Here is a 576,716-nt window from a genome sequence, read left to right as displayed (position 1 = left end):
TACATCTCAAAATATAATGAACACACATCTACAACCCTAAGATACCTTTACAACTACAAGAATTGTAAAATCATGAGTTATACACCCTTGAGTAAAGAAATTTTAATAAGTAAATGATATTTTGTGTGTGCCTCTTTGTTCCTGAGCCTGTAGGGTGCAGTAAGGCCAGTTCCAACGCCTTGAGCCTAAACACCTGAATGAATCTTAGTCTACCCTCATGCTCCCAAACATTTAATATACCTAAGGCCATACATACAGTTTAAGTGTGGGTTAACTCAAGTTATGTCACAATAGAGTCACTACAGTTACTATGTCACTTGTGTGCATGCCTCCTGGACTCCTTGCCTCAGCACTCAGGGTACTCACCCAAAGCACTTGTATAGATTCAGAATGAGGTGAACCATGAATAGAATCCCACTGTCCACCCACTGTATTTTGGGAAGCTTTGGTTTGGCAGTGTATGCTGGGTACCAGACAGGTCAGACGGGTGGTTAGGGCCATGGGATGAAACTTCTTATAATGCATTGTTAACCATCCACTGAACTAAGTTAATGAGGTTACAGCAGGGTTTTGCAAAATGGAGTAAGCATTTTAAAATGGGGTTTTAGTTACAATATGGGATCTTATTAAAACAAGTGTAAAGAACAATTTAAAATGTTGTAAGGCAAAGAGGAGATACAATGTTAGAACAGTGAAGTTTGGAGTGTTCATCTGATACAAAATGAAGTCAATAGTAAGAAAAGAAAATTTCATTCTTCTGCTCTATATTGACCCACAAATGACCCTTCAATCCAGAGGTATTGAATGAGTCACACTTTATGTATTTGTCTCAAGGCTATATAATTTTTTTGAAACAATTTGAGCTGGTGGTTTCAGCATCCAACAGAACATACCACACATTACAATTAACATTAAACTTATCAGAATAAAGAAAAGAGTAATTGAGGCCCATCCTTTAAGAATCATACCAATGATGCAAAATAATTTGTTCTGTTTATGCAGATACTCTTTATATTTCAGATCCCCCATGTAAAATAGCCAAATTGCACATCTGAACCCGGGCCTCTGTGTTTTCAGTCAGTTGGATAATTTGGTTATTTTTCTCCATTAGTTTGTACAGACTTGTTCAATTGACCCACAAAGAAAAGTTAAAGTTTAAAATATTACTGGTATCCAGTGGGTTAGTTCTTTTAACCTATTACTTCCTAACTCATGAGGATAAAGTGGGAGTTTTTAACAGTTATATTACACATACATTGCTCTACTGGTGGTTCTTACCACAAAAGCTCCTCTAATCCAATGGCAGTGTAGTGAGGTGGAGAGTCACCAGCGCAGCACCTCCTGCTGGTTGGCTCGGGAATTAGCTCTCAAGTATACAGAGTGCTTCCCACTGGCCAGTGTCTCACCTGCCCCTGGCACCTGTGTCCCTGCCAGACTCCCATGCCCTTTACCTTGAGGGGGCTGCCCCTGCAGTAACCCCTTACTCTGGGTTTCCCCTCCCAGGGGAACCCCCAACCCTCTAAACCCACCTTGCCTCAGTGACTACCGCCAGTCATCAAGCACCCACTCACTGGGGCAGACTGCAATGTAATGGCCACTCATCTTTGGCAAGGGGTTAAGACCTGCTGCCATTGTACTTGATTCCTACAGATAGTCTCACATACCGAAGGTGTGAGAAAGTGCTCCCTGTAGGAATTACTGCAATGTGATGAAGCTGAGTACATCCCTATCATTTGCAGTTTCATACATGAGAGAAAATGCTCCCTGTAGGCCTGTGCTACCCACAGCAGTGAGAGGCCCAACTTTGCTAAAACAGGTATTTCAAGCAGTCTCACCTGTAAAACCAACCTGATAGCTTTCTTTAACAGTGTAACAAGCCTACAAGCAGCAGATGTGGTACATCTTGCCATTAGTAAGGCTTTGGATACCCTCTCCCATGACCTTACCATAAACAAACTATGGAAATGAAATCTAGATGGGCATAACAAGTGGGGTTTCTCCAGGGATCAGTTCTGGATATGTTTCTATTCAAAAATCTTGATGAGATATGGCATAGGATTGAGATAATGGCACAGAAATATAAGTTTTCAAGCATGTACAAATAAAGTAGCATCTTTTTACAGAAGCTGTTTCTTACAATCTATACGTATCACTAACTGCTACAGATAGCACATTTCTACTTGTAGCAATTTCACATACACTATACAGCAAGAAACTGCTATCAGGTAGCAGTTTAATACAATAGCAGCTTCTTACAATCTATAAGTATTATAAAGTCCTACGAGGCACAGTATCCTACACTACACTGGGTGCTGGGTCCCCATGGCTGCCCCTTCCCCCTCGTTGGTAGCTGCGGAGCTGGCCCACTCAGGCCAGCTGGAGGAGGATTTGGGTACCCAGATGGCCTGGCTCTCCCACTGCATGGAGGAGCTGAAGATTGAGCTGGGGGGTGATCCTTTATACTGCACCCAAACAGGATGTGTTGCCACAATGGTAGGGGACAAATCACAGTGTTTCTACTCTGAAGACCAGGCACTTAATTCTAGCTACACCAGAAACATCAGAGCTGGGAGAGGGAGAACAGCTAGTGGTTATCCTAGGAGATCACTTTGGTAGAGGGCTCTGCAGCTGTTTAGATAGTTGCAGTAGAGCTGATTTCTACTTCCACACAGAGGTAGTTCAACCCTGAGGCTTCCAACTCCTGCAGCCTCATACTTAATGAGGTGTAGTCCAGTCTGACTCCTGGGAAGGTCCATTTACTGGAGCTCCCTATCTTCCTGATGGCCTTGCAGGGTAGCAAGCCTATGCTCTTTGCTCAACCATCTACTACTACTAGACAAGTCTCCTCCACCTTCTCTGGTGTCCTATCAGCCCATGGCTCAGTTCTCTGCTCTCTCTATGAGAGGCTGAGGTCAACCAGCATGTAAAGGTTACCTGTGGAGAATCTGGCATTCTTCACTTTCAGGGTATACCAATAGCCTTAAAAGTCTAGCTCTAGAGCAGCAATACTCAGACCTCAGTGGTTCAGAAGCCAAATTAGCAACCATTACCCTACACATGCCCCAGTGGTGGCATTCATTGTTTCATTTACTATATTTATTCATATTTAAACAGTATGACATGGGAAATCTTTAGTTTTTATATGTTCACTGCAACATCAATGGCTTTGTGCAAAATATAGGAAAAGCATCTCAAGTGATTAATTAAATCAGTGTTTTAAATAGGTGCTGCAAAGAGCTACTTGCAGCTTCCAAGCTGCAGTCTGAGTATCACTACTCTAGAGTTTGATGTCTCAGAACATGGCTTCCCTGACCCTTGCTGGAGAACCAGGGGGATAGTGTGCTCAGGGAGACTGGACAAGCAGCTGGGAGGGATTTTAAACCAAGCTCCAAGACCTCCATTGCTTATGAGGTTTTGGGTTGGGAGAACCACCACACTGTCACAGGTTGGAAGTTTTGCTACAAGCTTCTCTCCCACCCCTCTCCCCAAAAGAAAAATCCAACACTTGTGATTAAGTGGAAGCTTTTATTGGAAAGCCAAAGACCCTTGAAAACCATTTATTCCCCTTGTTTTTGCTTTTTCAACCAAAGTGAGAAATTGACAGGAAAGTAGAGTTAGTCTGGAAGGTCACACAGTAAGTCAGATCCATTTCCCCACCAGCTCCCCCAGGAGAGCCAATCCCCCCCCAGGCCAGAGGAAAGGAAGCCAACATCCAGGTCACTGCCCAGAACACAGGGGAGTGTGGGTGTCCCGGATGCAAAGCCCGAGCAGGCCTGGCTGGGCCCAGCCTCTGGAGCAGGTGAGGGCAGGTGCGAAGTGCTTCCCCCCTTCACAGGCAGCTTTTCAGAAGCCTCCAAAGGGGCCTTTCCCCTTTGCAGCTGCCACCTCCCCTGCACAAGAGACCCCCCCCCCCACCAGCCCCACGCCCCTGCCCGAGAGAGAGACCCCCGGCATCAGCCCCTCACCCCTGCCCCAAAGAGAGACCTCTCCCCCGCCGCACCAGCCCCTCGCCCCGGCCCTGCCCAAAAGAGAGAGAGAAACCTCCCGCCCCAGGCCGCTCCGCCGCTCCAGCCACAGCCGCCCCACTTACCGCCTTCGCGGCGTGGCCAGGCCCAGCGCCAACCCCCGGCTCCCCCCGGCCGAGAGGCAGCGTTTCCGGGGTCCCGGTTTATATTCCCCGCCCCGCTGCAGCGGACCAATCAGACGGGGAGGCTCGTTCCCTCGCTCGGCGGCTGCGGACCAATAGAATGGCGGGGAAAGAGCAAAACGTTCTAAATAGGTTTGTCCCACGTCGCGGCTCGTAGGCCCGCCCTGCGTGGTGCACACTGGGAATTGTAGTTCCGGCCGGGCCTCCTCAGTCACGTTCGTGGGACTTGGAGTCCCGGAGCAAGGGGCGGGCGGACTCGCTTTCCCGTGGTGCCGCGCGGTGTCGGGTTGCTGATGCGGAGGTGGCCGGGGGTCTGTGACCGCGGGCTGGGTCCCCCCCGCTGCCCCGTCCCTCTCGCTGGCGCACTCGGGCCGAAGAGAAGGAGGATCTGGGCACCCGGATCCATAACTGCCTTGTTCTACGCACTCCCCCCTGAATGGGCCACTGTCCGAGACAGGATGCTGGGCAAGGTGGACCATGGTCTGACCCAGTCTGGAAGCTCTTATGTTCTTTGAGGCAGGGGCCATCATTTTGTTCTGTGTTTAGCGGAATGGGATCCTGGACCACGACTGGGGCTCCGAGGTGCTACCATAACACAAATAATAAATAATAGTTCTTCCCAGTCCCTCCCCGAGGGGTACAGACGGTGTTAGTTCTGCTATTGTTGCTTCCCACTTAGGGCATGTTGCAAACATGAAATGAACAATTGACAAGGGTGGATGTTGGATGTCTTTTTTTAACCCATGCTTGAGTACATCCAAGGGTCCTCTTCTCCAGTGGCCACCATACTCTGTGTCTTTCAGGTCCTATCTCCTTCCATGATCAAATTTGAGTTGCAACATCACCTTGCACCTTGGGGACGGGGAGGGAGATAAGATAGAGCAGCAGGGGGCAGAGTTGGGGAGGGGATGTTCCTGGAGGGTCTGGGATGAGTGACAACAGCAGAGGGCACATTTGGGGGGGAAACCTTTGTATTTTTCTACACAATGCCCATTGGAGCTGCCAAAGTGAGACTTTTCACAATGGAGCAGCTGAGGGTGGGGCCTGGGGGGTGATCGGGAGGCTGGGTGTGGGGCGGGTCTATGGGGGCAGATAGGGGATCCGGGGGGCAGGTTGTGGGGGGGACCCGAGGAGGGATCCAGGGGGTCTGGCTGCATTACTGTTGATTACAGGCGGCTGGGTTTCATTCCTGGGCTGTGGTACTGCACCCCGGGGCATCAGTGAAGCAGTGCAGAGGAGGAACCCTCCACGGGGCCCAGGACCCTTCTGCAAGCTGTTTGCAAATCCCAGCTTCTGCTCCTTGAGCACCTTCTAGCAGCATCTCCCCCGGGGGAAGAAGGGGCCCCACCCAGCATGGTTCAGTTCTCTTCCTGCTGCAACACGGCTGCCTAAACAGGAGGGAGGAAGAGCCCCGGGGAAGGTCCTGCACAGCATTTGGCCCAGATTCACAAAGGTATTTTGCTGCTTAACTCCCATTTATTCAAATGCCTTTGAAGAGCTGGTGCTGTGTCGCTGGGGTGCGTGGATTGAAAATGGCCAGTAAAGTGCTTTGAGATCCTCTGACTGAGGGAGAGGAAAATCATGAGCACTAAAGCGATGTAACAGAGCTGGGGTTTAGCAATCTGCATGCCAAGGGGACGTACCGGCAGCAGGCAGCTCAGCTCTGCCCCTTCCCACATTTCAGCCTCTCGCAAGGCTGACAGGGCCCACAGGGCAGGAGCAGCCCTACGGTGCATAATACGAATTCTTGGACTGGATTTATCAGATCATCGAGATAATGGGAGCAAATGGACAAAGGCCTGGGTGGGCCTCCAAGTAGAGGCTAGAGCAGAGCAGGGTGTTGGCTCATCAGCTCTGTCCTGGCTACCACCAATTTACCCCTTTGGTCACCGCTGCCCAATGGGTACATTCCTTCCTGATCCCCGGGACAATCTTTATAGGGGGATGGGAATGGAGGTGGGTTTAAAATACCCCTGCCATTCTAGATCTAGTGCAGCTCCTGGGAGAAAGTCACCAGCTCTGTCCTCTGCAGCAAGAGGGAAAGGTAGGTGAGACAGCTGGGATCTTGCAGCACAAACACCCCCCAGTGCATCCATACACCACAGCCTGAGCACACCGATGCTCCTCCAACCAGCTTGGGGTCTTTAGATCTCAGCCTGCCTCCGTCCCCCAGAAAGAGCAAAGGCACGGGAAGGAGAGGAACAAGGAACAGAAGCTACAGGGGACATTAGATTTAAGAGGAGACTCTGAGCTTAACAAAAAGTCTGTAACCCCCACTAAGTTTCCTTACATCAGTTGTAACTGACAGCAGGACCTTGTGAAAGTTATTCTCTCACTCACCAGCTCATTGTTGGAAGTGTCTTTACTGTATGGGAGCAGAGGGAACACAAGTCAGTTTCTTTTTTCCATGGTCTGTTTCTAGTCAATATCACGCCTGTGCAGGGACACCCTGAAGTGTTTGAATGTAAGACAGGGCAGGGGGCGGTTTTTTGTTTTTAAAAGAAAATTGCCAGGGAAACAGCTCATTTCTCCGATTTGAATGAAAATATTTCTATTGATCTCATACGCTTAGAGGCCCAAAGGAGCAGGGGGCGGGACCAGAGGCGGGGGGGGTCCCCGAGGCGCAGGGAGTGGGGGGGGGACCCTCGAGGAGCAGGGGGCGGGGCCGAGAGGCGGGGGTCCCCGAGGCGCAGGGGAGGAGCCGCAGGCGGGGTCCCCGAAGAGCAGGGGCGGGGTGGAGAGGCGGGGTCCCCGAGGAGCAGGGGGCGGGGCCGGAAGCGGGGGGGGTCCCCGAGGCGCAGGGGCGGAGCCGGAGGCGGGGTCTCCGAGAGCAGGGGCGGGGCGGAGAGGCGGGGTGTCCCCGAGGCGCAGGGGGTGGGGGGGGCCCTCGAGGAGCAGGGGGCGGGGCCGGAAGCGGGGGGGGTCCCCGAGGCGCAGGGGGAGGAGCCGGAGGCGGGGGGGGTCCCCGAAGAGGAGGGGGCGGGGCCGAGAGGCGGGGGGGGTCCCCGAGGCCCAGGGGGGGGGGCCGGAAGCGGGGTCCCCGAGGCGCAGGGACCCTAACGGCCCCGCGGCGGAGGGAGGAGGGTGCCGCGGGATGCCCGGATGTAAGGCCAGTCCGCCCTCCCCGCGCAGGCGCCGAGCCGCCCGGTCCCCTCCGGCCCCGGTGCTGCGATGCCGCCTCCCCCCGCCGGGACCCCGGCCCGCACTGCGCGGGTCTCCCGCTGCCTCAGCTTCAGCGCCTGCCACCGGCTGCACAAGTGAGGGTCCTGCGATCGGGGGCCCGGCCCCCACCCCCACCGCGCTGGGTCGGGGGGGACCCCAGGGTGCCCCCATCGCGCTGGGTCGGGGGGGACCCCAGGGTGCCCCCATCGCGCTGGGTCGGGGGGGACCCCAGGGTGCCCCCCCATCGCGCTGGGTCGGGGGGGACCCCAGGGTGCCCCCATCACACTTGCTCAGGGGGGATCCCAGGGTATCCCCATCGCGCTGGTTCGAGGGGGATCCCAGGGTGCCCCCATCGCGCTGAGTCTGGGGGGATCCCAGGGTGCCCCCATCGCGCTGGGTCAGAGGGGATCCCAGGGTGCCCCCCCATCGCGCTGGTTCGAGGGGGATCCCAGGGTGCCCCCCCATCACACTGGGTCAGAGGGGATCCCAGGGTGCCCCCCCATCGCGCTGGGTCAGAGGGGATCCCAGGGTGCCCCCCCATCGCGCTGGGTCAGAGGGGATCCCAGGGTGCCCCCCCATCGCACTTGGTTGGGGTGGTTCAGTCATTGCCAAGCTCCCAGCAATGACAGCTCATAGCGATCTGCGGAGAGGAGACCCTGCACCTCCCCATGGACTCAGGTCAATTCCCAGGTTAGAAATCCCCAGTGCGTTGGGAAGGGAGGGGTTATTCATCCTGGGGGAGCTGTCCCTGGTTCTTACCTGGGGCTCCTTAGTTCCTATCCCATTTGCTCTGGGGCCTGGCAACGTGTCCAGCGATGTACTGGATCCAGAATCCAGAGGGTCCCCGTGTCTGAGCTCACACCGTACAAGAGGGAGACAGAAAATGAACCTCAGGCTGCAGCTCAGTATGCCTCGCTCTCCCAGCTGCTGGGAAGGTGGGGTCGCTCCCTTTTCAACAGCCCATGTGTTGGGGGCTGTTTCTTATTATTTTTATTACAGTAGCACCTAGAGGCCTCAAAGATTGTGGCCCTGTTGTGCTAGGCACGGTACATACACCTAGTAAAACGGTCCAGTCCCTGCCCCAAAGCACTTGGTCATTGTTATTGTCAGAGGTGACAAAGGAGAGGCGAAGGGAAGGAAAATACTGTAATCCACCTGTTTCCCTCACTCCCTCTCATCATCCTGCGCATTTCTTCTGTCCCCTTTTGGGGGCTTTCTCCTGCCTCTCCTTCCCTCTTGCTGTCTTGAGTGCAGCTCTCTCACCTCATTTTTTGGTTCTCTTCTGCCCCTGTACCACTTGGATAATGTGAAGTTGGTCAGAGCACAGAAAATTCTCCTGCTGATGCAGGCTCTGGGAGTGGAGAGTGGGGGGAGAGAAAAAGGAGTGACTCCCCTTTCTTTCCCCAGCCTGCCCTACTAAACAGGAGCATTTTTAAACAACAGCAGATTGAAACTGGGACAAGACTCTGGTTAGTTTCAAGACTATGCTGCAGGCAAACCTGATTCTGACCAGAATCTTGTCTATTTCACCCTGAGTAGCATGAGGTTTTTCATAGCTGGTGGATGAGAACACCACCACCAAAGGCAGTTTTCAAGCTCTGTACATGAGACCAAAAATCTAACTTCTTTGTTCAGTGGACAGCTATGGACTTTGATCGATTTTACTTTACACACTTAAGGTCAAATCACTTATTTCCCCAGCAATTATCTAAGATGCTTCATCTACTTTTCCTGAAGCAAAGGGGGCTTGATGGTAAGTGGTGTCTTCTGTTTTCACATAAAATGTGAATCACATATTTCAGATGTGTCCTTCTGCCTGGCCTACACTGATCACCACCTATTCATCCCTAGACTTCACCTTCTTTGGGAGAGTTGTTGGTACAATGTGAAAGTCAGAAGGGATGACAATAAACTTAGCAATGGTCCCACTGATCTCTTAAATATCTTCGTGATCCTGGATACTACAGCCTGCAATGTTTGTGTTCAGAAACTAGGTGGTTCTGCCAGACATCCGGTCCCTTTTGTGAACAGCTGGAACACACCACAGTTTGTGGTGTTTCAAACTCTGATTGATACGCTTTTCACAGTAGGAGTGAATACTTGGCAACAGTACACAGTCCTGTACTGAGAAGTCAGGATGCTGCAATGAAACGATCAGCAGCATCCAAACAAATAGACCCCAAATCTCGTAACTGGGCTCCTTCAACTCTCCAATGTCATTTCTTTAGCCAGTAATGCTTTACAGTCAGTAGAGAAACACAATACCTGGATGAATGTTCATTATAATAGAGTAAAAAAAATGTAATCGTACTTCCCCAGTCTAATCCATCTGTTTAAAAAGGAGAAAGTGACTAGAGTACATTATGTTGGATCTCTAGTACACACTTTTAAAAAACAAATTACATAAAATGTTTAAGGATTCGCCACCCGCTTTTCAGGGCGTGTTATAGACAAGGCTAGATTATGGGTAATGTCGTGGTCCAATGAACAATGAGAGCACAAACTGAAAGGTGAGTGGAGAGCAAATCTTTCATACACAGTGCCTGGACTAACTCAGGCAGTGGGTGCAGAATCTGAGTAGACAGTCAGTGAATGAGATGTTTCTTTGCTGTGCCTACTAAGGAGATCGGGGGGAGCTAAAAACCAGTCCCAGTTGAAATGAAAACCTAAATGTTTGTAATTGGCCCTCAACTGCAATTTTTAATTTTTTTTACAGTAAGTCACTGAGTGATGAAGAAAACCTGAAACTCTTTGGGAAATGCAACAATCCAAACGGACATGGACACAACTATAAAGGTGAGGGGCTGACTGGCCTGAGTGCTATACTTATTTATCCAGACCGAGAGAGAATTAGTTCACATGGTTGTATGAGAGAGACCTTTTGATGGGATCGACTCTTAGCCATGTTACTATGAACACTTATGTAACTGAGAGCAGAATCTGGAGCATTTGTTTTTTTTGATGACCGAGGCTGCAACGAGAAATAAGAGTGATCATCAACAGGAGACAGAGCAAACCGCAAAGCTGCCTTTTAGGCCATTAAAGAAGGAGTAAATCTTATTTTAAAATGCTGCTAAATAAACCAAATCTGCTTATACTCAAGATGAGTAAATCTTAATGGTGGCTCCCACTTGGCAAACAAATGTTATCCAAAAAGGACAAACCTTCTTCAAGAGATTGTCCACATGGATTCCATTCTTAGTGTGCATGGGCCCCATGCATGCAAGACTGGATCCTTTTGGTCAGTTGTATCTGTCAGGGCCATGCCTGCCCCTAGGTGCCTGGACACCTCCAATCTGAGGGCATAAAGGACAGAGCGGCCCAGGTGTTCCTCAGTTTCTTCTGAGTGCCCTTGAGAGTGAGGCAGTACCCCGCCGTGTCTGCTTATGCTGTGTACTGTGTGATTTTCCTTAGCTTTGCATATAATAATTAGATAGTCAAGTTACTGTGATTAGTGTAATTTTTTCTTTTATATGCCCAATGGGCAAATATAAAATGTTTCAGTTAGCTTAGACCCCCATCACCCAACTACCCCACAGAGAACTGGCATTACAGCAGACCAGCATTAATGCCATTAATGATGGGCAATCCTGGTGTCTGCTCTCTCTGGAGCTATGTTCTGTCTGTCGTTCTTTCTCTGGGTGCACTCAGAGAGCAAGTTAGGTGCATCTGAAGCTGTTCCTTGTAAGAGAAGGTCACCAAATGAATAGGCAGCAGGTTTAAAAAAAATAAAAGGAAGTATTTCTTCACACAACGCACAGTCAACCTGTGGAACTCCTTGCCAGAGGATCAGGCGGGGCAAAAAAGGCACCAGCAAAGCTGGGCCTAGGGGGGGGGGAGGCGGGGGGCGGCGGGGCGGGGCGCAGCGACCTGCGTGCAGTCATGTGTGTGGGCCCGGGGACCGGGCCCCGGACCTGCCGCGCCGCGGCATGCGAGGGGCGGCGGCGCCGGCGCTCGCTCGGCTGGGCACTCTCGGGCATGCTGGAGCGGCAGCTCAGGAGGCGATCCGCTCCTAACCATCCGGCAGGGGGGGGGTCAGCCCGAGCCAGGCGAGCGGCGGGACTCTGCAGTCATGCCCGCGGGAGGTCCGCTGCTCCCGCGGCTCCGGGGCGCCTCCCGCGCATGACTGCTTGGGGCGGCCAAAACGGTAGAGCCGCCCCTGCAGAGGATGTTGTGAAGGCCAAGACCATAACAGGGTTCAAAAAGAACTAGATACATTCATGGAGGATAGGTCCATCAATGGCTATTAGCCAGGATGGGCAGGGATGGTGTCCCTACTCTCTGTTTGCCAGAAGCTGGGAATGAGGGCCAGGGGATGGATCACTTGATGATTACCTATTATGTTCATTGCCTCTGGGGCACCTGGCACTGGCCACTGTCGGAAGACAGGATACTGGACTAGATGGACCTTTGGTCTGACCTGGTAGGGCCATTCTTATGTTCTTAAGAGATCGATGCACGCTTCCATGAACACCGAGAGGAGAGCTGCAATTAGGGCTCAGCCATCATGTCTCTCTCTGTTAGACCTATGATCCCACTCCGAGCCCCCAGCCCACATCCACTCAGAGGCCCCACTTGTCCATCACTTCATCTGCATTGACATCTGATGGGCAGAAAAGAGCAGTGCTCCAAAGACGAGCCTAGGCACAGTTTGCTGTCCCTGACACCTAGCAAATTGAGATCAAAGGGTCATCGGCCACATGACTCGTCATTCGTCCAAGGGCCAAAAGCCTAAGAAGGCCTCTTCATGTGCCCTGGCACTGACTTCCGAGTCAGTTCATGCAGTGCCCTCTAAATCAACAACTACGCTGCCCTCAGTACTGATCCTTCAGCACCAACACCATACCTGGTACCTGGAGCCTCAGCATCGAGTGCCTCTGTGATCATATGCCCTGATACAAATTACCTTCTTGGTACAGATTAACTTTAGGGTACCCACTCCTTGGCACTAACTGTCCTGGCACCTAAATAATACATGGTGCTGAGTGACGTATCGGTGGGCCCAGTACCAGAGTGAGCTCTCCTGGAAAGATTATGGGTGGTGACATCCAAGCCACCAGCTTCAGGTCACTGGTATCCTGGGTTAGAGAGGTGTCCCTGGTACTGAACTGTTCTCTATAGAGATGGGGCACACCGGACAGAGCGGCCCCGCCCTTGGAAAAGGTATGCTCCTTTTCAAACCCCCAGGTTTTAGTAATACCAACCAGATCAAATGAATGCCCATAAATGAGCACTTCCATTTCCTCATTTGTTACCCAGGTTTCTAGCTTTGGGGTATAGGCAGGTAAAGAATATATTCTTTTCGGGTCCTTTGGTTTCTTCTCAACATCTCAGGTTTGTGCTAAATGAGTACTCATTTCTTCCCTCTTTTCACCCTCCTCCTTTGTTATTAGTTTAATGCCCTGATTCTAAATGGAGGAACTTTTCTATTTGTCTCCCTCAGTGTCTGCAGTCTCTACAATACTGGATTATTTGCTAGCCCTGAAACAATCTGCACTTTCCATCAGCTCCATAAGGGTCCATCTTGAAACAATATCTGCTCCTCACCCTCCTGTCCAGGGCTGTACTGAATTTCCTACGCTGTAGTGGCAAAATTCCTGAAGGGCCCTGTCTCAGCTCAGAGCAACTGTACCTGTGTTCCCCTTCTGGGGTCCACCAAGGGCACCCACTGCAGACTCCCAGCTCCTCAGCCATCAGCTCTCGCAGATGGGGACTCGTATCTCTCTGGGTTTTTTCCCCATGGCTGCACAGTTCCCTGCCAGAAAGCCAGACTGCCTTAACAGGCCAGTTTGTGCTTTCCTTCCACTCCAGGGGTTATGAAGAACTGTAATTGCCAGCAGTGACAAGTCACCACACAGCTCCTTGTAAGCAAGCACATTTAATCTTAAAGCAAAAGCATTACAGCGAAAACAGATTAAAAACAACAAAAGAACCTGCATGCATGCTAAAAAGCTAACCAGAGATCACCCTGGCTCCCACAAGGGCTCTGGTAGGAATCAGTCCTTCAAACCCCACAGTGAGGTTTTTCTGTGGTTACAAGTTCTTACGAGCCTTAGTTCAGAACAAGCTCAGATCCCTCAGTAGCTCTGTCTTTCCTTTATACAGCCTGGGCCTTTGACCTTGAGACTCTGGGAAGAGATAATCAGCAGACAATGGTCCTCACTTCAGGGTGTAGCTTCAAAAGACTGGAGATTTGCATAACCAGAGGTGGGAAATTTGCATTCAGATTCCCAGGAAAACCATTTAACCCTGTCCCAAAAGTCTGTTCTTGTCAGGCACAGTGTTCAATATAGTCCTTTGAAGTTCATACATTTCCATGGGTTCACATCAGATCCCCCCAGGAAAGTTATGTACAAGCCCAGCCCACAATCATACAGAACATTTGCATTTAATACAATGGACTCCAAAGATACTTAACCTTAATTCAACACAGTTTTTCAAAGATACTGCAGGAAATTGCCATATCTATCACAGGCCGTATGCGTGTTTTCTCCCCAAGAGCTCTCCCCGTCTTGGGACATCACTGTAGAGCATTAGCAGAGTTGATGGGTCCTCTGGTAGTGTTCCCTGTTCCCTATATCACCTCTGCCTTTCAGATTGCCATGGCAGCAGCTTGAAGGGTTGGGGAGATTCAGGCCCTCCTTATATAGTTATTCATAAGGACAATGTCACTCTTAAGTTTCTGCCCAAGATTGCCTCAGCGTAACACCCAGTCCATTCATCTGCCTGTTTTCTTCCCCAAGCCTCACTCAACCCTGGAGGAAGTTAGACTTCACACACCTGATACAGTAGGGGCACTGTCTTTGTACTTAGAACAGAATCACTCAAGAACATGCCTGACTATCTGTGGCCAGATTTAAGGGGCAAGCTAGATTCTCACAGACATTATCTAAGTGGATCTCCAACTGTATAAGGACATGCTATGGGATAGTCAGGTTAGATGCACCTAGCCACATTAGAACTCATTCCACTAGAACTCAGGCAGCCTCTGCTGCTTGTTTGACGAGCATCCCTGTGTCTGACATTTGTTGAGCAGCTACAATCCTCACATTTACAAGATTCCATTGCTTAGTAGAGGCTTCCAGATCAGATGCCCATTTTGGTAGGACTCCACTGTGGGACGGTTGAGCCTGTCCCACCCTTTATACCTGGGATGATTTAGTTGGGATTGGTCCTGCTTTGAGCAGGGGGTTGGACTAGATGGCCACCTGAGGTCCCTTCCAACCCTGATATTCTATGATTCTATACCCTCCGGTGTGGGGTGCAGGCATAGTCCCAGTGGACACAGCTGACCTAAAGAATCCAATCTCGTGTCCATCTTGGAGAACCGCCATTACTGTAGGGTCAGTTACCGTTCTTTATACAATGGATATTGTTTTAAACAGTAACACCTCTGATGCCATTGACCCACCTCCTGGGGCTGATTCATGCTGTGTGGGCTCTCTGATCTGCCGCTAATGTGAGTTGTTCTCATGTACCTTGGATCACACTTATGACTTGGTGTTTTTCTCCCTCTAGTTGTAGTGACTGTGCGTGGAGAGGTAAGTGCAATCATTATTTCCTTCCTTTTTCCTTCTTGGACGTATCAGAGTGTGGTTTCCATCTGCAAATTCTGCAGATCTTTTAAAAAACCCAACCCTCTAGGTGTTTGCCTTTGTAGAATTACTAAAAATCCTGCATTGCTTGAAACCCTCTGTTCCATCAATTATAAAGAGGAAGATTTTCTGTAATCAGTTGTGTGTGAGAGATGGGTCCAGCGAAGGCAGCTCTCCTTCTCACCCTGCCTCTCCCAAGGACATGCTGGAGGCCACATTTCAGCCCCAGTCTTGCAATGAGCTTCATGTGACTTCAGGGGTCCACCCACACAGAGCTCATTGCAGGATCTCAGCCTTAGCTTCCGCTCTCAGATCCGTCCTGAGTGAAAGCAGGGCTGAACTCTGTCCCCTGCAAAATGATGGGAGGCCACAGTCCTGCTCTTAGCTCTCAACCAACTTGTTCCAGAGAGATCTGGGCCACAGAACAATTGCTCTTAATTCTGTGGTTGCTGATTGTGGGAGTTAACATGAGAACGGCCATACTGGGTCAGACGAATGATCCATCTCACCCCGTGTCTTGTCCTCTGACAGTGGCCAGTGCCACATGCTTCAGAGGGAATGAAAGGAACAGGGAAATTTTGAGTGGTCCTTCCCCAGTCATCCAGTCTCCGCTTCTGGTAGCCAGAGGTTCCTGCTGGACAGTCCCAGACTAGGGAACCATGGCCATCAGCCTACAGAACAGCAGTTAATTCAGGAGAAACCCAGGTTACCTGTGCATTGTGGTTAGGCCCCACTGGTGCTCATGGTTTGTGCCTGACCCTTACTAGCTCAGGTTGGTAAAACAACCAATTAAATCCTTGTTCCTGCCTAGTGGGCTGCTTCTCTGTGTGGCTGATGGGCTCTGCCCAAGCACTGCTTAGTAACTGTGTGCTGGGGAGCTTTCTTCCTGGTGTCGACATTATGAACTTCACTGATCTCTTGAGACTTGTTGATACTCCATATATAGCCAGTAGGGCGTGTTCTTCATGGTGTTACTAAAGTAGGGCCGAGGCTCAGACAGTGTCTGGTGGCGGAGAGAGAGATTTTCTTATGGGTCAGGATTCCCAGGTGGTCTGGGTTTGTGCCATCTAAAGCTTTTGGTGCGATTGGTAACACAACTGGGTAGTGAGGGTTAGTAGATGTGCTTCTAATCTCCTTTCGCTCTTTGCCCTGTAGATTGAGCCTACATCAGGAATGGTTATAAACCTGACGGACCTGAAAGAATATATGCAGGTAATAACACTGTGCTCCTGGAGCTCTCACATGGAAATTAGCGATAGCGTAATGGGCTAGTGAGGGCGTGGGGAAATGGGGAGTAGATATTGTTAGGAGTGGAGAATTAGGGAGTGGTTTATGAGCTAAAAATGCATCAGCGCAGTGCCCTGTTGCAGTGTAAAGTCCCCTGCTGGCCCTCACACTGGCCTGTGATGTGCAAGGTCTTTGACTTCCTCTCACCAGCTGCACAATGTGTTGCTGTCTCCCTCCAATAGTGCTGCCCTGGTACCTTCCTACCAACTCTGGGTACCTAGGACCTCTCCGGAAAAGGCCAGAATCGGCCCTAGTGACGTGTCAGTCCCCAGTGTGTATGTCTGGAATTGCTCGACAGACACACAAGGGCCCTTCCTAAGTCCAAGCAGGATGGTTAGAACCTGCCATTCATTGTGCCCCCTTGACATGCCCTATTGATGTAGCTACCAGTGTCAGAGAATCATAGGACTGGAAGGGAGCTCAAGAGGTCATCGAGTCCAGTCCCCTGCACTCATGGCAGGACACAGTATTATCTAGATCATCCCTGACAGGTGTTTGTCCAACCTGCTCTTAAAAATCCCCAATGATGGAGATTCCACAACCTCCCTAGGCAATTTATTCCAGTGCTTAACCACCCTGACAGTTAGGAAGTTTTCCTAATGTCCAACCTAAACCTCCCTGGTTGGAATTTAAGTTCATTGCTTCTTGTCCTATCCTCAGCGGTTAAGAAGAACAATTCTCCTCCCTCCTCCTTGTAACAACCTTTTATGTACTTGAAAACTGTTATCATGTCCCCTCTCAGTCTTCTCTTTTCCAGACTAAATACACCTGATTTTTTCCAATCTTCCCTCATAGCTCATGTTTTCTAGACTTTTCATCATTTTTGTGTTCTCCTCTGGGCTTTCTCCAATTTGTCCTCATCTTTCCTGAAATGTGGTGCCCAGAATTGGACAGAATACTCTAGATGAGGCCTAATCAGCACGGAGTACAGCGGGAGAATTACTTCTCATATCTTGCTTACAACACTCCTGCTAATAAATCCCTGTAAGAGGTTCGCGCCGGGGCTTAACCCTCCTGGGTAGGAGGGGAGCCACACCGGCTCACTACACATCCTCAGTTCAACAGTTCAAGGAGGCTCAGGCCCTCTGGTGCAGGGGCGGAGCAGCAAACAGTATATAGGGAGCTCAGGCCCTTTGGTGCAGGGGTGGAGCAGCAAACAGTATATAGGGAGCTCAGGCCCTTTGGTGCAGGGGCGGAGCAGCAAACAGTATATAGGGAGCTCAGGCCCTTTGGTGCAGGGGCGGAGCAGCAAACAGTATATAGGGAGCTCAGGCCCTTTGGTGCAGGGGCGGAGCAGCAAACAGTATATAGGCCCAGGTCCTTACACCTGAGCGTTGGGTGAGGGGGAAAACTGCCACCCGTGAGTGGGGTGGCAGGGGGGACGCAGGCCCACCCACTCCACTGCATCCCAGCCTGGGGCCCTAGCAGCGGCTATCACCGCTGCAGGTCAGTGGGGTCCTGACCGCAACACACTGACATAGGCTCGTATGTGTCTGTAGCCTGAATGGGGTCGGCTACCCTTGGGCTACTTCCATTTTCCCCCTCAGGGCCTACCTTGTCCGTGGCACCGGTTCCAGGCCTATCAACGAGCATGGGCTCCTCTCGACCCGGGCTTGGTGGCAGGTCCGGCAGCTCCTCGGGGAAGTCCGGCCAGGCGTGCTCGGGCGGCTCCTCCGGGTAACAGCAGGGACGGGGAGGCTCTGACGGCTCCTCCTCGTAGCGGGCACGGGGGAGTTCCAACGGCTCCTCCCAGTAACAGGTGCTGGGGGGCTCTGGCGGCTCCTCGTAGCGGGCGCAGGGAAGCTCCAGCCGGTCTGGGTAACTGCCTCGAGTCCCGGAGGGTTCCCAGTCACGAGCTCCCGCCGGCAAGTCTGCTCCCTGCAGCGGCTGGGCCCTGACTGAGCTCTGGCGGCCAGCTTTTATACTTCCTGTCCCGCCCCTTGACTTCCGGGGGGTGGGAACAGGCGGCAGTGGCTCCGCCCACCTGGGTGTCTGCAGGGGCTCTCCCTCTGCTGGGCACGAGGGGAGCCACACCGACTCACTACAATCCCAGAATGCTTTTTTGGCAACAGTGTTACACTCTTGACTCATATTTAGCTTGTGGTACACTATGACCCCCAGATCCCTTTCCACAGTACTCCTTCCTAGGCAATCATTTCTATTTTGTATATGTGCAACTGATTGTTCCTTCCTAAGTGTAATATTTTGCATTTGTGCTTCTTGAATTTCATCCTATTTACTTCAGACCATTTCTCCAGTTTGTCCAGATCATTTGGAATTTTAATCCTATCATCCAAAGCACTTGCAACCCGTCCCAGCTTGGTATTGTCCACAAACTTTATCAGTGTACTCTCTATGCCATTATCTAAATCATTGATGAAGATATTGAATAGAACTGGACCCCAGAACTGATCCCTGCGGGACCCCACTTGTTATGCCCTTTCAGTATGACTGTGAACCACTGATAACTACTCTCTGGGAACAGTTTTTCAGCCAGTTATGCATCCATCTTATAGTAACTCCATCTAGATTGCATTTCCCTAATTTGTTTATGAGGAGGTCATGCGAGACAGTATCAAAAGCTTTACTGAAGTCAAAATATACCATGTCTGCTGCTTCCCCCCATCCGCGAGGCTTGTTACCCTGTCAAAGAAAGCTGTCAGGTTGGTCTGACATGATTTGTTCTTGACAAATCCATTATGACTGTTCCCTATCAGCTCATTAGCTTCTAGACATTTGCAAATTGATTGCTTAATTATTTGCTCCATTATCTTTCCTAGTACAGAAGTTAAGCTGACTGGTCTGTAATTCCTCGGCTTGTTCTTATCACCCTTTTTATAGATTGGCACTGTATTTGCCCTTTTCCAGTCTTCTGGAATCTCTCCCGTCTTCCATGACTTTTCAGAGATAATTGCTAGTGGCTCAGATATCTCCTCAGTCAACTCCTTGAGTATTCTAGGATGCATTTCTTGGTGAAAACCAAAACAAGTCATTAAGCACCTCTGCCATTTCCACATATTTTGTTATTGTTTTGATCCTACATGTTTTGTTGTTCATGTCCTTCTTCTCTGCCCTCAGGAAGCCATCCTGGAGCCACTTGACCACAAGAACCTGGATAAAGACGTGGCTTACTTTGCTGATGTTGTCAGGTGGGTAGAACTAGAATTGGTACCAGGGTCCAGCCTGTGTTGTTTTATGGATCATAATGGGTACCAAGTATCTTGTCTGGCACCAGTTCGAATGTCATTCATTCTCCAGGTGTCATTTAATTTAAGTTGATCGATTACCTCCCCATCCTCTCTCTATCATCCATCATTATATGTGTGTGTTGTCGCATGTACGAGAGGTCAGTGTGCCTTGACTGCTTCATGTCTAACGTCAGCCCTGTTTCCCCTGCAGTACGACTGAGAATGTGGCAGTATACATCTGGGAAAACCTCCAGAAGTGCCTGCCTGCAGGGACTCTTTATAAAGTCAAAGTGTATGAAACGGACCAGAACATCGTTGTGTACAAGGGGGAAAAGACAGCTCTTGAGAAATGAAATTCAACTCAGCTGATCACAGTCTTCTGAGGAATTAATCGAAGCAGTATATCAATGGAGTATACCATGGTGTATCAATGACATGTAGACGGTGATTTTGTAGAGTGGGTTTTTTTTTTTTAATAGAAGGTCATTTTTAGGTAATTAAAGACAATTATTGTGGCAAGCTAATGAGGTTTTCTATTTAATTTGGAGTTCTCAGAATTTACTGATCTCTTGTTTGCTTTTAATCAAACAGTCCAGTTCTGCAAACCAAAACCACCAAGGTGATGTGAAATCCGTGGAGTCTTCTGCATGTGTTGAGTAAGGACTGCAGCTCTCTCTCAAGAGGAAATGTACAAGTTAAATATGTACCCATCCCGCTGGGATTTGATTGTGGGTTTTTAATGGCCATGGGTATTTTTTGATGAAGAAGTGGAGACTGAGAAATGACTTTTCCTCCTTTTTGTGCTGCAGGCCTGCTCCTCCCTGTGGCTGGGGTCTCTGTTTTCTCTGTAAGATAAGGGACTGGCGGTGGCGAGCGTAACTGTTTTTTGCTTTGTTTTTCCTATGCCGTAGGCTGGTTCTCAGTAACACTTTGATCTAAGACGACTAGAGGTTTCATGAAAACTGGCTGCTATAAACCACAAGGTCAGAGAGTGCTTTTGTTTGTATAACTGTGCTGCTGATAAAGCTTTGCTAGCGAATGCCAGCCTGCAGTCCTGCTGCACGCGACGCTATGGTGAAGCGAGGAGGCAGAGCTGGAGGGGAAAGGAAAACGCTGTTACCCATTTTGACCTGAGTAGTTAGCCGAAATTCAGGGTATAGCGAGTTGTTTCTGCTAGATGGAGAAATTGATGGTAGAGTCGGGTATTTCTTTGGTGCAATGCTGTTTATTTACAGTGAAGGTACATACAATGCAGTTTCCCTGAACACGGCAGGAATCAAACAGCAGGCAGTTTCTTTGCTCACAATTCCAAGTCTCTTTCCAGCCAGCACTTAGCCTAAAAGTTCCCTCTCTCTTTGTCTCAGGGTCATGCTACCAGTACTTCTGTGGCTGTCTCTTTGGCTTTTGGTGCCTCTTTCCCAGTTTCTCTGCTTTTTTTTTGCTGCTTTTCTCACACGTACAGACACACTAATCAGTGCCCTAGTCCCCTGCATTTACTAGATCAGTCTCCATGGAAAGCCTGTGGGCCAAATGGCTCAGCTTCGACTCAAGCTTTGCCATGTGCCCGTGTTTTAGGCGGTGGCTCTGGTCCATATAGGAGTTCTGGTCCAAGCTGTGTCACAGACCATGGGCCCAATTCATTGTTGCCCTCATCTAGGGACAAAGGGGTGACAGGGGAGGCGCAAGCTCCCACCTCACCCCAGGGTTATCCCTGACACAATGGACTTCTATGCTCCGCAATGGGCGCCAAAGCAAGGCATGTGCTAAGATGCAGCAGACGGACGGCAGGCACGTGTCGGGGTGGACCTGCACCCCAGCAGTTTTGCACCCTTACAAAGCCTCATGGGGCCTGTTTCAGCAGAGGCACAAGGTAGGGCTACCCTGGGCTGCACTAGCCTGCAGCAATCCCTGAAATGTGGAGGTGCAAACTACCTCCCTTCTGTCCCTGCATCAGCACAGAGCTGTATCAGGCCCCATGTGTATAGAGAGGGCTCCTCCCTTTCCCTGTTGCCGGAACTCAACGCAAATGCTCCAGTTACACAACACCAAGTGATGAACAACTCAGTCAGTGGTGATATAGAGAGCAGTGGGAGTAAGACCAGTGCTAAGATGCTTGACTAATGAGTTTGGAAATCAAGGCCTGCTGCCTTTTCTCTGGCATTTATACCGTACCAAGCATACCGGTACCTGAGGGCCAGCTAGCTGTAACAGTCTGCTGGTGAATTCTGCAGCAGAGTCGGGTAAATTACTTTTTAAATGAGATTTTTATCAAATTAGATAACATTTATTTATTTTTAATATTGAATTCAATTGTAGGCTGTCTGCTCCTTTTCAGTGTGCCACAGTTTTTTGCTAGTGCAGAGCTGCCTAGGAGGAGGTGGAAGGTTGTGATGGGCTCAGATACATGGCGATGGAGGCCATTCGTGTGCTATAGGTAGGGGAAAGTTGGAGGATTTGGCAGCTGGGTGTTGGGGTTTTGAGGACCCGGGAGTCACAGCCTCCGTATAGGCCACTTCACTGATCTTTTAATTCCGTAAAGCGGCTGAATGCCACAGGGATGGGCAGAGCTATGTAAACATAAGGCTGGCTGCTCCGTTTCAGCTGAACATGGGGACATCTGCCTGGTCTCCATTGTAAAGAAGGATCTGCTGGCTTTAGAACCAGGATGCGCGGTCAGGTCACGTGTCAGGATTAAATTGGATAGAGAGGAGGCAGCTGATTCTTGTGGATTGTGTTGGAGCTGACTTGAAATAGGATGGGGCCTAAACACCCAGTTCCCCATCACCTCTCCCTACCCACCCCTGTTCACCCACCGTGATGAAGAAGGCCCTCTAGCCTGACGTTCCTGCTGGGATGATCTGCAATGAGTTGGCATCTTGATCCTCAGGCTTCAGAGTCAACATGGCCTTGTAGAGGAAAGGAGCGTGTGATATGTCTTAGGGCTGTTGCTTCAGGCTGTCTCTGTTGCAGACTCAGAGCCAGTGCTGCAGTTGGGCACTGTGGTTTGTTGTGGTTTTTAATGCAGCAAGAGTGGTTTTTGCAGCATCACGGAACATGCAGGATAAGTCAAGAAATCAAGCGCATACTGTGAAAACTAAGCAGTAAGACACGATGCATCAGCTGGGGGCCAGTTAGCATGCAGCAGTCGTTTTCAACCTGTGGGCTGCGGCTATGTCTAAGGGGTCCCCAAAAGATTTAGCCTGAAAACTGACTGAACAGAATTCAACTATATATACAGACACTAGATTTCCAAAGAGGCCCATACCTCCATTCGACATGTTTTAGTGGTTCGCAAATGCAAAAAGATTGAAAACCACGGCCATACCGCTATTGTTTGTTGTTCTGTGGCCTTCGACTCTCTCTGTTACCATCCCACAAAGGACGCAGGTTATGCCACTGCATAGCTCTACAGAGAGAACAAGATGGGTGAGGTAATATTTTTTATTGAACCAGCTTCTGTCTGTGAGAAAGACAAGCTTTGGAGTTTACACAGAGCTCTTCTTCAGGTCTGGGAAATGTACCCAGAGTGTGACAGCTAAATACAAGGTGGAACAGGTTGTTTAGCATAAAGAGTTAACACATATTTCAAGGGACCATTCAACTGGGTAAAACCTCTTCAGTCACAGGAAGAAAACCAAAAAGGGGGGTGGGGGCTAGTGGTTTATAGATCGTTGTACTAAATCACAAAGCCGGTGTCTCTGCTAAATCCAGGATTTGTAGGCCTGGTCTGCACTAGGCGATTAGGTGGGTTTAACTACATCAGTCAGGAGTGCGAAAAATCCACACCATCAATTCTCCCCTCAATCTAGCCCTCACCTCTCGGGGAGGTGGAGTACCTGTGCTGACGGGAGAAGCCCTCCTGTTGGCGTAGGTCTTCACTGAAGCACTATAGCAGTGATGCTGCTGCATCATTTTAAGTATAGACAAGCCCTTAGTGTCTAGCAAAGTTATGAATTTAAGCTCCCAGGCACGTGCAGGTTTCCTTGGAGGATGACTGAGAGGTCAGATATGGAGCGATTGTTTTGTGAAAATTGTTTGCCCGCGGGTGACAGGGTGTTTTTATCGTTTATCATTTTTCTTTGTGAGTTCATTTGAGAGCGTGGTGATTGTCTGGTTTCACCCACATAGTTGTTACTGGGGCATCTAGTGCACCGGATGAGATACACCACATGTTGTGACAGACATGTGTAGGACCTGCGGATGTTGAAAGGCGAATTGTGGGGAATATCAATCAGCATAGCAGTTGAGATATGTATACAAGTTTTGCATCTATTGTTATGGCAGGGTCTGGTGCCGCTCGGATTTGGCGGGTCCTGGTCTGTTGACGGCTTGAATCTGATGATGCGCTCGGAGACGCTGGGGGTTGTTTGAAGGCCAGAGAGGGGGTTCAGGAAAGATTTCTTTCAGGATGTGGTCCCCATTGAGTATGGGTTGTAATTGTTTAACGATACCCTGTAGGAGTTCCAGTGTGGAGTGGTAGGGGACAACGAGGGGTGTGTGGTCTGAGGGGGTTTTATTTCTGTATTGAAGCAGGTTTCCTTGGAGTATTTGGGTGGCTTGTTCCGTGACGATCTACTTCTCTGGTGGAATGTCTTTGTTTGAGGAAGGCAGTTTTAAAGGGTATTAAGGTGCATCGCTATGTGACATTTCCTTGATCAAGTGAAAATTAGCCTAAATGTCAGCAAGAGTGAGCAGAAGATAAGACCAGGATGAGATTACGGGTAATTCACAAGTACAGTTTCAAAATAAGGTGAGATGGGGCAATTGTTTTATAGTCAAACACAGAAATATGTGTACCATAAAGGAATAATAAATCTAAATGAGTTAGAAAGGTTTAATGAGGCTTATCTAATATTTAACCTTGACCTCAGTTTAACACTGGTGGAGGGAGAGGGGTGGCCCTTTTATGCCCATCAGCTATGCTAAACCTTGTATTCATAGTCATGAAAAATACCTAGACTGCTTCCTTTTAAGCTGTAACATCTTAAACAGAAAGAACAGGTGTACTTGTGGCATCTTAAAGACTAACACATTTATTTTAGCATGAGCTTTCGTGAGCTACAGCTCACTTCTTCAGATGCATAGAATGGAACACACAGACAGGAGATATTTATACATACAGAGAACATGAAAAGGTGGAAGTATGCATAAACAGAGTGAGAACAGAGCTGTGTGCTATGCCCCTGCCTGAGCTGTCTTTGCTCACCTTTCCTGCTGGGCTTCCATCAGCTGCAAAGGAGCAGGGAATTTTCTCCTCCATTGTTCAATTTTGGCAGAGAGAAAACTCCCATTATCAGAGCTCCCTTGTGTATTTTGCTCCTAGTAAAGCTGCCACATTAGGGTGTAACTGGCTGCAAATTCATGCCAGCACTATGCAAAGGGAGAGCATTCTGCACCCATTTGTTTCCTTTGAAGTTGCACCTCAGCCAGCGCCTTTCACGGTGGACCCTGGCTAGAAAAGGGGTTTGCAATGCAGCTGCAGTTCTCCCCAGTCTGATGGGGTGTGGTAATGGATTGTTCTCATTGGCTGCCACGGAGGTCACTGTGACATAGCTGGGCAGGATCAGAACAGCCATTAAGCCTTTGATTGACAAAGCCTTTCTGTTTCTCAGAACCCTGCAGAGCCGAATGCAAAACATGGGATACCCTTGTCAGAGCGCTAATGAAGTTGTTGATTTCAAGAGAGAGAGGGGGTTTTACTGCTCAGCAGCAAAAGCCCCTTTAATTAAAAGAGCAAGAGGCCTCTTGCTCAGCTAGGAGGGGTCTCCTCTCACCCACCAGATGCCCTCTTGTCCCACAGGGCAGGGAGTTGAACCAGGGTCACTCACAATCCAAGCGAGCACCCTAACCCCCATACCATACAGGGACTTGAGAACTTATCTTGCTCCGGTTAATATATAGTTAAAGTGGGATGCTTGAGCAGTAAGAATTTGAGACACCCCTCCCATCTCATCTCATCTCATCGGAAGGATTTGAACCGGCACCTTGTCACTTTTTGGGTAAGTACCCAAACCACAGCACTGCAGCGCAACTCACACATAGCATTTGGCAAAATTCTCATGTCATGTTTACTGAATGTGGCCTACCTTCAACAGAAAGGACTGAGGGAGACCCCGCAGCCCACTACCTCCTAGCCAGGCACTTAGGCCGTTGGGTTAAGAGGTAGGCAATCACCCTTCAAATCCCGGCTCAGCCAGCATAAAGGGGATTGGAACCCCCTTCGAAAGGCAGGGAGCCAAGCCACTGGACCACAGAAGGACTCATGGTGTAGTAGGGGCCCAGTGACCATTTAATTACCTAATGACATTGGCCTCCCCCCTGTTCAATAGGAAACACTGAGTGAGCCAGCCCATTGGAATACCTCCTAGCCCAGCACTTAGAGCATTTACTTGCCAGGTAAGAGATCAAGGTTCAAATCCCATCTCAGGCAGCATAAAGAAGACTTGAACCCCAGTTTCCCACAGGGTGGCCACAACCCCAAACCACTAGACCATACAAGCTTGCTTGGGAGAGTTGCGACCCAATGAATATGTAATGAAAATGGAACAACTGCAGCAGAAAAATTTGATGCAGCCACCACGAGGCCCCACTCAGAATCCCTCCCAGTCCAGCAGCTGCATGTTCACCTTGGAGACAGGACATGGTTATTCAGGTCCCTTCTCAACAAGCTGAGAAAGGAGTTGAACCTGCATTATCCACATACAGGGTAAGGACCCAAGCCACTGGACTACAGAGGGATTCATAGCAAGGGGGGCTTTTTCCCAACTGCTCTTTAATGGAAGTGGCCCAGCCTCAAGCTGCTACAAAGAGCAACCCAGCTCCTACTATCCCTTCCTGGGGCTCACACTTGCGACAATGCAGAGCCCTACTGAAATCCCGCCTCATCGGGCAGGGAGAAGGAAATTGAACCAGCGTCTTCCCCTCCCCGGTACCAAAGGATTCTTGCCAGCCACGGCCAGGAACCCCGCAGGTGACTAAACCGTTTCTTTTGAGCTTGTTCGGTACCTGCAAATACCCCACAAAACAGCTGAGGAGAGAGGGGGAAGGAGGCTGAGGCCTGTCATGTAACTTTCAGCCTAGTGGTGTTAGGGTCCTCCCCTGTGATTGTGGGAGGGGGCCCTGGTCTCATTTCAGCGTGGACGAGCCATGCCGAAGCGAGGAGGTGCCAGAGCTCTATAAAAGGTGTGAAGTGACTAAGGACGTGTTTAGTTACCCCCTGCACATAGCACACAAGGCGGGTGACCCGAGGACACGAATACCAAACATGAAACCAAACCAAAGGCCGCACGGCTTCCCACAACGCACGGTCGGCCTGTGGTGCTCGTCGCCAGTTGATGGGGTGAAGGCCAAACTGTAAGCGGAGGGTGGAAACGACTGAGTGAGTTTGTGGAAAATAGCTCGACCAAAGCTATTAGGCAAGAGCGTCAGGGACACAGCCCAGTGCTCCGGGCGTCCTGAGACCACAGGGCTGCCAGAGGGTGGGCGTAGCTCACTGCCCTCTTCTGGTCATTGCCGTTGAAGCATCCGCCCCCGTGGGAAGAGCGGCGACCGGGCCAGAAGGTTCATTGGCTCGGCCCCAGTCTGGCCGTTCTTACGGGCGTCATTTCCCCCTGGCCTGCTGGGAAGGGATTTGAAGAGGCCTCACCTACCGCCCCGGTGAGTGCCCCAATCCTGGGTCCCGGGCTGCTCAACGGTGCCTGTTGAAGCTCTTCTACTTTATTTAAATAGCACCGGGGTGGGGTGAGGTGAAACGTGAGGCTCCCTCTCTAATCCAGCGGTTGGGCTTCTCCTGGGGGCTGTGAGAGCTGCTGGTTCAAATCACCCTTTCTGCTACCCCTCGAAAGGGGTGTGCGGGAAGAGAAACCTGCTGCGGCAGCCCAGCTCTGTGTCCCGGTTGTACAGCTAGAGCGATGGAGGCGGTGCCCTTTGCATTAAAGAGCAACTGGGAAAGGTGTTTGCTATCAACCCGTCTGTAGTCCAGTAGTTTGGGTCCTTTCTCAGCATGTGGGTTCAACGCCTTCCTCAGCTTGCTGAGAAGGGACTTGAAGAGCTAGCTCCTGTCTCCAAAGTGAACATGCAGCTACTAAGCCAAGAGGGGTTCTCATTGGGGCCTCAGGGTTACACCCAATTTTTCTGGTGCAGTTCCCCTTTCATTACATATTCACCAGGTCACAAGCTGAACCAGCAGCCCCAGGTGGTGGTCTAGTGGTTGGGGTATGTCCCTAGCCTGTGAGAGTCCAAGGTTCAAATCCCCTTTATGCTGCCTGAGATGGGATTTGAACCTTGATCTTTTCCCTGGCAAGTGAACGGCCTAAGTGCTGGGCTAGGCAGTCTTCTGCCCCTGGGGTTCCCTTGCTCTTGCCTGGTGAAGGTGCTGCACTTCCATTACCCAAGGGGAGTTCAAAACTCCCCTTGGCCTGTGTTCAAACAGACATTGGATGGATGTCAGCTGTAATCTTGGTGCACATCCCCCGTGGGGCTTCATCATTCTTGCCGGTGGAAGTTGTTCCACTTTAATTAAATGCAGTTTAGGTCAGCACTTTCTTTAGGTCACCTTGGTAGCCTGGTGGGTAGCCTCTGGCCTTATGCTGTGGGAGACAGAGGTTTAAGTCTGCCCTGGCGCCTGTACCTTCCACTTTCAGGAAGAGCAATGGGCTTGCTCTTGCTCTCCTGTTGAAGCTCTTCACTTTAGTTAAATGTGCTCTGGGCAAAGCTCACAGCAACTCTCATTTTCTAATCCAGTGGTTAGGATACACGCCTGGGTGGTGGGAAATCCGGTTCAAATCCCCCAGCTGCTTCTTCAGCAGGGATTTGCACAGGGATTTCCTGCCTCCTAGGCGACTGTCCTTTGCGGTGGGCCATCCTTGTCCGAACCCCCTCTCTTTCTCAAGAGGCCATTGTCTTCTTGGGACCGAGAGGGGATTTGGACAGGGATTGCTCACCAGTGACTCTCCCCAGGAGGTGGCAGCCCCCAGTTCACACCCCTCAAAAGAGCAGGGGAGTGCCCTGGGGTCTGCCACAACCTGGGTGTGTATCCTGATCATGGTGGACAAGAGAGAGAGGGGGTTTTACTGCTCAGCAGCAAAAGCCCCTTTAATTAAAAGAGCAAGAGGCCCTGTGACAGGCCTCTTGCTCAGCTAGGAGGGGTCTCCTGTCATCCACCAGAGGCCCTCCTGCCCCACACAGCAGGGCGTTGAACCAGGCTCACCCACAATCCAAACGAGCACCCTAACCCCCGTACCATAGAGGGACTTGAGAGCTTCCCTTGCTCCGGTTAATATATAGTTAAAGTGGACGCTTGAGCAGTAAGAGATTGAAACACCCATCCCCGCTTAACCAACACAGAAGGGATTCAAACCAGGGTTGCCCACAATTTAAGTGAGCACCCTAACCGCTCTACCATGGAGGAATTTGGGACTGCTGTTTGCCCTAGTTAATATATAGTTAAAGTGGAAGTGTAATAGGTTTATTCCCCACTTTGAACTTTAGCGTTCACAAGATGGGGACCTGCATGGACTCCTCTAAACTAAATCCTAGTTTAGATCTGGTAAAAGCTGCCACCAACTAGAAATTCCAGTGTCTAGTACACTCCCTGTTCCCCCAAACTTTCCCTGGGGAACACAGATCCCAACTTCCTTGGATCTTAACACAAAGGGAAATAATCCATTCCCCCCCCGACCTCCTTCCCCCTCCCCTTGTCCTTGGGAGAGATACCTTGATTCAAACTCCTTGAATCAAACAAAGAGGGATTCACTTTTCCCCCTCCCCTTCCCCTGAAAATCCAAACAAGGGAAGAAATCACTCAGGTTCTAAAAGAAAAGATTTTATTAAAGAAAGACAAAAAGTACACTATGTCTGTAATACCAGGATGGAAAAATTTACAGGGTCTAACTTATAAAAACTGGAGAGACTGCCCCTCCCTCCTCCTCAGAATAATCAAAGTAACAGCAAACAGAAATAAAGATATTTCTTCAGCAAACACACAATTGCAAATGCAGAAATTAATTATAAGACTAATTCGCCTTTCTAATACTCACTATACTGAATAGAAGAAAATACTTCAGGAAACTTTGGAGAACTTGAAGAATATGTCTGGCCTCTCTTAGATCCAAAGAGAGAACGGCAATCCAAACAAAGGACACAGACAAAGACCTCCCTCCTCAGAGATTTGAAATTATCTTGTCCCTTGATTGGTCCTCTGGTCAGGTGTTCATCAGGTTACTGAGCTTGTTAACCCTTTACAGGTAAAAGAGACTTTAACCCTTAACTATCTGTTTATGACAGGAAGACTTGTGAGGTAAGAAATCAAGGCGCCAATCTCTAACCAACAAGCAAGTCGAACCAGCATTACACCACCTCCAAGGCAAGTACCGAAACCACACAGTTACAGAGGGAGTCACAGGCACCCACTTCCAGTTAAACAGTATGTGAGATAGAAATACTGCATCACTGCCAGCATCTACCTCCACCGTGGGGGATGACTAACAGCTATGTGCCTAATGTAGTGGCAATGACCTTTTTCTAGCTGATGGGTTATCCTTTAATGCCCAAAATGGGTCTAGGCTGGTAGACTACTCTTTCCTCAGGGCTATTTCAATGGTCATGAGACAGAGTCCTGGTGTTCTTGCCCCTGGAAAAGGAAAAGTATCAGCAACTGCAGATCCAGGACAAATGCTACATCTAATTCTGCAGTGGTATGTCAGAGTCACATAAATAAGGGCAATAAATACAAGTTGCCTTTGGAACGGATTCATTAGCACTCATAGTAAACTTTCACCTTGCAAAAGGTTTTTTTTTTTTCCCCAAATGACTTTTACAAATCCCTTCCATTTCCTCCTGTGTTGCTTATTAAGAAATATCAGCTGGAAAGTCAAGTTTGGAGTCAGGAACATCAGGGTTGTTATGATAATTGGTGTAACACAAATGTTTCATTTGCAAAATGATCACAAGACATTTCAATAGCTAGTAAAGTTTATGAATCACAAGCAACTAATCCGATGCGAAACCCTTTAATGCAGTTTTATGACTTACAATTAAGGACTTGTCAACAATCATTTCTATTAATTGTTAAATGTTCTTTTGACTGAAAGTTTGCAATATCAGAGTCATGCTTACCAATTACACAACCCACGGGGATTTAGGCTTTAGGATGCATCTTAATATCCTTCTATTCGCCCTTAAAGACAATCAAGTTTTTGTCAGATTCACAGATTTTTGACTTTGTACAGACATCCCTCCGGAAGGTGTTTCTGGAGGCTGTCCCAGATATACGCAGCTAAGTTCTCTGTTGTGCTGTGGAGGAAAGAGAGGCTTGATGGTGAGAAGAGGAGCACGTCAAGTGAAGAAGTGTGCTGTCTAAGGCTGGAGAACTGCACTGTTTCCGGTAAAACTAGGTGTTGCCAGAAATATCTGAACTTGCAGCAGATTCCACATGTCCAGTGTTTTGCAGCCTGGTGTACAGTGTCTGCAAATGGCATTCTCTCCAACCAGTGCTCTGCCTGTGCTTCATAGCCCCTACCCCAGCTCCTCTGGAGGGAGTGCACTGTGCTGTCCTTGCATTACTGAATAGTCACCTACTATAACCAACCCTTCCTAGACAACAAACTAAACCAGTATGTTCAGTACCCGATAATAGGCACTAGGTATTTGGATGTGTTTATAGTTTGCCTTACACTTTGATGGGGGATTGTAATGAACGTCTTTCTGTCCCAGCCCCACTGTACACCTGGCTCATCACCATCTCCTTGTGCATTTCCATAGCACTTTGCAAACGTCTATGAAAATGAGGGGCTTGGTTCCTCCTCTTGCTGGCCGGGCCGCCCAGGAGATTCAGGGGGCCTGGGGAAAGCAATTTTGGGGGCCCCTTCCATAAAATAAAAGTTGCAATACTATAGAATACTATATTCTCATGGGGGCCCCTGCGGGGCTTGAGGCAAATTGCCCCACTTGTCCCCCCCTCTGGGCGGCCCTGCTTGCTGGCAACGTGTGACTCCAGCAATTTCAATGGACTTTATTTGCTCAGTTCCCTGGGTGTAAATCAGGAGTGTCAGCTCAAGGTCTCTTCCCCAAGGACTTGTCTCCAAATGTGGTGATGACAAATCGAGGCACAAGGGGCTGATCCCACAACTCAGAAAATCCCAACAATTTGCTGATCATTGAAATTCCTGTTGAACCATTCATTTCACAAAGATACCCTATCTCTGTGATATATAGGCCTACCCTCCCACTAACCCACACACCAATAGACTATATACAATCCACTCCCTGATCTAATCTGATCAGTGGATTAGATGTTAAGGGCTGCTATAAAGAAAACAATTCTTTAGTTCTTTTGATCAATTGTTCTCCAGGTCCACTGAAAGTAGGACAAGAAATAATGGGGTTAAATTTACAGCAAGGGAGATTTCTAACTCTAGTTAAGCTCTGGAACTGGCTTCCCAGGGAGATTGTGGAATCCCCATCATTGGAAGTTTTTAAGAAGAGGTTAGACAAGCACCCGTCAGGGATGGTCTAGATTTACTTGGTCCTGCCTCAGTGCAGGGGGCTGGACTTGATGACCTCTTGAGGTCCCTACCATCCCTACATTTCTATGAATCGGTGTTTTTTCTAACACTCAGGGCTATGCACTTAAACCTGAGACCTGAAAATTCAGCTGTGTTTTTCCTGCCTGTTACATGGAGTCACAGAATAACAATTCTGCAGTCACAAATGAGCCAAGTACTTCATTGAATACAAAACCGCACCCTATGGGCTTCGCCCCTTGGAGTGTAGAAATGTTCCAATAAAGAGGCCTATTCTGCTGTTTTGGCCTGTCTGTAAAGATTCAGTAAATCCTCGTAGATTTACTGACCCAGAGACTGTGACATGTTTTTGCAGTGCCAACCCCAGTGCGGCCCTGATCCTTGATCTGGCCCCTTGCCACTGCCAACAATAAATTGTGCATTCAGGTTTGTGAATTCTGAACAGCTGACTGAGCACAGAAGCTCCCTAGGAAGCAGATTAGAAATTCCAGAGAGAGAGATTGGCCAGTTTCCATGGACATTGGATAGAATTGGATGTCCATGGAAGTGTGGTAAGAATTTGCACCAAAAGAGCATCCTCCCAAGTGGGGCCTTTTACATTAGGCTGACAGGACAGCACAGAGAGATGCAGTTGCAGATGATGGCTTCTGAGAGAAAGATCTGTCTTAATAGAATGGAGCCACTTGTCCCTAAAATTCCCAGGCACTGAACCTAGTTTTGCCACAAAACCCCGCGACTCACCTTACAACATCAGCAAAATAGAGCACATCCTGATCCAGGTTCTTGTGGTCAAGTGGCTCCAGCATGGTCTCCTGGAGCAGAGAGGAGGGACATTAGGGGTACATCTGTGTGGCTCATTCCTGGTGCCCTGGACTCAGAGCTGAGTGCCCAGGGAAGGCCCTATGACACCTTTAGAGGAATCCCAGACACTTTAATGTGGGGCTCTTTAATGATGCTGAGCCGTTGGCTCAGTCTTTTCCTGCGAGGCCCTAGAGATTTGGTGTTGGCGGGAAGATACCAGGGTGAAACTGCTAACGGGAGACTGCAGCATGTTATGCAGATGGTGAGGGGAAGTCAAATATCTCCTCTCCACATTGCGACTAGCAGGGGGCTGGTAGTGGGAAGATTTCCCACCAGCAGGACATGGGGCTTTGCATAATTCAGCCCTAACTGTCCTCCGGTCTTTATCCAAAGCACAAACGTCACAAGCTTTGCAGTCAGTCCATAGCTTTCATGCTCTGCTCTGGAGAGTTCAGTGCACACAGTGATTAAGCCTGCTCCCCAGATTGCAGTGATGTTATCTCTGATCCTAGAGGAGGCTTCCTGAATTTCAGAGCACTAGGAAATGTCACAAAGGGAACTTAAATCACAGGCACTGCACAGCACACTCCTCTTCCTTCTGGCCCTCCAAACTTACTGCTGCTACCTGTGAAATCCCTCCAATGATCAGAGAGGAATGTAAGCAACATGAAAGGAACTATCCATAACATTAGTACCTTCATGTATTCCTGAAGTGTGAGAATGTTCATAAACACGCCGTGGTGGGGTTTATCTACAGGACAAATAGAGAGCAGAACCTCAGTCCAATGCTGTAAAATGCTCTGTGGTGACAATTAAAACACAGAAACATGGCAACTGGTGTTTACGCTGGAACACGGAGCAAAAGGCAAGTTCATATGTGCAATATAGACCTAGTGCCTTGCCTGTCTGGTAGCACTCAGACCTGATATGCAAATCAATAAGGAGTTTAATGTTATGCTCTATAATTCTATTCTAATTAGCTCCTTATCCTGTGCCCATCACGGTGGTATTTCTTATGCTACATAGCAATTAGCCTACACACAACAGGAGCTGTTTTCAGTTACATGGTAATGAAATCTTTTCTCACTGAGGTGTAGGGTGACCAGACAGCAAATTTGAAAAATCGGGATGGGGGTGGGGGGGGGGAAACAGGTACTTATATAAGAAAAAGTCCCAAATATTGGGACTATCCCTATAAAATCAGGACATCTGATCACCCCACTGAGCTGCTCAAGGGAAACAACATTTGTGAGTTTCTCCACAGTCACTGGGTAGTTCAGCTTAGTCAATGAAATTGTGTATTGCATCGGGAAGTTCTTGTCTGGTGCAAAGTGATATATTTCCATAACACAGGGACAGGAAAAGAAGTTGAAAGCCAATATAAACCAAACTGTGCTTCACATTGTTACTTGGAAGGCTAACAGGAGTTGTCCAACAGGGAGAAAGGCGATGAGTTTTACTGTGGCTTGATGCAGGCCATGTTGTAGTGAGCTGGGTAAACACTTCATTACTGTTAGCAAGGGAATAGGGCTTCAAGGAGCAGGAGAGAGGCAATCCTTGCTGGGCCGTGCCCCAGGACTAAGGCCTTGTCTGCACTTGGGGTTCAGCAGTCAGCGGCCCACCAACACTGGGTTCAATCTCCAAGTGCAGACGAAAGCACTCGCTCTGCTGTTCCCTCCTTGAAACCAAGGAAAACTCCATTGGTGTAAATTGCTGTTTTCCTTGTCTACCCCCAGAGCCTGGGCCTGCTGGCTCAGGGACAATCCCGCGCTCAGACAAGGCCTGAGCTAGCTAGAATTCCAAAGGAAGCTAAACACAGCCGGGATAAATGGGAAATGAGCAGAGACACCTACCTCCTCACGCACAGCCACGGTCACTGCAAAGCAAACAGAAGGCAGTAGTTGTGAATAGACCCCCCTCTGCTTTTGCCTCTGCCACGCACAGGTTTTGGGGAGAGTAGGAGTAGGGGGTGGGAGGGGAAAAGAAGTGGAATGTTGCTGCAGTAGGGATCTTTAAATTACAATCTGCATTTTGGAGCCTGCTGGGCGTGGCAGCCTTGCTGATGTGACACATCTTTGACTGCATGTCCAATATTTCCCTTACCAGCAGTACCTGGGGGCTTCCCGGGGACAGGAAGGCAATGGAGGAAAGCATGTTTTGTCTCTCCTGGTGCCCCATAAAAGAGGCACAGATACTGCCACGGAGAGACGCAGCAGCAATGCTAACCCCAAATCATTGCTGGTTTATGGAAAGAGGTGGCCCCCTCCACTAAAAGGCCTGATTTACAGAAACCCTCAGTAGTTACAACTCCAGATGACGTCAGGGTGGGAATTGCAGATGTCTCGCCTCCCTGAAAATCAGGCCCTGAACCTGGAGGGTTAGACCCACAATAATACCTTGAAATTATTACCCATCTATTTTATGTTAGCAACTGGAAGGGCAGAGGAGTGGCTGCTGTCTCCAGGATCAGATGCAGAGCAGTTATTCCCTGGATAGGATTTTTAAATAATAGTACTTAGCCCTTCCGTAGCCTTTCATTCATAGATCTCCAAGCACGTAACAAAGGAAGATAAGAAGAACTGTTATATCCTGACTCCCAATCTGGTGCCCTGTTTGCTCAGCCACACCGCCCCTTGGCCTTAGTCTTTGTTCACAATTTTCCATGGAGAGAAAACTCTCCAGTTTTAGATTCTTTGCTTTGAATGCGAGACAGAAGCTGTTAGCTTGGAGGGGGAACAGGAAAGCATGTTTTTAGCCACTGCCCCCGATTTCCCTTTCACTGATCCTTCCCTAGACCAGGGGAACAGGTAGGGCTGCCCCTCACCTTTATAGTTGTGTCAGTGACTGTGGTTGCATTTCCCAAAGAGTTCCTTGTTTTCATCATCACTTCATGATTTGTTGGGCGGAGGAAGCCAATGGCAAGACAGCTTCCATCAAACACTCTATGCCCTGCCCCATGTCACCTCCAGCCCCTGGGCTGTCACCCTTCTGAAGGATCAGAGCAGCACCTTATAGAACCATTTTTCAGGTCCTAGATGGCAGCGGTGTCTGTATTTGCCACTGGATAGCAAAGAAAACTGATGAGAGAGGAAAGAGAAACTCCATCTCATGCTCATGCTCCAAAACGTCTGTTAGTCTATAAGGTGCCACAAGACTCTTTGCTGCTTTTCCATCTCACTTATATACCTAAAAATGGAAGGAGAAGCCAGGAAAACCTGCATGGAAGATGGTGTCCCACTTTCCCATCTTCTGCCCAGAGCTTCTCTACTTTCCTAATGTTCCTGTTCTCTGCTACTCAGCTTAATCCTGCCCTGCAGCTTTACGTGTGGTCCCCTGCTTTCCAGATCCTCCCTGTGCTCTGCTCCCTGGCTCAAACCTGCCCTGCTTTTATCTTCCTGCTGATCACAGGAACATAGAAATTGCCAGATTAGATAGCGCACCTGTCTAAGCCAGTCAATATCTGGTCACGCCACAGCGGCCCGCCCCAGCTGTTTCAGAGGAAGATGCAAAAAACCCTGCCCTCCCGAGTTCCACCCCCTCCCACAATCCCATCACTTAGGGAAGCTTGAGGGCTTAGTTCCCATCCAAAATTCTAGCCCCATCATGTCTTGTGACAGCTAGTTCCACAGGCTAATTGTGTACCATTGTACAATGCACTTGAGATCTCGGGCTCAGAATATACATTCTGCCATGACCCATATTTAAATATCACACAAACTATGTAATGGTTTGTTAAATAGAAATTGCTACATACATTCATGGGTAACAAACAGGCTTGACCCATCTTTGCCAGACAACAACCATCAAAGTGGCTGGGAGGATATAAAAATTTCCCCCCAAAAAGGCTGATTGTGCACTATTACCTGCTCAGCCTGTGAGAGGCAGCAAAGGTTTCGGTTCTGGCGAGGAAGGCCACCTTAGCAGCAGGGCTGAGCTTGCCATTTCTAGTTCTGCTCTGCATCGCTGGAGCCAAGGAGCACAGTCACTGCCGAAGTGGAAACTGTTCCACGCCGGACCTCAGAGCCTCAATAAACACAGCCCCATGACATCATGTGTGTTGCAGGAAAGCAACCAGGCAGATGGAAGGGTTAAAGTAATTTCCCAGATGACTCTGCTTGAAGTGCATGATTACATCATCTGGGAGGTATTTTCCAGTTAATTTGGCTTATTTCCCTTACCCTCTGGGACAATGAATGAAGACCACAAGAAGTCACCTCCCATTAGACAAGACTCATTCACAGCTGGGATGGGACCCTCAGGGAAGGCAGACAAGAGTTCAGAAGGGTGATCAGTGCCAGAAAAAAGTTCACACAGTTCAGCTTGGGAGACACACGTTGTGCTACTGCGTAACGGGACAAGGAGAGGACAGCTGGGAAAAGTCCTGGAAGACCAAGTGGCCTTGCGGTTCAGGCATCATGGAGAGCTAACTTCATCCCTCTGCTCTGCCACAGACTGACCTGGCCAGGGCAAACCAGTTAATCTCTCTCAGCTGCAGTCCCCCATCTCTAAACCGGGGATAATAATTCTTCCGCTCTTTGCCTACCTCGTCTCTTTAGCTTGCACGCTCTTCCGGGCCTTTCTCTTAGTCTGTCCTGGCACAATGGGGGCCCAATGGGTGAGAGTCTCTGGCTTGTGTTACGCAGGAGGTCAGACTAAATAATCAAAATAGTCCCTTCTGGCCTTAAAACCGATGAATAGGAATTTCGGTGAAGGCCGCTAGGCACTATTGTAATACAGAGAATAATAAATAAGTGACGGGAAGAGCCTATTGGCACTAGAGGTGGGTGAAGTGCTATTATGCAGCACCACAGAGCATGCTAGGTACTTATTGTTACTTATTTCTATTGCCAGTTATTATCTATCTCCTGTGTAGGTTGCTTCTTCCCCTTGGGGAAACATGCTTGACCCATTTTAAACTAGACTGAACAAAACCATAGTCAATATGCAGTATGGTGCAATCTCCCCTGCACTTGGCAAGGGGAAATGGAGTCAACAGGGATTTTCTGTTTCTAGGTGCTATGATTCCTTGAACTGTCCTGGTCTCAGCTTTGTGCAGAAGGGTCTAATACAGAACCTGCCTGGGTCCCCCGTGGGATTCAGCCCAAGGCAGCTCATAACATTTCTCCCTGCACTGTGAGTCTGCAGCTCCAGGGCTGTTTACATAGAAGAGCCCTGTAATGGTGGGGCACTCACCTCTTGAGCGCCTCCTGCTGCTGCTGTGCGGTACTGCAGTCCTTTTCCCACTCCTGGCGCCCCCTGTAGGTTGTTGACCTCACTTGGCAGATCTTCACTGGCTCGGTCCTCGAACTGGGTCACACCGTCAAAATGAGCCCTTTCTGGGGTAGCAAAGAGTCCAACAAAACTGTCTGTTTGCCCTCACCCAGGTCTTCACTCAGCCCCTGCTCTGGTCCCTTTACATTCAGCCCTTTGCTTGGGCTTCCAAGGTAGCCTTGTCCCATTATCAGGGCTTACACCACTTCGCTGGTGGGGAACCTCAGGCCCACTCCCTGCTCCAGGTTCTGACCCAGGGACCCTGTGAAAAGCGGCCATGTTCTGCTCACTTTGATTCATTGCTGCTACTTCCCTGGACCTTTTCCCACCTGGCCCCCTGTATCTTCACTTCTTGCTTCAGTTCACAGATCCCGCCCCCCAGCTTAAGCCAGTGCAGCCAGAACCAAACTCTGTTCACCCCTCGAGTGCCTGTGGCCAGAGAGTAGCTCCTAGATCCACCCCTCTGGTTCCCCCAGCCAGGGACTGAGTGGCCTGGGCCCTGCAGCTCCTTTTATCTGGGCCAGTGCAGCTCTGATTGGCTGCCTGCAGGAGGCTTCTCTAGGCAGGCCCAAAGGACCTACCTTCTCTGCTGCTTTCCCGGGACAGGGTGTAGTAGGACCCTGGGGCCTCCGGCAGGGAGGCAGGAAAGGCAGGTGCACCACCTGTCACAGTCCCCTTTGTTCAGAATCCCCTGGGATGCTGGAGAGATCCTGGGGTTTAGTGGGAGTGAACCCTGAACTCGGGCGCCGATAAGAACATGCTGGAAAGCTCAGCGGAGTCCAGGTACCAGGAGAAGTGGCTGCTGCAGTGAAAGGAACAAGTTAAACAAGTTAAACATGATTCACCGATAGACAATTGGCCTCAGGGAAATACTGATTTGCCACGAGTGCTTCAGAGCGGCTGAGGTAGCTGTTTAACTTGGGTGAGGCACACTAGCCACAGGGCTGATATCCTGTCCCACAGGATCCCATGCCTGAAGGCCCCACAGGACCCCATGATATCCTGTCCCCATTGAGCAAGATCCATAGCATCCCATTCCCCACCATCCCTTCCCACACAGCAGGTCCCACAGAGCAGGTCCCCATGGAGCAGAGCTGCAGCGTGGAGCCTGTGCTTTTGCGTCAGCTGCTTCCCATTTCGAGGTGAAGGGGGGGGGGAAGCGAGATCTACCCCCAGCGTGAAGGAAGACACGGCACTGGCACAGGCTGCTTTCCCTTTGCCTTTTCCAAGGCAGTTTACCCCTCTGTGTGGGCTCTGCACACAGCAGGAGGAGAACAGAGCATCGGTGTGTCTGACGCACCACGAGAAGCCATCAGCCCGGCCCGAAGACTTGTCACAAGATTCAGTCAGTGTCAAAGGGCCTGTTCTCTGAACTGGGCTGAGATGTGAGGTTTCTGGTCTTGTCTTCACACCCAGCTGCCTGCAGAAAGCCCTGCAGCCAAGCAGCCTCCTTTCACGGTCAACCTCTGCCAGTCGATTTAGTGGAGCTGCTTTCCTTGGCAGCTGCTTGTCACAGGTTCTGGGTGGTGTGTGAATTGATTTCCTGAACCCCCCCTCGGCTGGAGGGCGGGGAGTGAGGGTGTGGCAGCTGACTGCCTGGTGTTTGCCCTGAACTCACTGTTCTGCACACGACAACAGCCTGCTATTCCTCACACCAAAGGCTCCCCTTAACAACACAGTGCAACGTTAGTGTGGGACATCTTCTCTTGGGCCCCACAGCATCTCGCGGAGAGGATCTGAGAGGCCATTCCTTGTCCCCCTGTCGTAGCACACGCCACATGCAGGAGCCGCAGCTGCTCTCCGGCTGAGATGGAGCTCACAGAGCAGCCCTACAGCCACCCCGCACCTAGGCCACAGCTGCCCGGCTCTCGCCACCTGCGCTGGCCACTGCTCTTTGCAGGCACCATTTCAGTTTCTGTAATAAACACAATGCAGAAGGCCCTGCTATGTGCTTTCTCACAGCTCTTCTGTGCATTCAGAAGGGGGCAGGCCAGGTGGTTCCTCTGTGTCACCGTTCCCCAGTTATTGCTGAAGGAAGATGAATGTTTAGCAAGGGAGGGAATAACCTGTTTAGCCGCCCCAGGAAGAAGAATGGGCCAGTGGGTGCTCTGCAGACAGATTTGTTTGTATTTCAGGGGAGCTAGTCCATCCGATCGCACTGTTGGAAAATCACTTTGAGAAGGAACAAAGCCAGAGGGAAGACAATTGCTGTCTCTGCTCAGGCCTGTTTTTCTGGTTGTGATGAGAGATTAGTGCACAAGCTGTAGTTTCTGGGGGCGGGGTGGGAGTAGGGGAAGGGGGGACACAGACAATGCTTCTGCTTTATTTTCCCAGGCTGCAATGAGGTCACCAGACAGGAATATTATTATTATTATTATTACTTATCATTTGTATTATCATAGCACCTAGGAGCTCTGAGTCCCAGACCAGGACGCCGGTGTACCAGGGTGCCGCACAAACACAGAACGAAAAGACGGCACCTGCTCTGGAGAGCCGACAATCTCAGTATAAGACAAGAGACGACATATGGACTCAGAGACCCTTAGGAGAGCACAAGGAAACAATGAGTGCATCCTGGCCAGCGTGATAGGCAGTGGTCTTCGCTCACCAGCGGTCTAAGTGTTGTCACGTTGTTGGTAGGCACCACAGCCAAGGGGGAGGGGAGGTTAAGGAGGGATTGGAAGGAGGACACTGAAGCAGTTTTTCAGATGTCTAGGGGGAGCTCCTCCCTCCCAGCTGTCAGGGGCAGCCCAGGAGACGGCACAAAGGTGTTTGTTGGAAATTGTAGCAAGTGGGTGATGATGCTGGCATCACGGGCCAGTCGGAGGTGGGTGTTGACCTTTCAATAGCATGGAATAGGTTGGCCGAGATTCCTGGATGCTAACCCAGGGCAGACAGCTCCTCTTAAGGGATTCATAGATTCCAAGGCCAGAAGAGATCAAGGGGATCATCTAGTCTGACCTCCTGTATAGCACAGACCATAGAACTTCCCCAAACTAATTCCTAGTGCAGATCTATTAGAACAAACATCCATTAAAAATCACCAGTGATGGAGAATTTGCCCCCTGGCAAACTGATTTACACATTAATTAGCCTCACTATTAAAAACGTGCTCCTTATTTCCAGTCTGAATTGGTCTTGCTTCAACTTCTAGCCACTGCATTGTGTTCTACCTTTGTCTGATAGACTGAAGAGTCTGCTATTAAATATTTGTTTCCCATGAACATACTTACAGACTGTAATCAAATCACCCCTTGTCCTTCTCTTTGTTAAGCTAAATACACTGAGCTCCTGGAGTATTTCACTATAAGGCATGTTTTCTATTCGTGCCTCTTCTCTGAACACTCTCCAGTTTATCAACATCCTTCTTGAACTGTGGACACCAGAACAGGACACAGGATTCCAGCAGTGGACAGAGGTAAAATAACCTCTCTCCTCCTATTTGAGATTCCCTTGTTTATGCATCCCAAGGAGTGGACGGTGAGTAATTCCCTTTATGCACAGGACGCCGCTTTCCAAAGGAAAACCAAACAGAGACTGGGATAGCGCAAGGGGGCCTCTGTAACAGCTCCGGGCTCTTCTGTCAACCCTCCTTGTCAGCCGGTGTCAGAAACCTGTGGCTGTTGCAGGTGTGCCCTTGATACAGGAAGTGTGGGTGGCCCCCTGGGTGTGGAGAGAACCAGGTGTGATGGATTTGGAGCTGCCTGCAATACTTAGTGAATGCTGTACATTGAGCTGGTTATTGGGACTCTCCCGCTCTGACTATATTGGATATAGCAGAGCTGTGGGGAAACAAACAAGAAGGAAAGACAATCACCTGAGCTAAGACACCCCTTGGGAGGCTCTCCTGTGCTCTCAATATAGAATTGGGCTCACCCAGGCTCTCTATCCAGTTCAATCCTTTCCACCTTGGGTTTATTCATACCAGGCTTTGCTCCTAGCTGGGCACAAATACACGTCACAGTGCCTGGTGTGGAATGTCTACTGGGAGCCTGCAGCCTTCTTCATGCCGCAGCAATGTCAGTGATCAGGGCATTACTGCTTGCACTCTGCCACAGGGCCCATAAGAATCTATACAGACTACAGTAGAATCACCTCCATGCTCTGCTAGGTGCTGTAATGGTGAGCTGACACCAGCATCTAAACCCTGCAGCAAATTTTGATTTCCCACTTGCTAAGCAGTAGGATTTTCCCTTGGGAATGGAGGGGATTTTTCTTAGCCGTAACCCAGGATAAAACAGGCTCCTGAGAACGAACACTTTTGCTGAGGGAACAGCCCATCCCTCCTAAGCATTGAGAGGCTCTTGCAGCTGGACTCACAGTCAGCTTGCAGAGATCAACTCTAGCGTCATCATCTGAAAGTTGCAGGAGGGCAGAGTGTGCTTCACCCTAACTATGTGAAGGCCATAAATGAAGATTATGAGCCCATTTTGTGACTCTGACAAAGCCATTTATTGCCATTTACAGAATCTATTTGTGTTTGCCAACATCCTTACTGCTGAGTCATTGCTTAATGGAAAAATAAAGACACTGCTTTTGGCAGAGCAAATTGGTTCATCAACAAGGCGAAGGCAGAATTGATGGCTCTCAGGATTCCAAAAGCAGCCATCAGAGTAGATGGAGAAACAGAGTAATGTCACTTTACCTACCAAGGGAGTGAGATGTGCAAGGATACTGGCACCAGGCTAGATGTCAAGCAACAAACATCAAAAGCAAAAACCAACTTTCATAAACTTGAAAAGATTTGGGAAAGTAGCGTGACTGGCACCGACACAAAAATACAAATTTTTTACACTAGCATCATGTTTCTCCTCCTTCACGGAGCAGTCATGGAAATCTACAAGAAGATCAGTTCATTCCTAAGTAAATGCCTGTGAAAGATCTTCAGTCTCTTTGAAAGACTTTCATGCAACATCAGAAATTCTAAGGAAAGCAGACCAACTTAAGCCACAAAGGTGGTAAGAAGAGGATGAAGGATGTATTTAAGGTACACGTTAAGGATGACACTACCATGATTTCTACATCACATGATATGCGACCACCACCTGGGAAGAGGGTGACTTAGAGAAACACTACATGGAACAATAGAGAGAGAAGCCAAATCCATGAACATGACACTCAGAAGTCTGAACAGACCAGCACAAAACCAAAATAAATGGCAAGAAATTGTAGGCCACCCTATATGCCTAAGGGCAGTGATGAGCTGCCAAAATCTTAACAACCGGTTCCCTATAAAAAGTTCTGATTTAAGGCGGGGGGGGAAGCAGGGGAGGGGCCGGGCCGGGGGGAGACATACCCGTGGGGCCGGGGGCCCCTGCAGGGCCTGGGGCAAATTGCCTCACTTTCCCCCTCCCCTCCCCTCTGGCCAGCCCTGGAGCTTGTAGCAGGACCCCCCTCACACTTTGCCGGGCCTCTCAAAAAGTGGCAGCAGGACGACTCCGGAGCTCAGCTGAGCTGCCCAGCTGGTGCCGGCGGCTGGCCATGCTGCAGCTGGGGGGAAGCGGGGGAAGGGCTGGGGGAGCCTCAGCCTCCCCAGCTGGGAATCCTGGGAGCAAAAGGATGGTCCGGCCCACGGACCGGAGTTCTTTGCCCACCTCCTGGCCCTTTAACAACCCTTTCTCCACGGAGGTCTAATTTTAGCAACCGGTTCTTGGGAACCTGTGGGAACTGGCTCCAGCTCACCACTGCCTAAGGGCACAGGAGGATAAAGGAAGAAGGAAGAAAAAAATATAACAACAGTCAACACATTAATCCTCAACCCTTTCCCAGCAACTTCCTCTACTGATCTCAAAAGGCTTTCCTGGTATTAATACACAACATCCCCCTGCAGGACTGCTGAGGAGACTCCCCCTTATACAGAGGGGCAGGTACTGAGGTGGGAGGAAAAATTAGCATGCAACTACTTGGAGCAGACAACCTGGCTGGGCCTCCAGGAACCCAATGGGCAGCATCCCAGTGCAGTCCATCCTCTCCATGACGAGCCAGGCCGAGCTTGGTCAAATAACTAACCATTGCCAGAATATGATGGTGCTCATCGCTGGGGAAAATATCCTGTTCCTCCTGGAATGGGCCATGTGGTTTCATCTATGGGTGGTGAGAAAGTTTCCCCAAACTCAGAACATGCAAAAAGGCTTGTTAAAAGTTCCTGGCATGATTAAACATTAACTCTGATGTTCCTTTGTATTATTTTTTTGTCTTCACTATGTAGCACTAGAATAATGGTCATTTTGTAACAATGAAGGGGGAAAAAGGAGGAGTGCACTGGGGATGGCTAATGCTCATGGGAATCTTCATCTCAAGGGAAATTATTCCTACCTGAATGCCAGAAGGATACATCTAAAGTTCTGCCCCCAACCTTTGATGATAAACCAACAATGCTTTAGCTGCTCAAATGAAAGAGCTATTGAAATGCAAAACACATTGCAAACAATACCTTAAGCCTCACAAGAGCTCTGCAATCTAGATACTATTATCCCAATTTTCAGATGCAGCACAGATCAAGGAAGCACCTGGCCCAGGGTCACAGAGCAAATCAGTGTCATAGCTGAGACTAGAACCCAAGAATCCTGATTTTGAATCCCTTGCTTCTATCAGCAGCCAATACAGAGGTGGCGTGAATTTAGGTCCAAAGCACTGGATAAACATCTAGAAAGCTCCAGGTGGTCCACGGGGCACAGCATGAGTCTGGTAGTGGGCATTTTAGGAGAAATCACATCATCTGATTGGGAAGGATCTTTGGGGTAACCACAAAGTCACCAGCACCCCTCTGGAACTGCACGTTCTGCAAGAAAGCGGGGTTGTAAGGAGCCCGGAAATGTATACATGCCCATTGTCAAGATCAGTAGGTGACATCTGAAAGCTGGCCTGAGAGCCCTGCAGTCTAGATAGTTATTTATACTGTGGTACCAGATGGGGACCCTATGGTGCTAGGTGCTGCACACAGAAAGGCAGAGAGGGTCCCTGTCCTGAAATGCAATAGGAAAGAAGCAGCACCAAGTGAATGTGACCAACCCAAGGAAGGATGGTGGGAACTATAATTAGATCATGTGGTCGTTCCAAATCATTCAAGCCGTTGCAATAAGCCCTCTCTTGTCTGCTGTACAACACGGTCACCGTTGGAGACAGATTTCTGATGGGTGCCACATCAGCGATGGGGCTTGAGGCAGTACTGGAAGGAAGCGAGGGGCAGCGGTGCTAGGAATCAGTTCTGTAAAGAGAGCATTTCATCCCTAGGTGGGAACCTGCAAAAAATTTCCTAGAATGAGCATCACTGAAAGAGCAGAGGGGAGTGGGCCATATGGTAAGAGATAAGAGCAGCAGATAATTAAGGGAGTGAAGCTGGCAAGCCTGAAACCATATCACATGACAGATACTATCTATCAAATTACTCCTGAGCCTTTGCTTTGAAAGCTCCCAGTGAATCAGGTATTTACACTTCACTGGAGGCGACAGTAGCTACAGGGAAAGACTCTGGCCTGTTTTTGCAGCTGCAACTCTTGAGGTCAGAATAACCCTTCAAGGTAGAAATGCAAGACAATAGCCCCACCTGTTTACCTTTGTGTTTTCATGTCACTGGAGAGGAGGGGTGCAGGGAAAGACTAGCGGGCAGAGTTGATTGATCCTGGAGGTTCCCCCTGAAGGCCTTCCTTAGGGGACACCCTTTCCCCTAATGAGGCCATCATTTGACAGCTCCCCCCCATGCTGACAGACTCTCTGGCCTTTAAGCCCAGCGTCTCTGAGACCCATGGATCCCACAAGCCAGGCTGGGGTTTGTCACTATGGTTCAGAGGCCTGGAGGTGGCTGGGTAGCCCTCCATGCTGCAGGTTCCTGAGGTGCTGCTCTCTCACAGACCACATGCCTGCTAGCACCAGCTAACTGTGCATTTAATGCTGCACTTTAGCCTAAGCGAGTCTCTGAAAGGCAAGTTCTGTAAGGTTCAGATTCACCATGGAACTGACTCTCCACAACTCCCATGAATATTAAGTCAGAGGCTAATCCGGCCTCCTGTGTCCCTTTAAAACAGCTCTGACCCTTTCACTCAGAGCGTCAGCAGTACGCCGGGGAGGGAGGCAGTGAGAGGCAACATCCTTTTATCCGCCCCTACCATTATTTTGGAGGAAGAAGTGCTGAAGCAGAGAGAAAAGCATAAGGAATGTGTGGCTGGGATCACAAAACCACCCTTCCTAAGTTGTGAGCTGGCCAAGAGGCAATAGAATATATTTAAGTAACAAACAAATGCATTTCAGAAGCAGCACCCGCCTCTCCAGCTGGGTGGTGACAGTCACAGTGGAGTTTGAATCATGGCTGTTCTGTTTTAGGCTATAAATGTTGCACACATTTCTTTAGCAAAAAAAGTCCCACTTTTCATAAGAACACCCATGTCCTGACGGCTGAGGAGTCAATATGCAGAAGACAGGAACAACAGGGATCAACTGTTCCTGGGTATTCAATCTCCTTGGAAACATGGTGTTTCCTTTCCCAGCTCCATCCCCGCCCTGCCTGCAACCCTCCCCCAGGTTCACAGTGCTCTGGGGCACTCTGGCTTGAACCTTTAACCATTTAGTCCACTTCAAATTGAAATTGACTAACACTAAATTCCACTGAAACTGAATGTGGGCTCATGAGAGGGGGGCTAGCTATATGGATAATAAGGGCAGTTTACATCCTGTTCACTTTGGGATACCAAGAAGTGAGAGGTTTAGTTAAATCTTTGACCCAGGGAATATGTAAATACTGTAATGTTTTGGATCCCAGTATCCTGGGGTGGAAGGGAAAGGCAGATGGATTATGGAGCTGTGTTACTGCCTCTCTGAGCATCCTACATGAATCGGTGCAATATTGTAGCATGCACCCCAGATGCCTCACAATGCCTTATTATTTCTGAAAACGGTCCATTCCCCACACTGCACGTTCACGCATCAAAATGATTGGATGTAGCCAGCCAGCAACTAAACATTTTGCAGTTGAGATGCGCCACATGTTTTGGAGGAAACAATTCACCCCTAGTTACACCCGATTGACTTGAACAAGATTACCAGGGAGCAACTAAAGGGGGATTTTTGACCTTGGTCTTTCACCGTAACATTTAAGTGCTCATCTACAGGCAGAAACCAAACATTTTGCAGTATTTAGGGTTGTTTCCGTCACCCAGTTCTTCCAAGAAAGGTCACAGAAAAGCCAAGAAAGAGCTCCAGGCACAATCTGAAGAATTTTATTCATTTATTTAGATTTGTGTAAGAAAATCTACTTCTCTCTGGCCATTTAACGATTTCTAAATGAACACACTTCATACAAAAAAACCCCCAAAATCTAAAAAAGAAAATGGATCAACATATTCAATGGCACATCCCAGCCAATATGGCAGTGAAAATAATCTGCTGTCTATGAAAAAAAATTCCTATTCATTTCAGAGACCTAACCCTTCCTTCATCTCAGGGTCCTGCCCCAAAACACCAGAGAAAAATCAAGAGGGGTATTGCAGGGTGCCCTGAAGTACAACAGAATTGAAACTGGCAGTGAATTCCAGTCAGGGGGCCTTCATGGAGAAGGCCCTGCCAGCAGGGGTTCTTGCTTGATTTATGGAAGGGACTTGCCTCCACACGGCAGGCTAGCCTGAAAAACAGGGTGTATTTACTTCTTTCATGATCATTTAAATTTGGATCCCATTCAGGCTGTAATCAGTCTGAACTGTGTGTAAATCTGCCCTGCCCTTCACAATTCTCTGCCAGTCCGACTGATTGTAATGCCCCATCCCAGTCAGGGCCCTGTAAGCGACTGTCGATGAGTCACATACAGGAGCTACTGGCTCAGAAAGACACTGGCTCCGTTCCCAGTGTGCACAGCAAATGGGATGCAACAGCAGCTGTGGAAGATCCTCACTCAGGCCCATTATCAACCTGCAGTGCCCTAATGTGGAAAGCAGCTTAGCCCTCCTGGTGGGAGACACATGCTGTCTCTGCTTCATAGAACTGTAGGAGATCAGGATGGAAGGAACCCCCGGTGTTACCTTGTTCAGTCACCTTGTCAGACTACTCTACCCAACATTATTCTACACACTATGAATGTATCGAATCCTGACTTGCTACAGAACATTTCAGCTCATGAAAACTCTCGAGACAAGTATGTGCCAGAATTTCTGCGTGTGTTTCCTGCTGCTGGCAGTGGGGTTGGGTGTCAGCTCTCTGGTCAAGTAGGGTGTAAAAGAAAGTGCAGTCATCATTTTTAAATACATAACAGTAGAAGAGAGACTTCCTGAGTAGATCAGCCGTCCACCCTTGCATCCAGGAGGAAAGCAAAGATGGAAGATCATGGCTTGACTGGGGTGCTGTTTCCCACTAGGAGAACAGTTTGCAGGTAACAAAGACTGACAGCAGGTGGACAGCTGCCAGGAAGGAGCTGGCCTGCACTGTGGAGACGGAATTGGTGGTGCTGGAGGGTGTGGTTTTGGAGTTGGTGGTGGATGTCTGTGCTGTCGATCCAGGTGATGCTGAAATGCAGAAGCAAAACCAGGATTAGAAATTGGTGCATCAATTCCTGTTGCTGCATGCATGTCTCAGAAACTGGGGTCAGATCTGCCCCTGGCATAAACTGGCATTGCTCCATTGAATTCAGTGGAGCTTTGCAGATTAAAAGGATTTGAAGATCCTGTCTTAGTTGCCTTGGGGCAAGGAAGGGGGAGGGGAAGAGGTCTCTCCCTTCCATGGAATAAATATAAAAGGGGTCAGGGACAGCAGAGGTACCTTTGATTTGCTGTGTGGAGCCACAATCTCAACAGTGTCCGCGTGTGTGGCAAAGAGGTTAAGCATGAGGACACATCCCATGCCTGTGTCAACATCACAGGGCAGCACCTGCTCCCTCCCTCATCATTTCACTGATGGTACCACAACAGCATGTGATTTCCTGGTGTCCAGTTGGACAACTGGGGCTGAGTGCCAAGCAGGGCCTACTGGATCTGTATTCAAAGGCCCCATCGGATCAGGGTGGGAGGTGCTGTTCAGATCAGAACTCTCCTTTTTGTGTCTGCAGCAGGCAGCAGCTGTCGGTGACCCTCCATCAAGGCTCTGAATATGCCTCTTCATGAGACAGCCACATTGAACAAGAACAGGATTTAGCTTTGCTCTGAACACAGAGTGATCCTCCTGCTACAGGAAGGAAATGGCCTGAAAATCCTCCGGATAGACTTACTGGGAATTAGTCTGTAGTGAGCCATTTAGTTCCTGCAATCAGTTCTTACTGTGCTCAGGTGCACAAGAGGAGGAAGCTGCAGGCAAATTATGATCCTCCAGCGGTGTAAGACACCATCGCTTTACTGAAGTTGAGGGAGTTATGCCCTTTACATCACTTGAGGATCAGGCTTGTTACTGAAGCCAGTGGAGTGATGCTGATTTACACCAGTTGAGGATCTCCTATTTATAGCTACTCTGTATCTTTTAAAGCCAGCTGAAATTTTTTCAAGATGTCAATGACATTTTTGTGACCCCCTTTGTGTGGGTGCCAGTTTTCAACTGGCTCTAGTGTCTTTGCCTTATATTTCATTACAGGAGAGAATGGGTGTTTGTCTTGAAAAAGATGGACGCGATTCTTATCTCATAAAAGCCACAATAAAAAAAATGAATCCGTTCAACCGCTGTGTCATTTGACACATGCATATTAGGCGGATTTACCTGTATTCAGGGTTGTCTTCTGGAGCAGGGTAGAGTTATTGGAAAGAGTCACAAACACCCTGTGGAAAATAAAGGAACAACAGACATCAAGGGTTTGGTCTAATACGTCTGTTCCCTAGAATAATGTAGGCCAAAACCATAAAGTCATAAAGAGATGACGTTTATTGAGCGAATATGATAAATTTCCCTATTATCTTTTGTTTCTATGAGACATTTTGTTAGTCACTATTTGCCATCAATACTCCTGTCATTTATTGCTTTACAGCACTTTCCAGTGTTTGTCGCAAGCTGTAATTCTGTTGATGCCAGCCATTACAATTAAATATAGAACTAGTCGTTGTAAATAACCACTGCACTCCCTCCTCTCTCAGTCATTAGCCTGATAGGCCTGATCTCTGGCTTTCTTTGGTCAATATTTCCCACTGATGCAACTCCATTAACGTATTACTGTACACCAGGCTGGTACAAGTCCATTTGTTTTGGTCAAGTCACTCTGGATTTTCACCCACTGGGGGTAAATGCAGTCGAATGAGAATTGGGAGCACACAGACCTGTTTGTTCCAGCTCTCACAGAGGAGTCATGGGACAGGTGCATGGTTAGAATGGCCTGCAGAGGCATAAGCTGTGTGATCAGCCACAACTGAATACTTAAGGACTTTGGGGCAGGGTTTTCTCGGGGTGTGTGTGTGTGTGTGTGTGTGTGTGCGCGCGCGCATACAGTGCCTAGCACAACAAAGTCCTAGTCCATGCTGACAGCTCATTGGTGATATGTTAATACCAATAAATAATAAGAAGATGGAATGATGATGGGACCTGCTGGATTTGCGTTTCAGCTCCACTTCGAATTTTCTCTGATTAGTTTTGTGGTTGAGCTGCACTCCACCCCCCTCCCCCAAAAAACAAATAAAATAAAAAAAATCTTCCCATTAAACCTTCTAATGAAAGCAGACTCAGCTCTGCTGCCATTTCATGCACCCCTCCTGCAGAATGTAGCTCTGCTCCCCATACCCTGTCTCCTCTCCCAGGTAAGGAAGAGCATTACCTTATTTCCACCGGGGCTGACCCACTGGCTGGAGATGTCCATTGTACTGTGGCTGTGGTTTTGTTGGTGATATTTTGCTGCCCTGCTGACAGGCCGTTGCTGCAGTTCACAACTGGGGCTTCCCACTGGCCCACAGAGGAGTTCTGGGAATTGAGGGCCTGCAGGAGAAGTGAGATGCCGTCGAGTCCACTGATGGTTACTAGAGAGAACGCAGAGGAGGGAAAAGTAAGTTCTCTGTGCTGAGAAACGGGCACCCACAAAACCCCACCAGGCCCCAGGAGGTTTGAGAGAAGCAGAGAATGCTGCGCTCTATGGGGTGAGGGCTTTGGTGCCTCATGATGCCCCCCTGCCACAGAGAAATGTAAAGTTCCAAAGAGGAATAGCCACTCATCCAACTTCAGGAGTTCCCTTCCCATGGGGCCAAAAGAAGAGTCACACACAAGGGGAGCAGGACAACTGCTTTTTGCCTAAAAATCTAAGCAGTAGAAGACTCTGGAGCCTAGAGCCCTCACATTCTCCCCTAAGCCGATAGGGCCAGGCCCGGTCCTCTCTCCTTGCTACCTTGTACAGTTCTGCTGCACATCAGGGCAAAGACTGGGGCTGTCAGTCTTACCAGTACTCCTAGCTACAGCATCTTTGTTACAAAGACTATCTAGTCAGCGGGCTACTCACTGTAGAAGGAAAGCTACTCCCTAAGCAGCGAAGCAGGCTCCAAGGTGTCTCATTGCAACTGGCAATGGAAATTCTCAGCCTGAGGGAGAGTTTCTCCTGAGCCACTGCTTCAAAGAAACCAGCCAGACTGCCAGGTGCCCAACAAAATAAATGTTAACTAGCAGCAGGTGAGTGTGTGAGTGCGCGCACACTCATGTTAATTAGAGCCAAGTTTGGTTGCAAGTGGCATTTGGAATGAAATTAATCTGCAGTTGTGTTCAATCCTTTTTTGGTACAGAAATGGAAAAAAAAAAAAAAGAAACCTGGAACCATCCCTAACTTTACCAAGTGGCTGCTCATTGTGTCAGATCCTGACCTAGTGTCAAGAAGCATAGCTCCACCGACTTCAGACCGAGAGACACAGCTGATGGCAAACCCCTTATGTGTCCGAACCAGAGCGTCTGTCAATCCAGACATTTATTCAGCACCGGGGCCTTGATCCTACTCATTCTGAAGTCGATGGAAGATTTGCTATTGGATGACACGAACAGGATCAGGCTACAGAGGGTGCATAAAAAGCAGTGAAAGGGCTTCAGGGCTGGTTTTCAGTGCCTAACACGAAAGGTACATGCACCCAAACAGAACAGCCCCAAACAGCCTCCAGCAATGCATACATGATCTGAACGCGGGGTGGGGGGAGCAGCGCGGAGCAGCTTTGGTAAAACAGCGCAACCCAGCTCAGTTTAAAATATATTTATTTTTGCTGGATCTGTGACCCCTTGTGATCCCTGCCCTCGCCCCCTTTAAGCCCTGGCCTCCACACCTTTGTCCTTTCTTCTATTTCCCAGGGAAAGGGTGAATTCTTATAGCGGCGGGGGGGGGGGGGAATCACCCCAAATATCATGCCTTTTAAGACAACCAGTTTCCAAGTTTTGCTGCGCAGTTTTGGCAGATATAAAAAAATCAGAATCCAGGCTGCAGGCAAGGAGAGAGCATCTGCCAGTGACCCTGGAGGGCATTGACATTAAAACGCAAACGATTATTGCTACCCTTTCTTTATGTTTCCAACCTGCAATAAAACCTCTCCAGATACATGCTCAGTCTTGCACATTGCAGACACCATAAAACTCAAGAGAACATCCAGGCAAAGCGAGATCTGTGCAGGAGGCACGTTCCTAGATCCAGAGAGAGTCAACTTACCACTGTAGCTTGTGTTTGCCATGTAGTTAGCAGGGGTCACAGATAGATTGTAAGAGCCAGGAGCAGGGGCATTCTGGATAGGTTGACAAGCATCCTGCAAATAGACGGGAGAAATCAGAGCCCCGAGGAAGAGCAATTGCAGTGTGGAGATAAGGGCTGCCATGATGAGCTTTGCTAGTCTCTCTGCTTCTGTTAAGGACACACCTGTACTTTGGAGACGCACCAGATGCATGGCTATTTATACTAGCTTCTTGATGAGGCAGATGCAGATTTCTCCTCCCTCTCCAGCTCACTTCCCCTGAATGGGAGGTTCCACATGGTCACATTTTTGGAGTTTACTTCCTTCTACCTGCTCAGCATCTTAATCAACGATCTCGCTTGAAAAGGGGAACTAGCTAGTCTCTAAGGTGCCACAAGTACTCCTGTTCTTTCGGCTGCTAAGAGTTACTTTAGCACTGGGCTTTTTACATCTCATTGAAGCATCTGTGGACTTGAAGAGCAAGTCTTCCCCCCCCTCACCCCGAAGCCCTTTAAGCCAGCCCTTTGCACAGGAGAGTGTTGATGCTTCACCCGGGCAGCTGCAGAAGTGCAAGACTGAGGGAGGGAACAGTATGGAACATACATGTGTCCCAGTGTCCAGGCCGACATGCAGGGCCAGACCACGCCGCGCGCGTGTGGTGTGCAGCCAGGGCACAGCGGGCCCAGCGGCCCAGCAGCTCTTCTGCTCATGGCTGCGCGAGGTCAGGGGCGCAGCGCGGGACCCGGACCTCTGCGCAGGCATGCTGAGAGAGGTGCGTGGTGGTCCGTCCCGGGTAGACCTCCCGCAGGCATGACTGCAGAGGTGCGCTGGTGCCGACATGGCTTCAGCTCCCAATGGGGCAAAGCACAAAGTGGAGAGTTCTTCCCGGTGCAGAGATACCGGCCAGTACAATCACCAAGTCTGTCTGGAGTAAGAGGGAGCCGTGTGAAAAGGCTGTGTGTGCCAGACTGCGGGGGTCACATGCACCCTGCAGATCTCAGTCCCACAGCAGTGCAAAGAGCCAATGTGGAGGTCTCACACTTCCCCATACTGTGGCTCTCTACTGCAGCTAGCGATCCTGTTGTAAAGAACTCTAGAAAGAAAGAAGGATAAAACCAAGAGGGGTCAACAGAAAGTCAAGAAGATTCTAGGGAAATTGCTCTAAAAGCCTACAGAGATAGAGCCTCAGCGGGTGTAAATCAACCTCGCTCAGTTGGAGGAGCTGGGCCCATAGAACAGAATACAGCAGATAGACTTTCCCCCCTTAGATTCTAGTGGTTCTTTTGACATTCCCTGCCCCCTAGAATTCTATAGCAGGGATAAAATGATCTCTTCAGTTATAGAAGGTTGTTCAATAAATCTATAGCACAGGGATCATTTTCTGTTACAAGCTATAGGACTTCCCATCCTCTTCCCCTCTCACTTCCAGCTCCAGTGCCACAAAATTTGGTGGGTGGTAGCCAGAGACTTTGGTGACATGTAAGAGGTTCCTATTCGGTCATGAGTCCTATTAGTAGTATTAAGGAGGGTGAAAGTAAATGGCCTTTAATGGGACACTTGGTTCAACGCCATGATCTCAGTGCAAAAACCTGACTCACTGTGGTGGCAATTTTATTTTCTCCTTTTTTTTTTTTTTTAAAGTTTTGCAAAGGTTATATGCTTTCGTTTTCAGGCTGTGATGGGATAGGGAAGCAACAGACCAGGGATTTACAGAACCGGTTCAGAACATTCCTTTACAGCCATCCAAGTCCTTCTATATATGGAGAGGATTTTTGATGTCTCCCCAGCCCTTGTTGCAACATCAGGAGGAGGAACTTTAACAGTCTGTGAAATTTAATGTACACAAGAGTTGGCTAATGGGTGACTTTGCGGTGGGAGATAGAAGAGAGAGCTTCTTTTTTTGAACGGAAGTAAGATGAGTTTCTCACTGCTGAGATCAGGCTGATAGCTTGTGGTATCTGCTTCAGCAACTGGTCTCCTGGGTTAGTCGACTTGACGTTGATTGGCAACATGATAAATTGCATTTTTTTTTAATGAGTCTATCTCAATGAGGAACTATTCTATTTGCAGTTTAATGCAGGTCCTTAAACCACACCTATATCAACAGTGACTAATGTGCCAGATATCTCTCAAACCTCCACTTCTCAAGACTTCCCCTGCACATACGCATGTGCCCTGAAAGTACTGAAATAGGATCCTGATTCAGACCAGAGGTCTGAGACTCTACAAAGGTACTAGGATAATTATGGGATCTTTGTATACCAAATGTCCTGCAAGAGTTGTTTCTTATGGGGCCTTTATGATGACACAGAGATAATCCAAACAGAGAGTATATGTAATGTAATGTATATTTACCCTTTAATTGACATTAACGGGGTAACGACTCTTATATAGAGACTGAAGCCCAGATATCAGAGCAGAAATCTCAGAAGCTCACATACAGCCTAGTGTCTGATACACTCCCAACGGATATTCTGAAAACAGTTTGAGGAATAACCCAAATGCGCCAACAATTGGTTTGCTGATATTACTATTAGTTTAACAGGGTTTTTGAGGGTGGGGGGGAAGAGGAGGGAGGATAAGAGGGTTTGGAGACTAAGGACTAAGTTCCAACTCAGTGGACTCAGGCAATTTTGATTAGGTGTCTAACTTGAGGCTGTCCAGTTTGACGCGTTGGACCTTCTTTCTTTGCCACAGTTTGTGGCTTGGAAGCCAGCTGTGCAAGGATGGATTCCAGAGACCCGGGGATGAGCCCAGTCTTCCAGGTACAGGGGTGTTCGTGTCAGTGCTGTGTTTCATGGACTCCGGCGGGGAGGTCTGTACAACTTGTCATGAACAGACAGGGCAGCATGACAGGGTAGGAGGGACTTGTTCTACTTAGACGTGATTTCTGTCACAAACCCCGAAAGAAAACCCCAGAATGAGTGGGGGCGGGGACACAAATTAATCTTGCAGGAAAATGCCAAATGCTGTGGGATTGGTTCCTTTAGCATCAAAGACTTTTTGGAACTCTGTCTCATGAGCCTACTTTTCTGATATAAATAATTCTCAGCAATAAAAGGCAGGGGCACACCAAACCTATGCGAAACATAAGGACTAAACTGAGTGACATCCCTCAAAATGAAGGGGATATTGGACAGGTTTCTTCCCTTTCCTTCTTCCTCTCACGCAGGGGATATCCCTTAGCCCCTCCCAGGATAGGTAGGCTTTTTCCATGACCTCATTCGAGGCCTTGTTGTTCCTGATGTCCCCTGTTATCCCCAGCTTTGTTAATCATTAACTTGTCATTTCTATTTATTGACTGGGCTAATTAACTTGGGTGCAAGGAAGGCTGTGGCTCCCTGGTGGATGTGCAGACTCCTTCCTGCACCCAAACCTCTGCACAGCACTTCAGTAAGGCAACACTGGAGCCCAAACGAGGAAGTTCAAACTCCCAATTTTATAGTTTTAGTCCAGAAGGCTCCATGGGTTCCCCTCGTTTGACCTCCTGTGTCACACAGGCCGTTGTTTTTCATCCAGATCCACCTATATTGAGCCCAAAGATTTTAGACAAAAGCATTTCAGCCCTCAGGAGACTAAACTGTGTGCCACATTGGGAGAGATCCTGGCCCCAGCGGTGGCAGGGAATTGATTAGGTGAGATATACCCAGTTGATCCCAGCAAGCTCCATCTTGCATATATGATCCCCATGCTGCAGAGGAAAGTGAAGTCCTCCGTCCCCCCTGCCCAGGTCCCAGCCAATCTGACCTCAGGGAAAATTCCTTCCTGACCTCAGATCTAACAATGAGTGTGACCCTGAGCAGCTGAGCAAGATCCACCAGCCAGGCAGCTAGAAATGGGATTCTCTGTGCCACCTCAGGGTGTCCTCTCTGTCTCTACCTGTGGTCAATCTCTGATGTTTCAGGCTTCCCAACTGGCCCCCCTCACCACATCCAGCCAATTGAGTACTTACTGGGGAAAAATGCTCCTTCCTGACCCCTGCAGGTGACCAGCTGAAGCCCTGAAGCATGATTTGATTATTGCCATTATCTCAATGCACAGCTGCTAGTGTACAATGAGGGCATTGCACGTGATCTGGCCTAAGCCATCCACCTCCCAACACAGATGAGTCCCACCCAGCGATATTAGAGCTCCACATCCTGCCCCAGCCAGCTGATTTATGCAGCAGTTTGTTTGCAAAATAAGTAACCAATTCAGAGAAAAGAAGGTGAACCCCCCTCCCCCCCACACATAAAAGGACAAATGCCAAGGACAATGTGCAGGCAAAGCCGTTCATTGGTAGGGCACCTGGAAAGTCCTGATTAAGAGAACAGAAAAGGGGCAGGAAAGCCACCCTGAAACAATGAGGCAGAAGACATGGTGGAGAGTTATGCACAAGTGAGCAATGCTGACCGATCCCAGCTTGGAGTGGACATGAATTCCTCACCGAAGAGAGCTGGAGGCAGTGAGAGCCTGAGCAGCGAAAAGGATTCTCAGTCGGACCTACAATTCCAGAGGGCTGTCACCGAAAAGGAAGCTGGCAGCTTTTGAAATGGAGAGAGGCAGTTTGTAGGGACCAGACTGGGAACACGGGGATCCAGGTTCAATCTCCAACTCTGCCACAGCCTCTCTGAGTGACCCTGGGGCAAGTCACTTAGCCTCTTTGGGTCTCAGTTCCCCACCTGTAACATGGGGATGTTAATGCTCCTGTTTTCCCTTGCAAGCGCCTCAGGGCCAGGAAGGTCTCTTCCTGTGTCTACGTACTGTGCCCGGTGCAATGGGGCTGTGATCTCAGTCCTTGCCTTTAGGTGCGAGTGTAATACAAACAAACCATAGCTATGGTCATAGAGATTGGCATGAAGGAATCCCTGGGCTTGAAAATCTACTTGGAAATAGTAACTCAGGTAGCAATCCCGTTGCAGGATGGGCTGTGTAAATTGTGGGCTCATCCCTGCTTACCCTCTGCGACCCCTTCCTCTCCCAGTACCTTGAGGCACAAGAGCGGGTGTGAGTCCTAACAAGGACACAGTTTGAGGTGAACAGGAAATAACATTAAATGCAAATGACTTGGCAACAAAACAGAATGGAAAAGAACAGCCGAGGAAGGTGCTTGTCTGGATTTTGCAAGAACAGCTTCACCTTGGACCAGATCCCCCCAGGTTGGTTTCGTCTGACACAGCCACGTCAGAGCCCCACCCTGTCTCTGGCCAATAGTAATAACTAACATATAAGTCAGAGGAGCAGGTGAAGTTGGAAATAGATACAAAATCTGAGTCCTCTGCCCTAGGGTAGGAGGTTAATTCCTAAAAGGGAAACACCCCTACAGCTCACGTCAGAGAACCACGGCAATGAGCACATGACATAAGATGAGACTTAACAGCCATAAATCCAAGAACGGGCTGTGTCTGTGGATTTCTCGGGCCCTGTAGTGTTGCTGGGAGTACAAGGTTCCCAAGAGTATTCTTCACCCAGATTGTGCAACAGAATCGGAGAGTCCTGTTAGTGAATCTGAACGGGGCGCCCCACCTTTTTGGAGCAGTCTCGGGGCCTGAGTCAATGTAAGTTACTCAATCTTCCCAGCTATAGGCGCCAACTCCGTGGGTGCTCCGGGATTCAAACAGCCACATTAAAAAAATAGTGCTTAGCACCCACCAGCCACAGTGGTTCTGGCCCAGGGCTGGCTGCCAATCAAAAGAAAAGTCAGCACCTGTGCTCCTAACTCCTGCCTCTTCCACTGCTCCCTGGGGCTCTTGTAGCAGTCTGCAACTCCTGCTGTGTAACAGGGGTGCAGGAATTTCCACCTGGGCCTTCCCCACGATTCCTTAGGTGAGGTAGGGGAAATGCAGGGAGAAAGGACAAGTGACATGCTCACAGTCAGGAGGGGAATGCAGGCAGCTTTTGCCTCCTAGTCCCATGCTCAGAGCATCCCCCGCACCCGACACCCTGTTCCCCTCGGATGGTCCCAGATGCATCCAAAGGGAAAATGTAGCCTGTAGGAAATTGACCTGGTCACCTCGCTGGCTAAGTCTATTGCTGGTATAGTGTTAGCACTTCCAGGCCTCTCTCAATCGCTGTGGCCTGTGGTTCCCAGAGGGAGCACTGCTGGTCAGGTGCATCCTGTGAAGAGTTGGGGCTACCTGTGAATTAATGGAGCCACCTGAAAAGAGCCTTTGCAGAGAGTGATGGGGGGTATATCTGGGGACACGAATGCTAAGGGGGAGTAAAGGGAGATGCTGGCAGGACCAGCCTCAAAGCCACAGGGAAGGGTCTCATTTTCGGTGAATTTCAGCAACCCTCAGCAGCAGACATTCCTCCAAACCATCAGCCAAAGAATACCAGCTCCATTTCCTCGGTAGAGACACCAGGCCAGGGCCCCGCTCTGCACTGAGCCCAGGAGGGGAACTTTTAAGAACACTTTAATGGCTTGCCTGAGCTTTTTGGAATTAAATGAAAACAACAGCCATGGGATGTAAGCTGCAGGATCCTCTCTCCCCAGGGCAGACAGCAGGAGAGCGAGTCTTCCAAACTCCACTACAAACCGCCTCTGTGTCCAGCAGCCTCGCGGCTCCGTGCCCCACATCTAAGAAGCGTTTTCAAAATGAAGCTCAACAGCAGTTTGTCTCTGAAGAAGGGATTTGGGGAGGTTCCCCCGCCCCATGGGGCATTGCCCCAGGCCACATTCCAGGTGTCTTTTCAGTTTGGCTTTAGCCATTTTAGATAAAGACTCTCATTAGTTTCTTACACCTCTTCTCTCTCTCTAAAACTTTTGGTTTCTCTACCCATTGCCTACTAATATTTTTTTGGGTAAAACTAAAGGATGGAGCTAAATTTTTGCAAACTTTGGGAATGTTGGAGCAGTGGCAAAGTTTTCCCATGTTTAAGCAAACTCATGCACTCTGCAACCCCCGTCTCTGGAAGAGGCAGAAGCTGCCTCTTGCATGTTCACGGAGCCCGTGGTGACTGCCCGAGTGGGGCAATGGGAATCGCACCTATTCATAAACGAACTCAGCGATGACTTCCCCATACACCGGTTACACCCAACATGCACATAAAATCAGAAAGGAGGGAGCAGCAGCTGGGAGCCCTCAGACTATCAGCACGCCCCCAGCTAAATGTGTCCCTGTGTTGAGGAAACAGAGATGAGCCAGGATGACTCAGACTCCAGTGCAATTTTTGTATTACTGCAGTTACACAAGAAAGATCCGAGCTCATGCCGGTGGTGTGCTTTGCTGGAGGCACAGAGAGAGGGAGGGTCAATGAGAGAAGCCTCCGCAGTGCCAGCCCCCACAGGGAAAGGGCTATAATGAAGGAGCCCTGGACTGCGTTACACAGAGCAACGTGGCCTTTGGGTCTGGCACGGTCTGGGTAGATGCCCCCCAGGCAGCATTGCTAAGGAAATCTGGCCCACATATCACCCAGATCTTCTCTTTGCACCCTCTCTGGCGTGGCTGGTTGATCCCTTAGTTGTCCTGTTTCTCTGGGAGGAGCTGCAACTGGATAGCGAAACAAGGATTAGAAGCGTGTTCCCACCTGCCACTGAGCTGTGTGTGTGTGTGTTCAGAACTCCTCTGTGTGGCCCAATGCCCCTTTCCCAACCCAAGACTTATATACCACCCAGGGAACGAGCTGCTCCCAAGAAGACACTGCCCCACTAACAAGCCGCCTGCAGAGTTATCTCCACCTCTGGATTTCCCAGGAGACCCAGATCTCTTTGGGGCAGATGCCATCTGGATTTAAACAGGGTCACCATCTGGGTGTTTAAATAAGGCCCGTCAGGAACATCCTGCTGGGCACGACAGGGCTGAGTTTGTGTCCTCTCCGGTGCTAAATAGATCATCCACCCCCGCCCCCCAGTTCTTGGGTTTCCCCCTACCCTGAGCAGAATCGGATACTACTGGGGCTCTGCCTCAGGGCTTTCCATCTCAGAGATGCTCCCTGTGATCGCTGGGGCACATAAAAGCAGGAGAAGAATGGAAACTGAAAGCTCAACCTTCCCTCTACCTGGGTCCAAGCGGCAGGAGCTGGTCTCAGCTGGGCAGGGCCCTTTGAAATACTGCAGTTATTTCACAGAGAGGAAGTCCTTGTTAAGAGCTGCTTGACATGACCTCAGTCTCAGGGCATATCTACACTGGCCATTTAAAGCGGAAAAGGTCCCTTTTTTGTGCAAAAACCGTGAGAGCATCGACAGTTGCCAATGACTTTTTGCGGTGAAACTCAGACGGTTCACCGCAAAAAGAAAACCACCTCCACGAGAGGCGTACAGCTCTTACCGGTGATGCTTTTGTGGTGATGTGCAAGTGAAGACACGTTCTTCCTGTTTACAGAGCTTTAAGCCTCCGCAGGATATCTAGAGTGACCAGATGTCCCAATTTTATAGAGATGGTCCTGATTTTTGGGTCTTTTTCTTATAGAGGCTCCTTTTACCTCCCACCCTGTCCTGATTTTTCACACTTGCTTCCTGGTCACCCTAAGGATATCCCACAGTGTCTAGGTGACCACTCTGGCCAGCAGCTCTGCTGCTCTGACACCAGGTAAACAGGCATCTGCCCCTCCCCTGTAAAGCCCCAGGATCTTTGAAACTCCCCTTCCTGTTTTCTTGGCAAGTGCTCACTTACCATCTAGCCAGGTGACAATGGCTGCTCCAGGGAGCAAAGGATCCCCTGCTCGGAGCAGTGCCGAGCTACTGGAGCTGATCAGTGTTTGGGGAGAGGGGGCTGTGCAGGGGCTCAGGATGCCCCGTGATCATCCCCCCACTTCCCACAAGACCTATTGTCAAAATGGAAAGAGCGGCACTGTGGGATAGCTGCCCTCCATGCACTCATCCGCGATGGAAGTGCTGCAAATGTGAACACGATCTGATGCCTGTGGAAGTAAGTGAGAACACAAACCAGCACTTTTCTTTCACCAGTTCACGATCACCAGTGAAACTGACAGTGCAAAAACTCTGCAAGTGTAGACATAGCCTCAGTATCACATACCCCCAGCCCTCTGAGGGGCTGGGCCAGGCTGAATTTGGCTTTTTTTTCTGTTGGCACCTCTGATGCTATGGAGGCACAGGGCAAATTCCACATGTAACAGGACTAGGTCAAGCAGGGCACTGTACGGCCCCTGCAGAGTATCATGATACTCTTTGGCAGCACTGCAGGGGCTGCAAATCACAAGCCAGACCCTCGGTCCAATCATGAGACTAACTTAAAAATCATGACGTTTAATACAGTGAGTTCTTCTTACTGGCCACCTGGTTTCTGAGCATTAAGGGTGTACTTGGGTCACGTTTTCAGGCTTCTCTCAGTAACCAGGAGAGACAGAAACTTCTATTTTTTTTTTAAATGAAAGCTGAGATTCTCCCCTAATCCCAGGACACCAGGAGCTGGGGCTTTAAGAAAAAAATACCACCCCAAATCCTGAGGGCTGATGACACCACAATTGCCCTGATGTCAGGCTGCATCCATGCACCTGCCTACCTGCTCTGCAGGGCGTCGAAAACAAGGGACAAAAATAGCTCTAGCGTGTTAAGAGCTGAAGCACAGGAGTCACATACCTAATACATGCCACAGAGATGACTGATTAGTAACATCAGCCCATGCACAGACTGGGGCAGAGGGAACAAGGTGGGATTCGTCTTTCCCGGGGCAAAGGAACCACCGCAGGCATCAGAGCAGGAGAGCAGCGACGGCATTCCAGAGAGAAGAGATGAGTCCCCTGCCCCGTGTTCCCCTGGTGCAACAGAGCCCAGGTTCACAGCAGGCTGCACAGAGCATCTCTGGGCCTTTGCCTGAAGGGGTTTTCAGGCTTTTTAATACTGTCAGAAGCTTCCCACTGGAACCTCCCAGGAACAGCAGTAAATGCATGTGGGCAAGCCCAGGCTTTGGGGATTCTGGAGAGAGGGGGTGAGTGGAAAGAGACTTCAGGCTTAAGCGGTTCGGGGCAGAGGCTTTGGTGAAAGGTGGGGATACGGGCAGTGGAGGGTAGAGATCCTGCCCCATCTCTAGCCGTAAAAAAGGTCCTGGATCCCACAGCCCCTAGCCCTGGTTGGGAGGAATCTGGCTTTCAGCCTTGGCTGTGAAATGCTCTCAGGCCCCAGGGCGTTTCACATGCTAACAACTAGGTGTTGACTGGGATCCGGTCCCAGCTTGGCACTTGCTGCCAAGTGCCATTGGAACGGTGCTTCCTCCAGCCTGGCTGCCAAGTGCAGGCCACCCCCACTCCACGGCATCGCCCCCCAGAAGGGGCTGGGCTCTCTGCCTTGCCCTCAGGGTGTGAGGAGTGGCAGCCCTGCTTGTGCATGAGATAGGAAATGTGTGGGACGACCCCCAGGAAGGAGGGACTCAGGGCCCACGGCTGCCTTGTTTGCTCTGAAGGAAGTCACTGCTGTCTCCCTGCAGTGTTTGCTAAACACTGGGCACTGCGTTAGCAGATATTTACCCACCAGAAACATTGTGTGCCCAGAGCTGCGATCCTGCCAGTTACATGCTTCTTGAGGGAAGGTTACTTATTTATGGGGCTTATCTAGGGGATCTCCCACGCCAGAGGGCTTCTGATGGAGTTCGCAGCGATAAATAGGGAATAGATTAGCCCTGCCACCCATGCTTGGCCTAACCACTACGATCACCTGCCGAGGGGTGCATTTCCCCCACAGAGCCCATCTCCTGCCACTCATGGCCCCCGTGTATCTGCTGCCTGCCACATTCTGTGCTGGGTCTCCCTCCTCTGAGCAGCCACATCCCAGCAGCCTGGCAAGGGCCCTCTAGGCCTCTGCACTGTCTCTTCTCCTCCTGGTTTCTCTGGTGGATCAAACTGCCCTGGCCCAGTTGGCAGTTTCCTGGGTTAACCCTGCATGTATTTAGGGTTCCTGAGGGTGGATCGGCCAGCTTCTTCTCCCCAACTGGCAGCCACCTTACTCCCTCCTTTGCTGACCTGTAGCTGCATTAGAGTGGTGGTTTTTGCAGCAGCTCCTTCTGCTTCCTTATCTCTGGGTTCCTCTGTACACATTTTGCAATAGTCACTATTGTTCCCAGGCTGGGGACAGGCTTTCTTCGGGCGTGTCCAGGCAGCATCTGCACTGGGGAGCTGGGGCCTGTGATCCAGGGCTTGCGTGGGCTCATGGAGCTGCACACCAGCTCTGGGCCCACCTGAACTAGCCAGATCATTAGTCCTGGAGCTTGGGCTTCTTGGGTAGGAGTTGTGTTACTGGAGCTCACACTCCCCTACCAGCCCAGCTCTCCCTACTCTCCTCCAGCCACTGGCTGAGCTGGTTAGCCATTCTCCCTCGCCGTTCTCTGATGAGATACCTGACATACACCAATGATAGTTTTTCATCCTCTGGATGGACGACCTAAACTCCCTCACACATTTCATCACAACTTAGCAGCCACCACCCATCCATCTAGAACACTCCCACACCAGCATCAACTTCCTGGACACCAGGATCAGCTTTAATAATGGAAGCTGCAGACAACTATATACCAGAAACCCATGGATCCCCACACCCATCTCCACAGATCCAGTAACCACCCCAAACACACCAGAAAAATCTGTTCTCTACCAGCCAGACCCTCAGACACCGCAGAATATGCTGCAAGGAGAAAGTCTGGGATACACACTTAAAACTGCCTTCATCAAACAGGGACACTCCCCCGGAGAAATAAATCATGTCATGGAATGGGTCACCCAAATACCTTAAAAGAACTGCTTCAATACAGAAATTACCTCCCTCCGACTGCACATCCCTTGTTACCTACCATCCCACACTGGAAACCATATGGGGTATATTAAACAGTTACAGCCCAGACTCGATGGGGACCACATCCTGAAAGAAATCTTTCCCAAACCCCCTCTTCTGGGCTTCAAACCACCCTCCAATCTCACCATCAGAAGCAAAGTCCTCACAGACCAGGACCCACCAACTCAAAGCGGCACCAGACACTGCCAGAACAAACGGTTGCAAAACCTGCAGACACATCCCCACTGCTATAGCAATCAATACCTTCCACAACACACCTTTCAAGATCCATGAATCCAATACATGCCTTTCACAACATGTGGGGGTACCTCATCCAGTGCACGAAACCAGACAATCACTACACTCTCGAATGAACTCACATAGAAAAATAATAAACACTCAAAAACACCCTATCTCTTGTGGGTGAATAGGTCTCACAAAATGATCACTCCAGACCTGACCTCTCAGTCCTCATCCTCAACGGAAACCTGCACAACACCTTCAAAAGGTGAGCCCTGGGTACTTAAATTCATAATTTTGCTAGACAGTAAAAATCATGGTCTCAACAGAGACACTGGATTTATGTCTCATTATCACAAATCTGTAGCCCACTCATCCCCGTTTTTGTCCCATGGCTGGAGAGGCGTGAATGGGCCATTTCACCTTGAATGGATCCTTAGAATGTGAGCTAACTACATGCTAAACAATCTGTTCCAATTCCACCTTGTGTTAGCTGTGACACTCTGCCTACCTTCTCCAGATCTGAAGATGACTATGTAGTAGCTTTTTACGGACAGAATTTGGTCCAATAGAAGATATTACCTCTCCCACCTTGTCTCGCTAATATCTTGGGACTACATGGTTACAAGAACACTGCAAACAGCCATTCTCCCTGGCTGTTTAGCCGGCAAGCACCCTGTTCTCCTTCAGAAAGGCTCTTCTGGTTTAGCATTGAGGAAGCTAATCCAGGCCACCAGGACAATCATCTCTCTCCATTACAATCTCCTCTCCCTTGCTGCCATGACGACTTGGATATTCCAGGAACTGCAATCACTGTCCAGGCTAGGAAAGCAGTTGCCCGGAGGCTGACAGAAGCTTGCTGCACCCAGGGGAACTCTCCTGCCAGGGCAGCTTTGCCAGTATGCTCAGTTGCCTGCCACACACATGGTGGGGGTGAAGCCAGCCAGGCTGCAGAAGTGCCACCCCCAATCCCAGGGTGCATGGACACGTAGCATGTTCAGAGGCTGCCTAGCCGTCAGTGACGTGAGAGGTCCCTGTTTAGGGCCCACCACCCGGTAGGGCTGATGGTATCAGGCAGGGCCTGAGCAGCAGGGGCAGATGGACGCAGGGAGGGCGGACATGGTTTTGTAAGCACCCCAGGGCAAGGGAAGAGGAGATGAGGGAGTCGGGGAGTGCTGAAGCCAGGGGCAGGATCTGGGCATATCGGATAGTTTGCCACAAGGAGTCAGTCTTGTTAAACTCAGTGACCCCAATTCTCAACCTTCCCATACTGGGGCAGTCTGGCTTCCCCCTCCTTCCCCGATTTAGCAAAAGGGGGGTGCTGCAAGCACCCAACACCTGTTTGTGACCCCAAGGTCTAAAAGCCCTGCTCTGTGCTCTTGCTTTCCCATCCCCACATATACCCCAGGGGCTAGGATTTCCTAAAGTCACTGAGCAGAGTGGATCTGGCATTAATCATTTCCAGCAAAGCCAGCAGCAGCTTCTGCCACCACTTCCCTTTGTTTTCACAATAAAGGTGCTTTGTTATTTATCATACAGACACACCCGGGGTAAATTCCTCTTTGCTCATCCGCATTAGAAAGGCCATTGACCAACCCAAAGGTGTCCTGCAGTGCCTGCGGATGTGCTGTGCGTGGCTGGAGGGAATCCCCTTCTAATGAGGTAGCTCCGCTCCCTAGTGTCTCCCAAAGGAAAGCCATGAGACGGGCTCATCACCCCCTCTCTGAATCCCTCCTGCTCCATGTCCACTTCACGCTTCCCATCCTTGTCTCAGCTATCACGTCACTCCTGCTTCCTCAGCTCCCCCAGTGTGCCCGCCTCACCCACCACTTCATCAGCTTCTCATACCGACGTCTGCCTCTTCCACGGGAACCGCTCTCCCTGAACCCATCTGTAAGTCCACGACTCTCCCCACGGCCCACCTCTGCCGGGATCCCTAGAGGCAACCAGCCAGTCAGTGATGGCTCAGGAGGCAGATGAGGAGAGCTGACTCCTGCTTGAGCTATGAAAGCAAACATCTCTGGAGATTCTGTGCGTCGCTTGAGGGCCGGGACTGCGGCACTCGCTGGGCGTGTACAGCACCTGGCGCAGCGCGGCCCCGGGCACCGCAGTAACAGCAATATTAGCGACTTTCACAAGTGCATTATTTACTTCCCCAAAACAGTCTGAGAGAACAAGGCTATCAGAGAGCAATGGTCTGTCCTTATACAACGCCTGGGAGCCTGGTGGCTTTCACTGCTCTTCTTTTAGCCACTGAGTTTTTCTAGGGTTGATCACAGAGTGCTCCTGGGCATGAGAGCGAGAGGGAAGGGCAGCACCCAGTTTACCTTCTCTATCCCACTTGCTGCCACAATGCCTCCTCTCAGCTAAGGCCCAGCATTTTCAGCTGCACACAGAAACCCCTCCAGGCCTCTCGCAGTTCTGGCCCCCCTCTATTTCTGCTGGACCCCTCTGGAGATCGTGTGAGCACCCTATTGAGGTGGGAGCATCCAGGAGAATATGGATTTCATTTGCCTTCTACAATGGGTCGCTGGAGCTAGTCTGTGTGATGTGCAGCCCACCGCTGGAACACCCTGCCTAGGGGGAAGATGGTTGGCCTGGGTGAGACTCTGCCCAAAGGGTGGAGGGGACGCAAGCCGGATCTCCTCAATCTGGGAGCAGAGCAGTGGGTGCTTTGCAGCTGTTCCTGTTACAGCAGTGAACCAGTGTTTCCTTTTTCCTTTATTAGCCTTTATCGAAGGGTATTTTTATACCTGGGCGCTACCCTAGGCGCACATAGAGCATGCATCACTGTATTTGCACAGGGCTGGGGGTTTGGCATCCAAGGCCAGCAGCTGAAATGGGTTCAGAGTCACGAGTTGAATGCTCCCTGTGCCAGCAGTTGAATAGCCTGGTGAACATGCAGTGTGCAGTGCAGAGCAGCAGGCAGCACAGTAGGGCACTTTAGAGTGCAGCTCAGTGGACACTGCTGGGGGCACGGGGGCAAGCACCCACCTCTTGTACAACACCAATTATTCGATTGGTGTGAGTCACGGGAGCAGAGGGGAGTGATCTGGGGAAAGGCTGCAGGAGACGGGCAGGCCCTGCCCAGGAGATGGCAGCAGCAACCCACCAGCCAGCACTTGGGCTCCTTGCCACAATCATTCCAGCTGATTTCTGCTGCTACAGACACTGGGGTGGGGAGGAACTGGGGGCAGACAGTAGGGAGACCAGACAGCAAATGTGAAAAATCAGGACAGGGGTCGGGGGTAATAGGAGCCTATATAAGAACAAGACCCCAAAAATCAGGACTGTCCCTATAAAATTGGGTCATCTGGTCACTCTAGCAGGCAGGAGCCTTCCACCCTCCTGCCTTCCCCACCCAGGAGCCACTCAGAGCTCCAGCGGGACCCAAGCCAAAGGCAAGCGACCCAAGGGCAGATGCTGAGGGATCTGTGTGCCGTGAAGCTGCCCAGGCAGTGCAGGGAGGGAGAGGGCAGGGCTGCAGCCCTGCATGGGCAGTGACTGCTCCCCAGGCTGGAAAACGCTGGATTGTAACAACCCCCACCACTCCCAGTCCTGCTGGGGAGGCAGAACCCAGCCATGCTGCAAACAGCAATTCCAACCATATGACCCCCCTCCTGCCAAGTGCTGCAGCTCCTTTGGGGAGGGGTTCGTGGCTCTGCTTCATGAGCTCATCCCTCTCTTCTCCATGCCAGGGGGTGCACGGCTACCTTGATATGGTGATGGCAAATGAAAGCCTGGGGTCCTGCCCCCCCCATCAGTAGCTGCAATGCATTCCTGCTGCCAGGACCCCCTGCCATTGCTGACTGGCCTTGCAGGCATGTGAGAACGGCCCTGTCCCAGCAGGCTGCACAAGTGTTGTCCCAGCCCTCAGTCCCACGCAGCGCTCAGTAACCTTCTGGCATTAGCCCTGGGGCTCCCCAGTGACCGCGGGGGATGATCTGGGGGCTCGGTACAAGGTTTGGATTCTGGAGGATAGCATGAAGCTGTTATGAAATTGGTGTATCATGGAAAGTCTCTGTGTGTGTGTGTGTCCAGACTCAGCTGGAGGAACAAAGCCCTACAGTCAGTGTGCAGCCTGGGAGCCCACTGGGGAGAGGAGGGGGTACTGGGGGGGGCAGGTCTCTGGGAGTGAGCTGGATCCCACTAACAAACTCTCCAGGGGAGACGGACACTGCTAGGAGGCTCCCAGGGATTTTCATGGAAAGCAAGGCTGGGGCGGGCGAGCCGAGGGGGAGAATTGCGTGGGCAGAGGGCAGAGAGGAAACGAGGAGGGTGCCAGGGGACAGGAGCCCTGAGAATGACTCCAGCACATGGCCCCCCCGCTGCTGCACACCCTGGCCCAGGCTCTGCTGCGGGGACGAGCAGCTGTGCACGCGCCAGCCGGCAGTGCTCTCACCAGAGCTGGACTGGGAAAGGCCCTGGCATTGCTCGGCTGGGCTGTCGTACTACACTGAAGATCGCTGCCAAACCCTGCCTGGGGACTGCACGCTGACTGGCCTTGCAGGGATTCGGCTCTTCAAGCCCCAGCGCTCGCAGCAGGAATGCCCTTAGAACATTGCTCTACCTTTTCTGGGGCTTGGCCTGTCCCCTCTTTGAGACAGAGACATGAGATGCTTTCCCAGGGTCAGCCTGGTCCCTCCCCAGCCCCACTGCAGGACCCATCCCTTGGCTCTAGGGCCCTTATTTGTTCCCCCACCTCCTCTGTGGGGCCAGTCCCTCAGCCTCACAGATCTCAGTATCAGAACATTTTCTCACTCCATTTTCCTCCTGCTTAGTCTCCCCAAACAATGAGAACTGTACTCACAGCCAGGGGGCCTGCTTAGATCCTAACAGCCAGCACTGCACCCTCCCACTGCTTCCTATTTATGCTTACCTGCTGCCCGAATTAATGAGCACACCTGCCTCTAGCCTCTGCCTTCAGCAGCCATTAACCCTTGCAGCCCATCAGCCAGGCTTTACTTCTTTATCCGTTCTGGGCCCGGCTAAAATTTACAGGCTATAAAATCTGCCCAGTGCCTCCCACTTGGCCCGCCAGGGCACCCCCATGTGCCTGGCCTTGAATTCAGCCCCTTGATGCCTTCTGCAGGGAGTGAAGGGGATCCTTCCAGGAGTCAGCCAGGGCCGGTCCCAGGGGTTGGAAGCTGCTGATCCTTGTCTGCTGAGCTTGTGCCAGAGCCCTCCTGAGAATCCCCCCTCCTTGTTAACTCTGTTGTGAGAGAAAGACAAGGGTTTCTCCCACCTGGCGCCTCTCTCAGCTGTTGGTAAGGATGCTCTAGCCCAGTGGTCCCCAATCTTTTCTGGGTGGCGGGCGCCAGATGACGAGCCACCGAGGACGGTGGCCAGCGGAGAAGCATCTGCCGAAATGCCGCTGAGAAGCGGCAACGTCAAAAGATGTCGCCGCCGAAATGCTGCCGAAAATCAGTGGCATTTCGGCGGCGATGCCTCTTGGTGACACCACTTTTCGGCAGCATTTTGGCCGCGACACCTCTTGATGACGCTGCTTTTCGGCAGCATTTCGGCGGATGCTTGTCTGCCGGCCAGTACGTGGGCGCACATAGACGCTCTGGCGGGCGCCTTGGCACCCACAGGCGCCGCGTTGGGGACCACTGCTCTAGCCAGTACAGCCCTCCACGGGCGACTCTGGGGGCAGTGGTGGTGGAGTGTTTGGATGAGCCAGCCCCTCGTTGCTCGGCCCTGGAATTTGCAAACACTGACATATCTTTGTAGCAGGATCCGGTCCCAGTAATCTCTGAAGGCTGGGAGTATCCGTCTTCCTCTTTTGCAGAATCTGGAGATGCCTGATGCAAAGGACAGCAGCTGGGCTGGAGACCAGGCCCTCCCCTGCCAAGAGGCAAAGCTGTGCCAGGGAGTGGAGAATACAGTGCAAGGGATGCTCCCCCTCTCCCAGGCTGTACGTAAATAATTCTGGCCTGATGCTCCCAGATCAGTCCAATCCCAGGCTCCCCAAGTCACATGCTCCCACTGCATAAAGCTGTTGCTGTGAAATGTAAATCAGGCTGCGGTTAATAAAGGCTCCTAGCTGGTGGGAACCAGGTGGGGAGAGAGAGAGGCAGATCTAAGCTGCTGCACAGAGCTTTTATCTGGGCTCCCATCGGATAAACCTGAACTTTGCTCTCTGTTCAGGTCTCAGCCCCCCTCCCAGGGCTGGGAAAGGTGGAGCTGGTGCATGGAAGGGAACCCAGAGCTGCCTGTGTGCCCAAGGAATCCCCACCCTGCCCTGGGGTGGGTTTAAGTCCCGCTCCTGGCTGTAGCTTTTGACTTAACTCAGATCTCCAAACAAGCGTCAATCAGAGGAAGGGCGTTTTTAGGGACAGTCAGGAGGGAGGGGCAGGTAGCCCCCATTCCAGCCTCCCCATGGTCATGTCCTGAGCAATGGGGAAACTGCTTGCCTGCCAGCTCCACAGCACTAAATGAGATATTAACTCTGCAGATGCCCAGGGATGGATTTGCAGGGGGGAAGCCAGGAGGGTTTCCAGGCTTTGTGTCCGAGGGTCAGCACCCTGCACAGGGGTTAGATGACACTAGTGAGGAAGCTGCGTTCATTTAATCTCTCTCCAAACAACTCATTGCACTGGTGCTGGTGGAGTGTCTGGGTGTGCTGGACCCTGCTCAGACTCCACAGAGCTGCAAGGACCAACTCCCCTAGGGGTCCCAACAGGGCCGGATTTAGGGGCAGGCAACCCAGGTGACCTTCTGTGGGGCTGGGATTGGGGTGCTGTTTTTGTTGTTAGTGGCAAAAGGGAAAATAGAATGTGCGAAGTAACATGTTTCAGGTATTCCCTATGTGGATTCATTTTTCACTAGCCTCCTAGAATGTTCTGGGCCTTTGTAGAATCTTGTGGAACCTTCCAGACTTTCTGAGAATTACATTTTCCTCGAACCTCCTAGAATGTTGTCAGCCCGGCCCTCACGGGTATATCAGGGCGGGTGCCAGTCAGTGAGATGGAAGAACAAAGTCAGAGCCCCATTGCCATATTGTGAACCTTGTTTGCGTAATTATGAACATGTACTTGTGTTTGAAGACTTTGAACAGTGTAAATGGCGACCAATAAAGGACATATTTAATGAGATACCAGATATCTATCAAACCCCACCTATGCAACAACATAAAAGAAATACTGTTACTTCTTTTGCCATGCTTAACACGGAATGTTTCATGATTTTCTAAAACTGCAGAACATAGACTTTTGCTCTCCCTAATACTGTCTGTTTCCCCCTGTCGAAAATAAAAGATGCCCCCCCATGAAGCCTTCAGGAGCTCAGTATAGGGAGCGAAAAGCTCAATTGCAATCTAGTTTGCAGCAAGGGACAAATTTCATGGGAAATAATGTTTTTGCTTATATAAGGCACGAATGAATACATATTTACAGATCCTAGTGTGCAAATGTATCATCTTGTATGACAGGGATAAATCGTGCATGCAAATTGTGCATCGAAGTCATGAAAAGGGCTACAAAGACAATAAAAAATGAGGGGTGTGTGTGTGTGTGTGCGCACGCGCGTGCATGTGGAAGACGCTCCTCCCTGGGGCACCATTTGGTCTGCGGCCGGTCCCGGGTCCCAACCCTGGGTCAGTTCAGGGGGTACATGGGCATGGTTTGGGCCGAGGTATTTTCAACCCTGGTCAATGTTTAGTGAAGCAGTACTGACCTCCAGCGGTGGCTTTGGAGAAGTGCAAGGTACAACCCTCCCTTTTAATTCCCACTCTCAGCCTGGTCACCAGGGCACCCAGTATCCTGGATGTGAGAGGGTCTGTCTACCCCAAAGCAGGATTCCCAGCACAGGCAGGCAGACTTGTGCTACCTCTGCACAAGCGAGTGCACTAAAAATAGCCGTGTGAACATTGTGGCACTGGTGACAGCTCAGGCTAGCTGCCGAAGCCTGCCTGCCCGCCCTGGGCCTGAGCCCATGCTGCTATTTGCAGTGCGCTAGCTGAGCTATTGGGAGTCTGGCTACCCGGGCTGGGAATCCAGCTTCTCAGCTGCAGTGCAGTGTAGACATACCCCGAGAGGCCCGGGGTGCGTGGGCTGCGGCACCATCCACACGGCTCCGCCTGCTCGGCACATGAAGTTCAGAAGCAGATAATGCGTCAGAGTCATTATCCAACCAGGGGCTTTGGCTGTGAGTGCAGAATGGGACCAGAAATCCTCTCACCCCAGCAAAGGGGCAGCTGCTTCTCCTGGACACACACATAACAGGCAGCAGTGTGGTCTAGTGGAGACAGCACGGGGCTGGGATTCACTGTGTGCTACTCCCAGCTCTGTCTCTTACCTTCGGCAAATCTCTTCCCCTCCCAGCCTGCATCTGTCTTGTCTAGTTAGACTGTAACCTTTTGGGGGCAGGAGCTGTGTCTCACTGTGTGTATGTACAGCATCAAGGGCTGCGGGGGCAGCATTAACCCTAAAAACTGACCTTCCTCTCCCTGCGCTGGCATGTCCTGGGCCAGAGCCAAGAAACTTCTGCAAGGGCCTCATGGCTCTTTGTACCATCCCGGTATGAACCCGTGAGTTCCCTTGAGGCTGCATAGGCTTATACCCTCAAAGCATCTTCTCTGCTGGGCTGGGGCAAACAGAGGAATTGCCAGACTGGATCAGACCCACGGTCCATCCAGCCCAGTCTCCTCTCTCTGACAGTGGCCAGCCCCAGCTGCTTCAGAGGAAGGTGCAAGAAACCCTGCAGCAGGCAGCTTTAGGGTAACCTGCCCCCAGGATGGTCTCATGCCAACCCCTAGCAGATAGAGCTGGGCTTAAGCCCTGGAGCTTGAGGTTTTATATCCCTCCCCAAACTTATTTTTTAGCATTAACATTTCTAACTCTAGACATTCCTGTTCTCAATACAAATGTCCAAGTCCTCTGAGTTTTGCTGCGTTCTTTGCTTTAATGAATGACATCATGTGGCAATGAGTTCCGCAGTGTAATTATGTGCTTTGTGAAGAACATTTCCATTTATCAGTTTTCACTTTGCTAACTTTCATTCTCACTGAGCGTCCCCTTGTTCTTATGTTACAAGGCAGGAAGAACAGACGCTCCCAGTCTCTCTTTTTCTAGAACAGTCATTAGTTTCTATACTTCTATCACAACCTTATTTGTCTCCTTTCTAAGGGAACAATTCCATCTCCACTGGAGAGTTCTTCCTTGCCCCTAACCATTCTCATTGCCCTCTAGTTCTTGAGATGGGGTGATCAGTGTCACTGCATCGTCATATTCTCCACCCCACTCCTTAGACATCCTAACATCCTGTTTGCATTTCTGGCTGCAGCTGCAGGCCCAGAGATTGCTCCATGCAGGAATGCAGCCCTACCTGTCTGTGAGGCGCCTGCTCTGGACAGTTGATAAAAACTCCCATCAGGGAGTAGCCACTTGAATGCTGAACTCCAGAAAGGGGAAGAACCAAACCTCCCATATGCAGCAGCTATGGAGAAAGATTCCCACTTGGTCAACGTGCCACCCAGGCTCCTACAAGGCCACATGCATTCCTACAAGGCCTTTTCCATTTCCGTTAGCGGGACTAGCCTCAGACAGGCAGTTTCCAGGCTGCCTCGTGGGCCACGCTTATTTATGTTGCTGTCTCCTCGTTATAGACGTGTCCTGCAATTTACCAAACAGGAAGGTGACCTATAGCACACGTGGAAAAGGAGAGACGGTGCATCCAGTCAGAGCGGGGCCCATTTAATCATCATGTTCTAATGGTATTTGAAGATTTTCTATTTAATCAGTAATGAAAGTACCTAGCAATTAATTCTGCAGGCATCTGAGCACCCTGAGCCCTGCAGTGCTGATTCTGAACTTAGCATTGTACGTTGCAGGCAGTTTCTCTTTCTAGGGCGAATAAAGTTGCTCTAATGAATTGCACAAAAGGTACCGATTGTTTCCTTGTTTCATATTAAAAACACCTCAGGACTGTTGTTGTTTTAAAATCAAGACATGTTCTGTTTAACTTTGTGGTAGACAGGTTGCAGAGAGCCAGATATTGCAGAGAGCGACTCCTGCAGAGAGCAGCTTGCGCAGAGAGCGCCCTGCGGCTAGAGCCTCTCACATCCCTCTCACATGATCTCCCCTCCTGTTGCCATGACACTGACTCATGCTTGCTCCCATGGGATCTGGTGGCCAGGGAATTGTGGGGCGACTGTGACATGAACCCTTCTGTCCCCCACTATGGAAACCGGCCCTCCCCAGCTAGAAAAGGCCCCTGTAAGCGAGTGTCACCATTTTCTTAGCTTGCAGACAACTAGGGCCGGTGCTGCCCACCTGTATATGGATCTGATCCAGAGCCCGTTGAAGCCAATAGCAAAGGTCCCATTGGCTTTGGATCTGGCTGTAAATCCCCCAAAGCACAGGCTGGTCTGGGGGACAGATGGTGACCCAAGCTCCACCAGCGGCTGTACTAACCATGCCACAGATTTGATCCTTTAATGGGCCCTATGAATTCACTCAGACCCCCAAGAAATGGCCTCGGGAGGGATGGTGTCTGGTATCAGCCACGCACAGGACGAGAGGATTTCTGCTTCGCAGCAGCAGGGCTTTTCATAACAGCTCCTCATCCTACACCTGAACTGACAGGCAGGCTCAGCTCCTGCCAGTCAGTTAGATACACCCTGATGAAAAGCTAGAGGGGACTAGAGGGACTGATGGGAATTTGTGCGTGTGTGTGTGGGGAATTGCCCATCTTTGACCCTAACAGGATTCCTTTGCCTATTGGCAAAATTGAGAGCATGTGAACGCAGCAGAGTTCTTACTCCTAGAGCGTCAGGCAGATAGGGACTTCCTAGGGGTTGCAGGTGGGATCCCTTTGGTTCTCACACTGCAGCACAATCTGGGTCTGATGTAAAGCCCAGTGGGATTTTTGCCCATCAATTTCAAAGGGTTTTGGATCAGGCTCTCTGTACATTTGTGGTTGTTATTATTATTTAATTGTATGACAGTAGCACCCAGCTGAGCACAGGGCCTCATGGCGTTAGGTGCTGAACATACGCACTGGTTAGGAAGAGCTGCTTCTCTGGAGAACTTGCAGTTTCAATAGTCAAAAGGTGGGAAGGCAAATTGAGGCACAGGAAGGGGAAAGGGCCTTGGCTCTTGATCCCAGGTCTCTTGACGCCCTGTCAACTAATCCCGTTAATGCAGCGAAAGGAGTCCTTGGCTCCTGCGATGATTGTTGAGGTGATCTTCCAGGTCATTCCCGTCCACGGGAATAAACACACATCCCCGAGGAGTTGGGTTATTTTATTTCTGTTTTAATTAAATGCCGACCATCTTGCTGCCTCTGAACCTGAGCCACGTGTGATTGGGGCTGGCAGGTATCTGGGGCTGGCAGGTACCTGCGCTTGAGCAAACCGATTGGGGTGGGGAGACTAAAAATGTGTCACTCGGGTTGGAAAATCAGCGCTGCCCTGGCTCCATGCCAGCGTCAAATGCAACAGCAGAACCTCTCATGTGTAGCCCTCAAAGACTCCCTAATTAGCGGAAAAACTGCAAAGCCTCTGAACGTGTTTGGGAATCGCTTTAGTGCTGCGGCCCCCTGAGGTTCATTAAACAAACGAACTGGAAGCGTTCAAACAGCCAGGATCTTCAAAGTTCCAAGGAGTGCGCTTCCCGCAAAGGCAGAACCGCCATGAAAGGCACGACGACTTAGTAGTAGCAAACAAATGGTTCTTAAAATGGGTGAAATAGCAGGCTCCCAGATCTCAGCAGAGCACCAGAGACTCCCAGATTTGCCTTGTTAGTCAAACATCAAAATACTCATCAAAAACCCACTTAAAAGCTTCCCCTTCTATTTTATTCTCTTCCAGCCACTGAGCTATTTGTGCTTAGACACAAACGTCCTGCCTGCAACCCAGCTGACCCAGGGGGTGGGGTGTGCATTTTGCACACAGGGCAGGCATCCAGTGGCTTGGCTACAGCAGTGAGGTGGAGACAGGTGTTGTGTGGAGAAAAAGGAAGTAGCCTGACTGCACGCTGGGGCATGCAAGCCAGATTTATGTGGGACAGTTTCCCTTCATGGAAACCGTTTCTCAATGCGCTCTGCAGTGCTAGGCAGCCAGGATGGAGAGGAATGGGGAGCTTGTGGCAACGAAAGAATGTTTTCAGCGGAATCGGGAAATAAGCGGCAGAGCTGATGAAGGGAAGAGAGGCAGGAAAGCTGTTCCAGCCGTAGAGGAGGAGGCGCTCGCATCAACGTTGGTTGGTGGGGTCACAAGGAAAACGAAGGGCTTGCAATGTTAGAAATGTGGCAGTGATGTAGTTAAGTCAATTCACAACTGATCTAGTTACGCCGGTGCAAACCCCTAGTGTAGATACACTTAAACAGGGTTAACCTGCATTTAAATCAGATGATCTTGCTTAAACCAGTTTAATGATAAGAACATAAGAATGGCCAGACTGGGTCAGACCAATGGTCCATCTAGCTCAGTATCCTGTCTTCCGACAGTGGTCAGTGCCAGATGCTTCAAATGGAATGAACAGAACAGGGAAATTATCAAGTGATCCATCCTCCATCATCAGTCCCAACATCTGCCCATCAGAGGCTTTAGGGACACCCTAAGCATGGAGTTGCATCCCTGACCATCTTGGCTAATAGCCATTGATGGACCCATCCTCCCTAACACCTAGCTCTTATATAATAATAATAGCTAGGTCTTCTGAAGCAGTTTTCATCTGTAGATGTCAAAGCACTTTACCAAGCATAGAACATCATTATCCCCATTTTACATATGGGGAAACTGAGGCACAAGGAAGGGCAGTGACTTGCCTAAGGTCATCCAGCAGGCCAGTGGCAGAACTGGGAGTAGAATCCAGACCACCTGGGTTCCAGGCCAGTACTCTATCCACTAGGCTCTCCTGTCCCATAGTTTAAGTGCATCTAGATTGGGGGTTACAGCAGTGCAGTGTTTAAATCAATTCAGTTACCCAGGTGCCAGTTTTCTAATACAGGCCAGGCCAAAGGTTCTTGCCAATGTTAATATTTCAAGTAATCACAGAAGACAAGTCTATGTGAGGAAGAATAAACATTCTGCCCTGGGAGCAATCAGGGTGCAAGTGCCCTCCAGGAGCGAGTGCAGAGAGACGCTGGGTTAGGGTCAGGTTCACAGAGACACAGGCTGGGAAGAGTCAGGAACAAGGAGAAAACTCAGATCTGTACGGGCCTGGGACTTGTGAAACCTGTGACGGGTATTAATGAAGATGTCAACCAACCTCAGGTCAAAAGGGCTGACGAACTGCACAGGCCAGTGAACGGGAAATAGCTGCAAGGGAGGCAGAGGGAGACAAAGATGAACCAGCTGATCACCAAGGGCACAGACTTGTTAACAGCGAAGGGGACACGGTATTTATACCCGTCTGACTCCTCCTCGGTATGGTCTGGAGCAGCAGACTGCTCCTCCAGACTGTCTGATGGCAGGCTGGAGTGAATCAGCGCAGTGGGGAGCGGAATCGCTGAGCAGAGGACATGGCTGGCTACAGACAGGAGCATGAGCGGGGAATTCGCTTGCCTCCCATTCCCCAGGCTATGTGCAAACAGGACAGAAAGAGGCGCCTGGCAGAACAGGTGTGGGCTGAATAAGAACAGCGGGATAGATGCATGTGATGCTGGAGCCTTGAAAGGGGAGGGCAGTGTGGCGAGACCCGCATAGTGTCTTGATCATGGTGTGACTATTACATGGCAGACCTTGCACCCAGTGGTTTAATTGACAAAGAGCAGGGGGCACTCTCACTGCTCTGCCTAAGGAGGAGGGGCAGCTCTCTGGGGGCCCAGCCAGGGAGAGGTTGGGGGATCGCCCACTGGCACTCAGCCTTACACCCCTGCTCCCTGTTTGCATGGTAAGCGGCATCTCATTTAGTTGTAGAGTTAGATCCGAACCTGGATTTTGACACCCCAAATGTATGAAATGCCTGCGTCACACCCCACCTGAGAGAGGCTCGTCACCTGTTTTACACCCTCCCCTCCAATTCTGTGATATCTCTGGGTGTCCTCCTAGACCTTTAAAAAAATAGCCAAAGCCCCACTTTTTAACTTTGGCAGGTCCTGAATGAATCACCACACATGTAACACAATTGTTTAGAAGCCAGAACTGTTCTCTGTTGGCCCCATATCACTGCAAGCTCCATTCACTAAATGGCACGAGGTAGACGCAACTTCAACAGCCTGCGGCAGCGACATTCATCGGGTGAGGTAGCGACACTGTGTTCGTGCCGTGTAACATGAAGCATTACCCAAATATCTGCAGTGCCTGGAAGGCACCATTACACTTTCAATCCCTAGTCCCTACACGCACTAGAATGTATGTCAGTTGTGATTAAATGTCATTAGATTGGAGTTTAAGCTGAGTTGGGGAAAAATAAAGAGAACAAGGAAACTGATCTTACAATTAGTTGTTCATACTTAATGAGTCAAGAGAGCACCAGTCATTGTAATTGCCTTGTGCCAGCACAGAGCGCAGACCTCTCATCGTCTGCGCTAGCCTGAATATTTAAGGGTATCAACAGTAGCAACAGCCAGGCTGCTGTGGACAAGTAATAACAGTGGGTCTGGAGCCTAGGCTAAATCCAGCTGCAATCAATAAGTGGTTTGTTGCAAGCAGTGCTGAGCTATTCTTCTGTCTAATCTCTGCCTTGTATGGGCCTGGTGCTGAGATCAAAGGAGTCACATTAATGAACACCACAGAACGGCGTGTTTCACAAGGACCTTGTGTTTGCAGTTTAAGATATCATTCCATCCTCTGCATTAATGCACCTTGCTAATGCCTAGGCCAGTGGTCCCCAACCTTTTTGTGGCCAGTAGCACATTCATGTTTTCAGAAGAGTGTGGCGGGCGCCAACAATTACTCACATGCAGGGCCGGGTCCAGGCACCAGTGGAGCAAGCACGTGCCTGGGGCAGCACATGCTATGGGGCGGCATTCCGTCTATTCTGCAGAGTCGGAGTGGTTTTTTTGTTTTTGGTGCCAGTTCTGGGCAGTGCAGAGAGAAGCTGGGAGGACAGAGAACACAGGCACCCACAGCCCCGGAGTTCTCTGTCCCTGACAGGCACGGGGCCGCGACTTCTCTCCGGCTTAAGCTGCGGCCCCTTGCCTGCTGGGGACCGAGAACACCGGCGCCCGCAGTCAGCAACCCTGGAGAAGCCGGAGAGAAGCCACGGCCCCGCACCTGCCAGGGACCAAGAACACCGTCGGCTGCAATCTGCAGCCCAGGAGAAGCCGGAGAGAAGCCATGGCCCCGCACCTGCCAGGGAGCAAGAACACCGGCGCCCGCAGCCTGCAGCCCCGGAGTTCTCTGTCCCTGGCAGGCGCGGGGCCGTGGCTTCTCTCCCCTGCTGGGCACTAGGCAGGCACACATAAATGCCCTGGCGGGCGCCATGGCACCCACGGGCACCGCGTTGGGGACCACTGGCCTAGGCGATCAGATGTCTGCTATTGCACATGGTGTAGGACGTTCCTCACAGGATTTGTCCTGGCTGGGATTTAGAGAGTGAGTAGTTAAACACGCATTGAAGTCTACACTGCCTAAGTCTACATTGTCTGTGCTACACCTCTAGTATGTATAAGGTCTTGTCTAGACTAGGTGCACCTTCTAGCTACACACCTTTAAATCTTGGTCAAAGGCAAACCTGTGGTGACAAGCACTTTCCACCAGGGAGAGAGGGTGAAATGGGTCTGAGAATGAGGTTGGCAATGCATGACCATGTTGTTTGTGAGCTGATGGACTCACCCCCTACGGTCACAGGCTGGACACAGTCACCATGTGACACCCACCAAGGGTCATTTGGAAAGGGTAGCTCAGGAGCTGCTCCCTCCATGGATTCCTAGGAGTGCACATCACCCCAATGGGGCAGGGAGGAGTTGGGGCCTTGGTCGCTCCCGTGGAGGAGGAGTAGGCTGCACTATCCTAAATGGATTCCCAATGTGCAGCTGGCATAATCGCTCCCTGGAGCGCCGTGACTCTGTGCTGCCCCCAGTGCAGGGCTGTGGCAAAATGACACACTCTCGCCCAAGGGGGTTGGGGACTTTGAGGTGCAAACAAAACGAAAAGCAAAAGTAGGAGTGGCTCCTGGGGAGACTCAGGAGGATAAATAAAATGGTGGTGACAATAGAAATGAGACTGTTTCCTTGCCCAATAGCAGTGCAATGAAACAAGAGCAATACCTGCGCTCTGCACAGCGCTGGCACAGAACCAGCCTCAATCTATGGACGGCCGAGCACTGGGGCCAGTGTCACAGCTATATCACCAGAGGCTCCAAGCTTCTCCATGAGTCTTCTCTGCTTCTCACTTGGGCATCACAGAGGCTTTTGACAATATCGATTTAGTAAATTGCCGGAGCTGAACAATACGTGCTCTCTCTTTTCAGATCGGCAAACTCCTATATTCATTGTTGATAAATCACATGTATAAATCAGCTGCCATCTCTTTTGTGATAGCATTTAAATAGTGCATCAAAAATACCCACCACCACAAGGCAAATATCGAGACACTTGTCTGCTTTAAACAACGACACTTGATGAAGGCTCATCTGAGACTATGTACTTTTTTTTTTTTTTTTTACAGTCACACATCCAGGAGTTAGGCGGCAATTTGGCAGAGAGCCCTTCAGTCGTGGACGGTCTTCGGCAATATTTCAAAGGGGGTAATAAACCTTGCTGCCAAAGACAGACGCACCTGCCACCGAAATACCGCCGAAGACCATCCGCGACTGAAGAACTCCGCCAAATTGCTGCTGAAGACCAGGAAACAAATTATTGGAACAAATGGCGTCCTGACTGTACTCTGGTCGGGACGCGGGACAGACTCCTCAAAATCGGGACAGTCCTGATTTTATTGGGACGTCTGGTCACCCTACCATGGACCACCAGACAGGGAGAAGATAGAGCAGAAAAAGGAGGAGCTGCAGGGATGTTCCTGTTGCCATAACAACCTTTCAGTCTTTTTCAGCACCTTCAGAAAGCAGCTCTCTCTGAGCCTGACTTTCAAACAGCTTGATGCCTGCCGGGCTGCAGCTGCTTTAAGGGAGAGGAAGCCTTCCTGACACATTCAGACTAAGACGATTGCAAAGTTCTATCTATTTTCCCGATCGATCGGATTATTACGTTTAGGAATGGATCATAGATTTTTATTGAGAGCAGAGCTCCTGGAAATTTTTGCCTTTCTCTGTAGCCATCTGTTGTAGAGCATGAAACTACACCTTGGTAATGGGGGCGCTTGTGAGATAATATATATTACCATAAAGTATCTTAAAAGGGCTTAAAGAGTGATTCAGGTTCAACTCCTAAATTTAACGCTCCTGAAAATGGTTTTAGTCTGATAAGAAGGCTCTGAGGAGTCTATGAACATCTGTTTTTTAAATATTCATGATTCTGTCAGAGACTTATTTGAAGTTGTTGTTTATGTGGGACCCACAAAAAAATCCATGTATTTTGCTCCTGCTGTGGGCTCAGCAAATTCCCGGAGTTGTGCTGAAGCTGACGTACAGTTTGGGAAATAAACCAAACACTGCCACATTGTACTGTGCTGGGAAAACTAAGCCTCTTCGATTTCTATTTTAGTATTGTTATCTATTTGCACGATGGTAGCAATTAGGGGCCTCAGCTGAATGCCCCATTGTGCTAGCTGGTGTACAGACACATAGCGAGAGACAGTCCCTGCCCCAAAGAGCTTACCATCTGAATAGACAAAGGGTGGGAGAAAGGAAATATCCTCCTGTAGCAGGTGTCATTCGGAGGTCAGCAGGTCCAGTGGGCAGAGTGCCCCGGAATTCTCCTGGATGGATGGCGGGGTGGGGGGGGGAAGGGAAAGTAGCCCTCCCTCTCAAGAACACTCCTTCCAGGACCCAAGCAGGACAGGCATTAAATGTCTCGTTCGCCTCTTCCTGGTGCACCAGAGCAGCCTCCGCTGGGCTGCTCCAGACCTCCCTGCTCTCTTTTGGGTTTGGGGTGTGGCCACAGCCTGCTTCCCCCCCAGCGGGAGCTCCCAGTCAGGCCCAGCAGCTCAGCCAGGCTGCTGAGCATTACCCAGCTCTCTTCCTAGTGTCCAGTTATTCTCCCTCAGCAGGGAGTTGGGGAGAGAAAAGGCGCAGGCAGGTCCCTACTTTCCTGGTTGGGCTGCAAACCGGCCCCCTCCTTTCGGAGAACCTCTCCTTCACTCTCCCTCCCTGCTAGACTGTCAGAGTCCCTCTTTGAGCAGATTCTTCATTTGAAACATGCTCCGCAGCTGCTGAGTGGCGGGGGGCCTCTTGGCCCGCCCTGCTCCTTCACTCCCTTAGCCTCTGCAAACCCCCTCCCACATCCCCATTGGACAGCAGGGAAATGCAGTGCAAGAAGATGAAGCGACTTGCTTGAGGTTCACACAGGCAGTCTGTGCTAAAGGCAGGAATTAAACCCAGATCTCCTGAGTCCAGTGCCCCAGTCACAAGGTCAATGTCCAGCTATGCGCCCTATGGCGTGACACACGCCGTAGGCGCTCGGCAGGGAATAACTACAGCAACGTACAAAGAACCGACCTGGTGGAGGGAGAGTTGTGGAGGAGAGGAACACAAGTAAACAAATGCCTTGACATTTCCATGAGAGAGGAGGGTTCTGAGCTGCCCTGGCAGGCATAACACACCTGACAAGAGCATTCCTTCTGCATTTTAAATCTGGTGTGTAATTACATGGCAGCACCTGGTTTTTGGTGAACTGCGTGTGTCCTGGAATTCCCTGGCTTACTGGATCGACCTAGCCTCAAGTCTCCAGCTGTCCCCCTGGCACAATGTGGATCGGTTTATTACCGTTCCTTCTTGGCACCGGCAGCGGGTAAAAGCTGGTTACGGGCTGATTCCTACCTGCCTGTGCTTAGAGCTCAGTGTCTGCACACAGAGAAGCCAGGCCCAGCAAGAGCTAATGAATGCATGGTGCTATTCAACGAGCACACACGGGCACCTGTGCCCAATTAATCAAAGCTGAAAAAGGGCTAGAATCAAGCCATATTAAAACAACACAAAAGGCTCTATTTAAACCTATCAAAGCAAGGGAATTCAGAGGTAAGGTGCCATCTGCTGTTCATGCCAAGGTATGGCAGGGCCTTATGCGATGAAATCTGTGTCAGAAGGAAGCACAGACCAGTCACGGGCTTGGTTTGCACTTTTTCAGTCTTTCCTTTCCTAGTTCCTCTGCTTCAGGGGACTTGTGGGTAAATCCATCCTTTCCTCGCAGTCCATATTTCTTTAGACTGTAGCTTCTGCCGCTTCTTTCTGTTTCGGGGACTATTACCAAGATGGAGCAAACATGCAGCGGGCTGCAGAGCTTGAGAGCGCCGGCTCCTCCTAGGAGACGTTTCCAAGGGTGGTATGCAGAAGGCCAAGAACGCTCATTGTGTCATTTCAGTGGCAGGATGGGGGGGTGGGAGTGCGTTGGGCCAGCCATGCCTCCTGGGGCTGGTTTTTGTAGGTGAAATTCACCCGTGTAGAGGCCAGTGCAAGAGCTATGTGGCACCCAGCCATGAACCCTGGTGGCACTCTCCTATGTGTTACAGGTCTGTGGCTGAGCTGCAGAGGATAGGCGTCTGATAAAGCCCCAGCCATGACTCTTTACCTCAGGCTTTTAGCCCAGGTTGAATCCCCAGAGTGTTGGCCAAAATGGCGGCAGCCACATACACACCCCGCAAGCCCTCAGAGTACTGTTGAAGTGGTGCCTAGCCCTAGGATTCGAGTTGTCTTATCTCCTGCCTTGGGAACACAGACTCATCTAGGGTGACCAGACAGCAAATGTGAAAAATCAGGACAGGAGGTTGGGGGGTAATAGGAGCCTATATAAGAAAAAGACCCCAAAATCGGGACATCTGGTCACCCTAGACCCATCCCTCCCACTGCTTCCTCTGTCCTCCGTGACACCTTTTTCCCCCTCAGCACAGCTCGGCATAAACTCCACGGCCGTGCTATGGTGGGATCACAATGATGCTCTCCCGAGCAGAGCGCAGGCTTTCCTGGGCTGTCAGGTTTGGAAATCCCGTCTCAGGGAGTGATTGGCTCATGGGCCCTGGAGCTCACACAGACTCATGCTCCTGGACAGAAAGCCAGCAGCTCTTTGCTGGAACTGTCACTCACTGCATCTTGCTCTTCCTCTACAGCTCTCACTGCAAACTAAACTCCCTGCTAGGGATCTAATTCTTTTAAGAAGCCAGAAAACGGCTTGCTCCCGGCTCTGATGGGCATGGAGCTCATTTTTGTCTGAAACGACAAAACCATTTGCATCATTTGCGCAATTCATTTCCTTGCATTCCTGATGGGACCCGGACAGAAAGCATTGGCTGCTCTGAGAGGGCCTGGAGGAGATGCCCGGCATTCAGAAGAGCATGGGAGAGAGTTTCTGACCTTGCTAACTGAAGGCAGCCTTTGTCAAAGGCTGACTGGAAAATGCTGAGAACTCTCAACCCCTTGCCCCCTGTCAGTTCTAACTGAGGACTGCAGGGGGGCGAAGCTGCAACATTGGGGAAACCTTTTACACATTACTTCAGTAATCTGGGAGCTGGTACTAATGTGAACCAGTCCAGGAACTAAAGACTCAGAGAGAGCCAGAGGGTCTGTCAGCACTCCGCAGCCTGAATAAAGAATCGCCTTTCTGCGCACAGCAACCAGCCCAGCATTCAATGAGCTTTTGTACACCATCAGGATCTGGACGGTAAACTCGGGTGAAACTATGCATGATCCCAGCTTTTCCCAGCAAGAAACCAAGCACCAGAACCTTTCTGCAGAGCCCAGACAACAGAGCTGCTGTGAAATGACTGAGTGCTGGCAGGGTCAGACAAATAGCAAGCTTAGCTGGATAGATGCTCCAAATTCTTTCCCATGAGCTCTGCACACTGGGTTTATGTCTTGTCTTCCTTCTCCTATACAGCAGGGAAGAATAATTCTCTCAAGTGCAGATGATATTCTATGTGTTAAGCACAAGGTCAGATTAGCTTGGTTTTTTTGTTTTGTTTTGTTTTTAAAGAGAGTCCTCTCTTGTTTGCTTGGCTGACTTCCCACAGTAGGAGAAGTCCCCTCTAATGTTACTCCTTGTTTCTTCATATCATGTCACTCTCTAAGCTCTCCAAAGGAAGAACGCCATTGCAACATAACTACACAATTACACCCTTTGTTTTCGGCTTTCGAGGCTGTTTTTGCAGACCCTGAACAGCACATTTCTTCTTCTTATGTGGCATCTCCATTGCTGGAGGTTTACAAACATGGTAGCCCATCCTGTACGGTCCTCTGCTAATCTCTCTATGGATGAACTGTCCTTTTGATCCACCCAGGATACCACATCGGCCAGCCAAAGATCTTTTTTTGCATTATGTTCTTCTGCCATTATCTTTCCCATCCAGTGCCCATGAACATGCATTGCCTACTGAACTTCTTAAAAATGTGCCTGGCAGATTGAATCTTTCTTTTCATAAGATCTCTGACTGATGTTTGCTGAGTTCCAGTCATCTTCAATACCTCTTCATTGGTTGTACGGGCGATCCACAGATCATAAAAGCCTAAAAAAATGTTAAGCCCAATCCAAAGCAAATCACGCTCCATTTACATAGAAGAAAAAGCCATGAACCCCGGTGGCACTCTCCTATGTCATAAAGCCACTTCTGCGCCCTCATCTTTAAATTTCCACACAATGGGAAATACAAACAATCGGATGACTTGGGGTGGAAGATCTTTAATTGGTTTCCTCCCTGCCAGCTCTGCCAAGAAGCCCTATAACCACCTCTGATCTTTGCTGGCTTTGGGTGAAAATGCTCCCATGTGCCTTGGAACTTTAATGGCACCTAGGCCTCATGCCGGCCCTCAACACCAGATGAATTTCACTCCTGGCTGTGCAAAGCCTCATACGAGACGTTTGCCTTTCTAAATGGCAGGCCCAGAACATTGAAATTCCAGTGATGTGGGATGTAAAGGGAGGAGGGATCTTGCTTAGCCCAGATGCACACAGACTTTATCTGCGCCTGGCAGGTGCAATGTGAGGTGTTCTTCATCCTCACTACACCTAACCTTATCCACTTATTAATTTAATATCCCCTTCCAGCAACAGATTGAGCCCGGCAATATATGTGGTAATCCCGAGTACACAGGGTTTAATCAGTGTCAGAGAGGGCTGAAGCAGTGAGGGAGCTGAGAAGCACTGACATCAAGAGGTTTGCTGGTGGCAAGGTGACACGTCCTGCCTGTTGGGGAAGGAGACGTGACTGCACAGCTGGCATCGAGCAGCAGGGATTGTTGCTGATCTTGAATGAATCCCCCTGGGCTTTCTTGAGAACCCACCAAGCCAAATATTTCTCTTTGTGATTTAAAGGTTTTGTTGCAGTGGCTGGAGGCGGTAACAGGAAAGGGGGAAAGAAAACCAAAAACCCAACAACCCCTTAATTGTCAACAATGGAAATATCTCAGGGACATATTCACACAACTCCTGGCTGCAGCCAAAGTAGGGGGTTACAGCAGGGAGGAACCTCCCCTCTCCTCTCCAGGTTATACAGGGACATTTTAGAGAACGGGGAAGAGGGAGGCATAGAATATTCATCCTGTAAAGCAGGGTGATTGTGGCTGCCTAAGTGGGCTGCTGACTGCACGATATGCCCTGCCTTGGGTGCATGGGTATTTGCTGTTTCTAATTCCCAGAGTCAGTGTGAACTGGGAGGGTTGCAGGCTGAGACCCTGGGGGTGTCTCTCCTGGCCTGGGTTGTCTGGGACTGGGAGTGCTATGGGGGAAGCATGATCAATGCTGGAGGGGCGTTTCTCTGCCTGGGCAGATGGGGGAAGCATGCTCAGTCCCAGCTGGGGTGGGGGGTGGCGGGGTCTGGTCAGCAGGGCTGGGAGGGGGGAGCTGTAGATGGACATTGTCCTTGGTTGCCAAAGCAAAACTCATTGACATGGAGTAGGTGGTGAGGTGAATAAGTGACTCTCAAAGGGGATCCTCTTCTGACCCAGGCACTGCCACTGCAATGTGGCAGAAATTAGGCCTCCAGGGAGAAGGGACTGTGGGGAGGGAGGAGACTCACATACCATTCAGGTCAGGGGTGCTGCATTAACAGGGACCTTGAAGTGATCCTGTCCCACCAGGTGTGAATGATTGACGCTGCCAGGCCCCAGGTGAGGCCGGGGGATGGGAGGCGGAGGAGGTGTTTTCCTGAGGCAGAAGGTGCTGAGCTGCGTGAGGTGGAAGCTGAGGTGTCACCCAGTAGAAACTGCCCTCGTGTTTTGCCCTAAATACACCCAGTCCTAAAATACTGCAGATCCCCAGCAATCCTGCACTTTTATAAGCTCTGCGGTTTGATTTTTCAATGAAGTCCTCCCAGCACATCATGCAGGTTCATTTATATAAATTATACAGTGGTGTATTTAGTGACCTACTTTGAGTGCTATCAATTCCGCCACGACGTCCATGCAATTTATTATTTAAATGCCATATAAATTATGCGTGGAGTGGATGGGGAAAGTGTGCAGAAGGGACTGCTGGTATGTTGCCTGACCAAGAGGAATACAAGACAGAGTCTAGAGGCCTGTGCATGGAAATGTGCTCCAAACTGCTGACCCCATATAAACATGTCTGGCTTTCCACGTTCCAATCAGCGGCTCAGGGAGAAACATGGGTGGAGCTCATCACATGGAAGCATCCTGCAATCAACGTGAGGTGGCCCTTTCCTTCTAGCTGTATGCTTTAATATCATCTCAATGTGCATGTGCTGGGGCGGTTGCTCCAGGAGATGGAAACTCTATTTTTTAGGTCACTCAAAATTTGCTGATTCTGAACTGGAACCACTTGCTATAGATGTTGGCACCAGGTTCCACTGCTAAAGCTCAACAGAAAAGGCTCAGGAGGCAGCATTTTACGTCATTGGTGACACTCCTATTGAAATAAACGCCGGTCGTTGCTGCTCATGACTTATAGTTCTGAACTCTGGAGGGCGTCTCACAGGGGAAGAGGATTCCAGCCATTCCCATAAACACTAACCCCCTTCCTATTTTATCTAATCTAATCTATCTATCATAATACTGTGCCCACCATTAGGGTACTTGAGTACTGGACGTGTCCTATCCATTTGCAATGGGCTCCAAGATTCTTATTATCACTTCAGAATGTTGCTTTAAAAGAATGGATGGATGTTTAGTTGCTCTGATTGTGTCTAGGATCCTTTAAAACAGGTTCAGCTCTCACTTACCCCAGTGTAAATCCAGAGTGACTCTAGTGGATTTACAGCTGTGCAAATTGAGAACCAGGGTTTGGTCCCCCCGCTCCGTGGGTGCAGACTCACTGTGGCAGCAACTCCTGTCGCAGACTCACTATGATGCTGGGAACTTGGAATAGCCGATGCCAAAGAAGTGAGGGGCTTTTCCAAGGGCAGCTGGTCCACTCAGCGGGGCCCATTTGACCAGAACTTATCAATGAATTGCTCACGCAGCAGCTCTTGCAACCAATATGAAACCCAAAAAAACAGAGTGGCCCCATTTTGTTCTGGTTTGGAGAAAGTTTAATTCACAGAATCATAGGAGCCAAAGCTATATGAGACCATCCAGTCCACACACCTCCCCTCCCTGCAGGCAGGATTATTTCTTGCTATCCATCTAAATGTGCTTTCACTGATCTCCAAGGTTCATTCGTACCTGTCAGGGCAGCAGCTGGGGGAACGTGCAGAGCCATTCTTGGGTTACTTCTCAAAGACAGCTGCACCAGAGGGGAGGCAGCAAGAAGTGACTCTCTGATATTCTTCAGCTTTGCAGGGGCCCAGATGCCCCAACTCAGGCCCTAGCACAAACACATTGTCCCAGGGAACTATAAAGGCTGGAATTAGTGTTACGGACACTTGTGCTGTGTCATCTTTTACACTAAAGAAGCTGCTCAAGAGCTCGTTTTCAGGCCATTAGTGTAATTAGAGAGTTGGAACTTTTGGAATAATTATTTTAGGATCAAGAATGAGCCGTATAAACCATGTCCTTTTAAGTCCCTTTAATACAAATAAATAATAATTTCTTGGTAAATGAACTCCAGTCCAGTTGAGTTCAGGGTCTTTTTCGCTGGGTCTTGTATACACAGAATATGAGAAATTCCCTGTCCCAAACAACTAACAATCTAAATAGACAAGAAAGGCTACAAATGGGGAAGGGAAACTGAGGCACAAAGCGAGGCAATGACTTGCCTAAGGTCAGCCAGTTGCACAATCAGCAGTAGAACCCACATCTCCTGAGTCCCACCGAGCACAGCATTTCCCAAATCCAAACACTTCACTTAGGTTTGTTGAACTGAATAACAATGCTTCATTTTGAGCCAGTTAAACATTGAACCGCATCTACCTATCGTGCTAGGGTGCTTCATTCCTCCCTATCGGCCAGGTTCCATGGCCAGAGTACATCTCCCATGATGCATAGCAGTCATCATGCATCTCCCATGATGCACCACACAGCTTTGGTACCCCTTTCCACTTCTTAAACAGGTTGAAAATCCTCCTGTTCCATGCTGTGTAGTAGCAGTACATGTGCACCCTAGTTCTGGTCTGTTGTGCATGCAACATCTCATCCCATTAGATTGTTAACTCATCAGGGCAGGGACTTACTTTCATGCTGTATTTTGTTTGTTTGTTTTGGTTATGTATGTTTTACCAGCTGGGAAGCACTCTGCACAGCCCTGCTGCTGTGCTGATAATCAATAATAAATGACATAGTCAAATAATGAATACGTTGCTGGTAACAACTGTGCAGACCTGCTCAATCAGCTGTGATTTGAAGTTGCTTTGTGTGAGTGCGAGAGACTTAGGGGGAAAGAATATTGGCAATAGACCATTTCATTCAGATTTTCTATTTGGTCCCATGTGCACAAGCTTTTGCATTTCCCATTGGCACAGATTTCTTTCCTATCAGTGTATGAAGGACGTAACAGCAAGAGGAACAATTTTCAGCTGTTCTGACTAATTATGTGTACTGTAATTCTGTCAGACTCCAGGTAAACTCTTTCTATTCATTGACATGTTATTTTAACATGAAAGCACCTTTACCCTCTTCTCAACCAAGCAGGCTGATAAACATGCGGATCACAGGTGTTTAGAGTTACCTTTGGAATTTATTTTTGTTCTATCTTCAGCAATAATATATATTTTAAAGATTAACTGTTCATCAGGAGCGTAGAGAGGGAGGATGATTTTGTGGTTAAGATGCTGAATGAATACTCAGGCAATCTGAGTTCCATTCCTGTATGACCTTGGGCAAGTCACTTAGGGCCAGACTTTGAAGAATTCAGCACCCACAGCGGGGGCCAGATTTTCAGAAGAGCTAAGTGCATTGGATGCCATTAGTCTCTCTGGGTATGTCTACACTGGAGAGTTAGCCCGGAGGTTCTTACTTGGGTGTTGGCCTAACCCTTGCCCATCCACACACAAAACCCTCAGACCTGAGCTTAGTGGTACTTTGAACCTGGGCTAGCTGGCTCAGCTGGGGATGTAGGTTAGGGCCACTTTCTCTCAGACTGGTAACCCACCCACTTTGCAGTGAGGACACAGGCTAAATCACTCAACAGCTGATAGTCCTCTAACGCCTTCCCACAATGCCTTCAGTGTCCCCAGAAGGACAAACAAACAAGTTCTCCCCTAAGTCACTGGAAAAGAATCGCAGAGCGGCTCAATTCACTGCAGCACAAAGAACCATAGGAGGTGCCCCCAGAAGTGCTAGCGACACACACGGGGGAACGGCGCTCCAGTGAGGACATGGTAACTTGGGCAGGGCTTTGCGGCATGACTGCTCACACCCAGGGCTAGGCTAATCTGTGTGCCAGTCACCCAGGCTAACTGTGCAGTGAAGACGTGCTCTCAGTGTCTCAAGTTCCCATCTGTCTCACGGAGATAACCACACTTCCTTTGCTTGCCCTGTCTAGACTGCCACCTCTTTGGGGAAGGGGCCATCTCTCTCCATAGGTTTTCACAATGCCTAGCAAAATGGGGCTTCATTCTCAGGCCCCTAGGCGTTTCTGGACTCGAAATAAATGGCATCAAATAGGAGAAGAGAAGATTTCTCACCAGAGGTTGTGTACGTCCTCACAGCTTGCTTCACATTTACCAGGTGTTGTAAAGGGAAAAGAAGTGAGAACATCTAGGATGCTATTCTAGGATGTCCAGGTTAGTACGCTCTGTTCATATCTGGAGCCAATGCCGTGGTTTGCGCTCTGTTCCATGTACTGCATTAGTAACATCTCACCCCCTAGCTCCGACTGAATTATCGAATGACTGATCAGACACTTCGGGAATGTGTGCTGTTCAATGATATGGGAATCACAACTGCCACCCACTCTGGGACTCCGACATGCTGGAATATAGATACGTCAAGGTAAGGAACCGCTCCTAATCTGGGGAATGCCATGGGGGCCTGCACAACCAAAACCTGGAAGTGAATTGTGAGCGAGGAGCCAGTGGACATGAGACAAAGACCACAGCAGAGCAGTTTTACCTCCCAGCGGCCTGATGAATGGCCAACAGCCCTGTCTCCTTCAAGCTCTACTTAGGAGAAGTGGATGATTGATTTTGCTTGGTTGTTAAAAGTGAAACTGAAGACAAATCCCAAAGCATTGAACAGTGACCCAGAAGGAGGCCCTGTTTCTCTCTAGCAGAGGTGTGGCCGAAAGGCAGGGCCACTGATGTCCCAACATCAGTGCGATGAGGTTGGGTCCCATCTGTTGTTCTCCTTGGGCTACGTTACGAAAAGCATTGGACTCTGACCTCCCCCAAGAGCAGAGCCAACTCCCAGGAACTGCTGTGCGAAATGGGCAGAGCCGAGTAATTTCACAGTTGGACAGCCCTGGCTCTGGGGCTCCCACGCCCCTTCCATGAGAACTCAGTCTCATCACAGCCTCCCCTCCACCGGGGGAATGGGGGCACCTCAATGCTCTCCTTGAAACCATTTCAATTACCTGCCCTTTTCCCTTTCCTTTTCTAATAAGAGCTGCCATGTTAAACTGGGATCCAATTATTTCCCACCAGTCTCTTCTCTGATGCAGTCGGAGAATTTCAGTCTCTCTCTCTCTCTGTCACACACAGCCCTTCCCAGACTGAGGATACACATGCACGCACATGGGCCAATGATCCTGATGTGAGGGAGAATCAAGGTTCCCTCTGGGCGCTGTTAAATGGAATGGCAGAGTCACGGGTTTGTTCAGTCCTGACAGTGCAGCATGGCTGAGATGGGGAATTTCCCCCCCAGTCCATGAGCAGAAGGACATAATGGAGCAGGATGAACTGTGCTGGTTCCTTCTCGGGTTTATCCGAACTTCACAAGAGACGGGATGCTCAGCTTGGTGTCGCAGCCCCATTGCAACTTGGCTAATTCCATTCCGCCTCCCGACATTCTCCCGTCAATACAGAACTCTTCTTCCTTTCCTGCCTTACACTCTTGAATGGCGTTGCTGAGTGCTGTTGAACGGCTGTTAACACACTCCAGAGCTGGCTGCAAATTCGTGGTGGGCAAAGTGGACTTTGTATAAACAGTCTGTGAAACCCTTTGAGATCCCGTAGACACACATGCAAGTCATTAGCATTGTCATGCTGGAAAATACAGCCCACATTTGAGGGGAAAGTCCACAGGGAATTTTTTTTTGTAGACGTGGGTATGCGTTGCTGAATAGCAGCTTGGGGCTGATATTTTGTATGGGCACAGCGGCCTCAGAACCAGTGAGTGACATTCTAGTGATGCCACTTCACCCGGAGTCAATGGAGTCGCACACAGCTGCTTGTATTGGAAATTCCACACAGAGCAAATGAAAATCTCGCCTCTCTTGTTAATGTGTCTGGCACTCTCACAACTGCATACCCAAGGGCCAGCGTCATTACCGTGAGTACACACACGAGAGGCCAGCCTGGCGCCTGTTTAATACCCACATGCCTGTGTCACTGTGTCTGTTCAGCGACTAAACATCGCAGAGACAAAGATGGTTGCTCATGGCAGCAATTGCTGACAGTCTCCTGAACTCTGCCAGCAAAACCCCACAGACCATCTGGGACTGCTGATATTTGATGAACTCAAGCAGCATCCTGGTGTCTGTCACTGAAACTCTCTGGAAAGGCAACGTTCAGAGCACAGCCCTTCTCACCTACTGCCTCTTCACTGCGTGCGCCTAGAAAACTCAACCTGGGATTATCGACTGTCCCTAGTAACCTGCCAGCTCCCCGCTTTCCATTCATTGCTGATCAGCAAAAGGAGTTACAGCATTACAGCTATGAGCACCACATGGCTTTTGTCCTGGCCTCCCAGCTCTCTGCATTTTTTTATTCTTGGTCAGCCAGGAAGTAGCAATCAGCATGAGCCACCGCTACCGTACATATCACTTAATGATGGTGCTTCCTGATGAAACGTAAGACCCAGACTCCTGGTGGTCACGGAAGATCAGCTAGCACTCCTTGCAAGATCTGGGGTGTTACCCCAGTCTCGTGGCCAAAGTCAGACTACACGTCTCACTGAACTGCCCTCTGTCATGTCAGCTGGATAAATTATACCTCATGTCTTCCTATGAAGCTATTGCAGTGTTGCTGGTCCATAATAATTTGTCTTGATAGGCATGCACTCCATAACCCCCACTCCCACAGCATCTGAGCACCTCATAAACATTCATGAGCTTATCTGTACAGCTCTCCTCGGAGGCAGGGAAGCATCAAGTCTTAATTTTTATGTGGGGTACCTGAGGCACAGGGAGATTAAGTGACTTGCCTGAGGTCACACAGGGAGTCTGTGGCAGAACTAAGAACTGAATGCAGACCTCCTGAATCCCTGCCCAGGGACTTAATCCCAAAACAATTCTACTAACAATTTGTGCCACCCCAGAGGTGGCTGCGCTTCAGTGGTCTGAGATGTGATCCCATCCCATAATGTACTGGGGGCAAGTGTTTTAAAAGTGTCAGAGCATGTCACAATCCTGTAACAGCTACTGCTGCATGAATCTACGCACTAACTTCAGTGCCAGGCTGTTTGCAAACAGAGGGACGTATGGTCCCCTGACACCGGACTGGGGATTATACATGCCTGCCAGGAAGGATAGAAAATAATTCCACTGATTGTGCCGGAGCCCAGTTTTTCAGGCTCCAGAAGGGCCAACATTGTTCTTCTGCAGTTATGCTGGCTGATTGTAAAGGGCGTAAGTCACCATGACATTCTGAAGCACTTGTAACTGGAGCAGCACAGTCTGTGCTTTTCCCAGGCTGGAGAGCCAGCATTTGAGCCTTTTGTTTGCTTTTCAGCCAACCTTGTTGCTGGCCCAGGGCAGGCTGCACTCCCTCTGGATATATTTGCAAAGCTTGATGGGGGGGGGGGGGGAGGATCTCATTAAAAGCCAGTTAGGTGCTTTTTTCTTTTTTGAAGTGACAGATTTAAACCCTGCGCTATTACCAGGCATTGTGTGAGACTCATCAGAGCCTATTCGGAGGGAGAGAGAGGCTCTCATTTTCCTTCTGTGAGTAGAGATTAGCTCCCCGGATGCTGTGTCCTGATTTAGAAGAGCAGTTTTAAAATTTCTGAATTGCTCTTTGCAGGATGAAGAGCTTTCAGGAGATTAGTTCTGGAGGGAAGGGACCCAGGAATCCAGAAACACATCAGGCAGATGCCACAGTATAGAAACTTAGAATGACAGGGAGAGTGCCACAAGTGGGGGAAGTTCACCACGCTCAGTGTCACCAACTCATAAGAACATAAGAACGGCCGTACCGGGTCAGACCAAAGGTCCATCTAGCCCAGTATCTGTCTACTGACAGTGGCCAATGCCAGGAGCCCCAGAGGGAGTGAACCTAACAGGCAATGATCAAGTGATCTCTCTCCTGCCATCCATCTCCATCCTCTGACGAACAGAGGCTAGGGACACCATTCTTTACCCATCCTGGCTAATCGCCATTTATAGACTTAGCCACCATGAATTTATCCAGTCCCCTTTTAAACATTGTTATAGTCCTAGCCTTCACAACCTCCTCAGGTAAGGAGTTCCACAAGTTGACTGTGCGCTGCGTGAAGAAGAACTTCCTTTTATTTGTTTTAAACCTGCTGCCTACTAATTTCATTTGGTGACCCCTAGTTCTTGTATTATGGGAATAAGTAAATAACTTTTCCTTATCTACTTTCTCAACGTCACTCATGATTTTATATACCTCTATCACATCCCCCCTTAGTCTCCTCTTTTCTCTAGCAATTTCATCACAAGCGTAGTGATATTTGGTGTTTTTCATAAAGCCCCAGCTCCTGAAGTCAAGTGATTACCTGAGAATCTCAGGTTTTATTTAAAAAGGGAAAGGAAGCTTCTAGTCCTCGTGGCTGTAGAGAAAAGCCGGAAAATGTGCCAAGACTCAGAAAGCAGAAGGCAAATTAACAGAGCCCCACATGGATTCCTTTTAAAAATCTAAGCAACAAGGAAACCACTGACGCTGAGATGCAGGAGCGGTTTGGAAGCTGGCAGGGATGGGGGAACCTGCATCCCACTGGGGGGGAAAAGAGAGGGGGTGAAGGCCTTTCCCTCAGGAGCTTAGATGTATGATGAGTCAGCGCCCCTCACTATGCCAACTCCTCCCTGAGACCCCAATGCTGTCTGCTTTCACCACCAGCTTTCAGCAAGGCCTCATCTCCCCCTTTCATCCTGGGCTTTATCTTTGAGTTCCTCCCCTAACAATCTTCATTCTCTCTTTGCCCTTTGCCTCTGACACACCATCACCCAGCTCCCTTTGCAGCTGCTGCACCATCCCTGCTGGATCTAACCCACCCGTGGGGAATTTTGCAAGTATTATGCTAATGCGCCACCTCCCATGAGACATCCATCTGCACAGCGCTAATGCTGGGGACCAGGCATGGCTCCATGCATGCATTATCATCTCCTTCTGGCTGGAGTCCTCCTGTTCTGTTCAGATTTTATTGGGGTAATTACGTGGGGGTTATAATTAAACTCGGAGAAATTCAAACAAGTGCGTCTTAGCTGAGGACAGCACCCTTGCAGAGAATGCACTGGGAATGAAAATATCTGGGAAACATTTTTGGCCTGATTTTTATTTCCTTCATTATATTAGATAAATTAGGACTCATAAATTAAATAGCAAAAAGCAATTATGTAAATGGAAGTGTCCAGACATCTCGTGACTGAATTGCGCCCAAATACGTTCAACTGAAGCTAAGGGTCTAATTAAATGCATTAGAAGCCAGGAAACCACACACCAACTCCCACCTCTGCTCATCCCCTTGCCCTGGGGTCTGCAGCCCTTAAAGTACTTGGGGCCACTCTCCTGCTGCAGATCCTTGCAATAAAGGTCTCTTTTTGGATCTGATAGACCATCCCAGTCCCACATTGCACCGGGATAGGTGGGTTGCTAGTGTGGTGTTCAGTAATCATCCTCTTCATTTATATAACTTAAAAACAGCAATATTTAGACTTGCAAGTCTAGGCTAGTGATCCAATTGATTGCCTCTGGTGCGGCGGAGTGGATGGCATTGGTTCAGTGATCGCTCAGTGCTTAAGATGCTTGCATGAGATCTGCTTTATTTTCTCCAGTTCCAACTGGCTGTACCTAATGAGAGCTTCATGCACCCAGTCCAGAAAGTTCTGCCCTTCAAGGAACAGTCCTCAATACCACAGCTAGGGGATGCATTGCACTGGGAGCTATAGCCTCTTGTCTAAGCCAACAGGAGCTCTGTGAAGACCTGTTCTATATTCAGGAATAGCTCTGATTCAGCAATCAGTGTAGCTGTTCTGAAACTCAGACAAGGGCAAACTGAGGTTTGCACTGACTGAGTGAATCAGGATTAAATTGGTTCGTGTAAACCTTTGGTTCACCCTAGTCTATGCTCTCTCGGATCCTGCACTGCACTCCCTGCTTGCCCACTCCTGCACGCACATACAGAGCCACTGAAATCAGTGAGGTCTAGCTCAGTGCAGGATTGGGGCCTGAAGGGTCATCATCAATGCAGCTTCAGGACGGTGGCTACTCCGCAAGTGTAGATCAGGCTTCTGCAGGTACGTCTACACAGCAACTAGACACCAGTGGCTGGCCTGTGCCAGCTGACCGGGGTGTGCGGGGTTCAGGCCGTGGGGCTGTTTCATTGCAGTGTAGATGTCTGGGCTTGGGCTGGGGCCTGGGCTCTAGGACCCAGTGAGGTGAGAGGGTCCCAGAGCTCAGGTTGCAGCCCAAGCCCTGAAGCAGCCCTGCAGTCCAAGCCCAGTGTGCCCAAGTCAGCTGGCATGGGCCAGCCACGGGTTTTTCTTTGCTGCTTAGACATACCTTGCTTGTCTCAGACAGGAGCTGCCACTCTCTAGTCATGTTTGCTGGAGCTTGCCTCCTTGTGTCTGATGCCAATGGCACAGATACAAATGTTTAAATAAATAGTGAAATCCAGAGAGTCCTTTTTATTATTAAAAAAAAAAAAGCAATAATGGAATTTGTGTCTGGGTTCTGCTGCTTTCCCCGTCAATCTCTACACACAAGGCAGATCAATTTAAACAAACAGAATTGCTGGTGCTTTGCGCCTGCGGCAGGCAGGAGCCCTCTGGGATCCTGCCAAACAAGAAAGTTTGGAAAGAGATAAATGGCAGTCTGCAGTCAGCTCCTGAAGCCGTCAGCCTGTAAAAGCCTTGCCCGTTGCAATGGGAAGTGGCCACAGCATTGCTACAAAGGAGTGCTGCAGTCTGGACTCCATTAAGTTAAAATGGAGTGAGAGAAATCAGTTCTTTTTCTTTGGGAGAGAAACTCTCCAGGGAATCAAGCTTGCGGAGTGGATCTCAGACAGGCCTAGATGGGGACTGAGTTGGAAGAATGGCTGTTCTGAACCCCAAGCAATGACTAGGCTTGTGGATCCTGCCAATTCCTAGGTAGAAAATGTATGCGTCTTTGTGTGCGTGCGCATGTGTGTATAGAATGTGGTTGTGTGTGTGCATGGGCACATGGGTGTGAATTTGGATAGGAAACCTGTGTTTCCCCTCATGAAACCAATACGATTAGAAAAACATGAGTACCCTCGATCACCTGTTCTTCTATCCCCAAAACCATAGAATCCCCTACTGAGGGATGGCCTCATTGAGATGGCTCTGTTCAATCACAGCTTACTTCTTCATGGAGGAAAGAGGAGAGTGATGTCCTAAAAAGAGTGCAAGATTGCATTGTCAGCTTCTCACTGGGTTAATTGTACAGGGTCAGATCCTCAGTGGATGTCAATCAGCATAGCTACACATGGAGCTGGTCCACGGCATCACCGTTACTGTGAGTTTCACAAACCCCTCTGACTTCTGAACAGGAGGTTGGGAAAATATTTGAAAACCCACCGTTGAAGGTAACAACTTTTGGACTGTCCTGAAGGGATGAAGTTTTATTGCTTCCAAGATGATAGGTCCTTCAAGCCACCCCCCCCTATCATCATATTACTTTTCAAACAGCACAAACATTGGTTCATAGATTCAAAGGACCATCTGGTCTGATCTCCTGCCGAGCACAGGCCAGAGAATTTCTCCCAGTGATTCCTCCGTCTACTCGCCTGTCTCCTCACTGGCTCTCACTGAGTGGAATTTTCCATCCTTTAGTGTCACCCTTAGTTGACAATTATAGTTTTGCTTGTTCTTAATTACGGTACATGCCATGTTACAGCCGGCTTAGCACTGTTTAGTCACAGTACACCTAACAGCTTTGCTCATTGTGCAAGGAGAAAGACAATACAAAGCGAGTACAAGAAAGGAAGTGTCCAGTTACAGCACCCAGGGCATGGAAGCCAAGGGACAAGGCTTTTCTGACTCCATGTCACTTCCGCTGTGTAATATTCACCTGCCATCGCTGTGCCTATTTCAACCGAGAGGGCCAGTGTTGCCAAAGGAGCTGAGGGTGTCAGATTTCTGGTTTCGTAAAGGAGCTCAATTGTTTCTGACAGCCATCTTAAATGAAGGGCAGCAGTTACACCCACCAGCTTCAGTGATGTTTCCCTCAGCTCACAACAGTCTATACAAAGCCGAGTGCCATGCGTCCCTGATCTCGGCTGGGGCCTATAAGCACCACTATTGTATAAATAACAATCGAGTCCTGCCCCTCGAACACTGCAGCCTTTCTCCTTGCAGTCCTGTTTCCAGCCCTTTGCTTAGTTCATGGTACTTCTTAACAGTCTCAGGAGATAGGGACTTCCATCACCTACTTCCATCCTAGGGCACTTGCTGAAAAGAATACGGGTGAACCCTGGTATCCCGGCCAATATTCTTTTTGTCATTAAACCAGGGTCCAGTGTCCTGAGCTCTTTGTGAGCTAAAGCTGAGCAGGAGGAGGCTGCAAGGTTTTCATACCAATTGCTGCACAATGAGTGGCTCACTCCGTGCTCTGCAAAGTGCGTTGGGTGTGAAATGCTAGAGCAATGTATGTTCTGTCCCTGTGTGTGTTTGTATGGGTAATCTGCAGGGACCGGAGTTATCTGTCTGCCTTCGGAATGTCTGACCCACCAGTTCCCATCAAGGGAACCTATGGGTAACACACACTGGCTATTTTCAAAGCACTCTTCCAGATAAACATTTGAAAAGCCTTATGGGCTGTATGGCGCAGAGAGGTTGTTTACTAGGGAAAACATCATCAGCTGTTGCCACTCTGGTTTCAGCAGCAAAGCTATAGCCTGACTTCATCACCAGTTGATTATAATATAGCTTCCTCTTCTGCCTTAACATAGTTATTGATCACTGGAAGTCCCCCCTCCCCCGAGAACGGGGCCCCATTGTGCTAAGTGGTGTACACACACTTTAAGAGACAGCCTCTGACACAGAGATCTTATGAGCTAAACAGAAAAGACGGACAAAGGGCGGGAGTGAGGAAGTATCATGTGCCCCTTTTAGAGAGGGCTCACAGAGAGGTTAAGGCTGGGAATTTCAAGAGTTCAGTCCCTGCAATTGGAACACCATTTCCCAGAGATCTCCACTCCCAGTTAGGTGCCAAAATCAATGGCCAGTTTTTAGAAAAAACATGTTTGTCCCAAGTGTTGCAGCTGAGCACTTTTGAAACCTGGCTCCAGTCGTGGTGCTGAGGGCTTCATACTTCAGCCCTGAGGCTTTTGGAAAATGACTTGTGTCAGGACACGCAGGTCGTCTGTGTCAGAGGCAAGAATTGAACCTTCCTCTCCTGAGACCCAGGCTAGGGCTTGTCCTCATGAGCAACTTCCCCCTCCACAGGCTGCCTAGACAGGGCTTCGGAACAGCTGACACCGTAGACGCATTTATCTCCTTAAGGACGCTGGTTTCATCAGTGCCTTCTGTGCTTTGTTCGTTCCACCATCAACTAGCCTCTATTTCCTCCCTTGCATCCTTGGCCCCTGAAGAAAACATTGCCTCAGTCTTAATGGTTAATGGTTCTGGGCACTAGAGACAGGAGCCTCGGTAAATTAATGGGCTGGTCACTGCTTTTACACTCCAAGGGGAAGATTGAACAAGGTAAGATTTGCTTAGTGCTCAGAGACACTTCAGACCAGTCTAATAGCTTCTTCTTATCCCACACAGCCTCCCAGTGCTGACAATAACAGTCTCGTCCATGGAGTTAAAAACGATTCAGGGACCAGAGGAAGCACTTTTGAGGTGTCTGATGAAAATCAATGAAGTTGACCCACAGCGCTGATTAAATTCATTGCGATTTTCCCGCAAGCTGTCTGGCTGGTGAATTATGATCAAGGATGAATCTTAAATCTCCAGCTCTGTTTGCTTTTTACTTAGGCCTATTTGTTGCTTCACTGTTTTCCTTCCTTCCCAGCCAGGGAAGGGATGGAAAAGAGAATTTCCTCCAAAGCATGTCACAGCTTCAGACATTCTTTTCCTCCCCTTCCGTAGAGCCACAGTCTCCTGCCATTTTTCTGGTGCCAGTATCCCCTGGGGAGAGACTATGTCTCACATCGCTCTCAAGCAACACCCCATCTGGCCAGCTCAGAAGACATGAATTTGAAGATGGAGATGGGGTAAATTTGTCTATTAATATTTGTAAGAGGACTCAACTGAGATCAGGGCCCCATTGTGCTAGGTGCTGTGTGGACACATAGTAAGAAATAGTCCTTGCTCCCTACGAACTTACACTCTGAATAGACAAGATAGCCAAGAAGGATTATTAACCCCATTTTACAAATGCAGGACTGAGTCATAGAAAGATTAAATAACTTGCCCAAGGTCACACAGGAAGTCTGTGGCAGAAGTAGGTACTGAACCTTAAAATGCCCGTACCACCAAACCAGCCATTTCTGACTTCAGCTCTCTTTGCTTTGGGGTTTTTAATTGAATGTTGGCGCTTGTGAAAGGTTGTTAATTAGCTCCTTTCGGAGCCCCTCTCCAACTCATGGACTTCCCTCTTTCAACGCTTTGTGCTTATTATTTCAGATTGAGCAGGGAAAACCTGATGTAATTGTCATGCAGGCTAAGTATTGTGTTGTCAACAGATTTTGCAATTACAGAATGTTAACGGGACAAGTGGGTCTAAATAGCCAACATGGGAGATGACTTAGATGTAACGAATTGCTTCAGTGGCAGCCTCGCTTCTGGAGCGAGTTTTTTGCCATCAAGGTGTGTTCATAGAGGGCTCTTGTCGTAGTGATTGCAATGCACATAGGTTCTGCCCTCCTAGGTTTCTGTGCTCTCATTGCAATGGGTGAAGAAAGCTCCAGCAGTAATAAGACAATGATCTGGAGTGAAGGATGTTGGAGGGAAACAGATGAGCTTGCGAACCACACTGAAGATAAAGCAGTTAGATGAAATCAAAGACAACTGGAGGAGGAATACAATGAAAATACGGATCCCTGGTTCCAGAGACTTTGCCAGGAAACTTGGGAGCAGCTGACTCAGATTTGGTCATTGAGAAACTCTTGGGGCAATGGAAGAAAAACATGCAAGGTAAAAACCAAAACCTCAGCAAAACTTTTTCAGTAGCAAAGGGGGTTTTTGCTAGTGATTAAGGTTTTGCTGGAGATAATTGTATTTTCAGGAAAATGGTTAATGAACTAGATAAGCAACAACGGGAGGAATTGCAAAGCCATTAAGCATCCAGCTGTAATATGCAACTCTGCCTCATGGTCATGAAATTAAATGCTTTTATGAGGTCATTTTATCTCTCCCCGCCCCAGGGTGCTGTGTGACTAATACTGTGGGCTAGATCCATGGTATAGATCCATTGATGCCGATTGACCCCAGATGAGGATCTTAGCCTGTGAACTTAATTTCACTGGGAGCGAATTAGAAAAACTCGCGAATGGTCCCATATTGTCTAAGGCATCCTTCATGCACAGCATCATGAAATGCTACGGTGAAGGGAAGAGGAAAGGAACGATCTGAGGGGAATTTTAACGAGGGAGAAGGGAGTGAGGTACACAGAGATGGAGCAGCTCAAGGGCAGGCATTGTGGTGAGAGGACAGAGAGAAGTAGTGTGTGTTGTTGAATGGTGAACCTGGACCTCACTAGCAAATAGTAGCAAAATGTCTGTGTCCAGCTGGCACGGAGTTATGAGGTTTAGTCTCTCACTAGTGAAGATTTGCATGGATAACTTAGCACAATGGGACCTGATGATCATCTTTTATCAGTGCCAGGAGGTGCTACTCCAACAACAACAACTTGGGATTCATTTACCTTGATGGAAGAAGACTTCCCTAAAGTTACTCTTGGGCCTTAGAAACATGGGAGTTGCCAGTGTGGGTCAGACTCAGGGTTCATCTAGACCAGTAGCCTGCCTCTAACTATGGCTGCTACCAGTTACTTCAGAGGAAGATGCAAGAAATCCTGTGGTGAAGGGATAACATGCTTGCAGGGGAAGTTTCCTCCTGACTCCTATTAGTTAGGAGATTGACTTATGCCCTGAAGCAGGAAGGTCAATAGCCCTGAAGCATCAGAGTCTTGCAAAAGATACTTATGATACACACTACGGGACACATGCAAGCTCTGGCAAATATGTTTTAGGCAGCGCAAAAGGAACATATCACCATAAGAAGCCACCCTCCCTTCCCCATAATTTTCTCAGCACAGCTAAATATATACATGAAATAGAGAAAGATTTTGCTCCAGGCCGGAGCCGCTCCAATCCTTCACTTAATGGAGGAACTGGAACTTCCTGTCACCATCAGTGAAACAGAGCAAGGGGCATAAATTCCAAGACCCCCGAAACAAAACGCAGCAGATACAATCAATAAAGGCCAAGACTTTTTCATGAAAGCCACTGGCTTGTTTCCATAAAGCCTTCCTCCCGAGGGAATATAGTCCTTCAGAAATGCAGGATGGATGACTGCCTCATGTGAACCTGCTTCTCATTCTCAATCCACATCCCGCTGTAGAGGATGCAGCAAGGTAACCCTGGGGTTCCATGGTATCATGTGCCTGGTACAGCGTGTAATTATTGTCACTAATGGAGGACAAATGACCTGCTTTGTTACCTGATGAAGCCCCCTTTTATGATTCACACCATGCACCCTGAGATTGTAGAACATGCCTTGTAACTAAGCAGCTAGAACTAGTGGAACCTTGGGGTCATTTCCTGGGGAGCCCTCCAGGAAGCTCTGATTCACTGTTGATATGCTCAGATGCTCTGGTTCTGGCAAGCCATAGAGAGACAGCCAGAAAGATAACTGATAGACAGACAAACAAATAAGGTTAGATACAAAGGAATTTTCCTGTGGGATTCTTCTGGCAAAGGGTGACGGGTGAGCTGCCTATCCTGAGCATCAGGGAAATTGCAGTAGAAGGATTTGTCCCTATGCAGAGATTGGCAAAGCCTGTCTCAGGGGGGGAGCTGTGCCAGTGGAAGTGAGCATAGCTGGATAACATGTGACAGGAAACGCCACTAAGATGACTCTCCTCTCTTGACTCAGTGCTAATCCATTGTTAATGGCGGAGCCTTTTGTTTCTATTACGCTCTCCTGTTGCTCCTACCCAGAGGGAGTTAGAAAGAGAAGGGGACTGGAGGAGAAGAGAGCTCCTTATCCTCTCCCCGACCTGGATAATTAGCGAGTGTTGTTGAAAAAACGGACAATTTTGGGGAAAAAATATTGGTGTGTGTGTGTGTATTTCTGATTAAAAAAGCCTGCTAGTTTTCATGAAAAAAAAAAGACCTTAAAAAAATGTGACCACCTCTGCTGGGTGAATTTTACAGCACATGCCCGGAATGTAAGGCAAGGGGTGGTGGTGAGTGTGTTACAGATCTCTCCCCGTGCCTGATCTGCAGAGGATGTGACGTGTAGGAGCCCCAGCTGGGGAGAGCTTGGCTCTTTAGCTATAGCGGCTCATGTTTTCACCTCTAGACATGCCTGGTGTGTCGGCCAGGACGGCAGCCACCTCATTCGCAGACATGTATTTGGTGGACACTGGGGACTAATTGCGAGCGTCCTTTTCCAGGTGAAATCCTGCCCATCTATGGCCTGTTCGTCACAAGGCCAGAGGCACCGGGCTGAACTGCTTTGTGCTTGGGTGACATGACAAGCTTCTCGCGTGGCCACAGTTTCCCGTAGCTGCATGGCAAGAACGTGCTCCCAGGCCCTGGGGTTAGGCCCTGGCTCGCCAATGTGAATTTTCAGGTAATTCCTACATTTCAGGAGTCGACGCTTCATCTTGGAAACACAAAAACGTCCTCTAACTCTGGGGCACCTACTGACTGAAATTCTAATTAGACTTGACTAAGACAAATAGCCTGACATAGTCCTGAGTTGCACATGTCACAGCATGGCCTGGGTCTCAGCATCGTTCTGTTTGCAGCCGGAGGATATCCCCAGGAATAGACACAATGCTGTTTCTCTCTCCTTGTTCTCAAGGTGCATCTCACGCACAAAACACATTAAGATTCCGAGTCCAGGTCTAATAACTGATCCAGCAGTTTTGGAAGCTAAACTGTCAGACTGTATCTATATCTAAAGCAGGGCCTAGTGGTCTGAAGTCTGGATTCACTATACCCAATAGACAGGCTTAACTTTAAGCAATCATTTCAACGCTGAGATTAGACGCTGCCCAGAAAATCAGCATTCTGTGTGTAGCTAGGTATTACCTTTCTCAGAGACACTGTAACAAAGAGAAACGCACTGTGTCTCCTGGCACGGCCCATGGTCTGATTTATAGGATTATAAATTGTCTTGTCAACTACAACAGGAACAAAGCACCTTATAAACTGCACGTAAGAGCTGCCTGCAAACTGATTCTCAGCTGAAGCAGTTTTAATAAGCGGAGGTTATTTCTGGTTCGCTTTTGAAATAGAATCAGACTTTTCTGGAGCTTAATTCTCGGCTGTGCCAACAGTCTTATATGTCACCTCAGCCCCGCACGTGCTTCACTCTCACACCTGCAATTCATGTTCCGTGGGTGTTGGGCACCTGAACTCCTTTGCGACCTTTTATGAAGCTGAGTTGCATTATCAGTGTGACAGTAGGGCCTAGAGGCCTCAACCAAGATCAGGGGCCCATTGTGCTAGATGCTGTACATACACACAGTAAGAGACATTGTTTGGACTGTAAACTCTTCAGGACAGGGGCTAAGACTAAGGGTGGGAGAGGAAATGACTTGTCCAAGGTCTCACAGGCAATCAGTGGCATAGCTGGGAACAGAATCAGATCTCCTGAGGACACTCGGGAGCCCTTTCCACTGAACCACGCTGCCTGAAGACTGCTTGTTTCACACAGCCTCTGAACAACTCTCAGATGGTAAGGACTTTTTGTCATCCCCGCAAGTCAGCCAGCTACAGAAGGGGGGCCCTGGAAGTGAAAGGCTCTGTCTTCTATCCCTCATTCCCAGAGCCAGCCAGTTCCCTGGACCAGGTCTTTTAACTGAGCTCCGGGCTCATTCCCATTAGCAGAGAATGAGGCAGGGTTGTTTCGTGCATCCACAGGCAGTTTATTTCTCTGTGACTCATGTTTTTTTAAACATGCTTTGTTGTAGCTGTAGCAAAAGGTGGCAGGAGTACCGGGGACCCAACCATTAAGTAACAAACAGAAAGGAAAAGTGTACGCTGCACATGTTTGTCCTTGCCTGCTCTACGGTTTGGAAATGGTGGGTCTTACGGAGATGGGAGAAAAGATGATACAGGTAGCAGCAAATAATATACTGAGGAGAATGGCAGGCAAGTGGAGGGTAGACAGAGGGAGATGCAGTTTTGCAGAGTGGGTAGAAGAAATTAGGGGGAAGTTGAACTTGGGGCTCTTAGTGATAGATAAGCTGGAGAGCATATGTTTGAGATGGGCCGGATACGTTGTAAGAATGGGAGAATGATCAGCAAAGATATACCTGATACACGCAAAGGGCCGGAGGCAGGGGCGGCTCTACAAATTCCGCCGCCCCAAGCAGGGCGGCACGCCGCGCCGCTCGCACCGTCCTTCCCCGGTCCCGTGGCCGGGGCAGAAGTGCCTGCGGACGGTCCCGTGGTCCCACGGCTCTGGTGGAGCATGCCTGCGGGAGCTCCATCCGAGCCGCGGGACAAGCGCACCCGCCGCAGTCATGCCTGCGGGAGCTCAAGCGGAGCTGCGGGAAGAGGGCACCGTCCGCTCGTCCCGGGGCTCTGGTGGACCTCCCGCAGGCATGACTGCGGAAGGTCCGCCAGAGCCAAATGCTGCCCTGCCAGGACAATGCCGCCCCATGCGCCTGCTTGGCGCGCTGGGGTCTGGAGCCGGCCCTGGCCGGAGGGGAAAGAAAGAGGGCAAGTGACTAGCCTGGGGGTAGGCAACCTATGGCATGCGTGCCAAAGGCGGCACATGAGCTGATTTTCAGTGGCACTCACACTGCCCAGGTCCTGGCCACCGGTCCGGGGGGCTCTGCATTTTAATTTAATTTTAAATGAAGCTTCTTAAACATTTTAAAAACCTTATTTACTTTACATACAACAATAGTTTAGTTCTATATTATAGACTTATAGAAAGAGACCTCCTAAAAACGTTACATTGTATTACTGGCACACGAAACCTTACATTAGAGTGAATCAATGAAGACTCGGCTCAGCACTTCTGAAAGGTTGCCGACCCCTGGACTAGCCCAAGATCCACAGAGCCAAGATCTCAGGCAGATCGCTGGACTGTGACACCAACTAGACCGTACTGCCTCTGCAACAGAGCAGCTGGACAAACCTGTGTCATTTCTGCATCCTGGCTATTTATATTCAAAGGCAGCAAACCAGCAGGACTGGACGTGCCCCTGGGGACACAGCCAATGTCTGTCCTTACTCAGGCAGTACATGCTGAGCACTGACTGTCAGAGAGAAATCCTTTAGGACCGGCCACCTGTGTGAATGCAGCTATTTACAGTATTCTCAAGCTGGTTTAGGATCAGCAGAATTTCACCAATGGATTCGCAGGACTCTCAGCATCCTTAGCCTCCCCAAGGGCAGTGTTTATGGATCAATAGCTGGGGGAAAAGCCAATAACTCAGAGAAAGAGTTGTGTTTTCAATAAGAATTCCCATTTTTCTTACAGTTTGCAGTCAGGACTCTCTGCCTCAGTGGGCTCTGATCATCCTCGCACTGTGAGCACCTAGCCAGCTAATCACAAGTAGGCAAAAGAGCCAGGCTAACAATGCATCACGTGGCACAAGCGACAGCCTACAGACTTGGATAGTAGGATTCTGCAGCAGAGTGTAGGGATGGGCAAACCCATGTGGTTAACATAAGTATATAATAGTAATATGCTGTGCATTAGCCTACACTCCCAGATGAATTCAGCCTCACAACCCACCTGGTGATATTATTCCCCACATTTTACAGATTGGGAAACTGAGGCGCAGAGATGGGAAGTGACTTGGTGAAGGTCAGGAGTGAGTCAGTGGCGGATCCTGAAATAGAACCCCATGTCTACTGCTTATTCTACTAGACCATGGACATCACTTGCCGCAGTTGGGAAACAGCAAAATTAAATGACCGACTATTTAGAAGCCAGTTGGAAGCAGGAATCACTGAGTATCTGATCTCAGTAGAGTCCAAGCACATATCCAACCAAAAAAGTGCTGATAAGTGGCTATGCTGTTCACCCAGTCCCACTTGCTGGATAAACTGGGAGGAAAAGGTGGCCCTTGTGGGTATTTTGGAACCCACCCAGCCATTGTTAGCTACAACCTCTGCTACTTCTATTTACACCTAGTCCAAAGAGACAAAGAACCAAATTTTAGCAATAGTGTCCAGCCACTCTGTGCAAGCCAGTGGAGGGCAATTCCCCTTTCACAGAGCTCATCCAGACGCTGGTGGATTTTCCATTTCTACTGGGTTGCTCACAGCAGCTGCATTAAGAACTGCGGATTATGAGCCTCTGAGTGTGCGCGAAGTTCAATGGAGAAGCAGCTGACCCCAGTTAGCAGGGAGAGCTGCCCTCAAGGACAGACACAGAAAGACTTTGCTATAGTGTAGAAAAGGTTACATTAATTACCTCGAATGCTGGAGATAATTTAATACTGGCTCACAAGACTGTTGTAACAGGCAGCGCAGCCTTTAATACGCTGTCTGGGCAGAGAGCTGTAGGATGCAGGAAGCAAGTGATTACTAATGCAATGCTGCAATCTTCCTTCTCCCAGGTTACATAATCACCGCCGAAAGCAGACTTAACATTCTTCCCACAGATGCTTCCCTCTCTCATGGCTTTCAGCTCTGCTTGAACTCTGCATTTCACTTGGTTTAGGAGCACACAGTAGCAGCTGGAGAAACTAATCCAGTTCAGAGCAGGACTTTTCAAGACACCGTGGAAACACATAGGAAGTGTTTGTCCCAAAGACCTAGGAAGGCTGTCAGCATAACACTGCCTTTGCCATCTAAAGAGATAAGCCTGCTCCTGGGTATCCTGAGTTCTTTTGACCCCAGAGAAAGCAAATATTTCCGGGCCAGATTCTGATTTAGGAACTTTAGGTGAAATTCTCTGGCCTCTGGGTTACACAGGAGGTCAGGTGAGAAGATCACAGTGGTTCCTGCTGGCCTTGGACGCTATGAATCCCTTACATCGAATAGAACCTTCCTCCAGAAGATGGTTCACTTGTGGAACCACTTGCGGCGTGAGCAACAGTAGACACCATGTTGTAAGGATATCCGAATCCGGGTTGGAATTCTGACCTATTGGACTCAATGCAAGTTTTGCCACTGACTTCAATGGAGCCAGGATTTCACCTCTGGCCCTAAAGCAATGCCAGGGATGATCAGGGAAAGAAACAGGAAACATAGCCGTATACTCCTCGCAATAACTGGCCATGATTCACTGCTCCCTGGCTCCAGCTTCACGCTGGTGTAACTCTGATGAAAGCAATGGCGTTACAGTAGCATGAAGCTGGAGAAGTGGGCCAGCTATTTCTACCCTGCGAGGAGATAGGTCAGTTGCTCTGTTCATTAAGCTCTTCTTGGCCTTGGGTTTTTGTTTGATTCTCGGCTACATCCTAGCTCTGGCAAAGCCTTTTTCTGTGCCTGGCGGAGAGGCCCTGGAGCAGTTGCGTATGTGTTATGCACTTCTGACATCCTTCGCTGGGAAATCAGAACATATTAACTACAAATCTGTGCTGCACAATGTTTGTTCGCTTTAATAAATGATGCCAGTGAATAAATAGATGCTAAATTACATCCTGGTCTGGCCAGAACTTTTATCTTGCCTGTCAGGACTACGTAATATTAATGATAGCCTGCCTCAGATCCCCTAAGGGAGAGCTGGCAAATGGCTGCTGCAGCCAACTGTGACTCTCCTGGCTCTCGTTTGATTTTTCATTTGATCAATGCCCAATAAATCTGTAATCTCCTGAACCTACACATCTGTGTTTAATGTATCCAGGGAGTGCTCTAATTGGGTGCGGAGCTAGTCGATCCCATGGCGAGAGACGTGGTAACCTGCCTTTCCAATGCCACACTGGTGGCAAATAGCATTTCTGTTCTTACAGCTTCTCGGTGCCACTATAAACAAAGGCCCCGATTTGGGAAAGTGCTTAAATCCCAGTGACTGCAGTGAGACATAGGCATGTGCTGTCTTTAACAGGGATGCTTTCCTGCATCACGGCCAACACTCCAAAGGTGCAGCAGGTGGGGCTGCTATGAAGTTAGGCTGCTGATTTCATTGTACACTGTAATTCTCAGGGGAGTATTTATTGCTTTACAGTTCTGGACATATACCTGGTGCTGCCCAACATGTGAACTGTGAGCTAATCTCTTCCTGGCCAAGCCCCAGTGGAGCTATGAGTCTAATGGCAGCGCGAATACAAAATGGGAGAAGACACAGAAGGCTAAGTTTCAGTTTCCTGTTCCTTATTGTTCCACAGGAAAGAAACACCCTCAAGGTGCAGCCTGGTGAGGTTGCACAATAGCCCAGTGTCCTGGAAAGGAAGACGTGAAATAAAATGGAGGAAAAGTTGAAAGTGGTACATAGGCCTCGGGCTGTCCCCTCTGCACTAAAGGGGATTTCACTCCTGCAGCACACTCCAAAAAAGTCGCCCTTTGAAAGAAAAGTGCTGCAAAGAATTTAAATAATCCTCTAAACAGAGCATGTCCTGAGCTTCAGTGTAAGGAAGACCAAGGTCTTCCTATCTCACTGCTGGTTATGGATGATACCTATGAGGTTTAATGCATCCTGATGACAATTGGCCACCCCATCTCCGTTTCAAGCCTCTTTCCCTGCATCAGGTTTGGAGCTTATGAAATGGTCACCCTCCATAGATCATCAGCAGGGTTTGAAGCCTGGCCCTTCAAGGTCACTGCTCAGATCTATACCACGTGTGTAGGAGCAGTCACCGTAGTTGGTGGTAGTAGTAGGCTTTTAACTTCTTTGTGGACCAACCACTAGGAAGGGGCACGGGTAACACAAACAAGCCGGGCTGGTTAGCACAGTGTGAAGGAAGGAAGGAAGGAAGAAGATAGATCGATCGATCGGCTTTCCCTGGTTAATGCTCCATCAATCTTGACCAAAATTATCTCAACTGTACATGATGGATGAATCAAACCATTTTATCGGCAACTAACTTACTCCCTTCCACCTCTTAATCTGAAACAATACTCTTTCTAGATAAAATAGATTAACTGGCCATAGTTTCAGATGAACAGGAGATAAACAGTTGCTCACATGAGTGAGATTTACTATTTGTGTACAGTTAATAATACAATTTACTCTCCTGGTGGATTATTTTCTGCAATGGGGCATTGCCTGCATTGAGAAGAATAGATTTTATTATTTTATAGATTTCAAAGGTGATGTGTGCTTGCTTCGTTACAATAAACTTGGGTTAATAAAATGATAATTGTTCTTAATGCCTTAAATTAATTACAGTCATTTTTGTTGCCCCTCTGTATTTCTGCTGCATCTCCATGGGTCTCCATAGCAACCCATCTTACCAAAGTGAACATGTACAATCAGCATTTCCTTGGGTCTTTTGAAACATCTACATTCTTCAAGTCATCTGTTGCCCTCTTCTCCCAACGAAGGAGCTCAGAATGGCAACAGTGGCCCAGAGCTCACTAGGATGAAGGTGAACCTTCATCTGAATCTGGAGACAGAGTGAATGGGAGGAAGAATGGTCTTGAGGTTAAGGCAGAAGCTAGTGAAGGCCTGAGTGCTAATCCTGACTTGCCACTTGAGCAAGTCACTTCCCTTCTCTGTGCCTCAGTTTCCCCATCTGTAGAACAGGGGTAACAATATTGTGCTGCCTTACAGAGGTGGGGTTGGGAGGCTCAGTTCATTCATGTTTTCAAAGTGCTTTGAGATCCTCCAATGAAAGGGGGAAAAGAACAGTTCAGCTCCACTCTTTTGATAAGGGTTTGATTCTGTCTGATCCTGACTGCCCTCAATTTCCCCCGCCGAAGGCAATGGAATGCGGGGTTCTCAGCACCTGGGCAGCTCAAGTCCTAAAAGGAGAAGAGGTCACCAGTGACTCCTTCTCCAAAGTCCCTCACTCACAGGGGCCTTGTGCTTCCAGTTGGGCTGGGGATGCGGTGAGAATGGCCCTGGCCTGACAGTAGCATTTCCACACCTGCTCCTGACTGGAGCCGAGAAGTGCAGACACAGCTGCCAAAATGGGCAGGGGGAGCCTCTGGTGTCTGAACTTCTCCAAGCCTAGGTGGAAAGGCTGGGTTTAGGGGTCAGATGTGGGTCAGCTCTTATTTGAGTGAGGCTGGGCTGCCTAGCCTTAAATCAAACACAGAAGGATCCCACCAGCCCCATGAGGATGGGATGAACAGCGGCAATAGTTACATTTCTTCAGCATTCTGCACTGAGGAAACCAATGGCAACTCAGAGGTGGGCTTGTACCGAGAGACTCTGCTGTGTTTGTTCATGAATTACAATCTGCTCCATTTCTGTTTGAATTACAACCTTGCTTGACCAGATCTTTGATTTTTCCTCTCAGGAGCGTGCAATATTAATTGCTGCCTGCATCAATTCCTCCCAGGGAGAACAGATCGCACAATGCAAACAATAACAGGCCAGACCACACCTGGTGTGAAACATGGTAGCTCCACTGCCTTCACTGGAGCTCTGCCGATTGATACCAGCTAATATATCATTAATATTATACTGCTGCAGTTGACTGAGACTCATGTCTCTCATTTGACCAATACCCAAGAAACCTGCTCTCTCCTGAACCTACAGATCTGTGTTTAGTGCATTGAAGGAGAGAGATAATTAGACTGGGAGCTAGGTAGACCCCCTGCAGGTGACTTTGAATCCTGCATTTTCTTCATCATGCGGTGATGAGTTGCGTTGCAGGAAGAGAATCCCAACTCATTCAGGGGCGCACTGAGGATTTATTTGTGTGTCCCTCATGCCTCACTCGAGAGGCAGTTTGCCTGAGACTAAGGCAATGGGTGAGGGCAATGGGACAGACACGGAGTTCATGGCGCAAAATGGGTGCTGTGCCATAAGGGGATGAGATACAAGGAGCAGTCACCCAGTACAGCTTCTGGTATAGGTCCTGGCAGCTGTGTGGGCCATGGGAAATCCTCTGGCTCGTGAGATACCCGGCGAGGAATCACACTGTAACTCAGCTCTCGGCAGTTCCGTATTCCATTCTCCAGGCAGCCTGGAGTTTTATTCTAGTGGCTCCCAGACCTGCTGTTCGAGTTGTGGCTTCCAGCAGAGTCACACTTACCCTGAGAGAAGCAGCATGCAAAGGAGAAAGAATTTCCTGCTGTAAGCAGAGGCATGCACAATAGTGGGAGACGGGGACAGACATAGCAGGCGCTGAGATGTAGATCACTGTGCTGTTGGGAAAGGCACGTGCCAAGCAGGGCTCTCTGCGGCTGGGAGGCCGACCATGCACTGCATTACCTATCACTGGTGTGAGTATGTGGGCCAAGCAGTGCCATGCATCCTGGGTTACCCTATGGCTGAGACACACATCAGGGCCAGCCAGGCAGCAGCTGGCTTGTCATGTACTGGAATGAAGAAAACCTGCAGCTGAGAGGGGTAGGAAGCCAGGAATACCTTGCAACATACACCGCCTCGCTAATAACAGCTTGAAAATGAAGGTTACAAACTGTCTTAGTCTCAAGGAAGCCCTGTGGCCTGTGCTGTACAGGAGGTCAGACTAGATGATCACAATGGGCCCTTCTCGCCTTGGAATCTATGAATGTATGTCTGGATAACAGGCTCATCCCTCCCCTACCCTGCAGGGAGACTAGTTCCCTCGCCTCCCTTCCCGCTCATCTTGTAGGACGGAGTGCAAAGCAGGCTTGCAATGCTAACTTCAGGGCCTTCCTTCAAATGCCAGCAGATGTCACTCTCTGACCAAACTGCGCTCACAGCTTCAGCAGCTAATTCCTCAGTGGGAGGCAGCTTGCCCCTGTCTCAGTGGGCACCCAGACCTCAATCCCCTGGAACAGACAAGTGATGGGTGATCTGGTTGAGAATAGGACGTGGGATGCTGAGTAATGAGAGAGACGGTAACAAGCAGAGGATGGTCTGGGGAGCCCCAGCGATCAAAGTCCTGTGGTGACAATGGAACCAGCAAAGGATCTCTGATGAAGCCAGGAACACAGGGCATGTTTTCAGGTGTTGGGCCAGAAAATGCAGTGTCCAGACACACAGATGACAAACCTGGCCCTGCCCTCCCTCCCAGCTCCCCAGGAGAATTGTGTTCCAGTCCCAGCTCTTCGGCACACTCCCTATGTGAGCCTGGGAAAATCGCTCAGGGCCAGGTTTTTCAAAAGTGCTGGGAGCTGCTGGAAAAGCTGGCCCCAGTTTTGGGTGTTGAGCACTTGAAAATCTAGCTCTTCCTCTCTCTGCGCTTCAGTTCCCTATCTGTAAAAAGCTACAATTGACCCCCCTTTATCCCATGCCGCCTGCCTTGTCTGTGTCAATTATAAGATCTTCAAGGCAGGGAATTGTTTCTTACCATGTGTTTCCCCAGCACCTGACACAATGGAGCCCACACCTTGGCTGGAGCATCTAAATATGTTGGTAAAACAAACAAGAAGAATTTGGTGGATACCTTGGGGAGAGAGGGCACTAGAGGTCTTCAAGAGACAGAACATGATGGTTGTTGCTTATGGCTGAGACTCATGGACATGACAGAATTTGCATTCACAAGCATGACAGCGAGCAGTGATGGCAAAGACCTCCTTGCCCCCATCTGCTCTGAGAGTCGAGTGGGCTGCGAGGTTTGTCTGTCATGCATAATTTACAGACTGGCTGCAACAATGCCACCAACTCAGTTAGCTTTGAAAAGTTAATAAAGGAGGAAAGAAATGTTATTTTGGATGCTTCTCTAATGTTTTGGGCAGGAGCCTCAAAGAGATGGACCTTAAATTAATAAGCTGGAAAGAAATGAACAGAATAAAATGTTGTTTCCTGCATCTACCTTATTGAACTTCTCTGCTCTAATTCAGCACTGGTCAGCAGGTCAGTAGAGGAAGCTGTAGCATAAGTTGCAGCGAAGGGGAGGAAGGCTGCTCTATTGATTTGGGTGCTAGCCTGAAACCTCAGAGACATGAAGTCATTTCCCTGCTCCGCCACATACATCCTTGGTGACCTTGGGCAAATCACTTGGTGTCTCTGTGCCTCAGTTCCCCATCTGTACAATGGGGATAACAGCATTGCTCTGGCTCCAGGAGTGTTGTGAGGCTAAATATGTTAAAGGGGGTGAGAGGCTCAGCTATTATGTTAATAGGGCCAGGTAAGGAACTAAGATAGACAGGGCTCAAGACATCAATGTGTCACCTGTCTCAACTCAACTAAGTCTCCACCTCAGTGTGATTTTGACTCCTCTTAAGCTCATGGCATATGTGGTTTGCAAGGTGGGTGGGTAGGAACTTAGGACCAAATGGCATTCTGGAGTGTCGACTTGCTAGCATAAACTCAGTGATCAGACCTCATTTGTTTCTATACTGGCACTTATTTACTCTGAATACACTGGGTTTCTCAGATCAGTAACTCCATTAGCTAGGGGGATATTTTTTGCTTTCCTTTTCCTGATTATTTGGTTCCTCTTCACGATACCCAGCACCTTGGCTACTGGGGAAACTAAATGAAAACACAGGACAGCAAATCAAGGAGAAATTGCTTTGGTGGCTTGCAATGAACTCTTCGCAGCAGAGCATATATTTTTCTGTAATGTTGCTAATTCCATTAGCCCTGGCACTGGTAATTATCTTTGCCTTCTCGAGAAAGTCCCCCACGTCTGGTATGGTGACACCTTCTCTCACTAGCTGGGCCTCCCAAGCTCCCATTCTATATGGAGTGGTTTATATGCCAGCAAATGGGCTTTCCCTTGGATGGCTGACCCCTGCGGGCTTTTCAGATACTCTGGTCCCAGGCCATGGAGCACTTTGAACATAAGAACCGAGACCTTGAACTTGACTCGAAGTTCTAGGGGAAGTCAGTGTAGAGAATGGAGGACAAGTTTAACGTGTTTGTGGTAGCCTGTGCATGGGGATTAAGCCTTTCATTGGCCAGCTCATATCTTGAGCTCCTTGTGCTTAGAAAAGGCACAGGCTGGCAATGCCCATTCCCTGGCGACCCCTCCCTGCAACTGATTATTGCACTTCCATCCATTTGGGCTTCTTGAGCACAACAGAGTCTCTTAGAGCTTTGAGGATGGCCAATGTCTCAGCTCCTCTGACATCCAATTGGGCATGGTATAGAGAAACTGGGCCCTGTGGCCCAATCCAGTGAGAAACTAGACTGCTTGGATGGGCTCTTCTGACTGTTTATAGACTGCGATCTTTGGAGACAGGTATGATATAAGCTAGAAGAAATCAAATAAGTGAACGAAATAAATAAACCAACAGCCCAGCCTGGTGACACTCCCATCTGACCTGCCAATGGACTAGAGCTCAGCTACTTTCTGTAAAGGTTTTGAAAGGCTCTTGCTACAAGTACAGCTGCTGCAAATGAATAGCTTTGGGAGCAAGATCACACAGTGGCAGAAGGTGGGGCTTTTTTGGGTCATTTGAAAACAGGGTTGCAAAATCCGTTGATTTGTGCATGTGTCGCTGGGGCAGCAGGGCCCAGAAATCAGTGCCATTTTCAGGCCTCCCTGGGTGGGGAAGATAAAATCAGTCTAAAAGACATTTGCTTTTTTTAACCCTTTGGCAGACCTGGCAGAGGGCTGAGGATTCCTTCTCGGTGGGAGGTATCTTGGCTCTGTTCTGACCCTAACAATGCACACTAACAAATTGGCATGCGCTCGGTTTGGCTTTTGACTCTGCTCATCTCTAAAGATATTCATAGTTGCCTTGGAAACTGACTCATCAAAGGACCCTGTTGCTCTTTCAGGGGCATACAAGAAAGAATATTGTTTCTTAAAGGGAGTTTCATAGTAGTGGAAGATGCTGGAGGGACAGCGTTGGAGCCAGGATTCTTGTCCATATCTACAAGCTTCCCCCGATATGCATATCACCCCGCTGCAGTGTGCGCCACTCCCAACCTGCAGTGACCATCTCTGAGTCTTCATGACCCATTTAAGATCTCATTGTAGGCCAATGGCAAGACTCCCATTGGCTTCAGTGGGAAAAGATCAGGCCCTTAGTTCTTGGCTTCTTAGAGTGTCAATAGCATGAGCCAACCTCTAACTGAAAAAAGGTCAGGAGGAAACTTCCCATGGGGGCAGGTTATCCCACCACTGCAGGGTTTCTTGCACCTTCCTTTGAAGCAGTTGGCCACTGTCAGAGACAGAAGACTTGATTAGCTGGGCCACGGGTCTGATATAGTCTGGCAATTCGTGTATTCTTAGCTGCATAAGAGAGAATGTACTGCACTCTTTGTAATATGAATGTCTCTAGTTCTGACTTATCAAGGCTTCTTTATTAATTTTTTTTCCCCAAAAAAGAGCCACCCATTGGAAACTGAGCCCTCTTTGCAAAACCCAGGCTGGAAGGGGTTTTGTTGCTGCAAAAGCAGGTTATTTTTAAAGCGACCGAAATACCGTAGGATTTCAGCCTCAAATGCTCTGCAGCTTGTGCCTTGGTAATATTCACAAGGCATAAATCATTTACACGAACATCCTGATAGGCTGCATGCCTTGCTACATTTAGAAGAAGAAAAAACTTCCAGAGAATGTGAAGACAGCAGATTCCCTGCAAAGAAGTCAACTGTTTCTGGCACCATTATAATTTAAAAATAAATGGATACAGCATAATTGCAAATGTCTGGATTGTTTCCCCTTGACAAGAATCATCTAAAAGGCCTGCCTGGCTGGGCTTGGCTTGGCATAATAGGATGGGATGTTTCTTTTGCCAAGTTGCTCCTGCAAATATTCTGAGTGTTATTTTGCATCGTAAGTCTTCTGTTTTTTATTGCTGGGTATAAATCTCACAGGGTGCTTTTATGATTCTGTCCCCAGACCTTTAAAGTCTAGATTTTATCATCATTGGAGAGGCATTGGAGGCATCCCAAGAGTTTGGCACTGACAGAGATACAGGCAGCATGAACTGCAGTCACCCTGTGTCCAGATTCCCTGTTTCATGGGCCTTTGGAATAGATGCTTCATTGGAGAAAAATTGGTTCTTTGCCCGTGGAATTTGAATGGACAAAGAGCAATTGCCAATGTTCATTTCCTGTTGGAAATGCTGATGCCTCCTCTTCTTTCCTTCATGACACTCGGATTCCGTTTGCAAGCTGTGCTGGTACCATTTACAGGGTCAGTATTTTTAAAATAAGTCTGTCTACAGGGGGAAATTTAACCAGTTTGAAAACTGGTGCAGTTAAGCCAATTGTAAAATCAATTTTAGAAGGTTGGGAGGTTACTAAATCATGGTCTGTAAGGAAAAACCTGATACTGGGGGGAGGGAGGGATGTCTTTACTCTGTGTCAAAAATGTGTACCTTATTTCCAGACAGAATGTTTCTAGCTTCACCTTGGATCTTGTTCTGCCTTTCATAGATCAATGAATAAACTTCGGGAATGGCTTACCTAGGGATGTGGCAAATTCTCTAGCACCTGGCATCTTTCAATCACAATGGGATGTTTTTCTAGAAGATACCTTGCTGGCTCAGCCACAACGTACTGGGCTCAGTGCCTGGCCTGCATGACACAGGGGGATCCTAAATGATCATTATGGATCTTAAACTCTATGAAGACCTAAAGTGTAGGCAGCTTATGGTGACCTGACCTCTTGTTACTGAACTGGTTTCAAGACCAAGCACATCTCGCCGGTGCAGAGGGGCCCTGTAAAAGGTGAAGAAGGTGACGCCCACTGTCAGTTGGGTCCTCTTCCGAGGATGGCAGAAAGGTGACAGTGACAGGGTGCTAAGCAGAAAACGGCTCAGCCAACCCTCTGTCATTCCAGCTCCAGTTAAGGGAGGTGAATTGCGGGGGTGAGTCACCTGGCCCTGACTGGGGAAGCTGGAACAGCTGCTGCCTCATCAGGCTGGAGAAGAGCGGGGGGTAAGCTGGAAGGAGGAAAGCTGCATTGGAGGAAAGGCAGTGAGGGGAAGCAGAGAGCGGTAGCTTGCCCCCTCTCTCCTGCTGATGGACTGCAGGAATGGGACTAGTGGTATGCTGGAACGGTGGTGGGAGCACAGCCTGTAAATTAAAGCACCAGGTGGGCACTGCACCTAAAGGTCTCTGTGTGACTGTCTCAGCCCAGTGTGGGCAGGGGCCAGGAGGGCCCGGCAGGGACGCTGTTACAGTGACAAAGGCAGCAAAGGCTTCATCCAAACTATGTGGAAGAGGAAATGTCAGATAATCAGATGTCTGGATATCGCAGACCTGAGTGGGTAGGGAGTTCTCTGCTCAATGTCCCCATCCAGGTCCCTCCTTTGGATCCTTTGACCTGCACTCCTATTCCTATTTTTCTCTCTTTATATTTTGGTCCCAAGTAATCAGTTGCTCCCTGGTCCAGTGGCCCGCCCCTCATCTCAGGGAGAGGGCCTTTAGTTCCTTGTGTGCTCTGCTCACCATTCCAGGATATCAAATAGGCCAGTGACTTTCATTCCCTGTCTCCTTCCCGGAGACGTGGGTGTTGCCAGAGATTCTCTGCTTGGTGTCCCCCTCCGGATGCCTTGTTTTGACCCTTTTGCCTGCAACCCCATCCCTGTTTTTTCATTTTTTCCAACTGTACTTAGCTGCTGTCTGGGCTCCTGCAGTCCTCCTTTCAGCTGAGGAGGGTGGGCCTTTCATTCAACCCACAACTCAGATAAGCTGGTGCCTTTCATCAGCACAACATTCTATTTCAGAGGAAGGGGAAAAATAAATAAATCAGAAAACCAAGATGGAAACGCCTTGAAGTAAGTGCATTTAAGATGTAAACTGAAAAGAAGCCACTTAATGATGCATGTATCTTGCTGCTTGAGACACATCTCTTTATAGGAATCTTCAGAGCAACTCACCTCCTTTAAAGCAGCTTAGAGTGACACTGATGACATGCCTGGCCCAATCACTATCCTTTGTGGAGATTCCATTTTCAGTCCCACAGTCCAGCTCTCTAATTCTCGCTCCCTTTCCCTCACTGTCAGCATTGCAGCTGTCGGGCCCTCTCCGCTAATGCACACTTAGACGCTTTCTGGTGATGTCATTCATCATTCATAACAATTTGCCCACAGTAACAGGCTTGTTAATTTGATTATGCAAATTTCCTGAGAGTTACCAGAGCTATTGAAACAGCAAAATGCATCAGAGTTTAATTCAAAAATATTCTCATCATGAGATTCATTTGCTTGCAACTTTCTCCTTGATCTGAAAAACTTTGGAAGCTGTTTGTCTGGTAAAGTTGAGGAAACAATGTTCACTTCCGCACCAGCTGGAGTGTGACCAGGAGAAGGAAACCTTTATGGTTAAGAGCCTTATTGTTTATTAATGTAATTAAAAGGATCTCACTAAAAAGAAAGCGGCATAAAGTCTGAGAGTATTTTCATGTGGCCCATTTACTTGTCTAAATACTGCACTCAAATTAATAAAGGAATTGATATAGACATTAGCTAATGTCTGGAAATTGCACTTGGGGTGATAAGGAAGATATAATGGTTGTTGCTAATAACTGTAAATCTTAATCCTGCTTTTGTTATAATATAGATGAAAATAACTAGCCCAGATATATCTGATAGGCAGCCTATGTGCAGGTGTGCTAGGAAGGCATACCGGGTGAATAGACACTTTGGAAATACCCAAGATAGACAGACAGGACAGGATTGGATTGTGTGTCCCCAGGAAAAGTTGAGACAGCCATAGACAGACACAGGAACCAGCTGGATTCCTGCCCTCTCATATTAAAACAAAAGCACAGTACACGGGAGCAAACCATTGTGTGTAATGAGTACACGTAACATTACGTGGCTTTATAAGATTTAGAAATTAGAAGCAGAAAGCACTTGCTTAGGTCCCATCCAGTCCATCCTTTGAATAGGACTCTGTCCTGCCTGGCTTTAAAAGTCCGAAGGGATAGGATTTCAGCTTCCTGTTGGGAAGTTATTTCACATTGTGATAGATCTCGCTTTCAGGAAGTTTTTCATTATATCCACTCTAAGATTTGTCTCTCTCACTTCCTATATCCCTGTGTATAACTAGGAATAGTGGGATGGAATTGCCAGGTTAGATTAGACCATTCTTGTCTTGGATGGGTGCCAGCACCAGCTGCTTCAGAAGAAGCAACTAAGAAACCCTGCAGGAGAAATCTGCCAATAGAGGACATTTTATTCTAGCCCTGTCTGTTAGAGGCTGTTTAATGCTCTGTGGCCTAATGGTTTGAGCCCTGGACTGGGGCTCAGGAGATTTGGATTCTATTCCTGTCTCTGCCATTGGTCTGCTGGGTGTCCTTGGGCAAATCACTTCCCCTTTCTGTACCTCAGTTTCCCTATCTGTAAAAATGGGATAATGGTACCACTCCCTCCTTTTTAAAGTGCTTTGCGATATGCTGATGAAAATGCTACAGAAGAGCAAGGTGGTATTATTAATATTGTGTCCTGAAGCATGTGAGTTTATGCCCATTATAACATTTTCTAGTCCTGTCTAATGGAACTGTGGATGTTCTCATTATCCATAAAATTTTCTCATTCTTTTTTGACTGCTACCACATGCTCAGCCTCAGTGGCATCCAGTGGAAGTGTGTCCCACAGGCTAGCTTGGTACTATATCAACAATATTTCTTTTTAGCAGTTTTAAAATTGCCTTCCAGTTTTATCGTACGACCCCCTAGTTCCTGCGTTAGGCGAAAGGGTAGAGGGAAGGTCCTGGTCCTTCATAATAGCGCTGTCATGTCTCCTTTACCTCTCTTCAACACACTCCTTTCCAAAAGTCTCTTTTCGCCAGCTCACCTTCCGCTTTCAGCATCCTGTTGTATGATCCAGCCGGTCTGGCTGTCTCCTTGCAGAGTAGCCCAGACTGTGTTAGGTTTGCACTATTCTATTGCATTATGCTCTGTGATATAGGAGATCAGATGATTACAATGGTCCCTTCTAGCCTTACAACCTATGCATCTATTGAATGGCAACCCCAAAGTTAAGCAAATGATGAAACCAAGGCTCAGGGATGAACACAACGAAGGTGGGAGCAAAGGGTTAACGCTGAATGGGGAGTTAAGGCTGCAAATCACCTTACAAGTAAGAGCTGCGGAGGGCTCTGCTCTGGGGTGTTAAGAGCACTGGGCGTGGTTCCAGGGATTTGCTTAGCTCAGAAACGCTATGCAATTCACATAGCCTGTCTTTTCTGCACCATCTCCTCAGAAGGCAATTTCCTACATCAAGCCTGAAAGACAATCACAGCATCTCTCTCTCTCTCTCTGATTCTGAGCATCGGAGAGGGAATTAAGCTTTAGAAATGAATGAGCCTTCGGAGCTGAGGCACCCAAGGGCTCGGGAAAAGAGGAAGAAATATATTCTGCGGCAAAAGATAAGAGAAGGTGGTAATCGCACAGCAGACTGAGGTGCAGGGGGGCAGGCCTCAGCATCCACAGCCTTCCTGACATGCCTTAGGGGGCAATGAAAGCACTCCTAGGCATTCAGAGCTTTGCTGCTGCTCGACTCTGCTGTGGCCTCATGGGGGTTTCCACGTTGCTTTAAGATCCTGGGATAAAACGGTGCTATGGAAGGACAACGCATGGTTGCAACGGGCCCAGCCGACCTGCTGGGGCACCAAAGGGAGGAAGCCCAAGCTGGCAAGGGAAGGAGAGTTGCATGCAAGAGAGAGACGGTTGCTTCGGTGAGGCAGGTTCTGAGCAGCATGATGCTCCCGGGTTGAGAGCCATTTGTAGGGACAGACTGGGAGACAGCTCCAAGGACTGGAGGAAGCTGGATCTGTCCACCCCTCCCCAGGGACGGAAATTCTCCTTCTGGGAGCGAGGCCTAGACATTTATCTGGCTTTCACTGAGCCAGGGCAGACCTGAGACATGCCACATTGTCCCCATGGCAGCTGCACCTCAGCAGCCAGTAGGGGACTCTTTCTCCAAGTAACTCAAAGAAGCTGTCAGTTGTGCACCCAGCTTATAGTAATTTCATCAAGACCACATTCCCCTAGTTTGCTTATGAGAATGTCAGGTGGGAGTGGGACTGTGTCAAAAGCCTTATTAAAATCAAGATCTATCATGTCCACTGCTTCCCTGCTATCCACTAGGCCAGTAATCCTGTCAAAGAAGGAAATGAGGTTGGTTTGGCATGATTTGTTCTTGGCAAATTCATGTTGGCTATTACTTATCACTTTAGTACCCTCTGGCTGGGTGCTTAAAAATGTATTGTTTAATAATTTGTTCCACTATATTTCGAAGTATCAAAGTTAACCTGACTGGTCTATAATTCCCCGGATCCTCTTTGTTCCTCTTTTTAAAGATAGGTACTACATTTTCTCTTCTCCAGTCCTCTAGACTTTACAAGTTCTTGAAGATAATCACCAGTGGTTCTGAGATTCCTTCAGCCAGTTCCTTAAGTTACTGTAGGGTGAATTTCATCAGGGTCTGCTGACTTGAACACATAACTTATCTAAATATTCTTAAGCCTGTTCTTCCGCTATTCTGGTTTGTATTCCTTCCTCCTTTGTGAATAATATTAATTGTGTTAATCATCTGCTCACAATTAACCTTCTCAGTGAAGAGGGAAGCAAGATAGGCATTAAACACCTCAGCCTTCTTGGTGTCATTTGTTATTAGTTTTCCTTCCCTGCTGAGTGGTCAACATGTGAATGGAGCTACCTTGGAGATGTAATGAAGGCCCTAGACTGTACCATTAACTTTTAATGGCAGCTGGACAAGTGGAGTTTTGGGTGTGATTGGACAATTACTTGTCTGGCCAGAACCCCTCCCCTACATTTTTCTGTTTTGGATAGAATGTTAGAGCAGGGGTTGGCAACCTTTCAGAAGTGGGGTGCCGAGTCTTCATTTATTCACTCTAATTTAAGGTTTTGCGTGCCAGTAATACATTTTAACGTTTTTAGAAGGTCTCTTTCTATAAGTCTATAATATATAACTAAACTATTGTTGTATGTAAAGTAAATAAGGTTTTTAAAATGTTTAAGAAGCTTCATTTAAAATTAAATTAAAATGCAGACACCCCTGGCCCGGTGGCCAGGACCCGGGCAGTGTGAGTGCCACTGAAAATCAGCTTGTGTGCTGCCTTTGGCACATGTGCCATAGGTTGCCTACCCCCATGTTAGAGGAATAGAAGAGAAGGTCTTTGCCCTGAGGCACTTATAGGCTACACTTGACGTCTGTCTGTCTGTCCATCAATTCTTATCACAGAAGACATAACCAGTGATGACAAGAAGCAAGGGGTGGGAAGGACAATAGTTGCATCTAATAAAGCTCATGTGATTTGTTTTGCTCTGCTGTTTATTTAAGAGCATTTCAACAAGGGCAACCCCCAAAAGAGGCCTGGAAAGAGATGGAAGTTCTGGTTGATAAAAGGAAGGGTCCAGCCAAGCACTCCAGGTTACAGAGGTAGTTTCTAGCAAGGGCTTATGTAGCATTAACTTGTTTTACTCTGACAACCTGATTAATCAGTTTTATTGTGACAGGGTGCTGTGCGCTGCAATGCTGCCTCATGGGGGAAGCTGTCACCAAAAATACTTGATCGTTTTCCTATTTTCCCATCTACAAATCAACAGCAGGAAAAAAAAAATCTCAAGGACAGCTCAGCAACATGAGAAGTGGTGATAATTAAAACACATTCCAGCAGAATTAGACAGCATTCAGTGCTGTCACGCCATTAGGAGGTATTGCACTCAGAGAAAGCAACAATCAGGCTGTGCTCTGTGTCAGTAATTATGCATCTTCCTTCAAGAAGCCCAGCTCTGCACCTGTGTAAAGTTCATTACAGGATCTAATGGTTATTGGATCAGGCACTCCTTGGGCCGCCTGCACTTCTTCCCCGCTGGCTTGCAATGAATGGCACCTCTGCTATTAGCGGATCATTGCTGGCAGCCCTATTAGGATTTGCTTCAGCAGTCTGCAGATAGAGGAAAGTAAAAAAGTTCCTGTTTTAAAATGTTGGACCCCGCAGAATCTGTGTTAAAGGAGCCCATCCTATTTGTGAGGTAGTTTCCACTGGGGTTCAGAGCCACATTCCGCTCCACTGAAATCAATGGGAGGGTTGCAACAGGGCCCATCTGATGGTTCAGGGGTGTGGGGGGGGGGGGGGAGGGGGATTAAGGGGTTGTTTCATAGAATCATAAAAATCTAGGGCTGGAAGGGACCTCAAGAGGTCATCCAGTCCAGCTCCCCACAACCCCCTGACATGCAGTGTGGCAGGCCATGGGGAAGTTTGTTTTCCTTTTAATTGGAATAATACATTTAAAACTTTAAAAATAATATTTTGGTCTCCAAAACATGGTACAATAGCCATTAAAATCCACTCACTAAAATCATAGAAACCTGCCAACATGAATCTATACAACAAAACCTTGAACCTGGCATGGACTCACTCATTGTGGGACCGTGGGGAAAGGGGTGGGGAGGAAATGGCCAAAATGATAATGCTCCTGGGACTGGTTATAACAAGCTATAAAGTGATCTTGACAACATGAGCACTAAGGTTGCTGAGGGAAGGGGAGTCAGTCATATGGGAGAATGTGAAAAATGATTGTAACCAGCCTTTTCCTGTATCACGTTTGTATTGAATTGCATCTATGTTGCTTTCTCTTGCCCAGATTTGGAGCTGCTCTGTAATAAATGATGAATGATACATCCTGTCTGTCTGATTGCTTTGAGGGTGCATCCACCCCAGCAGGGAAAAGGAACTTCATCTGGGGATACATTTCAGAAGAATACATTTTAAAGATTTACTGGTCTAGAAAGAGAGAGGGAGCAAACCCCTACATTATCCTTCACCAGAGAAGACAAGGAAAACCAGCGCCTTGGACTCCGGGGATCCTGACTAAAAGCTGGTCAGCATTGCTGGAAACAGAAGATTGGTGAGGAAATTACCTCATACGAAGGTTGTAGCTTGTTAAGTTAGGTCTTAGCTGTTAGCCTATTTTTACTTTTGTTTATAACTCTTTCTACCTTTATTCCTTCTCTTTATTAACAAAAAGACATAAGTGAAGTGATACCAAACTTGTTCTGTTTTTACTAAAACCAACTCGGTGCTGTGTTTGAAGGGACAGGTATGTTTACCCCAGTAGAGTTAATAAACTAATGTACTGATTCTCCTTAAAAGAACAGCAAACTTGCTATCTCCTGTGAATGCACAGAGGTAGGGGCCATACATTTCCGAGGAGCGTGGAGGCTGGAGTTCACAGATTGTTACCTGCCAGGCAAGGTCTGGGCTGAGAGAGCCTGGAGGAGTTTGCCAGTGAGTGGGACAGGCTGATGTGGCAAGGACAGGGGCGGCTCCAGGCACTAGCGCTCCAAGCGTGTGCCTGGGGCGGCAAGCCGCGGGGGGCGCTCTGCCGGTCTCCGCTAGGGCGGCAGGCAGGGTGCCTTCGGCAGCTTGCCTGCGGAGGGTCCACTGGTCCCACGGTTTCAGTGGACCTCCCACAGGTAAGCCAGCGGGAGGTCCACTGAAGCCACGGGACCAGCAGACCTTCTGTGCTTGGGGCGGCAAAATGTCTAGAGCTGCCCCCGGGCAAGGAGCTGACACGCAGTCTAATCTCCAGCAAAGCTCACTCTTGCTGAGGCAGAGAGGCAACACAGTGCCTCACAGCTCTGGGTATCCCCAGCAGAGTGTTACGAAGTCTTGATGAGAAAATTCTATTTCACAATGACTTGCCAGTCGGAGTAGCTGAATTGGCTGTGAACTCCCTGGAGAGCCTCTTCTCTCCGTCTGTGGGAGGCAAATGCATTCCTGTTCACTGACGGAGATCAGAGCAGAAGAATCTAGAGCACAGGTCCTTGGGGGATGTAATGAGGGCCTTGTGTGAGGACATTTGACTGGCATCGTAGGCCTCCAAACTGTGAGTGAATGTCAAATAGAAGTGAAAGAAATTCACATTTTCTTTGCATTTTGTTGCATTCTGTCAAAACATTTCCAGCATCCTGTCTTCTGACAGGTGCTCTGCATCTTCAGACAGCATGTGCATCGATTTATGAGCCAAGACCATTGGACGGGACAGGAACTGGAATGGGAGCCAGTCATGAGGCTACAGGGAGGCAGTTATGAGTCTACCTCAGCACCACTGTGATGGGTGTGAATGGGAGAACAGAAAGGACTGAGTTGCTCTGGATCTGATTGGGGTGCCAGGAGGGACTCAGTCAGTCTGGATTCAATTCCTGACTCTGTTGCAAATGTCCGATATAACCTTGGGTAAATCATGTGGTCTCTCTATGCCTCGGTTTCCCATTTATGAAACAGGGATAATAATCCTTGTTTTGTCTAGTTAGATTTTAAACTCTTGAGGGCCAGGACTGTCCCTTGCCATGTGTACGTACAGCATCTAGCACAGTGGGGGCCTTGAGGCATTACTGTAATGCCAATAATTCTGAGTGATTTCTTAAGAATTTCTTCTTTCTGGCCCATACAGTTCAAGCTATGGGGCTTGATGATGGTAAACCTAAGGGTCTGTTTACAGGAGCTGTGAAGTTTTTGTGATCTTGAGAATGAAAGCGCAAAGACTTCTAAGGCAGAAGGAGCCAGTTGGATGGGAGAAAATGAAAAATGATTACAATAGTCATTTCCCTGTGTCACATTTATATCTAATCGCATCTGTGTTGTTTCTTCCTGCACAGCGTGAATATTTGTGCCAGAGCTGACTGTGATCTCTGACAGGCTGAAAAGCGCCATCCTTAATTTACAGATGGGGGGGGGGGGAATGAAAGAAAAACAAACAGAACAATTGTGGGGGATTCCAGAGTGTGAACCGCATGTGTCAGCGTCTGGTTTATTTGCTCATTTCCCCACAGAATTGGAGCATGTTTCATTATCTATCATCAAGTGGTGACAAGTCTCCTTCACTCCCCTGGGGAGTGGATCACATGTCGAACCCAGGAGAGCTTTCCCTGGGTTCATTCTGCCTGAGCTTTGTTATTAGACGAGACAATTGCACAGAAGAAGAAAACCAGGAAGGGAAGCTGCTGTTGCTTGGACACACAATTATGTTGATCAAATATACTCAGTGCTGAATAGCCTTTAGTATATTAAACATATTGATCGCTCTTGTCTCAAGGGAGAGGGAAATGCCAGCAGCAGTAGTTCTATTCTGTAATACTGAGGACAGGGGATTGCTTAAAGGTCTGGTTTTTCATTTCTCCTTTCCTCAACTGAAAAGGAGTGTTGCTTGGATTAAGATGATCAGATTGGGTCCCAGCTCTGCAAGCATGTGGCATGCATGGCAGGGGAATGATCAATATCTGGGTTTCCATAGGCTGTTTCTGTTGGGTTTACTGTTTGCTCTAGGGAAAAAAAGCTACATACTATGGGTGTGGGGTGAGATTCCCAGCTCTTGTAGACATACCTGTGCTAAACTGGATGAGAGTTAATGTCCTAAAAATATTAGTGTAGCCTGGATCCTGTGGGTACATACTCAGCATGGCTGGCCTATGGCACTGCTTGCCTTGCCCAGCCCAGATGTTGATCACTCGCCCCTGCTCAGAACAAAGCAGTGGGTGGAAGGAGGGGAGTTAAAAGGAGAAGAGAATGCAGAAGGAAGGAAAGAATAGGCTGCTGCATGTATGTTAGATGCACGCTGGGGCAAACACCGTGAGAATGGAGAATAAGGGTTTGTCTACCCTGCAATTAACCCCCCCTCGGGTGGACCCTGTCCACTGAGTTGGGCTGCAGGGCTGTAAAATTGCGATGTTCAGGCTCAGGCTGGAGCGTAGGCTAGGGGGTGAGGGCATGTCCCAGAGCCCAGGCTCCAGCTCGAGCATCTACACCACAGTTTTGCAGCCCTGCAGCCTGCCCCACAAGCCTGAGTCAGCTGACCCAGGCCAGCTGTGGGTGGTTAACTGCAGACATACCCAAAAAGACGTGTAGAGAGGGACAACGGGAAAGAGAGAAACTTGGCTAAACAGAGACACTGGAGATGGGCTTGAGGCAGGAAATTCAGATCCAGATCCCACAAGTCCTTCAAAGCCTGGGCCCATCTCTGAGGTCCTGATCCAGCAAAGCACTAGCTTATGTTCATCCCATTCTCCCCCATTCCCTACCTGCCTTGCTTTCCCAGTGCCAGCTGCCCACATCAGACAGACACAAATTTACAGACCAGACCCACAGCTGTTGTAAATTGGTGTTGCTCCACCCAAGTCAGTGCTGTGCTGATGTATCCCAGCTGAGGTTCTGCCCCTGGGTGGCATATTTATTTCAGAGATGAAAGAGTGTGAATATTACACAAATAAAAACAAATTAGGCAAAACATGTCAGCTTCAGAGACAGAGCTAAACTGATTCTGCAGCCACAGAGAATGTATTTACTCTTGCATAGGGGAAGCTGATTCTTCTGACAGCCTAAAGAGAATGCGTTTCTCCTTTCACATTAGCTGCCTGTCTTTTGTTGATTATTTCCAGGTATCTTGGCTGCATGATCATAACAGCCTCCATCCCTGAAGTCACACTCGGTTTCAGTTTCACATTAGGTGTCAGTTTGGGATGATGAGATATTTCCATACACTCCCTTCTTGGCACAAAAGTGTCATGGCTTAAAGTTTCACACGGCATCAGGGATGTGCTAGTGTGAGGCCACAATGCAGTGAGATGATTGACATGTGGGTTTGGGAATATCCTTAAGGGATCTTGGGCATCCACATGTGGGGAATGAAGAGTAAAAGGAAATCCGTCCCATCACCTCCCATAGGTGCTGGAACTATGGGTGCTGCCGCACCCCCTGGCTTAAAGTGGATTCCATTATATACAGGGTTTACCATTTGGTTCAGTGGTTCTCAGCACTCCCACTATAAAAATTGTTCCAACACCCATCACCCCCCACTTCCCCCTTGTTGCTTTCCTGAGTGACACAGAGATGCCACGCTCAAAAAAAAATTCTAGGGGCATGGGTGAGGTGAAACAAGGCATGTTGTGCCATCAGGCTGGCTAAGGCACCTGGACAGAGGGGGTGTAGAGGTGGTAGGAGAGGATCAGGGAAAAATTAAAGAGAAGCTGAATGGTTCAATAGATAAGACACTGGAGTGGGAATCAGTGGTTCTGGTTCCATCCCCCTGTTTCTGCCACTAAATTACTATATGACCATGGACAAGTCCCTTGACCTCTATAGACCTTTGCTTCCCCTCCCACCATGCGTCTGTCTTGGCTATTTAGAGTGTAAGTTGTTTGGTGAAGGGACTGACCTTGAGAGAGAGTGTACAGCTCCTAGCACACTGTGGCTCTGATCTTGGTTGCAGCCTTTAGGTGCTATTCATAAAACTAAAATAAAAAAAATGAATGTCTCTAACTAATAAAACATGTGTATTTGACAGTTCACCTATATGTTGCATGTCTCATCTATTTAGACTTTGAGCAATTTGGAGCAGGGACTTCATATGGTGCTTGGAACAAGAGGGCCCTAGCTATGACTGGGACTTTTGGAAGCCATTGTAATATAAATAATAAATAACGCACCATTGGTTTACAATTATTTCCAGGTGGAACCCCTCAGCCATCCGACCAGCACCATTCAGCTGTTTCCATTGGGTCAGTCAGTGATGGATACTGGAATTTAACATAAAATTTGTGCATTAAACCTTGCTGGGATGGGTTGGCCATAATGGCAGCCTTTCATTTAGGATGGATGTAAAGACGGGAGTGAAATAATAGCCCAAAACATAGGCATATGTCTCCATTCAAAACAAAGGCAAATGCAAGGCTGCCACAAAATGTGAATGGTTTGAGTGGAGGGGTTCACTGGACATTGTTGGATCAGAGTTGTGCGCAGGGGTAGTAAGAGGCAGGAGACAGCACAGAGACACACGCAGCCTGGACAAACACCATGAGAGAAGCCGAGAGGGGCTGGATCTGGTGCTGGCTAAAGAGGCTTGGGGCGGTGAGCAAGAAACTGTCTCCTCTTGTCTGGCTCACCCTGTGTTCAGAGAAACGGGACTTAGTACATTCTTTGTCAATAAGCAAGATCGCATGAAAGAAAATACCAGACTTGGTCATCAATTTCTTCTCTTAACTGGAGCAACCTGCAACACCTCAAATTTGGCTGGCTGCTCAGGGACAACAGCACGTATAAACTGCCATAAAGAAAGAGGGATTGCCTAGACCCTACTCCCTAGATTTTTCTGACCTTGGAGAATGTCACCAAGTGCCTGACTCATTTTTTCTTCTGAGCTCTCAGGAAATTCAAGATGAAATTCAAGGAGAGGTTGATCAAAAAGGATTTTCATTAAAAGAAAAAAAAATGGCCTCTTTGCAAAAAAAGTCTGTCCTGATTGAGGTAAATATCCAGGCAGGATGTGAAGAATGAAAGATGACTCCCTCTTACTCTAGCTGTGTCTGATTTAACTGGAAATGAAACTTCAGCCTCCAACCCCCTCTAAAACCACTAATGCTTCTAAAGCTGTGAGGTGGGGGGATAGAGTACGTGTTAAATCAATTCCTCCGGAGCTGTACGCATGCCAAAAATCAGGAAGAAGATAAAAACAACTCACATTCTGGAGTCATTTGCTAAGCAGGTTACTTAGCACTTTTGCTTTGAGGGAGAGCCAGGAACATAACAGATTTTCCCCAAGTCTGGTGGAGGGGAGAGCATTGGCAATGGAAACAGACTCCCACAAGGACAGGCAGGATCCTCTGGTCCATCCCCCATTTTCCACTGCCCAGCCCCAAAGAATGGAACAGTCAGAAAAGCATCAGGACAGATTCCAGCTGTCGCATCTGCCTCTTGCTTCAAAAGCTGAACAAAAGTTCATGTCAAGTGGATCTCCCAGTTCTCCAGATTTCTGTGTAATGCAAGCGCCCACCAGAAAGAAAACTGAAGAGCTGGAGAGATTGGTGCAAAGTGATGATTGCAATCATAACGTTGGATTAGCAGGCTTAGGCCAAAGGAGCCACATTTATTTTTGTATTAATGTAGAAGCTCCATCTGAGAGCAGGACCCCATTGTGCAAGGTGCTGTACATACACATAGTTAAGATACAGCTTTTGGCCTAAAGAGCTTGCAGGCTAAATAGACTAAGGCTGGGAAGAGAAACAGAGGCAGAGAGAGGCTAAGGTCACATAACAGGTCAGTGGCAGAGCTAGGGATAGGACCTAGGTCTCCTGAATCCCAGTCCAGTGCCCTGGTTGTGGGACCCCACAGCCTATCATCTGAATCCTGGTAATAGCATGCTTCACTGCATAACATGACACAGCCCCTATCTCAAAGAGCAGGGAAGGCCTGGAAGGAAGGATAAGGAGTTCAGTTTCAGGGTGTAGGAGGCAACGACATGCCAAGATGCAGGAGTGGATTGAAGGAGTGGGATGGGAGGGATTTGGGTGTTAGCGTAGAGATGGTGAGTAGGTGAGAATACCCAGGAAAGGCACGTGTAGAGGGACAAGCATGAGCCCCAGCCGGAGCCCTGGGGAAGAAGAGAGAATGGAAACAGGAGGCCACAGATGCAACAGAGCAACTGAAGTCTCCAGTGCCGGTATGAGACATTTAGGAAGTATTTGCTAATGGTTCATTCTCATGTATCAGTTATTGTTCGTTTGCGTTAATGTGTTAATTAGACACATACCCTGCACTGCACACACAGTACATCATTAAGGAGCTGGAGTTGTCACAGTGCATAAGTTTGCAAGACAACATTGCCAGATTATTCTGCAGCCCCTTCTCCTGTTTGGTGCCTCCCTGGCTCCAGGGCCAAAAGTCAGTACTGTCATTGGACCAGCCCCAGTGCCAACTGGCAGGTACATATTCAGACCCACTTAATTGATTCAGGCATATGGGGAGAGTTATCAAAGAGGAAGCTTCCATCAGAAACCTTTGCAAAACTTTTGAAGAGAGCAGCTTTCATTCCCTTCTCTTCTAAAGGAAATTGTTCCAAAACTCAAGTACGAAAAAGTAATTACGTTCTTTCTTTTCATGTCTTCCTGCTTAATCACATCTGGACAAGCTGGAGATTAGCCAGAGCTGAGACACTGGAATGATTTAAAAATGAAAGAGGCAATAACCACAACTTGAGCTAGCTGTTTTGATTACCCCTTGTGAGCAGCCCCCATGAAGCCCCTCTTGATCTGCACGCAGGAGACCAATGTTTTTAAAGAAATGCCTTTCACTATCTCACAGCAGAACCACCATTAATTCAAAGGGTGGGTGTAGCAATCCACGGGTCTAGGGAGAAAAATACAACCACCCAAGAAACAGGGGGAGAAGGGCTTTGGGTTTCTTTTGTATAACAGTTTTGCTCTGTATTTTATATTCTAGCTCTGTCTGCTTTCCTCTGAACCCCAGCCTCCCTGCTGCTCCCAGCCTGCTAGAACTGCCTCAGACCACCTCCTTCCCAACTGCTTTCAGGCCTTAGAGAAAGAGAGATCACCTACGTAACAAGCAAGGCTTCTACACTCACTCAGCTCTCATTTTGCAAGCTACTTCCTTGCCAGGAGCCTTCATTTATATAGGTGGAATAGGTGATGAGTTAATAAGCTCCAGGTGCTGAGTTAGGTGGAGTTGGAGTTATTATTTCCCTCTAGGCAAAGGAGGCAAATGACACTCTCTGGGGGTTAGAGAGAGATGCATTCATTTGGTTTATAGCAGTGATGTGGAGATGATACTTTACCAGCCCCTCAGCGGATGTAAATTGGGGTAGCTCCACTGAAATCAGTGGAACTACACTAATTTGCACCAGCTGAGAATCTGTCCTTTGTGTTCTATTTTTCTTTTCTGAAAGATAGGTTGCCTAAACCGAGGGTTTTTTCCCCAGCATTCATGCCTGGTGTGTTGCTACCTTGATGATGCCTTGTCTCTGGAAAGTCTTTCAGTTTAAATATTTAATTAGAAAATAATGTGAAGGAACGAGGAAGAGAAAACAGATGGAATACATAGCACAGAAGTAGGACGTGAAATCAAGTAACCTCTTGATGCAAGAGCACGCAAGGATTTGCAGTAGTGTTAGGACCCTCAAAGGAAACTTATCTGCCATTGCAAGATTACAGAAGTGATTTGAGCTTCTCTGATTGATAATTGAGGAGCAGCCACACATGGTAATTAGGTGTCTTCATTCCATAAAGTTTACACACTGTCAGGAGCGCCGCCAGCTTTTTTGCCGCCCTAGGCGGCGGAAGGTCCCGCTCCCGAAATGCTGCCCCCGACAGAGGCGGCGGAAGGTCCCGGCCCCCAAAATGCCACCCCCGACAGAGGCGGTGGAAGGTCCCGGCGCCGCGGTCACCCCCCCCAAATGTTAGCGCCCTAGGCGACCCCCTAGGTCGTCTAATGGGTTGTGCCGGCCCTGCACACTGTGGGTACTTCCGCAGAGAGCAAATGAAAGTCCATGCACCCAGTGACTTACGTCTATGTCGCGTTTCAAAACAAGACTTAACGGGGGCATAGGCCCACTCTACCCTGTGAGCTAACAAAAGCCAACAGTACCCAGGCTGTGATGCCAAAAGACTGTGCAGAGTACCACATAGGTTATACATCATTCTACTTAGCCAGATGGACTGTACAAACGTACCCTTCGAAACAAATCCCTGGACTAGTGGCAGTGACTCCTTCCCTTCCCCTGGGTAATGCCATAATTGGAGTGAGAGGTTAGTTAATCAGCAGTTACTATCTTCACCTTGAGGTCTGTCTGTAACACAGGAGAAGGTGGAAACTCATCAGCAAGACTCCCTTGTGTTTTATCTTTGGTTCTCTCTTTGGGGGACAGGTGCAGATTTTTCTCCATCTAAGCCAGATGCCTGTTTTTTGACTGGAATAGCTGGTCGAAAAGGGACCCTGGTGGCTCCGGTCAGCACCGCTGACTGATCCATTAAAAGTCCAGTTGGAGCAGGGCTGGCAGGCTCCCTACCCGGCTCCATGCGGCTCCTGGCAGTGGCAACATGTCTCTCGGGCATAGGTGTGACCAGAGGGCTCCTTGCACTGCCCCCATCCACAGGCACCGCCCCCACAGCTCCCATTGGCCGGCTGGCTGCCCCTATGCCTAGGAGCTGAGGGACATGTCACTGCTTCTGGGGAGCCCTCCCAAGATAAGCGCTGCCCAGAGCCTGCATTCCAAACCACTCCTGCACCCCAAACCCCTGTCCTAGCCCTGAGCCCCCCTCCTGCACCCAAACTCCCTCCCAGAGCCTACACCCAACCCCCTGCCCCAGCCCAGAGCCCTCTCCTGCACCCTGAACCCCTCATTTATGGCTCCACTATGGAACCTACACCCCCAGCCCAGAGCCTGTACTCCCTTCCACACCTCGCCTCACATTGGAGCTCCCTCCCACACTCTGAACTCCTCGGCTCCAGCACCTAGCCCAGAGCTCCCTCCTGTTCCCCAAACCCCTCATCCCCAGCCCCAGAGCCTGTTCCCCTCCCACACTCCAACCTCCTGCCCCAGCCTGGAGCCCCTTCCACACTCTGGACCCCTCATTCCTGGCCCCACCCTGGAGCCTGCACCCTCAGCCAGAGCCCTCACCCCTCCTGTACCCCAAACACCTGCCTCAGCCTGGTGAAAATGAGAAAGTGAATGAGGGTGGGGGAGAGGAAATGGAGTGAGTGAGGGCGGGGCAAGGGTGTTCAGTTTTGTGCCATTAGAAAGTTGGCAACTCTACAGACCATCAAAGGACAAAAGAGTGGAGATGATCCTGCCCCATTTCATGTCTGTAGCAAGAAAACTTGGGAACGGGTCCACTTCTCTGCAGGAGTGGCTAAGAGCTGTGCATTTGGTGGTGTGTGGGGGGTATAGTTCTGTCATCACAGCAGCCCCCCCCGCTTAGCCACAGAGTGTTAGGGCACCGACTGAGGGGGCCAGTTGTGGTTATTTTGGTAAGCGGGCCGAGTGGATCTGTGCTAGTGCACTGAAATGGGAGTCAAAAGGCCTGCGTTCTAGTCTTAGTCCCTTCCCCTCCCTGTGACTCAGTTCCCCCCATGAAGATAATGACACTTACCATCCTTTGTAAAGTGCCTTCAGGTGGATGAGTGAAAAGGGCTAAGTAGCATTATTTACTACCGGCAACTGGACAGAGAACACCAACTCATATTACACAGGCCAGTGGGCAGCATTCCCATTGTTTCCTTGTGCTTCCCCATCTATGCATATCTACCTGCTGTCTCTTGTCTTACACTGTGTCAACTCTGAGGCAGGGACCACCTTTGTGCTTGTGTATGTACAGCCCTTGCACAATGGGGTTCTGGGGAATCTAGGCATTACCACAGTACAAATAATAGCAGGCAGATGGCAGCAAGTTTTTGTTAATTACTGAGTTTAGCTGGATTTGAACCAGTGAACTGGACGGGAAAGACTGTATTGCCTATTCTTGATCCCTGGAGCCAATTCAAACTCAACTAAATGTTTGTTACAAGCATCTATAACCCAATACACAGGCCATGAAAGCCTTCCCAATTGCCTTGTAGAAAAGCACTGCCCATTAGTGTGCAGAATGGAGAAGGGAAAACTGCTTCTATTGAGATTGAAAGTTGTGGCACTGTCTCCTCATAACTTTGCGCCGTAATCTAGGGATGTTTTTCAAGCCTCTCCAAGTGTCAGAGTCCCTGGTGCAGTGACTGATGAGACATCTGCTCTATGATGTGCCATAACAAACAATTCATTACTGCAAAATGGACTTACAATCATTAGCCCAGGAGCTCTGAGTTTAATGTTGCATTCTGCAGGCTCACAAATCCTGCTTGGCGCCGGGGATTATACATCACATTTTATATCAATGGTGAAACCTGAACTTAAAAGACAATGGATATTTAACTTGTTTAGCAATTTAGCTGACATATTTACTCTTCATGAATAAGCCCGTTTAGGAGACAAACACTAAAGCACCCAGGCTCATTTTTAGACATTAGTGCACAAAGCTGCATTGCCCAAGGAAATCATTCTCCTCTGCAATGGATCTGCCCTTGCGCTCACATCTGAAATTTGAACATCACTAAGTAGGTGCTGGTGGTTGCTTTCCGCAGGTCTAGAGCGGAGAGGGTCCCTCTGGTAGGGCCACTAGTCTTCAGCCTTTATCAGCCTCTGGGAACTGAGGCACCCAAGTCAACTTTGTGTATCGCAGCATTGTGAGGATCAGCATTGCAATGCTTAAGTCCCTTCATGGATCCCACCCTCCATCACTCTCCCACAGAAGCAAGCCCGGGGAAGAGGAAACTAAGAACAGGAGAGATTTTTGTTTTCACCTTAGTTTTACTGCTTCCTCCCCTGGTATTCTAGAGGAAGTGGAGCAGCCCTATCTTGGTTGCTCTGTGATGCTGAGGGCATCACATGGTGGGGCAGGAGGGGGTGGGATGTTTTCTGAGTTTCAAGCAAAAGATGGGGATTCTCTGCCCTCTTGCCTCTGCTATCTGTTTGCGGGGGTGGTGTGCCTGGGGTCAAAGGCTTTGGTCCACTTCCCTGTGTGAGCAACTGGGTGAGGAAAACTCTCTAGGACAGGGGATCTCAACCTTTTCAGTCTACTGTACCCCTTTCAGGAGTCTGATTTGTCTTGCACACCCCCAATTACACCTCACTTTGAAACTACTTGCTTATAAAGTCAGACATGAAATACAGATGTGTCCCAGCACACTCATTTTTACCATATAATTATAAAATAATTCAATTGGACTATAAATATTGTACTTACATGTCAGTGTATAGTATATAAAGCAGTATCAACAAGGCATTGTCTGTGTGAAATTTTAGGTTGTACTGACTTTGCTAGGGCTTTTTCTGTAGCCTGTTGTAAAACTAGGCAAGTATCTAGAGGAGTTGATGTGCCCCTTGGAAGACCTCTGGGTACCCCCAGGGGTACATGTACCCCTAGTTGAGAACCACTGCTCTAGACACAGGGTAGGAGGGAGTCACTAATCAGCTGAGCAGGGTTTGCTGCTCTCTCCACTGCCTTGCATCATTCCCCTCAAGGTGATGGTCAGACTGCACTGGGCACTGTTGCCCCTGCTCCTTCCTTTCTCCCCTCTTCCTGAGACTTGGGAAAGACAAGCTGAGAAGCAGAAATCCTTGAATCCTCTGAAGCCTGTCAGTCTGATGCCCTCCGTGGGCTTCACCCTTGTAAAAAAACCAACAACGTTCCTCCCTGCATTATGGTAACATCCCCTGGCAATAATTCAGCATGGAACGCATGTCTCTTGAATTCACAGGGAAGTGCCTCAAAGGGCTAATAAGGGAGATATAAACCATCATGCTTCAGGGCAAAAGTGAGAGGGTCAGGAGGAAATTTCCCCTGGGGCCAGGTTATCCCATAACTATAGAGATTCTAACACTTTTCTCTGAAGCAGCTGCTCCTGGACAGTGTCACAGAGAGGATACTCTCTGAGTTACTTCTGTGTCCCCCATTATTTGAGTTTCTGAGCACCTCACACTCTAGAAGGAAAGGGAAGGGAAGGACCATTATTCACACATTCAGGGGGGTCACTGAGTCACAGAGAGACCAAGTGACTTGTCCAAGGTCACACGGGAGTCTGAAGCAGACCCAGCAACTCAACTCTGGTCTGCTAATGCCCAGACTGGCATCCTCACCAATACCAGACTAGATGGGCCCTGCTCTGGCCATGTGCCTAAGGAAACATCCCCAGTGATATGGGGGTGAGATCACTATCCCCAAAGAGGCAGAGCTTCTGCTGTGGGAGCTTTGCCCTGGCTCGAAACCTTGAGCTGAAGGAGCCACTGCAGCTTTCCCTGCTCTCCCCTCCCCTCCCCACAGCCGGTTCTGAGGAGCCTCCTTTGTCCTGAGCAGCCCACGGCCATGGGGACTATCAGAGGAACCGAACTGGAGCCTCTGCCTGAATTCGCTGTTCAGGCTCCTTCAGCCTCGTCTGCTGCACCTACCCGCTTGGCGTCTTCCAGTGGCGGGAGGTCAGAGGGCTGCCTGGGGGAGAGGGTTTTGCAGTGCTGCCAGACGCCAGCTCCCTCCTTGATTGGAGCCTGCAGCCTGTAGGTGGGGCGGGAGCAAGGGGGTAAGAACCTGCTCTGGGGCTGTGGAGAGACCCTCTCACGTCTGGCAGGAAAACGCCTCAGAATCCGAGAGCGCCTCCAAGGTTCCGAGGGGGCAGGCTGAGGTGAGCGAGGAGACCGAAACCAGAGCCCCGGAGACCAGCCCTCAGAGGGGGAAACTGCCCTATGCCCTACTGGCGGGGAGATGGTCAGATTCAGCAATGCTCATGGAGGGGGCAACAGCAGACTGGCCACCCTGCCTCGTCTCTTGCTCCTGAGCCGAGAGTGAACAGGAATGAAGTAAAGCTGGAGCTGCTCTCGTCTGTGCTCCCAAAGCAGGGCTGGCCTTGGGCCTTTGATGAACAACTGCAGCTTCCTAGCTCTGTGTTCTGCAAGTGGCTCCTTTCACCTTCCTGTTCGGCTCTTCACCCAGGCAGGAGGTGAGGGGCCGATGACACACAATGGAATCACTCGCACCCACCCGCTGTCTCCCCGTCCCTGTGCCACCTGTTGCTTCCACTCAAGTTAACGGAATCTCTCATCCCCTTTGTTGATTAACTCGTCACTGCCTCTCCTACTGCAAGAGTCGGTATGTAGGGCACGTGCTCACAGCCTCCCCTTGTCCTTATCTTGAGAATCACACGTGCAGAAACAACCACATGTGAGACTGAGCCACTGTACACAAGTATTATGTACCAGGAAAAAAAAAAGTAGGAGTGATCTGGCTCCAGGCCATGCCCACACACACGCGTGCTCTCTCTCAGGAAATCAGTCATTACGGTTGAGAACTGTAAAACTCTGAGGTGCAGAAGCATCTTTGGGCTACATTAGCTATATAGAGCTGTATCACCAGGGCCTGTGAGTGTATATCCGCACACTTTAAACAACAAAACAAATCACACTGCTTACAAAAGGCAGCTGTAGCCATTCAGCTGCTCAGATCTTTAACTCCCCCCCCCCTCAGTCTCCTGAAAATGTTTTGGGTCTTGGGGGGGCTGTGTTATTCTCAAAAAGTCCACAATAGAGCTGGTAGGGAAATGTCTTCCCCATCCCCAAAGAACTATTACAGTGAAAACAACAAAAGGGTTTTGTTTTTGTCTAAAATTTTCTGACTTACTTTTTTTGTTTTTTTTGAGGGTCAAAAAAACCTAAAATCTGACTCTTTTTCCCAGTTTTTGGCTGAAATGTTTCAGTTTTGGTCACTGAAAATGGAAGAATATTAGGGTTTTATTTTTTCGGAACAAACCTGAACTTAGCTTTTCTGTGAAAATTTCTGTTTTGTCAAAAACAGAACAAACAAACAAAAGAAAACAATTTTCCATTTGAAAAAACAAAACATGTTGATGGAAATTTTTCAATCAGCTCTACTTATGAAACCTTTTGCCAATGAACAAGAATCGCTGAGAAGAGCTGATTTTTGAGGTGGTTTGTGTTAATTAGAAGGAAATTGCTTTTTTCCCCCAGGGTACCACCGAAGAAGTCTGCTGTTTGCAAAACTACAGCAGAATTTCAAAGTGGCAGGTGGCTGTATTTACTGATCACATGTCTTGTTTTATAAATAAGGTTTTAACAGGTTGCAGACTCACCACCGCTGGCGACTCCTGCGGGTTGCTCTGGAATTAGCTCCGTTGTAGCCATGAAGTACCCTCTGCAGGTGATGTCCCGCCTGTTGCCTGCTCTGCTGTGCTGTCTGGGACCGGCGTTGCTCCCTGGCTTGCGGCATCCTCTGGCTGTGCCCCCCTCGGTTCTCTCCCCTCCCGGGGGGGATCTGCAGTCCTTGGTCTGCACTTGCCCTTGTGGCCAATTGCAGCCCCAAAGTCTAGCCCCTTGCCTCAGGGGCAAGCCACAGTCTGTATCCGGCCACGGTCCTCCACGGCTAGGTGCAGTTTAAGGGGCTGGGGGGGACCCAGGCCCACCCACTACTCTGGTCCCGGCCCAGGGACCCAACCATGTTCTTCTTCTCTCCTCTCTACTGCTCACACTCCCTGGGCCCTTGCACCTTCTCAGCCCTTTCTTTCAGGTGCCTCATTTGGCAGGGATCAGACTGGAGCTTTCCTTCTGCTCCCCTGAGCCTGCCCAGCACTGCTCTAGCCTAGGTGCTCTGTCTACAGGGAGCCAGTCCATCTCCCTTCTTTGCCAGGAAGAGACTACTGTCTCTTCTGCTTTGTAGCCTTTATATAGGGCCCAGTGTGGCCCTGATTGGCTGCCTTTCTGCCCTTCTCTGATTGGCCAGGCTCTGCACAGCCGCTCCAAGGGCTGCTATTAACCCTTTGCCAGCCAGTGAGGAGCAGCTGCCCCATCACAAAGGCTCTACTTGAATTGTGGGATGATTGTCAAAAAATTGCTCCTGACTTGCAGAAAATTGTGGAAAAGTAATAATGGACCTTATTATTTGCAGTAATAAAGACGATTATTACTTTTCCGCAATTTTCCTCTGTCAACTGCCCAGGGCTGAGAGTCGGGATCTGGGGCTCCCACTGTCAAAATTGTGGTGGAAGCCTAATATTGTGGAATCCATAATTTCCACAATTTAAGTAGGGTCTTATTTATAAATTAATTGTTGGTTTCCATGGCTGCGACCATTGTCCTGGCTAGACATGCAGGCAAGTAGCCTGACATTCTGGTTTTAGCCTTATCAGAATTAGATGAGTTCTGTTTAGAGCTGGGTGGAAAATGGTTTTCTCATCCCCTGAAAATTTTCAAGATTTTGAAAAAATTTTCCTCTCTCAAAGTGGGATGAAAAAAATAAAAATTTTTTGCAAACCAAAAATCTGGAAAAAAAAATCAGTTTAGGCCAATCAAAATGTTTTGTTTGGATAATTTCAAAATGTTTTGTTTTGATTTTGAACTTTTTTGATTTTGACAATTTTTTACCATAACGAGTTTAAATTTGAGAATGAAAAGTCATGTGGAATCCAAAAAATGGAATTTTTCATTCTGAAAATGTTCAAATAAAATATTTTGACAACTTCAGAACTTTTCCCCCCCAAGTCTAGAAATTTGTCGATGGGGACTCTTTCCTATGAAATGTTTCAGTTTTGAGGAATCTTTATTTTCCAACTATGTGTTTTGTTGAAAAATTCACAACCACCTCTAGTTCTGTTTCCCAGAAGTCACTTTTGCTGGCAAGTGGCACCTGCCACCTGTTCCCTAAGGTAGCATGCAGAATGTCCCACTTAGACCCTTAATTGCAACCTATATAATGCCTAGATCTCATGCTGGGCCACTGCTCATGGTTGAGCTTCACTCTACATGAGCAAAACTGCCACTATCCACATTAACAGGCAGCTCAGTGCTGCAGAGCAGCTGTTTCTTGCTGTCTCCTGCTTGGTGCATGCACACCCTGCTCTGAGTCAGTTGAAAAGCATCCATTTGCTTGTGTCACTAGAATGGCTCTGCTTGGACGGAGCGGCATGATATTTCCTGAACCGAAGCGCATCAGAATGCTCTAAGATAATCACAGTCTTTGTGCGTTACTCAAGATCTGAACTAATCTGTGTCATCATGAGATATAGTCACTCTTGAGCTTTAGAGGCTGTGATTTAATGTTAAGATGGGAATTGGAGGCACTAAACAATAGACTGTAACTCGGTATTAATACGGCACATTCCTTGCAAGTGTAGAAAATTACAGTAAAACTCCCCAAGGTAGGCAAAATAAATATATTCTCAAGAGATTTAGCTCCAAACTATGTAATGGAGGGTTGTTCCATGCCATCTCTTAACATAGAATTAGCATGATCATAGTCTAGGGTTTCTCCGATGCGAGATATCAAACTGATGTTCTCCAAAGCCACATTGATGGACGTCCAGATAACGAGCAAGAGGGTAATTAACCATTGGAACAATGTATCAAGATTAGTGGTGCATTCTCCATCACTGGCGATTTTAAAATCAGGTTTGGATGTCCCTTCTGACCTTAGAATCTATGAATAGAAGGATGAGACATTGCAATACTGCAGTGAAGCAACAGTGCCAGAGAAGTTCTAAGCTTTTGCATTGAATAGTTGGCTATGCTGTTAGGGAAAGAGGCTGGTTATCTGGTTAGGGCACTGGAGTGGAATTCAGGAGATCAAGGGTCAATTCCCCCGCCACAAACTTGCTGTGTGACCATGGGTGAGTCACTTAACTCCTCTGTGCCTTAGTTTCTCCATCTATAAAGTGATGATTTGATTTCCCTACCTTACAGAACGCGGCGATGTTCTGATGCTAAATTCATAAATGTTTGTGAGTGACTTGGTGATGGGGGCTGTATAAATAGACCAGCTCCGTTTTAGGCACTCTGACGGCCATTGAAAGTCAAAGATCTGCACACTTCAAAAGTGAAATACGTACTTACAATTACTCTGTAGCTTCACTAGTGGGAAGGTCTGTACATATTCTGGAGAGAACTGCTCTGAATGACCTAGTCTCTGAGGCAAAAGATCTTGCTGTTGAATTCATTAAGGTTTTAATATATAGCGCCAGTCACTGTTAATAAGAATGTCAAGTACAAGGAATTAACTTGGCATTAAACTAGTTATAGTGTGAATTAGCGATTCCACAGGAATGTTGGTAAATGTTTGACATTAATCGTTGTGCATATTTGTAATGAGTCATGCTGCAAGTCCTTTGCTTGTTGCAGCAAAGTGTGTGGCGCTTCCAGGACTCTGGAGCCCAGGCCGGTCCTCAGCATGGGAGAAACTCCAGAAAAGTGAAAGGAAGTGCTGCTCTGAGATGGGAGAATCATGTCCCTGAGATACAGTGTGTTTATGCGGCTGTCGCAGAGCAGCATGGTGCTAGCAAGGAAGAATGATCTCATGGTTATGAGAGTGGATGGAACTTGGTGCATGTGGGTTTAATTCCCAGCCTGCGATGTATGTGTTCTGTATAACCCTAGGCATGGTAGGCCCACATTTTCCAAAGTGCACAGTTCTCATTTAGGCACCAAAATGGATGGGTAGCTTTTCAAAAAGGCTCGGCCTGGCGGATGCCAAGAACTTGTGGAAAATCTAGCCAGAAGTGTCACAATGGGAGATGAGCTCTTTTGAAAACCTGACCTCAAGTATGGGTGAAAATTAGTATATGACAATCCATCCCTTAATCTCTCTGTCTCAGTTCCTTCTCTGGTAAAGCAATGAGAATACTTCCCTTCTCCCACCCATGTCTATTTATATTGCAAGCCCTACAGAGTAGGGACCAGCTCTTACTACATATATGTACAGAGCCTAGCACTCTGGGGCTCCAATGTTCTTTGGGCCACTAGATGCTACTTCAGTAAAAACAAATAGAATCTGCTGATTGACGTTCTTTATCTGGTCCTCATCACTATAGTGTCTAAGTATCTCACCATCCTTTGGTGCATTTATCCTAACAACACTGTTGGGAGGTAGGGACGTGCTATTTTTCCTGTTGTACAGATGGGGCACTGAGGCACAGACAGACTTGCTGAAGATCATACAGGGAATCTATAGTGGAGCATGGGCCGGAATGCAGGCCTTCTAAATCTAGATTAGAGCCCTAACCACTGGACCATCCCTCATGCCCAACACCATGGTGTTTGGAGCGTAATGTGTTTGGTGTTCTGGAGATATTAGCACTGGGCCCTGGGTTTGGTAAATTCTCTTGCTAAGAGAGGAAATAAGGAAATAAGGCTTGCCTTCCAGCAGGAGGTCTAGCTCTGCCTCTCTTTTTCTTTTAAACAATGTCAGAATTGTTAACACTGGAAACTCCTTGCTATTGTTTAAATGAACCTGGCCAATGCCACTGGGAATTGAAAAGCAGCAGTATTGCTTCCAGCTCTGTGTATTTCCTTCTGTACTCAGAGTCCCTGGCATCCTATCACTGCCCAAACACACAGCCCGTTGCTCAGGACTCTGATAAACTTTAATACCACGGAGGAGGCAATAGCACTGCAGATGGCTTGTCTGCGGATCAAGGTTTTGTTTATGAACGTCGTCCAGCACCTCAGCTTGTGTTGATTAGTTTGGATTGTCCCTGCAATTTATCAGGAGTGTGCAGGTAGAGAGGAGATTATACAAATGAGTCTGTTACTTGCAGATATGCATCCCAGTCATCCGCCAAGATTTCTGATCCAGCCTACTCCAGGCAAGTGTGGGCCACGCTGACGTATTTCATCAGTAGCAGAAGGGAGCTGTGTTTTGAGCACCCCAGGATTGTGACGCTGGGATAGGAGTGGGTCTCCGTATCAGAGCCAGGAACCCTACTCTGACTTGGATCTCTTGTTGGGTAAGTCTGTTACAGTGATTGCTAAGGAGAACAAAGGGGCTGGGGCAAACCCATCCTGTGATCTCCCTCTAGTGCGCTGTCTTTCCCCAGCCTCTTTCGTCTGAAGTGCGAGGTTGGTTGGGCTCCCTCTCTAGAAAGGAGATTGCTACACATTTTCAGTTCTCTCTCATCACCACACAGCACGGGCAGGGTGTGAAATCTGCTCTGAAGGGGCTTAACTAGGAGGCTGAGATAATTAAAGGCTAGAGGGTTCCTGCCTCTTGGATGTTACATTGCTGGCAAATGACAGAGTCATTACAGGCACCAGTGTCAGTGCCACAGGCAACAGACACTTGCCAGGAGAGGCTATTGGGCCGGATCCTCAGCTGGCAGGAACAGGCGGAGCTGTATTGACTTTGGGGGAGTGTTGCTGATTTACAGCAGTTGAGGGTCTGGCCTAGTGTTCTGCACTATGGGGAAGCCTGGTGGAACAGGGAAGAGTGGAGCAGGTCTCAACCTTTTCAGGCACCTAGACCTGTTAGGAGGGCACTGGCTGTGCCATCCAGCAGGCACTGCCTTCCAGGCAGCTATGTGCTGAGGTTGCACCCACCATCCCCCTTCCAGGCTCTGGAATGGACTAGACCAGGCACAAGTGAATGGCAGGTGAGCAGCTGTGCGGCACATTGCAGCCCGAGCCAGTCCCAACCCCTGCTGTGAGGTTCTCCTTGGCAAAGGAATCAGGGAGGTTCCATTGCAGAGGGATGGCGGCTGTGTGGGGTGTGTGGGCCTCAGGCGTGGGGCGGAGCTCAGCTTTGGGGCAGGTGGCCGGTGAGAGGAGCATGGCTGATGAGGCGTGAGGGTGGAAGTAGCAGAGCATCTGCTGCTGTTCTAATCAGGCCTCCTGCCCTGAGGCTGCTACTTTGGAATAGCGTACACAGGGGGATTCCTCAGGCTTTCTGCAGCCTCCCTGAGGACTCCTCCGCACAGCCCCACAGACGGCATCTGCCCAATGCATGGGGATGGATACTGGGCTCTGCGTTTGGGTCTGAGGGAGGGGCAGCGTGGTGCAGAGAAGCCGTCACAACATTCAGTGCACACCCCTGTTGGAACCCACTGCCAAGGCTGCAGGACCAGAATGGCACTGGGGCTGCTGAAGAATCCTCCACAATCTTCCCCTTGAAGGGCTCCTCTCCCCTCTTTCCAAACCCAAACACCAGACCCAGTCAGTGGTTCACTCTCCCACTTGGGCATCAAGTCCTTTCCCATCCCAACGGACTAAAGCTGGGCCAGTGCTTCCATGCAGCGTTCATCCAGTGCGGGTGGTGACACAGTGACGTGAAGCAACACGCAGGGTGATGGGTACTAACACACAGTGCACAGGGACACAGTCCTCCTGCAGCTGATTCAGATCTGCTATATCTCACCCAGCCTATTCCTGTGACAGCCTGTTAGCCTTCTGAATCACATGGGAAAGCCATCAGACAGTTCAAATCCCAGGACCCAGTGAGCTACTGCACCCCCCCGACAGACCCAGAGGCAAGTCCACTGCCGACTCTGTTATAACAGAATCCAGCTGCTGCCTAAATGATCTCTCAGTATCTAACATCGGAGCATCATGAGTGGCAGCTGCAGAGATGGAAAATATATTGCACGTGTATAACTGACATCAATAGAGTCCTCTTGTATTAAACTCCCTTGTCATCAGGTCTTGGACCAAATTGAGAATTCAGAAATCCTGGCGATTCTGCACTAAAAGAGAGGGGCTTTAGTTCACCAGCTAACCAAATATTAGCTGGGCATTTGTATTCATCAAATTCTTTCTCCAGCAGACTTTTACTGCGAGGTTATTCCTCTCTCATCTGGTAGGGCATCTGTCAGGAGCTGTCATACAACAAATGGAAGTATGGTGGATACGTATTAAAAATAGCAACATGGAGCTATCTACTGTGGGTCAAACATAATCATTTCCTGCTACCGCTCGCATTGCAATAATCGTATTTTACAGTTACTGTGTTACACCACCAAGGAGCCTAAAGTGTTTGGCAAATAACATTTCCAAGGCATGTGCACACACCTATTGTGGATACAGATGCGCCGGTGCGAATGCAAAGGCAGCTGATGTGCTGTAATCCTTGCTCATTCCATTGTTCCTAACTGTCTCGCTATGACCTTGCGCTCCCTCTATTTGTTGTAGCCACCTGCTGTCCTTTGACTTAAACTTAGATTGGATGCTCTTTGTAGCAGGGACCATCTTTTTGTTGTGTGTTTGTACAGCACCTAGCACAGTGGGGTCCTGGCCTCGAAGCACTACTGCAATACAAGCAAATAGAACAGTAACAAACTGGTTTAGGTGCATGAAAGCCCACGTGCATGTGTGATGATCACTCTCCTGGCCAGCACACTGGGGATTGAATTGGGGACCTCTGGAGCTGCTATACAGTTTGAGCTAAAGCTCTTTGCTTAGGAGCTATGACAACCCCCGTCCTCTGGGGATCAGCACAGAAGGGGAGCTCTACAACCCTCACTGGAGGGTTACACATGCAGGAGTTGGAGACTGTGGACATGCACTAGTGTGCAAGCTGAAGCCAGTAGCTGAGTAACAGTATATGCAGAATTTTGTGGGATTATTTATAAACATTTGGCACAGTATACATACAAGAGTTCTGAAATGCAGCTAGCTCTGGGGTGGAGAGCAGCAGCCAGGTGAGCAATCCGCATCCTGAGCTACAGTTAGATGCAAAGGTTGGCCAAGATGGGGCCTGTTTGAGGGTGAGGCCTCATGAGGTTTGTATTATTCTCATAAGCACCTAAACTTGTGGGTGTTTATCAAGACCAAACCTGGATTCCAAAGTTCTGATCTTCCCTCTTTTCTACTTGGGATCCCTCTGTCCTCACACTTTGTCCTATTTCACTTTGCTCCTGTTAAGCCAGATCGTCTCAAACCCCATGCTTTTTCATCGTCATCTTCTGTCAAGTGAACCAGTGCCCTTAGGCCGCGACTTCTCTGGTGCAAATGCCAGGAATCTCAGCCCAGTTGGAGTGTTATGTGTGCCCTGGGACCTCAAGCCTCTGTGTACTAGATTCCTTTGGAGCTCCAGCAAGGAATCTGAGCCATCAAAAGAACATATTCTCCTTTGGGGACCTCTGTCCAGGCTCTTTGGTGCAGCAGTTCTAGATATTAATTAAAAAGTAAAGAGAAGAAAAAAAATATTCCTCTCTGAAGTCAAAAGAAAGTCTGCAACAAGGCATTTTTTTAAAGGGACTTATTTTTCATGCTTGAATATTCAGAGACCTTCCAAGGTCAGGTGGTTTTGGCTCACAGATGCACAGCACCACAAGCAGCCCCGACCTTCGTACACAAACTCCTTCCAGCTGGGGATAATGTAAAGAATGGGAAGCACAGAACTTCAGCCCCAGAGTGGCCTTTCACATTGGCAGCATGCAAAAGAGGGAAAGAACAGAGGAAATTCTTCAAGCAAAGTAAGGCCAGGCCTTTGGAAGAAGAAAGGTTCTTCCCCTTTTTGTAGAACAGAGGGATGGATGAAAGAAGCTGGCACAATGAAAACAATAGGGAATGATAAGCTTTAAAATGTGAGGAAGGCAGAGGAAGAAGGGGTGGAGGCCAGCAGGGGTGAGATTTCATTGGGAGGGAAGTGATTTCTAAGCTGTTTATTGTAGGACACACCTCTCATTCCTTAGCATACTCTGTGATGCACGTCAGAGCTTGAACTGTTGCAGAGAAGCCATAGCATAAGAGGCTTGGAACCCCCTGAGAGCCATGGGCCTGAAGCTTTGTGTACTTGGGAACTTTGCACAGGTTTAAAAAAAGATCTGATTTTAAACCAAGATTGGAGTGATGGTTACAAGAAAGCTGCAGGAAAATCCTTCTCCATTGGAGCCTCCAGGACATGACAACAACGTACTATGGCCGAACGCATCTCTGTTATGAGGCCTCATGTGCTTCAGATGCATCCATGTCTCCACGGCAGCGACAGGGAGTTGCAGAGAGTAGCAGCAGCTGTGGTGCGTCTGGCCCCTTGCCGCCTCTGTGCTTGGGTGGCCTTATGCTCAGCCTCAGTGTTAATGAAATGCAGGTTCGGGTCTGAATTATTTAAGATGGGAGAACAGCAAAGTCTGTTGATACAAGTGTCAGCAAGAAAGACGGTAACTGCTGGGCAGGGGAAGTGTGGCGTGGCAGCACAAGGAAGCCAGCTGTGGGGGAATGGGGAAAGTCCATTGAAGGTAGATCCTGCTCCGTCTCCCCGTGCAGTGGAGATGTCTATCTGGTCTCTGGGAGTTGGGGGTCTACATTCTGGCCTTCTCCCACCAGCTGCTGAACACAACTTAAATCTCCCTTTTGCCTCTCGTGCATTTTTCAATAACCGTCCCTTGCAATGTGTTATTGGTCAGACTGTCACCACGGTGCACTTTGTAGACATTGACCTGTAGGAGAGGGGCAGGATCTGTGCTGTGTGTGTAGGGGTTGCAGGGTCAGATGCATAGCAGATGGAAAAGACCATCAAGTCAGTACCCATGCAATGGGAGGGTATAATGCCCCGAGAGATGGCACGCTGCCTGCACAAGTCTGATGGCGAGGAGTGCCTTAGCAACAGCCACGCCAGTTTTAAGATGAAGCTTAATAACTTTATGGATGGGATGATATGCCAGGGTGCCTGCAATAGCAGGAGCCTGGACTCTATGACCCAGGAGCTCCCTTCTAGTCCTATGTCCCTATGAAACGGCCACACATATAAACTAAATTGGTCCTAAACTTGACCTTAGCCAGAGTGGAAACTCACGAAGCATCTGCCTCTATTCAAGGCTCTGGTATTACTGGTACTTACTGTTTCTATTCAGCTAATCCCTAGGAGTCCCAGTCCCAGACCAGGACCCTATAGTGCTAGGTGCTGTACACACATAATGAAAAGGCCATCTCTTCCCCAAAGAGCATATCTAGGTAAGCGTTACCTGTGTTTACACACACACTCTCTCTCTCTCTCCCCCCTAGTCTGGGTCCACAGACTTGGGCTCATGCTACAGCACTTAAATGAGCAGTGGAGGTGTTCCTGCTTGGGCTGGAGCTTGGACTCTGAGATTATCCCTCCTCACAGGGTCCCAGAGCCCATCTACCCTGCAATCTGATAGCCGCGCAGCTCGACCCGGGCCAGCGGCTGGTGTTTTATTGCAGTGTAGACATACCCTGAGTCTCACTGTGACTCAGGTCCCAAGCCCTGGCGTTCTGCAGAGTGTGGATACAGCTCAAGCCACAGTCCAGAGTCAGAAGGTCTGCACAGTGCAGTATGGACGCGTTAGCATGGCTGTGAGACTGGGGTCCAGGAGTCCAGGTTTACAGTGCAGTGTGGATGTGCAAGTGTGGACATGAAACAGTCCACAGGCCCGGGTCCCACAGACCCGGTTTACCCTGTAGGGCAGACATACCCATAGGGCCTGAGCCAAAGGCCATGGAAGTCTAATCTGATCCCTAGTCCCCACCTCTTCCTTCCATGAGGAATTGCATTCTCTGTGTACTATTGGGTTATCCGGGAGAGGGGGCGGGCGGAAGCCCGCCCCATGCTAACGGATCCCCCCCCCAGCCTAAGGGGAGGATCCACAGGGCCACGGAAACCCACTAAGTGCGGGGGACAACTAATAAAAGAACAGGGACAGGAGTGAGGTCAAAGGGTCATAAGGAGGGAGCCTGATGGGGACACCGAGCAGAGAACCCCGGACAGCGCCCACTGCTCCTCGAAGGCGTCAAGGGAGCCAGCGGACGCCGCCCAGAGGAACTCCGCCCGGAGACGTGAGCGGACAAGGGACCGGAAACAAGCCCCACAGTCGCAGGAGTCTCCGTCGGCCAACCTCCTCTCCCTGGTCGTGTGGATGGCCTTTTTAGCCAGGGCGAGGAGGAAGTTGACCAGGAGGTCCCGCGACTTTGTGGGGCCACGGATAGGGAGTGCATGGATAAGGAGGTGAGGGGAAAAGTGCAGCCAGAAACGTAACAGAATGTCGGTGAGGAGCCGGTATAGGGGCTGCAACCTGGCGCACTCTAGGTAAACATGCGCCAGAGTCTCCCTCACGCCGCAGAAGGGGCAGGTGTCCGGGACAGGGGTGAACCGCGCCAAGTACATGCCCGTGCTCACGGCCCCGTGAAGGAGCCGCCAGCTGATATCCCTGGCGGGCCTCGGGACCAGGGTGGAGTACAGGCTGGCCCACCGGGGCTCCTCACCCTCCACAGGTGGCAAGAGGTCCCGCCACTTGGTGTCGGGGCGGGACACGAGGGTGAGGAAGTGAACGGTATGGAGCACGAGCGTAGAGTTGTTTCCTTGGCGCGTTTGAAACGGACCGCTGCAGATCGTGCAGCCGGCTGGCGGAGAAGGGGCGGGGGCCGGTCGGGTCCACGGGCAGGGGCCCGAAGAGGTCCGGAGGGCTCGGGTGGGGTGGGCGGGCGTGCCTCACGCAGGACCCGGTCGAGGTAAGCCCGAGCAGCGGGCGGCAAAGTGGCCTTCACCTCCTGTAGTACACGCCGGGGAGTACAAGGTCTGGAGAGCCCCATCCGCCGAGCGAGCGTCAGGGGATCCAGCCAGTCTCCCCGGTCGTAGTCCAGGAGGTCTCCGACCCTGGTGTGTGGCAGGGAGTTTGAAGTGAAGCAGGGGTGTCTGACAGATAACAACAATCTGCATTTCCTTATCTGTCCCCAAAGCGAAGGGCGGCAGCAGTATGTTGGATCACTTAGGCACATAGTATCAGTGGGTTTGTTTGCATTAAAAGCAATCTGATAACATCAGCTGTGTGCAGAATAATTGTACATTGATCTTCCCTGCTAAGGATACACAGCCGGTTGAGGGGCATTCATCTGCAGAGCTGTAGATACGCCCGTGCAGTAGTGTAGGTAGGTGCCTGTCTGCACAAGCATGGACAGGTTTGTGTGTTGATGTGTGCGCGCACTGGTAGGTGAATGAATGTACACAGGTGTTCAGGCAGCAGAGTGTGTGTCAGAGGGAGGAAGGATGGTTCAGTGGTTAGAGCGCTGGCTTTAGGAAGAAAACGGATTGATTTACTCATCTCTCTAGCTCCTTCTCCCCCGACAACAAAGACAAACTGCTTCCCAGAGCAGCAGCCACTAGTGGCAGTTGCCTCCTGGGCCATAAGGAGAAGGGATGGCTTATTTGCCAGAAATGATGCACAGAAAAATCCCACAATATGAAGCAATTTAAATGTGAAGCAATTTATTCCTATATCTAATGGGAAGGAGCGATTTGATAGCATCTAATGCCTCTTTCTGCACGAGTCATTAGAGTTGCAGAGGCTGCAGCTCTGGCTGACTGGAGATGGGGAGGTGCCCCGGGGGGACTCTTCACTGCAGGACTGCAGGGCTTTCCCTGGTGTTCCCCATACACCATCAGTTGGCAATGGCTGCACAGGAAAAGCAGAGCCATGAGCTCAGCCGGAAGTGGTTTCTAATATTTGTTTGTAGATGTACACGTGGTTGTAGTTCGTTAGCTGGCTCCCGGATTCAGTTACTAACCTGGGATCTCAAACAGGGTTTCAAATACAAACTTGAAAAAGCATGGTGGTCCCCATGAAATTAACCCATCGCTGGGTCTATCTCCTCCATCTGTTGTCCCTCTTTGCTGGGGGCACGGTACCTGTGTGAGTGCAACAGACAGTCCCGCTGTCCTCTCCTGCCCTTCCACACCCCAATTGGCCATGCTACTCTCCTACTTCCCCGAAGCACCTCGTTCTGCTGTGCTGCTTGCAGAGATCTTGCCCCAAAATCAATAGGTAGATTCCTCCCCCCCGGTGTGTTTATACTGGGGACAGAGATAAATCAAATCCATTTGGGTGAATAAATGGCAAAAAAAACATGCCTTGGAAACTTTCTGCTGCTGGAGCCCGTTGCTAAGCAATGTCATGCTGCAACCATGGCAACTCCATTAGAAGCATCTCACACCAGACCTTTTCTTCTGATACAGTCTGGAATGTACATTGGATGGAAATGCCAGTCGCTTCTCCACACAGGGGTAAGTGTGGGGCTCGGTGCATTGGCAGCCCGAGGTCCTGAGCAGCAGGGGAAAGAGTGACAACTGCAGGCTGGTGCCCAGCCCTTGTCTTCCCCTCAGGGGGAGGCTCAGATTGCTGAAGTTGGTTATTTTTGGCTACCTTATTGTTTCTCATGGATGGCTCCTTGAATTCCATTGCTTTTGCTCACAATAAAGTGTCCTAGGAAACATCGGAGCCCTCCAACCTGCCTGCAGAGCGCCAAGCATGGAAACTGCTAGGAAACTGATCCTAGCAAATGGTGGCTGCTGTGATGGCCCAGAGCGCTGCCAGGAATGGGGCAAGAAGGGCTCCATCTTAATGCACATGTGTTACAAGATGGGAGGGTTCTTATTCCTAACCTCTCACTTCTCCGCCTCCCTTAAGAGTCCAGGGCAGGAAGTGTCCAAATCCTTTCTGCTGTCTATCATGCTTAGGGTGGAACGTGAAAATAGGCTGCTGTGCATGTCCTTGACTGAGACATCCCAGAGATATTAATGACTCTGCCTACAGCATTAGAACAATTTAAAGGGCTTAAGAAATAAACACAGGTGCATGCTCTGATTGCTGCCATGGATTGCTCGGTGGGTGACACTAACGCGGGCCTCCCGGTGACATGTGGAAGTGCGTAGGTAATGCAGATACATAAAACCACCTTCAGAGCTTCTTTCCAATAGTAGGTGAAAATCCCCCTGGGCTCAAGCCAGCTGGAACCACACCCAGTCTGCGTTCCTCGAGGCACCCCCATTGCATAGCTGTGAACATTGAGGCAAGCCAGATGAGGATGGAAGAGATGCGTGCTTGTATCCCTAGCACAGAGGGGACAGAGTGCAGCATGACCCCTGCAGAGCAGCTTTTCCACCATTGAGGCAAATGGAGAGAGGCAGTGTTAGCAAGCTCAGGCTATGTGTGCAGAGGCTGCTGTAGTGCATGGCACTGAAATTAAAGCCACTGAAGATGGCAGATGTACATAATTAGGGAGCACAGGGCATGAGGTTAAGTGTTAGTGTGAAGGACTTCCAGCTGAGACCAGCTCTTGCTTGGCTGGGAAAGGACCCTATTGGGGTCACCTGGTAGAACTCTTGCCTAGACTTCCAGGAGTGTTAGCCCCGCTATTATTCAGACACTCAGCCAGCCTGAGTCTCCACTGCTCTGCCCCATGTCGGTGTAAAACTCCCATTGAATTGGAATGGTAGCTTGTCAGACCCACTTTCTTTCTGTGTAGGTACTTCTGCAGCTCCCATCACTATGTTGTGTGAATTTTGCACTCACGCTGCCCAGGTTCACATGCTACACAAGGTTCAAAGCAGTGGAGAAGTAGGCCTGTAAATTAGCTGTCCCAGGCATGCGATGTGGGTATGATGGGATGAAACAGAAAAGCCCTTCGCTTCCACTAATGACTTTCTGCCAGTCTATGGCCAGAGCTAAGACTTCCAAATGACAGTCCACCATGTCCTTTTGAAATGCAATGCCAATTAGAATGGGAATTCCATGTTGGGAATATTCTAATTTATATGGCATTGCCATTGTTCCTTTGCACAGTGCTTAAAAAGAGTGCTGCTCCAAAGAGCCCACATTCTTGCTCTGAGATGTATTATCCATACGACAACTGATCTGGAGAAGGTACGAGATGGAGACAACACTGGGGAAGAGATCAATGCAGGAAGGGTTCAGGGAAGAAGCAGATTTTAAAGCAGGATGAGCAGCAGGAGGAATAGGGGGCTTGCTGGGGAATATAATAATTGGCTGGAATTAAAAAAAATAAACCCAGAAGGAGATAGTAATCTGGGTCACCACTGAAAAGCATGCATGGCTGTCTGTCTGTCTATCCATCCTGACCCGTTCTTGTAGGCATAGGTGAAATGAACACGTTTTTGTCCGAACAATGGATGTGCTTATAAGATGCTGGCATAAAAGGCACATCATGAAATCACGACTTATAAAGGGATCTCAGAATCCTATTGAAGTTTATTGCTTAAAAGTAGAATACTGGCAGATGAAGTTAGTTTAACTTCTCTGGCTACGTTTACAGTGGCTCTTAGATTTTATTCTCCCTGCTGTAAAAACCCACATGGGATGTCGGAGGCTGCCTTTAGCTTGGTTATTGAGTGCAGTGATTACCCTCTAGGGGAAAAATAAAGACATGAGTGGTGCTCCAGCTCTCCAGCCGAATGGGATGCAGAGATTTATGGCCTTGCTTGGAGCCCTGTGCTCAGGCTGTGCTGCAGAGGCACAGCACCCTGATTCGGCAAGGACTTTGAGGTCTGGCATCACTGCCTCAGACGACTCACTGCCTAGCTTCACTTCCAGACTCTCTGCTATTCTCAGAGCCTGGAGCTGCAAGGGAAGAGCTAATACATGAGCACCCTGAATCCGAGCCAGCCTCTTCTTCTCCCCAGCAGGTTCCAGCTCTTGTGTGCTCAGGCTGATCAGACACTCAGAGACATCCTAATTAAACTGGTTTGCAGGTGTTCTGGTTGCTAAGCAACCTGCATTATTATGCAGCTGCAAGCCAACGGCTCTAACTTTTTTTCTTCTTTTTGCAGGTTAGCATATCCATCTTATCCATCCCCGCCAGTCTGCCCTGGGAAACGTGCGGGCACTGAGCTTAAAGCCAAGATGCTTGTTGCTATGGCATGAGCAGAGCTGTCTCATTAACCCCTGCCTCCTTATGAAGCCCTGCACTGGGGCTAATTGCTTCCCGGGGCTGGGAAGCTGGCTGCAGCCAATCCCCCTCAAGGGGTGAACTCGTCATCTCTTAAGAGCTAAGCAGGGTGGGGCTGGATAGCCTTCGAATAGGAGACAGCTGGAGGAAGCACAAGTCGAACTGGCGGGGCTGTTGGTGCTACATTAAGCGGTGCCCTGGTCTCGGAGTCAGCCCCAATAGAGCACTAGGGTGGTGCTGTGCTGCTGCTCTGTGGCCATTTTGATGAGGTGAGACAAGGTCGTGAGGTAATAACGTGTATTGGACCAACTTCTGTTGGGGAGAGAGGCCAGCTTTCAAGCTCCACAGAGCTCTTCTCCTTTTTCATCTCAGTTCTGATGACAAGTGAGGCTCTGACCACTTCTGAACAGTACCCTGGGATCATCAGTGACCACAAGAAGAGAGGGAAGCCTCCTTGCCCTGGCCCCACTGCAACTTCTTTCCTTTACATGCTGCTTCCCAATTTCATTCTACGACTTTCCATTGAGCGCAAAATTCCACTTGGCCTCCTGTCCTGAACTTGCTTGCAATGGTGCTGTTCTCATGGATTACAAGGCCAGAAGGGATTGCTGTGATCATCCCATCTGACTTCCTGTATTACACAGGCCACAGAACTTCCCTGAATTACTTCCTGCGTGAGCTAGACTAGATCTTTCCAAAACACCTTCAATCAGGATTTAAATCTCACCCTGCTAAATAGCTCTTGCACTTCACTCATGGTGACAGACATGTGCCTGTCTACCTACCACCCGTAATAAAGTTCGCTCAGCAGCAAACATTATAGCGAAGATGCAAACGTGTTTAGTTTCTAGTCTCCCCTGCTCCATAGCTTTCTGAAAAATTCTCCTTTTCTGACCGTTTTTCCTTGCTCAGTCTCAGTCAAAAGTTGAGTGAATTTAAAAGGGTTTGAGCAAAAGTCATTCAGCCGTTTCTGAGTTAAATTAAAAACCAAATGTTTTTCCCACTGGAAAAATGTCCCTTCAACTTCCCTCAACGGTTATCTGAACAACAAACAACAACAACCTATTGATCTTGGCCGCAGGAACCTTAATTTTTGCATTTTCTGATTTCTAAGATGTTAATAGTGCGAACTTAACATTGTGTTAAGATAGCCTTTCATCGTTATCGTTATATGTTGCATTGCAGAATCAAGGAAAACGGCCATGTTGTGCTAGGCAAGGCAAAAAACGAAGAGTAAGATGACAATCCCTGCCCCAGACAGCTCACAGTCTAGGTTTCTGACAAGATGTGACAGGTGTATGAAACAGACAAATGGGGAGGAAGTGACAGTAACATGAGCACCTTTTCCATAATAGACAGTAGTGCCAGCTTGCTGCCTGCCTAGCTGTTGTTATTAATGCACATCCATCCATCCATCCATCCAGATTGGTAGTATCAGCTGTAAGGCACTTTGTGACTCACTGAGATGAAAGGTGCTAGGCATATATCAGACTAGCATGTCTGGGTTTAGCTGGGGGTGTCTCCCCCTTTTTCCTCGAGGCCTGCAGAAGGCTAAAGAAAGTTCTGGAAGCATCTGGAAAGCAATTCCCTTTGTTTTTCTCAATGAGCTCCACTCCAGTTCATTAAATGCCACTTGATCCATAAAATCCTTTAGTAGGACATTTGTAATTAATCAGCAGAAATTACAATGTAGCCCTTGCAGAGAAGCTGGCTCTCTTTGGTGTCTTTGTTACCCCTCCGGTGAATGGGGAGGTGCTTGTGCGTAAGATATACGGCCTTGCAACAGCACCAGCCATCCATTGTAGTTCCACCCTATCCTTCACTTTAATTGTCATCTGGAAGGCTTGAGTCAGCAGCAATTTACTTCTCCTCACTAGATTTCTCCTCATTGAGACACACTGGAATGAAAGGCCTGAAAACTAAAGCTGTCTGTACACAGGGCAGGTACAGTCTGAGCAGCGGTCGTGCAAGCTTATACTCACTACACAGACTGCTCCCCACCCGTTGTGCCCTGGATGGACTGCGTGGGAGGCAAGGGGAACTCTGCTTCCAAGGACCATCCAGACCAAGGTTTGTAGGGTTGGATTCAAAATCACAGCTGTCAGTTGTTGTGCTATAGAAATGGAGTTAAAGAAACAGCAGTTTAGAGAAGCAGTGTGCTTTATGGGGCAGTGCACTGGACTGGAGTCCAGAGATCTGGGTTTAGTCAAGATCTGATCTCTTCTCCCTCCCTCTGACTGTCTTGCCCGCTTAGTTCTTCTGCGCTGATGTCATCCCCCATCTCTATCCACTTCATCACACTCCCCTCCCGGAGCCAGAAAGAGAATGTAAGAATACAGACTCTCTGTTCCCCACTGATTTCCTAATGCCATTAAGGATGTTTGATTGATGTTATATTGTGGAAGCACAGTTCTGGGCACCTTTGCCATAGGTAAGAAAATACAGCTACATTAAACTATCACCAAAGTAACAAGTCTCTCCTCACCCCAGACCAGAAAATGGGTGGGAGGAACCTAGAAAACAGACCCCCAAGCAGCCTTACCTCATCCATGACCACTAGCCCTTATGGCGTCCAGGGGTAAACACAGGAACACCATTGTGCCCTAAAGGTTAAAAGTTCTGGTTGTTTCAGACCAAGCTTCCCGAGTGCAGGGCCACTTGCAAACAAAATCTCCCAGCAGCTCTGTCTCTTTTAAACGGAGGGCACTTGAATTTAAGCCTGTAAACTGTAAACTTGAATTTAAGCTGTGGCAAGGTGACTTGGCGAGAGGTGGTCCTTTAGATATGCAGGTCACAGGCCATAGGGATGTATAGGTCAAACCAACGCCTTTAGTTCCAGCCCAAAACCAGTAGGCACCTGCTAGGTGATCTTGGGCAAGTCACTTTGACCATCTGTGAAATGGGGATAATAAGACTGTAAAGTGCTTTGAGATCTCCTATCAAAATACTGATTTAGTTGGGTTTGGTCCTGCTTTGAGCAGGGGGTTGGACTAGATACCTCCTGAGGTCCCTTCCAACCCTGAGATTCTATGATTCTATGACTATATACGAGCTGGGAATCAGAGCCATTGCTGATACAGGACAATCCCTGGTATTGTTTGACAATTGGAGTCACTACTCCTTGGTGTGATGGTGACAGCCAGGTTAGTTCAGTCTTCTTCCCTAAAACAGAGTTCTTTGCTTTCCCTACCGTTTTTTACAGCCACCGAGATTTAGTAATTAACTTTTATTACAATCATAATTTTTTATTAACTTTGAGGAAAAATTGTTTCCCACGTTATCATTCTTCCACAGAGTTCCAGATCAGCAACCCACAGCCACCCTTGCTAAATTGAACTTCCTCCTTTCAATATTTCACTGGCAGTAAATCCAGCCATGCTCCCTCGTCTTGCTTAAAAAGCCATGAAATTCCCTTGCATTATCAGCGAAATAACCACAGCCGAGAAATGCATTAAATGGAGATTGAAACTCCAGCGCTGACACATTTGTGTTGCCTGAATCAAGACAATCAGCTATTGACACCAAAGGAATTAGGAAATTGCAACACTCAGTGAAACAGCCATTAACTTTCCTCTTATGGAAAGTGAGTTAGACACAAATAGGCTATTTTTCCTTGTTGTTTGTCCACTATATTTAATATCCGCTGTCTCTTGGAAGCACTGGGGGTTTATTAGCCACAGTAAAAAAATTCTGCTTTCTTCACTAGCTCTATAGACTTAAATGGGAAAGAGAGGCCACCAGCAGAGTTCGTTCCACTTAGTGCTGCAATCCTGTCAAATGTTGCAAACTGCTGTTGCATCGCAGCCAGTTTTGTTATGCTCGGGTTCTTATCCCAGGCCCCTCACCGTGGTATCAGGGCACCTTCCAGCAACGTATTACATGACATGACTAACGTTTGTTCGTTCTTCCATCCTAACCCACAGACTTGGGGAGAGAACAGCATGTTGCTTTGTTTTCTGCACTGAAGTCTGCTGTGTTCTGTGCTATATTATTAAAGGCAAGGTGAAGGGAAGTGCACTGCGCAGTGGATGAGGAGGTGCTGAGGGTTGTAGCAGCTCTTTGATCTAGCTGGTTAGAGCTGGCAGGAAAATGGGGTTTCTTTCAGAGAAAATTTCAAGTTTTTGACTGGAAGTTTCCAGTTTTAGTTTTTGGTTTGTCTATGAAAAGTCAAAGTTCTCCATGGAAAGCAGATACTTTTTTAAAGTCAAAAGCCCAATTTTCCATCCAAAAATAGTTTTGATGGAAGTTTTTGACTAGCCCTCTTATTTGTATTACAGAAGTGCCTAAAATTCCCAACTGAGCTCAGGGCCCCATTGCAGTGGGTGCTGTCCAGGAAGACAATAAGACGCAGCCAGAGACCTTACAGTCTAGATACACATGGGGTGGGAGGGAAAACAGAGGTTCAGAGATGGGCACTCGTTTGCATAGAGACACTCAGGAAATCAGGGCCCAAGCTGAAAATGGAACCCACATTTCTCGCTTCCCAAGTCAGCACCTGAACCACAAGCCCATCCTTTGTTTCCTTTCAGTCTCGTCACTGCACATCTGCCCTCTCTTACTGTCTTCTCCCCTGCCCTACCCCTCTCGTCCCTTTCCCTTACTCTCTCAAATCTTTCTATTGAGTGGCTCTCTTCCTAACTAAACTCACCCAAAACAACAACAAAAATGGTGGCAATAACGAGCCATTTGTGACAATCATATTGTTCACTCTGCTTGTGCATGCTACCCCTTCCCCCACTCTGTGTCTGGCTGGTCTATTTAGGCTGTAAGTGCTTTGGGGCAGGGACCGTCAGTGTCTGTTTAGTGCTTAATACAATTCTTGGCTGATCCTTACGCCCTACCCCGAGAAACACAATTAATAATAAATACTCCTCCTCCTCCGCCGTTTCTAGTGGAAAATGGGGTGGGTGGATTCTTGTTCATCACCAATTTTCAAATGAGCCATTCAATGTGCCTCTGTGCATTACCGGAACGTCTTTACTTTCTGCTGTTGTTTGTGCTGCATAAATAATCTCCGGATATTTGCATCGCGCTCTCTCTTTTTTTAAACACATTTATGATGACATTAAATTAAATTGCATTGTAATGTCTGATAAATGTGTTTTGGGTTTTTTTTTTTTTTACCCACAGAGATTGGAAGGAAAAAAACAGCCATCAACTACAGAACATAAGAAAGTACTTGACAAAGTGCATTTTATCAACAGAATGAAATTAGATACCTGTCAAAATACATTGGTCCTCAAAATAACTATTCATACATTTCATATTTCTGCATAAATAGGTATTCATCTGCTCTCTTCTGCCTGTCATTTGGCACTCACATTCCAGCACCAACAGTGGGAGGGGAATATCGAAACACACTTTCAAAGCAATAAGCAGGCAATGCTTATATCATTTCCTCTGGTTTCCTTAGCAGCACTCACTTTATTACCAAAGAGAAGGGAAACATCTATTTAAAATCAATCCAATAATATTGTGTTCCAAAACATTAATTCCTGGCTGCAGAACCCTGTTTGGTTTCAAGCAAGCTCTCCGTCAAATCAACGGCTGCTGTGAGTTCGCATTTCCAGGCGCAGCAGAACTGCTGCTTGGAATCGGGGTGTGTGGGAGTGGGGACGGGGGGAGTCTAAGATGCAGTCCCAGGAAGGAAGGACTGTTCAGGGGAGTGAGGCAGCATTAGACGGCCATTTGATAAGGGTTGGATGGAAGGTCAGCTGCATTCAATTTATTCCAAGGGCTGACCACATCCTAGCAAAGGAAAAGGAAGAAGTGGAGGCCTCTGCTGGAACACAGAGCTACAACGTGGGCCTGGCGTTGTACAAGTGCTGTATAAAGTAAGGGATGGGCCTGACTCTCACTGACACTAAGGCCCTTTGTGCAGCAACAAGAGGGTGGAAATGAGCTCCTGAAAATAGCCCACTGTAAGTGGTCTCCCTGGCAGGCACTGAGCTAGCTTAAGGGGCCTGTTCCCAGCCCTAGAGGTAGGTAGGGTGTTGGGGGAAGAAGGAGGTGGGTCAAAGGCAAGGAGGGGGTTTGGCCAGAGCACGCTACCCGTACAGCAGAGCGTAAGTTAGAGCAGCACCAGGCTGCTCTAATTGATATTGGGGGCTGGGCAGTTCCCAGTTTGCTCCAGGACACCCAGTTGGCTTAAAGCCACCTTTGTCTCTCTGCTCCTGCACCAAGTGCTGAACAGAGTACCTGGGAACGGGGCCCAGTGTTCACAGCTGGGATAGAACCCAGGAGTCCTGGCTTTCAGTGCCCGAGCCTGCATCCTGACATGCCCGGTACAGCCTTATTGTTCTTAAACCACTTGTGCAGTTTATAGGTCAAACCAAACGCCAAAAACTCCACCCAGAAACCAGCCAGCGGATATTGTGCCCCAGTGCAGCTGTGCACTACCTCCCTCAGACGAGATGAGAGGGGAGATATTGCATGCAAAGCTGCTGTTTTCTGGACGTATTTTTAGCTTGACCAAACCCAGGAAAACATGGGGATCTCGTAAGAAAAACACTTCCCAGCAAGGTTTTAGAGCCACTGGGAGTTAGACATCAGTGGACTTAGGATCCAGCCCTAACTGGTCACTGGTCTGGATACAAACTAGTTGAACTTCCATTCCCAGCCTCTGTGCATCCTGAAGCTTTTCCCTTCACTACTTAGTATGAGCCAAACAGCTAGTATCAGGCACTCCTCAGAAGGAAAGGAACAGATCACTTGCACATGTTCCTGAGCAGTATTGACTGCATTTTAATTTGTTGATTACTACACAGCACGAGTTATTGCAAATACAATGTCATCTCTTCTCAAATCTGTCTGTGTGTGATGAACATTAATCTGAAAATTTTGCAGACAAAAGCACATTTTGACCAACAGGGAAGCCCGTGCATTTCAATCATCGTGGAACCAATGGCTCTAATTAGCATGTGAATTTTTCAAAGCCCTTGTTCCAGAAATGATGCAGACCGGTCCAGCGAAGTAAATACCAAAGCCATTTCTCACTGGATGAAGGAAAGTGTCACTCTTGTCTCAGAATCATGCTGTCAAAAATATCCTCTCTGTTCATATGAGAGAGATTGTGTGTATCTGAAAGAGTCTCTCGGACCTGTACTGTCAATCTTCAGGCATTGCTTTGCTGCTGGACCTGACAAAGACTGAGGTTGAAAAGCCACTCAGTGGAGCCCAAGTCCTGTCCCTGGATGCCTGTGGCTAGTCTTCTCCTAGTAGGCTGTAGTGAAGGCCTGTTCTCTCCGGGGCATAGACTGAGTATCTGCTTCTCCAATGCCTTGTGTAATCAGCCGTACCTGTGCAAAGGAGGTGTAAAATTAACAAAGGAGAAGGAAGGTTGAGGAAGGAGAGCTCCATCCCAATGCAACACAGGATACGGAACACAGCTCCCTAATGCAGTTCTGAGATCCCCTTGTTTGGTAATGGCTCCAAGCTCCATCAGGTGGGCTTTATGAAGAGCAAACATCCATCCATCACCCACCATGACGTCTCTCCTTAATGGTGTTTCATCCAGGACCTCTTAAGGGTAAACTAATTTGTTAACCTCTTCCTAGGAGTCTCAGGGAGCTAATGAGATTCTGAACTGCTGGATTAATGAACTAATTTAGGTAATGACTATTGTCCATTAAAATACCTTTACAATCCACTTCACATCCAAATTTAGGAACATACCAGGCTGCTGTAGTTTTAGCCTGGCTCCTTTGCATCCACAGCATTGGGTTGATTGGCCTGCTTTAGATCAAGTTAAGTTAAAGGGCCGGACAGTTAGTGGTAAGGAGAGTGTGGCATTTGGGAGGGTTTCTGTCTCCTGGGCTGAGTCATGACAACACTGTTCATATGAAAACATGAGCATGTCCAAAGATAATGAGGAGGTGCCACTGCCATGTTTTCACCCAGTGGCTGCTCTCCATTCCTAGGCAGCACTGTCTGATTAAAAAGCTATCTCAAATAGCTGCAACATGGATCATGATTGAAACCCCGTGGAACTGATCCTGAATGTAAAGGAGTCAGTATCACGACGCTTGGGAGCTCTGAAGATGAAAAGCACTAGACTGATTTATTCATAGACATCCCTATGGCGCTCATTGCTCTGGTATGAGTATATAGCTAATGACCATTACTGTTATTTTATTGTTATCTATTTATTATGATCACGGGGAACAGACAGCACCAGCAGAAGCGAGCAGCAGCTTTGATTCAGATGTGCTGCTGCTGCAGGGGAATGCAGAGCAACCAAGCAATGGCAATGGGGAAAGCATAAACCAGCCCTGACTATTACTGGAAACATGTTTCTGCCTAGGCAGTCAGGGCCAGCTTCTCAAAGGGGCTCAGCCCTGGGGGATAAGGGGATCCTGCTGGGTACAGAATGGGTGGGAAATCTAGCCACTTCATTTCGATGCTGAACTGGGAGCTGAGCTTCCTGGAAAATCTGAAGCCAATTGTGGGTGCTGAGTGTTTCTGAAAATCTGCCTGTTGCTCATTACAGCAGGACTATTAACTAATTTAAGGCTTTTCTGAACACAAAAAACTAAACCACGACAGCTACAGCAGTACAACCCCCCTAGCATGGATGCATTATACTAGTATCAAGGTGTTTATACTAGTATCGCTCCCCCTTACGGGAAACAGAATACGTTTTTCTGGTGCAAGGCACCTTTATACCAGTATATCTGCCCGAGGGTCATCTGGTATAGCTATATCAATAAAAAATCACCTCCCCATCCAACATAGTTATATGGTTCCAAATCTGTGTGTAGATCAGAGCTTACATTCCCTTTCCTTCTCCCCAGAAAGGCATGATGGGAAAGAAAAGAATGTAAATGATCTCTGGTTTAGACCCTTCTCAGCATAATTTTAATCATGCAAAGCGTTCCATGCACAGAACTGCATTTGCTTCTCTGCCTGGCTGCGAAAGCGGCAGTGGCCTTCAGAGGTGCCATTGGGGAGGCGCTGGATCTAGCGCATGGCAAAGCAACACCTGGCTGAAACAGCAGCCAGCTCCAGCCAGTGGCTTTGCGTCACAGGCAGCTGATTGAGAATCACCCAGCAGCGAGTCGGAGAGACTGTGGTTGGAGGAGACGGAGCATCTCGATGCACCGAGCGCGTCAGCTTCACACACAGGGCCCCCAGGTGCTGCTGCTCCTGTAATTATTTTCTCAATAATTCAAAGAGCAATGAAGGAGGCCATCAATCACTTTTACATTAACACATTTCAGAGGGCTGCAAGGGGAGAATAAAATGGATCGCAGGGCCCTCCTCGGCCTCGCTCACATCCATGCAAATGGGTTAGGAGGAACCGCAGCAAGGCATCCAAAGGATGCAATGTGAGCTGAGCCAGCTGGGGTGGAGGGGCGGGCAGCAAGCTCAGGGCCCAGAGAGACCTGGCTTAAGGCAAGCAAAGAGCTTGGCGCAACTGAGACACCCAGCTGCTGGAAAATATGAGAGAGAGAGAAAACTAGGGCTGGGGGAATTATCTGAGTTTGGGTTGGGTTTGGGGAAGCAGCCATTGTTATAATTATTTATTATCTATATTTAAGCCTCATCTAAGCTCAGGGACCCATTATGCAAAGCACTTAGCAGAAACATAGTGGAAGGCAAAGCCTGCTCCAAAGAGCTTACAATCTAACCAGACAAAGGCTGGAAGAACAATGGGGAGTTGAGATCACAGAAATTAAGTGACATGTCCAACATCACAAAAGAGTCTGTGGCAGAGCCGAGAGCTGAACCTGGGTCTCCTACGTTGGTGCCCTAACCACAGGACCAAAAATTCAGCTCTTTGTCAGAGTCGCCCTAAGCCCCACATGTGTGCGCAGAATTTCTCAGGGGAATTCTAGTGTTTCTCTCTTGAGCAGAAACAATGCACCTTTTTGTTATTTGTTATTTCCAGTTACTTGGGGAATCTGGATGTATAAAGTGCGGCTCAAATGAATAAAAAAAAACCTACCAAAAACATCCAAACAACCCAGAATCTGTGTGTGAGAGAGCGAGTGAGTGAGTGTTATTTTCCCCTTAACTGGGGCATCATCTCTTTAAGATGGAAAAAGTGACTTTCAAAAACCAAGATCAGCTGTGATCAAAGAGCCACTGCCTATCTCATCCTGCACCAGGGCTGGCAGTGTTGCAAGAATAATTAAATATCGCTGCTTATTCATCAGTCGGTTGCGGAGAAGTGACTGACTGACAGGCATCTCAGAGCAGAGGGATAAACTGGACTTAAGGGCTTGAGTCTCCCTCTCATTTACACTAGTGCAAATTCATTGATTTCAGTGGAGCGCCTCCTGATTCCCTTCAGCGTACGCACCTGCTCCAAAGCCTACTGAAATCAATGGAAAGGCTCTTCTTGTCTTACACATAGGATTGTTATTTGTGTTACGGTAGCACCTAGAGGTCCCAGCTGAGCTCAGGATGCCTCTGGGCTGAGTTCACTGGAAGACCTGCCCCAAGACCTCACCATCTAAATAGACATGACAGACACAGGGTGAGAGGAGAAACAAATGGAAGGGACTTGCCCAGAGTCACACTGTAGGTCAGTGGCAGAGCCGGGAAGGGAATCCAGGTCTCCCGAGTCCCAGCCCACTAGACTATGCTGCCTAACATGTCGGATCTTGCTGACTCCAAAGAGCATTGGCTCAAGCCCCAAATGACAGACTCAGGCCGCAAATGCTGGAGTCTTTACTAACCAGTGGCACATGTTGTAAGTTAGTGTCAGAAGGACGGTGTTATTTCCAAACCTTGTCTTTAGGCCTATCAATGTTTAAAACAAAATAATAATAGTACATTATTTATTAGAGGGTAGGGACCAGGTCTTCTTATCTGTCTGCAAAGTGCCACCTACACCCATGGTGCTGTATAAATAATAAAATACAGCAAACTGGAAAGGAAACCAGCCTCTTCCATGTTCTCTTTATAGCAAAAGCTGATGTTTTGGCCCTTGCTAGCGAACGCCTCCCACTCCTACAGCTGCAAGCGATGTTGGGTTTGAGTTAAACCTGACAGTGAGGCTGGATTTAATGGGCTGTCACAGCTCTTCTCTTGTTATCTTCTTCTCCAGCTTTGATAACTTGGCCATAAGCACACGCCCTAGATTGAAGTTGTGCCCAGCAGGAAATTGACAAGATTCTAGGTTTTCCAACAGGATCGGATCAGCAGTTTAGTTTTTAAGCTCAAAGAATGCCGAGAGGTGCAACGGTTGGAAGTTACCGGTCAGAAAAATAGCTTGAAGCAACAGATCAGGAGCCCTGTGTTCTCTGCATGCTGTTGCATTCAGCCTGGAAGATGCACGATCAGCAGCTGAAGGGACAAATCAATTATGGCTTGATCCAAAGCCCATTGAAGTCCATGGGGATCTTTTCGAATAGGCTTTGGATCAGGCCCTCCCCCGCTCATGGAGTCCCAGAGCCTGGATCCAGCCCGAGCCTGAACATCTACATTGCGGTTTTATAACCCCATCTCCTCCTACAAGCCCCCCTTGCAATGGTGCTCCTGTGGGACGATGCAGATGACTGAGCCAAGCTGAGCCAAAGGACTAACTCCACTGGCTGTGAAAGAAGCAGGCGGTGATCCAATATGTGGGCCAGTGCCTAGACGGAGACATGACACGGTGCGTTACACATCCATCTCGCTAGGGTCTTCTCTTGGCCCCCTGCGCTCAGCAGTGGAAGGTGGAACTGGATCGACCTGTGGCTGGTCCAACACCTCACGTATATGACCTTCTGGCCCCCTCTTTTTAAGGAGCTCTGTCTCGGCTCCGAGCGTCAGTGGTTGAGCTGCACTCTCCTAGGTGAAGGAGAAATCTCCCTTCTGTTCATTAGCTTTGGGGGTGGGAGAGAGACAAAGGGGTGCTGTTTTTTCCTAGAGTACCACGAGTTTTTTAATTCCATGTGCAGACGTTTCAGAAATTGAACATGCAGTCAGGACACTTGGCCAGAAAGATAGAGTTATACTTTTAAAACAAAAGTAAACATGGGTCTGATGGTGGATTTTTTATAGTTTGGACACAAAAAGCAAAAGAAATCCACCCAGCGAGAGCACTGTGAAGGCTCCCAGATGTAAAACTGCTGAGGCCTGGTCTACAAGAAGAAATTCAGAAGAATCCTTTTAAAAATCTCCAGACAGAAGGAAAGAAAAACAATCCTCTGACTCTTTTACATGTCACCCCTATCTGTACTGAATGCTGCAGATAGACACGATAGTGCAGCACTCAACACCAACATCCTGACAATCCCATCATCATCATCAGCATAAGCTGAAAAAAAAAAAGCTGAAAATCCATCTCATCATCAGCCCTGGCCCTAATTTTTTGGTGGATGGGGATGGTGCAATATGCTGGTAACCATCCTCATCATAGCAACAGGGGCTGAGCTCCATCAGCCCCACCACACACTTTAAAATGTCCTCTGGACTATCATAGCAGCTGAGGGCTGCCTTCCACTCATTTTTCTCACAGTCAAGTGTGTGTGTCTTCTGCATTTCTTTATTAATTCATCACACAAGTGGGATATTAGGCAGCACTGATTTTTTAGGGACTGCCATGATCATCATTCCAGTTCCAATTTATTGGAAGGGTTTGGATGGTGCAATGGGCTAGTAACCCATCTCTCTGTCAAAGCAAAAAGCATGCTTCTGTTGAGAGAGAGCTGGTCAGAGCTGCAAAGCTCCCCATTCCAGCCGTGTTATTGCTTGTGTCAGTGCAGATCAGTGCAACCGGCGTCACATCCGCATTGATACATGACAGAGTGTGGGCTGCTCTGAATTCACAGGAGTGACTGTAGGGAGAGGGCTCAAGCTCAGAAGCTCCCAGCTGCTGGAAACAGGCAGCACGGTTGAGATCACAGGAGCCCCAAAGAAAGGGTGCTGACTCCCAGTAATTAATTTCACATAACTGAGTTCCATGCGCAAATGCCTTATTCCTAAAATGACCCCAAGGATGTAGGCAGACAGGCACTGTCCATAGGAATCAGGGTGAAAAAACAGACTCTACATCAAATCTAAATACCCAAATCCTCCAAGCCCCAGCTGCAGGGTTGACTGCCACCTTAACCAGAAGCAGCCCGCTATGGGCACTGGCTCTTGAATTCCTAGACAAAGCTGGGGAGAGGCATTGTGGCAGCATGGCTGTTTGAACTTTATCTTTACTTACCAGGTCTGTGAAATGAAATTCCCTCCTCTCAGCCTGTGGCCCAGCTGTCAGCCCCAAAGCAAGCTCCAGGTTCCTCCCTGCTGCCCATGTTTGTCACAACTGCTTCCATCTGGGATGGAGCATAGAGACAGCACCTGAGAGGGGGAGATAAGCCAATATTCAGCTGCTGAAGCCCATGGAAGCCTAGGGACAGATTTCACCAGAGACTGGAGACTTGAGAGAGAAGAGGTTTCATCAGGAGAAAGCTGCTTTGTTCCTGAACCTCTTGGCCCTGCAGAGAACCCTCCCTCTTCTCCAGCAGCTCTGATCTTGCTCTGCAGCTCTCCATCGCAGACAAAAAAGCTGGATATTTCCAATACGGTTCAGGGAATTTGGAAGAATTCAAGCATCTATTCCTGGCTGCATTGCCTCGGAAATCCCCCCTTGCAAATCGACCCTTAAGAAATCCACATTCAGGGCCGAGCTGGTGTCATTCAGCACAGCTCCATTGTCTCCAATGGGGCGAAGCCAGTTTACACCAGCTGCAGACTGGTGTCTGTGTAAACAAGGATGTTAACCAAATGCAACTTGTTGGAGGAGCTGGGGGCAGATGGCTCCGACAGCAGCCCAGCTCCGTACTGTGATGGTTCTGATGATCACATGAATCTTTATTTAACATCTCCAGGAGCAAAGCCTTCTGGGGAAACATCTGAAATTCAGCCCCGTTTCCAAAAAGCGTCATCTGTCTACACCACCTACTTTGCAGGGCACGGTCTGGATTCTGCAGCCCTACATTCCTTTGATGAGTACTTGGAGATTATCAGCTGCTCCTCTGCCTGACTCTCCCTACAGCTCCCTCTCCTGCCTCCCTGCCTCTGTCTTTGTTTTCTTTCTGAAGTGCCTGTCATGGCCCCAGATAAATTCCTGGCACCTAAGGGGACAACTTGCCCAGAAATGAGTATTCAAGAAAAGACACCAATGTGTCCAATAGGTCTGGCTTCTGCACAGCAGCTCTATTCCCACTCCCCTCTGCGTCCCCACTCCTGGAGGGCCAGAACCACTTAGCAACCAAACTCTGTGCAGGGTCAATGAATAGGGTGCATCTAGGCCTCCTGCTCACACAGACTAAATGATGGAGCAGCAGGGAAAGCCACTGAAGCACGGCCCGTGTAAAACCGATCAGCTCTGAATGGTGGTGGGGGAAGAGGGCTGGGTATTTTAGAAGGTTAGTTCATTATCTTTATTATTTGTATTATGGTAGCACCTGGGAGCCCCAGTCATGGGCCAGGACCCCATTGTGCTAGGTGCTGTACACCCCCCTCCAAAAAGACGGTCCCTAAAATAGCTTTTAGAATGTTAGAATCTGGGACCAAAGGCACAAGCCCCTCCAGCTTGTGGGGGTGCAGGCATTCTATAAACGTAATGCAGTGTTGCTCCTGGCCGTTGGCAGGGCCGCTGTGGTGTGAAAAGCCCTGCTTGTTTAGATCACACACTGAGCAGGAGTACCAAAGGACACTGCCAAGACACTGACTGCCCTTGGTGGGTTAAGGAAGGCGTTAATTCTGGGGAGAGTCCAGGACCCTGCTGGGTGGCAATGGGGGTTGGACTAGATGATCTCAGAGGTCTTTCTGGCCCCTCCATCTAGGGTTGGGTGAAGCCAGTGGGCTGCCTCAGAGAAGAGCTGGTGGAATGTTAATAACAGTTTGTGAGGGAACAAGAGAGAGAACTGGCTGCTCAGGCCGCAGGCAAGTCCCTTTGAAGAGCAAAACAATCTCACTCGCCGGCTGCAGCGGAAGATTTGTGCCTCAGACAGCTGTGGTTGGAGGTAGTCAGTGCGGACACTGACTGGGGGAAACGAGGATTGATTTGTTCAGGAAAACCGGTTTTCTGAGCTGAGGCTTCTCCTCAACTCGACCCCTACCCCATCGAGCTGTACTCCCCGCTTTCTCCTCTCCCCCATAAGGCCGTACTGACTGAAACACACAAAGGGAGGATTTTGTCCCAGCTCACCCTGTGCACACTGCTCCAGTGATGCACAGGGGCAGGCGCTGGGGCTGTGGGGCCGAGGGGAGAGTTGTCTCAGTGCAGGCATTGCATAGGGCTGCCCAACCCGCCTCTCCAGAAGCCTCTGCCCCAGCCTTGCCTGGGGATGAGAGGTGGCATGGGGAGCAAGGCTCTGTCGTGCCTGCTGCTACAGAGATTCTGCCTGGGTCTGGACTGGCCAGCACTGCACAGGCAGCCCTGGGGAGACTGCTGTAAATTGCAGCACTCCTGGGATTGCTCTGATTTACAGCAGAGACTATTTCAGCCCCTGGAAGCAGCCCAGAATCCTGAAGGAGTCCCCCCAGCTGTTGGCCTCAGGCCCCCTAGACTGCACCTTCTGGAAGAACAGCGTGGCATTCCATCCAAAGCTTTGCCAGCACTCAACCTGTTCATTTACACCAGCAATCTTCAACCTGCACTGGTGGAGCCTTGGAGGCTGGCACAGTAGACGCAGGCAGGATGGTTAGCCTTGCACTAAGCCGTGGCTGAAACACCTGTGCATCACTGGGAGTACTTGTATGTGTAGAGGGGGTTGGACTAGATGACCTCCTGAGGTCCCTTCCAACCCTGAGATTCTATGATAGTGAGTTACAGGCATACTAATGGGATTATGTGGTGGTTAGCATGCCAAGTGTCCGTAGTATAGATAAGGCCATGGAGATAAAATAAGGAGCTAGATGCTGAGCTGGTGTAAATTGGTGTAGCTCCACAGAAGGCAAAGGAGCCACGCCAGTTTACACCAGCTGAAGATCCGACCGTCGGCATTTGCTCGGGTGAAAGTGGAGAATCAGGCAGCTAAGCCGCCATCAAATACGCAGTGTGGAACTGAAATCTCCCTGATCAGAAATTGATAACCCATTTTTACATGAATTCACTCGGAGCTGAGTGAGGGTCCCCTGCCTGCTTAGGGGGAGATCGCTCCCAAGGTTGATTTACAGGGCTGGACAGTTTTTATGCTGGGATTGTAAAGAAGAGTCTGTGCCAATAAAATAATTTCTCTGCTTGTAAAACCTGAGCATGTTTTACCAGTGACACTGGAGTTGTGCCAGCCCATTAGCTTTGAAGGGGAGCTGGCATTGCTGGGTGAGGAGGGAAAATGGCAGCTATGGCAGAGCCTTCATAAATACCGACCGGTGAGCAGGCTCTGCGTGGCTGGAGCCGAACATAACCGTGCTGCTCAGCCACTTCCCCAAAGCCCTGCACCCCCCCACAGCCATTTCCACACTCTGCTGTAGAGAGCTAAGGCCCTTACTCGGCCTCAGCAGCAAAGTTGCTGAGCATCTCATGTTCATGAATGGGTTTAGCTCAACAATGCCACTGGGAGACAGGAAAGTGCCTTTATCCTCATTTTACAGATGGGGAATTGAGGTACAGAGAGATTAAAGGAGGTGAGCAACGGAGAAACTGTCCCAAGATGCTTTCACGTGATTTCCAGTAACAGGCTGGGTGTTGTACTACTGAACCCAATAGTGGATCACCTGGATTGGTTATAGCCAAGCAGAAAATCAGCTGCAATGGAAATTAAACCCAGCACTGTCCAGGTGGTTTCCGAGCAAGACACCTACTGCCAATGGTCAAGGAAGGCCTGGTTTAACTGGGGCTGATCATTTAACCTCCCAGTGCCTTGGGATGAGCCCAGAGATTGAGCTCAGCAAAGGTGGCACCCATCAGTGGGACAGAATGAAGGAAAACAAGAGGAGAGAGAACATGGAATTTCAATCCCCAATGGGGAGATTTGGTTTTGGCATCTTGTGATAAAAGCTGCCCGGACTGAGATGGCTGCTTGTGTAATAAGCGCAGCTCTGTTGTGCGTGTGATTCTGGGATAACAACAGCCCATCACTAATGATAGTGGTTCAATTGTAATACAATTTCTTCTGCAAAAGTGTTATTGTTACAGGAATTGCTGAGGTTGGATTATTGCCGGGGAAATGCTGAATAACATCATGAAACAGCAGGACAGGAGCGAGAGCTGCCTGCCGCCCCAGAGGCTACTGCATAAATGCACAGAATCCTAGGCTCAGAAATGTCAGGTGGGAAGGGATCTTGAGCAGTCAAGACCAAGTAAACCTACAACAACACTGCAGACAAGGCATCCAGCCTAGATTATCCTTGCCAGGTGTCTGTCCAACCTGTTCTTAAAAACCTCTAGTGACAGGGATTCCACAGCCTCCCTTGGAAATAATAAGGGAAATAATAATGCAATGGAGATGCACCCGAGATGCATTTGGCCTAATATCTGCTCAGCCCTCTCTCTCTTCCCCCAAGGAAAGCTGTTTCCATGGGAATAGAAATGACACCAAGCTTAAAATGTCTTGGTCTAAAGCAGCTGCCATTCAAATTGCGCCTGGGATTCCAGGTACATTTACAGCCCAAGGCAGGAGTTATAAGCATGATCCTTGGTGAAAGCCTTTGACATCACCAGCATCAACCTTCTGAGCATTGCCTTCTGTCAGGGAGAGCATCATGTGTGAACTGGACCCGAGACAGGCTGTATTGGATGGGAAATCCTGGGGCCTCAATCCCACTGCTGCAGCCACGATGGATGGGGCAGAGTCTGAGATGAAGCGGTCATTGGTGGTGGAGCACGAGGTAGCAGCAACACAACAAACAGCACGTGTTCTGCTAGGAGAAAATGAAGCTGGAGTCAGAAGGTGCCAGAGCAGGGATCTTCCGCAGGGCTCTGCACCATGCTGCTGATCACCGAGACTGGCTCGGAGAGCCATGTAATCACCCCCCGGGCGAGCGTGAAGGACAGAGTGATCAGGTTTAGTCCATGTGAAGGAGCAGTTGCTATCACAGGAACATAGTTGACAAAGCAGATCAGACCAACGCTGGCCAGCCTCCTGCAGTGGCCAGCACTGGCTGCTTCAGAGGGAGATGCAAGGAAACCTGCATTGATGGAGAAGTTTCCTCCTGACCCCATTCATCAGAGGCTGGCTTACGCCCTGAAGCAGGAAGGTTTAGCTTCCACCCAGAACTCATGGCTATTTGTTCAGTATTTACTACCCTAACTCTGGGCGTTGTCATTATCCCCTCAGTGGCTAATCCTTCTCGGAGCCTTGCTGTTGTTGCTAATTACTACTCTTGGGAAGAAAGTGCGACTAGTATGGATGCGCAAAGGGCCATACAATAGGCTTGTGAACCTTAGTGAAAAGTTCAATGAACATGGCCTGAGTTTGCCATGCAGCCAAATCCAGGGGAGCGCCATCCGCATGTGCACAGACTTCCTCCCATGTTGCATGGCTCTCAATATTTACCCATTTTCATGCAAAGCCTTCCACTTTTGGTGAACAATAGCCCAGGCAGCCTTATGCGCCACAATATTACATATGACAGGTTCATGATCTCATGTGGGGCTCAAGTCCAGGGGGAGGCAACCTGATTGGGGTTCTCTGGTAACCTGGGTAGCAGCTGGAGAAGATTGTGAGCCACCAATCTATAGTGCTCACTGCCCATGGTAAAGGCCTCCTGTTCCGTTTGCTCATACCAGGAGTGAAATCCTGGCCACTGTGAAGTCAAAGGGAGTTTGCCATTGACCTCCATGGAGACAGGATTTCACCCAAAAGGAGTAAATGTCTTAAATGCTTAGCAGCTTCTCCTAAGTTTTCATCTCCTTGTTTCCAGCCAATTTGCACCCACTACGTAAGAGGCCTCAGAGGCTTAGCATCAAAATCATTTTCAGTATATAAAGGAAATAGGTATGTTAACATTGTAAGAATCCAGGAGAATAGATTATGGGGAATTTGTAATTCGACATGCTGTTATGTAAAGGGATTTTTATTCACACCATAGCCAGATACATCACTGCAAAAAGACGGATAAATGGAGGAATTTATCATTTATATGGAGAAAAAGAAGGTGATCAAATCAGAATGAATCCTCCCCTACCTTCCAGATAGGAGAGCAATTACAGGACAATACGGTCCGTGGAGAAGTGAGATGGGGCTATTGTATCTGCACAATAAAGAGCAGAAAAGAAATTGCAGCTAAAAATGAAACAGAAGGAGCTATATTATCTACGACAAGGACACAATATAAACTTGCAACATCAAAGCGACAACAGAAGCTTCGCAGAGAGGGAATTTAAGCTGCAGCACCTGCTGATAAGAAAGAACAGAGTGGGGTGTGCTACAGAGAACACAGACGCTAGCACAGCACGCCGCCCCATCCCCAGGGACCATTAACAAGAGGGGTCCAGAAAGCAATTAACGCAGGAAAAGAATCCAAACTGCTCAGCTAAGAGACTTGAAATGGGGGGCGGTGGGGTGAGGACTCCAGGCCTTGGCACAGAGGAAGGAGCTGGCGGTAGGTGGGTTCTGGATCCCAGCAACACCAACCTTCTTGTGCATCCCGAAGGACATTTCAGTAAAAGACTTTCTAGGATTTTCTGGGCTCTGGAGATTGCATAGGATGGAATTCATTCACTGGGGGTGAAATTCCTTGTTTTGAAAGCCAGCATGAGGCCTATGCACCAGTGACACCTTGTTCTGCTTATGCTTAACTGGGACTTACACAGAAGGGATAAATATGTGGAGTGTCCAGGGCACAGACTTATGGTCTGGACACAGCATGAATCCCCAGGGAGCCTAACCGGAGAAGGCCCATCTGCTACTTCACCCCACAACTGGATGTGGTTTGGCTATGCAAGTGGCATGACCTCACCCCAGAACTGGGTTCCCCTGTTAGAGGTTCAAGCCACCACCCAGCCTTTCACCTGGGACTTGCTTTGGATTGGAATAAGAGGGAAGGAGCTCTTAACCTGCCCCGTGGAGGGGAGGAGAGTGTCTTCATGGTAACTGCTGACTTGGCTAGCCTTTCCCTATTATCCATGCCATTCATGGATAAAAATTAATATTCAGATTGCAACAAAGTGCACGAAGCAGAAAAATCCCCCAACTTGTTCGAATCTTGAAAATGAAAAAAAATTGAGTCAGATCATCAGCTGGTGTAAATCAGTGTTATTCCATTGACTTCAATGGGGCTATGCTCATTTACCCCAGTGGAGTTTCTGACCTGTCATTCTCTCCTATGTAGCTTTATGTCATAAGCAAAAGCCTGTTTCCACCATCCAACATCTGACATTTGTTTGGCAGAACGGAGAAAACTCATGGCACGGAATCATTCAGGAAATGCACATATAATTCTGCTTATTTGCAAAGTTTTGCCTTTCAAAATGTGAAAAATTCAGAAATAATCCCATGTCTTGTCCCCTACCCACTTTTCTTGCAAACCCCTGTTTGTCCTAATCTGTTGTACACAGGGGAACTGCAAGGGAAATTGATCTATTATCCGAGTAGGATTAGGAGCTGAAATGTAATGTGCTGTAACATTGCATGTTGCTCTGGAATCCATCCACCTCCCACCATCCACAGACACCACGGGACAAGCTAAGGAAGTAGGACTGGTGCAGCGAACCTCAGTTTGGAACTGCACGAACCTTCAAGCACAAAGTAAAACAAAATCACACTCTTTATCCTCGCTACCCCAGTCGGTGCATGAAATCTGAGTTATGAGCTCAAAGCTCCACACCTGTGGCCAATGGGGAAATGCTAGCACCATAATCATTTGTGCTAACAATACTCCCTGATTGCATTCAGACCTGTTGATACACCCTACTGACATTTAGAGAGAGCAATGCAGGGTTTGGTGTATCACTAAGAGAGATACTGCTGGGCTGAATTAATCATCTCTGGTAATGTGCCCTGGGAGAGTAACAAAGGAATGAGCCCAGGATGATGTGCTGTGTTCCCCGCTGAACGCCGCTTGCTTTTCATCCCCCCATGTAACAGCACTGAATAAGGACACTGGAGAAAGCTCCACTATTTTGCTAACGCAGGGGGAAGAGGCCAAGAAGAGAAGAGAGTGGGGAAGAAAGGGGCGATATTGGCAACTAGAGAAGTGCTCTAAAAATGCCTCTTACAAGATGCCAGTACAAAATCCCGCCAGATAGATAATGACTCTGGATCGGGGTTGAGGTCAGCTGGTTACCAGCGCCTAGGGTTAGGGTTGGAGTAGTTAGTGGCCTGGGCTATTGTTAGGGCTGGGGCTGGTTGGTCAGGTCAGGCTAGGGTTAGGGTTAGGGTTGAGGCCAGGTGGTCCCTCCAGGCTAGGGTTGAGGCTGGTTTCTGGCCCAGACCCAGGGGGAGGGTTGGTACTAATTGGCGGTCTCAGACTAGGGTTAGGTTTGGTGCCAGTTGGGGAATCCTGGCTGGGGTAAGGGTTGAATCCAGGTGGTGGTCCCATGCTCGGGTTAGGGTTGGGACTGATGTGTGGCCCCTGGCACTAGTTAGGGCTGGCTTTCACTGTCATCCACATTCCTTCCCCCACAATTCTTTTCTTCCTTTTTCTTCCTTTCCTACCTCCCACCCCATTCTTCCCTTTCCCTTCTTTAAACTTCAACTCTCTGCCTTTAGGCTGCCCCACTGTTTCCACCTGTCCGTCCGCACTTCGGGAGAATTAGACCTGTAAGCAGCATTGGCAATGTCTGCCTTATGGTCTCATACATACTGCCTGCCTTTCCAATTTGGGACCCTGGATTCCATGCCAGCTAAGGCAGTGCCATTGGCTGGCATGGGACAGCCAGTTTGCTTCTAAAATGGGGGCCGTGCAAGGAATCGCGAGATGTTCCCTTGGAAATGGAAGAATCGTTTGCATAGAGTTGGGAGCGAGCGGAGGCTGGAAAACACTGCAGTCTTCTAGCGACGTTTGGGGGCTGGTAACTCTGCAACAAGAGTGATGAGGGGAAAGGAAGATGCAGCATCTTCTCTCTGGTACTTAAACACTGCCTTTTGCAATCAGGCCTTCACTTAATTCTGCCTCTTGGCCTCTTCTCGCTGGATTGTGATGAATTAACAGTTACTGGAGCATGAAGGGACTAGACGGCTCCCTCTGCTTTTCAGCGAAATTAAAAACTATCACTGATGAGCCAATCCTGGGTCTCTTTGCTGGGTAGCTCGCTTAGCTCCAATTCCCTCTGGGCACTCAGACAGGCAGGAACTCTCCCCCGCTGCACTCGGGGTGGCTCAGGAGCACCTGCCAGGCTGCCTAATGGTCCAGGTACCTGGGCACAGAGAGCCTGGCTTGCCCCAGGTAGTGCCTGCCTGCTGCACTGTGAGGTATCCCAGCCGTGGGTATGGGGACTGTGTTGCTCAGGACTCAGCTTCCCAGACAGACAATCTGGACGGGGAGCTGTGAAGCTCTCGTTGTTAGCTTCAGTCGGAACCAAACTCATACTAAAGCAGAGCTCTTGCAAGAGGCTTAAGCCTGGAGCGATCTCTGAACACCACACCAGGTACCCCCTTGTCTCTCAGTGATTACTGGGCTCCCCGAGGGCCAGCGCAGCCCACTCACATTTAGCTGGGGTGAGATTTGTCAGCCTCTTGTAGCTGGACCATGTAAAGAGATTTATGAATCTGCTTCTGTGTCCAAGCAAATAGGCTTGGTCCCTTATCTCAGGCAGTAGAGGCTTGTGCGTCCGTGTAGTAGGGTCAGTCCTTGAGGACGACCCAGCCAGGGGGCCATCACACCAGCAGCAAAGCACATGGTAGCAGTGAGCGGAGTGCCTCACCCCTGAGATGCAGACGCAGAGCTGTAGGGGTGTGGCTAGCTGCATCTCTTTCCATACTGCACCTGCTGTCTTGTTCTTTCCTCCTTAGAGTTTGTTTCCTCATCTCCTGCCCGACTATGAGGGTCTCTCTGTGCAGATGTTTTGAAGCAATTAATAACCAATTACATGTGCCAGTGATCAGTAACCAATGGTACCATCTCCCTGTTCACTAAGGCTGTAGATGCACTTTGCATTCACAATACTCACACGGGGTTGGGTCCCCCTCACAGTGGTGCAGCCCTAATGAATTCAGAAGAGTTACACCTGATTGACACCCATGGGAGAGGGGAATCAGGGCACAGGTGTCCCTCCCCTGCACTACTTTATCAGCCCAGGCTGCTCCATCTTTGGAGCTCTCTCTTGCTCCATAAGGTATTTGCCCTTCAAAGGTCTGAGGTTTGATATATTTTCTGCTGCTGGCATCAGGCCAAGACTGGGCTGGGAGGAGAGAAGGTTACCTGCTCTGTTTGGCTTTTCCAATGCAGAGTATCTTTATTTTTGTTCCAGAAGGATCTGGGAGTGAGCACCCACACGGCCCATTTCTGTCGGTGCACCAGAGCTCCAGCTGGTGTCACTTGTCACAGCTCCATTGACTGGCTGGAGAAATATTGACGGGAGCTCAGTTTACCCTGAGTGGAATGTTCCCCCAGATGCAGGACAGTCACCCACCATCATTGGCAGATGATTCCTTAGGAAAGGGCTTGAAGAGAACTATCCATTCCAGCAGCCGAGGATCTGGCCTGGCAGCTTTGAAAATCAGCCCCAATATTTTTAAAAAAGGAAACTGTGAGGAGATGAAAATGCATCTGTTCAGGAGCATCCTCTCCCTTCCTGCCCCTGGTGCTGAGAAAGTCCCTCGAGAGAGCCTGCACGCAGGAAATATTTATCGTTCAAATGGGTTGGCGGAAGCTCATCCTCAGAAAGTAACTTGGAGGAACAGAGAGATCTACAGGAGCCAACAGGGCCAGCATGGGGCAACTGGGTCCTGCCAGTGTCTCTTCTTCATCCTTGAAGCTCATCCAATGCTGGAAAGTTGTTGGTGATCTCCACTAGTTACTGTCTCCTTCTGCACAGGGGATTGAGTTCAGAGCAGAGTTTAGCCCAGAGCTGAGCTAGGCTAGGGATTTGCTCTCATCTCAGATGCCTCTGAAATAAAATCAACCCCCCAACACCCATTTTGCACTCAGTGGGAGAAGCTGAGTGGCACTTCTGTTATTGGTTAGAGAGAGCCAGAAATGGAGCTGTACCCACAGGACAGGGTGTGAAAATGTTAACTTTGCAAACTGCAACAGAGCAAGTACAATCCAGGTAAACAAATATTTAGCCAGCGTATCTAAGGGATCATGGATTCTGACCCCACTGCGGGTTTCTGAGAGATGCTGGAAGGTCCCAGCTCTGCCTGTCATAGTAACTGGGTAGGCTCCAATAACTTAGCTTCTGCCTGTGCTGGGTGAGGTCCCACCTGGGTACTGACTTGCTACACACCAACAATCCTTCCCAAGTCTGAAATATGCAGAACTAGGGGTGGGGTGGGGTGTCTTTTTCCTTAAGGGCAAAATAGTGGAACACTCTATAAAATAGTGTCATTCCATGCTGAGCACATGGGTCTGCAAGGTCTGGATTTAACTTCTTCTGCATAATTTCTGTATGCACAGGGCCGGATTCTCCTCGGTCTTTCCCTGGTGTAAATCAGAGTGACTCCACTGAGCTCAGTGCAGTTACACAGCAGTAGGACCAGCATGAGAGGGGAATGAGTGAAGCAGAAGTTGTTTAGAGTGTCCCACCTCCAGCTGCTCTTTGCATCACAGCTGGAAACATGGCAATGAATTCTGTTCCTTGCTTTGCTTCTCAGTCCTTATTCCCTCCTCAGCTGCCAGGCAAGACGTGCTGAGGCCTGGAAGGCAGCATGTCTGGTTAAAGGCACAGCACTCAAATATACTAGGGAAATGTTGCCGGGAGATGAGATTTCCCTTCCTCCAGCCCAATGCTTTGCAACAATGGGAAAGGAAAACTTTCAGCATTCTATCCATGCCCGTCACTGTAGTATCTGAGCAGCTTCCGCATAAGGTCACTAGCAATAGCAAAGTACCTAGTGGCAAGAGGAGCCCACATCTCACACACACGGAGGGTAATGCAGCCCGGGGAGCACTGCTTGCTAATTATTGATTTGCATTGAGCAGGGTCCCCTACCCTTGACATGAGCTTGAAGCTTCAACAACGCCATGTCTCTGCTATCCCCCCGTGCCCTTCCCCCACTATTGCAAAACAACCTTCTCATTTTTGGCTAGTGATATGAATCATGCTACTCTGATTCCTTACCGGAAAAATTCTATTACCAGCCCGCGATGGCTCTTGATAATGAGCATTTTTAATACATCGCCAAGCTGTGTGTATGTTATAATGAACCTCCTCGAAAATATGTTTTTCTAATTATCCCTTTATTAGAATGTTATATTGATTCATGTAACATAATCATATTATAATACACTCCTCTCACGAGAGGGAGCGGGATAGCGCTGTTACTGGGGCTGGGTCCTCAGAAGAGGCTTTGCTCAATGGTGTTGAGGCCAGCACGAATAGCTCCGATTCAGCATCTTTGCTGGGATACTCATGACCTCGGCTTTTGTACTGAACACATGGCTGCGGAACATTGCACTTCACTGTGAATGGTATTAAAGCCACAGAAATAACTGCAGCAGATTTATTAGTGTTCAGTGAACAGTAATTCTTAGCTGAGATCGGGGTCTCACTGTGCTCGGTGCTGTACAAACACATAGCCGGGGAGCTTACACAACCTATACAGACACAGAAAGAAAGAATTATTATCCCCAGTGTGCAGGTGGGGGAAACAAGGCCCAGGGAGGCTGAGTGGCGCACGGGGTGTCTATGACTGACCTGAGTTTTATACCCAGATCTCCTGTGTCCCAGTCCAATCTCTTAACCACGGGACCATCCTTTCCTCCGTAACTAGCATTACAGCAGCATTTAGAGATTCCCTAACAGGGATCCAGGCTCAGTTATGCTAGGGGCTGTACAGACATGAAACAAGACTGTCCCTTCTCCACAAGGGTTTAACATATCCTAGTTTTGCCTACTCCTTGCAGGCAAATAAATAACGTTATAATACCCTACAGTAGAAGGCTACCCGCCCCCCCTCCGCAGGCTATCTTCACTCAAACAGCCGTGGCATGGGTAGCTGTGGAGCTGCAGTGCTTGGGAGGAGGGGGGAGCGTCCAGTTTGCTTTGACTCGGGATGGAGAGCAAGGAAGCCATGTGCTTTATGCCGGTGTCCTGGGTAAGCAGGACATTCACAGCTCACATTAGCTCTGTAGAAAATGGACAGTGTTGTTTTTGGTGTATGCGGGAAGCCAATCAATGTAGGACTGGCACACAGAGAAGCTTTCTCTGGGAGACCTCCACTTACAGTGTCATTATTAATAGATGTTATTATTCAGCCTCTTCCCATTATCCTGCTCAATTACAGAGACTCCCTCTCAGCTTTTATGTCCTTTGCATTTGTTTACTGCCATTTGTGGAGTATTTTCAGGTGTGAAAAATACATGAAGCCCCAGAAGGGTAGATATTTTGTCTCCTAATTGAAGCCACGTGTAACTTCATTATTTTTCAGAACAAAATTGCAGGCAGGTCTGGAGAACATTGATTATAAGAGAGGCGTTACAAGAACCAATTAAAAGGCTTGGGAAACTATTTTTATTAATGGCCCATGATCCTAGAAACTCTACCCTGTGCACAGGGGGTTCAGGCAGGGATTCCTATTACAGTTTTTGAAACAGTAAGAATATAAGGAGGATCTCCTCTTAAATAAGGCAGAAAGAATTGGCACCTCACCCTTTCCCACCCAAAGCCACCAGGGACTGATCCAGCTCCCCCGATGTCAATACCAGAACTGCTATTGATTATTATTTGTATTACAGTAGCCAAAATCAGGGCCACCATTGTGCAAGGTGCTGTACAGACACGGAGTAAGGAGGAGTCCCTCCCCTGAGGAGCTTGCAATTTAAATAGACAAGACAGCCACAGGGAGGATTATTTCCCCCTTTACAAATGGGGAACTGAGGCACAGAGAGATTAAAGGATGTGCCTAAGGTCACACAGGGAGTCTGTGGCAGAGCTGAGAATTGGCATCAGGTCTTCTGAACTGCCAGATCACCCCTTCCTCTCTCACTTCAGTGAGTGCAGAGTCGGGCCCTCTGATCTGCAGCTCTTCAGAGGAAGCATGAAACCCAAGGGAGAAGATATAGCACAGACCAACTGACTCCCACCCCCTTCCTTCCGATATGGCAGCATATCTGGAAACATCCCACTGGGGGAAGCTGGGTATAAACTAACCATCTGGAAAATGTGGCACCTTCCTTAACAACTTTCTCTGTGACTGAATGGTTTCCCCACTTAATGTACAGCCCATTGTGTACTAACGGTGAGCAGGGACACATGGCCAGTCAATGTGCAGCTCCAAAACACGCTATTGGTTACCAAATTCATTTTTATAACCAGAATCAATCTCCCCATTGCTGAAGCACCAGGATCCCTGTAAAGCCAATTCGCAGCAACTGTATGTGAAATAACTTATGTCAATAGGATAAATATGGCATTAAATTACATTGAACGACAGAGACTAATGACACGTTACATACACATTAAGAGAGTGTTTATATTTACATCTATCATGCGAGCCAAAGGCGCCAAGGTTTAGGGCCATCCCCAAACCAGACAAATGGGGCTTCAGCTTCTACTGTCAGATTTGCATGGTTAATGGCCCCTGGTGACATGGATCGTTTGGCTGTCATGGGATGCTTGCAGCATGAGCAAAACAACTCATCGCCGTCAGCTCCAAAGCCACAAATTTCTACTCGGGGACTGAAGGGAGGCTGGCTAACAATTCTCAGGAGAAGCGGAGCTTGTATGTGTGTCACTTATTCAGGCCACGCTTTGAAGACAAGACATTTGCAAAGAGAGACCCTTGAGCACAACTTGCATGTTACCCTTGAAAGCAGAAGTACATGTGCCCTCATATGTCCCCCCGGCCCCATCAATAGGTAGGCTACATCTCCTTCAGCAGAGGGTCGTGGCGTATATGTGAACTAACACACAGACAAACCCCATACACATGACGCACATAATAGTAGGTGTGATGTATCACCTCTGACAGCAGTGGCATAGGTGCTCAGTGCGCCAGAGTCATCACGATGTGGGTTGTTACCCAGCTCCAGCTGGGAAGAGCAGAGGTGTATCTGCAGCACAGAGAGCTTAGCCCTATAGTCTTTAGAACCGTGAATGGGAAATTGAAGGCTTTACCCCTTACGGTTTCACAAGAACCACAAAGCCTGACCAATTCTGGGCCATGCTCAAGGATTCCCAGTTCACCCCCTCCGCTGTGCTGAACCTTCTCGGTGCGCTCAGAATGTCAGAGATGGGTCTTGTGTGTTCAAGGGCCTAACCTGGCCTTCTGCTGCCCCCTCTCCCTGGGGGGAATGGAGCAGAGGAATATTTTGACAAAGACAAAGGAATCTTCATCAAAGGAATGTTAACAGACAGTTCAGGCAGAGATTTGCAAAGGAGCCTATGCAATGTAGGTGTCCAGATCCTACCGAATTCAACGGGAGACCTAGCTTTTAGACTCAAACAAAAATAGCTCGATTTCCAGAAAGATTGGCTCAGTTTAATGAATAAAAAGAGGCTTTTCTTATACAAGATGAGTTTTTAAGGAAGAACATATCCATTTTCCATTTGACTTGTCTTTCTTTATAAGGCAAAAAGCTTTTCCTCTGAGGTCATTCTTTGTGCAGAGGCTGCTGAGTGGACCTTTCAATTGGTCCTGGCAATAGACGTTTTCCATTTCATATTTGGCTAGTCCCTGCTATTATCTCATTAGCCATCAGCACGGCCCTCTCACATGGGCAAATATTTAGTTGTCCTCAGTTCCTTCAGCTGGTAGCAGGCCTGGAATTGCGCAAGCTTGCCAAAGACATATTGTTGGTATAACTGAACACTTACTCTTAAGCCTGCTTAGGTATCCAGCCTTGTTATAATAATTGAGAGAGCTTCTTATTTACCCAGGAAGGTCAAGTTAAAATATTGAATGGCTTTGTTAATTATAGCATTTTTGTAGCAATGCCAGATTTAATCCTTGAAAGCATAAATTAATAGGATTGAGAGGAGTTTCTTGGGAAGGCAGCATGGTGTAGTGGTTAGCACATGGGGGCTGAGTGTTTGGAGACATGAGTTTTATTTCTGGCTCTGCCACTGATCGGGTGTATGACCTTTTTCATATTTTTCATCCCTCTGGGCCTCTGTTTTCCCTCCAATCCATCGCCTGACTTGTCTATTTAGATTGCAAACTCTTTCGGGCAGGGAATGTCTTATGTTATGTGTTTGCACAGTGCCAAGCACAATGGGACCTTATTTCAGCTTCTAGATTCTACTGTAATACAAACATTGATGGTAGGCCCAGCTCTGTGTGACCATGGGCAAGTCTTTCAACCTCTCTGCTTCGCTTTTTCCCATCATGGGGATAACAATAACTATCTTGCTTACCTCACAGGGGATTAATTAGCTAATGTTTGTAAAGTGCATTGAACAAAGAAGGACTAACTCTACTTGCTTGGGTTTTTATGCTAGTTCATCATATTGGCTTTTCATTATCATAATTAGCTCTGCTTGTATGGCTAATGTTATCTTCTCTAGATGTACTTGCAGGGCATTACAGTCCAAGATCTTATACACGGGATGGGCCCTGATCTTTCACTTAATTAATTCCATTCACCTATTTTGCAAATGATTTGATCTTATCTGATCTCAAGAGATCAGATTAGACGGAGTTACACCTTCCAAAATGGGTTAAGGAGAAGATGAGAGAAAAAAATCTGACAATTCTCTATCTCTTGCGTGAAATTAAATGAACAACGTTCTAACCTCTCCCTGGCTCCAGTGTCTGATAGCGCTTGCTCTGCTGGATTTCCAGTGTCTAATCAGTTCATACTTTGCTCTTAGCCACATGATGTAATACATGGAACATCGAGAGCAAAACAAAACAGGAGAACCGCTCCCCCACCCCAAGAGAGCAATGCATTTTCTTCAGCTAGATTTACACCCATTCTAATTTCCACTTGGCAAAAACAAAACCTACTTGGCTTCTAAATAGAACTTTCCACTTAGGGCTGCCTCACATAGATCTCTAGTCAATGCCACAAAGCAGGCAGTTCCTTGGCATTCCTCTGCACTCGCTCCTTTACAACACATTAATTTGGCACCAGAACGCTTCATGCAAACAGGGTTCAGCCCAGGTGCGTAGTGAGGCTCAGACCAAGAACACAAGAGCTATTTCTGTCTTGTCAGAGCTGGTTCCTCAGGGTTTCATATTTATCTGCCCTCCCTGAGCCTGGAAATGTTCACACAAGCGCACAGGTGGAAGAGGGCTCCAAGACCTGCCGGAGAACAGGTGTTCGGACATTTTGTCATTTCCTGTGGTCTGTGTGCTTAGACACTGAATTGAGCTTTGAGAATGGAGTGTACTCCTCCTTCTTCCAGGAGAGCCCTTAGAAAGCAAGCTTGCCCTACCTAAAAGAGAGGCAAAATTAGTGTGATTATACAAAACAGAGAGATCAAAGGAAAAGAGCCATGGGGACAGATATTCAGATAGTCCTTGCCAATGTCAATGTTCCAGCCACAATCTGATGAACCTCTTTGAAGCTCCATTTGCACTTCATTACCCATCGATGAAACATTGTCATATCTGCACATGTGCTAAGGTGTTCAGACAAAGGTGATTTGATTCTAATGGGACTTTTGCCCAGCCCCATCTTTGCTATTCAAAGAGGGTTTATTTGAACCTTCAATCTTCTGCCTTTGAGCTTGCTTTAAGATGGCTTCACATTATGTTTTCCTTAGTATCTGCTGATAGGGAGAAGTTAAATCCTGAAACTACTCGACTGAATTTATATACCTCGGTTGGAGACAGCAGTAGCTTATGTATTACTCGCCATAGTGGCCACGCCAGGCATGATCCTCGTCTGGCATACGTCAGCACAGCTCCACTGAAGTCAGCAGAGCTATGCTGATTTAAAACAGCTGAGGAGATGGGGGACATTGAACTCAATGGACTGATGACAAGGTACCCCAGCTGAGGATCTGGCCCTCATCCTCGGTACTGACTCTCAGAACTAGAGTTGAGTAAATATTCATTCAGATTCTTAAATGAACTCTCTTCAGCTGCACTTAGAATCACTTGTGACCGTTTTCTTTTGCTTTCAGGGAATATTCGATTGATTGAGTTTTACCGGCATGGATGTAGCATGAATGAGTGGATGAAAAGAGCCTCTGGTCATGTTGGGAATCCGAGTGTAGTGTGCTCATCAGCCAGAGAACAAGAATCCCACGTGGCTTACATGACCAATTGCAATTAGCCAACACAGGCAGTGAGAGAAAGAAAAAAAGAAAGAAAAAGTTAGTTTATTTATTCTTGGTAGTAAGTTGATGCTTCAGCCAGTTAGAACTCCTCTTAGGGCTGTGATTTCCTGGAGAGATTCATGCCCTACCTGAACTAATGGAATGTGCAGAGACAGGAGCAATGCTTTAGAAAGAGCCCTTCCACTTTGCTCATGGGCTGTTCAAGGATAGGTGAGATTTATTCCCCTTTCCCAATTTTGACTTGGTGACAGCAGCATCGCCCCGTGGTATTTTAACACTCATCAGGAGAGGACTGACTCCTGTGAGTGCCGTGAGAGCGAGAAGGGTTAGGATTCCCACCCGTTTCTCACAGGAGAGGGTTTCCATTTTGTGCAGGCCAGCAGTTGGCAGGTTCACGTGGTGAGAGGCACCACGTATCTCACCGGGAACAAGCTCTAGACTGTATTTCAAAATAAATGTTATAATTATATTTGGCATTTCTGAGCCTCCTGCTGGCGGCAGCTGGCCATCTCGCTGACAAAGTGCTGTTATTTGCGACACTGGCTGTGTGGGAGATCAGAGGAAGAGATTCACAACCAGATGCAGCCGTTTATACAACATTAAACCAACTGTTAGCAACTCCCCCTGTTCTCATTTCCTTGCCCTTCCAACACAATGAGGATTGTTTCATGATGCTAATTCTGACTGAGAATGAGTAAACTGCCAGTTGCCATGTGATTTGGTGAGATGAAACAACGGGAGGATGCATCTTAGGACCTTTTGTTTTTCAAAGATCTGTAAGTCTCTAGCCTTTTCTTTAAGAGGAACAGTGCCTGGGGTTAAAAAATTCCTTTGCTAGCCCGTCTCTGAAGGGGCTAGTTGAGAAGCTCAGGGTGCCCATAGTGAGGTGGAACTCTGAGGGAAGGGGGTGGCCTCAGGAGGGCTGAGGTCCTGGTTTTCTACAGAGCACCACATCTCAAGGAAGGGGGACAGGCACGAGGTCTGCAGGTGGAGACCCAGATCCAGGAACAGTGACCCGGCTCTATCCAGACCTGATTGGTTTAGGAGCATGTGAGATCCAGCTGTCGGGTCCACTCACAACAGAGTGGTCTCCTTCCAGAGGGCCTGGACCAGGATGTGACACCTTCTGTGTCTTGTCTTATTGCTGCAATGACATAGATCCAAGTCTCGGCCAAGGGCAAATGGAATGGACTGACCACAGACACGAGAAACCAAACTGCTTTAATAGGCAGGGTGCTGGGGACAGGGGTATCCTCCCACTGCAACGATGGGATGGAGAATTCAGGGAGTGACATCACCCCAAAGATGAGAACAAGAGGTGAACCTCACGGAATGAGCATGGCTGCCCTGAGGGTTTCACCTGTATGAAGTCCCTGGATGAATATTATTTGTAGAATTTGGTATTTGATAAATGTTACTATATTTTTCCAATAAATAATTCAACAAAACCTTTTTGACTATTCACCCGGATTACAGAGCTGGTGGAATGATTCATGAAGATATTTGCTGAATAATTTATAAGAGCGATCGCAAAGCATTGGATGAATAATTTTTTCCATCACTCATTCCACTGCAGTGGTGAGCACATGTGTGAAATTAAATGCCTAGAATCTATGGTGAGTGGGCACAGACAACAGGAAGGACTAACTATTTGTGGACCAGCCTCTCCAAGTGAAGGGGTGGAAGTCCCTGTTGTCTGAGAGATGCAAGAAATACATCGGACAAATCCCTAAAGAGCAGACTGTAGGGAACAACCCTGCATTGGGAACAACCCTGCATTGGCCCCATCCAGGAGAGGACCTGTGGGGCCTCCCGCTTTCTTCTGGCTTTGTTTCAGTGTTAAAAGTGCCCGTCTGTATCCTCTTCCTGGAATTCTCCTGCATGGCAGCTGGGGGAGAGTTTCTAGAAGAGGAGGACAGCATAGGCAAAGGAAAGCTTAACAGGGGCAGCTTCTTCTCACTCTCCAATCTCTCTGGGTCAGTTAATTGACCATTAGAATTTTTTGGATGATGCACTGTGCAATTTCCAGACGTTCCTGGTGCGGTCAGTCTGGGGTAGGAGGATGAAAAGGGAAAGGGACAGGAGGGGTGGGATGCCCAAGTGTTGCACATGTCATACTTCCTCCTGGGGCTCCACTGGCCACCGCCCCAACTCCCTGGCATGGAATCAAACACGCCCACAGCAATAGGGGTAGGACAACGCAACTTCCATTTGCATTGGCAGGAGGAATGCAGCGAGTGCAGGCCTGATCCCAGAAAGCTGAACCACAGCTGACCTCTAACCTGCCTGTGCTGCAAAGACAATAGCCGAAGCTGTGCAGCTGAGACACAACCCCAGCTCAGGCAGCGGCTGTGCCAGTGCGACTGCTCTCAGGTGGAGGCAACATGATGGATCTCACTCGCCGGCTTGTTTACATCTAAAATTAGAAGTGAAGTGATGAGCTGTTATGCTCACAGTTTACGGACAATTACATTTAAATACAGTTCTCTGCTGCATTCCTCTGGCTGCTCGGAAAAGCTCCGTTACAAGCGAGAGCTCCTCCTCACTCCCGTCTAAGGGAAGGCAGCATGTGGAACCAAACAGCAGCCTTGGGGATTAATGACCCTACTCAGCTCGGAAAGCAAAATTGGATGGAGAGAGGAAAAAACAGTGGTTTTTTTTAAGTAGGTTCTAAATAATTAACGGGTGAATCCTGCTCCATGGCTTAACGTTGTTCTGCAGTTGAAATGTTCAGGCCCTGAAGCAAATGAGATCCATGACATGTCACCCTCAGTTCCCTAGCAACAAGCTAAAGCATGGAAATGCGCTTGCCCTTATCACAACAGGATGTTAAGGCAATTAATATTCATAACCAATATCTTAATGTGCAGGAAATAAAACAGCTTTAGTTTAACCCAAGTTAGAACAGGGAGAACTGGGTGAAATTTAATGGCCTGTGATATACAAGAGCTCAGATAGATGATCTAGTGGTCTCTTCTAGAAGATGGGTCAGAGTTTTCTGGGGTGCGGGCTGGTTTGAAGGGGTTGAGCTGGTGCATGTGACAGCGAGGCATGCATATCTGTGTATGTGTGCGCACGCTTCTGAGAAAGCGTGTGATTGTGTGCGTGCACGTGAGACAGCATATGCTTTGTTTGCACATGTCAGAGTGTGAGTCTGCACATGTGTTAGGGGATGTGTGTGCATGACAATGCATTTGTGAGCGTGAGCAGATGAAGGCATGCATGTGAATGAGAAAGAATGCGTCTGAGGTGCGCCAGTGTACATGAGCATGTCGGAGAGGGTGGGAGGGAGCAGCTGTGAGAGAGTAGAGATGTAGTATTTTAATGAGTGCATCTGCAGAACCCAGATGACCCTTACTGGTCTCTCTTTCACACAGGAAAAGCAGTAGCAGTGGCACTGTTAACTGTTCCCGCCCCACGCTGTTTGTGGAGAGTGCTCCATCAATCAAGACTTCACTCTTGCTGGCAACAACATCAGGCTTTGTCCATTCTAGGTAAGGTCTAGTTGATTTTTAAGGCAGCCTGATAAGTTTTATTTCAAAGAACTGATGGGCACCAGGGGTGCTTGCTGACAAAGTCTTCCCTACAACGACTTGCTGGCAAGCAAGAGGAGTCAGAGCATGTCATTTTAATAATGATACACAGCCCCACAAGTTCCTGGGCCTGCCTCTGTGAGCTAGCAGAGAGTACAAAAGCCTCTCCTCAATAGGAAAGAGAATGGCTCTTGATAATATAGATCCAAAAGCACCAGACATCTTGGAGATGCAACAGGCTAGCCCCAGGGGAATACTCCGACTGACCTAACCCCCAGATTCCAGGCTGTTCCTTGCTAAAGCTGGCAGAATCAATAGCATATGTCCCAGTAACTCAGCACATCTGCTCCCCTTGCCTCTCAGCCTTTCACCTCTTTTCTGGACCAGTAACCTGAGGGAAAAAAAATCTGGACCTTTCCTGCCTGGATAAAAGCAGGGCCTGGATCCTCAGTTGAGGCACACTGGGGTAGCTCCGCTGATATCAGTAGAATTCTACTGCTTCAGGATTTCCTCAGCTGTTAGAGACACGGGCAGCGTGTTTACCTGGAAAACACCATATCCTGAATGGAACACAAGGCTGGGGAAAGCACTGGGAATGGGAAATATCCTGTATGAGCAATGAGCAATCCGCCTGCTTGGCAGGCTGAACAGTGGATCGGATATCTTATCTTAAACATCTACAGGCCAGATCCCCTGCTGTTGCGACCGGCATCAAAAGGTGCTATGCTGGTTTACAGAACAGAATGATACATTCCAACAGGCTCTTATAAAGCAGACCCGGGAATGAGATTTCATGAGCATGTTTAAAATTACCATCCTCCTAAAAGCCCAGAGGTTAGTGGTGACCTGGCCCGATAATTGAGTTGCTCTAGGTCAGCACGGCAGGAGATAGAGGTGGTGGAGAAGCAGAGCAGCTTGGATGCTGTGGGGAATGAATCCAGCTCCAGCAGCTAATCCCCACTCTGGGAAATAAAACCACCCTTGGAAAAAAAACCAACATGAAAATAAATAGAATAAAACTGCCTCTTGGAGCTGGAGTTCCCCCTTGAGCGATGCACTAATGTGACAGCTCCCAAGCGACAGGAGTCACCACTGAGAAATCAGGCGGCCAGCAGAGTCCAGCGTGCGGCACTGGCACGTGGGCTGACAGAGGAGAGAAGGTCAGAGGAGATCAGCTCACAGCAGCAGGCGGCATCTCCCAGAGCTGAGCAGGCATGGTAGCCTCAGCCTCTCCCGTCCATGGGATCAACAAGCTGTTATGGAGTCCTGCAGGGTATGGGGGCAGGGCTGGAATTCAGCTGCCTGAGTGAGGGGTGATTCCCTGCCCTGCACACATACACTTGCAATGCAAGACAGACAGATGGATGGATGGATAAGCTGGTAAAAATGTATTTTATTTTCCACTAAAAAAATTCAAAGAAAACAATGACTCTTTGTTTCCACTGAAAAATTGAACAAGAATTTCGGGTGGGTTTTTGTCAAAAAACGAACACCCATGACCCCCAAACCTGCAGGTTTTAACAACCAAATACTACTAGTACTAATTAAAAAAATCAGTTTTCAGCAGCTAAACATTTTTGGTTGTCAGCTGGGGGGGGGGGGGAGAAATCAGGGTTTTAATTTTTCACTATGTCCCTCTTATTTTATAAAAATGGAAAATTTCCATTTAATCATAAAACCCTTTTCCTTGGAAAAAAGTTATGATACAAATTTCCAACCAGCTCTAACAGACAGAGATTGCCAATGAGAAGGTAAGTAGTAGATTTGGATGAATCGTAAGTACTGGACTCCTTGAACCACAGCTTCATGGAGCTCAACCATGGCTAATTCTAGATGGGATAAGGTCAAAATTAAGCAAGAGGAAGTAAAATTTCCCCTTAGGACTATCTATAGTCTGTCCATACACAGATTGTCCTCAAAAGTTTGTTCAGCTAATTTTAGCTGCAATGTGGCCAGTCCAAGAAACACTGAAAAAGAGCAAGTTCCCTGCCAAATGGCTTTAACTTCACAGCCCAGGAAATGTTTGTCTGTTTGCAGACCGATAACATGTCTCCCAGGCCCTGTCTAGTCTGCTGTAAATCCCTGGAACGTGGCAACAATGCTGCAGCCTGCCAGACATCAGAGGGGATGCTGTAACATGCAGCGAGAGCTGGGCTGAAGGACGGCATGCTGGAAGAGGGGGCTCCCGTAACTGTGTGGTAGGTGAGTTATAGGGGTTTGACGGTACCTCCCATAAGGCTTTATGGAAATATGCTTAGAATGTGTTTTATGCTACGTATGCCATGTAACATCTCAAAGGTTATGATCTACGGAATGTATTTGTATGCATGTATCATTTTTGTATTCAAAGTTATGAATGTTGGCTTGTACTGGCTTGATTTCTAAATAACCTTAGAAGAGCATTTGGTCAGTTCCTGGAGAAAGGAATGTTGAAATTAAGTACTTAATCAAGAAACACTTAAAGGACAACGGATCTTGGAATGCTCCAATCCACACAAGAAGTCTACTTGAGGACGTTCAAGGTAACATGTAAACAATGGGTGCTACCTGTAAAAAAACTGTGAATCATGCATGGACACGTGACTCGCCCAGGTGACTCCAGAACTCCATCTTGGAGCTGGACTTTGCATAGGAGTGAGGAGGGGGTCTTCACCCACAAAAGAAAGTCTATTTAAACCCCTGGGAGACCCCTCCATTTTGTCTTCAGCTGGCTAACGAGAGCGCCTCTCCACCCCCCAGGATACTTGGAAGAAACTGGAACAAAAGGCAGTGACTGCAAGGGGTGTGAGTGACTGCTGGACCCAGGCTAAAAGGAGATTAGTCTGTAAAAGGGAGCATTCTGGAACTGGTGAGGATCTTATCTGTATTCAGTTTGATTAGACATAGATTTACACATTTTATTTTATTTGGCTTGGTGAATTATTTTGTTCTGTCTGTTACTACTTGGAACCACTTAAAATCCTACTTTCTGTATTTAATAAAATCATTTTTTACTTATTAATTAACTCAGAGTATGTATTAATACCTAGGGGAGCAAACAGCTGTGCATCTCTCTCTATCAGTGTTATAGACGGTGAACTATTTATGAGTTTACCCTGTATACAGGGTAAAACGGATTTATTTGGGTTTAGTCTCCATTGGGAGTTGGGCATCTGAGTGTTAAAGACAGGAACACTTCTGTTAGCTGCTTTCAGATAAACCTACAACTTTGGGGCAAGTAATTCAGACCCTGGGTCTGTGTTGGAGCAGACAGGAGTGTCTGGCTCAGCAAGACGGGGTGCTGGAGTCCTGAGCTGGCAGGGAAAGCAGGGGTAGTAGTAGTCTTGGCACATCAGGTGGTAGATCCCAAGAGGGTTTCTGTGATCCAACCCAGCTTCCCTTCTAGCATCAGAACTGCCTCTCTGCATCTTGCCCTGATGTCTCCACTTGCTCCAGTTCAGAAAAATATCTTCCCTTGTCAATGCATTTTACATCCCCACTGCCGCTAATGTGGTTCTGGGGGAATTAATAAATTGGTGGTTGGTTAAGAATAAGCAAGTGTCCTGATTTGAGAAATATTGTTCAAGTTAAAAGTTGACCTGAAAAGAACCCAGCATTAAAACTAGTCAGCTAATGCTCCCTGGACTCAATCAAAAGGGGTTAGATTCCATTATCTATTGGCAATAACTCTTATCCAATTCGCAAACCTAGCTCGTTAGATTTCAGCTTTAAAAATCTAACTGACTCCCTTCCATGCTTACAGCCGGAACCCGCCCACTTTGCAGTGAGGAGGCAGGCGACATTGCTTGATGGCTGATAGCCTTCTCACGATTCCCCCTGTGTGCCGAGAAGGACAGACAAGTTCTACCACAATTCACTGGGAAAGATTCACAGAGCAACTCAGCTTACTGCATGTGACCCTGGGTGACCCTCAGTGCCAACTGGCGAATGGCACACCATACCATAACTCTCATCAAGTCTGAAACTGCCCCAACACACTGTTGTCATAAAGTGTATCTAAAAAGTGCCATGTAAGCGATTGTGCAGTAACACACTGGTCATTAATATTATTGTGTGATATAAGTATGGGCGATGTATAAAGTATGATAGATGCATGCTGGAAATATGGTCTTAAAAAGGTGTTTTGCAAGCAGACAAAGGAGTATTGTTTTACTTGTTTTCCCGTGTCCCCAATGTAAATTGAACTAGGCAATGCCTCAGAGGAGAATGAAAAGTACATCTACATAGAAGGTAAACGAAGTGTCACATTGGTATAGTCAAACAGGATTTACATGCAGCTATAGGACTGAGGTTCACACTGCAAGCACTGGTATACTACATTTTTAAGTGTTTGTAAATGAGAAGGCTGAGGACAGTCAAAGAAAGGTGACAGTTTGACTATTTTGTGGGGGGGTTTTGGTAAGGGAAACAGAACAAAAGAAAGTGTAAAAACACGTAGACTGACTAAAATAACAAAAAGTAATGGAGGGCAAAGACACAGCCGCCTCTAGTGAGTCAGCTGTCTAATTCCAGCTGGCTCAGATACAGTTGCAGAAGCTGGAGACAGCAGAGTGGACCAAAATATCGGCAATGACTAACAGAAAGAGGGACCAAGAGCACCAAAGATGGGAGCAGCCAGAGGGTGAGAGAAGCTGACCGGAGAGCCAGGGAGAGGGAGGCAGAAAAGTAACAGCCGGAAGAAGCACACAATGAACCAGAGGGGAAAAGTCCAATGGTCTAGTAGTTCAGAACTCGAAGTAGATGGATCTGGGGAGACTTGGGACCGGAAGGGTTGTTGATGTCACCTGGCAAGAAGTAACTAGGTTGGTGGCACCTTTATGCTTTTAGGCTGGCTACCCGAGACAGGGCTCAGAGCCATAGCAACACTGGATTAAGACATCTAAGGTTACACAGCAGCTGTGACAGAACCCCAAAAGGTCACACTGCAGCACGAAGAACCATGGGCTCTGCCTCCAGAAGTCTTAGTGCCACACAGAGGGGAGTGCAGCTCCAGTGAGGATATGGTAACTTGGGTCGAGCTTTGCAGCGTGGCAACTACACCTGGGCTAGGCAAAGCCAGGTGCTGATCACCCAAGTTAGCTCAGCAGTGAAGGCAGACCCTTAGTTTGTATGCTTTTTGGGGCAGGGACTGTCCTGCTCTAAGTGTATGTACAGCACCAAGCACATTGGGACCAGTAGGTGTTGCTATAACAATAATAATGTGAACAAGACAGTTGTTTTAACCACCTTGTCTTGTAGACCTGCTCTGAGCCAGATTTGATGGTGGTTTAAAATGCCAGTGGCCAGTCAGTGATAGCAACAGAGAGATATTTTAGGGAAAAATACAGTGACACATGGCCTTAGAAACCACTCAGGTAGATAGATGGATGGACGGACAGATTGACTCACTAATGAATTGGAAGCTATTCCTGTCCCTCTGCTTCTGCCTGTTACCTTCCAGTTTTCAGGTCTTTTCTGAAATGGTTAAAGCGCTTGACACAATTAGGTCTTAATTGTTAGCAGCTGTAACCATTATCAGTTTAATGCCTAATTAATTGGTACAATTAATGCTGCCTTGCCTACCCTGTCTTAAGGAGTGTTTGCTAGGGAGGGTGATGATGTTTAAGTTACATGTTAATTAATTTGCCACCAAATTTTAGTATTTAATTAAATATCCTAAATATGCTGCTTTTTCCCCTCTGTAAGCAATTAACAAGCCAGGGGTCAATTAAACCTGTGTTAACCTCCATCCCGTTCTGCTGGCATGCCAGGCCGAGGCACAAGCCTGTTGTTAGCTGTACAGAAATACTGACTGCACTTTGAAGGCTCCATTACCTCATCATGACACAGAAAGAGCACGGCTGTTATCAGCATGGGCATGACTAATAACTGCTGAGCATCCCTTCCCCACTTGATACGGAACGAACTTGGAATCCATCTCGAGTGAGTCTGAGGCCTCGCCTGCCCTTGGGAATAGAAGGAATCATCAGCAGAGCTGACCACACAGTGCAGGTAAGGGCCAGCCATGTTTGCACTGATGGAGCTAATTGGAGTTGACTCCTGCGTGTGCTCATCTATGCCTCGGTGCAGGCTACGGGGGGCCATTGCTGAGTGTACGCAAGGCCTGAGAAGTTAACTAAACCTAATGATTGGAGCTGCGTGAAGTATTTGCAATGAAACTCTGTGCTACATGGAGCCCATCTGGTGGCAGGTTCATGACCAGCTCCACTCTCAGGCCAGGTACCTGGAAGGGTTTGTGGCTCCAGGTTGGTTTGTGGCTTTGCATCTGAATCCCTCTAAACAGTCACTGTTTGGATGTGGAGCTGGGTTTTTCACAGAGCGCCTCTTCGTAAAATAGAATTTGAGGGCACATCCCCTCCCACCCCTGAATCTCCACTGTGTATCAGGATGGAACGTCCCTACAAACCCTGCCTGGAAATCCTGCAGGAAACAGGCTCATGACAGAACATTCTTCCAGGTAAATACAAATCTCCACATAAACAAGCTGTTCTGAACAGCCCGCAGGACAAAAGTTCCTGGCCAAGCGTCTACGTTGCTGCCCAAAGACTGTCTGAACTCTAGGCCATAACAACATCCTCCTGCTGCGTTCAAACCATGGCTCCCCTCGTGTGCATGGATCAGGGACTAACATAATGTCTTCCCACACTCAGAGCAAGTGAGACATCCAGTAGCCAGGCCCAACCCCTGTTGCCATTCTATTGAAATCAATGGATTTGGCCCATCACTTCGTACCCAGAGACATCAGGATTTGGAGTGATAAGAGCAAGCAGAGCTCTGAAATTAAAGAGAAAGTATGGGCCATGGAACTCACCAAGTACCTGTGAGATCTGTGTTCAATTTCTGCTCCATCACAGACTTCCTGGGCAAACTTGGGCACGTCACTTAGCCTGTCTGCGGCTCAGCTCCCTATCTGTAAAATGGGGATGATAGCACTTCCCCGCCTCCCAGGAGTTTTGTGGGAATAAATTCATGAAAGATCATGTGGTGCTCAGATGCTGCAGTAGTGGGGGGCCAGATAACATACCTAAGATAGATAAAAAATGATTAAGAGGTAAATTGCAATTGTCTTTGCATGGTGAGTAGCAAATTACCATTGAGAATAATCCCTCTGGTGTCAACAGGTGTGTATGGGAAGTGAGTTATTACTGCACATGAGTAGCAGTGCCAGAATGTGGGGCTCGCTTTATTTCTGCCTTCGCTGGCCATGTGGCACATTGGAACCACTTTTGGTTCTAGAGATTCACCGACAGCTGCCTCGTTCCTTACAATACATTTAACAAATTAAAACTAACCCCAGCATCCTTCCCAATCCGCAAAGCTCTCTCTCAATGCAGGATCCACCCACTGCATAGCTCTGTTCCCAGCAGGTGGACGAAGCCTAGAGTTGCGGGGGGAAGCTTTCAAAGAATTCAAAAAATAGAACTAGAAGCAAAGCTTTACTCCACAGTTTCAGTCCAAGCTTCGGTGATTTGGCAGCAGCTCTGGCTTCTTCAGTGGAGGGGTTGAGAATTGGGAAATATGTTACTTTTTCTTGATCAGAGTTTGGAAGGTTTTCAGGCTCTTGGGTTTTAGAGGAACATCTGCATTTGTATTTTAATGACAACAGATCCTACCTATAGGCGCCATTCTCCCCAAAGGCCCCCATCTTCCAGCATTTCACTCTCAGTAATAAACACTCTTGATCTGGGAAAAACAACCAAACCACAGCAGGATTTAGCTCCTGCAGGGTCCTAGGGTCTCTCCATGTTGCTGAAGAGCCAGAGAATATGAACTCCGAGCAATTGCAAAGAATTGTGTCATTGCCAAGGCAGCTGTCACAGCCCCAGACACAAGGGAACACATTGTCTAAAGAGCTGTGGCTCAGCCTTGCTTTTATAGGTGCAATTGTTGACCTTCAAAATTTGTACCTGCAATGGAGTTGTGAATGCAAATCTGGGCACATACCCCTCTAGCTACCTGGCTTCAGGAATAGCGAGAGGCATCATCTGCTCTGATTCACACCTGCCATTCGTTTTGAGGGTACAAAAGTGTGGCTGTGAATTGCACCTGCAAAAGGGCAGCCCAGTTTCTTTCTCTGCCAAGAGGCAATTGTCTGCGACATCCTCCAGCTTCCCTGTCTTTGACACTGGCATTTCATCTGCCACTGATTCTCCAGCCCGTGCCTTCCCAGGAAGCTAAGGAAATCTTCCCCTACAAAGTGTTGCATGCTTTTGCGTCTCAGAAGGACGGATGCTTCAAGCTGGTGCCCGAGAGGTGCACCGGAACGTTGCGCTAGGTCTGCAAGGAATGAAAAGAGCTGTGGCAAAGGAAAGACCACTGCAGGGATTAATGCATTGTTAAGGGATGGTGTAAAGTAAATTACAGCGTATCACTGAGACACAACACTAAGTAACACATATAATACAGTGACAGCTTTACGAAGACAAACCATCCCCGGAGCTATAAATAAAGCCGGTGCACGGCGTGCTGGCACCATACCAAGGAACGGCTGTGCGGCTCGTACGCAGAGCAGTGACATTATGCCCATTAGTCTGGGAACCGGGAGCACTCAGCTGAGGAATATGCTTGGTCCAGAACAGGTTGAGGGCATTGTGTGTGGTGGGGGGTGGAGGATGATGAATACCAGCTGCTCCCAGGCTTTGGCATCATGTAGCACATCAGAGACTGACCCCATCGCCCTGTAGGAAGGTACAGGATGGGGCTGAGGGTAAGGACGACTGGACGAGGGGGAGGGAAAGCTACTTGAAGAGGCCATCTGCTCCCTGGCTGTAAAAACACTCTTGTTGTTTCCTGAGGGTGTGAAATATGGCCTTGCTGGGACACAGCCTTTCCCACAGCTCCTGATGAGGATGTTACAAGCTAGTAAACATGGAGCAACATGCCATTAATTTCCCTGGCTAAGCCCACGGCCACAGCCCCTGACCTGCTGAATGCTTCACAGCTGGAGAGAACAAAGCGAGGCTTTGCAGGGGACATTAGAAGCGAGTCTCCAGCAGAGCTCCTCCCCAGAGCAGAAACACAGACCCAACCACAAGTGTCTGGGTCCCACCTGTGGCACCCACAGGGCAGCTCACTGTGAAGGCCGGTTTGAAATGCCGGCAACGCTGTCCGGTGGGGAAGCCACAGGACTGGGGGTTCAGGAGACCTGGCTTCTATTCCCAGCTTTGCCACGGACCCGCTGCGTGACCTGGGGATGCCACTTCCATTCTTTGTGCCCCTGGTTCCTCTCCCGCCCTTTGTCTGCCTTGCCCATTCGGCCAGTGAGCTCTTTGGGACAGGGGCTGTCCCTCAGCAGGTGTATGTACAGCACCTAGCATACAGAGAGTGAGCTCCCCATAAAGCTAATATGAGTTCCCAAATCCCACCTGCTGCAGCTCTTCCCATCCCCAGTGTCTCTTCACCTTCTCGTCGTCTCTGGCAGTCTGGTTGCTGCTCAGGGCAGGGCCTGGCCTCACTGTTGGGTCGGAGCAGCTCGGAACACATGGTCAGAGTCTCATTAACTATAATAATCCTTATTTATTGCTAAATGTTATTGCCTCTTAAAGTTCTCAGGGTTAAATCCATTGGCACAGGTCTCCCTCTCACAGATAATGAGAATCTTCTCCATATTATTGTTGTTATTTATATTATCACAGTGCCTAGGCGACCCTCCTGGGCTTGGGGCTGTACAAAGAAAGACCACAAAGCGGGTGCCTCCCCTAAAGATGTATAATTCTGTCCACCAATTCTGTGCCCCATCAGGGCATCTGGGTGCAGGGAGAAGTTTGTTTTCACTAGTCGTCATAAACCTTCCCTGAACCCGACCGTGATCTCCTTTTGACCCAAGCCCTGGGAACACAGCTCCTACATGCCAAGCTGTTCTATGTTGCGCAGCTTTCTATGATTCCTGGTGCTCATCCTTCACTCTAGATCCAAATCCCCCCTGTGTCCAGACATGCTGCCACTGCCAGCATTTTCACCACTGCCAGCCACTTACATCTCCAATGCTGAGTCAGCATATGGTGTTTCTAAAGAAGGATACATTACTTATGCCACTGAAATGAGCCCCAAATTCATGTCAGGGTGTGGCCTTCTCTCTTATGCTCTCTGGTCACTGCCAAACAGTCGGTGTTGTGTCAAAAACCCAACTTACTAAAGCAAGAGTTTGTCGCTGACTTGCAACGGGTGGTGGTTTACTTAGGAATCTTTTTCAGTTCCAGTTATAACAGGTTCTTCCTTCTGGGCTTGGCCAGAATGGGGGCAGAGTGTCATGTGATCACTGACTTAGGAGAAATCCATCGTGGCTCCTAATTTATCCACTCTCCTCCCAGCTGAGGACGTTACCATTTCTATATTGAAAACGCCTGTCAGAGGCAAGTTTGACAACAACTGCAAATCCTGCATGGCCACGAGAAAGGGTCTCTCACACGTTGGGTTCTACCATGCACATATCACAGGGACCTTGCTCTTCCTTCGCTGGCACACTGCAGTTGATTCAGGTGCCTTTCTCCCCTAGAAATTCTCACTTCTCTCTCCTGGCTACACATAGAGTCTTAGTGATCCCATGATGAGAACCACATTGGACAGAGCAGTCGGGTAATTTGGCCTCACATTCACAGCTTTGCAAACACTTCTGCTTTCCTGGATGGATTTGACAAAGTGATTTTTTTTTTATGCTAGTTGTTAAACAATCACAGCAAAGCGAGTGACCTGTGGTATTTAAATTCATTTAGAAGGGGGTGGGTGATCAGCCCACTTCTAGGACACAGGAACCAATTAACGTAGCCCCCTAGTCATGGAGCCTTCTCTCAGATGCTTCCTTATTCGTTGTGTCATGCCATGGCTCAGGCATACACCTCCAGTGGTGTGTAGCGCATTAAGTGAGAGTACAGCAGCCTAATATAGATGCATTAGCCCGGAGAGCTGAGTATAGCGTGTCATGTTCTGATCTCATTGGGAAGGAAGTGCACAGCGCAGAGGGCATTTAATAAAGATGACATTAGTAGAGAGTAGCCAAGCTGTTGACCTAAGGAGGCGTGCGCGTGTGTGTGCGCACACACCAGGATCTTTTCAGATCCCACTGGGACAGACCATGGTACAAAGACCCTTTCAAGCCTATGCCTTGGTTATTAGTGGTATTACGGTACAGCCTGAAGGCACAAAGTAATTGCACTAGGTGCTGTACAGACCTATAGAGAAAGAAGGTCTCTGCCCCGAAGAGCTCACATTCTGAATAAACAAGACAAAAAGTGGGAGAAAGGAAGGGTGATTGTCCCCATGTTAGAGTCAGGGAACACAGAGGGGTTAAGTGACTTGCCCAAGGTCACAAAAGGAAGGTGGTGGCAGATTTAGGAATCTTCTACAACCGGGTCAAGTGCCATACAGGCCGTGCAGCTTAAGGCAACCAGGGCTCTATTTCCACCTCTGCCACTGGCCTGCTAGATGATTTTGGGTTAGTCCTGTCTCCTCTAAGAATCCCCCATAAGAAAGCCAGACTGGAGCAGACCAATGGTCCATCTAGCCCAGCTTTCTGTCTTCTGACAGGGGCCCAGGTCAGAGGGCAATTATTGAATGATCCATCCCCTGTAGTCCAGTCCCAACTTCTGGCAGTCAGAGGCTTAGGGACACCCAGAGCATGGGGTTGAATCCCTGACCATCTTGGCCAATAGCTATTAATGGACCTGTCCTCCACAAACTTATCCAATTCTTTTTTCAGCCAAGTTACACATCCTCTGGCAATGAGTCCCACGGGCCCAAGAGTTATAGCAATCCATTTAATAATTAAAGTGAGGATATCTGCAGTCCTGGAACAATTGTACAGCACCTCGCACAACAGGGCTTCATGACTAAGGCTGCTAGGCCCTATGTTAATACAAAATAATAAACAAACAACGACAACTTTCTCCTGGAAGCAGCAGAGGTGATACATGCAGAGGGCACAGTGTATGAAGCTCTGCCAACTCTAAGTTCTATTATAACCAGTAGCATGCTGACTATGTGTGCAACGCATGCATTGCAAGCCTCAGGGATGGCTGGGCCCACGGAATGGTTCTGTCTGGCTGTCAAACACACACAGAAGATGTCATTTTATTGAGCAAAATGGAGTGTGATCTTACACGTACCAGATGTGTAAGGTCACATCATGTCACATGGAAGATGCCACTTTGTAGAACAAAATGGCATCCTGCACACAGCATGACCTCGCATGCACTTTATATGCAAGATCACGCCTTACATGCAAGTGTAGAATTGCATGCCTCACCAGTGGCAGATTAATGATTTTGCCACCCCTAGGCCCTGAAATAATTGCCACCCCCGGCCCCATATGAACTTATTAAACATCAATATTTTCAATATCAACACCAATATCTTCACTTTTTACTTCACTACTACTTTCAACTATTTTTTCTGTCTCACTGTTGGCAGTAATTCATACAACAAAAGGAATCTATTTTGTGCATTTCTTCTATCATTTCATTTTCCCTTTCTTTCTTTTGTATAGCATTTGTTTGAACTGAGAACTGCTTAATTTCTTCCTTCCGGTCATATTAACAACGTTTAGGATTCTCACGAGTATGTTTACTAAATGGCGTCACGCCATCATTGGTGGTTTCAATACACACTATGATTGGTAGAATAGCGGCGTCACTGATACTGCGATTACAAAAATGCTGCTATTATAAATTTGCGGCCCCTGCAAATTTGCCGTCCTAGGCGATAATATGCCACCTGTGCCTCATTAAAAACATCTCCGCAAAGGAGGGAGATAACTTGGTAGCCTAACATTCCACTCCAATCTAGTGGTATCTTGTTCTCTCTACTACATCACTGGCATCCAAATGTCTAATCTGAGAGATGAAGGGATAGACCACGTCACTCGTAAATGTCTTTGGGAAAGGCCTCTTTCTGTATTATTACAGCACTGTTGTCAATTTCGGAAGTAGCTGAAATTTCTTCTTTTAAACTTTTTTTTTTATTTTTTTGGATAAAAAGTCGCTTTTTGACCGTTGTAAAAATTTGGCCAAAATTTCATTTTTTTCAATGAGAAAACAGAAACAATGGGGAGGGGTGCATGGAGGGTTAGATTTTTTTGAAACCTAAACATGGTTTTTGAAAACCAAACATTTTGGGTTGGTTGGGTTTTCAAAGTGGGGAAATTTAAAAAAGAAATAATCGCGAGAAAACAATTAGCATATTTCCTGACATGTTTGTCCTTTGCAACTTTTTATAATTCAGCTGTCTGCTACAGTAATCTGATGGGTGCATTTTATATGTCTAAATAACAGTAATAATAATGTCTTAATTTCTTGGATCAAATCCCCTAGTTATCCAGCAATATCTGACCTCTGGTCCCTGCTATAGTTCAAGTATGTAGCTCTTTGATCATTCCTCTCCTGGACTCTAGCTGATGCAGGAAATTCCTTTCTCCTCAAGTTAAAAAGACAACCCCTACCAAGACACTTCTAAATCCTCCAGTTGTTTGTGCCAGGATTCCACAACACAGACATACGTCTGGACACATTTTGGGAGTTACTACTGCTGTTTTCAGTTTGAACTGATTTGCAGTGGGGGGATTAAATACGCACACGTCCCCAAATACGCATATGGATCCTGCAAGATCTCTAGCGGGACCTGTGCTATTCAACTTATTCATAAAAGATCTGGAAAAAGGGGTGAACAGTGAGGTGGCAAAATTTGCAGATGATACAAAATTACTCAAGATAGTTAAGTCCAAAGTTGACTGTGAAGAGCTACAAAGGGATTTCACAAAATTAGGTGACTGGGCAACACAATGGCATAATCCCAACTATACGTAGAAAATGATGGGGTCTAAAGTACCTGTTACCTACTCAAGAAAGAGATCCTGGAGTCATTGTGGATAGTTCTCTGATAACAGCTGGTTTAAAACAAACAGAAGGAAGAAGTAACTTCTTCCCACAACGCACAGTCAGCCGGTGGAACTCGTTGCCAGGGGATGTTGTGCAGTCCAGCAGTATAACTGGGTTCAAAAAAAGAATTAGATACGTTCATGGAGAATAGGCCCATCAATGATATGAGCCAAGATGGACAGGGGCACCACCCCATGCTCTGAGAGTCCCTAAACCTCTGACGGCCAGAAGCTGGCAATGGACAATGGGATGGATCACTTGATAATGGCCTATTCTGTTCATTCCCTCTGAAGCATCTAACACCAGCCACTATCAGAAGACAGGATACTGGGCTAAATGGACCATTGGTCTGACCCAGTTTGGCCATTCTTACGGTTTTAAAAGCACAACAGAGTAGAGTTTCTAATTAACTTTCCTGCTGTCAGAACATTGTGTTCGAGAGAGACTCCATTTTTTCCAGGAGCTAATTCTACTCTTCATTATACTGAGAATCTTCATTAAGAAGCAATTTCCATAATAGCATTTATATTCACTGGGATCCACAGTGAATGCTATAGGATAGAATACATTTCAAAGCAAAGCAGATAGAATGTGTTCCATTATATCTCTTCAGATAGCAGGTAACATGGTGTGTGCGTGCGCAGCTTCCTTTCTGGCTACCTGTACTTATTTTGCCAACGAAGACAATGTCTGTCTTTATGGCTGTCAGTCTTGGCCCTGTATATATAGTTATATAGGGATTTTCTTTATAATAATGTTGAACAAAGTTGTGAAATGAGACAGATTTCCTGGCTCAGTTGCAGCAAATATTTATCTGACATTAATCATGTGTAATGTGTTTCAATAGCAACATTATAACACTGAAATGGATCTAAAGTAAAACAAGGAAGTTTATGTGCCTTTGTAATAAACATTTGTGATTCCTATGACTCTGGACTTGTTCAGGAGTTTCAAGAGCCTTGTCTCCTTCAAGTCATCAGGCCAAATTCTTTCCTCTGTTTCACGGGTGTCGTTTAGAACAGAAGTGGGACCAGTGACTTTCATTTGTGCATCTAGTCACTTGGGGAGGTAATAAGATGAGACAGAGGTTCTCATTTCATGGGATAACAATATACCTGTTTACTTAAAGGGGCAGATCAATGCAGCTTTGCTCACTGATACCAGCTGAGGATCTGGACCAAAATATTTAGCAAGGAGAAAAGCATCTGAGAAAGCATGAACTAGTGCAGGGGTCGGCAACCTTTCAGAAGTGGGGTGCCGAGTCTTCATTTATTCACTCTAATTTAAGGTTTCGCATGCTAGTAATACATTTTAACATTTTTAGAAGGTCTCTTTCTATAAATCTAGAATCTATAACTAAACTATTGTTGTATGTAAAGTAAATAAGGTTTTTAAAATGTTTAAGAGCTTCATTTAAAATTAAATTAAAATGCAGAGCCCCCTGGACTGGTGGCCAGGACCCGGGCAATGTGAGTGCCACTGAAAATCAGCTCGCGTGCCGCCTTCGGCACACGTGCCATAGGTTACCTACCCATGTACTAGTGGTTGATCAGGTTAGTGACAAGACACTGAGCCTATAGGTTACTGTTTTTAATCCAGCCAAGATCCATAGAATTAGCACAAGGCTGAAATTTAGACACAGACAAGAGCTTATAGTAAAAAAATGCATGCAGTTGGTTAGAAGATTTCCTCAGACAGACCTTTCTTCCAATCCAAGTGACCAAAGAGGTTCACTGTTAGTGGTTCATGACACTTTTGCAGAAAGGTGTGTGGAATTGAATTCAACAATTAGAAATCCTGGACCTCCAGTTACCAGAGAGGACCAGGGTATGGTGTAGGAGGAACATAATAAAGACACAGACGTCTGGGTAAGAGGTTATTCTTTCGTTCTGTCTGCTAAAACACTTGGGATGTTGTCCTGACCTCATTAAAGTCAATGGGAATTTTACCATTGACTTCAACGGAGCCCCACCATAAAGTGCTTTTAGATCTATGTTATACAGAGTGATTCTCATTTGGTGCTTGTCACCGGAACTGTAATATTTTACATAGCTCTTGTGTTCCCTGTAGGACTACAAAATAAGAAGCTCTTTTGAGCAGGGACTATCTTTGCTATATGTTTCTACAATGGAGCCCCAAGAGTGTTGGCTTCTATATAAAAGTTAAATAATAAATATTAATAAAGATGATTCAATGATCCCATTTAGCCTAGTCCTACTTAGTTTAGCGAGTTAGACCTGAGAGGAAGCGTCTTATATTCCCTGGTATGGGCCGTATGTCCCATTAGAAACAGTTGAGGTTTGCTGCTTTAGCATTTACTCTTCTGTAGGAGCTGCAGTACAAAATGATTCACAGCACCCGCCATGCCCAGAAATCGCACAACTGGCTTTTGAGACTGATCAGGTGCCTCACAAGAGCGGACAGCAGAAGTTGATGCAGATTTGGATATTTATTCATAAATCGGGTATGAGAGGTGTCACGGAAGAGACGCAATCAGCAAAGAATGAGAGAGGCCTGATTGCTGCTTAATTTAGTGTTCAAGATGTAAAGCAGCATTTGCAGAAGATAGTGGAGGGGAATATAGAACCCCAAACTGGTGCCAAGTGTAGCAGGCAAAGAGATGCAAAAGGCAGCATGGTTATTTCAGACAGGCTGGGACTGCTCTGATTAGAAACTGCAGAATTGTCTGAGACCAAGTAGGAAACATTTTCAGGGATGAACCATCCAGCCAAATTACAGAGCTCAGCTCCCAACAGCTCTAATTTTCATCCTCCAAGAGGAGAGTGGAAAAAAAACCAACAACACACACACACATTGGCAAGATTGCAAACTCTCAAAGTCATGATGAAGGTTGGATACAAATCCTGGCAGATTCAACCAACTTAAGAGATACTCTGTGCAAATATTGACATATTTCAAAGAGGCCTTCCATCTCACGAAGGGTGGTTTTCTTGTAGCTCATCCTGGTACTGAATTATCCCTGGCTGGGAAGTATATGGTCAAATATATTGGTGAGATATTCTGTTCCATGTTCCCCCTTCCAAATGCTGATCCCAATGGGTTATAACCTACTACTACTACTAAATAATGTCAAAATTACTCCTTTAGGTCAAATGCTGAAGGTTCTGGATTCAAACCATGCTAAAGACTCATGGAGGAATTTAGCTAAAATGAATAAACAACCTTTTCTGTGCTAACCCCCTCATTCACTCAGGAGAGAACAGTCAGACTTCACTGGACAGTCAAAAACTACAACCACGAGGGTCAGTCTGAGCCTTGAGGATGGGTTTAAAAACAAGTGCCTTGTTAAAACTTCCACGTTCTGGTGACAGATCAGAGGTAACACCTCTGGACTGATGGCTAAATTGTGCCAGCATGATACCAGTTCACATTGTAGCTGATCACTATAATAGTTTATTTACTTCTGTAAAGCAAGACTCAAAATATAAAGCCTACTACAGGAGGGCAAAGAAATAAAAAGGGGTTAAACTTTAAGATCTGCAGTATAGTTCTATTCCTGCTGCTCTATTACAGAGAGCAAAGGTAAGAGGCACCCGAAGGCCCCATAGACAAACAACTAGCAACACATTAGGGTCTTGGATCACCTTCCTAACGAAAGAGCTTCACCCTCTTATTCCCCCCTCCCCATCATTTCAACAGAGACTGAACAGGGATAATGCTGTCCCCAATGATTCCTTGAGATATGGATTAGGTGAAATCATCCAATTCTGATTTAGATCTCATTGGGCCAAGAAGGGCCAAATTCCAATGTTTGGTTAAGCAGTCTTCATGTTCCCATGAAGCGCTTATTTGCTATTAATTAATGAACCAGCCACTAAACTTCTGTCTCTGCTGTGGTAGACACTTTTAAACATCTGGCTCACTGACCGCCACCCCTGATGTTTATTGACTATTATCTGACAATCACTCTTAATTTAGTTTGACAACTCCAGACCTCACAAGCCTCTGTCTCTTTTCTACAGTGAAATGTTGTGTCTGAACAGAGAACAAGCCTCCCAGCTAGTAACTCCCCCCAAGTTACGCTAACAGCTGGCCAGATAAGATGTAAATGGGTTGATGATCTTCTAAACTAATCCTGAGCACAACAAAATGTGTTCCAGACATGGGTGATCTTCCAGGATATGTGTGTGTTCTCTGTGTTAAATATCGTCTAGTTTAAACACAAGATTAAAGATGGCCCTTAATTTCCCTTGGTTTCTACTTCTCACAGACAGCATCTTCTGACAAAGAGGCAAATGGATATTTCAACATAGATATGGTGTGGTCTGAAGAATGGCCAAGCAGTGCATTATATTGTATATTGCACCACCCAAAAAGGGATGTAGGCGCTTTTCAAAGCGTTACCCCTTTTCCTTTGCTACGTTAGAAAAGTCCCTCCTTATAAAAGGAACTAGCCAACTCCACTGACTCTCTCCTGGTCTGGACAGCCCAGTTTACAGGATAGAGATGCTTGGGTCACACTGCAGAGCCTACAAAAAATACAATGGAAAGGCAGGCAGCAAGGAAGGAGAATGTGAATGTAAATGCTGCTAGCTCTAGCGATGGGTGCTCCATCTTGAACCTATAACAGCTCCTTGCTCTTAAAACACTGAGAGTCTAATAATTCTGACCCAAACCTGCAGTTCCTGGAGTCAATGGGGTTTTCACGGCTAGCTTAATGGGTGCATGACTGCACATTTAGAGCAAAATGTTCCTTCTATACTACTCAAGACCCACTAAAGTCCACAGAGTTTAAGTAACAATAGATCTTGTGTCTTCTCTGCACAGGGATGAATTTGCCATCAGATTGCTTCTTCCCTCCACTCTGAGCTCAGCATCAGCTCCCCTCTTTCTGCTTCAGCCAGCAGCTGTCTTTCCCCTCCTCCTTGTGGGGTCGCTCAAACACAGCCCAGCTCCTGCTCGCCTGGACTCAGGCTCGCGCGGCTGCACACGGGTTTATTTTTAAAGCCATGGATGTTTGTAATTACCTTGAGTGTGAACACATGCTTTCTCCTTTTGAAAGGAAAGCACTAGCCTTTAATGAGATATTTATCCTTCCAAGTCTGAAATAAATTAAACATGGCAGCGCGAGCTTTCTCGGCAGCTATGCGGCAAGGCTGTTAATATTTCTAAAATGATCTAATTTTCTCTCTATTTCTTTTTTACCCTTTTCTCCAGGCTCCTAATGCTTCCCATGTGCGTCTCTCCTAACGCGCCTTCCCTCTCCACCCCTCCCAAATCCCTTCTTTGTGCGGTCACTGGTTTAATCCAGGTCCTCGCTCTGCTGGCAAACCCAAGGTGTTTTCCCTTCCCCTGCCTCTTGAGCAAGGAAGGAAGCTGTAGCAAACTCCGTGGGTGTGAACATGCTAGTTAACTTGGAATTGCGTCCCCCGCCCCTTCTTAGTCCAGTGGAGCCTGAGTTTGCTAATCTACAGGACATTAGTGCAAGGCCCCTCTTCTTTCTGGCTTGTAAGGAGCTGGGAGGGGAAGAATCTGGTGTGGACTCTCTAACAGCAGCTTAGGTTTTTGTTGTGGCTGGTGCATTGCCAACGAATGGAAGGACAAGCTTGTGGTCAAGAGAGAGCTGAATTCATTTCCCTCCTCTACCTTACTCCCTCAGGGTACGTCCATACTTAACGCCGGGTCGACGGGTAGCGTTCGACTTCTCGGAGTTCGAACTATCGCGTCTAATCTAGACGCGATAGTGTTCAACTCGAACGCTCCCCGCCGACTCTGAACTCCACCACCGCGAACGGCGGTGGCGCAGTCGACGGGGGAGCCGCAGACTTCGATCCCGCAGCGTCTGGACAGGTAAGAAGTTCGAACTAAGGTAGTTCGACTTCAGCTACGCTATTGGCGTAGCTGAAGTCGTGTACCTTAGTTCGACCCCCCACCCTAGTGTAGACCAGGCCTTAGTGTCTTTACACTTCAGCTCTGTGTGAACTGTTGATACCAGCCCTTCCTTCTTCCCACCTTGGGGCTCGAGATTGCAAACTCTTCAGGGAAGAAACTGGGCCTTGCCCCATAACCCACAGTTACATTCATTTCTCTTGTCACCTTCCCACCACGTGGGTCTGCTAGAGAACTAATACATCTGGCCTATATCTTTCCCTCTTACTCAGGCATGACTCCAGCTGTTTTAAAATCTGTGGCCACATATAATGCGCTTTCTCGTGCAAAAAGAGAACTGGAAAAAGATTTAAATGTCTCTCCTCACCCTAGCAGAGTCAAGGACCCCAATGATTGCTTCGGCCACAGCTCCTGTTTATAAAGGGTTAGGTCAGCCAATCAGGGAACAGAAACCATTCCCTATGACTCAAATAACCACTCACCTTGACTGAATGCTTGCAGGTGCACACCCAATGCACTGTTCAGGAAAAGTCAGAGGCCCAGATAAGTTTGCAAAAACTATTAATTTTGAGGAAGGATTATGAATAGACGAGCACATTTGTGAAGAATCACAGACAGTTTTTGGTCAATTAGAGAATGGAAAAAAAACCAAACAACCAAATCTGATGACTACACTGCTTGCAATGAATAATTTTACCAGCTGTGGTCTAGGCTTACCCTATTAACCCTTTCTCCACCTGGAGAAGGGAGCTAGGACACTGAAAGCTCCCTTCCAAGCAGATTTAATGAACAACAAAGAGGGAATCACAAACCCAACACTTTTTTTTGAATAACTAGTTTGCACTTGGGAAAATGGTTTATCAACTTATTAGCTACTAATTATGTATCTGTAGGGGTGTTTTTTAAACATTCATTTTAAACATTAGTTATGATCAGCATTAAAAAGGAACTGGCAAAGTAGGTTTCATGCCATTTCTTTACAGAGAGAGGCATAAACTAGTATTCTAGGCAATATCTGGGAACCGGGAACTCCTGGGTTCTAATCCCATCTCCTACTCCCTATTGGTCCCTGGCAACTGTCTAAATTCTGTGCTGCAGTTTGCCCAGCAGTGAAACAAGGATAAAGATCCTTTACTTATCTACCTTGGGAGGGTTCAAGGTGGAGAATTTCCAAGTCACAAATGGTGTTAACTGCTTAATTCCCATTGACTTGCACTGGGCTCCTAACTAGGCTCCCAGTGTCCTTTGTGCTTTTGAAAAATCTTCCCCATAATGTTTAAAAATAGGACTACTCCAAAATTTTCTGTAGACACAGTTTTTGATGAAAACTTGGGTTTTTAACTCAGCAGGGTTTTGTTTTGTTTTTTGCGCTTCCCATGAATAATTCTGACTTTTCATTGAAAAATCAAAACCTGAAAACTTCCAAAAGTTTTCATTTGTTTGATGCACAGTTGAAATTTCCCATGGAACCCCCTCCCCACCCCCATTTTCTAACTAGCTCTGTTTTAGCAGTATTTTGAACCGACACGTCAGATCATAATTATCCATGTTCTCTGTGTTCCCTGCAATAGGAGGCCTGATTGAAAGCCCACAGTGTGAAAACTGCCATTGACTTCAGTGGGCTTTGGACTGGGCCCTATATACCTCATGGCCATCACTGGATAGCCAGCGAAGGCTACAGATATTGAATACTTGGCCAGAATCCCCACCTCCTGCAGCCACAGAAGAACTGCTCCCTTTTGAGAGCCCGTTCAATAGTTAATCAATCTGAGTGAATAATCAGCTTTGTGCCTGGCTCTTTTAACATCAAGGATCCCCCTCCTCCTTCACAGTGTCTCTGCTTCAGGTCTCACAGCCTGTTTCTGCCTTTTCGTTCCTAGGCACCATCGACTTGTCGTGTGCTCTTTCAGCATCCCCTGCCCAGGCTTAAATACAACACATTTCACTGAGCTGACCTCTAGCCCATCCCGCAGAGATGCTGATTTGGCCGGCTAAGCCTTCCCGATCCTTTTGGCTCTTTATCCTCTCTCTTACACGTACTCCTCTGAGTCTGCCTGTCCCTGTCCTCCAACTCCGCCGAGGTCCCATGGAGAGATGCTACCCTCAGCAATTGTTTTGTGTGTGCCTGGGTGGAGTGTCTTCTGCAACAAGCCCCTCCTCTGGGGCTGGGGAGGCACCTTGAGCAGTGCCCTGAGCCCAGCTCCTGAGTACAGTCTGCCGGCAGCAGCCGGGGAGCGTGCTGTGTACTGTACTGACAGCCATTCTTTATAATTTGGTTCTTGCAAACAGTTGCTAATAATTTGGCTCTCAATTTCCATTTAAATGGAGGCATTAACCTCTGGAGCCCCACGCGACCGGCTGGAGTGTGAAGTTAAATATAGTCCTTAGCTCCACACTATTTTAACCTGCTGTGCAGCTCCAGGTAAATAAATCCAAACACCCTTCAATGAGTCCTCCTTATTCTGTGATTCCCCACAGGCATTTCAGGGTGGGCTCAGTGGTACCCAGACTAAGGGCCTGTTATTTTTCTGTCCCTCATGATACCACCCTGGAAGCTAATACCCCAAGATGCAAGAAGTCGTAGGGTTTTCACCTGGAACAATTTTTCTTACCAGCTGTCTTTTTGTCTCCACCCCTGTTAGCCGCACATTATTCCCCATGACAGCAAAAATGCTCTTCCTCTAACAGCTGCTGTCATGCCACTCGGCAGCCAAACAGCAGGCGGCGGGGGGGGGGGGGGGGGATCCAGAGCAATTTGGGATAATTTGCTCCCTGCCCACCAGAACAGAAGGCTCAAACCACCATGGGAGACAGTGTTGCCCAGTAAGTAGAACACTGGACTGAGGCTCAGGGGACCTGAATTCTATTCCCAGCGGCCCACTGGGGGACCTTGAGTAAGTCACGTCCCTGCTCTGTGCCTCAGTTTCCCCATCTGTATAATAGAGACAATGATGCTGACTGCAAGCATTCAAGGTCTACTGATAAAACACCCTTTATAAGGGCTAAGCATTATTACTATGGGTTGCCATGGAGAGGCCTGGAACATCCCAGAAGGTTTCAGGTGGGGAAGAAGCAACAAGAAAACACGAGAATCTATGGAACATATTCTACCTGGGCGTTAACACGGCCCTCCTCCCCATAGTATCTGAGCGCCTCGCAGTCACTGATGGCCCTTATCTTGACAATAGGGATGCACTGGCCCCATTTTACAGATGAGGCACAAGGCAGATTAAGGAACTTGCCCAAGATCACACAGGAAGTTTGGGGCTGAGCCAGGAAGTCAATCCAGAGCACTGTGTGGGTGCCCCAACCACCACCAGTTTCCACATGAGAACTGCGTGACGCTGCCCGCAAAGACACTCTGCTAAGGATGCCCAGATGCCATGGTGACAAGCACCAAAAATTATTTTTTAATGAATAAATACTAGGCTGGCCTACCCCCAGCTAGAAGTATGTGGCACTGCAGGTCCTCACCTGGCTCAGCTGTATCACTACTTCCATGCTGACGTATCACTTCCTGGGGGGGCTGTATAACCAGCAATGACATAGGAGGGATGGCCAAAGAGAAATCGTCTGCTGTTACAATGTTTTCCCCCCTCCCCAATACCTCTCTTGGCCCCTGGCAGCAAGCTCTGCTGGGCTGTGGAATCTTCTCCCATAGGGAAGATGGGAGTCCCTCCCATCACTTGGGAGTCCGTACTGCAAAAGCCATGGAGAAAAGGCTGCAGGGAACAGTCCTGCATTGGCTCTGGGAGGATGTACTGAATGATCTGCGTGGCCTTTGCCATCTTGAATAGCTGTGCTTCTCCCTGCTGGCTGGTGGAAAATTGCAAACCACCCAGGTCATGCTTAACTTAGATACTCAATGAATTTAGCGGTCCTACAAGTCTGCCCTCTTCCCACTGCTTTCTCCCGCGCTGCCCCACATGGGAGGAGTTTCCCATAAACATTTGCAAAGCTACCGCATTGTAATTCTTCCAGCAAGCTCCCCTTTGCCAGGATGCTGACAAAAAACTTGTCGACAGTTAGGCAGCTGGTGTGCTGAGACCACTGCCTGGCATGGTGACCAATATTGTCTCTTTGTTGCCTTGCGCTCCTCCATCCGTCTCCATCTGTCATCTCTTGCCTTATATCAGATTATCAGTTTTCTCGGGCAGGGACCATCTTACTGTGGTGTGTCTGTACAGCACCTAGCACAATGTGGGCCAGGTTCATGACTGGGCCCCCTGGTGCTATCAAAACAACAACTAGGACCGGCCAAAAAACAAAAGTTCATTTCATGAAACATTTCAGCACTTAGTTTTGTTCCACCCTGGGCCAAAGCTGAGCTCTTTCAAAACATTCCATGGACAACCAGACAGAGAAAGAACCAGACCCATGGCAGATTAGCCACTAGTTGAGCAATTAAAGCACTTACCTTAACAGGGATGTGAGAGATCCAGATTCAAGTTCCTGCTCTGATTCTGCCTCCTGAGAAGTGCCCTGATTACTGGGCTGAACTGGGGTCTCTTTTTCTCATGTATGTTCTGACCAGGAACTTCATCCTGGCCCCAAGAAACCTTCTGGCCTAAAGTCAAAACAGAGAATGTTTCCTGGAAAGGTTTTGGTTTAGAGGAATCAACATTTTCCATCAAAGAGATGTTTCATTGAAAAATCCCAGCCAGCTCTAGTAATAACAACAACTGCTAGCTCCCAGTGGCTCTGCTCTGCTCTGCCCTGCCTCCAGACAGATTCATTCAATACAAGTGCATGCTGGGAGATCAGAGACAACCTTTTGTCACCTTTTCCTGTTCCCAGGCACCTCTAGCCAATGAGAGCACAGCATTTCACCTGGTGGCCACTTTAGCCCAGGTGTCTCAGCTAAGATCATTAATGCTTGAGTTACCAGATTAATGCACAGTGCAAAGCTCCTGTATACACTATCCAGTGTGCATTGTTTGCCCTGAACAATGGAACATGCAAGGGTGGGGATTGTGAGGCAGAGAAGTGAGCTGCAAGCGTAAAGCACTGTCCGCTCAGTCTCAAACAGCCCTGGGAGTGCAGGGGCTGACGGACAGTAACTCACCTGAGTGTTCCTGCTTTCCCACTCAGCCTGCTGCTGCTGCAGCCCAGAGCTTGTGGGCTTCTAAAGCCAAACCTTGATGGAAGCGAAAGGAACGGCAGGGTTTGGTCGGGCTGCAGAAGCAGCAGAATCTGCAGCCGCCTAAGTGGCGCTTGTCATCGTTTTCAGTCACTCCTTTGCAGATACAAACTGGAGGGGACTGCTGCATTAGCGCCTGCTCCTCCAAACCACCATCCCCTGCTGTCATTAGGCTCATAAACAGAGCCAGCAATTAAGCATCTCACGCTGCTCAAATAAATGGCTGGGCGTGCATGCGCTGCAGCAGACACCATTATGTGGCGAATAACATACTGCCTGGTGGGGGTCCTTTATCGAGTTGTTAGCCCCCCAGGATATTCAGCGTTCTGGTCTGATGGTGCCAAGGGAGGCTCAGCTCTAAAGCAATGAGCAGGAGGGGGGACCTTGCTATCCCATAAAGGGCTCTATCTAACAGACTCAATCCTCTCTTAGGGCTCCCTTCCTCCTGCAGCAGATTTTGGCTGGTCTCTCTCACTCTTCCAGCCCAGCACTGTTCTAGCATCATGCACCGGCCCCATGTAAGTGTCTGATGTGGCCTGCACAGGCTCTGCAGCCCCGGCCGTGCTCTGGGTGCGTCTGTGCCACCCTGGTGGCAACCCCCACATCTCTAAATCTTGCAAACCAATGGCTCCATTTGGACTGTGCCGTGCTCAAGGGAGCTTGCCAGTCCCCTCTGTATCCTGGGCTGGTTGCCTTCTAAATATAGGAGCTAATTGAAGCCGGCTGCTTGCCCTTCCCTGCGGTTTCTTCATTTCAATCAAAATTGTTTTACTCTGGCAAAAGTCCCCATCCCATAATCACTGGCTTCGCTGCCATGGCCGCTGTGGAAGGAATTAACAGGCCTCAGATAAGAAATTGACTCCAAACTCTGTGATTACATCAGACATTAAAGTGAGCTTGAGGGGCTTTCAAGTCTGACTGGGAAGACGTGTGTCTGTGTTACTCTTTCTGCTGGTTACTTGACCAAGGTGGGAAAAGTCCCTGGTAGCCCCTTTCGCTCCCCTCTGGAGCCAGGTGTTCAAGTGCTCAGCACCTACAGTGGGGGGCCTGGTTTTCCAAAGAGCTAAGCACCCAATGTGCACCCGATGTGCTGAGTGCTTTGGAAAAACCAGGCCTCTATCCACACCCTTAATGCTGGAGCCAGCACACTGCACTCAGGACACTTTGGCCAGCTCCTCAGCTGGCACAAATCCTGGTAATCTCCACCGGAGCGGTGCCAGTTTATGCCACAGGTGACCTGGCCTATTTGTGTCTTTTGAAACTGCATCAGAACTCTTTCTCCGGGGTGGAGGTGCTGATGGGTCTGCATGGGACTTGCCTCCAGAGCGGTGGAGGTGACCGGCGCCACCCCTGGGGATAACCTGCCCTTAGGTCACAGACTTTAGTTAGAGCCATTGGCAGAGCAGAGCATGGGGAGGAGGGAGCAGGGCCCCTGTGAGAAATCCCTGCCTTGGTCCAATTGGAAGAAACATCCTAAGAAAGAAAGGAGGCTGAGCATTAGGACTAAACTGCAGAGCTGGAGTTTGAACTTTCTTTATATCCCAACATCCTTTGTGAGCCTCTCCCTTGCTCTCTCTAGGGCTTTGTGGTTCCTGAGCTGCAGCCTTGCTCGTCTCCTGAGTGCGGAGTTGTCAGACTTCCCACGCTGGTTTTAGGCCCTAGCCTGTTGCACAAGCTACATAGCTGAAACCAGTAAGACGGCTGGAGCCAAGCCCATGGGGCTGTGTGCCAGACCCCAGGGTGCCCAGCCAGATGGCCACCTGGCCCTTGTAAACAGGGCTGCAGATAACCATTTCAATCTGAGACTGAGCGTGTTATAGAAACACCGTCAGAAATCACCCTCGCCCGGCAGTTACATGGAACGAGTCTATGGGGTCTCAGTTCAGTTCCCTATTGTCCAGTGTCCATGTCACAAAAACCCATCCTTCCCCTTGGCACGAGCTAGGAATCCCATTGGCAGTGATGGACTGAAGATATTCTGATGCAACATCGGCGCATCCCTGACACTGAGAACTGGACCTGTTTGCGGCACCATGTAAATGAATAAATCAATAAATCTCAGGACTGTCTCTGATTAAAGACCAACCCTTTCACATCGCTGGGAGAAGCCCTGAGATCAGTTTCCACTTGCATCCCCGTCAAGATCCATTTGTACAGCTCAGCCCAGCATGGCTTAATCGAGGCCATTTGTGTGGACTGAAGCTCTGTTGTGAGTTGATTTTCCCCCACAGCAACTTGGTTTTGGTTGTCCTCTTTCTTTCTTGTTAATCTTAGCAACAGAGGGGTTAACACAAAAGGGGCTGGGCTGACAGCCTGGCAGGCCAAATTCCTCCCTGGGGCCCCGGATCAGAAAAATGCATCTCTCTAGGGTGACCAAATGTTCCGATTTTATAGGGACAGGCTCAATATTCAAGGTTTTGTCTTATATAGGCCCCTAATACTCCCCACCCCCCGGCCTGATTTTTCACACTCGCTGTCTGGTCACCCTACATCTCACTGACCTCAAATGCCTTCCTGGACTGGGGCCTTCCTCTCCTATTCATGTGCTTAAATGCTTAGCTGCATCGAGGTCTCCAGTGCCAGAACAGCTGAAGAGGGGTGCTTCAGCCCTTCTCTGGAAGCTGAGAGAGGTTACGCGAACCTCCATGCGACTCCCTCCCTGGCCTCTCTGCTGAGGTTGCTGAAAAGAGCTCAGCCCGCTCGTACAGACATGTGGGAACACACGGGGCCAGATTCTCAGCAGCTGTAAATCAGTGTGCACTTCCATGGAGCTTTGCCGCAGCTGAGAATCTGCCCCTGCCCCACCCGTCTCCCACCAGAACTTTGCTGTTTGTTCCCTTTGCAACTGTGTTTCTCTTCCAATCCTTGCAAAGGAGCACAACTGGCGGCCCATTGGTTTTGCTGTGTGTAAAACCAAAGCATTCAGCAACTACCAGGGCCTGCTAGGGTGCACACAAAGCCTCTTACACCAAGGCTTCTGTGACCGGTGTCCAGCCTACAGAATCAAGTTAGCTGCCTGGGGGCCAGCTATCAGAGCTCCCCCCATCTGGCGGCCAGACCTGCTGACTAATACGCATTCCAGCCCAGAGTCAAACAGGAGACCCCTGGCAGATGCTGTGCCTGGTGATCCCATGGGGATCCTGCCTTCCCACTCCCGCTCCCAGCTGAGCCTGTAGCAGCGGCACCGAGCTGCCTCCCCATGGATGTTGCTCTTTGCAGCTGTCCGACCCTGTCACTGCAGGGAGGCACAGTTGCTTTTGTCCCTCCCATCTATATTTAGGGATCCTTTTGGGTTATTGTGTTTGCAGGCTCCAGAGGGGTCGCTGCTATGTGATGCACATTCCCATATTCTATGCAGAAGTGGGGTCTTTTGGGGGTATCGTGGGCCCCTGGGCTTAATGCTGTTGAACCTGTCTGGCTAGAGAGCAATACCACTTTGGGGCCTTCCCAATGCTCTTGTTGGGGGCACTCTGTTTATGAGCTCCAAAGCACATTTTCTTCGGTGCTTTCAATCCCCTGGGATCAAAGAAGCCAGACAGAGCCAAGCTCCCCTCTAGCTGCTTCTAGGATATCAGCTTCTGTTCTACGTCCCGCACCAGGGGTCCATTGGCCTGGGTTCAACAGCATTATCGGGCCACTGGTAATCAGGAAGAAAGCAGGAGCCTGGAGGAGCAGCCCTCTTTGAATCCTCAGCTCCACCGGCTGCGGGGGACGGGGTGGGGGGAAGGGCAGATGGACGCAGTTGGGTCCCAGAAGGATACTGTGCATGGCTTATCGTCCATCTCTGCAGAACCACAGTCAGAGAACAACATTCTCCCTTCAGCTAATGGAGCCAGAAACCTCCTGACCAGGGTGGAGTTGAGTCAGGAAGGAGGGTGCCTCCCCAAAGCAATGCAGGGATGGCACCGGCCCAGCACAGGCAGCTGTGCATCTAATCCCTGTTCATGCTTGGAGCCCAACTGGGCCTCATTTATTTTCCCTTCAAGGGACAGTGCAATAGTTATGCTGATCAAAGGGCTCATTCCTCAGGCAGGGGACTCTGTGGCCCAGTGTTCATTATCCTTCACCTTTCCTTGCTGGCTGGAGTGTTTACTGCAGTCCTTAGCTCAGACCCTATGGACCAGTGAGCCATCTTGGTTGCTTTTGGTGCCATCTCCCGTCCTGGGTGCAGCACCTCTAGCCTGCCCATGTATATCGGCTGCCTGTGGCCCCGCTGCAATGGAGCGCACAGGGGCCTTTGCATGATCGCTGCTGGTGTCTCTGCATAACAACAGTCTAAGTCACTGACTTGCAAGTCAGCTGAGCAGATGGGCACGTTCAGAACTGTCTGAGTTTGTAGCCAGAGATCAACTGAAGGTCCAGTCTGTGCTCCACATTTCTGGCCTCCCCTCTCCCCCACGTCCTTTTGGTGTCTGGCAGCCAGTTACCATGGCGTTCCTTGTGGGCACTGGTCTCAGATCGAATGCAGTTTAGTTTTGAGGCCAGGGTAAGTGGACTCCCAAACCTTTTATGCAAGTCCTGCTACTGCTGGGTTTGCCTTGCAATGCTGGGCTCCTGGGTCAGCCCCTGGGGTCTGCCTCTGTTAGGGAACCCTCATTCCTAGTTAAGGTGAAAGTGCCGCCAAGCAACTGCCCTGGCAGCAGGTGGGCGAGGTGGAATGGGGCATAGTCCCTGGCAGGAATTTGTTCAATAAGCCCACCAGGTGGAGTGCTTTGTCTGAGACTAGAAGAACCAGGATTCTGGCTGACAGGCTTCCAGGTCTGTGAATCAGACTTGATTTACTCTAATCCAGAATGCCAACGCTGAGGCAGAATATTACATTATGGGACAGCCAGGTGGCTGGTCCTTATAGCAAAGAACAGAGTCCCATGCTATCTAATTAGCTAAGGGCATCTGTGTTTAACCAGCCACTCCGGTTACTCCACTGGGCTTAGCGTATCAGCTGGGCTACTTAGTGCTGCACTAAAGAAGGGCTTATCTGAGTGCAGCAGAGCCAGCAAAAACTGAATTTCCCAGGGAGATACAGACCCATGCACCACTCCCATGCACAAACATCACCCACACGTTCTATCTGCACATGTGCCATTCACAGTCAGACCTATAATAAATAATAATTGGAGATATACCAATCTCCTAGAACTGGAAGGGACCTTGAAAGGTCATTGAGTCCAGCCCCCTGCCTTCACTAAGAGGAATAAGTACTGATTTTTGCCCCCAGATTCCTAAATGGCCCCCTTGAGGATTGAACTCACAATCCTGGGTTTAGCAGGCCAATGCTCAAACCACTGAGCGATCCCTCCCTCTTTAGATGGGGTATACCCCCTCCTGCTTGAAGGCATGAGCCCTCTGACTAACAAAAATCAGGAAGAAAAATCCCATGGGGGGCCAGGTTATCCCAAAACTCCAGGGTTTCTTGCACCTTCCTCTCAAGCAATTAGCTCTGGCCACAGGCTGATTGAAAACTTCCTGTTCAAACTTTTTTTGATACAGAATTGGGTTTTTGACTAAACGAAATTCTGTGCAAAAAGGGCTATCCTTGAAAACTTCCAATTTTTCATTGGGAAATAAAAAAAACTGAAAATGTTTTGGATGAAATTGTTCCAGTTTTCAGCTGAAAACATTTGGATCTCAGCTACAAAGTCAAAATTTGCTAAAGACCTATTTTCCAGCCACTGCTAATCTCTCTCTCACTATCTACAGATCTCTGTAGATACACACACACCTCTCTATTCCGGCTGGTTTCCATTCTGCTTTTTCAAAGGGCTAAACCTCTTCATCTCAAATTTCAGGAAAAATAATGGTCAAGATAAGAAAAGGTTCATTCTATATCTATGGGCCACCACCTCCTCCTGGATTGGATCTCCACGTACTTTCCTACTTCCCCATTATTAGAGCCACTATTGCAGTAATTAGCGCCTCGCTTTTTCCTTTTCTGGGCTCTGCATTAAAGGGTGAATATGCAGAGGTAACAGCGAGGGCAGGCACTATTGTGGCTTGGTATAAAAAAATAGAGAGAGCATTTTGTTCAAACATTTGTCTCGAAGGAACCACATTTGTGGTTGCAACAGTTAACAAAAAAGATTCCCTCATCTTCCCAGTAGCTAGCTGCGTCTTGGCTGCGTGCTGCCTCACTGAAAGACAGGATTAGAGACTGAAGTTGCAGACACATAAGAGAAGATTTGTTCTTGTGTTAGCTGGACTGGAAGATATTGTTTGTGGGGATTGTGTTGCTTGTACATGGAATAGTCCTGCTTCCAAATTCTGTTGGCGATGTAGAAGAAAAACAATGTCGTGTCCCTCGTGAGATCTGACAGCAATGCCAGAACAATGCTTTGCAATAGCAGGGGGATATTGTTTTATATGGAGCTGCAGTGTCTGGCATTTCCTTTGCTGCAAATAGGCTAGAGCTCGAGTTATAATAGATTCAGTGGGCTCTATAGTTAGTTTAAATGATTCGTTTAACTGGGAAATGAAAATGATTATGATTTATATTACAGGAGGTACTTTGAGGTCCCATTGTGCTAAGAGCTGTACAAAGGCATAAGAGACAGACCGTATCTCAAAGAGGCTCCAAAATAGACACCACACACACACACACACACTGAGAAAGCTGGAAAACAAAATACTACGGGCCGGATCCTCATCTGAGCTCCTTTGACTATGCTGATTTACGCCAGCCACCAACCTGAGCATATACATCTATCCCAGTACATACTCCTTTCCATCCTGGGGAGGCTGCTACAGCTTGTGAGGCAATGCAGAGGGCTGCCTGAGGGAAAAATATGCATGGCAAATCTCCGGCAGCATGAAACAGGTGCGTTCCATGCAAGGTCCTGGGGGACAGATGAACTCTGCCGGTGGGTGTTTAGTTAAGGGCGAGTTGTAGTCGCTGGTCTGTACGTCTATCCCTACTTGTTAACTTTTGTCTTATACTTACCTCATGAGCATTTTTGCAGCAGGGACCGTCTTTTTGTTCTGTCTTTGTACAGCACCTAGCACAATGGGGTCCTGGCCCCCATTCCCATGGATTCCCATGTGCTCCCACTAATAGAAAATGGTGAAAACCAGCATAACACAGAATCCCCCCAATTCCATTTCAGTATTGGAGTCTGTTTGTTACAGGTCCTGGCACTTCATTCTGTAGTAGGGTGACCAGAGGTCCCAATTTTATAGGGACAGTCCTGATATTTGGGGCTTTTTCTTATATAGGCACCTATTACCCCCCACCTCCGTCCCAAATTTTCACACTTTCTGTCTGGTCACCCTATTCTGTAGCATGATTCTTCTCACTTCCTGGACTAGGGATGCCCAGCTGGCAGGTGACCCTGTGCTCTCCCATAAGTTCACAGCTCTCCACCAATAGGCAGACTCAGCTGCCGTCATCCCTGAAATGTGCCCGCTGGTTCAAATCCATTTTGTAGCCCGAGGCTCTATGGCAAATGCTGTTGCTGTGAAGTGAAAGGGAAAGGGTGGCATCAGTTACCTGCCTGCAGGCCTGACACACAGAACCCTTCACGCTCAGGAATGTGGAGGTGTAGGGGCTGCTACCCACGGCCACAGCTCCTCCTCTCCCGTCTTCCAGCAGAAAGAAACGAATCCTGGATGGAATCCTCCTGCTGAGTACGATGCCTGCCACCACTCAGCTTGTTTATACGTGCCTCTGGTAAGAACATACTCTAGCAAGTCGGTCCTCCCTCCCACCAGGCAGGTGTGTTCAGCACAGGCTTCTCCTGGACCCTGGCACAACGACCCTGGGAAAGCTGTACACATGCATCCATCCTCCCTCCCCAGTGGGTTTCCCGCACCACTGTCGTCTTCTCCATTCTGCTCCAGCCTCGGGGGGCTTTGGGGTTTCTAAGATGCTAAGAAACGAAGGGGCACGTACAGCTCCATCTGATTACATGGACCCAGTGTAAGATCTGCAAGGAAAGTCAGCCAGCAGAGGCCAGCTGAATACGATCTCTCTCTCTCTCTCTCTCTCTCTCTCTCTCTCTCTCTCTCTCTCTGTGTGTGTGTGTGTGTGTGTGTGAGAGAGAGAGACTCCCCCGCAGAGACCAGCTCAGCACAAATCCCGCAGGGACATAGGGAGCCTCCCCTTTTAGCTCATCTGGGAGCTCTGCTGCTTACAGGCTATAAGAACATAGGGATGGCCAGACTGGATCAGACCCAAGGTCTATCTAATCTAGTATCATGTCTCTGGCAGTGGCCAGCAACAGAGGCTTTAGAGGAAGATGGAAGAAATCCTGCAGCAGGCAGTTTTGGGATAACCTGTTCCCAGGAAAAGTTTCTTTCATCAAGTTAGAGTGGGCTCGTGCCCTGAAGCATGGGGGTCTATATCCCAATCAGAACTCTTGTTTTTTTATTTCTTACTATTGTAAATAATAAATGACCACTTCTTTAAAAACAACTTTTTATACAGGCAAAGTTACAATAAAACGTTAACATACTACACTGTACATTCCTTGTTCTGGATCAGGTTAATATTCAAAGAACCTGGCTAAAGGTTCTGGCTTGCTGGGTGGGAAGCCATCCTCCTCTGAGTTCACTAAAAGAGGTGACCAAATTTCTAAATAGCTATCTTCTTTTTGGTGCTTCTCTTGTGTACCTATCTGGTATGAAAACTTTTCCATTACAAGGACAGTTCATATTTTAACATACACGATTCCTTAGGAGCAGGAGTCACATTTTCCCAGTAATGTGCAATACAAAGTCTAGCTGCTAACAAATACAAAATAAATTGATTTGTCATTCTGTTTAAAATGTAGACTCTTCACTGGAGCGGTACTGAAGCCTACTAAACTCTTAGCGTCAGTGGTATCTTGTGGCAATGAGTTCCACATGCTAATTGTGTATGTGTGTGGGGGGGAAAAGCAAGATTCTAAACCAAGTTTCAGTGACAGCAAGTTCAGTGAGTGGACAGGTTGCTTACATTAATGAACTAAGACCGCTCTAGTATCTTGGTACCAGCCAGCAAACACAGCATCCAATTTAGGAAACAGATGCATTTTGATAATGTTAGAATTGCAAGGTTTGTTAATAAGAAAATGACATTCCCCTCACCTTCCCCCAAAGTGACGTATCCGATGATGGTTTGGTCTGTCCGGATGAGAGCTGGTCAAAAATGCAGATTTGGAGACGATAAATGTTTTGCGAATTTGTGTCAATGTCCCAAATTTGTTTCAGTTAAAAAAAAGAAAAAAAGAAAAAATGGCCCCCAAACTAAAATGTTTTGATATTTCAATTCAGAATAACTTTTCGTTTTAAAAAATCCTTCAATTTTTAAAATAAAATTAGAAACATTTAAAAATGGTCAAAACTGAAATAAAACACTTTTTTCAACCCAAAACAATGTTTTTTTCCCCAACTTTTCAGTTCTCCGGAAATTTAAAAAAAAATTGTTGGGTTCGATCAGAAATGAATTTTTTCAACTATTTTTTGGAATTTCCCATGAGCCAAAGAAATGGTTATTCCCCCAGCTCTACACACAGAACAACAGTGTTTTACTGTCCCTATAAAAACCACTCTGCAGAGTCATCTCAAGAGCGCCAGGCCCTCTGACACGTAGCTTGCAATGTCACATACACACAACAGCACTGCCTACAGGTGAGGGAAGTTTGCGAGAAGTTTTTGATCAAGGCTGCAATTTTTCCGTGCAGTTCAATTACAATGTAAAATCAAGCACATTAAGGCTGAGGCTCTCAGGAGCTATTAATTCTCGAGAAAAGGATAATGAATCTAATAAAATTAGATTTTCCTGCTCCCAGAGGGCCCATGTGAATTATACACAAGGTATAGACAGCCGTGGCCCCATTTAAATGCATCATGTAGGCCTGAGGCTGACGGTAGTGCATAGTATGTCATAGGGATTGGTAGTGGAAAATCTCTGATGCTTTCATATAGAACCTTGTTTGAGCAGTTAAACAGACATTCTTAATGCCCGGGAGACTAGCGATCAGAAGGGAATATAAGATGAGGGTCTCTGCTACTGTTCTAAGCAGCAGAACCCATTATGAACCCTATGGGTGACCTCAGCTAGTTACTAAATCTATCTATCTACTGGTATGGCCAGCCAGAGCACTACAGGATCTGGGCATTTGGAAATAAAATGTTTAACTACAGTCACTAATTCGGAGCGGCAAACACACTCTGTGTTGAATAAGGTATTTGTGACAAAGGCAGTATGGGAGGAGCTCCAGCAACAGAGATTGTAAAGCAGCCAGTGCCCACTTGCACACAGGGCTGACACTTAGAAGCAATGCTGGAAGGGAGTATCGTTTAGGGGGCTGGTAGACAGGGCTCTTGCATCCTATTCTCTGTGGGACCCTGTAGTATGTCACGTCACTTTGCTGTGCCTCAGTTTCCCTAGCTGTAAAATAGGGGAAGTGCCTGAAAGCTGCAAAGACTGTGTGTAACATGCACTGGGATCCTCAGATGGAAGGAGCAGGATCCATACATGATATTCACAATTAATATTTCAACAAGATGTTGAACTCGTCACACATTCCTGTTTGTTTTGTCCTAAACTCTGGCATCAAAGCTTCCCAACCCCAACCCCTGAGAATTTCATTCCAGGAGCTGCTGTTTTAAAGGTTTCCTGCCAAAATCTTTCCAAGCAGATGCATTTTATAGTGGCAGAGGCAATACCACATACTGAGCTCACAGGACTTTGTCTGGGGCGGTAAGGGTCCCACAGAGGATTTTGCCAATAGCTGATGGTCTGTGCTAACAAAGAGGAAAATCCTAGCCAGTCACATGTTTGCAAACCAACTCAGATTAACCAGATTCAGTTTGAATTTTCACCCAAAACTCAGACCAGAGCTCCAACTTGAGACTGTTACTTCCCAGTTGGACAGCTGTAACTCCCACTGGGTCTAATGAGAGTGAGAGGACAACCATCCCCAGGGCTTTCAATTCTCCATTAAAGATCAGGGTGAAATCCGGGCTCCACTGAAGTCAACAGCAAAATTCCCATTGGTTTCAGTGGGGCCAGGATTTCACCCCAGCTTTCTTTAACTCCCACCCACCTCCAAACATCAAACCAAACCAAGCCTAGAGATGGATGCACAAAACTTTCTTGAAATACTCCTGCCATTATGAAATGAGGCAGCAGGCTCAAAGCCATGTCTGGAAATGAGGCAGCTGTCTGTTTTTCACTTTGCCCCAGTGGCCTGGGCTGTTTTCAAAGCGGTGAGAACTGGTGGAAGTGGGGATGTCCTTCTCCCATGTTTGCTGGTTTATCCTGTACAGCTAATTTTTGATGCACAATAACCTTCTTGTTACGCTGTAGGGACCTAATCCAGCGCACATGACAGCCAAGACAAGGATCCTATCAGTTTCTCTGTGGGTTGGATGAGACCCCTAGAGGCCCAGCCACAATTGGGCAGACAAGCCCCCATTTTTGGTTCCTTGGACTGGGGGAAGAGATAGTAAGTTCACCTGAGCTACTCAAAGGGGTTGGTTGCAAGCTGATGCTCTGGAGAAGCCAGAAACACCTGCTATCAGGCAGAGCCAGCTCCTGCTCACAGGAGTATCTTTGGTGCCAGCCATCATCGCCATATGTAGGAATGTGAATCGCATTGCCGTTATAAAACCGCTCGCTCTTTCCTCTTTTTCTCTCACGTGGAATCTTTGGACTTGGCCACATGCTCAGTAGCTGCTGGGAAGCCAGCTCTGCTCCCTGGCCCCGGCTCCTTACATACTCCTGGGTCCGGACTAGTTTGCGGGAATGAAGATTAATGACTGCTGCTCCGTGCCTTCTGATCCACTTCATAGCACCATCTGTTGCGTGTGCTTGGGAAGGGATTAAAAACCAAGGGGAGTGGAGAGAAGACACCAGCTTAGAAAGGGAGAGTGGAATAAAACAAGCCTGCCCCTAACCATCAGACCTTACCCATACTATGAAAATAGAAAGCATTCCCCAGGCAGAAAGTGTTGTCAAGACAGAGATAAGGCTGCGACTTTGCTCCTAAAATCTCCACTGGGCGAAATGGTGCAGCCTCTGCTCAGACCCCATCCCCTCACCTCTGGTGGCTGTCAGAGAAATGGAGGTTGCCTCCTTGGTAATAGAATCAGAGAGCTGACGCTTATACAAGACAAGGAGGACATCCGGACAGCCTCTGGGAGGTTCTAACTAGAGCTGGGCCAAACAATTTTTTGAGTTGAAAATTGGGTTTTTGATTAAAATTACATTTTTGGCCAGGAAACATTCGTTTTGGTCAACATTTTTCAGGCTTTTCTTGAAAAACAAAACATTGGAGGAAAAAAATACAGTTTTAAACAACTGGAAATCAGAACTTTTGGCGGAAACCTGAAAAATTGCCTGACAGATTTTCATTTGCTTTGAAATTTTATATGACAAATAAAACACATGTCCCAACCAGTTCTAGCTCTACCACTCAGCTCCTCTTCCTGGCACATCCTAAACTGACCCATGTAAACTTTAACCACGTTGGGTAGCCTATGGAAATTTAAGCATTATCTTAGACAAGATGCTTGTCACAATGATAGCTACCTGCCGCTGTGGCCTCTAAATGCCCCCATCCAATTCATACCCACCCAGCTATTCTATGTTCTGGGGGTAGAGCAGATATGAGTGGTTAGTTATGATCTATTCTGGGAGGGTGCTTGGGGCATGGTAGAATCTGGAGCTCCTATGTGTAGGGTGGGACACAGATGAGGTTCTGTTCCAGATCAGAATCTATAAAGATGGTGATCATCAATTATGTGCAGGAGCTAAGCCTTGTGTCCAGGTCTCAACATAAATACACGGTAGGGGGTATGCGTGAACAATCCAGACTTACTATTGGGCCGGCACGTTGCTCTCATACAAACATCTACCGTGGATGGCTTTGAGCAGGTGTCTGAAAATTCGCCCTGAGAAATATGGTGTGTTGAAGAGCAGTAGCCAGTCAGAGAGAGGCGCAATGAGAATCTGTCAGTATCAGAAGGGTGTCAACACTAAAGAGAGAGAGAGGTGCTGTACAGGGTGTGTGAGAGAGAGAGAGAAGGAGTGTGTGTGTGTGTGGTCTGACTTGGAGTAACAGTCAGAAGTGAAGAAGGAAACAATTTAGGCTGAATATAAAGGAAGATTCATAGATTGGCCAGAAGGGACCATTAAATCATCTAGTTTGACTTCCTGTATAGCACAGGCAATAGATTTCACCTAGTTAATGCTGTATTGCGCCCAAAGCGTAACTTCCAGAAAATCATCTCCGGTTCTGATTTGAAGACTTCAAGAAATGGAGAATCTGCCGCTTCCCTTGATCGTTTGTTCCAAGGATTGATCACCCTCACTGGTAAAGCCAGCCATTCCGTTTAGAAATAAGGCACACATTTTAAAAAATGTCCACCCATTACTTCTTGTTATGACTGTCTCTGCTAGATTGAAGAGCCCTTTAATAGCCTGTATTTTCACTCTGTGAAATCACTGGTACCCAACAAACAGGCCACCTGTAGATCTTTTTGATAAGGTAAACAGATTTAGCTCCTTTAGTGTCTCACTGGTGGGCATTTTCTCTAGCTTTTGAATCATTTTTTCTGGCTCTACTTTGCACCTTCTCCAAATTTTTAACATCCTTTTAAAAATGTGGACACCTCAACCGGACATAGAATTATCTCTGAACAATGTCTGTGGAATTGTTTCTCAAAAGAAATGGCTTGGCGTTCCACCTCCTGGATCATTTAAGACTAGACAGGAGATAATACTAGGATATGCATCGTACGGTACAGCTCAGCACAGGCCTTCCTCCCCTCCAGCGTGGGGTGGACAAGATGGGACCCCCAGAGGTCTTTTTGTATTTTTAAACTATTATGATCCTGTGTTAAAACGCGGACGGTTTCCCCTTGGGTCTAATAGAAAATGTGGACAGCACAGAGAGTGCTTGATTAAATTGTAGACAGTGTCTGGTTGGTCCAATGTAAAATGTAGCCTGTACTTTAGTGGGTCTGGTATAAAAGTAGACAAATTCTGCTCAGTCCAATATCAGGTGCAGCAATTGTTCTAGCTGGTCGAAAGAGAAGTGCAGACAATGTTCCAATGGGCCCAGTATAAACGTAGGCAGAGTTGCAGACAGTCCAGTATACAGGGACGCAGCACTCCAGTCAGCCCAATATACACATAGGTTGAGCTCCATTCAGTCCAATATCTATATAGGCAGCACTGCAGTGTCTGGGAATCTTAGTTAACAAGTAACCTACTGGAAATGTAGAACGAGAAGGAAAGTGGGTTATTTCCATCCTGCAGTACTCAGTTCTGGGGGGGTTTGGACATAAGCTAACAGAATGCTGCATGCGTACTAGCAAGAGCTATATAAATAGAGAATTCTTTGATCCTGAAGCACTGAATCTCTGTGATATAGGATATATCAGCACAGAGGCTAATAAAACAGTGAGAGATCAGAGGGCCAATTTCAGGAATTCCTGCCCTAGGAGCACAAGAATTCTGATCTAAATCAGACATGAGGGAGGTGTGTGTGTGTGTGTGGGGGGGGGGGGCGTTGTTCCAGCAAACAATTAAAATCTGGAGATTAGTGCCTGCCAGGTCCCAGCAGGAGTTTGGAGGGCTAGGTAACCTCCATATCAATATATCTTTATGAGAGCATTTACCTCCTGGTGCTTCAGATGCTCTCCAGACACTCTGAGAAATATATATTAAGAAGTAAATAATTTGTGCTATTCCAAACAAATGAGTCCCCGCCTCCCATCCTGAGATCAGGGCTGTGGGCATTTTAACTGGAGAAGCATTGGGTTTTGTGATGTTCATGGCAGAATTACCTGTAAATATCATCACAAGCCTTGGGGAGACTGGCTGAGGGGATGGTGGCCCTGCCAGCGTTTGGTGGAGCTGGCTAGGGCTGTGGCAAACATATCCATGTGGATTTTTTTGGGTGGGAAACCTGATTTTTCCTGGTGTGATCCAATTGGTTATTGAGAGACACAGCCTCCTGTTTGTTCTTGTGGGTGACCAGTGCAGCAGACGAGCTGCAGGAAGCCTAGACGAAGGCCAGAGGTGCTCAGTGAGCTCTGCAAAGATCAGGGGGTGGGGAAGAGGGAAAGGGAGTAGGACAGAGCAGAATTAGGGGACTAATTGCCTGTGACACTGAGCAAACTCTGTTTGGATGATTGAAACATGCAGTGAAAATTTAGCCCTGCCACACTGATATCTATGGAGAGAGAGCATGTTGCATTGTCCCTTTATGTTCATGTTTCCTCAATAAAATTCACGCTGTAACTTTAGTGATACTAAGCAGGCAACAATAGACGCTTCGGGGTGGGTGTAGGGGGGGGGGTGGATCTTGGCATTCTCTCTTCTACAACTGTGAACATCTGTATTAATGCCCAATTACTGGTACACTGAGCCTTGCAGGAAACTGACAATCACTTGGATTCTCACTCCTTAGAAGAAGACAAGTGGAAGGGATCTACCCCAGGGGAATGCCAGAGGGACAATGCCTTGGGCTCAGCCCCTTTAGCCACTGGGTGGCACTGTTGCTTCAGAAGAATACTGCGGGAGCAGCATTGATCTGGGAGTTAAAAAGGTGATCAGCTTCCAGTGACAGAGGTTCTGAAATGACACTTTTGCCAGCTTAATAAGTCACTTCTGCTGACTCCTTCTGTCACTGATAAAAGGCACATTTCATGCAATCATGTGGAGTGAAGAATGGTATATGAAGCTTCAGTTTAGTTTTGCCGCCTAAGAATCATATGGTACTGTATCATCGCTAAATTAGAGACTACGCCCACACAAACCAAACTCATTTGGGAGGGATTATGCTCCTGATGGTTACTCCAGCCTCTGAGCAGAAACTAAGTGCTGAAGCAAATCTCCTTCCTTTCTCTTGGATATTTCATACCATACCACGACTATTCAGTTCTTCTGCGATGCTCTCCAGATAAAGATGTGTGTCAGGGCATGTGTCGCATGGTTTGGACAAGATAACATAAGAATGGCCAGACGGGGTCGCATGGTTTGGACAAGATAACATAAGAATGGCCAAATGAGCATGGGGTAAGGGAGAGGAACAAGCGGGAAGCCTCAGCTGCTCTCAGCTACTCTTCCGTTTGGTTTCAATCCTAGCAAGTTGGGTTGCTAGCAGTAACAGCGCTGATGTAAGACATGGCTATCAGGCATTTGACTTGGCATCCCGGGCCATTTCAGTCCATCTAGCCCAGTATCCTGTCTTCCAACAGTGGTCAGTGCCAGATGCTTCAAAGGAAATGAAAAGGGCAATTATCAGGTGATCCATCCAGTCCCAGATTCCAGCAGTCAGAGGTTTAGGAACACCCAGAGCATGGGGTTGTGTCCCTGACCATCTTGGATAATAGCTATTGATGCACCAAGCCTTCAGGAACTTATCTACTTTTTTTTTAACCCAGTTATACTTTTGGAGTTCACAATGTCCCCTGCCACCGAGGTCCACAGTCTGACTGTGAGTTGTGGGAAGAAGCACTTCCTTATGTTTGTTTTAAACTTGCTGCCTATTAATTTCACTGTATTTAAGGTGGGAGTGTACTATGGATATATAAAATGGCATTATGATATTTTCTCCCTCATATCCTCTGCAGTGAAGACTGATGCAAAGAATTCATTTAACTTCTCCAGAACAGCCTTGTCTTCCTTGAGTGACAACCATTTTAGTGACAATCACTTTAAAGCCCTAGGCAAACTGCCATTCCACCTCAGTCATTCAAAGGAGTCCTTCTGCAGCCCATAATAGGGACAATCTGGGGCTCTGTCAGGCTGCTGGCAGGAGAAAAGCAGATCACACCCGGGAAAAGCTCATACATCAGCCCTTCATTTCTACAATCACTATAGGATCCCGTGCACACCAGCTGGGAGCTCTTTTCAGGGCCAGCTCCAGCTTCTTTGCCACCCCAAGAAGCGAAGAGAAAAAAAGAAATGAAACAGAAAGGAAAACCCGATTGAGCTGCCGCCGAAGTGCTGCCGAAGAGGAAGAGACGGAGTGAAAGACCCGCCGCCGAATCACTGAAGACTAAAGCGGAGTGCTTCAGCTGCCACCAAAGTGCCGCCGAAGACCCGAACGCCGCCCCTTTCTATTGGCCACCCCAGGCACCTGCTTCCTGCTTCCTTCGCTGGTGCCTGGAGCCGGCCCTGGTTCTTTTGCAAGGTTCCTCTGCTGGCTTTACTAGCACTAGGTGCTCAAAGTGCTTTGCAATCATTAGTGAATGGAACCTGTTGTGTGACCCTCCCCTCCCCACCATTGAGGTCCTTGTCACAAGCACCATACTTGATCTAAGGACTTGAGCATATTCTTGCTTCTGAGCCCATCAATGCTGCTAACTAAATGGCCAGTGGGACCCAGTGGGGCAAAATGTGCTGCCCACTGCCAACCCTTACTGACCTAGGACGAGTATACTGAGGCAGGGCTCCCACAGGTGACAGTCCCTGGGCTTGTTCTTGGCTCCACTGGAGCCAATAGGAGATTTTGTTTCATTGGCTTCCATGGGAGCAAGATTGAGCCCACCAAGAAGCTAATTTCTATCATCAATTATCGCCATGATCTCAATGGAAGCACCTTGTTTTTTTCATAGTTTTCTTTCTGAGTCGATTCCTTGCTGGGCTCAAAACCCTGGAGGCCTCTACTCATCCCAAGAATGAGTAGCGGGAAAGGCAGCAGGAAAGCAAGCCTCGTCCATTCTTTCCTCTCAATGTGCCTCACCCCTGGCCTGCAGAGACCTCCTTGTCAAGGTCGGAAGGGAGTTCAGTCACCTTGGCTTACTCAGGAAGACCTTGGCCTCTCTGTTGAGACTGCCAACAAGAGGGGGTCAGTTAGTGCCAGTGGAGATCTGGACACCCATTCCAGTTGGAAATGGAGTGAGACCGATATAGCCAGCAGCTGGAACTCAGAGCATGGCAGGGGATATACAGAGCACAGGAGGCAAAGATGGTTGAGGCTGAGCTGGAAAGCCTATGTTGACAGCTAGAGGGGCAGTTTTATCAGCTACAGGGTGAAGATCTCCTTATTTGTGGTCACTTAAACATTTCAGGAGAGAATCAAAGTAGAGTTATAAGAAAGACCCGGTTAGCTCTAATTAGGTGCCTTAATCAGAACTTCAACAGCGAGGACGTTGCTAGTTTGGAAGATCAGGGCATGCCTCCGTTGCTGGACCCCAGGGACGGGATGGAGCAGATAACCACCCCATCTGTAGGGAACAAAATACTAGAGAATCCAATCCCAGTGGGAGAAATGAAAGCAGCACGAGCTCTGCACTATGCTCCTGCTAAAGAAAGATTGCACAGCGACAGGACAGATTGGAGGTTTGAACTGGAAGGATGGGTTGGGATTGCCAAGTCTGGCCCATCAAATAGAAACAGGACTATGAAGGGGCTAATGAAGGCAGTGGTCACAGCAATTTGAGCTGGAACGTCTTTGGAGCGACGTGGAAGGAAATAGTACCATGATATTACTGAATTTTGAGATCCTACTGTCAAGAGAAGGGTCAACGGAACTCTATCGTAATCTTGCCAGTGCCGCCCAGAGTCCCCCAGATGCAGTCCCCAGTTTTCTAGGAGCAGGACTGGTCTGACAGTTCAGCAGATGATATACAGATTCAGTTCCTTAGTCCTCAAGGCCAGAATAAAACTGTGCCAGTTGACACTGGTGAACATCATCTGGAGGGCAGCCTATAATCACCTCAATAAATCCAGGTGCTGATGCCTATTGTCCAGCTACTGCAAATGACTCCCAGACTGCAAGATTAATTGCTTAAGAGATCTTGTCAGATTTAAATGGTTAATTTGAAGTATAGGCGTATCTCAGTCATTACACGTTTTGTGGCAGAGCTCTGACCTTGCTCCCATGGGTTCTGCGCTTCCAGGCGGTTTATGCTGCCTCAGTGGCTCACTGTGACCCTCCACGTAGCCCTTCCCTCTCTAGGGCCAGGGTTACAGTCTACTGAGCCCTTTTCATCATAGGCCTGCAAGGAGGTTGGTGAGAGAACTCCCACCGTCTCTGTTGTCCCTGGGGGCTTATTTCAGAACAGTTTAGTCTCCTGTCCTGACAGGGGCCTGACTTCCCCTCCCAGGAGATGTTCCTGTAGTGGTGGGTTGGGGGGAACCCAGTCTCATCCTTTACTCCAGGTTCCGGCCCAGGGACCCCAATGGTAGCAGCTGTTGGCAGCCGACCTTTCACTGCCAGAGTTGCTACATTTCCCTGGGCCACTTCCCCACAGCTCTCCTGCTTCTCCCTTCTTCACCCTTACCTTAGGGCTCCCTTAACGATGGTTTGAGGGTGTCTTCAGTAACCAGCCCTTCAGCCGCACTTCCTCTCCTCTGGCTCCCTGGCTCCCCTGCCTGACTGGAGTGAGCCCTTTTTATAGTATCAGCAGGGCCTTAATTAGAGTCAGGTGGTCACATTAACTTAATGGCCTCACCTGACTCTTTGCAGGTTAATTAAAGTCAGGTGTTCTCATTAGCCTGGAGCAGCCCCTGCTCTGGTCAGTCAGGGAACAGAAAACTGTTAATCCAGTGGCCAGTATATCTGCCTTCTGCTATTCTGCTGTACCCAACTGGCCTGGGTCTATCACAGTTTATGATGCAAAATCGAACTCATGGCCCTAGAAGTCTTGGTTCTTGGACAGTGAAGGATTTGTTCATGTTGGAACCAAGTAAAAGCTTTATAACCAAGAAAGACTCACCTTTAATGCTGGGAGTGTGGGGACGACATTTAAAGTTGCAGGTGGCAGGGGTATGAAAGGCCTACACAAAAGGGAGTGCCCAGGGTTGAACCTTTTGGTCAACCTTCCCAGTACGTTCCCCAGAGGGGGTCATTTTTAAGACACTCAGCCCCCTCATTGGCTGGGGTTGCTGTGGTTTGTGGGGGACATTTTGTTTGGAGCTCTGTTTTCGCACAGAACTCCAAGTCTGCTCCATGTTACAGGCATCTCCAGTTTATATGGCCTGAGATAATATAGAACCCTGTGTTTCCACGTTTTGAAGTGTGTTACAATTTCACACAGCCCAGTGAATAGCAATCAGATGGGTAGCAACTTTCAGACACGACTGACCTAGTTCAGACTCACACCGGTGAACCAGCGTGCTCTAAAAGCTTGTGCTCCAGCAAGCATAAAGCTGCCCCACATCCCATAGGGCACAGCTCTTGCTGTCTCCCCGACAGAGACAGGGACCAGCTGTAGTGTCTGAGACAGAGACTGTAGCCGGGCTGGGCTACCGCAGCCTTAGGGCTGTGCTTACGTCATACATTATTTCTTCTTGTTAAATAAATACGTTATCTGGAAACCTGCCTCAGTCATCCCTGAAATACTACATTGGAGGAGGCAGGCTCCCCGCCCCAGGCTTCTCATACTCCCCTGCTCTCCCCCAGTGCTTAAAACACCAGATAATGGCTATGTCTACTCTGCAATTAGACACCAGTGGCTGGCCCGAATCAGCTGCCTTGCGCTAAAGGGCTCAGGCGAAAAGGCAGTAGATGTTGGGGCCCAAGAGCTCTGGGACTGTCCCACCTCGCAAGGTCCTAGAGCCTGAGCATCTGTACGGGAATTCAACAGCCCCTTAGCCTGAGTGCGCTGGCAAAGGCCAGCCGCGGTTGTCTAACTGCACTGTAGACATACCCATTAGGTCAGAGCCAGCAGGGATCCTCATGGTCAGCTAGGGGTCTGATCTCCGGCACAGCACAGGCCGCTGATTGCTGCATCTAGCCCCATAGCTTGTGACTGATTTTAAGCCTCCAGTTGATGGTGGATGCAGCACATCCCTTGATAAGTTGTGCCAGTGGGTAACTACTCTCACTTAAAAATTGGCACCTTATTTTCACTTTGAACGTTTATGACTCCAGTTCCCAGCCCCTGGATCTTGGAATGACTCCCTTGATTTATTTCTCGGTTACATCTTTCCCGGGTTCTCCCCAAAGATCCTGTGCAGCTAAATATGTGAACACCAGCAGCGAAAACAATCCCCCAAATTCACAAGAGGGCCAAAGTCATTCCTGTCCTGCAGCTCTGCTCTGAGAGTGTGTCTAGGATCTCCCTGGGGTGAGCGAAGGTGCTGACAGACCCTTTGGGAGTAGCAGTGCTGCAGACTAGAAAGCATCACTGTAATTACTGTAATTTGAATGCCATCATGGCGAGGTAGGGACATGCCAGCAATTTAGGAAAGGTCAGCGCTGAGTGGGACTGATTACACCTGCGGAGAAGAGAGCATGGGGTAAGGGAGAGGAACAAGTGGGAAGCCTCAGCTGCTCTCAGCTACGCTTCCGTTTGGTTTCAATCCTAGCAAGTTGGGTTGCTAGCAGTAACAGCGCTGATGTAAGCCATGGCTATCAGGCATTTGACTTGGCATCCCGGGCCATTTTGGTTAAGATGCTAGGACAACACAAGTTCAGCCTGGCATGCACAGCTGGATGGGGCGTCTGAAAGAAGGCATGGATTTGGGCATGGACGAAGGGGTGAGACTTGCACGGAGCCCAGGAAGGTGGAAAGCGTGGTGGAGAGGAGAGGGAACTCAGATGGCAGACACCTGTCTGCACCAAGTGCCCCTTCCCGGCATCTGGCATGCCTCTCTGGCTGGGGGAAAGTCCCATTGCAAGAGGATTTGCTGCAGAGGGGAAAGGGAGCATTTTGGATCCCATGGGTGCAGGTAGGAGTTTGGCTTCATGGATTTTCAAGTTAGGGCCCTTTATGAAGCAGGGTTACTCCTTGGACGTCATTCAGTCATTATTCCCTTTGAACAGCTCTGGGTTTTTAGTCATCTTTATTCTATTTTTCTTCCCAGGCCACTTGTCCTTGGAACAGTTGGAGCATGGCTGTGCGTCCACCAGCATTCTGGGTGCGTAAATGCCATATGCAAGTTATCATTGCTCACTGCTACTGCTACAATGACTGCAACACGCTATCATACAACTGCCTGTATCCTCCCAGACAATGAGCCAGGCAATTACCTCTGGCTGCTACGACTGCACTGCCAGCCCTGACATTCTCTGGTGCATTGCAGGGGCTTCGGACCCCCAGGCTCTGAGCTCCCTCTCCGACTCATTGCATGGCAGGAGTGGAGTGCAGCTGGGAGACAGTGAGCTATGGAAAATATCAACAAGGGTTGGGCTTTGCTTTTCACTCCTCTTTTGAGTCTGAGCTGATTAATGCAAAAGGGAAATGCCTGAGAAACACCAAGCAGAAGATGAACTGCAAAGAGAATGGGAAATGACATCTCCTTGAATTGTGCTCTGTAGGCTTGCTGCTTGCCATCCCTTAGAGTCGATCTGAGGTTCCCTTTGCAGGTGGATGGGAGGAGGGGGAATTTTGCATGGGACCCGACTAACAGAATGATGTTGACAAAGTCCGAGCAAGAGATGTCTCCCTGGAACAGAAGGAGGGAGAGGGAGATGGATGGAAAGACTTTGTGTGAGATCAGCAAATGAAAAGTCAACCACTTGACCTGCTCTGAACTTATTTCAGATCCATCAGGCATAGTGAAAATTGAGACCATAACTCAGACTGCTTCTATTGGTCACATTACCATTTCCATTACACTGGGCTGTTTATCTTAATTGGGCCTCAGCCTGTCCTGGGACTAATTACCAGGTCACGCTGGCCCAACGTTAAGGAACCAGAGTTTTTTCTTTTTTTCTTTTCAACCACCTGAAAGTCCAACTCCTGGCCACATTTCTCCAAGGGCTGCCATCTCCCTACCCTGCTGCCTATCCTCCAAGGCAAGTGAAGTACTGAATGCCACGTCCACATCAACCCACCTTGGTACTAGTGTGATTATTTGCATTACAGACTGTCTAGAGGTTCTCTGATGCTGAACAATGGGCTCCGCCCTGAGGAACTCACACTCTACAAAGACAAAGGAAGGGTTCTGATCCCCACTTCACAGAACCGAGGCACTCGGGGATTCAGTGTCTCACCCCAGGTACCACAGGACAGGGTAGCAGAGCTAGGAACTAGACCCAGATCTCTCCTGAATCCCAGTCCAGTGCCTCAACCATGAGACCATCCTGCCTATCAATAAAGGGTAAAATTTTCCACAATGCCTAGGTGGTTTAGAGGCCTACTCTGCCAGTCTGCTTAAATTTCACGCGGATGTGCCACATCACCTTCCATGTACATATATATATATTTTAAAATATAAGCATCCATCTTGAAGGTGACACAGAAAAAGGTGGGTTTGCAGGAGAGGGGAGCGGTTTGGGGAACAAAGGGCTGTGGGTCATACTAGTCAGAAGTAGCAGTGCAAGAGAAATTGTGGTTAGGCACAACTCTGACTAAACACAACAAAGTTATTTCTCTCCTCTCCTTGGACTCACTTTTAATTCCTTTCTCCCCAGCAGAGAACACAACAGCAGGTATAACTGACTAGCAAAGTGTGTGCTGCAGCCGCCTGTAGTGGCTGCTCCACTAGATGCTAATAGCCTACTATAGCTGCCTGCTAATGTACTTTCTTCCTTTAGCTCCAGTGGGATCACACAGGCCCTAGATTCAATTTATAACGATGACCCAAGCAGTGGAGTTGTTAAAAAACTGGTGCCAGACAGGGACTTGACTGCAGGTACATTTAAGGCTACTGCAGTGCTTACTCTTATGGGAGGATGCTGCTTAAGGATGTAGCCAGGACAGTGTGGAATGAGGAATGTGGAATGCAAAGCTGCCTGATACTTGGTTCATAGCATTTTTTTGTGAGCCCACATTTCTTCCTCAAGCTCCTTTTGCCAGAGGATTCTCTGAGGCTTTTCACCCATTTCTTACACCATGGATAGATAGGTATTGATTTAACAGTCTGCCTGGCAATTTAATACAGCTGATATTTACTAGCTGAAATCCAAATGCCGCAGGTAGGAGAGGAGGTATCCAAAGACAGAAGATCCATCTCTGCCTGTCATGCCATGGAGCCTGGCAAGGTAAAGGGAACTCTAGAACGCAAAAAAACACAATGGAATTTGTGGTCAGCTCATCAGGTCTTATTTATGTTGCTAAACAATAAATATAGATATGGCCTCATTTATTTGTTTGCATGTTTCTGGACCTTTGCTAAATTGTGGCGCATCAGTTGAATGCAGTGTCAGGGCTTTCTGCCTGCACTACACTTCAGTCTGAAGCCTCCTGCGGAATAAAACAAAACACAGGAAGAGGAGGAATTCTGAGCGGCCAAAGGGGATTTTTTTTTTTTAAACCGTGAGTTAATTTATTGCCAGTTAACTCCAGGTAATTAACACCCCTGTAACGGCTCATCTGGACACTCTCCACATTTTTGTTTTAGGCCACACACATTTGTAGCATCAGTCTAGGATTTGTCTACACATAAAAATTAATCTGGAATAAGGTGGTGTGTGAATTTAAAATGGATTAACTACTGATTAGCTCCATGTGTGGTCACTCTGAATTGGCTTAATCCACCGGAAACCAAACCAAATTAAGGCCCTTTAATTCTGAATGAGAGGGTCCGTGCAGGGGTTTACTATAGTTTAACCGCTCTGGACAACCCCTGTAGACAAGCCTCTAGACTCATGCCCTGCCTATTACATGAGCTGCAGTGCCTAGACCCTGCCTGAGATGAACTGAGTCACTTCCACACAATTTATAGCTCATATCATTAATCAAGTGCCTCCCCTCAGTCTCAGAACGTCAGCGGGGCCTGTCAGGCAGCCGCGCCACGCAGGATGCTGTAATGACTTGTGTCACTTCTAGACACCTAATAAAAAGCCATTCTGCTCACTGAGCCAGCAGCACCAGTCAGGCTCAGTCACACACAGAACCCTGGGTACTAAGAGGTTGCTTGGAAGGGAGTACCTATGTAAACAAGCCAATGAGATCAATGCAGTTAGCAATTGCAAGCATCCTGCTGCCGATGGGATGTCGTTATCTCCCCACAGTCCTGGCCAGGGCAAGATTCTTGGGCACAGATCACATGCAAATCCAGTTCCAAGAGGTATCTTTCTTCATCAGATAGTGTCCCACCCAGGGCTCATAGGGAGTCTCCCATCGGCTGGTTTTCAACTGCACGTGTTCAGACGGGAGCAGCAGGGAGGGGGATTCATCACACACTTTTCTCTCCCTCCCTCTGCCTCTCACTGCCCAATCAGGAGACATTAGGACTGTGTGTGTGCAGAATACACCAGCCTAGAGGGGTCAGCACCTGCTCCATTGTTAACGGCAGCCAAACTCCTCCAAGCAGATGTAGCTGGAGGGGGGCTACCCCTCCCAGGGCTTTCAGTATTGTGTTTGAGCCGGCAACAGCATGCTCATCGGGGCCCATGCAGTGGTTAAAGTGATGCATGGGACTGCATGTTTCTTGTAACATTGACCGGGCTCAGAAGTGGTTCTTACGTTGGTACTTTACGTAAATCTGCTGAGGAAAAATCTCCCCTTATGTTCAGCACTTGAATGGTGACTGGAAAGGCTGCCTTTGGGCTCACTTGTTACAGTTGCTGCCCATGGACCATGAGGGCCCCGGCTGGGGTCTTGCTGGAGGTTTTTCATACATTCAGCGATTCCAAGGCTAGAAGGGACCACTGTGATCATCTAGTCTGATCTCCTGGAAAACACAGCCCAGAGACCTGCCCCCAAACAATTCCTAGAGCGGAGCTTTCAGAAAAACATGGCCAGTGATGGAGAATCCACCATGACCCTGGGTAAATTGTTCCCATGGCTAATTACTCTCACCATTAAAAATTTTCACCTTATTTCCAGTCTGAATTTGTGTAGCTTCAACTTCCAGCCATTGGCTCGTGTTAAACCTTTCTCTGCTAAAACATAGCAAGGTTAGCCTCCAGCTGGGGATTCCACTGGGTTAAGTCTCTTTCTAGTATCCGACCATCATGCATCCAGTAAAACACCATCATCTTGTACCACGCTGGTCAGTGCGGAGCCCAAGCCTGTTTCAATACACCCACGTGTGCATGTGGAGACAGTTCAGGCCTCTAGCAAGGAGGCATGGGCTGAACTCCAGGTGTCACTCATCTGCATCACAGCATCATCGCCGCTAAATCCTCCTCCAACATGGAGTGAGGGAAGGATGCACAAAGCTGGTCCCCCGCATCTCAGCCATCCCGAGGGGATTCTGAAACATCTCCTCCTACTCTGGAGACGTGGTGGGAAAAGTCTGCTCCTGATGAGAGAGCAGAGTAAACCCCCATCCTTGTCGTCTGGGAGGAGAGTGCTTTGTCCAGCAGAAACACTGCCTGCAGAACCTGTGCTGACCAGTTCCCTAAGTGTGAACTCGTCCCTTGCAAAGGGCCAACACAAGATTTAGGCAAAATAGGGCTTGAGTGGCAGCTGAGTAGTGTATAGGCCATGTACTGGCCTTTCCAAATCACCACAAACCCTGAGTCCAACCTGGCAGCCTCACCTGCCGAGATGGTGTGATTATCAGGATGCACCCTGCAAACCCCAGGAGCGGTGACACAACCCTGCGACTGACTCCCTGTGTGACTTGGGCTACTCACTTCACCTACCTGTCTTAGCTTCCCCATCTGCAAAAGGGAGTAAGAAATGCTTACTCACCACCCTCATGGGTAAGGTTTACATTGTTAGCATCTGCAGACTGCTCTCAACACACAAAAGTGCTGTATAAATACAACAGAGGCGTATTAAAGTAGATAACAGTCAGAATGGACAAGGTGTCCTCATTGATTCCCTCCTGCTTTCCTCATGGTGACAGCTGATTTTACACTCTCAAAACTGCCTGGGCATTAACCCTAGCGAGGGCAGAACATTGCCATTTATAACCTTGCTCAGGCCGGTGTGTGTGAAAGGGTTTATTTTGGAGCTGCAGCTGGACTGCAGGGGAATAGCATTATAGAAATTCATATGGCAATCTCCTATCAGGCCCCTCCATCACCTCTGCTTGAACATCCTTTTCAATGAGAAGGAAACTGCATTTATTTGAGGTCTTCGTGTCTATTTGATTTCCTCCTAAAGTACATCTATCTATTTCTCTCTTTTGTGGATTTAGGGAGGAATAACAACATCAAATGCACTAAGGACCACTAACGTCTTTAGACCTCAAGGGGGTTGGAGACCATTTCATCAGGCTGTGGCAGGAAAGGCACCTGTAGAATTGAGGAAACCTGTAGCGGTGGAATAAGGGGCAAAAATGCATCCGCTCTAATGGCAGCCAGGAAAGCAAGATGGAAACGCAGCAAGAACCAGTGAAACCCCCAGCGACATTAAACGTTCCTGTAAATCTCTTATGTGGCCTCGCATGCTAAGAAGCATTTAAAGAGAAAACAAGCAAGCAAATGGCTCGTGGCTCTGTATGTAAACTAAATACCTGCTTTGCCCTGTGCCTTTATAAACAGCTCAGGGAATGAAATGAGAAAACCGCAGCACGGGCAGAGAGAGGAGGCAGGTTAAAAATGGAAAGGGACCTTGCAATACAAGTGACACTACAGATTACACAGTCCGATAAACAAACATAAGGGCTGTTCAGTTCCACCAGTGGCAGCTGCCTGTTCCCAGCGGTCAGAGTTCTCAAGACACATTCACCAGGTCACCCATGAGAAAATGCAGGCAGGGTTTAGAAATGGGAGTTCTGTGGACCAAAGTGTATGGGAAAATGAAAGCAACTTCCTTCAGCCTTCATTTTCTTTTATGGGCAGGTGCTTTTAGGTGGACAAATACAGCAACAGTGTAGCTACTCTTAATCTGCACCAAAAGGGTCTGCTGTAATTAATTAGCCCTTCATTACAGAGCATTCAGATAATCCATGGGTAGCAATGCTGCTCCTGCAGTCAGGATTCTGCAGGTTTGTAGACATTCAGATGCTGCACGCCAGTTTTTGTGCTTCTTGGACAATGGAGAAAGGTGTCAGGAACTTAAATGTGTTTACATGGAATTGCATGTAAAGAACTACATTTTAAATAGCTCGTTAGATCCAGGGATTTGGGATCACTTGTGTAGTGACCTCTCTAAAGGGCATAGGATGTGCACGGGACATTTCAGACCTATGTTCTAAATGGGTGTGTACTTTTTTTTGGGGGGGGTGTGTGCAAATTTGGACCTGCAACTAATAGCAAGCAAAGATTTAAGGCTGTGGAGGAAGCAAGGGAGCTGGAGGTTGAATGAACTATTTCTATTTAACAGTTGCATCAGCACTGTAATGGGATTCAGTATCAGCTCAGCTCTGCTATTGAGAATAGCAAAAAGGGATTCTGAGAACTGAAGCAAGGCAGAGCAGGGCTTCAAGCCTTTGCCTGACCCATGTCCGAAATCCTTCGCCATGGTCCAGTTCCTTTCACACCCCCGCCCCACACAGAACCTGGAATAGCAACACAACAATCTCTTTTCTTGCTGGTAAGCGTAGAGTGAAGTGCAGCATGAGAAGCGGGCCAGGTACTTGCATACTGTGTCACTTCCTTTGTTCCTCTGTGCTGCTGGCATGGTAAGTGACCTGGGTGAAGGAATCTCCCCTGCAGAAAGGCCATGGCTGGAGAGTGTGCAGTGCGCAGCTGGGAATGTTTTCCAGCACTCTCATTTCCCGGGTGCAGTACATCCCCTGTGCCTTGATGAAAAGTATTTCCTTAAGTGTGGCAGAATGGCAGGAGTTCAGTAGGTCTGACTTTATCAGAGTCAGCCTTAGAACAAGGCATTAGAGAGGTGCTAACACCCACATCTCACCGGTTAGAGCTCTAGGAACCAGGTCAGCCTTCCCTGATCGCTAGCTGCCACTCAGAACAATGTGAATTGAGCTCATTCTATTGCTCCGAGGCATCCTCCCACGCAGGACCACTCTAAACAATGACTTTCTGTTCTTGATGCTAAGAGACCCTTCTATGTGTTTAAAGGACAGAGGGATAAGATTTTCAAAAGTGTCTAGGTGATTTAGGAGCCCAGGTCTCTGATTTTCAATGGGACTTGGGTACTTTTGAAAATTTGACACAGAGGCTCCATTCCTGGACTCTTAAGGGTTAGGGCCCAAATTTCAGTTATCCGGTCATTGAAATCTACACTGATTACCACGCCTGCCTATGCTGGGTCAGATGGCAGCTGGTGTAAATTGGCATTGCTCCACTGAAGTCATGATATCCTGTGGTTTTGAAGCCAATGGAGCAATGCACCAGCTGAGGATCTGGCCCAAGAATTAGGTGCTCAGATACCTTGGTGATGGGCATAAGAACCTGAATAGAATAGAATTAATCAGGAACCTGCGTGTGCAACCAGACAGCAAAATACAGAGCTAGTTATTTTCCATGCAAATGTCTAATTTGCATGAGGAATCACAGCCACTTCAGGGAGCAAATCTGGTGAGTGATTGTACCCATTGGGAGTATCTGCAGGTCTAGAAGCTGGCTTGGCTGGGGCTGGGACAAGGGCTGTGTCCACACCGCCATTCGAGCACTCTGGGGAAGCAGGGACCAGCAGCCTCAGGTGCCCTGGGGCTCAAGCTTAACTGGCTGCCCCAGCCAGAGAGGCCCAGATTGGCAGAGCCTGCTGAGTGCCTCGACTGGCTCAGGTGCACTATTTAAGGACATTGTCTGTATAAATAGGAGGATCCAGGGCTCACTGCTACAGACACTGCTGAATTCCCGATACCTCACTCCTGGCTTCTTAGCCCCAGGTTCCAGATCCCCCTGCCCTGCTCCTGGCCCTTCATCCTGCTGCTGCTCTCCTACCCCGACCTCCTTTCGCCTTCTGACTCATCGACTCCAACCCTGACCTTACCCTTCGGCATGACTCCAGCGCAGATTGTGGCATCCAGAGTCGACCCACAGCCGGGATCCCGACGTCGGTACAGTTCTGGCCTTTCCTCCGTGACTTCCACTTTCCACTGCCAGTTTCACAGCCACATGCCAGCCAGCGTGGCAGATCTAGAGCCTGGTCCGGACAGGCCTCTGAGCGAAAGCAGTGCCTCCAGTTTGGATGGAGACCTCGCTGGTGAACTTCAGGCCTTGGCACTGAAATTAACAAATGATGCGGTCAGATCTGGGGTCTGAGCTTGATGAGGAAACAAATATTATGGTGCTATCTCCACTAATAAAATCACTCATGCTGAGCCTCGGAATGATAACAGCACCCTGATAAGTGGCTTGATGTGTTTAGCCTGATGCATCAGTATCAGCACTGGTTAGCATGATGAAAGCTAAGCTACTGCAGTTGCTCAACATCTTTGAGAGCTTAGGGGGCTTTCAAGAGTCTTGGAACAAACGACTCCAATATTTCGAGAGCTATTCTGCTCAGCGTAGGAGTTTTGTGTGCCGTACACGAAGGAGAAATCTATCACAGTAGTTAACTGCACCACAGGGCAGGATCTGTGCTACAACACAAGCAGCGGCGATGCAAACTCCAACCCACTGCCGTACCCTAGCACTGACCCGGGGAGACTAGTGGAAGCTGCACTAGCAGGACTCAGTTCTGGGACCAACGGGATCCCATTGTGCAGGAACTGGCGACAATGGTTTGCAGAGTTATTGCAACTCAACTAAGTGTCGCCCAACACTTTATTTTACCTGATGCCTTTTTGCTGAGCTGCTCCCTGCTGCTATGAGACGGAGCAAGCCCTTTCACCCATCTCCCTTCTCTTCTGCAAACACTGCTGTTTTCAAATGCCCAGGATCTTCCTTTCTATCTTATGTATCTGGCCCCATCACCACAGTATCTGAGCACTTCAAAATCTTCAGCGTACATACCCTCCCAACAGCCATGGGGGATGTTATTAGATTATCCCCATTTTACAGAGGAGAACTGAGGCACATTGGGGCAGATTTTTAAAGATACTGAAGCACTTAACTCTCACTGATTTCAATGACATCTATACACCTTTGAGGATCTAGGCCTAAAGTGATTTGTCCAAGCCCTGTGGTGGAGCAGGGAATTGCATCCAGGTCTCCCAAGACCGAGGGAGACATCCTGACCACTTGGCCATACTTCCGCCCTTTAAAATAGGGAACGCTCCTTTGATTGGCTGGTGAATTTTTCAGGCCTCGTTGCTGCACATCAGTGGAACTGTCTCAGGGCTTGTCTACACAAACGTTTAGTTCATGGCGAGCGGGGTGTGAATCTACCCTGCCGTGCACAAACTGCGCATGTGGACCCTGCGGGACTAATCAAAGAGCATGAATGAACTGTTAAGGTGCATCAGAAGGATCCACGGGACAGTGAGCCCGCAGCAGGCTAGTGCAGGGTAGATTCACACACTAGCTTGCCATGGACTAATTGTTCATGTAGGCAAGCCCTTTGTTCCCAGATGGAAGGGAGAATTGAGCAGAGCTTTCTCCAGCTCGTGTTCCACATGGCCAGCTTCGCTCACAGAGTGTGAACTGGAATGGGCAGCATCACCTGTTCAAAAATCACGAGTCAGGCACCCCACAATCATGAGATTACACATGATTTTTAAGCCCAAGGAAACATTTTGAGTGCTTTTTCTTTTAGCCTTCCGGATTCTGAGCCTTAAGGATGCACTCGTTTCCTGTTTCCAAACTTTTCTCCCCTATCACAAAGGCTAGAAACACTCTCTCTCCCCCCCACCCCTTTAAATGAAAGCGGAGAGTCTCACAATCTCTTGATTCCAGCCTCGGGGAATTTCAGACAATTTGCCACAGATCGTGAGTCTCAGCATAAAATCCTGAGAATTGGCAACGCTGGCTGAAATCTCAGCCTAATCCGAATCCCGTGTCTGAGTTTGGAGCTCAAAGCCCCTGCCTGTTAGAGACCTCGGCCGGTCCTTGAAGATTCTACTGGTGGCCAGTCATATGGTCTGGCACTCGGGCTGTAACATTTCCACGGATCAGAGAGTAGACCCGTGTGAGTGTAACACCAACAAACCCCGGTTATCAGCGGGCGGGATCGATTCTGGATCTCTGGAGCTTAGTGCATGAGCCTCTACCGCATGAGCTAAAAGCCACCTGGCCCTTAGCTAAGGCCGTAGAGCAGACTCATTAATTTCTAAATGGTCTCAGTGCCACTAGAGGGGACAGACCCCACAGTCAGGTGGTGTGTGGGTTACACGTATGCATGGGGGCGTCGAGGTATTGCTATTCTTAGCATTCGTTATGTCTGGGCAGGGAGTGATCTTCTACCTTCCCGCCTTGCGTTTATATTCTCTCACCGGAAGGTCTGATGTTGGGAGAAAACCGCAGCCTCCCTGGGCATGCCTGCAGGAGCTTTCATTATCTGGACACATTCATTACTGTTAAGGGCACTGTCTCAGAAGTAGGCTCTCTATAAATTATGCGTTCATTTAAAATTATTATTACAAGATGTCGGGCTAATGAGTCTTTCTTCCCCTTTGATTATTTATAAGGCATTTACTTTGCATTAGCTGCGGCTGCTGGGACGGGATCCAGGCCCCAGTAACTCAGCTGGCTGGGGAACAGGGACTGAGTGACCCTTTTCGATTGCCTTCGATCAAGGAAGGCGCTAAAGCTCCCTGTTCTCTGGGGGACACTCGCCAAGGTGGCAGGTGGTGTCCAGCACACAGGGACAGAAGCACCCTTGCACTCCTGTTTATTGCTAGATGGACGGAAGAAGCCAGCTAGGTCATTAACAAGGCTTTGTTGTCACCAGCGTCTGGCCCTAAGGTTAGCAGGGGACTCTGGTGGCTCAGTGCACCTGCCTGCAGGAGACTGGCTCTGGTTTCAGACCTTGTGTTCCTGTAACCAAGTTTAAGGAGGCAGCGCTGCATTCGGGGTTCTAAAGCAGAGCAGTCATAGACTGCAGCGGGGACGTCCTAGCGCCCCAGCCACCTAGACTCAATGGCAAGGCTTCCTTTGACTTCAACAGCGGCAGGATTTCACCCCATGTATTTAAGGGGAGGTGAGCAGACGTGAAAGAGCCAGGTGCAGAGGCAAATGCAAAGAAGAATCAGTCTGCAGCAATGTGTTGCTACAGGCTGTTCCTGGCTTCCCGAGGGTAAGCTCCACAGCCAGAGCTGGGATAAGACCTGGGGACCCAGCCAGTTCTAATCCAATTATTGCACCACATGACCAAATGCCAAAGCAAATGAGGTGCTAGGCGGAGATTAGCCAGTGATAGGAAGAGTAGTGTTGCAGAGGAGAGAGCAGCTACAGATATGGCCCTCCTGCCAGCTGGTACCCCACATACCAATATCTGCCAGTGCCACCCCATGCCAATGTCTAGCTGTGCTAAGCCATGCCAACAGGAGGATGTTCTTGTGGTGAAGGCACTGAACTGGGAGTTAAGAGATATGTGTTCGATTTCCAGCTCTGCCGCAAGCTCCCTGTGTGGCTCTGGGCACATGACAATCTCTCTGCACCTCAGTTTCCAATCTGCAAGATGGGGGAAGGGGAAGGATAATACCTAGCTCTACATAGGCCTTTTCATCAGTAGCTCTCTAAGTGCTTTCCAAAGGCAGGTAAGCATCATTACCCCATTTTACAGATGGTGAAACTGAGGCACAGAGCATGGCAATGTCTGGCCCAAGGTCACCCAGGAGGCCAGTGTAAGAGCAAGGAATAGAACCAGAGTGTCAATCTGGTTCTCTGTGTTGCCTCTTTCAGTGGCGAATGCTTAGCACAAGAGTTACGGATTCAGGAAGAGAAGATAACAGGCACTGGATGGATAGCACCAGCCTGAGAAGCTAGCACGCAATGTCTGACATGTGTCTTTGCAGTATGGTTGTTCCAGAGAAGAGTCTAGCAGGGAAGGGAGGGGATGTGTCGTTTCTTCTTTGCTTTCATTTAAATGGATCCCTCCCTTCTATCCCCTTCCCTCCGCCCCTTTGCTCTCTTTCATTTTGTGGGGCTGGCATGACCCTTGAACTCCAAGAAAGCTTTTGTTACTCCATGGATGTTCTTTGTGCAACCATTGTGAGCCATTTCCCTGAGTCCCCTTTAGTAGTCCCATGCTAAACTCCCTGGACTACCAAGGAGCTGCAGAGAGAGTTGTTCTCACACCATTTTTGGAACCACCCGTCCCATAAGGCTTTGATCCTACCCCAAAAGGACTGTGGAAAAGGACTTCCAGAAGGGGATGTCGAGATGTTGCACTGAGCAAAAGGAGCATTGCCTCAAATTTCTCCCCCTCTCTCATTGCTTCCTTCGCTTTGGAACACAGCCTGGCCACGCAGCATGCAAGATAAACTGGAGGCATTTGGTAGCTGTCAATGTTAGTAGCAACCTCAGCCCTGAGGATTGATGGGACAATACCCAAACATTCCTCAGCCCAGTCTGTCTTCCACTGATGTGTCATCTGTCTCACTAGCAAGTCCTTCTGCTCTGGAACGTGGCTCCATCTACACCTGTCAGGGCTGCCTTCTCATTGCTTCCTTGCTGCTTCTCCAGCAGGCTGACTTCCCCTGAACCGCAGTAACCTGTGAGAATTGGATCCATGGGAAGAACCTCCCCTCCCGTTTGCCTGTTTGAGAAAGCACAGATCAGCCTAGAGAGGCCCAGAGCCTCGGCAAGAACTTGTATCCTTTTCTGATTACAGCCGCTCGGGTGAGGAACTACAGCCGTACAGCGATGCGGATTAGCAGCGGCCGAGGAACTGGCCCGTTGTATTAGAGAACTGCTGAGCCAGCGGCAGTCAGCATCATCACAGCTCACGAGATTCCCAGTTCTCACCCCTCCTCTTTAGTATTTGACTTACAGTGATGCCCAAAGACCAACAATGGGTCTCCCATTGTGCTACTGAAGGGAGGCAGGCCCTAAAAAAGACTGCACAAGCCACCTACGTACAAGAAGCCCCTTCACCCACCCCCAGACCAAGCCTACCCATCCTCACTACAAAGCTTCTGTGTTTTTGCCATCCAGGAAATAAATGAAATGCTTAGAAACAAGAACCTTGTAAGAACATAAGAAAGGCCATACTAGCCCAGTATCCTGTCTTCGGACAGTGGCCCATGCCAGATGTTTCAAAGGAAATGAACATTGTCCAGTACAGATAGAAGGAAACAAAATCCTCTGAAAGAAAAGGTCAAGAAATTATCAATAGAAAGGCTGCAAGGTGGCAGCCTCCTTAGCTTTGATTTCTATGAATATGTCTTGTCCGATTAGCCTCACATTTCCCATCTATTACAGAAGTGTATTGTGTCAGAAACCATTCTCCACGCTGAGAAAACTCCTTATTAATTCTCAGGCCCTTTGTGAGCACAAGGGAGTGGGAGTGTATTGGGTGAGGGATGAATCAGATCTCTATTCTGTCCCTGTTGCCAAAAAGAGATTGTTAAAAAAAGGTCAGTCGAGAAGTGTGTCCAGATCAGGGGAACAATCTGTTTTTCTTCCTGTCCAAGGGGTCCTTTGTACCTATTCTTTCCTTGTCCTTTTCTAGCATTAAAGATAGCTCTGAAGATAACATGTTCATTTGTCATCTTCTTTATGAAATGTATATATGAGTTCTTGGTCACTGTTCCTAGCCAGTGTAGCTTGGACCTGAACTCAACTGGACACATGAATAGAGTCAGGGAGGCAGACTGAAGGATCACTGAGCAGAAAGAGGAGTTAGAAAGCAGATCAGATTCCCAGAGGACTTAAAGTTTCAGCCTTTCCATCCCTTTGTTGGGAGTACGAGCAAGACATTTTGAGTAGGTGCAAAAGCCTGTGCTGCAGTTGATTTGAAGCACTGCAGTAAGACAGGGACAGAGAATGTATTATCCATATAGGAAGATGCTTCAGATGTTTTTCAACTCTGTATTTTACCAACTTCTTTCACCTTCCTTTGTTTCTGGTTGGTGTTAAATGACGTCTGAAGCATTTTCAGTTCACATTTGTGGGTGGTAAATATTAGTTTGGTTAATATGCCCTGTACCAGTGGCTCTCAACCCTTCCAGACTAATGTATCCCTTTCAGGAGACTGATTCCTCTTGCACACCCCCAAGTTACACCTCACTTAAAAATTACTTGCTTACAAAATCAGAGCTAGAAATACAAAAAAGTGTCCCAGCCCACTATTACTGACAACTTGCTTGTGTTCTCATTTTTACCATATAACTATAAAATAAAATGATTGAAATATATATCTTGTACTTACAGTTCAGTGTATGGTATATAGAGCAGTATAAACAAGTCATTGCCTGTATGAAATTTTAGTTTGTACTAACTTCACTAGTGCTTTTTCTGTAGCTTGTGTAAACCAAGGCAAAGAGCTAGAGTTGATGTAGCCCATGGAAGACCTGTGTACCCCCAGGGGTTCATGCACCCCTGGCTGAGAACCACTGCCCTGTACTGTCTCTTTTCACTTCACATCTACCGTAAAGAAGCTCGTGGGCAGGTCATGAAGCAGAGATTTAAAACAAATTAAACCAATTATTTGCACAGGTTTAGATGGATCACATTCCTATCTATATATTGCGATTCCAGGCACAGCAAGATCCTTGGACTCATTCATTCCAGACCTCCCACATGTTTCTCATTGTCACACACTGGCTAGAATCTCTGCAGCTAGGTACCAATAAACCCACATTCTTGGTTACCTGGCTGTTGGATATCAGCACTCTCTGTTACAGCCACTCATCTTTCTTGAGTTGCCCCAACATGGTCAAATCTCTCACCCGTTGAAGTCCATGAAAATATTCCCATTAACTTTAAAGGCAGTTGGATTGGGCCCCCAGCTCTTCACCAAGTAACCCATAATCTCATTGACTTCAGAACTCGTTACGGTGATAATGAAGGCAGGGGTAACATTTTCAAAAGCACCTAAGTGGCTGATGGCAGGTCCACCCTACAAACTTTTGTCATGATAAGAATGTCAGTTAGGAGGAGTATTATATTTTGCAAGATTTCTAACACCAACAAAAGCCCCAGTTTATGCTGGCATAGAAGTGCTCTTACCATTATAGCTTTTCACACTCAGGAATTGGTATAAGCAAAAGCAATTTTTGGCTGGTTGTCTACATTGGGAGCTATATCAGTAAACCCTTTTCTAGTGTAGAACGTGACTTAGAAGCCTAAATCCCATTGACTTTCACTTTTGAAAATAGGACTTAGACTCCTCAGTCATTTAGGCACTTTTGAAAATTTTGCCCAGGGCCTTTTCTTCTTATGGACTAGTCCTGTAGAACTGCCTAGAAAATTATCTATGTACAGAATTTTGGAACCAACATATCAAATTTTATAGCCAGGATCTCATTCTCCATTGGATTCTTTGGGGTTTTTAAGAGTAATTTCTATAGACTCCTATTTAATTTCGACAGAAACCTACCAGTTTATTTCCTCTTGAGAACTTCTTAAAGTTAAAATGGAGGAAGACTGATAACTAGAGTTTGTCATAAGATTAAACGTTCTTATTAATATTGTTTTAGCATCTGCAGTTCTCAGTCAGATTGGGGTTCCACTGTGATAGGTAAGGTACAAATATACAGGAAATGACAGTCGCTCCCCCAAGACCAAATTGTTCTATTTACCTCTGTGGATACTTCGGTGATCTTGCTCCCCATCACTGGACTAGCTGAGGCCCAGATATTAAGGATGTGGGCATGAGCACCTCACAATCCCAGTGAGATAGGGAAGTATTGTTCGAGGAAATTTATGCCAGAGCCAGGAGTCAAACTTAGATCTCCCCAGTCGCTTCCTCGCAAGACCTTCCTTCCTCCCCAGACAGACCAGTCTGGAGCCGATACTGTAAACCAGGGGTTCTCAAACATCATTGCACCGTGAGCACCTTCTGACAGCACAAATGACTACATGACCCAAGAGTGGGGACTGACGCCTGAGCCCCACTGCCCTGGGCTGGAGGGCCAAAGCTGAAACTCAGGCAGAGGGCCTGTAACTTGAACCCCACCACCAGGGCTGAAGACCTCAGGCTTGGACTTCAGCCCCAGCTGGTAGGGCTCAGGCTGCAGCTTAAGCACTAGGCCCCAGCAAGTCTAACGCCAGCCCTGGCGACCCCGTTAAAACGGGGTTGTGATCCACTTTGGGGTCCAGACCCACAGTTTGAGAACCGCTGTTGTAAATATTTCCATCCAAACGTTTTCTCCCAGAAAACTGGGGTTTCGACAAAACAGAATTCTCCATGGAGAGTGTCTGCTTTCCTTGAAAATTTTCCATTTTGTTGTCAGAAATGTTTTCGGTTTTCTGTAGCTTCTGCCCAATTTTTCTCCCCAGATTTCAGGTATTTTCAGCTGAACATTTTTCAGGCTTTGGTTTTTGGTAACCAAACTTGTTTTGGTTTTCAGGTTTTTTTTAAATAAACACAAAGGGCTCTTCAAACTAGCAGAGAAAGAGAACATAATCCAACAGCTGGACCTTGAAGGCAGACCATTCAGCCTGGAAATAAGGCGTACATTTTTCTCAGTGAGAGTCATTAACCATTGGAACAGTTTACCAAGAGTCGTGGTGGATTCTCCATCACTGACAATTTTTGAATCAATAATGGATGTTTTTCTGAAAGATCTGCTCTGGGAATTAGTTTGGGACAGCTCTCTGGCCTGTGCTATACAGGAGGTCAGACTAGATGATCAAAGTGGTCCCTTCTGGCCTTGAAATCTCTGAATCTACAAAAAATGTCTGTGGGAAAAGACTCCTAGTTTCTGACCTGTTCTACATCAACCCCTCAGGGACTCAAACTCCATCTCTGCCTGAGCTACAGGGGACACTATCCCAGAGGTAGTTGTTATTCTTGCAGTTAATTTGTATTATAGGTAGTTTATTATTATTATTTCAGTTAATTTCTATTATAGCTGCACCTGCAGGCTCCATCCATGCTCAGGACCACACATTAGTAAGTACTGCATTAATGCATCACAACTGACACTCTTTGCCCCAAGGAATTTGTAATGAAAATAGACATGGCAGACAAAGAAGGCGACACCTCCCCCATTTTACAGATGGGGAACCGAGGCATGTGGATGACATGACTTGGTTAAGGTCCCATGGGATGTCTGTGACAAAACTGAGACTTGAACTCAGCTCTCCTAAGGGCATTAACCACAAGACCACCCATTTTCTCTAAAACATGGGCAGCTAGATGGCTCTGAGCTAAGACTTTTTGCTCCCAATGACACACAGAACTAGAACTATAACCTAACAGCAGATAAGCTTCTGCATTGTACCCGACTTCTGAGTGTGACATTTTAGCAATGCCAACAAAGACAGTGTGTGCACGCGTCTGTAATAAACTGTGACTGGCACATTAATCAGATGCAAATGATGTCTAAGTATTTAAAATAAAACAAAACTGAGCCCCCACCCCTTCCCCCGCAATTCAGAGCTCCCAGCCCTAACCGTGCCATAGCAAACACTGTTTTAAAGGGAGAAAACATTACTTTCAACATGACCTTTAAAGATTAAAAACATTTGTTCAGCACATTATTCGGATTTACAAAGCAGTTTTGACAGCTCCATTATTGAATTTTACAAACCGTTGCTCAAAATTGAAATCCCATCATCATTTTTTTTTTTTTTTGGCTGTTGTCATTTGGGTGGTGGGTGGAAGTAAGAAAGAAGGAATCAAAAAGGGAAGCTGTTGAATGAACTTGACAGGCCTATGTTTGTCTGCCCTGTTTGTGTGCATGTTCAGGAGAGATATGCTAACTACACATACTAGTCAGATCACAGGCTCAGACGTGTGTCGATAAGTCGCTTCCTTCAAGCCAGGGTTTTACATTATCCCCAGGGAAGGGAAGTTGCTCTTTCAAAAAAAAAAAAAAAAAGTTTTTAAAATAAAAAGCTAATAAGCACAAAGTTGTAATAAAATGTTGTTCTCTGACATTTCTACATTTAAATAAATAAAGAGATGGTGCAAAATAGGCCACTTCCTGCTTTGTGTCGGGCAGGAGTTTTTCAATCAACACGGCCCTCTCTGAAAGAATACAAGTGAAGGAAGTTTATTTGCTGGAGGTGACTTTGACCCAGATGTCGATTTGATTTTGAGGAACTCTTTAATTCCCCTGACCCCCTTGGCACCTGAGCTTTTGAGCAGCTGTAATGGGCAGGGGCTTTGCCTTGCTAGCTTCCTCTGTATTTAGCTATCTGCTGTTGTATTGTATTGTGATTTGAGAAACACAGTGCTTACAATCCCTGTCCCAGACTGGGAACCCCTTGTGTTAGGTGCTGCTCTTATAGGAAGAAACGGTCCCTGCCCTGAAGCCCTTGCAAACGAATAGACAGACAGAGACAAGTGGTGGGGAAAGGAAGTCTTATCTCCATTTTACAGAAGAGAAACTAAGCCACAGAGATTAACTTGTCCAGAGGGTGGTGACAGAGACAGATACTGACCCCACATCTCCTGAGTTCCAGCCCAGTGCTTTAACCACAAGATCATCTTTCCTTTTGAGGCCTCACGTCTTCTGTTATCAGGTTAAGCTTATCCAAGTTTAACTGCACAGATCCAAACATTCCTCTGCTAGCACCGATAAGTGGGAAACTCTTCAATTCTCCTTCTTTTGCAGGGTTACTTCTCCAGGCCAGAAGCTCCGATTGCTTAACAAAGCCCAGGGTTCCAGATCTCCCCAGTGCTGCGCTACCATTATCTCATAACTCAGATATTGAATTGTTCCAGCTGTAAATTAATCTTTCCTCATGATTGTCTCCTCTTAGCATCTTTTAAATTAGATCCACCTATTAGGAACATTCCCTAATCTCCTCTGCGACTCAGAGTTTGCAGCCTGGCACATCCAATTTAGATCTAAACTATGTTGTCTGGGTTTAAAATGCTGCTTCTAACATACTCCCTCACCAATTGATGCATTAGCGGGCAACATTAAAGGGGAGGAGGACAAGACTAAGAATTTGCACAACTTATGTTAACCTTTGGCACAACATGAAGGCTTCCCTCAGGCAAAGTCTGTAGAATTAAAAGTGCCCATAGCTCAGAGTCAATGGACTGAATTCTAGCAACTCAGCACCAGTACTGGGCAGCCATTAAGGAGCACATTTCCTGTGATCTTACATGCAAGACCCCACAAGCTCTTTTCTTCTCTCTTTAGGGGCCCTATCCTCCAAGGGATTCTGTTGCCTGCTTACATTTTGAACGGCTGCAACCTAGCCTCTGTTTGCCAGAAGCTGGGAATGGGCAACAGGGGATGGATCACTTGGTGATTCCCTGTTCTGTTCATTCCCTCTGGGGCACCTGGCACTGGCCACTGTCGGAAGACAGGATACTGGGCTGGATGGACCTTTGGTCTGACCCAGTATGGCCGTTCTTATGTTCTTATATTCTTATGATTAAGCAGCAGGAGTTTCTGATAAAGCTGACAGGCCTAATTGCTAACAGCTCGGAGGCTTCTGGCCACCTGAGAGAGTTTTAAATCCTGATTTGCTAAGCCCAGTGTCCAGCTCCTGACACAGCAAATCTCAGAGGTAAAAGGTTTAATTTTGCCCTCCATTTCTATGCCTATGGTTTTACACACACGGTATCAGTGCCGTGTGTACACTTCATACGCCGCACAAAACGATTCTAGCCCTTTTTCTCACACCCGTTTAGCACCTGAAGATGCTTTCATTCATTTATTTATAATGCAGCAACATCTGGAGGCCACAGTGCTAGGGGTGGTACGAACACATACTAAGCCTTCTTACAATCCTAATAGATGAGGCAGAGAAAGGAAACATTTTAATGAGCCCCATTTCAACAGGCAACAAATCACAAAGACATTGAATAATCTACTCACAGTCAGGCAGGAAGTCTGCAGCAACATTTGGAATTGAACCTGGCCCGTCCAGGTCTCAGGCCAGTTCTTTAAATATCCTTCTGTGGTTCTTGTCTGGCCCCCTCCCCCTGCCTTAGTGGAGTATCTGAGCACCTCACAATTTTTAACGTATTTATTTTCAGCCCCCTATAAGGCAGGCAAGGGCTACCTTCCTCATGTTACAGATGAGGAACTGAGGGAAAGAGAGACTTAGGGCTTGTCTTCACTGCAGCGTTGCTCCGGGTATCATTTGCCCCGCACCTGACTCCTGTCTGTACACAAAAGTCTCTCGCTTCGGTGAAGTGCTGCTTTAAACCCAGCGTGCGCTGGCCCTGCGGGGTAGGGATGGAAGCTTGAGTGCTGCTGCTGCTCCTGCTGGTAATGCAGTGGGGACTCAGCTACTCTGGGCTGCTAATACAATCACTCTGTGCAGCTGGCGTGTTGTTCTGCAGCCTGATCACTCTCACTTGCGTAAGGCTAACTCAAGAAACGTTAATTCCAGCTAACACTGCAGTGAAGACAAGCCCTATATGACTTGCCCAGGGTCATACAAGGAGTCCGTAGCAGGGCAGACCATCTATCCCAGGTCTCCATCCTTCCTCTCACCTCATCTTTCTCAAGCATAGCAAAGGACACTGTCACAGTCCAGGGCAACTGCACCTGTGTCCCCTCCTCGTGGCCCAACTCTAGGCTCCTAGCTCCTCAGCCATCGCCTCTCTTGGGTAGAGACCCATGTCTGTCTCCCTCCTGACCGGGGTTTTTCTGGGCTGCACAGTTCCTTGCCTGCACTGTGCTAGCCCCAGCAAGCCAGACTGCCTAAGCAGGTGAGTGTCTACACTTTGCTTTCTTTCCAGAGGTTATGAACTGCTGTAATTACCCGCAGTTGCAAGTCCCCACACAACTTTTTCTTACCAAGCACATTTATTCTTAAGGTGAAAATGTTAGCGAGAAAACACATTATAAACAATAGAAGACCTCCATGCATACTAAAAAGCTTACCAGAGGTCACTCCAACTCCAACCTTGGGCTCTGGTAGGTGTCAGGCTTTCAAACCCCACAAATCAGTTTTCCCCATGGCTACACATTTGCAACTAGCGCAGACTCATAGAATCATAGAATCTCAGGGTTGGGAGGGACCTCAGGAGGTCATCTAGTCCAACCCCCTGCTCAAAGCAGGACCAAACCCAACTAAATCATCCCAGCCAGGGCTTTGTCAAGCCTGACCTTAAAAACCTCTAAGGAAGGAGATTCCACCACCTCCCTAGGTAACCCATTCCAGTTCTTCACCACCCTACTAGTGAAAAAGTTTTTCCTAATATCCAACCTAAACCTCCCCCTCTGCAACTTGAGACCATTACTCCTTGTTCTGTCATCTTCTACCACTGAGAACAGTCTAGATCCATCCTCTTTGGAACCCCCTTTCAGGTAGTTGAAAGCAGCTATCAAATCCCCCCTCATTCTTCTCTTCTGCAGACTAAACAATCCCAGTTCCCTCAGCCTCTCCTCATAAGTCGTGTGCTCCAGCCCCCTAATCATTTTTGTTGCCCTCCGCTGGACTTTCTCCAATTTATCCACATCCTTCTTGTAGTGTGGGGCCCAAAACTGGACACAGTACTCCAAATGAGGCCTCACCAGTGCTGAATAGAGGGGAATGATCACATCCCTCGATCTGCTGGAAATGCCCCTACTTATACAACCCAAAATGCCATTAGCCTTCTTGGCAACAAGGGCACACTGTTGACTCATATTCAGCTTTTCGTCCACCATAACCCCTAGGTCCTTTTCTGCAGAACTTCTGCCCAGCCATTCGGTCCCTAGTCTTTAACAGTGCATGGGATTCTTCCGTCCTAAGTGCAGGACTCTGCACTTGTCCTTGTTGAACCTCATCATATTTCTTTTGGCCCAATCCTCTAATTTGTCTAGGTCCCTCTGTATCCTATCCCTACCCTCCAGCATATCAACCACTCCTCCCAGTTTAGTGTCATCTGCAAACTTGCTAAAGGTGCAGTCCACACCATCCTCCAGATCGTTAATGAAGATATTGAATAAAACCGGCCCCAGCACCGACCCTTGGGGCACTCCACTTGATACCGGCTGCCAACTAGACATGGAACCATTGATCACTACCCGTTGAGCCCGACCATCTAGCCAGTTTTCTATCCACCTTACCGTCCATTCATCCAGCCCAGACTTCTTTAACTTGCAGGCAAGAATACTGTGGGAGACTGTATCAAAAGCTTTGCTAAAGTCCAGAAATAGCACATCCACTGCTTTCCCCTCATCCACAGAGCCGGTTATCTCATCATAGAAGGCAATTAGGTTAGTCAGGCATGACTTGCCCTTGGTGAATCCATGCTGACTGTTCCTGATCACTTTCCCCTCCTTTAAGTGGTTCAGGATTGATTCCTTGAGGACCTGTTCCATGATTTTTCCAGGGACTGAGGTGAGACTGACTGGCCTGTAGTTCCCTGGATCTTCCTTCTTCCCTTTTTTAAAGATGGGCACTACATTAGCTTTTTTTCCAGTGTTCAGAACCAGAACACTCTGCAGTGCAGTACATCCATTGCTTTACACAGTTTTGGCCTTTGATGTCTAGCCTCTGGGAACAGGCCAGCAGCAGACAAAGACTCTCTCCTCAGGGCATAGCTTCAGAAGGCTGGGTTGTTGCATAACCCAAAGTGGGGAATTCACCTCAGATGTATTTACCCAATAGTCCTTTGTGATTGTCCAGTCCTCACATCCCATCTCCCACCTAGAGAGGTTTCATGAAATCCCAGCCCACAACAATCCAGAACACTGGAGTCCATTGTACTAAATGCAAAAGATACTTAAACATAATTCAATAAGGTTTTTCAAGAATAATGAAGGAAATTGGCATATCTGTCACCCCCAGACACAGGCAAAATTCTCATTTCTGTCACCCTGCTAGATCAGTTTCTGCAGATGATTTTCCTATCTGAAGTTACTTTCTGATTTGAACACAATAAGAGTCAAAATATTTCATCTCCTTTCCTTTATTTTAGAAAGGGAGGGGAGGACAGCTTTGATTAATGAACGAGGAAGACGGCGACGTTAAATTTTCCTGTAGAGCAAGAATGGTTGATGCAACATACCTCACCTATACAGAGATGAAGCAACAGCAGCTTTCATTTATTCAGCAGGATGACGCAAATTTAATTGATTTTTGAACTTCAGTTACTGTGTAGACTGTATCAATTTATCTGCAATTAACACATGACTTTCATAGAACTAATGGTTTTTCTTTAAAAAAGCCAAACCAAAAACCAACAAAAGACCATCCCTCCACCTCCAGAAAATAACCACTGGTCATGGAATCCTGGTAATTTCAAATCCCAACCAGCTCTGGTTAGTTTTCGCAGTATCTGGACAGAGTGGTGGATTTTTTTCCCCTTTGTTGTTTGGGTACTTTTTGTTGCTTGTGTTTTTATTAAAAATGCATTTAGATAAAATTATACATAACTAGAGAGAATAAGGGTGTGTATGTTTAACTAATAGAATTCCATTAGGACGTGAGCACCTCACTGTCTTTTGTCCTTTTGAAAATTTTCCAATCAGGTTCCAATCCTGCAATGACCTCTCGCCCAAGAGGAGGCTGGTACTTCCTGGAGCCCTAGCAAAGCCACAAGGATCCACCCACACATGCTCATTGCGGGATCAGAGGCTAATTTTTGTCCCTCTACAAAAAACAGTTTCCAGTCAAGGTCACACCGCTGCACACAATTCATGCAGATGGAAATAAGATGCGTTAATAAATTGGGTCACTGAGTTTTAATTAAGTGCCCCGTATAAGGAAGAAAAGAGAGCAAATCCCACCCCAGCCAAGTTTGCAGATTCTGGAACTAGCCAGAGCTCAGCTACACAATGCAGCCTATTCTCCTGGCTGCACAGGCTCCTGCTCACCATCAACAGCTTTGGTGATAATATTATTTGTGTGTTCTGTGGTACCACCAGGATTAAGGCCCTGTTGTATTAGGAGCCCTATGTGCATGTAATAAAAGAGATGGTGGAAAGTTTCTGTCTCACATGGCCCAGGAAGAATAAGGGGGAAGATTTCCAATGGCTCACTCAACATACATAGATCTTTGAAAAAACTGGCCCCAGTTATGGCTCCCGACCCTCCTGATAATTCCATGCTCAATGCTTCAAGCTTCCTCTCCCTTCCAAGCTGCTCCCTACAGTATTGTGACATGCAATTCGCAACTTCTCCCTGTACCTGGCTGCTCTGCAAAGCCCCCAGAAAGCACACGTTTGGGGCAGCAGCAGGATTCTATGAGAAAAGTGCTGCTTGTGCTACGGCTCTGTGGTTAAAGCGCCACTCCCACATGCAAAGAATCCCCCACATTGCGTGCTGTCACAGTGCAGAGTGGTAGCTGCCGTTCTGGAATTGCCACACAGCAGAATATGACTGCGTGTGTGTGACGCGGGATCCACAGGGCCCAGTCTGTTTGGTAATGACTCTGAGGAAGAATGGATTGGAACTACCATCTGCTGTATTTCTTCTTCTTTGTGGTGCAGTAGCACACCTAGACCTGGGCCCTATTGTTCCAAGAACTGTACAAACATAGAGAGAGACAATCCCCGACCTGCAAAGTTTATAATCTAAATAGGCAGAAGCAGCATTATTACCCTCATTTTACAAATGGGGCACAGAGAGATTAAGTAGCTTGACCAAGGTCACACAGGAAATAGATGGAAGAGATAGAAGCTGAACACAGCTCTCTTAAGTCACAGTCCAGTGCCCTACCCATGACACCATCCTTCTCAACCCTCCCTCCCCTTCTTTCTACTAAGATTCCTGCCTCTGGATGAGATAAAGAGCTGATATGGCAGATTTGGGATGGTTGAATCAGGCCACCTTTAACGTTATTTATCTTTTAAATAGGGTTTTGTATTTAATTTTCCTGTGTTGAGTCAAAAAGCTGGAGGCCATTTTATCAGGATGTGCAGATCTTGTTATGTGCGCCTCCTCTAATCCCCTTAAGCCTTAATTATATTTAAAACTATAATTAACGTTTAACTCCGTCATGATCTTTCTGTTGCTTCTTCTTTTGGCTGAGACATAATGGAGATTCACCACCAAGCTCTGATGCTCACGGGCAAAGTCAATCATCTTCTGCTGTGACCTTGACATAAACTAACCCCCTGTGTTCTCCCTCTCGTGGGCAGAAAGTGGAGGGAAACTTAGTTATAGGAATTTATGTTGAAAAGAGCCACTCCCAAGTGAGGTCAGCTAAATCCAGGTCTTGTCAGACTTCTGTGACAGACAAGGCTGAAGCAGAGACACTGATGGTGTCAGCATGAGCCTTGGTTGGGGAGCTGTGCAAGACACACGTACATTGTCGGGTCTGGTTCCTGGAAGGGCATGTTGTGCTGGTTGGTTAATTCCCTCCTCACCCCCGCCCCCCCAGCCCTCGTATGGGCTCTATCAGCTGAGAGCAATAGCAATGGTGTTACCAATGGTCTGCTTGGAATCAAATGAGCAGGGAGCCGAGGATCCCTCCAGTCTAAATAGAGCATCAAAACACACTGCAGCAGGAAGCTGCCTCGAAGGACTGACTGTCTCTCTCAGTGATGGGAGGGGTGGATACACTGACATATTTGAGTGCTGGTTATTTGAATGGGCCTGCTGGCCTCTCCACCCTGCCTTCCAACAATGAACCACCCTTTCGCTGGGTGTGGTGGAAAGCCTGGAGTGCCATCATGCCAGCAGCACCTCACCAGTGGCTTTTTGTATGGTTCTCTTCAGAAGCTGCTGCATCCTAGAAACAGAGTTGCCGTGACCTCTCTCAGAGTCAGACACAAATTGATTCTTGCAAAGGGTCTGTCATCCTAAAATCTGCCCCGCTCTTCAGACAGCAAATGAGGGCAGTGCCCCTCTTGGTTCCACATTTCCCAGAACAATTTAGTTCCAGCCTGCCTTGGTTTTAGCCAATTGCCATTAGTTATGGCTTTGGAATGAGTTGCCCATCAAGATAATCTTCAGAGCTGAATGACATGCCCCCTCAATGACTACTATTTGGTGAGAAATTGCTAAAAAACCAGCAATTTCTCCTTCAGGTTGAAGAGCAGGTACTGAGAGTGAGATCACAACCTGGGAGATAACACCCCTCCCAACCCTCCCTCAGGGGTTAAATAAATAATATGCTAGGATGAGAAAGTGCTGCTCATCAAGAGAGCTCTTTACAAAATTAACCTCCCATTCTCCCACCCTTGTGAATATCTTTTTGCTTTCACTTCCTCCCTCCCAATGCAGTGCTTCCACCAGAGCTGTGCATGCACTATACAGCAGTGCTGTCACACCATCCCACATGAGCTAGCAGGCCCGAGAGAGAGAGAGAGAGAGTGTGTGTGTGTGTTTGTTTCTGTGCCAGTGTAACAACCCAATGTCCTCCAAAATTGGGTCTTTGGCAAAGTCTGCGTGCAGGACATTCAGCTCCCAAAGCATGAGTGTCTACCATTCTAGGCCATTAGTTGGTAGCTACAGTAGGTTCTTATACTCTTATGTGGACCAGCCACTAGATGGCAGGACAGAGACCCATCTGCTCCTAGTATGGGCTGTACACATATTCTAAAAGTACTCCATTTAGGGCCCAATCCTGCCAGGTGACTTTGGTGAGGTCCTCTGTGCCCTCAACTTCTTTTGATCTCACTGGCTCTAAACGCATGTGAAGGCCATTTTCTTGAGTCAGAACATTATTCCATCAAAGTGTGACGGGGACAGGTATCCTTCTGGTTCATGCAATGTGAACCAGAAGGATACACATATAAGACTTGCTTTGAAAAGCTGATGACTGGCATCTATTCTTTGGGACGCAGGAGCATTTCCCAAGGATTCTACCCCATTTAGCAGCTTCAGGTCTTGCCGTTCTGACAATTTGGCAGAGTCATCCCAGCCTGGGATAAATTCTCATGCCTCCAAAGTCTAGATTTATCTGCATGGCCCCTTGGCCATTTGGCTTGTGCTGGTAGGTGCCCTTCTTGGAATGGGAAAGCTCTTCTGTCCTACCACTACTGGGCTCAGATTTTCCAAAGAGCTCATCGTGTTGTTCTGGAAAACCTGGCTGTAAGTGTCCCAAGGGGGGCTTCTGGGTGCCGAGCCCTGCGGAAAACATGCCCCATTCTCCTTTTTATAACAGCACAAAAGCTGACGGCAAAAAGAGGAGAGGGAGAGAGCGAGGGAAGTGCGTCAGCGACACTTACTACAGTGATGGGAGGGGTTCTCCACTTCCCTGAGAGGCCGTAGTTAGATTGATGGAAGAATTTTCTTCGACCAGGCACTCTCTATCTCGGAGGGTAAGGTTGGCTTAACTCTGTCTCACGGCGGTGTGGATTTTTCATATTCCTGACAGCATAGGTACTGGAACTAGGGGTGCGGGAGGTGCTACCGCACTCCCTGGCTTGAAGTGGTTTCCATCATATGCAGGGTTTGCAGTTTGGCTTAATGGCTCCCAGCACCCCCACTATACAAGTTGTTCCAACCCCCCTGCCTGAGAGATGTAGTTAGGCTGATGTAAGTTTTCAGTGTAGACCAGACCTAAGACAGAGTGCGGAGCTGAGTACCATTTATTTCTCTTGGGCTGGTAATTCTCCCTGTATTTAATGTTATAGAACCAGATATTTTTTCAGCACTAATGGAAATGACTCAGCTCCAAATATAATAATAATAATAATGTACAGGAAGCTTTTACCACTTGGCTTTAACACTGCAGATCTCTCTGTGACTGTAGCCTTGAAAAATCCTCAGGAAAGTCTTTGATGCTTCACTCGCCTCTTTATCTCCATCCAGCATCTCTGCATTTCATCCACTCTAAGGCTACATCTACACTATGACTTACGATTCCCCTGCTCGTGTCCACACACTCATGCCAGCTCTGGTCAAGCTAGCATGAGTGTAAAGAGCAGTGTAGCTGCAGCAACACAGGTAGCAGCAGCAAAGGCACGGCTTCGCATGTACCCACCGGAGTCAGGCAGCTTTGCATTCAGCACAGCGGTATCATGCCTCTGCTGCTATGTGCTACTGCAGTGACCCTGCTATTTATACGGGCACCAGCTTGATGAGAGTTCAGCTAGCGTATGCGTACACGGGGAATCGTAGAGTACGTAGCCTAAGATGGAGACATCACCATTACCATGGTATTGGCCTTATCTAGCCTAGAAACATGACTGAGGCTAGGTCAGCCTGAGAGACGCTGACCTCTGGGGTGATCATGTGAGCCAGATGGGGTAAAATCATCATAGTTATATGAATAATAAACAGGTGACCTGACTGTGACACTTTGCCTTTCATCAAAGGCTCCCCAATTATTTTGCTGATATCAGCTACTTTCACCTCATGCACCTCTAAGAGGTAGGTAAGGACAGAAGCAGCTTTCCAGATGAGTAAAATGAGGCACAGAGAAATTAAATCTTTCCCAAGGCCACAACATGAGTTAGTGGCAGAGCCAGGAGCAGAGCAAAAAAAGTTCTGTCTACTGTTCCTCCCCTTCTTTTACCACTAGGTCACAGTCCCTTTTCTAGCTAAGAGGAGCCCCCACTGCCAGTCCAGCGCTGTAACCACTAGGACACATTGCCTCCCATTCATTTCACCAAGTAAATGACACTTTAGCCAATGCATTAAGAGACTTCCAAACCCTTTATAGAGTGAGGCCAAATCTATTTCAGGCCACATCTTATCTTGCATGGGAATATTTTGTTCATGTTGCTATCTCACTCTGCCTTGCTGCCAGCCACCTCGACTAACCAAAAAACTGGAATTCCTTCCTACCGACAACCTCTCTTATCTGTATTCCACCACAGTGCAAGTGCCACTTCGTAAGCAAACAGATACCAACTTGAAAGCAGATGAGGTTCTTTTCGGTCCGATTACCATCTGCTTTGCTCCCCTCACTCCTATCTGTGCTATGCCCCATCCCTGTGAACTGCAAAGAGACAGCTTTGATCAATATTTTATAAGCACTAAATGTGAAGGCGAAAAAAATAAAACCATGCGATTTACAAATGACAGTATTCAGAAGAGCAAAGGCAAATGAGATTCAGCACTACAAAAATTATTTCTGTTTTGCAACTCTCATATCTTGTGAAATCTATGGAGGAGATTTTATATATGCAGACAGAGCTCTTCTTCAGTGAAAGGTTCTGGCTGGCTTTGACTGAGAGTGAGAATGGTGGTTTGCTACTGACATGGACTTTAATGTATATGAGTTAAGCCAGTTGTAGTCCATGGGCGTACTCTGAAATATCTGACAATTAGTATGGGCTATGCATGATGCCTACCATACGGGTTGAACCACGAGCTGCTGTGTTTACCATAAAACGTAGCTTTTCAACGGTATTATTTATGCAATTAAACAGATGAGATACCAGACAGAGACCACATCCCCGGCAAAGTGATTGCTGCCCCAGCCAACATGTTTGGAAATGTCAAATTTGATCAGGACACTTAATTCTGATTGGCCAACCGCCATGGTTGGATCTGTCTGTCGCTCCATAGGATGCATTAGGGAGCTCTCTGCAGCTATTAAACAGACAGCTCTTTAACCAACGTGCATTTGCTCTCCTGGATTAAAACATTTTGTCCTTTACAGAACAATCAGCACAGTGCTCTCCTTGGAGTCTAATAGTTGCAGAATACAAGGATTGCTAGGGATGGAAGGGGCCAAGGAGAGGAGTAGCTAGTCTAACTTGCTGTTTCATCTGGAACTCACTTCGGTCCTGGATTTTCTGCTCAAAGAGCATGGGGAGAAGACAGAGTTGCAAGGAAAATGGTTGTGGCTTCCTAAACCCCAGGCTGGCTCTATGCAGGACTCAGCAAAGATTAGAGCAGTTTTGGGGCTGCTCTAATCCATGACAGCTAGTAACTGGTGCCCAAGGGGATATTCACCAGCTGAGGCTAGCTGGAGCACGCCAGCTATTCTCTTCCCCCACATGATGTGCCACCAACATTGGGGCCAAAGGGGCAGTGCAGGACCTGGATAACTCCCCCAGTGCCGAGGGGATTCTTAGCTGGCTGGCTGAGCCAATTTCTGTCTCCTATCATAGTGGCTACATGGGGAAATTGACTGAAATAGCTATTCTGGAATGTAAATCACTTTATTCTGGAATAACTAGTGCACTTCCAAAGCAGAGTAATTATTCCAGAATAAAATCACTTTTATTCCAGAATTCAGTGCCCATACAGGGTGTTATTCTGGAATAGCTATTCCAGTCAACTGTGCCATATAGACATGTCTTTAGGGCCTGATTTTCAAAGGCTCTGAGCAGTTTTTCTCCCCACTGAAGTCAATGGGAGCTGCTGTGCTGTGACCTGAAGAGAATTCAAAGCCTTTAACACATTTGCCACATTCTTATTTACACACTGGAAGTGACAAAATCCACACAGTACATTAAAAGGAGGGATCCTCCTATGTTGTAATAAGGAGCATTAGGTAATTAGGGTGTAAATGAGGGGCCTTGTGCTGATGGTCACTGATCTGACTTAAAATACCACGTTTTGCATGCAAAAGCTGTTAACGATGCAGGGAGGAGGCGTTGCTACTATATCCAAATGTGCTTTAATTGTGGATCACATCACAGTGGCTTAAAGTCAAAGAATTCCATTTGAATATTACAGGTTGTAATGGCTTTGCCGACAGCCTAATGGCAAATTATAAACGACATGCAAATGTAACCAAGGAAGAAATGCTCTGTACAGGTGGTGTCTGCCAGGCTGTCTTCAAGGAAAAGGTCAAATTGAAAGCTAGCTGGTGTGTTTGAAACATGATCTCTCTGCCCACCAAGGCAGCTGTGCTACCTGGTCCCATCTACTCACTACCTATGGTTAGGTGATGACCACATGTAACATAAAACACTTCATGGCCAACATACAAAGGCTGAGACAGATACGTAGATTTGCTTTCGAGGGCCAGATCCTCAGCTAGCGTAGCTCAGCAAAGCTCCACTGACTTGGCTTATGCCAATGTACATCAACTGAGGACCAGGCCAATATTCCCACAGCATCTTGGTGATATCTCACCCCCACTCAAGATCTATATTGAGGACTTAAGTGGTGCACAGGCCCCATGCAGAGAACTTTCCCTCTAGGAAGGTGTTAAAAGCCATCAAGTTAAACAGAGGTGAGCTAAGCAGAAGGGCACTGCACTGCTGTGGACGCAGACTGAAAGCAAACCACCCAAAGCAGGATCCCACATCGAGGGCAGCCCTTGGCTGGCTTGAGACTACAGCGTTAACCCTGGTAGCCAAGGCTAACCCTCACCTCCATCCCTAACAGGGGTCAGATTCCAAGGCCAGAAGGGACCACCGTGATCATTCAGGCTGACCTCCTGCAGAACACAGGCCATAGTATTCCTTGGGTTAATGCCTGCGTCCAGTCCAATAGCTGTGGCTGAACTAGGCTGAAGAGCCCCTTCTATTATCAGATTTCCGCTCCCTATGTGGGAATTCGTAGGCTGTGATCAAGCCACTCCTCAACCTTCGCTTTATTAAGCGCAATAGATTGAGCTCCTGGAGTCTCTTGCTGTAGGGAATGTTTTCCAATCCTTTCGCTGGTCTCAAAAGAGCATCCTGGAAATGCGGGCAGGGGCACAAAGGGATGCTCTGAACTTGGCCTGCAGACTCCCAGGCACAGGCAGACACGAAGATTTCTACGTACGTGTGTTCCTTGGGACAGAACGCCAAGAACTGACAACAGAGGAGACATTCCAGAATGATCACAACTGATTTGGAATAACACACTCTCTCTCGTTTGAATGGAGAGATTTACAAAGGGCTCCTCTGCGAAGTCTGTTGACTTCATCCAAAATCTCATAGGTGCTGAGAATTCACCACTCTTACCAATTTCAGCTGGAGTTCTGAGTGCTCAGTACCGCTGAAAATCAGCCCCAAGTTTTGCTTGCAGGGCACTAGCCAAACTCCTGCTCTCTAGATAATTTGCTAGGGTCTGATCCTGATCAGTGGGAAAGACTTCCACTGATTTCATTGGGCTTTGGACCGGCCCTTAACGGGCAAAGCTTTTGAGCCTTATAATAGAGAGTTGAGAAAAGCTGTGGAGAGAGAGACAGGTCATGTGCTCAAGAATGAAAAGAAACACAGGGCCTGTCTCTCTCCCCTCACTGCTGTATTGCCTGGAGAATACTGAGCTAAACAAACGGATTTGGGAAGGCGGGAAATTTTTCAAGCTCATGAAAAAAAAACAATATTTGGGGGAAAGTCAGACTGTTTATACACAGAATGAGGCTGCGTGTCCTTCTATCTCCAAAGTAAACCAGAAGAACAATGCAGGCTAGTGTCTCCAAACAGCTTGTGTATTTACCCAGAGACATGACCAATCTTCCGTGGCTTTGGGCTTTTGGGATGGAATGTGTCTGTTTTCCAAGCAAGAGGGTTTCAAAGCATTCTTGGAAGATAAAGGCCAGCGGGCTTTGAAGTGGATATTGCAATTAGGACCATATTTATAGGAAAGTAAACATTAAGGATGAGAACTCAGAGGGCTCCTCTATCCACACTTTGCATATCTGTCTGCTATGGCACAATAAGAGTTTTACTTTCCAGTCCAGAATTCATTGATCAAAAGGCTTGTCTTTAGTGACAAACCCCCATGGTTAATGGAGGTCACTCCGGTTTTCAAGAAACAGCTGCTAACATAGTTGTTTATGTGGCTCTAGTCATCACCCCCTACCAAACGCCATGACCCTCTTTGAAGGACACTTTGTAAGTTCAACCTCGCGGAGTTTTCCTTTATCATTATGAACTGTATTGCATTATGCAAAGCACCCTAAAGATGCAGCGTATGAGGCAGCCCCTGCTCCAAACAAGCAATGGAGGAGGAAGAGAAGCAGCAGCAGAAAGAGGTGACGTGACCAAGGTCACACAGGAGGTCAGGGGCAGAGAGCCGGGAGTAGTACTCAGGTTTCATGAATCTCAGTCTAGTGTTCTAGAGACTGGATGACACTGGCCCTCTGGCCTCCTGGATAAAGGTGGTCTGGGCCACACTTCTTAAATGAGACAAAGTCTCCCCCTGCCCAAAAGTCCTGGGAATCCCTAGTAACTGATGGAGTCCTGGCTGAACGCATCATAGCACCGTTTTTCTGCTCCTCGTAGTACACTTGAAATGTATTGCCTTTTGCTCCAATCAGAAAGCGGTGTACCATGCTAATAAGCTCTTTCTGCAAGCATCATTTGTTTGCCTTCAGTTTTAAGTGGTTATGCATTTTCCAGGTCACAGCTCAGCTTTATCTGTCATGTTGGGAAGTGAGAGAGAAGCAGTTAGAGAAGTGGTTTGATTCTACTTGGTGCGGGGGAGGCGGGAAGTAAGACAATTTACCTGTAAGTGGCATTAGAATATACAGGCCACAGTACCAAGGGAAGCACAATGCATATCATTTAAACTAGCTGTAGGAGAAAGGGGTTTGGAAGGATGGGAGAAGTTCATGTTTCTAAGTCCAATCCTGCACTCTTCTGGGGGTGCTACATTCACACGTACAGGAACGAGTGCATCACCACTTCCATGTGGAAGCCAATTGATACCCAGATCTGAGCTGGCAGGATCTACTCTTCTACGCCAGCATCGACAACAGACCCTTGGGAACATTCCATTGCCCTTTGCTCTGTTCTTCAGCCTCCCTAACAGGTGGCAGCTTCCCTCACTTTGCAAAAATGCAAAGGCTGATTTAGGCAAAGTGACTTTTATTCCATCAGGCTATCCAAAGAGACAATATTCAATACCCTGCAGCTGCTATGAGCATGAATCTGAGAAGGCCTGTTTGGTGATTAAACCCATACATAGTGTTCTAAAGATGCATCTCAGAAACGTGTGGCTGGGGTTTTCAAAAAGAGCCTAAGGGATTTAGGCACCCACATCCCACTGGAATTCAATAGACGTTGGACAACTAACTCTTGTTGGCCTCCCTGGAAACCCCAGCCTCTGAATCTCCACCCTTTGCACGGCTCCATCACTGTGACTCCATGACAATGATCTTATAGTGAATGTCACCTGTCTGCACAAGGTCACAAGCCCCATGGTTAGGGCTGAGCTGGACACAAGTGATCCAGGAGGCCCCGTGGAGTGAAGCCTGTCCTCACTCAATGGGTGACTGTAGATAGGGATGAAGGTAGCTAGGTGTTCTGAGTGATCTGAGGCTGAGGAGTCATCTTAGGTAATTCCCTGAGCATTCCCTAAGAGTCATCTTAGGTAATTCCCTAAGGGTCCAGCCAACCCACAAGCAAGACTCTAATCAGGTGATCCCTAACACAGGTATATAGGCTCCTCATGAAAGCAGCTACTCCAGTCTGCTCAATGGCGCTACTTTGTTGGGAATACTCCCAGCTGGCTGGTAGTTCTGACAAGCTGCTCCAGCCGGTGCCAGTTCCTGCTCCGCGGCCAGTCGCCCAGCTCTGCTGACCCTGGGAACTCAAAGGTCTGTGTTCCAGAGGAGTACTGAGCCCAGGCGGTCCCCGGCAGCGCACTGACAATACCATCTCGACTTATTCTGGTTTTGCAGTTGTGTCACTCCACCGACCTCCACAAGAGGGAGGGAGAACGAGAGCAGGAACCTCAGCAGTTACCCTGGAAAGCCCAGTACTAGGATGGAAGTGCTCAGGTATAGGCCAACCGCAGCAGAATGAACACGTCCAGGGAAATGCAGCCGGCTGTACAATTGTGACATCTTTTTCATACGACATCTACTGCTCAATAGGGTCAAACTGTGTCATGCTCTCCCCGAAAGAATTTAGCAGGATGTTTTCAATGTCAACAGCAGGCAGCATCATGGTGTCAGTTACCGACTTTATAGGCTTTTTTATCCAGGGCCAGGAGAATTCAATTATAGCTGGAAAAGACCCACGGAAATAGACATGAATGTCTTAATTTGAATACTCAGTTAATAAAACATTTTAATGGGCCAATAAATAATCCCATGCACTGCAAGCAGAGCACAGCTCTGTCCAGAGTGCTGCCAAGCAGGCGGGGCTTGGACAATGATTGAGGGACTGCAGGGATTGACTTGCAAGGAGAGATTAATGGAACTAAATGGCCCAGATCCTAGAGTCTGTCCCAGGCTTGGCACAGCTCAGGAGGACAGGGCAAAGGTGGGGACCGCTGGAAAGGAGAGGCACTCCAGCCATATCTCCTTCCCTATGTCCACTCCTCTGATCCTGGAGGCCGGGAAACAGGTGGGGTAGGAGCAACTGAAGGGGCTTTATGCAACCAGAGGATTTCCTTATTCAGGGGGAATCCTCCACCGACCGTATCTGATGCTATTACAGCCACTTTCCACTGGTGGGTTGAGGCAAAGCAGCCACGGTATGGCTGAGAATCTGAGCCAACAGGCATAGCTTGGCTGAGCAATGATGAGACTTGGACATGACCCTCCACAAAGCTGCAAAGGGTGTCAGCATTAAGGAGGGAGAAAGACTGTGTCAGGGGGTCTGAAGGACTGTGGGATAAAAGTCAGCATAGGAATATATAGCAGGAACAAAGTCAGGACACTGGAGAGTAGGATAGTCTCCCAAGGGAAGGGATGGAAAGCTCATTGCTTGGTGTATTTCAAGTCAGCCTAAACAATGCTCTTGATCATGTGGAGAACAATGATTATTCATTATTTATGTTATGGTATTGCTTAGTGGCCCCAACTAAGTCAGCTCATCATGGTGCTAGGTGTTGTATGGACTCCGAGTAGTTCACGTTCCAAACAACTTGCAGCTTCGGGCTCCAGTCCAGCAAGTGGATCAAGTAGTGAGGATCCTTGTACCCTTGTGGAGCTGCCCTGAAGTCAAGCCTTTTCCATTGCTGATTTCTATGATTCCATGAGTCAGGACCAGCCCATTTCTACAGCCCACGCTTGGCAACAAAGCTGCCGCCTTCCTATCTCCTGTGCTGAATCTCTGAAGAATGAAATTCTTGGATTTGTGACCTTCAAAAGGAAGAGAAAGTAAAGTGAATGCCCAAGAACAGGCAGGAATCAAACTTCACTTTCGTGTCTCATTTCATGAAAGAAACAAGAAAAGGGAAACCAAACAACATGAAGTTCCCTAAAGGAACAGAATTTAATTATAGAAAACAACTGCCAAAAAAATCTTAAAATAATTAATACCAGTACTTTGAGTTTTTTTTAAAAAGTTCTGTGCAAGATAGAAAGGAAGAGAATTTATAATCCAGAGGATCAGAGTAGAATTCAGGAGGCTGTGTGGGTTTTTCTCAAGGTATTGAATGGGCTGATTCCAACTGCACATATTTTACTGTTTCAATTAGCACAGATTACCTCCCCCACAACCCCACTTTCTAGGCAACCAGGCAGTAATTATTCCTGTGATGAGAAAGCTTTGCAGGTTTCCTAATTTGCACTGTACACACTGACTGAAATATAACAATAAACTATAATGAAGTGAAGGCAGATTATTTAAGAGCCCAGCCTCTCAGTACGGATGGGTGGCTCAAAAATATATTGTTAGAAATTAACGGCATGCAAGTATCATAAATGTATCATAAGGTAAATTAATAAAACATTTACAATCAAATAGCAGGAGGCGATGGTTTTTAAAGTAACTTACTAGGAGAGAGGTAATTGTGGGATCAGTGCAGTGGTGTATTGGTGTGTGACATACTGTCCTGGCTAGGATAGGCTTGAAAGAGGGATTTGCACATGACAGGAACATTTGGGGATGAGAGCTTTCATTTGAGAAGAAGGGTGGGCTTGCCGTTAAGACACTGAGCTGGGATTCAGGAGATCTGGATTTGGTTCCTGCTCTGCCACAGACTGACTGTGTGTCCTCAGGCAAGTCATTTAGGCTGCGATTTTCAGAGGGGTTCAGTACCCATTATTGGGACCAGATTTTCTAAGGAGCTCAGTTCCTATTTAGGCACCTCAATAAGTAGCTAGATTTTAAAAGTGCTCATCTGCCACTGAGAAAAACAGAATCTTCGTGCTTTCTCCCATGCTGCCCTTCACGCTTGGGAGAAATTCCCCATAAACACCCACAAAACTAACTCATTATCTGCTTTCAAAACTCTCTGTTGCTGAGATGCCTACAAAAAACTTGACAATGGTTAGGTTAGGCCACTGGTGCGCTGTGACAACTGCCAATATTGTCTCATTGGTTCCTTGTGCTCCCCCATCTGTCTAATCCATCTGTTGTCTCTTGTCGTATACCTAGGTTGTCATGTCTTTGGGCGCAGGGAACGCTTTGTGTTGGGTTTGTACAGCACCGAGCACAATAGAGCCCTGATCCATGACTAAGGCTCTAAGGAACTACTGCAATACCAGTAAAGAATTCCCCTCCCTGTGTGACAACAATGGGAGCCTTTGGATACAAGGTCCTTTCAAAATGTGACCCAACATCTCTTTGTACCTCAGCTGCTCATCTCTAAAACAGAGACAATAACATTGCCCTTCTCCGTGTCTGGTTAGATGGTGTCAGCTAGTCCATGCTCACCAGCACCGTGGAGCTCTGCAGACTATCCGTAAGGTGCAACTTGGCCTCCGGCTAAGCCCCAAATGTCACCAAGCATTGCCTGGTGGGCCAGGATGTCCTGACCCTCAGAGAAAGGATGGGGAGAAAGGACACAGGGGTACTTCATAAAAGGGGCGTCTCGGTATTTAGTTTAGCATCATCTACATCCAAAGTTTTTTGTCCCATTTCCCCATAAGTTCTCCTATCCCTCAGGCAAGTCCAAAGTTTCCTAGGGAGGCAGGCCCCAGCTGTGCCCAACTCTCCCTAAATTCAGTACCTTTTCTTTAAGGTGATTGCCTCTCCTCCTGCCCCTTTCTCCTCTTGCCACTCAGTCTTCCTGGTGTTTCCTCTCCCTCGCCGGTATGAGCTGGGTCTGGCTTATATAGGCCCCAGGCTTTTCCCACTCCCAGCAGCCTCTGGGAGGAGTGATTAATTGCCATCAGCTGCTTGGGATTCTCCCCTCCTGGCCCTATGACAGTTCACACTATCAGTCATTATGAGCCCTTTGAGGTAGGCTCTCTAACTAATATTGTTTATTTGTATTGCGATAATCCTTAGGAGCCCCACTCCTGGACCAGGACTCCATTGTGCCAGGCACTGTGCAAACGCAGTGAAAAGAAAGGCAGTGCCTGCCCCAAAGAGCTTACAATCTAAGTGTTTGTACAGCACCTAGCACAATCCCAGTCCTGCCTTTTACATGCTACTGTAATGCAAATAATAATAAATACATAATTAATATAATCAACTCACATGGCCAATAATTTTCTGTGCAGCCCAGTCTCTCATTGGATCTTTTCTGTTCTGATAAGATCAGAGAAAGAGCTGAACCAAACCCATGGAGCTACAAGCCCACAAACTTCGGAAGAGTTGACTTTTATCTTGGGACATGCAGGGCCAGATTTCCAATGAGGCATGTGCCTTGAGGCGCCAGTGTTCTAGGAGCGCTTTACCTCTCTCTAACTGTGTGCAGCATGAAGGTCAGATGTAGGGGGGGAGGGGCGCTGAAGATGCTGTGCCTACGGGCGCATAAGGTGTAAATCCGGCCCTGGGGACATAGAAGGCTCCTTGTGATGCTAGTACATGACATTAAGATGCACCTCTTGTTACAAATGACAGAGAGGCTGCTGGGATGTGACCAGCTGAGTTCTCTCTGGCAGAAGCTTTTAAGGATTAATCTAATTTAGAATCAATTTCCCTCAGTCTTTTAGGCCAGGCAGAAGATTTTTCAATGTGACCTGGAGATGAGAGTGACTCTTTCTCCTTTTGAACCTAGTGTCAGCTAAACTGAGAGAAAAGGCTCCATTTATCCACCAGACATGCTGCCTCAGGGCACTTAAAGAAAGAGAAACAATTATCAGCCAGCAATTATCAATTGGCAATTATAATTATTGCCACTGTAGCCATGTGTGGGCCTCAATTGAGATTACTATCCTATTGTTCTAGGTGCTGTACACACACACAGTGAAAGACAGTCCTTGCCTCAAAGAGTTAACTAACGAAACAGACAAGATGATTATTCTCCCAATTTCATGGTTGTGGGAACTGAGAGAGAGATTAAATGACTTGTCCAAGGTCATGCAGGGAGTCTGTGGCAAAGCCAGGAATGAAGCCCAGATCTCCAACTCGCCAGCCCAACATCTTAATCTTAAAACTATCCTTCCGAGCAACATCATTTTCAATCTATGGCTAATAACAAATAATGCAACAATCTTGTTCATTTCCCCCTGCTTTTGGAATGGTGCAGATGAAGTATCCTGCTATTTGTGCCATCTCTCTTGAAAGCTCTTGTCTTTGCTGTGAGGAGTCGGTGAGAGACAATTTTCTGTGGTTGATGGGGACTGAAGGTCAGCTGAGACCTCTTGGCATCTGTCAGTCGAGTTAGAACTTTTCTCCTGTCAAGAAGATTCTAGGCGGCCAGACTCTGCTCTAGTTATAGCAGTGTGAACTCAGTAACTCCATCCTGGTGTAACTGTTTGGATCTATCTTCATCAATATATTTCCTCCCCTAGTGAGGGACAAGGGCCAAAGGACGCATAGGTGACCCTTTCTGAGTTGAAAAACCAGCTGAGCAATGAAAGCTTGCTGCATTCACGAGAGAGAAAAGGCTCCACCTTCTAAACAGAGTTGTGAGTCCACCCTGAAACACACAGGCTATGCAATAGGAAAGTAATTTCCCAAGGAGACAGGCCACAGAATCTGCAGCCACATCTACTGCAACTTCTGGCAGACACGAGAGAACAAAAGCAAGTACTGATGGGAGTGCCAGCCTTTATTTATGCCAAAGACGATCAGTTTGGTAACTGACCTCTAGATTCCTGCTGCCAAGCGGGATAACAAGAGACAAATCGATCAAGGGGCTGTTGATATTTTCATAATTGTGCCTTGGCTGACAAGCAGGGCTAGAAGCTATAAATTCTGGTCCACCAGTCAAATTGACATTTAATATGATGACACAGCAGAAACTTTCTTCTTCCTCCTGCCTGCAACTTGTTGGGTTTTTTTTTTAAATCCACCCTGTTTTGCCTTCCAGCTGAAGGACTCCAGAGATGAAGGGCAGAACCCAGACAAGTCCATAGCCTGCTGGGGGCATGCAGGATGGCATTAATCTACAGAGAAGTGATGTAGGCTCAATGGCTCAGAAATGCCATTGTGGGGGAGACATGGGTTTGGCCATCCCACTCTACTGGATTGTTCCTTGGGGGTGATTTTGGGGGTTCCTCTGGGATCTCCCCATCTTCCCTGAAGAGTCCCATAACACCATACATTAGGAGAGCTGGCTACAGAGTTGTTCTCTGGCTGGCTAAAGGTGGCAGCAGAGAGAGTGAGTCCATACCCTCTTTCCCCCAAGGAGTTGAGCTTTGCTTCCTCTGCTGCATTCCCAGGTGCAAGAGGAGCAACCCTCTGTCCCCACTGCCTCAGCCTTGGATTCTCTGGGTGGCAGCTCAGAGCTGCGCCCTTATTCAACCAGACCAGCTCCTTCATATGAACCTATTGCAGGATGAAAGAACAGGAGTACTTGTGGCACCTTAGAGACTAACACATTTATTTCAGCATAAGCTTTCGTGGGCTACAACTCACTTCTTTGGATGCAATGCATGCAATGCAGACCAGGAAGTAAATGCCAGTTGACATGCACTGGGCAGGCTAAGCACCATAGATCCTGATCTTGCAAAACCCAAGAGGGCTGTCAGGTCCTGACACCCCGCAGAGTAGGCAGCTATTAGCTTGATGTGGCACCACGGCCCGATGGAGCTTTCTGGTGCATTGTGTGTCACAGCTACGTAGTGCGCTGGAACAGCGTGTCAATGGAAAATGATGAGCAGAAGCCTCCATGGAGTGCACCAGTACCTACTAGACATCTGCCTCCCACTCCAACACAGCGCCTTGATCTAGCTTGCTTTCGTATTAAAAGGGGAGCCCAGAAACATCAACGGGATTGGGAATGAAAGGGCCGGGGCTTGGTCTGTGACATTTCCCTAAGAGCTGGGCAATCAGGATAAAATCTGCTGAGCATTTTTAAAAGGTCCGCCAGGCATCCCAGCTTCCTTTGAGAGGGGGAAGAAACCAATAGATTAAAGGGGAAGCAGATAGAGGGGAACACACTCCTATTTTTGGTTGTATGTGTGTATGCATGCATGTGTGCATAGTCCTAGGTAAGGCTTTTATCTTTTAAATAAAACCGATCGTTCTTTCCACTCGTACAATTGGGACTTATTGAGTTCAGTGGGCTCATGTTATGACATTGTAACCAAACTGACAATGCTATTTGTTCCAGGGCGGAATCTGTGGGGTTAATTAATAATGATACTTAGGTCTACTCCAATGGTTCCAGCCACCATTAGCCAGCAATTGGGGTAGAGAGGGTTTAACCCCCCACTGTAGAGAGGCACTGGGGGAGTTAACATCCACTGAAAACCCAGCAAGAAGGGGATGAGGGAGGGTTGAGGGTTTATACATTCATCTCCACCAAGCATGTTGAGCTCCTTGAATGGAAGGAACTACGGAAACACAAAACATTATTTTTTCCATCAATGAGGGTGATTTACCAATGGAACAAGCCACCAACAGAAGTGGTGGATTTGCCATCTCCTGAAGCTTTCGTATCATGCCTGGATGCCTTTCTGAAAGACATACTTTAGCCAAAGACCAGTTGTTGAGCTCAATACAGGGGTAATTGGATGAGAGTCTCAGGTCTGTGTTGTACAAGAGGTCAGACTAGATGGATCTAATTGTCCCTTCTGGCCTTAAAATCTCTGAATTATGAACATAAAATGCAGGGGCAGCAGCAGCCGCTGCCGCATACCGGAAAACAACTGAGGTTGGAGAGCAATATTTGGCGCTGTGTACAGCAAAATGGATCAAATTCTGCTCCTGTTTCAAGAGTGTGACTTCATTATTTGAGTGGGGTCCTGCTGAACTTGCACAAGAGCGGAATCAGACTCTGCACACAAGTCATGTCCCCAGGGGTGCTGGAACGATGTGTATAGTGGGGCTGCTGAAAGCCATTGAATCAAACTGTTAACCCTGTATATAAAGGGAACCACTTCAAGGCAGGGGGTGCAGCAGCACCTAGCAGTAACACCCCTAGTTCCAGCACCTGTGGGGGACTCTCTTGCTGTTTGTTTCAGAGTCATTCACAACACAGCATTTCTGTGATGAAAGGAGATGTGTCTTTCACTATCAAGGAGATCTATAACTCACCGATTTGCTCTTCCATGAGAAAAACAACGTGGCTGGAAATGAGGAGTATAAATAGCTTTAACTATAACTGCACCCCTTCTTCCAGCCCTCCTAATGGACTGCAGGAAATAACTCTCAGCAGAGGGAAAATATATAGAGATAAAAATACAGCCCGGCACCAAACCAAGAAAGCACAGAAATTGGGGACTGAAGGGCTGTCCATCACTTCAGCCACAGGAGATAGCCAAATAAATAAAGGCAAGTGACATCTTTATAACCCTGATGGCGAACGATTTCGTCTGGAGAGCGTATGCATTTATCCAGCTTTCTTAGCCCTACTTCATGTTTTCACAAACCCAGATAATGTATTTTCACTTAGAACTGTGGGAAAGGCTGAAAGGTCGAGGCCTGGTGGTCATATTTATTATCCTATTGGATTGGAAATCTCCTAATCTTTCATTGGGAAGTGTTCTGATCGGGGCTATAATATTTGTTGGCTCACACAAGTCTGTTCCTTCCCACAGTTATAAGGTCTTCTGAGATTATTAATATTATTTGTGATAGCACCTGCTATGTCCTAGATGTTTTCCTAGAACTCAAGGCCGATCTGTGCTTATAATCTAAGGTCCCGATTCAGCATGGTACTTAAGCATGCGCCTAACTTTAAGCACATGAGAAGACCCAAAATCTTAAACTGAATCATGGTCTAAGGACGGGGAGACAAGTTGGCAGATTTTAGGGGAAGAGGAACAACAACAGGCAGGCTATATACAAGTCAACTCAATTCAAGTAGCATGGTAGGAGTGAGTCTTTAAAGAGGATGTAAAGACAAAATTATTGTAGTTGGGTTCTTAGCTACATCCAATAACCCTCATAGCATCTCTTACACAACCTCCCTTGTGCCTGAAACGATTTACCTATGTCGTCTTGTCATTCAAATAACTTCTAAAGTATTATTGGTCCAAAAAAAGGTAAGTAAGCTCTTTGGGCCAAGGATTTTTGGGATGTAAATGTCAAACAATAATAATCTTTTAATTAAAAAAAACAAAATAAATTAACATTTTTTCATTTTGTTTGACGTTGTTGTTGTATCTTTGTTTTTCAGTGAAATATTTCATTTTGTTTCTATGGGCAAAATCCCATTCTCTCTCATTTGTTTACTTTTTTCCATTAAAAAATGGAGACATCAAGTAGTAAGACAAAGTGGATTTTCCTCCCCCACCCCAATATCCAAATATCAACATTTCAAGATGAAATCAACATTTTTGTTTTCTTGTGTTTCAAATGGCATTTTGCACTTTGGTTTGGTTTTCGAAAACCTTAACATTTCAGCTTTTGAGAAACTAAGCGAAAACTTAATTTCATTTGAATAGAAAATGTTTGTTGAGATTCAAATTTTTAAAAAAGGGTCATTTTTCTTTCCTTTCAAAATTTTCCACAGGAAAAAAACAATTTTTCATTTGAAAATTTTCACAGGAAAACCAACCAACCAGCCGTGTTGCAGCCAGCTCCAGCCGAGACTGTCTCTAAAGTATCTGACACCCATTTTCCCTTCAGAAATGGACCCATATAACCTCCCCAGCGTCTGCCCTCTTCTGACTTTTTGCCCAACTACAGCTGGAGTTCAAAAAGGTCTTCCTCTTAAACAAACCAACCAACCAACCAACCTCAATGGACCCTCTCTGCCCCATCCCTCTGACTTCCTATCCATCTCCTTCTACATTCACCAGCTTTTGTCTTGCCTCTGCTCTTGGTCCGTCCTGCCCCCATGTCCCTATCTCACATTCCTCCTCTACCATTAGATGCGAGATGGAGAAATTGCTCTTCAAATCGCTTCTCTCCTTTAAGCCTTATGGAAAATGCTTTCTTTTTTTTGTAGCTTATATATGGCTAATACACAGACCCACATACTGCCCGAAGGCCACTCTTTAAAATAAGTGTGCTTTGTATTTGTATCACTGCACTCAGTTATATGTGTATTGAATGGTGTGAGGTTTGCAGGAATGAAACTCAGGCTGGCTTGAATATGGGAAATGACAGGCTTGTTTTCTCACGTTTCCAGAAGCTTTTGCGAAGACATGCCTAGAATCAGAACAGTAGCTCAGTTCTGAGAGCTTGTCAGACACATTAACAAAAGGCACTTGTACATCCCTAGCCAAGATTGTCTCTTTCTGTAGCACCTAGCAGAACAGTGTTCCCCATCTCATTTGGGGCCTCTAGACACGACCACAATACAAATAATTAGAGCTGGCTGGAAAATGGAATTTCCATTCCCTGGGCAAGTCTGACATTTTGAAACTTCCCAGCCTCCTGCTTTGGGGTGCAATGGTGAAAATTGGAAATTTACCACAAACAAAAATTCCAAAATCTTTAGTTCCAGAAAGAGCTAAACAACCCTATCAAAACATTTCATTTAGATAACGTTGAAACATTATATTAAATATTATACATATACACACACACACCTGAAATATTAAGTGATAATATAATATTAAAAGTAAAAAAAAGTCAGAACAAAATGGAACAAGAAAACAAACGAAATGAGAAATTGTAATGAAATACTCCATTTTGTTTCAAAACATTACAAAAATTTTCTGTCGAACTCGCCGAAATCAACACGATCCCCTGCAACATTTCGATTTCCATCAAACAGAATTTTCTGGTGGAAAACTGCGCCATCAAAAATTTTTCAATCAGCCCCTCAAATAATTATAGGAGAAAACATGCCCTTCCAGGCCTCATGGGGTTACTGTGCTCCCGCAGAACAGAGTGCTTATTTTGCGATAACTGCAATCTCTATAAGCGCAGTTAAGGCTCCCAGCTTCTGCACACCTATTCATCAGATCTGCCTGCTGTAAAAATGGATCTGTGTGTTTAGTTACTGCCCATTGTTTCCCGTCAAACAGATCCATTGCCTGACATCATGAGAACATGCATGCATACGCCGGACAAACACTCCGGACACCTGGGAGAAATTTATTGGCCCTTCGTTGAGGGAGAGAAGGCAGCTGGAACAATTCTATCTTTTCTGGTGGTATCTCATGGTTGCCTGGTGTTTTGACGGGCTGCCATTCTTCTCCAAATAAATGTGATTGCTCTGATGCGAGCGCTAATAACAAAGGACTCCGAATAACAAAGGGCTCTGATTCTACACAGCAATTGTGCGAGACCGTTATCAGCCTCTGTGCAGTGATTATTCTCCCAGCTCGAGATGTCAGGGCTTTATAGTCAAGAAAATCCTGTGTGGAGCTCCTCTTTCTTGGCAGCCTCCCTGTCAGTCATACGACTACACGGGTGTGGTACGAACAACGAGTAAAGAGCCTCAGCTGGTGTAAATCAGGATACCACCACTTACTTCAATGGAGCTATGTTGAGTTCCACCAGTGATGGGGATTTGTCTCTTTGCAGCCGAACACCCCTGGGAAATTCAGAGCCAACGCAATATATATTTGACTCTTTTGTGGTGAAAACATCACTTTGATGGCCAGGCCAATGATATGAATCTTTGCCTGCTGCCGTGACGGTCACTTCAGCAAGCCTTCATGGGAAAGGAGCTGGGCAGACATTAAGTCAGTGATTTTGTGCTCCCGTCCATCTGTCTGTCACCACAATGTTTCTTGTTTTATACTCGGACTGTCAACTCTTTGGGGGCACGGATCATCTTTGTGTTCTGTGTTTGTACAGCACCTGACACAGCCCTGCTCCATGACTGAGGCTCCTAGCCACTGCCACAGTACAAATAATGAACAACACCTGAATGACATAAGGACACCTTGTCAAAACCGTCCTGGGGAGCTGGGCTAATGAAGGTGTCTGTGCAATGCTAGTAGCAGGGAGCGGAGCATCTACCCTGATCATTACCCTACTGTGCATTTGGCTACAGTAGCTTCAGCAGAGCAGGGAAAAGGTCCCTTCCCAAGTTTGTCCAGGGACACAGACTGTCAGTAGAAACAGATTTCTGCATCCTGCCTCTCTAGGGCCAAGGAAGCTGATGGCCGATTGCCTTGACTGTGGTTTACCCAGGGAGCAATGGCTTAGGACAATACTGTATTTCAAAAGATAGAGCTTAATCTTCTTTTTCCCAGGCCCTTATGGCAGTGAGACCTGGTTAATCTGGGGTTGGGGGAGGGTTAGCTGCAGATCTGGGTGGCTGGAAGGTTTAAGCAGTAATCAGACAGAGCACCGTGTGCTATTTCCTGACTCACCCAGGATGTGGAGAATACAGGAGGCGGCTGGGATGCATCGGTTCAGGCCGCTGCTTTGCTTTCCTCGGCTTGGGGGTAACCGTTCTAATTTTATCCCTTTGAAATGCTGCTGCCCTGTAATTAAGGCTCTGACTTGCTGTTTCTTTGCTTTTCTCTTTGCTCTGAGCTGACGTTTGCCAGGAAGGGAAGAAGGAGAAACGCCTGCTCTAAAAAGGTGCCGGTTTAGAAGATGTAGTTTTTAAATGTTTGAGCCTGTGAACCACTCCTGGCCCCCTTCCAGCCTCTGGCTCTTGGCATCATTATGCAGGTGCGGGCCATGTTAGTGATGACGAGGAAACTGGGATATCGGCAGGACCCAAGAGATTTGGGCTCAATTCCTGTCTTGTGTAACCTTGAGCAAATCTGTGCCTCAGTTTCCCTATAGATAAAATGGGGATAATAATCCTTCCTTTCTCTCTTGCCCTTCTTCTGTCTCGTATATTTAGATTATAAGAGTGTCAGAAATTCCAAGGCCAGAAGGGACCATTGTGATCATCTAGCCTGTCCGCCTGTGTAACAAAGGCCAGAGACCTGCCCCACAATAATCCCTAGAGCAGAGCTTTTACAACAGCAGCCACTCTTGATTTCAGAATGGCCAGTGATGGCGAATCCCCCACGACCCTTGGATAGTATCAGAGGGGTAGCTGTGTTAGTCTGGATCTGTAAAAGCAGCAAAGAATCCTGTGGCACCTTATAGACTAACAGACGTTTTGCAGCATGAGCTTTCGTGGGTGAATACCCACTTCGTCGGATGCAAGTCGTCGGATGCATCCGACGAAGTGGGTATTCACCCACCAAAGCTTATGCTGCAAAACGTCTGTTAGGCTATAAGGTGCCACAGGATTCTTTGCTGCTTTTACAGACCCTTGGATAATTACTCTGACCAACAAAAATGTGCACTTTATTTCCAGTCTGAATTTGCCTCACTTCAACTCCCAGCCATTGGATTGTGTTAGACCTTTCTCTGCTAGATTGAAGGGCCTGTTATTAAATATCTGTTCCCCATGTAGGTACTTATAGACTGTGATCCAATCACCCCATAACCTTCTCTTTGTTAAATTAGATAGATCGAGCTCTTTGAGGCAATCACGATAAGGCATGCTTCCTAATTGTTCTCCGGGCTCTTCTCTGAATGGTCTCCAATTTATCAGCATCTTCAGGGCAGGCACTGTCCTTTATTGTGTTTGTACAGCACTGAACACAATAGGGCTCTGATTTCGGCTGAGGCCTTTAACTATTACTGTAACACAACTAAATAATATTATAATCTCCAAGTCATACGGCTCTAGAGGAGCACACAGATGGATGATGAGGATGGGACGTGCCTCTCAAAACCCACTGAACTAAACTTCTGGAAGCCCATCCCAGGATATCAATGGGTCTCGGGTCATTCACCGGATGTTACCTACTTGTTTCCTACCAATACTGAATCCACTAATACATTTCTTCATTCAGTGACCTGCCTGTCACATCACCTCACTTTCCCTGGGGGATAACGATAGTTTCCTTTGCCAAGTGCTTTGAGAACTTGGGATGAAAAGGGCTGGAGTTCTTAACAGCTGAGCTAAGTATTAAGATTTCGGGACACTGGTTTAATCTACAAGAGCACATTGAGATGCACTGCTTTTGTGTCATCATGACTGATGATTTTACTACCGTGAATTACCAAAATAGATGATTAATTGCCTTGCATTAGCGCCGCATTCTCCAGTGAAATTAGCACTTCAGCCATGGAGTAAAAACATATTTCATCTCTTCCTCAAAAAGGGAAAACAGTGGCACCTTATCTATTAATCAAGCCTTACATTAATCAGGATAACACACCATAATTGTGATTACAGTTAGAAATCAATTAATGCTCACCTTAAAATAAAGTGTGGAGAGGGAAGCAATTAAGGTAATAGACCCGGAGTATCAGGAAGACATCAAGTGTATTGACAATTATGAAGAGCATATTGCACTTTTGTGTTTCCCTAAAATCTTGCAGAGGCTGGTGAGGGGGAAGGAGTCAGATCCCATCTGTCCTGGCAAGGCCAGATATATCCACCTACTATATTCTGGGCTAAATAGCGGCTTTGCCACAAATGCTGAATGAAGCCCAGCCATGGGCTGCCCTAGGAGCAGGCTAGGAACCAAGCTGTGATTCAGAGCCACTATCTGGTTCCTTGTGTCCCCCTTGCTTAGCAGGCCAGGGCACTAATCCGGACCAGCACGATACCGGCGACAGATGGCTTCCCCTTGGCATGTTGTGGGGAAAGGAGCCACGGCTCCAACTATTCTCAGCCCTGCCCACCCTCTCCACACCCACATGCATAGGAAGGGGGGGGGTGGAGGTTCTGCAGTGGCTGCTTTCTGCACTATGGTGCAGGCAGTGAGCACGAGGATGTGCTGCAACCTGGCCTCTGTTTGGGCTGCAGTCTTATCCATAGCCTGCTTTAGCCTGTATGGATTTTGGCTCCTCCAGACCTTGGATGCTTCTGTCAATTAAAAGAGTAACTTGAAAGTGTCCCAGCCAATCAGAATGGAGCCATCGTAGCTGCCTTATGCAACTGACCCAAAGCACGCCAGCTGGCCGTGGCTGCATGGTCTGGGTTATATCCATGGGAAATCAAGTCCTGACATAAGGGCCAGCGATGGTCCTGGATTTAATCGGGAATTTGGCGATTAGTGTATGATCCCTCCCAAACTCCCGACTCCTCTCCTAGGAGCTAAAAGGCTAATTCTACAGATGGGATGTACAGTAGGCCTGGGGGTCTTACACATGCCTGGGTATCTATCCCCTTTGCAAGAGCCAGTTTTAAGTGCCCGGTAGGTTGGGGTTAGGGTTCCTGATTGCCTAGATAGCAACGTTCAACGGACCATAAATGGATGGGAGAGGCAGCCATCATCTGACAACAAGAGCATCCCACTGCTGCTGAGTCATCAAACCAAGTGTATGGAAATGAAAAGGGTCTCTGCCCAACCTCACTCACTAAGGAGTGGGGGTAAATGCTAGGGGCTGTTTCAAACACTCCACTCACAGCCCCAGGATTTATGAGCCAAATGGATGTGTTGTGATGAGGAATGATGGTCGCGCGGTTAAGACACTGGATTGACTCTCAGCAAATCTGGCTTGAATTCCCAGATCTGCCACAGTCTCCCTGTGTGACTTGGGAGAGTACCAAGGCTCTCCTCACTGCAGAATTTGCTCCAGCTAGCCCAGCTTGACTGAGAACAGCCCAACCACAAAACACTGGCACTGCTCTCACTTGTGTGTGGCACTGGGACTTCTGGGGGCATATCCCCTGGGTCTTCCCATGGCAGTAAGCTGAGCTACTTTATGAATTCTTTCCCAGTGGATTGTGGGAGAGAACTTGTCTGTCCTTTAAGGCCATATGGAGGGAACTGTGGGGAGGCATTGGAGGACTGGCAGCACTCGAGCAGCATTAGCCTGTGTCCACAGCACAATCTGGTTGTGTTAGCAGCTGATGAGCTGTGCTAACTCGATACTCAGCCTATACCCCCCCTCTCAGGCCAACCACCATGAGTTAAAAATACCACCACACTCACGTTAAGGGTTTTTGTATGTGAACAGGACTTGAGGTAGGAACAACACTCCCATTAACTCTGCAGTAAAGGCGAGTCCTTAGTTTCCCTGGGCCACAGATCCCCGTCTGTCAAATAAGGAAAATAAACCTTTTTGACGCTCTAGCTCGACTATTTAGATTACACATTTTTTGGTGCAGGGAGTGTCTCTTACTATACATATGTACAGCATACACCAACTGATCTTAATTGGGATCTGAGCACTCTACTGCAAAACAAACAATCATGAGCTAGTCCGTGTCTTTGTCCCTAAGGCAGAAGCAGGCATCTCTCACCCTTTGGCTTCCCCTGTCTTTCCCTAAATCCGTTCTGTGTTGCCTTTTTTTTTTTTGGTTCATTTCCCTTTTCAAAACACTTTGGTCCCATTTCCAGCACAAACATTTCCATAATGCAGCTATATAAACACTCTTCAGCTGTGGTGAGATTCGCTTCTACAGCCATTAGAAAGAAAAGTTAAATGTGGGTTTTGTCTCTCCCTGTTCTCTGGAACTAATTCCTTATTTGGCATTTTGGTTAGTGCTTTCACTCTTCCTGGTTTCTGTAGCCTGATTAATATTCTCATCGTCTGGGCTCAGAATTCAGTGGAATCCTTGGGTTTAATATAAACATTTACAGTCGGACAAAGGAGAGGGGTCAGCCTTGAGTCTGGTGTCGCAGGCCAGGCTGACGGGACGTTTATACACGTCACAAAACCATGACAATCTGGCACTGTTGGCTCATTCTGTTCAGAAAAGGCCCCAGCTACACAGCAGCAAAGGGGTTTGCAAATCAGGATTGAGGTGCACTGTGGCAGAGATGCTTGTATGGTCTGGTACTGGAATACTGGGGCTGCTGCAGGTCATTGACAAGAGGAATTTGCAGTTAGCACTGGAATAGCAGGAGGTTTTTCAGTTCAGCATTGACTGACTTCCTGGGCTAGATCCTCTACTGGTGTAAATCAGCATAGCCCCTTTGAGCTAACTGACTTCCCCCAGGTGATGACCTGGCCTGTTAGTTATTTTAGGTGAGTGTCTTCTGAGAACCTTCTTTTCCTCCCCCCTCCAACACGCTGAAAGGTTTGAGAGAAATCCCAGAATGCACAGAGCCTAGTACCGGAACATTGCACCACAGAATATCTGCCAAGAATGCTGTGAGGGTATTTGGGAAAAGTGCAGAGCTGTGTGGATTGCATGATCATCGCAGCTTAGGGCTGGGAGGGATTTTGGGAAGTCATCAAGTCCAGCCCCGCGCTGAGGCAGGACCACGTAAACCTAAACCATCCCTGACAGGTGTTTGTCCAACCTGTTCTTAGAAATCTCCAGTGATGGGGATGCCACAGCCTCCCATGGAAGCCTGTTCCAGAACTGAACTACCCTGAGAGTTAGAAAGATTTTTCCGAACATTTAACCTAAATCTCCCTTGATGCATGTAACAGAGGGATGCTCTTACTGCTCTGGCATCTCCTAGTGACCCATCTGGGGATTAGCTCACCAGGTGGTCTGGACACCCCTTCCTGAGGTTGCTCAGCCTGTCACTCCCCTCACTCACGCCGTGGCCTCTCTCATGCTCCTTGAGCTGCAGCGCTTTCCTTTCCAGGGCTTAGCCCTCCAGCCCAGTCACAGCAAAATTCCCCCCTTCTGGGGTTCTATCATAGACCTGCAGGACTGGAGGGGACCTTGAGAGGTCATCTGGTCCTGTCCCCTACACTCATGGAAGGACTAAGTATTATCTGACCATCCCTGAAAGGTGTTTGTCCAACCTGCTCTTAAAAATCTCCAATGATGGATATTCCACAACCTCCCTAGGCAATTTATTCCAGTGCGTAATCTCCCTGACAGGATTTTTTTCCTAATGTCCAACCTAAACCTCCCTTGCTGCAATTTAAGCCTGTCATAAGTAGTTAGTTAAGGGTTAAGGTCTACCTGTAAAGGGTTAACACAGACCTGGTGAAACACCTGACCAAAGGACCAATCAGGGAAGAGAATTTGAAAATCCCAGAGAGCGGGAACTTGGGTCTCTGTGTTCTTTGTTCTGGGTTCTTAGCCGTCTGGACCTACACCAGTCCAGATGTTTAACCAAGTCTGCTCATCTTTGGGCTTGGCTACACTTACAAGTTGCAGCGCTGGGAGTTACAGCGCTGCTCATGCAGCTGTGTAAGGGCCAGCGCTGGAGTGTGGCCACACTGACAGCTACCAGCGCTGCAGTGTGGCCACACTTGCAGCACTTTCCAGCGCTGTATTGAGAGGTGCATTGTGGGCAGCTATCCCACAGAACACCTCGTCCCGTTTTGGCGCGTTTGGCGCTGAGTATTGTGGGAAGGAAGGAAGTGTGCGGGTCATTCCGCTTCCTGTTTGCCAGCGCCCCGTGGTGCATCGCTTCACATCCCAGCATTCATTCCGGCAGCGTTTGGCGCCATTGTGAGTGTCTTTCTGTTACTCTCTGTGAATCGCGATTTCTGTGGCAAATGGAGCCCGATCTGCTGAGGACTCTGCTGATGAGTGTCACCAGCACAACACGTTTGGCAGTCGAGCTATTCCTTCAGCTCCAAAGTGACAGTGAGGAGTCCGACGATGATATCAATATGGATTTGTCTGCCGCGTGTGACACTAGAGTGCTTGCGGCATTCACGGAAATGCTCAGCACCGTTGAACGCCGCTTTTGGGCTCGGGAAACAAGCACTGAGTGGTGGGATCACATCGTCATGGAAGTCTGGGATGACGAGCAGTGGCTGCAGAACTTTCGTATGAGAAAAGCCACTTTCATGGGACTGTGTGCTGAGCTCGCCCCACTCTGCGGCGCAAGGACACAAGATTGAGAGCTGCCCTGACGGTGGAAAAGCGGGTGGCTATTGCAATCTGGAAGATGGCAAATCCAGACAGCTACCGGTCGGTCGGGAACCAGTTTGGTGTGGGAAAGTCGACCGTGGGAATCGTTTTGATGCAAGTTTGCAAGGCAATTAATCGCATCCTGCTAAGAAAGACCGTGACTCTGGTGAGCGTGCAGGACATTGTGGATGGCTTTGCACAAATGGGTTTCCCTAACTGTGGAGGGGCGATAGATGGGACGCATATTCCTATTCTGGCCCCCCCCCACCTGGCATCAGAGTACGTTAATCGTAAGGGGTATTTCTCTATGGTTCTCCAGGCGCTTGTGGATCACCGCGGGCGTTTCATTGACATTTACACAGGCTGGCCTGGAAAGGTGCATGATGCACGCATCTTTGGAACAGTGGCCTGTTCAGGAAGATGCAGGCAGGGACTTTTTCCCAGACAGGAAGATCACAGTAGGGGATGTCGAAATGCCCACTGTGATCCTTGGAGACCCATACCCGTTACTGCCTTGGCTCATGAAACCCTATACAGGGAAGCTTGACAGGAGCAAGGACCGGTTCAACTACAGGCTGAGCCGGTGCAGAATGACTGTGGAGTGTGCTTTTGGGCGTTTAAAGGCTCGCTGGAGATGTTTGTATGGGAAGCTAGACTTTGGTGAAATCAGCATCCCCTCGTTTATAAGCGCTTGCTGTACCCTCCATAATATTTGTGAAGGGAAGGGTGAAACATTCAGTGAGGCATGGACCACCGAGGTTCAAGTCCTGGAGGCTGAATATGCACAGCCAGAGAGCAGGGCTAATAGAGAGGCCCAGCACAGGGCTTCAAGGATTAGGGATGCCTTGAGGGAAGAATTTGAGGCTGAAAGCCAACAGTAATGTTTGCTGCCTTGCATGGGAGTGAATTGCACTGCTTACACTGTTATTCTATTATCCATAATAATAATATGATTTGCAGTGCCTCTTTCTTTACTGGGCTAAGGTGTCTTTCACTATCTGCTATAATAAAGACTGTTTTCAAAGCCAAGAATTGTTTTATTGAAAAGAAAAACTTCCTTGACAGACAGACAGACACACAACATTTCATTAACACAAGAGGGCAAGGGTGTGGGTTGGTGAACTGTACAGTCACAAGTTTGCATATGCCATGTCTGGATTGCTGTTTAATGAATCCTGCACTTCAGGGTGCATATACTGCATGGTGATGGGGTTGAATGCAGAGGGTAAGGGTGGTGGTAGGTATCAGGGCTGGTTGGGGAACGTACAGGTGTTGGAGGCAGCTGGTGGTGGTAAGAGCCTGGATGCTGGGGAAAGGTGGTTGGAGCTGACATTGGGGCACAAGGCACAAAGGACGGGGCGGGTGGGGGAGTAGCACGGTAGTGCTCTGCTTGCATGGCAACGAGTGACTCTATAGACTCGCTTGGCGCTCCAGGATGCTTAGCAGCCGCTCCGTGCTTTTCCTCTTGGCCACTGCATTTCTCTTGGGTCCTGCTTTCTTTCTCTCGCCACTCCTTCAATTCTTTTCTCTCTGTAGCAGAGTGCTGAAGAACAGTTTTCAGCATGTCCTCTTTGCTCTTTCGGGATTTTTCTCAAATTTTGAAGCCTCTGTGATGTTGAACATCTGGGCAGTCCAGTCAAGCTCACTCTACACACAGAAATAACAAAATTTAACACGGGCAGCATTGTATCCACTATCTCCAGACATGAATTGTTACACTGAGGGAGTTCTCACTTGCAAGTTCTCACTTGCATTCTTTATCCCAAAAGGAAAACACAACAGAAGCCACGAAATGGTGAGTGAGGAGTGGGGCTTGAGTGAGAGGGGAGCTGGTTGCTTCGGGTAATCTGGAGTGCTAGAGGGGTTGAGTGAAGATGCAGATGCAGGGGTGATCTTATCTCCCTATCTCTTCACTAAAGAGTCTCCCAACATTTTTCACAGGACTTAATCCTGGAAGATGTTTCCCTACTGCGAGTCACTAGGGAACAGGGGGGGGGTATTTTTTCGCAATGTGGATTCCGCCCGGGCCCCTATGGGGGGTGCCTGTTTTCATAAATGGGCCCCCCCCCCCTGGCCGAAGAGTGGCGCGGACGCGTCACCGTCACTGGGACAAGGGACACAGTGGCTCTGCCTATAAACCTGCGCAGGCATATTGCCCACGCTCTGGATGAAGCTTTGCTGAGATAACTGAAGCAGATTACCGCGTGATAGACCACATCAACGGGCTATTCCACATCTAGACGCTGCCATGCATGCATCCATAACCCCCTTCCTCTCCAGAAACATTTCCACCCAGAAAATAAAAGCCGCTTACGGTACACCGCTCCTCTGCTTGTCCTTCTGCAACTGCTGGCTGCTGCGATTGGGTACTTTCCTCCTGGCTTGAGAAGAGCTCCTGGCTGCATGCCTCCAGGAATCTGCGGTTTCTTCCCCATCCCAGGAGCTTCACTCGCGGTTTCCTCTCCCCCCGCAGCCTCCTCCTCCTCCTGTCCCCAGCCTGCTCAGAAGTGTCCATCGTTACCCTGGGATTGGCAGTGGGGTCACCCCAAGTATGTTGTCCATCTCCACGTAAAACGGCAGGTCGTGGGGCGGATCCGGATCTGCGATTCCCTCTCGGGCTTTGTAATAGGCACTCCGCAGCTCTTTAACTTTCACCCTGCATTGTAGTGCGTCCGTTGATGGCCCCTATCCAGCATGTCCCTTGATATCTGCTCAAAGATATCGTAATTCCTACGGCCGGAGCGCAGCTGTGCCTGAACAGACGCCTCACCCCAAACACTGATGAGGTCCTGCAATTCACCTGTGCTCCATGCTGGGGCTCGTTTGCCGCGTGGAGGCATGGTTACCTGTAACCTGTAACTGATTAACTGATTGCACTCCACACCTGGCTGCAGCAAACAGGAAGGAGATTTTTAAATTTCCCGGGGCATTTAAAGGGCGGGTCACCTGAGGCAAGAGCAGTAGAGTGCAAACTGATGTGCAGAGTGGCTGAACAGGAATTCTGGGATAGCTCCTTATTCCCTGGAGGACAGGTAAAGCGCTGGTGAGTGTCCACACCTGCTGAGCAGCGCTGGTGTCACCAGCGCTGCACTCTTATACCCCAACCCGGATGGGTTTTCAGCCAGCGCTGCAACCAGGGAGTTGCAGCGCTGGTTGTGCCCTGCAAGTGTGGACGGGGTGTTAATTGCAGCGCTGGAAAGCCTCCACCAGCGCTGCAACTTGTAAGTGTAGCCAAGCCCTTTCTGAACTAATTTCTTCTATTCAAGCTAGTGAGTATTAGAAGAACTGGGTAATTGCATGTAAGAATCCTGTGTCTGCAATTCTGTGTGTTTGCATTGATTATTCGTAATTTTGCCTGTATTGTTTGTACTGAGGAAAAGGGAGAAATTTCTCCAGGGATTAATAAGATTAGACCCTATGAATGTCTATCTTGGATTCATAGAGATTGTGTATTTTTCTCTTCTTTCTTTTATTCTTTTAATAAACTCTTTTAAGTTCAGGACTTGGCTAAGTTCCTTACCTGTGGATTCAGGGGAAGGAAGCTAGGCGCCACTCTGTGGAGACAAGGATTGTCTCCAAGCAGAGAGAGAGCAGGAGAGGGAGGGGGGAAGTGGGCTGCTTCCCTGTGTGTAGAGATTCAAGGGATTTGAATCTGGGTTCCCCAGGGGAAGCTTGGGGGACAGGCCGTGCGTCAGACACGTTAACCTGACTGGTGGCAGCGAGAAGGAATCCTACCCTAAGGGTTAGGGTGGGGGGAGAATACCTGCGGGTCCCCTCTTTGAACCCACAAGCTCAAAGTGGGGGTGAGATCCCATGACATGGTGGCAGCGGAGTTTCGAACCCATTGTTAGAAGGAGTTTTTTCAGCTGGGCTACACTGAAGGAAGCTATTCTCTTCTTCTAGAGCAGGAAAGCAACCTGAGAGAAGAGTTGAGTTTACTAGTCTTCTGTTTCTAAGTGGTATTGTTAGAAGCAGGTTCAGCAGTTTGGCTGGAGGGAATTGAGTTTCCAGCAGGCTTTGTTAGAAGCAGTTTTTCTTTTGGGTTGCTTGGACAGGCAGCTTGAGGAAAAAGCAGTTTTCTTTCGGGTGGCATAGAAAAGCACCTTGGAGGAAAAGAAAGTGTGTGCATTCCTTAGGTGGGGGGAAGTGCCCTCACAGGTTTGCTGGGGAGATAAGGAATCTCAAGACAGAGGTTTTTAGCTCTGGTTGCAAGGAGGTGTGTCCCTCCTTTGTGTGATCAGGATTCCTTGGGTGGGGGGAGTGCTCCTCCGAGCTCATCCCGTCCAACAAGGAAAACAGGTTTGGCGAGGAGAGAAAGCTCCTGAAGCCAGTTTTTTTTCCTGTGACTTTTGAAATGCAGAAGCCAGGAAGCCAGTGAGATTTTCACTAGTCTTTTCTCGCAGAGAGACAGAGAGTTTTTTAGATTTTCCCTATTGCTCAGTACAGAACAATAGAGAGTTGCAACACACAATTTGCTATACACAGGATTAATTACCCTTTCTTTACTCAAGTTATCATAAACAGGGAGGGGGTGTCCAGCACCCCAAGGCACAGATATGACGGAAACAAGTGACCAACTAGAGCTTGCTCGATTGCAAATAAAAATCCTGGAAGCCAAAGAGAGAACACAAGATGGCCATGGCAGCCATAGAGGCAGACCAGAAAGCCAGAGAGGCAGACCACATCAGACAAATGGAATTAAGAGAGAAAGATCTGGAAATCCAGAGGCAGGCTCTGGAAGTAGAACAGGCTAAGCAGCATAATCCACCACCCCATCCACCTACTGATCAAACTTTTCGGAGAAAATTTCCCGCCTACAGGGCAGGTGAAGATGTTGAGGCCTTTTTAGAAAACTTTGAGAGGGCCTGTATTGGATACCGTCTTCCTAAAGACCAATACATGATGGAGCTGAGGTCACAGCTCAGCGGACAATTATCCCTTGTGGCAGCTGAAATGCCTAGAGACCAGATGGACGACTTTCCACTGTTCCTAACCAAGGCCAGACTCAGAATGGGCATCACCCCTGATCACGCCCGTCAGCGTTTCAGAGCCCAGAAATGGAAACCAGAGATGTCATTTCCAGAGCACGCTGCTTACCTGGAAAAACACTATTTCTCATGGATATCAGGATCCAAGGTTAAGGAGCTAGACGACCTACACCTCCTGATGATGATGGAGCAGTTCCTATATGGTGTTCCTGAGAACATTAGACGCTACATCCAAGATGGTAAACCAAAAACTCTCACTGAGGCAGGAGAGATTGGAGCCAGATGGATGGCATCGGTAGACAACACGAAAGCTACCGCCAAAGGGAGCGAATCACACAAGGTACCCACCGAGACTAAACCTTACCATCGAGGACCAATCAAGCCCACACCTACAACCCAAGCACAGTCACACCCTACCTCTTCTTCTACCTCACCAGTTTCCAGTAAACCAACACAACCCCGTGACCCATCAAGTGGGCGATGTTTTGGATGCAATGAACTGGGGCATATCAAAGCCAAATGCCCAAAGAACCTGAACCGGGTCCAACTCCTTGCACCTGCACACCAAGGAAACCCGGAATTAGATATCTCTCAAATACCCATATGCTTTAGGGAAACTTTGAAAGTGGACGGAAAGGAAGTTATCGCATGGAGAGACACTGCAGCACATGTGTCAGCTATCCACCGAACCTTCGTGGACCCCAAATTCATCAACCCGAAAACCAAAGTGACAGTTCGCCTTCATGTCAAAACCTGTAACATTACCTACAGTGCGTTTACCTGTCCAGTACAAGGGCTGGTCAGGGACGTGGACTTTTGCTGTCTATGACAATTATTCTGTCCCCATGATACTGGGCAACCACTTGGCCCATCACGTTGAGCCGCCAGAAACAGAGGGAGTGGTTACACGCAGCCAAGCCAGACGAGATGCTGCACCCATCCCTGTTCCTGAGCCATCCACCAAGACCCCGTCTGTGTTACCAGAGACCCAGACAGAGGTGGTGGAACCGGATCCCAGGCCAACACCGACAGCAGCCATAGTTCATCCAGTCCCAGAACCGGAACTGGAAGGGCACCCAGCGCCAGCACCGGCGCCAGCTATTACAACTCCACCGCCAGAGGCGACAACGGGCCTGAACTGGAAAAACCAGCAGACAACCCTACCCTAGAGGCTCAGCCGGAGCCTGAAATAACACCTCGTGGACCAGCGGAGAGCGGTTCACAGTCAACAGAAACAATCTCATCACCTACATCACTTCCAGAGGAACTGGTGTCTCCCGCCTCAAGGGAACAGTTCCAGACAGAGCAGGAAGCCGATGACAGCCTCAAGAAAGCATGGGCGGCGGCACGCAGCAACCCACCGCCTCTCAGCTCCACTAACCGATCCCGGTTCGTTGTGGATCAAGGACTTTATACAAGGAAAGTCTTTATGGTGGACACCAGGAGGGCTGGCATCCTCAAAACGGTTGCTAGTTCCGACGAAGTACCGGGAAAAGCTCTTAAGCTTAGCCCATGATCATCCCAGTGGCCATGCTGGGGTGAACCGAAGCAAAGACAGGTTGGGAAGGTCCTTCGACTGGGAGGATGGGCAAGGACGTTGCCAAGTATGTCCGGTCTTGTGAGGTATGCCAAAAGGTAGGAAAACCTCAAGACCAGGTCAAGGCCCCTCTCCAGCCACTTCCCATAATTGAGGTCCCATTTCAGCGAGTAGCTGTGGATATTATGGGTCCTTTCCCAAAAGACCCCAGAGGAAAGCAGTACATACTGACTTTTGTGGACTTTGCTACCAGATGGCCGGAAGCAGTAGCTCTAGGCAACACCAGGGCTCAAACTGTGTGCCAGGCCTTAACTGACATTTTTACCAGGGTGGGTTGGCCCTCTGAAATTCTTACCGATTCGGGAACAAATTTCCTATCAGGGACCATGAAAGACCTGTGGGAAACTCATGGGGTGCATCATTTGGTTGCCACCCCGTACCACCACCAAACTAATGGCCTAGTGGAAAGGTTTAATGGAACATTGGGGGCCATGATCCGCAAATTCGTCAATGAACACTCCAATAATTGGGATCTAGTGTTACAACAGTTGCTGTTTGCCTACAGGGCTGTTCCACATCCCAGTTTAGGATTCTCACCATTCGAGCTGGTATATGGCCATGAGGTTAAGGGGCCATTACAGCTGGTAAAGCAGCAATGGGAGGGTTTACACCTCCTCCAGGGACTAACATGCGGGACTTTGTACGCAACCTCCAAAACACCCCCCGAGACTCTTGGGCCCGTGCACGAGAGAACTTAAGAGATGCTCAAGCGGAGCAAAAGGTCTGGTATGATCGACATGCCAAGGCGGTCCTTCAAGGTAGGAGACCAGGTCATGGTCTTGAAGGCGCAACAGGCCCATAAGATGGAAGCGTCCTGGGAAGGACCATACATGGTCCAGGAGCGCCTGGGAGCTGTTAACTACCTCATAACATTCCCTGATTCCTCTTTAAAGCCTAAAGTGTTTCATGTTAACTCTCTAAAGCCCTTTTATCCCAGAGAATTACAGGTCTGTCACTTTACAGTTCAGGAAGGAGATGACACCGAGTGGCCTGAAGGTGTCTACTACGAAGGTAAAAGAAATGGTGGTGTGGAAGAGGTGACCCTCTCCACAACCCTGCAACGTCTGCAGCGTCAACAGATCAAGGAGCTGTGCACTCACTTCGCGCCCTTGTTCTCAGCCAACCCAGGACGGACTGAGCAAACCTGCCACTCCATTGACACAGGTAATGCTCACCCAATTAGGACCCCACCCTACAGGGTGTCACCTCATGCCAAAGTTGCTATTAAACAGGAGATTGACAACATGTTGGAGATGGGTATCATCCGCCCTTCTACCAGTGCATGGGCATCTCCAGTGGTTCTGGTTCCCAAACCAGATGGGGAAATACGCTTTTGTGGACTACCGTAAGCTCAATGCTGTAACTCGCCCAGACAACTATCCAATGCCACGCACTGATGAGCTATTGGAAAAGTTGGGACGTGCCCAGTTCATCTCTACCATTGATTTAACCAAGGGATACTGGCAGGTACCACTAGATGAACCCGCCAGGAAAAATCTGCCTTCATCACCCATGCAGGGGTGTATGAGTTTACTGTGCTTCCATTCGGACTGCGGAATGCACCTGCCACCTTCCAAAGGCTGGTGGATGGTCTACTAGCAGGATTGGAAGACTGTGCAGTTGCATACCTCGATGATGTGGCCATTTTTTCTGATTCATGGCCTGAACACCTAGAACATTTGAAAATGGTTTTGAGCGCATCAGGCAGGCAGGACTAACTGTTAAGGCCAAAAAGTGTCAAATAGGCCAAAACAGAGTGACTTACCTAGGACACCAGGTGGGTCAAGGAACCATCAACCCCCTACAGGCCAAGGTGGAGGCTATCCAACAGTGGCCTGTCCCAAGGTCAAAGAAACAGGTCCAATCCTTCTTAGGTTTGGCGGATATTACAGGCGATTTGTACCACACTACAGCCAAATCGCTGCTCCACTAACTGATCTGACCAGGAAAACCCAGCCAAATGCAGTTAAGTGGACTGATGAGTGTCAGGAAGCCTTTATCCAGCTTAAGGCGATGCTCATGTCTGACCCTGTATTAAGGGCCCCGGACTTTGACAAACCCTTCCTAGTTACCACTGATGCATCTGAACGTGGGGTAGGAGCGGTACTAATGCAGGAAGGACCAGATCACAACTTCCATCCTGTCGTGTTTCTCAGCAAGAAGCTGTCTGAGAGGGAAAGCCACTGGTCCGTCAGTGAAAAAGAGTGTTACGCCATTGTGTATGCCTTGGAAAAGCTACGCCCATACCTTTGGGGACGGCAGTTCCAACTACAAACTGACCATGCTGCGCTAAAGTGGCTGCACACCAACAAGGGAAACAACAAGAAACTTCTCCGCTGGAGCTTAGCTCTCCAAGACTTTGACTTTGACATTCAAAACATTTCAGGAGCTTCCAACAAAGTTGCTGATGCACTCTCTCGTGAAAGTTTCCCAGAATCTAGTGGCTAAAAAGTGTTCTTTACATGTTATATGCTTAGTAGTATATGTAATAGTGCATGTGTTTATTACTCTGTTGGTTTTGCAGTTTAGGAGGAAATCACCGCCAGTGCTCCCACTGTTGGTGATTTGGGGGGCGTGTCATAAGTAGTTAGTTAAGGGTTAAGGTCTACCTGTAAAGGGTTAACACAGACCTGGTGAAACACCTGACCAAAGGACCAATCAGGGAAGAGAATTTGAAAATCCCAGAGAGCGGGAACTTGGGTCTCTGTGTTCTTTGTTCTGGGTTCTTAGCCGTCTGGACCTACACCAGTCCAGATGTTTAACCAAGTCTGCTCATCTTTCTGAACTAATTTCTTCTATTCAAGCTAGTGAGTATTAGAAGAACTGGGTAATTGCATGTAAGAATCCTGTGTCTGCAATTCTGTGTGTTTGCATTGATTATTCGTAATTTTGCCTGTATTGTTTGTACTGAGGAAAAGGGAGAAATTTCTCCAGGGATTAATAAGATTAGACCCTATGAATGTCTATCTTGGATTCATAGAGATTGTGTATTTTTTCTCTTCTTTCTTTTATTCTTTTAATAAACTCTTTTAAGTTCAGGACTTGGCTAAGTTCCTTACCTGTGGATTCAGGGGAAGGAAGCTAGGCGCCACTCTGTGGAGACAAGGATTGTCTCCAAGCAGAGAGAGAGCAGGAGAGGAGGGGAAGTGGGCTGCTTCCCTGTGTGTAGAGATTCAAGGGATTTGAATCTGGGTTCCCCAGGGGAAGCTTGGGGGACAGGCCGTGCGTCAGACACGTTAACCTGACTGGTGGCAGCGAGAAGGAATCCTACCCTAAGGGTTAGGGTGGGGGGGAGAATACCTGCGGGTCCCCTCTTTGAACCCACAAGCTCAAAGTGGGGGTGAGATCCCATGACAAAGCCCATTGCTGCTTCTCCTAACCTCAGAGGTTAAGGAGAACAGTTTTTCTCCCTCCTCCTTGTCACAATCTTTTATGTACTAGAAAACTGTTATGTCTCCCCTTCCGTCTTCTCTTCTCCAGTTTAAACAAACCCATTTTTTTTTCAATCTTCCCTCATAGGTCAGGTTTTCTAGACCTTTAATCATTTTTGTTGCTCTTCTCTGGACTTTCTCCATTTTGTCCACATCTTTCCTGAGAAGTGGCACCCAGAACTGGACACAGTACTCCAGCTGAGGCCTAATCAGTATGGAGTAGAACGGACGAATTACTTCTTGTGTCTTGCTTACAATACTCCTGCTAATACATCCCAGAATGATGTTTGCTTTCCCGTCCCCAAGCATTACACTGTTGACTTGTATTTAATTTGTGATCCACTATGACCCCCCAATCACTTTCCGCAGCACTCCTTCCTAGGCAGTCATTTCCCTTTTTGTATGTGTGCAAGTGATTGTTCCTTCCTAAGTGGAGTACTTTGCATTTGTCCTTATTGAATTTCATGCTATTTACTTCAGACCATTTCTCCAGTTTGTCCAGATCATTTTGAATTTTAACCCTGTCCTCCAAAGCACTTGCAACCCCTCCCAGCTTGGTATCAGCTACAAACTTTACCAGTGTACTCTGTATGCCATTATCTAAACCACTGATGAAGATATTGAGCAGAATTGGACCCAGAACCGATCCCTGCGGGATCCCACTTGTTACGCCCTTCCAGCATGACTGTGAACCACTGATAACTACTCTTTGGGAATGGTTTTCCAATCAGTTATGCACCCACCTTATAGTAGCTCCATCTAGGTTGTATTTCCCTAGTTCGTTTCTGAGAAGGTCACGCGAGACAGTATCAAAAGCCTTAGTAAAGTCAGGCTATACCACATCAACCTCTTCCCCCCACATCCACAAGGCTTGTTAGCCTGTCAGAGAAAGCTACTAGGTTGGTTTGACACAATTTGTTCTAATCAAAGTCTCCTTCTGAACGGTCCCTAGCAGTCACCAGATAGGCTGCCCCTTGCCTGCCACTCCCGCAGTGGCTTGTAGGGGAACCCAGGCCTGCCCTCTACACTGGGTTCCAAGCCAAAACCCCTCAACCCAGCCACTCAGGGCTTTACCCTCACTGCTCCTTCCCTACAGTGCCTATCACAGGCCTCTACTCCCTCCCCACAGTATCAGGGAGCGTGACGGCAGACACCCCCCTCTGTTGCCAGTTACCTGTTCTGCCCAGGTGAGCATAATCCCCAATCAAGCCTCATTGCTCCCCTCCAGCTACAGCCAATGGCTAATTGGCTTCTCGTGCCTATATTAACCCCTACAGGGTTAGTGTAGGGGTGAACACCCCATCAAACTGCAGATTAAGCTTGTTTCTTCTTGTCCCCACCACCAGTGGGCACAGAAAACAATATCACCAAGGAAATACCTTAAACCAAGCTGTGCAGACACACTGACTATATTTTCACTATAATTATACTGGTATAGTTATAGTGGTTAACCAGACACTAGAAAAACTTGCATGTGTAGACAAGGTCCGAGTCAAGACGACCATCCCATTGGTCCATTTGTACCAATAGGAGCACAGAGTTAGGGGATGATGCTTATTCTGAGGAGCCTGACTGCCCCTAGAGCATGAGAGAGGAACACATTCCCTCTCACATTATAAAGCTGCATTGTTCTCAGCTAGTGACAGAGGATCGAGGTTCTATCATTTATTGTAAGAGAAATTAAAGGGCTCCATCCAAATGGTGAATGTGTTCAGCAGAGATGGAGACTGGATGCAGACAACTAGAGGGTGGGAGAGCACTTCTAGAGAAAGGAGCAATGCTACAGTTCAAATAGCTTGGTTAAAGTGGCTGCTGTCTGGGTAATTTTACACACATGTTCCCAAAGGAAACCTAGGGAGAGGTGATGAAGGGTAAAAACCCTGCTACCTAGGACCTCCACCCACACCTCAATTTCAGTCAAGAGGCATGGGACAGCAGTGTCTTATCCCAATGAGCTGTGTTATCAGGCTACAGCAGGCAGAAGAACAAGGGGGAGACCGGAGGTGGAACAAGAGTTGGGCACAAACTGGTTGTGCTTAAATAAAAAGATTAATTTGGCTAACATGGATCTTTTGGTGTATACAAGAAAATCAATTTTATTTTAAAGCATAAGGGCCCTGGTGATCTTCTCTACACCTTGCATCATAATTTCTCTCTCTGCAAAGGGAGTGCAAAGTGCTACTGCATCTAAATTGGGCCTAATCTCTCTAAAACAGGCATTTCCTTGCACAGGGTTTTGTTCAGAGTTAAATGGAAGGGCACGAAGTTCCTAGGTACCACTGAGACAAAATGTGTGACTGATTGTCAGAGACAAAAGTTATGTCACATTGCAAAGAGTTTTGCTGACTTACTCTAAAAATCAGCACTACATTATTACAGCAGCCTAGAATAAAAAAATCCATGTCTTTTGACAAGGTCTGAAACTACCGACATTGCTTTACTAATAGCCCTGGGATAAGACTGATACTGTGCAGCATGTTGCCTGACATACAGCTTGGCTAGGAAGAATGCTTTGCAAAGGTTTTCAACAGTGCCTCAAGACATTGTGGACCAGATCCTCAGCTGGTGCAAAGCAGCGCAGCTGCATTGAAGTCAGTGAAACAGGAGGCAGTGCTGCAGGTCAAGAGTGACGTGCACTGGCAGAATTGTGCATGTGGTTGTGGGGGTGAAGGGAGGAGGACTGGAATAGCAGGGGTTGCGTGTGGTGGGTCAAAACTGAATGCACTGACAGAACTGCATGTGAGGGCCCAGTACTGGAATAGCAGATGGGGTTCCTGGTCAGGAATGAGGTGTATCATCGGACCTGTGTGGGGTGTTCTCTTTGCTATCTGGCAGGCTCCCTGCATTGGTGCTCTGGGATTTATTTGCAGCACCTACTTCTCTGATTCCTTGTGTCATTGCCAGTCAAATCCACCCCCTTCTCTGTCCACCAGCGAGAACAGTGTCATTGTATAGTGAGATGTGCATGAAAGATGAAGTCATTTTAAAAAAAATTAAAACCCACCCAAAAGCGAAACCAGATTTTGTTTGTATATAAAAAGCATGTAAAGTTGTGGGGGTGGTGAGAGAAACACTTTAAGGGGGAGAGAAAGCAATTAACATTTGGCAAGAGAGAAGGGCTATGCAGTTATCATGGCAACGACTGGAGTTTGCAGAGGTTGTCTGAGAACACCAGCTTCTCCGGAGACCTGTTCTACTTGTTCGCGAGTAGCAAATAGGGGAAGCCCAGTTTGAATGGCTGATTTAAAATGAGATGCTTGAACAGCGAGATGTGTGAAGCTCCCCAGGCTGGCTTAGAGGATGAGGTTTGACCTGTGTTTTGGGACACACTCACAGACATGTTTGCCTTTGTGCCGTCTCCAGAGAGCCCATTTCTCCACAACACTGGGATATCAGTAGGAAAGCTCTCATCTCCTGTGATAACGACAAATAAGTCATCTAAAAAATGTGAGAATGAAGACCCCAGGGACAAGGAAAACAAGTTGGGTGGGAGCTGATGTGCACAGGAGGCAATAGAGGACTTGGTGGAAGGAAGAGAACAGGAATCTGCCAGACGGGTTAGAAGAACTAAGTATGAGGGTGAAGTCTGGGTCCCGTTGACATTGATGGCAAAACTCACATGGGAGATGCCTATAAAAAGGGGAAAAACATGGGTTGACATTTTGCTGATTTCCCCTTTCCCCCTTTTTATTTTCCTTGAAATATGATGTTGTGTGTGTGTGTGTGTGTGTGTGTTGCTAAAATCCCGTTTTTTAAATTTTTTTATTTCTACCAGCCCTGCAGCTGGTATAACCCAACATTTGTGAACATTAAGTCTTACAGAGGAAAAAAAAAGAACATTCTATTTTTGTTGAATCATTTTCCCCCTTCCCAATCAAGAACATTTTCAACCAATTCCACCTGAATGAAAATCAGGAGTCATACGGTAAAGGAACGGAAGGGCCTGATGGCATGTGGCATTCACAACATGGCTAGTGCACCTCTTTCTCCACCAGCTATGCTAGACCGAACATCAGGATTTTGAACTCTAGAGGTTCTAGAAGGTTCTAAATGCATTCTGGATTTTCCCAGGCTCCATCTCCCACTTGTTAAAGTTCTCAAACGAGCCCATTCATTCTTTCTCCCATGTGCCCCTCACTCTTGGGAGAGGATCCCCATAAATATTGGTAAAGCTATCTCACTATCTACCTTCAAATCCCACCTCAAAACTCTCCTGTGCTGTGATGCCTACAAAACGTAACAATTCAGCCGCTGGCGTGCTGTGACCATGGCCTGTCACTAGATTGTCTTATTTCCTTGTACCCCTCCCTCGGTCTGTGTCTAGCTGTAGTCTCTTGTTTTACACTTAAACTGAAAGCTCCTTGGGGCGGGGGTCATCTTTTTGTTCTGGGTTTGTAAAGTGCCTAGCACAATGAGTCCTGGTTCACAACTGGAGCTCTAGGTGCTACAATAATACAAATAAATAAATAAATAATCCAACTAGAAGATCGTGGCCGATACAAATAGCAGTAGCTCAGCTTTGCTACCAGGAAATATTTAGGCTGCTAAAGCCATACTGTGGAATCCAGGGTGGAATATATGACGACGACCAAAAATAAGGTAAATCAGCAAATCTGCACCAGATTTGAGAATCTGGATCAGGGGCCAAACTTGGCAAAGGAAAACTTTGGGGAGGATTCATTTCTTCATCATAAATACCATGTGACATGATCTCAGCTCCACCTTACAGCTATTCTGAGGTCACCACATTGCAGCGTTCGGAAGGAGGGCAAGTCTGGGGGTAAATTTAGAGCCACCCTTGTCATAATAGGGAGTAGCTGAGATCATGCAGCAGGTGCAATTAATCCCCCTTGTGTCGTGAATGCCATCAGAGCTTCTGAGCTCATCATTCAGCTAATTGTCTTGCTCACCTATCAGTCTCGTCCAGTGACTGATTTTACTGCTCTGACAAGGGTTAATGGAGCTGTGTGTGGTGACAAAATGCCGAATCAAGGGAACCTGCTAAAACAGAAGCTGGAGTATTGCAGTGAGAAGATAGTAGGGAATAGAGGCATGTTCAGAAACCACCTTCAGGAAGCACCAGACTTCTCACTCATCAGTTTATCAAACGGAACTTGGCAGCCTCCCCGCCCCATTGTTGTGAGAAACACGTTCCTCTTGACATGAATACAGTAAATGAAGTGAAAACAGGTTGAAATAGCTTTATAAGGAGAGGCAGAGCCTTGTCATGGAAGTGACTCAAAGCAGCACCTCTCCTGGAACAGCCAGAGAGGAGACAATAGCACAGAAGGCGATTGAACTAACCTCTCATCTCTGGTATTTAAGTTTAGCTCACCCTCTGACCAAAGTGACTGCAAATCAATTAGATCTGATGGGTCCTGCTTTAAGTGCATCAGCAGGGCAAATGGTAATGTCTCGCTATTAAAAAAAATCCCCAGCATGTTTGACCTTGGATGAAGTAAAAAGCCCGCATCAGCTACTCAGCCTTCAAGGCTCGCTCTCTGTGAGGGCAGAAGAATAGTGCTGGCGTGCAAGACCCACCGATTATGTAGCACAGACAAAGAAAATATTTTTCTATTAGTGGATAGGGGAGTTGGAAGAGACTATCTCCCCAAAGCCCTTTGAAATAGCAGCTGGCTCACTTCGGCTTGAACATGGCCACTTACTCTATCAGCCATTTGGAGAGAGAAGCTCCATTCACAGCATCTCTCGTTCCCATCCGTTCTCCAGAAGGGCCTGGAGAATGCGCTTGAGTCATGCGCACACAGAGCCCGCTCCGCCTCAGGGAGAGGATCCGTGTTCAAAATGCCAAAATCACAAGAAATTAGGAGATCTGGAAAGCAAGAATAAGCCCTGGCATGGGCCTATCTGGAAAGCAAGAGCAGCAGGGCTAGAAAGGGAAATTCAATTCTAGTTTCCCTGCTTTGAAGCTTCTATGACACTGGAGCTAATAGAGGGGAGTTCATATAGTTTATTCTCCAGGAGCTCTGGTCAGCATTGTTGCTGACCGTGCAGTCCCGTTGTCCAGTCTAGCTGTCAATATCTCAAGCAAAGAGCTTCCCACACCTCCCCTGAGAAGACTGTTTCACAGTCTGATAGATTTTACTGTCCAAAATATTTTCCTGCTGTTCAAATTAGGGCCAGAGGGTGTAACCCTTACTGAGCTCAGTGAAAATTGACTAGCACTCTCATTGTATCAATGAAACTTCTTATGAGACCAAGTGTGCCACCCATAGTCACAAGGGTGAGCAATCTTCCCCATGCACGTAAGTGCTCACCAATATATAAACTGCAGATTAATCTAGTCCAAATATTTTCCTTGGCTTCATTTCATCCCATTATCCCTATTTCCATCCCCTTCAACCAAGCTAAGCTCTCTGGGTGCTAGGAGCAATTGATGATATCCTCCCAATTTTTTCTGCTTTTTGGTACTGAGGTGCCCAGATCAGGCCCTGGATTTAATCCCCTTGTGCTACAAATCTTTGCAAGGTCAATACCCATGCCTCATGGCACCTGGTGGATGCAATCCAGGCAGGGGGAACTGAAGAGGAATGCTTTTTCCTTCAGGGCAGCTCTGACTTTCCTCCCTGAACCAAACAGGCCATTCAAGTCTTCAATTCCCTTTATGTTTACATGCTGTTTCAAAGAGTTTGCTCATTTATGGACTAGACAATTGATTTTGACTCTCCAGCTATGACGAATTGGTATCACTCTAATGAAATAAGTAAAGCCTCAAACAGTGAAAAGCTTGTTTTACTTTTTAATAAGATTTCTTTAATAGAAAGACTTAAACGCTTCTTTCCATTGCTCGTGGCTCAGCACTTCTGGGGTCATAAATTCTTCTCCCACCAGTCTGCTGTTACTGACATATCAATCCTTTCTACTTCTGTGAACACTAAAATTGTGGGGGGGGGGGACCCCACAAGGTTGTAGCTTTATGCATTTTTAATTTAATGAAATTCGGCTTGAGGTTGTGGAAAAACAATACTTGGTCTGGAAGAGCAGAGCCCTTGGAAATCCCTCGGTAAATTGGAGCAGTGGAAATGGCACAGTCAGTATGGCTCCTTCTCCAGAAATATGCAGGGGTTTCCTTGCTGGCTTTGTCACTGCGTGGCTTCCTCTCTAATTCCAAACAGCCCTTTTGAGCAACCAAAATTAACATGTAAATCTGCTATCTGAGTACAAGGAGGCAGGAAGCAAGGGAAATCCCAGTTTCATTCAGGAGCTAGGTTAGAATCAGAGATATGGGGCCCATTCTATCTAGGTACTTCTATGGGTCCATCACTGCTGTAGCCACCACCATGGTGTATTTAGGCTCACAAAGCACCGGAGAGACAGAAGGATTAATTAGAGCCGAGTGAATAATTGATTTCTCAGTTCGGTGGCCGAAGTAATCTTTAAAAAAACCTTGTTTCATTTAACTCACAAGGATTTTATTATTTCATTTGTGAGGGTTTTTACCCTCTGGGGATTCCCCCCCATCTAGCTAAATTTTCTAAATGACAAGTTGAAATATTACATTTCAAAAATGTCAAAATTACAAAGAGGTTTTCCAATGATTAAACCATATCACAGAGATGGTCTGACTTGAGATCCAGGCGAGGAGTTTCCTCTAGCCTAGGTTGGGAAAGCGAGTCTATCCTGTTGGACCCTTTTATTACCGCACATCTGCTATGTAAGATCAGCCACTGTTTGGTGACTCTTCTCAGGAAGCTCTGATACTGCAACCTTCTACTTCTCCTGCTTATAATTAAATTTATTCACACGAGATGAAGTGCTTATATCAAGAGGAACTGAAGGCAGGTACATGAAAAGAGAGGGAGAGTGGCAAAGAATGATTGGAAAAACAGACGAGATAAAGGAAGAAAAAACCAGCAAGATGAGATTTCTAAAGGAGCTATATTCTGTTTGTGATAGGATGCAATGGAGAGATAAAGATTACACTTGCTATAGCGAGTTGTAGGCCAGTGCCAGAGATAAACAAAGTGAGGAGGAAAGAGGTGATATGAATGCCATTGTGTACATGTTCTAAAAGCTCGTACAGCCACATAAACCAGGTGGTGTGCAGTGGAAACGATCTCACATGGAATGAAGCCCTATCAAAATACCATGGAAAAATTCATTAAGTCTGATCTAGTCCATTTCCCTGATGTCCAATGGGAGATTTTCCCCCCTGCAGAACTTCCATTCTGAAAAACTTTGTCCAAGTGAACTTTACAAATTTGAGCAATACGGCTTCCACCACTTCCATTGGAAGACAAAGTAGAGAAACCAAGAACTGAACGAGCTCTAAGACTAAGCGAGATTCAAATATATATAAAAATTCCTCCCAGGGGGGTGTCAGCACTTTATTACTCCCACTGCTAATGCATAGTACTGCTGGTACAACTGCATAGCTACATTCACATTGTTTTCTGAACATCCATATAGTATCAACACATTAATGGAAAGTTTGTACCATAGCAAGGGGAAAGTGTCCTGATCAGATCCTTTCCAGGTTTCTGACCCAAACTTTGGAAGATCCAAAGGACAGAAACCATCTCCAAAACCTCCATTGACTGCTGAAGCTGGGATTTGGGAATTTAACCAGTGCAGATGCTCAGAGAGGGTAGAAAATCAGTATTCAAAAAAGCTGACTTAATTACCCTAATGTCAGTTCATTTGCCATATTAATTCAAGCAGCACTCCGTTACCAGAGGACAGTAGGCTTCAGAGGCTAAGCTAGGGAGCTGCAGGGGCCCCTGCAGAGAGATGCAAATCAGGAGTTTTTAAAGAGAAAACAACAGGAGTAAGAGATAAAGGGAGGCACCTGTTCGGTTGAGTAAACCTGCCAACCTGTTGGCCAGTTAGGCATTTGGAAGTCCCTTCACAACAACCACCAACCAAAGATTTTGCTTAGATGCTGACAATGGGCCAGATGCAGCCCTAGCTTCAGTGACTAATCTGATGAAATACATTATAGTCAGTCAGAAAAACATGGGCTGAAGAACCATCTGCACTGGAAAATTATAGCTGTGAAGTCACCTCATGAACTTCGGCTATGATGGAACCCGCAGTTGGCAGGTCAGCCAAGCTGCCTGGCCACCCAAATAACAAGTCTTCAATTAGTTGGTCATTACTGAGTTTAACTGACTAAACTGCCCTGTGCTCTCATCCAAAAGCCAAGTCAGAGAGAGAGATAAAACTGCCACACTAATCACAGGGACTGAGTGGCTAAGCGGCAGTTCTGCAGAAAAGGACTTGGGAATTACAGTGGACAAGGAGCTGGATATAAGTCAGCAATGTGCCCTTGTTGCCATGAAGGCTAACGACATATTGGGCTGCATTAGTAGGAGCATTGCCAGCAGATCGAGGGAAGTGACTATTCCCCTCTATTCAGTAGTGGCGAGCCCACATCTGGAGTATTGTATCCAGTTTTGGGCCCCCCACTACAGAAAGGATGTGGACAAATTGGAGAGAGTCCAGCAAAATGATTAGGGGCAGGGCCGGCTCCAGACCCCAGCACGCCAAGCGCGCGCTTGGGGCGGCATTTTGCCGGCAGGGCGGCAGGCGGCTCCGGTGGACCTTCCGCAGTCATGCCTGCGGGAGGTCCACCGGAGGCACAGGACCAGCGGACCTCCCACAGGCATGACTGCAGAGGGTTCGCTGGTCCCGCGCTCGGGTGGACCTCCTGCAGGCATGCATGTGGATGCTCCACCAGAGCCGCGGGACCAACGCGCCCTCTGCAGGCATGTCTGCAAGAGGTCCCCTGGAGCCGCGGGACCGGCGACCGGCAGTGCGCCCCCCTGCGGCGTGCCGCCCTGCTTGGGGCGGCCAAATTCCTAGAGCCGCCCCTGATTAGGGGGCTGGGGCACGTGACTTATGAGGAGAGGCTGAGGAAACTGCGCTTATTTAGTCTACAGAAGAGGCGGGATTTGACAGCAGCCTTCAATGACCTGAAAGTGGGGCGGGTTCCAAAGAGGATGGAGCTCGGCTGTTCTCAGTGGTGGCAGATGACAGAACAAGGAGCAATGGTCTCAAGTTGCAGTAGGGGAGGTCTAGGTTGGATATTAGGAAACACTATTTCACTAGGAGGGTGGTGAAGCACTGGAATGGGTTACCTAGGGAGGTGGTGGAATCTCCATCCTTAGAGGTTTTTAACAAAGCCTTGGCTGGGATGATTTAGTTGGGGTTGATCCTGCTTTGAGCAGGTGGTTGGACTAGATGACCTCCTGAAGTCCCTTCCAGACTGATATTTTATGATTCACTTCTTTCCAGTATGAGTGGGGTGGAGTGGGAGTGGGGGCGAGGTGCTTATTTGCACTGGAATGGAAATGCATGTCTTACTGCAAAATAGTCTAACAATTTATATGGCTAACCGCAGGAATAAAGTAATTGCAGTTGTAAACACCACTGCCACAGCGCTGAGCATTCATCTGCAAATCCTGGAAGGAAGAAATATGACCCAGCTGGTTGCATTAGATTTCATATTGGAAGGGGCTATGGACCACTGGCTGCCAGTTGAGTACTAGAACTTGCTCCCCCCCAAAAAATCTTTCTGCAAATACTCTACTTTTAGCTTGAATGTCTTTGCAATGCTCAGGAGGAATAAATGCATTGCTGCTATGGAGCACTGTTTCCATACGGAACAACAGAATTCATAAATTGTGGGTGGGTCCAGTGGCTGCCAGTTGGTGGATCATCTTGAAATAAAAAGAAGGAAATCAGCATGCCAGTGCATTCAATTCCCCCTCTCCTTTAAGACAATCATTTTGTTTACTCCTAGCTAAGTTGCACACACCAACCCTTCTTCAAAGTTGTATTTCAGAAGAGAATATCAGATCCTCAGCTCATGTTGCTTCTTTGACTTCAGAGCCACACTGATTTACACCAGCTGAGGATCTGCCCTGATGACTGAATTTCTCAATGTAATACATTTACCTGAACAGCAAGTTATGGACCAGAACACTGGGTTTTCATGCAGTGCCGACTAAGCAAATAAGAGAAAATGGTTACTTGTCCAGTTAGTAAATCAAAATAAAAGAAAATTTCATTTTGAACCAGTGACCCATTTGCAAAAATCCACCTGGCTCCAGCAGGCTGTGTACATGCAGATGCGTACCTGTATCTTGGATGCATGAGAGCAGAGTTTTTATAAGATCATTTGCTGCAGTGCAGACAGTGAAAGCTGTTGATATTGCAATCGGAAAGTCAGACACGGCAGGATATGCATGGTGCACGCTGGAAGGAGCGGGGCTCAGAAGCGTCTGCTAGAATATCTTATCTGGCAGGTGCCAGAGACCAAGGGGCTCAGCATCTGCTGGGATTTGAATGAACAGCACCTGCTGAGAGGGACGAGGCTGCAAACCATCTCTGGGGAATGGGCTGAAAGTGACAGGAGGGTCTGACTTCAATGGCACTTAAGAGACAGCGAAGCACCTGCTTTGACAGAGCTGCACGGTATAGGCCAGAACCAGGAATCCCACCAGGAATTAGCTCATTACTGATTTCTATGGCAAACAAAAGGGATGTATTTATTGTTTATTAGGCACTCACCGGCACTTAGCACTGGGGAAAGACCTAAATATACTCCCTGCTCCAGAAAGCTTGTGATTTAAATAGTCACAGAAGACAAAGCATACTGGGGCGGGTTAATTTAGAGCATTCAGTGTACATCTCACTTCCACCAAAATAATAGGGCGCAGGGGGAGCCAGCAAACTTGCACTAGGGCTCTTGGGGCTTGCTGGAGAAGTGACTATTTAGGAGAAGTTGGAGACTCAGACAGAGCGAGGGCTCCATGCAAGGGGCAGCCTTAAAGGCGGCTCCACAAGCCCGAGGCATCAGAAGGAACTGAGCAGGGGTCAGCAAGGCTGGCATTGCTGATACAGCAAAGCGGACAAGGTGAAAACGAAAGTGGAGATTCATGGTGCCTGTCTCTCTGCAGCATGATGAGGACTGGGCAGGGAGTAGAATGGGGGCTTTGTAACAGCGACATGTTTTTGTGGAGCATAATGCACGAAACAGTGGCAGCAAAAAGAAACAATCCAGAATTACTGTGGTCCTGTTAGTGTAGGAATTAGCAGCATCAGTAGGCAACAGAGCCATTTCCATCCAGGGCAAAACTGGCAGGGGCGGGGCTCTGTTTCTGAATGTCTATTTGCATCCTGCAGAGCACAGGAAGGAATCCGGGAGCAAGCAGAAATAGAAGGGAAGAAAGTGCCTTCAGTCACACTTTACAGAGGAGTGTAATTACATTGCAATTACACTGTGATCACACCAGGCTTATGCTTTTCATTATGCAATTACCACTAATTCCTATAACCAGAAAGTGAATGATATGAGTGATTTCCTTATTACCCCTGTTAACACATTTGAAAATCTTAGCCTACGAATATCGGTATAAATAGAGCCATCAGATTAATCATTCATAGAGTTTATGGCCAGAAGCCACCCCCAGATCTAGTCTGACATCCCGCGTACCTCAGGCCACCACCACCTCTCAGCCTCCCACACACTAAACCCAACAAGCAAAATGAGATCAAAGTGTTACAGCCCACAATGGCAGGGAAGCGATGAAGTGAGAGCGAGCCAGATAATCCTGGCAAGTGACCTGCTCCCATATGCCGCAGAGGAAGGTGAAAACCGCCCAAAGGCACTGCCATTCTGACCTGCTTGGAAATTCCTTCCTGACCTCACCTATAGTGATCAATTAGACCTTGAGCACAAGCAAGGACCAGCCAGTCAAGCCCCCGCGTGAGAGAGAGAATGCTTGGTGCCACCTCAGAGCCCTGGCCCTCTGTGTCCAGTGTCTCATCTCCTGCCATGACCATCCCTGATAGATCGAGATAAAAATACCCTCCCTGAATATGTGGTGGTGGGGCAGACGGAATATCCCTTCCTGACCCCTGCTGGTGACCAGCTGAAATGCTGCAGCATTAGCTGTTGGAACATAAGACATAAACCCCGAAGTGAAATACAAGGCAGTTGAGCCCTGTCCCCTACCATCACAAACAACCCATTATACAACTGCATTCATAAATTTGTCCAGCTCAATCTTAATTTTGGAATTGGCTGTCCAAATCTGCTAAGGAGCTATGAAAATTTCAACCATAGTGTCTGGGTGTATCAAGGACCTTACACGGCAGTTATCTTTCTGATATATGAATTAGTGGTCATTATAGATAAGCAGAACCACCAGATAATTGCACTACAATTACAATTTAACTACACTGTAATTATGTTACCCTTATTACAAAGTGTGATATCTACAGCTATGCAATAAGTAGTACAGCATTAAATAGAATTTCTCAGGGAATATCTGGTTACAAATATATGTGTTATCATTACATTTACTATCCCCGAATGACTATAGGGTTAAACACTAAAATACACTGGCAACCACCTTACCAGCTAGGAGGTGATTACCTGACTGTCCCACTGGTTTGGGGCAAGTTATTTCAAAATAACTAATTTCCATCCATTTTCAATGGCATCTCCCCTCAGAGATCTTTCCATTTAGCCCTTGGCTGGGGACGGGGTCCCTGCGGAGCATTTAGAATCTGACCGTTTCACTCAGAATCGCAAAGGTCAATGTTTGCATAGTGATTGGACCAAGAAGCATTTTGGAAGGGGATTCAGACTGGGCTGCTGCAGATTGAAGGAGCCTCCTTTAGATGTGTGTCTGATTGCTTTGAGGTAGGCAAGACAGCCTCCCAGGGGGCCCCCCAATTTGGAAACATTTTAATTAAAACAAGTTCTTTTTAGTTGCCATAAAAAAATAATCAAAGGACCAGATACAATAATTCTAGCTGTTTACATAATTCCCTGATAGTTTGTTCAGTTGGTCTTCACAGCTGTGGCTTGTTACAATTGTTCCACCAAAAGCCAGGAGATAAATGTATATTTTAATAAGAATGTTTCCAAAGAGAATTTGGGCCCTTGTGCTATATCTAAATAAACAGTTGCATTATATTGCTGCCAAGGCAGAAAGATCGTATCACATAGCACAGTCTTTCAGCCTCTTCCCCGGCAACGAATTAACAGAAATGATACAAAGCGTTAGGAGCAAACAGTTAGCCTTCATGAAGAGGCACTAAGCAAAGTCATGTGGTTTCAAAGCCAATATGCAAGTTTCTGCATCGTGTGTTGTCCAGGTGTCAGTGGACCATTCCTATCGCTGAGCCAAAAGGAGATTTTGGTTCAAGGTTCATCTCATCCAGGAGAAAGTGTAAAAATGGAAAAAATGAAATGAGGGCAGAAAAGGCTTCACTTTTCCCCAAACCTTTAAAAACATTTGTAAAGGTGTTTAGGTCTGTGTGTGTGTTTAGAAGTGCATGCGCAACTGTGTGTTTCGGGGTGAATTTGTACGTGTCTCTCTCTGAGGGAGACACACGTACAAATGTACGTTTGCAGGAGCATGGGGGTGTGGGTGTGGTTTTCAATATATACATTACATATGTGCATAGTGAGCTTGTCCAAGGAGTAAGAACCCCAATTACAGTAGCACTTAGGAGCCCCTATAAGAAACAGGGCCCCATAGTGCTCGGTGCTGCAAATACAGATCATAAAAAGTCCCCAGAGAGCTCAGTCTAGGGTTTTAATGATACACAACTGGTGGATGAAACAAATGGGGGCTGGGACAGGAGGACGACAAAACAACAGCAAAGAGCATGTTTCAGACAATTCTTGCAGCTGCTGCTCAGGCTGCAGAGTCCACTGAGAGCGCACGCACGCCTCGGACTAGCGTCTTCTCTGGTTTTCATTGCTCCCTCCTCCCCAGTTGATTTTGTAAAACAGCCCCTTTGACCCATGGGTGAGCATCTGACATGGATGTTTCCTTGTGGGAACATACTCCCCAGTGGTTCATTTAGGGAAATGGAGTTGCATCTATCCTCACGCATGTGGCGGGGGAGTTCAGGATCAGTTATAATGCACATCAATCAGCACACGGAGGCTTCCATCTACTAACGGCGGCTCACGGTGTGAACGTTCTAGCACGGGGCTAGCAACCCTCTCCTGGCAGACTTGCGTTCCCTCAGGAGTCACACGGCCAGTTGTGTTACAGCTTGGGAGAGAGTCACTGGCTTAATGCAGAAAAATACCCAGCAAGCAATAGCATGTTTTATAAATGAAAGGGATCTAATCTCATCCCTCAAGGAGGATCCTGGAAAAAGTGAAGGTTTCTCGGGAAGCCTCTGCACTGTGGTGACCGTGCAGCTAAGCTGAGTAACAGCCTTGGAGTTACGATGTCAGTCTCTCAGCAGAAAGCATTTGGGAGCACTGATAGCCTGGGTGCATTTTGCACAACCATGACCAAGCCACTCAGCCACAATGTGAGATAAAGGGACCTTTCTAGTTCCGTTGCAGGACACCCTTCACCTCAGAGAAGCTGGATGCTAAAATAAACAGCAATGCTCAGCAGCAGGGTGCCATGTACATTCCACTGACTGGGGCTGTGACGCGAGCCGGGATTAGCAGCTCTGCTGGAGTTTGAAATGAACTGAGCTGAGCTGTCCCTCCAGCTGCTTTGAAATACAGGAAGCCTGCACTACTGCTCTGCGATTCACCTAGGTCTGCCCCAGTGCCATTTTGCTAAATGTAGCCCAAGCACTGGCTGGGGAAGAGGTTTTTTTCCTCTCCCACAAAAGGATTTTTTTTTTAAATGGCTTAGAAAATGAAGAGGGTGATGGTGATGGGGGAGGGGAGAATGAGTTATTTTTAACAGGCAGGAGCTGAGCTGAGGAAAGCTCCCTGAACATCTGCCATATGAGCTGCTGTCAGCCAAAGCAATGGACTCCATGCTGCTTTACAGAAGGGGATATTACTTATGCTTGCAAGGAGGAATGGCTGCAGCCTGTCCGGTTTGGCAGGATTAGGGCCATGTAGAAGGTTAGCGAGTGCCCCAAAGTAACATGGAAAACTGCTACAATGTCACTCCCCAAACTCCTGTCTCATGTCAGAGGGAGGAGCTTAGAAGTTTCTTCCCTGGAGGCTGGAATTTTCAGAACAGCTCAAACACCCACAACTGGGGACAGATTTTCAACAGCGCTCAGCTCCCATTTCTGGGCCTTACCCCTCATAATTAGGCCAGATTTTCACAAATGAGGTGCCGAGAGCTTTTGCAAAATTTGACCCTACATAAATGTCACAACTGAAGCTGCTGGGGGCTAAGTGCTTTTGAAAAATCTGTCCCAGTTATGGAGCGTGAAGACTGGGAAAACTTCAGCTATTTTGAAAGTCTGGCTCTACATGTTTTCCAACCACAGATCACATATGCACTCAATGTGTCCCATCAGAAAATGCCGCCTGCTTCCAAAGCTCTGCAGGGCCGTTAAATACATTTATACCAATACACACATGTTAACAAGTACAGCACAGGAAAAATCCTGCATGCAAATAAAATCAGCATGGAAGTAGCTGGTGTGTTGGTGACAGCAGCTTTCTTTCTAAATGATGCGGGAGCCCAAGATCAGCATTCATGTGGAGTATCCATGAAGGACGCCCAAAGGTTAATTAGCACATGCAATAGCATCATTACCAGTTTAGCCACAGCACCACATGCATCATGGTCCTCGCTAGCTTCCCATTAGGGGCAATAATTCAGCGAATTGAACCATCATGAGGATATTGTACTATCAGGTCATGGAGGATGCAAACGGAATCTTAGCAATGGCCCTCTGGAGACAGGGAACCAGGACAGAGAATTTATACAGCACGTGGGAGGGAAGGCGAGAGGCCAGAGATGGCTATTCACACATTCATGTTGGCACTTGCACTTGCCCTGAGCATGCAAACTTTCGACCAATCACTAACAACTGCATCTATTCATTTGCACCTTGGTCTAGCTGTCTGAGCCGGGAGCCAGGATTGTCTGTGTTGGGCTCACACTTGCGGCAGGCTCCTCTCTGGACCTCTCTGTCAAATAGGAACAATACTGACCTGCAGCCCCATGGGGCTGTGAAAAGTTTGCAGAGGGCTCCATAAATGCTACCAAGTTTTAGAAGGAATATAAATCCTCCAGCTTCCGGGCATAAACCAACTTCCAGTTGAGAGGAAATAGGATGGAACTTTCCCTGGGGACAGGTTATCCCATCACTGCAGAGTTTTATGCCTTTCTGCTAAGCAGCTAGTGCTGGCCCTTGCTGGTAAAAGGATACTGGTCTTGATGGACCCCTAGTCTGATCCCGTCTGGCAATGCCAGAGTAGGATTATTTGTTAAGGATATTGGCAAAGTCTGGGGTGAGATTCTCACTTTCACTCCAGCCTCTGTCCTGGAGCAGCATAAAGGGGCCTCTAAAGGCACCACATTTAACAGGGAAAAATTCCCTTGGCACAGAAACAGAAGACAGGCCGTCTCTGGCATAGGGGGCTTCTAGGGGGCGGGAGGGGTGTATTGGGGTGGGGCCACAGCACATAACACTGCAGAGATTTGGAGCAGTGCTACTGTCTGTAATGAGCCGTGGAAGACTGCTGTAACTTGGGCAGCCCACCAGCACTGTCTGGGTTGTGCTAGGGAGTCTTTGGCCTCTTGAGGCAGCCCAGAAGCCTGGAGACAAAGGTGGCGTGAAAGCACCTAAAGCACTTTCTCCTCAGCTGCACCTCTAGAGACTCAGAGCAGACTTCCACCCTAGGGGACCTTAATCAGACCCTCTGAAGTTCCTGCTCCAGACGCAAGCCATCTCTCGATTAGCCCACTGTCCCAGCTGACCTTAAATGTTTCTTAAATTCTTGTTTCCTCCAGTACTACAATATCACATTCAGCACAGGACACATCCCCTCCAGGCGCCAGAACTGCTGCTGCTCTAAAAGAAAGAGGAAACTTAAGACATTCGTGCTTGAGCATCTGTGAGAGAGTCTCCACTCTTTTAAAATGACATCTCCTTTAAAGTGGGAGCCAACAGCTCAGCATCCCCCCACCCTGGCGTGATGCAAATCGACCAGCTCAAACAATCAAATTATGGAAGCTCAGTGTAAAAATTACTGCCACTTTGAAGCCAGCATGACCCAGGATGCCTCAAACTTGGGCAGAACGCCAAATTACCACTTAACACAACAGTGTTGAAAAAGGTGGCTAAATGACAATTCTATATATATATATATAGAGAGAGAGAGAGAGAGAGAGAGAGAGAGAGAGAGATACATCACACACACACACACACACACACACAGTCCCCTCCCCTGCCGCAAGTCAAACTCCGCACTGCTGAAAAGTATTCCGGTCCTCTTGCTACAGTCAATGTCTAGTTGTGTTTTGGAATGGGGGCAAAAAAATTAATCACGTCCAACTGAATCCAGACAACTACATTAGGTCTCAGTGTTATCTGAGACTTTATAGAGGGGATGGAGAATTATTTCAATAATCCTCATTACATCAAGTTCCTTCTCCCCACCACACAGTGGGTGTGGAAAGAGGGGTGGGAGAACAAACACACTTAAATCAGCAAGTCAAATGTGTTCACTTGATTGGAGCGTGAGGGACTAATCCCATTCATACCCAAATATAGTGTGAATAGTATGGCGTGTGCATGACTCCCTCTGATTTTTGCCAGTGCACCTCACTTCTTACCTACAGAATCCCATTCTATTCCACCTTCCCACTCTAACAGACTAATTCACTCCTAGCTCACAGCACCCCCTGTTGTTCAAGTGCCGAGCTCCACAAAATTCTGCTAGTGTAAGCTATTCCCCACCTGCAGCACCACCTGCTAGTCCAATCCTGGGCTGCAGTAGAACAGAAACTGCCAAATGGCTGAACTCTGTGTGCTGTTTTTATGATATGCACAACAGGAAACTGGCATGAAAACCCAAAGTCAAAAGAAAAACTCCTCCCCCCCCCCGCCAAAAAAAAGAATGCTGGTACCTTTAAACTCAGCAAATTCCTTCCCCCTGCAGATAGGATTAAGGAGCATCCAAATAGCATAACTATATTAAAAGATCAGAACGTCTGCATCTTGAAGACAATGAGACAGCATTTCACTCATCTTAACTGCTTCCAGTTTAAATCACTAGCTAGATGTGTTCATAAACAAACACCACCTTCCTCAAACAATAGTGGGGATTGAGAATGTTTGAGAACAATTATAGAGGCAGCCCTGGAATTTCCAAGCCATGTTTCCAATGGTTTCCTGTAGTCCCAGACTGAACACTGTTTAATTGTAAAGCTCTATTTACTGTGTATTGCAATTTAGAGAGTTTTTATTCCACATCACCAGTTCCGTGAGTTATTCGTGTCACTTTCATATTTATTTGGACATGGATGCAGGGCTAAACATTGGGTCAAAACAGGAATACACTTAAAAATCAGAGGGTGAATAGGCTTGCAAAATTAGCATAATTAACTGCTCTGATGTAGGTGAATTGTTTCGTATATAGAACAAGTTATACTCTAGACCAAGGGCATGAGTGGGCACCATACAGAACAGAGAAAGGTGTTAAAATTATATAGAGGACTGATCCTGATTGACAACAGCTGAGGAGCTGGTCCAAAAAGTCAACCACACAGTTTCTGGCTTCAGAAATGACGGGGCTGGGTCTCCCAATACTGGTCCAGTGAATCAAGATACAAGATCAGCTTATTGATTCGGCATGTCCAATGACTTATGCTGAACAGGGATCGGGGAAGCAAAACCATCCATGCTAGCTAGCTAGGCTGTGCAGGGGTCGGGTGACAGTCTAATTCCACCTTATGAATAAACAGATGACAGTTGTGTACGTACAGTGAATCCTTTGCCTTGCATCAGTGTTGCGTTGGCTGTATTAAAATAGTCTGTGGTTATTCCTTCTGGCTGCTGGAAATTCTTCAGTGAGTTATTAGAGTACAGTGCTGACCATGCACCCTTCTAGTCTATTATCCTGCAGCATTTCTCCAAGTCTCGTTTGAGCTGGAGTGAATTCCCAGTATTGCTATAATTCTGTCTCAAGGAACAGAGTCCAAACATACATCTGAACCATCTGACGTCTCTCTGCTGCTCCCATCTACTGTTAGAACTAGTGTATCTGCGTTTCCTGCATTCCCTCAGCATAAATATTTAATGGCCACAATGATGCTGTGGTAAGAATTCATTTAATTAATCCAAACGCCACCGGACAGCATGCAGATGGATTTGAAGGCTAAATGGTGTTTTGTATGTGCATAGCTGTGACCACTGGGAGCTGGAATCATATCAAATCTCACATGGCTAAGCCCAGGCTAGCTTTGTGGGTATTCAGACGGGGGACATTTCCAGGATCCTATAAGGAAGCAGTGTAGGTAATTCAGTAGGTGATGCTCTTCCCACTATCATGTAAAAAGTGCCCCTGCTTCATGCTAGGGGGCAGGGCCCGGGGTCTCGGCGGCAGGGGCCCTTCCGTTCCTGGACCCTCCGCCGAAGTGCCCGACGGCGGGGCCCCCGCCGGCGGCGGGACCCGCTGCGGCGCAGCCTGGTCTTCGGCGGTAATTCGGCGGAGGGGGGCCCCCGCCGCGGGTCTTCGGGGCACTTCGGCGGCGGGTCCAGGAACGGAAGGGCCCCCCGCCGCCGAATTCCCACCAAAGACCGGGCTGAACTTCGGCGGCGGGTCCCGCTCCGTCTTCGGCGGTAATTCGCCAGCGGGGGGTCCTTCCGCCCCGGAGCGGAAGGACCCCCCCGCCGGCGAAGACCGGGAGCGGCAGAAGCTCCTGCGCCCGGCCGCACACGAGTTTGCCGGGCACCCCGGAGCGAGTGAGGGACCCCGCTCCAGGGGCCCCGAAAAACTCTGGTGGGGGCCCCTGTGGGGCTCGGGGCCTGGGGCAAATTGCCCCTCTTGCCCCCCCCTCTGGGCGGCCCTGCTAGGGGGTGCTGTGCTGCCTGAGGCTCTGGGTTTCCCTGTCATATAAAACCCTTAAAAATCTCCTGGGCCTAAAGGCAGAGTCCATCCAGAGGTAGCTGCATTTCAGTGGTGGGTACAGTGATGCACTGAGCCCTGAAAGACAGAATTTCCAGAAATTGAGGCCAGATATTTTCATAGGAGGTCAGCCCCAGCAGCTTCCCAAAGAACATAGATTTCTGTGTTTACTTGACTGATCTATACATCCCCTAGCTGAGTGATTTGATGGTGCATCTCCCACGGTGTGTCGTCATCTTTGGTTTGGGTGGAATCCATGCCCTCCCCGTCGAGCCCTGCACTGAAACATATGCATTCGTAGGCTATATGGTGGTGATGCCCCACTTATGAGTTTTCATTTGTCATCTCCACTGACCATCACCTGCTTCTTCTCAGGTTTCCATTTCATGCACCTTGCCCGGTCTCCCCATTGGGTCTTCGTGATTAGCTGGCATAAGGAAAGCAGCCTCTTCCCTGTGCTGAAAACCTCAGCTGTCAGCTCTGTCCCCAGGATCTTCTGCATGGCGGCTGGCACAGCTCCGTAACGGCAGCTTGAGGTTGCTTGTGAACGTGAAATGACTAGGTGATTTGAAATGCTTCATTAAAGGTCTTTGGGGTGGGTCTGCTGCACAAAGGCATAACCCAGTACAGCCAGATTCCAACGCTCGATAGGGTGATGTGACAACAGCCTGCGCTGGTAGTCTCTTTTCAAACCGTTGCTAGCTTTAATGCTGTTTTTGGGAAGCCTCTCTACTGCAGCATTGAGTTGGGCAGTTACCGCAAATAGCACCGAATCCCACCCTCCAGCCATCTGGCTCCTCACGGATCAGTTCCATTTTCCTTTCCAATTATGCCTCTGACCCTAGTCCCACAGGAATTCCTTACACGTGCACACAGAGGTAAGGTTACGCCAGTAGCTTGTTCTGCTTCCGTGATCCAATCTGTTAGCAGTTACCAAGCTATCAGCACTCAGGCCAACTGCAACAGGGTTCCAAGCCAGGACACTCATCTAACCATAGAAGAACAGCCCTTAATGCTTCCCATGAAGACAGAAAGCAGCAATTTGAGAGAGGGTATTTTCCACTGAACCTACCAATAATTTCTCTGCAGGCTCCAGTGCAAGCAAGATCACCCTTGACACTGTCACAGAGGTGCCATCTCACAAGGCTCTCATGTCAGCATGGGCAGTTAGACATCAAGTAGTCTCCCAAAGGAGCTGGGAGGAGGCACCACTACTCGACTTATTCGGAGGTAGGCTAGACAAAGCACTTTGGAATGTCTTACAGGGAGCCCTCCTATATCCTCTGAGAATGCACTAATACAGCTACACGACCAATATGTCTTTGAGACTTCACTATCATTGGGTTGTGTCACTCAGGCCTCCTCAGCAATGCCTCCAAAACTTGGTTGGTTAGAATTCAGAAGACATTCACTTGAATCAGTCTGAGTAGCCTGCCGTAGTTCCTATGGCAACCAGATGGCATTCTCCATTACCATAGCAACTTGCTGCCGTTTCTAACTACACCTTAACATCACAACAAAAATCAGGTTTGTTGTCATGGAGATACGTGTATTTCCCTTTATTGCAGAGGTGCTTAGAAAGTAGGGCAAAAGCTACCGAATGGCACAACAGCCAATAAACTGCACAGGTACCAAGTAACATGACTTTCCTAAAGGCAAGAGACAGATTCCTCAGGCCAAGAATGCTCAACGACAGCACCATGAGGGCTCTCTGGTGTCCCATTGGGGTTCCATGCATGCAGGTATGCGTGGAGCTAACCAGCTCAGACCTTGGCAGACCCAGAAACAGGTCAGTAAAGCAAAGGTTCAGATTTTTATGTGGAAGCCTTGTTCTGCTACTGGGACAGACTTGGGTTTCTTTTTTTATTAATTCCACTATAAATAAGCAGTTCACAATGCATCCATATTCAAACAACATCCCTAACAAAGCCAAGAAGCAACATGAAGCTAAGATAGGTGCCTTGGTGGGACATTTACGTCCTAAACACTGGATCTTACCTATATACTCGTGTGAATTGGTTGCAGATGAACGGACTTATTGTGCAACATGGCTTGATTTCAGAATCAATGAAATATGCCACTGCGTCTGCTTCCTAGAAATTGGTGACAATTTGTCTTATCGTAGCATATAGGAGTCACGGACCAGGACCCATTGTGCTAAGCACCGTACAACCAGAACAAATAGCCCGTTCCCGCCCACAAAAGCTTACAGTCTAAGTAGAACGCATTGCACAGTAGTGTTTCAGACCAGGAGATAGCAGGCATCTGTCCCTATGACGCAGAGCCATGGGTCCACCAGGAACAAATGTCATGTCAAGGTTCTGCTGGCTAGCCCACCAAGGGAGAGCTGTTCAAAGGCGCAAATGAGAGTGAGGGATTCAGACCCCCTTTGGCGGCCAGTGGGAGCTGCGTACCTCTGGAAGTCTCCCTTACTGCTACACCGTTACCATTAGAGCAAGTTGGGAAATTCGTTTCCCCCCGCCCCAACACGAGAAGTTTAGATACTGAATTTTTCTCCCCCACACCTAAAAAATGTTCAGCTTTTGAATCTCCCCCCCAAAAAATGTTTGACAAAAGCACATTTTTTTTCCAGTGAAAATTTCCATTTTTATGAAATAGTCATTATCCGTTGGGAAAATGTTTTGATGGATTTTTTTTTGGACCAGCTTCTAGTACCCACAGCTCTGTCCTTCCATAAGAGTTAGCACAGGAAGGGAACATAAGGCACAAAGGAAACAGATGAGAAATTATGCGAATGCATCTGGCAGTGAATCCGAGCCGAGAGCACGAGAAGAGCAGTGCGCAGAGTATGCTAACATGGAGCTGGCTGGAAGGGAGAGCTGGGGTGGTCTACATTGGAAAGTTAGGTAGACCCAACTACGGATCAGAAATTCACACCCCTGAGAGATGTCATTAAACACACGTAAGCCCCCAGTGTAGACCGCGCTAGGTCGATGGAAGAATTCTTCTGACCAAGCTACTGCCCCACAGACAGGTGGATTTACGACAGGGACAGAAGAGCCCCTCCCGTCGCTGTCGAAAGTGTCTGCACTACAGTGCCACTGCAGTGTTTCTAGCATAGACATAGCCTTCAGCTGAGATACTTGTTGTGACGCAACCCAGCAGAGAAAAGCTCCAAAGAGGCACAGCTCCCTTGAAGCACCCCTGCTGGTAAGCTGGCAGGGATTAGACATGAGGACAGGGGGCAGAGCCCAGCACCTGCTGACTTCAGTGCGCATCAGGATGCAGCAAGGCAATAAACCTCCTGACGCGGTCTAAGAAACGTGTGCAACTGTGGACACAGGGGTACGGATTGTTTCTGCTGCCGCTCCTACTCATAACAACAATGACAAACTCCTAAGCCGTTTAAACAACTGGGGTTTATGCAAAGGGTGAGCCACTGAACTGGCTGGCAGAAGGGCTATGGCAGACCTATGCGTGAAGGAAGGAAGCACTAAACTGACAGTCTAACATTGTTTCACTCGCGGGAGCTCTCTGCTTTCCATCACTGTGCAACGAAGAAAGGATACTCTACGTAAATATCGCACCCATTGCTTTTATGTTAGATTTGGATGATAGGATGGGATCCCGAATTGTATTGGCTTTATACATATGGTTAAGTTACAGACAATATGATCCTGCGAAAAGAGAAATTGCCCCCACCATAGTCAGATGCTGCCACGCCATTAAGTTTGCAATGGCCAGGTCACTTGATAATGGGGTTCAGGGAGGTCGGCAGGGTGGATGGGTGCCGGGGGAACAGAATTGGGCCTGGTGCACTTGGCCAGGCACGTGGATGGGAATGCTTGCCTGACACCCATCCTCTTGGCCAACACGCAGAACTGAACCGGGGAACTATAGAGCAAAAAGCATGAGCTGCGATGGCTTCAGCTAAAGTTCTGTAGGTAGGGGCTGTGGCTCTCATCACCTGCAGAGCAGCACAGAGGGGACCTGTAGCACCCACTCACCAGTGAGTTACACTTGTCACAACAGGCTATCCGGATCATTAGGAGATGAGACGAGCCCTCTCATCATTGAAATAGAGCTCAATGTGAGTCATTCATAAGGGTTCAGGCTGTGATGTGGCAACACCCTAATGCTTTCATTGCAGGCAGGGCATGGCATACCCCATGTGGGTCACATGAATGCAGCCCCATGTATCAAGAGACTCAGGGCCTGGTGTAAAAATAATAAACAGTGCTGCCCAAGGAATTGGCCTCTTTGGTCAAGCTTCTTCACTACTCTCTTCCTCAGTACTCCCATCTGTAAAATGGGGATAATGACTGTCACCCACCTCTGGAAAGTACCATATAGCAGCTGTTATCGGGGGGTGAGACAGCAGCAGAGCGAGTTGAGAAAGCCACCAGGAGAAATGGGAAGTGGCTGCCAGACAGTTTAAGATGTAAACACCCAAATGATATCAGAGCACTGTGGTCCAGCCACTAAGATTCATTCAGCCTGTAGACAAAGTTACCTCAATCTGCAGAGCTCTCAAAATAAATGATTTTCTAAGGATACAAAGGATAATGTTGTGGCTGGAATGTGACTCCAGCCCAAGGAGTGCGAATGTGATTTGCAAGTAGAAAGAAGCAGCCTCGTTTACATCAGATAAGTGGAGTGATTGGCTTTCTGCTTTTTTGCTTTGTTTAAATGACACAGAGAATAAGAGATGAGGCTGATTTCAAATTGTATGGATTTTTTTTCATTTACACCAGCTGGCCCTGGTCTTCTAGAACAGAAGCTCTGAAAATCTGCATTTGAAACTCCAGCCTCCAAAATGGTTATTGCCCTCCTTGCATTTCACCTTGTTCTTGGGAAAACATTTGCTTTATAGCAAAACAACTAACCATAAAAGCCCCATTACTTGCTTAGGAGATGTTGGGATTGATCCCCAGCTAATGGAAACAGAGGAAGCTCCATTGACTTTAATGGATCTACACCCATTTACACCAGCCGAAGATCTGTCCCTTTAGGTACCATTATATATGTTTTAATCTCTCCCAAATGTGCTGTGAAAGCGAGCAACTGTTTAGAGCTGGTTTGTTCAAAGGAAGCTTCAACTTTCCCCAAACTCCATAATACCGGAGACCGACTGGATTTTTATCTCCTGCTATATTTATATTCCAGCATGTTTAGAGCATTAATACTCTTGGTATTTAACCGGTTATGGTTCCTTTCAAAAGCATTAAACAAACCCAACTGTGTAAATGTGCCCAACTCCCTTGTTGCTCTGAATAAATGAGCTGGAGACAGCAAAAATGCAGACAGATTTTCCTGGGCTATTTAACAACTTTGCCTCCTGAGCTGCATCATCCTGATTTTGAACTGTGACACTTGGCTGCTAACAGGGGCCTTATGTCAGCACAGACAAGGAGGATAAGCCTAGCCATGTCTAACAGGCAGGGGCCAGGATTCCCAAAGGAATTCTGCTGGCTCATACTTCATTGCATTAAAACACCATTTTGAGCACCAGACCCCTCTCCCTGAATTGTAATGCCTGGAACGCTTGTGTTAGACTGGCCACCAGGCATCACTCATGCAGTTCAGCTCATGCTATTCCTAGAGTGCTTTTCACGGATGCCATTGCTAGACATTATGAGAGGCTGCAGAGAGCTCTTCTGAGCGGCATTAAGGCTCTTGATCACTGGCACTTCATATTAAACATGTGACTTTGAAAACCCCAGGAGAAATTGCACTCAAACATAGGCCAGCTATGTACAAGTGTCCCTTTGCTACATATTTGCCAGACCACCGGCCTGCGCAGATGGGTTCCCTACCCTCACCAGAACCCAGGCAGTAGTATTTTGACAAAATGGAGTTATACGGTATTGCCTCGGAGTGCGAACAAAGATCAGGGCCCCATTGTGCTAGGAGCCATATAGATATGCAATGAGAGACAGTGCCGGCACCAGCAACTCTATAGTTTAAGAATGCAAGACAGACAAAGGGTGGGAGCAAGGAAGGCTTATTAGCCTCCCTTTACTTGCCCAAGGTCACACAAAGCCTGTGGCAGAGCCAAAGAAACTGTATCCAGTCTCTCAACTCCCTGTTCAGTGCCTTAACTCCAAAGCCAGCCTCTCTCTCAGTGCTGAGCACAGCCACACCACCAGCTTCCAGCTCCATCGCTTGCAACTTCTCTATCTGGAAACTGAGTTTCTACAGACGCTGTGACAGGTTGACACTATCCTGCAGCTTCCTGAACAAACCTTCTGGAATTTAGATAAGCTTTACTGAATGAAGGCAGACCCTTTTGGGGTACATTGCGTTAGAAATGCAACTGTGCATGTGTGTGTCATTGTATGCACCATCTCTAGTAGAAAGGGGGGATGCTAATGAACTTCCTCCATTACCAACCTTTGAAGCTAACCCCAGGAGAGATGCATATATCAGTAGTCCCAACTGGATTCTCCAGAGATCCACAGGCAAAGCGATTTTTGGATTAAAAGCCTGAGTTTAGGCTGACTCAGAGCCTTTATCCTGATACAGCAAATAGCCAGGACTCCTGGTTTACCAAGGGACCCACTCCTTAGGGTAGGGTTGGAAGGACTTGGCCTACTGAGGCCTCATCCAATTGTGTGCTTGTTCTGAGCTGAAGCGGTGATCAACTTGTAACCACAAGGAAAACGCTGGGGCAGGTGTAGTCTCTGGTAAGCTTAGCATGCGTGTAGGCTCTTCTATTGTTTTTAATATGTTCTCTCTATAGTGCTTTGTACCTTCAGACACAAGTAGGCTTGCTTAGAAAACTCTGGAGTAACTTATATCTGCAGCAATTGATCTGATCAGTTGCTGTAGAGAAAACAAGCAGGTCTGTTTAGGCAGACTGTCTTTGCTGGAAAATGCACAGCATATGCAGGGAACGGCACAGCCCAGAAACACCCTGGTCAGAAGGGACAGAGATTTGTCTCTCCGCTCAAGAGAGGCAACACTTGGGGAGAACTAGAAGCATGAGAGCAGGTGCCCTTGCTGAACTGTCAAGGGGAACATCAGGTGCAGTTGCCCTGAACTGTGACAGATGTGCTGGCAGCTCGTATGGAGTTGGGATGGTGGTTGTGGGTTGGGAGGGGATTCTTCAGCTTTCCCAGGTTTTGCAAAAGGAGAGCAGCAATATTCCACACTTAATGACACTTCTTACTGGGGGTTATTAACTTTTATTACATATTTGTGTCCAGTAGTACCTGCAATGTGCTAGTCCCTTTCCAAAGGGCTGTCTGCAATGATGTTCCAGCCATGAGACAGGACATTCAAGGGAAAGGCATCAGAACTCTGATTCTGGGCCCACTAAGAGCTTGTCTACACTTGGAAGCTTACCAAAATAGCTATTCTGGAATAGCTTGCCATGTGGAATAAGAATGCCCACCTGGGAGCTTATACCATAATGCATATTCCAGAAGAGTGACATCAAGTGTGGACAAGCACTTACATTCCTGTAAATCTGGAGTAACTCCACTGAAATCAAGGCAGTTACATAAATATAAAACCTGGGTAAGTGACAGCTGAATCAGGCTCTCAGATTAAAGGGATGGAGCTTGCTCCACCACTGCATCTTAATGCTGCACTGTTTTCAGTTAAGTTACCGCATCAGAGCACTGGAGCAACGCAGTGGGGAATGAAGTCAAAAAAATGCAGCTCCTGCTATGGGCTTTTGAGATCACTGCATCCCTTCTGAGCTCTGCTTAGCTCAAGTACAGAGACTCTCTCTCTCTGAAGCCCAGGCTTTGAACGCAGCCTGAAAGAGTGCCTACCACGAACGCCACTTTAAGGATAGAATGCTGCTGCTGTGCCTGGAATTGTGTCATGAGCTCAAGCAAGTGGAGATGGAGGCAACTCACTCTCCTCTCCATCTTTTAGCTCAGCCCGAATACAGACATTTGGTCGCCCATCAGTAGACAAAGGCTCTTGCCTTGCAAGAGGCAGGGAAGTAGTTTCCCCAGCGAAAGGCGGCCTAGAAGCTTGCAGTCTCACTGGTTCGAATAAGAGTAACATAACATTTATGTAGCACCTTCTATTACGAAGGATCCCAAAGCTCTTTGTAAACTAGGGGCCTGAATCACAGCCCGCTGAAGACAGCGGCCAGATTCCCATTGACTTCAACAGGCTTTAGATCGAGCACCGCAGACAAATACAGCATGAGGAAATGTGACCAGCTTGGGCTGAAGGGTAGCAGCCAGCTGGTTCACCATGGATGACGGCGGGATGGAGGGGAGACATTGGCCAGGGACACGTCTCCTCCACGTGAAAGCACAATTCATGGCACTGATACCTGAGAAGCCCCCTGCCACCAGCTGATATACGAACCCAACACATGAACTGAAAGCTCAGCACTTATTTTATATGCAATTTAAAAAAAAGAAAGTGTGTAAGGCTAGGAAATCACATGCCACAGACGATGGAAACCCAGCTTGAGTATTACTTCCCACCTTGGAGTGTACTGCCTACTGCTGCCTTCTCCAGGAGCCAACTGCTAGCTATCATATCCTTAATGATGCACTAAGGAACCCTTAATCGCCTTGAAATGGATCTATCTTAATTGATCTAATTGTGTTGGCTGGGTTCATGTCTGAGTGTCACAGTGAGACATCTGGCTGCCTATTGGCAGCGGAGAGAGGACACAAGGACAGTTGCGGGGAGCCATGCACTGGGGCTGATTTTCCTCCGGGAAACTGTAGAGTCAGGCAGGAATTTTCCTGCAAAACTTTTATTATTGTCAGAAAATGCCAATTAATTGAAAACAAAACCATTTGTGGGAGCGGATCCGTGTCAACAAGTCTCCCAATTTCAAAAAAAATCCCAACCAAAAACATGAAAGAAATGGTTTTGAAACTAATGAAACCTCCCATTTTGACATTTTCTAAATGAAAAGCGTCATTTTCCAGTTTGAAGACAAAGGCTTTTTGTTTTGTAATGTTAACAAAGATTAAAAATGGCCAAACTCAAAGCAAAGCAAAATGTTTTGAAATTATCCAAACAAATCATTTCAGTTAACCCCTTTGAAATTCTTCTTTGCTTATCGGTTTTAAGAAGTTTGAGATTTTGACCTTGCACCCCATTTGGAGTGGGGAAAAGTGTCAGAATCTTGAAAATTCATGGGATTGGCAATCCATTTCCTGCCCAGCTGTAGCTGATGGAAGGAACAGCAGGTAGTTCGGGGGGGTTGGGAGCCCTTTAGGATGGGTAGGATTCCCTTGCATTCAACACACCCTCAGCAGTCCCTGCATGTCTTCAGTTGCGCCTCTGCCATTTGATTTTTCTCTGCACCCTGGGCAGTGGCCTGGATAGCAGGCATCTCCTGTTCGTCTCGGATTGTGAATCTAATTCACCTGCTTTTACCAGAGCTGCATTTGGTCTGGGACTAAGGGGTCATCTCATCATCCCTTTAGCATTACCGATTCTGTTCATTCCCTCTGAAGCACCTGGCACTGGCCACTGTCGGAAGACAGGATACTGGGCTAGATGGACCTTTGGTCTGACCCAGTATGGCCCTTCTTATTTCCAGATTCCATTGTACTTTTCCTTGGGCTTGTTCTCTTCCCTGCTCTGTTCTTCTATCATTCCCTTTGATATTATGAACAAGTCAGGCCATACTCATTGTACAGGGGAGTCCTCCTCTATTGTGTTGGCTCCTGCCACCTCTGTTCCATGATTCTGGAGAACACCCCCAGTTCTGCCACTTCTCTGCCATACTGGGGAGTCCCCTATCACTCATTCATCCCTGGAGAGAGGCCAGCACCAACAACAAATTTAGCCCACGCTGTCAGTTTAAGATGCTCAGTCTAGGTTGTCAAACAGAGGGTGAAGAGGCAATGTGATCGCAGTGTGTAAACCCCCACAGCGGGAGCCGATTTCTGGTAGTGGGAGGGCTCTATAACCTAGCCTCCAAAGGCACATCGGGATCGAGTGGCTGGGAGTTGAAGCTAGACCAATTCAAACCGGAAATAAGGCCCACCTTTAATGGAACACCTTCCTAAGGGCTCGTTAACTGGAGTCTGGATTGGTTTCTAAGAGACGTGCGTTAGTTCAAACAGAAGTTATGGGCTTGAGGCAGGAGTCACTGGGTGAAATTAAATGGCTTGAGTTATAAAGGGTCAGACTAGATGATCATAAAGGTCCCTTTTGGCCTTAAAAAAAAAAATCCATGAATCAATGTCAATGCTGAAATCACCAACATTGACTCTTCTGACTCACAGAGGCAGCTCTCTGTTCAGTTTCCCAAGTGTTCCCTTCTGCTTTGATTCCTCTATTCATCCACATTTCCCCTTTCGGAACAGCACCTGGAATAGACACATTCACAGGCTGGGCCATTCGCTCTTTCCCAGGAGTTTCTATGACATTATCTCAACGCAGGCAGGGAGATACTTTTTCAATGGCTTCACCCCTCTTCTCTCAACCAGTCGATCTAATCTGTCCTGAGTATTTTTAATCTTTTGTTAGAAAAAAAATGACTAATTCTCTCTCCATTTTCTGTCCCCTTTAACAGAGGGAAATGGTTATTATCACAGAATTGTAATAACCAGTCTGTTCTTGTTCCCTTTGTGCTAGGTATTATTATTAATACTTATCAGTTTATTGTGCTTGGGAAATTAAAAGGACTAAACTAGCCCAATGGGACAGAATATGTCATTTGAGTGAGAAATTCAGCATAGGGAAATTTTTCTTGGTTGTTAGCATGAGAAATTGGAAGTGATTACGCTCAAGTTTGAGAACTAAATTACAAATGGATTTTTTCCCCCTCAGAAATAAACACTTAGGTCCCCTATAGAGAAAAACAAAAAAGATTGCTAATCATGCCTAAAATGCCATTTTCACATGCATAACAATGGAGCTAGATTTGTGGAAACTGATTCATCTGCAATATTCAGACTTGAAATCAACTTAAAAGTGAGGCAAATGTTAACTTTGAGATCTACCTCTGGGTTCCATGTAAAAATACAGGAGATGGGTTTTGGTCAGTGACTTTCACGCTTTTCTAGACCATGATCCCATGTTATCATGATCCACTGCTGAGTGTATGTTAGTGTCCCATCCGAGTCCGGCTGCTACTAACTCAGCTAAGGTGCTGCAGCAGCTCATGGTTTTAACCCCAGAGGGCCCCAATGTATCAACCCATATATCAGCTGTCCCAGGACCCCTCTTCCCTCTAGACATGAAGAAAAGAAGGGTGGTCACGACTCCGTAATACCAGTTCATGACCTCCAAGTTGATGTAATTGCCATGCAAGTGACCAAAATAAGTTATATTTGTCCTGCAAAGTGTGGTCAGAAAAAGGGGCAAAGAAAAACTAACATGTTACTTGCTCAACTTATAGCAATTTTGGGGGCCCAACTTGAAACACCTTAAAGGGGTCTAATTTTCAGACTTCAGGTGCTCAGTACTCACAAAAAATCAGGCCCCTTTAAAGTGTCGCCAAAGTTGGCTGTCCCCAAACTAATCCATACAAAGATCACTAGTCATATATGGTAGTCCTTGCATTTGCCTCTTCCTTGTATCCAAAACTATCCTAAAGCACCAGCTCTCTCAGATCTCTGTCTTATTTACTCCAGTTACCAGATCACTTGTGTGTCACTCCCAGGCCTAGGAACTGATTCTGTCTCCATGTCCCTGCAGCTTCCAGTTGGGAGAGATTTTTTTCAGCAGAAGCATTTCTGAAATCTTCCTGTTCCTCATACTTGGGAAATCCAGTGTTGGCCCAGCCCTTGCTTAAAGGGGTTGTTTGCTTCCTAGGGGCAGTTTTTTCTTACATTCGTATATTGTTTGCTATAAGTTCCCTCTCTTTGACTAAACCCAGAGACAGAATTCCTTTGAAACACTGAGTGGATAGTGGGAAATGCAAGAGTGTGATAGATGGTCCCATCATCTCCACAAGAACAAGACGAGAAAAGAAATGCAACTTACGTGTGTCTCCTAGAAATGGAATAAAGCCTGAGGGTGTTGGGGATGACATACTGTAGGCAGTTATTTGTGTGAGTGGGATAAGATGATTTACCATCAAGGTAACGAAACTATAGGCTGGTGGTTAATTTCAACATAACCCTCTAGGGGGAACTGAGGATAGTGAAACTGTCACAAGGGAGCAATGGTATTTGTGGCAGGGAGTTTAGTTACTGATGCTGAAAGAGGAGTGTAGCTGAAGAGGTGAGTGTGCACGCGCACAGGGGTGGGTGTGTCTTGAGGGAAAACAAAACAATGGCAAAGAAGCCATTGACTTCTGACATCAGCTGAGACACTACAGAGTGGGAAAGAAACTGATTCAGGGAGAGACTCCACACTGCTTTTCTGAGAAGGGCAGCACAGAATTCTAGAAGTCACAGCATAGGGCAGGGTTATGATGGGTTCAAGCCATGTTTGCAGCCTCCTAATCCTGGGTTGCAAAGGCCCCTGGAGTAATTTAGCTCTAAACCAAAATATTTTTGGGGTGTCAGTTGCAGAAAACTGCATTTTTTCCCCCTTCAGTTTTAGGATTTTCAGTTTCAGGACAAAACCTTTCCCACTCCTAAAGTGACTCAGGGTACTGCACAAACCATTAATATGGATTAAAAATAGACAAGAGCAATTCAATGTAATAAAATGCTTAAATATAAAAAACAAATGTGTATCCAGCTGAAGATTCCAAAAGGAGATTATTTAAAGCCAGTGGGTTTTTGTTTTGCTGGGTTTTGTTTAAAGTGATACTCATCATTGACTCATTTTCTTTCACAAAAATACCCAGAGAACATGCTTTTCTAAAATTCCTCAATTGCTATTTCTCACTCCGAGTTCATTTATAGCGAACTTTCAGTCTCTCCTTCTGTTGAGATTTAATCTCGTCTTTCTGCTTAGATGGTGCATCTCTGTGTAATATGGATGGAATTAGCACTTCTGGCATTTAGAATGAACGGTTTCTTAAGTATTATGAAAGTGTGATGGAGGGGGAGGAGGAGAGAAGCCCCAGTGTTTCTCATTTCAGTTGATTCAGCTTCAGGGATATTGCAGCACATTTGATTGTTCTGTTTCCTGTTCACATACAAAAGGACAAACACGTCTCAATTCAGCCCTATGCAAATACAGCAAGCACACTAAAAATTATCTTCCAAATGCAAAAAAGCCCTGTCTCTCAGTGCAGTCCCAAGACTGAACAGGTCCCCGATGACCTTGACTGCTTGACCCAGGTCGTGGTTTCTAATAAAATTAAATATATTGCATCAACAATATGCTACGTTTTGACTGAAAGTTTAATATTAGCCAAACTGCCCAATTAATACCAGCCTTTGAGGTGAAAGCTATTGGCACTCAAATAGAAGCCAATATGATAGATTCCATGATTCTTAGGAAAGAAGTGAGAGCAGCATAAGAAGGACAATGGACAAAAAAAATAAATCAATTTGACAAACTCAGAACTGGTAAGCAAGGTTCCATGGAAAGAAAATCTAGGGGGAAGTTCAAGAAAGCTTGCAGTTTCTCAGCAAGACAATATTAAAAGGTAATTTGTGTGCCACATAAACCCAGCACAGCGAAGGCCTCAGTGCTTAACCATAGTGGATGGTTAAAGAGGCTTTAATTTTTCAGTGATGAAATGAGATGTCTCCTAGCTATGCTGTCTGACTGTCAGAGCTGGCACAGTCCAACAATGCTTTTGTGTTTTCCAGGAGAGCAGGAAATAAAACAATGTAAGTGTAAAAATATTAATATTAAGCTAAAAGATACTGTACATTTAAAGAAAAATCTGATAATCCAAAACAGATTTGGGAGCATAGTTTTCCCCCCCAATCTTGCAAAATATTCAGGGCTCTGTGCATCTCTTTTGGTTATTAAAACATAAGCTCTTTAATGTGGTTTAGACTTTGTTGGAATTTGGAGGAGAGATGTTTGCTAACAGCTGTGGGATGGTCTTTGGCACCTAGTGATGTGAAGCAGCCACACGGTGCACAGCAACTGCAGTCTATGGGCTAGATTTTCACTTCCCTTGTGATGTTCTGAAGAGTGCACTTAGATGCTCCCTACAAAATCAGCCTGCTCGTACCTTCCCTGGGCATTCAAATCTCCCGTTGGGATTTCCCACTGGGAGATGTGAATGTGCAAAGAACGCAGGCTCAGACTGATTATAATAACTGCAGTTAATTCCTCTGGCCTTCCTCTGAGGATCACAAAGTGCTTTACAAGCATTAAGCAACTTCACAGGGTACCAGTGACAAACAAGTATTGGACTCTGTGTAAGGGACTTGGACTAAGATTTCATGGGTCTCTCCCCTGCTCTAGCCATCCGGGGAACATTCAGCTCATTTATACAGGTGGAATTACTCCAGATTTGTGCCAGAGCAACCCAGGGGAGAATTTAGTCCTGGAGCTCACTAACCCCCACAGTGGTATTTTGACAGCATAGCATTCCTCCAGACCCCTTATAGCTATTACAAATACAGAAACGACAATTGGAGGTGCTCTAGGGCCAGCACCCGTGACATTCCTATTGCTAATAAGTTCAGCAGAGGGGAAGGATCCATTTAAATTATGCCGTGCTTTTGAAAGGCCTACAGATGAGACCCCCTGACCCATAGTGAGGCTTAATCCAAAGCCCACTGAAGTCAATGTGAGTCTTTGCATTGACTACACTGGGCTTTGGGATCAGACCAATGGTGAAAAGTGGGTGGAGGGATAGCTCAGTGGTTTGAGCATTGGCCTGCTAAACCCAAGGTTGTGACCTCAATCCTTGACAGCCATTTAGGAATCTGGGGCAAAAATCTGTCTGGGGATTAGTCCTGCTTTAAGTAGGCGGTTGGACTAGATGACCTCATGAGGTCCCTTCCAACCCTGATATTCTATGGAAACTCTTTTCTCCAAAAGGTAGCTGATGGAGATCTGGGTCATTGCAAAGTTAAGAGGTTCCATGGCATTCATCAAAATGGCTTGTTGCTTCAGGAGGAAATAAGCAGAGTCTGGTTATTTTATATTGAGCTTTCATTGTTTTATAAACTACTTCCTCAACAGAAACACCCCTTACAGTGAAGGGAGATCGGGTATTGCACTCAAAAGTCTCAACTCAAGGCTGCACAAGAACCTCCTCCTGGTTTCAGTGCCAGTCCTGAGACCCGTTTCCAATGCCATTAGGACAGTATGAAATCATGACAGCAATATCAACTTATTGCAGGTCTGCAGAGATCCCAGTGGGATGAAGAAAACAGGTCTGGGCTAGTAAGTTAAAGAGATGCCATTACAGAGACAAAAGGGAAGAGATTTAACTGAGCAAACAGTTAAAACAGCATCATTAGTCAAGCAGAGACCAGTAGAAATAGGAGACAAAGTGCCTAGGTAGATGAATTCTAGAACCAGCTAGGAAACAAACATGCGGGGATAAGACCACTTGAGCCAACCACATAAAACCTGCTCAATGCTCCCTGATGGGGAAACCTGCCCAAATAAGGAACCTGGGTTCCATGAGTCACATGCATGGTGCTGAGACACTTGTTCTACTCTTAACTCATTTATTTTGCCCACCAGTTATGGTCTGTCATATACATACTCCAGGTTAGATCAAGGACGTATACTCCAACATAACTAGCCATGTACCCTGGTGCAAACCTTAAATGCCGACACACTGCAATGGTACAAAATGGATCTTTTATCACCACAAATAACTCTGGTAAATTTCTCTGACATATGCACAACCCCTTAATTGTTGCCTCTGTGGGCCCTCATCTCTTCAGGACTTTTAGGAGCCACAATATATAAATGTTAATATTCAATCATAATAATAATAATCCCTTCATATTTTTCCCTTCTAAACAGCAGCTGGAAGGATACTGTGAAATATGTAAAAGATTTAAAGTATAAATATGCCACCTGCAAAAACCCAGCATCCCGTCCTTTAATATTAACTTTCGATAAACATGCCAGGTTTGTTAAATGTGTAATCAGTTCGCTCAGTTCAATAAAACAATTAGAAATGATATGTCATAGGTAGCGTAGATACACTAGTGCTGGCATATAACGCCCTGTTAAATAGATAGATAGCTCTGATGATTATATTACTGTATGTTTCCCTAAACAAAAGCTGGCTGTTGATTGTTTTGTCTGATATTTCCCTGGCAAGGATTTGTAAACCTGTTAGAACTTCTTAAATAAATAAATACATAAAGTACATGTATTTGTTTAATTAAGCGCTTAAGATTCTACATGTCAGTTTTACAGTGTTTTACATTGGTTTCATGCCAGCGTAACTCAACTGATCCTATGGAAAATCAGCCCTCAGCTGTTAGTAAATTGCAAGGGTTAAAGAGAATCTTTCCATTGGACTTGCAGTTAGGTTAATTTCACCAAAATTCCTTTCATTTCTTTCCCCTTCCAAAGCAGTAAATAGGGACCAGAGAGAAGAGTCTCTGTCATGTGGTCTATAAACACAGTCTTCTAATCACCAGCTCCAGTACTGACCCTAATTATTTAAAGAAACATTTCACCTGGCAATTTTCTCAATTAAACCAACGGTTTTGTTTTTAGCATCTGCCAAATTTCGCTCGGACTCAGGTAACAGCCTAATGGCAAATATGTGCATTTATTAACATACATTAGTCTCCAAGGTGAGTTTGTTTCCTGCATAGCATGGAACTTAAATTGTTGGTACAAAGCAGCAGCACTATTAGGGACCCCGATTAGGTTGATGCCATATATCAGAGCTGCTTGGCTTTGATAAATTGAGCTCTGAGAAACCTCTCCAGGAATAATATGGCCCAGGGATGCTCAGCTGACATGTCATTGAGATGGAAACCCAGGAGAGAGGAATGTAGGGAGTTATCTGGCCCAGAGACGAGGAAGATGAGGAACATGAAGGAGCAAGCAGCAGCCCTTCTCTAGGGAATATGCAGCGTAGGGACTTGAGCATATTCCTGTGGCAGTCACTGGGCATTTTGCTAGTCAGAGCCCAGCTGTGTAAGCAAAGCCTGGCCTGGAGCTAGCTCTTGAGAGAGCCCCTTAGGGGTGATCTGGGTATCCCCCTCTCCTCAGGGAAGCACACGGACTCTGCTCGGCTCCCATTCTGCAAGAGGGAGAAGGCGGCTCCGAGGACGAGGGTGATACGTACACCGCAGCTGGCCTGCCAAGCAGCGTACAGAGGAGGAGTGTGAAATGTTAGCAAAAAAGCTTCTAAATCAGCCTGTGCTGAATGCCCCGCTGAGAGTGAGTGCTGCACTTGGGTACTGGTGGTGCAGCAACACCCAGGATACGAAAGGAATTCTCCAGGGAGACCCAGTCCCTGCTCCAGAGAGTTGAGTTTCTACACTGATCCCATCGCCTGCCTGTTACACCTATATCTCCAAGCCATACAGTAGCTCCTGCATGCCCGGCTACATCCCTGATTCTAGAGACCCTCCATGCAACAAGGAGGCTGTTCATGAAGCTTCCAGCTATCCAGCTGCCCACAGCTGCGCTTCCCTCCCATCTCCCACCCTCCTTTGTTCCTCCACCCAACTCTCTCTATGCCACTGCTCATGTTTTGTAATGTTGATGCCAGACACTAAACAACCCAGTGGTAAATCCTTGTGACTCCTGCTGTTAAACATTTCTGTATTAATAGAAAACCATCCTGATAAACAGATTAGAGGCACATTAAACACCATAGCTAGGAAGATAGGGAGAAGGGTAATCCAAGTCCCCGGGACATATGCATTTGATCAGTGTGTGTCTAAAAAGAAAACAAATCTTAAAAATAGAGACCCTGACTCTCTTCCTCAGCTTTATCTGGAGTAACTGCAGCTGCTCTGTATTGTAAGCATCATAACTCACTATCACAGCAACTTGTAAATTGTTACCTATTATTCATGATTAGGGTCCAGAGCAGGAGATTTTTGCACATTTAAGGAGATTGCTGTTCTAAGTGTGCTGATGTACTCTGGAAATAGAATAAGTCGATGTCCATTACGATAACAACCAAATTTGGAGAAGATTACACTGCAACTCAAGGAGAAGATTAGGGGCTAATAAAAATATGAGATTGGCAATCTAATAGGAAGGATCACCCCACAGACTGAAAGGGGGCATCAGTCAGGAGAAGGGGGAGGAGGAGAAATGGTGAAGTCGGAAGTAGCATGCCTTCTGCATCAGGGGTCTTGCAGCCTCGGCGTTTGCAATGTGTGCATGTTTTCATGGGTGAGCATAGGCATGTGTCTTGCTGCCCTATGCTGCCTGGAATGTGTTAGATCCTTTCATTTACCTATCCATCCCCTGGCCAGGCACCTTCAGGATGAAATTTGCCCCTGTGCAGAAAAAATGCTATCCACCATGTAAGTCCTCTGACACACTATTTTCAGGCCCTACGCGAGTAGTGCACAGCCCTAATGGTGACTCTCTTCCCAAGGGTGTATTTTACCCTTCGAGAGCTGTGCTTTTGGTGCAGAGGTTGTGAGCATGCCCCCCTGCAAGAATATACGCTGCTAGTGGGTGACTGTAGTGGTCACCAACTGATACCAGAATCCAGCTGGAAGACACTGAGTGCACAAGGCCACATTCTGATTGGCCAGCGAGGCCCTTTTGATCACGTCACACCCATGCATCAGCAATGGTGCAAAGACAAACCCCCTCTGTGGATTATCAGCTAACGGGAGGCAAACATGGAAGGATGGATATATTTCTTAGCTTTAATGTACCGTCTTGAGCTGCCAAACCTGAAAGCTTCCACCCACTCCTCACCTGCATTTCTAGAGCACATCCAAGGAGCTCAAAGCACTTTGCAATCATACATTCACTCAGCTTCACAACACCCCTTGTTATCCCCATTTATGAGTGGGGAGACTGAGGCACAGACCAGGGATACGACTTGACCAGGAAGACAGACAGTGGCAGAGCTGAGATGAACTCTCAGATCTCCTGCCTGTCAGTCCTGTGCTCTAACCACAGGTCCATCAAAGAGGGGTAGAGGGCATGTATGCTAGCTGATCTGCAGGAGATGTAGCAATACAGGAACAGGATTATGTCTCCAACGATCTTTAGGAAAGGGGATTATATTACAATTGATAGCCGCTCAGTAAAAGCCTGGTAATGTTTGCCGGGTATGTTACAGTGATCTATTCCATTTCACCAGCAGCAAAGAGGGAGCTTTCCCTCCCTCCCGCATCTGAAGATTTGCAGGTGCTACTGCTATCTCTGTGCTGGAGCAAAGAGAAACAATTTATCCTCTATTCCTTTCAGAGGATTTCCCCAGCTAGCTATGCCCATGTGCCAAGTCTACTGCAGCCACCATGTACAGAGCCAACACTGCCCCTCAATACCACGCACAACAAGGAGCAAAGCTGCCCAAGCAGAAGCTGCTGGAGGAATTCAGAATGCGAGAGAGAGGCTCATTGGAGTACCTGGCATAAAAATGCAGGAGAATCTAGAGATACATTCAATTTACAACTATCTCCACACAAATAACTTTTCTTCTTGTTGTTCCCTGTCTGTAAGCAGATGAAAATGGATGTGGATTCTAGGTGCTCCTTAAAGAAAAAGCTGTTATTTCCTAGGTCTCATCTGTGCACTAAATGGAACTGAAAGCACTTGGCTATAATTTAATGTCCCATTTTAAATGTTTCCACGGATGCTGGATGAATATATATCTACGTTTCATAAAGCCTGCTCCATAAAGAAACAATCGACTAAAAACCACCAGAGACCCAATGGACTCTTATTTACAGAGAGGAAAAGCATTGGGGGAGAGAGTGGAGAAGCACCGAGCGGCGACAGTAAGAGCCTGGCGATGGACTGGAACTCGGGAGACGCGAGTTCAGTTCTTAGCTCTGCTGTGTGACCTGGTACAAGTTACCTAATCCCTCCGGCCCCTGCCTACACAATGGGGTGGGGATTCCTCCCTCCCTTCTGCGGATACATTCATAAATACTTGCGTATTAGGGCCCGATTTAAAGCCTGTTCAGTCCATAGGAGTTTGGGCACCGACTCTAATGGTCTTTGAACCAGGACCGCAGTCTCTCAGTGCTTCAGTTCCCCCATCAGTGCAATGGGGGTAAGAGAGTAAACACATTAATGAGAGCAGTCATTATGTGCTAGGCCTGTCCTCTACCCTAGCTTCCCCTGTGCACACAGGACACTTGTAAACACTCTGATTGTAAAAACTACATGTGGGTTATGTAGTGTTCCCTCACCACCTTGTTTACAACAGCAGAGACCACCCACCCTCAGCTTCCTAAGTCAAGGACAGAAGAGGTAGGAGACCTCTTCCTCCGAGATCTCTTTCAGGACTCAGAGTCTGGCACCCTCCATCGCAGCACCCACCCCTTAGTACTTCCTTGCGCCTTTACTACTTCCTGGAATGGGTTAATTAGCCTAGTAGCTCTCTCCAGCCCATCCCCATGCCAGCAATTAGGTTTGGCTGCCATCATCAGGTTTATTCCCAAGCAAACTAATTGGAGTTGCAGTGACCAGAATGGTGGTTCAGCTGCTCTGGCCCTGCATTCTTTCACAGGCCCTACGAGCATGTAGGCAGATAGAGTGGGGAGTTTATTAGTGCCTAAGGGTGCTCCTCTACTACCCCAAGTTTCCATCCAGGTTTACGATCCAGGGAAAGTTACCCTGGGTAGGTAAAGCCTTCAAAAATAACGACTGAGCAGTCTGAAAATAGACTGCAAGCTGCAAACTCATCTCTGGTGCATGAACTCAATTCCAGTGCATGGAAACTAGAGCATGATTCTTTGCAGGCTCTTGGGACTCCCAGACCCATGTACAACAGGGCATTTTTCAAACACTTTCCATCCTTGCGATGGCTGAATTAAGATCCACTGGCGCTAACTATGTGGACTGCCCTAGTGTGTGGCGGGGAAGAGAGGTTTGGCTGTCTCTGTCCTTTTTAATGCAATGGCTGTAATTCCATCCAGAAATATTTCATCAGAATGGCTCAAAAACCCCAGGGGAGCCACTGAGTTCCCAACTTTCCAGAAAGGGGGGCATCTGACCCAGCTGTTAGCAGCCTTAGGACCCCTAATGTAGACAGGGCCGAGGAGAGCCCCAGCAGGGCTACACACAGTTCAGTACTGGGAATTGTCATGGTGTGCACTCACCGCTAGGGATACCGCCTCCTGGCTGCTCTGGGGAGTAGTTTTTTCCAGGCCACTTTCTTCTGTTTACTGTACACCTACTGCTGGTCTTGCTCTGTGGGGACTCTGGAGCTTCTTCATACCTCGGCCCTCCAGCCACCTCACTAGACGAGTTTCCCCCCCTGCAGGGAATCAAAGCCTGTTCTAACAAACAGACGCAGGCAATCTTCCCTTCACAGCCCAACCAGTGCCACTTCTCCAGCAGCTGGTATGGGAACCCAGGCCCACACGCGACTCTGGGTTCCACCTCAGGGACCCGCTAGTCAGCAGTCAAGGTCTTCCCCCTCTGAACCTTGCTGTCTTTTCCATGTGCCTTTCCTAACCTTCTGGCCCTCCCCCCTTCTCTGGGTTTGCCAGCCCCACAACTCCCTCCCCCACAGGGAGAAAACTACTTACCTCAGTAATACCAAACACACCTCCTTTCTCCTAGGCAGTGGCTGCAGCCTGTTTCCCAGCTGCCCCCTCTGCTAGCAACTTCCTGCCTTTATAAACTCAGCCCAGTTCCTTCCTCCTCAGCTGGGCTCCCTCATGATTCAGTCAGGGGATTAGGTAATCCACCTGATTCCCCTCAGATGTGGCCTGTCCAGTTAATTGACCACCTTCTTAGCCTAGATTAACCCTTTCAGGGCAAGTATGGGGTAAACACTCCACCAAGGGATGTAAATGAATTACTCAAACCCTCCTTAATATACCAAGCATCACACCCATTTGTTTCCATTCCCCATAAGGAAATGCTCGGAGTGACGGGCACTGCTTACTTGTCTCCAGTGGACCCAGGACCTGCAGGATCTATCTTTAATCCAAGCTCTTTTGCTCCAAGCTAAGAACGTCTTCAGGTTTGGCGAACTTTACCCCCAGCACAAGGATCCAACTGTTCTGCTCTTGCTATCCCAGTATTGCTCTCTTCCAGTTGGCTGCATGCGCTGGTACCATCATTCTAACATGACCGCTCTCCGCTGAGCTTTGGGATCAAAAGGAACAAGATGGTTTATTTGTAGACACTCATTCGGTTGGAACATTTCAATAGAACATGAATAAATGCAGATGATAACCGCCCCAGTGAAGAGTCAGACTGATGCATTTGTCTGAGTGAAGAACTCTTCTAGTTAGTATGGAAATCTATAGAAGAGATCTGAAGGGGAAATTAAGGTTATTATAATTAGAGATGAGTCAACAGCCTTGCTCAGATTTGGGCAACCATGCAAGTAGATTGCCTGCCTGGTGGAAGGCTGATAAATAGCTCTCTCTGTGTGTGTTATGCGCTCTCTGTCTGGTACTCTGGTATTGCCAGCAACCATCTATCAGGCTGTGTCTAGCAGGGAAACAGGCAACAGCAAATCTGGCAGACAAAGAATGGCCTCTACTTTAGAAACAAAAAACATTCCACATGCTGAGAGTTTAGAAACTTCTCAAAGCCTACAGCCCAGGGGCCAAGGACTGGTAAAAAAAGAGTCACACGATTATTGGCCCCTTAATGTTCCATACCATGGGTGACTTAGAAAAAAAATAGACTTCCCCTTCCTGAAGGAATCTGAAGGCCCCAGGACTATGTGTAGGGAGACTGGATATTGTTTAATGGCTACAGAGCCTTTCTAATATGCCCCAGTTTGGTCACCGTGGTTGGAATGTTACCGGGTGGTATCACACGGCTGCTGGGTAGGCTGTGTTACAGGGCAAGGTGACGGCACATGTCCCCGTCACTGCTGACACTAACTGGCCTACTTGTTGGCAGTGGCAGTCGACAGCCATGGATTGAACAGAAAGGCCAAGCTTTGCCTCTTGCCTTCTTGGAGGCGTTCACACTGTCTTGGGCTCTGTCTCCTGTTCACGCTCTCAGTGGCGAGAAGCTGCCTTATTATACTCCCGAGTCTCCTTCAGCTTCTCAGGCTATAGGTTTGCAAAGGCCACTTGCGTTTGCTGACCGTGCTCGTATGCTCCTTTTGCTGAGCGGCTTCACTCGAATTTATTGGCAGGGACGTGGATACCTGACGTCTTGCTGCTCCACTGCCCCTTTGGGGAGATGTTCCCCAGCCACTGTCTCCAGGCTCTGAAGAACTAACCATAACTGTCTGTCGGCATCAAGAATGTCCCGACGTGGACTCTTGTCTTAAAGCTTTAAACAATCGCTTAGCCACCCCAAAGGTGTCTGAACTAATCCCTACCCCTGAAGGATGGAGTGGCTTCAGTTTGAACGAGGCCATAAAGAACAGTGAGGTGCCTCAGCAGGAGTCTGAGTTTCTGTTTGACTCTGCGGGAGCCTCTGGTTATAGTTAGACATCTATACAGAGAGAGGGGCCGGATGGCCAATACCAGAGCTGTGCTTGGAGGGGAATCTCTCTGACTACATGGCAGGGATGCTAGACACCTTCACAGTTAGGAACCAGGTGGGGGCTTGGGTTGTGAGGGCTGGGGGGTGGGGAGTGATGGGATAGGTTCATAGCATGCAGATCACCCACCTCTGGCCCTGTGGAAATTCCTTCAGATGGATAATTCATCCTGCAGCTCTTTACCTGTTCCACTAAATTCTCTCCACAACAGGGACCCCCACCCCACACTTTTAGCTGCTCAGACCCTCCGGGATGCAGGTGATGTAAGTATCTACATAGATGCTTAAATGAGAGGGGTGCCGGGGATCCCTGGGCAGCCTCATCCGGGACTATGGAGCCAGACTGTCGGGGAGCCAAGGGAGGGAAGCCTGGGGCTGCGCTGGCTCTAGCCTTCTGCGGATCCGTCTGCACATTCCACCGCATTTAATCAAATAAATGACCTCCCAGAAAGTGGGGGGGCATTTATTAGGAAGAACAGGCCCAATTGGGTCCTCCCCCTGGCTTACAACAATGTGCGCCTGTCCATTTCCTTGGAGTGAGTCCCAGCTGGTAAAGCAAGGGGAGAACCAGGCCTTGCTTTCCAACAGTTTGACTCTGTTGGTGGCCTGTTTGGTCAGGCAAGCAGCTCCAGATGCAGAGCCCCTCCATACAGTAAGCTGGCTGGAGATCTCAGTGCTGTCTTGGATGGTGCCAAAGTCATGTCTGGAGAATTCTGCTTTCTAACCTGGGTGTACTAGACTGATGCCTCTTGCAGCCCCTCCCTTCCCTTTAGTGACAGGATAATGGCAGCTGACAGCCAATAAAAACACGTGGCATATGGTGACCAGCTGCCTTCACAGGGATTACAGTAGCAATTGTTCTCTCCCTATGTCCTGGCTCTTGATGGTAAAAGAGCTTATGCAGTCCAAAATCCCAGGGGCAACCCGTACGTCTTAGAGCAGTAGCCAGAGGTGGAAATTCAAAGGGTCTTACTCTGAAGCCACTAAGTATTTCCTCAGCAGAGAAATTGTTTCCATTAAGGGAATGAGTAGCTCCACTGCAAACGGGATTCTCGTAACTGCTCCATGGCTAGTCCCAATACCCTTGGGAATGCAAGATGCTTTTAATTGGGCCAGTGCTACTCAGTGCTTCATTTTTAGGGGGAGGAGGCCAGGGAAATCCACCCCTCAAGCTATCTGAAGCAGGGCTGTATTCCCCTTCTTCCCCATGTCTTTCTAGGTTTGCATCATTATTTGATAGATATCCTGGTCCTGATTCTGCCCAGTGAACCTTTCCCATCAAAAATACCCCCCCGCACTGGTATCATGCATGCAAAGGTCCAATCCTGGGAGATCAGGGCATTCAGAGAGATTACTTTGGCCTTTGGAAAGGTGGCAATGAAAAAAGTCAGGAATGGTAATTCCTTGCCTCCATCCACAATGATTTCTAATAGCCCCATACTCTTATCTGTCCAGTGGCATGAGAATAACAGTGCCTCATTCCGCCACAGTAATATAAACCAAATCGTAATCAGTGAATGAATATTGGATTTTTTTTCCTGTATTTCATTGCCTGTTATTTGTGAGCTCTCATCGGATGGATTAGACTGCATCATTCTGTGATATAACTTGTCATGCTTGGAGATTTTGTCAAGGAGCTAATCAACGTGCCAGAAATGGAATCACTTCTCCTGGTCAGATGCAGCATATCCAATGAGATTCTTGGGGCATTAACAAAGCTGAAGGAGACGTCTGCCGAGACGGAGGCCTTTCTGTTTAACCCACAAGATAGTTTCCAAATAAAAATAACTTGATGGTCACATAGTTTTCATTCTTTTTTTGGGAGCAGTGTCTGCATTCTAGGCACATTTTAAACAACATACTGCAGCACACGTTACTATAGCATGCCTGAAAATAACACCAGGCTCATTTAAATGATATCACTTCAGAGACTTTTGGAATTCTGGAGCATCTTGAAGACTGTTCAATTGTGACCTGGAATTTGAAGATGCTAGAAGTATCTGGATCAAATGCATCTGCCCTTTACATAGCTTCCTCATTTTAAAAAAATACCCATCAAAGAGGTTCTAATGTGGAAAATGAGGACATTTAAATACTTAGACTCAACGTGGTGGCTACCTAAACAACCACAGTGGAGTCCCAGAAGGTATGTATGCTCCCTAAGCAAGAAAACAAGAAAAAAATCTGCATGGTTGAATAGTAAAGTTCAAAAAGTTGTTCAAGCCAAACAGGTGACCTTTGCAATTGGAAATCCAGCCCAAGTGAAGCCAATAGGAAGAAGTAGGCAAGATGCAAGGTGGAAATTAGGAGGGTAAGAGGGAGCAGGAAGAACAAATAAAAACAAATCTCAAGATGTTTTTGCCAGAGAACTGGTGAGTCCACTGACCAACAGAGGCTAATGGGGGCAATTAAGTAGGATAAGGACATTATGGAGAAGATAAATGTTTTCTTTGTATCAGTTTTCACAATGGAGGTGCTCAAATTAGGAGAATGTTTGTATCTTCTCTTCCTACACAACTACAGGACAGAGAGCGGAGAGAGACAGAGAGAGGTTCTGTGATTGTTAGTACCCTTTGGAGAGGATGACTTCAAGGGCCAAAGAAAACAAAGGATGCTGAGATCAGAACAGGGATCAGTGACAATGACGGAGTAGCAGTCTCTTCTGGTCAGAGGTGAGGGTCTGCAAGACCTCCCAGGTGAGCTGTAGAACATTTCCAGAGCAAACCTCAGAGACTGAGACCTGGTTTTCACAAGAGAGTTAAGGGAATATACTGGTGCAAATTCAGCTTGGATGGAAGTGGCCACAGATTCCCTTGTACTCCGAGACTCAAGGGCACTTGCATCTATGGGGTTGTATGTGCTGTGGTTTCATTTATCTCACTTCATTAAAAGTGGACAAGTGATGGCTCTAGTCTACTTATTAAATTGTTGCTTTTTAAAAAATGAATGGAAAGAATGACTCACACATCTGAAAAGGTTACAAACGACGACCATCGCCCTAGGTTTCTTGAAATGAATTTTCCTGCATCATCTGTAAGCTGTAAGTCATCGGTTTTGTCTTTGTGTACATGTAAAATCTGACACCAGTTGAGCTGTGATTGTCCCCTTGTGGATCCAAGCCCTGTTTTAATACAATGCAGAGCACTGAAACTACACTGGTTTCACCAAAATCATTTTATCCACTTTGCCACTTCAGAGAACAGCTGACATTCAGTTTGTCTGAGTGAACTGAGATATTTCTGAACTGACTTCAGTGATCTTTCTGTGAGCTGACAGTTGGCTTGCAGCAGATGAAGCTGACGAACCAGTCGATCCTGGTTGAAATAGGAACCATATACCAGAAGCATATCTTGAACTTGAGTTTCTGCTATGTTTGGCATTATAAGCATTTCAACTTTTTGAATAATTTTGTAGCCTTTCTGTTCATATCTTGATTGAATACTGGAATACTTGAATTGTAAAATCAATTACTTCAAAGTCAATGTACTTATAAAATTCCTTTGCTGAATTTGAGTAGCTGGGTTCATCTGTCCCTATTTGCATTTTCTTGGGAACTTTTCTCTTCCTTGGAAGGTTAGCATTCCAACTGTCTCCGACTTTAAACTTTTCTGTGGATTTGCTCCCAGAATAAGTTGTAGTGTTCATCTGATTGGATGGACTGACGTGAATTCAGTGTCATTGCCATTCCAGACTGGCTCTCTGACTTTTGCAGAGTTTTGGACAGATTTTCTAACACACTGAGGACTTTTTTACCTTGTTCAATACCAAAGAAGAAGTTAAACTTTTCCATATGAGCTACTATGCCACCAGTTCAGGGTTGTTCATTACATTCTTCCCAACCTCCCAAGTTGCACACCGCGCAAGGTAGTTCTCAGAAACTGAAACCAATGCTTCTGCATTAAGAGTCCATGTTGGGTAGAGGACACAGGTGCCTGGTGATGTACTTAACACTTGAGATTTTATGTCTTCAAATAGAACATCTTGTTTGGGTATTTTTAATTATGTTTTGATTTAGTAAGCAGTTTCAAGAGTATCTCTGAGGATAGTCAGATTTTTAATAGTCTCATTGGCTTGCCAAATTCAAAGTATGACTATAGCAATGAGTATATGTTGCTTGTAATTCCTTCAGTTGAGTCTGATTGCTACACCTGAAATTAAGACTACCATATTGGCAGCACCATTATAGCATTGTCTGTGACAGCTGATGCTCCTCAGATGTAGACGCAATAATATATCTTTAATTACTGATGCCATTACCTCCACCGATGTACAAGCTACATTTCATAATCTAGTGAACACCTCATAAACATTCATGTCATCACCCACATGACGCAGGTATAAAACCACTTGCCCTTTGTTGGAGAAGGTTGTTGTTTCATCTACCATAATTGTATACCACTGTCCAGAAATTTTCTCAGCAATACCCCTCCGAATTTTAAAAGACATGATTTCCATTATCTCCTCTTGAATTGCTTGACTTGGGGAGTAGTCTCTTTTGCAGCCACTTTGAAAGGTCTGAATCATATTCTGCCTGCAAACAAAGCAATTGAATAAAGTTTCAGTCAACATCTCCACTTAATGACCTATGTTCAGCTTGTTCAGTATAATGGCCGTCCAAGTCCTTGTCTGGTAAAATAACATGTGCTACTTAGTATTTTCATTCATATCTTCCTGTTTCCTTCTTTCTCTTGAGAGTACTGGAAACTTAGTTTGTCACCAACATTCTCTGTGGCCTTTGCCTGGATAGCAAGTGCTTCGTGATGACATGAAGAAGCTTGGTGCCTCTCATATTTGGCTCAAGCCTTTTTCCACTTAGGGAATCCAGACTGTGTGAAAGCTTAATCGGTGTACTTTGTCAAAAGTCGTTTGCACCTAAAAGCTGTACAATAGTAGAAACAAAATGTGCTGTCACTAGCTTCAGAATAATGGAGCCATTGGAAATAATCAGATCAGGATGAGGAGAAAGAATGGCCTTTATTTCCAAAGTTACGCATGGGGAAAGACGTAAGTTGTAGTTAATGAGGTGTCTCAGAATGCTAACAATATCTGGTGACTGGCCTTTGGTTCCAATTGCAGGTGATGGAAGAGACAGTTTATCACTACAAGCAGCAGGAGTTAATCCACTTGTTGTTGGAAGGGTAGTTTAGCCATGTTTTAAGCATTTTCACTTTAGCACCATGAAAATATACACTTGGTTTTTGTACTTCGCTTGGTCACTACTCGGTAAGAATAGTGCAGGATTGCAGAAAACACACACACACACACACACACACACACACACACACACACAACTCTCTGGAAAACTGAAACATTTAGCTGGCCTCTTGGTTTTATATAGTCACTGCATTCTTTGTAGAACAATCCTGAATGTGGCACAATGAGGCAAGGGAACAGTTAAACCCGATCTGTGGATTACCTTGGAAAACAATTGCTTTTATGTTTTATTTAGGTAACTCCATAGGGTTCCTCTCTCACCCAGAGATCACAACAAGGGAAATACTACAAAGAAGATGATAGCTGAAGGCATGATGGGACCCCAGGCATGATGGGACTGGAGTCAGAGGCAAAAGAACAGCAAAAAAAAAAATTTAAAAAAAATCACAGGCTCCATCATATCTCACCTCCCAGCACTCTTTGTGGAAAAAGTATGTGGAGCATGTGCAGCAGAAGTGCTGGGAGGTGAGGGAGGAGAAGAGTCAATTAGGAAGCTCTGGGATACAGCCCCAGAGAAGTGGCCTTGGGCAGGACCGATCCCAGGATCAGAAGTCCTCATGCACAAAAAAGAGAGAAAGAGGGAAACAGCCAGCCTGGCTGAAGATAGAGTGGGAGAAGCACAAACAACGGAGCTTCATCCAGGCACTCTGATGCCCCTTCATAAAAAGAGCAGACCTTGCTTGCTGAACCATTTTCCAGGCAGGGAAGAATGGAGTCAGAACCTGCTGCAGGGGATACCTCCAGCCTGGCCCTGCTACAAAGAGCCAGCTGATTCCCTGGGGGCAAGAGAGGGATTTCAAACAGCTGAGACCATCAGAGGACGGTGCCCTTCCTGGGCTGAAAAGAACAAACTGAATTACCAGATCATGCAAAACCAATAGTTAACAGCTAGGTTTATTTTTTAACTCTAGCCCCTCTCCTTCCCCCCAAATAAAAAAAGTTGCCTATGCCCCTGGGGAGGGGCAAAGATCCACCCTTACTCCTCTACAATGAATACCTACACACCTTGAATCAGAGAGGAAGGAGTAAGTGTGGCTATGTGTTGCTGCCCCCACCAGAACAAGTGGGCATGGAGTAGGAGCAGCCTTGGCTCCACTCACTGAGCAATGCAGCTGAATCCGTGTGGATGGAAGGAGGGGTAGCAACTGGGAATAGGAATAGGAAAGCGGTCAACGTACGTACTACCCCCTGGAAACATGGGGGAAAGAGAGAGGCTCCCTGAGCCCCAGTTCCTTACCTGGTGTGTTCCTAGGTCTAGCAGCTATGGGCTGTCTCCTAAGGACATCATCTAGCCTAATGCAAATAGGAAGAATATAATATACATGCCCAAGCAGTTACACCTCAGTATCTCTTGACATGCTCCATTTCCCTGCTGAGGGGTTGTCCCCTCACTTGTGGTCTGCTCCCCCGATCGCATAGACACTCTGTCTACACTGCAGGGGGAAGTCTTGTATCATGGCATGTGTGACACAAGCCTGTCCTTTCCTGCTCAAGCTCTCGGCTTGGGCCGCGCCATGCTACAGGCGGGCTGGGATCTGATCCTCTGTTGCCAGGGAAACACAAATCCGAACTCGGATCTTGACTACAAGCGGGGGAGGAGGGGAGGGGCGGAACCTATTTTGCCAGTGTTTTGTTGTCAGTTGTAAATGCCCAGAGATGCGGCTAATGACTCAGGATCCTAAACAACAATTTTTATTTAAAAAAAAAATGATCAAAGCTTTGCTGCTCTGCTTGAAAGTGCCAACCACAGCTGCCGTTTTGAGCTTTATCTCACTGCACTAAAGGCTGTTTTTAAAGGGGTGCATTGTTGGCAGCGGCATTGAGGTGGGAATTAACAAACACCCCCATTGACAAGGCACCATTGTATATTGCATCTTCATAATGAGATTTAATGAAACGGCCAACAACTCAGAATTAATGCAAATGACTGCAACTTTACACATTCCGAGAGGATTAAAATATCATTAATGTGGGCATTAAATATTTAAACAATATCTATATTTAAGAATTATGAGGCTTCAAAGCTAGTCTCCGTTTTATGGCCATATTAAAGCAGTCAGAGTGACATTTTATATGCTGAGACTAAGCAACAAATAAATAAAGTCTATTATCCAAACCACCATTGCACTGGATGGACAGGTTTTGCATCCCCATACGCCTTTGAGGTTACCCAAGAGCCAAAGCCATGTGGCAGGGCAGATTATGGGTGGTGGGGTTGGATATTTGAACATGCCCATTCAAAAGGCAAACATAATAAAAGCAAAGAGATTTACTGAGGATTCTCAATCCATTTGTTTACGGGGAGGGGGACTTTCAGATTCTTTGACATCTAGACACACACTCCAGGCAGTTGGTATTCAGGGTTCATTCTGCTGAGGCGCGAGTCCAATGGGACTACAACATACCCTTCCCAGGAAGGATGCCTGCAGGGTGCTTCGGTCTCAACCACGTATGGTCTGAAGACTTATAGCACCTGATCCAGCTCCCGTTGACTTCAATGGCCATTGGATCAGGCCCATGGAGTGTAAATGCAACCCACTGGTTAGTGTAGGTTACAAGTCCCCATCTGTGCCAAATTCACAGAGAATGTGAGTCTGTTACAGCAGTGGTTAAGAAGGCTTGGTTCTTTAACTCAAACTGTAACAGATCTTGCTTTTACCTGTGGACGTCCCCAGTTCAATCCCCAGTGTATATGTCAAAAGGGTGGCTATCATATTAAGCATGGCATATATATATATATATATATATATACACACACACACAGGGTTAAATCTGACCCGTCCATGTCTGGGGCTGCAAGTTAATGAATTATACATTACCCATTCTGAGATTTTCAAAGTGAGAAGAGGGAGCTAGAGGCTTGATTTCCATTACCTGTAATGGGAAATGGGTGTCCACATCCCTTAGACATCTTTGAAAAGCTCAGGCCAGAAATGTGCTAGGCACTTCCATCTCCCTGAGTCAGCATGGCTCTCTCCTAGCAGTGGGGCATTCACCCCTACAGAAGGGTCGGTCTGCCACTGCTCTTCCTTGGATGGAATATGCCAGGGCAATGCAGGTTTAGTTTGGTGTAGATGCTGCAGAGCTGTGCATCCCTTCAGCCAACTTTTCAGCAGGTGGTACCCCTCTGTGGTCCCTCTCTTGGCACAGAGGTTGCAGCCATCGGGCACTGCCATGACCTCCGCTCTGGCAGCCTTTCTGCTCCTGCGACTCTTCCGCCATTTAGTTCCATCAGAAGATGGTACAGCCATGCTGGACACTATCCATTCAGTTCCAGCCTTGTCTCAGACTCAGTGTACAGAAGTAACTGGGTGAAATTCTCTGGCCGGTGCTATGCAGCAGATCAGGCTGGATGATCACAGGATTCCTTCGTGCCTTAAAAATCTATGAATCTGTGAAAGTATCTGCTCCAACATTGTCTCCTGTAATGCCCCAGTTCTTGGCAGCCAGTGCAAACCTATCACACGTCACTTTCTTCTTCTTTGTCTATATTATATCAGCATCTGTCTATACCCAGGCCTAGCAGAAGGGCTTATTATCAAAAGGGCTTTAGTGGAAGCACCCAATTAGCCTGGAAAGTAGATAGAAAAAGGCACCGGGGAGGACGGAACTTGTTTACATGCACTGGATTACACAACATTAGCAATTTGTTCTAATAAATGATGCTGCTTCTGATGTACTTTAAAACGTGAAGCTTGGAACTGCTTGGGATCAGAACAATGATTTATTTGAAATAGACCTTTGGGTACTTCTAACAACAGTGATGATTTTTAATATTAGCTAGTGGGGCCAGATTGTGAACCACTCACTCAGAGTGGTGGGATCATTTTCTCACATGAGTAGCCCCCATCTGCTTCAATGGAACTACCTGGGTGAGTAACTGCTCATTACTCTGAGCAAGGGATTGACACTCTAGCCCAAGCTGATTAAAATAAAGAGCCAGATCCTGAAAACATGTATGGATGAAAGTCCCAGACCCAGCACATGGCCTAGCCAGAGGAGCTAATGAAGAGGATCAGCAAATGGGGGAGGGGGCCTGAGAGGATTTCCAGAAAGTGCAAGAAGCAAATACACTCAACAAACATACTCTAAGCTTAAACCAACAGTCCCCCAGGAAATAAACAAACAAAACCCTTACAGAAGTAAAAATAATGCAGGCAGAAGTCCAGCAGCAGAGTGGGTTTCTCCAGTTTACTGCACTGAATGCAGCATGTAGAATTACCTGCACTGTGGGCAGGTGGCGTGTATGTACATTCATACATTCAGACAAAAAACACAGATTCTGGAAAGGTTACAGCGGATGAAAAAAAACTTCAGAGAAGAGCTACCCAAGTTCAATACTCAAAACAGCTGGAGATGTGAGCCAGTGATTTAAATAGCATATGCAAAATTAACATACCCTTTGAAGATATTTTTAGCCTTAGAAATTCATTTTAAATACACCCCCCTCCTTGCCAGAGCTTGTAACTGAGGAAACCAAAACACCCGGTTGTATGTATTTTACTCAATTAAAACTCTTTTTTTTTTAAAGTCTTCACAGCAGTATAACTATTGGCTTGTTTAAACCATGGTCACGAGGGCCCCCAAATGCTGACAGCTCAGTGTGGGGACTGAGCCATCCTGTGCTGATCTCGGTAAGACAGCATCACAGTACAGAGGCCCAAGGACGGGGTTGACTCCAACTACACAGAATGTGATAGAATGTCACAACAGCAGCACAGCCTACCTGGAGCACGTCAAAGTGTGGTCTGTGCTCTGAGCTGGCTTTCTGTAGAGTACCACATCCAACTTAAGGCCTTGGTCCTTCTCCTCAGTGAGCTCAATGATTTGCACCCAGGATATCTACAATATCTGTGGCCAACAGCTTCAGTATTCAGGCCCAGTAGAGTTAACAAGCAGGAGACAGGCCTTTCTCAGGGGCTAGTCCCAGGCTCTGGAACCATCACTCAAATGCATATAGAATAAATGGGTATAAACTGACTCTGAATAAATTTAGGATGGAAATTAGAAGAAGGTTTCTAACCATCAGAGAAGTGAGATTCTGGAACATCCGCCCCACAGGAGTTGTTCAGGGGAAACAATTCACCCAGTTTTAAGATGGAGCTTGATATGTGCACGAACAGGATTTTATGACGGGGTTGTCAGTGATAGTAGGCAGTTGGCTCAGGAGACCACAACAAACCTCACCACTAGAGCTGGTTAATGGGAATGTTTTTCATCAATTTATTGGGTGGCTGTTTTCTTTTTGCAAAAAGTGCGTCCCTTTTTCTTGTGGGAAAATTGTCAAATTTGAAATGTTCTGATCAGCCACGTTCTCCCCCTTACACTCCGTGTGCATAGCACACATCTCCCACCTTGCCTTTGCTAATGGAAACAGCAGTGCTCATATCACTATAGTAAACACAAATAAAGCAGACATGAAAATATCACCCCACAGTTTCCCCTGGGGAGAGCCAGATGCGACAGCGACTGCTCATGACAATGAATTTCTGAAGGTATCAGACACTACAGGGAGGGTAAGAACCCATATCAAATGGAACAGAACTGCAATATGATCCTGATTCTCATCCCACTGAGTCAACAGAAAGATTCCCCTTGACTTCAGTGGGCTTTGGATGAGGACTTTGATCCATTACTGGAGGTCTTCTTATTTTGCTAGGTGCCGATGATTCCTTACTAGGGTGCTGCAGAGAAAACTCTTGGGATGGGATTATTTCAAAAGCAACTGAATCGATGCTAGCTCCTGTCCCCCAAGATCTCGGTTGCTATCAGAGCTTGCCAAATAAACTGTAGCCAAGTTTTGCTAAGTGAATCTCCATTGAATAATGCAGATAAATAAGTTAATAAGAGTTCCCCCGAGATCCCTGTTTTTCAGTAAGATGATGCAAGCTAGCTAAGAGTTTAGAAGATGTTACATTATCCCATGATTACTGCTGTTCAGGAAGGATCACCGACTGTACTGAGCAACTGTAGACAAAGGGAGGCTGTATGATTGCAAGCCACTGACACTGAACAACTCTCAGGGCCAGGTCCTCAGCAGTTGTAAGTTAATGTCATTCCACGGAAGCCAATGGATCTGTGCTGCTTTATACCAGCTAAGAATTTAGCACTCCTGCATGTAGCATCCTGCATGGAACTTGGAGGGAGAAGCTCAGGTTGCAGGAAGGATGAATTTGGAGAAGACACAAGGAAGTCAGTCTGTGCACACATGGCTGGAATGCTAGCTGCAGTTGCAGCATCTCTGTAAATAGTTCTCTTAATAAAAAGCCAGTTTAGTTTTACAAGCATAGAGTCCTATTGTGTCATAACCCAGCACCTCGTACATAAAACACCACAGCACACATAAAATAAAAGACAGTGAGCTAAGTTCAGACAACACAGAGCACAAAACCAAGCTGCACCAGAAACATAAGGCCTGAATCTCTGCTGCTTTGATCTTAGAGTAGTCATTTAAACCTGTGCAGTGCAGGTGCAAAAGACTTCCACTGGGGTGAAGGCAGAGTTCTAGTTTGTAGTATTGTATATCCAGTTTCCATTGACATCAGCACAAACTAACTCACACCTGTGGGGAAACAGCAAGTCTAACATTTAAGCTCCTGGAAATTTCCATTTCTTTACAGAGGGACACAAACAATAGTAAAATGCTACAAAAATCAATTAATCACTAATCTAATCATTTTCTAAATCTATTTCCCTTCTCCGGCAGTGTGTTTTCTGTAACTTCAGCAGCCATTGATTGACTAGGGCATGATGTAATTACATACAACGTATGAATGACCTCTACATTCATTCATGATCTTTTAATGAGTGACAGAGCCGATCACAGCTCTCTTAGAATTCATTGTTTCAGGGTTGAGAATTATTGCCTTATCTTTAGTGGCTAACTGATTAACGATGAATTAGTGCTTGACATTCATGTTACTTCCTAATAAAAACTGCCAGAAGGCTAGTGAGGACATCTGAGTGGCTCTGCTAAGGTGTATGAAGCCGTGCTTGGGGTGGCAAAATGCCTAGAGCCGCCCCTGGTATGAAGTGATAGCTCTGCCAACTCCTGGAGTAATACACCTCTACCTCGATATACCTCCACCCGATACAACACGAATTCGGATATAATGCGGGAAAGCAGTGCTCTGGGGGGGTGGGGCTGCGCACTCCGGTGGATCAAAGCAAGTTCGATATAACGCAGTTTCACCTATAACACGGTAAGGTTTTTTGGCTCCCGAGGACAGCGTTATATCAAGGTAGAGTTGTAGTTGCTAAGGAGCTAAGTCCCTTCGTGCTCACATTCCCAGCCGGGAGACTGATGAGCTCATCAGCAACTCCACCCTAATAAGGGGAATGCTCCTGGAGCCGGAGAGACATCAGTAGTGGGTTTCTAAAAGCTAAAGGCTGTTGTTTACTGTAGTTCCAGCTCTGAGGCTTTGTGTGGGCTATTCTAACCCACATGTTGGATACAAGTAGTTTAAAGATTAGAGACAGAATTTACAGTAACTGAGACAAATCACAAATATTTATTTATGTACATCTGCTCTGCGTGTGTGGCTCATGAATTCCTCCAGCTGAGACCATTCCCCTTCCTCACTCCCTGGTGATCACATACTGACAACTCCAAAGCCCCTGAAAAACTTCAGTCTGCACTGATTAGGTGCAGGGGGTTCTCAAAGGTTGCCAGCATGATGAACACATCATAAGAGACAGTCAGTCCCAGGGAGACCTCCCCTCCCATTCGCTCCACTACAAAACCCACCCCGCAACCACAGCAACTGCTGATGTGGAACTGTGAGATTAGGAAAGTATTTAGGGTGAAATGCTGGCCTCATTGAGATGGATGGGAGTTTTGCCCTGGGCTGCAATCGGGCCAGGATTTTATCCCTCCTGTATTTTCAGCGGCATTCTGCGTGATAAGTGATCCGTGGGCCAGTTGGTGCAGTCTGCTTGTGCTCTCCATTTCATCTCCCCCCACAGCTATTCCGTTTCTCTTAGGTGGAAGTAAGGAAGCTAGCCCACACCAAATGACCTGCCAACTTGCTCTTGACCACTGGCAAGTGCTCCACACACCACACGTTGATTCACCAACAGCCTGGGGAGATCCATCCAGGAGGGATGGCTGCAAACCCGCTTGACAAGTGTTTGATTGGTTTAAGCAGGACAATTCTGAAGCTCGTGAGACTGTGGGATCTAGTGGATACGGCACTATACTGGGACACGGCTTCTAGTCCTGGTTCTGCTGCTGACCTGCTGGGTGGCCCAGCCACTTCATCTCTCTGTGCCTGTCTTTCCTTTGCTGGTCTTGTCTAACCTGGCTCACTGGGGCCTCAGACCTTGGTTTGGGGGGCGGGGGGCAGGAGCTACCATAATAATAATGGACCTCATCTCTGTCCATGGGGATGATACGTTTAGGCTGTTCTGAGACATGTAACACGCTCAGGCAGAGTCCTTTCCCCAGGTGCCCCTTTAGGAAAGCTGACGATTGTCCTGGTTAAACCCCTTAGTTGTCCAGGTGGAACTTACTGCAAAACACACCAGATTTCTTGCTTCCTGAAGCTTTGACCCCCAAATCGTGAGTTTCTTTAGCTGCACCCTGCAGGAGCTAATCTACCTGCTTGGCAGCGACGGCTAATGCCTGTTTGGGGGAAAAAAATACAATAGCAATCAGCAAAATGCTGCCCAGGCACTTTCTCTTTACTTGTAGAAATGGAAGCTGCTCAGAGGTCTCCTCTGAGTGAACATCTCACAAGTCCCAGTGGGACAATGCTGTTCACTTCATTTCCAGGTTTCCTTGCCTGATGGAAGAATGAGCTCAGATAATTAGACTGATTTCCACTCTTCAGAAGAGTGGCTGCATTCCCATCCAACGGATTTTCTGGCACATCTGCAGAGAATTTATTTAATCTTATATTCAGGGACTGAATTTCTCAAGGAAGTGAACTCCTGTCCCAGTAAAGCTCCTTGCACAGTCTGATGGTCTCGTCAGCCTCGGGGGGGAAGCCTGAATAGGGATCGCTGTATGCAACGGGAGCTGGTCTCTTATTTGATCCTTTGGGGGGAGGAATCTTAGTCCTTCAGGGAAAGCATTCCTTGTGCATTTGTTTAATGAAGCGCTCTCTGCTTTACCATGGGATTAGGAGAGTCAGAGTGACAGATGCTCTGCACTGAGTCTTCTCAGTTTTAATGTTTTAAGGTGCTCTCTGTTACGCAGAGGAGAGATGTGAGGGCTCCAGCTGAGAGTGCAGCTTTACTGGCAAGCTGGAGGAGCAATGAAATTGTCTCCCAAATACAAGCACCCTGGTTTTGCTCAGGGTGTTCTAAGCTACATCCTCTTGAATCTTATCTCCAGAATCTTGCTCAGCAAATGCTTCCTCCTTTTTCTACTGCATGAATGAACCCTGTTTAATGTGGTGTATTGAGCACTGCAGAGGAATTGCAAACTATCACTATAAGAGGGGGTTAGGTGGTTCCAGGTCTTGCTTGCAGGCTAGGGGGCTCTGTAGCAGTGTGTGAGCACCAGGTGGTGTCAATCAGAAAGAGCTAGTTTTAAGCAAGGCCTTGCTGCCTCAGGGAGTAGTCTGTTTCCTCTCTCTCTGTTTTTGGTTCTTGTGTTATTGTTCTGAATTCTAAAGAAATAAAGTCACGTTACACTGCGAACTTCCAGCAAGATTATTTATGTTTGTATCTAACTTCTCACTATGTGCTGTGAACATAGCATTTAGCAGACAATGGGCCCTATTCTTCTCTCAGTTACATACATTCCTGCTCATTAGCCAATGGGGTTATGGTGGGACAAAATAGATATTATTGTAGCATCTTAGTTTCTGTATTTTTTCTCCTGCCTTCATCCCAGTGACTCTCCTCTATTATTACTATATTTCCCTTGTTTCTCTTATCATTTCCTGAGAGATGTTCACTGCCATGTCTCACCTGTGACAGTCCCATCTTCTGAGATTCTCAGATTTATGTCTGACAATTATGGACCATTTGAAAGTTTTCGTAGCTCTCTTTGCAATGCTCAGCAGGGAATCCCATCATGATTCTTCCTATAATTTGGTTTCTTCTTTAGCTGTTTTGTCTTGTCATAGATCAGTTAATTAAAATGTTCATTCCAGAACCACAATGCCTTGGGAGATGCATTCAGTGAAGTAAGTTCTTCCAAACTTTAAAAATCCTTCAGTCTTTGTTTGCTGGGACAGTTGTGCTAATATATTGTGTATAAAATGAGGCAGACCCATCACTGGGAGGGAAACATTTTGAAAGAGCTCCTCACTATATAGCCCATAGTATCTCCCAACTGTTCATAGCAATGGCAACTGGTTTGGGGAATCCTTGATGCCAAGAGATTCAGCATCACTATTTTAATAGTTTTTAAAGTGCTACTGATGTCTCATGGAAAAATATGAAAAGCTCTATCTGGGGAAAGGTTTGCTTTTATATCACATTTTGCATTTATATAACAGTTTTCTACATGCTGGTGCTCTTTATTACTGCGGCTGTTGGCATGAAACGAAGAGCACTGCTCCTGTTGCATCACCCTCAGTTGAACACACAACCTTTAGCTTATGACACGACCACGCTTATAGCGATGTCACAAGCAAACAGTCCCTCTCAGGCTTGGCTTGCAGATGAGCCAAGAGCAATCAGGTTGAATTAAATAGGTTTATACAGTCACAAGAGTCATTCCAGCTGTGTCAGAAAGGCAGCAGCACTCACCTCCACATGGCTTTGGCTTCCCCCATTCCCGACACTTGGACTCCTTTTCTCCAGCTCAGTAAGCAAGTGACTGTGGATACAAATGCCCTGTAAATAGCCAGCACCCAGGTGCCAGGCGTGTCTCCTCCAGCTGTCTGCAATGCTGGATAGGGTTGGAATCCCATCCCCTCCTCAAACCGGAGCTCTCCAGAGACTTTCCCAAGTTAATCTCCCTTCAGTGAAGCCTGTTGAAGAGGCCACTCCGTTTGCTGAAGGGCTATTTTGATATGTTAATGGAGATATCAGACCTGATTCTCCTCTCTTTCACTCCAGTGTGAATCAGGGGCAGCTCTATTGAAGACAGTGGAATTACAGTGATGTAAATGCAAGGGGACTCAGGTCCTTTACTCTGCTACCCCAACCTCAAAATTACCATATACCTTTGTGTATATGCCACAAAACATTTGAAGGGTTTCACCTCCCCCTTATATCGTTTATATGTGAACAGATTTTGGGAACCTTGTGAAATGAGGCTCCACGAATGAGTGGGTCAGACATGGGCATGTGACACAGTGAATGTGGGGCCTAGTCCCACCACGGCGTCTCAGCTGCTGGGTGATGTCTCACTGTGGGTTGTCTATTTAGATTGCAAGCTCTTTGAGGCAGGGACTGCCTCCTACTCTGTGTACGTACAGTGGCTAAGCGCAGTCTCAGCTAGGTCTTCTACCCGGTACCATAATATAAATAACGCTAATAACAACAACTGAGGTGCAACTTACTGGTATATGCCATGCAATATGGTCACTCAGGTCACTTAAAAAAGCTATAAGAGGCGCAGAGACAAATGCAGATTTTGGTGCTTTGAAAAGACAGACATAAAAGGCTGTTTTTCCTCTGGGGCTGGCATGGCAATTTCATACTAAATTTACTGTAGCATATATAATTCTTTTCAAGCACACTGTTTCTTCCAGAAGGGTTGTCTCTCCCATTTGCCTTTTCAAAAGTACAGGCGGTACCATAAAAGTTCCTGAATTTGCAGGCAGGGGGAGGGGAGGGGAAGAGATTAGATAAGTGTGATTCCCACCAGGGTATAAGCTCCTATGACTATACTTTGCCTATAAAGAGGCCTCCCAGAAATCACCTCAGTGTTACAGTAATGCTGTCAGTTTGGGAGGCTAAATGTTCTTTAATAAGCCTTTGGTGAAGGCATTTGCATAAGTGGCATACCATTACCCACCATGCATCAGTGCAGCTGACAGCTTTAAAAGCATCTGATGAGAAGCCAGGGATTGGGTGGGTTTAGCAACATCAAGTAATGTCCTCTTCAGTTCTCCTCAGGCTCTCCACGTGGGGCCATGCTTTGACAGTGCAGAGACGTTGCACTCTTGCCTGGCCCCAGCCTGCAGAACTCTCCCCTACTACAAACTACCACAAACCTCACTATACTCTGGTCTAAATGCATGCTGCACCACCTTGCCTTCCCCCGGAACGACACGTAACACACTGATACACACTAACATTTCTGCACCCGTACCTTGCACGCAATGAATGTGGAGAGGAGAATGAGGAAGAACTGTGTTTGATAGACATTAGTCTCCTTGTTTAATGGGAGTCCTGCATGAGAACAGAATAGAATAAAATCTTAATACCGGTGAATTATGATACCTGTAGGAGGATAGAATTGAAACCTGAGGATCATATGCCCAGAATCATGCAACACCTAATCACACCACTGGAAAATCGATGTAATTGCTACCCCTCATGCCTGCCCCTTCTGGTGACGAACAAAACAAGTGAAGCTGCAGTCTTAGCTGAGTGTGGAAAAGCTGAAGAGCTACCTCTCACGCTGCAGGTGCTGCCTAGCCTCCACTGGCAGAAGACATGATGGGCATTCACATTTCTGAGGCACCTTTTGGCTCTGCTAACCCCTTTCTAATGCACAAGAGACTGCTGGGGGAAGAGATGGTGCTGTTCAGATCCTCGTGTTTAATACTTTTCTCTTTTATTTCTCATTTTGTTTTACTGTCCTTGACGCACATTTGTTTTGCTTTGCATCAGAATAAAATGAGGACACTCCACATTTCCTTTTCTCTGCTTTGATCGGAACACAGTTTCTCCAAACAGTGCTGCTCTGATTAAATCAAGCCGAAGACAAATTGAAAGGGCTTGTGTCTGATTTGTAAAGCTCATGTAGGCATTAAAAAGAGAGAGACAGAAACATCAGAAACATCCAGTTCCATTTTCAGACTAACGAATGCATCAGATGCAAAAAACAAATGTCATTAGCATGATCTTTGAATAGAATGAGGGTTTCTCTCATTTACTCACACAAGTTTTGATTAACGCCGCATCAAAAGAGCTCAGTGAACCCGCGAACCAAGCGGCTGTGGTTTAGTGTCTAATTATCAGACAATATTGTCTGCAGCTAAAGCGGATAGGCCGTTATCTCTGGGGACAGGCACTGTTTCTCCACCATTTCTTCAGAACTGGCTGGAAAGTGCTGAGAGTAATGCAGTACTTGCCAAGCGAGGCTCTGTAGGAAACAGGGTGCAGCTGCTTGTGTTACTTCCTGGGATACACCCTGGAAAAATGGCATCTCCAAGAGCCATTGGCAATGCAGTGCTCTCCCTCTGGGGGTGTTCATGCGACTTACTTTGGCAGTGATTGAGTCTCATGGATTTGTTCTTTCCCAGCCCCCAATAAGCTGCACTTTAAGTCCAAAATCCCAAAGCAAAACAAAACACCTATTTGGAGAGGCTGATCTTGTGATTGAGCCAATGAACTGGGAACCAGGAGATTTGGGGCCAATTGCTGGCTCTGCCACAAACTCACTGTGTGACCTTGGGCGAGTCATATAATCTCTCTGTGCCAGATCCTTGTATGTTAAATGGAGATACTAATCCTTCTTCTATTGCAATACACATGATACTAAAAACAGGGTCACTGGACCCAGGCACACTCAGAAAGCCCTAGTGAAAACTGGGCATAGACTGATGACCCCAGAGACCGCTGGCTTAGGAAGGACAGGTGCCACATGGGCACTGCAGTTTCCTCCCCACCCCACCCCAGCCAATGGGCCTTACCCCTTTGTAGGAGAAGGCAGTTCTCTTTCCAAGGCCCATTCAATCCTTGACTTCTCTGGTTCCCCTATAAGCCAGTCTGTGGAGGGTGTTTTTGACTTGGAAGGTTGGACTCCGCTGTCTCACAGCTCCTTCAGTTGTTGAAATGTTTCGGTGCCTTTTACATGATCCGCTACTGAGATCTCCCTCCTGCTCCAAGAGTGGTTTGTGCCAGTTCTAGGGAATAGTCAAGACGGAGGTATTTCTGTATCAATTCTGGGAGGCAAATGAGTGGGAGGAGATTCTGAGGGCTTAAACTAGGGCTAAAAATGAGCTAAAGGCAGAGGCATAATTTCTACAACAGCTGCCCCCAGAACCCCTCAACTGTTCCTATTAATAACTCACAGCATCTGCGGAAGGAGGAAAGTAAATTTGATGCCACAGAGGTTTTTGATACTGTAAACATGAGATTTTTGTTCTCTCCAACATCTATATTCCAAGCAGCAACCCTTGGCAGCAGAACCCCTGCGCTTTTTGCTTTCCTGCAGCCTCTCATAAATCCCTCAGTTATCTGACTTTTTCTTCTGAGCTCCTGTAGTGGAAGGCAGTGGGGTGCAGTGGCTAGAGTCCCACTCTAAGTCAGAAGACCTGGGTTTTGTTCCCACCACTGCCACTAATTTGCTATGTGACCTTTAGCAAGTCATTGCATCTCAATCCGTTTGCTCTAACCACAACTCCTGGAAATATTTCTGCCCACAACTGCCAACACTTCGTGGAGCACTGGCTGGAGGCTACCTTGATCCACAAGATCAGAATGTCCATCCTGAGAAAGGCTGAGACACTGACTACTCAGAAGTGTTCCTTAACCCTGGAACAAACTGGTCAATGGCACCCCTTCCTGGCCACTGCTCACTGTAGTTCATCTCAATAAAAAAAAAAAAACCACGTGTCTGGGTTGGCACAGCCCGTTGGATCAAACTGAACCCTCCCAAGGTGCAAGAGGAACTTTTCTCTTTTTGCTCTTTTAGTTCCTAAGCTGCATGCATTTTGGAACAATTCTGTATTATTTATTCAGAGATTAACCTCCCATGTTTACCAGTTCCCTCTGAATGGCTCCAGTTCATTGCCTCCTGGAAAGTGCAGCATTATGGAGATGGCATTCATACAAAAGGAAGTTCTTCTTCACACAACGCACACTCAACCTGCAGAACTCGTTCTCGTGAAGGCCAAAAGTATAACTGGGTGCAAAAGAGAACTGGATAAGTTCATGGAGGGCAGGTTCCATCAATGGATATTAGCCAGGATGGTCAGGGCACCAATCCCATGCTCTGGGTATCCCTAAACCTGCTAGAAGCTGGGACATGACGACGGGATGGATCACTTGATAAATTGCCTGGTTGTGTTCATTCTCTCTGAAGCATCAGGCACTGGCCATTGTCAGATATTGGGCTTGATGGAGCACTGGCCTGATCCAGTATGGCTATTCTTATGTTCTTATTCCAGATGAGATGACAATGTCAAGAGCTTTTCTTTTCCAAAGACAACTTTGTTTAATGATTTCATGGATGCAGCCCAGTGATAATCAGAAGGCAACTGTTGCTTTGATGGGCAGTGCCAGAAACCAGGCTGGGGTAACTCAGGTAGCTTGCCATTCTGATCCAAACATCACTAATCTCATCCCCTCCCCTTCCCTCTGTGCCTGGACACTTATGCCTTTCGGGAGCCTTTGACACACGTTAAATAGCATGCGCTGGCATTTCATGGGATACCTGCACAGGGCTCTGGGTGATTTTCCTTTGGTTTATGTTTCCTGTTGGGGAATGCACGGGGAACCCGTTTGACCTTGGTGGAGTGCAGGAATGGGGTTGTGAGCACTTTTCTACAGGCGGTTCTGCTTGGCGCACCTACTCACTGGCTCGTTAGCAAAGGTGGAATTGCACAGGCTTGCTGGGTAACGCAAGGCAGCAAATCCTGTCTAAGGAAAAGGGGCTATGCTGAGAGCCACCGCCTCCCGGGAACAGAGTAAGGATTATACACTGACATAGGTTCTGGATGGGGTCAGATCCTCAGTGGATATGAGTCGATATAGCTCCTTTGCCTTGTACTAGCTTAAGATCTGGCCCTAGGTGGAGTGCGCTGGGAGGCAACCCCTGTGTGTGATTTGTACAAGGGAAAGCCGTTCCCTAAGCCAAGAGTTAAACAACATGGACATAAGATGATGGTGCAGCAGCAGCCAGAGGGTCTCCAGTGCAAACAAGATGCACTGTTACGAATCACGTACTGGTAGCAAACCAAGACCTTTGCCTTGTACGGCGGCCGAGGGCTGGAACTACTGCTTTATCAACCTATGCCATAACCTGACAGATGCTGTTTGAAGCTGCTCATTGATCTACGTGATCGCAGGACCGACAGCAGCATCACTAGGGTAAAGATGCCAGAGAGCATCCCCGATAGCTTTCTTTTTTGAAATGGAGAGATTTCAAAACCCTCTATACATTCAAATGAACAACAGTGCTTAGCCTTTTACTGCTTGTAATGCTATGCAGTGAGCCAATGTCTCCTTCTAGCTCCACTGCTGCAGTTCCACTAAAGTCAATGCACCAGTGTAAATGGACCCAACTCTATCCTCACAGCCCCCCTGCCCAGACGATAAGATTATAGTCCCCATTTTACAGATGGGCAAATGGAGGCACAGAGCAAGGAAGTGATTTGCCCAAGGCCATGCAGTGAGTCAGTGGCTGACTCGGGAATAGAAGCCAGGAGTACTGATGCCCAGTCACATATTTGCCTTATGAGATGACGAAATTAAAGGAAAAAGGGGGAGCTGGCCCAAAATGTGCTGCTCCGCTGGGGGGATCCTGATCCCTGGGCCAATGCAGGAAGTGCCATGAGGGATGGAGGGAAGTATACCATGACTCAGGCTAGCTTACTGCCCCAGGTATTATCACTGGGACTTGGGGTGCCCTTACAGTGGCCTGGGTTGAGGGGATGGTGGTGGGAAGGGAATAAAGGAAAGAGAAGCAACGAAGAGATTCTGGAGGAGATAAATCAGTATTAGTCAGTGCAAGAGCATGTCAGAGTTGGATTAGTTACCCAGCTAAAGACAGGGGCCTCACTGTTTTCTCATTTATCCTGGTTTTATGCCTGGCGTAACCCCTCTGACTCCATTGCATTTGTTCCCAATTTACACCAGGGTGAGTGTGATCACAGTCAAACGCAGGAAAGGAAAGCACCAACATTTGTTTCTCATCAGAAGATGGATTGTAAAAAAACCCTGTCACAGTTCATTGCACCTGGAATTCGGTGTCTGTTGATTTCAAATGAACTTTGCCTCTTTAGGTGCAGAAGGCACTTCAAGCAGCGACACACTCCATGTCAGATCTGCCCTGGGACAGCTCCTTTTATACCTGACCCAGGGTCAGTTCCATATATATTATGCGACAGAAAGCCATGAGTTGCTGTCTGGGGCAATAATTTGGCCCAGAGCTCTAGTATCTTTATGTAAACCCTAAGGTTCATTAAAATCATGTCTGTAAATATTTGCAGTTTTGAATCTTATCCAGAATAAATCTACCAAGACAAGTAAAATTCCCCAAAACCAACACTCCATAAACTGTAACTTTAGACACCGTTGAAGCAAGCTAGGATTAGACCGCTTCACTGATGCACAGCTAAGAGCAGCAAGATTCTTACTGATTGTAGTATCAGCTCTATTGTAAATGAAAATATATAGAGGTCAGCTCTGATGATCATTTTTAAATCAATAACACAACTGATATCCACCAAACTTAGAGGCCTGTGACGATCATTCCATCTGGGTGCCTATGCCAACAAAATATACCCCATGAGTGAAATTAAAACACTTTGTTAACATTCACCGTCAGTGTGAGCTGGAAGAATATCCTCAATTTCAGCATATTTTGTGGGACACCCTATTTTATACCTAACAGAGTGTCTGAGGAATGGGTACACTCAGTGTAAGGGAATTTGTTATGAAACTAACAAGAACTTTTAATTAATTTTAGCTTTGTAAATTAGCGGAAACTCTATGAAATCAAATCAAAATGTATATTTTGCAGCATATTACCTGCAAAGAGAACATCAGTCTGGCGCGATATCAAGGACATGGATATTGTATCTGAACAGAACTGGAAGTCTCGGCCTGAAAACTTATGCACATGAATAACTTCATGCTAGCAATTACAGGACTATGCCTATCAGTAAAGGTAGTCATATGTCTCCGGGCCTGAGTGATGGGGACCATGTTACCTCCAGTATCTGCACATCAGCATGTTTATCTATGGCACATTAAAAATAAATATATAAATTTCAACAAATGCATCCAAGTGCTTCTTGCAGATCTGCAGAGAAAGTCACCTTCCCCATGAACGTTTGAATTACAACCTTTGACTCCGTACAGTCTGTGTGGAGCTCATGTCTTGACCATTGACACAGCCGGAGAGCTCACATTCTATAAAGACAATGATTACTCAGGACGTATGATTAAAGCTCTCGGCACAACCTAAGCTGCTACATGTGCCCGGCGTTATCCCAGCTCGGTTCTGATTTAGTTCATTCTTCTTCGAGTGACATTTTGGTTGTCTTCCCTAATACCAGCAAAGCTGGCTGCAAACAGCGATTTCCAGGTTGCCATGGATAAGGAATGAAATATTAAAAGAGCCTTATGCGGTAATAAACTCCAGCAGGTGATTTGTAATTAAGTCACACCTACCAAAGAGAGTGCCAGTGCTTTCATTACCTTCTCAGAGGTATTTTCTCCCAATCTAGTGCAAATCACCTCTTCACGTGGATTATCTCCCACGCTGGTGATAGCCCTGGAGCATGAACTCTGCTATGTACCCACAACATCAACAAGCAGGATGCAGGCTCCACCACCACTTCCCCTGCAGCATTCCTTCCTCTGCCAGTGTGCCTCACCCTTGACTAGAAGAGGCCACCAGAAGAAGAGCGTCCCTAATATAAGAAAAGGGTTGATATCCTGTTCCTAATCCCTTAAATTATCTATTAGATGGATGGTTTAGTGGGTAGGGCATAGCCTGGTAGTTGGGTGACTTGGGTTCTATTACTTGTTCCATCACAGACTTCCCGTGCGACCTCCTGCAAGTCTCTCTGTGCCTCAGCACCCCGTCTGTGCAATGGGGATAATAACACGGCTCTACCTGGCATGGTACATTTAAATATTAGGAGGTGCTCAGATACTATGGTCGTGGAGACCCGAGACAGGTTCTCTCTAGTGCTGTAGACTATGAAAGAACCATACAGGGGCGAGTCACTGTCTCTGCCTCTTGCCAAGTTTACAGTTCAGACTAAAGGCAACTTTGGGGAATATACTGAAGGTGGACTGAACACAATCGAGGTGACCATGGTTTGCAGCGGAGAAGAGCTCAATGAGCCTGTGGGAAGGACACTTAACCCCTGGGGAAGAGGGAGCATCCCTGCTTGTTCTCAAGCAACTCCTGTTAGCTGAGCAAACCTGCAATGAAGAGGGGACCCTCGGTCATAAGGATGGATCAGACCAGTACAAGGCCCTTCTGGGGCACATGGGTTTATTGTATGGCTCCCCTCCCCTACTATAAAAGCACTGTCTAGCAGTGGCAATATTTTATAAATGGTGATACCCAACACGTAGCCTTTGCCACAAGGACCTCATGCTTCTGCCAAGGGAGACCTGTTTCCTTCACTCATGGTTTGTTCTTTAAAATTTGGCCTCAGTTTGCACACGGTCTTTACTAGACATGAGCCATGAAATTCAGATCGGGATCCAAACGTCCCCTGAGTTTCTGGGCCCATCTCTACTCAATACTGATTGAGCACCTGACTGCGCGGAAACACAAAAATGTGGTGCCCACCTGGCCCCATGGGAATTCACCCCCTAGAGCTGCTGTCATCTCAGCCAGATGTTTGCACTGCAGGTAGCTGGCAAATATTCCCTAGTGGGAGTTTTGGGTAACAAAGTTGCTTTCCCTTCCTGCTCTTCACTCATCCATTGTAGCTCTTTTAATAATAGCCTGCCTTGTGTGTACCTGCCTATTAGGCGATTAGAGAGATAGAAACTGGGATTGCTTGTTGAATGGAAACACTCAGCCCCACTTGACACCACTGTCTAATGAGCATGCCTCCCGGCACCACTCAAACATGGAGATAGAAACAGAGATGTACAAATTGTAGTTACAACACTTACTCACTAATCTTAACTCTGATACCAGCCATGGCTCTAGGCAGGTAATTACAGTATTTGTGTTATCTCTGCCTGAAACGGTTGTCGGTTGCAACGGGGTATGTTCTCAGAGGAAGCAAAGCTTTGTGCTGAATTCCTTTTACCTACTCCACATTTGCGTGATTGATCTGACATGGAGCAGGAGGACAAGACCAGATTCCTATTGGTGTTTGCTGCATTCCATGACTTCCCCATGGAAATGGATTTACCTGGAGCAATATCCACAATTTAGCCTTATTTCTAGAGTTCACTGGGAAAACCACAACATTTTTCCTACAAGAAATATCAAACAAAAAATGTTTGAAATGTTTTGGTCAAAAATGTCTGTTTTCTCAGAGGAAGTTTTGAAATGATTTAAAATATAAAAGGTTCTTCAAATGTGGAGATGAAACATTTTTATTATGAATTAGTCTTCATATTATCGTAGCACCCAGGAGCTCTAGTCATTGCTCAGCACCCCACTGTGCTAGGCATTGTACAAAGAACGCTAAGGTTTGGTCCAAGCCGCAAGGCTCCTACAATAGCACTCCAAGCCAAGAGACAACAGCTGGATGCAGACTGATGGGGGAATGCAAAGGGACAATGAGACAATCTAAGTGACAGGCAGTCGTTACGTTTCTTTAGTTTCTTTTTTGGTTTTAAAAAAAGAAATGACAGTTTAACTTAAAACAAAATGATTTTTTCCATTACTTTTTGAAAGATCCATCCAAAATCAAAATGTTTGTGCTGACAGTTCCAGCAGGAAAAAAGAATGTTTTGGTCAGAATAGCTATTTTCCCATGAAAACCTTCGGCTTGAACAAAGCCATATTTTCTGATGGGAAACCTTTTTGCACTAAAAATGCCAAGCCCCTTTACACGTTCCCCTTTGTGATTTACTGACTTGTGCCTGTTTGAACTCTAGTCCGTAGTTGATTTGGAAGTGACTCTCTTGCCTCTTCATTGTCCATTTTAAGGTCCGGAAGGCTGCCACCTTGATTCCTCTTCTAGCTTCCTCGCGTGCCAGGGCATGGGCCTGAACTGACATTCCAGTACCTGGCTCTGCTGCATTAGCAGTCACTGCCCCTGCTTGGTGTAATGAACTGTCACTTTTATCTGCTGATTGCCAGGATACCTTGTTCCAGACAGAATGCACTTTTCCTGTTAGAGATGGAGCCTGGCCCATGCGAAGGCAGCACAGATGGGGAAAAGGAGGTGTTATGCTTCTGACAGTGTGGTAAAGATTTCAGATGCTTTTGTACAGGTGATGGTTGGAAGGCGATTATCCCACTAAAGAAAATGGTTGGCATTGCAAGGAGCCTTGAACTTTGCCCTGGGACGTTTCCCTCATGCTGGAAACGTATCTGCACTGGGTAGCTCGTTGCTTCTTTACTATGTAATGGACCTATTTTTCCATCTTCCCACAGAGCTGTCTCTTTGTCCTTTCCATCCCCAGTAGCAACCCTATGGAACCGTTGCCATGTCAGGAGATGGAAAAGGAGGGTGTGTAATTCCTGACTGCTCCCTACCAGGTTGCTGGGTACCACCCAGCCACATACACTTCTACAATGATCTCCTCTTCCTGCCATCCACAGAGGACAATGGTAAAGACGTGCATGTTACAGTCTTCCTCTGTGCCCCATGCATGGGGGATGTGAGTGTATTACAGCCCCAGCTGCTGTGCTTTTAGCTCTGGGAGTCCCTGGGGTGTCAGCCAAGGGAGCAGTTGTCACTCTGGCCTGACCAGAGGAGAATATACAGGGCTAGGCATTGGTGGGCACAACCCACATTACTTAGCACAACTGGCACTAAAAAGCCCCTTGCTGCACAGAGACGCCGAGGGCTGAGTTCAGCGAGTGTGAAATGATGGTTTCTGTCATTCACACAGACAGCATTTAAGACAAGGTCTTGATGGGGGCAGGGGAGGGAACCAGAGACCAGGTTATGACGGGACCTGTTGGCAGAAGGTGACTCTGACCCTTGGGGACCAGCAGCTCTAACACCACCTCAGCTCTCTCAGCTGAGCGGCTTGCAATGTGCATATGACCATGATGGAACAGAGCTGTAGGGAGAGTCCTCCTCCCCTGCCTCACCCTGGGTGCAATGGCTGCCCTTTCCTACGGCGAGCAGCAGCCTGCAGCTCATCCGCTCCCCGCCGTTCTCACTCATGTCTCACTGCACAGCTCTCTGGTTTTGCCCTCCCACGTCTCCTCTTCTGCCACACTAACTCAGTAGCCTCTGCTTCCTGTCTCCGCACTGCAGGGCTTAGCTCCTGCTTCCCCATTGCCTGCATCATGCGTGCCTGAGACTTGGTGGCTGAGGCTGTCACCTGTACACTGAGCGCGGCTGGAGTTTTGTATCATCACTTTCCCCAGTGCAGAAACTAAGCTTGGACACGCTCCTAACCATTTCAGCATGGTACTACAGAGAGTTCCTAGCAAATAGGCTAGACTCCTGGCTAAACATCTCCTGAACTTGCTAGGACTCATGCAAGCTGGGAATGACACCCCCAGTTCACAGTGTAGATGGAACCTTAAGGAGCTATTCATTATCATAACATTTATTTCAGTTTGGAATAAATAAAAGCACCTGCCCACAAGCTGTGTGAGCTCCGGCCCATTATTTAAAACCAACAATGGGAGGGAAAGTGACTTGACCAAGGGCACCTAGCCAAGCCGGGAATACAATGCAGGTCTCCTGACATCCAGTCCAGGGCTCTAGCCACTGGACCATCTCCCACTAACTACTCCCAGTCATTCAATGCAAATAAACAAAATACAGGCCTGATGCTTTTCATATGCAGATAGACATGATGCAAGCCCTGCCAGCAAGCCCCAAGCCAGCAAAGCTTTTCTGCCAGCTAGAGACCAGCCCCTGGGCCTGCTTAAGTGAAGAGAGTTCTTGTGAATTGCAACTATAAGCTGCCTTGTGATTCACTTTAATTCCAGTTGTTGCCAGCCCTGCACGGAGACTTGATGGAATGGGCTGAGATCCAAAGGGCCCAAAGGAGAGGAGGTTTTCACGCATCTTTATTTTCACTTGTTACCTTTGTTAACCAAACCTTGTAATTGTGCCAAGCAAGACTCGGTTACATGTTCTGTTCAGTGAAGATCTGGAGGAGGCAAAGCAATATACTGAAGTGCTGCATGCACAGGCCTTGTATAACATCCGAGAGGTGACAGGACTATCCTGTTGTTAGGCAGGTTGTCTGAACACTCCAGCTTGGTGATTTTTACAGCTCCAGGCTGCAGTCTCGCAATCCCCTGGATGCTCGGGCATCACTCACAGGAGTACAGGTTTGTAGAACTTGCCTCTGGATTGTACTGTAACGTTTGCAGTTCCCAAATGCTTTTAATGAGCTTTAATAGCAGCCCCTTTCAATAAATAGCTGCTCTTGTTCAATAAATTAGATGACTGTCAGCTCTCAACAGCAGCAATCTCTAGGTACTAAAACATCCTTGGAATTTCTAAATATTATAGATGGCAATTTCCTAACTCAAAACTGTTGCATCCACATGGGGGAATTCTATATTAGACCTTCTCATGACAGATAAGGAGGAACTGTTCACAGAACTAAAAGTTAACAGTAACTTAGGTATAAGTGATCAAGACTTGATCGCATTTATAATGTGCAAACCAGAATAAAGTCCAGAGCAGTGATCTATATATACCTGGTGCTTTGAAAGTGCTAGTTTCACAAAGCTGAAAACAGTTATGAGCCAACTGAGCTAGGAAGAAGAATTTAATCAAAAATATGAATGATCATTGGGAATTGTTTAAGCACTAGATTTCCAAAAGGCCACAATCAAGGAAGGAGGCTGTATCATTTAAAAAATTGGCCTGATTTAGATGGGAAGTAAAGGCAACTGTAAAAAAAAAAAAAAAGAAGAAGAAGAATATATAACAAAGGGAAGAACGTTGAAGATGATAGTAATGAATATAAATAAGAAGCAAAGAATTGTAGGAAACTGATGTGGAAAGCAAAGGGACAAAAGGAGAACTCTATGTCCAGCAGAGTTAAGGACAATAAGGAGGAGTTTTTAAAGTATATCAGCAGTTTTGATATAAGAATACATGATCCAACCAGCGGACCAAATGCGGTGATGAATCCTGGCGACGTACCACCTGAGGAATGTTGCACATAGGCTAAGAAGATTTTTAAAGTTCACCTGAGCTTAACTGTGGCTCTTTAAAACGATGGAAGTCCTAGCACAAGTCCAGATTCAGTAGCAGCTTAACTCTGCCCAGTGATTCCAACAGGACTATTTATGGACTAAGGTGCTACACAGTATGATTCAAAACTGGCACTTAAACCCTTTCTGCTCCAGGAATGGAGATGTGAAGCTTTGCAGGCAGGTGTTCGTGTTTTCTCCACTTTGTTCCATAGCTGTTCTGTGAAGAGAGGAAAGGTGTGGGGTGTGAAGAGGAAGAGGCCGATATCACCGTACCAACTGCTGCGCCGCTCCCAGCAAATGGAACTGCAGTCCTCCCGTTAAACAGCGCTGCAGCCTAAGAGCAAAGTTAAAACCATGAGATCTTCAAATCGATATTCCACCTGGAGAGGGGGAAATAAACCCAGCCCCTCCCACAGATTCAGCCAGCTTCTCAAGCTGTTGGTGGCGTTCATTAGTGATGTTGCAGTTTGATATTGTAGGTCATTCCATCAGCATTAGTACATTTAGCCACAACTTGAATATTGAAATCATTGGGGCCACTCTCAGTCATTAATCTCACTTCCCCTGCAGACAAAAGACGTTCGCATCCAGGCAACAAAAAGGCCTGTGGGGATGATTGAGTTACCAGAGTCGCTTAAAAGCTGCCTGTGTCAGTGAAAGCAGACTGGGGGTCAGAGGTTGAGTTTGTCACCTCTCTAACAGAATTAATCAAGGGGAGACAATCAAAACATGTTTGCTATTGAGCACTGAGTCAAAGCCCATTGTGTACAGTGTCTTGGTGTGGTCCCAATTTAGATTCAGATTAAGACCAGGAGGACTTGGGAAAAGTCGACAAGGAGAGCAAAATTCTTCTGTTTCGGGGAGGGGGAAGGTCAGGGGGTTATTATTAAAAAGCCACTGAAAGCAAAATTGTCGCCAAGTCGCTCTGCCAGTGGGACCTTTCATGAGGCCACTAGAGAATTTCAAATCCAGGGGCTGGAAAACAAGGGCAACTAGAAAAACAGAAGGCGCCATACACACCCGCCTTGCCAGCTGGACTGGATGAGTGAAGTGCTACCCTGGAAGAAGCCAGATGGCAGCCACGGCTAGGCAATACGTCCCTCCCCTTCCAGCTGCACAGAGGAATAATCAGATGTAGAGGAGGCTGCTGGGGTGTTGGTCTTTTGTGCTGCTTAGTGGGACAGCAGGCAAGAGTGCCAATGATACTGGAGTGGGAGCTGGTCTTGCCCCTTGAGTTAAGGGACCAAAAGAGTTTGTCTTGTCCATGATTTAGTTGGGGATTGGTGATTTAGCTGGGGCTGGTCCTGCTTTGAGCAGGGGGCTGGACTAGATACCTCCTGAGGTCCCTTCCAACCCTGACATTCTATGATTCTGTGATGCACATTTCTCTAAAGCATCAAATACTTGTACTGGTTCCTGCTGGAGAGAGGACACTGGACCAGCAGTAAACTGTTACCTTGCCACACTTTCCCTGTGCTGACTCAGCTACTCTGGCCAGTGCATGGGTGCCTGGACAGCTCTGCCCCTTTCCACCCACATAGCTCCACATATCCCTATGTACCGTGTCTCTTGGGCTGGGTAGGGCTATCTTTGGGCTTCTTCCTCCCTTGTGTGGGTCCATAGGTCAACTCAGAATCTAGCCCAAGTTAGACAGCCCCTGGTCCAAAGGGCTTAGCATCCTTTCTGTTCCCTGGGGCGGCAGTTACCAAATGATCTGGCTTGAGGGAACCTCAGAAGAGAGGGCTGCGCACTGGGCCCGATGGAGTTTTGGCCAAGCCTACCAGGGACTCTCCTGCTTGCTGCTGCGCTTCAGCTTTGTAATTTCTTTAGTGCAAACTCTAAAGAAGAGTTTCCTGGCAAAGATCCCCCTTGAAATCAGCTGTTAGCAACATTAGCCCAGTCTGCAAAAGCGTTTGCAGCCTATGATTTTCCTTATCAAAACCAATCCATTAACCACAGGTAACAGCTAGTGGCATGAGGACGACATGACCTATTTAAAAAAAAAAAAGAGTAAGAGTCTTGTGCATAGGTGTCTTTCTGCAGCTGCACCGTCTTTAACACGTACCTTGTGTCCTAGATGGGCACAGGGCACTTCGCTCGAATGGAACCAGTTGCCCATTCTGTTCTACTGTTAATATGCAAGCGGCTGAAATTGCAGAGCCCCGTGGTTTACTTCCCAGTAGCAGCCTCATCCAGCTCCTAATGGTCATTTTTTTACACATTCTTCCTCCATGGATTACAAAGGACACCTGAGATGGCGAATGCTCCTGTGCAATAGCATCCCTGAGAGCTAATAAAAAATGTCACACACACGAGGTGCTGAGCTGAAGTGTGAAGCTCCTTCTTTCATTGGTTCATGAGACGAACTGGTTTTTGCCCCCAAAAGAGCTATAGACAGGGAGACGAAGACAACACTTCAATCCTGCATGGCTGAATTATAGCCACCAGGGCCTCCATCCTGTAACTGGATCCATGCAGGCAAGCTCCTGTGACAGCAAAGGGGCGCCATATGGGTGCCGGGCCCTGCCCACATGGATCCAATTGCAGGATCAGGGCCCAGGAGCATAATTCCGGAGTAAAGCCAGGCACCACACAGAAATTTGGAATGCAAAAATAATGGGATTTTTGTGCAAATTTGCTCAAGATCAATAATTCACCATTTGAAAGATATGATGATGTAGCAAGATAGGGTGAGATTCCAGCCTGGAACAGGCTGCAGCTTTTCACCCATTCCACAAAGATCCTTTTAGTTGCCAAAATCCATTTGACCTTTTAAGGAGCAAGCTTCACTTTGATACCCAGGCAGTGGGTAAGACAAGCCAGATTTGTGCCAATAGTGTGGAGATTTCTTGAGCCATTTGCAATCCAGCACTTCAGACTCATACCAGGATACGGCTGAGAGGTGCTAGACCTAAACTGTCACAAAGTCCTTAGATCAGGTTCTCCAACTTCCATCGTGTCAAACACGGCAGGATGAGGAGTACAAGCTCCAGCCACTCCAGTTATTTATGTGAACCACATTCGCTATATGAAAATGACTTACAGATTCCAATTGCTCAACTGCCTTCTAATTAACAACTCACAGACAATTATTAATTACCAGCCACAGAACGCGATGCAAACTGCAAATAAAGCTCATCCCGAAGAGGCGATGCTATTTTTAACTCCACCAAACGATTGCAGGGCCCAGGTGCCATTGCCCAGAGGAACAAACAAAACAAAGACTCTTATCCCATAGCGTAGAGGAGGGTATCACAGGATTCTGAGACTCTGCCCACACTTTTCAGTCAGAGCATATGGGAAGTGGGCTGTTTGCGCGTGACAGACAAACTCTCCCTTCCCCTTCATTTTAACACCCTTAAAACATTTCTTTTAACTCCCATTTAATTCATTACAATGAGGAAGTCTGACTGGGGATGGGAGCAGGCCAACGATGGATTTTAAATCGCTTCCCAGGATAGATTTAAAAAAATCATTACAATCAGGAGCAAACGCCTTTGGCTTTTTAAACTCTTGACTTGCAGTGCCAGCAACATGAGCTACTGACAGAGCTGGGTGAATAATGGATTTTCTGGTTTGCTGTCAATTCCGAAGAGTTGGGGAAAATGTATTTCATGTTGAGCCAAAAAACAACACTTTTTTTTGATTGTGAGCATTTTGAACATTATTTACGTACTGATTTATTTTTAAATAAATTACAGAAATTTGTAGCAGTTACGTGAAATCAGCACAAATGTTTTGGCGTCATTGAATCGGAATTCCCCCCCCCCAAACTAAACAAAACAGTTTGTCAACAAATTTCACCCTTTGGCGTTGACTGTCTGATCATGAGCTTTTCTGCTGTCTGGTTCCCAATCTGGTGCTGTCAAAACTGTCCAGATGAGGCAACAGGGCAGGTTCTGACTAATATTACCACTGTAGTACTGATAGCTGCAGTGAAGATTTTTAAAATTCTGATGGACGAGTGTCTCAGCCCAGAGTTTGAGAAGTGTAGGGAGATGGGAAAACAAGTGAACTTTCGCTCAACTCTGTGGCTTTCCTTTTGAAACAGAACAAATGCAAGACTGCACATTTTAATTTTGCTTATGGAGTATGCTGTAAAATGGACTTGAAGAAAAGCAAATGGCAAAGGAATGGCATAAAAACAGCAGCATACGTTTCCTGAACCTGCCCATGAAAGTTGCCTTTGAAGTGAAGCCACATCTGTTGCTTGCACCCAGGAGCTGAGGGCTGGCCAAAGCTCATATTGGGAGCTGTTAAACTCCGATTTTCAGGCGCACTTCATGCTGCTTGAATTTCTCCCCCCTGGCCCTGTCCCCATGCCCATCATGAAACGTGACAACCCTGTTTAGGAGACAAGTAAAGAATTCAACGTATAGCTTGAAAAACCCCTGGAGTTGCTAGTTGGAAAAATCAAAGTTTATTAGATCAAAAAGGGAACTGCGGAGCCTTCCGTTCTTGAAAATGCTTTACAGCTGGAGTTCATTTAAACAACCACCACAATAATATTTATTTGTACTATCAAAGCACCCAGAAGTCCAAATGAAATCAGGGCCCCATCGTGCTAGGCACTCTGCATGCACATAGTGACAGCATTTGGTAGAGGTCATTGATCCGAGTTGGATCCAGGCATTGCTACCAGTGGAAATGGAAACTGCAGACAGAAATCTGGAGTGTGCTCACCCAGAACTGGTTGGTGTGCACCAACGGGGTGTAAATTCAAGTGTGCACCAGTGTGTCATGCACCAGCTGGCCCACTCTTTAAGTTCCCTAGGACATGTTAATATAGTACTGTTTCAACTGGGACTACATCAATGTGCACTAGGGAACTTCTAGTGCCTGCCAGCAGGGTCCATGTGGGCTGGTTAGTGAGTAACACGCAGGGGTGAGCTAGAATTTACACCCCGGGGTGCAGACAGGCTCTGAGTTGCTGGGCTCCTACCATTTCCACCCACAATCTCCAGAAGGGCCGGACAAGGGCTCCCACAATACAGTACAAAAGTACTCCCAGACTGACATAGTTTGCTGTGGTGCTACGAAGCCCGGGGTGTGCCCGCCGGTGTCTTAGTGCTGCAAATGACTGAGTAGAGAAGAGCCTGTGTGGATGCAGGGTGTTACATCAACAGGTTTCCTCATCTTGAATTAAGCCATGGCACATGGGGGCTCTCTTAGCCACTCTGCTCTCCACTGAATGCGCCCGGATGCTTCATAACACAGCAGGCTGGAGAGGGGAGAGACCCTAGGCATTAGAGATGCTGTTCGCTGAGAATCTGTTTCTGAGACGAGAGGCTCTAGAACCAGATCCTTAACTGGTGTAAATCTCCATTGACTTCAGTGGAGTGATGATGATTTACACTTGTGAGGATCAGGCTACAAATCAGGCAGGAACCCAAACAGCCATGGCTTTGCTGGCTGGATCAGTGCCACATACAGTGCCAGGGGGGACAGTGGCCTTGCAAGACCGCTAAACTCCCCAGTGCAACCACAACATAGGGGGATACAGGAGAGATTTCCTTTCGTCCACTGAGATCCTTTCCCTGCCGTATGACAAGCTGCCACCCTTGCATTGCCTGTCCCGGAAGAGCCCAGCTCTGCACCTTTCCTATTGCAAAGCGTCCAATTTAGCAGTTTCGGTTACTCCATCCTTGACAATGCAACCAGGGACTGCGGGGGAGGTGGTGAAACATTAAAACATGTTTTTCAGCCTCTGAAGTGAAAGGCTTACAATGTCGTGTTATACCCGCTCATGCAAACATTTCTCGTACATGTGTGAAATTAAACCTCTGCTGAACAAACCGTCCGTGCGCGCGCGTTGTGTTATTAATAGTTCACGGCACATTGAGGTGGCAGCCGTAGCATGAGCAAGTCCCCGTGGCCAGGAACTGATGAATGGCCTGGGTGTTTATATCAGACTAGTGCTGCTGGTACCCAATCAACCAACAGCCCTTCCTAAAGTCTGAGAGTAAAATTACATAATAACTGCTATTACCATAGGGCACCAGTCACGACTGAACCCTGGGCCTTCAGTGCTAGAAAGAACAGGATTCTACAGGGTTAAAGGAGTAACACCATTAGCTGGTAGCAAGTAATGGGGGATTCTGATCTTCTAACGTGAACCAGCCACTAGAAGGGGGACACACCACTCACTGAACTTTCCCCAGGTGAGGGACAGTATCTTTGCTTCATCTTAAAGAGCCTCTGTACCGCTGAGTCTTGTTTTTTTGCATTTCGGACCAGTGTCTGTGATGGGAGTTTTGTCACAAGGATTGGCCCTCAGCAGTAATAATGTTCTGTGCGGAAGCTCAACACAAACATACCATTTAATAATGTAATAAGCGAGAGTCCAGAGAAATCGGTTTACCAGACACACAATGTACAAGACATTTGCTCCTCTTGTTGCCATGGTTACTTTGTGATACGTTACATTTGCGTGACAACTTTAGGAGCAGAATATTCCCATAGGGTTCCCCCCCTCTTCTAGCATTAAATATGGCATGAAGAGCCAAGTTCACCCCAGTGTAACTGCTTGGTGATCCCTGGAATTACACCATGGATGAATTTGTCTTCATGTGTCTTTTCTCAGAGGATTTACCCAGCCCAAAGGCTATTGCTGTTGCTTTTTCCTTTAACTCCTTAACTGTTGCTCTGTATTCCTGGATCCATCCAGGCAGAACATGTCAGCCATGGGGAGCTGGATCCATACGATAGGACTTCCCAGTGTCTGGCCTTATCTACACAAGGAAGTTGCAATAATTTATCTAGAGGGATGATTTAAAATTAATTTAGTTATGCTGGTGCAAAAGGCTGTGTGAATGCTCTTATGTCAGTTTAAACCAGGCTTATTTTGATTGGTTCAGAGCTTAAGTCTACGAGAAACCAATATAAACTAAAACAGTTTGTAAGGCATTCATCCAAATCACGAGGGTTCACACAGCCATTTTCACCAGTTTAACTAATTTAAATTAAACCCTGCAAACTTTCTCAGCTAGACATGGCCTCTGTCTGTCCATCCCACTCTAAGGAGTGGTGGAGCGGGATTGCTCCCCTCACCACAATATCATGAAGAGCAGTAGTGCATGGGCCGCAAACACAGACGTGGGGACTCCAGAAGGAAAAGCCCCTGCAGCTACAGGTAGATAGCGAATAACTCCACATGACAGGTGTCTCCTCCTCTCTCTCTCCTTCTTATCTCCTCTCCTTCTGTAGTGTGTGTTTCTCCCTCTTCCTGCTTCTCCCCTCCCAACACCACCACACATTCATTTCTTCATTGCCTGAAACTCTTTCCTTTGGCCCCATCTGATTCTCAGCTAGCAGAGAGTTCAACCCCTGTTCAGACTTTACTCAAGTTGTCAGAAGGGCAGTAATGAAGCAGGGGGTGCTGCTAACGGCCCACACAGACACCAGGGGAAAATACAGAAATTGCTCTAAGTACAACCTATTGCCACACAGAAGGGAGGTTGCTGTAGTCAGTGGTTGCATGTTTTGGCTGTAACTGCAGCTGGGGGAGTTCACTGTGTTTTCTCACATTGTTAAAACCAATTTTCTTGTCCCTATGGGAATCCAATGCTCCCTAAAGCCTCAGGAATCAAACGTTGGGAGCAACACTCACTGACTGCAAGAGACTGTTATTTCTGATCCGTTCCACCAGCTGCCACTTTCAAACACCATTTTGAAATGGACAATAGAGTAAGAAATGAGCATTCAAGTTTCCTTGATCCTCTCGCCTCAATACAGAAGAAGCGGGACTTGAAGCTTACTTCTGAACTGGGGCTAAAATGAAATTAACAAGTGAGATAGCCAAGGCCAAGGTTGCTTAGCGAGCTCTTCGATTCACTACTAAGCCCCGACACTTCAACTCAGATGAACCGAAAGTTACTGCCTCAAATTGGCAATCCAAATCTTAAAAACATCACTTTAATGTAAAATGTCAATGTTAAACATTTCCATACAAGCACCTCATAGTTAAAATGACCCTTTAAAAAAAATCTTTGTCCTTCAATGGTAAGAGATCCGATTTCACAATTTACATGTCCATGCACATTAAAGAGCTGGCACCTGTTGCCACGAGCCAATATCAAAGGATTACAGATTTGTCAGAGTCATTCTCGCCTTTGCTGGCTACTGCAGCATATTAAAATTGCTGCTCAATAATAATTCCCCTCCCCAAACCACGGGCTTAAAGGTGCTGTGAACTCCGCACTCAGAGTTCTTGGTTTTATAGCCAATTATCCACTGCTACCGTGGATTCGGAAATGTAATATGATGTCACAGGAAGACGAGATAAAGAATATTGAACAACAAATCTCTCCTTTGCGCCTCCCCGTCAGTTTTGAGTCATTATCTGCTTCTGCCCTCAAAATCAGATTATTTAAGTTGATGACAACTGAGATAGAAATCAGCTTAGGTATATTGGGAAGGAAAGGATGTGACTCAGGGGTGGTATTATGGGGAATATAGAACCACTTTCCTCTACACCACTAGTCTGAAACCAGGAGCTGGTAATCACCAAGGTCCTGTCCCTCACCTGATGTAAATCAGTGTTGGTCCATTGAGTTCAGTGTCTGTATGAGTCAACAGCCATCACAACTGGTCCTTTTGTTGACAGTTGCAGGAGAAGCCCCAAGACTGAATGAGCCATGGAATCTGAGAGTTTTTTAAAACAATTATAAATTGTTTTAGAAAAAAACGAAAGTCTGGGGCTGACAGGCTAAGCTCCTGGATCCAAAGTCCTCAGATTGCTGCATTTCTGCCACGGTCAATAAAACTGCTTTTTCGTGCAGATAGCACCTGCTGTCCCCAAAGGATCCCAAAGCACTGACACTGATATGCAAACAGCACAGAGGGGCCACAGAATCCCAAAGCGGAATGCAGCCACCTCTGGAATAAAATATGGCTACTGGTCAGAAACACACTGCGGTATAGGACAGGAAGTGACAAACATCTTTCTAATGGAAACACCAGGAGGATTTAGGACAGCAGAATGTAATTACCTAAATCGGAATTAGACTAAAGTTCTGGAAATAACATCTTTAGTGTTATGAAAAGAGCCGTGGGATCTTTAATGACCACACATGCCCAACACCTTGGTTTTATGCATCATCCAAAAGACAGCACCTCTGTTATTATATTATAGCTGCAATTCTAGGCCCCAAATGAGATCCAAGTCCCTTGCACCAGGCAGTGTACACTACCACTGAAGAGTCTGTAATCTAAATAGGCAAGACAAAGGATAGGAGAAAAAAAAGTATCCTTAGCCAGCCCCATTTACAAATGAGAAACAGAGGCACTGAGGGATTAAGTGACTTGCCCCAGGTCACACAGAGATCTGTGGCAGAGGTAGAAACTGAAACCAGATCTCCAGCCCAGCGCCTAGCAAGACCAAACTTTCATCCTATCTCTAGCAACACAGCACTCTTCTGGAGAAGCGCTTCAATATTGAGACAGCAGGTGGAGTGCCACCCAGGTCCCTTACTGCATGACCACCATACACCCAATTAATACCTGCTAAATCTTTCATCCACGCAGTGATCTAGAGCTGGATATCGCTTAGCTTGTGACATGATGGGAACACAACACATGACAGTATGACTATTTCAAACAGCTCGGAATGAGAAGACTTGAGAAAACCAGGTTCCTTACTCATAGATACGATTATCTCATTCCTGGGTGGGAACTACAATGCTTTGTAGGATGTCTCTCATCCTTCTTGGCCAACTGATGTCATGTGACCAATAAAAACCAACACAGAGGGAGGATTTTCCTAGTCACAGAATCAGAGTTTAAGGCCAGAAGGGACAACCAGATCACTTAGCTTGACCTCTTCTATATCCCAGGTCACCAACACCCCCCAGCACCAGCACATTAAGCTGTCCCATGGGGTGGGCAGGTTTCAGACTGACCTCCAGATGCTTCTTTCACTGCCTCAGTGGCTCCAGTACTTTATTTTTACTTTAATTTACAGTCAATAATTTGACCATTGTTGCTGTCCCTCCAGGCTATTTAGCCAGCAAAATGACACAATCAGTAAAATATGTGTGTTTGAGACCTGGCGGCTCACTGAGCCTCCTGACTGTTCTCACAACAGTTGAGCAAAGTGAAAGACCTTCTGCCTTTCCCTGCTCATTTTTCTCAGTCTCCCTGTTGGGTATCAGGCAGGGAGGCAGGCAGGGTGGGGCAGTGCCCAGGACACTCACATAAGCATTAAGAGACCTGGAGGGTTGTATTCCCACATGCATCACTGGCCTTGGGAAAGTTGCTTCACATCTCTGGGCCTCTGGTTCCATACCATCCATTAATCTATCTTGTCAATATCCTATTCAGTGTAGGGAGTGTCTCTTTACTCTGTGTCTCTACAGTGCCTAACACAGTCCCGAATGCACTTTGGTTCCTGCCATAATAATGATGATAAACCCTGTGAACACGGCATATCTCAGACTCATCATTCTTTGGTATCCTATAGCCATCCTGTACGTTACAGCCACGCAGAGCTCAGTAGGTTTGGCTCACAGGGATTCACACAGACCTTTAGTGGGTTTACTTGGGTCACAGACTTGGGACTTCAGACTTTTGCTGCAAGTTCTGGGTGCTGATTCCCTTGGGAAATGATGTTGACCCATCCCCAGCATCACTTCCTGCAGCATGTGGGTCCTACCTGTAGATCTCCCATCCTCATATCACCCAGACCAAGCTCTGCTTGACACATAATATCTAACTAGACCACAGCTGCCTGGACACAGATAGGCTGTTAGCAATTCCACCTATTCAGATGCATCTGAGAAGCACTAACATAAAAATCTGTTGTGCTTTCTTCTCCCTCCACACCCCAATATTAAAGCTAATAATATTTCTTGAAGCAAAGAAATAAATGGAACATGCTTAACAGATGGGATTTGAGTGGCTCTCGCTGATCTAATTACTCTCTGTCTCTGCCATGGTTCTATGGCAAACTTCCTTGCCTTACGCATTTCTTGTAAATTTTGTGCTTTTATGGGCCTAAGAAATGAAACAATAACATTAATTGATTTGGAACATTGCCCACCAACTGCACTAATAAAGGCAGCGAGAGGCTAGTTGTGTCAGTAAGTGAATGCCGATAGCAAAAGCCAAATGAAAGCCTGTAACTCCAGTGACAGCTGTTTAACCCTTACAGCATCAGCATAATCGAACCTGCTGAAGGCCAAAGTTAATAGGTAGCAGGTCCCTGGAATCTAGAGGGTTGATCCTTATAGATGGTGAACTTTGGAAAAAAACAAACCCATGAAATATTAACAAACCGTAAAAAGCCCCTCAGACACCGAAGAATAGAGAATAAGAGAGGCCAAGTCATGGAATTAAAGTACAGGACAGGGATTTAGAAGATTTAGGTTCAATTCCCAAGTTTGTCACTTGGCCACCTCACTTAATCTCTCCTTGCCTCGGTTCCCCACTGGTGAAATGAGGTTAATACGATTTCCTTCCTCCCACCCTGTCTCTGTCATATCTACTGAAATTGTGAGCTCTTCAGGGCAGGAGCTGTCTCTTACAGTATGTACATACAGCACCTAGAGCAGGGGTCAGCAACCTACGGCACGCGAGACGATTTTTGATGGCATGTGGGGCAGGCTGAGGGCTCAGCCCGCCCCCGCTCTGGGGTTCCTGCCACTGGTCCCACTCAGTGCCCGCTGCTGGCCTGGGGTTCCTTTCCCCAAGCCAGCAGCAGGCTGAGACCCCAGCTGGCAGGAGCCGGCAGCTGAAACCCCAGAGCGGGGGTGGGCAGAGACCCTCAGCCCATCACCGAAATAAAGCTTCTGAAACATTTTGAAAACCTTGTTTACTTTACATATAACAGTAGTTTTGTTATGGACTTATAAAGAGACCTTCTAAAAAACGTTAACATGTATTACCAGCACGCGAAGCCTTAAATTAGAGTGAATACATGAAGACTCGGCACAGCACTACTGAAAGGTTGCTGACCCCTCACCTAGTGCAATGATAGCCTGGTCTGAGGTGCAGCCTCCAGATGCTTCTGTAATATAAATAATATCAAACACGTATGTAGAGATGATGAGTAGAGGGACCCAAAACCCAAATGCCAGCCTGGCTACGAGAATATACAGCATGCGGTTGGGAATGAGCAATGGGCCCTCTCTAAGAATAGTCCATTCGGAACCCTCATACTCAGAAGATGAATGAAACCAAACTCCCTCACGCATCTGAAGTTGGGCCCATTAGCTGCAACGAGGTTACTTTCCTTACACCACTACTGTCCTGTTTCATTTTTGTAACACTGAGTTCAGCACAGCGGGAGGGAGGAAGCTGTCACCACGGTGATGTCAGAGGTGGTTTGCCCAATAGCTGATGGATAACCCAATTGCCTTTCCTAAGGATCGGCAGAGGAGCATTTAATTAATGCTCCTTTCCCTTACTCTTTCGTCTCATATCTGTGCCATCTGCACCTTGGAGCCGGCTCAGTTGGAAAGACTACGGCAGCTGTGCTGGGTTAGAGGAATGAGTAAAGTCATCCTTGTGGGTGGCCTGGCAGCACTCCTCTGTGGATAGCAGATCCTGCTCTCACACCTATTGGGACCATCCTGTATTCTTTACCCAGAGCCTGCATTCTGCTGATGGCCTGGATTCTTCTGAAACCAATTTCCACCCAGAATAAATGTCTCCCTTGGGAGCATGGCTGAGAGTGGCTGGAAAGCTTCTCCATCCGATGGACTGTTTGCAATGACTTGTGGCAAGTGCTGGTAACTGGAGTCACAGACTGGTTCCTCCTGGGGTCCTGTTTATGTCACTATCACAAAATCTACCATTGCAGTTGGCACTAACTGGCCTGATTGTTCCCAGTCTCAGTAGAGGGGGCCAGGTCATGGTGATCAGACTCCCCTCTCACCTTGCGAAGAGGGTATTCGAATAGGACAGTGGAGTACACTGGGGGTATGCGGTTTGTGTGTTTTGGGGAAAGCTCTAACAACTTCTGCCAGGGCTGTCCCTACTCTATACGGATAAACAGACTCCACTTGCCAGGGCTGTCAGCAGGGCACTTCCATCAGTGCTGTGTTTTCCTTTAAAATTAAACATGAATATACATAGGAGCCTTAAAATGACAGGGAAGCAGGAGCTCGGGCCTCAGAGAAGCTATTCACTTTGACAGCCAACAGCTAGTAGGGTGCACATTTTGTTCGGCAACCCAGTTGAAGAGACGCCTCCATCATCTGGCAGGGGAGGAAGGCAGAGCTGCGGCGTCCCAGGGAGTCAATGCCATTTCTTCTCCGAGTGACACCGTCGCATTGTTCAGCCATGCATCACTGAGGTGTTTTATTCCAGGGCAGGCTGTCGACGCCAAAGCGTTAATGGTGCATTGTCATTGTCCAGCATCACCCTCCCCTGCCCTTTGCATGCAGCTTGCCATATCGATTGGAGCCTATTCACCGTTTTGCGCAGACCGCTCTGGAGTGGATCCCAGATGCTGCCTTCTAATTGATTTATTTCTCTGCCACACCTCTGTAGACTCGCAGTGAAGTCCTGAGCTGCAAGGGAAATCTGCTGGCCCTCTTGACAACTGACATGATGGAGAAAATTGCCATGTCACTGCTTATTAGAAGAGATATATTTCACCACCTAATAGAGACGATAGAGATTGAATTAGTCCTGGGAGGTCCCGAGCGAACAGCCAGAGCAGCCAGGATTCAGCTGGAGCTGGTAGGTACAGGACAAGCGGTGAGCGTTCTGTCAGCGGCACTCTGCATTGGGAGGCTGACTGTGGGAGAACTCTCTTTGCTGCAGTGTGTGCCTGACCTCCCTCTCACCTCTCTCTTTGCCAAGACATTCCATTCCACAGGAGGATCCTTTGAAATCCCACTCTAATTTGTTAGGAGTGGGGTCATGGAAGGAACACGCTGGAAACAATTCCCTGGCCTCTAATTATATTCTATTCCTGTGTCTCACCCAGAGCCGGCTCATGAATGTCTGGTGGTCCCTGCAAGGACATTTTGGCGGGCCCTGTGGGTAAAGGCAGTTGGGCTGGGACTCAGAAGGTTTGGGTTCAATTCTCAGCTATGCCACAACTCCCTGAGTGACCTCGGGCAAGTCACTTATCAGGATCCTCCAGTGCACTCAGAATAACCCTTCCTTTCTTTGGCATGTTGTTTATTTGTCTGTTTAGACCACAAGCTCCGTGGGCAGGGACCATTTCTTACTAGGTGTCTGTACAGCACCCGGCACAAAGCCTGGATCTCGGACGGGTCCTCTACACAGCACCATAATGCAAACTACAATAAGAGATCCCCTGACTTGGGTGTGCAATATGTGGCTGGCAGGCTGGCTCCATATGGATGGAAATGCATTGTGACAGCTTCAGACTTCCATATTGTCTCCACAGTGGAGTCTGCCTTCTTCAAGCAACCCAGGAGCCTGTAGCCAAGTTACTGTCTGGCCTGGGGAGAGGCCCAGTGAACAGAAACCATCTCCTGTCAAAGCTGCTTTAGAACCTGAGTGCCATTACCTAACTAATGAGTGACTCCACCCTGCTTGCAGGCTGGGGGAAGGGTTTGATCTATGGGGCTGCTACACGTTATCTGAACTACTCACTGGTCTTCTAAATTAAAGTATCTCTCTGGCTTTGCCACACGCACCATCCCCAACAACTGCACGCAGCATGGGCTGAAGGGGAACTCACGGGGCATACGATGGGGAGGGAGGATTGCCACTCTCAGCTCTTTCATGCATCATTCAGTTTGGCTGGAACTGAGCATGCTCGGGACCTCTGGAAAGCAGGCCCCACATTTTTTTTTTTTTGCAGATGAAAACACCATCGATCTCATTGGGAAATCTCTCTAACCCTCCAGGGGTAACTTCACATGAATCCTCGTGCAAATCAGTCTCACACACATGCAAGGTGCAAATTATCAGGTTGTGTCCTGCAAACTCGTGCAAGGATTCTCCTCTCCCCTTCCCCAACTTTAACAGGGAGAAATAAGTTAAATACAGCAGCATGCCATGCAGTGTATGTCCCTGGTGGGGGAGTAAAGACACTGCTGCTGTTATCCATAATGCGAACTGCACAATGAAGTGCTTAGGAATATTCACTCCTCTATATTCTGAGTCATGCAGGGAGTCTGTAGACGAAGCAATGATCATCAGGGCCTAAGAAGGCTGAAGGAGCCTCAGCAAGAGAATGACTTAAAACTGTTAGACTCCAGCTCGCCTCCCTTACCCTGAATTTTCCTCTCATATTGCCAGAGATATGAGAAATCTTCAAGGATAATGTTAGGATGATCACAACCAATTTCCATGCTCCTAGGGGTCTGGCTTACAAAAACAAAAAACCACCACCAACAGTTTAAACACTGCAAAAATTAACAAATCTTTAGTATGCATAAGCGACAACTAAGGATTTTATGCATTAGCAAATGATAGCTCCTCCGAGCAGGACAGTCTTGGAGTGATAAGTGCCTGCCATCCAGCTGTCAGAGTTTCAGGAAATGAGAGTTTTAGAAATACAGATTGCCCACTAAACAATATTTGCATAAATATTTTCACTTCTAGCTGATATCACGGCTCCCCGATTCCAACCCAGCTTAGGAAATGAAATGAGCCTTTTGATCCTGGGTTAGGTTACTGAAGGTTTTCTGCCCTAGATGGTTCATTCTGGAGATGGCAGAGCTGTAGCCAGTGGGTGGGGAATCTCCACTCATTTGCCTGAAGCTAGTTTCAGTATCACAACAAGACACAGGGAGGTGTGGTGGGCATGAGAAATAATTGCTCGCCAGGAAAGAGAGACCACTGTATTACACATAAGGGCTAGGAGAAGGGTAAGTGACCTTGTAGGTAAAAGGAGTGCAGCAAAACATCATAAACCCAGATTAGTATTCAGGAGACATTTTCCCCAGAAACATTCTTTTCCCTACCTTTTCCCCCCTTTGGCTCACCCTACATCCTTGTGAAAGCTGTTCAGATCAGCACAGGTGATGTTTTGCACTAGACAGGGAAATGACAGGGGTGTTTTTTTGGTCCAGACTGCTTTGTATGAGCAACTGCAAAGGCAGATTGTCCCAATCCTACGACAGTAGTTTGGATCCTTCTTTTTTCCCATTAACAGTTACTAAATTTGCAAGTTCAACCATATATACTTTTTTTGCATGTAAAGTTTCAATGAGAACAAAGGTTGATTTTTATGATTTTTTTTGTTCCTTTTTTTAAACCAGCTCTATGGTGGTTTATTTTTTTAAAATTTTGTGATGAATGTGATGACGTTGACTGGAATGTCAAATTTCAATTAAAAACAGGGACACAACTTTTATGAAAAAAATCCGGTTTGACCAACTGTACAGGACCAAAAGTAACATTATTCAAGGTAAAGGAAGGCAATTCTAAATTGATAGTTAGGGCACTAAATTGATAGTCATAAAAGTGAGACTCAGAGCACCTGCAGCTCCTCCTGAGCAGCTCCTGGGGCTGCAGGTTCTACCTGCTGTGCCCCTTTGACATAAAAAAAAAGAATCAGGACTATCAATCATGACTATACAAATACAGTGCCCTTACTACTCCACTGGGCATATGGACCCACCTTGTCTGGGATTTTCCATCAAATCCTTAAGTTTCCATTCGAGAGACCACTTTGTTCCATCATAATATAAACATTTTATACATTTATCAATTGTACGTTTTATTTAAATATTTCTAACTGGGTGGTGGACTGGTGGACCCAGATCTCTAATTGGTGGTAATTTACTGACTCAGATTTTTTATTGAGAGATCAAGGACCATCATCATCATCAGTCATCCTCTCCGCATCACACAGGCCACATCCTCACCCACCTGTCCTCACCCACCCCCCTCTGGTGTTGAGTTACTGTCACTGATCTCAAATCATGATTTAAAGACTTCAAGTTACAGAGAAATCACCATTTACACTAGTTTAAACCTGCAAGTGACCCGTGCCCCATGTTGCAGAGGAAGACAAAAAACCTCCAGGGTCTCTGTCAATCTGACCCAGAGGAAAATTCCTTCCTGACCTAACTATGGTGATCAGTTAGGCCCAGAGCATGTGGGCAAGACCCTCTGTAATAACTCAGAACCCTCCTCAACTCGTGTCCCATCGCCGGCCAGTGGAGATATTCGCTACTAGCAGTCACAATCGGCTACATGCCATTGTAGGCAGTCCCATCATCCCATCTCCTTCATACACTTAGCAAGCTCATTTTGAAGCCAGTTAGGGTTTTTTGCCCCCACTACTCCCCCTGAAAGGCTGTCCCAGAACTTCACTCCTCTGAGGGTAAGAAACCATCTAATTTCAAGCTTAAACTTGTTGATGGCCAGTTTATAACCATTTGTTCTTGTGTCAACACTGGTGCTTAACTTAAATAATTCCCCCCACCCCACACCCTGGTGTCTATCCCTCTGATGTATTTATAGAAAGCTATCATATCTCCTCTTGGTTACACTAAACAAGCCAAGCTCTGTGCATTTCTTCTCGTAAGGTAGGTTTTTCATTCCTTGGATCATCCTAGTAGCCCTTCTCTGTACCTGTTCCAGTCTGAATTCATCTTTCTTAAACATGGGAGAGCAGAATTGCACACAGTATTCCAGATGGGGTCTCACCAGTGCCTTGTACAATGGTACTAACACTTCCCTGTGTCTACTAGAAATCTCTCACCTGATACATTCTAGGACTGCATTATCCCTTTTCACAGGTGCATCACATTGGTGGCTCATAGTCAACCTGTGATCAACCAGTACACCCAGGTCTTTCTTCTCCTGTGTCACTTCCAGCTGATAAGTGTTATTCCAGATTTATATTGCTGGAACTGAGATCAGACTCAGGATCTAAAGTTTCTCCTCTGGTTATTAAAGCAGCTAGATGGAAACTGACACTGTGTTCATCGCACATGACCTCCGTCCCCGATGACTCATCCACAAGATGGGTGTTGCCTCATGCAGGGGGCTCTCATATGTGATTACCATTCTGCACTTTACTTTCCCAGTACAGTTTACATTTTAGTCCATGCCTCTCACAGTGCAGATGTCCAAACCAATGAGCAAAACAGGTAGCATTTCCCTTTAGACTGTTACCCACGAGGTCCCTAAGCTTTATTCAAACAAGGGTCCACACACCGGCATCTTGTATCAATCCCAGTGATCCCATCTAACTAGATCTGGTTGCTTGCTGTACCTTTGTATTACAGATGTGGGTGGATGTAGAGATGAGAGATTCTAGTTTATAATGCCCTATATCGGTAGGAGTGAGCTCTGCTTAGATGAAGACAGAGCATTCCACCCATGGTGGAGACCCGTATTCTCAATGGACAGCTCTCTAGAACTAGAAAACACCCACTCCTTGGCCACTGCTGTGTCACACAATATAGCAGCATGTCATAAATACAATGCAGGAAACATAGGAAAGTTGCACTGAATATGCTAATATCTTTAGGGGTCATTCAAATGGGTTTATGCCTTGTATTGCGATGGCCCCTGCCTAATTGTTCTCTAAGTGCAAGGATTTAATCATGTAGCATCAACAACTTATGAATATATTCCTGTGTACAAAGCTGCTCTTAATTATCCCAAACCTTTATTTACTTGGATTTGATTACAGTGGCAGCTCATTGACATTGTTAAGGTTAATAACTCAGTGATTCATAAGACAGGACACATTACCAATTAAATTGATTGTAATAATATGTTGCATTGAACCACGTGAACAACGTTTAGTGTATTGTTTAGCAACACTCTCAAACAACATTCTTCTGTGGTATTCAAGTCCTTTTGAAAACTTGCACAGTCTATAGTGCAATACCAGTGTAATGAGGTATCATTTACAGACTATCAAAATACCACAGAACATTGGTTTAGTTCCAACTCAGAGAGGAAGTTCACATCTGGCCCCTATCTCTGTACCAGGCCAAACCAAATCCCCACATGGAGAAGTTTGATTTTTGGTCCAATGACTGTGACTCAAGATCCCTCTCTGTTCAACTCACTGTGATATAAGTATGAACTCTCAAACAGAAACACAGAAGAGTAGACTCTGAGTCATTATCCTCAGCCAGTGCCAGCTATTTCCAAACACTTCTGTGGGCACCTTCAGATATCGAAGTGGTCTAGGACAAATATGACATATGACGGAAGCTGTTCTTGGTGTGAGAATTCTGCGGTCCTTATTCCATTGCCCCTTGTGCTATGGAGTGCCAGCTCATGTTTGTCTCAAGAGACAGCCACTCTTCCACTTGCATAAGCCAATCCTGCAGCTGGAAAACTGAGCAAAGACTCCGACAGACTGGACCAGAGTGGCTGGATGGAACAAAGCAGTGGGGAAAGTTTGAGTGCAGAGGACACTCTATAGCATGGATTTATGCTGAAAATAATCAAATTTGCACTCTCCAGAACGGATGGTGATTTCATTTCCAGCTCACTGTCTATCCTTAGCTCATGATAAACAGAGACTCTTTTCTACTCCACTGTCCATTAGTATACTTGGCTAAAATCCTTGCTGAGGTAACTCCTTTGACATCAACTGCATTACTCTAGCAGAGAATCCGGCCCTTTGCTCTGAGCAGAGGCGATGCAAGGCGGGGACAAGCAGGGTCACATGCCACCTCCCCCCCCGATTTGCTGCTTGACTTGTACTGAGTGTGCTCACACAGACTGAGCATGCTCAGTAACATCTGCTGAAGCCACAGCCTTCACTCTGCCCTTAATTGTGCCCACCACTATCGGCAGGTACGGGTCATCTCTGGCTCCGAGGATGCCCACCTTTAACATTTACACGTTTCCCCATCCTCCTGCTGGAGCCATGCAGGTACCCCTCCTGAGCCTCTCAATCACCCAGCAAAGCAGTGACACTGTTGTTTGTGTGTTGAAGTGACTTCTCAAATGAATCTTAATCAGATGGGCTAATTAGAGTCTGTGTTTGTTAACCAGATGTGAATAGCAGGCTGATTTCTCTATTTATATAAATGTCGGCAGGAAAATCTCTTGGCAGATGGGAGAACGTTTGCTACCCAGCGATCTAAGTGGGCAGTTTAGCAGGTTGCTGATGTAATTTCACAGCCACTTACGAACAAAGAGCCTTCCCCTGGTGCCCATTCTGGGAACCCAGGCATCTTTATTCAGGTACTGGGGCATGCAGATGACATAGCGAGGCCTTGTGAAATAGGGTCTACTTTGTCCATTCCTTGGCTCTGTCTCCTTATGTTCACAGCTATGGGCTATTCGGGAGACAGGGCACACTGGCTGGCTTGGCTGACATTAGAGCATGTTTCTTAATTGGAAACATTACCCCTCCTGAGACCTGACCCAAGCTTATTTGGCTGTAGGCAGCTCCTAAGCCAAGGGCAAGCTTTCTGCCCAGTCTGAGCCATGAGGTGCAGGGGCAATTGGGTCTCATCTGGAAGTTGCAGATCTCACATAACATACAGCACCCAGGAGAGTGCTTGAGTACAAATGCAGATCCATACACATCAGAAGTGTATGTGCAGCACCTGTTGCAATGGAGCCTTCAACTCTGCACCTCTAGCAAACCCCTCAATTTCCCCAGTAGTGCAGTCTAGTGCTAAATATCCTGACCTTACGGTGCACACCTGTGGACTAGGAATAGGTCTTATTAACTGCCTCAAACTGACACCACCTATTTGAATAAAGGGCTTATTTCTTTGCAGGCAGTAGAACAATCTTCCCATTAGACTAATAAATTAATACATTTATGTAAGTGCATATAAATGACGAGTCTAAACAGATGCATTTCTAGTCCTGCAATGTGCATTCTATACTTAGCTCTTGAGGAGCTGAAAAATCTGCTTTCCCAATGAACTTTTGGGGGCCTGGTATGGTTCAGGAAATAGTGACCCACAAATGCAAGAAGCGGAGACTGACTAAGAAAGTGAGATGATAGAGCTGCCACTCTTCGAGTGTCATGCTCAGAGATCTCATCACCCTCTGAACAGAGTATCACACTCGCATTCTATTAGCAATTAGTGCAGCCTAAAAGGGAATTCTCTTGTTTTGTGTGAGGAGGAGCTCCCGCTGTGCCAGACTTTCCTTTCAATGAATAATGTACTGGGTCACATTACAGCTTTGTGCACTTGCAAAATATGCAAATGCAACACCCTAGATAACCCCCGGTGTCTTATACAGGCACACGTCACTGCTATAAGTGTGCGTGAGTAATGGGAGGAGGGAGGCTCCAAGCTTTACAGTATTGCTTTTATCGTGGTGATGAAGAGCCCGGCTCCCTGCAAGCATCATTCTCGGATAGATTGGACCAAACTTTCTAAGTGTTTGGTCAAAGAAACCAAATTTGTAGATAAGGCCAGAAGGGACCGTTATGATCATCTAGTCTGCCTTCCTGCATACCACAGGCCAGAGAATTTCACTCAGTGATACCTGCTTCTCTCATAGCGTCTCACTGAGTGTCTTTCAGAAAGACTGTCATTTGAAGACTGAGTGATGGAGAATCCACCATATCCTTCGGTAAGCTGGTCCCGTGGTTTATTGCCTCTCTGCTAAACATTTGCATTTTGCTTCCAGTTATGTTTGCTAACCTCAGTCTATCTAGCTAGGTTCTGCCCTTAGTGCCCATCCCCTCAGTGTCTGAATTCTTGCTCCCCTCAGGTTGCACTAGATCCTTTGATTTTTTCTGCCCCAGAATTCACTGTTGCTGGTGCTTCCATGAGCAAAAAGATGCTGCCTTTCCTTTCTAGCACATACACAAATGGTTTACAGATCCCAGCATGCACTATGTGAAGTTTTGCTTTGTCCCCAGGCCACAGCTGGATCTACCAGGCACTCTGCTTTACACTAGGAATGTCTCATTCTGTCTGGGATATGCATATAGCTGGCTAATTCTAGAGCACATGGAAGCCATGTGTAAGATCAGTGCAGAAATAGCTGCACCTGTCATGAGAGATGAACCACAAATTTTGCCCCTCCACATCCCAAGCATTGACTTGATACCTCCTTTGGCTTCAGATTCCACCTGGACACAGCCCAGTGCATTTCCTGATCTTTCCTTTCCATGCTTCCATCCCTCCTTTACTCTAATAGGAGGGGCTGGGAATGCAGGAGTATAAAGATGAGGGTTTATGCAAAGCATATTCGTCTCTTCAGGCAAAACAGTCCAAGTGTTGTTATTTATTCATTTGAACAACACTTTTCATACATTTCTAAGTGCTTTTAGAAGCAAAAGCAGCATTGCAGATTCACAAGGGCTCAGCCAAGGGACTCCTCATGCATTTTCAAATAATTTTTCTCACTATTGTTTATAAAGCTCTCCTGGAAGCTAAAAAATTGAAATCTGGTTCCCCTTTGATGAGCTTTACCCTCTGTTATGCAAACAATTGCCAGTTTGTTATTGCAGGGTTGCTCACAAAGTCTGAACTACTGGAATTGATTGTTTCTCTTCAAATAAAGTAAGCCATTATTATGCTCTCTTAACATTTGCCAAGCTTGTTAAAACACAAGAAAATTTACATTAAAATCTGCTAATTCTTTTGTTACATTAGCACCTAAAGGTCCCAACCAAGATCAGGTGCCATTGTGCTAGGGGCTGTACATACACATAGTAATAGATAGTCTCTCTCTCAAAGACCTTATCAAAATAGCCAAGAAATAGGAGAAAAGTAGTATTATTACTCCCATTTTACAGATGAGGAACCGAGATACAGAGAGAATTCGTAGATTCCAAGGCCAGAAGGGACCACTGTGATCATCTAGTCTGACCTCCTCTATAGCACAGGCCAGAAACCTGCCCCAAAATAATTCTTAGAGCAGATCTTTTAGAAAAACGTCCATTCTCAATTGAAAAATTGTCTTTGATGGTGAATCTACCATGACCCTTTGGAAATTGTTCTAATAGCTAATTACCCTTACTGTTAAAAATGCACACTTTGTTTCCAGTCTGAATTTCTCTAACTTCAACTCCCAGCCACTGGATTTCTCTGCTAGATTGAAGCCCCTTATTAAATATCTGTTCCCCATGTAGATAATTATAGACTGTGATCAAATCACCCGTTAACCTTCTCTTTGTTAAGCTAAATAGATTGAGCTCATTGAGTCTATCACTGTAAGGCAGGTTTTCTAATCATTTGATCATTCTCATGGCTCTTCTCTGAACCCTCTCCAATTTATCCACATCCTTCTTGAATGGTGGACACCAGACCTGGACACAGGATTCCAGCAGCAATAGCACCAGTTCCAGATACAAAGGTAAAATAACCTCTCTGCTCCTACTTGAGATTTTCCTGTTTATGCATCACAGGATCGCATTAGCTCTTATGGTCACAGCATCACACTGGGAACTCATGTTCAGCTGATTAGCCACCATGACCCCCAAATTTTGTTCAGAGTCAATACTCAGGTGAATCTGGATTTGAAAGAAGACAGGAGCAGGGACAGACAAATGCTGAGTATCGGTAGGTGCCGTTAGTTACACGAGGAGAGAATACGTATTCAAAGCAGTTTACATCAATATCCACACCGAAGAATTGAAACATTATTTATCCTCGCTCTCTCCTTGCAGGCTCCACTACTGTTGCTACCTAAGGTCCCCCACCCTTGTTCTCCATCCTAGCAACTCCTTGCTCTCCCTCTAAGATACAGGGAGCTTTTCTAATTAATGTATTTCTTGGTGCCCTACTGTTTTGCCCTGTTACTAGCTTTCCATTTATTCCCACCTCCTCGCTTTGGGGGGTTTTCTGAGAATATCAGGCTTCGCTGCTCACCTAGCAGGCTTCCCCCTTCAAGGGTCCTCCATAGCTTAGCTCCTTTAGATGCTGGGCTCCTATCTAGCCATCTCACTACCTACTGCAACAATGCAATTCAAAGGAACATTCCCAGGCCCCACTGGCTGCTGCTAGAAAACCTCTGGCTTTTAGAGCGAACAGCCAGCATCCTCTTAGAGGGCTTTGGCTCCTGACCTTGTTTATGGTCTCTGAAGGGACCTTTGCCTGCCTGACGGATTACCTTCAGTTCCCCAGCTCCCTTTAAAACAAACCCTCCATCTACTTTATTTCCAGAGAGAGTCTGCAATAGAAGCAGGTGTCTGCACTTGACATGAGCAAGGTAAGTGCCTGGCTGCCAGAAGCCTGGCTCAGGGTAAGTAGGGACTACGATGAGCTTGCTGTTGTTACTTCTGATCTTTATGGGTTGTTGAGCCTAGTGCTGGTGGAAGCTGCCATCCCTGGACAACTAAGCTGCTGTTTATTCGGATACCCAGGTACAGCCTAGGCAGGAAGAGGGTGAGCTTCTCAATCAACGCCATTATTTTAACCTAGAGATGAAAGGACAGGCTCTGTGGCCCATTCAATCTGCCAACATTGGCCACAATGACACTGCTTAAAATGCTCTGCAAAAAGTGTGTGTGTGTGTTTGTTCTATCATCCGCAGCCAGGAGCAGTAGCTTAGGTAAAATAGTGCTTAAAGTGCACCCTAGCTTGGGGTTTAATTTGTTCTGGTTTTGCTGTTTCTGCGACCCCTGCCCCCCTTTAAATACTGCATGAGGAGATAAACTAGCAACCATGAAGTGGACACCCATCTACTAAAGAACATCAACACCTACCACATGTTTCACACAGCCCACCAAATGCCATGATAGCTTCACTCTGACTAGCCTGAACTGGATGGCAATGCCAGAGTAGGATATAGTCACAGTATATCTCCCCACGCAAGGCCCTTGCAGCCCTCCGACCTCCATTAACTCGCTTCCCGGCAGGGTTGTCCTCTTGTAGGAGTTCTTCCCAGCATGCCTTTCAGCAGCCAGCCTTTAAGTTTGTCCGAGGTAAGCAGCTGCACACTGAAAGGAGCCATTTTGTAGCGACATCTTTTTTCCTTTCTAGCCAGGGAGCATTCATAGGTCTGTCTGTGCCGGGATTGAACAGCACGTAGGCCATGAGGACCCTAGTCCAGGACTGGAGGCTTCACATGATAAATAACATTATGCTTCCCCAGATTCCTTTGCTAATAGCCTGGATGTCCCAAGTGAAATGTCTTCATCGCTACACCCTCATCGGCATCGATCAGCTTCCTGCTTCCCAGAGCTCCCCCTTTGAGCTGCTTAAGCAGCTTTCACTGGCACTGTTCATACAGCCTCACTGCTAAGGAACTGGGGGATCTGGGAGTGGGTCAGGCTCTACACATTGGAACAAGGACAGTCATATCCACCACTTGTATGGTCACCCTGCTTGGCGATGGGTATGTGGGCATGTCTGACAACAAAGGAGACAGGTGGGTTTACTCATTGGCTCTGCTCCATGCAACTTCTGGATGGCAGGAGTTGCCCCACTGTAGAATTAGGCAGATGTTGGCTGAGAAAGCATCATGTGTGCCTCTAGGTTAGTAGCTGTAATTCAACTTTTTCCCCACTGAGAACCTGGGAGCTTTAGATGAAGCCTTTTTGCAAGCCGAGATAGAGGTGAAGCCTGTAATATCTCATTCTTAGAGACTACAGGTCTATAAGCACTTTACAAAAGAGGAGGAAACTGAGGACCAGGACCAGGATCCTTTCAAGGGCCCAAAGGCATCCAGCATACCACTGACAAAGAAGGGCATTGAACCCAGAGTGACAGTCTAGGGCTCTATGAACTAGAACATAAGAACATAAGAACGGCCATACCGGGTCAGACCAAAGATCCATCTAGCCCAGTATCTGTCTACCGACAGTGGCCAATGCCAGGTGCCCCAGAGGGAGTGAATCTAACAGGCAATGATCAAGTGATCTCTCTCCTGCCATCCATCTCCATCCTCTGCCAAACAGAGGCTAGGGACACCATTCCTTACCCATCCTGGCTAATAGCCATTTATGGACTTCACCACCATGAATTTATCCAGTTCTCTTTTAAACGCTGTTATAACTAAGCTACGTTGCCTCCCCTGTAACAGCCCCAAGTATCCCAAGTATAAGCAACATGACAGAATTTTACCTCCTGACTACATGAGCTCTTCTTACCCTGTCTACCAAAGAGACAGAGTTAGGAGCGTAGTGTGGATTCAGAGGTGTGCCAAGAAAGGCGCAAGGACAGGAACACAAAGGCTTGTGCTTTTGTTTTGAAAGTTTCCAGCACTATTTATTTAAGAGTGATAACGGCCTGGGGGTTTTGTACTTGTGGGGGGACACTGCAGTTTTTCTGCTGAGTAACAGATGTGTGTGGAGAGGGTGTTCCTCCACCCGTCCCTCTCAGCTCTTTGGCATATTACCATAAAAAAACAAAAGAAAGTTGCCAAGAAAAACTGAAGCCCATGATCTGACCGGACGGCATCCTGCCCGCAAGGCAAAGCGGAATCTCTCAGCCTTGGGCCTGCATAAGCAGCTCCTGCAGACAAGAGTTGAAATGTGTCATGGAGCAGAGCCGAGGAGGCCGTGCTTGGCCTCTGGGTAATCAGTGGCTGTCAACTCCCAAATCCCACATCGTTTTCCATCGCTAAATAGACGGCTGCAGAGATCTATCAGGGGATTTAACGTACTCAAGCTAGTACAGAAAAATCATGCTCTTTTGTGGGGGGAGGGAGGATGTAACACGGCACCATAGTCTGCTGTTTAAATACTGCCAATCCATGTAGTATCTAGCTGTTGAAATACAGTAAATTCTACCAGTCCGATGGCTAGGCAAATATTTCTCTGCAAACCACATCACAAGGACATGGCACTAAACTCAGCCGAGACTATGCATTAACGAAGAGGTGAGGCAATCCCTGAAACAGTGAATCCTGCCTTATTCCACAGGGGAAGGTGACTAGCTCTGGATTTGACTAGAGCAGCTGACAGATTTTTTCCTTTATCAGTGCTTATTATTATCTGTCTCAGGATATTGCTTCCAGGAAGGATCCATGCAGCCAACCTATAGCTACTCCTGTAGATTATTCTTTGATAGGAAAAAGAGTTTGAGAGCAAAGCCAAGCTGCTGTATAAAGAGACCCTTCCATTCTTGGAAGAAATGCCTAAAGAGCTGTTACAATTACCAAGCGCCTCGTGCCCTTCTGAATGGCTTGTGAGGCGATTCCTCTGTGCCTCTCAACACAAAATCCAGAGCAACTTTGGGCCTGATTTCCAGATAGGTTGAGCATCCACCAAGCCTGCTGAAAATCAGTGGATGGGGCTGGTGCTTTCAGCACCTTTTGAAAATCTCAAGGCACTGGAGGTACGAATGCAACTTTCAATCTCCAGCGTGTCCTGGGAATTGCAGTGCCTGCGAGAAACCAGCTTATCTCAGAACTGTGCGGCTTAGAAAAACGTTCACAACATCGCCTTTGAAAACACACGACTGGATATCTGGTTGGAAAGCGTCATCGTGTCTGTGGTTGTTGGCTGAACCTCGGACCTTCAAAGCCTTCAGTTCCCCATCATTCCCCACAACAAGTCTGCCTGTAGCAGTTACAAGCCAAACAATAGGTGAGGCATTAATGCATGTGAAATAAAAACCATCCTGGTCCCGTTGTCCCTACAGAATTAATTTAATACCAGACCTGAGGAAGACGTAATTTATCCTAGAAATGATGACTTAATGTTTGGCCATTTGGCAAAGATCCAAGCAGCACACAGTACATTTGGCTTGGAATGAATGCAGGAAAGGACTTTCAGACATTTTAACAGGGGCAGAACACTTGGAGGAACTGGAAAGTATTCTTGAGAACATTCAATGTCGCCCTAAATTAGACCATAAAAAGTAAGTGCTTTTTAAAAGCAATTTTGCACAGCAGGGTCTGCATTGTCAGAGCGTCCCAGTGATTTAGAGGTTTCCCTTCCTTGAGACTCCTGCAAATATATAAGAAATCGGAGTCTGGCTGTGGTGAAAAATACCCTTGTCTTTAAATTTGGAGGAAATGCTATATATAAAAATGTGATAAATATCTATAACCCCAAGCCCATAAAACTGGGATCCTGACAACAGAGGAGCAGTCGCTGAAGTACAGCCAGGTAATGAGCAAACCTTGAATTTTAACCCCTTGGACTTCCTAGCGGACTCGGAATGCAAAGCGGCACAAACCTCTGCTCTTTCTGTCTGGGCTTGGTGCCTTTTTCATTTTGAGCGAAAACACTGACTTTCCATCAGACGCGAGGATGGAAGACCCAGCAGCCACCCACACAGCTCTTGACACACCCCTGCTATCGCTGTTTTGGTTAAGTATTTAAATCACAGTCCAAACTGGGGTCCTGTTGTTCTAGGTACTGTCTGTACACTTAGTCCCTGCCCCAGAGAGCTTTCAACTGCAATAGAAAAGAACGAGGGTTGGAGAGAGGAAGTATCATTTTGTTGATGGAGAACCAAGAGACTGAGAGATTAAGAGACTTGCCTGTGGTCACACAGGGAGTCGGTGGCAGAGAATAACCCCCCCATGTCTCCTGAGTCCCACTCGGGTGCTGTATCACAAGACCCTTCTTCCTCTAGTCCAGATACTTGTAAAGACTTGTTACCTTTCACCCCAGAGATTTGTCAAATCTGCCATTTTGGTGATTCCTAGGACGTGTTATGTTTCTGAGATACAGTTCCATTTGGGTTCAAAACACTCCCAGTCACCAGCACGTGGGGACGTGTCTGAGGCAAGGACATGAGGGTAGAAAATGATTCTGCAATGAAATGGGGCAAGTAGAGAGAGGCACCCTGAGAGTTATCCAGCCTGGCCACTCTGTGTTTTGGGCTGACTCCTCCCAGAGTCATTCCTGTGAACGTTTTACCCAGCTAGAGCTTCATCCCTGGGCACCCCGTGAAGCCCAACACGGAGATGTGTTTGAGCATGGACGAGAGTGTGCAGAATGGCTAAACTCGAGTCTCTGCATTGCTAAGGGAAATGAGCTGAGCCGGCCCTTCGTGGAAGGGCAGCGTGATACAAAGACTAGTGAGATGATAAATCAGATCTCCCGGTTCAAGAAATGCTTTTTGATGGGGGGTTGTCAGCCCAGCCTGACACACTGCAATACAAAAACCTACTGCCCCTGCACCTGGAAAGCCCTTTGCTTCAGTGCTCAACTCGGCAAACAGCACATGCTGTCTAGCATCATCTTGTGGAAAGTCCTTGAAGTAGAGTCAAAGTCTTGGGCTTCTCTGATCTGTGTTCCTCCCTGGGGGAGAGGCAGCTAGGAATTTTTGCAGCCAGATTACAGAAAAAAAACAAATCCTAAAAAATATGAGTCCTGTGTGTATCCAATTGAATGCAGGTAACAGAGCTGATGAACCCCCTCAAATGTGCTTTGACCCTGGTACTGAACATTCAGAAGGAAGAGCTGGCAGGGGATGGGACAAAGATGACATTTTTTGTGCCCGTGAAGTTGATGCTGATGGAAGTGAAGGGTCCATGATGCAGGCAAGTGCTGTGCAAGCTGTTCCCGCACTCCTCTGCCAATGCACTCACGTCATGACCTGCAGGCCCCCCGCTATTCCAGCTCCAGGCTCCCCACACACAGTTCGGCCAATGTAATTCAGATTGGATCTGCAGCACACAGTGTCTGTCTGATCCCCCTTCCTCTACAGCTCTGCCATGTTGCCTCATAGGCAAGGACGGGAACAAGACAGCTATCGGCAAAGATCTCTCAAACGGCAGTGTTTACTAAAGCCACAGCTGGACCCAAGATGTGATATCTGGATCCAATCCAAACTTCCCAGGGTTTGAAACCAGGGCTCCACTTCTGATCTCTCCTGTACAGAGGCGTGCCATCTAAGAAACTCGGATCTAGTCTGGAAGTGAAGCTCCCCAGAATTCAACGTGGTTTGGACCCTGCGTTTCTAGCTCAGACTCCTCTCCACTTGATGCTTGTTTGGTTAACAAAGAGGAAATGCCAGCTGGTGCTAGAAATTCCATGAATCCCTCCAGCCCCTTGCCCTGCATGGGCGTATGGTAGGCCTGACACCTGTGCAGAACAGAGGTAAGGATCACAGCAGTCCATCCCTGCTCCCACTGCGGGATCTGAGCATGCAGAGCCAAGCAGGGGAGCTGGCAGAACCACTCCTAGACTGCACAGGAGAACAGATAAAACGGGGCAACTGAGTGGATCTGATGAAAGTGCATAAAACTCAATGAAGTGACAGCCGTCCAACTGCAATATTGTTTTTGCTCCATAAACTCCACACAAGCCACAATCACTTACAAAAAGAATGAACAACCTCCTGCCTGTCTAGCCTAGAAGACTAGAGTAGCACATTAGACCTGCATCCCAGTAGCACCTTCCACAGGGCAGCAAACATGTCAGCTCTGCCCGCCACTGCATTACTGTCACCACTGAGCATCAGGAAATGGGAGAAGCTCTCCCAGGAAGGATGGAAACCACGTGATTATATTTTAAAATCTTGTTGCTCATGCAGCCTCGCTATCCCCAAGCACCATATCATGAGATTTTTAAAAATATAATCAGTTCTTTTCCTTTGTATTTTTTTTGAGAGTGTAGGTTCATGTTTTTTGGCTTTTCCCTACCAGTCATGAGGACTAGAAACAATAACTTTGTTTAAAAGGAAAGCTGAGGGTCTCCCATAATCACTTGACTCCAGGAGCTGGGGATTTAAGAACACCACTAACTATCACCAGACTCATGTTGGAATCAGCAGAGTTGTGACCACCACTCATGGGCGCAGAAGATAGGACATTACTGTGGAACTTATTGGTGCAAGAGACAAGGATGAGTATGGGGGTCTCACTGCATGCAGAGCTGAATGCAAAGCCATGCCTCTCAAAGCATCATTCATTTTAGTCCCAAGGTGCCCTTTGTTCCACATAAATTGGGCATCACTTTTATTGGTGAAAAGAGAGAAAATCCTGAAACCAAGGTTATACAGGCATTACTTACACTGATGGAAGGAACCCCACAGCCATGGCTCATTTCCTGCATGAATCATTTTTGTGTGGCCTCTATTTTGGGTCTTCGATACACATCGTGGCCTGCACATGGGCCTTGGCAGGCTGAGAAGTACACGCAAAGCCCATCTCATTGGCTTAGCTTCCCCTTGTCAGCCCTTATTGTAGGTCTCACACACAGAGGTCAGAAGGAAGAAAGGGGAAAGAAATCGGTTACATTTCAAGCCACTTCTTAAAGAGGGAGAAAGGAGAGAGAGTTTTGTTTGTCAGTTTTTTGTAATAATCGGGGAGTACTTTATTAAGCCGTGAGGATCCCAACTTTCAGTGACGAGGGTCCTGAGTACCTGGACAGACACTTCAGGGGTCGGTGCTGTGAAAGCCATAGCTAGATCAGACAGAGAAAGGGCTCAACTATTTATTCCCCTGAGTTAGACTGCAAGTTCTCTGGGCCAGGACCCTGTCTTTTCATAGGTTCTCTACAGCTCTGCATACATTTTGCAATGCTAGATAAATAAATGACCCTACCAATGTGCACTAGTGGGACTACAATTCCTAGCTCTTATATGCCACTTTCCAGCCGTAGATCTCAAAGCAGTTTACTACGGATGTCAGTATCATTCCCCACCTATAAAATGGAGACAAACTGAGGCACAAGGCAGTGAATTGCCCAAGGCCACCGAGCAGAGCCAGGAATAGAACCCTGATCTCCTGAGTCCCAGTCCAGTGCACTACCCTCTAGGAAGCACTGCCTGGGGTAGGGGCTTTTGGCAGCCCCTATATCTCCCTCTTTCCACTGGCCTATTTTCTTTAGCACCCCAGTTTTCCTCTCGAGGTTTCTAGCCGTTCTGGTCCCATAGCTCCTTCACTAATACTTACTAGTCTGTTTGATCAGATTTCCACGCTGAGAGTGATCAAACCGTTTCCCGGACAGCCCGAGAAATGATGTCCATAACCCCTTTATCCATCAGTAATGTAGTCAAACAATTCGAACGCACACATTGGACATAATACTCCGGCTAAGAGTCTCCGGCAAGAATAAATAGAGGCCTTTCCCAAATCCATCATCTCTGCAGTCGGGTTCCTCTGATGGGATCTTCCATCTGGCCAGCCCCTGAACTGCTCCTAGATTCTTTGGCTGGAATGCGGATACAGCTGCTGTCTCTGGGGCAGCTCCTCAATGGAGCTAGGCCGGTTTACACCAGCTAGGGATCTGGTCCACTGTGCTCATTCATCAGCACCTCCCCATCAATGTTTCTAGCTCCCTCCCTTCTTGTCACAAAGATTCCTGTGTGGAGTGGACTAAGGGATGGACTGAGGGATGGACGTCTTAATTTGTTTAATTCCCTGGTGCCTTGTCAACTTCTAATAGCACTGCTCTGCTGTGACTGTAAAGCTCTTGGACATTTCATTTTCCTCTGTGGGATAACTCAGGATTCAACCTTCTGCTTGCCATCATGCTAACCTCCGCCGAATAGCCTCTGGGAATCTCTCTAACCCTAGGTTTGGCGCTCTACTCACTTCCTCACAGCAGGCCTGCTCTGCGTGTATTTCGTTTTCATTTCATTTCCTCTTTCAGCTGTCTTTAAACCAGAACACTTTGAACTGCTTCTTATTTTAGGGTTGCTTGACAGTTTTTCTTCCCGAACTTATTTCCCCCTTCAAAGAAAAATGGCCTTTTTTTAAAAAATGAAATATTTCACAGCAAGGTGGCTGGGTTTTTTTAAAAAAGAAGCTTTTTCCAGGCGAAAAATCCCCCTTCCCCAAGAAGAAAAATCAAAATTTTTGTTTCCCAAACAGACGGGCTTTTTGTTTTCTCTTTTTCCCAGGGCAAAATGGAGGAAAGGGAAACATGGGGATGAGTGGGAGGAATCAACAAAGAATGAAAATGTTTAAATGTTGTGTTTGGGTTTTTTAAATCCCCAAATCAGAAAGTGTATGTGAAAATCACTGTTTTTCAGTTAGCTCTATTCATCTTCCTGTCTATTCATCCCTCCGGGCCAATGGTCGGATACAGGCTTTCAGGCCCAAAGGCCTGGGGCCGACCCTTCTAGTTTTAACCCCAAACTCCCTGGTCCAAACTATTGTGACACATCAGCACCCCTAATCGTCCCCCCAAAATATCTGGAAATAAAGTTTATGTGAACAGCCTTACTTTTGTTCAGATGATCTTTTGGCCAATTTCTCCCTGTTTTTCCCCATTATGCTGTTCAGTAGCTGGCCAGGAACCTCCTCCAGCATGCCTGCTGGGGACTCTTATCTCCTTGGCCACTGCACTCTCTCAAGCCCAGCACCTCCAGTGTGACGGTGGCAAAACAATCCGGGAGGTGCTGGGAGCCTTCCAAGGAGGTTATTTTGGGGGGAGAGGGTTGTTCTGTGCTGCCTTGGCTTTCCTGGAACTCAGGGACCTAGGGGAGGCTTGTGGATGCTAGAGAGGACCAAGGCTCATGCTTGATGCCCTATATGGAGTTTTAAATACATTGGGAGGAGAGCGGGGTTAGAGAAACGTGGGGGGTTCTGGAGTCATTTTCAGATGATGGATAGTCATCAGCCCCCACACCCTTTCATCTGAAGTGTGTCTGCAAACAAGCTTCTCTTTACAATCCTGCTGATTGTACTGGCCCCACTGACTTCAGTGGGACTAGGATTTTGCCCATAATGTGTATATCACTACAAATGTCACCCTTGCCCCCCCGCCCCAGTCTACTGAAATCACTGCTACCAATCACTGCATCCTCCCAGCCGGTTGCTCTGACTCGCCTTTCCCACTGCATCAAACACAAATCACTTCTCTTTACCTTTTAGGGCTCTCCATGACTCAGTCCTGGTCTGCCTGTCAACTTTAATATGCTGTCAGCTCCAAGCTCCGCTGGCCAGCCAAGACAGCCTTTATCACTCATTGATCCCATCCCTCCCTCTAGCTTTCCACTTTGCTCTTCCTGCCTGAGCTTCACTCACCATTGGGGCATCTCCTTGCGGCTACTTCTGGGGATTTGTGCCACTCTGGTCAGACATCCCCCCCTTCCAATGGGTGCTCACACTACGCCCCCCCTTGCTCTCCAGGACTCTCAGTGCTCCCTCTTCATGAGTCAGCCCTCCAGCCAGGGTACAATATAGTCCTCCCCTTTCAGGGATCAGCTGGTAGGGGAACCCCGGCCTGCCCACTACTCTGGGTTCCAGCACAGGGACCCTATGCCCAGCAACAACGGTCTGCTGCTCCCAGACCCTCTCACTGTTGCCTTGGACTCCTTCTTCTCTTCTCTATCTTCTGGCCCTCTCCTCCCTCTGGATTTATGGCCCAAACTCCATTCCCCTAGGGAGTGACTGCAGACTGCCTCCCCTGCAGTCCCCCTCTGCTACCCCTTTATACAGACCGCATCGACTCCTTCCCTGCTGAACTTCATCTTCCATTCAGCTTTCCTGAGCCCAGGTTCTCCTTCAGGTGCAGCATACAAGGTTAATTGACCTAATTTACGCTGCTTGCCTGGTGTGGGATGGACACAGCCTCACCCTGACCCTTACACATGGAAGGAGTTTCCTGTAAAAATCCCCAAAGCCGCTACATTGTCCCCCTTCCAATCATTTCCACTGCGATGGCTTCAAAGTAACAATGAACTAGGTGGCTGACATGCCGTTGGTGTACCAGTTATGATGGTTTAAAGTTACCTATTGTGTTTTGAAAACACTGTTAAAATTACAAGCTATCACTTATATTTGTAAGAGGCTTCCTGGTCCTGCTTGCAGGCTAGGTGGCTCTTTAGGAAAGCATGCAAAAAAAAAGAAAGTCAGTCAGTCAGTCTGCAGCCAGCCAGCTAGAGTAAGGTGGGGCAAGCTGGGCTGCTTTGCTTTCGGAAGCAGCCTGCTTTGTCTCTCTCTTATTTTGGGTTCTTGCATGTTATTGTTCTGAAATAAAGTAATCTGTTGCCACTTACCAGAGTATTTTATGTTTTTAATCTAACTTCTTCATGTGTGTGCCGTGAACAAAACCTCCCCTTTTCCCCAGGTCTTGGCTTTTCTCCAGCTGTTGTGTCTTAGTGTAGGGTCAGACTATAAACTCTTGGGGCAGTTAGTGTCTTATTTTACTCAAGTGCCTAGCACAACTGGCACTCAGTCTCTGATTAGAGCCTCTCTAGGCTGCCCCAACACAAATAAATACCAGCAGTGTTTTCCTTAGCCCATCCCTCCTCCCACGTCCCGCTCCCTCGCTGTCCCAACTCCCAACATGCTAAAACAAATAGAAATTGTTTCACATGCCATCAGAACCTTGTGCCTAATTTTACCATGAAGGTTCCAATGGGTTAAGAAAACAATGTAGAAAGGAATTAGTGCAGGGCAGTCAGGCATTGGTGTTTCCCAGGGTCACAATGAAAAGCCCTTTTCATAGCCATTTAATTGCCTCTGGGAGTGGGAAGACTGGGTGACCCAGGGACAAGAGATTTTGATGTGAACTCCCCGTTCCAGTGCATACCCCCATGGCTTCAGGTCGGCTTCTGGTTTTAAAAACTTTTCTGAAAATGTGCACATGGACAAAAAAACAAATCGACCCAGTAAATAACATTCCCTTCCCCATCAGGTGCCGAACAGAGAAGAAAGATACAAGCACAGCTCAAGTAGCCTTATTCTAATCTCGAATGACACATCAAGCCAGGAACAAACGGAACAAACGTAGTATGAGGTAGGGGAGGGATGCTTAGATACCACAACTATGAGCAAGACATTCGGTAGAGAGATCACTTTGTCTAGGCACTTGTATGGCCCTCATCACTGTAGTATCTGAGCCCATTTATCGATACTGCAGTACTGCCTAGGAGCCTCAGTGACGGACCAGGATCCCATTGTGCTAGGTGCTGTACAAATGTATTTAGCCCTGCAATGTCCCATGGGGTAGGAAAGTATCCGCTGCATGTTACAAATGGGGAACTGAGGCACAGTAAGGCAGAATGACTTGGCCAAAGTCTCACACAGTATGTAGCAGGGAATCAAACCCAGATCTCTCACTCCATTGCCATGCCCATTAGACAATTTTTTCTGCTCTAATGGGTGCATAAGTATTCTCCTGTACAGTGTAAGAGGCTGGGGCTAATTCCTTCTGCTGCAGAAATAACTGGGTGAGATTGTGTGTTGTGCAGGAGAGGCAGGCTAGAATATCACTGTACTGATATAACTATATCGGTTGTGGGGGGTGTGTGATTTTTTTTTAACCAATATAATTGTACCAGCACAATCCCTGGTGTGGACAAATGTAGGATGTCTGTCTCCAGGGCACCTTGCACAAATGCTAAATTAACTTAAAAAACTAAATCCCTGGAAATACAGGCCTATGCATGTGAGGCCTTTGAGGAATGATGTCAGACAGGGAAAACATAGGGGCTACTATCATAGCCAGTAATATAACCACTGTGCGTGTCTCTAAGTCAGCAAGTATCTGAATGCAGGAATAATAGTATGCTCTAGCAGTTAGGTGCAAAGCAGGAATCACTGGATGAAATTTCTGACCTGTGTTATGCAGGCAATCAGACCCGATGATCAGAATGGTCTGTTCTGCTTGACATCGATGAAAAATTTCAAGAAATTCCCCAAACCAGGCTAGAGTAATATCTGTGCAATGAAGATTTTAAAAGAGGCAGTGTGAGCTGTACAAATGCATGTGGAGCCAGCTGCTGCCAACCTCCTCTGCTCCTGCCAGGCACACAGGAGAACTGTGCTACTGATAAGTTATTTTAACAAGGAGGTGAAGGGTAGGCCCAGATTTGCATACAAAACACCGAGATCATGAACAAGTCAAATTAAAAGCATAAATCAGGTCCCTCATGGTTTAATCATGAGAGCTGGCAGAGCTACAATATCCCTTACGACGGCAGCTGTCTCTGCAATGGCAAAGCCTTGAAGAAAGCTTAGCCACAAGAATCTAGATGAACTCTGACATCTGAGACAAATCTTCGCAGGCTATTTGGTTTTTTTCCCCTTTTCTTATTGGCTTTTGCCTACATCTTAAATTAGAATCTACACTCGTCTCCAGATCAGGAGAAAGTCCAAGGACGACGTCAGAGTTGTTTGTTTTTTGTGCCAGCATTTTAATGTCTCAAACGTAACAGCAGCTCAATCCCAAAGCAACTTTCCAGGGTCTCGTACTCTGGAGATTTTAATAGGAGATGAGTAGAAAATCCTCAACATAAGCCATGCAGATTTCCAGCTCATCTTGTTGAAAGAGTAAAATCCACACCAAAAAGGGGGCATGGGGCTACATTCAAGGGGGTGGCCTCTTATTGCCCCCTCACACCATAATGGCAAAGGATGGTCACAAGAATTCATCCCCCTTTCCGCTTCTGTTCTCCTGGGCAACAGCGGTGGGAGCTGAGAACAAGCCTTCTGAGCGGTGGGAGGGAACTAAACCACCCCAAAGTCTCTGCATGTGTTTTGTGGGAATGCACTGTGCCAGGCCTGGGTGCTTGTAACTTCCTAATGAGTCTTAAAGATACGCATGGCCAAGGGGTAAGCTTGATGTGTTAATTAAATTAGTTTACAGAGTTAAAATTACAGGCAAAGTGAGTGTAGAGACACAGGGAAGCTTCAGCGGTGTTAGACGTGCAAGGGGTACAGCTGGGGTGGCGGGAGAGGGGATTCTAGGAGTCAGTGACTCATCAGTCCATCTAATGGGCATGGCCGGCAAGAAAGCAGGAAAAATAAATAGGAATGATGTCTTCACTCGGGTCCTTTCCTGGCAACAGACGCCAAACGCAGAGCCCGGGTCCCAGGTGATGTAGGCTGGAGAGCAGACAGATTTATTGTCACCTCGCCTCTTGCTTGGTTTCAGAGCCTGGGCTCCAGCCCAGACTGGAATATCTACACAGCTATTCTCAGCTCTGTAGCATGAGCCCCAAAAGCCTGATGCAGTTGACCGTGGCTCTGCTATGTAGCCATAGCCTTGGGCTCCTCATTTTAAAACCTCTGGGATTGGGGGAGTGGAGCTGCAGGTGACTTGGGGTGGGATTAGAAGGGCCCAAGGTAGCACCTGCTGTTGTTTCTTTGGGTCTTGTTGCCAAGAACAATTCAGGCTGAGCAGGGGCGGTTCTAGACATTTCGCCGCCCCAAGCACGGCGGCATGCCGCAGGGGGCGCTCTGCCGGTCGCCGTTCCCGCGGCTCCGGTGGACCTCCCGCGGGACCAGCAGACCCTCCGCAGGCATGCCGCCGAAGGCAGCCTGCCTGCCGCCCTCCCAGCGACCGGCAGAGCGCCCCCCGCGGCATGCCGCCCCAAGCACGCGCTTGGCCTGTTGGGGCCTGGAGCCGCCCCTGAGGCTGAGCAGGAGGGATCAGGAGACGTTCCTGCTCTAGTCAATGGTTTAAAACACAGGACAGTATTCTTAGCTGGGGTTGTTTGCAAAGGATTTGGCCCACAGTCTCCTGAGAGGGGGAATCAGACCAAAGTGAGCTCTTCCCCCTGGGGTCAGTGGCCCGACGGAGCAATAGCCAACACCTACGTGGCATGTTGCAGCAGCCCTCTGGCAGGGACAGAGGTTCCACAATCCTGCCCTGTGAGGCCACACAACGGGGAGGAATGGCCCACAAACGCAGTGTAGAGTTTGTGCTAGTTGTGATGCTGGCTGGGTTTTGCAATTCCCCCTTCCACCTATAGCTGTCTCTGCGTGTCTCTCTCTCTCTGAGTCTGCGCCTGGAGCTGCTGCTGCTGCTGGCATGGGTGACATACAAATTGTGGGTCTGCAGTGCTCTCAGAGCAATGCAGGACATGGATACTAGGAAAGGAGGCAGTAACCTGGGGAACTGAGCCCCTGTGCAGAAACGTGGCTGGAGCCGAAGTGTTTTTCCTCACATCTGGAATAATGCAATCCTCATTCACCCTCTCAGGCCTCTGTACTTAACCTTTGGCCTTGTGCTGACCCGGCCATGTGGGATCTAACATTAACACGAGGCCAGAGTCTTCTGAATGTGCTGAAGCTCATGGACAGTAAGAGAATATTAACTAGCCTAGGAACACAGCTGTGCAGGAGATAGGGCCTCTGTTTGCTCACTTGAAGGAGGGATGATGCACTGGTACTCAGGCCAAGGAAAGGGGGCTAATTGGAAAGTTAGGTGTAATGCACTGTTGAGCACATGTCTAGCTCCCTTTCACTGCCGGATCCTCAAAGGATATGAGTCTGTCACAGCCACAGCTGGGGAACATTGACAGCTTGAGCCATTGCAGCTCATGTGTTCAGCTCTGGAGGTCCCCACTTCACTCCTGGGTGTGGCAGCCATCCCACGTGCAGTATGTTCTGGAAACAGGGCCAAACAAGGGCAACAGGGATAGGCACCCATGCGAAGGGTAGGGAAGGGTAACAGAGCAGAATGGTAGCATTGGGAGAGAAGGAGGACTGCAGCTGTGGGGGGCTTTGGGAGTTAAGTGGATAGTTTTTGCGGCTCATTGTAAGGCTCCTTCTGTTAAGTGACTAAGAGATTAATGCTGCCTCCCGCCCTACCCTTCACAGGCTGGTTTCTGTGCTTTCCAGCTCAGTGTGCATGCTGCTTCACACCCCGGCTTTCTCCTGCAGCTCAGTTTCAAGATGTCTCTCTTTCTTCTATTTCTCCAGTTATTTGTAGGTTAATTTTCCCCTTTGGAAGCCCAAATCTCATTTCTGTGTCTCCATACGTGAACAGGAACTCACAACAAAAGGAGACTTATCGGGGGGAAATGTATTCTGCATGAGATCAGCCTCTTCTCAAAGCAGCAATAAGTGTCCAGCAATCAGAATCTGTGAAGACTAAATATTTCCAGTTAGCAGACTTGGGTCAGCCTGACAAAAACTGTCATCGTAAACCACTCCAGATGAGAGCTCTTTAAACAAATCCCTCACTGCTGAAAGCCTGAGATTAGGCGCACGCATGGTATACGTGGTGCAGGAGGGGAAGGGCTATTGAGTATGTTCTGCATGAAAAGATAGAGTACAAAACAAAACAAGTGCTCTTTATGGCTAAGTTTTCCAAAGAGCTCAGCTCCCATTTAGGCTGAGTGCAGAACTTCAGAAAAACTCAACATGTGGAGTGATGGAAAGCCCATTGGCCAGGATCTTCACACCTAGCAACCAACTGCTACGAGGAATGAGATTTCCCCCCCACTTGTCTATAGGGGAGAAGAGCAAAGGCCCCGGAGCTGGAGAACAAGGGGGAAAGGAGTCACAAGGTTATGCCTGAGCTCCCAGGGACTGACAGGCAAAGGGATAGAGAGAGAAAGGGACCCAAGATAGATTCCACAGCAGCTTGGCTGGGTGGAGCTCTGGCATTGGCTGGTCTGAACTCTGTCTTAAACTTTGCCTCTCTGTGCTACCCTATGGACTTCCCAACGCTGTGTTCCAGTTGACTAGTGAACCCAGCTCTTCTGAAAAGGTAGCCAGCTGTCACTGTAAATACTTGCTGAGGTGTATTGATGGCTGAAGAGGGTGAAAGTCGTCTCTAACCAGGAGCCTCTCTCAGTTGGACTTGTTGGGGAACGCTCGCAGTGCGAAACAGGAGTGCTGGAGCCTAGAGACTCAGTCTCAGCAGTGTTGACGTTGCATGGCCTGCTTGAGCAGAAGAGTGGGACCCCTTGGGAGTCTGGCACTTTCAAGTGGTTCTGCCAACAGACTGTTGAAATGCTGGAGCATCACACACATCCATGAGAGGGGCACTGTTGAAAAACCAGGCCTCTGAATGGAGGGGGGAGAGCTCATCGCAGAGACAGTGGGCCTGGTTCGCTATTGTCCTGTGCGGTGCGTAGTCATTTACACTAGTGTAGAGTGGGTACTGCTCTGATTTGGCCTTGGCACTCACTATGCACTGGTGGAAACCTGCCACACAAGAAGCCGGGCAATCCTTTGACTTGTGTTTCACAAAAGGTCGGACAAGATGATCATAACAGTCTTTCTTCTGGCCTCCAAATCTCTGAGGTGAATTGAGCTTTGTGAGTTAGACGGGCGAGGATCGGCGAATGTATGGTGCAACCTGGAACTTTAGGAGCTCTCACCCCAGGTCTCCTGCAGGGCGGGTTCATTACACTGAATGAAATAATCAACGTGACTGTGTCAGGATGAGTGAGTGGTCCATGGCATTAACCTCAAGGCTCTGTCTTCTCTTGCTTAGCTAGTCTGGTCTCCATCTTGAGATATGGGTTTGAATCCCACTTCTAACCTATCAATATTCGATGCAGTAACCGCATGACAAAGTTCTCTGGCTGTGGAGAGGATTCTAATGGTCCCTTTTGGCATTAAAGTCGATGAAACAGCCATGCCGGTTATGCAAGGAACCCTTAAAGCTTGTGGCTTGAGATTTCTCAGCCAGGTGAAGGGCAGCAGCCCGAGGAACGAAGCACTAGTTCATTTCTCACATACACACACAAAAATCCATAATGAAAGGTTCCCAGTAAATGGTAACCTCCAATTTCAGAACATGACTGAGACGTGCTGGTTTTAAACCTCTTGGTCATTCAATTAAGGGAAGTCACATTTTCTACATTAACAGTATCAAGCTTCCTATTTTGCATGTAATTGGAAATCATTTTGTTCAGAATATTGAACTCTTCTCTCTTGCAAACCTGGGCTTAATTGAAGCTTCGCACGGCAAGTTGTTTCCATTTTAATTTCAGTTTGACCTTGACATTCCAGGGACGCTGTGTTTCCTCTACAGTACAACGCATGTGAGGTGAGCAGCACCTCTGGGATCACCTGGTCTTGCAAAACAGCTCTGCATCGGCATCACGCATCTTTGTTTCGATTCCTCCCCTCATTCTTTAACATTGAGCTGGATCTTTGCCCGCTGCACATGTGGGACACTTCCTAGGGGTAGCCAGGTTTGTGGGGCACCTTGCTATCCCCTGCCCTTAGCGGGAGGAAGCCTCATCTGGGCCTGCTTGGGGCCAGTTCCCAACTTCACCAACTTCTGGCAACACAAGCGCTGCCCTTCCAGGCCTCCGCAGGCCTTGCTCTCTCCTTACAGGGTATAGTGTAACCCCCAAGCCCTCTGAGTGTCCATCCCCTATTTCACTAGGTACTCGGACAATTTGCTGCTCCCAGAGGAATAGTGCACACCGGCTTACCAGTCACACCTCACATCACCACTCCGCTCAACGCGCAGCACACTTACAGATATCGCTCGTTAAAAACAAGACTTTTTAAACAGAGAACAGATTTGAGAAGCAACTAGAATTCATGGAAACAAATGGCTACATATAAAATAAAATCGCAACACACTTTCTGGAGCCTCAACTTAACTAATGCCACGTTCCCCTGTCTCATAAAGGTGAGCTCACCCAAAGCTCGCATTCACAAGACAAGCCTGTTAGCAGCTTGTCCCATCAGTGAAGAATAACTCACCTATCATTCCAACCATTGTCTTCACCCATGTCAAGCTGTCCCAGGTGCTGCAGGAGCATGTATACCAACCTCAGGGCAGACTGTTAGCAAACAGGGCACACACCAGATAGGTTGTGAGTTCTATGCATCCATTTTGCCAGCTAGACTGATTCCAGCTATGTGTTTGTCAGTGTCTAAGCGAGGCATGGGGACCTTGGCATAAGCTGGCACCTGGTTTGCCAGCATCACAATTTGTAGAAAGCGTAACCCAGGCTGCTTGTTTGTTCCTGTCTAGAATCTCCCCGGGAGATTTTAAATCTCTTGATTAGCATGTTGCTCAGATTGTAAATAGGCATCCCTTGTGAACTATAAAATAATCCATTTACAGATAGTCGGACGATGTGTCCTCTGCCTGAAATAAACCTGTGTATCCCCTTCTGGTGGCCAGCTCCTAACTCACAGACCTAAATAACATAACTTTCAGTATATAGACAGAACTCTTTAGATGTTATCCGTACATTCATTTTGCAATGATTAGGATGATCCGTGTGGCACACTTTCAGGAGATACCTCACACGACACCCTTTGGCGAACTAGTATGAACCTGTATCCTCATTCTCCCCATGCCCTCTGTCAGTTGGCAGGAAGAGGTCCCTGAGCCACAACCACCCCTTTATGACATTGTAGCCATCTCCACAGCAACCAGCTGTGATGTTAGCAACAGAGGGTGATGGTTTCTGGGGAGAGAGGGGGTAGGAGAAGCAGAAGCAGATGAGCTCACAGCTATCCCTCTATTCAGATGGGTGCCCATCACCATAGAATCTGAACCCTCTGGTTGCTGGGGTAACTGGAGTTAGAGACTTTTTTTTTTAAAGGAAACCTTTCATTGTTTTGCAAATGGTGGCAGCAGTTTTTCATCCCCCCTCCTCCACTTGGATGCAAATCCTGAGTGCTGTTTGAACCACCAAACCTACCATCCTCTGGATTGTGGTGCTGGAGCTAATCAGAGGGCAGGGCATCCAGCCCCCTGCCTGCCTTTAGGTGTATGTATGTACTGAACATGGCACACGAATGGCCCATCACCCGTCTCCCCCCCGTTACCTCTGCCACTGCTCAATACCTAGCCCCACTACTGCTGGCTTGTTTAACAGCCAGGTGTACGCCCCTGGCATTAGCACAGCTAAGCACTGAGAGAGAAAGATATTGGATGAGCTCCTTCCCTATCCATCAGAGCCTCATAAAACAACTCAGAACAATACCAGTTTAATGCATCATGCCTTGCCGTGCAAGGTACATTTCAGAGCTGTCTATAAACCAAAGTATCCCTTTTCTCAATCTCCATTAGGCTGTTTGGCTGTGAAAGGAGCGTGTCGTAGGCTCCCCGTGGACTTTATTTCTAACAAAAGCAGAGAAGGGAATGGGATGTCTATATAACTTAGAGATGACCCCAAGACTGAGGAGGAGCAGCATACAGGGAGGGGTGGGGAATCCCTACACATCTAATGCCGCTAAGGCTGGTATCAGAACAAGGGGGAAAGCAAATACAAAATTTCAATCCCCTATTCATCTCCAGGGTGCAGAAAATCTCTCCCGTCTCACGGCAGGCTGTCTGCCTGCATGGAGGCTGCAGACAGAGCAGATAGAATTCCACCCCAGGGACAGAGCGATTTCACACCAAGGAGGAGCTCTCTCTTAAAGCTGACCTTTAGCAGATCTTTTATCTGTATTATTTATGAATATATTATTTAATGCAAAAGGCGACGTCGGCTCTGGGCGCTGGCAATTAGCTGTAATAGATGATTACACAGCAGAGGCAGTACATAACATCATTCGCTATTTACAGGAGCCGCACGCCGGGAAGATTTACCCACTGTCTGCCAAGCTGCAGTTATTGACAAGCCGCTGCCAGCCCTGTGAGCCTCGTTGCTCACACTCAGCTCTTTGGGGGCAAGCCAGCTATGCCTAGAACCTGCCCAAAACATTGTTGAGTCTTTTGCTCTTTGCACAACAAAAACAACATGAGGAAACCCTATAGGCTCAGTTGGGTCCCAAATAACCATTTTTACTAAATAGACGCAAACACACAAGACCTCGCTGGATTCTGGCTGCTTCTAACACAGAACACAACAAGCACCACTGGAAGGCTCACACAATATTTAAAGGGATACCATCCCATTACTACCCACTACAAAACAGGCTGTAAATCTTATGGAAAATGGTGGTGATGCTCACAGCTGGATGCACACAGAGAGCACAGCAGTTTGGCCTTCTCTGAGATTTAATGATTTAAGGAAAGAAGAAACAGCTACATATCTCCCAAGGCTTCCCCGCTTTGCCTTCTTCACTCCTGATGTCTCACATTAGCTTCTCCCACAGGTACTCTTGTCTACCGGCCTCTCGCAGCCCTGCACTAAAGCTGCTTGGTGTCTCTATTAAGTTAAAATGTTCCACTGAAGTATCAGGAAAGGCCTGAGATGCAGTAGAAGCAGAGCTCTGAGGTTTAATGCTGAGACCATCTCCCCCAGTGTCGGGGCTGGTGAAAGGTAGAGAAGAATGATCGCCATAGGGTGACCAGGCTCCAGCAGCTGGGCGAGCAAGGATTGCACAAAGCATACCCTGGAGGACAAATATGGCCTGCCAAGTCCAAGGGGGGTGGGGGGGTCAGCAGCTGCCCCTCTCCATTATAAACACAGAGGTGAAGCCTGCTCCATTTTCTCTCAAGTAGCCTGGCTACATGCTGGGAACGGCATCCAGGGAGGTGCATCTGGATTAAGGATAAGGGCGGCTGCAGCCTTCTGCTGCTTTCATACGATTTTAGAGCCAACCCTCGGGCTCCTGGGAACTTACCAATGAAGATTCTCCTTTGAGTAAAACCTGAGCCTTCCCCTCGAGGCCGTACAGCTCAGAGCGCAATGTTGTCCATCCCATGGCCCTGACCCATAGCAGGGTTAGCCCCTTCAAAGAGCTGACTCCTCCAGCTCCTTTGATTTCAGGGGGATCAGCGGGGCTCAGCACTCTTGAAAGCCAGGCCATAAATGCCCTGCTTGCGTGAGCACCCGCAGCAAGGAGCAGTTCCCATCGCCCGTGGCTGAAGGGGAAACGGGGCAAACATTCCTTGCTGTGCCAGGTGGGGGGCTTCTAGTGGTTTATCTGAGGACCCTGAACGTGCTGAAAACGGGGCTGATTGATCTGCTCCAACAGCAAGGCCATGCCCACTGCGGAAGCTTAGCCTGTTTCCACTGAGACCGGAGGCGGACAGAGCTGCCAGCAGCCGGAAGCTCCGCTCGCTGAGTTTTCCAATTTATTCAGTGCCTGACAAAGTCACTGCAAAAAGTGCCAAAGCCTCCATCCATTCAGTGGCTGAATCCCGTTAGGAAAAACCCTCCCCAGAGCCTCACAAAGCCCTGAGCAGAAAGTTAATAGCCGCAGGGCTGCAGTGTTTACAGTAACTGCCGAAAAAGGACTGTTCCCAGCTTTATTTTGACCTACTTGGTGGTCTCCGTCCAGTGAGAAATTCCTGTTGCGGAACAATAAACAGGGTGTAAAGCAAAGAGAATGCTACTAACCCCTCCTCTCCTGAGAGACATAGTGCCACGTTTCTCCTTCTCTCCCACACCCATCTCCCTTGCCCTATACAGGGGGTGCACAACATGGAGGTCGTTTGCACGGCTGTGAAGATAGAGGCTGTCGTTCTCCAGGTGATGTCAATCAGGCACACGTTGGCAGCATGGAATTAACAGCAATTAAGAAACAAACCAAACAAACCCTAATTGGGAAGCTGTTTGCAGGGCAGGTGAGTTGCAAATTGGCTGCAGGTTGCTGAGGATTTTTTTTCCTGATAAAACACTGAGCTGTTTTTTTGTTTTTTGTTTTGTTTTGTTTTTTCCCTTTGGGGCAAACCCCTTCGGTTCATCTCATGAGGAACTGAATTGCTTCCCGTCAAGCATCTCTGGAGATCACAGAAATTACCCACTGAGGTTTCGATCCTGAGATGGGTGGAGCATCTCCCTGGATTGAGTCCTGCTGACGGCGGTTGGTTTTGTAGGGTAGGATGTCTACGGGCCATTGTTAGGTCAGGAGTCCAGGCCTAGAGTCTAGAATGCCCCTGGGTCTTTCTCCCCCTCCCTCCAACTCAATATCTCAGAGCACTGCAGGCAGCTGGACAGGATGGAACCAAAAGCCCCTCCTTGTCCATCTCCACCTCATCAGCCAGTCCCTCATAGCAGGACCTATGCACCTAGGAAGCCAGCAGAAGCCCTGCTTTTTATTCTACTTTTGCCTTAATCTCTGCCCCCACAGGCTGCACTGCATACAGCCCTGGGAGAAGCAGCCCTTGCTAATAACCGGCCTAGCTTTCCCCCATTCCGTGGCTAAGGATGTCACATCAAAGGTACTACAATACAATGGTGAGGAGTATGGCATAAGGGTCAAATTCTCAGAGGCTGTTTGGATGGCTCAAGGTGGTGGACAGGCCTTCTACCAACCCTCTGCACAAGGTATGAATTCCACGCTCGGATTCTCAGCCAGTTCTATTGATTTCCATTGGTCAATGCCCTTTTATATCTGCTGAGGACCTGGCCTTAAATGCACCGTACACTAATACATCCCTTTAGGAAACTAAAACATCTGGATTAAGAGTCCTACTCAGCCTCCTTTTATGCCCAAATTAAGCCTGTCTGATTCCAGAGCCTCGTTCAGCGGGCCTCAGCAATAACAGCTGTCGCATTTTATCCAGTTCAGCCAGGTTCAAACCCAAACTAGACGATTTCTTGTTTTAACCAAACCTCCAGCCATGATTTACTCCTCTCTTATCAGGTGTTTTAGTAACTGTCGGGGATAACCCAGCTCTGTCTGCCTCTGCCTTATCAAACCCACACTCCAGCATTTCAACCGCGCTGCAATTGCGACGCCCTCTTCCTAAACAGAAGAGATAGCCGACAGAGTGCATTTCATCTTTGCAGCCATTCAAACGGCTGCCCGAGGACACAAAGGCAGTGCCTCCTCCGGCTTTCTGAAGATAACATTGGTTTCCTTTTTAGAGGAAGTCATTTGGGAATTACACAGATCATTTAATTTTCTCTTTCTTGATGTTTTGTCTGACATCTGCTTCCCCCACAAACACACCTCTCTGTACAAACGCCGAGCATAATGGACCCTGTATAAGGGAAGCAGCATATTAAGTGGCTCAGAAATCCTCCAGGGAATATCTCTGCTTTAACTGCATAGTCATCACCAGCAAAAATTGTAAATCATTTATTCTACCCCTTCCTCTCAATGCCTTTCTATTTAAAAAAAAAAAGTGATTAGAGCTGCATGTTCCATGTTTTTAATTTTACTTTTAATTAGGTGTCTGGAACTGCATTGTTAAGGTCGTTCGATGTCAGTTCCTGGATGAAAATAGCTCCATTATAGCCTGAGTGCCACCATGGTTTATGCTGTTTTAGCTCATGGAAGTATATTTTAAAAGAACATATTTGAAGACATTTAATACAATTTTATCCTCCTATTGGGTTTTGTACATAGGCTAAAATCCATCTCCTATTATTGTAGATAGCCTGATAATAGACTGAGGGCAGAAATTGCAAGTCTGGCACTTAGCTATTCTGAAAAGGCTGGAAGCTATCTAAACTGAGCACAATGTTACATTATCCTTAATTACTTGTGTTGCAGTATTGAGCTAGGTGCTGTACAAACACAGAGGAAAAAGACAGCCCTTGCCCCAGAGAGCTGACCGTCTGGTTAAATCCATTTAGTATAGACACAGATACCTCCATAACCCCCACCACATACAAACCGTGCTCGCTGTATTTAGGTATCTGGGTATGTTACACACCTGAAAGGTCACCAGGAGATGCAAAGTGATTCTAATGAACTAACTCTATTTAATCATATTAAAGCTCTGATTCAAAATGACATGAGCCATGGATGAGGCTGTTAACAGCCTGAATACCCCATTGGCTAAACTACATGATTATGCTGTGAAGAGCAGAGACCAGCAGATCAGAATACGCCATAGAAAGAGACCTTTATGGAGCCTCTTGTTGGAGACATACAATGCCCAATGTATTTCCATAGTGTCTTCCATACAAATTAACTTGCCGATACTTTTAGAGAGTTAATAATAAAGCCAAGAGGCAGAAAACACCTGCTTTGAAATGAGATGGAGAGTCCCCAAGGCAGAGAGAGAGAGGCAGGAGTGGCGGAAGAGAAGAATATTGCGCCAACAGCAGTGACGTATGGAAGGACATGGGAGGCTGGTACTTGAGAAGCTAAGATAGAGGAGAGGACGGAGAGCCATGTGCTGTGAGGTCAAGTGAAGCAGGTTCACAGGGGAGTTTAAAACCAAAAGACCCCATTCTCCACTGGCGACCGACTTTGTAGTCATTTATACATTCTTATCCGCTAGCACATGAAACCAATTTGCACTTGTGTAAAATGCCACTCAAGATGCACGCACAGGAAATCAGTCCTAATGTGGCTAGTTTAGACCTGGATCCTGACGTGAAGGGTGAATAAGTGAAGTTGTGCTGCTGCCCTGCCCTGGGAATAAAAGTCCAACCCTGCAGCATCCTTCATCATCTTGCCTTCAGGCTGGATGTAGGTGGGGGTCAGCATACATGTACTGTGAGACTGTGGAGAAGCTAAATGAATTCTTTGCATTAGTCTTCACCGCAGAAAGTTTGTGTGTCTTCTAGGGAGGTCTCCACACTGAAGCCATTGCTTTTAGGTGACAAAACGTGAGGGACTGTCCCACATTGAGGTGTCAACAGATGAGGTTTTGGAACAAATTTACAAATTCAACAGTAATAAGTCACCAGGACCAGATGGTATTCGCCCAAGAGCTCTGAAGGAACTCAGATATGAAAATGCAAAACTACCAACTGTGGTGTGTAATCTATCGCTTAAATCAACTGCTGTCCCAGATGACTGGAGGATAGCTAATGTAAAGCTGACTTTTAAAAAAGGCTCCAGAGGCAATCTGGGCAATTACAGGCCGGTAAGCCTAACTTCAGTACAAGGCAAACTGGTTGAAACTATAGTAAAGAGCAGAATTATCAGACACATAAATGAACACCACTTGTTGGGGAAGAATCAACACAGGTTTTGTAAAGGGAAATCCTGCGTCACCAAATGATTAGAATTCTTTGAGGGGGTCAAGAGCACATGGACAAGGGTGAGCCAGTTTAAACAGTGTACTTGGACCGGTAACTGGTTATAAGATAAAGAACAAAGGGTAAGAATAAAGATTCAGTTCTCAGAATGTAGAGAGGTAAATAGCAGGGTCCCCCAAGGATCTGTATCGGAGCTAGTGCTGTTCAACATATTCATACATGATATAGAAAAAGGCGTAAGCAGTGAGGTGGCAAAGTTTGCAGGTGATACAAAATTACTTCAAGATTGTAGTCAGTGTTGGACTGAACTCAGAGTTACAAAGGGATCCCACAAAACTGGGGGACTGGGCCACAAAATGGCAGATAAAATTCAATGCACATTGGAAAACATCATCCGAACTATACATACAAAGTGATGGGGTCTAAATTAGCTCTTACCACTCAAGAAAGACTCTGAAAATATCCGCTTAATGTACAGCAGCAGTCAAAAAAGCAAACAGAAGGTTAGGAAGCATTAGGAAACGGACAGATAATAAGACAAAATATCATAATTTCACTACTATATGAGGGGAGATTAAATAGACTGGGACTGATCAGTTTAGAAAAGAGGTGGATCTGATAGGTCTATAAAATCCCGAATGGTGTAGAGAAAGTGAATAAGGCAGCATTATTTACCCTTTCACATAACACAAGAATCGGGATCACCCAGCAAAATTAACATACAGAAGGAAGTACTTCTTCACACAACGCACAGTCAACCTGTGGAACTCTTTGCCAGGGGATGTGAAGTTCAAAAATATAGGTGGGTTCAAAAAAGAATTAGCTAAGTTTGTGGAGGATAAGTCCATTAATGGCTGTTAATCAAGATGGTCAGGGACACAACCCCATGCTTTCGGTGTCCCTAACCCCTGTATGATAAGGGATGAGCATTCAGCAATTGCCCTGTCCTGTTCATTCCTTCTGAAGCATTTGGCTCTATGCACTGTTGGAATACAGCAGTGGTTCTCAACCTTTCCAAACTACTGAACCCCTTTGAGGAGTCTGATTTGCCTTGCGTACCCCCAAGTTTCACCTCATTTAAAAACTATTTGCTTACAAAAATCAGACAAAAAGCATAGAAGTGTCACAGCAAACGATTACTGAAAAATTGCTCACATTCTCATTTTTACCATATAATTATAAAATAAATCAAGTGGAATATAAATATTGTACTTACATTTCAGGGTATAGTATATAGAGCAGTCTAACAAGTCATTGTATGAAATTTTAGTTAGTACTGACTTCGCTACAGCTTTTTCTGTAGCCTGCTATAAAACTCGACAAATCTCTAGATGAGCTGATGTACCCCCTGGAAGACCTCTGCATACCCCCAGGGGTACGTGTTCCTTTGGTGGAGGATCACTGGAATACAGAATACTGGGCTGCATGGACCACTGGTCAGAGCCAGTACAGCCATTCTTACGATCAAGGACTAGATATTACTTTCCTACTGGCCTGGAGCGAAGAGTAAATCCTCTTGCTAAAATGTTCAATAGTCTCCACTAATTTAGGGTGCCTAACTTCTGGGGACTCCAACCTGAGGAACCTTGGGGTTTTCACAGCTTGTGAATATCTCTAGCGCCTGTTGAAGTAACGGGACTTGTGGGTACTCAGCACCTCTTAATTTTGGTCTACGTGTGCTTCCATAAAGCGAGTGCTTGAAATTAGCAGACACTTCTGAAAACATGGGGCTCTGTGCTTGACTAGGGATTACACTGACTGGGTACCTGCAGGAGTTTTTTTGGGTAAAAAGGTCCTATGACAATACCAACCAAACTGATACCATTTCTCTTGGAGAGATCATCCAGTGTCCAGGACCCTGCCCATGGAAAACTAATTTAGCTTTATTTTCAGCCTTGTTAATCACCCTTCTGAATCAGGACACTGGACACGCTTGCTGTCTGCAGTGTATGTATCTTTGCTAGGAAAGATGCTCATCTCGAATGAGCACCTTGCGAGGTGTTAAAGCTCTCTCTCTCACACACAGGAGTTTCCCCTCTTATTGTTCAACTGGAAGTGTATCTCCAGACCACTCTGAGCTGCAGACAGACAGACGCTGCCTCCTGGCTTCTTAACTCAATATTAAACAGATAAATTACAGGGAAACCAAAAGGTAAAAGCGACATCATAAATATGCCAGTAAAACATATTGTCAAATGCAAATATCCTTGGACTGATTTCCCCTTGTCCGTACTTCTTTCCTGCCCCCTCCCCCTTCCCACAACATGTAAGACGCTGCCACTTGGCACTTTTCCAACATATCATTAATGCCAGAATTGGAAGGATACTAACCATGTGTAGATCAACTGGACACCTGCAAACTCAGCCATCCTCTGCTTCTCAAAGTGATCTGCTGTGACCCTTGAATCCAAACAGGTCCCATATACTGCAAGTTTGAGTCTTGTCCTGGGCAGCTTGCTGAGAATGTTTTGGTGTCCATTAGTTGTCTAGTGGCTCGAGCCCAAGACTGGGCCTCGGAAGAACTGAGTCCGATTCCCAGCTCTGGGTGATCTTGAGCAAATCACTTCCCCTCTCTGTGCCTCAGTTTCTCCATCTGTAAAACGGGCATAACGACACTGGCCTCCTTTGGAAAGTCTGTTGGGAGCAACTGATGAAGAGCGCTATGTAAGAACAGGGATTATTATTATTATTATAACTTCTACAAACAAACACACTCATTCCAGTTAGGATGAAAAATAGTTATTTGTATTATAGTAGCATCTAGGAGCACTAAGCAAGGACCATTGTGTTTGACATGGTACAGACATGTAGCAAAGAGACCAACCCTGCCCCAGAGGGCTTAGGCAAAAGGGTTTAAATTAATTGGGAACCCAATTCCCATTGAAAGTAAATGGGAGTTGGGAGATTAATTTATTTTTACCTTAGGCACCTTGGAAAATCTTAGCATCTCAATCTACATCTGTGTTCATTTCTGTGCACACATTCTGGAATGCAGTGTCAGTCTGAAGCACATTCAGCTCCAACTGCAGTGAGGGAGTAATAGGGAATGGCTTTTAAATTAATTAGACTGATTAATCAAATGGGCAGACCTGCTGGATACACACAGCATCCATACACAAGAGACTTGCCCTATCTGATTCCATTCTAGCCAGCGATTTCACAAGCCCCTGTGGCAACTCTAACCCAGCATGTTATGCAACTGGTATGTCTATCCTGTTAGCTATGGTGGGGGTTTTACTCCTTTAAATGAAAGCTGCTGATCATCTAAAAAAGCTTCCCTCTGAAGCACCCACAGGGTTTGCAGGGAGATGCCACTTTGCAGCTATTCATTTAACCAGTGGATTCCAGTATTATTCAAGCCAGGTGAAATTTATATCACTTGCTTTATGAAAATCTAAGAAGCCTGCGATGATTAAGGGCCCCATTCTGCAAGCTCCGTAAACCCGTGCCCCACTTCAAGTGGGTGAGTAATCCCAGCAGGACTGCTGAAAGGAAGGCATGTCCTAAGTACCTGTAAGTGATTTGCATCATGGTTGTGAGGATCTCTTCTTGCTTTCCACTGCATGGAGCGGTGTGACATCTTCCATTTATTCTGCTGAAGCACAAAGAGCCTTCAAAGTGAATGGAATAATGCACATGAGAAGTTTGCTATATGAAGTGTTTCTGTAGGGCCCCTAAAATATTTCCGTCTGTAACATTACTAGAGACAATGATTTAAAAACCCCTCCCCCTATACATAATACAATCTCTCCCCTCTCATTTGGTCTCTTCTCTTGCCTTTTTATGTCTGAACATCACCGCCAGGAAGGGGGAAAAAATGGGACAGAGATTTGTGGTCTTCTGCGGTCTCACTGGCCTTTCCATCGTCATGCACCATAGCTGGTGCAACAAGGAAGAGGATGTAAGCCTCCAACTTCCTTCTAAGGGGTATCTTGACACTTCCGATGCCACAGAGGTTTTTCAGAGCAGCTTTCACACCCCACGTATCCCACACTCTTCACACACCAACACCCAGCTCTTTGGAGTGTCCACGGAGGCAAACGGTAGCAGCAATTCATTAGTAATTGCTAAGGAGGTGGGGGAAAGTGCGTAAGCTGCGGAGTCACTCATTGGGTGACTTTCCTAGTTTTTTTGTGTCTGGATTTAAAAAAAAAATACTTTTGCAGCAAATATTCACATAATCACTCACAGCTTCTCACCTACATCAAGCTGCTGTGGTGTGACTGTCTCTTTAAAATCGGGAAAGTCAGCTGAAGCAAAAACCAGGTCAGCAAACAGCAGCTTGGGTTTCTCTTGAGCTGCAGCAGGCAGCAAGGGGCATGATCCAGCCTTCAGTCTGAACAACTTGCCGCCCCTCCTGCCCCACTCCAAGATTGCAGGAGACGAGTGAATGCTGCAGAGGCACCTGCCGAGCATTCCTGGGTAAGGTACAGCCTTTGCCAAGGGACAGGGACAGCACCCTGGAGCAAAGGCTCCGTGTGCTCAGCCTCCATTGCAGTTGCAACAGAGCAGGAGCGATTGGGATATGAAAAGGCAAAACGAGGATGGATGTGCAGACAAAAGCCCACTGAGCCAGTTTATAAGGAGGCGCCAGTCTCAGCAATGAGAAAAACGGGAGGCAGAGAAGTGGGGGGACTGGGGGATATAAACACTCCTGTATAATCAAAGTGCCCAAGCAGCTGGGAAGCTAATGGCTCTGAGCATTTGCCTTTGGAGCATCTGGTTGGCTGCAGAGAGACGGTAACTTTCACACTCTCATTTAGCCCTGAATGGATTTTAGTTCACATTAGAAACTCTGCCATCCATTAACAGGAAGAGTCATATCAGTCTCTGCTTAGGGGATATGATGCCCTCTGGCAGATCGGATTCTTCTCCCAGCTCTGGCTGGGGTAGGGAGCAGCAGTGATTTCAATCTGCATGTCATTTACCTATTAAGCTTGTGGGGAAATGGAGTGCTGATCAGCATGAGGAATATAAAGGGCTGGCTTCCTCCAGACACACTGTGCTCTAATTTATCACACACAGTTCTGCAAGTCCACCTCCATCCTGTCCCAGCGTGATCCCTGCTGTCCCAGTCCTGGTTCCCACACAGTTCTGCCAATTCAGCTCCATCCTGGGACCCTAACACATAGCATAGCGCTCATGCCCCTGCTGAATTTTGTAATGCCCACAAATGAGAGTTAGAAGCATGAGATGCTTCCTTTCAACTTGTGCCATAAATCTGGTGTTGAGCCAACATCTCCAGAGCTGAGGGGTCTATCCATCCTTCCCGGACCACAGAAACCCCCTCAATCTTCATTTGAAATATGACAAAAACCTCACACACAACATGAATGAATGATCCAGGTCAGAGCCTCTCTCTCTCTCTCTGAGTACAAGAAGCTGAAGAGTCAACGTCACACTGGTAGGACAACTGAGATGCCCAACTCCAGGGTCCACCCAAAGCTGATTAGGTCACAACTAGTTCTTCTTTCCCCAGGTTAGGGCAGAATCTGTCCTTTTCTTCAAACCATGATGATACAGGCCCCTCCAGCCTTAGAATCTATTAGATCATCTAATCGGACCTCCCAGTAAAACAGGCCACTGACCAAAGCAGTGCTCTTTCTGCCCAGCTTCAAACCAGGGACCAGTCGTGTCAGGCAAACACGACAACAGCTATAGCTGCAGAAACGGAGTTGTTGTGCACTCTGGTGTGGCCAGAGTAAAGCTGGTTCATTCTCCATTCCCCTTATGAGTCCTTCAGATCAATCTGTTCTGATTGTTATTCCCAGCTCTGATGTTGTTCCCAAATCCCCTCTTTGCTCTGCCCATTAATCTGCCTTTGGCTTTTTTTTTCCATCCCAAGTTGTCTTAGAATCATAGAATATCAGGGTTGGAAGGGACCTCAGGAGGTCATCTAGTCCAACCCCCGGCTCAAAGCAGGACCAATCCCCAGACAGATTTTTGCCCCAGATCCCTAAATGGCCCCCTCTAGGATTGAACTCACTATCCTGGATTTAGCAGGCCAATGCTCAACCCCCTGAGCTATCCCTCCCCGACCTTGGACAAATACATCTTAATGTTTCCTTCTGCGTGACTCCTGTTTTCTCAAATCTTCTCCTCTCCTTGTAATGCATGCGGTATGCAAAGCACTTTCGTAATCCTTTGGAGCTTTCACAGCCTTGTGAGTTTTCTAGATTTATCTGTAGGTTATCAAATTAAGGTCTCTCCCCTCATTTCCTTCTCATGGCAAAACAAAATCTATGGGAAGCATCATGAGCTACAATAGGTACACTTGGAGGCAGGGCTCAAACGACATGAGAATATCCCAGCAGCTCACTACCACTCCCCTTGGGGGCCTCTAGTCACTGCAAGGGATGCAGGGGAGAATAGAATTCCTCTTTCTCTCACTAAGTACTTCATCTCAGCCCCTCCATGGTGGCTGGAAACAGCAGAGTAGTGAGATGCTGCAGCTGGGCTTTAAACTGAACGGAGCTGTAGAATTGCATCTCTGATTCTGAATGCTGGCTTCGGGGACTGCATTAGAGCAGCTGCTTCTTTGGGGCTAGGCTGGGACTTGGACGGGGTGTCTGTGGAATGGAGGAAGGAAAGGGGAGTCACAACCCCTCAGTAAACCATTACATGGGCTATCCAGCCCATGGGTCTGTCTGAGTGTGCAGGAATAAATGGGACTAAGCACTGTTTAGTGGCTAGTGATAGGCAGGGTGGTTTAGTAGCTAGGGCACAGGACTGGGAGTCAGGAAACCTGGGTTCTATTTGCTGATCTCCCATGTGACCTTGGGCAAGTCACTTCCCCTCTCTGTGCTGGTATTTCCTCACCCGCCCTTTGTCTCTATGGACTTTTAGCTCTTCCCTCTCCCTGTACATCTGTACAGAAACTTGCTGATCTTGTGCAGAGCCTCAGAGCCACCAGCAAGTCAGTCTGTGTGAACGTGGCTGGAATGCTAGTGGCAGATGCAGCGCCCTCTAAACTCTTCTCTTAATAAAGAGCCACTTTAGTTTTACAAGCATGGAGTCCTTTCATGTTATTATCCAATGCATGATACATGAAACAGGTGGGAGCCTTGGTCTACCTTCTAAGCCCCAGTCATTGCAGAGTTTATCATAATTTGCTGCAGTCAATCACTATCATCCTCCTGGGGCAAGAGGGAAGCTGGGGAGGGTGTATGTGGCAGAGTGCCTCTGAAGGCTACACCCAGGTTGGTGCATTGTTTACACAGTGCCTTCCTCAGCGCTGGGCCAAAAGGCATAATCTAAACACGGAGATGTGTGCTGCTGGTGCTAACGGCCATGCATCCTCTCTGTGGCCTATCACCCCTGATAGATTGGTTAGCTGGCCAGCATTGTGCATGCATCTGTGTGTGTGAGAGAGAAGGAGAGACATGGATCATTACAACCCAATTTGGAAATGAGGCCAAAGGTCTGGAGTAACACCAGGTACCAGAGCAGACGAATGCTGTGAAATAAATGGGAACTCTCTCAAACCACTCACAGCTGCTTTTGAAAATGAAGCTGCTGGATTTGACCCTTCAGGTAACTCTCACTTTCCTTTCTGTCTGAGTTTTTTGTCTCAAGGTTTTCGGATTTTTTTTAAAACATCTGTCTGCCAGACTCTTCGTAACATATATCCAGCCTCAGAGATATCCTTCCTCATTTTCTTCCAGGTTATAGAAGAGAAAATTACTTACCCTAATCTTTTTGCATTGAAGTCAAAGACCACGGATCTATTTTCTCTCTCTTTCAGAGTTCAGCTTGTGTGTCAATCACTCTCTCTCTGAAAGAACCTAAGAAAACATGAAATGAAAGGTGTCTGTGGGGCTGGGTTTCCCAGCCTGGCTTTGATTGAAAGCATTGTGTGAGGCTGTGTGTGTGTCACTCTGCATAAGAAACTACTGCAAGCCTTACATAAACTGTCAATTAGGAAAACTTCTTCATCCACTCTTGCACGAAGCTGGCACGGCCCCCCCGCACCCCGCACCATAATGTAACAATGGCTGAATAATTTATCAAATCCCTTGTAAAAAGTAACGCTGTGTTCTCCGCTAGGTCTCAGTGTCCCAGAGTCTAAAGCGAGTTTTCATCCTTTATGTGATTGAAAAATATTGAGAGGAAAAATAAATCTGTATTACCTTTTACAGATGAATTTGCTTGTCTCAGAGTCATCTATAGCCACAGTAACCTCATCAGGTCCATGAGGAAATTGGAGACCCAGGGTCGGTCATGCTGTCCTCTCCTATTCCTAGGAAGAACAAAAAGCAACACATAGCCACACTTCTGTAGCTGAATACCTCACAATCAGTAATTAATTTAGCTTCACAACATCAACCTATCTTACACGGATGTTACTAGCCCCATTTTACAGCCAAGTGGACTGAGAGGTGAAGGAACTTGCCCACAATCACTCGGGGAGTCAGTCCCAGAGCCAGTAACTGACTGCAGACCTGTCCAGTCTTAGTCTAGGGCCTTAGCCACAAGGCCGATCTTCCACTCCAAGGACACTGCTCCCATGCTGTAGGCATCTGTCGTAAATTGTCTCATTGAATCCAACAGACCCAGTTACATCTACTCCATACTTTTTCCCTTCCTTGTTTGCCAGCAAACTCCTCCTACTTTGCCTCTAGCATGACGTCATCAGGGTGGGTTTATTACATTACCGTCATTTCCATGGTAGTAGGCCTATATCATAATCAGGGAATTTTGATGAGCCGAAAGAGAGCAGACAAGCTGAGAGCAAATATCTCCCACGTGAAGCTGGGTCTTTGCTCATGCAAGGCCTGGTCCTGCAAGGTCCTGAGTGCTTTCAACTCCCAGGATTCTGGATGGCTAAAACTTCTCATTGACTGTTGCAGGATTGAGCTCACAGAGGTTATAATAGCCAGATACAGGTAAATAGCTCTCCATTATTCCCATTCAGCTGACGTTAACGTCTGAACATGTTTTTCTCTGTCTACATTTCCCCAGGGCCGGGGGAGGGCAGGAGAAATAACTGCTTTCTGTGGAAGAAGAGCTTTCAATCCTACTGCTGAATTAGAAGCTCGGTTTTCCACTTTGCAACAAAACTGCAACAGACAAAACCACGATGTGACACCAATGCTGCTTTGCATTATCCAGTGTGTCTGGGAGTCATTAAGCGTATGGTAGAGAGGCAGAAGGGGTGAGGTAATAGTCCTGAAGAAGAGCTCTGCATAAGCTCGAAAGCTTGTCTCTTTCACCAACAGAAATTGGTCCAATAAATATTACCTCATCCACCTAGTCTCTCTAATATCGTGGGACCAACACAGCTAAACCGCACTGCATACATTAAGTGCATATGACAAATGTATTCACGGCCAAGACCCTACTAGCAAACTCTTGTGCCTCTCCTGTTATAAGGAATGTACATTTACATCACGTCTTGTGTTATAGCATTAAGTCCCTTTCCTTTGATCTGCCATGCTCTGACCGATCTCCGCCTGCTATGTGCTGCCTTTTCCAGCCAAGCCTTGACTGAGCATTTCAGGACTCAGCAAAGCTGCCCATACTAGAAGGCAGCTTTAGAAAGGTGGACAGTGGTTCTGAGTGCTACCGATGGTGTGATTACAATGCAATACTCAGTTTATCTAGCGACTCCATATGGTCTTACAACGTGCTAGCATATTAGACATTGATTGAATGGGGATAGGATGCCATAGAGATTAAAAAGAGGCTTTGTCACATACAGTGTCTGGAGTTTGTTTTCCATTCAATGCCCATCCCTCTTCTAAACACTAATGAGAGATGCATGAGGACATCAGGGCAGAAGAGAAAGACCCCCATGTACTGTTCACGAGCCAGGGACCAAAGGTCATTCTAGAAAGAAACCCATTTTAAGAGAACATTTCCTTAGTGAATCTAAACCAAATCACCCTGACCCGGTAAGAATGCAAGATTCCTTCTCAGCCTCACTTGCCCTAGTGATGTGCCAACCTCCAATAATGCACTCAGTCCATTCATCAGCCACCTATCCAACCTTTGCTGAAAATCTCCAGTAGCAAAACCTTCTACCCTGCCACAGCTGGCATTTCTGCCTATTGAACCCTGCTGGAATAAATGTTTCACCAGGGTATTTGGAAGATTAATAACCAGTTAATGTCCATCCAGAGCGTTGAATATGTAAATAACATATATAAATGCTAATTACTGTCGTACAGGGGGTGATGCAACAGCTGAAATCCAGACTTGCCTGACTGTTTCTTCCTCCAGGGCTTTGATCACATTGCATTATTCAGCTTCCCACTGTGACATCATAGTTTATACCTTAGCCAGGAATCAGGCAGCTCATTATGGATCCCAGGGGAGTCCTAGAAAGCTGACCCTTCCCTTCCGAGGTGCACAGCCTGCAGATGGGGTAAAGCTGCAGGGTCCCAGGTCTCTTAAGGAGGCTCACATGCCCATTCTGTTAGCTAGAGAACATAAACAGGGACACTGTGTGAACAAGGATGAAGGGGAAAATATTTCTCTGGATGTCCCGGGGCATGGTATCACCAGTGCAGTTTGCAGGACTTGTGCATTCTCAATCCCCACCTCCCTTGCAACTTCTCTTATGTGATCGCGTCGTGGCTAAAGAATCATTGCTATTGATCCACTAAGTACAAAACAAGCGTGTCCCTGAAATCAAACTTCTCCACCTGGTTAGTGTGGGCTCCAGTTAGATCATCGCTTCGTCCGCTGCCTTGTCTGTGCTACTTTGCATTCACCTGAGTCGAGTTAGCGTTTAATTACAAGCGGGCGCCGTACATCTCTGCAGGGATGGTTTGCTGAACTGATACCTTCCACCTGTGCTCAGAGGTTGTAAAGGGCTCCCACCACGGAATGCAGAATTCTGATTAGTGGCATTTTTTTGCTCACACGTAAATGGTGACACAAGGGCACAGGAGAAAGAGACCCAAGATCTTCATGCCCATCCACACGATTATTGGCTTCTTTATTGACCTACTTAGATCTTGATTTCATTCTATTTGAGCTGATATTGCTCTGGGGTTTGATTTATCAGCCCCATCTCAGCCATGAAGGGAGCTGGCGCAGGGCTTATCATTTAATTTTGCTAGCGTCTCTCGTTTCTAATTTATACACCAAGCACTATGACAAATTGAATTTGTGTAACATAGTCAACAAAAGCTCTCCTAACCCAAGCTCCCTGCAATGGAATAACGTTATTGGAAACACACATTAAGTGGAACCGGCAAACCTGCGGAAAGTGTCGGCTTCCAGAGCTATAATTCACTTAGGCCTGAAACTGGTTATTCTTTAGTAGGCCTCATAGCTAATAGAAATTTGCACCTTTGTGATTACCCCTAATGATATCAGCTCCTTTCCAATCTCTCTCAAGCACCCTGGGAAGGAAGAGGAGAAAAATGAGCAATACAGAATGCCGAATCCTGGACTGAACTCAGCTGAATGCAGAAGGGATGGAAGAAACAAGAGTCTTTATTGCAAAGGTACAACCATATCTGTATAGTCCCTGCCCTGGTCATCCCTTTCAGAAGGGCTGTTAATCATCACAGCTTGAAAACCTGCTTAATACAGCAGTTCTGCAATGAAGATACAGCATTAGCCAATGGCACGTGGTCTTTGAATGAATATATTGCTGCGTCCATAGCATTTACTGATGACACAGCCCATGCTGGGCTGCAGTGAGAGGTGAGTGCAGATCAGGCCAATTCATTATCATTGAGATAAGCCAGTGGTCATCTAGGTACAAAAAAAGCCCATTAAAGGAAATCGCCATCTTCCCTGCCTAGTTCCTACCTGAAAAATTGCCATGAAAAATAAGTATTCGCCTCTAAAGTGACAAAGAATAAGCTTTGTGTTAGCATGGCTGAGTGTGAAGGGCTGGTAGCAAAGGCTTCACTGCACTTGCTCCAGAGTCTGAACTCCGTCTGATTTCCAGACTCAGTTAGACACACACACAACCACCCCCCATCCCTAAACACACAACTACCCGTAACACACTCCTAAAACACTTGGTGTCTCTCTCAGGAAACAATTTGCCTTAAGATGCTGAACTTTTTATACTAAGGATCACATTTGCCTTGAGGGAGTTAGGCGCTTTCTCTTGTCTTCAGGCTTTTTACATCGTACGTGGTTTTTAAAATCTCAGCCTGTGACACAGAGGACAAGGGTCTGCTCTCCATTTTCACTGTGTAAATCTGGAGTAAACGCCATTGACTTCGGTAGAGTTATCCTGATTTACACCCATGTGACCTGTCCTACAGCAAGGTCTGGCTCAGAGCCTGAGTCAGTGACAATCCAGCACAGCTCAGCTCAACTCTGCCAGGCACCAATTCCTGAAGCAGCAACTGCTGCTACTGCTGGGTTGGCAACTATGACCCACAAAAGCATTTCTTGTACTCACTCACTTCTGTCAGAAACATGTTCCCGTCATCCCTAACCTGAGCAGCTTCCACCTTGTGTGTACAGGAGAGAGAAAGAGAATTGTCATTTCTTCACATCCAAATTCAGAATCCAGAGAGAGACAGTCTAAAATTAGAGCACACCACAGACAGCAGCATCTGAGTAAATTAAATTAATGTCGCTCCAGCAATGGCCCCGGGGGAGGCTGCAGATATACCTGGAAGAAACTGATAATAACATATAAAGGTGGAAGCAAAAATGAAGCACTGCTTCTTTTCTGTCTATTTCTGCACCTTGGCTGCTTTTTCCTGTTTGATTTTCTATTTTTGGGGGGCTGGGGAAGGGGCACAGCTTATGATCTTGAATCAGGATTTAAAGAAACACACACATATGCTACCTGGGAGAGAAAAGAAAACGCCTTCCATGGCCCATTTCCAGATCAGCTCCTGCAGGACACAGCCACCTGCCCCAGCCATTCTAGATTTTGCCTCTTTTTCTCTGATGTGCTGATTTCAAGCAGCAAAACCAATCTGCACGATGGGCAGAAAATACCCCTAACCTTCCCAGCTGTATTAGTGAGACAGGGATTTATGTCTAGGATTAATGTCCCTATATTTTACCCAAGGATTTTCTTTCTGGCTGGCAAAATAGAGATGCTTCCTTTTGGTATTAACTCTTTTACTCTATGAACCAGTCAGCAGAGCGACTGTGGAGGATGGGACTTTGTTGTATGCACTGCTTGGGTGGGTCCTTGCCTGTGGATTGACTGAAGCCTGAGTGAGTGGTGTTGGGCCTACCCCAGGACCTGCACGTAAGTGCCTCTGAGGACTCATCACGCTCTCTGGTCAGGGATGACTTGGCAGGCATAAGCAGGCTCCACCTCAGAGGTAACTCTGGCTTAGTCAGGCTCGGAAGTATCACAGTTGGGGGCTTTACAGTATGATACAAATAATGATGACTGCTGCCGACTGGCCAACATCTACAGGCCATAAGCATAGAGAGGGCAGGGGAAGGAGGAAAAGTCCAGAGGGGAAAGCAAATGTAGAGGGTGATCAGAGAAGAAAAGAGAACCAAGGACCTGATGCAAAGTCCACTGAAGTCAACAGGAGCCTTGTTGAACAAAAGTGAGTTTTGGATCAGGCCCAAAGGCAACAGGAGAGGAAAAAGCTGTTTATTGAACCATTTTGGCTTCTACTTTAAAGCAGATGATTATTATTGTTTGGCAGAAAATGTTATCGACAAGAAAGCTGGTTGCACTTGGAAGTTAGGCAGGAGACTTTAATTGGCTATTTAGGAGACTAATTAGTTTTTTTTTAAAGCCCCCCTAAAATCTTGTGAAGTGTCAAACAATTTCAAAGCAAGCAACACCAAAGAGAGCTATGCGTGTGCTCAGTTTATCTAGGAGGCTGGGTAGACAGGCTGGGAAGTACAATGCAGCCCATCTCCAGCACTGGGACAAAATGAGACTATGTATACAGCCATGTGTTCGTCCGGTGAGATAAAGCAGGTTGGAATGGGGTGCATTGTTAAAATACTAGATGCTGGAATGCGGACTGGAACGATAGAGGTCTGGAATCATAGAGCTGGTCAAAAAAAATGGGGAAACATTTTTGCAAGACATTTTGATGTTTCAGTTTCAACATTGATTTTTTTAAAAATCATTTTAATCTCCTTTATAGTCCCTTTTCTCCTGGAATGCAATAGAATGAATGATGTGTGAGACTGGGGGTTTTTTCTTTTACCTTTTCCATCTTCTTCTCACCAGGCCTCTCACCCCCAATTCTGTAACTTTTCAGAACTTCGCAACCTTTCAAGTCACCGTGTGGTAGAGTAACAGAGTTTTATTTTTCATTTTGCCTCAAGGCCTTGCCCAAAGCTGGAGACGTTTTGAAGAGTTACAGAATTGCAAAAAGAATAAAGGAAAAATGAAAAAATGAAAAAAACCACCCCAGTTTATTTGACTGCATTCAGCAGCAAAAAAAAAGAATAAAAGGACAAGGGGGGGTGAGGGGTAGGAGAAAGACCAAACAAAATAAATAAATAAATCACAACATTCAAAATTTCTATTTTTTTGTTTTTGACAAAAAACCGGAAATCTCCGAAAAACCAAACATTTGTTGTGCAGGGTTTCAATATTGGGGGCAAAATGTAATTTTTTGCCATCAGAGTTTCAAAAGAAAAATCTCAACCAGCTCTGTGGAACAGCAGGAGGTGCAGCAGGTCAGGATTGAGGCACAGGCCAGAGTGTCCAGAACTGCAATCAGCAGCCGAGCTGTATGAGGGAAGCTTGCACACCCCAGGCCTCCATTCTGCCTGGCATGAGCTAGTGCTACGTTTGGTACAATTTCCTGAATCCCAAATTCCCACGCGCACAGCTAAAATATAGAATGTGCAATAAATTCTGCCCCTTTCTCCTTCTACACCAAAGATCCCCTTGCAATGAGCTAAAATGAAATGGTTTTGTAGCTGTCACAAAGTAGTATCTCACTTGTCACATGCAAGCAGAAGAGAGTTCTACGTGTCACCGGTGCAGTTCAGTTCTGAAATGTTCCTCTGCTTCACTTCTTGCATTCTCACTAGCACAATTTCCTTTGCTCACTACACCAATACCAGCCATTTCCTCTGCGAAGGGGAGAATTGTTCAAGTGTGACAATTTTAACAGCCCTTGAAAGCTCTGAAATAGGTTTGGATTCCTGATTTCCGAGAGAACACTCAGGAAGAAGCGAACAGAGGGAGATCCGCTGGGATGAAAACGTACTGTATAGACCTGTAGCAAGCAACACAACATGGATTGAAAGCAAGGAGGGTCAAGGCGGGGATTGTTCTGCTCCTCCCAGAATAGGCAGCACAGATGCTTCCATACCATTATCAAAGCACCTTAACTGGGATGAGCAGTGCTGCTCTGCCTGGTGGGATCATCCTCACGTCTTGCCCTAGCTGAGCTCTGGGAACACGATACTCTGATTCACCACTCCAGACTGGGAGGCAACATGTGGGGTTTGATTCTCACGAGAGCAAAGGGGACTTAAAGCCACCTATGGGTCCCTAGTAGTTTGGTCTCATGCAAGAGTTTGCCCAGCCCCCCACAGAGCAAGTTAGATCAGCTTCAGGGTTAGGCCTGGTCTACAGTAAAGTTAGCTTGACCCAGCTACAGAGCTCATCGGTGTGACAAATCCACACTCCTGAGCGACATAGTTAAGCCGACCTCACACCCCCGTGTAGACAACGCTAGGTCAACAAAAGAATTCTTCTGTCGACTTAGCTACCGCCTCTCAGGGAGATGGATTTTCCTTTACCCAGGGTTCTCCCATCAGTGCAGAAAGTGTCTACACTGATGGGGAACAACAGTGCAGCTGCACCGCTGTAGGTTTTCAGGTGTGAACAAGCCCTTAGATACCTATCTGGTAGCCTTGTCCATCTGAGAATGGCTTGGCGGCAAGGTAATATTTATCTTTGCTTGGCTCCATCAAGACTAAAGAGCTATTGTTCTGACTCTAAGTTGTTTGCTTAAGGGAAATCCAGGCTCTGGTTTATGAATTTTGACAATCCATCACTCAGGTTAGCTGCCCAGCATTGCAACGGGAAAGTCTGCTGGTAGCTTCAGACAACTCAATTAAAACAAACTTGAAAAAAAATTCCGGTCGGATTCACTATTGTCAGTCAAGGGCTGCTGATTTCAATCAAATGAAACAGAAATAAAAAGGAAGAAGAGGGGGAGTATTGAAACTATTCATATTATTTACCCACACTAATTAGAACAAATCACAGTTTAATAATCAAGTTAGACAAGAATATCATCTAACAAGATCAAGCATGAAGAATCTCAAACTGTTGCACCATTATATCTCCTATTGAGAGAGAAAGATGGGTCACATATTCCCATCCCATTGCCTTTTCAATATCCAATCACCTCTTTTTCCAGTCAGGGTCCTGAGACAGATTGTCCTGTAGGAGAGAAGCATTGGGGGTTTTTTACAGGACCATCCTGGCCAAGTGGAGAAGACAGGGCGGAACTGTCGGTGATTGACATGACCCCATTGCTAATACGTGTTTCCCAGCATCACTGCCTGGCTCATCTGTCTGATTCCAGCATGCTGTTTTTCTTGTACCTATCACACTTTGGGCCTTTTTGTGCTAAGTAATTGTAGCTCTTATTGCTCCTGTGGCCAGGAAGAGCAGTGAAAGGCTGTATTACTAGAGCTGGTCAGAAAACCATTATTTTTCCTGCAAGAAGCTTTGAAATAAATATTTTGTTTCTCCCAAAGGAAGTTTCAAACTTAAAAAAAAAACAAAAGCAAATTTCAAGTAAAAAAAAAAAACAAACTGTTGTCTGGAATCAGCATTTGGACATAAAGGTGTCTCATGTAGTTTTCTTTTCAAATGAAAAGCTGAAACAGTGACATTTTAATGAATATAATTTTGAAATGCTTATCCAAAAGACAAGTTTTAATTTTGACAATCCATTTTTGGGGGTGGGAGGGATCAGATTTGGCATTTTCATATGAAAAATGTTGGTTTTGAGTACACAATAGTTTTCAACCGTGGAAACTTTCCACACAAAAATTGTCAACCAATTCTGTTTATCCAGACTCCTGTTCCCCCCGAGAATCTTTTAGTTCTTACAAGTTTTCCTTTTGGTAGCCCATAATTTTGCATAATCAACAGTATGCAAATGTTGATGCATTAATATTGACCATGGTATGAAATAGGATTATCTGGTCCATAATAAATCCAAGGTTGGGCTAGTAGTTTATGGGCCTCTTGGAATCTGCAGGAAGAATATCATTTAGCAAACATTATGCTTGCAAGGCAATAATGAGGATATGTCCTACTTTTATTTATGAAGCATACTCAGTGATTAAATGAGAGGAGAGAGAAAGAATATTGAAAACCAGCCTTTTAATAACACTGTACAAAGGTTCCCTGGTGGGATTTCCCTGTTAGATTTTTTTTATATACACTCAGACTACAGTCTATCCACAGAATCTTGGCAGTTATCAGAGACAGATGGCGAAATAGAGAAAAACTACATGAGACTTTACTACTGGCGGTGGGGGTGGGTGGCTTGTGAAAGAAGATGTGTGGGTTTTCAACAGCTAGCTTGAGTGCAAGAAGGATCATTTGAGTTTCAAATGTTTGCCAGCTAAACCTTCATATTGCAGCAGGTATCATGCCTGCCTATGTCAAAGTCATTTTGGTCCAGAGAGCTATATATAAAACCACAACAACTGCCGCTTCTGCCAAACACTGGCAAAGAGGGGTGTGGACCCATCAAACCCCCAGGAGCCGATCCATGGTCAATCTGCTGAAGGATTTCTTCAGGCTTATACCTCCTCCTCTTTGTTTTACGTCTACCCTGGGTTTATTTAGTTGATAAAACAACTATATGCACGTTGTTGAGCAGTAAAGATGATGAGCCTCTGCCAGCAAAGTCCATCCCAACCCCAAGACTTTCAGAAAGTTAACAGGAACAACAAGGAAAACAGAGAGCCTGCAGCCAGCATCCCGTTAGGAAATAGTATTGAGACAGAACTGGTCTATTCCCATTATGTCACTTCTCACCACTTCAACATCTTCAGTTGTCTGGAGTAATGGAAATATCAGAGGGATGTTGCTGCCAGGTTTTCACACCTATTTGGAGTCCAGTGAGCTATTACAATAGAGCGAGTGGGTTGTCGGGGGTGGAGTTACGCTGCGATGGGGCAGGGAGTGGGGGTTAAACTTTGATCCGACTTACAGTGGTAAAGCAGATCTCATGCGGCTGCATCATTTAGGCAGTTGCGCTTTGTACCATTGATGTGATGCCTGAATTGACCTTTGAGACGGTACAAGTGTATCTAAGACTTAAAGAAGACATTACTGCAAATTCTATTTTATGCTTTTCATATGCCACTAAGCTTCCATTACATGGGCAAATGAATTATACACAACATTTTATGGCTTCAGTAGGAAAACAGTAGCTAGGTTTTGACTTCTCATTAATCTGGTGTCGGTGCACAAAAGGGGATATTTAATGCCGGCACTAGCAGATTAACAAATTGGCTTTGCTAATATAACACGGGGTGTCACAAAACTGCCAGAGACACGCTAAAACGATCATCTTTAACGGAAGCCAAGAATGACCTGCCCTCTGCGCTACCGGGACTCAATTTTCTATGAAATTTAGAGCTAATATTTTGTTTTTATGTCATGCAATAAACCGCTTCTTGAAAGGGGCAGTAAAGCTTGTAGAGATGGTGCCACTTCAGGAGCTGCCAGCATGGGGCCTGCTTCACCTCTCACACTGGTTTTACCCCTGTGTAACCCCACTGCCTTCAACAGAGTTACTCCTGGTTTATACCAGCCTAGGTGAAAGGCGAATCACATCTGCTGTCTTTTGTTTCTTCCAGTGGGATTTCAATCAGCAAGTCCCTATTGATTTCCTTCTGGTGAGTCATCTGCTTAAGGGGCTGTCTAATAAGCCTCTTGTTTTCAGGGGAGATTAGTGCAACACACCAGGGTTTAGCTGTAGAGCAAGTTCCTTTCCCCTATTCCTCCCAAAAAGGTTTGCCGAGGCCTTTCCTAGGGTAGGAAAGTTCTGAAGGTCTCTCAGCTCTGGCGGTTATTCTTTGACAGTGTGCACTGCTTGGATGTTGGGAAATCGATCACCGTCCCACGGAATCGCACATGGGCCCGGAGAAACTGAGTGACTTGTCCCAGGTCACACAGGGAGGCTGGGGCAGAGTTAGGAAATGCACCCAGATTGCTTCCTTCCTGCCACCATTTGTCTGTCGTGTGTATTTACACTGTACGGGTTTTGGGGCGGGGTCTCTTGTGTGAACTTGTGGTCTGTAGCACTACCTAACACAAACGAATATTCATTATAGCAGCAGGGGCTCCAGCAGTAACTATGGGCTTGGGAACAGACGCTCTAGACTGCCCACGTTGTTGGGCATAAGGAGAATGTTGTTTAAAAATAACTCTTCCCTCATTATGCATGCAACACTGAAGAGAAATCAAATCCCTGATTAAGAGAAATAGAGAGGGTGATTGGATCAACATTGAAGCTGTAGGGATGCCCGGAGATATGACCTCCATTACAGGGGAAAAGGATTTTTGTTTACTCCCTGTGTCCGGAGAACAGCATTTCCTTACAGCATAGTGCAGGGTAAGCAAATTCTACTGCCTGATTATTTTTCAGTCTTTAAAAAAAAAAAAAAAGCCCTCCCACATTTTCTTTAATTAAATGTATTCTGAGGGTAGATACTCACAAAGGCCATATACAGCATCTTCTGTAATTTATATTTCTTCCAGTGGATCATTTTCCCCTTGAGTTATGTTTTTACTGAACAGTAATCCCCAAGAAATTTACTGCTTGGAGCTATGGTTTGTTAGTTAATTGCTGGGGAGCGAACCTAGGAACAGTTCCCATTCTTCTTGGCTGTTGAATGGGACTGGTTTGTTAAACTGATTTTCAAGGAGATTATTTCACTTAAAAACTGTAATCAGTGGCTTAGAGCAGCCGTGATGGTTGGGGTTGGGTTTTTTGTTTGGTTTGGTTGTGTTGTTTTTAAGAAAAGAACAGCAGCCATAGGGAAATTGAACAACTGCATTGGAAAAGTGTTTATACTCTGCATGCAGCCAGTTGCTCTTAACTAATCTAAACAAGTAGGGCAAGATATATGAAGGTGTATGATTGAATAAGGAACATTATAACATCTGGGCTGTAAGCTTCAGCTCACATCCTACCTGCAGGTGTGGGACTTAAGGATGATCACACAGTGCTCACCCTCCTACAAAATAATAAAATCATTCCCAAAGCCCATATTGTCATTTGTATTGCAGAAGTCCCAAACAATGTGGGGTTACCACTGTGCTAGGAGCTGTACAAACACACAGTGAGGCAGCCCATGCCCCAAAGAGTCTAAACAAACAATACACAGAGTGTGTGGGGGGAGCCGCATTTTGCAGATGGAGAACTGAGGCACAGAGAGATTAAGTGACTTGCCCATGGTCACACAGGAAGATGGTGGCAGAGCTAGGGACTGACCACACAGCTGCTGAGTCCCAGTCTAGTGCTTCAACAAGACAACTGTAGATAAGACATAAGCCATATTGTGAGCTCCTTATGTGTAGCCCTCATCAAAAATCACTTTGATCACAGTACACTTGAAGCTGAGGTGAAGGCTTGCCTGGCTGGATTAGCCATCCTTTAGGGGAGGGCACATTTTACCCTCAGGTATCTGTGGGCAACTCCCATTAAAATCAATGGGAATTGGTGTGTGAGGCTCCAATGGCAGAATTCAGTCTGCCATATCCACTCCGGCAAACCCCTAGAAATCAACGGGAGCTTTGACTGAGTAAGGGCTGAGTGCACCTTGAATCAGTAAGCCCTATAGCTTGGACGTTACCATGGTTTGTAACTCAGCTTTGTCCTGGGAAACACAGCAGCTACTTTCTCATGCTAAAATGCCGTGCTTTGCTTCTCTCAACAGCTTGGAGAAAAGTTGTCTCTTGAACTGTGTGAGGTATGATATTGCTGTACCACCCTGCTGTCACAGAGAGCATTTCCCTGAATAAAGTACGCTTTGCTCAAGTGGGAGCCCTGACCTCTGATTGCTGATAAATTAAGCTCTGGAAAGGACAGAACATTTCACATCAGGGCTCCCCCAGCCTCCTGTGGTGCAGGAAACATCCCTGCTTATTGCAATTTATTTTTGCAATTAGCAGGTGAGCAAAGACTCAGTCACTTCCCATACTCCCCTTTCCCCTGCAATCACACTATATCCTGTACAAAAATCACCAGTGCAATTTAGAACTGCTCTGTCTGGTGTCGCTCCAGATATCAAAGCCCATGGACTGCCTGATGATCATGTGGCACCACTGCAGAGTCTGTTTTTGTGCTAAGCAGAGTTGAAAGCGTTGCAGTAACACTCCGTGTAGTGGGTCTCATTTTTGCACTACATGTCTGTTCAGCATCTAGCACACTGGGGCCCTGGGCCCAGACTGAGGCTACTGGAATACAGATCATTAGAGCCAGGCCAAAAATTTCTCTTGAAATGTTTTTCCTCAGTGGAAAGTGGGTTCTCAATACAATGGAGAGTTCTGTGAAAAATTTCTATTTTTGTCAAAAAATGGGGTTTCATTTAAAAAAAAAAAGTGAAAATCCCAAACCTGAGATTTTTGGAGTTTTAACAATGCTTATTTTCCGTACTCAAAGCCAATAGGGCTAACACTCTTATCCTTGGGGCAGAAATGCCACGGGCTTTTTAATGATGTTTGCCCTCCCCATCTCCTGGCTGGTCCTGGTGCTGAATTGCTTACCAACAAACCCAGCTTCAAAGCTCTCCTTTACCGCTTCTTGAACGTCCATCTGCTGCAGGAGGAAAATAAAACAGCAGCAACTCCGGGAGGGGGGCAGTGGAAGTAAAGAGCAATTTACTGAAAGCACCGTTGGATCGAGACACAAACGCAATCATGTTGTGGCAAATCTAATTCAGACTCCAGAGCACAGGTGGTCGAAAGCCTCCTGTCTGCACCCCAACTTCACATTATCCCTGGTAAATGGTCTGAGGTCACCCCCTAATCGAATCACGGCGCAAGGCAGTCTGTTACAGCAGTCATTATACAGAAGATACGGTTCTAATCGAGTTACATTTAAAAGCTACAGGATGTAACTCCTAATGTAACAATGCTGCTTCAACTAGAGGCAAGATATCATTTTTCCCCTCTCCTCCTGTGTTTTGCAACAGACAGTTTCCTTCAGTCAATCATGCTGGCTTTATATCACCAAAGCTACCTGGGATCCAGCTGCACTGAGCTGATGCCCATCCCATGAGCCCCTTCTCCAAGACAGGCCACAATGGACAATAGGCCTAAGTTTCTTCTCTCATAACAGTGGAGTGACTCCCCCTGAGGTTACACTTGCATTGAACATGTACGAGAGCAAAAAAATCAGCCCTTTCATTTCCTTTTGCAGCTAACCTGGTACAGAGCCGACACTGCAACGCAGCCTTTGCTGTCTAGGACAGGCCAGCCACAATACAAGCAACTAGTTCCTACGTTGCTGTCTAAACACGACGCCGAGGTCAAGCTGTGCACTTATTGTTTGAATTATGAAGGGTATGGAGAAGAGTCCATCATTTCTCTTTATTACATATATTCTGGTTTGCTTCAGCAGGGCTGATAGGCGTAGTTTACAAGAGCCAATTAACAGCTGACAGATTTCTGGAGCTGGTGAGTCTCTATAGTACCTCTCTCTCTCTCTCTCTCTGTGTTTCTGCTCTCGGTGGCCATCTTCAGATACTCTGTTTTATTATGGCAACATTTCTACAAAATTGCTGGCTTTGGAAAGCTTGATTATAGCACAATGTTGGGCGCAGGGGAAACTAGCGGTTTGGAATGATCTGTCCACCACCGAAGGTACATGGAGAGAGCAAGCCAGATCCTCCGCTAGTGAAAGTCAGGGGAGCAATTCTGATTTACACCAGCCAAGGTTGTGGCCCAGCATTTTTACTTAGAGGTACTTTGTCCATTTTGCTGCTAGGAACAACTTGTTTTCTTTGAAATAAGAATCAAATCAACCTGAACCTTCCCCGAGGTTAGAGTGTTATTAAAGCACCCACAACATTGTGTGCATCTGGGTAATACCAGATGCCTCAGAGAAAAGTGTAGGAAACCCTAAGATAGGCAATTATGGAAGAAGTTATCCATAGGGAAAATTTCTTAATCCCTATTAGTCCCGGGCTTATGCCCTGGAGCAGGAAGATTTATATCCTTTCCAGACTTTAGATTTGGTTTGTTTCCCCCAGTCCAGTATAATCAACTATGGAGAGTCTCATTATAATCTAATGCTTTTTTTAAAACCTGCTCATCTCCAAGTTTTGGACATAAGAAGCAGCCAAGTGCTTCTTAGACTGCTGTCCATGTGGCCCAGCTCGGAAAGTACCGGAAGTCTCACGAGAGCCCATTGTCACCAGGTTTCCAGATGCAGTAGAAAGAACGGTCTAGTCATTAAGTCACTGGACTGGGACTCTGGACAGCTGGATTCAATTACTGGCTATTGCACAAACCACCGATAGGACATCAGGCAAGAAACAATGCACCCTGTGCCTCAGTTTCTCATCTGTGAATGGAGGCTATCCTCCTCTACCTCATACAGTGTGAAGCTAACATCCATTAATCACACGGTGCTCAGATACTATAGGCATGAGGGCCACATAAATACCTAGACAGAACAAAGTTTGACTATAACGTATGGTGCTTCTCTGAAAAGTCTGATTTTCTTACTTATCCCTGGTAGTTGCCTGCCACTCAGATCCAATAGCCCCCTTTTCCCTTAGTAGTCAGCAATCTCTGAAGGAGACTCACAACAATATTGTTTATCCATCTAAAAACAAATCCCAGTCCAAAGCTTTGACTTAAGAGGCTTTAGATCAGACCAATAGTGCAAAGGCAAGTGGGTTGTGAACCAGAGAAGACTGTCAAGTTAAAATATGCGCATACGAATAAATGGCTATTTGCACAGATGTGGGCTTGTGAGCACTGATACATTCGTGACTCATTTGTGAGCATTTTTGAGTGCTTGTAAATTTAGATTCATTGAACCAGAAATACAACCAACAATGGCAAGTGGCGCAATCCGATCAGAATGGATCCTCCTGCAAAAGTAGCATTGCCCCCCAGGAATGACTATTTTTTAGGGCATTGACATCACTGGGCATAACATGTTCTATTCAGTTAAGCAGTGCTTGAAGGCTGCATAATTTTATGCAAGTTTGAAATGGATGTCGCTTCCTTTTAAACAAAAACAACATCAAATAATATTTAAAGCCCATCTATCTTTGAAGAAAATATTTCTCAGCAGACTTGCACAGTGTGGAAAATTTGCAGTTTTGTAAATATTTTGTAAAAAAAAACCCCACCCCTATTTTAAGAAACTATTTCCATTAGCATAAGATCAGGGTAAAAATTGTGGGCCAAATCCTCAGCTGACACCAATCGGTCTGACTCAACTGAAATCAATGGAGCAGATTCGCCCGGGCTGAAAATCTGACCCTGTATCTTTTGAAGTAGAATTTCTGTGAATAAAAATACTCTGAGAGGTTGCCACAGTATTAATGTGAGTTAGCACCAGGCACACAACATCCAATATCCACTTAGCAGAGAGAAAGCATGAGTTCCAGCTATACCTTGTGCAAGGTAACCTAGCTCATTACCAGTGGAGTATGATCTATAGCCAATGCAGTAGCTCCAACTCAGCATCTCCTCCTTTTCTCATATCAAGTCAGTATTACACTGAACATGAAATACTAGGGCCATTAGAACCAATACATAGTAAATTGCACTGAGTCGCTGCCATGGTGCCTGGACCAGCGTGAAAGACAGTTATAGCCAAATTCAAATGTCAAGCCAAATGTTAGCTTCAGAATAAGCTCGAACAGCAGCATTAGGTATAATGGGTGATTTAAAATAGGGGTGAGAATTATTCAGATGACTAGTCCTGTGGATGAAGCTTAGGGGGAGGTAAGAGAAGGACTTTTCTCCTTTGCTAAGGATGAGGTATCGCTGTTAGGGTTAAGGTAGGTAAAGGAACACACACAAAAATCTGGTACAGATGGGCTCAGAAGCACCCCAACAATGCAGTTGCTTCCCCTTCTCTCCACAGCGTAGAATGCTGGGACTTTTAATAAACCCTTTGGAATGTGCTTTATTATGGTTGTCAGTTGTTCATGGAAAGTCTTCAGTGTTAATAACTTCCGTGCTCGCTGCAGACGTGCAGCGCTTGGAAGCTTCACCTCGCACAGGGATTTCCTGAGTCTAAATAAACAAACAATACTTTTATAGCACACGCAGAACTCCTCGACACACAATTAACGTTCTCAGAGTGACTGCTTTCTGTTGACAACCCACTTACCAAGCTAAATCAAACGGCAGAGCTCCAAGAAATTGGAGACTAACAAAGTTAATTTCCCCCTTATTTCATCTAAAGTGTGCTCTGGGGTTCCTCAGGCTTCACATCTCTGTGTAAGGGTTTCCTATGATGTGGGCCAAAAGAACTATTAGATTTATGGCCAGCCACCAGAGCTTGGAAACAAAGCCAATTGGAGATATTGTTTTAAGAATGTGTGTGGGGAGCGGAGCTGGACAGGGTTAGGCTGCGATCTGCAGAAAGAAACCCCAGTGCTGTCAAATCCCTGCCTCCTTTTGGCTGTGTATCAACTATACTGAGGCCAAAGGGAAAGGCTTTAAAACTGTGTCTGGGACATATCTTGTCTGTTATAGAAATAATCACAAGATTAATGGGTCCCTCACAAGTGTTTGCATTTTATATTGTTTCTACCAAAGGATGCTCTGGTGCTACAGCACAGAGCATGGGTTCAAATCCCAGCTCTGCCGCCGATTCCCTTGGTGATCATGGGCAAGTCACTCACTCTGCCTCAGTTTCCCATCTGTAAAAACAAGCATGATAATATTTTTTTCTCCCATCCTTTGCCTTCTCTATTTGGATTGCAAGCTCAATAGGTCTGGGGCCATTTTTACAACCTGTTTGTATAGTTCCTAACACCCTTGGTTTGAGCCTAGGGGTGCTACTGTAACACAAGAAATAACTAATAATAAATAACAACAACAACAACTATTGCATGGAGATAGAATCTTAACATTAAATTACAAGGCGAGGCTCATGCAGGAGCTGGGCTCCTCACATTAATCCAAGTAGCATGACATCCTCTGAGAGAGGTGTAAACCCCAGTCACCTTTCTGCTGCCTCTGACTGTTGTTGCAGGTGGAAGTTGCTCCCACTAGGGCACTTTGGGAAGAGGTTGGAGGACAGCCCCAGGGCCCTGGCCAGCACTCGCTCCAGGAAGGAACACTTTGAAATGTCCCTGGGGTTGCGGGAAGCATTGCGGCCCATGGAGTTGATGATCAGCAGTGTCACAGGGTGCCCCACTCACCCCTAATCACACCTCTTCCTGGCCCTCTAAGTGTGACTCGGCCCTCAGCGTGATTCCCTCTTTCTGGGGGCATATCAAAGCCTTTCCATCAACAGTCCTAGGCAGTCTTCCCATTCGCTGCCTCAGGTGCCACTCCTGCTCTCTATTCCAGGTTCCAGTCCGGCCACCCACAGCCCAGCAGTTCTGGGATTTTCTCTCCCAGCCCTCACTGCTCCTTCCATGGACTGCTTCCTACAACTCCCATTCCCCTCTTTCCTCGGGGGGTACCAGCTCCAACCCCACCTCCCTCTCTCCCAGGGAATGACCTGCCCTTTCCAAGCAGCAGCCTCTGTCTGGTGCCAGCTTTGTGACTTTATTCCTGCACAGCTGAACCTGCTTGCAATCAATTCCCTGCTCCCTGGCTCTTCCCCCAGGTGCAGCCTGTGGAGTTAATAGGCCTGCCTGGCCACCTTAACCCCTTCCAGTCCTGTGTGGGGTGAACACCCCATCACACGCAGCTACTGCAATCTTGGTGTCTGACACATTGCTTTGCTAAGTGCTTTGGGGCACCATGGATATGGAAGGTGCTGACTTGAACCCAGCTCTCTTCTTTTCCTACAGCTCCTCTGGTTTCAGTGAGGGTTTCACTGCAAAGAGATGTTGCTCTACTTAGACTGGGAACTTCTTTATTACATATTTGTACAAAGCCTAGCACAGTGGGACTCTGATTGTACTGAAATGCAACCAACATCAGTAACATCTTCCCCAGCAGCCAGCATCTACTCCAACAAGCATCAGACTCAAGGAGATTTTGCATTGTGTATCAAGTCCTTTCTTACGTTTCTCAGGAAACACAGCCCCTTTTAATGATGCTTTGCATGAGTTCAGAGGCCCACAAGCTGAGAACCAGATGCCGCAATTATACACAGTGGTTTTCTTTGCAACTGTGCATTGACCATCTCAGTGCACCCTTGTTTTGACTCTTCCATAATCACCAGCCAGTTATTCCCACCCTACTGTCCTTCCTCCTGCAGCTTCCGTGGTGAAGCCTCCGGCCCAGCCCATTTTTCCTTCAGTCTTAAATAAGGAGCGGATGGATCATGCCGCTATGTTTCTATGGCTGCCCATCTAATACTGTTGGAAGCATCTCTAAAACAGAAGGCTTGTGTTTAAAATCTGATGGTGCTTCTGCCTGGTCACGCATCAGATTCCTTGCCTCACGAGCGCTTCTGGGGCAACTTTCAACAGCACCTCTCATCCGGCGCTTCTGGCAGCAGAGTTCAGCATTTGAAAGCGTGCACGGAGCCAAGCGCGATCTCTGGGATACACAAGGAATCCTGATGTGCTGCTTAGTCTGCTGAGGGAAGTTGTTTTGCTTGGCGATAAAAGCTTAGAGGAACATGAGCTGAATTTATTGGCATTGTTTATTTAGAAATAGACATTTAAAAGCTAGCACGGCTCAGTATGTACTGGAGGATTTTTATTCCTTCTATTTACATCTCCACCAGTGGCCACTTTCAAACCCCAGCGCTGCAATAACTCTCTTCTCAAGGAGAGTGCAGGTATTCAAGTGCTGCTGTCAACTAACAAGCAAGTGTTCTGGGGCGCTGGCTGCTTTGGTCTCAGACACTGTCCCTCTGCCTTTCCCATTGTCCAGAGAGAGCTCTCCTCCACAGTCGACAGAGCCAAGGTCTTAGTGGCGAGAGCGGAGGGCTGCTAATCATAAAGGGTTTGTCCCACTCTGTTTCTTTTTCTGTGCAAGAACCTGTTAACATAGGTCTGCGCCTGCCCTGAGTTCAAATGAACCCACTTTTCCCAAGGCTGATTTTCCCAAGCAGGACCGGCTCTACAGTTTTCGCCGCCCCAAGCAGCGTACCGAATTGCCGCCGTGGACAGCTAAACATAGAAGCTGCTGCCAAATTGCCGCCACTGCGGAAACGCGCCTGCCGCCCTAAGGGCACACAGACTACCCCCGCTGTCCGCGGCGGCAATTCGGCGCGCTGCTTGGGGGCAAAACAACAGGGACTGCTGCCCCTTGCAGATTGCTGCCCCAAGCACCAGCTTGGAATGCTGATGCCTGGAGCTGAGCCTGTTCCCAAGGCTGAAATCTTGTTACAAAGCCAAAGGGAAGGATGGGCAGGGATGGTGTCCCTAGCCTCTGTTTGCCAGAAGCTGGGAATGGGCAACAGGGGATGGATCACTTGATGATTCCCTGTTCTGTTCATTCCCTCTGGGGCACCTGGCATTGGCCATTGTCGGAAGACAGGATACTGGGCTGGATGGACCTTTGGTCTGACCCAGTATGGCCATTCTTATGTTCTTAGGTATGATGGGGACAGTGAGTGGGGCACTAACTTATTCCAAGGCCATACACTTCTCCTCCACCTTCAGATCAATAGCTCAAATAACTCTCAAATAGCTATAAGACTGTCGCCAGTATGCGCAGAAGATTCAGGTGAGAAAATCCAAGGCCACTGCTTGCTGAAGTCAGACACACATAAAGGTCAACAGAGAATGGTTTCTCAAAGAGCAAGGATGCTCTTTGATCTAGGGGGAAAAAGAAATCAAATGCAAGTGACTTCTCTTCAGAAGGGCTGACCCACCTCACACATTAGATATAGTCCTGGTTGGCTGGAGCTAACATAAATGCCATGTGACTGGCCATCTGAGCACCCCTGTATCAAAGGAGGTTGTAACTCAAATAGCAGCCTGGTAATATTTGCTGATCTCCAAATAGAGCAAAAGGAGTTCACAGGTATTTTCTATGGATAGTTCATGAATACACACAAAAATGCAAGTATATGAATAGTCCTGCAGGAGTTAAACATATGCTTAATTGCTTATTGCACTGGGGACTTGTAGGGCTGAATCCTACTCTAGCCACACACAGAGAGTTAATTATCTGCAGCCCTCTGAATCAGAGCAATCCAGATCACAGGCCACAGCACCCAACATTTCATAGATTTCCTCCAAGTTTTGACTGTTCTCACTGCAGTCCTGAGCCTTTTCAGTGCTGCAACCCAGTTAAATACAGTCTGTAAGAATTACGACAGGTGGGACTGCAGAGATGTTCCAGAACTCCCACCACGAAAAGCAGAATTCCGTTTCATCATTCATGCGTGTCAGACTGGATGTGTTAGAGAAAATAATTCCAGCAGTTTGTATGGTTTTATGAACTACTGCTTGGAAACCGGTGAGCACCAGTTTTAGGGCAGAGGGAGTTAAGGACTTTACACGGCCCTGACTGGTGAGCCATGCCTGTTGCATTAAAGGTGGGTGTATGAACTGTGCCTCAGCAATCTGATAATGCACTTTTAGTTGTGGCTCCATCAGCCCAACAGGGACAGATTCTCAGCCCCAAACTCCACCTGCTTTGCCTTTAGTAGTTCCTTTCATCTGGGAGAGCTAACAACTTGTCCTTCTCAACATGAACATTTATTAGATGTAGCTAAGTGTCTTTGGAGGACTGGCCTGCTGTGATCACCAAAGCCACTGTCCCGCCTTATGACATGAACCCAGGACCTTCTGAACTGACAGCTGAATTCCTGCTGTGGTTGTATTTGGGGCAGCTTGTAAGAATCTACAGGTTCAGGGAAGCTGTTCGAAGACTCTTTCTCCCTTGTTGCTATTCACTGTACTAAGCAATAAGTGCTTTTGAAAGCTCTAAACACACGAGCCACTGAAAGGATGTTATGCACTATCCAAAAAATAAATAAACTGGATGATATTCACAAAGCTTGCCTTCAGGAAGCTAATGCCCGACTACATTACTGGCACTTGGAATACATTACTGACACATTCGATTTTTCATTATCTGCAATTACAGGAAGCCAGATCTAGGGATAGCTCATGCATTCTCCTGCAGTAATACATTATCCATTTCTACGTTGGCAAACCCCAGTCCGAAAACACAGAAACTACAGGGAGGATCTTGCATGGATTTGGAGTCTCATCGATTTTAAAGGCCAGAAGAGATTGTTATGATTATCTAGTCCAACCTTTGCATAACACAGGCCATTGAATTCCACCCCCAGATTCCTGATTATAGCCCAGCGACTTTTGGTTGAACTAGAGCACATCTTTTGGGAAGATATCCTGTCTTGATTTAAAAAATCCCAGAGATGGAGAATTTACCATATCCCTTGGTAATCCGTTCCAGTTGTTTAATTATGCTCACAGTAAAAACTGCTGTACCTTTGTCTGTTAGATTAAAAAGCCCTTTCGTATCAAATCTTCTCCCTGTCTAGGTAACTCCTAGACTGTGATTAAACTGCCTCTTAATGTTTTCTTTGAAAAGTTTGAGTCCCTTTAGCCTCTTATTGTAAAGGGTGTTTTACAGACCACTTGCCATTCTTAGAGTTTTTCTCTGAACACTTCTTCAGTTTTTCAACATCCTTTTAAAAGTGTGGACTCCAGAGCAGGACATAATATTCCCAGTCGTAGTCTCCCTGATATTGCATCCCAAGGTAACATCACCTTCCTGCTTCTTGAGGATGTTGTAATTGTAGGAGCTCTTTGCAAGCTTTCCCTTGACCCTCACAGCCTCATAGGTTTCTTTCTAAAAGCCCCTTTGAATTGCTTTGCCTTTCTGGTGGATTCCTCCTCAAATGAAAATTCCATGGTCTGATGCCCAGATGTCTGGAGCGCTGTAAGTTTCATTTGGGTCACTGGAATGTGAGTGGTTTATTTTAGCTGCTGCTGGTGGTGGTGGTGGGGAGGGAGGGAGGGAGGGTGAGTAGGTCTACACTGCAATTAAAAAACCCACAACACCAAGTCTCAGATCTTAGGTGAGCTGACTCGGGCTTCGGCTGCGGGGCTAAAATTAGCATGGCAGATGTTCGAGCTTTGGCTGGAGGCTGGGCTCTGAGACCCTGCCCCCCTTGAAAGGCCTCAGATCCCAGGCTCCAGCCTGAGTCCAAACATCTATACTACAATTTTATAGCCCTGCAGCCCAATCCCCACAAGCTTGAGTCAGTGAATTCAGGCCAGCCACAGGTGTGCCATGGGTCTTTTATGGCAGTGTAGACATACCCAGAGATGGCCAGGATTTTCCAAAGCAATGAGCGATTTTGGGTGCTCAACATGCGACATCATAGAGGAACCTGATTTTCAGAGAGAAGATGCTCACCACTTCCTGAAAATCAAGCTCTCTGAAGTAATCTTGATCACTGAGAATTTTGGCCAGTGTATCTGTCCATACAGATACACTTGGAGCCACCTTTTCAAAATCAGAAACACATGCAGATTAGTGCTTTGTTCAAAGCCCATGGAAATCAATAGAGAGATGCCTGTTGACTTCAGTGAGCACTGAATTTTCACATCCCCAACTTATGCACACAAATGCTTAATGCACATATGCAAATCGGGGCCCTAATTGGCCGTGCACTCAGGTAAATTGCTGATGTGGCCATGTATTTTGTGTTCCTAAGACAGGTGCATCAACATGCAGCCATATACATTTTAAGCTTTGAAAATCTGGCCCTGTGTGGTTGTGATTGTGTATGTACCTTATCCTGCCCTCATCCAGTTTGTATAGTACTTTGTCTGGGTCAGTGTGAATTACATTTCTCCAAACCTTATACAGGACCAGAAGTGCTGCTATGCAACTTCTAGTCCTCCACGCAGCCCCATTAGAAACAAAACTGCTCCAGAGTATCTACAACCATCATGGCTGAGCAGGGTGACACTCCAGGAGTTGCCTTGTGGCTTTAGCTCTTAAACATCTTGTCATGTTTTCTAGAGGAGAGGAAACCCTGTAGCCTGACACAGGGCCTCCTTCCTTATCTGTCAGACCACAGTTTGCTGAAAGAGGCTGGGGAATCCCAGTTTAGGATGCCCCTGCTTCAGCTGTCTGGGAAAGTCTTCAAGTAGAATTCAAGGGTCAGTAGCAACTGGGTAGTAAACCCTACCCTGTGCATTTTGGACTCGACCCAAATACCCATTCAAGTCAATGCAAAGACTCCCATTCACCTCAGTGGGTTTTTGGATCACGTTCTTTGACTCTGCCTTTCCACTGGGCTTTTCAGGCAGCTCAGGAAAAAGCTTTTTTCTCTTCTCTTTGCAGCATTTCCGTCGGCCACTCAATCTGGAGCATTCATGCATCTTCTTTGTTAGACCTATGGTTCATGATAGCACACTGTGAATTGCTACAGTATATGCTAATACGGTAGCATACACTTTCTGTACATCAATACTCTTCGGGTCCTTTCCACTGAGAGAAGGGACTCACTGGTTACCATTGTTCAGTGCACCTAATATTTTCCCATTTAGTACTGGTAGTTACTTCCTTAGTCTAGGGAAATCCCTGATGAAGGATGGAGTTTGTGGAGGAGGGGAGGTCTATTGGGGGCTCCATATGGGTTTCTCATTCCCATGGGCCCTGGGACTTCAGAATCACAGAGCAGTTCAATCCAGGGTGTGGACAGAATGATGCATGTGGCATGTGAAATTCTTCACAGGGCATAATATTCCGAAGATGTGATATACCTGACCCAGGGAACATACTCACAGAAATAATGAGTGACGTATTATTCAGTCCACTACACGGTAACAAGTCTGCGGCTCTTGAGGAAGTAACAATAATCTATACAGTTCCCCCTGCACTACAGGGGCTGTCAATGTAACCTGTCTTTTCTGCAAAGACCTCTTTGGTCCTTGTCCGTGCTGAAGTATAAGCTGTCCAGTGCAGCATAATAAGGAGGTGATATGGTGCCTCCGTCTCCACAGATCTACTATAGCTGGAAGCTTTGATCCTGTTACATGTTCCATTTCCAAAAGTACCATATTTTATCCAACCATGTGCTGTAACCCCTAAATTAAGGAAGTATTCCCCCCGATTTTTGTATGGTCATTGGGCACTTCATAAAGGAAAATTACGGTATGGGCAGCTTCAGGAAAGTTCTCCTGCATTTCATGGCAAGAACAAAAGGAGAAACAAAAACTAGTGCTTTATCGCTCATTTGATATGTATCACACAGGGGGACTAAAGGTTACCGGGACGTAGTTGTAATTGCAGTTTTCAAAGGGTATGATTACAATTTGTCTCTATTGTGAAAGCTCAAGTTTGGAAATAATTGCTATGTTCAGCTCAATTCTCTGCATTTTTTTCTTTTCTTTTTTTAAAAAAACCAAAACAATGTGTTTGAGAATCTTTTGCAAGTTGCATTTTCATTAGCAATTGGCAAAATGATTCAGATAACTTAAAAACCACCAAGTAGTCTGAACCCAAGAAGTTTCCTCTGAACCAAACACCACCCAACCCTTTATTATCATTATTTATTTTTATTACTGTAGCATTCAGAGGCCCCAACAGGCCCATTGGGATAGGTGCTGTGCGGTCTCTGCCCCAAAGAAATTATAATCTAAATAGACAAAGGATGGGAGAGAGAAAGGAGTACTAATTCACAGATAGAGAATTAGCACAGAGAGATCAAGTGATTCACCCAAGATCACACAGGCAGCCTGTGCCAGAGCCAGGAAATGAACCCAGGTGTCCCAATCCAGTGCCTTAACTGCTCTGTTTAGCTACCTTCTGGTCATGGGGCCAAAACACCCCATGAGGTTTGGGAACCAAAGGGCTCACACCAGAGCTGATTGGTAGCTGTGAGAATAGAAGGGCTATAAAGCAGGTGGGTCGGGCGGCTGTCAGAGACAGAGGATACGCCTACACGATGATAAAAGACCCCTGGCACAGCTGCGCGGCTGGCACACGGCAGCTGACTTGGGCTCGCAGAGCTTTGGGTGCGGGGTTATAAAACTGCAGTGTAGATGTTCAGGCTCAGGCTGGAACCCAGGCTCTGAGACCCCAGGAGGAGCCTGGACCTCAGAACCTGGACCTCAGCCCCAACCCAAATGTCTACACTGCAATTTTTAGTGCCATGAGCCCCAAGAAGCTAACCCGGGCAGGCTGTGAAACGCAGTGCTGTGAGTGTTTTAACACAGTGCAGCTGTACCCACAGTGACCATGGAAAGAAGCTCCTGCCAACAAACCAGGGAGAAGCCACCAGAGAAGCCAACACTCCAGCGAGAGAGAAGCAGAACAAGGACTCCTTTGCACACCCGTTCATTGCATGTGGTTCCCTGGAAGCCTGACGCCTTGAGTTAAAAGCTCTGCACTCGTGGAACATGGAGCCCTTCTATTCTCCATCTCCCGGCCTCTCTTCCCAGTGCTGGGAGTCCAGATTTTGTTCTTCTTATTTGCAATGTGTCAGCATCTTCTGATTCCTCCCTGCGTCAGACCTTTTCCTATCCGGCTACCTTCAGCTCTACCCAAAGTTATTGCCTGAGGCCACAGCGCTGCAGCCAGGTGGTCCCTGCAGCTGGCTCAGTTTATTTATCTGTGTTTTCTTTGCTGATGGGCTTATTCCCATCACCACAGAGTCTTCAGTGCTCAGACCACAACACTTGCTTTTTCCAATTTAAATCCTATTCTCCAGCTGAGTTTCCCAGAGCCATAGGCATCAAAAACGATTAAACACCTTTCTGCAAATTGGACTCGAGCGATGCAGCAGCAGCAGCAGGAGGCTCACATGCACTGTGAAAGAGTCTGCAAGTGACAGATTCAACCCTAGTGTCAGAGCTCCGGCTTCAATGGGTTTTACAGATTTGGGCCCACAGAGCTTTACACAGCAGCCAATAAGCTGGTGCATGACTGAGGATGGGGTCTGCACCAAATGGATTTCTCCTTGCGGCCAGTGCCCTGAATGGCGTGGCTATGATACTTTGCACTTTTGCAGCACCTCAAAGCACTTTGCAAATATTACCGAAGGCCCCAAACAGCCCTCATTATCTCAGTTTCACAGAAAGGTATGGTAAACTGAGGCACAGGAAGCTGTAAGTGACTTACTCAATGTCGCCCAGAGAGTCAGTGACATAACTGGGAACAGCACCCAGGAATCCTGGCCCTCATTCCTGTGCTTTAAAAACAATAAATCACTGATCTAAAAATAGAACCGAGAAGGCCTTGCTGTTTGTGCCCTGTTCTAAACACTGGAGACCGACGCTTACCAAATACAATAGTAGTTTAATTAATAAATGCTATAGTTTACCCTCAAATGTCTACTATTTTTCTCCTGGGTGTTTGTGCTTCTGAAAAGGGGCAGGTCTGCAGAGATTTGTCTCCTCTGAAGCATTAGTTCCAGCCTCCGTCTCTGAAGCTGGATTGAGAATGGCATTCCTGATGCTGTCTGTAGTTTGCTTCAACTCTTATCATCCACACCAAGGAGGCTTTAACACTTCATCATTTTGAGGTCAAAATTTCTCTCTGTCTCCTTTGAGTTCAGAAAAATGTGGCTTCAGGGACTGTGAAAAACAAGTGGATACACAGCGCAACTCCACAAGGTGCTTGGACAGCTGGCTAATTACACATGAACATGTGCCCCCCCCCCAGCCCAGGCTCGGTGGTTCAGATGCTGGCACCCCCAAGCACTCTCTGGCCACTGCATCTACCCAATTTCACAGCAGCGACTTAGAGACAGGGAAAAGAGGCTTTGATGCTTTTGATGCTCACACATTCCAGCTGCCTGTTTTAGGCCACTTCATAGTTATTTTTCTTTTCATTAGCTTAGGGCTACCAGGGAAATGCAGTTGCTTTAAATCTTACCCTGTCAGTGGCTTGATTGCATGTAGGAATTTATGTGTAGGAGGATGTATTTAAAGTGTAAATGCTCGAGACAAACTAAATCAAATTTCCAGGGGTAGGGGGTCAGAAACTCATGTTGCAAAGTTAATGTCATTGTGGTTGTGAGAGCAAGTTACAACATAGAATCATAGAATCTCAGGGTTGGAAGGGACCTCAGGAGGTCATCTAGTCCAACCCCCTGCTCAAAGCAGGACCGATCCCCAACTAAATCATACAAAGATGGCCTGAAGCTACACCATTCCTTTCCATCCATCCCAGGACTGTCTGCTGTCACTCCTTCAGCTGCATCTTCTCACTCCCTCTCCAAAGTGCAGCCACTGTGCCTGTGCTGCAGCCACTTTTTAAACAGTAAGCCCTTGATGCTACAGAATCATTTTTTTCAAACCCTCCCAACCTTTACAATGCTATCTTGCTGTCAGAAAGATTAAATTAGAAAAGAAAACAACCTGTCAGAGAAAAGCGTTTTCTCCTTCCTCCCTGAAAGTTAGATTCTCCTCCCTAAAAGTTCTTCTGTCCAAGGGCCGGGGCAAGTAAGACTCAGATCTGGGTCATTGCTGTCGTGTCATCACTCTCAAGCCCTGCGCCTTGCAATCCTGCAGCAGGGTGCGAAACAGGAGCCTTATGCCACTGCGAAAAAGAGATTCCTAGTTTCCCAGCACTACCTTCTGGCCCTGGAATGGCCCCAAGATACCGGCCATTATGTTCATTGTTAGATATATAGCGAAGCTCTCCACCCAACAGAGGTGTCAGCTGCGGAGTGAGGAGCCTAGAATGAACGCCCTTGGTGGACCACAGAGGGGGAACAGAGGTGTGGCTGCCCTGGCCTGACACAGTAATATCGAGGGGCTGATCTGACTCACTAGTGAGCAGAGCGTTGTACACAGTGGGAGCCTATAACTTATTTCTGCTCTTTTTGTTAAAAGTTCATACGGTGCCTTGCACGAGGCCTTGACCTCTGACCGGCGCCTCGTGGCACTATCACATGTAAATAATAACACAATTTAATGCTGTTTTACTATTATTTATTATGGCCTATTGTGTCCCACTCACCCTAGTGTTGACCCTGCCCTTTAGACTCCAACGAGCTTGCTCTGGTGGATTTGCCCAGACTAGACTGTCGGCTGTCCAATTGCTATAGGGTTAATGTATGTTTATAGGCTACGAGCTGTGTAATATCTTCTGCTCCATTAGGAACTGCAAAACTGCAGCCCGCCTTATCAGCATGTATCCGTGTAGAGCACTCTCTCCAAACGTTCAATTAATCTGATATTTCCTAGTGTGTTCCAGTTGTTCTGCCCTTTTACGCCTTCTTGGGGCTTAATACAGCAGCGTGGTGAGCAAAAAGACACATAGTGTGAGCACTGCTCTTTTAGAGCTATTTGTGAGCGGGAAAGAACCACTATACTGCAGTAGCCATATCATAAGCCACAAGGGAATTAGAGAGAGAAGATGCAAAGTTGCTTTTAAGAGTAAATGCGCCATTGATTTTAAAACCCATTTCAGTTCAGTTCTAGAGACCACCTGTTGCATGCATTTGAACTGATAAACACGCACAGCTCTCTATTACTGCCAATGGGCATTCCATTCCCATAACGATGAGCCAATTAGACCCCCTGAGTTCTTCGTGCTGAGTGATGCTTTCTAGTGCTTAATAAGGTGGGGGAGCACAGCTCAGGCCTTCACCTGATGCAATTGTGGCTGCATGAAACTGGGGTTTGACGAGTCAGGTTAGCTACGTAAATTGCCCACAGGAAGCATGAGCAGGATGCTAGGTGCTCAGACAACCACACCTTGACTTAGTGATCAAAAATATGCAAGTGGGTAACTGTCCCTGGCATCTAGCTAATGAAATTCCTTAGCAAAAGTTAGGGCTGGTTTACTCTGATGATGATGCCCAAGCCTGTGTGTGACTAAGATAAATATTCCAATTAATTATCTTGCTATTGGTTTCCTAATGCAAACTCAGGGGGAATAAAGATGCCTTAAACTACACCTCAGAGGGGCCAACAAAAGGACAAATTGGGTAAGGCTGCAGGCCTTACACCGTAAGCTCTTCAAGGCAGTGACTGTACCTTCCTATGTCTGTACAGCACCTAGCACACCAGGACCCCAATCCTGCTTGAGGGCTCCAGACGCTACTGTAATGCAAATAATCATAATATTCTTCCAATTAGTGCAGATAATGGATCCTTGTGAAGCTGCTCATGTGGTTAATTATCAAGCATAGGAACTCAGAGCTTAGGATCACTCAGACTTCCTGGCTCTTTTAACATCAGAGAACCTGCCCAGTACCATGCCAGAGTCAGGTGCTTTAAATGTGGTATTTCTCAGTGCAGGAAAGTTCTTCCCAAGGCATTTGCTGGCCCCTTTATTTGTATCCTGAATAAATGGATTTTGGATCATCTTCCATTACATCTATCAAGATGACAGCTACTGCCCCCAACGTTCCAGCGAGGGACATCATTGTTACCATGTGACATCTATTCAGTGGCCTCTGTGGACTGAGGTTGGTGGTTGCATTCCTGTGTCTATACGTCACTGGTCTATATCCACATTATAGTTAACACCATAAATGATGCTATCTGGACCCTTTATTGGCAGTCTCAGCAGAAACACAAGAGGAAAAAAAGGCATGAAAATGGAATTGCTTTACCTAGAGGCAGTTGCTCCAGGCCACAGCTGATATGCGGTGAGGGCGGGTAGTGGGATATGCTCCTATGGGAAGCTTGCACTGCTATTGCACTGTTCTAGAATCAAGCAGAGATCTTCACTCTGCAGGGCTCATTAAGCCAGCACCTTTCACCAGCACAAAACTTTCTTAAAAGAAACTAACGAGGGAAACTCTCAGAAGCAAGTAAACAGCGGGAATGGCACTGCAGACAGGTGCAGAACCAGCGACTACCTTTTGATATACTAATCAAATTATGAGGCATGAGTCTGTCTTTGAGCTCAGCAGAATAAATACTCTTCACCTAGAAACACTTCGAGGAAAAAAAATGCCGAGACTCATAAAACCCATATCTGCAGTATTTGCATTGATAATTTTAACCAGCACTTTACAGTTTGGCATTTCATCCACGCTCCGAAGGCAAAAATCTATCCCTGAGTCAAAAACATTAAAGTAAAAAATGGATTTCAATAAACCAGGATATAAAAACAAGAAATAACTGTAAATGGCACTGAAAGTAAACTGCATAAAACTCCAGCATGAACCTCTCATTTTTATTCCAGAAACTTTACCTCTTGCAGCTGGAATTATGATCAGTATTCAGACCTATCTTCCTATGAATTTACTGCTTATGGTAATATGCAATGGTCCTTCAATCACAAGCATTTGTCTGCTCATTTCCATATCGCCTGAAAATTAAAAGCAAGTAGGTATTAAGCTCCACTGACACTAGAACAACCAGGAGGACAATCTGCACAGGTAAATGAGTCATGGGAAAGTGGTGCTGGGGATGAGAGCCCTGGGCATGGGGAGCGGGAATTCATACCAAAGTAAAATAATTTTCATTCGGGCCCTGAGTGCTTCCACCGACACAAGTGGTGGGGTTTGCACTAGTGGCATACTGATATTGCCGTGAAAAGCTGGCTTTGCTACACATAATGGCAAATGTCCATCCAGGGCAAATTCACAGTAGGACCCAGCAGAAAAATGTCACTAGTTTGGTTGCACAAAGCTGAGAAATAAATAAAGCAAATTTCACCTAGTATCAAGTTGGTGGAAACGTCAGTTTTCACACATTAATTTTCACAAGGCTACCTAACAGTGGTGGTGGTTTCACACTCTGGCTAGAACATATACCATGTGTATGCTAAAGTGATACCCCTCTTCCAGGCTACATCTACACATCGAGCTAGGGACAGAATCATAGAACCATAGGGTCTGAAGGGACCACCAGGGTCATCTAGTCTAACCCCCTGCTAAGATGCAGGATTGTGATTCCCCAGCTTGCATAGACATACCCATGCCAGCTCGATGAGAGTTACCAGGAGTATAAATAGCAGCGTAGCTGTGGTAGCCCGGGCAGCAGCAGCCGTGCTAAGTACCAGTGAGTACGTATTCTGCATGGCTAAGCCATGCTGCGCTGTCCCTGCTTCTGCTGCCGCTGCCAGTGTACCGTGAGCTGGGAATCACACTCCTAGCTCACAGAATGAGATTTGCCTGAAAGGGAGCCTCAGATAGGCAATCAGCCCCATGGAAAAGGACCTTCTTCCTGAGGGTCAGAGCAATTGCCAGATTGGGTCAGCCCAGCGGTCCATCTCGTCCAGCATTCTGTGTCCTACCGTGGCCAAAACCAGCTGCTTTAGAGGAAGGTGCAAAGTACCATACAATAGACAGGGAGGCGATAACCTGCCCACAGGGAATGTTTCCTCCCACGCCCCAGCTGCTGGAGTTTACTGGTCCAAAGAGGACCCGGTGGCCTCGTTTAAGTCTTCTAACAGTATTTTATGTGTCTGAGTCACTTTGTTTCTCCCAGACGCTGATACTTCTGGAAAACCACACATCCAGGTCTCTTCTGTAGCAGTGTGCTGGAAACGTGTCCATTCATCCTTCTTCCCTCCCTCTGCTTTTGATCAAGGTGCAATCTGGTCTCAGTAATGCTGCACAGGTTTCTGAAGAAAGTTCACTCTAATGGAGAAATCTTTTCTGCAGGGGCCCATGTACTCTGCAGCACACAGAACCTAATCCCGTATATGGTCCGCCCTGGCATCTGCCTCGGGCCAGCGCTGAATTCTGCTGCACATTGCATATTCTCTGGCAATGCAGCACAACCTCTGGCAATGAAATGCATTTTGAGAGGTGCAGCTGTCAAAGCTAGGAAGTCCAAAATGCAATGTAGCTTTCCTCTCCCTAGCTCTGCTGGTCTGTGCAGGCCTTTGTCCTTTGTACATTGTACTTTTCAGAGTATGCTGCATTCCTCAAACTTCATCTTAGCAGCCCGACAGGCTGAGAGTGCTTCTTCTAGGGGCACCATGTGTAAGCGGGGAGAAAGATTTCAATGTCATGATTCCTCAATGTTTATTATCATTGTAAATAACAGTAAATGGGGAGGAGGGAGATTTGAAGTATCAACCAAAATAACTGGACAGGGTCCCTGATTCCCTGTAATTAACACCAAGACTGAAACAGATGTGAGCTCACAGAGCTGTTAGCCCTTTTCTGCTACTAAACTATCTGGGCCAGCTTCTGGCCTCTTGGAGCTGCACTGTCTGTAATGGGACTCGAATCTGGCCATGCCTAACCAACTGGAAATCCACCCAGCACCGGGGCATTCTCAGCTGGTATAAAACCAGAGAATCTGGCTGATTTGTCAGCCGTCCCATCCCAACCTCTGCAAAGGGGGCAGGGCCGAATTTCTGCTGTACTCCGCTATTCTCAGCTGACAGCTGGGATCTCTGTCAGCAGACATAGGTGCCTCTATTCTTAGCTGGGCAGAGAACGGGTAAATTGTAACCAGCTCCTGTTCTCTGCTTCACGGAGTGGATCACAACCACAGCAGAGAGTCTGTCACACTTTGAATATAACTGTAGAGCACTGGTCACCATAATATGAAGGTGCTGGCACAGTATCAATCACACGGAAGCTAGCCCATGGAGAGGTGATGAATGTAGATTCTCACAGGCTCAGCAACCCAGCTGCTTCCATTTCTACAGTTCCCTCCACAGGACAATTCCATCTTCACCATTTAGAGAATCTTCAGCAGCCCTGTTACCACATCTGCAGCTGAATGGTTCCCTTAATTTCTTAGTCTGAATACAAGTCCATTTCCAGATGAAGCTAGCATATAATGAGCCTTAATATGAGTGATTGCTTAGCGTGAGAGAGGAGAGTGAGTGCCGTGCAAGTAGGGGAGACAGGAATAAGTGGAGACTGACACATGGGGAGACACAGGCTCTGATTTCTATTATCCCAGTAATGAATGGCTGCTTGACATTTCTCAATGTTTCTATATATGGCTTGATATTACAGTACTAACCGTACAACTCAGTTACTCAAAGCATGAGGCTGTGGCGTGCTTCCAAAGTGTAATGTACGTGGAAGGCTAATTTCCACAAGGAGCTGATCTCTGTCACTGTCAGTGATTTGCTGGAGATATTGATTGACAAGCGGTAATCAGGGAAAAAATGAGTATACATTAATATATATCATCGTTCTGCATGGATAAAATTGAACACAAAGACTCTGCTGTTGTTAACCTGTGAACAGGAGCAGAATTTACTATGAGACCGTGGTAGATTTCGAATGAGTAGATATGGCCGTTTTGCCAAAAAGGAATTGCTTTTGAAGTTGCCTTTTCTCATCTGAGGGGATCCCAAAAAAACAGAAGTGACAGGTAAGAATGAAATGCAATTTACCTAAAATATGTGTGAGAGCTCATATATTTCTAAATACAACGATGCCTCCAGCTTAAAGCAGCAGCATTCAACTGCAGTAGAAGATGCTGTGCAAAAGGAAAGGGGGTATATAGGGTGGAAAGCTTCAGAAAGTAACAAATCAAGGAATTTTTCAACACCCTGCTCCAGAAGTTCGTCTCTGGTTCAATGAGTGACTCTGTGGGGATGTTCAGAACAAATTTACCCATCAGCACATATGGACATATTGCAGGATGTGCCCTTGTGGACCCAAGGACATTCTGTCTCAGCTGGAGCTGTGCAAGTAAGTGACTGTTTGATTTGCTGGCCTTTCTGAAAAATTAAAAAAAAACTATCGAGATGAACAAAACATTTTATTCAACCCGAAACAAAACATGTTGTTTCATTTTTGAGCTCTTAAAAATGTTTAATTTTTTTAATGATGTTGTAAGCTTCAAAACAAACAGTCATTTCAAGATGAAAAAGCAAAAGGTTTCATTCCAAAAATGTTAAAACCCAACGTTTTGATTTGTTTGGATTTGTTGTTGTTATTTTTTACCAACTGAAATAATTTGGTGAACGTGACACAAATTTGCAAAAATGTTCAGTTGGCCTGAATCTGCATCTCTGGTGATTCCTTCCTCCCCAAACACCCCCCCCCCCCCAAAATCTCTCACCCAGCTCTAACTGCTGCCCTCCGCCATGAAAGAAATGAACCTAGTACTGTGTTACATCGCTCAGGAATCTCAGTCATTTTTTACCACCCCATCTCCTGGCCTATATGCCTCCTCTTTCTCCCTAATTATGGGCTGTTCTGGGGGCTGATACGTCCCCTATATAAGTCAGAGCAGCCTGGGAGCTGGTCTCATTTCACGAATGCCTATGGACTGCTCCACCACCTGGAACAACAAGACTCCTTTATACTCCAGAGACACCTCCTTGCAACTCCATCCTGTGCCTAAACCAGAGGCTGTACAGAAAAGCAGGCTAGAGCTGCCTACACTGGAGCTACACACCACCCTTGTACTGGGGGAACCAAACAAGGCCATTCTATAGGAGCAGCATTAAAGGATAGCAGGGGGACAGAATGATTCTTCCCAAACAAATTGGGCTTTGGCCAAAGTTGGCGATACACGCATCTCTGAGTGGGCTTGAAGCATGGTCTGCATGGGATTGAAACGTCCCAGGTTAAAGTCACCTTGCTATCCCGCACCCGCTTCACAGAGTGGCCCAGCTCTCCCCTGCACTGTGCTATATTTAACTTCTCAAGGCTCATTAACCACAAGCCTCTACCTTGCCTCCACGCCAATTCCGGGGAGTTATTTTTCGGCTGCAGTTATGCTTCACTTTGAGTATTAATTTCCTTTAACACTTACCCTATTAATCACTTTAACAATCAAATTAAGACAATTATTTTAATGAGTTAATGGATTATAAAGAGCAGACGATACACATTTATTACCACTTATGCCAGAACACTTTTATAAAAGTCAGCCTTGTCAATAATATATTAGGCCATAAATGTACTGCTGTAAGGTTGTGGGAGGGGGTGAAAAGTGGTCTGTGTGACTGTCTCTGTCACCGCTGTAGCTTTTATATTCTCCGGGGCCACAGAACCAAATGCCAGTCATTGAGAAGGATAGGCTATTATTTTCTTCAGGGACACCAATGCCAGAGTTTAGGGCATTACCCTCTGGTAGCACCAAGTCCAGCTACTTCACATACAACATTGGAAGAAAGCTTTTTTTCTCTACCATTCCTCCCTTAGCTCCGGCTGAGGGAGAAATTAGATTGCTAAGTGGGTTGTCTGTCTGTTCTTGGCCTTACCCATTTACTCTCACAGCTTGCAGAGTCTGACCTTTGGAGGAGTCCAAGATTTGGGCCTTGACACCTCCCGTGACCTGTATGTGATTTCAGTGATTTGCACCCTGGACTCTTGTGATATTCAATCATTTCCAAGCTCATCCGATCAAAACTTTATAATAAGAGATGGAAGAATGGCAGGACGAAGGTCCTCAGCTGGCGTAAGAAGACATAGCACTGTTGACTCCTGTGAGGTAGAGATGATTTACAGGGTGTGGTCCAAAGAGCCTGACAATCTATGTCATTGGGACTCAGCCTTCTTCACAAGCTGGAGAGCTCCAGGCCTGAGATGTGCTCCTGCTCCACGTTGTAAAAGCCTCATCTCAGAATGATTTCCGTGAGAGCTGAGGTCCTTCAGCACTTAGGATAAGTGAGAAAGCGGAAGTGGCCATCACCTTAGGGTCCTTTCCTCCTCTTGACTGGCAATTAATAATAGTCTCCTTCATCCCACAGATCCCAAAGCAACTTTACAACTCTATCAGACTGACACACACAGGTGATCACTAGGGTCTTAACTCACAGGGCCTAATTCCAAAGGACGGGCCTCTACCACTGAGCTACAGGACTATGCCCATTAGCTGGAGGCCATAGCAGGCTGATCCCCTTTTCTGTACTCCAGCCACTAGAGGACAACACACACATTCCTCACCAATGTGTAAATTATCCACCGGGCTGCCTCCTGCCTTACCACTGAAAACATAGCTACCGCTGGAGGGACCTAGCCCCTAATGTGTCTGGAAAGCCACTTACAGCAGGAATTCCAAACCCACCACATACTAGCTAGAAGGTAATTGCTTAAAAAGCCTTTCTAATGATGGACCAACACGGCTCTGCTTTCTTTGACTAAGTCAAGTCTGACCATACAATCTTTCTGCACAGAAATCCATCTATGTTCTCAGAGCAGTTTCTGCTAAAATAAGACTTCATTTATGTGGTTGTCTACACCAATAACCTCCTGGGGTTATAAATTGATTGGAATCATTAGAAGGAATACACTGGCAATGCTCCCTAGATAAATGGCACATGTTTATTCCCCACCCAAAGCATTGATTTCCAGAAGTGGATGGGAAGGTAGAATAGCATTGGAGAGACTGAAGAAGAGAGGAGACCTGGGAAAAGTGAAGAGTATATTGTTGCCAGAACAGATGTAGGGGCTGCGGAGCTGCATGCTATTTTTAGGGGTATGTGTGCATGTCTGCACTCATTTAGCTGACAGCCCTTCAGTTTGGAACAGCCAACAGCCACCAACCACCTCGCTGCAGAAAATAACAAGTGGATTGTGGGCAAGGGAACATCTGTTCCCAGGGAGTCATCGTCCCTGATCAGTAATGTCCTGGGAAAGATGTGAGCATCTGTGTCCAAAAGAATATGAGCTAAGGTGGGTCTCTGAAGTGGGAGGACAAAAAGAGGGCAACTCATCACATCTGCAAGTGAGAAGGGTTCGAGGAGGCTTTAATGGAGTGTATTGTCCTGTACTTCCTTGGCAGCAAAGCACACTGGGATTTATAGTGCAAAAGAATGCCTGGGAGTTGTGGGCTATGATAGGGCATGCTAGGAAAGAGGCCAGGATATATGTCCACTTCCCAAAGAGAGGGGAAACGGAGACCACTGCTCATACCACAGCACAGGGTTAAATCACCGTGACAGAGATCTACACTACGAAGGGGCCCGTTGGGACTGGGTGGGCAGTATGTGTTTGTAGCTGACCAGGTGAAGAACCTGTCTGATTCTCTACCAGCCTGACAGCATCACCATTCCCTACATGGCAGCCAGGTGCAATGCAGCTCTTCACCTGCATGTCACATTTTATACCTTGCAAACCGTAAAAGGCTGGGTTTTTCCCTCCCCGCACGTTAAGAAAGCCTTGGGGTTTCTCTGTGCCTCCCCTGCTCTTGGGATCACCTACCCTCTTCTCCCACCCTTCCTTTGTGCAGCACACCGGCATGCTGGATGCGGCCGAACACCCATGCAGATGGCATGCAGAGACTGAGCAGAGGATGAAAGGGAACACTTAAGGCTTCTGTCCAACCTTCCTGGAGAAGCAGATGCTGGTCCTAAAAACAAGAGCATAATCCGCAAGCAGGAAGTGCAGTGGCATGGATCAAGAGACAAGGGGATTCATGAGGGAAACCTGCCACCCATAGAGGAGCTAAAGCAACAGCAGTCTAGATAGTGTAATGGACATGTTAGAAAACAGCCTGATCTCCAAACCCAAACCAGACACCTATGAGATAGAGTAGACCATTGCTGGTAGGGTTTGTCTACTGCCATCTTATTCCTGCATTCACCACTATACTGAGATAAGATGATGTCTCCATAAAGCCTTTGAGATCCGTGGGGGAAAGGTGTCATAGACTTGCAAAATTGATTAACTTCCCCACCCTTGCTGCACCTCTGCCTTCCCAGCCTCATCTCCAGGCCTTCTGCCATGTCACCCACAGGCCTGGAATTTCCAGCCTGACAGGGCCATCCATGCCTCTGCATTCCATCCCTAAAACACACTTCCTCCAGGAGCCCCATAAAGCCTAGTGGTCCCCTCTACATTAAGAGATGTTCATTGCTCACCTAAGTTACCCCATTTTCTTATTGCTGTCCCTCTCACCCACCCCTCCCCTTATCTGTCTATCCAGTGCGTTAGCCTAAGTACAAGCTCCTCAGGGCAGCTGGAGCTCTCACCTTAACTTGTCTGTGAAGTGTCCTGCACACCTGAAGCGCTACATGTGCAATGACAATGTATTTCTCTACTTCTTTTCATCCAGGGACCTCAAAACACTGGACACACATCAGTGAATTAAGCCTCATTTCTCCCCCTCTCCCCCCCGAAATGTGGGGAAGGGTTGTTATCGCTATTTTATGGTAGCTGAGGCACAGACAGGGTAAGGTCACACAAACAAGTCTATGGCAGAGCTAGGAATTGCATCCCGCTTTCCTGAGTCCCAGTCCAGGTCCTGAGCCACACGACTGTACCCACCTGCTGAAGGAGCGAGCATGACCACCACTCCGTTACCACACAGAGAGTCAGCTATGGAAACCCTGAGAAAGAGCTGTGTGCCAATGCGCCATCCTGACTGGCCCCAGCTGAGTGAGAGGCTCCCCCCAGCCAGGGAACAGTGAGAAGAAAGAGCCAGGGGGTGGGATGGTGTTCAGGGATCACTCCGTGCTCAAGCTGCTTGCAAGAGATCTCTTTTGTTCTGTGTCTGGTTCCAACAGGCTGTGCCTCCCAAGAGCGTCACAGCTCTCCACCCAGACTCTGTGTCTGGAAAGCTCTGCCGTTAAAAGGACAGTCCCCAATGCCACATCCCCTTCCAAGCCAAAATATAGTAACACTTGAGAGAGTGACTGAGCATCTCTCTTTATTACCTCAGGGGCTCTAAGAATTGTCTACGTTTGAATAAAATGCCTTCTGTGGCATTACCTTGAAATGGCTTGGAGAAGAAGCTAATGGAAACAGAAATACAGCTCACCAGAGTTTACTACAGAGATGGCCCTCCTTAGAACCAATGTCTGCAAGGGACCCCAAACTCCAGAATGACCTTTGTCAACTCCTCCAGATCTGATGATGGCAAAAAGATGACCGTGCACCCATTATCTGCCTTTGGGAAAGAGAGGAGATGGGAGCTCCTGATGCAGAAAAGCTTTACAGAGCCCACAAGATCATGATGTTCAAAACCCTGGATATAACCACAGAGAAGAAGATGGATTTGAGGAAAGAGAAACAAGCAAAGGGTCTTCTCCTAGGATAAAATGCCACTTGCTAGGCCAGTGGGCTTTGCACACACGACAGACTGACCAGGAGCTGGGATTCTGATGCCAGTACAGTTGCTGAAGGGAACTAGGCAGAAATATCTCAGAAATGCTCAAAGATCATGGCAATGTTAGTTTTTCTATGTACAGAATCAAGGTACTTTTGTTTGGATGAATAACTGTTAAGCAGGGTGGTACTTTTTTTTTATATCCTTATGGTGTTTGATTCCAGGCTGATCTAGCAGTGCTGGTTTGTTGGCATTAATTCCAAGATGTATCTTCTCTTAGGGGGAAGTGAGCCTTTCCGGAGGTTGGTCACTGTATCAGATATGATGCCTCATCCTGTGTCACAGTAACTGCACAGCCTTAACTTCCACAGCCTCCCCCGGGGACATATTATTTCACACTCACTCATGGCCACACGCTGGAGTTTGAAGTGATATAAAGCAGACAGTGAGATGAACGCTGGTATTGAAATCACTCGGCTCAGAGAAATATGCATCCCCTGCTCCCCGGCACCAAAGGCAAGGCAAGGGATTTCAGGCTAACCTGGCAGGGCATTGGACACAGAGCCAGTGTTACAGGGAGGAGGGCTGGGTGGGTGGCAAATTAGTATGGGACTGATTGATTTACTGCTCCTCTTCTACATATAGCACCAGGGAGTGCCCACGCCCATAAACTGACCAGGAAGAACAGCACTAAACAAGCAGAAAAAGACCAACTCACAAGATGGGATGATCTTGGGGTTAAAGTGAAAAACTAGGACTCCAGAGATTGGGGTTCAGTTCTTGTCTCTGCCACAGATCTGTCGTATGACCGTGGGCAAGTCAATCTGCCTTGTTCCTCAGTTCTCGATGGGAATGATCCCTATCTCACAAGGGTATTATAAGGATGCTTTCAAGGTGTTCAAATGCTACAATGATGAGAACATATCAGAACCTCAACAGCTACTGTAAGGAATTAACTGCTGCCAGCTGATGCACAGATAGCACGGTCTGTGGGCTGGGTTTGTTTTGTGAATGAGAGCGCAGGAACTCTTCCCCCATAGGCACATGTGATTGTTCCTTTGTGAGCTTTGAGTCCTCAGGAGTTTTATTAATGTTCATTTTAAATTAATACTTGGAAGATGCCGTGTCCTAGATTTAGGTGTCAGCTTATGAAGAGAGAAGTTCCAAGCCATTAAAGCAGTTCATTAAATATCATGCTTTGACACAATGGTCCTTTTCAGTTCAAGGATTGGGAACTACATCCTTCAAAGCCACTTTATTCACCGTATAATTTAAGTTCTAATAGAAAGCCATAATATGATTACATTCAGATACATTTTATTTTCTGCTTTGGTCTTTCACACCCATTACAGTTCCAAATCCTGGTTACTTTTGAGTAACTTTTTAATAGCCAAAATTAATTTTCTCAAAGCAAAATTTCATTATCACTGAATTCTCATTAAAGATGTATCCAGTATAAAAGCAAAGGATGGGAATGAATAAAATGCAAATTATTATTGTATTTTTCTTCCAGGCTGCTTTGCACTGTACTGAGGTGTCTAGTGATTATTGTGCTGCATTAAAGAGTCACCGGCACTTTATGGAAAACTTTGAGGAACTGTTGAATTTGCAGGCAGTTCTTCCCTCATGTCCCAGGTGTCCCTAAATCTCCAACTGCCAGATGCATCTGGCACTGGCCATTGTTAGAGACGGGACACTGGGCTAGATGGACCATTGGTCTGACTTAGTATGGCCATTCTGATGTTCATGCATTTTCTGTTCACTTACTTCATTGCGTAGGACTGTGGCATAGTTTCATGAAACAAGGGGCCTGACTCCCTGCTGGGCTGCTGTAGTTTGACAGTGGTCTTACTCCACTGGCTTCAGAGTAATGCAGTGATGAATCCCATCCACTATCTTCGTTTCTTTGCAGATTTTCTCTCTCCTCTCCTGGCCCTTGATCCAGCTCCTATTAGTGTAGATGGGAGTATTGCTGGTGACTCTAATGAGATATGGATCAAGTCCCTGTGGCTTCTTTCACAAACTTCTACTTGTGACCTCACAAGCATTGCCATAGCAACCAATGATGACATCACAATGTGTGCAGGTGAGTTTTTTATCCCTGTGACAGATGCTAAAGAATTGTTCTAGCTAGAAGTGGGTGTGAGGTTCTAGCACCAAAACTCAGATACCCCCCAACTAACCGCTGCCCACACTAGACTTGAATAATGTTCTTCAGGGAGCAAAACCCAGTCAGGCTCCTCTTGCCTTAGCAGTATGCGCCAATGTCATATTCATCCGGATAGAAGTTCTGTGGGAGCCGGCTATAGGGACACATGAATACTGCAGAAGCAATATAGCAGCATTAAAAAGCAAAAAGGGGCTGGATTAATCTCTCAGCCCCAACAGTGCCCGGGGTTCAGACTATGAGGCCAGGCTATTCTATTTTAAAATGGAGACAAACTCTGTAGTAAGAGAAAAACATTCTTTGCAAATCTAAAAGACGGCGTTGAGCTTGCACTGCAATTGCTCTGGTTAGTTTAGTGCTATTATTAGCATTGGTTTGTTTCCAATGCCAACAGTAAGTAAGATATTTACATGAATTTTTTAATCATCATTTATTGCATTCATAGAATTAAGATCATAGGGGAAGCGCTATATACATTTGACCTCTACATCATATTTGTCACCTACTTCAGTTGCCCAACAGCTGCAGAGAATAGTTTCCGTTGCCCCTTTGCAAGGAGGTCAGGGTCATTTCAGCATTTCCTTCTCCCTTTAACTCTTTGGATTGGCTTGCAGGGTTGATGACTGCAAAGGCTCCTGTTCTTGCTGACTTTCAAATAAGGCTGCATTCTAGTATACTACTCAGTTAGAAGTGTTATTAGTCTTACAGCAAGACTCTGGATTTGCTGGTGGTGGCTAAGGTGCTGGGCTGGGACTCAGGAGTACAGATTTTTTGGTTCCTTGGTAATTCCAGATGGGAAAAAATCATTTTGAATCAAACCAAAAATTTTGGTGAATCAAAAAGTTGAAAAAAAATCAGTTTCTGATAGAACAAAATGTTTCATTTTGACAAAATAAAAATGGCTTGTTCCAATTTTGAGCATTTAGAAACCTTTTTGATTGTCCCTCTGGGGCTCAGTTCCCCATCTGTAAAATGGGGCTAGTACTTCCCTCAGAGATGTTTTGAGCATAAATTAAGTTATGCATGTGAGATGCTCAGATACTATGGTGGAGACCACTAAGTATTTCAATACATAGAAGGGCATGGTACCAAATTAAAGGAGCCTGTAGAAGTTATGTGTTAGAAATCCACTAATACTACTGAAACCACAAGCATTAAATCATCACTCTCCACTACTGACTCCCCCAAACCCTCCCCCATGTTCCTTGCTGTCAGTTACATCTGCTCGGAGACATTATCTTCCATGATTAATAGCTTCTATTTTTATTGACAATTGTACATGGCTCCCTACCCAAATAAAGCAGGAAGTAAAAATTATTACCATGTTTATTATGGGTGGAAGGATAAAACCTCAGCCAGTTCATCTCCAGCTACCCAAGAAAGTCAAGTACATATTTCCTTTCTTATCCGTATTGCTCATTTGCAGGGTGGTAGCAATGCGCCGGGTGCTCTAAAAACAAATAAGAAGGCAAAGATCCTGTCCCAAACAGTTTATGATCTAGACAGACAGGACATTATAGACACAGGTCTCAGCTCCTGCAAAGACGTGCTGTATTTTCTGCATATGAGTAAAGTTAAGGACATATGTAAGGTGTGTGGGACATGTGCAGGATCGTTGTCATAGAGACAGAGAAAGCAGCAAACTGCCTGACTGAGCAGTGAGACAGGCCATGTTTCTGGTCAGTACTAGGTGGCTGCGTTACTTTATTTACTTTTTTGTTTCAATTTATTCTGTTCTAAATGAGACTCCTGGGCATTTCCCTGAGGGACACTAGGATCCATAATTTATTTGTATTGCGTGACTCTCCGCTGAGATCAGTGTCCTGCTGTACATGCACATGGTAAGACACAGCTCCTGAACCACAGAACATATAAAGCAGAAAAGAAGATTGGGAGACGGTTAGTACCATTATCTCCATTATTCAGAGGGGGAACTGAGGCACAGAGAAATTAAGGCTTCTATCTTGTTTAAATATTTGCAGGACTGAGACACTAAGTGCTTGGCCCAGGTCACACTGGGAGTCTATGTCAAAGCTGGAAATTGTACCCGGATCACCTGAATTCCAAGCCTCTGCTTTAAACAGTGCCCTGGTTGCAGGGCTAACGGAACCTCAGTCTCCTTCATGGCTTCTCTGAGTGCACCCCACTCAGGGGTCAGGTGAGTCTCCCATGTGTAGACAGGGCCCTGGGTTAAGTACCCCATGTATCTACCATGTTTACCCAGCAGGTCCAACTGTGACCTGTGGTAGATAGACCGTGACTGCTTTCTTCAACCAAAATATAGTTTAATCACACCAATAGGAATAAAGCATTTGGAGAAAAGGATTTTAAAATGACAAACATTTTACACGCGTGTATCTTGCCTAAAGCCCCACTATGCTGCGACGGTGACCCAGGCAGGCCTAGCTTCTTCAAACAACAACCAGTTTGCGGGGCTCAGCAGGAGGCCAAGCCAGGGCCAATGGCTCTCCCATGGTCCTTTAACAACCCACAGTGTTTGCTGAGGGGTCTCTTATCTCAAGTCATTGTTTCAATTTCCTGCTTGTTTTCCAACACTGTTCATTTAACCCAGTTTAGTCACATTAAACTTCCCAATTGTTTCATGTATCTCGTCCTGGGTAATAACCCAAGAGGACTCCATGTTTCTAGAATGAAACTGGCTCTTTATTAAGCAAACTATTTATAGAAGTGTTGCAACTGCAGCTACCCTTCCAGCCATGTGCACACAGACTGACTTCCCGGTGCAGTGTCCAAACTCATGCCTCCTGTAACCACTGCTCCTCCCACAAGGTTCCATTCAGGCTGCTCTACACCAATAACCAGATCAATATACAATATTCATAAATGATTACAGAGCAGCTCCATGTCTGCCACACACAGCACCATCCTTGCTCTCAGGATATGGAGGCTTGCTGAAAGATGTATGTTTGAAGGAGAAGAAGACAGAGGACCAAATAGAGGTTGGGGAGGGGGATTCTGGGTAGAGGGGACTGTATGGAGGAAGGGTCAAAGGAGAGAGTGGGAATAAGATATAAGGACGGTGGCAAGTCAATCATCTTTGGCAGAGCCCATCATACGCCCATCTCCTATTTTACACTATGGAGGTAATTTACTCTAATGTTTATTTTTTCTTGGGTGAAACATATTAGAATGAGCTGCTCACTTCTAAGTTATTATTATTACATAATAATTGACGCTCAGTGATACAAGCTTCATATTGAATAGCACATTTAATATCAGACATTTTCTCTTGGGAAACTCAACATAAAATCCTCAGCTCTCGTCCACTCATGCCCCTTCTCTACCTACACTACATTGATGGTATCTTCATCATGGAACCCATGGGAAAGAGACTCTGCAAGAATTCCACCACGATTTCAACAGCTTCCACCCCACCATCAACCTCAGCCTGGACCAATCTACATGGGAGGTCCACTTCCTAGACACCACAGTACAAATAAGTGACAGTCACATTAACACCACCCTATACCGAAAACCCACTGACCGCTATGCCTACCTTCATGCCTCCAGCTTCCATCCCGGACACACCACACGATCCATCGTCTACAGCCAAGCACTGAGGTACAACTGCATTTGTCCACGTATCTACACCAGCAACACCATCACAGGACCTAACCAGATCAGCTACATCATCACCGGTTCATTCACCTGCACATCCACCAATGTAATATACGCCATCATGTGCCAGCAATGCCCCTCTGCTATGTTCATCGGCCAAACTGGACAGTCTCTACGTAAAAGGATAAATGGACACAAGTCAGATATTAGGAATGGCAATATACAAAAACCTGTAGGAGAACACTTCAACCTTCCTGGACACACAATAGCAGATTTAAAGGTGGCCATCCTGCAGCAAAAAAACTTCAGGACCAGACTTCAAAGGTAAACTGCTGAGCTTCAGTTCATTTGCAAATTTGACACCATCAGCTCAGGATTAAACAAAGACTGTGAATGGCTAGCCAACTACAAAAGCCATTTCTCCTCCCTTGGTGTTCACACCTCAACTGCTAGAAGAGGGCCTCATCCTCCCTGATTGAACTAACCTCGTTATCTCCAGACTGATTCTGGCCTGCATATTTATACCTGCCTCCGGAAATTTCCATTACATGCGTCTGACAAAGTGGGTATTCACCCACGAAAGCTTATGCTCCAATACGTCTGTTAGTCTATAAGGTGCCACAGGACTCTTTGTTGCTTTTTACGGATCCAGACTAACACAGCTACCCATCTGATACTTAACATAAAATTGTTACACTGAGTAGCACTAATATACTTTTCACTTTGAGTTTGGTGACAGTAATACTAGCTAATGGTGTCAGTGCCTATATGCTCACTATATAGGCACTGGTGCTATTCTGCAGTAGTTATTTTAACTTTTATATACCTGAAGCTTTGTTAAATTCATCTCCTCTTTCAAATTTGTTATCCCATTCTGCTTCAGGTTCTAATTATGCACCCATCACCACAGTATCTGGGTGCCTGTTTTGTTCCTTCCCAGCTGCCTGCAAATCCTCCCAACAATCAGCTTGTTTGAGTTTCCTTCTAAGCAGCAGCCAGTTTGCAGATGGGTGACCTCACTTAGGCCAGTGACATCTTAAAAGGAGCCCACTGGCAGGCCAGATTTACATCCAGAATTAATACTGACAGGATGGTAATAACACACATTTCACCAGGGAATTAAAATATTTAATGTTAAATTTCTCTTTTGAGCCATCCAGTTGGTAGGGTAAGCTGGAGAGACTCTTATTTATGGCCTCTGATGCTGGATTCCTCCCCTCTCCACCCGCTGCCCAGGTTTGGAACTGGAATGACTTAGGCCCAACAACAAAAAGCCGGGGAAATTGAGACTGAGGCGTGCCGACGCGAACCGACCTCAGCTATCTCCGCTCACTTCTTTACGGGGGCGGGGGGGAGGGGGGGATCAGAACCTCATGGACTGAGTCGCTAACACCAGGGAATTTGTATCCTTCACAGGCTTTGCAGCATAGAAGCCTTCCTAGGGAGGTTATTCCAGAACTGCCCATTGCAGGTCTCTTACACTTTTCTCAAAAGTATCTGTTGCTGGCCATTTTCAGAGACGGACAGTGGATTGGATGGACCCTTATTGTGATCCAATCTGCAAATTCCTTAGTTGGTAAGCACAAGAAAGAGCCATTTCAATAGTGAAACGTGGCTGTCTGGAGCCATCAAAGTTTAGCCTCTGAGGGAGCAATTTAACTTATCACAGTGTGCAAAGAGTGAGCCCAGATATGGGCTCACAAGATGTCTATAGGAATAAATGATTCTTTTGCTGGCATAGATACTCTTCCTGCATCCCAGTAATGAGCTGTGAGGTGCAGAGTTTTCCCTGCAGCATTGCTCCCTTTCCAAACATGATTTGGGTTAAAGGAATAAAACAGGAAGTCAGGGCATGTTTTTCAAAATAGGCAGAGGGCATTGTCAATAAATCAGCATTTAACAAAAGCAGCGGGTTCTTCCAAATTCTCTCTGGCTCATGTTTGCCTGGAATCGCTCCAACTTGGCTACTGGCTGGGCTGCCTTTCGCACTTCCCTAACCAGGAGTAATCCCGGGGGCCCAAACAATAAGAACGTATTACAGAACATGTTACTGATTGAAGAAAACAATTGATATTACAGGACATATTATTGACTGAGAAAAAATGTGGGGGAGAGCACAAGCAGGCTCTTGCACAAGTTTAGAAAGTCAGATGGATCACAAGAAACAAGCTGCTGTCAAGAATTAGAAGCAGATGTCAAATGCTTCTTCGTAAAGATAATGAGCAGTGTGTACAACCTTTGAAGTTGCCGCTGGAAGCTTTCCCTTTCTGCAGAGGAGGGAAATGGTTCCTAATCCCCCTGTGACAGGTTGGAATGGGATTTCCAGGATATCTGCTCCTGCTAAACTATGGCACTATGGGTTTAGATTTATTAGGAACTGGGGAAACTTTTGGGAAAGGGGGGGGGCTGTACAGGAAGGATGGGCTCCACCTAAACCAAAATGGAACCAGATTGCTGGCACTTAAAATTAAAAAGGTCGTAGAGCAGTTTTTAAACTAAGGGCTGGGGAAAAGCCAGCAGGTGCAGAGGAGCACCTGGTTCAGACATCCCTTAGGGGAGGATCTATAAATGGAGATTACCTATTTCCTAATAAGGAGGAGAGGATGGAAGATGATAAAATACAGATAGGATCTGATGAGAAACAGTCAAATGAAAAAAAAGTCCCATGCAATTACATCATGTAATGGCAGGCTGTTAAAAAGTAACACGTTTTTAAAGTGCTTATATACCAACGCTAGAAGTCTAAATAATAAGATGGGTGAACTAGAGTGCCTCATACTAAATGAGGATATTGATATAATAGGCATCACAGAAACTTGGTGGAATGAGGATAATCAACGGGACACAGTAATACCAGGGACGTTCAAGAAGTGGGCTCATAGCAGAATCAACTGATAAATTCTGCAGTCCACTTTCCCAGAGGTGCAGAATGTGTGTCAGAACCTACGGTCTCTATCAGCAAAATCCATTTAATCAAAGGTGCATTTAAAAAAAAGAATCTATTTCTTTATAAACTTCCCTCCCTAAGTTTTAAAGACTTTGGACAATCTAATTAAAGAAAAGAGATAAAAAATAAAGATAAAAGAAAAGGTGGTTACAAAGAACAGAGATTCCAGACCTCAAAAAGCATGATCTGTCTCTCTCTCTCTCTCTCTCTCTCTGTGTGTTTTCTAAGGATTAGCAGAGACACCACATTTTGCTCCACCATCTCTCCATTTTTATATATCTCCATTCTGAGCAGGTCAGCAACACTGGAAACTTCTCCAGAATCACCATAAAATCATAGGCCAAATCATGATTATTATTATTTGTATTACAATAGCCCCTAGAGATCTTGATTCAACATTAGGGCCCGGTCATGTTGGGTAGAGGTCTGATTTTGGTTCAAGACCACCAGGGCTATGTAAGTATGCAAGGTGGCCATGAACTGTATCTCCGTCTTACTGGACACAGCATCCGTCATGCGATTCCTTTTTCTGTTCATGTTTAGCGAAAGGAAAGATTAAAACCTTTCAGCATAACATTACTTGGTGACATTGTCAGAAACCCTCAAACATCACTCAGATTGCTAAAATAAATTATTAGCAAATGCTTTCTCTTCCACTCTGAGCGCTCCATTAAGCAAATGAAATAGAGGCAATCAGGCTCTCTCCCTTTCTATTCTTCCTTGTGATTAACCATGTAATAAAAATGATATTAAGTGGGTATAAATTGTATACAGTCCCATCTAAGTGACAAGTCATTATAACTACAAAAACAAACAAGGATCATATTTTTGTAAACTGTTTAAATGTACCATGCATTTAATATGCTGGGTCTTCTGGACCCACCCACCCCCTGTGAGCTGCCAGAAAAACTGAACATCTCCTCAAGCCCCTTGTGTGGGCATTAAAATGGGCAGGTCCCTGCTGATGTGTCCAATCTTCTGCCTTTTCATTTGCAGATAGCAATGTTCCCAGGGATCAAAATGAGAAGCAGCAATGAGCCTATGCACTAGGGAATAGCTTTGCCTCCTAGATCTTGCTGCAAAGTAGGAGATGTTTTTATTGCTGCTGATGCTCCTTCTATGGTTGAGTTCACTTTTCCAGCTAAAGAAATGAAGGCAATTCAGCAAGCTCTGGTTTTAACATCCTCAGCTAAGCCAGCAAGTGAGGCTGCTGGGAAAACCTACTGAATTAATGCACAGAGGATTACAAGTGTCAGACGCCTTATAGGTTAGAGTGAGCATCTGTCACAATGTGTCTGTCAACAAACGTTGCCTACTGGGGAGCTAGAAGGACTTACTGAGGCTCAGGGGAAAGTTATTAAAGCAAGAAAAGAAAAACCCAAGGGGACTGACTGAAGGGAAATGATCCATCAACTTGTGTCCTATTTATAAGGTGCATCTTTGTACCAGTTCCTTTTGTTAGTCCCCTCTCAGACTTTTGGAGTAGACTTTCTTTGGCCCAGTTCCCTTACCTGAGGCTGAGACATTAGATTTCACCTCCTCTTTCTGTAGTGTTAGCTTTGGTCTATCACAGATGGATGAACCAAGACCAGATTCTTCAGCACTGCTCCTAGATTGGCCAAAAACTGCCAAAAGAGGAGCCAGAACTCTCTCACCCCTTTCAAAATTGTGTTGTCTCAATGCCACATGTTCATATTCTTCTTGCTGTCATAGATCACAACTTTGCCTCAAACCTAAGGACATGTGAAAGGACATGAAGCATCTTCCCATTAGGAAGCAGTATCCCTCTGTAGAAATGTATTTATTGGTCTCCCTAAGGTGTTTGCTCAAGGTATAGCTGTGGAGGTTTGAGGTTTGCAATGGAACCCGAAATCACAGGAAATTCCACTATTCTCAGGTGTTGTTACAACCTTAAACTCCAGGCCAGGTTTGTGAAGAAGTTCACGGAGGTTCACCAGCCTTTAGAGTTCTCTTGGCCAAGTGGTTTTACTGCAAGAACATGTCAAAAAAAATCAGTTTTACTTTGAGAGTTTGACATTCTTTGAACCTGAGAGTGAAACTCAACAGGCACAAACCCCACAAAGGTAGGCACTAAAGGAAATATGGTCATGAGCAAGGCAAAACTGCCATTCTCTAGTTTAGCAATAGGTGGATACAAATCAAAGCCAAAGAAAGAGGCTTTTCTTGTTTGAAAATTGAGTCATCATTGGACTGTAACCACTTCTGTTTGGATCCATTTGTTCAATGCATGAAAAACCAGGGATCGGGGACATTTTTAATACCACAGAAATTGTAAATTTTCAGAAGAAAGTTGTAGAAAGAGTGCAAGAGCACACAACAGAGAACAGATCCTGGGGACCAAGTGAACAGATGAAGGTGTAACTCATAGGAATCTGGTGACTGATGCGCTATAAATACTGCAGGTAGGTAGAAGGAAGAGATTCGCTGGTTTCTGATTTAAGCCCTTTGCCAAAGCTTCCAAGAATATTCAAAAGGTAGGTTTGAACCAGTTATGCAAAGAGATGCCTGGAAAATTCCACCTAAAATGCATAACCCTGAGGAAACCATCAAAGTGCCCTTTGATTCATGTATTTTTATTAAAGTAAAAAATCATAACGACCATTCTAGAATCACTTCTGAGAATTAACAATAAATAGTTTTCAGTTTTTCCATGTGCAAGCTCCCCTTTGCCCAGTAGGTGAATAAGTAGCCCAGCATGGCAGAATGCTGGGGCCAGAATATGGGGTCACTAACTAAAAAGATTTAAACTGATCAGAGTCAGAATTGCTCAAGTTTCTTCTATATAAATATAGTTCTCTTTTCAACATAATTAATAAATCGTATCATCATCAGACTCCCAGCACATGGGGTCAAGTTCTTTGGAAATGCATTTCCTATAGGTTCTTTATGATGGTAGATGCTCTCCAAAAAGACATTCTAGTAAACAAGAGGAACGATCAATTTAAAAACCAAAAGTCCTGTGCTTCTGGAATGCTGTATACAATTCTGACCACTCATGTTCAAGAAAGATGAATTCAGACTGCACCAGGCGCAGAGATGATCGGGAAATGCAGAGCCTATGTTCTGAAAGGTGACTGGGGGAGCTTGGCTTGTTTAGCCTAACAAATTGAAGGCTGAGAGGGGATCTGATTGCTCTCTATAAATGCAGGGGGCCATAAGGGGAGCATGAATACCGAGGAGGGAGAAAGTCTGTTAATTTCAAATTAAATAAATTAAAGCTAAAGGACAATGTTTGCACAAGAACAAATGGATAGAAACTAGCCAGGAATGAATTTAGGCTGGAAATTTGGAGAAGCGCTCTCACCACCACAGGAAGGAGTTTTTGAAACAGCCCCCAGGGGCAAACAACCTCACTAGTTTTAAGATGAAGCTTGACATGTTTATGACTGGGATTCTATGACAGGATGGGCTGTGACAGCAGGAGAAGGACTTGATGACCCAGGAAATACCTTCCTGTCCTATGTTCTCCCTCCAACTCTGCTGACTCTCTGCCACTAGCAGCATAAGGGCTGGTTCTGCAAGTTGCTGAGCATTGATAACTCACATTGAAACTTTTGCTATCATGATCGAGCCCATCACATAAACACCTGGTTGTATCTTATGGTTAAGGCAACAAAGCCAAAAAACTACTCTACCCAGCACACTGAACATTGGCTTGTTTCTCTTATCTCTTTTCATTAAGTATGTTCCTTCTATGCTGCTGCAAAACAACTGCAAAAATAAAAATGTGTCTGCCTTCACAGCGAGCTGATGGGAAGTTAGCAAAATGGAAAACTTTTATTGAACGGATAAGCACTGAGTGCTTTGGAAGTGCTGGTTGTAATACCGTGCTGTGTATAAAGATCAGTGTGCATTAAGAAATAGGAGAAATCAGGAGGAGTTCACCCAGAATTTCTGCCTCAAACTGAAGGTCACTGGTTTTTTTCTCTTATGAATGTAGCCTGCCTGTTACTGCCTGTGTTGCTAACCACCTCAGAAAAATAAACATGTGGGCTGGAAATATGCAAAGTCATTTTCTAATCCTGTTTGGGAGAAGACCTTGACTGTTACATTTGGAAGCGCCCACAGATCCCTCATTATAATGTTGTTGATGCCACAGGGTTTCCCCATCAATTCCTCATTGTGGTAAAATTTACAAAAAACTTCAGCTGGCCTGTAAGTGTGAAGTAAAACATTTCTCTCCTCTTTGTATTGGTCATTTTCCAATGCAAGTTCATAGTTCAGCTCCAGCTATTTAACTGAGTGCTTAGCGGTCTGTTAGCACATGCCAATCTGTTCTCTGTGTGTCCATTGGGGTAGATTTTCTCCAGCAGGGCCTTGCTGAGGAGTGGGGCAGTGGTGAAGGACTAGAAAAGGCCATTTGGCTAAATACCTCCTAATAGATCATTCCCCACTACTCCCATACACAGTCAAGTGCCTGATCCAAAGCCCATTGAAGTCAGTGGGCATCTTTCCATTGACTTGTATAGGAGCCTCATGTAGTGAGTTTGTCATCTAATAACCAGATCCTTGAAGAAAGGAGCTACACAGAGTTTATTCTGAAAGTGTAGAAGACTGACAAAGGCAGAGGAAAATCCAAATGGCTCCAATTAGATCTATTAAAGTTTCCCTGGCCCCCAAGCTCCTTCAGGTAATCTACTATGGAAGAGAGGAAAAAAATATTTTTTAGCTAAGGTATAAAATTTAACTTTGCTCCAATGAACTACCAAAAAGCTCCAGATTATTTCCGATTCAGACAGTTTCATCATGTTTTACTGAGGAACATGACAGACCCTTGATTATCTGCCATCACTGTTTTAGTCTTGCCCTCGATCAGATAATCTACCTGTGAATGTCAGTTGGTATCTATGGAGTATTTCTCACACACACACACACACACACACACACACACACACACACAGCTTTTCACTCACTTCTCTGCATGCTATAGAAGAATCATCCCCACCAGTTCACCACAGGTCGAAGCTAAGGCATGGAGAAATTCAACAGTTTTCCCTAGGCCAAGAATCAGCATCGTACCTGAGACAGGAAGGCAGGAAGCTCCCAGGCCTGTCCCTCATACAATCCAATTTAGGAAGAAGAGCTCTAAAGAGCACACAAGCCTAACACAAGCTGCAGCTGCAGGACAAGAGCCAAAAATCACCCCCCTTTCAGATGCCTGGGCAAATCACAAATAAACTATACCAGTCCTAGCTTTGGCTGCGCTCTTCCCTTAGCGTCACCCTTGCTCTATTCCACACCTAGTTTCCTCCCTCTGCGTCCTCCACACACCCTGCTTCTATTCAGTCTAATCAACACCACCTGCCCATGTGAATCAGCAGTAATTACGCTGCAGGGTTCCAGCATCTGGAGAATCTTGCTACCACATTGCAAAGGCGCTCGCTGGAACTGTATGAAAGAGACAATTCCATTTCAAACACTGTCAGCAGTTACCAACAGAGGTGCCACTGCCGTTTTCCCCAGGATCTTTTCTTTTCTGGGCAAAAGGCCAATAAGCACGAGATTGGGCATGGCGTTCCATCTGAATTGCCACGTGTTTATAGCTGATTGTTTGGAAGAAACATTTATTGGAGTTCTACAGTGTGCAAACCCCCAGCAGGCTGGGGTCAGGCTACCACAGATTTCATTGTAACACTGGGGAAAGAAGCCACCCTCAATGTGTTACTCAATGGAGATTCCCTAACACATTCATTTCTCTGTGATCAAAACTATAGTCATTTGCCACCAAACTCTGAAGCTCTTCGGGGAAAAGAACACCGAGAAAGCAGTTCCCTTGTATGACCTACACACAGTTCATCTTTCATGCTCTGGAGAAAGTCCCTCTGATGTATGGACAAAGCGGTCTCGGCTTCACACCACTGATAGGTGGCTATGTATACGCCAGTGAAGACTTATTCAACTTTGGAGAAACCATCTCCTATGCCTCTTTGATCCTGTATCTTATACTCAGGTGCCTGTGCCTACATAGGAGACTATTCGCTAAGTGGAGCATTTCTGGATTTTCCCAGGTGGCTGAATAGGGGCATTAGAAGATTAATATAATGGGGACCAACTCAGTCACCGCACCTTGCCCTTCTGTTTTGGGAGAAGAAAGATCTTAACTGAGGTAGCACCCCTGCACCCCACCCTACCATCCCCAATGGGTCTCTTTCTTGGTTCGGTGCATTTTTTCCACAGCTCCTCGGAGAAATGTGGAATTATTGTATGTTTAGTGAAAAAGGAAATAAAGCCCTGAGCTGTGCATGAAGCCAAGAGATCCCTGGACTGCAGCCAGCAGAGCTCAGTTGAAAACCAATCTTGGCCATAAGCCAGAGGATCTGGGTTAAATTCCCCTGATAAGCCGTTTCTTTCTTTCTGGACAACTTCTAGGTTTAGATGCTGACAGATAGGCTAACAATGGTTGCAATACCGCAATACCACATTACACATTCATGTAACATTCACTTTTTTAAAGGCATCGATTCTCTTCCTTGGGGATGGGAGTGCAGAGTTCCATGGTAGGTTTCTCAGCTGAGTGTGCTTGGAGAGCCGCCAGCAATCTGGAATTCGAAGGGAAAGGAAGGCAGTGTATACCCCTGAATGCACTGGGACCTGACACAGGTCTCTGAAGTAACACTCTCTACCTGTGCACTTTGCTGCTGTGAACAGGTGAGTTGGTCCAACCAGAGAAACAGCACAACTAAAGCAGAGAGAGCCCTGAAGCTTGGGCATTTTTCTTTCTTTCAGCTAATCAGTGCATGAGCCAGCATCCTGATTTTGCTATCCTGAGCCCATGGCAGTGCCCAGATATCACACCCCCTATTCACCATTGCCCTGCACTTCTATTGGTAAAGGTCATCAGTGCAAAGTGGGTATAAGACTCTGCCAAATTGCAATGTCTTACCTGTGCTCTGCACAAGTGAAAATGAGGACACAAGGATCAGAGCAATGTTGAATCAGTCCCTGTGATAACTGAGACTCTGTACTTTTCAGCAATAGATAGGACCCAGGTCAGGCCTCAGTCTGTGCTCTGATTCCCCATTGTCCTGCCCCTTGTTCAGCCATTCTGATCTGATAGCATCTCACACTCACCATACACTGGTGTAAGGGACTGCACAAAGCACAGAGCAGTGGGAGAATCGGGCCCTTTGGGCTTGCGAAACACAAACAAAATGAAGCAATATTTTTAAAACTGAAGAGCAGCTATTTTTCTTTTTTAACGCAAATAAGTGTTATCCCTGCACCCTGAATCAACCTTTATGTTTCAGTCCCTCATCCCCCTCCTCATGCACCCGCATGATCTCTTCCATTTCCTGCAATTTCGCCGAAGAGTTGCTCTGGAAAAATACAGTCCAAGAATCCCCTCTTTCCAGTGTGATGGCTGCATCCCCAGCAAAATCTTCTCAAAAATATTCACTAGCAAGGAAAACTTCATGATCTTCATAAAAACTGTTTTCTAATAAAATACCTATCTGCTCAGGAAATGAATTCACACACTTAATTGGTTCTGAGAAATAGTCTTCAGTGTGATCCCATTAGGACTTTGCCCTAATCTTCTTTTATTATCCTTTGCTTGCTTGATAAGACCTGGAGAATTTTCTGCACACGCTGGGATCTCTGTGCAATAGGATTGTCTCTCTTTTGGATCAAATGGACAGCACTTCAAAGGTGACCTATAGGTTATACACAGAGGTGTGTCTCCATGCCAGGAATTAACCACAATGAACTAACTCCCCAGCAACAGGGGAGAATGGAAGTGTGGCTACAGCAGAGGACTGAGACAGGATGCCTGAGTTCCATTTGCAGCTCTGCCACTGACTGGTTGCGGGATAATCATCGATTCCAAGGTCAGAAAGGAACACAGGACACAGCATTTCTGCCAAACAAGTCCTGTTTGAACTAAAGCATTTTTTAAAACCCAATCTTAATTTAAATATCACAGACAAGTCACAATCAGGGTTGCCCCAGGCGGGGGTGGGGTGGGGTGGGGGAGGGCAAGTGGGGCAATTTGCCCCAGGCCCCACAAGAATATAGTATTCTATAGTATTGCAACTTTTTTTTATGGAAGGGGCCCCCTAAATTGCTTTGCCCCAGGCCCCCTGAATCCTCTGGGCAGCCCTGGTCACAATATCTCCGTTTCCACATCTGTTCAGAAGAGAGAACGCCGAGTGAAATTCACCCCCGTGCAGAGCCCTGCTGAACCCCTCAAAATAGTCTTAGTGCAAAGGGGTGAGTTTCACCTACCGAACCTCCCTCCCCAGGGTTTTGTGAGACTGCAGACTTGTCAAAACACAGACATTGCCCAGTTTCACTAAAGGTGCAAGCAGTGCTTAGTTTGTAATGAAAGCCGGGTTTCAAACAATTTTTTTCACTGATGCAGCCGGCCCAGAGGTGCCAGTGGTCAGCCTTGGCAAGCCCTGGCACAAATTAAGCACTGGGTGCAATGCTGTGATAGCTTAATTAAATGAGTGGACACTGATGTCAGTTTAAACCTGCCTTACAGCAGTTTAGATTGAGCTCGTTTAATAAACTAAACTCATGTCAGTCAAGTTTAAATCTATGCCGTGTCCACACACAAAGGTGCACCTTTCAAAACCAGAGCACCATTACACCTTTAGTTAAACTGGTGCAATTTCAGATCTAGACCAGGTCTCTGTTAGTCTTTGCAAAGTGCTTTGAGATCTTCCAGTATAAGCCACTCTAGAAAGGTAACGCATTACACACATGGCACCACCAAACTTTTATTTTATTGAAGTTCATAATTGCATTTATTTATTTTGCAATATCTTATTCCTTGGCAGCTCAAAGTAATAAAAGGCTAAATTTCCCAAAGAGAATTAAAATTCAGAAAGCCGATAACAGGAATGGACCTGCATTGTCAAAGGCAACTTTAAAAATGTTTCATTCTCCGGATGATGATATGGAAATTAAAACATTACTCATGCTCTTTTCTAACCAAACCAGTAATCAACACACAAGCCGTGTAGCCCGCCGTTCGCCTCTTATGTTTCCAAAGACGCTTCTGTAATAATTTGTTTAAAATTGTTTTTTGGCATTTGCATACATAAAGGTGCTTCGCTTTATCTTCACATGTTTAATAAAATCCAGCTGCAGAGAACGTTAAGTGGAATTTCAAGTAAAGTAATGTCAAAACAGACTGGATTCCATACCCCTGCCTCTGCTGAACAGTACGTGCAATATGGAATCGGCTCAGTCATTTATTGTTACTATTTATTATTGGGATTGCAGCCTTACTTAGAGGTCCCGATTATGGATGAGGGTTTCATTGTGATTGGCACTGTGCAAAGGAAAAGACAACAAGCAGAGGATAACTGGCTTATCAACCAGTGTCGGTTACATACCAACAAGCACAGGCTTATCATCCTCATCAGTAGTAGTATGTGTTTTATTTTATCATTAATTATTTATTACTGAAATGCTTAGGACCCCAATGTGGCAGGTGCTATACAAACACTGAACAAAAAGGCAGTCCCTGCGCTAAAGAGCTGACAATCGAAGTAGAGAAGTGACAGCAGTGAGGTTATTCGTGATTCTCCATCTGCAAAGACCCAAATGTGGGATGCAGTGTTTGATGAAGACCAAAAAATAAAATACACAAAACATTACCCAGGCAGGAAGCTTCACACACGGTGGGCTTCCTTCCCTTATTATAGAGGATGCCTGCTATAAACTCAGCTGCATGATTCTTTTCTTTCAGAGATAAGTAATTTTCAATAATAAAGAGTAGGATGAAACACCAGGTTGGTGCAGGACATAGGTAACTTTAGGCCCACGTTCTCAAAGATATTTAGTTGTCTAAATATCTTATTTCAGTGGGAGTTTGGTATCTAAATATCTTTGAGCATCTTGGTCTTTGGGACTAATGTGAGTAATTTCCCTTGAAATACAGGACATTTGAGAGGTACACAACTATTACAGAGGATGAGTACTTCTCATCAGGAGTCCAGGATTGCAGAATCCAGCCCCTTGCATTTCTCTGCCAGTAATAGTCTCCCTCCCCACCTTTGCTTTAAAATGTGCTATGTGATGTACATGCAAACTAGTGAATTTCACTTCAAAGTTTGGATGCATTTTATGAGCTATACCCTGGCATGGGTCTGCGTTCTACCAAATACTTTCCTGTTTAAAGAGTGCTTTGAAAACCAGCTGACAGTAATTTGCAAAAATTAAAATGGTGCTCAGAGAGGATTTGATAGAAGCAATTGTGTTTCTCAAATGACGAGCAGACAACCCAGGACAGAGTGATTCCATTCACTAGCATGTCCCTGTCAAGGCAAAACAAAAATACCCCCTTGTTTTCTCAAATACTCTATGTTCCCTTTCAGAACTGGCAGGAGTTCAGCGCTCTCTTGTGGGTCCGGCCTAGGTTTTTCAGAGCACACGTATCCAGCTGGGGACCAAAAAGCTCCATATTCTTTATATTGGGAGAAAGTTGCCAAGCTGTTGTCCCTTTTTTTTTTCTTCACCAGAATAACTTCAAAGTGGAGCCGGGACTGAAAATTTATAACAAAGGCCTGAAACTGGTTTCTGCCTAGCTTCAGTTTTCATTATAACTTGTGTTCATGGGCCTGATGGCTGAGTTTTGAGAGACTCTTGGCCTAAGATGCAAAAATTCACTGTTTCACTTATTAAAGCATTGACCAGAAATCAGGCAAAACTCCGCTGGAGTTGTAGGTTCATTTGAACAAGAAGCTTGAGGGAAGAAGGTTGTAGCCACATGAAGCAAAATTACAGGAAGAGATCCCATGATGCCTTGCAAATACAAACTGCTGAGCATCAGGCAGCTCCACTTAGTAAACAGATTCCCCAAAACACAAAGAAAAAAGAGTCTTTTGCACAGAAACTTGAGATGCTTCTTCACAGTTTCGCTGAATTCATCCCAACAACCTCTTTGGTCTTGAAGTCAGGAAAGAACCCCACCACCACCACTAGACCAGGCTTTCTCTACTGCAGCCAGCCACATTCGCCCACCCCAAACATGACCATGGTGCCATTAGACCTAACACAGTGAAATAGATTCTCATTTGGTGTAAATTGGCGTCACTCCATTGATTTCAATATGGCTCCAGCAGCTGAGGATCTGGGCTAGTGACAGGGGAAGCTCAGCAGGTTCTGCAGTTGGTTAGAGTTTATTCTACCCTCATTCCTATTTTAGGGGCAATTTGGGGCTTGGATCGTGTGAGATCAACCTTATTAGTGGAGTCTGTGGTGGCTTCCTGTAAATTCTGCTTCCAGGCACAGCCAATATCAGAAACTGCACAAGTTTGGGGGAAATTCTATTCCATTTTTCACTTGTATTTTCTTAAACTTCCAGACAGGTTCAGCTTGGCTTGGTTGTGAGTTATTACCCAAAACAATTCACTTGTTAATAATTTAGGGTCAGATTCTGGTGCCCTTACTTAGGCTGAGTGGTACTTGATGGCACAAATTTCAATGAGACTACGCACAGAATAAGATTCGCCTCCACTTGAGCAAGGGTATCAAGTTCAGGCTCTTGATAAACGAGGCTGAAGTGAGAAACATTAACAGGTTTTCCTGCCTCAAGCTTTGATTTTAAATGGGCTTAAGTGAGTTGGACACTCAAATCCCACTGAAATTCTGTGTGTGGGGGGGTGAGCACCTAATTCCCTTAAACTCCTTTGCAAATCCCAGGCTAAATGCCTGAAAGTCACATTTTCTATTAAGGGCCCATGTAGAAGAAGTTTATAAAGGGTTAATAAATGATTAATAGCTGTTTAAATAAATGATTTATTAATTGTTATAGAATCCGAAAGGTCAATAAGTTATCGAGCTGGTTGGAGATTCTCCTATGGAATGGTTTTCCATCGTCGAAGATCAAATTGTTCCAGTGAGACCATTCAATTTCAAAGACTGTCTGACAGAAAGAAAACAGGCAGGTTTCCTACCAGCTCACTCATCTGGCTTCTCTGCAGCTCACCTGGTGGACTTAACAGGGAGCCTGGAAGCCCTGGGAGTACTAGCTCCCTTGGCAGTGCAGGCTCCTAGTGCTTCCAGAAGTTGCAGCCCTGGAGCAGCCAGCCAGGGGGACCATCCTGGAGTCACAGACCCGCAGGTTTTCCATGTCTGGGAGAATTAAAACATTTGGGGCTTTTCTTCCAAATCATCACAAAACCAAACATGAAAATACCAACATCCTCTACCTTTCTCTGCACCACTTTAGTAGATTGCTCATCACCATTTCTACTGACGTGCATGCAGCCATCTGTAACACAGAGACTCATAGGACTGGAAGGGACCTCAAGAGGTTGTCTAGTCCAGTCCCCTGCACTCATGGCAGGACTAAGTATTATCTAGACCATCCCTGACAGGTGTTTGTCCAACCTGCTCTTAAAAACCTCCAATGATGGAGATTCCACAACCTCCCTAGGCAATTTATTCCAACGCTTAACCACCCTGATAGTTAGGAAGTTTTCCTAATGTCCAACCTAAACCACCCTTGCTGCAATTTAAGCCCATTGCTTCTTGTCCTATCCTCAGCGGTTAAGAAGAACAATTCTCCTCCCTCCTCCTTGTAACAACCTTTTATGTACTTGAAAACTGTTATGGCCCCTCTCAGTCTTCTCTTCGCCAGACTAAACAAACCCAATTTTTTCAATCGTCCTTCACAGGCCATGTTTTCTAGACCTTTAATCATTTTGTTGCTCTTCTCTGGACTTTCTCCAATTTGTCCACATCTTTCCTGAAATGTGTTGCCCCAAACTGGGCACAATAGTCCAGCTGAGGCCTAATCAGCACAGAGTAGAGCAGAAGAATTACTTCTCGTGTCTTGCTTACAACACTCCTGCTAATACATCCCAGAATGATGTTTGCTTTTTTTGCAACAGTGTTACACTGTTGACTCATATTTAGCTTGTGATCCACTATGACCCCCAATCCCTTTCCGCAGTGCTCCTTCCTTGGCAGTCATTTCCCATTTTGTATGCGTGCAACTGATTGTTCCTTCCTAAGGGGAGTACTTTGCATTTGTCCTTATTGAATTTCATCCTATTTATTTCAGACCATTTCTCCAGTTTGTACAAATTCTTTTGAATTTTAATCCTACCCTCCAAAGCACTTGCAACCCCTCCCAGCTTGGTATCGTCCGCAAACTTTATCAGTGTACTCTCTCTGCCATTATCTAAATCATTGATGAAGATATTGAACAGAACCGGACATACGACTCATGTTTGTAACATCCATATAACATCCATTAACTCTTTATAAACTATTTATGAATGGGACCGTAATAGAAAGCGGGTCCTGGATAAGATTAAGGAACACGTATTTAATATAGCTAGAAACAATAAGTGCTGGAAACTCCTGACAAAGACAATGAGAGAACTGCAGGCAGGCTGCACAGTCAGAGACACTAGGACAGTACATACTGTACTCTTCAGCCCCAAATGGCACCACGCAATGCTATTGACTGGACTATTCCCAGAACAATGAAGCTCTCCTCCATGAGATTTGCAGATGGTACATTGGCTGAGCCACGTTTGTTCCCACCGACCTGGAGGGCAGGGTGTTCTCTTCAGCAACAATTTGGTAGATTGCTGAGCTTTTGCAAATGAAAACTGCTGTTTGTTATCTGCTGAACCTAATGAAAAATCAAGGATAATGGGGCATCTACAAGCAACCAATTTCCTCCCTCCTTCCCTGCACCCAGCCCCAGCCAATGTGATTCATTGGGTTTTTAGTGCATTTAGCACATTCACTCCAGTCATGGCAAGATAACGGCCCATGGCTCCATGCATTGGTTATGTAAGCACCAGCCCAAAAGTCACAAATACTCCAGGAACTGGGCTTAACTTGCCTTGGTTTGTTCTCCAATAGCTAATTCTTCCCCAGAAAGTGAGCAAATCCCTGGAGAAGAATGGCCTTCCCCCTTCTCCTGGCACCTTTTCTGTATCGCTCGCCTCTCTGTTGCTGTAATACCCTGGGTTTTAATTTCTAATGGTAGCTAATTATAGTCTCATAGAGGTTAATTGCTCCAGTGAGTTGAAGGAGAGTCAGCAAAAACCCACGGGAGAGCAAGTGCTGAACACATGACTCTTTGGAGAGCTGCTCAGACAAAGAGCTGAGAGCTCGTTACAATGATTTGCACAAAGACCTTGCAACTGTGGCATCTCCCCTACCCTGGGCCTGCGCTTCTCTCTTCCCTAGAGTTCTTCTCTCTTTGCCTCTCTCTGCTCCGTGTCCTGCACACTCGTTTCTGCATTTGTTTCTCTCTGCTCCTGTTTTCACTGGATTTTTCTCTGCCCCTGCAGCTCCTTTCCTCATCGCCGTCCTGTTGCCAAACTCTAAGTTGGCCAGTCGCTTGTCAAGCTTCCCATCACCCACCCAGCCCTCATTCCAGCTCCATCCATTTGTCTGTCTCATATGCAGCTGCATTCATGCATTCTACATGGCCCCTTATGCACGGACATTACCACCCTGGGGTAAATTAGCCAACTCAGTAGCAGACTAAAGTAAAATAACCAAATGAAAGAAGTCAGTTTCTTGACTCTTTATTATTCGTATTATGGTAATACAGAGAGGCACCAATCGAGATCAGGGCCCCATTAGCTGGGCACTTTAATACATTCAGGAAGACATGGTCCCTGCCCCGAAGAACTTCCAATCTGACTAGGCGAGAAAGACAGAGGGTGGGAGAAAAGAAGGATTGTGAACCCCATTTTATAGCTGGGGACCCGAGACATAGAGGGTATGTCTATACTGCAGTTAAACATCCACAGCTGGCCTGTGTCAGCGGACTTGGGGCTGTAAAATTGTGGTGTAGACATTCCGGTTCAGGCCTGAGCTTTCTGGACCCTCCAGTGAGCTCTGGCTGCAGGTTCCTGCCTGAACCCTGAACACACGACACAGCTGCTGCACTTGCCAGCTGCAGTGCCTGCCAGTGGTGCAACAGGCAGTGCAGCCAGGTGCCACAGCAGACATGCAGAGAGAGACAGAGAGACTAAAGAAAGGGCACACAGGGCAAAGGGCATCTCTGACAGAGCCACAGCTCCAGCTCTACACTCATGCCTCCCTGCCATGCCTGCACAAACAACACAACCCTCCCCCCGCCCGTGTTTGTTGGAAGGAGTCAGTCATCAGGTCAAGAAGAAAAAAAAATCTTCCTCTTCCTATCCATTGGCATTTGCCCCATGACACATGAAGGAAAAGCTGTGGTAAAAACAACAGCCTCTTATACTGAACTTTTAAAAATGATCTAAAAACATAGCTTTCAGCTGTGGGGGATGGCCGGTTAGAGACAGCACTGTGACGGAGAGGGGAAGAAAGAACTCCAGAGTGGAAAATGCCAGCAAATCTCTCTAACATTTATTAGCATTACCAGCCTGATGTAAACCAGAGATTACTTTGAAACATTGTTAGATTTCTGCCGAATGTTTAAAAGAAATTTTCACAGCAATTCCCGTAGAGATTGGAAATGAAATTGCCTGAACGTGGCAGGCTAAGGCGAGCCTTTGCTGCGTCCATAGGGACTGAAACCGGCCATCTGGACTCACTGAAAGCTTCAGAGACAGTGGGGGGGAGGGGGAAGACAGTGAGAGCTGGTTCTGGAGCTGAAATCTGCCAAGCTGATCACAACAGCGATGGTGAGATCTCTAGAGACTGGGGTCCTCTCTTGCCACTGAGTCCTCTCTCCACAGAATGCCACAGCATGGACAGCAGCAGCCGTGCCTCAGACCGAACCAGGAGAGACCACCTCCCAGAGTCTGTTCCCTGTTCTCTTGGGGCCTGATCCACAGCCTGCTGCAGCCCGAGGGAGTCTTTCCCCTTGCTTTGGACGGGCTTGGAATTCAGGCCCTCGGTACAGACTCCACCATCAAGGAAGCCAGTTTGTGACAGCTGGGATGGTTTCATTGAGCAGCCCTTATATAGTTGCTTCCAAGATGGAGTCCCAGCAGAGACTTAACGGAGAGAGGCTCACTACCCTGGAGGTGTGCACAAATACCAGTCCCTGGGCCTAAGCACTGCAGTGAGAATGGCCTGGAAAAATCACCAACCGCAAAGCCTACACACGACAGGGTTAGTTAAAAACGGTGGGCCTGGTTCTGCTCCTATCCATACCAATGCCTGCACTGATGCTAGGGCTGTGTGAAAGCAGCATGAGAGGCAAGAGAATCATGCCCAAGGCTACATCCTTAAATCCTGGATTTCTATAGGCATCACCAGACTGGATCAGACCCGGGGTCCATCTCGCCCGGCAACAGTGGTCAGCACCAGCTGTTTCAGAGAAAGGTGGAAGAAATGCTGCAGTTCTGGGATGTCCCCCAGGCCAAGTTTCCTCCTGAACCCCAAAATTTAGAGGTTGGCTTATGCCCTGAAGCATCTCAGCTTCACAACCCACTTCTGTTGGTTTCAGCCAGATCCTTTAAATGTTCTGGCTAATCCACTACTAAACAACAGCTGAGGATACCGGTCTCTTTAGTATGATTATTGAACACTCTCAGTCAATAGTCAAGAGACAGATCTTATTACAAGGAACGTCAAGGAAGAGTCCTGGAATGAGTATTATTTTAGCAGCCCAGTCCATTGTAATTCTTTACCTTGCTAGCCTTCTGATGTGCATTAGCAAGCCATACTTATTCCATTCCTCTCTGTGCTGCTATAATAGCTCTTTCTTCCCAATTAAAAAATAATCAAGCCAAACACACAACTCATCAGGGTAGCACATTTCAAAAGAAATGCATCCCAAGGAGTCATCTTACATCAAAGGGAAGGCAGATTTAATTTGCAGACGGCCCTAGAACAGATTCCACAAAGGAGAATTCAATGCCAGATATGTTTTAATAAGCTCTTAGGCACAATTAGCTAAAAGTTCCCACCAGTGACAGAGGAATTAAGTAAGTGTGCATGCATCACTTCTCTCCTGCCACCTCACTCCCCATCCTTTGAAAGACAAATCAATTCTTCAAGGCTCACTCCTATTCCTGGCACTCATGGAGAAGCCCTGTTGATGTTTTCCAACATGTTCGTGCTTCAACAAAAGCATAAACGTAGTCCAGGTTCCCCAATCAACTGAAAAGCTGACCGGGGAATCAGCAGATGAAAATAAACACTTACATTGTAATTGCAATATAGCTCTAATGCCCAACACCCACTACATAGAAATGTATCATTGTGTAGCGGACAACAAGCAACAAGGAATAGTCTGTCACACTTCCACAGTAAACGGACAGGATGCTGTCTAGTGATATGGGGTTAGGAATAAGAATCCTGAATTCTATTCCCAGTTCTGCCACTGACTCACTGTGTGATCTTGGGCAAGTCACCTCACCATGCCTCAGTTTCTCCATCTGTAAAAGCTCTGTGGGGCAGGCTGTGATGCTGATAGACCAGGTACCAGCTCTTGCCAAGGTTGTAGGTGTCACCTGAGCACTGACAAATTCAGAGCTGGAAACCAGACCGGCTTACCTGTTTGTTAGTATTGTTCAAGATAGGTGTTATAAAATGCTTGTAAATTGCTGCATGCATTAATCTTACTTGGAATGTCTATATCCCACGCTATAAGGTAAAATGTAAAGTTTGCTTTATAACTGTAAAAATGCCTCCTCTGAACTTGTGAGCCCAGGCAGGAGGAATGGTTCCCCCGCCCTTCAAGAAGGACTATCAAAACTAAGTGGCCCATCATGAAACATCACAATATTAAGACTGGTTGATAGTCCTCTACTACCCATGAAGGTGCAACATGCGAGAAAGCTCATCCCTTCAGCTTGAAATCTGGAAGGAAGGAAGAAAGAAAGATAGCTGGCAAGAAAATTCTTCATTTCTTTGCTGTTTGGGCTCTCACAGGGCTGGAGCTAGGAAACAAAGGCAGAGAGAGACCCCAGGGTCAAGGCATTCAGTGCTGACAGATTTCTCTCTCTCTGTCACATTTTGGAACCATAGTCTGTAACTCATTTGCGTATATATTTTGCCTGCTTTAACCTGTAAATAACTCATTTCTTTTTCCTAGTTATAAATCCTCAGTTTATTACAGAATTGGCCACAAGTGTTGTTTCTGATGTGAGATCTGAGGTTCAAATTGACCTGGAGTAAGTGAGAGGTCTCTTGGGAGTGGGAGCAACCTGAATATTCTGTGATCTTTGGTGTAGGAGACCTGTATTCCTAAATCCAGTTTGCCTGGATGGCAAGATAGACTAGAGTTCCCAAGGGGACTGTCCGTGACTCTAAGGTAAGACTGTCACAGTGCTTCAGGAGTTCACATTTGGTACTGGGTTGGTGAAATCTAATTATAGAACATACCACCAGCCTGGGATATCTGCCCGGCTTTTTGACAGTCTGCCCTGAGGTTGGCAATCATGGTCGTGAACCACTCTAGATAGCATGTTCTATGTTTGTTTAGCAAACCGGGGTCCTGGCTCATGACTAGGGCTCTGAGGTACCATGACAATACAAATAATAAATAAATAATGATGAATCCTCCTTTCAGGTTTGTTATTAAGCTGAATTAATATGCAGAAAGCATTTTGTGATCCTGGCATCAAAGGTGCTGTAAAAGTGCAAACTATTATATGTTCAAAGCTGCACCTATTGAACAATGTCCCTAAATAAAGAGCCAGATAAAGCTAAGAATGGGACAGTTCCATACAGTCTGCTCAGACCTGGGTCGGGTTGCAACTGCAGTTAGATGAAGGGGGTGCAGACATGGAGGGATTATGTTTCATTGCCCCAGGAATGAACGCTCAGTAAGTTCAAGATTCATCCATCGCAAAGTGCAAAGCAAACCCAGCTCACAATGATCCAAGGATCTGTGGAAAAGATAACTTGGACCAGCTGCAACCATCCCAGGCTTGGGTTGCTATGGTGAGCTAAACCCAGAGATCCAAGACACATGTGATTTCGATCACAAACCTTGCACTGAGCAGTGCAATTATGATTGATTCATAACCTCCAGGGTTACAGCACTTCTTCTCAGAGCAAGACTGCCTTTGTAAGCAGCCAGCAATGTGAGCTCCCATTTCCCCCCATGCTATTATCATCATGTATTTATTTCTTGGAGTCTAAAGCATCTCCAGCCTGACAGTGGGCTGTTATTCCGTTCGTTCTATAGCGCCACAGGTGTGCTAAGGTACTATGAAAACAAGAGAACTGGCCATGAATTCTTCAGCTCTTAGGAAACTCCAATTGATACAGAACGTCTCCTCAGCTACACTGGCTACCAGCAGCACATTGCACCTGTCCTCTGCTCTCACTGGCTTCCGAGAGAATTTCAAATCAAGTTCAAGGTCCTTATCTTCAAGGCATTCCATGGCCTGGCTCCATGGTATCTAAAAGATCACCTAAAGCTCCGAGATGAGGACCGAGTTTGAAAACTCCACTCCTCTGGCAGAGGGAAACCCTCAACAATCAGAGTAAAGCTTTGTCTGTGCAGGAAACCGAGCTCTCTCAGGGGCCGGATCTGAAACCATGGCATGAACTCTCTGCCTTCTGCTTCAAGTGCTAGGTCTATTTGTATGACTTTGCCTTCTCTAGCACAAAGACAGAGAAAGTGTATACATTTTAAAAAATGACCTACCCAAAAAAAAAAAAAAAGCACTCCACTGCACACACAGTTCTCCCTCTGTGAGGGGATGAGAGAGAGAATAAACCACATGGAACAGATTTTCATTCTATTGCTTAATGCACAACTGGAAGGTGCTCGGGTGCTTTGGTGATAAGCGTGGTATAAGAATCTGCAGAGAAGAGAAGCGAAGAGAAGAGAAGAGGTTCCCCAACCGAAAGAGCACATAGTCACTCTAAATTACTGGGTATGGGGAAAAACAAAAAGATGAAAGAACAGCCATAGACTTCACTGACTGCCGGCTTCCACAAACAAGCAGAGGCAGGGATGGAAAATGAATGGATCTGAAAGCAGGAAGGGCTTGGCATATTGCTTACAAATGTACAAGACATTAAGGAGAAGAATACCATTCCTAATGAAAGTACAGGGCTGATGGTAGGATCAGTTGAACACATGGATGTTAAGATAACAACTCCTATGAAAAGTGTCATGGGTTCTTTAATGGGATCTTGGGATCAGAAACAAAAGCAGACATTACTTAAAGAATTTTTCAAGAAATGTAGGGATTATCTGAAAACTCAAAATAGCATATATGCATATTATACGTGTGTGTGTGACTTGAATTAAATATTTAAAGGACTCTAGGTCTTTTAACTAATTGTATTGTATTTGTTTTAATTTCTGGTTATTTAAAACTCAATAATATCAATAATACATCAAAATAATGTAATATTTAAAGTAAGATATCTAACTGGAGAAGAAGATGTCCTTTGGTGTCATGGGATCTTTGCTTCAGACTCTGAAATGTACTGTAGCCAAGATTTGCACACGAGTAGTGATTAGAAGCGTCTCCGTTTTGGGGGGATCTAAACTGAACCACCTTACAGGGCCCTGACTCCCAGAAAGTGCTGAGCTCCCACCACCTGAAAATCCAACCCCTTTAAGATGACTTTTTACTCCCTTGGAGCAAAGTTGTTTCTGTTATCAATTTGTTACTTCTTTCTTAAAAATAAGCCATGTTTTGATTTTTGTGGGTGTTCAAATGGTGTGATTTGGGGGATCTGTCACCATATCACTAGCACTCCCTTTTAAAAAGAAAGCATTTGGGGAATAAATATTCTTCCGCCTCCCTCTCCCTCAAACTGACTTTTAGAAACCCCCAATGCTCCAGCCTCATACACACAGAGCCCAAGACCAAATTGCTTTGTACTTCCTGTGTCAGCCATATGATGCATTAGTCAGCTTATGCCAAACAGGTTGAGAATTACCAGGAATCCAGGGGGTGATTTGCCACGATTGAGTTGCCACATACACGCTGTAGGCACAGTTTCTTTACTCAAGTGCATTTCCCATCCATTCTCCACAACTGGTGCCACTGCTCACTATAGCCCAGAGCTGCCAGAACAGACTAGTGATAAGGAAATGTTAGCCAGCCACTGTCTTCTTTTTCTTAGTCCAAATCAAATAAAAGATTTGGAATATAAAAGATAACACAGAGGATATTCCAGGCATGTGTTAAGAGAGCTGTACACCAGCAGGATACCTTTGGAACTGTAGGACAGAAGAGCCATGCAACCCGGTACCTCATCTAGAGTGCACACACTGGAATACATTTGGCAATGACACCTGTTGAGTAGTGAAATGCAAGACAACTGCTGGGACATGAAGACACAAAGGAAAAGTGACAAGGTGCATTCAACCATCAGTTCTGATTTCAATCTAAGCTTGCGGAAGACCCTAGTAGTCAGCTTGCCTCACATCTTTCTGCTAGGTGACAGGAGTTCTCACTTCTCCAGTAAAGTTCATATCCCATCTGGAAGTTGCCTCTAAATCTCCTTTGTGCGCTATGGAGGGGGTCAGAGCAAATGGACATGATGGTCCCTTATGGCCTTGAAATCCTTTTGGTTTCTCTAAGTTCCTCTTGTGGACAAGTTTCTGTTGCATGGATTGTAGCCGGCTAAAGAAGCAGCTACTAAAGGAGACAGCAAGAGGCTTCTGCAAAAGACCACAGGCCAGATTCTTGGCTGCATTGTACTGGTTTTACACCATTTTACTCCACTGAAATCAATGGTGTAATGAGCCAAACGATCATCCCAAGGAAATACCTTTCACAGTTGGCCAAGTCACAGCCAATGTAACTTTTACATTATTACTCAATGCTTATAATCAATAAACAAACACCATCCTGCAGTCCCAGTCATAGTCCTACTACCGTCTTCCCGTCATCTGAGCTAGCTGTTTTCCTAGGCTCTGATTCCTTAGCCTGAGCACTGGTGGCTTCTTTCTGGCCAGAGCTAAAGTACTTGTCTGTTAGCAGCAGCACTTTCATCTCCTCTGTAGATTCCTGCCATGTGAAGCAGTTTAACAAGGATGCAGAGTTTGCAGTATTTCCAGATGCAGGAATAGAGGAGTAAAGTGCTGCTCTCTGGTCTCACGGGTATTGGGGAATCAAATCAGGTTTGAATTCTCACACACGTTGCTCTGTAAATTCTCTTACTGAGTCATGTGCCTGGCATAGCCATATCCATAGAGCGCAGTCAGAAATCCAGACAGAACACTCAGTGTCCCCCATCTCCTTTGTTGTTCCAATTTTGTGCTAGTGAAAGGTGCTGGATTAACAGCTCTCTACACTGAACCCCTCTATTCATCCAGCACAGGATAGCAGTAGTGCAAGCTTCTCTTCCTGTCAGCCACTGCTTGTCAGTGCACCTTGACCCTAACATACAACCACCACCTCTGGGGATACAGCTATTCAGTAGCTGGGTTATGTGTCAAGGGCACTACCACACTCCCTGTTATTTCCAGCAGTGATGGTATTTTTATGTGGACACCAGAAAACACCATAAGCTCATTTAATATAAACCACCAAATACACAACAGACGGTAACAACCATTGCCCTGGAAGGAATTTGAACAGGTGATCTAACAGTGAAAAGATCTCTCTATCTCACTTGTCCTTGACAGTCAGGAAACTTGCCCTTTACCATGATCAGAGACACAACAGCGGATTATACTCAGTGGATTAGATTCTCAGCTGGTATAGATCTTGGACTTCAAATGAGCAACAGTGATTTACACTAGACGAGAATCTGGCCCAACTTCTCCACCAATATGAAAGCAGGTTCCTGACTCTAGTAAAGTCTAGAAATAATATGTTGGCGCACTGAAAATGTGTACAGTACTGCACAGCAATCTGAAATATTTATATCGCCTGGAAATTCTCCTGTTCTGCACTGCAAGCTCCTCTGTATTACACACTATAACCAAGTACATTTAGTATATAGTAACCTCCTTACTGTATGCTATAAGCATGGATGTACTGTATGGCTCATGAACCGCTCCACCCCGCCCCTCCCCCCACACACACACATATTCTTTACTGACACGCACACAATATATTATTGTAGGGAATGAATCATCAGTCTCGTCACTTCAATCCAGCTGAACTGCTGGAATTTATCGGCCAGAAATGGGGGTGTTTAGTCTGAGCTCTCTTCATCCTGAAACTTACCCTCCTAGTGCACCGTCCTGCTCAAATTCTGCCGGTCTCCCAGGCCTTCCAGGAAAAGCAGTTGCTAACACCAGCGCCACAGGGGTTGTTGAGAACTTGACGATGCTGCAGAAAATAAAGTTGAGTTTTCGTCTCAAAAATAAATTCTGTATAATCAAAATAATTTAAAAAACCATCAACTGACAGCTTAAAATGTTCTCTTTGCCGCCGTCTATCAACGTGAAGACTTGTTATTCCAGAGGAAACAGCAGCAAAATGTGTGTAGAGTCGAACGTGTCTACTGCACACCCCAAGCCTTTGCCCCCAGTGAATAATGTGGGGGCAGGTGGAGGGGTTGTTGTTTTTTTCCATTTTGAAATGCTGTCATAGTTGAATGCCACTTTCTTAATATTACCCCATCATCGCAGCTGGGTCGACAATTTCTTTGGGATTTGCAGTCAGACTGGAAACAAACAAAAAACCAGCCCTGCACTGTTTTGTATTTCCAGCTCTAACCTGAGAGCCCAGGCCAGCCCTTGGGAGTTGATGTTCTATTACAAAGTGAGTCTGTTTGGCTGCTTTATTTATACATTATAAGGGTGCAAAGAAAATAGTCTAACAGAGCTCAGCATCTGGGGTTGAGCTGACGTGACATAAAAACAGCCCATTTTTAAAAAGGAGCTGGCAGTTTGGAAAGCAGATTTTGCTTATATTATGGACATTTATGAAATGCTTGAGGTCACTCATGCTTTAGGCTGGACTATAATCCCTTAGTATATTCCACCCTTCAAGCTTTATAATCCTACCTGAGGCTGGGCTGTGACTACTCATCACTCCTAACTGCTTAACCATTTCCTGCCATGCAGGTGTGAAATGATCCACACACAGAGATTGTCAGCAGGGTTTGAACCTGGGACCATCAGCCCAGATCTCTACCGCTTGTGCTTAAGGAGAAACTCCTATAACTGTTTGCAGTAGTAGGTTTTTATGCCACTAGCTCAGGATACCACACTGGAACATAAGAACATAAGAAAGGCCATACTAGGTCAGACCAAAGGTCCATCCGGCCCAGTATCCCATCTACAGACAGTGGCCAATGCCAGGTGCCCCAGACGGAGTGAACCTAACAGGTAACAATCAAGTGATCTCTCTCCTGCCATCCATCTCCATCCTCTGACAAACAGAGGCTAGGGAGAGGACTACCAGTGCAGTGGTGCTCAGGTGACAATGGGTGGGAGCAGCCACGTGACAAGGATCTACCTCTCTTGCTCTACCTCTCTCTGTGTTCTTTTGGCTCCTATTGAAATGATCTACTTGTTTGATTTGCAACCAAAAAGACCATTCATTTTATGGTGAGATGAATCCTAGTGAGGTCCTGATTGCTGTGATAGATTGTTTTACTGTAGTGCTGAACACTGCTATACCATCACATCTGCCTCTCTGAATGCTCTGCTGTCTTCAGCACCCAAATGAGACTCCTTGGGAGTGAGGGTGGGTTCATCCTGGTGTGTTTCGTTCTTTAAGTTTAATGTACATCTAACCATTACTGTAATAGCTGCTTCCACCCTCCACCCCCACCCCATCTGATTGCATTGCCCATGGCTGACTTTGAGATGTTTCACCAGCCTCCAGAAAGAGGTTGATAGCTTCAGTGGGACTCTGCCGTCAGGAAGATTTCAATTCCATTGAGTACGTTTTCTGTCCCACCACTCCTGGCAACAGCACCAACATGGATCTCTAGTCACAAAGGCAGAAGTGCAACCCTAACACATGCTTGGAAAGTGGTGGGCAATATGTGTGCAGTTCTTGTTACTCCCAAACCCAGCAGGAGACATGTATTTGGGCAAATCTATTGGTAAAGAAAAAGGTACAAAACCTGTGCTGAAATGACAGGTAGGGTTGCTGCGCTCAGAGGCAAGGATGGGAGCATATCCCTATACAGGTAGGGCCAGATTGAGGTTTACATGCTACAGGGCCATGCCTAGAGTCTGAGCTACTGGAGTCATGTGATTACATCAGAATGTAAGCTTTCATTTTTAGAAAAATAGGAAGTTTCTAATATTCATGGTTGGGAAGAAAAGCTTAAAAATGTGACTGCGGAGTAATAAATAAAATGAGGCCTCTGAGAGTCTGCAGATAGCCTGAAAAAAAGAGCTTGGAGAGGTATGAACTGCCCCATTCATCTCAATGGGGTGTTAAATCCAACCCCACTGCTCTTTGGGGGGGCTCTGCCAACACCACCCCAGCAGCAGGCAGCGTGCATTGCAGGAGGAGAGTGTGCACCTGGCCCAGCCCATGCATCCAAATAGATACAGCTTGGTTGCTGGGGAAGTGCTAAGGCAGTTCCCTGCTTTCACCCTGGCCTCACCAGGGAAGAGAGGGCCCATGATGCTGCCTTTGCTTCTCTTAGAGGGGAGGGTACCCCCTGCCATCACCACTCTAAATGCAATGGGAGCCATAGAGGAGCTCACGTCACAATGTGCCTGGAATATCACAAGGCTTGGTTAAGGTGCTGTATGTACAACCAAATCCAAACCTTTAAAGTCACTGGAAAGTATCCCACTGACTCCAGTGGAATTTCGATCAAGCCCACAGAGCACATTTGGCTTAACTAGAGCTGTCCATCCACTTCTGCAATCCCTGTGGAATAAGGGAATGTACAGCACGCCCCATTCAAAGCAGGACACTGTGGCTCTGTTTGGAGGATGCATAAGTCTATATGCGAGCCACTAAGTCACTGCTGTTGTTCCCTGGGCCCATTCCTGATGCATCCCTCTTGGTCCTTTGATGCCCTTGGGAGAACATTACACAGTTTGCTGAGGGAGGGGAAATGAGCTAACTTACTGCAAGAGAGTTCTTAGATGAGGTAGCACTTATTTCATCTGCATTACAGCTACTGCATCCTCCCCATTAAGAGGTCATGAATGGTCATATTTGAATCCTGGAGCTGGGACAATTGCCAAGGGAGACTCAAAAAATTCAAGACGGGAACTTATTTCATTTGCAAAACTTGAAAATTTCACGAGCAACTTAAATCTGACACAAAGAGTGGGAAGGAGTGGGTGGAGATGTTAGGAAATGAAGCAGAAACACAGATAAAAGTTTAGCACAAGCTTTTAGAAAGATTCAGAGCAGTTATGGCCATTTACAGAACAGAGAGGGCCTAGAGGTTGACAGCTTAACATTTGGGTTCGTGGATTGTAAGCTCCTTGGGGCAAGGACCCTATCTCTGTGTATAGCACTAGCACAATGAGCTGTGATTGGGGTCTCTCTAGCGAGAAGCCATTCTTTAAAAATATTGGGTGTGCCAGAATAGGAATTCGGGAAACCCGGATTAATTATTTTAGGTCATTAGAGTTGGGCCCATGCTTTGAATGTTATGAAATGTCTGTAATGTGAACTATCTTGTAACTTAGAAAGTGTCATCCGTCATGCTTACAGGGTTCACATTTGGTTTACAATTAAAAAGAATAGGCAGTTTCATGGACAGTTGGAGAAATTAACGATTTTTTTTAAAGAGAAACAGATTATGCTTTTTAAACCTGTATTTCCTCCCCCACACAAAAGCAGACTCTCAGGCTTGGTCTATACTTAAAAGTTAGGTCTATACAGAACATAAGAACGACCATACTGGGTCAGACCAAAGGTCCATCTAGCCCAGTATCCTGTCTTCTGACAGTGGCCAATGCCAGGTGCCCCAGAGGGAATGAACAGAACAGGTAATCATCAAGTGATCTATCTCCTATTGCCCATTCCCAGCATCTCGCAAACAGAGGTGTTAGGTCACATGGAATGATGGGATAAAGCAGAGGGGTGACTTCAGTGAGTACAAAAGTCCATATGCTCGGACTGCCTAATAATATCTACCAGTCAGTACATGGATTTGTATGTTGTGAGATTGAAAAATGACCATAGCTGCTATGTAAAGAGACCCCCCCACCCGACCCGCTTTGGGCAGTTAAATTGAAAAGAATAAAAGCTGGGAAATGTGTGGTCAAAAGCAGTAACACATCTCTGAGATCTGGTTTGCTGAGAATTCTGTTTTAGTAATCATAAACCCCTCAGTTTAAAATCTGCCTAGAAAATCTTGCCCTTGATAGTAGAAGAGTGTGGTACTAGACCAGGTGTTGGCAGGCTGGACTGTGTTATTAAATTGGAATAATTGGTACTGGTTATATCTTTAGAATGAATCTGTCACCCTACTGCTGAAGAAAATTAAAGTGCAAAATCATGTTGGGCTACATGAAAGAAATTAGTGGTGGTGAAACATTCTAATATTAGTTTGGCCAGGAAAATGTGTGCACATGTTCTGTGTATGCTTTTGCAAGTGTAAGGAATTCCTGCTACAGAGAAGCAACTTCTATGCTATGTCAATGGAAAAATGCTTCCATCAACAGATAACATTGTCCAGGGAGGTGGGAAAGCCCCTTCTGTCGGTGCAGGCTGCATGTACACTTCGGGGTTATGCCAGCACAGCTACACCAACAGATCTATGCCGATATAGCCTCCGTAGTGTAGACACAACCTCAGATGCTTGGGGAGGGTGACTAAAAGCAATGAAACAAAAATATGAGATTTCCAACACCAGGTGCAGATCGGGCACTATTGATGGTGCATTTGGATGGGGAGCCCGAAATGACAGACCATGAGACCTCTATGGAGCAAAGGAAGAAGCCCAAATGGAGAAATGGATGGGAACATTGATTTATAGATTCCAAAATTCAAAGGACCATTATGCTCATCTAGTCCGACTCTTGAATAACACAGGCCATTGATCCGCCTCACAATAACTCCTAGAGCAGAGCTTTTAGAAAAACATTCAGTCTTGATTTAAAAATGCTCAGTGATGGAGAATTCACCACAGCCCTTGGTAAACTGTTCCAATGATTCATTATTCTCATTGTTAGAAATTGATGCCTTATTTCCAGTCTGAATTTGTCTAGCTTCAACTCCCAGCCACTGGAGCATGTTAGACCTTTCACTACTAGATTGAAGAGACCATAATTAAAGATTTGTTCCCCATGCAGGTACCTATAGATTGTGATCAAGTCACCCCTTAACCTTCTCTTTGTTAAACTAGATAGATTGAGATCCTTGAGTCTATCACTATAAGGCAGGTTTTCTAATCCTTTGATCATTCTTGTGGCTCTTCTCTGCCCCCCTTTCAATTTATCAACATCCTTCTTGAATTGTGGATACCAGAGCAAGACAGTATTCCAGCAGCGTTCACAACAGTGCTAAATAGAGAGGTAAAAGAACCTCATTTCTCCTGCTCGTTCATCCAAGGATTGCATTAGCCCTTTTGGCCACAGGATCCCAGGATAGGGTGCCCCATCCCATAAGTGCAACCGGTGTTCTGTGTTCCACAGTATACGTTTACATTTAGCTGTATTCAAACACATATTGTTTGTTTGCCCCCAGTTTACCAAGCAATCCAGATTGCTCTGTATCACTGGCCTGTTCTCTTCATTATTCACCATTTCCCCAATCTGTGTGTCATCTGAAAACTTTATCAATGATGATTTTCTTCCAGGTCATAGACAAAAAACATCCTTACAGGACTAGAAACACACCCACTCAGTGATGATTCCTCATTTACAGTTAAAATTTGAGACCTATCAGATAGCCATTTTTTAATCCATTTAATGTGTTCCACATTGATTTTATACTGTTCTAGATTTTTAATCAAAATGTCATGTGATACCCCATCTTACTAAAGTCTAAGTGTATTATATCAGCACTACTACCTACATCAACCAGACTTGTAATCTCATTACAGGAAATGTAGAGACCCAAAGGGAATGAGAAGGTTCTTAGGAGAGAGACCAAAGCTTATTCATTCACTGCTCGTGAAAGAGACAATTGCAAGGGCTGGCTTGTGACTTCGATAACACACACTGGAATGAGAACTCCCTGCATGTCCCTTTGTGTGCTACCCAGACTTTGGGAGCAGGCATGTCGGAACGAGCCGGTATCGTATGCCCACTTATCACATCCCCGGAATGCTCTGGTGAGGGCGGTGTCTTGCTTCTACCACTTCTATTCACTGGCCAGTACAGGGCAACTGGTCGAGGAGTGTTGGGATTTGCTGCTGGTATAAACCATTAGCCCACCCGGAGCAAGGAGGAAGCAGGGGAGAAATTGTACCTAAGGCCTGGTCTACACTGGGGGAGAGGGGGGTCGATCTAAGTTACGCAACTTCAGCTATGTGACTAACGTAGCTGAAGTCAACATACTTAGACCTACTTACTGCGGTGTATTCACTGCGGTAAGTGGACGGCTGACACTCTCCCTTTGACTCCTCCTGCACCTCTCGCCCTGGTGGAGTACCGGAGTCGACGGGAGAGCGCTCAGTGGTCAATTTATCCTGTCTAGATTAGGCGCGATAAATCGACCCCCACTGGATTTGATCGCTGCCCGTCGATCCAGCGGGTAATGTAGACAAGCCCTTAGGGTGGCGTCTGTGAGTCACAGCCCCACTGCTACTTCTGGAGTGATGCAGTTGTGCACCACCACTGGCTCTGAGCTGGGCCTAAAGGCACAATCCAGCCCCAAATTCCAGGCATCTGTTTGCCTGACTGACGTCCCATTTCTCTTCCCATTAGCCTGTGTTCTCTGCATTCGTGTGAACTTTAAGGATGAGCAGTGCACGTGAAAGGGTCTAGGATAAGAGACTAAGATAAATGGACTTTCCTGATCACGATGAGTTGGGACCAGGAGTCTGGAGGTCCTTAAACCTTGCACCGAAGGCAACAAATGATGAATGTACTGTAGTATTTTCCATTTTGTCCTATTTCCCCCCAATTGATTTCCTCTAGCCATGAACACTCTGCTTCAGGAGTGTCATTAATTACAGACAGCTTGGTTTGTAAAACCAGCCCGGGGCATCCGCTACCTGCCATGGTGCCTTCGTGACCTGTTGTCTCTGAAATAACAGGCCTACGCCCATCACGGGTGCTAAGCGCAGGAAAGGGGATTGCCTCTCTCTCCTGTCAGGAGTGAGGTGGAGGGACTAAGTAACAGGACAGTGAGCATGACACTGTTCTCTCTAGTCCACTTAGAGGGGCTCAGGGGGGATCGGGTTGATCGATTGCTACACGCTAGCCCACGTGGTGCTGCTAAATGGAATCAGCACAGCCTCGGTTAATTCAGTTTGCTCAGAGATGTGGACATAATGGGCTTGACATGAAGGACGGCTAGACTGAATCAGGGAAGCGTCAGAATTTCTGCAGTGATCTCCTCCTGCCCACGCTGACACCTCCAGTCTGTAGTCCTGGGACCATTAACAGAAAGGAAATGCTGGGTGGTGGGAGAAAATAGAGAGACTTTTGAATTATCTTCCCAGCCACCAGAGTTCCATATCTCTGCTTCCTTGAAGGTTCCTCGCTTTTATATATGGTCAGGGCTGACGAAATGGGGGCAAAGGAGAATGATTGTACTGGGCCCCTGAGCTCAGGGCCCCCCAAAAATATCTGAAATAGGGTGAAGTGGGAGGGGGCGGGGTCCCAGTGAACAGGACGTAACAAGGCCCCAAATTTCTCTCGGCGGGCATCCAGAAGAAGGCCCTTCTTCTATCTCATAACCCATGAGTAACTTGGTATTATCCCTCATTTGTCATCTAACACTGTCTGAGGAGATACATAACCTCCCTATCACCTCAGCTACTGAATACATCAGATATATTAACAGTTGGGCCTCACAAGCCTCTACAAGGTAGAGAAATATTTTACAGGTGGGAAAACTGAGGCACAGAGAAATTAAGGGCCTGATTTTTTTCAGTTATTTAGGCATCTCATGATGCAGATAGGCACCTAGTGGAATTTATGAGTGCTAGGCCAATGGGAGTGCCTAAATAGGGCCCTAAACAACTTGCCCATAGTCACCCAAAGAATCTAGAGCAGAGCTAAGAATTGGACATAGATCATCTGGAGCCTAGTACAGTATCGTAACCACAAGACTGGTTTGCATGTGTCACGGTCTCTAGAGCTACAGGATTAAAGTATAGAACTGTATAGCACTCCAGTCCAAACAACTGCTAAGTGAAGTAGAGCCAATTGTCTCCATCTAGCCATGTCTGCGGTGGGAACCATAGTGTAGGGAGGGGTTCCTCTACATTCCTTCTTGCCAGCAGCCTGGTTCACAGAAACACCACGCTGTGCCCACACAGAAAGCGCAGCTTCTTTGGGGCTCATTGCTGCCTTTCATCCATAACAAAGTTCGCTTAGAGTGAAGCGCAAGGGGCCAGATCCTTAGCTGGTGTAAATTGATGTCGCTTCAGCAAAAGGAAGGAGCTCTGAGAATTCACAGCAGTTGACGATCTGGCCTCAGTGTCTTCCGGAGATGTGCAGACATGGCAACACATTCTAAGTGCCTGCACCCTACCTGCTATATAGCTGTAATTATTCTTTACATCAGTAGAAGTCTCCTGGCCCCTCTCAGCTACACTGATATTGATTTGGCTTTAAAACAAAGTATTAAAAAATAATCAGAGATGAAATAGCATCTCCTCTTCTGTAGCTGTATATAATGTTCCATCAAATACAAACTCACAGCTGGGTTAGTTTTAATCATGCAAACCTGTGCTAGACTAGAAGGGCTGAGGAACAAAACAGGACATCTGGCTTCTCTTTTACAAGGCTGCAAACACCCAGTTACTTGGCACGGGTTGTCAAAAGCATTTTATGTGATAGATAAATATTTGCAATATAAAACCACAGCTCGAGACCTTAACTTGCTTTATCACCAAAGCCAGGGGATTGAAGTGTTTAATAAAATCTACTTGAGCCCAATGACCTTTACGTGGCTAACAAGACATTCTCTGTTAGGTGGTGCCTAACAGACAACTGGAGACCTTCATTTGTCCCCAAGAACAGACACAGCCTAGGACAATAAGTCCCCAGACTGCCTGGGCCTATGACCATCAATTTTTTTCTGGAAGAGCCACCTCTATGGGTTAGAAAGGAGTTTGGTTCCCAGGCATATTTCCTTTTCATTTTCCCTGCTGAGCCTACCAACGCACCATCAATCTAGGCCAGTTTTAATGATGGAGAACAAGTGCCTACCAGGCAACAAGGCTGAGGTCCCAGCTCTTTTCACAGAGGCCACCGTTCAGTCACTAAATGCAACATTTTTCCACTTGCTGTTTTTCTAGATCAGCTTTGAACTAGTGTGACCTAGCAGGCAAAGGCTGCATAGCCCTGTCCTAATCCCCCAAACTACTCAGTCACCCACACGGCTTTGATTTCTCAGATGCACGTCATGAGTTTCCTGCATACTCGTCAAGTGCCAGGTTATAGGAACGTTGCTGAGGAGGCTAATCCTTCTTAATACCATGGGCTGGCTCCTGCCTCCCTCCCATTGCATAGTGCCTTACATCTCCCATAGCCTCACTAACTTCAGAGTCTGGGCCTATGGATTTCCTGTAGAATCTACATTGATGAATTGCACAGGAACTGCAAGCTGATAGAAGGCTTCTAAATAGAAATTTAGGGATAAAAGAATTAAGAGAAATGGAGAGACTTGCTGACTGTATCAGTCACGTTGGCAGCGGAGCTGTCTGAGGAAAGATGGACCAAGTAGGATGAACTGATGAAAAACAATGGAAGTATCGCTGATGATAGCGGTTATTGATGTTCAGTATTCGGACTGTGGTAGTGTAACGCCGACAGAGCCCGGTCGTCGGCAGGCGGGATTGAATCTGGGACCTCTGGAGCTTAGTGCCGGAGCCTCTACCCCATGAGCTAAAAGCCACCTGGCCCTTAGCTAAGGCTGTAGAGCAAACTCATAATCTCTCTGTAAGTGGTTTCGGTGCCACTAGATGGAACAGACACCACACCCAGGAGGTGCGTGGGGTACAATAGTCCAGTGACGGACCAGGACCCCACAGAACAAAAAGAGGGCCCCTGCTGTTGGGTTCATTTTGATGGCATAAATAGGCCCATATTGTCAAAGGAGTTAACATGTCCCGGTCACTAAACAACACTGAACCATCCAACATGGTGTGGGGTACTGAGTACAGAGACCTCAGCCTGCTTAGGCCCAGGGCAAACACTAGAAAGTTCATACAAAGTTTAGAAATGTACTGATTAAGTTTGGATACATAAGAAATAATAATCAACAAACATGAGACACAAAACATTTTGAAATTATGTTCGTTCCATATAACTAGCTGATCGAAACTCATTGAAGTCCCACTGGTGCACTGAGGGCTGGGTGTTACAATGCTACAATACCTTGGAGGCTCACAAATAAAGGACAGGGTCTCTGGAGCAAATTAGAAACCCCTCAACCTTTCCCCCAGGACTGTCACAGGAGTCCATACCCCATCTGATTCCCTCCAAAGTCTTTTTTTAAAGGCCTCAAAGAGGGTGGGATAGGCAGGATATCCCATCCAATCATTTTTTTTTTCAAACAAATGAGGCCTAGTTTCTAGTCTCGTTCTCCTCTTGATACCAGAATTGATCAACAGACTGGATAAGTTCAAACACAAGTCTCTCTCCCTTTTGTAGATCTCCTCAGCAACATTTGTTACAGGTGATTGGAACATGTCTAAACTTTCACCCACTTTCCAACAGTTCAGCTCACAACTGAAGTAGGCCTGGTAGGCCTGATTGTTAATATAATATCGCCCCAAGAAGCTTAGAAATCTAAGACAAGAGACAATAGTTGGAGACAGACCTTCATCCAAAAGTGAGCAGAACATTTTTTTCAAGTTTGAAAAAGTTTGGTTAGAGTTTTTTCTAAATTGTTTTTCCATTGCTTCCCACTCCTATATTTACAGAACCGGAAGCTCTGCATTCAATAAATGTCACATAGAAATAACTTATCATGATGATTTATACAGCATCTGTCACAGTTTCCTGTTAATTTTTAACATGAAAAATAGGAAAGAGCTTATTATTAACTATTAATAGGCACCCTTATCATAAACCAGGACACCATTGTGCTAAGGCCCGCCCCTCACACACAAACACACACACACACACCCCGGAACTCTTTTTAACTGTTGTTGGCCTTTACAACAACCCATGGCAGGGAATTCCACAGGCCAACTGTATGTTGTCTGAGAAAATGCATCCTAATATTGGCAAAGAGTTCTGTGGCACCTTATAGACTAACAAACGTATTGGAGCATGAGCTTTCGTGGGATGCATCCGACGAAGTGGGTATTCACCCACGAAAGCTCATGCTCCAATACGTTTGTTAGTCTGTAAGGTGCCACAGAACTCTTTGCCGCTTTTACAGATCCAGACTAACACGGCTACCCCTCTGATACTTGACATCCTAATAATGGGTTTCAGTCTGGTCCTTTCAAAACAGAACACACATGTTAGAACTGGTCCAAGTTCTGAATTTTGGTCAGATCCAAGAGCTCGCCATTTGTGTATGAAGACACAGGAAGACGTCTAGTAAGGCAGAAATCTTTTATGAAAAGGACATTAAGAGAAGGGTTCTGGAGCAGCAGATTGTAAAAAGAAAAGAAATCCCATTAAGTTTCAGGATTTTTAGTATTATAGCAATTTTAAAAAGCAATTGACCACTTGTAAGTTAAAAAAAACATTAAATTGATCATTTAAAGAAAGAATACACTCAAGGTAATATTGCCACACACACACACACCAGGTTTGGGCAGAGGGAGATTATTAATTTTCATGATTCTTCATGCCACAAGACAGGTAAGTAATAGTTCAAGTCATGTATGATGGAATCTAATGCTGTGGTATAATTTTTTCCCCATCGATTGGATCCCAGCTTATCGGGTGTGATTTATAGGAATAACTAGGAATGGGAACTTGATGCAGTACTGCAAAAGCCAGTTAAGTTTATGTGCCATACCGGTGTTCAGAGTTAATAGATTTTAAATTACAGTCTATATAGCACTTCTGCTGATGCACGCTTTCCCTTGAGGCACTGAACAGAAGAGGTGGTACCAGAAGGTTAGGGAGCTCAGCTGGAAATCTTCTCCTGGCTTCCATTTGGATTGCTCGGAAATGTGGGAAGGAAAACGTAATTGTTACCTTTGATCATAGAGAAAAAAGGCCAGATCCCCCTCTGGTGTAAACCACTGTTGATTAGTTGAAATCAATGAAGCCATGCTGATTTACTCCACTGGATGATCTGGCCCAACAATATGAAGTAGGAGAGGTTCATATTCTCTTTCCTTGCTGCAGAGATAAGATGGAGCACCATGTTCTCTGCCTACCAGGACAACTGGACAACCTGGAGTTGAAAATTCAAGGCATTCGTATTTTGCAGATAGCTACTTTCCTCTGGACTAGAGCTGCTGCTTCCTTCATGTCTTTCTGCTGTGGTGGGTTTGGTCTGCAAAACACATTCAGGTCCTCTGTTTTAGAGATGGCCAGGGGATCTGAGGTGTCCATTCCCTCCTTCCAGTGTGCATACGGACCAAGGGAAACATTGACATGAGCTCTCTGCCAAGGAACATACATGGGGCGCTCTTGAATCCTGAGGGACTGAAGTCAGAAGGTGGCTGAGAGGACACCGAGCCACTCAAGAAAAGGATTGCGGTGATCCAACAATAGGGCGTTCTATAGAATTCTTAGCCATCTCTCCACCTGGAGGAAGCATAGTTCAACGGTTAAAGCACAAAGCTAGGCAGTAGCAGGGTCAGGGCTCCCTTCCCGGCTCTGCCACTGACTTAGGTGAATCACTTGTCCTCTCTTTGCCTTAGTTTCCCTTATACATAAAACAGGAATAATCCTGACCTTCCCATGGAGGGGGGACCGCGTGTCAACCTATTTATGTCAGAAAAGCTGGGATCCTCAGCCGGAAGGCACTAGATAAGGGGAAAGTATTTTTATTGCTATTAAGTGTGACCTAGAGGTGACCTCCCTGGGAGTTGGCATATGTCCTTTCGAGCAGATCATTACAGCAAGGTCAGCCTGGCTTGGAAAAGCTTTGTTAATTTTAGTGATCCCATCTGGAGATCAGCAGAGTGGCCTTATATTCCGCAGATTAAACAAGCGGCCACATGGCTAATATATGGCTTCTTTGTAAGGAGCTAGGAGGGAGGATAGTGCCTGGGCAGGATTTCTCTGTACTGTCAAGCAGCATGTTTAAAGTCTCTAGTTTTTGTGGTGGGTGGATAAAAACGGACTAATGGGAATGCAGAGAAGGGAAGACCAAAGCCAATGCATCTTCCGTTACTATCCTCTAAATGTCTTCCATACGTGTAGTCCCTTTCACCAGGAAGCTGTGCAGTGTGCATACAGCATCTCTGAAACACAGCCACCTTTATTATTATGTAATACTTGTATGGCAGTTGGGTGGGTCTTTCAGCTCCAGTTAAGGCCCAGGACCCCACTGGGCTAATGTTGCACCAACACAGAACAAAAAGATGGTCCCTACCCCAAAGAACTGATAAACCACATGGCAGAGGACCTCAACCAGTTTCTTTGAGTTGAAGGCCAGAAGAGATCATTAGCTCATCTAGTCTGGCTTTCTGCATAGCACAGAGCAGAGAATTTCACCCACTTACCCCTATACTGAGGTCTTGTCTACATTACTCGCTGGATCAACGGGCAGCAATCAATCCAACGGGGGTCGATTTATCGTGTCTAGTCTAGACACAATAAATTGACTGCCAAGTGCTCTCACGTTGACTCCGGTACTCCACCAGGGCGAGAGGTGCAGGTGGAGTCAACACAAGAGCGTCAGCCATCGACTTACCGCAGTGAAGACACCATGGTGAATAGATCTAAGTATGTCAACTTCAGCTACATTATTCACGTAGCTGAAGGTGCATAACTTAGATCAATTCCCCCCTCTAGTGTAGACTAGGCCTGAGCCAAATAACTTGTGTTTCACTAAATACATCTTCCAGAAAAGCATATTGTCTGATCTGAAGACAGCAAGAGATAGAGAATCTACCACTTCCCTTGGGAGTTTATTCCCATGATTAATCACCCTTGCTGCTAAAAATCTACACAGAATATTGGTAAAGCCCCCGGCAACCTCACTCATCAAAGAAGGTTATTTTAGAAACAAACCTGCCTCCTTCTGCACTTTCTGCTCTCAGCTCTACAATATTCAGATCCTAGGGTGAGGAGGGCCATAAGCACCTTCAGAAAGACAGATATGCCCCAGGGGGATTCGAAGAGAAGAGAATCACTTTTCTGGGAATCATTGGTTCCTATCGTGAAAAGTTACAGGTTCTGCACACTGCATTTACAATGAACTTTGAAATGACAGAGTCATGACAGAAGAGCCTGGGATAGGCAATTTGCATTTCAGGGTAAGAAATATAGAGATGATACCCCAGAGACAATTGAGTACTTTCAGCTTATTGGATTCATTATTTGAAATATTAGATGCAGCATGATCTTTGGCTTTTATTTGACACGGAATGGAAAGATTTAGCAGCCTGCTATCATCTGCATTCTCTCCTGATGCGTTAGAGCAAAGGCAGCATTAATGCATTAAATAAACTGTGCTATATAGCACAGGCACAACTGTGCAATAAATAGGAATAACTCATTAGCCAGCACATTTGAGGCTCAGTGAAAGCAGATCTATAACTTATTATACAATATTTTTCAACTCACTGCATCTGAAATTAAATGCTGGCTGCACAGTATTTACCCATATACCCTGCCTTCTTTGGCCAGCCATTCAAAATATATAGAAATGAGAGAGAAAGATTTTCTACTAAATCTGAGGGACTGGTGGGTTGATTGAAAAAAAAGAAAGGGAGGGTGGGGGAGCAGTTTGTTGTTCAAAACACTTGTTAAATTTAGACTAGAGAAAGGAGACTGGTAACTCTGCCACTGCCCTCCTGTGTGATCTCGGGCAAGTCACTTCCACTCTGTGCCTCTGTTTCCCCTCTTGCCCTTTGTCTGCCCCATCTATTTGGACTGCAAGCTCTTCTGTCTTTTACTGCGTGTTTGTGAAGCACCTAGCACGATGGGGCTCTGATTTTGGTTGAAGCCTCCAGGTGCTACTGTAATACAAATAATTAGTAACAACAACAACAACAGATAAATCTTAAGGGGGACAGCCATACTAGCTTTTCACACACACCTTGCCCTCATGTAAATGACTACACTAGGTGCAGGACAATGGTCAGCCAGGATCTCTGGATCCAGCTGGCTTCTGCTCCTTGCGCATTCACCCGTGCGTAAGTCTGCCCTGTCTTAGGCAAGAGGATGTGCTCCAAATGAGAGCTACAGTAAGTACCTTAGCTGCATTGTTTAGTCAATGCAAGAGGATTAGTCTGAGAGCTGGCAGGTGCTGTTGCCTCTTTGGGAGTCTTTTCTGACAGTGCTCAGGGTCTAGCTCCTCTGCTACTAGGCTGCCCTCCCTGCAGAACCAGGTCCAGACATAAGCCTCTGGGATAAGGATGCTATTGCAACAGGCCACGTGCACGCACTAGAGCATGGAAAAAGATGATCTTGTGGTTAGGGCACTAGTCTAGGAGTCAAGGCACTAGGGTTCAAGCCATGGCTCGGACACAGAGTACCTACAAGTTACTTAAATCTCACTGGGTTCAGTTTCTCCATTTGTAAAATGGGGATCATGCGCCTACCTTGTATATTGAGCTTGTGCGCTCTCCTGGGGTCTCTGAAGAGCACCCAGCGGGGGTACTAATCTTGTAACAACAATAACAAAGGTATATGGCAGGTGTGAATTCTTGCCTACTACAGGTGCTGTTCCCAACCAAAAGGCTAACAGTATCACGGAGATAAATGTAACATCAGCTTTTGTTTATTCTTCCATTTTCTCTGCCTCATTTTCTCTTTGTCCCCATTTTTAGCACAGCTTTTATCTTGATATTTTCTTTGATGCCAGCGCCAGCATTTTCAATTACTTTTGCGTTGCTTTCCCTCTGTTTTGTTACATGTAGCTATGGAAACAGACACTAAATGTCCATTCAGATACACGATCAAAACGATGTTTAGAAACAAAAGAGAATACTTTTTCATTAGCCCCCCGTCCTCTTTTCCTCTTGTACTTGTTTCTAGGCTCTACCTTTTGTACTTTGTACATATGAATAAATGATTTCTATGACTGCCAAGCTGGGGATCACGCCAAGAGGTCACTCGGGGACATGCGACAACAAGGAGGCTTTTTTATTATGATTTTTATTTTTAAAGTGGGATATTTTTCCTCTGGGAAAACACTGTGAAAATGAAATTCACAGGCGCAGCCTAGATCAGGCTTAACACTCTTGTGTTAAAGTCCCAGAAAGATCTGCAAACCCAGGCTATGAGAAATATGAAAGGTCCCTTCATGAACAGTTTCGAAAGAGTTAATAAATTGAATAATAGATGCTTTAATAAATGGTTAATCGTTGTTCTAGATTCTGGTGATCTAACCCATGACCTGTAACTGTCTATAATAAATGTTAGTAACATGCTTTATAACAGTTATTCATCATTTATTGACCCTTTAAGAGCCATTTATTAACAGACCCTAAATAGAAAGTATGGCCAACAAGGGATTCTGGTTAAATAGGCAGGTACAAAAGAGTATTGGGGCAAAAACATTAAACCCAGCTGCATGATATGACTAAATGTCACAGGAGCGTCCCCTGGCCAGGTGGAGGGGAGCAGATAGGGTGTGGAGATCTGGTACACACCTATATGAAGAATTTCTGATAAAGGGCCCCAGAAGTAGGGAGCTGCCTACATCAAGGTTCAGAGAGAGCAATCAGAGAGGATAAGGCCATTGCAGTAAAGCTAAAAGGCTTCTTTGCGGTGGTTGGTCTTACTCTCCACCACAGGGAGCGATGGGACAAGGGCCCCAGGTCATTTCCCTCTTTACAGACAGTGAAGGTGAAGTGTTGTCAGAGACACAGGTCCTGAAAAAGCAGCAGTCATTTCATCATCAATGAGAGATTGAAATAGCTGAGCTGCTAACATAACCCCCTGCTGTCCTATCATGCTTTCTGCTGAAGGAATTTACGTCACATTCATCTCTCCCCTCCAAGGCAGGGATATACATATGCAGAGCTCAAATCAGATCTACACAGCCAGAAGCATCCCAGGACAGGTAATCCTGGCTGATTTAGCCAGAATCCCTACCTGGGGACTCTTGCAAAGGCAGGGTAGGCCAAGGTCCTACCCTCACTTGATCATCTCCTGTCAATAGCTAACATCTGCTAGCAGGGAACAGGGGCCACACTCTCCAGTGGAAATATACCCAGGCCCTGCTTTAGGAAACACATTGTGGGGGAAAGGGATCCTTGCACATGTCTACAGGGCAGGGTTCAGAATTTACATTAAAAGAAAAGCATCTCTTACAGGGCCTGAAATATAGAGCTCTGAGTGAGGGGGTGCCACAAGCCAAATTCATAGGTGCATAAACTAGATCATCTAATCTGACCTCCTGCATAGCACAGGCCAGAGAACCCCACCCAGTCATTCTTGCACCATGCCCATAACTTCTGTTTGAGCTACAGCATCTCTTTTAACAACAACATCCAGTTTTGTCTTAGACACTCCAAGGATGGGCAATCTACCACATCCATTGTTAAGTTGTTCCAATAGTGAATTACACTCTCAGATAAAAAAATTTTTTTTACCTTATCTCTAGTCTGAACTTGTGTTTTGTCACCTTCGGACCATTGGATCTCCTTGTCTTTCTCCGCTAGACAAAAGAGCTATCTACTACTAGAAATCTTTTTACCCCTGTAGGTACTTTTGGACTGTGATTATGTCACCTCTTACCTTTCCCTTGGATAAACTAAATAGATTGAGTTTCTTAGCTCAAAAGGCATGTTTTCTTGACCTCAAATCCTCCTTTTAGCCCTTCTCTGAACCCTCACCAATTTTTCAAAATCCTTTTCAAAACATGAACATCAGCACTGGACAGCATATTCTAGTAATGGTCTCACTAATGCCATAGAAAGAAGCAATACCACTTCCCTGCTTCTACTTGATATCCCCTGGCTTATAAAGCCAAGGATCCCACTCACCCCTCTTCGCTAAAGCACCGCATGAGGAGCACATGTTCAGTTGGTTATATACCATACCTACTAAGTCCTTTTCGGTGCCCCTGCATTCCTGAGGGCGGTCCCCATCTTGTAAGCATGCCTTGCATTTTAGGTTCCTAGATATATAACCTTGCATTCAGCTGTGCTAAAATGCATGTTGTCTAAATGAGCCCATCTCAGCAAGTGATCCGGGTTGCTCTGTATAACTGACCTGACCCCACCATTACTAACCCCTCTATCAATTTCTGTGTCATCTGCACATTTTAGCAGAATTTCTATTTTCCTCCAGATCATTGATAAAGATATTAAATAGTGTTGGACCAAGAACAGAGCCCTGTGGGTGAGATATAGGAGTCTTCTGGGCACTGGAGTCCCATCTCAGCTGGTGATTTAGTAGTGATGTAGAATCACCCTAGCAAGACTGATCCAAAGATACTCCCAGCTCAGTGCCCTTCCCAACAATAAGGCAGGGGACCGGTTGGTTGTTCTGCTTCCCGACTGTTCAGAGCCTCATCGGGCTGTGCGGTATAGGAATCACAACCTTACAGGAGGTATGGGGTGTGGCTGACACATCATCATGGTAACAGGGGCCTGCAATGAGCAGGACAGTCATAAGGTCTTCCACTTGTACCATAAATATCGAGCAACCAGCCAGTCAGCTTTGCCTAGCAAAGCCTGTGAAGATGTCTCTCTCTCTCTCTCTCAGGTACCCGTATGATCCACATCCCTGCAGTAGCTGAGTGCCTTCCAATCTTTAACGTGTGCCAGGGCAGGACTATTACCCCTAGTTTGCAATGGGGAGCTGCGGCACAGAAAAACTAAATGACTTGTCCATAGGTACACAGGAAGTCTGTGCCGGAGCAAGAAATTGAACTTGAATCTCCCAAGCTGCAGGCCACTCTCCCTGCTGTTTCTTGAAATCCATCCAGGGCATAACCAGCATGTTCGACCCCTCCTGAGTCCATGTCGCAGGAAGGGGCTGTAATCACTTCTCATGGATGCGGAGCTGAAGGAGGCAGCCTGCAGGCCCACTGGAGAGTCCTGCACTGGAAACACAGTGACGGAGCGCACACTGTTTGTGATTCATCACCGACACACAGTGCTTGACATCCCTTCACCTGGCAGGGCTCTCTCACTTCCTCTGGTGACCGCATGAGCCCCATGGTCAGCAGCCAAGTCTACGCCTGAAAGGTCTCTCTCTTCTGGGTACAATGATGCTCTTGTCATCGCTCTCGCGCCCGCTCTCTCCTCTGTAATGCTCTATATCACTGCACAGAAGCAAGCCATTCCAGGGCAATTCCCTCTCAGCCCAGTTGATCAGGTGTAATCTCCCACCCCCCGACCCTTCCAGCTCGTTATCATCCAAATCCACTTCCTGGAGTCACTTTGTGCTGTTCTGCACACAGCTGGGCTTTACGTAGCAGGTGTTTAATTTGCACACAAACATCTTTGATGACGACGTGTATCGGGGTAATGCCTAGGAGCGCCAGGCCAGGGTCAGGACTTCGTTATACGAGGTGATGCACAAACACAGAGCCACACCTCCTTCCCTCCCTCCCCCCCACATACACTATTTATACACCCCATCCCCTCCCTCCACATGTTGCCCCCACGCTCTCATTCCACACCCCCCCACGGCCTGATTCTCTGTTGCCTTGCACCTTGTGTAACCCTTTACACCAGCGCAGAGTGAGTATCATGCTCCTCAATCACAACAGTAGCATTCTACCCTCACTGTGCACTGGTATTAATGCCTGGTCTACAGGTGCAAAGCAATGGAGAATCAAGCCCCCAGCTGAAGACTGAGACAGTACAGCAACATCACCTGCATATTCAAATGTCCCTGCCTCAGCACCCTGTTTACACTTTCATGCTCTGTCTCTGCAGTGTCTCTAATTTACATTCTGTTGTACATGCAATGCTCTCTGGCAGTGATCAACGAAGCGAGGGATAAGCTACAGTCTACTCTGCTTCCTGTTTTTCTTTTGCCTTCAGCCCTCAGCCTTTGTTTCCCCCTAGGTTTCTGCTAATCCCCCAGTCAGGTCTATCAAGGTCTGGTGATTCCCACATCCCAGCTCTCCAGTGTCAGCCTGCATAGCTCCAGCCCAGAAATCTCCACGCCAGCCTCCAGCTCTTTCTGTATCACAGCAGCACTGCAGTCATCTGTACTCATGGTCATCAATATTTCTTCACACTGTCCTGTTGTCCCTAAGCAGAAGTATGAGACATAATGGAGGGGCACTGCAGGCTTTTATCCCACTGTGCCACGTGACTTGGATGGAGAATAACAAAGAGATAGGGGCCCCTTTACCAAGGGGAGTTAGACCCCAATTGCTCCGTTTTGCCTCTGAAAATACTAGCCTTGCCACATGGCCATATTTATGCATCATGTTATCCCCACTTCACAGCTGAGGAGGCTAACACTTACCTCTCTGGAGACTTGAATCAGTTCATCTTTGTACCATGTTTTGCATGATGCTAAGATTATCAGTTACTAGCAGCTCTGTGGGTGGGACTGTGTGGCATTTCCAGGCTCTGGTCATATTTAAGCTTCTGAAAGTTACAGCTGCTTCTTGAAGATCACAGGTACCAAATCATCCATCACTCTTGAGTTACAATGAAGGGAGGCAGGACAGTCTGCAGCAAGGAAGTTTATTTCATCTCCTTCTGACAACTTCTATAGATTAGGCAGCTGGCAGCAAGTTATGACAGGCTGCTTCATCAGGAGTTCCATTCTAAACTCACTGGAAATCTGTAGATGGCTGGAAGCTCCATGCTTGGGAAGCTGCACAATCTGGCTTTGGTTCCTGGCTCCACTCCCTGGCAGGGGTAGCACTCAGCCAGCCACTGGAGGCTGGTGTGGAGAAGGGTCACAGCACCACTAATGAGGGAACAAAACTTGATCCGCTCCCTGGATCACTGGCAAGGATCCAAACACAAGGTGAACCCACTGCCCACCGAGGTTCCAACCTGTGAAAGGTGATAATGCCCAGTGGACACCACCATCCCCCGTTACAGTCAGGCCTTATGTCAGAGGTAAAAGTAGGCTGGTACGGGCCAGTACAGTGTACTGGTAAGAAGCCGGTACTGGCCCATATGCAGCCAATGTTAAAGCACTGCCACAGCAGCTGCCAGAGCCCCAGGCCCTTTTAAATTACCACCGGAGCCCGAGGTGGCGTGGGCAAGGCAGCGTGGATAGGCTGGCTGGGGGAGGCTGACTCCCCAACTCTGCCCTTTCCACCCAAGGCCTCCCCTGGAGTCAGGCCCCCATACAGATAAGAATTTAATATTCCTTTCACCCCTGCCTTATGTTCAAGGAAGCAACCATAGATCTGGATGAATGAGCCAGATTTAGCACCACGATAGCAGCGTTCATCTGACCCAGGCCACCAAAACGCTAGAGTCATGGGTTCTGCTTCTGTGTTACGAAAAGGAGAACATAGGATCCCAAAGGATGTCCTAGGCAAAATTCATCTTCTTAGAACCTTAGGATCTTCCCAATCACTTCCACCCCAGGGCACCATTTTATGGTGACAATTACACCCTCTTAGTGCAAAGCTAAGACCTTTCTGCTGCTGCACTTTAAGAACCGAGCACACATTTTTCTATCTAGAGGATGAATGCCTAGCAGAGATCTGTGTTTATCCCCCTCAGTAGGCAGCATAGGAAATTCTTCTTCCACAGATACATATTGGTAGAGGCAACAGGAGCTCCCAGCAACCTTCACATCCATAATTAGAAATCAGGTCACACAACCTGGCTGTGTTGCCAGGTGAGAAAACTCCTTGGCATTAGGATGTGAATCATGACACTAAGAAAGTGCAGAAGTTTCTCTTGCTAATCATGTTTCTGTGCCATCAAATGGCTATTCAGGCTGTGTTAACCCTGTAGGTCACAGCAGGGAAGGGAATGTGCATAGGTGGGAGTGAAGCATCTTCTTTCAGCAGCAGTGAGTAAGATGCCCCCTTGGAATTGCACACAAACAAGAAGAGATCTCCTAATTTCTTTCCAGTTACTGGTCCTGATTCTTCCCTGTGGCTCTCTTATGTCACTATAACAGCATGAAGAGGCCAGGACATGCCCCCGGAGGAGATCTCCATTGTAAGGTGGTAAAACAGGATTGGCACCGCCTGCAGCATAGGTAGCAGGAGGAGGAGGTATGGCTGAGCTCACTGCATGTGGCTGTTCTCAACCAGTGCCATGACGTACAGAGTGTAGGCTCCCCGTTGTGCCAGCATTGGGGAGGCACAAAAGCACCTTTAACCACTCCTGCATCCAGCAAAGGGAAAGAGGGACAGAGAATATGGCCCACCCACTCTATTGCTGGGTCATTCCAAAGAGGAACCAGCGCATGCTCCCAGGGTCTCTGTGCTGGGTTTGGGGCCTGAGCCAAACCCCATGGTGTTCCACAGGCTTTGGATCAGGACCTTAGCAAGCAATAGGATCCTGGTGGTTTATAATCCAGTTGGATCTAAAGGGATCCAAGCATGGTCATCTCACTACCTTGTACCTAGATCCCCTACGAGCAAAAGAAATTCCTTCAAATTTTACCTGGCCAAATGTTGCCAAAAGCATATTCCCTCCGGGTTTGATCCAAATCCCTTTGAAAGGCTCTGTAACAGCCTCTCCCCAAACTCAGCATCAGGCCTTGCCTCTGCCTCAGTTTCCCCACTCTCAAGTAAGCCAATAGGCCAAATCACTAGCCCAGCGCATTGATGAAACTCCCCTGCATTTCAGTCCCTTTTCCCAGGGATGAATTCATTGTTCAAACACAATTCAAAGTCAATCAGACCAGATAACCTAGGTCCTGCTGCCTGGCTTCTCTTACGGCCTCAGCCGGCTTCCTCTGCTACCACCTCCACAGTAGGCGTCCCCAGCCAGGACCCTCACCAGCTGATATGGCAAACCCCCTTCTAGGTCTGTCCCTGCCCACCTTACAGCTCTCCACATTAAGCAAGCTGCATATTAGCCTTTTATCTCACCATCTGGGAGGCAGCTGACTGGGGGGGGGAAGGAAGGGGCGGTGGTGCTAACCCCAATTCCCTTAAAGGGCCATCCCATCTTGTGGCAGGTTGCCATTGACTGCAATGGGAGTTAAGTGCCTCAGTGGTTTTGAGCTTCCCACTAAGCACCTATCTGCATATTTAGGCACCTAAATTCCTTTAAAAATCTGTCCCCAAATCCCCAGCTCAGGCAGGGTGAACCCCTGGTACTAATTTATAAACCCTGTTTTCTTTCCTAACAATGGGATTATGGGAGGGCTTTTTGCAGCTGCCTGGAGAAAAGTCAATCCTCAATTTCTATATTTTAATCTCCTAAATTTGGGGAGTAGACACAAGAAGTCCATCCAATGAATATAAAGAAAACTTTTTGTGTCAGGAAGCAAAATCAATATTAATTACCCTCTCATGTCTAAAACAAATATGATAGAGGAATTCATACAATGAAGTAGCATTCAGTCGACATTGATTAGTCTGACATTCTGCAGATTGCAAAGCAATTTCAAGTGCTGTGTTTTTCTTTGCCCCGGTTTAATGGGAATTTTAGGTAACCTTGTTCCTGCTATGATTGTTTCTCATCTCAAATGGCTACAATACCTGTTGGTGGCCTAATCCAATAGCTGCCTGAAAACATTGTTTAATGCACCATTCGGCCAGGGCACACAGCTCCATTAAGAAGAAACAATGTTCACCAGGAAAAATCACATTGCAGCTTGCTAAGGAAGTTGCAGAACAGCTTGGGGAAAGCTCTTTTAGAGAGATGTGCAATAGGATTGGCTTTTACATGGGGCAGCTGAAGTGATGGACTGAGATGAATGCTTACAAATCTAAGATATGTCCTGTGTACCAGCAGGACTGTCAGCAAAAGGGCTGCAGTTGGCTTCGGTATTTCCATAGGTGGCAGCTTCTGGGGTTGGATTCAGTTTGGGGTGCAGCATTCCCTAGCACACCAGAGACTCAGATTCAAGCAATGGCTGGATGAGCTGCTAAGAGAGCCATGAAATGCTGCATATGCTACATGTCCAGGACATCTTGTCTTTCTGCAGTGACCCCTGTGGCTGACTGACAGTAAGGATGGCACTGCCATAGGGGATTTAGGGTTCACTAAACCTGTTTGACCCCTGAGTAACTGGTTCTTCTGAGCCACCTCCAACAGAAAAGGGGAACGGAGCGACTGTTAACGTAGCTTCCTAGCGTTTGGGGCTCCCTCAATTCATTTTCTGTCCTTCTCAGCCCCAGGAAGGACACTGTGACATGAGGTCTTGGAGGAACCAAGTGCGTAAAGAAGGGAAAGGTGGGGTCTGGGTCCCCCAGAACTAGAGGATGTTGATCACAGGGAACCACCAACACTCATACAGCCCCGACTGGTCTCTAGTGACCCATCTGGCACATAAATTCCAATGCCTCTACTGTGAAAAGAGAGCATGTGGCCAGCACATGCTTACACGGCTCCAGCACAGCAGGATCTCAGATTAATGGACACTTCCCTTAACCATGTTTCTGGCAAGCAGATTTCCCTGACCTCCACTGTTAGAAAGCTTCACAGATCAAGGAGGCAGCTTGTCTCATCTTTGGGTGCTGAGGGACAAGCAAGTCGCATTCCCGGGGGGAGGGGGGGGAAGAGGGGAAAGTTTGAAAATGGGTTTCATTCCAGCTTTCTGCAAATGCACGCAGTGAGATATTTACAAAGTTCCTCTGTCATAGTGCCACATGCAGCTGTGTCTGTGTAGCACCTTACACTGGGCCATCTGCTACATTAAGCAAAAAAGTGGTTTTAAGCAACTCTGCTCTGAAAAAAAAAATGTATTTTACACAATGTGATTTTGAAAGGAAATCTCTTCCCAGTCACTGGCACCTGGTTCTGAAAAGGGACCCAGCACACAGCTGGAATGTGCTCCTCAGACACGAATGTGCTGCCAATACTGTAGCACAGGTACCTTCACAAACTCTTTCTCTCTTAGCCTGCCATAACCACATGAGGATGTGTTTGCTCAGAGAGGTGGGCAGGAGAGTCTATTCATTTGTTTTCGAGAGCTGGTTGAAAGATTGTTCAATAGAACCTTTGTTCCTCGGAAAACGCAGCTTCCTTTAAATCAGAGCAAGGAAAAATGTTGAAATGAATAATGTTGTCTTTCTTGTTTCAATAATGTCAAAACAGGTTTTGATAAGGTAAAAACGTGTTTCAACTCAAACGGTTACATTATATTAAAAGATTAAGTTTAATGTTATAGCATACGTTTATATTTATATATTGTCAATATTTTACAATGTAATGTTTTGACATTACCTAAATGAAATGTTTCAGTGGTCCCGAATCCAAAAAAAAAAAGTTCAGAATTTTGGTTCTATGGGAAATTTTGAAATGTAGATTTTTTTTCCATTCCAATTTGGAACAAACAAATAAAATTTCAAAATGTTGGATTTTCCTATGGAATGGAAATGCCTTTTTCCAGCTTGCTCTATTCTTTTCCTATTTAAACAGAATAGCTTTCTCGTAACCACATCTCAGCAGAGAAGCAAACACCATTTGGCAAACAAACACATCAAGCTGCATTTTGCTGGAGATGGTCATGCTTTTCCTCTGAAATCTACACAGAGCGTATGTTAACATAGCACAGTTTAATGTGAAGTGGAAAGAGGTGAAGACTATTTAGGAGGACGGGTTATGGGGTATCTTCCCCTAGAAAGTTTTTTTTTAATACTCAAAATCCAGGGCAATCTGGTCTATTCCAATGGCTAAATAGGTTCCCATAGTAGTAATACACCTGGGGCCTGATTTTTATGGAACTGATTGGACACCAGCAGCTCCCATGGAGTTCAGTTGGAATTGGTGATGCTAAGCCCTTCTGCAAATCAGCTCCATAAAATTGCACAGTCCTCTGTTCCCAACCCCAGCAGGTTGCATCCTGTCAGCTGTGCATGTAACGATCATTAACATTCATGGCAGGTGCATGTGCACTGATGTGAGAACAACCCCTTCCCCTCCAACCTCGTTGTGGCAGCGACCGTATTCCTGATGGCGGGTTTTGTCCTTATGTGGATGCAGGGAGGGGGTGGGAGCAGTGCTTAATGTGGGAAGGCTTATACGGTGCTTGGTGATTCAAATGTATTCTGCATACCACGGCACATTCAACTCTGCTCCATCACTCTGGTGCCTCAGGGAGAACTGGAGAGCGAGAAAGCAGAGAAACTGTGCACAAGTCTCGCTGGGGTTTTTGACACCCCCCCCCATTCACTCTCCAGGGCTGCTCCCACTGAAAAACAAAACAAAACCGTGTCTTCGCTTCTCCCTGACATTTCGCTCACCTTGTTCCCCATTCCGACACAGCACCGACACTTCTCCAACATCTGTGTCTTTGTCAGCGCTGTCATTAGGGAGTCCCCTGCCTCTCATAGGCCTGTGACATTTGGATGGCAAGCGGGTTCTGTGTGTTACCTCCTAAGCAGGAGGGAACCTGAAATGAAAGTGCAGCTAATTATTCAGAGATCTTAATGAAAGCTCTGCATTTTCAGCCCTTGCTTAGGGCAAGACATACATCTGCTTCCACGCGCCCCCTTTCAGGGTTGTAGGTGCAGATCTCTGTGCATTTGAATATTTCTAAATTGCCATGTTTATAAAAGAATGACATAGGTCACCCCAGTGCACTTGGGAATGGATAAATCACAGGCATAGAACTGTCAGCCCCAACTGCACACACAGCCATGCTGCCAGGCCTCACCAGGCTCTGGGACAGCACCCTCATCCTTTAGCAGAGCGACACGTTTGCTGCTCACAGGCAAGCAGGAGACATTTTCCAGACTGCTCTAACACCCGAGTAGTGATGATCCTACTACTTCCCTGAGCAGGGCCATGTTGCCTTCGTCCACCAGCTGCCACCCGATCAGCCACGCAGAAGCCAGCTTCAGCTTTGGAGGCAGGAGGAATTTGAGAAGAGGAAGTCGGGCAGTAGGCTTTTAGGGTGTGTCTACATTTCAAACGTCACAGCTACATTCCTGTAGGCTTCAGTGTAGACATTCACAACAGCAATGGGAGGGGTCTCCCATCTGCGTTGGCAATCCTGCTCCCCGTACAGCAGTAGCCAGGTCAAAGGAAGAATCCTTCCATCAACCTAGTGCTGTCTACACCAGGGGTTTGGTCAACTTAACTATGTCACTCAAGGGTGTGCTGTCCTGTCACATCAAGTTCATTGAGAAGAAATTAGAACCACTTTATGAGACAATATTGCCAGGCAGTGCTAGAAATATTAAATAGTAGAGTGATTACCTCTCCTCACTCAGCACTGAACTCCGACCACCCTGACATGGTATTGGGTTTTCTAGCTCTGAAACCTTTCCAGATCTTCCCACAAGTGCTTCCCCAGAAGAGCTGTTGAGCTGGGATCCCAGGGGACATCCTACTCCCCGGCACCTATTAATGCTTTGCCATGTTAGCAAGGCACTTGGCAGGTGAAAGACACTTAAGTCGTAGCTGAAAGGCACCCACATGAAGTCATGGTCACTGCTGGGACTATTGCTGGCAGCCTGCTCAGGGCTGGATGGGTCAGCTAGCCTGAACTCTCCTTTCACCAGTACCGGGTGTCCCATTTAGGGGGGCATACGTACGGAGGAGGCTTGCCCTACTGCTGTGTTGTCCCAATGAGTGACCCACAGCTGGTCCCAAGACTGTCCCATTGGTAGAGCTAAAAGGATAGGTAGGAGAGAGAAGAGAACTCTAGCACTGCCTGGAGACCCCATTAACCCTGCCGCCAATGGGAGCTGTGTACGTAGACCGAGGGACTGGGGTTGTGTTGGAGAGCACATTCGGCGATTACTGTCACTTACCACGTGTTTGTATAACACTAGCACAATGGGGCCCGAATACCGATTGTGGCCTCTGAGCATTACCATAAAAGAGAGGAAGGATAGCCTTCTGATTCAGGCCCTGGATTGGGATTCAGGAGATTGGGTTTCAGTTCCTTGCTCTGCTCCAGATTCCCTGGGTGACTTTGAGCAAGTCACCCATGCCTCCAGCTCCCCATCTGTAAAGTGGGGATAATAATGCTTCACTTCTCCCACCCTTTGTCTTCGTCTATTTGGCTGGGAGCTTTTCAGGGCAGGTGCTGTCTCTTACCATATGTATCTGCAGGGCCTCACACAGTGATGCTATTACAATACCAATCATTTTTGGAAAAGAGAGAACAATAATTAGCCAGCATTGTTCCACAGCGGTGTCTATAAACCCTAGTGAGCGATACCAGGGCCCCCCGTTCAAAAAGAAGGCCCCATCCCCAAGAGCTTACAGCCCACCAGAGACAACAGGTAGATGCAACAAACAGATGCTGGGAGACCAGGTAACAGTGAGCCATGAAGATGATTTTAGCACAGAAGTACCAGTCAGAGCTCATCAGCTGCCAGCCATTGCCGAGTGTTTTGCAGGTATCACAGCAGAAGTGAATGGAAAGGAGAGGTTTGACAGAGGCAAATGTAGCAGCTTTGCAGATTTTTTGGAGCTGGGATAACCCGGCATGCCCAGGACAGCGACAGCCCAAGTTGCTGCTGAGCGGCTGGGAATGTATGCGGTGGGAGACACCGTGGGTGAGGACGCTGTTCTTGGAGACATAGGCCCAGAGGGTCAAACCTGTGGCTGAAAAACATTAGGTGCCCATGACTATAGTTCAATTGAGCTGGCAGACAGAGGCTGGGGAAGGAGAACTGCAGTTCTATCTCACCATCTCAGCTAGGTCTTCTAGCCTGCACCCACACAGATCAGATGTCTAAGAGGCAGGATGTGAGCTGGGAATAGCGCTCTGGCTAACGATTTGCAAATCAGCCACAGGCAGCTTCCCACTTTGCTTTGGAATCCCACTTTCCCAGGAGCGTCAGGAGGAGGAGCTTTGAACTGGTACCAGGGTTTCACCTCAGCTAGATGGACAGGGTTGAGAACCTGTATTTCACCTTGATAAACCGCAGCAGCCTATGCCACATGCTCTACAATGACCTGAGATGGGGGGTTGTTCTCCCTTCCCTGTGATGAGAAAGGCAGAGATCCCAGGAGAAAGCAGGATGCTAGTGCCCCTGGTGGCCCTTTCTTACGCAGCAATGTGTGCTAACCCGTGACCTTGTACATGGAAGACAAGAATTCTGATTGCTTGGAAACACTACAGTAAATGGGCACTAAGTGGACTAATGCTCAACAGCAATGGGAATTACAAAGCGGGCACCACCGGAATCCACCATGATTAATGTAATTACCATGGCTACCAAAGGAATGAATAATGATTTATCCCACAAGGTGAAGTTTTTGCCAGTTGCATCTGGGTCACACTTTTCACCTCTGCTGCCTGCAGAGCACACGTTTTATAGGGCAAAGCAAGTGAAATCACCTGGGGGGGTTCATCCCATCCCCCACACCCTCCACCCCAGTTTACAGTCGTGAGTGAGCAAAGACAAGGAAGTTGGCAATGGCTTCACAAAGCATGATCCTAATTAATCAGTCACCAGGATAGCACCACTCCCCATTCGGTCATCCCCGTAAATCACTGTCATGAAAGCTGCACTAGTGGATGCATCTCTAGTGCCGAGGCTACACAGCACTAGTGAACGCATGCAAAGCACCATGGTTCTAAGGCCGGGACTCTGCCCCGTGTCCTGTGCGAATGTGTTCTCAGCCCAGCAGTTCCTGACTCGTGAACAAGGACATGCCTCCCACCGGAGTCACGGAATGCAGCTCCACACAAGAGAACAGGCAGAGATGCTCAAGGTAACAGCTGCATGGTAAAGAGAGAGCAGGGGCCTGGGAGCAAACCTGTGTCCGTGAGGGGTCCCCGGCCAGAACTACCTTAGAGGGGTCCAAGGGCAGGACCAAGCTCATATTAACATCTCAAAAGGCTTCCTGAGGAGTCTAGATTAGAAGATCTCACTCTCAGGATATTTATCCTGATATTCCACACATTGTTAGGTCCCATTGTGCTAGGTGCTGTACATACACACAGTAAGAGACAGTCCCTGTGCTGAAGAGCTTACAGTCTATATAGCCAACGCAGACAAAAGGTGGGATGGGAAAGAGAGGTACAGAGAGGGGAAGAGACTTGACCAAGGTCACACCATATATCAGTGGCGAGCTGATAATAGACCTATGTTTCCCAATTCCCAATGCCCTAAGTCACTGAACCAAGCTGCCCCTCATAGGCAAAGGCTGACAGGATCCCTAGTGTATAACAACAGTACAACACACAATGTCAAGCAACCCCCGGTTAATTGGAAATCTCTGGCAACAAATGTCTCTCAGGCACACACCAAAAAATTCAAAGACAATAAATATCACCCAACATACACTCCCTGCATTTGTAGGTTCCCGTTAGGTGTTGAAAGTATTGATTTTCTTCTAATTACTTTCTTTGTTAGATGATCTTGTGTATTACTTAGTGCTAAAAACATTAAACAATTCAAGCTGCACAGAGAGCATTAGGAAAAACAGCACTGAATCTGTTCAGTGCAAGAAGAAAAAGCAGTAGCATTCAAGTGGCATGGGTCATACTAGCCTGGCAAAAGCAAAGAAACGCCTTCTCTCCCCAGCCCCTGTATTTTCATGAATGATGCTCTGTCTCACTGCTATAATACAATGGATGGAAGGAGAATAGCCCTTTCTTTGGCAAGACTCAGGACTCCTAATGTTGTGCATTGACATGAAGCAATTAATTGGCTTACATGGGCCATGCTACTAAGGTATGTTTTTGGGCCTATTTCTCTGCTGGCAACAAAATCAATAGAGTTATACCAGCTGTGAATTTGGCTGAATGTGTGGATTGTGTTAGAAGAGTGAGCTAAGTAGTTTGGTTTCTGAAAGGACTATAGACAAATGTGTTATAAGCAGTGAAAATATGTCCAGTCTGTTCATCTCAGACCAGCATTCTCAGTCTGTGTGTCCCAAACACTATTCCCACACTGTACTTCTCCATACAGTTGGAATGCAGTAAAGCACCATGGTAAAGACAGAAATGTCGGCTGAAGGAAGGTACTGAATCTCAGGGGACACAAATGCATTTGGAAACAGAATCCTTGAAAACACAACTTACCTTTCTTCCTTGTCACTTTTCCTATGCTCCTTGCACTGCCTGAGGTGCTCAGAAAGTCATCAGCTGCAGCTGCATGAGGGGGAGAGGGGATAGAACCCAGGACTGGGAAGTGGGCAGTATGTCATGGAGAAAGAGAGTTTTATGAAGGACTAATCTATCTTCTCTTCCATTGCCTCCCCTAGGGTTGCATTTCCCATGTAACCATGAGATAAACTGGGTGCATGATGCTTTGTGGGATAGAGACTCTCACACTGGTTTGGGTCTGAAGCACTCTTTCAAAATTCTCTGTAGAAATACTACAGTGACAGAGAGCTAGATTAGACTTGCTATAAACAAGAATACAAAATGCACCTGTCCTCAGTAAGGACAAAGGGCTAAATATTCAGCCTGAGCACTGCAGAGGGAATTAACCACACAGACAGATCCCATTAATGCTAATGGACTTTGTGTGGCTAATTAGCAGCACCTCACACTCAATATTTACCCTAGGTGATACACAGTTTTCTTCCTGTCCCTTTGAAGCAATCTATTTTCTTTGCTAAAGCATAAAAGGGAAAAAGCATCTAAAAGCAGAGAAGCAACAACCTTTCCAGCTGCACTTTTAACTCAGACAGGCACACCAGTGCACACGAAAGAGTGATTGAGGAGAAGGAGGGCTGGGATGGACTCAGGGTGCTGGAAATGGAATATTGGGAGTCTTTCATCTTTAGTTGCCAGCTGTAATCCGGCCCTGGTTGTGGGCCGGACTGGAGGGCCCAGGAGATAGGAAATGGGATATAAAGCTTTCAGCTGTATGCAGCATGGTCAAACCGGCCTCAGGCAGTAGCAGCCCCATGCTGTAGCAATCTGATGGCTGTTTGTTAGTTAATGTGGAGTGACTTGGCAGGCCTCAGTTCACTTAGAGGCTGGATGACCAAGTGTATCCTTGCAATTATCACTCATTGGTCCTGCTGCTGGAGATTTCATTAAAGAAACCAATGAGTGAATGCACCATAGGACTGGACAGGCCTTTTACCACAAGATTTTTGTCTATGGGTCAGGGCTGGTATATATTTGGTGAGGGGAGTTTGCCCTGCTGCTATTTATGAAGCATCTGTTCATTATTAGCTAGACCATAGGCTCTCTGGTGCAGGGACCATCTTTTTCTTCTGTGTCTGCAGGGGCGGCTCCAGGCCCCAGCACGCCAAGCGCGTGCTTGGGGCGGCCAGCTGCGGGGGGCGCTCTGCCGGCGCCGCAGGGGCAGCAGGCAGGGTGCCTTCGGTGGCTTGCCTGCGGGAGGTCCGCTGATCCCACGGCTTCGGTGGACCTCCCGCAGGCGTGCCTGCGGAGGGTCCGCTGGTCGCACGGCTGCGGGAGGTCCGCCGAAGCCGTGGGACCAGCGGACCTCCAGCAGGCAAGCCGCCAAATGCAGCCTGCCTGCTGTGCTTGGGGCGGCGAAATGCCTAGAGCCGCCCCTGTGTGTCTGCACAGTACCTATCACACTGGGGTCCTGATCTCAGACTAGGGCTCCTCAGCATTACAGTAATAGTAATAATTATTAGGATGATGATACTCTGTCACCTTCCACCGCCTTCAAATTCACTCCATTCCCCTTCCCAGCCCTGAAACAAACAAACAAAAACCCATGCCCAGCCAGACCAAGGGGCAAACCTTACTCCTCTCAGTAAAGGGGCTTTGAATAGAGACTCTGACAGGAGCAGACACAGCTGGGTCACAGGAAATGTTGCAATTTGCAAGAGTTTTACACTTTCCAGTGGAAGGTGTCTGTGTCTAATTTTGAGTCACAATTAAGAAGTTGGTGTATAAAGAGTTCAGTGTTCATGGATCCACTTACACTTTTCACATGATGGCTAGAGAGTTGCTGGAGGTTTCTATCATCAGCAAATAAATCAGCAAGAAGAAGAAGTATCAATCAGAATCCACGACCTGGGACCTGAGGACTGAGAAGGGCCTTTCATAAAATCACAGACTACCCAAAGAGGGGAAGGGCCAGAGTCTCCGCTCTGGTGCCCTGACCCTGCCTGGGAAGACAGAGGCAAATTCCCAGTCCTGGTACACTGAGGAAGTGTAATGGTCTCATGGTTAGGGCACTGGTTAGAATTTAAGAGAACCAAGTCCACTTCCCAGCTCTGCTACAGACTCACCATATGACCTTGGGATAGACACTTCATCTTTCCATGCCTCGGGTTCTCCATCCATCAAATGGGGATAGAATCCTTCCTTTCTTCCACTGTTTGTCTGTGAGTGAGGGTGTGAATTTAAAGTGCACTAGCTACTCTGCACTAACTCCATGCATGGACACTCTTACTGTGCACAAGAGTGCCCTCCAGCAGGTTAGCTTAATGCACCTCTGTGATCAAATGCACCCCTGTATTCACACCCTACACACCACTGTAATAATCTTTGTACACCATATGCCTTCTGGGGCAGGGCCGCCCAGAGGATTCCGGGGGCCCGGGGTCTTCGGCGGCGGGGGGCCCCTGCCGTTCCGGGACCCGCCGCCAAAGTGCCCCGAAGACCTGCGGCGGGGGGGGGGGTCCCTGCCGCGGGTCTTTGGGGCACTTAGGCAGCGGGTCCCGGAACGGAAGGGGCCCCCCGCCGCCGAAGACCGGGCTGCGCCGGCGGCGGCGGTCCCTCTTTCCCCACCCGGCCGGTCCGCTTCCCACCCGGCCCGGCGGGTCTCGCTTCCCTTCCTCCCGGCCCGGCCCGGCCCAGCCCGGCCCGGCCCGGCGGGTCCGCTTCCCTTCCCCGGCCCGGCCCGGCCGGCGGTCTCGCTTCCCTTCCCCACGGCCCGGCCCTGGCGGCGGGTCCGCTTCCCACCCAGGCCCGGCCCGGCCCGGCGGCTCCGCTTCCCCCTTACCCGAGCACGTCTCCGGCGAGGCCTGAGCTTCGTCCCGCTCAGAGCCGCGTGGTGAGGCGGGGCTGTGAGCTCCACGCCGGCGCAGCGCTCAGCCCAGAACTCCCAGCCCCGCCCCCACCCCACGCGGCTTGGATCGGGGCGGGGCTCAGGCGCTCGGACGGAGACTCGGCGCTCTATGCGCCGAGGCTCCAGGAGAGGGGCGGAGGCGGGAGCCTCCGCTTTTCTCTTGGGGGGCCCATGCGGAGCCCGGGGCCCGGGGCAAATTGCCCCCTTTGCCCCCCCCCTCTGGGCGGCCCTGTTCTGAGGTAGCATTTGAAAACTAATAACCTGCTGGTCAGCAATATTATGGTGAAATGTGCATAGCAACATTACAGGTAAGGTTATGGACATACAGTGAAATTATGACTGAAGTGAGTTTATCAGACCAGTCTGAGGAGGGGGTGACCCTATTCCTCAAAGACGAAGGACAAGCTAATTCCTCTAATCAGGTGTCCTCAGAGTTGATTGGCAGTCACCTGTCAAGTGGCCATTCTTTGGTAGTGACGGGGGACAGGAACAGATCAATCTGCATTGCAACAAACAACAACACGGACCCTCTTTCACCACCATACTCCATGTCTCCATCCTTACAGTGGGAGGTAACCCTCAGGAAAATGCATTTCAAAGGGGGACTGGACTATAAAAGTGAGGGGCAAAACCACCCCAGGGATTCTCTCTTTCTCTCTCTCTCCCCAAAGAAAAAAAAGGGAACCCGTCTTTGGACTTGGGGTGGGGTTCTGACCTGAGAATTTGACCAGCCCTGTTGCTGGGATCATGTGGTAAGGATTTTACCTTGAACCAAGTCTACTTTGTTAAGTGTTAGCTATTTGCAAGTGTTTTATCTTTATTTCTCTGGTACCCCTTTCTGACTTTAATGCCTTATAATTGTACTCATTTAAAATCTATTTCTTGTAGTTAAAAAAAAAAACCTTGTTTTATTCTTTAATGAAAACTAATCCAGGGTGGTGTTTAAACTGAATTGTTTAGTAACTCCAGTTAAAGTAGCAGACAGATTTAGCTTCACCCATTATAGGGGCGACAGACCTATAATATCTGAACTGTCTAGGAGAGGGCTGGACAGTGCAGAACACACATTTTGGGGGAAAATTCAGGACTGGGAGTGTGTTGGAGTCACCCTGCAAGTAGCTGCTGGAAGCCAGAGTCTGACTGGTGGGCTGCTGACAGGCTGCTGGGGTCAGAATTGCTGGACCAGGGCTGTGGCTCTAGCCATACACTCAGGTTCTGACCTGCGTGCTGGCAGGCTGACTGTGAGCGACCCAAGTTGGGAGTTACAACAGCAAAGCATTGTGAGGCACTCCAGGGTGCAGGGCAAGTGGTGGCAAAACCCCTCACTGGTCTGGATTGCACACCGGAACGAGAGAACTTCCAAAGTGCATTGAGCTAATACACTGAAAGGGACTCAAGCAGCATCCACATGGAGAGTTAGTGAGGCCTAGCTATTGCAGGCTATTCCCCTTATAGACAAGCCTACGTGCATGTCCAGTCAGAGCACCAGGGCATCTCCAGGTGCTACTGGGATATAAATAATTATAAGTGCTCCTAGTTAGAGGATTTCTACATCAAGCTCTAGCCTGTTTGAAAACGATGTTATTTTTGCACAAGAGAAAGTCAACACTGGGAAAAAATGTTATTTATTTCCCGGAGTAAATGCAATAAATTAAAGCCAACAGCCTGTAAAGACGCCTGGATGTGAATTCATTGTCAATGCACTCGGTGATAAAATGGGATTTATTGGCTCTTCTTTGCATAAGAAAGCAGAATAAAGCCTGGAAACGACGGCAGAGACGCTACAGTATAAACACATAGGATTATTAGGTGAGAGCTACAGGCAAAACAGCAGAAACATTTATCCTAAAGAGGTAGTGACACAAAACACACCTGCTGCATTTTAGAACAATAAAATCAGAAAAAGTCAATTCCTCCCCATTCAGAAAAAAGAAAGGGATTCACCAACATGCTAGCTGGAAAACACAGATCAATACATTGTAAGTGTTGGCCAGGGCAGTGCTCTGAAGGGGCAGCCTCATATCCTACACAGAAATTGGCAGGGATGTTTAAATCTTGAGCATGCCAATGGAGCTACTGGAAAACACAGAGCACATCTGAGAGGAGCATAAATTCCATTTAATCTTCCTTTGCACTAGAAAAGGCTGCTAGTGTGGAGAAAAGGGCCCTGTTACTCAGCACTCTGCATGTTGTTTGCTTGATTGAACTGGCAGAAACGTTAATTAAAGTTCTAAACAGGCCCCCTAACAGCTCAGTTGGCAGTACCTGGAAAGAAACATTTGTCTGGTCAAAGTAAACAGTATCTGATCAATTCCCATAGGGCAATCAGTGAGTGAAACACAACACAAAGGAGACTCTGAGTCCAGCAGGACTTGGCTGGTTTACTTTTCTGACTCCCTTTATATGTTCTGCATCATCTTCCCAGACAGTAGAGAGCTTTGTAGCTTGCAAGTAAAAAAAAGTGTGTATATATATATATATATATATATATATATATATATATGCAAGTGAAATCAGTAGAAGAAATTAAAACCGGGGGCCTGGTTCTCCTCTGACCCCAGAGCTAAACCCGTATATGTCCACTGGCTTCAATGGAGTTACTCCAGATTCACACTGGTGTTGGAGAGCTCAGGTGGAGATGCTCTGAGCAAAATATTCCTGCTCAATGGGCATTTATGGAGGCAAGATCTGCATACTGGGCGGTGTGGGGGAGGTCAGGGCATCTTCTTGGAGGGGCATTTCAGTAACTTACACGAGTTTTATTTTTTAACTACTTAAATGAGTAGGAAGATCCCTCCATTCCATAGCGATGAGGGGGTGTTGTGGCCCAAAGACTCTGTAACTCAGTCCCAATTCCTTATCAACTTACTCCACTGCCAATGGGGAAAAAACATTGTTACCTTAGCAACTACCACAGTACTCCCTTGTAGAGAAAAAATACCCCACTCTCTGTCATTTGAGTTCTAGGGTATTGCACAGAGACTCAGAGGAGGAATATTATAAAGAATGGTACCCAGATGGTGAAAACCAGCCGTCTGAGGTGAAACCAGGCTAGATGGAGGTGATGTTGGTGGGAAAAGAGAAGCATTTTGAAGATTTTGCCTCCTGTGTAACATCCTCTTCCACTGAGGGAAACTGTTATAGTTTTATTTTGAATTATTTGTATTACATCTGAGTCTAGAGGCAACAGCTGAGATCAACCCCCTTGTGCTAGGTGTACAAACACTCAGTGAAAGCTCGTAATCTAAATAATGAAAGGTTGTGACAATGTTTAGACAGCTGGTGGACCCAGGAATCCCCAGACTGGTTCAGAACCAAGGTCCATCTAGTCCAGTATCCAGTGGCCAGCACCTGATGCTTCAGAGGAAGGTGTAAGAACCCCACAAGAGCAGAAGTGGGATAATCTGCCTCCCATTAAGTTTCCCCAATTTCTAGTAGTTAGAGGGTGGTTTAAGACCTGAAGCATGAGTTTCGCTATGGATGCTGCCTATTCTAATAACCTAAGCTGTAACCTTGAGCTCTCCTGCCTGTCTGTTGCATCCACCTGTTGTCTCTTGTCTTCCACTTAGTCTGTCAGCTCTTTGTGCCAGGTACCTTCTCTTCGTTAGATGTTTTCACAATGCCTAGCACAACTGGAACTAGCCCAGATAACCACAGCTGGATACGGAAACCGATTGCAGGGATAAAATGGAAGGAGCAACAAGGCTGTGTGAGCCACAGGGGAATCTTGATCTGAGATGAAAGTGAGCTCAGAGGCATGTGGGAGTCGGCACAGAAATGGAGAGAGATTGGTCTAATGTTTAGAGCTCTATCCTCCTAGGACCCAGGAAACCTGGCTTTGCTATAGGCTTCCTGGGTGACCTTGGGCAAGTCTCTTATCTTGTATCTACACTGCATGGTCAATCCGGGTGATTGCCGCCTGGGTTAGCCTAGCCCAGGGTGTGAGCATGCCCACGGCAAAGCCATACACCCGTGAGCATGTCCTCACTGTTTCCGCACTTGCCTGTGTGTGTCTGGGGGAAATGTCCCCTGGTTCTTTGTGCTAAGATGCTCTAGGATTCTTTCCCTGTTAATGGTAGGAGAACTTGTCTGCCCTTCCCAACAGACGGAGCAAAGTCTTTGAAGGATTTTGCCTGCGTCCTTGCTGATAAGTGGAAGGGTTCCAGCCTCAGCAGAAGTGGAACCTGGGCTCTCACCCACAGCCCAGTGGAGTAAGCTAGCTGGCCTTAAAGCACCTCCAAACCCTGGTCAGAGATTTTCTTTGTGGACAGTAGGAGGCTTGGGCTAACACCCAGGTAAGAGCCTAATACAGTGAGGACTTGTGCCTAGCCTTTGTGAAATGGGACTAATCTGACTTCCCTATCTGACAAGAGTGCTGTGAGATTAAATACATTAAGGCTTGTGAAGGGCTCAGATGCCCTGGTGATGGGGTGCCTAGAACAGACAGATTTATTCTGCTGGCCTGGAATCTTCTAGCACCCTGTGTTTAAAAACCCCTGCAAATGATCTGGGTATGCAACCTTTAATCCACCAAGGGGTATTCCTATAACAAATGTCCTGGGTGCACAGTTCACATGGGGACTTAACAAGCCCAGCTGAGTGCAAGAAATAAAATCTGGCATCTCCTCCTCTACAAGCAACACAGCTACTTTGCATTTATATCTCACATCAACTAGGGACCTCTCACATATTCGCGTCTTCATTTAAATCAAGCTTTGAGACGGGGAGCTAGGCTTTTAAAGCCAATTATTTTCCTTTCCTGAAAAGTCTTGCATGATCTTGATCGGTCAGGATAAAAACAAATAAAAAAGGCAAACAATGTATCTGATTTACTTGGAGTCTGTTACTGTTACCAACGGTCTGGCGACCAAGGTAAACGGGCCTGTTTATTTTACAAATGTGTGTACACAGAATATTAAACTCAAATATTGATTCTGGAGAATGGACTCATAATGGGATAGCTATCCCCTTGATAAATAGCTGGATTTGCATGTGGATTCAGATCAGGTTCCATACAAACAAACCTAAGTCAATATTAGCATCGCTCACTTCCCACTTTGACTGCCTCTGTGGCACGCCTTAAAATGAGACAAATCTATGCATCACGCTGTCATCTTCACCTTGAGGGTTCATGTCCTTAGGCAGGGATGGGGACTGGAATAAAGGCTTTGTGCCGGTTTCTGACTGCAGTGCATTTCTGGCCTGCATCAAGACGATGAATCAAAGTATAAAAATAGAAAAGAGAAGAGCTGCTTCAGTGCCATTGAAATTCAGATAACCTCCAAATACCCTATTTACCCCCAGCACTGGGGTGATACCTCCTGTCCCTCACCACTCCTTCACAGGGAGTAAGTGGGATTTCAGTTGCACAACTGTCTTGTGCTTGCTCACTGCACTGGGCTGAATTTCACCTTGGCTGAGTCCAAGAGCCAGCAACGCAACAATTGTATAATTGACTTAGCACAACAATTCATTAAAATGCTTAGAGCATCGGGTAGATGAAAACTTCATGGCTCAGAAACCACCAGTCCTGGTTGTGACTGTCACTGCATTACCAGCTGTGGATTCAATAACCCACCCACCGGTGATCTTGATTGTACACCTGAGATTTGCAGAGGGGAGGGGAATTTTGCCAGGCATCTGCCCTTTAAAACTGAGGGAACATATAAGGCTACATCCCCTGCATTGCTTTGAAAATATCTATCATTGTCTTTTATCTCCCATTTCATGCATCTGCCACTGGAAAATGTGTATAAGGAGTGTCTTCAAGTGGCAGTGAAGAAATGTAATAATAATGGGATGACAAGAGAATATAAACTCTGGACAGGGGAGGAAATCCTAAAGCACTGAGAATAAAGAACTATGCTGCCCATTAACAGCAAAAAGAAAACCATGGGTAAATTATAGTTTAAAAAAAAGTTCTAAGACTCAGCAGGGAATACCAGGTTCCTTTCCCATTGAATTTGTTCATAATTTATGCAGTTAAAACAATATATTGTTCCATGATATCTCGCATGAGCAGACCTATGTATTAACAGCACCCTGATGTATCTGTTAGAGGCTTTGCTTACACTGTTTTTCTTTGCAAGAGGTTTAATAAAAGCTCAGTAGACATTAACATCAAATGTTGTCAGCATCAATGGTTGCTGCAATAACCGCAGACAATAACACACTGGGTGAAATCCTGGCTCTGTTAAAGTCACTGAGGAGTTTTGCCATTGGCTTCAGCAGAATCCAGATTTCACCCAATAGCTGCATTCACATCACACCTAGGGATGAAAGCTTCCATTATTAAATATTATTATTATTATTATTACAGTAGTATCTGGAATCTCCCACCAGGCTAAACTTCCTGTACAGATATTTAGAGCCTGATTTTCAGAGGTATTGAGTGCGCAGTACAATGATTCAGGAAAGCACTTAAACACGCCTTTCAACTTTAAGCACATGCTTCAATCCTATTGACGTCAATGGGATTTAAACTCATGAGCTTAAGTGCTTTCCGGCATCAGGGCCCCATTGATATCTGTTGGCGGTGTGGGATTTCAGAACCCTGGAAAGCCAGGCCCATAGGAAACGACAGGCCTTGCCCACAAAGAGTTTGCAATCTAACAGACAAAGGGGCTAACAAATGGATGAACTAAAGACACGTTGGAGGGGAGTCAGGAGGGAAGTTGGAAAAACAGAAATAATAGGAAATTTTAGCATAGACTAGCAGTGTACACCGTTCCCTTTGTCTGTCTTTCTGTTTAGATTGTAAGCCTGCTGGGGCAGTGACTGTCTCTTGGCTGCATACAGTGCCTTTGTGTTTGGAGATAAGAGGTGAAGGACTATTGAAGAGGTGACAGCAAGTCCCAAATTAAAGCTCCTAACAATCAGCTCCTCAGAAAAGTCTGAGTGAAATACATTAATAAATGGAGTTTTACCTTTCAAAGAAGGAAATCTGACCTGCTCTACTGTGAATAAAAGCAGCTTTCCTTGCTTTCAGTACATTTCTGAGTAGGACCAGGATGGTCCAATTTCTTATTGGCCTTTCGTGACGTCAGGTCATTATGTAGTGGGGAGAAGCTGGTTCTGGCCAGGATTTTTATAGTGCATACAAATTATTTGAGTGCCTGAATGGAGCTGTTATCAGCTGGCATGAGGCAGGGCACAGTCAGGGCAGGAGGGCATTTTCCTGCCGTTTCCAGCATCAGAGCTATGAATAGCAGGTGTGGAATTTATGGGACAGTCTGAAATCATTGCCGAAATGTATTAGAAGAACAGCAGGAATTTCTCTCTTTTAGCTGCAACAAGATTAGCGACAGTAAGTGTGTGGGAGGCAGAGTCTTAAAATAACAACCCTGCTGTGGACTCAAAGCGCCATTTATCCAAGGATCTCAGAACTCTTTACAAACATTAATGAAGCCCCATGAGACCCCCCAGGAGGTAGGGATTATCCTCATTTTATGGACAGATGTGGAAATTGAGGCACTGAGAGATTAAATGACTTGCCCAAGGTCCATAGAGTGAAAGAGTGGGAGAGCTGGGAATAGAGCTAAGGTTTCGTGACTCCCAGTCCCCCAGACAGCACTCGCTTCCTTGTGCAGCATTATTTAGAGGCCTGCACTCTATGCTGTTTTTATGCTAAGTGCTCAGGTTTACAATACATCCTCATATAGCATAAGCCACATATGTTGTATAGACAACATTACTCAGTTGTGCCCTGGTTCTTAGACATCAGTGAAGTGGCCAGCAGAATCTCTGGGGTTTGCATTTGAGTTAGGATGTCACTTACACAGAAAAAGCCTCAGGCCCTCACCTGCAAGCTGACATGGGGCAATGACTTGCAAGGCAAGAAGCAAAGCAGCAGCCACATGTCTAAGCCCGTTTCATTGGAGGAGAAAGCCAGCCTGCGACCAGCCACCCCATGGAAAAGGCAAAGAGCAAACTGGGGCGGCATATGCAAGAATTAGACTCTCGTTCAGGGTGAAATTCAACCCTATGCAGAGGGCCAACACCAGGAATATGGAGTACTCAGCTCCTACTTCAGCCCTACTTAAGTGATGCATAAAGCTTTGTCCATGGGGTGAATTTCCTGCTAAGGGGAAAGGAGACAGGAGAAGCCAGTGGTCTTCCAGTGAAGGGAGTGAGCAGCATGGTCCAGTCATCCCTTGATCATGATTTGGGGGCATAAGTAGGAGGGAACATCCCTTGTGAACACTTTCATGTTCTGCAACTTCACGTGAGGGTCTGGTGGAAATGAAAGGCCACTAGCGTAATCACTGCCTGGGCCTCGGAAGAAAGAAGAGCTAATCAGCAAAGCGCCAACTCAATCACACTGTCATCTTTCTACATGGGTTTTGTTAGTTTAAATTTCCAAAGGTTAATTCTATGGAAATTGAAACTTACTCTAGAGCAAATACCCTGCACTGTCAAATAATCACTCGCGTTAGGCTGGGAGGGAGAACAGCTTTTCAAATGAGCCCTTTGATCTACAGAATGGACGTGACTCTGGAATGAGAGTTGAGGAAGGGGAGCTGTCTTGACTTTAATTCCCTTTAATTTTTTGTCTTCAGCAGAGCTCTCTGAGCTGCTTTGGTCAGTTTCTTTACTCACCAAGGCCCATTTTCAAAACCAAGTTCAAACTACTCATTCTGGCCAGAACTTTGCCCATGAAGGGGTTTTCTGCACTGCAGCTGGGAACGAGTCTCCTAACCCAGAGACACAGACTTGAACTAGTGGGGTTTGAGAGGAATATCCACACTGCTATTGCTAACATGCTAGCTCAAGCCCCGCTAGCATAGTGGCTGTGAATAGCCTCTTTAACAGTGAACATAATTAACCATTGGGACAAGTTACCTAGGGAGGTGGCAGATTTTCCATACCTGGCAGTCTTTCTAAAAGAGACGCTATCACTCAAACAGAAGTTATGAGCTTGATGCAGGAATTACAGGGTAAGGAACTTTGGTCTGAATCATTCAGGAGTTCAGACTAGATCATCATAATAGTCCCTCTCCTGGCCTTAAAAATCTATTGATCTTGTGCTCTGCACAACCCTGGAAGCTTTTGACATCACCACTGCCAACTGGTTAATATTTCTTGATCTTTATCTAGTTGGCCCCTGGATAACAGTCTGCAAGGGGGTTTATGATAGAAGAGATAAGAATAGTTATACCACAATTAATCAAGATAATGGCCAACTCCTGAGATGCTTTCTCACCCTGAGTAGCACCTTAGCCCATGCCTGACCCCACTGGGGTCAGTCGTATTTCTCGTGGTGGAAGATGCTGTCACCACCTGGCTATAAGCTTGTTCTCTCCCTCCAGTAATTTACATGGCCCATCGTATCAGAGCTCTTCACTAATGGGGTTTTATCCAAACAGCAGTCCCATGCAGTAGGGAAGTACCATGTCCATTTTACAGAAGAGGAACCAGTGCATGAGTCAGCCTGTTGCTGAGCCAGAAATTGAGCCCATGGTTCACGAGTCCCAATCCACTGTCCCATCCATTAGATCATCCTTCTTACCCTTCCCATTCTGCACCTGCCTTTCCATGCAGGAACAATATAAAGAACTTTAATTTTAAAAAGCGCATCTTTAATGCAAACTTTGCTAATTAGCTAATGTTTGCTTAGAAAATACAAAGCTAAGCATTACTCTGAATTATCAAAGGGCCAGAGCCTTATCTCATGTAAATGTGGGTAGTGTTGATTTCAGTAGAGTGGTGCCATTTTACACCACTTAAGGCTCTGGTCTGTAGAATCCAATTTAGAACCACTACAGTCAATTGAAAGATTCTTCTTGGCTTCGCTGAGAGCTGGATTAGGCCCATCACCAGCACAAACAAGGTTTGAAATCCAGATTCTTTTAGACGCTGGGATTGTAGCTCTGGTCGATTATCCTCTGCTAGAGTATTTTTATACAACCTCAAGCCCAGCATAATGAAGAAGTGAAAGTCCTCTCCCCCTCCTCTCGTTTATGCAGGGACCAATAATGCTAATTTTCAAATTTAATTTAACATATGTCTGAATGCCCCAGCCAAGACACATTTGGCAGCCCCTCTTCCTGGCATGGCTGAATTCAGAGTGGACTATCTATTCAGAACAAGCTATCAAACAGCAACACTGGCCAGTCTGGGGATCCCAGCGACTCCCCATCATGCGTCTGCCTCTTTGATGTTTAATCACAGTGCAGATCAGCAGAGCTGGAGGAAACAGACTCTTCTACACGCTCATTAGGAGATAAGGAATTGCCCTCACATGCCTGAGAATATGGGAGCATTTAAAGACAGGATATGAACCCCGTAATTTTGGATGGTACAGTGAGGGGTGCATAGCAGCCTAAAAGGTAACCTTTACTAGCCAACGTGCAGAGAATTTACAAAAGATCCAATCTTTGGAGGTGAGGATGTAAATCTAACAAACCACAGAATGGCTGGACACTTCAAATACCGAGTATCCTTCCCAAAAAGAATCCTGCCAAGGCAGCCTGATTTGACAGAGTACGTTACTGGACCATGAAGTGGAAGCAGTCCTGTCTTGCTTTAAATGGAGATTTTGCCATTCTGGTCATACACAATGAAACTGAACTAAACTTCCGAAGGACATTTAAAAACCAAGAGGGGGAAAAACATCAGGCCAAGGCACAAATGGTAGTCACTCCAAACAAGCATGAATGGCAACACAATGGCAGGTGCTGTTCTGCAAACACACTGGCTGGCTTTGAACAACTGAGCAGGCAATCTGTGTCCAGAAATTACACAGTGGGAGTGGGAGGCAGGGTATTGGGCCAAACTGAGCAGGGTCTCTCCCCCAGCCCGTAAGAAGTGCTCTCGCTGAAGGATCAGTTTTGGGAAGCCGCCGCACAGCTCTGGGCGTGGCTTGGCTTTGACTCAGAAGGGTAGAAGAAATGCAGATGAGTTTCCTAAATACTTTCAAAGTTGTGGCCCTGTCGTTTAGCAAGTCGGGCGTATCACTTAATTGCTTATGTGAAATAAAGAAATAAAAGCAACCGAGGGGCCTAATCTCATTCGTTTTGCTGAATGCAGGTTCTGGAAATGTCTATGACTGGGTGGTCTTTTCCCTCCTTCTCCGTCTCTAGGGCCCATGTGTCTGTCCCCATTAGGGTGACAGAGGGCCAGCACAACCCCGTGCATCACTTCTGTCCCCAGGACAGGGCTTGAGCGGTGCTTAGACCCTCCGCCCAGGAGTGACCATCGCCCCTAGAGTGTTTATGTGGCATGAGCAGTGTCACCCACTGATACAGGAAATGAAATCGCACGCTATGTGCGGCACAGAACAAAGCCAGTAGCCAAGTGAGCCACCCTGGTTGGGCTGTAAAGACACTGTCTTTCTCTCTAGCTACTTACATGTCTCCATTACCATAGTATCTGAGCATTTCACAGCCTTTCTCCTCACAACATGCATGTGAGTTATCGCCATGTCCCAGATGGGGAATGGAGGCACAGAGTGATTAAGTGACTAGCATAAAATGCAGAGCCGGGATTGAACTTTGGAGTCCCAAACCAGCCCCATAAACTCTGGCCCTTTCCTTTCCACTGAGTACCTGATTCTGCCTCTCACACACATCAGTGGCTCCTGATTCACACTGCCGTAGGTGAGCGGGATGAGCGTTGTCACTACTTTAGCTTAAACCCAGCAGATCTTGACGAGTGGGGAAGAGACCTTGACAGTAGTGTCCTAGGGGGGTCTCCGTGGCCTCACACCTAACACACCTATTCAGGTGGCAGAGGCCTTTGTTATGATGCTGACAGTTCTGGGTTCAAACCCTGATGACAATTGATGTAGATGATTGTTACACATGCAACACACATACTATTCAGAGCGCATCAGGAACTTTCCAATAAAACATTTTACATTAAAAAACTGCCAATTTATCAAAACTGAAACTTGTTGTGGGAAAGACGTGGTTTCAACAAATTTCTCAATAGGAAAAATGCTTACAACAAATGTTTTTAAAATGTTGAAATATCCTGTTTTGACATTTTCTAAACAAAATGTTTCAGTTTTTCCAGTTCAAAACAACTTTTCATTGAGAAATGTAAGCTAATTAGAGTACAAATTTTTTAAAAGTGGTTGAAACAAAACATTTAGAAATTATCCAAATGAAACATTTTAATTGATCTGAACCCAAAAAATTGTTCAGAATTTCAGATCACAGAATATGGAAAAACTTCAACTTTTCACCCTGCTTCATGATGGGAAAAATGTCTGAAATCTTGAAAATGTTCACATGATACCAACACCATTTCCTGCCGAGCTCTAATACTATTATTACTGAAAGAATTGTACAACTATCTGTCTAGTCACTGGCACCTGAGACACAAGTGTTTTCCATATAGTGTTATACGTAGGACCACATCTCACAAGAATGACTGTAAATAGGTCTTTGCTTAGACAGAACAAAGGTAAGAATTTTGCAAACAAAAGCAAAGAATCCTGCTGATCATTTTTAACAAGACAGCTTTAGGGCCAAGTTTTGAAAAATGGATCCATAAATTCAACTGCAAAATATGTGCATATGTTGTGTGAATAAGGCTTTCAGCATCTTTGCACATGCATATTTATTGTTGTTTATGATTTATTATTTATATGGCACTAGGAATGTGCATGGCACTTTACAGACAAATAAGGGAAAATTCCCCTGCTGTGAAGAGCTTCCAACCTAAGTGCTTTGTGGAGCACTTTAAGCAGCTAATTTGGAAATCCAGCCTTCAGTGTCACTTTGTAAAGACAGCAGTGCTAATCTAATAGAAATAACTTGTTTAAACATTGAGCTGTTATGGCGTCCTCCCTGGACTGGCACTGAGCAGGTTTCAAGACTGGATAGCAGAGATGGGGCTTCAGTGCAAATAGCTTTCCCCCTTAAAATAAAATATGACTATTCCCTGCACCAGTAGGCACCCGTTGAAGACACAAGGCTTGATTCTCCTTTGCGCAATACTGAGTCAGTTACAGGGCCCTGATTGTGCGCCCCCCAGTCCTGACCTAGGTGCAGGGTAGAGTACTCTGGAGGCTGTTCTAACTTTGCTCCAGCTGTCAGAGTTCCCTAAATGAGTCTCCATCAATTGTACATAGTCTGACATGCCCCCCTGCATTGAGGGCTGCAGTGAGGTGATACAGAAGCTGGCCATGTCATCTCCATGCCAGCTGGGCAAGCCAGAGGGATCCCTAGTGGGAGAGGAGGGAACGGAACCAGGGCTCACAATATTTCAGACATGATGCGTATTTCTCCTACTGAGAGCATCATTTCCTGCAACATAGCTTTGGGGATGGGGCTTATAGGGCTGCCAGACAAAATATATAGGGGTGTCCCATGGCAGGCAGGCAGGGGAACCCAGGATAAAATATTCACAACCACCTGGACCTCTCATAAGCTGCTTGGCTCATCTCTTTTGGCCACAGTGGATATCACCCCCTTCCTAAGTGACAGCAGTGTAAACAGCTAATTTTCCCTATTTTCCCTCACCTGCACTTGGGTTCTCCGGAGAGTCTCATGCCATGCCCCTGATATCTGTCCGGCACATCAGACTGCCACTGAGCCTGAGAGCATGCTCCATGCCTGCAGACCACTGAGGCTGCCATCTTCCAGCAGATACTGACAAAATCCTCGTCTGTCATGGGTGTGAGGGCAGCAGACAATCAACAAGCAACCGGGTTCCGCAAGGAGCCCTGACTCAGCAGAAGCGCATTGAGCTGCTGTTGCCAGATGTTGCTACTATCATCCACCCTCATGCAGGTTTGCAAGGAGAGCCTTTCATCACATGTATACCAATGCACTAAATAAAAGAGATCTCAGAGCTCAGACAGGTGGAAAGGGGACTGGCAGCTTTCCAAGGAGACAGTGAAATCAACTGATTGAAAAAACCCTGCTCCCTCTACTTCCCAGTGGGTGCAATACAGCCCTGAGCAGAGGGACCAGCACAAGGCCCAGGTGTTACTTAACTCCAACAATAGGGCTTAGATAGGATTTTGCTAATGCCTGAGTCTTGTGCTGGGATCGCTGCATAAGGTGGCATTTCAACCACTGCTTCTAGCCATATGTCCCTAAATAGCTCCTGCCTCTCTCTCACGTTAATTCACTATCCTACTGCACATTTCCCCAAGTGTCTTGATATTAACCCCAACGCTGGAGAAATGCCAACTCTGTTAATGATACATTCTGCCTCCCTAAATGTCCCCCTTATATTTTCACAAATACTGGCTACGGAATTATGCCTCATTTCCTGCTCGTAACTGTTGCGTGGTGTTGCTGTGCCACCATCCACCCCAGAGTCACTTGTCTATACAGATATGCTGCAGCTCTTAATGAATTCACATTTACAATAACTCTTTAAACTCTCCCTCCTTCCTCTGCTTGCTGGAAATGCAGTCCAGTAGCCCATAAAACGTCTATATTTAGGAAGGAGCAGTAGACTGGCCAGAGATGCTTGCTTCATAGATTCTGAAGCACCAGCTGTAACGGAATCATCAGCCCACTGCAGCAACAATGACGCTAGAAAACCCTGCTATGCTCCAAAGGACCTTAGTGTAAGTCAGTGCACGGCCAATCAGTTTAGCAGACAACTCCTAGCCTCAAAGGACATTTGTTTGTTTTTACCTGATGCACCAGCAAATAAGAGAGAAAAGGCCTAGGGAGAATATCAAACCTGCTTTGAGTCATGAGCAACTTGTTAGCTGGGTTCAGGAGAAGGGAATCCTTGTACTGAACATTCAATCACTGGTGCCTCGGAAGGGGGTCTTGCATTGAACTCCTATTGGTGTCTTCTGCAGAGGATTTTAAGGCCCTCAAAATAATTCAACCATTAAAAAAATTGCTGTTTTTCCTGGCTGATCACATTAGCACAGCTTGTCACGCTCTCACTAATCTTCTGTGACTCTCCACTGATTCACTGTACAGGTATTACTTATGGCACCTTGTATCGTAATGATGAACTGACACCTGAATGTAGCAATAAGGAAAGGGTGAAGCTCTGATGTTACAGGAGACGCTAAAACAAGGTACTTCTCTGTGGGGAAAGCCTAGGGAAAAATTAAAGATCCCATCAAATGCAAAGAACCCCAGTGTCCAGGTCGGTAGCCACCCTCCTGCTGCCCAAGGCCATATTTGAAGAAAGAACCGATATAGAGATAGGCTTGTCATAGATCAGGGCAACCACGCTTGTATTCCCCATGTATAGGCCAGCAAAAGCACTTGCTATTACACTTCCAGTCATCACCCTTTATTGGGCAGACACCTGCATCTCTCTCCCTCCTGACCGGGGCTTTTTCAGGCTGTACAGTTCCCTTCCTTCACTGTGGTATCTCCAAGCAGGCCAGACTGCCTCTGTGCTTTGCTTTCTCCTCTGAGGCTATGAACAGTAGGAATGGCCCATGGTTTTAAATTACCACACAACTCATCCTAAGCAACTACCGTTATTCTTCAGGTAAAAGCATTACAGAGAAAACATATTAAAAACAATAAAAACCTACCCACATGCTAGACAGCAAAGACCCCGCCCCACTCCGTCTCCACAAAGGGCCTATTCCGTGTTAGTCCTTCCGACCCTTCCCTAAGGAGTGGGACCTTGCCCTTGGACAGAAGGTCCTGACCATTTGCTGAATCAGAACTGCTGAGTCAGTTTAAACTCAGGATATTCACCCCAACCCCCATTTTTTGTCTGTCAGTCCCTGCAGAATCCAGTTTGAACCAGTAGGTGCGAGCTTCTCCACGTGTTGAAAGCTCTCTAGAGGTGTTATTTCCTGAATGAATTTGCCTACTCAGTTTCTGGAGGGCTGCGATCCCCCTCCTGCATTGAATTACGTACAATCCCTGGCCCACAATTCTACAGCTCTCCAGCCCCAAGGAAGCAGAGTGAAATGGAGGGCCAGTCAGCCATGAAAGACCATGACAACAACACTAGGGATGCCTGGTGCAACACCATCAACTGTGGTAGCTCTGGCTGGTGCAATGGTCCTCAGGAGACATGGGTTTGAAGATGCCTGGCCTGACCCACAATGATACATAAAATTAATTCAATGAAGTTCATCTTAATTCAGCAAGGTTTGGCCAGAAATTGCCATCTCTATCCCTGGTGGAAGACCTGCAAATAGTGACCCTCAGCTCAGCACGGCTGCGAGTGCATTCAGGGGATGTTCACTCCCTACGGGCCACAGGGGTCCCAGTTAGTCATAGCAAGAGGCCCAACGTGATGGGCGCATTCTGCACTTTTACTGTGCCTAAAGACTGCTCTTGTGCAAGTGCCATTGGCAATCCCCTGACACACTAGTGGGTCCGTGAGACACCAGCTCATTGTGCTGCGTGAGTTATCGTGGAAACGTCTCTTTTCCTATCTGGACAGCACTGCCAATTCAGGATCCTTGGCATTTAGCATGTGTGGGATGGCTCTGGTGCTTTAACCCAACTCACCCTTATGTTTCTCTGCAAAGGTGTGGGTGGGTAGAGAAGGAGGGGTGGGAAGTGGTAAAAAGAGGCCTTCGAAGCCATGCTGCTCCCTCTGGCATGCCAGGGTCAAACTCTGGAAATTCAGACTGGCTGCAGAGCCCTTTGGACCCATCCCTATCACCACCAGCAAATCCCTTGTTGCAAAGCTCACTTTTCAGAATTTAAAGCTAATCTGGTGAGATCAAAACCAGAGAGAGATCTCCCTGGGAGATTGCACTATTTACTGTGACAGGATTCAGTCAAGGAGGAGAATGGGGATGAACTGGCAAGAGCCTGTTGCTTTGAGACCTGACCCTGGTCGCTAATAAAAGGCTGGTCTGGAGTCATCCATGGTTAGCAACACTGCTTTGGCGTTTGCTGATCTTCAGGAGAAAAAGGAGGGTAGGTGAAGGTCTTTTCTTTTCCCCTTTCACACTCAAAACGTAGGAGACACCACCCATCTTTGTGCGACTCTTCTGAGCAGACACAAAATTATACCATTTAATGAATTCAGTAATATAATGACACGTCTACGTGTCCCATCCAGGAGGAGCAACAGGGTCTCCCAGTGAAGGAGGCCGAGTTAGAGAGCTTGTAAAGGAAGGGGGAAAGAGGAATAAAATGACATCGTCTGGGATTTAATTTAAACTGTAGATCACAAGCTGTCTGCTAGAACAAGACACCCCTGTGTGTGACCAGACACCGCAGTGTCTGAGACCTGAGAAAGCATCAGGCTGCTGGGAGCCCTGCATACTGTGTTTCTCCTCCTAAATAAGCAGAGAAGTGTTCCTAACTGGGAACAGTTTATCCCACCGCTGCATACTGCAGGGATTTCCCCCCCCAAAGTAGCTGGGACAGGCTAATCTCAGAGCCTAATTTCTGGACTGGTTTGTGGACTGGCAGCTGCACCCCAGGGGCACATACAGTCTGTGCAAGTTAGGTCTCTCTCTGCCAGTGAAGATGCTGGGGGATGTTTTAGATGGACAAAGCAGAGCTGGTTGACAAATTTTTATTTATTTATTTGGTAGGGAAATGAAAGAAAAAATATCTTTTTTTTAAATCTCCTGTGAAATGTTTTCAACTCAAAATTGAAATGTTTTTGTGTTCAAAAACAATTGTTGGTGAATATTTTCAATGTTTGGTAACACGTCTTTGGAGGAAAAAGTCATTTTTCAATGAAAAAGTGTTTTGACAAAAAATGTTATGCAACCTGTGTGCTGCATTTCCAGGGGGGCAAAACGAAGGTGAATTCTCATGGAAGTTGTTGGATTGACAGTCCTGAAGACCAACATCCTCATTCTCAGACCGGGTACAGAACATGAAGTAGCAACATCTGGTTCCCACACACCACCCTCTTCCAATATACCTGGCATGACCATTGCTGTATTTAGGCAGAAGGATGTATTGGGCCATTGCTGCTCCAAATAAACTACCTGTCTCCAACTCATCACTGAAATCACTAACTGGAATAACACTGCAGTGAACCCCCTATACTCTGATATATATCACTGGGTCAATAACTGGAAGACTGAGAACCACGGACAATTCTGCATCCACAAGACACACAACTTCCTGCCCTAGGAGAGCTGGGCCCTGTGGAATCCCACAGGAAGTGAGACCTACATGCACCTGTCTCCAACATAGGTTTATTATTATTTATTTGTCCTGCGGTAGCACCTAGCAGCCCCTGTCAGAGATCAGGGCTCCATTGTGCTATGCACTGTACACACAACAAAAAGGGAGCCCTTGGCCCAAGCACCTTTCAATATAAGTACGTCTGATGGGTTCTTTATCCTGGTGCTGCTTGTGTGACTCCCAGGGATGATCCTGCCCCTCTGGAATAATCTTAAACATAGATCAGTGGACTACAAACACGAGCAGTGTGATTCGCAGACTAAAGGGGGAAAGAACATCCCCACACGCCATTCACAGGTCTCCTAAAGGGTCTATCAGGGACTTTCAGCCATAAGATTCCCAGGAGAATAACTTCCATAAATCACACGACCAGACAATGTGCAAAGGTTGGAACCACTTCAAAGAGTCTTCTCTCCCAAGCACCTCTCGAGAACCCGGGCTGGAAGCCTAACAGACAGAGGGCCTGCAAAGCAGCACATTCAGTTCCTAGCTCCAACTGCACCCTAGAGAGTGGTGTCAGCGCAGGGAGGGACAGAGCTCTGGTGCAGCACAGGCCTGGGAAGCTGTCACCATTGGGAGAAAGAGGAGAAATAGTCCCCCTAGTGTACCGTGGCTGTAGGAGACGAAAGGAGAGCTAGCTGGTGCAATTCCTTTAGCAGCATTGCGGCCGGAGCTACAATGCCGTGTTCCCAAGGAAGTTCCAGAAGCTCCGACAGCCACGACAGCAAAAGGAGTGCAACTTCCAATGCCTTTATCAAAGCGCCGGCGGTTCCCTTGTTGAGGCAAGAGAAACAATAGCAGATGCTGAGCCAAGGAAGCTAATCTGCAGCCAGAGCATCTGATTAAATACAAAGGGCTGGATTCTCCTCTCCCTGGCTTTACAACAACCTACCACCATTGACATCAATGCATTTACTCCTGGTGTGTAGTGGGTGAAGTGTGAGGGGAATCAGGCTCAATGCTTTCAATAGATCAGCACAGCCCAACTGATTCTCGTTAGCATCGCCAGTGAGCGCACACAGCTGCTGGTTTAGGAAGAAGATCCTGAGCCAAATTCTTCCCACACTTTGCCTTGGAGAAGAGGGTTTGGTGCTGTACCTGTCACAAGGGAGTGAGCAGAAGTCAAAGGATCCTGACCTCACAGAATAACAGCCTCTCCCAGAACCTGACCTTTGCATCTGGTTAACGAAGAAATGCTGTGATCATTCTGGATTCTTGCTATGTATTGGCAACAGATGGACAGTCCCAGTCTTTCACAGCCAGGGCTGGTTGGAGAATGGTAAGGATATTCTGCCAAGCAATTGGAAAGAAATGAACAAATAGCATCTTTTTAAAAAATATCATGGAAAATTTCCAGTTTTTCAGTGGAAAAAAAAACACCCTGAGATATGAGACAAGGGAGTCATTTTTCACCTAAAAACCTGGACATTTCTGAAAGCAGCAAAAATGGCTTATCAAAACAAAGTCCGTTTTTCCCCTGAACAAAATTTAAACATGGAAAAATTGCTCTAATTGCAACCCAATATTTAGGAGTATGTCAGTTCCAAAATGCAAAGGCTCCAGTCTTGTAAAGGGAAGTGTTAATTTGTTATCTGCTTTTGAAGTGGGAGGGATTGGAGTTTGGCAGCATTCAATTTCTTGCCCAGAAAAAGATTTCCCATCCCCACTGGTCTCTTTCTGAGTCTGGGAATCAATCTGAAATGTCCTTGCTTTTGAAAGAGACAAACTGGGAGTACCATGTTTCTAGTGATTCAGATTGAAAGGCAATGGTTAAGTAATTTCTCAGGCATATTTCTCAGTTCCCCTCCCTCCATCTCCACCTGCAGGGCAGGGGTTTAAACTGGGATCCCTTGGCACCAGCATCTCAGCATCTCATGCTACTCCCACATATGCTGCAGAATCCAGCTGTCTTCCACCTTGCAGTGGGACCACTCGGGGTTATGAGGTGCTCAGCATCCTACCACCGCCCCTGAAGTCAACAAGAGCTGCAGGTGCTCAGCGGTGGGACAGTATCTGTCATGATATGTCCCAGCACCCTATCCCTATCCACAGCCTCAACGTCCTGCACCCAGCTAGCACACTCAGGACCCCAGCATACAACACACAGGGAACGGCAATATCTAACCGGGATCAACTGAGAGCTAGTGTCTCTCCTCTGTGCCAGGAGGTTAACAGTGGAAAGGTCACTCTGCTAAAGGTCTCCTCCATTGCCTGTAGGTACGAGCAGCTATCTTCAGTCAGCCTCAGAAATTCCAGCCGGTCTCTTCCTCTCCTCTCGTTTCTATAGCAATGCTAGGACCAGGCAGCTCTGGGCTGCACGCTGACTCTGACAATGAATGGAGACAGAGCCCAGTGCAAACACGCAGCGTCACAGCTACTGCCATCCCCCTTCTTGGCGAGGGAGGAAGTGAAAGGGCCCTAGGGAAGCCTAGTGTGCTCTGTGCTAAGTGCTTCGTGCAGAGGGCAGTACTGAGTCCAAACAGGCCCTCCATATCCCTGCCTGCTGCCCTCTGGAAACACCCTACTACAGAATGACAGGCTTCAGAGTAGCAGCCGTGTTAGTCTGTATCCGCAAAAAGAACAGGAGTACTTGTGGCACCTTAGAGACTAACAAATTTATTTTAGCATGAGCTTTCGTGAGCTACAGCAACCGCACACCATACAACATAAACACTAACCCAGGAACCTATCCTTGCAACAAAGCCCGATGCCAGCTCTGTCCACATATCTATTCAAGTGACACCATCATAGGACCTAATCACATCAGACACGCCATCAGGGGCTCGTACACCTGCACATCTACCAACGTGATATATGCCATCATGTGCCAGCAATGCCCCTCTGCCATGTACATTGGCCAAACCGGACAGTCTCTACGCAAAAGAATAAATGGACACAAATCTGACATCAGGAATCATAACATTCAAAAACCAGTGGGAGAACACTTCAACCTCTCTAACCACTCAGTGACAGACTTGAAGGTGGCAATTTTGCAACAAAAAAACTTCAAAAACAGACTCCAAAGAGAAACTGCTGAACTTGAATTAATATGCAAATTAGATACAATTAACACTGGCCTAAACAGAGACTGGGAATGGTTGGGTCATTACACTAATTGAATCTATTTCCCTATGTTAAGTTCTCCTCACACCTTCTATGGGCCATCTTAATTATCACTTCAAAAAGTTTTTTTTCCTCCTGCTGATGATAGCTCATCTCAATTGATTAGACTTTTCCTGTTGGTATGCATACTTCCACCTTTTCATGTTCTCTGTATGTATAAATATCTCCTGTCTGTGTGTTCCATTCTATGCATCTGAAGAAGTGAGCTGTAGCTCACGAAAGCTCATGCTAAAATAAATTTGTTAGTCTTTAAGGTGCCACGAGTACTCCTGTTCTTTTTCCTACTACAGAACTGTATCCAGAGGAAACCAACAGGGCTCTGTAGTAATTAAGAATATCCCTAGATAGACTTTGATAGGTTTTTAGCCCTGTTGAAAGCATCTCATTCTCTATTATTAAATTCTATAGGCTTTTAAAAGCCTCTTCTAAGGATAGTCCAAATAAACCGATAGAAAAATCACTATTTTCTGTTATTTCTACAGGAAGGGCTGCCTCTCTCTCTCTCGCTTGCTCTTTTTTTGCATTGTATATTGGCACCAAGCTGCCACTCAGGAGACTCAACTGAGCTGAAGTAGCATTAAAAGAAACGATGGGTGATTTGCCCCCTTTCTCAGAGACATATCCACGTCAGACATTCAGACAGGTGAAATTATTGCAGCGTCTAGGGATCTAACTGAGAACAAGGCCAAGTTGCACTGGGTGCTGTACCTACACGTAGTAAGTGAAGTTCCCTGCCCCAAAGAGCGTCCAGTCCAAGGCATAGAGAAGCTAGGCAAAAGGAGGTTCTATTAGCCCCAAAATACAGATGAGGAACTGAAACAGAAAGATTAAGTGACTCACCCAAGTACATGTGGGGAGCCTATGACAGTGGCAGGAACTGAAGGCAGATCTCCTGAGTCCCAGACCAGTGACTAACCCACAACAAGGAAACCCTTCCTCCCATATATCCTGGCAGTTCTGGATAACCCTCCCCAAAGTGAACGGAGTTGCCATGTGACAAACTAAGCACCAGCTGAGCCAAAAGGCCCTTAAGGACTGAGTGAAGGCTAGGCAGGCTCAATGACTAGGCACTGCACAGCATTGAGATGTGCTGTCATTGCATAAACTGGCTGGTGCATTCTTGTAAAGAGAACTATATGGAGATAAAAAGCTTCCCTGGCCCTGCCCAAAGTGCAGCCCAGGAAGCCTGGGAACACAGCCTGTGGCTGCCAGTAAAGTCAATCCTGTCTAGTCTCCATGTCTCAGCGGGCACAGCCAGACTGCTTGGCACAAGGCACCGCATTACACCTGGGAACTGGACTCTCTATACTCTGTACCTGCTTATAAAAAGGGGAAGGGAGCTGCAATCTGCACCTTTTAAAAGAAACTGGCAACTGGGCAAAGTCTGAGCCCCCAGAAAGAGAGCCAGATTCTGCACCCAGGTGCCTCCGTTGTGAACCTCTGTGGGTAGGGCACTTGGAGCTAGGGTTAGGGTTCCTATGGGTAGGGCACCTGGACCTAGGGTTAGGATTCCTATCGGTAGGGCACCCGGAGCTAGGCTGAGAATTACTATGGGTAGGGCACTTAGAGCTAGGTTTAGGGCTCCTATGGGTAGGGCACCCAGAGCTAGATTTAGGGTTCCTATGGGTAGGGCACCCCAAGCTAAGGTTTGGGTTCCTATGGGTAGGGCACTTGGAGCTAGGGTTAGGGTTCCTACGGGTAAAGCACCCTGCCCTACAGTTAGGGTTGCTATGGGTAGGGCACCCCGAGCTAGGCTTAGGGTTCCTATGGGTAGGGGCCCCCCGAGCTAGGATTAGGGTTCCTATGGGTAGGGCCCCCCCGAGCTAGGGTTAAGCTTCCTATGGGTAGGGCCCCCCGAGCTAGGGTTAGGGATCCTATGGGTAGGGCTCCCGGAACTAGGGTTAGGGTTCATATGGGTAGGGCCCCCCGAGCTAGGGATAGGGTTCCTATGGGTAGGGACTCCCACCCTATGGTTAGGGTTCCTATGAGTAGGGCTCTCGGAGCTAGGGTTAGGCTTCCTATAAGTATGGCACCCGGAGCTAGGGTTAGGGTTCCTATGGGTAGGGCACCCTGAGCTAGGGTTAGGGTTCCTATGGGTAGGGCACCCCGAGCTAGGGTTAGGGTACCTACCGGTAGGGCACTCCAAGCTAGGGTTAGGGTACCTACCAGTAGGGCACCCCGCCCTAGGGTTAAGGTTCCTATGGGTAGGGCAGCGGGAGCTAGGGTTAGGGTTCCTATGGATAAAGCGCTTGGAGCTAGGGTTAGGGTTCCAATGGGTAGGGCACTTGGAGTTAGGGTTCCTATGGGTAGAGCCCCCTGAGCTAGGGTTAGGGTTCCTATGGGGAGGGTACTTCGAGCTAGGGTTTGGGTTCCAATTGGTAGGGCACGTGGAGCTGGGGTTAGGGTTGTTCCTATGGGTAGGGCACCCCACCCTAGGGTTAGGGTTCCTGTGGGTAAAGCACTTGGAGCTAGGGTTAGGGTTCCTATCGGTAGGGTCCCCCAAGCTAGGGTTAGGGTTCCTATGGGCAGTGATGAGCTGTGAAAATATTAACAACCGTTTCCCTCCTCCTCATCCCAGCCGAGGTTGGGACCGGGCCGGAGCTGCGCCGCCCAGCTGGCCGCGTTTGTGAGTGGGCCGGACCCGCGTCACCTGGGAATGGGGTTGGGGGCCAGGCCGGAGCCATGCGGCGCCTGGAGCCCTCCTCGCACCCCCGCCCCCCTGCCCCAGCTCACCTGCGGGAAGCCGCTGCTTCCTTCTCCGCTCTCCCAGATTTCCCACCCAGCCGTTTTCTTCCCTCCCGGTGGCTCAGGTGCATTGCAGCTAAGAGCAGAAGCGTTCTGTTTTCGAGGACTTGCTGTAGATAAAAGGAGAGGCATTAGATGTAGCTGATTTGATTTTAAGTTAAATGTTCTGCCCCAGAACTGCTGCGGAGAACATACTGGAGCCAGCTATACAAGCCACACAGAAGTGGAAAGTACATATCAGCTTGACACATTGGCACCAATTCTGCTTTCTCTGTAGTATGCACTTTCTGGTACTCAGCTGAGTTTTGGAAGAGCCAGGGTTAAGACTCTCAGCTCCTGCCAAATGTCTTAGGTTGGGCATGCCCTGCATGGGTTTAGATCTCCAGCTGTTGGGAGTCACAGGTACAATGTACCTGCCTGGCAGCCACATTCCCTAGGTATAATGAGCCCAGAAGAACATCTCAGCTGTATGGCTGAACATACACAGAGCATCCAATGGGCTGGGGACATCACACCTGCTTCCCTGGCTTTGTCTGCCTGATGGAAGCTGCCCTGGGATGGCCAGCAGTGCAAGGGTTAATTAACATTTCTAATCAGTCAGGTAGCTGGCGAGACGGTGCCATGTGCAGTTCCTCCAGCTGTTACCAAGTGACTATTTTATTCACAGAAAGCGTTAATGATGCTGACCTTCATTTCATATGCAACAAAACCCACTCTCTATTATGGGTGACACTGGACCTTTGCAATAAAAAGACACCTCATTTCCATGCAATTGACAAATATTGCTGTATAACAGAGGGGATGCAGTCAAGGTTATGTCTAGGCCAAAAAAATAAAATCCCTGACCTACATATAACACTGGGGAGAGGAGGGAGGACTAGGAGGATTAGGCAGACCCAGAAAAGCTTGCACAGGAAGCTGAATGGGACATTACTGCAACAAGACTCAAACCATCCCTGACAGTCACTTTTTCTGGTTGTCCCTTAACTCACCTGGGGCAGGTTTGCCTTTCTGCACAGAGCCCTTTCTAACTTCAGTTGCCCTGTGCTTCCTTCGGGTGAGGCTCTACTGATTACCAGCAGCATAGTCAATAAAGCAGAAAGTCAGACTTTGCAAAACCTAAGAGTCCTCTCAGCAGCCTATAGGAGCAGCATCTTGAAGTTTTTGCACCCTAGCTTTTCTCCATCTCTCAAACTTTCTTGTAGCATCCTTCAGGGCACCAGCATTCCACTGGAATGCCAACACTTCGATGCACATGGCAGATGGGGCAGTGTTGGAGGGCCGCCGTGGTACTGCAGGCAAGAGACGGCAGTAAAAGAGTTAACAATGAGGGCCATCCTCAGAGCCTTCTTTCATTTTTTAACTGGTAAAACGCTAAGTAGTGTGACTTGGCAGAAATACTCATCCTACCCCAGAGATCCGTCTGTCCAGCAGATGACATTAAATATTATCTTGATTTTCTTCCTTTCCTTCTTTCTCCTGGCATGTGCAGTTTCGTTATGTTTTACGGCTTCTCAGCATTGCAGGGAAAACGTGTCTTCAAATTGAAACCCATTTGAAGCAGCTTTTCAAAGGTGCTGAAAGACACTCAGAAGCGCAATCCAAGTCAATGGGACAGCTCCTCTGCAAATCTGGATATCATACAATTTTTTCTCAACAATTAGATTGATGTTTCCAGTTTCAAACTAGTTGCTGCTGGAATTCCCATATCCCTGGGGCCACATATTAAATAAGCATCTGCAATTAAGATCATTCTATATTAGACTGGATATGTCCAGTTCCAAACTAACCACAGCTGGAATTCCCAGCTTGCCCCTCCCTGACTGTTGCAGTCACTCCCTGGAATCAGAAGAGATTCTTAGAGAGAGGCCTTAAGTGCTGATGCTTGTCAATTATGTGGCCCCTATTAAGCCCTTCAGGCTTGAAGTAAACATATTTTTTCAGTGCCTAGCAAAGCTAAACACAGTATTAAGCCTCAGTTCCCAACTGATTCCCATTTTAATTTCCCCTCCAGCATTGCTTTTCTGTTTAGTTTGCTTGCAAATGCCAGGCACTTTACTTGATTGCATGAGGGAAGTGTGCTGATGCTGGAAGAACCTGTCTTCCTTCTGGCTTCATTTCCCCAGGGGTCACAGGCATCATTCCAAGGCAGTTGCTGGCCAGGCTGGTGAATACAGGCTACAGGGCTTTATGCTGAAGATTTGTAACAGCTGTGAAAGGCAAAGGTCCATTGAACACCTAGAGTAAGTTATGCACAGCCTGCTTCTTTGGAGTCACATTGGCGAATGCTTCCAATAGAGCTTGTGACAATGCAGGCAATTTCCACGCGGATGAGAATAACAATAAGCACAGAAACCAGCTTCTGTTCCTCACCTCCATTGAGAGCTTCCAAGCCTGACACTGCAGCAGAGTGATGGTCCAAGGCCATCATTAGGATTTTCCAATGTACAGTTAATACGCTGGAGTCACAGATATGTTGAGAAATAGCCAATTAGAGAAACAGGGAGGTATGCAGCAAGCGGTGGAGTGAAGATGTTTCTCCAGCAAGCTGGCATGTAATGTCCATACATTAGCAGGAAAACACAAGCAACCAGCCTTTCGGCTTTCTCCATATCTGTCTGCTTTTGTTCTTGGAAGCTGCTGTTTGTTTATGCTTTACATACTATATAATCAACACAATGGACCTGTCAGCATTTAAAATTCCAGTCTGCAATGCCAGTGGCCACATGAGGATGATGGGAGGTTATTTCTACCAGGTAGCTAAGGTTAAAAGCACATTATATACCATACCAATAGCAAGATGAGCATTGAGGCCTATACCATTATAAGTGCCGATGTTTCCAACTGACTGTCCTGGGTTTGCTGTCGCGCTCTGATGACTGCAGATGTCGCTGTATCTGCCAGCAGCTTCAGCTAATTAAGATGCCGTTGTGACTCTGGTTTCACTGTGGGTATTTATTTTATGATATGTTCCACTATCCAGAAATTGACGTTGAATTTTAATTTAGAAAAAAAAAACAAATCACAAGTTATCCACTTGGGGTAAAACTTGAAAAAACAACTTCTTCCTCTGACATCCAGGAGCAGCTTGCTAAATATGAATGTTTTGAAACATACCAATAAAATAGGAAAATGCCAACAATTCCCAGCTCAACCACAGACTTCTCATACATGTCACAATCTCTCACTCTGCCCAAGAGCCCCATGGGTCAGATGGGGCTAATGGGGTGTTCTGAGGGTAAAATCCATTAATGATTGCAAGGCTCAGGAACTATGGTGAGGAAGCCATACAAAGTACCAAAGTAATATGTCTGGGAGTTTCAAATGAGCCTACAGGAGTTTGGGGCCCAAAATTTAATTGATTTTCAGTGGGCATTGTTAAGGGCCCTATTTCCCCATCCTTCCTTGTGTTGTATAGGACATTGCTTTGGAAGTACGGTAGCCCCATTGATGTCAATACTGGGTGCTGATACAATCCAGTCAGTAAGTACAGACCATTCTTCAGGTAGGAGAATTCACAGAACAGACATTTGCACTGCACACGGAAGGGAGGTAATGAAGGAGGTCCCCAGCACAGCCTGATGGTGGCACTCATTGTATACACACCCCAGGCTCCACTCATTGCCTAAGCTTCATCACTAATTCCCAACACTATATTGGTCATATAAGAAAGTACATTGGAAGCTAATATCTAAATGCTGTGCAGAAGCTACCCACCTACATAGCTCCCATATATTTTTTAATTAACAAGGAGGAAGGATGGTCTTGTTGTTCAGGCACTAGGCTAGAATTCAGGACATCTGAGGTGAAGTCCCACATCTGCCACAGACTCCCTGAGTGACCTTGGGCTACTCACTTGAGCTGAGTACCTCTCAAGCCCGTTGCATGCAGTGGGATTTGTGCATACTCAGTGATGCTGAAAATCAGGTCATTCATCTCTCTGTGCCTCAGTTCCCCATCTGTGAAATGGGGATGATAATTCTTCCCTACCCCATGGAGGAGAAATTCATTAATGTTTGGGTCATGATTATATACTATAATGATGGGGCCAATATAAAAGGGACCATTTTGATCGTGTCAACCCACCTCCTGCATAGCACAGGCCACAGAACCTCCCCAAGTAACCCCTGCCTCAAGCCCAGAGCATCTGTTTGAGCTGTTTTAGAAAGCTATCCCGTTCTTATCTTCCACAGGCCTGACTCTTCCCCTCTCAGAACCATGCTCTGGCAGGCTGCGGTTCTGTTTGCTCACTGCCTATGTTAGACCCTCTGTCCTCGTGTCTGTTGAGATATTTCCTTGCCTGTGTTTTTTACTTCTCAATTATTCCATTTTTCATCCATCTTAGAAAAGAAGTAAACCCTCCAGCATATTAGCTACACTACCGGCTACTCTAATCTGGGCAGGATTCCTATTAATCCTCTCTCCGTACCATTAACCCTCAACCCAAGCCCTCAAACTCCCTAATAGCATGTTGCCATAGTTAATAGAAACAGACCAGGCTGCTGATGCTTCTTTTTAAGATCAGGAAAGGTTTGCATGTGGAGGAAAGGAGATATCCTCCAGGTCCAGTCCCATTCTGCCTTATTCTCCCTTAAAAGACTGCAAAGATAGCTAAGAAAGTGGAGGTCTGAGGTTTGGGGTTTGTTTTGTTGGTGGTGGGCTGTGGTTTTTTTGTAAATACACAACCCAGTCATCATTAGGAGACAATCTAATTAGATAAGATCAGCTATCAGAGTTAATAAACCGATACAAAAATGAGCGAGCTCTCACCAGCCGTCGACAAAGCCAGATGAGGAGCAGCTTCCATCCAGTTAATTAGTTTAAGTGAATATGCATCTGTGCATCCCTAGTGTGAAATCAAAACCGGGCAGCCCCTCCCCAAGCCAGGTGTCACTCTGACAATCCCCCCAAGGCGCCCCTCAGCTGTGCAGCCATTGGCCAAATGCAGCTGCATCTGCCCCTCTGACTACCCCGTCACTCAACCCCGCCTGGGCAGCTCCTGCAGGCCTTGCATGGCTCTTTGTTCTACTTGTAAGCAGTTTTTATTTATGGCGGGTGCTAAAGCGGTATTCAGTCCCTGCAGGGGCCCATCTCCAGCTCGGGGAAGGAGTGATACAGACAGAGTCTCTGGAGAGGGAGAGAAAAAGAGACTCTCCCATCTGCCACCAACGGATGCACTCGAGATGGACAAAAACAAGTGTGGCCTTTGCAAAAGCACATCATCTGGAGTTTGGTTTTGCAAAATAAACCCAGGGATGAGTCAATTTCAAACCACCAAAGTTTGAGCTTGGAGGGAGAGATGGTAGAAAAACAGTTCTGCTTTTGACCTATGTTTTCTCTTTGTTTAACATCCCTGTAGCACTTTACAAATATCCATCTGTCAGGGTTTTAATAAGGTCACCCACCACCATCCTGGCATCTGAGCATGTTCCACTAGTAGGGGGCACAAAAAGATCTCTCTTCCAGCTGCTGGAAGGAACAAACAAAGTTAGTGTTGGGATTTTGATGACAATGATGAGCTTATTTTGCAAATCCGTACAGAAAGTGTGAGGATGTTTGGGAAGGTTATTGCAGAAAAGCTAAATTGAAGAGATGGGCTTTGCAGTATGTTCTGAATACAGCAAGGCTGTTGGTCATACCTGTGAACTAGCTGACCCTTCCAACACGGCGGTAGGGATGGTCTAGTGCAGGGGTAGGCAACCTATGGGAAGGGTGCCGAAGGCGGCACGTGAGCTGATTTTCAGTGGCACTCACACTGCCCGGGTCCTGGCCACCGGTCCAGGGAGCTTTGCATTTAAATTTAATTTTAAATGAAGCTTCTTAAACATTTTAAAAACCTTATTTACTTTACATACAACAATAGTTTAGTTATATATTATAGACTTATAGAAAGAGACCTTCTAAAAACGTTAAAATGTATTACTGGCACGCAAAACCTTAAATTAGAGTGAATGAATGAAGACTTGGCACAGCACTTCTGAAAGGTTGCCAACCCCTGGTCTAGTGGATGCCCTTAGGAAAACAGACATCTACCTCCACCCGGTATCTAGCTTTACTCCGCAACAGTGTTTGTGGCAATCCCTCTGCTTAGAATGGAAAATAGCACAAGCTTAACTGTAAATGCCCAGTTTCCTTGCTGCACATTGTGAATACTGTTAACCTCAGCCTCCCCAGCTATAAAATGGAAATGGACTTGCCCAAAGCTAAAGTCATGCTTTAGCCATGACGATCATTATTATTTACATTATGGTAACACAAAGGGGCATCAATCGAGGACTGCATTGTGCTAAACCCTGGACAAATGAAGAAGGCAAAGGCAATCCCTGCCCCAGACAGCTCACAATCCGGGATTAGGATATGATGCAGCAAGTGTATAAAAAAAAAACAGAAGCGGGTCACAGTAACAGTAAAGATGGGTGCATTGGCATAAATTAGTAGTCTCAATGGGCGTAGTACTCACAGCCAGTTCCGAATGGCATTGATTCGTAGGTAATACACAGCAAAGGTAGGTTTTTACCAGAACTCAAGAGTCCTCTGCTCATACAAACAGGAATGAGCATGGTCTTGAGTGCTCTGTCTTGCTGGATTGAACTAAGAGGTTATGGAAATAATCAGGACACATTATTGAGTGCTTATTTCAATGGGGAACTCAAGCGATTCGTGTGACTAAACTGACTGTGCAGCCATGACTTTAGGTAGCTGATTTTCCTGGAGCTCTCAGAGATAAAGATCAGTTTGTCATGAGCTCTGTGACCAAACAGGTCTTTTCTGCCTCTATATATGCCTGAAATTTCAAAGTTTGTTCCCTGTTGTACATTTTGTCCATTTAGTTTAAAAGATCCCAAGAAATGAGACTTTCCGCCTAAAATAGTCTAAAATAGATGCTCCCATAGCGTAATAGATCGCACTGTCAGGAAATTTTGCCTAACATTCATCTTGCATTTTCCTCTCCTTAAATTCACCCCACCCTAAGTCATTTCTCTTTGTCATTGGAGTTAACAGCCCAATATTTGAAGGATGTAGTCAAGATCCCACATCCCTTAGTCAAGAGTTACATATTTAGCTCTTCTTAATTCTTCTTCATACATCAGTCACTCTCACTGCAGTTCTGATCACTGCTGGTTCTCTTCTTTGAGTCCCCTGGAGCTTGCCAATATCCTGTCAACATAGCGTCCAAGAAGAAATGCAGTGGTTCAGGTGCACTTCCTCCAGATGAGCTATCACCTCTCCACCCTGGGACATGATGCTCCTGTGGATGTAACCCAAAGGTGCTTTGGCCAGTCACATTATATACTAAGATTCAATTTATAAGTGGTTTATAAAGAGTTCATAAATAGATGGTATAGCCAGGTCAGAGATATCTATTAGAGATGGTTAGAAGACATCAGTAGATTATTTTAACCCATAGTTATAAGCAAGCTGTTGGGCTCTCTAACTATTGATTAATCATCGATTAAAACATCTATTAATTTATTAACGCGTTATATCTTATTTATAAATGAAACCTTAATACAAAGTGGAACCTGCTGGCTGGTATGAGGGATGGGCAGCTCCTCTCTGTCTCTGCAAATGACATCAAAGGTTAAAAGGTGAGATAGACAAAGAACCCAAAAATAAGACCTAAGAGCACGTGTTTTCCTCCAAATTTCCTTCAGCAACTTGGGTAAAGCAGATTCAAAGTGACAGGCTGTGAGTGCCATAAAAAAACCTGGCACAAACTCAGCCTGTTTTTTCTCTCCATCTCTCTCTCTCTGTCTCTGCTTTGTTTTGTTTGAAAATGTCATCAAGGAGACTTGTCCTGTCCTGAATTCATCTCTCACTCTCTCTCAACAAGACAGAAAGAAAGACATCCAAAACAAAGCCCAAGAAAGCTGCCCACCCACACAGAGTCGGTATTTGGTTAGAACAGGTCTCCCATACTCCAGCATGAAGCTACAGTTCTTGCATTTCCTGCTACTTCTCCCAGAGCTTCTGTTTAATCCGTTGCCAGTGAATATTCCTCACAAGCCCAAGAGTCTCTCCTTGGCATCCATGGCCATGTATGTCAGTTGTGGTAGGCCCCATTTCTTCTCTCATACCCTATCCAGGAGTCCTGCCTGTCACCTGTCCTACATGCCAGAAGTAGTTGTCTTACTATTGTGGACCAATAGGGAAATGTTCCCCACACACAAATAGTCTAATGTTATGGGTGCAATTTTTTAAGATGTAGGTGCTGTCCATGTGATTCAGTTTTTCTGAATGATGGGCAAGCCCCTTGCCCATCGCAGGGTCTTGGGAAATGCTCACCCAAAGTAAGGACCACTGCTGAAACCAAACACAAGACAGAGAATCTAGAAAACATTTCCGAACAGAATGTTCAACTGTCAGGGTTTGTTAAATAAGATAATTTAATGATGATCAGTTCATGAGCCAATGAAAAAGCCACACAGGAACATAATGTTCACCAGAGGCAAGAGAATGGGAACTGGGGACTATTTGAAAAACGTCTAGTGATTTCTTGACCTCTAAACCACTCTCTGAGGTTCCTTCCGTGCCAGCCATACTTAATACATTTTAGTTTTAAATGCTGGGGATGGGATGCAAGGATGGTGAGGTGAGATGGGGAGATGTTCGAGCAGATTTAATGCGATGTTTGACATTGTAAAACAGAAGATGAGGAGTGAGTCCTAAAAGGTGTCACAAAAATCTCCTCTGCATTCATTTAAAATGTTTTTGAGATTTCAGATAATTTCCCAACTCTGCTCTCTCCTGGCCTGCAGTTTGAGGGTAAGTTCTTCAGTGCAGGGACTGTCTATTTACTGTGTGTGTGCTTTTCCCTACATAATGGGGGCCTCTAACTGGAACCTCTAGGCACTAGTTATTTAATAATTATAACAATCACCAACCTGACAATGGTGAGCCAGGTGACAAGTTGTAATCACGGCTCCTGATTAGCTAAGAATTGCACACCTTCTATTTCTTGTCTTCCCAGCCCCTCACCCTGGTCTGTCATTTGTCTCATCCATCTGCCATGCCTTTTGGACTGTAAGGTCTTTGGGACAGGGGGTGTCTCTATTTCGGTTTACAGAGCCCCAGTTGGGTTGGCCTCTTGAAACTAATGCAATATAAATGTTAAACAACAACGTTGCTTCCCCCCTTGTATCCTCTATTTCTCTATCCACAACAGAACCCAGCATTCTGCAAGGTTTAGAAATCTAGAACCTCATGACGTTCCAGGGGGTTCTAAATCATGGGTTCCAGGCAGTTCTCACATTGAGAAGGGTGAGTAAGACTTTGGTCTGGGAGCACCTATGACAATTATTTGATGTGCCGTACTGTTTGTGGAATGTTCTTTCTCTAATTGACATACTAGGTTGTGTAAATATCAGTTAAGGCTACGCACGGCCACAAAAGCTAGAGGGCTGGTTTTCTAAAAGTGCATAATGGATTTTGGAGTACAAGTCCCACAGGAGGTCAGTGCCATTTCTGCTCTTGAGTCCCTTAGGCCTCCAAAAGCTCCCACTAGATCTCTCCCATCTCTGTTAGATCACCACATTCATTCCCCAGTAAGGGCTGGGTATCGTCACCCAATGGAGGATGCACCTAATCCCTAGGATTGACTGTGCCCTGCGGCAGAAGTTCTTTTTCCTGCCTTCTGGCTGTCATGTTCAGTGATGCCAATGGCAGACACTCTCCTCAGGAACCATTTGGGACTGTCTGAAAATCACCAGGAGTATAAGTGACAGGCAGTCATAACGCGGCCCAGGGTGATCCCAGTGTAAACACTAGTGACTGTCATTAGTGCTTGGAAATAAAGTCTTTCAGTTTAATGAAATCTGGCACTGCTAAAGCAGAGGAGTGAAAATAAAACAAAGCTGGATTTTAAGCTGTCACTGGAGATCTAGAGCTCTGCACCTGCCAGCAACTCACAGGCTAATGGCCTCAAGGACCACGGCACAACTCCAGGCTGTTCTCCTGAGCCTTGATAACAAGTGTCTTGGCTTCCTATCGATTCAGAAAACCAGGCTTCACCAGCTGATCCCAGATCCACCACCAGGCAGCATCAACAACAACTCCACTTGCGTCTTTGTTAGCCTTCGGCCTTGTGCTGAGATTTACGAATCTCAGCTTCAGAAACACCCGCATGCAGCCACTGAGGCTAGTTCAGAAGTTGTGCTGGGCACCGCCTCTTGCAGTCGCACTTGGATGTGTTGGGGCAATCCCGAGGGATACGCATGCATACACTGCTAGCCCAGAGGAACTGGAAATGTTAAGCGTTGGCATTAAATAATTAAGCCAAAGTGTTACATTTCATATAAACACTGCAAAAAAATGTTATTGCCCCCATTACATCCCCATTCTTATTTTCCAGTAAACTTCCCTTCCACTGAATCTGCCAACATCATTCTGAGTACTGGGCAGTCATGGAAGTAGGGGGGTCGTTGGGTGCTATATAGGGCGTTCCCCTCCCTATGGACTGAGCACACAGCCTGAGCAGCCAATGACTTCTTTATCCTCTTGCAGGCGAGACAGGCTGCAGCAGCCCTGCTGTGACTCCAGATTGCTGCTGTCAGAATGCTTCTTTTGCAGAGCAAGTGAAGGAATTACATAGGCAGGGAGTGCACAGGCTGCAGCTTGCAATGGGTCTGTCTTGCAGACAGCACTGTTTTCACCTGTGCTGTCCAGTCTGACAAGGAAGACAGGGACAGTGAGTGCAAGCACTGAAGACCCATAACCTCACTGTCATCTCCATTCTGAGACTCACATCCAACCACCGAGCAGCTCTAAATAGTGTGGAAGTGTCTAGGAATCATTCCAGGGAGCTTTACACTCATGAAGTAAGTTTCAAGGAGGGATTTGGCGGTGGACAGAAAGCCACTTGCACCACCAACTAATCTCAGCTGTTGGTCTGAAATGCAGGCTGTCGGATTTCTCAGGCTTTCAGTCCTGCCTCCAAAACCTCAGATCTCTCAAAGCTGCCACTGTGAAAGTGACACTGAGCAGAACAGAGCAGGAATGGGGTGGGGAGTCCTGCTTAGGCAGGCTGGGAGAAAGACAGCTCTTAGGTTCCTGTGACTCACCCGTCCATAGTCATTTAAACTGAGGAACCAAATTAAAAAAAAAGACTTATGCAAAGGACCAGAGTTTCAGCTCTGAACCAGCATAGCACCATCGAATTCAACGGCACTCACGTTGATTTACACCAGCTGAGACTCTGGCTTACTGCCCAGAAAAAACATCAGGCACATAAGAAATGCCAGGGGCAAAGGTACAGGGAGGAACCCAGAGGATAACCTCAGGGTCTACAATTGCCCCCTTTGGCACTCAGTTCATGAGAGAGGGGAGGCCGTACTATTGCTAAGGGACACTACAAAAGAGGGTGTGATGATATAGGATACGTCCACCTCTTCTTGGGAAGACTACTCCACAGTGTAACAGAGCTCACTGTCAGGAAGCTCTAGGGTGACCAGATGTCCCGATTTTATACGAACAGTCCCGATTTTGGGGTCTTTTTCTTATATAGGCTCTTATTACCCCCTACCTGCGCCCTGATTTTTCACATTTGCTGTCTGGTCACCCTAGGAAGCTCTGACCTGATATTTAGCCTGCATTTTCCTTTCCTTCATTTCATCCTGGTATTTCCAGTAAGAGTAATGGCAGCACCCAAGGCCAATGCTCACAGGGGCTTGTTCATGCACAACACCCAAAAGAGTCAACTGCGGGGCCTTCTCTATGTTAGAAACAGCTTCATTTTAAAAGGCACCAATTACTGTTCCACTGTGAACTGCAAAGCCAAAATGAAAGCCCAGAAATTCCTACTAAATGTCCCCACCAAAAGAGTCTGCAGGGGCATTCAGTACAGAAATCACATTGTAGCTAATCTTTCTAAAATTATGCCCCCCCGCCCCACACACACCTTTTGGATAATAAATATGAAAATCAATAACACACACCAATTTTTTCCAAACTATCACCAACATTTTTCTCTAATGAAAAATAGAAAATTTCATGGGAAAAAAAATATCAAATTTCAGAAAATTTCATCCCGTTTTAATCAAGAATCCTTCCAAGTTAGCAGAACACATCCCAGAAGGCAACATTCCAGATCGCAAATGCTATGCAAGGGTTGGTATGTAACAGAACGAACTGGGAAATAAATAACAGAGTGGGAGGAAAAGAACAATTTCAAATCACCTCTGTAAAACTTATTTGTGATCTGAGTCTTCTTAACAGCTGGTTAGTGGAAGAGTTGGATGTGTGTTTCTACGTGGATGTGTGTAGCTACATGGGGCAAGACTGGAATAGCTGTAGCAGAATAAGCTATTCTGGAATTGCTTCCATTTTATTCTGGAATAGTGTGTCTATATAGGGAGCTACCCCAGAATAGTTTATTCCATTATAGCTATTCCAGTCAATTTCTCCATGTAGACAAGGCCTCCGATTTCATTTTTTCTTTGCACTTCACCTTTAACTGGATACTTAACACCTCATATTTTCAGATGTTATTATCAGCAGCATCACGTATCACCTTCTCTCGAGCAGATAATACCATTGAACAAGCTCGCAGTGCCTTTCTGTCCCCAGGCTTCTGTCAAGGTTATTCTCTGTGGCTTAGCTTCTTTTGTGTGGATATAAATATGCAAATCTGCCACTTTTAAAATACCTGCTCTTAGCAAACGCATGAAGCTCTGCGACCACAGGTACTTGACCTGCTTGTAAGAAGCAGTGATTGCAAGCTACTGAGTGTTTAGCATTTGCATTGTAAGTAACAGAATACCAGCCTAATATCTGCAATCATGTCGCCGTCTAGTGGTTAGCCTCAGCGGCTATATAGCCACCTCCTTTCTTATTAGTAAAAGATGAAAGGGGGATTATTAGTTCACATAGTTAGAGGCCTGCAATGTAGTGCTGACAGTCCTAGGTTCAATCCCGGTGACAGCTGTGGGGTCAGAACCAGTAGCTATTATTTGTCATGCAATAGCACCTAGACCCACCAGTTATGGACCAGGACTTCCTAGTGCAAGGCACTGTACAGACACGGAAGTAAAAGACAGTCCCTTCTCTGAAGTGTTCACAGCGCATGTGGCCACAATTTGTTGCCCCTATATCCCAATGACACAGCTAAAACCAGGGGTCATATACTCAAGACCAGCCAGGACATTGCACTCACGGGCTTAAAGGGCAGTGAGGATGTGCAGCATGACATGAAACAAGCATCCATGACAAACACTAGCAAACAGTTCTGTGTTGGCATCAGGGAGGTGAGAAAGGGGAACAGGGCATTGGACTGAGCATCAGGTCTCCAAGGCTTTTGCTCTTGGCTTTACCACAGCCTGCCTGTGAAAATTTGGGCAAAATTTTCAAAGCCACCTAAATGACTTTACCTCCAGCCATGGGACAGGACATGTGCAGCTTTGGGTTTCCCTCCGCAGAGCAGAATGGAATGAGAGAAGAACTAGGAGCTGCCACATAAAACCCAATACAGAAATGAAAGAAAGACTTCCTAAGGGGGGAAGTAATGGGAACCAGAGCAGAATCTCTTCGTATCTTTCATGCCTCCACTCATAGCCGTGGAGAGAGCTGGGCAGTCCAGATTCAGATTCTCCCTGAGCAGGGAGGCGCTGAGGGTGGAAGGAAGCTAGACGGCAGCTGGGAAATGGAACTCCCACAAACCCATCACCAGGCAGCCTGTGATTCTGGCCCTCCAGCATCAGACATAAAACCAGAAACCTCTCAGCCTGTGAGGGAATCTCAGATACGCACCAGAAAGGGGCTGTCCTGCGGAATAGCAAGTCTGCCCAACTTACAGAGCCAGACATTCTGAAGTCCAGTTGTAGCTGGCAGAAGAAGAGTGCATCCAGCTGTTTTTCTTTCCTGTTAGCAAAACCCAATGGCTCAGTCCTTAAACATGTAACAATGCTTATTGTTATCATATCACTTGATCCCATCGGTACCAGTGCGAATCCCGAAGTATTTCTCATGTTTTGCTTAGAAATGAGGCAACAGGCAGCAGCTTTACCCTGAGTTCTGGCTCCTATGCTAGCTGCCTTCTGTCGCAGAGAACCACAGTAGGCATTTGAGAACTCTCTGCAATCCAGCCTACTCCAAACTATGGAGAGATGAACTCTAAAAGACTGAATTTGGGTTCAGCTCAGATAAGCAGCAGAAAGTAGAGATGCTCAACTGAGCCTTTAGAATCAGCAATACCAGAGAGAAAGCCCCAGAAGACAACAGGTCATTTCATAAAATGTCTGGCACTTCCAAACCCAGCTGGAAAAATTCAAGCACAGCTTCCCACTCGGAATCTCGGCACTGTGGATACCGGGTGTAAAAATATCCCATATTCAACTTCTGGATTGATTGTTGTTGAAAGGGTTCAGAACAGGTGAGGGCCGTCTCAGCAGGAAATGCAACTCCCCTGTCTTTTCTATGTGAATGCTACCATTTCACAAGCAGCTGTTTTGACAATGCAGATACATACATAAACAAAGGCCACAGCTAAAACATTTCAATTGAAAGAAAAATGTAATTATCAAGTTGGCTGTTCTTCAGACACAGGCAGGGGGAATCGACTATGTTGATTCATTTAGCTCAGGCACATTCAGGTAAAAAATCAATCTTGTCAAAAATGCATCACCTACATTCAATAAGAGGGATTTTTATATTATTTTTTTATTTGTAAAAGGATACATAGTAAAGGAGAATAAAGCATGGCAATCCGGGGCTTTGCTGGAAGCAAATCTATCATTTGCTTTGATGGAGTAAATATGTTATTCACTTTCTACATTTCCTCAATATTTAACAGCCCACTTGGCAAAGCACTGAACTTGGCTTCAGAAAAGCCCCATCCCAAGGTCACAGGAGAGCAAAGAGGAGCAATCAGTGATGGGAAAACAGCAAGATCAAAATGCGCCCTTATCAGATGCATCAACCCGTTTTTAACACCCCTCTGAAAAGCCCTCAAGATAACCACTGGGATTGGCAAGATATAAGAACCTTCAGAGGGGAGAAGCCTGAAGCCACATAAAATAGTCACTTTGTATTTAAAAATAAGGACTCCGTGTTTCCATTTTAATTGTTAAGGCCCAAATCCTACAAACAGACAGCCCCCTGCACCCAGGCATAGCCCATTGTCTTCAGTGGGCGCAAAAGTCTAGCTGCATGGATGAGTTTGCAGAACTGGAACCTAAAATTCTATTGAAGGCAAAAGGCCTGATTCACCATTGTCTTATTCCAACGCAACAGAGGTGCAACACCTTTCAGCTGGAGCAATGCCATCAAGATTCGGTCCCAAACACCCCTAACGAAACAACAAGATTATTTCCTTACAAAACCATTATAATGAGGTGACGGGTATAAAAGATGAGGGAACCCTGCAGAGGTGAGGTTAGGAGTTACAGTCAGTGTACACATTGGGCCAGTCATGCACATGTCATCCTCAGCCAGTGTAAACTGGCATCACTCCATTGACTTTGATAGAGCGGTGCCAATTTATATCAGCTGAAGATCTGTGCCATTGTCATACAGTATTGCCAACACCCACATATTCACAAATCATGACCCAGGCCATCAAAAATGATGAGACTGTCAAATAATACATTTGAGAGGGTTTATATTTGCCTTCTGGTAGGTTAGTCTTTCAGATGCACTCCGCTAACATTTTCAAGCTTTTCTCCACAATCCTGAGGAGCAGAAACTTGCACCCCTTTAAACATGAGATTCTCCCCCAGTTGCTTGACTCCAGGAGCTGGGGGCTTTATGTAAAACAAATATCATACCACTTGGGACCATCGGAAACACTGGTTATATCAATGACGACTTTAATCGGTTTATCCCATTTGAGCTGCCTTTACTCCAATAGTCCAGCCGATAACCTGATGAAACTGGCATCCAGCAAAGCACTTAAACATGTGCTTAACTTTAAGCGTATGAGTAATAATACTTAGCTCTTAAACAGCACTTTTCATCCACAGATCTCAACACACTTTACAAAGGAGATCAAGTAACATTATACCTATTTTTACAATTGGGGAAACTGAGGCACAGGGAGGCTAAGTGACTTGGCCAAGAACAGCCAGCAGGTCAATAGCAGAGCTGGGACTAGGACATAGGTCCTTCTTACTCCTAGTTCAGTGCACTATCCATTAGACCACACTTCCTGCCTAATAACCCACAGATGTTCTCCCATGAAAGCGATGACAGGGTGCGTCTAACAATTCTATTATTTTCATTGAAACATTATAAAATATAGCAACTGGAGGCTGTAGTAAGTAGCCGCCTGCCCACTGTCTATTCTGTGCAGACCATGTCATGCAAAACCCTGCCTTCCAAGATGGAGGATGACCTTTGGTCTCTGCAACCACAACCACAATTTTACCCCGCAATGACTTTATTGCTTACAAGTTAAGTATATGCTTAAGTGTTTTGCTGGATCTAGGCTTGTGTTGTTCTAGTTCTCTAAATTCATTTATTCAGGTCAACCACATTTCTACAGATTGGGTTTGGTTTCGCAACTATGGTGATGCAATATAATGGTTTGAATAACTTAGGTCCCTAGTGTGCCAAACCCTCTTCTCCTTAT

The 576,716-nt window shown here is 46.9% G+C and overlaps 3 protein-coding genes, 4 long non-coding RNA genes and 1 pseudogene across 40 annotated transcripts; 4 read left to right on the top strand and 4 right to left on the bottom strand.

Moving 5' to 3' along the window:
* Positions 1 to 7,165: 7,165 nt before the first annotated feature.
* LOC120375465 (6-pyruvoyl tetrahydrobiopterin synthase-like) lies at positions 7,166 to 19,903 on the top strand. 4 transcript variants are annotated; one of them, XM_039496116.1, is made up of 7 exons: positions 7,166 to 7,404; positions 10,026 to 10,105; positions 13,415 to 13,516; positions 14,828 to 14,850; positions 16,060 to 16,116; positions 19,270 to 19,340; positions 19,591 to 19,903. In XM_039496116.1, exons 1-7 carry the CDS (start codon positions 7,319 to 7,321, stop codon positions 19,730 to 19,732), a joined length of 561 nt encoding a protein of 186 aa, XP_039352050.1. In that variant the 5' UTR covers positions 7,166 to 7,318; the 3' UTR covers positions 19,733 to 19,903. The 4 variants fall into 4 exon arrangements, with proteins under 4 accessions (XP_039352050.1, XP_039352052.1, XP_039352051.1 ...); XM_039496117.1 differs by lacking the exon at positions 7,166 to 7,404 and adding an exon at positions 7,616 to 7,999; XM_039496118.1 differs by lacking the exon at positions 13,415 to 13,516 and having other exon boundaries at positions 7,173 to 7,404.
* A 10,489-nt stretch (positions 19,904 to 30,392) lies between these two features.
* On the bottom strand, positions 30,393 to 36,668 carry LOC120375903 (annotated as a pseudogene).
* Positions 36,669 to 37,191: 523 nt separating this feature from the next.
* LOC120375466 lies at positions 37,192 to 38,504 on the bottom strand. The gene is made up of 3 exons (XR_005586563.1): positions 38,391 to 38,504; positions 37,895 to 38,037; positions 37,192 to 37,424 (listed from the first exon to the last, which is right to left on the bottom strand). It is a non-coding gene; the product is annotated as an uncharacterized LOC120375466 (long non-coding RNA).
* Positions 38,505 to 46,876: 8,372 nt separating this feature from the next.
* LOC120375452 (placenta-expressed transcript 1 protein-like) lies at positions 46,877 to 52,754 on the bottom strand. The gene is made up of 4 exons (XM_039496095.1): positions 52,530 to 52,754; positions 50,679 to 50,877; positions 49,637 to 49,695; positions 46,877 to 48,459 (listed from the first exon to the last, which is right to left on the bottom strand). Exons 1-4 carry the CDS (start codon positions 52,690 to 52,692, stop codon positions 48,308 to 48,310), a joined length of 573 nt encoding a protein of 190 aa, XP_039352029.1. The 5' UTR covers positions 52,693 to 52,754; the 3' UTR covers positions 46,877 to 48,307.
* Positions 52,755 to 153,331: 100,577 nt separating this feature from the next.
* Positions 153,332 to 157,723, top strand: LOC120375784. The gene is made up of 2 exons (XR_005586770.1): positions 153,332 to 153,396; positions 155,959 to 157,723. It is a non-coding gene; the product is annotated as an uncharacterized LOC120375784 (long non-coding RNA).
* A 5,069-nt stretch (positions 157,724 to 162,792) lies between these two features.
* LOC120375811 lies at positions 162,793 to 534,037 on the bottom strand. Of its 31 annotated transcripts, XR_005586801.1 has the most exons (11): positions 533,303 to 534,037; positions 528,555 to 528,703; positions 502,317 to 502,421; positions 430,813 to 430,922; positions 430,372 to 430,467; positions 426,195 to 426,294; positions 425,015 to 425,330; positions 342,588 to 342,790; positions 341,794 to 341,951; positions 245,298 to 245,530; positions 226,810 to 227,456 (listed from the first exon to the last, which is right to left on the bottom strand). XR_005586801.1 is itself a non-coding variant. In XM_039496756.1 (4 exons), the coding sequence occupies exons 1-4, from the start codon at positions 259,331 to 259,333 to the stop codon at positions 227,399 to 227,401; spliced, it is 399 nt and encodes a 132-aa protein (XP_039352690.1). In that variant the 5' UTR covers positions 259,334 to 259,382; the 3' UTR covers positions 226,810 to 227,398. The 31 variants fall into 31 exon arrangements, 5 of the variants coding, with proteins under 5 accessions (XP_039352690.1, XP_039352693.1, XP_039352689.1 ...); XR_005586796.1 differs by lacking the exons at positions 226,810 to 227,456; positions 502,317 to 502,421; positions 528,555 to 528,703; positions 533,303 to 534,037 and adding exons at positions 162,793 to 163,375; positions 214,944 to 215,093; positions 431,019 to 431,281; XR_005586795.1 differs by lacking the exons at positions 226,810 to 227,456; positions 502,317 to 502,421; positions 528,555 to 528,703; positions 533,303 to 534,037 and adding exons at positions 162,793 to 163,375; positions 214,944 to 215,093; positions 431,125 to 431,281.
* On the top strand, positions 190,658 to 194,821 carry LOC120375814. The gene is made up of 3 exons (XR_005586821.1): positions 190,658 to 190,769; positions 192,846 to 193,010; positions 194,551 to 194,821. It is a non-coding gene; the product is annotated as an uncharacterized LOC120375814 (long non-coding RNA).
* LOC120375813 lies at positions 431,408 to 437,093 on the top strand. Its single transcript, XR_005586820.1, has 3 exons — positions 431,408 to 431,568; positions 434,031 to 434,139; positions 436,919 to 437,093. It is a non-coding gene; the product is annotated as an uncharacterized LOC120375813 (long non-coding RNA).
* Positions 534,038 to 576,716: the final 42,679 nt, after the last annotated feature.

This window comes from Mauremys reevesii, linkage group 12, assembly GCF_016161935.1.
Source record: "Mauremys reevesii isolate NIE-2019 linkage group 12, ASM1616193v1, whole genome shotgun sequence".
Lineage (NCBI taxonomy): Eukaryota > Metazoa > Chordata > Testudines > Geoemydidae > Mauremys > Mauremys reevesii.
This window is presented reverse-complemented; position numbering and strand designations above follow the sequence as displayed.

Bases quoted from the DNA above. Each gene is read 5' to 3' on its own strand.
- LOC120375452 (XM_039496095.1), bottom strand. From the start codon at position 52,692: ATGGCAGCCCTTATCTCCACACTGCAATTGCTCTTCCTCGGGGCTCTG. The intron at 50,878-52,529 runs GTAAGTTGACTC...CGTTCTCTCTAG, and splicing joins GGCAAACACAAGCTACAGTG to TAACCATCAGTGGACTCGAC. The intron at 49,696-50,678 runs GTAATGCTCTTC...TATTTTCCACAG, and splicing joins TCAGCCCCGGTGGAAATAAG to GGTGTTTGTGACTCTTTCCA.
- LOC120375465 (XM_039496116.1), top strand. From the start codon at position 7,319: ATGCCGCCTCCCCCCGCCGGGACCCCGGCCCGCACTGCGCGGGTCTCC. The intron at 14,851-16,059 runs GTAAGTGCAATC...TTTGCCCTGTAG, and splicing joins TAGTGACTGTGCGTGGAGAG to ATTGAGCCTACATCAGGAAT. The intron at 19,341-19,590 runs GTGGGTAGAACT...TTTCCCCTGCAG, and splicing joins TACTTTGCTGATGTTGTCAG to TACGACTGAGAATGTGGCAG.
- LOC120375811 (XM_039496755.1), bottom strand. The intron at 237,997-245,297 runs GTAAGGTCAGGG...CTTCTGTTCCAG, and splicing joins CGCTGGAGTCATGCCGAAGG to GGAGACATCTCTTGCTCGGA.